Source organism: Ranitomeya variabilis, chromosome 3 (genome assembly GCF_051348905.1).
Source record: "Ranitomeya variabilis isolate aRanVar5 chromosome 3, aRanVar5.hap1, whole genome shotgun sequence".
Classification (NCBI taxonomy): domain Eukaryota; kingdom Metazoa; phylum Chordata; class Amphibia; order Anura; family Dendrobatidae; genus Ranitomeya; species Ranitomeya variabilis.
Genome location: NC_135234.1, coordinates 193162226 through 193738941, shown reverse-complemented (window position 1 = coordinate 193738941; position 576716 = coordinate 193162226). Strand labels below are relative to the sequence as shown.

The following is a 576716-nucleotide window of genomic DNA, read 5'->3' as shown; positions in this document are numbered from 1 at the left end:
GATGGGGAGCAGAAGGTAAAAGAGCAAAAGACACTGCCGAGAACCAGCTGACGGTACTGGAACCCGGATGGGTAGCCGAAGGTCCAAGAGCCAATGGAACTACCGAGGACCAGCTGACGTTACTGGAACCCGGTTACTAAGCAGGAGGTACCCGTGCCTGAAAGCACTACCAAGGACCACCTGACGTTGGTGGAACTTGGATACCCAGAAGGAAGCACCTAAGCCAAAGGCTCTACCCAGAACCAGTTGACAGTACTGGAACCAGGATGGGGACCTATTCAAGATTGTCTTCCTAGAGCCCCAACTAGCGGTGTTGGAGCAAAGGGTCAGCAGGGGGAGCAGAGTGTAGGCCGAAGCCTGCACTGGAGGCAGCTTTGTGTCTGCATGGCATTTGCAGGACACGATGCCGGCTACACAGCAGGGGAACAGCTGGCGTTGCTGAACCCCACTGACACATTGGCTGGTGTTTTTCTCTGTGCAGCCAGCACTTCCGGGCACCAACTGGTGGTGTTAGAGCCCAGGGTCAGCAGGAGGAGCAGAGGAGCAGAGTGTAGGCCGAAGCCTGCGCTGGCGGCAGCTTTGTGTCTGCGTGGCCTTTGCAGGACACCTTGCCGGCTACACAGAAGGGGAACAGCTGGCGTTGCTGAACCCCATTGACACATTGGCGGGTGTTTTTCTCTGTGCAGCCAGCACTTCCGGGCACCAACTGGCGGTGTTAGAGCCCAGGGTCTGCAGGAGGGACAGAGGAGCAGAGTGTAGGCCGAAGCCTGCACTGGCGGCAGCTTTGTGTCTGCGTGGCGTTTGCAGGACACGTTGCCAGCTACACAGCAGGGGAACAGCTGGCGTTGCTGAACCCCACTGACACATTGGCGGGTGTTTTTCTCTGTGCAGCCAGCACTTCCGGGCACCAACTGGCGGTGTTAGAGCCCAGGGTCTGCAGGAGGAGCAGAGTGTAGGCCGAAGCCTAATTGAACCAATTTTAAAGGTAACCTTTAACTCCCACTCAGGTGTTACAAACTAGAAGAGCCACCTTGTGCAGCAGTAATGCTGCACAAGTCAAAGGTTGCTCTTTTAATTTTGTTCCTTGCACACGCTGAGTGAAACACATTTAAAATTTAGCCCCTTATACAGTCAAACTGTCTTGGAGGCGTGACTTTCCTTCTTAATGAGACGCAGCACAGCTGTCAAAACTACCACCTTGGTGCTGGGCGCAGCCTCCTGAGCGTCGCTTTTTGCTGTACAGGAGTCAGCGCTGTTGTGTTATCCCTTGGCCCTGCGCTGTTACCGCTGCCCGTCTTCTGACATCATTTCATGTCGGCCGGTGCGGTTCGCGATGCCCATGAATCCCAGCCCCGCAGTGTCTTTTCATTAATTCACACTGCGGGGCTGGGATTCATGGCCTTGCGCAGTAAATATGTTCGCCTCTCACTCGTGTCCTTACACCTGCTTCAGACTGTGCGGCGTCAGCTGATCCCTTATCGCATGCCACGGCCATGAAGCTGCACAGTCTGAAGAAGGCGGAAGGAGATGAGTGACAGGCGAACAAAAGCACTGCTCATGCCCATCAATCACACCCTCGCATTCAAAAGAAATAAGACACCAAGGGGCGTTGTGTCGGGCAGGGCGGCCGCACAGGCGCAGCCAGCCAACCAATGATGTCAGAAGATGGGCAGCGCTACCAAGGGGGTTGCTGCGTGTCATTACAAAGGAAAGTCACACCTCAGGGACGGTTTAATGGTCTCAGGGGACACATTTTATACGTGTTGAGTTCGACGTGTGCAAGGAGAATAACTGAATGAGCCACCTTGTACAAATGCAGAATTACTGCTGTACAAGTTGGCTGTTATACATACAAACGCCTGGGGGGGGACAGGTTCCCTTCAATTTCAGTTGTTGTGTCTGCATGGCGTTTGCAGGAAACGATGCCGGCTACACAGCAGGAGAACAGCTGGCGTTACTGAACCCCACTGACACATTGGCTGGTGTTTTTCTCTGTGCAGCCAGCAGTTCCGGGCACCAACTGGCGGTGTTAGAGCCCAGGTACAGCAGGAGGAGAGGGAGCAGAGTGTAGGCCGAAGCCTGCATTGGAGGCAGTTTTAGGTCTGTTGTGTCTGCATGGCGTTTGCAGGACACGATGCCGGCTACACAGCAGGGGAACAGCTGGCATTACTGAACCCCACTGACACATTGGCTGGTGTTTTTCTCTGTGCAGCCAGCAGTTCCGGGCACCAACTGGCGGTGTTAGAGCCCAGGTACAGCAGGAGGAGAGGGAGCAGAGTGTAGGCCGAAGCCTGCATTGGAGGCAGTTTTCGGTCTGTTGTGTCTGCGTGGCGTTTGAAGGACACAATGCCGGCTACACAGCAGGGGAACAGCTGGCGTTGCTGAACCCCACTGACACAGTGGCGAGTGTTTTCTCTGTGCAGCCAGCACTTCCGGGCACCAACTGGCGGTGTTAGAGTCCAGAGACAGCAGGAGGAGCAGAGTGTAGGCCGAAGCCTGCACTCGAGCAAGTTGAAAGGGAACCTTTACACCCCCAGGCATTTGTTGCTGAAAGAGCCATCTTGTACAGCACTAATGCTGCAAAAGGAAAAGGTGGCTCTTTTAATTATGCTCCTTGCAAACGCTGAACTAGACACTTATGAAATGTGTCCCCTCACACCGTAAAACTATCCAGGAGGTGGGACTTTCCTTCGTAATGGGACGCAGCACAGCCGTCATTCCTACCCCCTTGATGCCGTGTGCCACCTCCTCAGCGTTGTTTGATTCTGTCCCGGAGCCTGCGCTGTTATGTTATCCCTTGGCCAGGCGCACTTAGCGCTGCCCGTCTTCTGACATCATTTGGTGTCAGGCTGGCTGCGCCTGTGCTGCCGCGCTGCCCGAGATCCCGCCTCGCAGTGTCGTCTAATCTAATCCCACTGCGGGCCTTGGATTTATGGGCATGCGCAGTGCATATCCTAGCCTCTCACTCCCCTCCCTCCGGCTTCCTCAGACTGTGCGGCGTCCCGGCCGTGGCATGCTATTGGGGATCAGCTGACGGCGCACAGTCTGAAGAAGGCGGAGGGAGATGAGTGAGAGCCTGAGGTGAAGATATGCACTGCGCATGCCCATGGATCCCAGGCCCGCAGTGTGATTAAATCAGAAGACACTGCGAGGCGGGATCTTGGCCAGCGCGGCCGCACAGGCGAAGCCAGCCTGACACCAAATGATGTCAGAAGACGGGCAGCGCTAAGTGTGCATGGCCAAGGGATAACAAAAAAGCGCAGGCTCCGTGACAGAATCAAACAACGCTGAGGAGGCGGCGCACGGCGCCAAGGGGGTAGGAATGACGGCTGTGCTGCGTCACATTACAAAGGAAAGTTCCACCTCCGGGACGGTTTAATGGTGTGAGGAGACACATTTCATAAGTGTTAGGTTCAGCGTGTGCAAAGAGCACAACGAAAATAGGCACCTTTCCCTTGTGCAGCATTACTGCTGCACAATGTGGCTCTTTCAGTAACAAACGCCTGGGGGGGCGCAGGTTCCCTTAAATTTTAGTTGTGCCAGCGTGGCGGGCGCATGACACGTTGCCGGATGCACAGCAAGGGAGCAGCTGACGTTACTGAACCCCAATAACACGGCAGCAAGTGTTAACTGTGAAGCCAGCACTTCCAGGCACCAACTGGCGGTGTTGGAGCCCAGGGACAGCAGGAGGAGCAGATTGGAGGTATTGCCGCACACACAGCTGGGGAACAGCTGACGTTACTGAACCCCAATAACAGAGGAGCGACTGTTGACTGTGCGGACAGCACTTCTAGGCACCAACTGGCGGTGTTAGAGCCCAGGGACAGCAGGAGGAGCAGATTGGATTTATTGCCGCACACACAGCTGGGGAACAGCTGACGTTACTGAACCCCAATAACAGAGGAGCGACTGTTGACTGTGCGGACAGCACTTCCAGGCACCAACTGGCGGTGTTAGAGCCCAGGGACAGCAGGAGGAGCAGATTGGAGGTATTGCCGCACACACAGCTGGGGAACAGCTGACGTTACTGAACCCCAATAACAGAGGAGCGACTGTTGACTGTGCGGACAGCCCAGGGACAGCAGGAGGAGCAGAGGAACACAGTGTAGGCCGAATCCTGATTGGAGCAAGTCGAAAGGGAACCTTTAACCCCCCCCAAGGCGTTTGTAGCTGAAAGAGCCATCTTGTGCAGAAATAAGGATGCTAAAGGTAAAGGTGGCTCTTTTAATTATGCTCCTTGCAAACACAGAACTAAACACTTATAAAATGTGTCCCCTGATACCGTGAGACCGTCCCGGAGGTGGGACTTTCCTTTGTAATGGGACGCAGCACAGCCGTCATTCCTACCCCCTTGGTGCCGTGCGCCGCCTCCTCAGCGTTGTTTGATTCTGTCCCGGAACCTGCACTGTTATGTTATCCCTTGGCCAGGCGCACTTAGCGCTGCCCGTCTTCTGACATCATTTGGTGTCAGGCTGGCTGCGCTTGTGCGGCCGCGCTGCCCGAGATCCTGCCTCGCAGTGTCGTCTAATGTAATCCCACTGCGGGCCTGGGATCCATGGGCATGCGCAGTGCATGTCCTCGCCTCTCACTCCCCTCCCTCCGGCTTCTTCAGACTGTGCGGCGTCACGGCCGTGGCATGCTATTAGGGATCAGCTGACGGTGCACAGTCTGAAGAAGGCGGATGGAGATGAGTGAGAGCCTTAGGTGAAGATATGCACTGCGCATGGCCATGGATCCCAGGCCCACAGTGTGATTAAATCAGAAGACACTGCGAGGTGGGATCTCGGCCAGCGCGGCGGCACAGGCGCAGTCAGCCTGACACCAAATGATGTCAGAAGACGGGCAGCGCTAAGTGTGCCTGGCCAAGGGATAACATAACAGCGCAGGCTCCGGGACAGAATCAATCAACACTGAGGAGGCGGCGCACGGCACCAAGGGGGTAGGAATGACGGCTGTGCTGCTTCACATTATGAAGGAAAGTCCCACCTCCGGGATGGTTTTACGGTATCAGTGGACACATTTTATAAGTGTTAAGTTTTGCGTGTGCAAGGAGCTAAACTAAAATATCTACCTTTTCCTTGTGCAGCATTACTGCTGCACAAGGTGGCTCTTTCAGTAACAAACGCCTGGGGGGGGACAGGTTCCCTTCAATTTCAGTTGTTGTGTCAGCGTGGCGGTCGCAGGACACATTGCCGGCTACACAGCTGGGGATCAGCTGATGTTACTGAAACCCAATAACACTGGGTCGTATGTTTTGACTGTGCAGACGGCACTTCTGAGCCTCAACTGGCGGTGTTGGAGCCCAGGAATTACAGTTCAGGTGGTAGAAAGATGAACACAACAGGAGACCTGGATACTGTAGACAGTCACCCAATTATTTAATCAGGAAGAGGAGTGGCAAATTCCTGCGAGATCCAGGCCTGGTTCATTTTCAGAAAAGTAAGCCGGTCAACGTTATCGGAGGATAGTCGCATGCGATGGTCTGTTTGTACACCACCTGCAGCACTAAAGACGCGTTCCGATAATACACTAGCCGCAGGGCAAGCCAGCACCTCCAATGCATACTGGCTTAGCTCTGGCCATGTATCCAGCTTAGAGACTCAAAACTTGAAAGGGGAAGAGCCGTCTGGGAGTACAGTAAGAGGGCAAGACATGTAGTCTGTGACCATCTGACAGAACCGTTGCCTCCTGCTGACTGGAGCCGCCTGTGATGGTGTAGACATTTGTGGCGGGCACACAAAACTGTGCCACAGTTGGGCCATACTGGTCTTGCCTTGGGCAGAGGCACTGCTTCTGCTCCCTCTTTGTGCAGAGCCTCCTCCACTGCCTGGACGCACTGAGCTGCTTTGTAAAGCACTAGCAGCACTTCTATCAGTTGGACTGGAGAAGATGATGGAATTCACCAGTGTGTCTTGGTACTCCCGCATTTTACGCTCCCAGTTCAACGGTGTGATGAGGCTTTGTACGTTGTCCCGGTAACGAGGATCGAGGAGGGTGTACACCCAATAATCAGCCATGTTGAGAATGTGGGCGATGCGGCGGTCGTTTCTCAGGCACTGCAGCATGTAATCAACCATGTGCTGCATACTGCCAACTGTCCAAGAAACGCTGTCCTCTGCTTGAGGCATGATCTCTGCCCGCTTTTCATCATCCCACCCTCGCTGTACACACTGACTACTGGACAATTGTGTAACTCCCTCCTCTGGACGGATGTCTTCCTCCTCCATTGACTCCTCCTCATCCTCCTCACAAAGTGTCCCCTCCCTACGCATTTGTGAGGAACCACGTGGCGCTGACTGTCCAGAAGCTGATGGAAATGGTGAATCCTCATCCTCCACCTCTTCCACAACATCATCCCTTACCGCTTGCAGTGTTTGTTGAAGCAGGCAGATAAGGGGGACAGTCATGCTGACTAGTGCATCATCTGCACTCGCCATCCGCGTGGAATAATCGAAGGGACGCAAAACCTGGCAGACGTCCTTCATAGTGGCCCACTCTGTGGTTGTGAAGTCTGAACGGCGCGGAGTGCGACTTCTTTGCGCCTGATGCAGCTGGTACTCCATTACTGCTTGCTGCTGCTCATACAACCGCTCCAACATATGTAACGTGGAATTCCACCTGGTAGGTAACATATGATGTGATGTTCCGGAAAGCGGAATCGGCACTGCAGAGCTGCAATGCGCAATCTTGCCATGCTGGAACGCCGCAAGTGAGCACACTCTAGGCGGACCTTGTGCAGCAGTGCATCAAGATCCGGATAGTCCCTCAAAAAACTCTGCACGACCAAGTTGAGCACATGTGCCAGACATGGGATGTGAGTGAGGTTGCCGAGGCCCAGAGCTGCCACCAGATTTTGGCCATTGTCACACACTACTATGCCTGGCTGGAGATTCGCTACCACAAACCACACATCGCTCTCCTGCTTGATGGCATTCCAGAGCTCCTGCGCTGTGTGGCTTCGATTCCCCAAAGAAATTAATTTCAAGACGGCCTGTTGATGTTTGGCCACGGCTGTGCTCATGTCGGTCGTAACAGGTAAACGTTCACGGGTCCATGTGGAGGTGGACTGTGACAGCTCCTGCAGTGATGATTCTGAGGAACTTGTGTATGAGGAGGAGTCAATGCATACAGACTGGATTCCTGCAATCCTTGGAGTGGGTAGGACACGTCCTGCGCCACTCGCACCATCTGTACCCGGCTCAACAACATTAACCCAATGGGCAGTGAGGGAAAGGTATCGCCCCTGTCCATGGTGACTGGTCCACGCATCGGTGGTGAGGTGGACCTTGCTACTGACGGCGTTCAGTAGCGCGTGTTTTATGTGTCCCTCCACATGCTTGTGCAGGGCAGGGACGGCTTGCCTGCTGAAATAAAAGCGGCTGGGCACATTGTACTGTGGGACTGCCAATGCCATCAAGTCACGGAAGCTGTCAGTCTCCACCAGCCTGAATGACAGCATTTCCAGTGACAGAAGTTTGGCAATGCCTGCATTCAGAGCCTGTGCTCGTGGGTGGTTTGCCGAGAAAGGCCGCCTTTTCTCCCATGCCTGTACTACCGATGGCTGTAGACTGGGCTGGGAGTGTGAGGATGACTGGGAACGTGGTGCTGCGGGTGGAATTACAGTGGGTCTCTGGACAACAGTGCCAGAGGTTCTTCCATGGCGATCCTGGGAGGAAGCCGAACCAGCTGTGTGTGAGCTGGAGGAAGAGGCAACACGAGCTGAAGAGATGGTAGCTGCCGCTGTTGGTTGGCCTAGGTCTTCAGTGTGTTTTTGTAACTCCACCGTGTGCCTGGTCCGCACATGTTTCCACATATTTGAGGTATTGAGGTTGCCGACATTTCTCCCTCTTTTGATTTTATGATGACACACCTTGCATTTGACAAAGCAAATGTCATCTGCAACTGTGTCAAAAAAGGACCAGGCACTGCACGTCTTGGGAGCGCCCTTTTTGGCTTTTGGAAGAGACATGCTCCTAACGGGTGCCGAAGTGGAGGCTACAGGCTCCGCAGTCTTCCCCCTCCCTCTCCCTCTTTGGCCCATTCGGGGAATCTCTTCCTCAGAGCTGCTCCCACCACCTTCCTGTTCCTCACGCCATGATGGGTTAAGGACCTCATCATCTACACTACCCTATGCTACCAACTGCTCCTCCTGGGTACTCTCGGCAGCACAGCATGCACCAGAAAGTGGCACCTGAGTGTCATCATCAGATGCATACTGCGGTGTGGTGACCGGAGGCACTGGCCCACCCGCCTCTTCAGAGTCAGAGAGACAAAGCTGTTGCGCATCACTGCACACTGCCTCTTCTTCCATTTCTCCAATGCTGCTTGGCTGGCCCCCTGTTTCCAAGCCAAGAGATTCAGAGAACAGAAGTAGAGACGGCTCCTGTCCTGGGCTCTCTGACTGCCTGGGCAATTTGGTGATGAAGAGACAGATGGGTGCTCTCCAGTGCTCTGTGCCTGAGAGGATGTGGCACTAATTGAAGTCGATGCGTTAGCTGCCATCCATCTGACAACGGCTTCAATTTGGTCTTCACGCAGCAGCGGTGTACAGCGCTCTCCGACAAAGCTGCGCATGAAGGACTGTTCCCTGCTGAAACTGGGTGATGATGAGTCACCGGTGCCCGCAGCAGGCACAGAATCCCCACGTCCTCCCCCTGCTCTGTGCCCACGCCCACGTGCCTTACTCCCTGCCTTCTTCATCTTGGTTGACTGATAAAGATAAGCAGAAAAGTACTAAAGGCTTAGTGTGCTTATTCCTGAACAGCTCCTAACAGATATACAGTGGGGCAAAAAAGTATTTAGTCAGTCAGCAATAGTGCAAGTTCCACCACTTAAAAAGATGAGAGGCGTCTGTAATTTACATCATAGGTAGACCTCAACTATGGGAGACAAACTGAGAAAAAAAAATCCAGAAAATCACATTGTCTGTTTTTTTATCATTTTATTTGCATATTATGGTGGAAAATAAGTATTTGGTCAGAAACAAACAATCAAGATTTCTGGCTCTCACAGACCTGTAACTTCTTCTTTAAGAGTCTCCTCTTTCCTCCACTCATTACCTGTAGTAATGGCACCTGTTTAAACTTGTTATCAGTATAAAAAGACACCTGTGCACACCCTCAAACAGTCTGACTCCAAACTCCACTATGGTGAAGACCAAAGAGCTGTCAAAGGACACCAGAAACAAAATTGTAGCCCTGCACCAGGCTGGGAAGACTGAATCTGCAATAGCCAACCAGCTTGGAGTGAAGAAATCAACAGTGGGAGCAATAATTAGAAAATGGAAGACATACAAGACCACTGATAATCTCCCTCGATCTGGGGCTCCACGCAAAATCCCACCCCGTGGGGTCAGAATGATCACAAGAACGGTGAGCAAAAATCCCAGAACCACGTGGGGGGACCTAGTGAATGAACTGCAGAGAGCTGGGACCAATGTAACAAGGCCTACCATAAGTAACACACTATGCCACCATGGACTCAGATCCTGCAGTGCCAGATGTGTCCCACTGCTTAAGCCAGTACATATCCGGGCCCGTCTGAAGTTTGCTAGAGAGCATTTGGATGATCCAGAGGAGTTTTGGGAGAATGTCCTATGGTCTGATGAAACCAAACTGGAACTGTTTGGTAGAAACACAACTTGTCGTGTTTGGAGGAAAAAGAATACTGAGTTGCATCCATCAAACACCATACCTACTGTAAAGCATGGTGGTGGAAACATCATGCTTTGGGGCTGTTTCTCTGCAAAGGGGCCAGGACGACTGATCCGGGTACATGAAAGAATGAATGGGGCCATGTATCGTGAGATTTTGAGTGCAAACCTTCCATCAGCAAGGGCATTGAAGATGAAACGTGGCTGGGTCTCTCAACATGACAATGATCCAAAGCACACCACCAGGGCAACGAAGGAGTGGCTTCGTAAGAAGCATTTCAAGGTCCTGGAGTGGCCTAGCCAGTCTCCAGATCTCAACCCTATAGAAAACCTTTGGAGGGAGTTGAAAGTCCGTGTTGCCAAGCGAAAAGCCAAAAACATCACTGCTCTAGAGGAGATCTGCATGGAGGAATGGGCCAACATACCAACAACAGTGTGTGGCAACCTTGTGAAGACTTACAGAAAACGTTTGACCTCTGTCATTGCCAACAAAGGATAGATTACAACGTATTGAGATGAAATTTTGTTTCTGACCAAATACTTATTTTCCACCATAAAATGCAAATAAAATGATAAAAAAACAGACAATGTGATTTTCTGGATTTTTTTTTCTCAGTTTGTCTCCCATAGTTGAGGTCTACCTATGATGTAAATTACAGACGCCTCTCATCTTTTTAAGTGGTGGAACTTGCACTATTGATGACTGACTAAATACTTTTTTGCCCCACTGTAAGAAACACTAATTTTCTAAAGTGTGGACTAGACTTTAATATGAGCTAATGTGGCCTACACAACTGTAAAGTAGTGTGTTTGGTGAACTTTATTATTATTATTTTTTTTTTTGGCAGAACTGACTACAAGGCGAGCTGCACTCACACGGAGACTGTGCAGACAGCCGTAAATGGCGCTGCAAGGCCCAAAAAACCTCCTCTAGGTTATCCTATGTAGTGTTTTTCCACAATTTAGCTGGATACGGGTGGAAAGCCACTGATAGGAATTATTTGAAAAAATGTGCAGCAGCCTGCACTATTTGCAAAAAAGGACAATGTATTTTACGGTATGAAGCAGTGACGCACCCTGAGCTGGATACAACCGGCTGTGGCTGCAGACAGACTACAGGGCGAGCTGCACTCACACGGACACCGTGCAGACAGACGTAAATGGCGCTGCAAGGCCCTAAAAACCTCCTCTAGGTTATCCTATATAGTGTTTTTCCACAATTTAGCTGGATACGGGTGGAAAGCCACTAATAGGAATTATTTAAAAAAATGTGCAGCAGCCTGCACTATTTGCAAAAAAGGACAATGTATTTTACGGTATGAGGCAGTGACGCACCCTGAGCTGGATACATCCGACTGTGGCTGCAGACAGACTACAGGGCGAGCTGCACTCACACGGAGACCGTGCAGACAGCCGTAGACGGCGCTGCAAGGCCCAATAAACCTCCTCTACGTTATCCTATGTAGTGTTTTTCCACAATTTAGCTGGATACGGGTGGAAAGCTACTAATAGGAAGTATTTGAAAAAATGTGCAGCAGCCTGCACTATTTGCAAAAAAGGACAATGTATTTTACGGTATGAGGCAGTGATGCACCCTGAGCTGGATACAACCGGCTGTGGCTGCAGACAGACTACAGGGCGAGCTGCACTCACACGGAGACCGTGCAGACAGCCGTAAATGGCGCTGCAAGGCCCTAAAAACCTCCTCTAGGTTATCCTATGTAGTGTTTTTCCACAATTTAGCTGGATACGGGTGGAAAGCCACTAATAGGAATTATTTGAAAAAATGTGCAGCAGCCTGCACTATTTGCAAAAAAGGACAATGTATTTTACGGTATGAGGCAGTGACGCACCCTGAGCTGGATACATCCGACTGTGGCTGCAGACAGACTACAGGGCGAGCTGCACTCACACGGAGACCGTGCAGACAGCCGTAAACGGCGCTGCAAGGCCCAAAAAACCTCCTCTACGTTATCCTATGTAGTGTTTTTCCACAATTTAGCTGGATACGGGTGGAAAGCCACTAATAGGAAGTATTTGAAAAAATGTGCAGCAGCCTGCACTATTTGCAAAAAAGGACAATGTCTTTTACGGTATGAGGCAGTGATGCACCCTGAGCTGGATATAACCGGCTGTGGCTGCAGACAGACTACAGGGCGAGCTGCACTCACACGGAGACCATGCAGACAGCCGTAAACGGCGCTGCAAGGCCCAAAAAACCTCCTCTACGTTATCCTATGTAGTGTTTTTCCACAATTTAGCTGGATACGGGTGGAAAGCCACTAATAGGAAGTATTTGAAAAAATGTACAGCAGGCTGCACTATTTGCAAAAAAGGACAATGGATAGAACAGTATGAGGCAGTGAACCACCCTGAGCTGAATACAACCAGCTATGGCTGCACACAGACTACAGAGTGGGCTGCACTCACACACACACACAGAGACCTTGCAGATCGCTGTGAAAACAGCGCTGCAAGGCAAAAGCAAGGTGAACACACAGCAGTTGCTAAATTAGCCTGGGAAAAGCACAATGAAGCAAATCGCTATCTCAACTGGCCCTCAGTCAGAATACAGCGTCCTATGCCTAACTGAATTCACAGCAGAGTGAGCCAGAAATGGCGGCAGCGTTTTTTATAGTGCATCATGACATCATTTCAGCAGCCAATCACAGCCTTGCCAGTAGTTACATGCCCACCATGCTGAACAGGATGTGCCCACACTTGTAATCATTCCTCATTGGCTGAATTCGTGCAGTTTGAATTCTGGGAACTTCTGATTCCGGTATCCGATATGCGGTAAATATCGGAACTCGGTATCGGAATTCCGATACCGCAAATATCGGCCAATACCCGATACTTGCGGTATCGGAATGCTCAACACTATTCACTGCCTAAACCTATCAAGGAATTTGAGGTTATGAAAAGAAACTGTCTAAAAATAGAAAAGGTAGCTTTTTAGCTTGTTTCCAACAGTCTTATTTTATCTAAAACTTTTCCAAACTGGGAAGAGGTAATGGGCCACAGCCATAATACTGAAAGCTGCAAATGGACAAGTGACATTTGGAAAATGCTCTTCGCTATTCACTATTCAAAATATGCACTGAACAAGACTTTTTCAAAATGGCTAATTATTTCATTTTTAATGTTTCTTTTTTGCCTTAGGCTACTTTCACACTAGCGTCGTGCACTGGACGTCGCTATGCGTCGTTTTCTAGAAAAAACGCATCCTGCAAAAGTGCTTGCAGGATGCGTTTTTTCTCCATTGACTTGCATTAGCGACGCAGTGCGACGCATTGCCACACTTCGCAACTGTCGTGCGACGGTTGCGTCGTGTTGCGTCAGACCGTCGCCACTAAAAAACGTTGCTTGTAACGTTTTTTGGTGCGTCGTTCCCGTCTTTTCCGACCGCGCATGCGCGGCCGGAACTCCGCCCCCGCCTCCCCGCACCTCACAATGGGGCAGCGGATGCGTTGAAAAAACATCATCCACTGCCCCCATTGTGCGGTGCATTCACCGCTAGCGTCGGTACGTTGCAATGACGCAATTCGTCGTGCGTTGTCCGACGCTAGTGTGAAAGTAGCCTTAAAAAGGGGATGTCCACTGTCAGTAAATTGATCCCAAAAGTGTGTAAAGTACATAAAGTAACAAACACATCAGGTACTCACCATTAGGGTTGAGCGACCCTTAGTTTTATAGGATCGGGTCGGGTTTCACGAAACCCGACTTTTTCAAAAGTCGGGTCGAGTGAAATCGGCCGATCCTATAAAAAAGTCGGGGTCGGGGTCGGCCGAAACTCGAAACCCAATGCAGTGCATTGGGTTTCCAATGGTTCCCAGGGTCTGAAGGAGCGGAAACTCTCCTTCAGGCCCTGGGATCCATATTTAAGTGTAAAATAAAGAATTAAAATAAAAAATATCGCTATACTTATCCTCTGACGGGCCCTGGTACTAACTGGGAACCTTCCTTCCTTAGAATCAGCCTTCCAGGACCTTGCGGTGACGTCGCGGTGACGTCGCGGCTTGTGATTGGTGCGCGGCCGCCCATGTGACCGCTCGCGCGACCAATCACAAGCCGCGACGTCACCGTGACGTCACCGAAGGTCCTGGAAGGGCTGATTCTTAGGAAGGAAGGCTGCCGGAAAGAAGCAGGGCATGTCCGAGAGTGAGTATATACCTAATAGGAATATACTCACCCTCGGCTTAGTTCCGGCAGCCTTCCTTCCTAAGAATCAGCCCTTCCAGGACCTTCGGTGACGTCACGGTGAATACAAACTGCACGAATTCAGCCAATGAGGAATGATTACAAGTGTGGGCACATCCTGTTCAGCATGGTGGGCATGTAACTACTGGCAAGGCTGTGATTGGCTGCTGAAATGATGTCATGATGCACTATAAAAAACGCTGCCGCCATTTCTGGCTCACTCTGCTGTGAATTCAGTTAGGCATAGGACGCTGTATTCTGACTGAGGGCCAGTTGAGATAGCGATTTGCTTCATTGTGCTTTTCCCAGGCTAATTTAGCAACTGCTGTGTGTTCACCTTGCTTTTGCCTTGCAGCGCTGTTTTCACAGCGATCTGCAAGGTCTCTGTGTGTGTGTGTGAGTGCAGCCCACTCTGTAGTCTGTGTGCAGCCATAGCTGGTTGTATCCAGCTCAGGGTGCGTCACTGCCTCATACCGTAAAATACATTGTCCTTTTTTGCAAATAGTGCAGGCTGCTGCACATTTTTTCAAATAATTCCTATTAGTGGCTTTCCACCCATATCCAGCTAAATTGTGGAAAAACACTACATAGGATAACCTAGAGGAGGTTTTTTGGGCCTTGCAGCGCCGTTTACGGCTGTCTGCACGGTCTCCGTGTGAGTGCAGCTCGCCCTGTAGTCAGTTCTGCCAAAAAAAAAAAAATAATAAAGTTCACCAAACACACCACTTTACAGTTGTGTAGGCCACATTAGCTCATATTAAAGTCTAGTCCACACTTTAGAAAATTAGTGTTTCTTATACCTGTTAGGAGCTGTTCTGGAATAAGCACACTAAGCCCTTAGTACTTTTCTGCTTATCTTTATCAGTCAACCAAGATGAAGAAGGCAGGGAGTAAGGCACGTGGGCATGGGCGCGGAGCAGGGAGAGGACGTGGGGATTCTGTGCCTGCTGCGGACACCGGTGACTCATCATCACCCAGTTTCAGCAGGGAACAGTCCTTCATGCGCAGCTTTGTCGGAGAGCGCTGTACACTGCTGCTGCGTGAAGACCAAATTGCCAAACTTCTGTCACTGGAAATGCTGTCATTCAGGCTGGTGGAGACTGACAGCTTCCATGACTTGATGGCATTGGCAGTCCCACAGTACAATGTGCCCAGCCGCTTTTATTTCAGCAGGCAAGCCGTCCCTGCCCTGCACAAGCATGTGGAGGGACACATAAAACACGCGCTACTGAACGCCGTCAGTAACAAGGTCCACCTCACCACCGATGCGTGGACCAGTCACCATGGACAGGGGCGATACCTTTCCCTCACTGCCCATTGGGTTAATGTTGTTGAGCTGGGTACAGATGGTGCGAGTGGCGCAGGACGTGACCTGCCCACTCCAAGGATTGCAGGAATCCAGTCTGTATGCATTGACTCCTCCTCATACACAAGTTCCTCAGAATCATCGCTGCAGGAGCCGTCACAGTCCACCTCCACATGGACCCGTGAACGTTTACCTGTTACGACCGACATGAGCACAGCCGTGGCCAAATGTCAACAGGCCGTCTTGAAATTAATTTCTTTGGGGAATCGAAGCCACACAGCGCAGGAGCTCTGGAATGCCATCAAGCAGGAGAGCGATGTGTGGTTTGTGGCAGCGAATCTCCAGCCAGGCATGGTAGTGTGTGACAATGGGTGAAATCTGGTGGCAGCTCTGGGCCTCGGCAACCTCACTCACATCCCATGTCTGGCACATGTGCTCAACTTGGTCGTGCAGAGTTTTTTGAGGGACTATCCAGATCTTGATGCACTGCTGCACAAGGTCCGCCTAGAGTGTGCTCACTTGCGGCGTTCCAGCACGGCAAGATCGCGCATTGCAGCTCTGCAGCGCCGATTCCGCCTTCCGGGACATCACATCATATGTGACCTACCTACCAGGTGGAATTCCACGTTACATATGTTGGAGCGGTTGTGTGAGCAGCAGCAAGCAGTAATGGAGTACCAGCTGCATCAGGCGCAAAGAAGTCGCACTCCGCGCCGTTCAGACTTCACAACCACAGAGTGGGCCACTATGAAGGACGTCTGCCAGGTTTTGCATCCCTTCGATTATTCCACGCGGATGGCGAGTGCAGATGATGCACTAGTCAGCATGACTGTCCCCCTTATCTGCCTGCTTCAACAAACACTGCAAGCGGTAAGGGATGATGTTGTGGAAGAGGTGGAGGATGAGGATTCACCATTTCCATCAGCTTCTGGACAGTCAGCGCCACCTGGTTCCTCACAAATGCATAGGCAGGGGACTTTGTGAGGAGGATGAGGAGGAGTCAAGGGAGGAGGAAGACATCCGTCCAGAGGAGGGAGTTACACAATTGTCCAGTAGTCAGTGTGTACAGCGAGGGTGGGGTGATGAAGAGCGGGCAAAGATCACGCCTCAAGCAGGGGACAGCGTTTCTTGGACAGTTGGCAGTCTGCAGCACATGGTTGATTACATGCTGCAGTGCCTGAGAAACGACCACCGCATCGCCCACATTCTCAACATGGCTGATTATTGGGTGTACACCCTCCTCGATCCTCGCTACCGGGACAACGTACAAAGCCTCATCACACCGTTGAAGCGGGAGTGTAAAATGCAGGAGTACCAAGACACACTGGTGAATTCCATCATCTTCTACAGTCCAACTATGGGAAGGAATTTTTTTCCCCATGGTGGAGTTACTCTTTGCCACATGGGTTTTTTTTTTGCCTTCCCCTGGATCAACATGTTAGGGCATGTTAGGTTAGGCTATGGGTTGAACTAGATGGACTTACAGTCTTCCTTCAACCTTAATAACTATGTACTATGTAACTGATAGAAGTGCTGCTAGTGCTTTACAAAGCAGCTCAGTGCGTCCAGACAGTGGAGGAGGCTCTGCACAAAGAGGGGGCAGAAGCAGTGCCTCTGCCCAAGGCAAGACCAGTATGGCCCAACTGTGGCACAGTTTTATGTGCCCGCCACAAATGTCTACACCATCACAGGAGGCTCCAGTCAGCAGGAGGCAACGGTTCCGTCAGATGGTGACAGACTACATGTCTTGCCCTCTTACTGTACTCCCAGACGGCTTTTCCCCTTTCAAGTTTTGGGTCTCTAAGCTGGATACATGGCCAGAGCAAAGCCAGTATGCATTGGAGGTGCTGGCTTGCCCTGCAGCTAGTGTATTATCGGAACGCGTCTTTAGTGCTGCAGGTGGTGTACTAACAGACCGTCGCATGCGACTATCCTCCGATAACGTTGACCGGCTTTCTTTTCTGAAAATGAACCAGGCCTGGATCTCGCAGGAATTTGCCACTCCACTTCCTGATTAAATAATTGGGTGACTGTCTACAGTATCCAGGTCTCCTGTTGTGTTCATCTTTCTACCACCTGAACTGTAATTCCTGGGCTCCAACACCGCCAGTTGAGGCTCAGAAGTGCCGTCTGCACAGTCAAAACTTACGACCCAGTGTTGTTGGGTTTCAGTGCACCGCCTCCTCAGCGTTGTTTGATTCTGTCCCAGAGCCTGCGCTGTTATGTTATCCCTTGGCCAGGCACACTTAGCGCTGCCCGTCTTCTGACATCATTTGGTGTCAGGCTGACTGCGCCTGTGCCGCCGCGCTGGCCAAGATCCCGCCTCGCAGTGTCTTCTGATTTAATCACACTGCGGGCCTGGGATCCATGGCCATGCGCAGTGCATATCTTCACCTCAGGCTCTCACTTATCTCCCTCCGCCTTCTTCAGACTGTGCGCCATCAGCTGATCCCTAATAGCATGCTACGGCCATGACGCCGCACTGTCTGAAGAAGCTGGAGGGAGGGTAGTGAGAGGCGAGGATATGCACTGCACATGCCCATGGATCCCAGGCCCGCAGTGGGATTACATTAGACGACACTGTGAGGCGGGATCTCGGGCAGCGCGGCCGCACAGGCGCAGCCAGCCTGACACCAAATGATGTCAGAAGACGGGCAGCGCTAAGTGCACCTGGCCAAGGCATAACATAACAGCGCAGGCTCTGGGACAGAATCAAACAACGCTGAGGAGGCGGCGCACGGCACCAAGGGGGTAGGAATGACGGCTGTGCTGCGTCCCATTACAAAGGAAAGTCCCACCTCCGGGACGGTCTCACGGTATCAGGGGACACATATTATAAGTGTTTAGTTCTGTGTTTGCAAGGAGCATAATTAAAAGAGCCACCTTTTCCTTTTGCATCCTTAGTGCTGCACAAGATGGCTCTTTATGCTACAAACGCCTTGGGGGGGGTTAAAGGTTCCCTTTCGACTTGCTCCAATCAGGCTTCGGCCTTTACTGTGTTCCTCTGCTCCTCCTGCTGTCCCTGGGCTCCAACACCGCCAGTTGGTGCCTGGAAGTGCTGTCCGCACAGTCAACAGTCGCTCCTCTGTTATTGGGGTTCAGTAACGTCAGCTGTTCCCCAGCCTTGTGTGCGGCAATACCTCCCATCTGCTCCTCCTGCTGTCCCTGGGCTCTAACACCGCCAGTTGGTGCCTGGAAGTGCTGTCCACACAGTCAACAGTCGCTCCTCTGTTATTGGGGTTCAGTAACGTCAGCTGTTCCCCAGCTGTGTGTGCGGCAATACCTCCAATCTGCTCCTCCTGCTGTCCCTGGGCTCTAACACCGCCAGTTGGTGCCTGGAAGTGCTGTCCGCACAGTCAACAGTCGCTCCTCTGTTATTGGGGTTCAGTAACGTCAGCTCTTCCCCAGCAGTGTGTGCGGCAACACCTCCAATCTGCACCTCCTGCTGTCCCTGGGCTCTAACACCGCCAGTTGGTGCCTGGAAGTGCAGTCCGCACAGTCAACAGTCGCTCCTCTGTTATTGGGGTTCAGTAATGTCAGCTGTTCCCCAGCTGTGTGTGCGGCAATACCTCCAATCTGCTCCTCCTGCTGTCCCTGGGCTCTAACACTGCCTGTTGGTGCCTGGAAGTGCTGTCCGCACAGTCAACAGTCGCTCCTCTGTTATTGGGGTTCAGTAACGTCAGCTGTTCCCCAGCTGCTGTGTGCGGCAATACCTCCAATCTGCTCCTCCTGCTGTCCCTGGGCTCTAACACCGCCAGTTGGTGCCTGGAAGTGCTGTCCGCACAGTCAACAGTCGCTCCTCTGTTATTGGGGTTCAGTAACGTCAGCTCTTCCCCAGCTGTGTGTGCGGCAATACCTCCAATCTGCTCTTCCTGCTGTCCCTGGGCTCTAACACCGCCAGTTGGTGCCTGGAAGTGCTGTCCGCACAGTCAACAGTCGCTCCTCTGTTATTGGGGTTCAGTAATGTCAGCTGTTCCCCAGCTGTGTGTGCGGCAATACCTCCAATCTGCTCCTCCTGCTGTCCCTGGGCTCTAACACTGCCTGTTGGTGCCTGGAAGTGCTGTCCGCACAGTCAACAGTCGCTCCTCTGTTATTGGGGTTCAGTAACGTCAGCTGTTCCCCAGCTGCTGTGTGCGGCAATACCTCCAATCTGCTCCTCCTGCTGTCCCTGGGCTCTAACACCGCCAGTTGGTGCCTGGAAGTGCTGTCCGCACAGTCAACAGTCGCTCCTCTGTTATTGGGGTTCAGTAACGTCAGCTCTTCCCCAGCTGTGTGTGCGGCAATACCTCCAATCTGCTCTTCCTGCTGTCCCTGGGCTCTAACACCGCCAGTTGGTGCCTGGAAGTGCTGTCCGCACAGTCAACAGTCGCTCCTCTGTTATTGGGGTTCAGTAACGTTAGCTGCTCCCCTGCTGTGTATCCGGCAATGTGTCATGCGACAGCCACGCTGGCACACTAACAGACATTTACATGCCTCCACTGCAGGCTTCGGCCTACACTCTGCTCCTCCTGCTGTCCCTGGGCTCCAACACTGCTGGTTGCTGCCCGGAAGTGCTGTTTGCATAGAGCCAAACACCTCGTCAATGTGTTAGTGGGGTTCAGTAAAGCCTGCTGCTCCCCTGCTGTGTATCCGGCAACGTGTCATGCGCCCGCCACGCTGGCACAACTAAAATTTAAGGGAACCTGCCCCCCCAGGCGTTTGTTACTGAAAGAGCCACATTGTGCAGCAGTAATGCTGCACAAGGAAAAGGTGCCTATTTTCGTTGTGCTCCTTGCACACGCTGAACCTAACACTTATGAAATGTGTCTCCTCACACCGTTAAACCGTCCCGGAGGTGGGACTTTCCTTTGTATTGTGAAGCAGCACAGCCGTCATTCCTACCCCCTTGGCGCCATGCGCCGCCTCCTCAGCATTGTTTGATTTTGTCCCGGAGCCTGCGCTGTTATGTTATCCCTTGGCCATGCACACTTAGCGCTGCCCGTCTTCTGACATCATTTGGTGTCAGGCTGGCTGCTCCTGTGCGGCCGCGCTGACCAAGATCCCGCCTCGCAGTGTCTTCTGATTTAATCACACTGCGGGCCTGGGATCCATGGGCATGCGCAGTGCATATCTTCACCTCAGGCTCTCACTCATCTCCCTCTGCCTTCTTCAGACTGTGCGCTGTCAGCTGATCCCTAATAGCATGCCACGGCCGGGACGCCGCACAGTCTGAAGAAGCCGGAGGGAGGGGAGTGAGAGGCGAGGATATGCAATGCACATGCCCATGGATCCCAGGCCCGCAGTGGGATTACATTAGACGACACTGCGAGGCGGGATCTCGGGCAGCGCGGCAGCACAGGCGCAGCCAGCCTGACACCAAATGATGTCAGAAGACGGGCAGCGCTAAGTGCGCCTGACCAAGGGATAACATAACAGCGCAGGCTCCGGGACAGAATCAAACAATGCTGAGGAGGCGGCACACGGCACCAAGGGGGTAGGAATGACGGCTGTGCTGCGTCCCATTACGAAGGAAAGTCCCACCTCAGGGACAGTTTTACGGTGTGAGGGAACACATTTCATAAGTGTCTAGTTCAGCGTTTGCAAGGAGCATAATTAAAAGAGCCACCTTTTCCTTTTGCAGCATTAGTGCTGTACAAGATGGCTCTTTCAGCAATAAACGCCTGGGGGGGGGTTAAAGGTTCCCTTTCAACTTGCTCCAGTGCAGGCTTCGGCCTACACTCTGCTCCCCCTGCTGACCCTTTGCTCCAACACCGCTAGTTGGGGCTCTAGGAAGACAATCTTGAATAGGTCCCCATCCTGGTTCCAGTACTGTCAGCTGGTTCCAGGTAGAGCCTTTGGCTTAGGTGCCTCCTTCTGGGTATCCGAGTTCCACCAACGTCAGGTGGTCCTTGGTAGTGCTTTCAGGCACAGGTACCTCCTGCTTAGTAACCGGGTTCCAGTAACGTCAGCTGGTCCTCGGTAGTTCCATTGGCTCTTGGACCTTCGGCTACCCATCCGGGTTCCAGCACCATCAGCTGGTTCTCGGCAGTGTCTTTTGCTCTTGTACCTTCTGCTCCCCATCCTGGTTCCAGTACTGTCAGCTGGTTCTGGGCAGAGCCTTTGGCTTATGTGCCTCCTTCTGGGTATCCGAGTTCCACCAACATCAGGTGGTCCTTGGTAGTGCTTTCTGGCCCGGGTACCTCCTGCTTAGTAACTGGGTTCCAGTAACGTCAGCTGGTCCTTGGTAGTTCCATTGGCTCTTGGACCTTCGGCTACCCATCCGGGTTGCAGTACCGTCAGCTGGTTCTCGGCAGTGTCTTTTGCTCTTGTACCTTCTGCTACATTTCCAAGTTCAAGACCCTAAAGACGACGACCCGGAAGACCACCCCTAAGATGATGACAACACCAGAGACGACAACCACTGAGATGACGACGACCCTGGAGACGATGACCCTGAAGACCACCCCGATGACGACGACGACCCCGGAGACGACGACCCTGGAGACATGGAAGACCGAGAAGCAGAAGAACAAGAGGCTGCAGAACAAAGAGCAGAAGAACATTAAGCATAACACTAAATATCAGAGCAAAAGATATTACCTAAATTATAAGCAGAAGAAGACTAAGCAGTTTATGGGGGTGAGTCCGTTCCTCCTCGTGGTGCCCCTGGATAAAGCCTGATGCTGCAGGCCAAACTGAACACGGACAAATGTATCTCTTTTGTGACAGGCAGAACGGAAGGTGTAATCTTCAAACTTTTATAGATAACAACTACAGGAATGCCTGTCACAAATAAGAATATGATGAAGAAGTAGAATATGAAGAAGAATAATAGTTGAATAAAAAGAATATGAAGAATGTAAAAAAAAAATAGGTAGAAGATGAAGAAGAAGATGAATAAGGTGAAGAACAAGTTGATGTCAAAGATGCTGATGATGAAGAAGAAAGTGTGGGAGAAGTAAAAAAAAAGGTGAAGGGCGTGGAAGTAGTGAAACATCAATATCTGACAAATTAAAAAAATTCTTAACATAGTCAATATCTTTGTAACTGAACATCTTAACAAAAAAAATTAAATTCCTGCTATTGTATTTGATTGGGCTAAACCTCTATGCCTTTAATGTCTCCGCCACCTCCCCCAATACATCCTACATTATTCTTAGTTGTTTTCCTTCATGTAGAATGAACCTACAAGGAAAGAAAGGGTTTATTTTAATTCCGATATTTTCGTCCCATTGACTTGCATTGGTATCGGGTATCGGTATCGGCGAGATCCGATATTTTGCTGGTATTGGACGATCCAATCCGATACCGATACTTTCCGATATCGGAAGGTATCGCTCAACACTACTTAGCAGTAGACAAAACAGGTATTCTATGAAAATGACATCAAGCAGCCCAGTAAGTGATACATCACTGGTATCAGGCTCTCTTGCCTACATTATTCTGCTCTCAGATTACATAGCAAAGACCTGCTGACAGATTCCCTTTAATTGCAAGATTGTGTACAATTACTCTGATGTGGATTTTCAAAGTAAGTACACCAGCATCAACAGGACTAAGAGATTTTTTTATTGGTAAATGTAGTTAGTATTGTGATATGTAGTGATAGATACGCTTTTTATAGATATAGATATATTGCACTGTGGCCCTAAAATAGCACAAGTGTATCTTCAAAAGAGCGACGTTCTGGTGATCTGTATCAACAAAGAACACATTGTGTAAGAGACAGAGGAAGAGGTAACCAGATATTGTCACAGCAGCAGCGTGTAGCGTATGTGCGCGCCCTCGGAGGGATGTGTGTCCTCACAGCTGCCGTGTGAAGCGTCTACTGAATTATCAAGCTGAACATTTTCTACCACAAAGTCAAGAACTCAGGCCCTGAACAATAACCAGACCACTCGCTGCACATGACGTCACACTGGAAGGCAGTAGGACCCAGTTCAGTTCTGGTTTATCTTGACCACAAGTAGCTGTCAGTAATAGCTTCCGCTTAAAACTTTATTCTTGTTTAGTGCTGTAGAGATGTTTGCTAACCACACTCCTCGCCTCTGCCTGGTGGTCTCAAGCAACGAACACTTCATGTGACCATATTCACGGCTGGCCTCGTAATGGAGCAGAGAGAAATCATTCAGAGCTATATCAATGGTTATGAAAGAAAAAGAGCAAAATCCGAAGAGTTTGCCAATGATTTCATGGTAAGACAAAGCTTAATCTAATCATCTTGTAGTTATGTTATTTCGTATGGTTAGTTTTTTTTATGTATTTGATACCCCACGTACACCTGTAATACTAGACGAAGAGGTCAGGATATTGGGAAATACTGCCTATATTAGGTGTAATGCCTTCAGAAGAGCTGAAACCTAGCGATACATGAGATAGCACTGAAAGACTTCTTCTATAGAGGTGGTCTCCTCAGTAAGGTCAGTATACATAATATATGGTACAGCTTAAAATACGTCACAGGGAATAAGGACTGGAAACTGTATTAGTCTGCTCAATAAGGTGGTCTTTAACTATTTGTCCAAAAAATATGAACAACAGATTGATTAAGGGCTAGATCAAGAGGCCAGCACTTATTAGATGTAAGACTTCGTTAGAGCGGTATTTATGGTTGAAGTTATCGTCATTTCATGTATACTGCGGCAGAGTATACTGCGTATAGGAGCACTCGTGCTTGGTCTTTATATTTGGAAAGGCACCAAATGAATTTACCTTCCCCTGCAGGTCACACTTCAGTCATACAAGCAGGGCTGTGGAGTTGGAGTCATGGTGTCAGTCGGAGCTCGTTTTACTTGGAGTCATTAAAATGTACTGACTCAGACTCCGTTTTTTTTTTTTAAATATCTGTTATTATGAATATTATATCCTTTTTTTAAAATTTCCATAGGAATTTAGCAAAGTTTAGAAATGTTAATAATTCAGATCTATTTTATTTTCTTTGCCCTACAGCTCCTATTTATTATGAAACAGAAATAACTGGGGTGTTCAAGTGGTGATAGATAATGAGTTACCAACTCCCTGTGTTCTATCCTGCTGACTGTTATAGGTATCATTTAAGAGTAGCCATTGTTTTAATTTTTTTTTATTTATCAGATATCAATAGTACAATTGAAAATAGGAAAGTCTGATATATCTAATTAGAGAAATCCATTTCATTCTTCTCCTGGACTGATCATTCTCAAAATTCTCAATTCACCCGTAAAATTTGTCTTCAGTGAATACAGATTTTCCCATTCCTGACCTAGAAAATGGAAGTTGGTGCTCATAAAGTAGCAAGGAACTTGCAGCAGAATGATTGTGTCCACCTCCATCTCCTCCCTCCTCCTCCTAGTCATCTCTTATCTCAGTAATGGGAATATCTGTCTTCAATGGACACTGATTTTACTCATTTTACCCATGAATTGAGATTGAAAGTTCAGTCCAGGAGGAGAATGAAGCCGATTTCTCTGATAAGACATATTTCAAAATTGTTTATTTTCATGTGTACTATTGATTTATAATATTAAAAGGACGGTTACTCATTAAAATGTCTAAATCTGAGCTTCACACGTTCAAAAATGTTCCTCTTCTAAAAACCAGAGGAAGAGGGAAGAAGAAAATGGAAAAATTGAGTTGAAGTTAGAACATTAGCTTACCAACTTCCTAGCCCTGCGTACAAAGTCGGCAAATGAACTCCAGGTGGCCAGAGTACCATTTCTGATCATCCTAGATGTGTGGACCTTATTTATGGCCTAGTGTGCACCTAGTCTTTGTACTTTCCACTGGCTGTAATAGGCAGCACAATATTATGCTATATTGCTACAATCAAGAACATTTGCTTGTTCGAAATGTGTCAGTAAAATCTCTTGTGTTGTGAGCTGGATTTTAATTTGTGGACAATAAAGCCGTACATTTTTTATCTTCAGAAGAGGGCTGGACATCCCTTTCTTGTGCTGGGCATCACAGGTCTCGTAAAATTGATTGTCGTTGTTCTAGAATCCAGTGGGCAAACCATAGCTTACATTTTACTAGATTGCTTGGATGGGTTGTGGATCCAAGGAATTATCCTGATTGTTATATCAGGGCTCAAGATAAGTCTTCACTTAATATAGTAACATCTGATAACTGCCACATAGTTGGCCTTCCTCTGGACGAACATTGCGATAACGGGTTACTCCAGATGGACTTCTGTCTTATTAATAATCTTTGGCCCATGGAAATATATTACATGCTTTTAATCCTCTGCAAGTGGAAGTCACATTTAAGTGTTCTGGAAAGCAAAGATTTGTGTACATTTTCTCCATTTCCTTGCGCACAATTGGCTTGCATATTTGAATAAATATAAAACTCTTCGCCATTGACTTGCAGGAGTTGCCAATAGAATATTTTTGCAGTTTATGGATGGCTTGACCGTCACTTTAAGATGTTTTGTGCTGAGGGCACCAGCTTGTTATTCGTATCTGCAGTTTGCTGAAGGAGCCTACCAGGTAGAGCAAATATTTGCCCACACCATTCGACCACTTCTCATTGAAGTGACTGATAATAACATTGCCTTTACATTATTTTACTAAACCTATGCACCAGTACTTAAAAGGTTAAGCTGGGAGTTCATTTTTTCCCATGACATCAATCTAAAATTGTGTACAGATATTCCCTCCCATACTCATATGTCAGATGACAGTAATCAGGGCAAGAACCCAAACATGAAGAAACCATTATATCTGGAGACATAGCTGGTGCGCAGATAGGAATTTGCATTAAAGCTGTAGAAAAAAAAATGATGGAGCTTTAATAGTCTGAATGTAGCTAGCTACATCTCAAACCAAGTTTAAGGATACATGTTTTACAATGGATATCACAATTTTCCACTCTATATTATGTTTACTTCTTGACAATGATCAGACAACCTACCGGCTTACTATCTGACGCTTTAGCATTCTTTACACGAATTATAAATATTAACTTTTTTTAAAAATTGTGACTGATTAAGTTTTAGCTGCTTATTTCCATACACTATTGGAGGAAAATCAGTCCAGAGGGTACATATATAAACAAAAATAAGGTGCAAAGCCCCACTAATATCATCTCTCTAACAGGTTATTAGAATATAACTTTTATTATATATTTTAAGATTTTAAAAGTTGAATTAGGAGGTTCCCATTAAAAAATACATTCATAACTGTGTTTACCTAAATATAATAAATCTATTGGATCGTGATCTATCCCTCAAAACTATTGCATAACACCCCGGGGTGCCATCCATGAATAGTGTAACAAAAAATGAATATTAAAATTTAAACACATTGCACATGTCCCCTCAACATGTTTCACCACAATAACGGCTTCATCAGGGGATAGGACAATGGCGCATGTCCAGACTGCGAGAGGATTGGAGCACAGTAGCATGACACTCGACTCACACTCGTAGCAGAGCTTTGGCTCTTGCATCGGATGCCATACACTGGAGTGACTCCCATGATGAGTATTTGATGAGTTTCTAATGTGGCAGATTTTTTGCAGCATTTCTGCACCTGTTAGATTAAATTAGGTTACTGGCATTTTTTTTGTTGCATTTTTGTCATGTTTTTTTCCCATGGCATCAAAAAGCTCAACTTCTCTTGTGAGAAAGAAAAAGCCCTCATACGCCTATGTTGACGAAAAAAAAAAAGTTATTGCTCTTGGAAATTAGGGATAGAAGAAACAAAAGCACAAAAATGGAAAATCACTCAGTCAGGAAAGGGTTAAACACAGCTGGTTTTCTGCACACACACAAACGGTATTTACATTAAGGTCGGGGTCACACTTGCGTGTGCAATTCGAGAAACTCGCATGAGTCTCTTGCATCAATACCCAGCACTGCCGCCGGCACTCGGGACCGGACTGTGAGGCTTCATGTATTTCTGTGCAGCTGAACGCTCCTGTCCCGAGTGCCGACGGCAGTGCCAGGTATTGATGCGAGAGACTCGTGCGAGCTTCTCGCATTGCACACACTAATATGACCCCGGCCTAAGTGTGAACATGGCCTTAGGATAGCCCATGAATATTACAGTCCTGGAATTCTCAGCTCATTCTGAGCTGTTCCCTAAGGCCAGGTTTATATTGCATTGGTGCAGTCCATTCAATGTATGCGTTAAACGGATTGCTCCAACGCTAGTGCCCTTTAAAGATCGCATTATGCGATCACGAAAGCGCAGATGCTCCACCTATGCTGGGGTGACGGACCCGAAAACGCTACAGACCGTGTCCGCAAATATTTCCTGGGTCTGGCATTAGCTGTGGGCCAAATCACATTGTCAGTGTAGCAACCAATCAGTTAGCTCAGCGGCTCTGCTAGTATAGATTACACCCCCTGCAGAGCTGCTAAGTGCACTGATTTGCTGCAGCACCGTTCGATGTAATGTCTGTGCTACTGCCAGTTAATTTAAGCAGCGATAGTGATAAGCCGGTGAACCCAGGAAAGTCGAGTACAGCATAGTTTGCTTCTTTATGATAACTTGCAGCTGGGGACACTCATTTACTTAATGGGAACAACTCTTTTAAAAGATGAAGTGAACTTTCAGCTCACTGAGAGATCAGGTTACATGGTGCCCATAGAAGTCATAGGACTGTAGAAGGAGGCGCAAAGAGGGAAAGTGGCAAGGATACAAAGATTCTAGTAATGCTTTCTACTAAGTGTTTTATTTCATCCTATTGTTGGATATACTGCTACGCCTCCCAGTACTGCTATGTCCTATATGTTGTCACTGATTCTGAATTTGCACTTTATACAGACCTGAGTGCAGGAAACCCTCTGTTTACATGATAAATCATAGCAGTTTTTGTCCACCCACTAGCTCAAAGACAACTGAAAAATACAAAGTTCTTTTTTTGGCACCATATATGGACTATACAAAGTGATGTTTCACGCTTGCAGTCTACAATATTGTGCCTCGGCAAGTATATATGCACAGGCACCTATTTGGGCATACTGGTGGGTATATAAAATCAAAAACCCTGGAGAAGTTTATCAGTTTTTGGCCTTGAGCAAATTATTAGTTCAAACTCAAATAAGCGGTTAATATTAAAAATGTAAAATTGGATTTCACATAATGTTTTTATTTGCTATATTTTCATTGTGCTGCTGGGATTTTACTATTTTCCTATTCAAGCACACATAAGTCAGACCCTACTTCCTTAATTTACTTCTTTATCTACAAAAAGGTTTCAGTTGTTAGGTTCTAGTAGGAAACTTCCCATCAAAGAAAGCTTCACCCTCGGTAGAGAATAGATATGGTACTTGAAATCATGCATCTTGTGATCAGACTAAAATAAAAAAGGGACTTCTTTAGTTCCACTCTATTACCGAACGACTCACCACTCCCATAATGGATTCCAAAAATGTATCATTTTTAATGTTGTAGTAGGTCAATAATACATGGTATATAAAATGGTCATTGGTAAAAAAAAAATTCTTTTGTTGATCTTTTACTTTATTTTTTCTGTTGCTTATACAAGTCATAATGAACTCTACAGATCTAAACAACAGTGCTATGCATTGACTGTAAATACACCCATCAGTTCCTTCCTTTAAAAGGACTCTTAAACTTCACATTCATACTAGCATCGATTTCTGAAAGTTATAGTAGAATTTGGTGGGTTCGATTTTCAACTTTTATGTTAGCAGAAAAATATCTTTACATTTCTAATTGACGTAGTCTGTTGTAGCTCCAACGCGTTCTCAGTGACGACGAACTCAATGACACCAGTACGGCACAAAAGAATTCAGATGTCCTAAGTGGGGTAGGCATATTCTCTGGGTGTATACTTGCATGTACTGAATTATGGGTGCAAGCACAATGAGAACATATTCTATGCAAAAGTTCAGACTTAAATCCAGTTCTGCAAGACAACAGTGAAAATCACTTTTCTTTTACAGATCTACAAAACATGTTGCACCTTTATTCATAGGAAGAGGTGTGTGCAATGCTCACCAGTGGGAAAACAAAATTTTTTTTATTCCCTACACTCTGCGGGTGTATGGCTCTGACCAATCAGACATTGCAGACATTGATGACCTATCCTAAGGATAGGTCATCAATGCTAAAATAGTGGACAACCTCTTCAATTTCACCTCTGGGAATGTTATATAGGGTTTAAATTAAAGCCCCATAGGCCTCCTGGAAGGGTTTCACAAAAACAAACATTATACACTGATTGCCATTTTTAAGTCAATTTGCTAATCATCTAATTTTTCAGATTTTGTAAAAAAAAACAACAAAAAAACATTATTTTGGTAAAGCTACTACTGACAAATATTTAAAGAAATTGTTCTCTTCCTCTGTTTTTATTCCTCCTGGGAGTGTATAAATAAATTGAGAACTGGTTGTTCATAGTCATTTCTCAGTGGTTGATACCTTTCAATGGCTAATTGAAAAGATGGTAACAAATTGCAAGCTTTCGAGACTACTCGGGTACCTTCATCAGGTATAGACTAATAGAAATTCAGAAGAATCACATATTTATGCACGATTTATGCTGTATTGTGCATAAATATGTGGTTCTTCAGAATTTGTATTAGTCTATACCTGATGAAGAGGCCTGAGTTGTCTTGAAAGCTTGCAATCTGTTACCCTTTACAGTTAGCCATTAAAAGGTATCAACCACTGAGGACTCTCAATTCTAAATATTTTTCCATCTACTGGCTAACACGGTGCCTATATCTTGCCTATATCATAGTCATTTCATAATTATTACAATCATATTGTAACACTCTGTTGAACCCACCTCTTAGGCCAACTGCTACATACAAGCAAATGTCTGTCATTCAATGGAATGTTAAGACAGGCCGACTACATTTTCATGTGCACTGTATGGTTCTTACTACGATCGTTCTATGCACTTGGAACTTCATGCTCCGTGTTTAACCCCTTAAAAAGCACATCCACTAGCATTTTTATTGCTTAAAGCTGAGTGTATGTGGATGTAAGGTAGTGTGAGTGCATTAATATACTCACCTACCGCCATTCTCTCCAGTGTCCAACGCCATTTTACTTCTCTTCTGAAAGATGTCAGTGCTCTGCAGACTCCTCTGGGTCATGTGACTTTTACAATGTAAACTTCTAAAGCTTCAGAATGAGGCTCCATAGGCTTTTATTGTAACAGCAACTTCCGGCTCCCCCATGTGTCGTGTATGTATATAAAGTGAGTATAGAATGAGTCGGCAGATCTCCTTTGCAGTGACGGCACTGAGAAGAGCAGAAGAACAGCACTGGACACCAGAGAGAGCGGCGGTAGGTGAGTAAATTAATACACTCACAATACATTACATGCATGTACTCACATTTAAACAATAAAAATGTTAGTGGGAGTACTTATTTAAAGAGGTTGTCCACTGCTTTTACATTGATGACATATACTTAGGATGTTGCATGTGATGCCATTTCCTGGGAGTCGTAATGTTTTCAATTTTCAGGATATGGACCTGTGTGAGGGCTTATTTTTTGCACCTCAAGCCACTGTTTTAATTGATATAATTTTGGGGTAGACAACAATGTTTTATTTTCCACTTATTATATTTTTTTGAGTCCTCGCGTCGGCTGAAACACCGAGATTCTGGCAATTTTGTTTCCTCATTTCTCCATTTATCATTTGTATAATTTATTTATATTTTGCTAGATTCGACTTTTACACGAACATAGCTGTATATATAAAAAATCACAGTCTTTTATGAAAGCCAGCCACAAGCTGGCTCTCACAGGAGTGCAGTCATAACAAGCAAAGTGATCTTCAGCACACCGCTGGTGTTGTGAATTCTGCTATTGGGCTCCCTCCGGTGGTTGTTAGTGGTAGTGCAGTTGTCTTGGTGTTGTAATCCAGGGCAGGTGTTTCTGCTGATTGCAGCTTTACTAGGTATTTAGGTGGGCAGGATCCATTACTCCTGGCCAGTTGTCCATTGTTCTTGGAGGGATTGCATCTCTCTCTGGTTCCTCATGCTCTGCTGCCAATTCAGCTAAAGATAAGTGTCTGGGTTTTTGTCTCTGTGCACACATGCAGTGTGCTTTGTATTTCAGTGCAATTCATTGTGTTTTTGTCCAGCTTAGACTTTGTTTGGATTTTTCAGTCATGCTGGATTCTCAGGAGTTGCAGATATACTTGCTATGTCTTTAGTTAGATGTAGTATATTTGTATTTTCTGCTGTGGATATTTTTAGGATTTTAATATTGACCGCTTAGAATTCTGTCCTATCCTTTTCTATTTAGCTAGAAGTGCCTCTTTTGCTAAATTCTGTTTTTCTGCCTGTGTGTGTCTTTCCTCTTATACTCACAGTCAATATTTGTGGGGGGCTGCCTATCCTTTGGGGTTCTGCTCTGAGGCAAGATAGAATTCCCATTTCCACCTATAGGGGTATTTAGTCCTCCGGCTGTGTCGAGGTGTCTAGGACTGGTTAGGCACACCCCACAGCTACTTCTAGTTGTGGTGTCAGTTTAGGGTTTGCGGTCAGTACAGATACCACTTACTCCTGAGAAAGTCTCTCATGCGGCTCCAAGGTCACCGGATCATAACAGTACAACTGGCCAACAATGAGTTAAATGCATCTCAGAAGAAGGGAAGAAAGGTGCTGAGCCATTTTTTTTCTGTAGCCTGTTTTTTCTTTCCTTCCCTCTTTTCCTCTGGGTGACTGAGGAGACTTGTGCTAGCATGGATGTTCAGGGATTAGTTTCTCGTGTAGACCAGCTTGCTGCTAGGGTACAGGGTATTTCGGATTATATTGTTCAGACTCCGCTTTTAGAGCCTAGGATTCCTACTCCTGATTTGTTTTTTGGGGACAGGACCAAATTTTTGAGTTTTAGAAACAACTATAAACTGTTTTTTGCTCTGAAACCTCGTTCCTCTGGTGATCCCATTCAGCAGGTTAAAATTGTCATCTCCCTGTTGCGTGGTGGCCCTCAGGATTGGGCATTTTCACTGGAATCTGGGAATCCGGCCTTGCTTAATGTAGACGCCTTTTTTCAGGCTCTAGGATTTTTATATGACGAACCAAATTCTGTGGATCAAGCGGAGAAGACCTTGTTGGCCCTGTCTCAGGGTCAAGAAGCGGCAGAATTGTATTGTCATAAATTTAGAAAATGGTCTGTGCTGACTAAATGGAATGATGATGCTTTGGCTGCAATTTTCAGAAACGGTCTTTCTGAATCTGTTAAAGATGTTATGGTGGGGTTTCCCACGCCTGTTGGTCTGAGTGATTCTATGTCTCTGGCCATTCAGATTGATCGGCGCTTGTGGGAGCGCAGAACTGTGCGCGCTGCGGCGTTGTCCTCAGAGCAGATGCCTGAGCCTATGCAGTGTGATAGGATTCTGTCTAGAACGGAACAACAAGGATTCAGACGTCAGAATAGGTTGTGTTTTTATTGTGGCGATGCTTCTCATGTCATTTCAGTCTGCCCTAAGCGTACAAAGAGAATCGCTAGTTCAGTTACCATCAGTACTGTACAACCTAAATTTCTGTTATCTGTGACCTTGATCTGCTCATTGTCGTCATTTTCTGTCATGGCATTTGTGGATTCAGGTGCTGCTTTGAATTTAATGGACTTTGAATTTGCCAGGCATTGTGGTTTCCCCTTGCAGTCTTTGCAGAACCCTATTCCTTTAAGGGGCATTGATGCTACACCTTTGGCTAAAAATAAACCCCAGTTTTGGACACAGGTGACCATGTGCATGGCGCCAGCCCATCAGTAAGATTGTCGTTTTCTGGTGTTGCATAATTTGCATGATGCTATTGTGCTGGGTTTTCCATGGTTGCAGATACATAATCCTGTGTTGGATTGGAAGTCTATGTCTGTGACTAGTTGGGGTTGTCAGGGGGTTCATAGTGACGTTCCTTTGATGTCAATCTCCTCTTCCACCTCTTCTGAGGTTCCAGAGTTTTTGTCTGATTTTCAGGATGTATTCGATGAGCCCAAGTCCAGTTCCCTTCCACCGCATATGGACTGTGATTGTGCTATTGACTTGATTCCAGGCTGTAAGTTTCCCAAGGGCCGACTTTTCAACCTGTCTGTGCCGGAACATACCGCCATGCGGAGTTATGTTAAGGAGTCTTTGGAGAAGGGGCATATTTGGCCATCTTCTTCACCGTTGGGAGCGGGATTCTTTTTTGTTGCTAAGAAGGATGGCTCCTTGATTATCGCCTCTTGAATAAGATCACGGTCAAGTTTCAATACCCTTTACCTTTGCTTTCCGCTTTGTTTGCCAGGATTAAGGGGGCTAGTTGGTTTAGTAAGATTGACCTTCGGGGGGCATATAATCTTGTTCGTATTAAGCAGGGTGATGAATGGAAAACTGTGTTTAATACGCCCGAAGGCCATTTTGAATACCTTGTGATGCCATTCGGACTCTCTAATGCTCCATCTGTTTTTCAGTCCTTCATGCATGATATCTTCCGGAATTATCTTGATAAATTCATGATTGTATATTTGGATGATATCTTGATTTTTTCCGATGATTGGGAGTCTCATGTGAAACAGGTCAGGATGGTATTTCAGATCCTTCGTGATAATGCTTTGTTTGTGAAGGGGTCTAAGTGTCTCTTTGGAGTGCAGAAGGTTTCTTTTTTGGGCTTCATTTTTTTTCCCTCATCTATAGAGATGGATCCGGTTAAGGTTCAGGCCATTCATGATTGGATTCAGCCCACATCCGTGAAGAGCCTTCAGAAATTTTTGGGCTTTGCTAATTTTTATCGCCGTTTCATTGCTAACTTCTCCAGTGTGGTTAAACCCCTGACCGATTTGACGAAGAAAGGCACTGAAGTAGCAAATTGGTCCTCTGTGGCTGTCTCTGCCTTTCAGGAGCTTAAACGCCGATTTACTTCTGCCCCGGTGTTGCGTCAGCCGGATGTTTCTCTTCCGTTTCAGGTTGTGGTTGACGCTTCTGAGATTGGGGCAGGGGCCGTTTTGTCTCAGAGGAATTCTGTTGGTTCCTTGATGAAACCGTGTGCCTTCTTTTCTCGTAAGTTTTCGCCTGCTGAACGCAATTATGATGTCGGCAATCGGGAGTTGTTGGCTATGAAGTGGGCGTTTGCGGAATGGCGACATTGGCTTGAGGGAGCCAAGTACCGTATTGTGGTCTTGACCGATCATAAAAATCTGATTTACCTCGAGTCTGCCAAACGGCTGAATCCTAGACAGGCTCGATGGTCCTTGTTTTTCTCCCGTTTTGATTTTGTGGTCTCGTATCTTCCGGGTTCTAAGAATATTAAGGCTGATGCCCTCTCTAGGAGTTTTTTGCCTGATTCTCCTGAGGTACTGGAACCGGTCGGCATTCTGAAGGAAGGGGTGGTCCTTTCGGCCATTTCCCCTGATTTGCGACGGGTTCTGCAGGAATTTCAGGCTGACAAACCTGACTGCTGTCCAGTGGGCAAACTGTTTGTTCCTGACAGATGGACTAGTAGAGTGATTTCTGAGGTTCATTGTTCTGTGTTGGCAGGCCATCCTGGTATTTTTGGTACCAGAGATTTGGTTGGTAGGTCCTTTTGGTGGCCTTCTTTGTCGCGTGATGTGCGTTCTTTTGTGCAGTCCTGTGGGACTTGTGCGCGGGCCAAGCCTTGTTGTTCCCGTGCTAGCGGGTTGCTTTTGCCTTTGCTGGTCCCTGAGAGGCCCTGGACGCATATTTCTATGGATTTTATTTCAGATCTTCCGGTTTCCCAGAGGATGTCGGTTATCTGGGTGGTTTGTGACCGGTTCTCCAAGATGGTTCATTTGGTACCTTTGCCTAAATTGCCTTCTTCTTCTGATTTGGTTCCGTTGTTTTTCCAGCATGTGGTTTGTTTGCATGGTATTCCGGAGAATATTGTGTCCGACAGAGGTTCCCAGTTTGTTTCTAGGTTTTGGCGAGCCTTTTGTGCTAGGCTGGGCATTGATTTGTCTTTTTCTTCCGCATTTCATCCGCAGACAAACGGCCAGACCGAGCAAACTAATCAGACTTTGGAAACATATTTGAGATGCTTTGTGTCTGCTGATCAGGATGATTGGGTGGCTTTCTTGCCATTGGCCGAGTTCACCCTTAATAATCGGGCTAATTCGGCTACCTTGGTTTCGCCATTCTTTTGTAATTTTGATTTTCATCCTCGTTTTTCTTCGGGGCAGGTTGAGCCTTCTGATTGTCCTGGTGTGGATTCTGTGGTTGACAGGTTGCAGTAGATTTGGGCTCATGTGGTGGACAATTTGGTGTTGTCTCAGGAGGAGGCTCAGCGTTTTGCTAACCGTCGTCGGTGTGTTGGTTCCCAGCTTCGGGTTGGGGATTTGGTCTGGTTGTCTTCCCGTCATGTTCCTATGAAGGTCTCTTCCCCAAAGTTTAAGCCTCGGTTTATTGGTCCTTATAGGATTTCTGAGATCATCAATCCGGTGTCTTTTCGTTTGGCCCTTCCGGCCTCTTTTGCCATCCATAATGTTTTCCATAGATCTTTATTGCGGAAATATGTGGTGCCCGTTGTTCCCTCTGTTGATGCTCCTGCTCCTGTGTTGGTTGATGGGGAGTTGGAGTATGTGGTTGAGAAGATTTTTGGATTCTCGCCTTTCGAGGCGGAGGCTTCAGTACCTTGTCAAATGGAAGGGTTATGGCCAGGAGGATAATTCTTGGGTTTTTGCCTCTGATGTCCATGCTGCTGATTTGGTCCGTGACTTTCATCTGGCTCGTCCTGATCGGCCTGGGGGCTCTGGTGAGGGTTCGGTGACCCCTCTTCAAGGGGGGGGTACTGTTGTGAATTCTGCTCTTGGGCGCCCTCCGGTGGTTGTTAGTGGTAGTGCAGTTGTCTTGGGGTTGTAATCCAGGGCAGGTGTTTCTGCTGATTGCAGCTTTACTAGGTATTTAGGTGGGCAGGATCCATTACTCCTGGCCAGTTGTCCATTGTTCTTGGAGGGATTGCATCTCTCTCTGGTTCCTCATGCTCTGCTGCCAATTCAGCTAAAGATAAGTGTCTGGGTTTTTGTCTCTGTGCACACATGCAGTGTGCTTTGTATTTCAGTGCAATTCATTGTGGTTTTTGTCCAGCTTAGACTTTGTTTGGATTTTTCAGTCACGCTGGCCATCATGGCAATCCATTGGAAACCCACGATCATGTCTTGGGAACTCCAATTAGTGCATTGGATGACATGCTCCCCACCCGCACATTGTAAATGCCACTATCACAGAATGCATTTAACAGGTTAACAGGCAAATGATGGTTGATTATCACAGCCATCACCTGCCAGAAAAGATAAAGGCTTGGCTTGCGAGCCTGCATCAAAGTCAGGCAGGCTACATATGACGTCCTCATTACATCATATGTCGTTAAGGGAATAAGTTTGCTTTTCTATTTTGCTTGTTCATCCGCTGACTGCCAGCTTATTTAGACAATAATGCGATTAGTGTGATAATCATGAGACTGGATACACGGACTTAGGAAAATAGACATGTCAGAAGAGATGACATCTCATCATTATTCATAACCTCATAGACTGATGATAGAAGCAAATTCTTAACTTTCCACATAAATGTTAAATTCCCAGAATAATTTGTAATAGATGTAGTTTCCAAACAGAAGTAGACAAAGGAGGGGAAATAGAAACAAGTCAGATCAATGTTTGATGAGGACTTTGGGGAAAAAAGTACTGTCATATAATGTGGACTACATTTTTCCTTGTATTTTTGAACTATAAGTTTACTTTTGTAAAATGTATTTTCAATACTATAAATATAAAAAATATTAGTGTCCTCATTATTAATCCCTAAGGCCCCTTTCACACATCAGTTTTTTGCTATCAGTCACAATCTGTCAAATTTTGAAAAAAATGAATCCGGCGACTGATGCCGCCGATCCGTCTTGTATTAGCGACGGATGGCCTCACATTTCATCTTTTGTTCGCTGGATCCATCAAAAATTGTTTGTGCAGCAGCCGGAGACAACGGACAAATCAACGTTTTTTGTGTACGTCGAAAAAATGGACAGCGACGGATCCGTCACCGTCTGTTGTTTGCTCGAATGGAAGCCTATGGCGCTGGATCCATCAAATGACAGAATCCGGTGACGGATTCCGTTTTTTTTAACTGAGCATGTTCCGATTTATTTTGGATCCAATTAGCCTGATCCGCTAGTCGGATCCGTCGACAAAACGAATCCATCGCATCAGTTTTTCACAATCTGCGACGGATCCGTCGAGCCAACGGATTGTGACTGATGGCAAGGAACTGATGTGTGAAAGGGGCCTTAAATAAGTTGTCAACTACTTGGACAACTCCTTGTAATACCACTTGCTTGGCTCCGATAAAATAAAAAAGTCTATACTCACCTCCCATGTTGGCACCATTCCCGCAGTATGGGCACTCGCTCTCCCCAGGTTTTTTGTGCTGTTGTTGTGACACGTGATCCCTGACCCTAATCAGTGCTATCGTCACTGTCCCTGTCTCCTGTTGAATTGAACATGTAGAGTAATTGAGAGAGCAGCTGCAGCTCGAACTTTCTCTTCATGTTCATTTTTCAGGCGCTATAAGTTTTTTTTTTTTTTTTTTTAGTGATATAGTCATATAATTGCTCACTTTTGGCAAGATGACTTGTATTTTTTTTGGTACCACCATGTTGCAGTATATATAACTTACTAACTGTTTAACCCTTTATGGGAAAGAATAGAAAAAGACAGTTTCATATTTTACTCATTTAGTCGCTGCACAGCTAAAGTGTTAACTTTGTTCTGTGGTTAAATACTACTACAGCAACATCACATTTATAATTTAATGTATTATTTTGTACAAAAAATACACTAAAAAAATTATTTTCATGCCATCATATTTGGAGAGTCATAAGTTTTAGATTTTTCTGTCAACGGAGCTTCAAGAGGACTTACTTTTTTGCGAGACAAGCTACAGTTTTCATTGTTACTATTTTGTGGTACATACAACTTTTTATCACTTTTTATCACATTGTTTTGGAAGTGGAATAAACAATTCAATTCTGTATTTTTCAAAATTGTTTTTTTATTTTTGGTCATCATAATCTTATACCTACAAATATATTTTTCCATAGAAAGTACTGTGAGTGGTCTTGATTTTTTTGTGGGACTTGCTGTAGTTTTCAATGGCACAATTTTAGGGTACATATGACTTTTTGATCACTTTTTATTCCAGTTATTTGTAGGAGCAATAAAAAAAATATATGTCTAGAATTGCTTTTTATGGTATACAACATGTAGTATAAGTCACATGCTATTTAGATTGAAACAGTTACTATGATACCTAAATCCTAAGGCCACGTTCACGCGTTCAGTGTTTGCTGAGTATTTTAGCTCACTATTTGTAAGCCAAAACCAGTAGTGGAACATTCAGAGGAAAAGTATAATAGAAACACGTGCACCACTTCTGCATTTTTCGCTCACTCCTGATTTTGGCTTACAAATACTAACAAAAACCTATTGTCACGCTGTGACTGTACGTGATTAGGAAAAGGGCTCTGCACTGTCTATATGTCTGGGGCTATAACTATCCCTGTTCCCAAAGGTACCTCTGATGATGAGCAGGTTTGGGTCACTGGCCTTACTGTTCTCCATCTATACCTTAAGCTGTCCCCTCATCGTCACTCAGGAGGCCTGGGAAAGAAATGCTAGTGTGTAAACAAAGGAGCTGGGAAGTAGAACTTTCATTGGCAAGGAAGAAAAGGTCTGGCTAGATTTTATGGAGAGGAAATGACCAGGTAAGGAACAGGTGCTAGATGGAGCTGCAAGTTTCTACTCAGCATAGAAAGGGTCATTAACTTCTTCAGCACCAAAGGAAACAAAATCTATTTAATATGGAACACCAAACACACAAGCTAAATGGAAGACCTGCGATTCACAATACATATTGATTTTCTAACCCCAGATTTCCCAGGAGGAAGTGACACACCCGTCAAAACTATGGAGTAAATGTTTTTAGCTAATAAGCAAACTATTTAAGAGGAACCTTAAAATGACCCCACAAATGGCTCTTCTCTCACTGAACATGGAAAATTTAACCCATGAACCCAATCTATACTGATTCATATTTTCTTGTGGTTAAAAAATTCAATTGCATTCTTCTAGAAAAAATACAACTCCGCCCACATTTTTGGACATTGTTGAAAAGATATCAACGCACAAATCCTATGAATCTAGATATGCTATAGCAAATAACTCACATGGGAAATTTCAAAAGAAATGGAAACTCTGGAATCTTGCTTTTCCTTAAAACTGTATAATAATAGCTCTCTTTTATAAGTATTTTTATCTTGGTACACAATGCAGTGAGAATTTTTTAAACTTTCTGAAATAGTTGTTTGTATTTACCTACATATATTTGTTCTGATTTTGTACTACTCTATTTGTAATTGTTTTGTATGTATATTATGTTTTTCTTTGTATTATTCCCAACTTGTAATCTGAGTTCTCCACTTTCCCCTCCCTACATACTGTACCTATGCTTTCATTGGTTTTCCTCCTAATAAATATCTGACTCCCCTTACCATTTTTACTTACCATCCCTTCTCCTCCTTTTATCCCCATTTAAAATGTCTTAAAACTATTGAAACCCAAATACAGAGTTCAAAAACTTACCAAATACTCCACGTGTGCAAATTATTTAAGGCTATGTTCTCACGATGAGCTTTTGTGGAATTTTTAACATTACAAAATTTGTGCACATCTGTGCACCTATTATTTCAATTAGGTTACTAGCACTTTTTGATCATGTTTTGTGTGCGTTTTATGGCGTTTTTGATTCTGCAGTTTTTTCTCTTGTTGGTGTGTCATGCTTTAAATAAAGCTGCTTTGTTTTTGATTATTTCCTACTATTTGGCTTTAACAAAACTTTATTGACATAATTAGGTGCGGATTCCATGAATTTTTCATTAGTTTCCGCACTTAAAACGCATGCAAATTTTTTACTTGCGGAATTTCCACACCTAACGCAATTCTATGGGAAAACTCAGCGTACCCGAAAAAGAAATTGACATGTTGTGCTTTTGAAACATGCAAAGCAGATGACTTTTCACTGCTTTAAATAGGAGCACAGTGGGTATAAGATTTCTATAAATCCCATCCACTTTGCTAGAACTGGAAGATGCTGCATTTTTGATGCAGCATGAAATATGCACCAGAAGCTCATTGTGAGAATGTAGCCTAAAGTTTTTTACGTTCATTTTGTACATGAAAATCACCTTCTTTGGTTGTCATATTCAGAGAATTTCCAGAGGTTTGTGAGGATTTGATTTTTTGCATAACAAATTGTGATTTTTATTGGTACCATTTTGGAACATACACAACCTTTTGATTATTTTGTGTTTCATTTTTTGTGACATAGAATGAAAACAAAAGTAACTATCACTCTTTAGATGTTTTTTCTTACAGTGTTTCATGTGCAGAATAAATGTTAAAAGAGTTGAATACGACAAGTTGTGGAAGTGCTGATACCAAATATGCATCTTTTTGAAGGGATGTTTGTTTTTTTCTGAAATTAAACTATTTTTTATTGGTTGGGGAAACCTGTATTTTTTTAAAACTTAAAAACATTTATTTTTTCCCAATATTTTTTAGTCCAATGAGGGGATTTGAATATGCAATAGCAGCACAGATAATGCATTGTACTGCTGATATATTGCAGTGAATTATCCCAGAATGTCAGTGTTATGCAGATAGGCATCCGACAAGATGGTATGGGAATATGGCGGATGCAGAGGATTTTATTATACTGCCCATTGCCAATGGAACTCATCTGCACCACAGTTTTGTACTGTTGAGGGAGGAAGCAATGGGCTGACAGAGGGAGCAATCTACCCTTGTCAACCTCATCCGTTGCTGCGGTGGCCTCTGACATCTGAGGGGTTAAAGTGCTGGGATTGGTGTCCTCATGCAATCATTATGACCTGTATAGCCATCTTAGAAAACTAATAAACAACTGTTCTTGATTAAGATGTCGATATACACAAAAGAGAGGAGAAATTCAATCTAGTTTAGGAGTAAACATTGGAAAGAGGTGCTCTTCTAAAGAGATTTCACTGTATTTATTGGTCTCCTCTGGGAAAAACAACAGCACTGACTTGCTTTCAGTAATGCTAAAAGGCTGGTCTGATGATAGCAATCCATGTTTAGATTAAGGAATTGCCCAGAGATAACTTGCTAATCGGTGGGTGTCCCATGATTGTAACCTCCACTGATTGGCACATTTGGGCATTTTTATCCCTGATTGTGAACTTTCATCCTTGCTACAAAATTGCTCTTTGGTCATTTCCTATAGAGAAAAAGCCGAGCACAGCAATTGGCAGCACCACAGAGAATAAATGGTGCGCCTGGCGAGCATTCTCACTGCCACTCGTTTCAAATGGGGATAAAAAAATAACCCATTCTGCAGACTGGTGCAGGTCCCAGTGGTCGGACCTCCCTCCCCTCCAATAAATAAGATATTACCTATCCCCTGCTTCTAAGGCCACGATCACACGTTCAGTATGTGGTCAGTTTTTTACCTCAGTATTTGTAAGCCAAAACCAAGAGAGGGTCATAACTACAGAAGTGGTGACGTGTTTCTATTATACTTTTCCTCTGATTGTTCAATTCCTGGTTTGCAAATACTGAGGTAAAATACTGACCAAATACTGATAGTGTGGCTGCAGACTAACTTTGTAACTACCAGTGTGACCTTTATGAGTGACATTTCTTTGCCATTTAGTAAAAACATGTAAACTAGTCCATACGGTATGTTCCCATGTGGAATTTCATTGCATACATCAAAAATGAATGCCTTAAATTTGAGTAAAGTAAAAAGTCCACAATCCACATCCATGTTGCAGAAACAATACCGAAGGCATGGAACAGATTCCTGTTGAAGACCTTTCTATAACAAGTCTATCATTGGTGATCATACACTTACAATACATTTTAAGGAATGGAAATGACTAAAACAATTACTTCCCCTTTATATAAACCAGTCAGCAGATTTCTTGAAATAGGTTTGTAAACATGAAAAAATCCCTGTAGTTTTCAGGCAGGAACAACCGGGACAGAACACATTTTGTCATTTTGCTTTATTTGATTACTGTTACAGGAATAAAGGGAATCAATCGTCTAAAAATGTCCAACTGTTTAAAAAAAAATTTATGCTAAAATATTGTAATAATTTTGTGTGTATTTTTTAATATTTCTATTTTTTTACACTGACCCTCCTAGAAGCCGGACTCTTTTAGTTTTGTAGAAATCTTTTTCAGCAGTCGTTTCATTAGCATCACTGGGCATCTGAATTAAAAAGCTAGAAGCAGATGTCATAGAGTCCGCTCCTATTAACGAAGGTCACAGCTCAGCCCTTCCCTCTCCCTAAACAGTGTCCTCTGCACAGCTAAAAGAGCGTGCCCACAACACTTTCTCGTAAAATGTTAAAGGTACAATGGATCAGTGGCATGTTTTTGCTCTAAAGAAAATCTTTGAAATGCAGTTTACAGCTCAGAATAAAATCTGAAGCTATATGGCTGACCATAATCATTTAAAAGCTTTGATGAATAAGACCCTATGTGTGAAAAGGTATTGTTCAGAATCTACTATGTAATCGGCAAATTCTGTCTGTTTGTCTGTAATGGAAATCCCGCGTCGCTAATTGGTGGCGCCAGCCGCCCGCGACCAATCAGCGACAGGCGCATTCCGGATGCGGATTGCCGTGGGATTTACACCACGCTTCGCTGACTTGTTGCGCCCGACCGGCCACGACCAATCAGCGATATTGGCGCAGAAATTAACACCCACTCAAAGTGCGACGTACTTCACTCACGTTTACTGAACAAGTTCTGTCAGTCACAGTGCCACGTAGTTCAGCCACGTTTACTGAGCAAGTTCTGTCAGTCACAGTGCCACGCAGTTCAGTCACGTTTACTGAACAAGTTCTGTCAGTCACAGTGCCACGTAGTTCAGTCACGTTTACTGAACAAGTTCTGTCAGTCACAGTGTGATGTAGTTGAGTCTCGTTTGCTGAACAAGTTCTGTCAGTCACAGTGACATAGTTCACTCACGTTTGCCGAACACGTTCAGTCAGTCACAGTGCGACATAGTTTAGTCACGTTCACTGAACACATTCTGTCAGTCAAAATATTCTAGAATACCTGATGCATTAGAATCGGGCCGCCATCTAGTATTTATGTAATTTGGCATGGAGTCTAACATCGAATCTTAACTGTGTGTAATATACTGACTATTAGGATTCTGCTGTATTTACACTTTCAGTGCTCATCCTCTGACTCATATACTATTTGCATTCCTGTAATCACGTGTCACCATTTTCTCTTCTTTTCCTAATTGAGGCGACTGAGATAAAAAGAAGTGGCACATAATTGCAAGTATGCAAATAGCATATGAAAAGTTACATGTTAGTAACATAGTAACATAGTTATTAAGGTTGAAGGAAGACTTTAAGTCCATCTAGTTCAACCCATAGCCTAACCTAACATGCCGTAACATGTTGATCCAGAGGAAAGCAAAAAAACCCCATGTGGCAAAGAGTAACTCCACATTGGGGAAAAAATTCCTTCCCGACTCCACATACGGCAGTCAGACTAGTTCCCTGGATCAACACCCTATCAAGGAATCTAGTATATATACCCTGTAACATTATACTTTTCCAGAAAGGCATCCAGTCCTCTCTTAAATTTAAGTAATGAATCACTCATTACAACATCATACGGCAGAGAGTTCCATAGTCTAACTGCTCTTACAGTAAAGAATCCGCGTCTGTTATTATACTTAAATCTTCTTTCCTCCAGACGTAGAGGATGCCCCCTTGTCCCTGTCTCAGGTCTATGATTAAAAAGATCATCAGAAAGGTCTTTGTATTGTCCCCTCATATATTTATACATTAACATAAGATCACCCCATAGCCTTCGTTTTTCCAAACTAAATAGCCCCAAGTGTAATAATCTTTCTTGGTATTGCAGACCCCCCAGTCCTCTAATAACCTTGGTCGCTCTTCTCTGCACCCGCTCTAGTTCAGCTATGTCTTTCTTATACACCGGAGACCAGAACTGTGCACAGTATTCTAAGTGTGGTCGAACTAGTGACTTGTACTGTATAGAGGTAAAATTATGTTCTCCTCATGAGCATCTATGCCTCTTTTAATGCATCCCATTATTTTATTTGCCTTTGTAGCAGCTGCCTGACACTGGCCACTAAATGTGAGTTTGTCATCCACCCATACTCCCAGGTCTTTTTCATTGACGGTTTTGCCCAGAGTTTTAGAATTAAACACATAGTTATGCATCTTATTACTTCTACCCAAGTGCATGACCTTACATTTGTCCCCATTAAAGCTCATTTGCCATTTATCAGCCCAAGCTTCTAGTTTACATAAATCAGCCTGTAATATAAAATTGTCCTCCTCTGTATTGATTACCCTGCAGAGTTTAGTGTCATCTGCAAATATTGAAAGTCTACTCTGTATGCCCCCTACAAGGTCATTAATAAATATGTTAAAAAGAAGAGGTCCCAATACTGACCCCTGTGGTACCCCACTGCTAACTAACACTCGGCCCAGTCCGAGTGTGCTCCATTAATAACCACCCTTTGTTTCCTATCCCTGGGCCAGCTTTTAACCCACTTACACATATTTTCCACTATTCCCATTATTCTCATTTTATGTATCAACTTTTTTGTGTGGCACCATATCAAAAGCTTTTGAAAAGTCCATATATACTACGTCCACTGGGTTCCCTTGGTCCAGTCCGGAACTTACCTCTTCATAGAAATTGATCAGATTAGTCTGACAGGAACGGTCCCTAGTAAACACATGCTGATATTGGGTCATGAGGTTATTCTTCTTCAGATACTCTAGCATAGCATCCCTTAGAATACCCTCCAGGATTTTACCCACAGTAGAGGTTAAGCTTACTGGCCTATAATTTCCGAGTTCAGTTTTTGTCCCCTTTTTGAATATTGGAGCTCAAAGAGTGTAAAAACAGCAGAATCCTAACAGTCAGTACAGTACACAGTAAGGATTACACATGTCAGACTTCCTGACAGCGTATATATACTATGTCACTCCATAGCTCATCTATAATTTCTATAGATACCTGTGGGTAGATCTCCCATCTATAGGTGTGTAATATAGGAATTCTGTATGATATTAAACTATCTTGATAAACACATGGCTATGTTTTCTTTTAAGTTTACAATTGCACTAAGCTTCTATTTTAACCTTTTCTTTCTTTATGCACCAAGGTTAGCTAGTATATTTCCACTTCCTGAAGAGTAGGAAAATATGAGTTGTGTGTTTGTGCAGCGCTGCACTTCATGTTCTATATATCTGCCGTGGTAGACTTACAATCATGTAGTAGTCTTTGTCTCCTCCTCAGAATTAAGGATGCTTATATCTATGTAGACTAGAGATAAAGACAAGTACTCCATATTCAGTACAATATATTTACATCATATGCCCAAGCATATCATTTAATTACCTGTATTACACAGAATCTGAGATCTAAGGGGTAAGTTTTCTCATTATGGAGAGTGACATGCCAGGTCTGGCACTCCAGTATCTGAGTAACAGGTTAACCCCTTCATGACCCAGCCTATTTTGGCCTTAATGACCTTGCCGTTTTTTGCAATTCTGACTAGTGTCCCTTTATGAGGTAATAACTCAGGAACGCTTCAACGGATCCTAGCGATTCTGAGATTGTTTTTTCGTGACATATTGGGCTTCATGTTAGTGGTAAATTTAGGTCGATAATTTCTGAGTTTATTTGTGAAAAAAACGGAAATTTGGCAAAAATTTTGAAAATTTCGCAATTTTCACATTTTGAATTTTTATTCTGTTAAACCAGAGAGTTATGTGACACAAAATAGTTAATAAATAACATTTCCCACATGTCTACTTTACATCAGCACAATTTTGGAAACAAATTTTTTTTTTGCTAGGAAGTTATAAGGGTTAAAATTTGACCAGTGATTTCTCATTTTTACAACAAAATTTACAAAACCATTTTTTTTAGGGACCACCTCACATTTGAAGTCAGTTTGAGGGTTCTATATGGCTGAAAATACCCAAAAGTGACACCATTCTAAAAACTGCACCCCTCAAGGTGCTCAAAACCACATTCAAGAAGTTTATTAACCCTTCAGGTGTTTCACAGCAGCAGAAGCAACATGGAAGTAAAAAATGAACATTTAACTTTTTAGTCACAAAAATGATCTTTTAGCAACAATTTTTTATTTTCCCAAGGGTAAAAGGAGAAACTGGACCACGGACGTTGTTGTCCAATTTGTCCTGAGTACGCTGATACCTCACATGTGGGGGTAAACCACTGTTTGGGCGCACGGCAGGGCTCGGAAGGGAAGGAGCGCCATTTGACTTTTTCAATGAAAAATTGGCTCCACTCTTTAGCGGACACCATGTCGCGTTTGGAGAGCCTCCGTGTGCCTAAACATTGGAGCTCCCCGACAAGTGACCCCATTTTGGAAACTAGACCCCCCAAGGAACTTATCTAGAAGCATAGTGAGCACTTTAAACCCCCAGGTGCTTCACAAATTGATCCGTAAAAATGAAAAAGTACTTTTTTTTCACAAAAAAATTATTTTAGCCTCAATTTTTTCATTTTCACATGGGCAACAGGATAAAATGGATCGTAAATTTTGTTGGGCAATTTCTCCTGAGTACACCGATACCTCACATGTGGGGGTAAACCACTGTTTGGGCACATGGTAAGGCTCGGAAGGGAAGGAGCGCCATTTGACTTTTTGAATGAAAAATTATCTCCATCGTTAGCGGACACCATGTCGCGTTTGGAAAGCCCCTGTGTGCCTAAACATTGGAGCGCCTCCACAAGTGACCCCATTTTGGAAACTAGACCCCCCAAGGAACTTATCTAGAGGCATAGTGAGCACTTTAAACGCTCAGGTGCTTCACAAATTGATCCGCAAAAATGAAAAAGTACTTTTTTTTCACACAAAATTTCTTTTAGCCTCAATTCTTTCATTTTCACATGGGCAACAGGATAAAATGGATCCTAAAATTTGTTGGGCAATTTCTCCTGAGTACACCGATACCTCATATGTGGGGGTAAACCACTGTTTGGGTGCACGGCAAGGCTCGGAAGGGGAGGCGTGCCATTTGACTTTTTGAATGGAAAATTAGCTCCAATCGTTAGCGGACACCATGTCGCGTTTGGAGAGCTCCTATGTGCCTAAACATTGGAGCTCCCCTACAAGTGACCCCATTTTGGAAACTAGACCCCCCAAGGAACTTATCTAGATGCATAGTGAGCACTTATATCCCCCAAGTGCTTCACAGAAGTTTATAACGCAGAGCCGTCAAAATAAAAAATATTTTTTCTTTCCTCAAAAATGATTTTTAGCCCAGAATTTTTTATTTTCCCAAGGGTAATAGGAGAAATTGGACCCCAAATGTTGTTGTCCAGTTTGTCCTGAGTACGATGATACCCCATATGTGGGGGTAAACCACTGTTTGGGCGCACCGCAGGGCTCGGAAGGGAAGGCACGCCATTTGGCTTTTTGAATGGAAAATTAGCTCCAATCATTAGCGGACACCATGTCGCGTTTGGAGAGCCCCTGTGTGCCTAAACATTGGAGCTCCTGCACAAGTGACCCCATTTTGGAAACTAGACCTCCCAAGGAACTAATCTAGATGTGTGGTGAGCACTTTGAACCCCCAAGTGCTTCACAGAAGTTTATAACGCAGAGCCATGAAAATAAAAAATAATTTTTCTTTTCTCAAAAATGATTTTTTAGCCCACAATTTTTTATTTTCCCAAGGGTAACAGGAGAAATTGGACCCCAAAAGTTGTTGGCCAGTTTCTCCTGAGTACGCTGATACACCATATGTGGGGGTAAACCACTGTTTTTGCACACGTCGGGGTTTGGAAGGGAAGTAGTGACGTTTTGAAATGCAGACTATGATGGAATGCTCTGCGGGCGTCAGGTTGCGTTTGCAGAGCCCCTGATGTGCCTAAACAGTAGGAACTCCCCACAAGTGACTCCATTTTGGAAACTAGACCCCCAAGGGAACTTATCTAGATGTGTGGTGAGCACTTTGAACCCCCAACTGCTTCACAGAAGTTTATAACGCAGAGCCGTGAAAATAATAAATGTGTTTCCTTTCCTCAAAAATATTTTTTTAGCCCAGAATTTTTTATTTTTGCAAGGGTAACAGGAGAAATTTGACCCCAAAAGTTGTTGTCCAGTTTCTCCTGAGTACGCTGATACCCCATATGTGGGGGTAAACCACTGTTTGGGCACATGCCGGGGCTCGGAAGGGAAGTAGTGACGTTTTGGAATGCAGACTTTGATGGAATGGTCTGCGGGCATCATGCTTCGTTTGCAGAGCCCCTGATATGCCTAAACAGTAGAAACCCCCCAAAAGTGACCCCATTTTGGAAACTAGACCCCCCAAGGAACTTATCTAGATGTGTGGTGAGCACGTTCAACCCCCAAGAGCTTCACAGAAGTTTACAACGCAGAGCCGTGAAAATAAAAAATCATTTTTCTTTCCTCCAAAAAGATGTTTTAGCAAGCAATTTTTTATTTTCACAAGGGTAACAGGAGAAATTGGACCACAATATTTGTTGCCCAGTTTGTTGTGAGTACGCTGATACCCCATATGTGGGGGTAAACCACTGTTTAGGCACACGTCAGGGCTCGGAAGGGAAGTAGTGACATTTGAAATGCAGACTATGATGGAATGGTCTGCGGGCGTCACATTGCAGTTGCAGAGCCCCTGATGTGCCTAAACAGTAGAAACACCCCACAAGTGACCCCATTTTGGAAACTAGACCCCCCAAGGAACTTATCTAGATGTGTGATGAGCACGTTCAACCCCCAAGTGCTTCACAGAAGTTTACAACGCAGAGCCGTGAAAATAAAAAATCATTTTTCTTTCCTCAAAAAAGATGTTTAAGCAAGCAATTTTTTATTTTCACAAGGGTAACAGGAGAAATTGGGCCCCAATATTTGTTGCCCAGTTTGTTGTGAGTACGCTGATACCCCATATGTGGGGGTAAACCACTGTTTGGGCGCACGTCAGGGCTCGGAAGGGAAGTAGTGACATTTGAAATGCAGACTTTGATGGAATCATCTGCGGGCATCACGTTGCATTTGCAGAGCCCCTGATGTGCCTAAATAGTATAAACACCCCACAAGTGACCCCATTTTGGAAACTAGACCCCCGAAGGAACTTATCTAGATGTGTGGTGAGCACTTTCAACCCCCAAGTGCTTCACAGAAGTTAATAACGCAGAGCCGTGAAAATAAAAAATAATTGTTCTTTCCTCAAAAATTATGTTTTAGCAAGTAATTTTTTATTTTTGCAAGGGTAGCAGGAGAAATTGGACCCCAACAGTTGTTGCCCAGTTTGTCCTGAGTACGCTGGTACCTCAAATGTGGGGGTACACTACTGTTTGGGCGCACGTCGGGGCTTAGAAGGGAGGGAGCACCATTTGACTTTTTGAACGCAAGATTGGCTGGAATCAATGGTGGCGCCATGTTGCGTTTGGAGACCCCTGATGTGCCTAAACAGTGGAAACCCCTCAATTCTAACTTCAACACTAACCCCAACACACCCCTAATCCTAATCCCAACTGTAGCCATAACCCTTATCACAACCCTAACCCCAACACACCCCTAACCACAACCCTAACCGCAACACACCCGTAACCCTAATTCCAACCCTAACCCTAATCCCAACCCTAACCACAACTGTAACCCCAACACACCCCTAACCCTATCCGTAACCCTAACCACAAGCCTAATCTTAACCCTATTTCCAACCCTAGCCCTAATTCCAACCCTAACTCTAATTCCAACCCTAACCCTAAGGCTATGTGCCCACGTTGCGGATTCGTGTGAGATTTTTCCGCACGATTTTTGAAAAATCTGCAGGTAAAAGGCACTGCGTTTTACCTACGGATTTACAGCGGATTTCCAGTGTTTTTTTGTGCGGATTTCACCTGCGGATTCCTATTGAGGAACAGGTGTAAAACGCTGCGGAATCCGCACAAAATTGACATGCTGCGGAAAATACAACACAGCGTTTCCGCACGGTATTTTCCGCACCATGGGCACAGCGGATTTGGTTTTCCATAGGTGTACATGGTACTGTAAACCTGATGGAAAACTGCTACGAATTCGCAGCGGCCAATCCGCTGCGGATCCGCTGCGGATCCGCGGCCCATCCGCTGCGGATCCGCGGCCAATCCGCTGCGGATCCGCGGCCAAATCCGCACTGTGTGCACATGCCATAACCCTAACCCTACCCCTAACCCTAACCCTACCCCTAGTTCTAGTTCTAACCCTAGTTCTAACCCTAACCCTAGTGGAAAAAAAATATATATATATTTTCTTTATTTTATTATTGTCCCTACCTATGGGGGTGATAAAGGGGGGGGTTTATTTATTATTTTTTTATTTTGATCGCTGTGATAGAACCTACCACAGCGATCAAAATGTACTTTGCCGGCCGGCAGATTCGGCGGGCGCACTGCGCATGCGCCCGCCATTTTGGAAGATGGCGGCGCCCAGGGAGAAGACGGACCGACTTCGGGAGGCTCGGTAAGTATGAGGGGGTGGTGGGGGGTGGATCGGAGCACAGGGGGGGGGATCGGAGGACCGGGGGAGCGGACAGGAGCACGGGGGAGCGGACAGGAGCACGGGGGAGCGGACAGGGGGACGGAGGGGGGTACCGGACAGAACGGAGCACTGGGGAGGAGATCGGGGGTGGTGGGGGGGGGCAGAACATGATTTCCAGCCATGGCAGATGCTATTGCAGCATCGGCCATGGCTGGATTGCAATATTTCACCATTTTCATAGGTGAAATATTGCAAATTGCTCTGATTGGCTGTTGCACTTTCAACAGCCAATCAGAGCGATCGTAGCCACGTGGGGGCAAAGCCACCCCCCCCTGGGCTGAAGTACAACTCCCCCTCTCCCTGCAGATCGGGTAAAATAGGAGTTAACCCTTTCACCCGATCTGCAGGGATGCGATCTTTCCATGACGCCACATAGGCGTCATGGGTCGGATTGGCACCGACTTTCATGACGCCTACGTGGCGTCAAAGGTCGGGAAGGGGTTAATAGATACAGTATATACATAAATATCTTTATTTTTATATAGCGCTAACATATTCCGCAGCGCTTTACAGTTTTGCACACATTACCATCACTGTCCCCGATGGGGCTCACAATCCAAATTCCCTATTAGTATGTCTTTGGAATGTGGGAGAACCTGGAGGAAACCCACGCAAACACGGGGAGAACATACAAACTCCTTGCAGATGTTGTCCTTGGTGGGATCTGAACCCAGGACTCCAGCGCTGAAAGGTTGCAGTATATGACAATGAATAGCTGCCTTCTCAATGTGGCTACTTATAATTGGAAACCTACAAAAGGTTTTTAGTCAGCAAAAGCATTGGGAGTGCGAGGGCCATAGGGACGTTTGAGCTACCTTGTAAAATCCTTAGGGGTGCAATGTTTTAAAAGAAAAGAAAAAACCTAGAGAACATAGAAAATAGCAGTGTAATCATTAGTGTCACTGATTCAGGTCTGATTTTAGACAAAGTGGGGCCCTGGGCAAAATTTTAAACTGGGGCCCCAAATGCTAACATATTGTGGAGCGCCCCCAGACGCAGGGCCGCGGGGCACTCGGTACCGGGCCTCTCAGTCTCGGTCTTGGGGTTGTCACGGTGGCCTAACCCGGTCCGTGACCCTGCTAAGGGGCGTCCAATTAAAGGTGGTGGTGCGTGGTGCGAGGAAATAACGAGGACACAGGGTTGCAGTCTCTTTACCTCTTTACTGTAGGCTTCAGGATCCACAATCCGGAGCACTGCTAACAGGGCTGGCTGAGACCGGCCGGTCCGAAAGCACCTCCAGAGTTCCCTTCACAGGTGGAAATCAGTGCCTCCCTACTAGTGCCTGTGTGTTGTAGTACTTCCCTGCTGAGCACCACGGGATATATCTCACAACTGTTGTGTCTTATTCTGATGTTCTTTCCCACAACTCGTATCTTTTTGATGTTCTTCTCCGTCCCCCAGATGATATGGCTAGGACGCACCCGTATGACGGGTAGGCCTGGAGTTCTTCCGGGACCCTAGTGACGCCCCTCTCCCACAGTTGCCCCTATGTCTGCTTAGGTGATTTAGGTGAGACAGCCAACCTATAATTAACTGTCCTGCTGCTGTTTGAAGTAATGCTTGGAGCCCAATACTTCCTCGGCGTTCCGGCCACCGGCGACGCGCCTCAGTAGGATGTTGCCTCGGTCTTACAGCACGACTCCTACTGGTATTATCTCCTTTTTGCTGCGATCTCGTTTCTCACTGCTTCACAATAAACCTCGCTTCTTGTCCTTTCTTAAGACACCGCCGCAAATCAGTGCAGGCGTGGTTCCGTAACGTTCTGTCTGTTCGCTAGGCCTCTGTCAGGATCCCACCCCTGAATCCTCTCAAGCAACCCCTTCTCTCACTCGGTGTTGCCTGGGCAAAACCCAGTCATCTTCTTTTCTCACTTCCTATCCAACCCCCAGTTTTACCAGATTGTGAGGAGTGGCCTAATACATAGCACCCTTAGCTCCCCCTGGAGGCCAGACTGTGAAGTGTATTGGTGCCTGTGATACCTGGTCAGATGAACTCCTTCAGCGCGTTCAGACGTACCATCACTCCCCTTAGTGGCGGAGCGATGTTACTGCAATGACCAGGTCTCTGGGGCGCTGCACTCCCCCCCCGGTTAAATCCAGTACTCCTGGACTGGGAAGAAAACAACAATACATGTCAGCAAAAAGACATACAAATTTTTGAAATGAAGAAACAAGTAAATTTGAACAGAGCTTCCCTTTATGGGAGGTGAGGATACTTGAACGTTACAAATGGAAACATGGTTAAATATTTTAAATAACATACTATAAATAACTTCTACTACCAACCGGGTATTCTACTTAAGTGCAAATTCTGAACAATAATTTAACTTTGCCTTCAAGGACGTATAAGCTGGATCCACTAAAGGCTTACTATAAAACTTCTAAAATATAAATTAACTTTTTGTCATTTCTCTTTTTCTAAGTGTAACATTTTCTTTTTGACTCTCTGATTTGTCGGATGCAGGACCGCCTGTCTATCTGCCCAGGCCTACTGCCTCTTCTCTTAGTACCGGATCACTGAGCCATCTCTCTATGGCTCCTAGGAGGACTCACTCACTAACCCCTACGGGTTTACTTCCTGTCCTCAATCTTTAACAACATTATCAAACATCTTCTATAACTGTTTAGCTCACTACATATAACTCTTATGTAAAACATTATTACTATTCACTTTCTTTAAGGCAACATTAGACATTAAGTGCAACTAGTGAACATCCCCTTTAAGAGGCAACCAAGTCTCTTTGAGGTAGCGCAACTTCTCAAGTCACAAGTACGCGTACAGCAGGAACTCCTGTACTGTTTCCAGGAACAGTTTCTTCGAAAAGAGTTCCTTTTCTTGTAAAACCAGTAGGGGGCACCCTTAATAGGGTGTGAACTATTTACAAAAGCAGTTTGTGAACCATTCACCGTTCATGATTCGGCAGTCTTTATAACAGAGGTGAACAAAAGGGGCAAAATGAAAAATAAAAGCAAAAATAAAAAGCAATAGGGATCCCGGGTCAACTAAGGGATCCCTTTAAGAATAACCCCAGTTGGGTTGAAAGCAGCAAAAAGCAGGGAAACAATCAGTTAACTATTTACAGTTTGTAGAACTTTAAGGCTTCATTCTGACTGATCAGGAGGTGGCCTCCTCGCCCCAAACAGGGGTCTGGGTGCCCACAGTTTTAGTTCCTGCACCAGCTTGGGCACCAGTCACCGCCGCGGCCAAGCTTCCAGCCACCACAGTGGTGGTGGTAGCAACAGTGCAGGTTGTGGTCTTTACCACGGTGCAAGTTGGGGTAGCCACTGTGATCTTTGTAGTAACGGTGGCTCGATCACAGGAGGGCGTCTCCACCACAGGGGACAGCTTTACCGGCACCTTGGTTGGGGGCGTCATGGAGTCTCGCCTCTTGTGAACGTTCAGAGCGAACCACCCCTTCTCTCCAAAGTGCTGGGTGTAGGTGACTTCGTCCCAGGGGTAGAGGTCCCGGTCCGAATGACCCTCCCTCAGATGGGACTCGACATCCCTCCGGTTGACAAACACTTCGGCGTACAGGCCCGGCTCCTTAATAAAGCCCCAGCCCCCACGGAGTCTAAAAGCAATGACAATGCCCTGCCTGCGTGGGGCCTGGTGAGCGGTGGGGTCCTTGCGGGCCTGGTCCTTCACCGCTAGGTCTGTGATGGGCCTCTAGCCCGGCCTGGTACGCCTTCATTTTCTCCTCCCACTGTCGGTCTAGCTGGGCCTGGTACTCCTCCCAGCTGAGGGCCTGCACCATCTCTCCTTCACGTGTCTTTACCCCGGGGAACCCCATGAAGTTGGATCCCGGGTTCACCCAGCAGTACACCGTGCGCTCCGCGTACACCTCGCCCGGCATAGTGGTTGGCGAGGTCAGGGCCAGCAAACTCGGTGCTACACCCCCGTAGCCTGATCCCAGGGTGCAAGGCGCTGTCGGGTATAGGTCCCAGGGAGAGGGGGTGCCGCCACAGGGCCTACCAACAGGTCCTCTACCAGGGGAATAGGGTCGGCGGACTCACCGGCCACGGCGTCTTTCTCCGTCGCGGCTGGGTCCGCTGCCGGCGGCATCGGTAGGGACGTCGACGTGATCTCCCGTAGTAGCGTGGGGGCCGAGGTCGGGGCCTCCCCCGCCGGTGCCTCCTGGCACGAGGAGTTAGCCTCCACCCGCAGTTGGAGGAGCTGCTCGATCAAGTCCTCCACCTCGAACTGTAGAATGCCCGTATCGGCGGTGGAGGTGAAGCCGCTACGCTCTTCCGGGGAGCTGGGGGAGTTCTCCATCTCGACCCCATACTCTGGATCCAAGCGACCAGCCATGGCGTCCTCCATGTGGGTCGTCTTCCGGCCTTTTTCCCACTCTCTCCTCCGTGGGCGGTTTCGTTTTCTCTGTCTCCGCCCTCCATTGAGAATCAGGAGGCGGATCTCAGCTGCTGACGGACACGTCCTCACGGTGCAGTAATATTTAGACTGGGCGGCCATTGTCTTTCGCGCTCTCCAGATCGGTTACGCCCACTTCACGCCCTTCTTCTTCTCCTGGGCTCTTCTCAGCGCTATAATGGCGGCGGTTTTGGCGGGAACTCTTGAGGGTAACAGCAATGCACAGACTTTGTAATAAATCAAGGTTTAAGCACAGTTCAATCACAGTTCCAAGGCACACATGACCTGATCTTCAGGCTTAAGTAGATCCTGTTCGTGATGCCAAGTTGGAGCGCCCCCAGACGAAGGGCCGTGGGGCACTCAGTACCGGGCCTCTCAGTCTCGGTCTTGGGGTTGTCACGGTGGCCTAACCCGGTCTGTGACCCTGTTAAGGGGCGTCCAATTAAAGGTGGTGGTGCGTGGTGCGAGGAAATAATGAGGACACAGGGTTGCAGTCTCTTTACCTCTTTACTGTAGGCTTCAGGATCCGCAATCCGGAGCACTGCTAACAGGGCTGGCTGAGACCGGCCAGTCCGAAGGCACCTCCAGAGTTCCCTTCACAGGTGGAAATCAGTGCCTCCCTACTAGCGCCTGTGTGTTGTAGTACTTCCCTGCTGAGCACCACGGGATAGTCCTCACAACTGTTGTGTCTTATTCTGATGTTCTTTCCCACAACTCGTATCTTTTTGATGTTCTTCTCCGTCCCCCAGAAGATATGGCTAGGACGCACCCGTATGACGGGTAGGCCTGGAGTTCTTCCGGGACCCTAGTGACGCCCCTCTCCCACAGTTGCCCCCTATGTCTGCTTAGGTGATTTAGGTGAGTGTTATGACCCCAATGGCAGAGGGTCTCAGGAATAAATACCAAGTCTGCAAACACAAAAAACCAGCTCATAGGGCAGTGGTAACTGGGCTGACCATATATCTAATCATAGCACCACAAATAGAAGTAGCCGGGGAACGTGCCTACGTTGGTTCTAGATGTCTCGCGCCAGCCGGAGAACTAACTAACCCTAGAAGGGAAAAGAAAGACCTTTCTTGCCTCCAGAGAAAAGACCCCAAAAGTTGTATACAAGCCCCCAACAAATAATAACGGTGAGGTAAGAGGAAAAGACAAACATAAGAATGAGCTAGGTATTTATATGGTCAGCAAAAACCCTATTAAATATCCACGCTGGATATTCAAGAACCCCCGAACCGTCTAACGGCCGGGGGGAGAACACCAGCCCCCTAGAGCTTCCAGCAAGGTCAGAAATCACATTTAGTACAAGCTGGACAAAAATAGTAGCAAAGCAAGTAACTCAAAAAACAAAGAAGCAAGACTTAGCTTAATTTTGCAAGAGCCAGGACCAGTAGACAGGAGCAACAGAAGGATCTGATTACAACGATGCCAGGCACTGGACTAAGGATCCAGGAAGTTAATATAGTGACACCCCTGGACTAACGACCCAGGTGAGTGCCAAACAGAAAAAAGAAAATCCCAGAGTCATACCACTAGTGGCCACAAGAGGGAGCCAAAAGGTCTAATTCACAACAGTACCCCCCCCTTAAGGAGGGGTCACCGAACCCTCACCAAGACCACCAGGGCGATCAGGATGAGCAGCGTGAAAGGCACGAACTAAATCGGCCGCATGCACATCAGAGGCAACCACCCAGGAATTATCCTCCTGACAATAGCCCTTCCACTTGACCAGATACTGAAGCCTCCGCCTGGAGAGACGAGAATCCAAGATCTTCTCCACCACGTACTCCAACTCGCCCTCAACCAACACCGGAGCAGGAGGCTCAACAGAAGGAACCACAGGTACAACGTACCACCGCAACAAAGACCTATGGAACACGTTGTGAATGGCAAACGACACCGGAAGATCCAAGCGAAAGGACACAGGATTAAGGATTTCCAATATCTTGTAAGGACCGATGAAGCGAGGCTTAAATTTAGGAGAGGAGACCTTCATAGGAACAAATCGAGAAGACAGCCATACCAAATCCCCAACACGAAGTCGGGGACCCACACCGCGGCGGCGGTTGGCAAAACGCTGAGCCTTCTCTTGTGACAACTTCAAGTTGTGCACCACATGATTCCAGATCTGCTGCAACCTATCCACCACAGAATCTACCCCAGGACAGTCAGAAGGCTCCACATGTCCCGAAACAAAACACCTCAAATAAGCCTCCAGAGTCTGATTAGTTCGCTCCGTTTGTCCATTAGTCTGAGGATGAAAGGCAGACGAAAACGACAACTCAATGCCCATCCTAGCACAAAAGGATCGCCAGAACCTGGAAACAAACTGGGATCCTCTGTCAGACACAATATTCTCAGGAATGCCGTGTAAACGAACCACATTCTGAAAGAACACAGGAACCAGATCGGAAGAGGAAGGCAGCTTAGGCAAAGGTACCAAATGGACCATCTTAGAAAAGCGATCACATACCACCCAGATGACAGACATGCCCTGAGACACCGGGAGATCTGAAATGAAATCCATGGAAATGTGTGTCCAAGGCCTCTTCGGGACAGGCAAGGGCAAGAGCAATCCGCTGGCACGCGAACAGCAAGGCTTAGCTCGAGCACAAGTCCCACAGGACTGCACAAACGACCGCACATCCCGTGACAAGGAAGGCCACCAAAAGGACCTAGCCACCAGATCTCTGGTGCCAAAAATTACCGGATGCCCTGCCAACACCGAGGAATGAACCTCGGAAATGACTCTGCTGGTCCACTTATCAGGAACAAACAGTCTGTCAGGTGGACAAGAGTCAGGTCTACCAGCCTGAAATCTCTGCAACACACGTCGCAAATCCGGAGAAATGGCTGACAAGATAACTCCCTCTTTAAGAATACCAACTGGTTCTGCGACTCCAGGAGAGTCAGGCACAAAGCTCCTTGAAAGAGCATCAGCCTTCACATTCTTTGAACCTGGTAAATATGAGACCACAAAGTCAAAACGGGAGAAAAACAATGACCAGCGGGCCTGTCTAGGATTCAGGCGTTTAGCAGACTCGAGATACATCAAATTTTTGTGATCAGTCAAGACCACCACACGATGCTTAGCACCCTCGAGCCAATGACGCCACTCCTCAAATGCCCACTTCATGGCCAACAACTCCCGATTGCCAACATCATAATTCCGCTCAGCAGGCGAAAACTTCCTAGAGAAAAAGGCACAAGGTCTCATCACAGAGCAACCAGGGCCTCTCTGCGACAAAACGGCCCCTGCCCCAATCTCAGAAGCATCCACTTCAACCTGAAAGGGAAGTGAGACATCAGGCTGGCACAAAACAGGCGCCGAAGTAAACCGGCGCTTCAACTCCTGGAAAGCCTCCACGGCTGCAGGAGCCCAGTTAGCAACATCAGAACCTTTCTTGGTCATATCCGTCAAAGGTTTAGCAATGCTAGAAAAATTAGCAATAAAACGACGGTAGAAGTTAGCAAAACCCAAGAACTTCTGAAGACTCTTAACTGACGTGGGTTGAGTCCAATCATGAATAGCACGGACCTTGACTGGGTCCATCTCCACCGCAGAAGGGGAAAAAATAAACCCCAAAAAGGGAACCTTCTGTACTCCAAAGAGACACTTTGAGCCCTTAACAAATAAAGCATTCTCACGCAAAACCTGAAACACCATCCTGACCTGCTCTACATGCGAGTCCCAGTCATCAGAAAAAAACAGAATATCATCCAGATAAACGATCATAAATTTATCCAGATACTTCCGGAAAATATCATGCATAAAGGACTGAAACACTGAAGGAGCATTAGAGAGCCCAAAAGGCATCACCAAGTGCTCAAAATGACCTTCGGGCGTATTAAACGCGGTTTTCCATTCATCTCCTCGCTTAATGCGCACAAGGTTGTACGCACCACGAAGATCTATCTTGGTGAACCACTTGGCACCTTTAATTCGGGCAAACAAGTCTGACAACAGAGGCAAAGGATACTGAAATTTAACAGTGATTTTATTCAAAAGCCGATAGTCAATACAAGGTCTAGACATTCATGTCTGCAGCAAGCTCAAGCCACTCAGAGGTAAAGGGGAGGAAGAGAGGAAAAAAAAAAAAAAGAAAAAAATTCAGAATTTCCTTTCTTATATCCCACTTCTGCAATGCATTAAACATTCAATGTAGACCTGGCATACTGTTATGACCCCAATGGCAGAGGGTCTCAGGAATAAATACCAAGTCTGCAAACACAAAAAACCAGCTCATAGGGCAGTGGTAACTGGGCTGGCCATATATCTAATCCTAGCACCACAAATAGAAGTAGCCGGGGAACGTGCCTACATTGGTTCTAGACGTCTCGCGCCAGCCGGAGAACTAACTAACCCTAGAAGGGAAAAGAAAGACCTTTCTTGCCTCCAGAGAAAAGACCCCAAAAGTTGGATACAAGCCCCCAACAAATAATAATGAGGTAAGAGGAAAAGACAAACATAAGAATGAGCTAGGTATTTAGCAAAGAGAGGCCCACTAGCTAATAGCAGAATATAGTAAGATGACTTATATGGTCAGCAAAAACCCTATTAAATATCCACGCTGGATATTCAAGAACCCCCGAACCGTCTAACGGCCGGGGGGAGAACACCAGCCCCCTAGAGCTTCCAGCAAGGTCAGAAATCACATTTAGTACAAGCTGGACAAAAATAGTAGCAAAGCAAGTAACTCAAAAAACAAAGAAGCAAGACTTAGCTTAATTTTGCAAGAGCCAGGACCAGCAGACAGGAGCAACAGAAGGATCTGATTACAACGATGCCAGGCACTGGACTAAGGATCCAGGAAGTTAATATAGCGACACCCCTGGACTAACGACCCAGGTGAGTGCCAAACAGAAAAAAGAAAATCCCAGAGTCATACCACTAGTGGCCACAAGAGGGAGCCAAAAGGTCTAATTCACAACAGGTGAGACAGCCAACCTATAATTAACTGTCCTGCCGCTGTTTGAAGTAATGCTTGGAGCCCAATACTTCCTCGGCGTTCCGGCCAACGGCGACGCGCCTCAGTAGGATGTTGCCTCGGTCTTACAGCACGACTCCTACTGGTATTATCTCCTTTTTGCTGCGATCTCGTTTCTCACTGCTTCACAATAAACCTCGCTTCTTGTCCTTTCTTAAGACACCGCCACAAATCAGTGCAGGCGCGGTTCCATAACGTTCTGTCTGTTTGCTAGGCCTCTGTCAGGATCCCACCCCTGACAGGGACCCCCCTGAATCCTCTCAAGCAACCCCTTCTCTCACTCGGTGTTGCCTGGGCAAAACCCAGTCAGCTTCTTTTCTCGCTTCCTATCCAACCCCCAGTTTTACCAGATTGTGAGGAGTGGCCTAATACATAGCACCCTTAGCTCCCCCTGGAGGCCAGACTGTGAAGTGTATTGGTGCCTGTGATACCTGGTCAGGTGAACTCCTTCAGCGCAATCAGACGTACCATCACTCCCCTTAGTGGCGGAGCGATGTTACTGCAACGTCCAGGTCTCTGGGGCGCTGCAATTGCACCTCACACAAATATTTCGGTTGCATTTACATGCACTGAGTTTACGCTGTTAAACGAGCGTGATCGACAATATTGAAATCGTTCGACGGTTATTCCCGAGCCTCTTTACACCGGCTGAGAAAGAATGATGGGCACAGAACGATCACTAGTAGATCAATCTGTCCCCATGTAGTATCATGTTATCAACATCATATCTGCAGTTTTCACCGGGTGATGTGCTGCTGAAAACAAATATTTTTGTCCCGGATAAACAATCCAATAACTCTATTAATAGGCGGCATTTTGCTCGTTTTGTAAAATGCACCACATAGTCCTCCACATAGTGTAATGCACCCCATTGTCCTCCATATTGTATAATGCGCCCCTTAGTCCCCCATATAGTAAAAAGCACACCCCATAGTCCTCCATATTGTATAATGTGCCCCATAGTCCTCCATATAGTATAATACACACCCCATAGTCGTCCATACAGTACAATGCACTCCATAGTCCTCCTTACAGTACAATGCAGCCCCCACATGAGTATAACATAGCTCACACAGGAGTATAATGCAGCCCCCATTGGAGTATAATGCAGCCCCCATAGGAGTATAAGGCAACCACCATAGGAGTATAATGCAGCCTCCATAGGAGTTTAATGCAACCCCCACAAGAATATAATGCAGCCCACATAGGAGCATAATGCAGCTCCATTGGAGTATAATCCAGCCCCATATAATATAATACAGCCCCATAGAATATAATGCATCCCCCTAGGAGTATAATGCAGGCAACTAGGAGTATATTGCAGGCCCCTAGGAGTATATTGCAGGAGTATAATGCAGCCATCCATAGGATTATAATGCAGCCCCTATAGGAGTAAAATGCAGCTCCATAGGAGTATAATGCAGCTCCATAGGAGTATAATGCAGCCCCATAGAATATAATGCAGCCCCCTAGGAGTATATTGCAGCACCCACAGAAGTATAATTCAGTCCCCATAGGAGTTTAATGCAGCCCCCCATAGGATTATAATGCAGCCTGTTATGGTTCTCAATGGCAAGAGAACATAGCCCAGCATACATAGGAACTAGCTCTTGGAAGGATGGAAACTTAAACTGACCATGAACTAAACCTGCCGCACAACTAACAGTAGCCGGGTAGCGTAGCCTGCGTTTTATCCCTAGACGCCCAGCGCCGGCCGGAGGACTAACTAATCCTGGCAGAGGAAAATATAGTCCTGGCTCACCTCTAGAGAAATTTCCCCGAAAGGCAGACAGAGGCCCCCACATATATTGGCGGTGATTTAAGATGAAAATGACAAACGTAGTATGAAAATAGGTTTAGCAAAATCGAGGTCCGCTTACTAGATAGCAGGAAGACAGAAAGGGTACTTTCATGGTCAGCTGAAAACCCTATCAATACACCATCCTGAAATTACTTTAAGACTCTAGTATTAACTCATAACATCAGAGTGGCAATTTCAGATCACAAGAGCTTTCCAGACACAGAAACGAAACTGCAGCTGTGAACTGGAACAAAATGCAAAAAACAAACAAGGACAAAAGTCCGACTTAGCTGGAAGTTGTCTGGTAGCAGGAACATGCACAGAAAGGCTTCTGATTACAATGTTGACCGGCATGGAAGTGACAGAGGAGCAAGGTTAAATAGCGACTCCCACATCCTGATGGGAACAGGTGAACAGAGGGGATGATGCACACAAGTTCAATTCCACCAGTGGCCACCGGGGGAGCCCAAAATCCAATTTCACAACAGTACCCCCCCCTCAAGGAGGGGGCACCGAACCCTCACCAGAACCACCAGGGCGATCAGGATGAGCCCTATGAAAGGCACGGACCAGATCGGAGGCATGAACATCAGAGGCAGTCACCCAAGAATTATCCTCCTGACCGTATCCCTTCCATTTGACCAGATACTGGAGTTTCCGTCTGGAAACACGGGAGTCCAAGATTTTTTCCACAACGTACTCCAACTCGCCCTCAACCAACACCGGAGCAGGAGGCTCAACGGAAGGCACAACCGGTACCTCATACCTGCGCAACAATGACCGATGAAAAACATTATGAATAGAAAAAGATGCAGGGAGGTCCAAACGGAAGGACACAGGGTTAAGAATCTCCAATATCTTGTACGGGCCGATGAACCGAGGCTTAAACTTAGGAGAAGAAACCCTCATAGGGACAAAACGAGAAGACAACCACACCAAGTCCCCGACACAAAGCCGAGGACCAACCCGACGCCGGCGGTTGGCAAAAAGCTGAGTCTTCTCCTGGGACAACTTCAAATTGTCCACCACCTGCCCCCAAATCTGATGCAACCTCTCCACCACAGCATCCACTCCAGGACAATCCGAAGATTCCACCTGACCGGAGGAAAATCGAGGATGAAACCCCGAATTACAGAAAAAAGGAGACACCAAGGTGGCAGAGCTGGCCCGATTATTGAGGGCAAACTCCGCTAAAGGCAAAAAAGCAACCCAATCATCCTGATCTGCAGACACAAAACACCTCAAATATGTCTCCAAAGTCTGATTCGTCCGCTCGGTCTGGCCATTAGTCTGAGGATGGAAAGCAGACGAGAAAGACAAATCTATGCCCATCCTAGCACAGAATGCCCGCCAAAATCTAGACACGAATTGGGTTCCTCTGTCAGAAACGATATTCTCCGGAATACCATGCAAACGAACCACATTTTGAAAAAACAGAGGAACCAACTCGGAAGAAGAAGGCAACTTAGGCAGGGGAACCAAATGGACCATCTTAGAGAAACGGTCACACACCACCCAGATGACAGACATCTTCTGAGAAACAGGAAGATCCGAAATAAAATCCATCGAGATGTGCGTCCAAGGCCTCTTCGGGATAGGCAAGGGCAACAACAATCCACTAGCCCGAGAACAACAAGGCTTGGCCCGAGCACAAACGTCACAAGACTGCACAAAGCCTCGTACATCTCGTGACAGGGAAGGCCACCAGAAGGACCTTGCCACCAAATCCCTGGTACCAAAGATTCCAGGATGACCTGCCAACGCAGAAGAATGAACCTCAGAAATGACTTTACTGGTCCAATCATCAGGAACAAACAGTCTACCAGGTGGGCAACGATCAGGTCTATCCGCCTGAAAATCCTGCAAGGCCCGCCGCAGGTCTGGAGAAACGGCAGACAATATCACTCCATCCTTAAGGATACCTGTAGGTTCAGAATTACCAGGGGAGTCAGGCTCAAAACTCCTAGAAAGGGCATCCGCCTTAACATTCTTAGAACCCGGTAGGTATGACACCACAAAATTAAACCGAGAGAAAAACAACGACCAGCGCGCCTGTCTAGGATTCAGGCGTCTGGCGGACTCAAGATAAATTAAATTTTTGTGGTCGGTCAATACCACCACCTGATGTCTAGCCCCCTCAAGCCAATGACGCCACTCCTCAAAAGCCCACTTCATGGCCAAAAGCTCTCGATTCCCAATATCATAATTCCGCTCGGCGGGCGAAAATTTACGAGAAAAAAAAGCACAAGGTTTCATCACGGAGCAGTCGGAACTTCTTTGCGACAAAACCGCCCCAGCTCCGATTTCAGAAGCGTCGACCTCAACCTGAAAAGGAAGAGCAACATCAGGCTGACGCAACACAGGGGCGGAAGAAAAGCGGCGCTTAAGCTCCCGAAAGGCCTCCACAGCAGCAGGGGACCAATCAGCAACATCAGCACCCTTCTTAGTCAAATCAGTCAATGGTTTAACAACATCAGAAAAACCAGCAATAAATCGACGATAAAAGTTAGCAAAGCCCAAAAATTTCTGAAGACTCTTAAGAGAAGAGGGTTGCGTCCAATCACAAATAGCCCGAACCTTGACAGGATCCATCTCGATGGAAGAGGGGGAAAAAATGTATCCCAAGAAGGAAATCTTTTGAACCCCAAAAACGCACTTAGAACCCTTCACACACAAGGAATTAGACCGCAAAACCTGAAAAACCCTCCTGACCTGCTGGACATGAGAGTCCCAGTCATCCGAAAAAATCAGAATATCATCCAGATACACGATCATAAATTTATCCAAATAATCACGGAAAATGTCATGCATAAAGGACTGAAAGACTGAAGGGGCATTTGAAAGGCCAAAAGGCATCACCAAATACTCAAAGTGGCCCTTGGGCGTATTAAATGCGGTTTTCCACTCATCCCCCTGCTTAATTCGCACCAAATTATACGCCCCACGGAGATCTATCTTAGAGAACCACTTGGCCCCCTTTATGCGAGCAAACAAATCAGTCAGCAGTGGCAACGGATATTGATATTTAACCGTGATTTTATTCAAAAGCCGATAATCAATACACGGCCTCAAAGAGCCATCTTTCTTAGACACAAAGAAAAAACCGGCTCCTAAGGGAGATGACGAAGGACGAATATGTCCCTTTTCCAAGGACTCCTTTATATATTCTCGCATAGCAGCATGTTCAGGCACAGACAGATTAAATAAACGACCCTTAGGGTATTTACTACCCGGAATCAAATCTATGGCACAATCGCACTCCCGGTGCGGAGGTAATGAACCAAGCTTAGGTTCTTCAAAAACGTCACGATAGTCAGACAAGAATTCAGGAATCTCAGAGGGAATAGATGACGAAATGGAAACCAAAGGTACGTCCCCATGCATCCCCTTACATCCCCAGCTTAACACAGACATAGCGTTCCAGTCGAGGACTGGGTTATGAGATTGCAGCCATGGCAATCCAAGCACCAACACATCATGTAGATTATACAGCACAAGAAAGCGAACAATCTCCTGATGATCCGGATTAATTCGCATAGTTACTTGTGTCCAGTATTGTGGTTTATTACTAGCCAATGGGGTGGAGTCAATCCCCTTCAGAGGTATAGGAGTTTCAAGAGGCTCTAAATCATACCCACAGCGTTTGGCAAAGGACCAATCCATAAGACTCAAAGCGGCGCCAGAGTCGACATAGGCATCCGCGGTAATAGATGATAAAGAACAAATCAGGGTCACAGATAGAATAAACTTAGACTGAAAAGTGCCAATTGAAACTGACTTATCAAGCTTCTTAGTACGCTTAGAGCATGCTGATATAACATGAGTTGAATCACCACAATAAAAGCACAACCCATTTTTTCGTCTAAAATTCTGCCGTTCGCTTCTGGACAGAATTCTATCACATTGCATATTCTCTGGCGTCTTCTCAGTAGACACCGCCAAATGGTGCACAGGTTTGCGCTCCCGCAGACGTCTATCGATCTGGATAGCCATTGTCATGGACTCATTCAGACCCGCAGGCACAGGGAACCCCACCATAACATCCTTAACGGCATCAGAGAGACCCTCTCTGAAATTCGCCGCCAGGGCGCACTCATTCCACTGAGTAAGCACAGACCATTTACGGAATTTTTGGCAGTATATTTCAACTTCATCTTGCCCCTGAGATAGGGACATCAAGGCTTTTTCCGCCTGAAGCTCTAAATGAGGTTCCTCATAAAGCAACCCCAAGGCCAGAAAAAACGCATCCACATTGAGCAACGCAGGATCCCCTGGAGCCAATGCAAAAGCCCAATCTTGAGGGTCGCCCCGGAGCAAGGAAATCACAATCCTGACCTGCTGAGCAGGATCTCCAGCAGAGCGAGATTTCAGGGACAAAAACAACTTGCAATTATTTTTGAAATTTTGAAAGCAAGATCTATTCCCCGAGAAAAATTCAGGCAAAGGAATTCTAGGTTCAGATATAGGAACATGAACAACAAAATCTTGTAAATTTTGAACTTTCGTGGTGAGATTATTCAAACCTGCAGCTAAACTCTGAATATCCATTTTAAACAGGTGAACACAGAGCCATTCCAGGATTAGAAGGAGAGAGAGAGAGGAAGGCTGCAATATAGGCAGACTTGCAAGTGATTCAATTGAAAGCACACTCAGAACTGAAGGAAAAAAAAAAAAAAAAAATTTTTCAGCAGACTTCTTTTTTCTCTCCTTTCTCTGCCAATTAATTTAACCCTTTGCGGGCCGGTCAAACTGTTATGGTTCTCAATGGCAAGAGAACATAGCCCAGCATACATAGGAACTAGCTCTTGGAAGGATGGAAACTTAAACTGACCATGAACTAAACCTGCCGCACAACTAACAGTAGCCGGGTAGCGTAGCCTGCGTTTTATCCCTAGACGCCCAGCGCCGGCCGGAGGACTAACTAATCCTGGCAGAGGAAAATATAGTCCTGGCTCACCTCTAGAGAAATTTCCCCGAAAGGCAGACAGAGGCCCCCACATATATTGGCGGTGATTTAAGATGAAAATGACAAACGTAGTATGAAAATAGGTTTAGCAAAATCGAGGTCCGCTTACTAGATAGCAGGAAGACAGAAAGGGTACTTTCATGGTCAGCTGAAAACCCTATCAATACACCATCCTGAAATTACTTTAAGACTCTAGTATTAACTCATAACATCAGAGTGGCAATTTCAGATCACAAGAGCTTTCCAGACACAGAAACGAAACTGCAGCTGTGAACTGGAACAAAATGCAAAAAACAAACAAGGACAAAAGTCCGACTTAGCTGGAAGTTGTCTGGTAGCAGGAACATGCACAGAAAGGCTTCTGATTACAATGTTGACCGGCATGGAAGTGACAGAGGAGCAAGGTTAAATAGCGACTCCCACATCCTGATGGGAACAGGTGAACAGAGGGGATGATGCACACAAGTTCAATTCCACCAGTGGCCACCGGGGGAGCCCAAAATCCAATTTCACAACAGCAGCCCCCATAGGATTATAATGCAGCTTCATAGGAGTATAATACAGCCCAACAGAATATAATGCAGCCCCTAAGAGTATATTACAGCCGTCATAGGTGTATAATGCAATCCCCATAGGAGTGTAATGCATCCCACATAGGATTATAATGCAGCATCCCATAGGAGTATAATGCAGCCCCCAAAAGGAGTATAATGCAGCCCACACAGGAATATAATGCAGCCCTACGGGCATATAATGCAGCCCCATAGGAATGTAATATATTCCTCAAATATTATTACCACCATGTACTCACTGATTTAAAAAAATAAATAACTACAATACTCACCTCTCCTCGTTTCCCGCTGCAGTGCATCTCCTCACCTCAGCAGCTCCACTACCCGGAACAGCGTGGTAGTGTCCCAGAGCTTCAGGCATACAACACTTTGAATTCTACTGGCATCAACCTGTGCTATAGTTGGATTTACTATCCAGGAATCTCTAGACTATTGACAACCCTAAACTCAACATATGGAAAAAAATTGATGCATTTCCAACAATAACTGTGCTTCAGAATTTTACATTGTAGCAATAAATCATGATAGGCAGCCAGATTTGTGACCCAGGGTAGCTGTGCAGTGACAGGCTATAAATCTCCAAAAATAATGAAATCAATGGAGAATATCCTCGTAAAGCAAATAGATGAAGCTGCGACTCAAGGAGAAGTCATTATTATGGGGGACTTCAACTACCCTGAAATAGATTGGGGAACAGAAACCTACAGTTCCAGCAAAGGTAATCGGTTTTTGACAACTATGAGAGACAATTACCTTTTACAGCTGGTTCAGGACCCAACAAGAAGGGGGGCACTGCTAGACCTAATATTAACCAACAGGCCAGACCGCATATCAAATATAAGGGTTGGGGGTCACTTGGGGAATAGTGATCACAAAATAATAAGTTTTCATGTATCCTTTAATAAGATGTGTAGTAGAGGGGTTACATGGACACTAAACTTCAGGAGGGCAAATTTCCAACGAATGAGAGATGATCTTGGTGCAATTAACTGGGACGATATCCTGAGACACAAAAATACACAAAGAAAATGGGAGACTTTTATTAGCATCCTGGATAGGACCTGTGCACAGTATATACCGTATGGGAATAAACATACTAGAAATAGAAGGAAACCAATATGGCTAAAAAGAGCTGTAAGGGGCGCAATAAGTGACAAAAAGAAAGCATTTAGAGAATTAAAGGAAGTAGGTAGTGAGGAGGCATTAAATAAATACTGAAAATTAAATAAATTCTGTAAAAAGCAAATCAAAGCAGCAAAAATTGAGACAGAGAGACTCATTGCCAGAGAGAGTAAAAATAATCCCAAAATATTATTTAACTACATAAATAGTAAGAAACTAAAAAATGATAGTGTTGGCCCCCTTAAAATTAGTCTGGGTGAAATGGTGGATGAGGATGAGGAAAAAGCCAATATGCTAAATGACTTTTTTTCATCAGTATTTACAAAAGAAAATCCCATGGCAGACAATATGATCAGTGATAACAAAAATTCCCCATTAAATGTCACCTGCTTAACCCAGCAGGAAGTACGGTGGCATCTAAAAATCACTAAAATTGACAAATCTCCGGGCCCGGATGGGATACTGTTGTGAATTCTGTTCTTGGGCTCCCTCCGGTGGTTATAAGTGGTAGCGCTGCTGTCTGTCCTTCACAGCAGTTATCAGGTGTGTCCACTCTGGACTGGGCTATTTAGTCTGGCCTCACCCTTTAGTCAGTGCCAGTTGTCCATTCTATTCTGGAGGATTCACATGCCTTCATGGTTTCTCCTGCTTCCTGGTCTTTTCACCAAGATAAGTTCTGCTTGTTTTGCAGCCCACATGTTGTGGGCCTCGTTGTTCAGTGCATTTCATGTTTTTTCTTGTCCAGCTTAATCTGTGTAAGGATTTATGCAGTCAAGCTGGAATCTCTGGAGAGGCAGATATACCCTCCATATCTTTAGTTAGATGTGGAGTTTTTTGTATTTTCTGTGGTGGATATTTCCTAGTATTTTAATACTGACCGCATAGTTCTCTGTCCTACCTTTCCTATTTAGCTAGATTGGCCTCCTTTGCTAAATCCTGTTTTCAGCCTGTGTATGTTTTTTCCTCTCCTCTCACAGTCAATATTTGTGAGGGGGCTGCCTATCCTTTGGGAATTTTCTCTGAGACGAGATAGTTTTCCCTTTTCTATCTATAGGGTTAATTAGTCCTCCGGCTGTGTCGAGGAGTCTAGGATCAGTAGGTATATCCCACGGCTACTTCTAGTTGCGGTGTTAAGTTCAGGGTCCGCGGTCAGTATAGATACCACCTTCTCCAGAGTACGTCCAATGCTACTCCTGGGCCACCAGATCATAACAGGATACACCCCCGAGTACTGCAGGAATTAAGTACAGTCATTGATAGACCATTATTTTTAATCTTTAAAGACTCCATAATAACAGGGTCTGTACCACAGGACTGGTGTATAGCAAATGTGGTGCCAATATTCAAAAAGGGGACAAAAACTGAACTTGGAAATTATAGGCCAGTAAGCTTAACCTCAACTGTGGGTAAAATCCTGGAGGGCATTCTAAGAGAAGCTATACCGGAGTATCTGAAGAGGAATAACCTCATGACCCAGTATCAGCATGGGTTTACTAGGGACCGTTCATGTCAGACTAATTTGATCAGCTTCTATGAAGAGGTAAGTTCTGGACTGGACCAAGGGAACCCAGTAGATGTAGTGTATATGGACTTTTCAAAAGCTTTTGATACGGTGTACTAGTTCGACCACACTTAGAATACTGTGCACAGTTCTGGTCTCCGGTGTATAAGAAAGACATAGCTGAACTGGAGCGGGTACAGAGAAGAGCGACCAAGGTTATTAGAGGACTGGGGGGTCTGCAATACCAAGATAGATTATTACACTTGGGGCTATTTAGTTTGGAAAAACGAAGACTAAGGGGTGATCTTATTTTAATGTATAAATATATGAAGGGACAGTACAAAGACCTTTCTGATGATCTTTTTAATCATAGACCTGAGACAGGGACAAGGGGGCATCCTCTACGTCTGGAGGAAAGAAGGTTTAAGCATAATAACAGACGCTGATTCTTTACTGTAAGAGCAGTGAGACTATGGAACTCTGCCATATGATGTTGTAATGAGTGATTCGTTACTTAAATTTAAGAGGGGACTAGATACCTTTCTGGAAAAGTATAATGTTACAGGGTATATACACTAGATTCCTTGATAGGGCGTTGATCCAGGGAACTAGTCTGATTGCCGTATGTGGAGTCGGGAAGGAATTTTTTTCCCCATGGTGGAGTTACTCTTTGCCACATGGTTTTTTTTGCCTTCCTCTGGATCAACATGTTAGGGCATGTTAGGTTAGGCTATGGGTTGAACTAGATGGACTTAAAGTCTTCCTTCAACCTTAATAACTATATAACTATGTAACTAAGTAGACCACACAGTAAAGATTTATGATGGGGCACAAAAGGAGATGCGTGTCAGAACAGTGCCAGCACTGGTAGCCTGGCAGCAGCAAAAGTTTTGGCCACTGGCACTTGGACTGCAGACAGGGAGCAATTATCATGGAGGTAGTGTTACAGGAGCTGATAATAATAATAATAATCTTTATTTATATAGCGCCAACATATCCCGCAGCGCTTTACAGTTTAACAGGTACAAATACAACAGTCATAAGTAACAACGTTAGCAATACAATAATTAAAGCAAAATAAGACGACCCTGCTCGTGAGAGCTTACAATCTACCATGAGGTGGGGGAGATACAAAGTACAGGTGTGTATTTACAATGATGTATTTACAATGATGGTCCAGCCATCTTCAGAGGGTGGGGGATAGATGGAGATAGTGAATGGGCCACACACACACAAACATAAAATGACTTTGATTAGGGAACGCGATGGGCCGCTCTGAACAAATGTGTTTTGAGGGCGCGCCTAAAACTAATCAAATTGTGGATGGTCCTAATATCTTAGGGTGGAGCATTCCAGAGGATTGGTGCAGCACAGGAGAAGTCTTGGAGTCGGGAGTGGGAGGTACGGATTAGTGCAGAGGTTAGTTGAAAGTCATTTGCAGAGCGCAGTGGTCGGTTAGGCTGATAGACCGAAATGAGGGAGGAGATGTATGATCTTCACTGCTAGCTGCTCTTCACTGCTCATCGCTACGTCTGTGACATTGCAGCAATATGCAGCTCCATGCTGTTACTATCAGCCAGTCTCTTGATAATAGCTTTTCTATTATATATAATATATTATATAATAGTTTCTCTGTAGATAACAGGGGCTATGGCCATTACCCCTCTTCTACCAGCCATGTCGAAGGCTTTTCTGCTGCTAGCAGCACCCATATTTTTTTACATGATATGAAGTTTTTTTCCATTATGCTACCATGTCTGTTGCCAGTGCCACATACATTTTAGACATAAGTATAACATTTAATTAATGTACAAAGCTTTTCAACCACACTTAGCCAACCCAGGAAAAGTATCAAATCAACCACAAATACTAAGCAGGGTTTATGTGACAGACAAAAAGTAAAATTCAAAAATAGCCTGCTGGTGGGGCGTGCCAGTGTTTCAGAATTGACAGATGTTGTAAAATGGACCTGCACAGTTAAATGTCTCGCTTTACTGTAATAATTTGTTGGCAAGTTTTGAGCTAGCGCAAATTAATTCCCGCTGGCCAAAAAGGACAACGTAAAAAAACGCGTCAGTAGGTAGAAACATGCTGCAAAAGAGTACAGTATATTTGTGTAGTGCACTGTTGCCAATGTGGATTATTCAAATAGATATGCAAAAAAAGTGTTTTTGTTTATGTACAATTTTTGTACAATTTTCATTTCTTATTTTTGGGGATAGATATTTTATGTTTGAATTTAAACTCTTCCCTAAGACAAAAATTGCTTAACCCTGAAAAACTAGGTTGCAACATAGGTAAACACAAGAAAGTGAGTTGTGACAAAAGCCAGCAGTATTTTTATGGCACATGTGCTTAAATGCAATTTAAAACAGTTGCAAAACCTTAAAATCTTATTTTTTTTTTACATTTTTTTTACTATTCCCAATTCAACAAAAATGCAACATAAATTATGTAATCAGGGCAAGCTCCAGGTTTTCTTGGGCCCCGGTCGAAAAAGTCTCAGTGGGCCCCTTTAACGCATGCCACAATTCATGATGCACAGATACAGCAGATAAATATAGGCATAGTACAATGCCAAAGATTTCACTTACTTCTTACATTACATGAGTGATATCAATAGCTCAGAAACCGGACAGTATAGTCCTCCATACAGTATTATGTGCACCACATAGTGCTCCATACAGAATAATGAGCCCCATATATTACTCCATAAAGTATTATGGGCACCACATAGTGTTCACACAGAATAATGAGCCCCATATATTGCTCCATACAGTATAATGAGCCTCATATATTGCTCCATACAGTATAATGAGCATGGGGCTCATTATACTGTATGGAGCAATATATGAGGCTCATTATACTGTATGGAGCAATATATGGGGCTCATTATTCTGTGTGAACACTATGTGGTGCCCATAATACTTTATGGAGTAATATATGGGGCTCATTATTCTGTATGGAGCACTATGTGGTGCACATAATACTGTATGGAGGACTATACTGTCCGGTTTCTGAGCTATTGATATCACTCATGTAATGTAAGTATTATGGGCACCACATAGTGTTCACACAGAATAATGAGCCCCATATATTGCTCCATACAGTATAATGAGCCTCATATATTGCTCCATATAGTATAATGAGCCCCATATATTGCTCCATACAGTATAATGAGCCTCATATATTGCTCTAAACAGAATAATGAGTCCCCTTTTTTGCTCCATACAGTATTATGGAAACCACATAGTGCTCCAAACAGAATAATGAGGCCTGTATAATGCTCCATACAGTTTATGATGGACCCCATAGATTGTTCCATACAGAATGGGACTCATATAATGCTCCATACAGAAGAGGCCCCATATAATGCTTCATATATAATTGACGCCATAAAATGCTCCATATATAATGGGCCCCATAAGATTTTCCATATGTAATTTTACCCATAAGATGCTCCATATGTAATTGGCTCCATATACTGCTTCATAAATAATTGTCCCCATATACTGTTCCATATGTAACTGGACCAATATACTGCTCCATATATAATTGGCCCCATATACTGCTCCATATATAATTGACCGTATATATTGTTCCATATAGAATGGTCCCATATAATGCTCCATATATAATAGGTCCCATATAGTGATGTATATATAATGGCCTCATTATATTGCTCCAAACATTTTAAAAAAATGAAAGCAAAAATGAAATACTCACCTCCCCTTGCTGGCCGCTACTCAGCATCGCCGTCTCTGCACTGTGACTGTTCAGTCAGAGGGCGCATACTAATCATGTCATCGTGTCCTCTAACCTGAACCTCACAGTCAGGAGATGCGGAAGACGCCGCAGCGGTGGAACAGGGAGAGGTGAGTATCGCAAGTACTGGCCCCCTGCCTGCTCAGAGTCCCGGGACTTACCCAGGTGCTGAAGCCGGCCCTTTAACTCTAAAATACTCTGTAGTGAAGTAGCTACACGTAGATTCAGGAGGGGTAATAGACACGTGGCAACAGCATACATTATGGTTGCTAAATTGGACAACTAACAAAATTTTTCAAAAACTAAAATGTGACCTTTCTTTAACAGATTTTTTTTGCAAAAAGGACAGGACAAGAAAGCTGGGTAAATTCACTTCCCAAAAGCAAGCATCTGCAACAGGCCAGGTATTAAGGTGGCATATGTACAGGTCTAATATTGAAATATCAGAATAACAAAGTGTTCAAAAGAATCTCACAAATCACAGTGTTCGAATTCACATGGGCATGCAAATTTCAGAAAAATTGACTTCAAGTCGATTCTCCTCATACCTATCCACTCAACTCTACTGTACAACAAACGGGACTCAACGTTGCGGGTAGACCTCCATGGCAATGAGACACCAAACTGAATCTCTGCCTAGGTAGAGAAAATAAATAACTGTTAATGTACCATGACTATACTATGATTTTTCCACAGAAACCATGAATACTTGACAGGCTCTTCTAGAAAAATAATTAGAAAGAAAAATGCTCAGTATATGTCTACGCAAATAAACAGTAAGGAAGTGGTTGAGCAGCTCCGATGGACCCTAGGTATAGAACGCCCCATCTCTGCTTGTTGGGTCCCTAGATGGCAATGACTTATAGTAGATGTCCATGATGCCAGATATAAGCCTCTAATTTTTGTTTTGTAAGGAGTTAATTAAAATAGCATTAGTTCGACCAATGTGGTCCACAGGCATAGAAACTTGTCAAGTATATGATTACATTTGTGCTTTGTAACTGGGGCTCGGCACATGAAAGCACATACTGAAGTTATTTCAGGCAGAGGAGAGAGGAAGATGCCACTTCCGTCTTAAAGCATGAAAGCATTTCATAAAATAATTAGCAAACCCAAAGCTTTTTTTCCCTGCTCTTTGTAATAACATAAAAATAAATTTTCTAACTGAGGTCATATAAAAATTATGTTAGATGAGGCAGGCTCATGGGAGCTTGGGTTGTATGGGCCATGTATGTTAAATATGAGGTTAATGTGTTTAGCAAGCAATGTAGGGGAAGTGATTGTGAGGAAATGCAGGCGCTCAAAATATATGGTGAGAAGCAAGTGTTCACTACATACAAAGATAAACATAAAAAGCCATATTCATTATTGAAATTGCACTTTATTTTTGTCTCATTTTAGATGTTTTTAGGCTGTTTAAATTTGCGCATTCTTCTTCTTTTAAATTGTGCCTTTTGTAAAATCTATTTTCTATGTGTTCACCTTTTTATGATTGCCATTGTGGACAGGGTTTGAGGCTCCCAGATGTTTTTGGCTGTTTCATCAAATGCAACTTTTTATAAAATTTGCTAGATTTTGGTTGGCACAGTTGTACTCTAGTCCTCCCTTGAAATGATCTTATCTACACCTGATATTTTTATGCAAATTTTTGAGCTAAAGTGTCCCAAAACAGATTAAAGACACAAATAAAGAGAATTTTGTATTTTACACAAAATTCATGAGCCATTTTGAAAAATTTGCTGCAAAAAAAATCAACTAATACCGTCCACAAGAAAATGAAAAGTGACTTAAAAAATGTAAATGATGAATCGGGCCTAAAGTTCACTACATATAATAATCAGAAAGCAGATGCATTGTATGATTTCTATCAGAATAATGCATATATCACTTCATGAGAGATCAATAATGATAATTTACAAAAGAAAAGGTTCAGAGTATAAAAAAAAGTGATGAGAGTCCCACAATCCCCTCATGCTGCAACCAATCACTAACTGCAGCAGTCACATTTCCTTGTGATGGGACATCATCATTGCAGCCGGCAGCAGAAAAAAGTGGTGGACAGTTCAGTGACAGAATAAGAGCGGTGGAAACAATAATCGAGTTGTTGTTTTTTACTCCTAATTTCCAGCATTTTCTCTCATGTCAAATACAGCTGAGAGCAAATACAATCTAATTGAATAACATTGGTCCCAGTGTGATACCTTTTCTTCTCGTATTGCACTTATTTGATTTATATGTTCTAATAATTACCATAGATTCAAATCGGAGATTCACAAAGACTGTGGGACTTCTGCAGTTTTAATTTGAATAGGATTCTCATTTAGCTCTTATTTAAACAGGAACTTGTGCTGAATTTAGTATTAGTGGTTGAAGAGCATAATAGAACATTCTTGCTTTTTTTTAGCTCTTTTTTTATTTAGCCTCTCTGTTGCAAAGATATTAACAATCAAAGTATTTGGCACCTAATGAGCTAACTTTTTTAAAGTCCAAGTTGGTAATAATATAGAGTTTTTACTGGGTGTGTGTACTTCATCTCCCTGTATGATGCCGACCAATCATAAGCAGGCAGTAACACTCAGAGGAAAAAAGACCACGTCTCCACAATAGCTTTAAGTAGGTTTATCAGTGTGTGATAGGTATAGTAAAAGACAGCCCTGATCTACTGGTCTAACCTCCTACATTAGTCAGAGTAGGGAAGTGCAGCTGAGTTTAGCCATGTCCCATTACAAACTCTTATCAGCTTTCCTGATTACTGAGTGTGTGAGAATCACATTTATGCCTGTTGTGCTCATGCAAATTGTAATCAATCTGTAGTGAGATCAGGGCTACATTACATCTAACACATGTCTCGAATGACTGTTCGGCACTACTCCTGTGTGAAATATAATGTCTCTCCCCATACACTGACTCATGCAGGAGGTAGACCAGGTAAACTCATTAGGTGCCAAATACTTTGTTGCTAATATTTCTGCAATTGAGAGACAAAATAAAAAAAAAAGTTTTATTACTCTCTGCAGCCAGTATTACATCGCGTGTTTAGTTAAACATGAAGAATTTGGTGAAGCGTCCTCTTTAAGAAGAATTTTACAGGTTTATTTTCTCCCAACAGCAATGAATATAAGAGATAATCACCAAATAATTCTACTACTTCAGTGGACCCTGCAAGTCTGTTTACCATATATATTCGTGTATAAGCTGAGTTTTTCAGCACTTTTTTTGTGCTGAAAATGCCCCTTCGGCTTATACACGAGTCAATTGTCAATTGTCCCAAAAAGTTGGCGGTGGAGGGGGAGCGGCGAGTGACAGAGGCAGGAGCCAGCAGCTGTGGCTAAAGCCTGTGCTGCTGCTGAAGAGAAATGAATATTCATTTCTCTTATAGCGCGCACAGTGACACCCGCAGCCGCCAGCTTCCAGAAGACATCCTACTCACCCTCCTGCATGCCTTTGCAGTATCTCGTTGGTCCCAGCGCCCTCGTAGCATCTCGTTAGTCCCAGCGTTGGCAGCTCTTCCTGTGCCGAGCAATCACATGGCCCCGCTCATAGGTGTGGAGGAAATATTCATTACCTTAATGAACGGGGCCATGTGATTGCTCGGCACAGGAACAGCTGCCGGCACCGGGACCAACAAAATGCTGCGAGGGCGCTGGGACCAACAAGATACTACAAGGGAGCATGGAAGGTGAGTAGGATGTTTTTTTTTTTTTAATAGGAACCATTCATACAAGGAAAGGGGATAAGAAGCCATGCATACCAGGACAGCTATGGGGGAGCCATGCATACCAGGACAGGACGGGGGAGCTATGCATACAAGGACAGGATGGGGAAACCATGCATACCAGGACAGGACGGAGGAGCCATGAATACCAGGACGGCTATGGGGGAGCCATGCATACCAGGACAGGACGGGGGAGCTATGCATACAAGGACAGGACGGGGAAACCATGCACACCAGGACAGGACGGGGGAGCCATGCATACCAGGACAGAATGGAGGAGCCATGAATACCAGGACAGGACGGGGGAGCTATGCATACAAGGACAGGACGGGGAAACCATGCATACCAGGACAGGACGGGGGAGCCATGAATACCAGGACAGCTATGGGGGAGCCATGCATACCAGGACAGGACAGGGGAGCTATGCATACAAGGACAGGACGGGGAAACCATGCACACCAGGACAGGACGGGGGAGCCATGCATACCAGGACAGAATGGAGGAGCCATGAATACCAGGACAGGACGGGGGAGCTATGCATACAAGGACAGGACGGGGAAACCATGCATACCAGGACAGGACGGGGGAGCCATGAATACCAGGACAGCTATGGGGGAGCCATGCATACCAGGACAGGACAGGGGAGCTATGCATACAAGGACAGGACGGGGAAACCATGCACACCAGGACAGGACGGGGGAGCCATGCATACCAGGACAGAATGGAGGAGCCATGAATACCAGGACAGGTTGGGGGAGCCAGGCATACCAGGACAGGGATGAGGGGACAATGCATACCGTTATAAACTAAAAGAGCCAACTTGTGCAGCAGTAATGCTGCATTCTAACAAGGTGGCTCTTTTAGTTTTAGGTTCAAGCATACCCCAAATAAAGCGTTTTAATACTTAGCCACAATTCCTGTCTCTAGCCAGGTAGGCGGGTCCTCACTCCCCAGCTTGGCCAGCTCCTCTGCCGTCACTCACATCTTCCTGCGCTTTCGGCACCGCCCACTCAGCGCTGTTATCATTTCAAATCCGGCGCCTGCGCTGTGTACTGGTGTCCTGCGCAGACGCAGTAAGCTCTGGCCGTCTGATGTAATGGCTGATACCAGAGAACAAAAGACATCCACAGAACACCAGGATGGATCTGCTGCACAGCAAATAGCTGTAGGACCTGCAATGACGTCTCTGCCATGTGATTGCCCTAAGGAAGATGTGAGTGACGGCAGAGGAGCTGGCCAAGCTGGGGAGTGAGGACCCGCCTACCTGGCTAGAGACAGGAATTGTGGCTAAGTATAAAAACGTTTTATTTGGGGTATGCTTGAACCTAAAACTAAAAGAGCCACCTTGTTAGAATGCAGCATTACTGCTGCACAAGGTGGCTCTTTTAGTTTATAACGGCTGGAGGGGGGTGACAGTGGCCCTTTAAGTCTTAGAATTAAAAAAATTATGAAATCCTTGCATTACGTATTATACATATAAAAAAGGGAAAGCACATACAAACCATGTCTACCTGAATGTAGTAAATGATGTGTAGGATGATGTGGTAAGTAAAGAAAACCCAGAAACTCCTGTGTTTGCAATACTTCAAAGGATAATAGACACCAGTTGTCATTGTGTTCTTCTTCCTATGATGAAATATAGTGCTCATAACGGAATTCTGATGATGATTTAAGTGTTCCCCAGGCGCTCTATATATTTCTTTGATGAGCATATTTTTTTGCATCATACCGTGCTATACTGTATATGTTACATACAAATTCCATTTACGTGGGACTGCCTTAGCATGTTTTTTTATTTACCATAATTGGACACATTTGAGATTTCTTTCTTCTGATAGTATCTCAGATAGTTATTGCACTATATGGCTCTTATATGAGCAGTATACAGAGAATGTAGGCTGGTGACTTTTTGCAGAAATGTCACTAGACAACTCGCTCTCATTAGCTATGATTTGCAGCTTTCCTTAGCAGCTGAAGACATGAGATCGCAAATGTTTCTAGGGAGCTATATACAACTTGTTTGCCCGGTGTTTGTTAACCTAACAATAACCTATTCTTAAAATTAAGTTCTTTATGTTGAATTTGTTTTGTTTTTGTTTATTTACTATTTTGTTGCCATCTTTTTTAGTTTTCTATGTTATTATCTTTACTTAAGAATAATCCTGAAATCTTGCAGTTTTCAGACTGGACACTGAGTCACATAATAGGTAATCACTTGTTAATCACTTCTCACTAATCATCTCACTATAATGAAAGAATAAAAGGTAGATTTACAATGACAGATAAAGGAACCATCATTTACAAAAGGTGATATCACAGATCACCTCCTCCTCCTTCCTGCCCAATAACCTCTTTACAGGACATAGAGCATTACAACAACACTCTATCATAGAAGTTATCTTCAGATTATGTCAATGTGACTAATGTAAAGCATATTTCTGAATGTTGTTAACAGAGAAAAGCAGCAAAAAATACAATAAGAAATATACAACCAGAAAATAAACAGGTCAGAAAAGTTCATGGCTTTTGCGTGTTCTCCTTTATATATTAGGATGATTTTCTCATATAAACTGCTACATACCTCATGTTTAATCCAGTTACCTAGCCTCCTTTCTTGTGGTCACTTCCCAATTTTCTGCCTGCACCTCGCCAAGCCCCCAGGAAGCTGTCTTTTTCATTGCATATACTGCTTCTGTCCTGCTGCCATGTTTTAACCCCTTAACAGCCTATGGCAGCTAATTCCATCACGGAGTGGGTTGGGGTATGAGGAGCAGGCTCAGCATCCGAGCCTGCTCCACACGGGAATCATGTTTTCAGGTAATTTTACCATGCAATAAACCATAAAAACAAAAAACTATGACAGAATTGCATTTTCTTCCCATTTCATCCCATATAAATTTATTTTTACAATTTTTCAATACAGTGTATGATAAAATGAATGATGTCGTTGATATCTGCTATTGGCATGCAAAAAGCAAGCCCACATTTGGCTATGTCGACAGAAAAATAAACAGCTTACTAAAGTCTTGTGGGTTGAGTCACAATGAAGGAGAAATAGTAAAATATAAATCCATGGAAACATCAGAGTTCCTGGTCCATGAGCTGGTCATTCCCTGGTCCATGAGCTGGACACTCCCTGGTCCATGAGCTGGACATTCCCTGGTCCATGAGCTGGACAGTCCCTGGTCCATGAGCTGGACATTCCCTGGTCCATGAGCTGGACACTCCCTGGTCCATGAGCTGGTCATTCCCTGGTCCATGAGCTGGACACTCCCTGGTCCATGAGCTGGACATTCCCTGGTCCATGAGCTGGACACTCCCTGGTCCATGAGCTGGTCATTCCCTGGTCCATGAGCTGGACACTCCCTGGTCCATGAGCTGGTCATTCCGCAGTCTATGAGCTGGTCATTCCGCGGTCTATGAGCTGGTCATTCCCCGCTGGCCCACTTCCCTAACTGCAGGGGGGCAGCATTTTTTCATATGATCTTATGAACAGTTATCTCCAATTTGTGGGAGCAGCAGGTCTTTTCTATTTTCTATTGAGAAAGCAAAGAGGCTAGGATTGTCTCTGGAAATAGTAATTCCGGCCTAAAAACTTGCAAAGGCAAGATCTAGTCAATTCCCTCAGTTTTTGATGTAAAACATGTAAACACTATTTACACAGGAAAACATGAATCTTTGACTCAGTAAAAGATTGAACTGATAGTATTTAGAATGCTGTACCTTCAGTTAAACAATGGCTAACCTGTTTCTGTGTGTGTCGCATAAATTAACAGGGTAAGGCCATGTTCACACTATAAGTATTTGGTCCCTATTTTACCTCAGTATTTGTAAGCCAAAACCCGGCGTAGGTGATAAATACAGAAGTGGTGACGTGTTTCCATTATACTTTTCCTCTGACTGTTTCATTCCTGGTATTGGCATATAGATACTGAGGCAAAATACTGACCAAATACTGATAGTTAGAGATGAGTGAAGTTGCTCGGGTTCCCTCTTATTCGGCAAGCTGCAGAGGGAACCCGGCTTCCTTGATCGCGCTGGCCAATCCGCTGATCGGCGCCACAGCTGCATGTGTCGCGGCTATGTGACAGTCACGACACATGCATGGACAGCCTGTGTGTTGGGCTCTCCATGCATGTGTCGTGACTGTCACATAGCCACGACACATGCAGCTGTGGCGCCGATCAGCTGATTGGCCAGCGCGATCAAGGAAGCCGGGTTCCCTCTGCAGCTTTCCGAATAAGAGGGAACCCAATCAACTTCGCCCATCTCTACTGATAGTGTGAAGCTGAGGTTTCCTTGTCATTAGACAATTTCCTTCTTTTACCAGTAATGTATAGGGTTAATTAGTTTAACCCTTTCACGACCTATGACATATAGGTATGGCAAAGGTCGTGTCCCGGCATCAGCTAAAGCATTGCTATGTGTAGCACAAGTGATCAGATGATAGCAGCTTCAAGTCTCCTCGGAGTCTATTGAAACAAGTAAAAAGTAGAAAACAAATATTTTAAAAATATTTAAAAAATAAAAAAATATATAAAGTAAATGGTGTAACCAGTAAAAATCAAAACTCCAGAATTACGTTTTTTTAGCCGCTGCAACATTGCACTAAAAGGCAATAACAGGGGATCAAAAAATCGTATCTACAACAAAATGGTATCAATAAAAACGCTCAGAGCGCAAAAAATAAGTCCTCACCCAGTCCCAGGTCCCAAAAAATAGACACTACAGGTCTTGAAAAATGGCGCCATTGGTTTTTTTAGCTTTGGATGTTATTTTTCACCACATAAATAAAAATGAATCTATAGATGTTTGGTATCTGCAAACTCGTAAAGACTTGGAGAATCATAATGGGTTAAATAGGTTGTTACATTAACTCAGTGTAATTGATGTGTATTATTATTTAGCTTTTTTTGGTTTTTAGCATTATTAGTCTACACAGACATATACTGTACAATAAATGTAACTTGGTACAATCATGGAAGTAATAAAATAGCTCAGAAAGAAGAGTTCCGGTAGGCGCAGTCTACTGACATGAAAGAGCAGGTGATGTGAGGTATACAGTGGATATATAGAGTCTACGCACCGCTAAGATATGCCAGGTTTTGTCATGCAATTATTTATCAGTGGAGCTTTCAGACACATACGTTTAATGACAGCGGCATCTTTTATCCGTGGGTTATTATGGTTAAACACTTAGGTAATTTTACAGGATACTGTGGTGTGATATGAAGTTATCTACTGCACTATTCTAAACCTTTTTGTGAGAAACTTACTGATGTACATAATGGCCAGACGGAGGTCAAAAGGAAACTATTTTGGCTTCTGTCTGAGAATTGCCAACTTAAGCGTGTACATTGCATACTTTGCCAACATTAATGCTAAACATGGATGAAAAACATCATGAGAGCACAGCCTGATACTGCTCAATGTCTGGTCGCCAGGTACACAAAACTACAGCATATGTACGCATACAGTATGTCCACTCCTGTGAGTTGGGGGAGTTGCATGCCTACTGCACTGCAGAGATCATGCAGAATCCCACCGCGGCCACCACATGTGATGAACCTGCACCTCACCACCCCACCTGGCGTCATTATTATATCTGAAGGATCACATAGTGCGGTCTCCCCACTTTCACAAACATGACGTTCCGCACCCCCTGGAGACTCATAAGGTCAGCTGGGTAAAGTTTTACACAGACACCTCGACAGTCCCAGCAGGGCCGGACTGGGACTAAAATTCAGCCCTGGCATTTGAAGTTACACAGGCCCACTTGTCGCATGGTGACTGTATAATATCTTTGTACACTTGTAGGCTACAAGAAGTGAGGGGAGTGTAACACGACTATATAACATATAATTACAGCTGTATCCAGCATTACAGCTCAGTCCCCATAGAATGTAATACAGCACAGCCCCCATAGACTATAATACAGCACAGCCCCCATAGAATGTAATACAGCACAGCCCCCATAGACTGTAATACAGCACAGCCCCCATAGAATGTAATACAGCACAGCCCCCATACAATGTAATACAGCACAGCCCCATAGAATGTAATACAGCACAGCCCCCATAGAATGTAATACAGCACAGCCCCCATAGAATGTAATACAGCACAGCCCCCATAGAATGTAATGCAGCACAGCCCCATAGAATGTAATGCAGCACAGCCCCATAGAATATAATGCAGCACAGGCCCATAGAATGGAATGCAGCCAGCCCCATAGAATATAATGCAGCACAGGCCCATGGAATGGAATGCAGCCAGCCCCATAGAATATAATGCAGGCAGACACCATACAATATAATGCAGCACAGCCCCCATAGAATGTAATGCAGGCAGGCAGCCCCCATAGAATGTAATGCAGCACAGCCCCATAGAATATAATGCAGCACAGGCCCATAGAATGGAATGCAGCCAGCCCCATAGAATATAATGCAGCACAGGCCCATAGAATGGAATGCAGCCAGCCCCCATAGAATGTAATGCAGGCAGACACCATACAATATAATGCAGCACAGCCCCCATAGAATGTAATGCAGGCAGGCAGCCCCCATAGAATGTAATGCAGGCAGGCAGCCCCCATAGAATGTAATGCAGGCAGGCAGCCCCCATAGAATGTAATGCAGGCAGGCAGCCCCCATAGAATGTAATGCAGGCAGGCAGCCCCCATAGAATGTAATGCAGGCAGGCAGCCCCCCATAGAAAGTAATGCAGGCAGGCAGCCCCCATAGAAAGTAATGCAGGCAGGCAGCCCCCATAGAAAGTAATGCAGGCAGGCAGCCCCCATAGAAAGTAATGCAGGCAGGCAGCCCCCATAGAAAGTAATGCAGGCAGGCAGCCCCCATAGAAAGTAATGCAGGCAGGCAGCCCCCATAGAAAGTAATGCAGGCAGGCAGCCCCCATAGAAAGTAATGCAGGCAGGCAGCCCCCATAGAAAGTAATGCAGCAGGCAGCCCCCATAGAAAGTAATGCAGGCAGGCAGCCCCCATAGAAAGTAATGCAGGCAGGCAGCCCCCATAGAAAGTAATGCAGGCAGGCAGCCCCCATAGAAAGTAATGCAGGCAGGCAGCCCCCATAGAAAGTAATGCAGGCAGGCAGCCCCCATAGAAAGTAATGCAGGCAGGCAGCCCCCATAGAAAGTAATGCAGGCAGGCAGCCCCCATAGAATGTAATGCAGGCAGGCAGCCCCCATAGAATGTAATGCAGGCAGGCAGCCCCCATAGAAAGTAATGCAGGCAGCCGCCCCCCCCCCCCCATAGCTCCACAATCCAGTCATCACTCATTGATAAAAAAACAAACAAACACACTACTCACCTCTCTCCTCGTGTCCCGCGCTGCTCCTGGCTCCGGCCTCAGCAGTCGCAGTCTGCCCGCCCGGTCACACAGCAGGTGCGCGATGATATGACGTCATCGCGCACCCGCAGTGTCAGCGGCAGGCAGAGCGGGGAATGATGGGAGAGGAAGCGTCAGCAGACGCTCTCTCCTCCATCATTGCATTCAACTGTACCGGCGTCTATGACGCCGGTATAGTTGAATGCGGGGCCGGGAGTGTGCCACGACAGCGTGGGGAGTGTGCCGACAGCGGCACATTCGAGCGGCCCACTACTGCCATCGGCCCTTCTGGCATTTGCCAGAACTGCCCTATGGCCAGTCCGGCCCTGAGTCCCAGGGAAGCACAGGGAATGAGTGGATGTGGTGCATGCAGTCACTGATTTGGAACCAAACTCACTCACAAACCTGAGAGGCTGAGAGGCCCCTTTCACTAGCACCACTGAAACAGCCCAGTAGCACTGCCACCAGTTCCTGGTTAGATTTAAGCCTGATCCATTAACTAGCCAGAAACCTGCCCCGGTAGCATGAAAAGTTAATCCGAGAAACGGACATGTAGATTCGTGGATCTAGATAAAAGAGCAGTCCAAGGTTAAATTATATATTTAATCTCCTTAAGGGCACACTAGACAATATTCTGTATACACAATGGTTATACATATACAATGGTCAGATATGCAAATACAATAGAATTAGGACAAAAGATATGAGCAGATAAATCATGGTTTGATGTTAGACTATGTGTGCACTGGGCTGCAGGGGGCATGGGCTTGACCCCTTTTGAGGCTTGTATCCCATGCCAAATGGGATACAAATAATTGACATGAAATTATATCTCCAATATTATTCACAAGTATGCAGTAGGCTATTAGGTTTCCCCTTGTGGTGACCTCAAACAGGTGAAAAAAAGCATTATTTAACTCTAAATCTATCTAGGAGCTTTATAACTCTGCATAAGGAAGACAGTTCCAGAGCTCCAACCATTATAGAGATATACTTAAAAATAACAATATATCTAATTAGATATAGATATAAGTTTAAAAAATAATGATTATAGAATGTTAGACATAAAAAAACGCTGTAGTATTAGCATGTGAACATTTGCTTAAAACACAAATATACACATAAATTATCACTTTCTAATTACTAAAATAATTTTATTGATCAGATATTAAGCAATATATCCCTTGGGTAGAAAATTAGATGTCGTTGAAAACAATGTTTTTCTTCTTGTGAAATCTGGATATTATAATGCTGTACTATAATAAATGTTAGAAATTATCTTATTAAATAATGACATCTTTTTTACCATTCAACAGCACCTTAAACGACAATCGGCAAAATATAAGACGGATAACAACTATACTACGAGGGCAGCGGAGAGGCCAGAGAACTTTAAAAAGAATCGATACAAAGACATCTTGCCATGTAAGCCATGCACTGTTATTATTCATATTTGGAGATTATGTTTGTACTGTAATCAAATAAAATGAACTAACTATAAATATGATCCAAACTTTACTAAAGATCATTTACCTTTAAGAGGTTTGAAGATTTTTTTTTATTTGCTGTGATAGGCCTGGTGATACTTTTTTTTATTAAATTAAATTTAAACTTAAGCAACAAGGGTGAGGAGGGATAAAAAATATTTGACAAGCTGAAAAGGAATGTGTTATCAGGAAATTACCTATAATTTAAGTTCAATTTTTATGATATAGGTTTTTGCTCCCCCATCTGTGAGCAGCATGATGTAGGTCAGAGACCCAAATACTAGTGAGTACCACTTACTGGGCTGCTTGCTGTTATTTTGATAAAATCACCGTTTTATCTGCAGCAGATCTTTGAATGCTGAGCCCTATATAACCCCGCCCACACCACTGATTGGCTGCTTTCTGGACATGCTCACAGAAAGATGCCAATCAATGCTGAGGACAGGGAGGGGAACTTATGAATGTGCTTGACTACCTGGCAGCAGGTTTACTAGTCCTCTAATGATGATTTGCTGCTGATAAAAAAGTGATTTTATGAAAACAACGTCAAGCAATAAGTTGCACATCTCAGGAATCAAAGTCTCTGTCTCTACAATATCCTGCTCTCAGATTAGGGGAAAAAATGTCGACAGATTCCCTTCAAAGAGGAGCTTTCACAAGCGTTAAATTAATGCAAAGTGTGAGATCTCACAAGAGATAAGAGCCATGGGGGGTTGTGTTGTGAATTAGACTTTTTGGCTCCCTCTTGTGGTTACTAGTGATATGACTCTGGGATTGTCTTTCCTCAGTTTGGCACCCACCTGGGTCATTAGTCCAGGGGTGTTGCTATTTAAACTTCCTGGATCCTTAGTCCAGTGCCTGGCATCGTTGTAATCAGATCCTTTCTGTTTGCTCCTGTCTGCTGGTCTTGGTTCGTGCAAAATTAAGCTAAGTCCTACTTCTTTGTTTTTTGGTTATTTGCTTGCTCTTATTTTTGTCCAGCTTGTACTAAATGTGATTCCTGACTTTGCTGGAAGCTCTAGGGGGCTGGTGTTCTCCCCCCGGGCTGTTAGACGGTTCGGGGGTTCTTGAATATCCAGCGTGGATATTTTGATAGGGTTTTTGCTGACCATATAAGTCATCTTACTATATTCTGCTATTAGCTAGTGGGCCTCTCTTTGCTAAATACCTAGCTCATTCTTACGTTTGTCTTTTCCTCTTACCTCACCGTTATTATTTGTTGGGGGCTTGTATCCAACTTTTGGGGTGTTTTCTCTGGAGGCAAGAAAGGTCTTTCTTTTCCCTTCTAGGGTTAGTTAGTTCTCCGGCTGGCGCGAGACGTCTAGAACCAACGTAGGCACGTTCCCCGGCTGCTGCTATTTGTGGTGCTAGGATTAGATATATGGTCAGCTCAGTTACCACTGCCCTATGAGCTGGTTTTTTGTGTTTGCAGACTTAGTAATTATTTCTGAGACCCTCTGCCATTGGGGTCATAACAGTATGCCAGGCCAACATTGAATGTTTAATGTATTGCAGAAGTGGGATAATAAGAAAGGAAATTCTGAGTTTTTTTTTTTTTTCCTCTCTTCCTCCCCTTTACCTCTGAGTGGCTTGTGCTTGCTGCAGACATGAATGTCCAGACCTTGATTACAAGTGTAGACCAGCTTGCTGCTCGTGTGCAGGGCATACAAGATTTTGTTACCAGTAGTCCAATGTCTGAACCTAAAATACCTATTCCTGAACTGTTTTCTGGAGACCGATTTAAGTTTAGGAATTTCAGGAATAATTGTAAATTGTTTCTATCTCTGAGACCCCGTTCATCTGGAGATTCAGCTCAGCAAGTTAAAATTGTTATCTCTTTTTTACGGGGCGACCCTCAGGATTGGGCTTTCTCGCTAGCGCCAGGAGATCCGGCATTGGCAAATATTGATGCGTTTTTTCTGGCGCTCGGATTGCTTTACGAGGAACCCAATCTTGAAGTTCAGGCAGAAAAAGCCTTGCTGGCTATTTCTCAGGGCCAGGATGAAGCTGAAGTGTATTGCCAAAAATTTCGGAAATGGTCTGTGCTTACTCAGTGGAATGAGTGTGCTCTGGCCGCAAATTTCAGAAATGGCCTTTCTGAAGCCATTAAGAATGTGATGGTGGGTTTCCCCATTCCTACAAGTCTGAATGATTCCATGGCGCTGGCTATTCAAATTGACCGGCGTTTGCGGGAGCGCAAAACCGCTAATCCTCTGGTGGTGTTGTCTGAACAAACACCTGATTTAATGCAATGTGATAGAATTCAGACTAGAAATGAGCGGAAAAATCATAGACGTCAGAATGGGTTGTGTTTTTACTGTGGTGATTCTACACATGTTATATCAGCATGCTCTAAACGCCTAACAAGGGTTGTTAGTCCTGTCGCCATTGGTAATTTGCAACCTAAATTTATTTTGTCTGTGACTTTAATTTGCTCATTGTCTTCTTACCCTGTTATGGCGTTTGTGGATTCAGGTGCTGCCCTGAGTCTTATGGATCTGTCATTTGCCAAGCGCTGTGGTTTTGTTCTTGAACCGTTGGTAAATCCTATTCCTCTTAGAGGTATTGATGCTACGCCATTGGCGGAAAATAAACCGCAGTTTTGGACGCAGGTGACCATGTGCATGGCTCCTGAACATCGGGAGGTGATTCGTTTTCTTGTTCTGCATAAAATGCATGATTTGGTCGTTTTGGGTCTGCCATGGTTACAGACCCACAATCCAGTCTTGGATTGGAAGGCAATGTCTGTGTCAAGTTGGGGCTGTCAGGGAATTCATGCTGATTCCCCGCCGGTGTCTATTGCTTCCTCTACTCCTTCGTAAGTTCCTGAGTATTTGTCTGATTATCAGGATGTATTCAGCGAGTCCAGGTCCAGTGCTCTGCCTCCTCATAGGGACTGTGACTGCGCCATAGATTTGATTCCAGGTAGTAAATTTCCAAAGGGAAGACTATTTAATCTGTCTGTACCTGAGCATGCCGCAATGCGTTCGTATATCAAGGAGTCTCTGGAGAAGGAGCATATCCGTCCATCCTCTTCCCCTCTTGGTGCGGGATTCTTTTTTGTGGCCAAGAAGGACGGATCCTTGAGACCTTGTATTGACTATCGGCTTCTGAATAAAATCACTGTTAAATTTCAGTATCCTTTGCTTCTGTTGTCGGACTTGTTTGCCTGGATTAAAGGTGCCAAGTGGTTCACCAAGATAGATCTTCATGGTGCGTACAACCTTGTGCGCATTAAGCAAGGAGATGAATGGAAGACAGCATTTAATACGCCCGAAGGTCATTTTGAGTACTTGGTGATGCCTTTTGGGCTCTCTAATGCTCCCTCAGTGTTTCAGTCCTCTATGCATTATATTTTCCGGAAGTATCTGGATAAATTTATGATTGTTTATCTGGATGATATTCTGGTTTTCTCTGAAGATTGGGACTCACATGTGGAGCAGGTCAGGATGGTGTTTCAGGTTTTGCGTGAGAATGCTTTGTTTGTTAAGGGCTCAAAGTGTCTCTTTGGAGTACAGAAGGTTCCCTTTTTGGGGTTTATTTTTTCCCCTTCTGCTGTGGAGATGGACCCAGTCAAGGTCCGAGCTATTCATGATTGGACTCAACCCACGTCAGTTAAGAGTCTTCAGAAGTTCTTGGGTTTTGCTAACTTCTACCGTCGTTTTATCGCTAATTTTTCTAGCGTTGTTAAACCTTTGACGGATATGACCAAGAAAGGTTCTGATGTTGCTAACTGGGCTCCTGCAGCAGTGGAGGCGTTCCAAGAGTTGAAGCGCCGGTTTACTTCGGCGCCTGTTTTGTGCCAGCCTGATGTCTCACTTCCCTTTCAGGTCGAAGTGGATGCTTCTGAGATTGGGGCAGGGGCCGTTTTGTCGCAGAGAGGCCCTGGTTGCTCGGTAATGAGACCATGTGCTTTCTTCTCTAGGAAGTTTTTGCCTGCTGAGCGGAATTATGATGTTGGCAATCGGGAGTTGCTGGCCATGAAGTGGGCATTTGAGGAGTGGCGTCATTGGCTCGAGGGTGCTAAGCATCGTGTGGTGGTCTTGACTGATCACAAAAATTTGATGTATCTCGAGTCTGCTAAACGCCTGAATCCTAGACAGGCCCGCTGGTCATTGTTTTTCTCCCGTTTTGACTTTGTGGTCTCGTATTTACCAGGTTCAAAGAATGTGAAGGCTGATGCTCTTTCAAGGAGCTTTGTGCCTGACTCTCCTGGAGTCGCAGAACCAGTTGGTATTCTTAAAGAGGGAGTTATCTTGTCGGCCATTTCTCCTGATTTGCGACGTGTGTTGCAGAGATTTCAGGCTGGTAGACCTGACTCTTGTCCACCTGACAGACTGTGTGTTCCTGATAAGTGGACCAGCAGAGTCATTTCCGAGGTTCATTCCTCGGTGTTGGCAGGGCATCCGGGAATTTTTGGCACCAGAGATCTGGTGGCTAGGTCCTTTTGGTGGCCTTCCTTGTCACGGGATGTGCGGTCATTTGTGCAGTCCTGTGGGACTTGTGCTCGAGCTAAGCCTTGCTGTTCTCGTGCCAGCGGGTTGCTCTTGCCCTTGCCTGTCCCGAAGAGGCCTTGGACACACATTTCCATGGATTTCATTTCAGATCTCCCGGTGTCTCAGGGCATGTCTGTCATCTGGGTGGTATGTGATCGCTTTTCTAAAATGGTCCATTTGGTGCCTTTGCCTAAGCTGCCTTCCTCTTCCGATCTGGTCCCTGTGTTCTTTCAGAATGTGGTTTGTTTACACGGCATTCCTGAGAATATTGTGTCTGACAGAGGATCCCAGTTTGTTTCCAGGTTCTGGCGATCCTTTTGTGCTAGGATGGGCATTGATTTGTCGTTTTCGTCTGCCTTTCATCCTCAGACTAATGGACAAACGGAGCGAACTAATCAGACTCTGGAGGCTTATTTGAGGTGTTTTGTTTCGGCAGATCAGGATGATTGGGTGACCTTCTTGCCGTTGGCTGAGTTTGCCCTTAATAATCGGGCTAGTTCCACTACTTTGGTTTCGCCATTTTTCTGCAACTCTGGTTTCCATCCTCATTTTTCCCCGGGACATGTGGAGCCTTCTGACTGTCCTGGGGTAGATTCTGTGGTGGATAGGTTGCATCAGATCTGGAATCATGTGGTGGACAACTTAAAGTTGTCACAGGAGAAGGCTCAGCGTTTTGCCAACCGCCGCCGCGGTGTGGGTCCCCGACTTCGTGTTGGGGATTTGGTATGGCTGTTTTCTCGATTTGTTCCTATGAAGGTCTCCTCTCCTAAATTTAAGCCTCGCTTCATCGGTCCTTACAAGATATTGGAAATCCTTAATCCTGTGTCCTTTCGCTTGGATCTTCCGGTGTCGTTTGCCATTCACAACGTGTTCCATAGGTCTTTGTTGCGGCGGCACGTTGTACCTGTGGTTCCTTCTGTTGAGCCTCCGGCTCCGGTGTTGGTTGAGGGCGAGTTGGAGTACGTGGTGGAGAAGATCTTGGATTCTCGTCTCTCCAGACGGAGGCTTCAGTATCTGGTCAAGTGGAAGGGCTATGGTCAGGAGGATAATTCCTGGGTGGTTGCTTCTGATGTGCATGCGGCCGATTTAGTTTGTGCCTTTCACGCTGCTCATCCTGATCGCCCTGGTGGTCTTGGTGAGGGTTCGGTGACCCCTCCTTAAGGGGGGGGGGGTACTGTTGTGAATTAGACTTTTTGGCTCCCTCTTGTGGTTACTAGTGATATGACTCTGGGATTGTCTTTCCTCAGTTTGGCACCCACCTGGGTCGTTAGTCCAGGGGTGTTGCTATTTAAACTTCCTGGATCCTTAGTCCAGTGCCTGGCATTGTTGTAATCAGTGTCATGATCCCAATGGCAGGTAATTTGTCAACATAACACGGGCAAAAACAGGACGAGCTCTAGGGTGATGGAACCTGAGCTGACCGCGATCCTGAACCTCAACACTCAACTAACAGTAGCCGGGGAACGTTCCTGGGGGGCCCCTAGACGTCTCGTGCCAGCCGGAGATCTAGCTTCCCCTATCAGAAGAATCACAGACCTATCTTGCCTCCAGAGAAATATTCCCACAGAAATTGCAGCCCCCCACATATAATGACGGTGAAATGAGAGGAAGGCACAAACGTAGTTATGAAAACAGATTCAGCAAAATGAGGCCCGCTTAAGCTAGATAGCAGAGGATACAAAAGGTGAACTGCGCGGTCAGCTTAAAACCCTTCAAAATACCATCCTGAAATTACTTGAACTCATGTGCCAACTCATGGTACATGAGTGGTAATTTCAGACCACTAGAGCAACCAGCAGCAGAGAATTACATATCTGCAAGCTGGACAAAAAAAACATGAAAGCAAACATGAAACAGGGAAATCCAGACTTAGCTTGTCTTGAAGGCTTTAGGAGCAGGTAGCAAAGGTAACAGAGACACACTGATACATTGATAGCCGGCAAGGGAATGACAGGAAAGCCAGGTTAAATAGGAAACACCCAGCCTCTGATGGACAGGTGGAAACCAGAGACCGCAACCCACCAAAGTCACCCAGTACCAGTTGTAACCACCAGAGGGAGCCCAAAAACAGAATCCACAACAGTACCCCCCCCTTGAGGAGGGGTCACCGAACCCTCACGAGAACCCCCAGGGCGATCAGGATGAGCTCTATGGAAGGCGCGGACCAAATCAGTCGCATGAACATCAGAGGCGACCACCCAGGAATTATCCTCCTGACCATAACCCTTCCACTTAACCAAATACTGGAGTTTACGTCTGGAAACACGAGAATCCAAGATCTTCTCAACAACATACTCCAATTCTCCCTCCACCAGCACTGGAGCAGGAGGCTCAACCGAAGGAACAACGGGCACCTCATACCTCCGCAATAACGACCGATGGAACACATTATGAATAGCAAACGATGCTGGGAGATCCAAACGAAAAGATACAGGGTTAAGAATCTCCAAGATCTTATAAGGACCGATGAACCGAGGCTTGAACTTTGGAGAAGAGACCTTCATAGGGACAAAACGAGAAGACAACCACACCAAGTCCCCAACACGAAGTCGGGGACCCACGCGGCGACGGCGATTAGCAAACTGCTGAGCCTTCTCCTGAGACAACTTCAAATTGTCCACCACCTGATTCCAAATCTGATGCAGCCTGTCCACCACCACGTCCACTCCAGGACAATCCGAAGGCTCCACCTGACCAGAGGAAAAACGAGGATGAAACCCCGAATTACAAAAGAAAGGAGAAACCAAAGTAGCAGAACTAGCCCGATTATTAAGGGCAAATTCGGCCAGTGGCAACAAGGCAACCCAGTCATCTTGATCAGCAGAAACAAAACACCTTAAATAAGTTTCCAAGGTCTGATTAGTTCGCTCCGTCTGGCCATTCGTCTGAGGATGGAATGCAGACGAGAAAGACAAATTAATGCCCATCTTAGCACAAAACGTCCGCCAAAATCTAGACACAAACTGGGATCCCCTGTCAGAAACGATATTCTCCGGAATCCCATGCAAACGAACCACGTTCTGAAAAAACAAAGGGACCAAATCAGAGGAGGAAGGCAACTTAGGCAAGGGTACCAAATGAACCATCTTAGAAAAGCGGTCACACACAACCCAGATAACGGACATTTTCTGTGAGACAGGGAGATCTGAAATAAAATCCATGGAAATGTGCGTCCAAGGCCTCTTCGGGATAGGCAAGGATAACAACAACCCACTGGCCCGAGAACAGCAAGGCTTAGCCCGAGCACACACTTCACAAGACTGCACAAAGGTGCGCACATCCCTTGACAAGGAAGGCCACCAAAAAGACCTGGCCACCAAGTCTCTAGTACCAAATATTCCAGGATGACCAGCCAACACAGAAGAATGGACCTCGGAGATGACTCTACTGGTTCAATCATCCGGAACAAATAGTCTTTCTGGTGGACAACGATCAGGTTTATCCGCCTGAAACTCCTGCAATGCACGTCGCAAGTCTTGGGAGACGGCGGACAATATTACCCCATCCCTAAGGATACCAGTAGGCCCAGAATCTCCAGGAGAGTCAGGCACAAAACTCCTGGAAAGAGCATCTGCCTTCACATTCTTTGAACCTGGCAGGTATGAAACCACAAAATTGAAACAAGAAAAAAACAACGACCAACGGGCCTGTCTAGGATTCAGACGCCTGGCAGACTCAAGGTAAATCAGATTTTTGTGATCAGTCAAGACCACAACACGATGTCTAGCACCCTCAAGCCAATGACGCCACTCCTCAAATGCCCACTTCATGGCCAAAAGCTCCCGATTACCCACATCATAATTGCGCTCGGCGGGCGAGAATTTTCTAGAAAAGAACGCACATGGCTTCATCACCGAGCCATCGGAACTTCTCTGTGACAAAACCGCCCCCGCACCAATCTCGGAAGCATCAACCTCAACCTGAAAAGGAAGTGAAACATCTGGTTGACATAACACAGGAGCAGAAGAAAACCGGCGCTTAAGTTCCTGAAAGGCCTTCACAGCCGCAGGAGACCAATCAGCAACATCAGCACCCTTTTTAGTCAAATCAGTCAAAGGTTTAACAACACTGGAAAAATTAGTAATGAACCGACGATAAAAATTAGCAAAACCCAAGAACTTCTGAAGACTCTTAACAGATGTAGGTTGTGTCCAGTCACAAATCGCCTGAACCTTGACGGGATCCATCTCAATAGTAGAAGGAGAAAAAATGTACCCCAAAAAAGAAATCTTCTGGACTCCGAAGAGACATTTTGAGCCCTTCACAAACAGAGAATTGGCCCGCAGGACTTGAAACACCTTCCTGACCTGTAGAACATGAGACTCCCAGTCATCAGAAAACACCAAAATATCATCCAAATACACAATCATAAACTTATCCAGATATTCACGGAAAATATTGTGCATAAAGGACTGAAAGACTGAAGGAGCATTAGAAAGTCCAAAAGGCATTACCAAATACTCAAAATGGCCCTCAGGCGTATTAAATGCGGTTTTCCACTCATCACCCTGCTTTATCCGCACAAGATTATACGCACCGCGAAGATCTATCTTAGTGAACCACCTAGCCCCCTTAATGCGAGCAAACAAATCAGTCAATAATGGCAATGGATACTGATATTTGACTGTAATCTTATTCAGAAGGCGATAATCTATACAAGGCCTCAGGGAACCATGTTTTTTAGCCACGAAAAAAAAACCTGCTCCCAGAGGGGACGAAGATGGACGAATATGTCCCTTTTCCAAGGACTCCTTAATATAATTCCGCATAGCAGTATGCTCTGGCACTGACAGATTAAATAAATGACCCTTAGGGAATTTACTGCCAGGAATTAATTCTATAGCACAGTCACAATCCCTATGAGGAGGGAGCGAATTGAGCTTAGGCTCCTCAAAAACATCCCGATAGTCAGACAAAAACGCAGGGACCTCAGAAGGAGTAGATGAAGCGATTGAAATCAGAGGTGCATCATCATGAACCCCCTGACATCCCCAGCTTAACACAGACATTGTTTTCCAATCCAGGACTGGATTATGAGTTTGTAACCATGGCAGACCAAGCACTAGTACATCATGTAAATTATACAGTACAAGGAAGCGAATCACCTCCTGATGAACGGGAGTCATGCGCATGGTCACTTGTGTCCAGTACTGCGGTTTATTCATAGCCAATGGTGTAGAGTCAATTCCCTTCAAAGGAATAGGAACTTCCAGAGGCTCCAGACTAAAACCGCAGCGTTTGGCAAATGACCAATCCATAAGACTCAGGGCAGCGCCCGAATCCACATAGGCATCAACGGAAATGGATGACAGTGAACAAATCAGAGTTACAGACAAAATGAACTTAGACTGCAGAGTACTAATGGCAAAAGATTTATCAACCTTTTTTGTGCGTTTAGAGCATGCTGATATAACATGAGCTGAATCACCACAATAAAAACACAATCCATTTTTCCGCCTATAATTTTGCCGTTCACTTCTGGACTGAATTCTATCACATTGCATAGTCTCAGGTGCCTGTTCAGAAGAAACCGCCAACTGGTGCACAGGTTTGCGCTCCCGTAAACGCCGATCAATCTGAATGGCCATAGTCATAGACTCATTCAGACCTGTAGGCGCAGGGAACCCCACCATAATATCCTTAATGGCCTCAGAAAGACCATCTCTGAAGTTTGCAGCCAGGGCGCACTCATTCCACTGAGTAAGCACCGACCATTTCCGAAATTTTTGACAATATACTTCCGCTTCATCATGCCCCTGAGAGAGGGCTAATAAAGCCTTTTCAGCCTGAATCTCCAGGTTAGGTTCCTCATAGAGCAATCCCAGTGCCAGAAAAAACGCATCCACACTGAGCAATGCAGGATCCCCTGGTGCCAATGCAAATGCCCAATTCTGAGGGTCGCCCCGCAGGAAAGATATTACAATCTTGACCTGCTGAGCAGGGTCTCCAGAGGAGCGAGATTTCAAAGAAAGAAACAATTTGCAATTGTTCCTGAAATTCAGGAAGGTAGATCTATCTCCAGAAAAAAACTCTGGAATAGGAATTCTAGGTTCAGACATAGGAGTGTGAACAACAAAATCCTGTATGTTTTGAACTCTTGCAGCAAGATTATTCAGGCTGGAAGCCAAACTCTGGACATCCATGTTAAACAGCTAAGGTCAGAGCCATTCAAGGGTTAAGAGGAGGTAAGAAGCAGCTAGACAGCAATTAAGGGCTAGGCAGCAAAACTCTGAGGGGAAAAAAAAAAAAAAAAATTCCCTCCAACTTCTCCTGCTTCAGCCCAAACAATTAACACTTTGTGGGCCGGCTATACTGTCATGATCCCAATGGCAGGGAATTTGTCAACATAACACGGGCAAAAACAGGACGAGCTCTAGGGTGATGGAACCTGAGCTGACCGCGATCCTGAACCTCAACACTCAACTAACAGTAGCCGGGGAACGTTCCTGGGGGGCCCCTAGACGTCTCACGCCAGCCGGAGATCTAGCTTCCCCTATCAGAAGAATCACAGACCTATCTTGCCTCCAGAGAAATATTCCCACAGAAATAGCAGCCCCCCACATATAATGACGGTGAAATGAGAGGAAGGCACAAACGTAGTTATGAAAACAGATTCAGCAAAATGAGGCCCGCTTAAGCTAGATAGCAGAGGATACAAAAGGTGAACTGCGCGGTCAGCTTAAAACCCTTCAAAATACCATCCTGAAATTACTTGAACTCATGTGCCAACTCATGGTACATGAGTGGTAATTTCAGACCACTAGAGCAACCAGCAGCAGAGAATTACATATCTGCAAGCTGGACAAAAAAAACATGAAAGCAAACATGAAACAGGGAAATCCAGACTTAGCTTGTCTTGAAGGCTTTAGGAGCAGGTAGCAAAGGTAACAGAGACACACTGATACATTGATAGCCGGCAAGGGAATGACAGGAAAGCCAGGTTAAATAGGAAACACCCAGCCTCTGATGGACAGGTGGAAACCAGAGACCGCAACCCACCAAAGTCACCCAGTACCAGTTGTAACCACCAGAGGGAGCCCAAAAACAGAATCCACAACAAATCAGATCCTTTCTGTTTGCTCCTGTCTGCTGGTCTTGGTTCGTGCAAAATTAAGCTAAGTCCTGCTTCTTTGTTTTTTGGTTATTTGCTTGCTCTTATTTTTGTCCAGCTTGTACTAAATGTAATTCCTGACTTTGCTGGAAGCTCTAGGGGGCTGGTGTTCTCCCCCCGGGCCGTTAGACGGTTCGGGGGTTCTTGAATATCCAGCGTGGATATTTTGATAGGGTTTTTGCTGACCATATAAGTCATCTTACTATATTCTGCTATTAGCTAGTGGGCCTCTCTTTGCTAAATACCTAGCTCATTCTTACGTTTGTCTTTTCCTCTTACCTCACCGTTATTATTTGTTGGGGGCTTGTATCCAACTTTTGGGGTCTTTTCTCTGGAGGCAAGAAAGGTCTTTCTTTTCCCTTCTAGGGTTAGTTAGTTCTCCGGCTGGCGCGAGACGTCTAGAACCAACGTAGGCACGTTCCCCGGCTGCTGCTATTTGTGGTGCTAGGATTAGATATATGGTCAGCTCAGTTACCACTGCCCTATGAGCTGGTTTTTTGTGTTTGCAGACTTAGTAATTATTTCTGAGACCCTCTGCCATTGGGGTCATAACAGGGTTGTAGGATCCCGTTCTGTATGTATGGATCACAACCTGGAAATTCGGGCCCAACTTTGGAAGAAAGTCGGCCCTTTTGGGGAGACATTAGGGCTGTGTTTGTAAGGTTTTGGCACTGGAATATATTTAGAATGACCAACTTGAGGCTGTCCATTGTCTTAATAATTAAAAAGGTCATCCCCAAATTGGTGCTAGATATTCTATTCTTTATTGAATTTGAGGGCGAGAGGCTAATAAGCCCAGAGCTGCTGTATGCAAGGCATGATACATGGCTCTGTACTTTACTAGTGTTTCCCTAGACTCTACTGCTGCTATTTGCCGGGCAGTTTCACAGTGTTTCACTTGTTACGTGAGCCGCTATTTGTGTTATTGAGGTACAAAAAACAACCTGCAAACTCTTAAACTCCCTAAAGTGCAGTCTTTTCCACCCTAATGGTATATAACATAACATATCTTCGTATAGACGCAAACATGATTAGGGTAAAGTGAAAAAACACAAAAGATGGTGGGTGGACAAAAAATGGGTGGAGTGGAAACTTTTCAGTGGGTTTGTGGTAAAATACAGCATACATAAAACAGATGTATTAGAAAATGAGCATGACACTCATACAATATATGTAGCGGCACAACACACAATTTGGTGAGCAGGGAACGTTTTCAGTGTTACTTCACCTTATTTCTCTATGTTACAGTTGACCACAGTCGTGTAGAGCTCTCTCTGATCACATCGGATGAAGACACGGATTACATCAATGCCAGTTTTATTAAGGTAGAGAGTTTAAATAATTCTGGTCTCTGCAAAAAAGCATTTAGAATCTGTCACCAGGTTTGTGCTGCCCGTCTGAGAGCAACATGATGTAGAGGCAGAGACTGTGGTTCCTGTGATACACCACTTCCTAGGCTGCATGCTGCAGTTTTCATAAAATCATTGTTTTCTCTTCTGCAGATCTAGCAGGTCTCTGAATGCTGAGTTCTGTATAATTCCGCCCACACCACTAATTCACGTCTTTCTGTGTACACTGTGCATAGGCAGAAAGCTGCCAATCAGTTGTGTGGGCAGGGTTATGCAGAGCTCATGATTATGGAAAGAGGTTTACTAGTGTTAAACTCCTGCTAATAGTAAGGATAATAAAACGATTTTATGAAAACAACAGCAAGCAGCTTAGTATATGACACATCGCTGGAATCAGGGTCTCTGTGTCTAGATTTTGCTGCTCTCAGGTAGCAAATACCTGGTGAAATATTAATCAATTAGCTCTAATGTATGCAATGAATCATCTATAAGCAGAGCCATAGTTAGGCTTTCTTTCTCCCACGGCAAAAGTACAGATAGTTGTGCCAATACCTGTATTTAAATATGGCTTGTTGGCATCGGCCTCATCACCCAGTATACCCAACCACAGCCATCATCCAGTATACCCAACCACAGCCATCACCCAGTGCACCCAACCATAGCCATCACCCATAACACCCAACCACAGCCATCACCCAGTGCACCAAGTATTTGATACACTGTGGATTTTGCAAGTTTTCCCACCTACATAGAATGGAGTGGTCTGTAATTTTTGTCACAGGTACACTTCAACTGCGAGAGACAGAATCTAAAAATAAAAAGCAGAAAATTACACTGTATGATTTTTACATGATTTTATTGCATGAAATAAGTTTTTGATCACCTACCAACCAGCAAGAATTCTGGCTCTCACAGACGTTTTAGTTTTTATTTAAGAAGCCTCCTACTGTACACTCATTACTTGTATTTCTTGCACCTGTTTGAACTCGTTACCTGTATAAAAGACACCTGTCCACACACTCACATTCCAACCTATCCACCATGGCCAAGACCAAAGAGAACAAAGATCTGTCTAAGGACACCAGGGACAAAATTGTAGACCCACACAAGGCTGGGATGGGCTACAGGACAATAGGCAATTAGCTTGGTGAGCAGGCAACAATTGTTTGCACAATTATTAGAAAATGGAAGAAACACAAGATGACTGTCAGTCTTCCTCGGTCTGGGACGCCATACAAGATCTCGCCTGGTGGGGTAGAGATGATTCTGAGAAAGATAAGGAATCAGCCCATAACTAAAGTGGAGGAACTGGTCAATGATCTGAAGAGAGCTGGGACCATAGTCTCAAACATTACAGTTACTAATAAACTACGCTGTCATGGATTATAAATAATCCTGCAGGGCACGCAAGGTCCCCAAGGAATCTTTATCTGTAACATCCCTTTCCATTGTTTGCTTGTTTTGACTATATAACTTATATTTTGTTTATTACAGGGTGTTTATGGTCCCCGGGCGTATATTGCCACCCAAGGCCCCCTGCCTCATACTGTTGTAGACTTTTGGAGAATGATATGGGAATATAATACTGGGGTAAGAAAAGTTGTGTTAATAAAAGCATAACATAAAGCTTCATTAAAATGTCAGTGAATCATAGACATATTGAATCTGTGATTTTCATGAATAGAACACATACCCATTATAGTCTATGGCAGCTATTTACATGTCCATGGTTTTTTTGCAGATTGTTTGTCCATAAAATAATATCATATATGTAATCAGATGTGTCAAACAGAGTCTGGCATCAAAATTACCCTAAAATCTCGAAAGGTCTGTGAAAAATGGACAATACACATTGCCATCCATGTGCAATCCGTGTACAGTCCATTTTTTATATTTACTGTATTTTTCAGACTATAAGATGCACCAGACCATAAGAAGCACCCCAAATTTTCAGAAGGAAAATAGGTAAAAAAAATTAATGCATCAAATGGGGGTCTGTCTTCCAGTCCGAATTCAGCTCACCAGGGGGAGATCAGCAGCACTAGTGGAGCTGGGTTACAGGGGGTGCTCGGTGGTCCGGTGATTAAACAATTCCTATCCCAGACTGGTGCGGCAGTATTCGGCGGTGCTCGGTGGTGCGGGAGCTCTGCTGACATTTTGTGAAAGCCCTGAGCCCCCACACATCTATTGCTGCAATGCTGTTGTCCCCAGGAAAATGGGCGCCAGAGGCGGTGCATGCGCAGATTGAGATCTTGGCACCGAGATCTCGTTTCCCGAGATCTCAATCTGCGCATGCACCGCCTCCAGCAGCAATTTTCCCAGAGACTGCAGCATTGAAGCAATGGAAGTACAGGGGCTCCGGGCTTTAAAAAAAAGTCAGCGGAGCCACAGAACTACCGAGCACCGCTGAATACTGCCGCACCAGTTTGGGATGGGAGTCGTATCATCGCCCTGCAACGTCTGACCACAGAACACTCCCTCCTTCCAACCCAGGCAGAATCGCCCTACTCCTGCTGCCCCCACACTACTGGTAAGTACATTCTGACTATGATGCGCACCCCCATTTTCCCCCCAAATTTGGGCTGAAAAGGTGCATCTTACAGTATCCTAAATGGACAGGAGAATCTTTGCAATTTATTTATTTTTACATAAGAGAAAAACACTGATGAAACAATAATGGTGAAAATTCACACACTGACCAAACACTGATAAACTTTGGACACAGAACACTGATAAAAAATCTAACGTGTGTTTAGCTAACAAGAAATATCACTGACATCTGAACAAGGCCAAAAGGATTAAAATTAACGTGAATAGTATCGATGGTAAAGTATACATTACGTGTTCCATAACTGACACTCATAACACCTTACCACATGTGGTAAATTCTGGTGACCAATATACACAGCTATATTAACCGAACTCACTCGTGGATAGCCTGACTGGATAATTGTAGGTCTTTACGTCTAAGCTCCTAACAAAGACAACGCCTTTCATTGAAAAGAGAAGCCTAGGAGAAAAAGTACATTTCCTGCAAGTTTTGGGGGTACTATTTTTCCAACCATCAAGGTGAGGCCTGGCAAACTCCTTGGGAAAACAAAGATGCAAATTAGAAAGCTATCAGTCTTGTGCCGCTTATTGGAAGTATCCACAGTATAAATTAATTTCCTACACTTTTAACGAGTCTTGCCACTTGATTTAGGATTAGTGATGAGCGAGCACACTTGTGTGCTAATCGAATATTTTCCGCATGCTCGAATACTATGTCCGAGTCGCCGTTTCTGCATGTCTCACGGCAAACAGGCAATCCCAGTACGTGTCACGTCTGTCAAACAACTGTGAGAAATATAGCCGTGGGGACTGTAACCACTGCTCAAAAATATACCTGCCGCAACCGCAGGCAAGAATTAGGGATGGGAGCACACCTGTACCCACACTGTATGCGACCTCACAGTGACACTCATTTAGTGCCAGTGTGAGGAAGACTGAGTTCAAGTAGTGCTCACACTGGGCCAACATGTAATGTCAATTAGGATAAGGGGAAGAATGCAAATTAAGGGGCATAATGGTGCACAAAGCCCTAGGCCACACCAAGCTTGCACCAGAGTGCCCTCATATGTATAGGAAATGTTTTTTTTTTCCGAATCCTGAAATATATACAGTGGGTAAGAATTATTGCAGCTAAGTCCCCTGTAAATATATATTTTGTGTTATGGGGTGTCAGACTCCCTTTAATACTGTCATGGTCCTCTAATTAAATATATTGCAGTGAGATCAATGTTAGTAAATGAAAGCAGCTCCACAATCTTATGCTGGACTGGAGGTCCTGTGTAACATTATGCACTCTAGAGGGAAATGTTAAAAATGGAGAAAAATTACTTCAGGATACATCAAAATGTACGTTACAAATATCTAGTGTGCCTAAAGGGATATTTTTCTTTATAATTTTATGGCATATAAGTATGGGAACAAGGTATACAAATCAGCTCTAAGAAGATGAAAGCTAGCTGTCAAGCACCCTATAAGTTAATGTCGTCCTTTTTACGGGTCTTGTCACACGGCAAGAATATAATTAACGTCAACAGAATCTGTAAAAATGCAGAAAAATAATTACAGGCCATATCAGATGTTCGTTCATAATAACCAGTGTGCTTAAGGGGATATTCTGATCTATATTTTTATGGAATATAGCCATGATTGGTGAAGGACCTCCAATTCACTCCCTCCAAATCCCTACTGATGAACAGTGATATCACAGTTCCACCAGCCCCTGGCCTGCTACGGCCAGTGATTGGCTACAAACATCCGTAAATGCACTGCTAAAGTCACCTGACCACTGCAGTCAATCACAGGCAGCAGTAGCTTAGCAGCTGGTAGAACAGTGACATTACTGCAGACCACAGATCAGCCTATGTTGGATTCAGGTGAGTACCAGTAGGCGAGTACGACTGAGTTTGATATTTTTTACAGATCCCGTCCGCTGGGCAATGTTTTATATTACCCAGGCACTCTCTTTAAATGCAAAATATACTATCAATTTCCCTCGCACTTTTTATCTTGTCATGAAAACAATTGGGGTATTCTGATGTCAGCAATGTTTTCCAGTAGACAAAAATCTTTTTATTCACAGCATATAAATAATGGAGGCTACTACTGAAAGGCAGCAAGCAGAAATCTTTACAATTCATGCAGAACTGATACAAACGGTATATTGTACAATAACTAAGGTCACTGTTCATTATACCATGAATAACATTAATCCCCTGAAACAAAAATACCCTTTACATTTATATATTTTTTTATTTTCCAGATTATTGTCATGGCCTGTATGGAGTTTGAAATGGGAAAAGTAAGTGTAAAAGCCAATAGATCATCATTTTCTTCCCTCTCAATGCTAGACTATGTCTTATTCATAAACGAAAAATTATAAATAAAAAAAGTGTTTCTCCCACAACTAGAAAAAGTGTGAACGTTACTGGGCAGAAGTAGGATGTGAAGTGTTACAATGTGGACCATTCTCTATTACATGTGTAAGTATCATGATCACTATTTTTGTGATTGGCACAAGCAGAAATCTGTAATTTTTCCTTTAAATTATCATTCCTTGTTCCTTAGACTAAAGAAGAGAAGAAGATGGACTACGTTATCAGGCTATTGGCCATAACTCATGGGAATGTAAGTGTTTTTTATTGTTTTTTTCATAGATACATTATATAACATACCTTTTTACTGTCTTAAAGTAGATCTGTCACTAGAACAACAATTCCCATCTAAGGTTCTAAGGTCACCAACACAATTTCAAGCTCACTAACCCTGTTGTCCACTACTTTATAATTGATGACCTACCTTTAGGAAGGTCATCAATGTCTGATCGGTCAGGGTATGGCACCCGGCACCCTCACCGATCAGCTGTTCTCGGTGGTGGCTATCACAGTCACCGGCCAGAACTGCTCAATTGCGGAGCTGCTCCGTCTTCTGATAGACACCATGACAGGATACTGCACGTCCACCTCCTGTTGATGTGAATAGGAGGCTGATGTGCAGTCCCTGGCCGTGGCCACTATGAGAAGACAGCACCATCGCAATGAGCAGTCTTGGTTAGTTGCTGCCACCAAGAACAGCTGGGAGTATCCTGAGGATAGGTCTTCAATGAAAAAGTAGTGTACAATCTCTTTAAAGAGGTAATTTCACCAGATTTAACATGTTAAACTGCCCACATCATGGAATAGTGGCCACAGAGCTGAATAAAACATAGTTTTTATTGTGTAATTTCTCATGATCGTTTTGGAGATGTTAGCTTATGAAGTTTAGATTTTCATTTATGTTAAGACCAAGGGGGCGTTAGCTGAGATTTGTCAGTGGGGCGGTAACTTTTTCCATCTTCATTACTTCGACCAATCATAAGCAGGATTTGGAATGCAGGGGAAAAAATCGAAAATGCCCCTAGACAAATTTAGGGCAGGCATTCTCATGTTAGACATGTAATGACAAACAGCCCTATTCTCCTTTGTGAAGCTAATATTATTATCTACTAAAGTAGAGTATAGAGCACCTGTCAGTTATTACAAACACCTGTGCATCTTCTGGGCTCTGCTCATGATGCTATCAGTGTGAGGGGAAGAGGAGTAAAGCAGAGCTGACAGTGCCCTCAGATGAAAGCTGCAAGAGGTGCATGAAATGACACATAACTCTGCTTTTTCCCCTTTCCCCTACACTGATTACAGTGAGATGAATGTATTGAAAACACAAGATGAATAAAATGGGGGAAAAAATTTAATTATGCCATTGATCATTGGGGAGTTGTTTTGTTTTCATGGTATTCACAATAGAAAAAATAAAACCGTAACTTGATACAACTGGTCTGTACAGTTATGGCAATAACATATTTAAATATATGTTTTTATTTTATTTTAATTATTTAAAAATAATTCAGAGCTTTTTTGTTTTCCATTGATAGACCTGTGTAAGGGCATTTTTTTTTTGATGATCCTTTCCTTTTTTTGGTGCTGTAGAGATTCAAGCTTTCTGGCAGCTGTTTGGGTACATACAGGCACGTGGATCTTGTATAAAACAATCTCAGGTTTATTATCCGTCACAACCTTTAACAGCGCCCAATTGAAAGAAAACAGCCATTTCCCAGCTTAAATGAACAAAAGCAGTCCTTCCACTGGGTAGGCAAAGAAAATATGGTCTCATCCATGCAACAATACAGGCACAGCTTTCGGCTCCGTTTTGTCAGCAATCATGGTCAATCTTCAACACAAACTGGTCAGACATACCTGAGCCAGCCCAGCTACCTTTCATAGGACCTGCAAGACCTGAGCTGACGTGTATGGGTGCGACCTTTCCCACCCAAGCTCTTTTAGTCGCTCCTAAATCCCGGACCCAAAATCTGGTCCACTAAAAATCTCTTCAGTAACCTGTTGTTAATGGAGCACTCTACATCACCGAGGCCAGTCACATCGGTGATACATACTTGCCATCCAGGATGTTACCTCCTGCTTCCCTACAATACATACAAGGTTTTGGCATTTTTTTATTACTTTGTTGAGAGGGAAAAATGGTGATTAAAAAATGGCAATTCTGATGTTTTCATTTTTTATTCTTTACAGTGTTTATGACATAAAATAAATCACTAGTTTTTATGGGTTCACCAAGTAAATAAACTACTGTTTATTGACATTTACAGCGCTAGAGGCATATACCTTCCACTCAGCACTGTTAATGTATGACACATGGATGGAACTGGCATAGAAGCAGTGCCCATGCCATCAATAGGGGGTATAAGCTGTATATTACAGCACATTCTACACAAACTAAGGATTCATATGGCTTGGCTGATGTAAAAATCAATTCATGGTTAATTTATGGCTATTCTGAAGCAAATAGCTGCAATCCCCAATCAATCCCTGGTCAATAACATACAGTATGCTACATCAGTGCCTCATTACTTCTCTGATGCAGGAGATACGAATAGTTTACCAAATTCATTACAAGAACTGGCCTGATCATGATGTCCCCTCTTCTGTGAAGCATATCTTAGAAATGATACAGGACATTCGTCTTCTCCAGAAAGATGACAGTCCGCCAATATGCATCCACTGCAGGTAAGGAAAGTGTGATTTCATTTCTACTAAAGTGTTTCTAGTAGGAGGTTTGAGCTTCTAGATGTAAAAATGATTTATTAGATATACATGATGTGGAGTTTATTCGGTGATGCATATAACGCATTGGTTTATATCAGTACAGGAAAATTCAGTTCGTTCATTTTCATCAGTTATCCATTGCTCCTTAATAGCTATTAAAAAACTACTGGAAACTGTTATATCTATACTATCTATCATTTTTTGTTTAATGGGAATCAGCTATGTGAAGACATTGAGGAACGTCTTGTTATGATCAGTAGTTTACGGTCCGGGAGGCTAATTAATTACTGGAGCTGCTGCGCCACCTAGACTCAGATTACTGAACCATCAATCATGATGTACATAGCATCTGATTAAACATTATTCCATATGACTAAAATATCGCTTTGCTTTGTTTGTCATGTGTTGTTAAATTTAGTGCTGGCTGTGGGCGAACTGGCGTCATTTGCACCATTGATTACATATGGAGGCTTCTTAAAGATCAGGTAAGACTGATCATGTCACAGATGCAGACATCAACAGGTTTCAGTGTCTTTGTAACATATTTTAATATTATTTCGCTCCCAACCTAGATTATTCCAGTTAATTTCAGCATTTATTCCATTATCCAAGAGATGAGAACACAAAGGTCTTCTCTAGTCCAGACCAAAGTAAGTACATAATCATCAGCAACAATGTTTTATTATATTCGCTATCCTTTCCTCGGATACTCATTTAAAGAGGACCTATTATTCGTGAGAAAAACACCACATGTGAAAGTAGATGAATTTATAAGACTCTTCTCAAATACATGTCATTAGCTAATAACTTGCTTTTTCTCAGTATTACGTGGACACAGGTTTTAGTTCCAGTTTTCCACGGTGAGCTCTAAATCTGGTGAGGTTGGGGTAAATCAAGTGTCAAATGTTATAGCATATGAATGATAAATGGAGACTTGGGCTTTGATCTGCAGGATTTCGGGTTGACTCATCAAGTTACCTGTTTAGTCAAGGTGATTGTTATGATCCGGTGGTAGGATCACCAAACTGACCTGATAGGTAAACCTGAATATTAGGACGAGCTCTGGGGATGTGGAAACTATACTGACCGCAACCCTAATCCTATCCAAACACACTAAAGGCAGCCCTGGAGCGTTACCTAAAAACCTAGACGCCTCTTCACAGCCTGAGGAACTAACTACCCCTAGAGAGAAAGCAAGCCTCACTTGCCTCAGAGAAATAACCCCAAAGTTTTAGACAGCCCCCCACAAATAATAACGGTGAGTTAAAGGGGAAAATACAAACGTAGTAATGAAAAACAGGTTTAAGCAAATGAGGCCCGCTAACACTAAATAGACTGAAGATAGCAAGGGATCTGTGCGGTCAGTACAAAAACTATCAAAAACATCCACGCAGAAAATACAAGAACCCCCACACCGACTCACGATGTGAGGGGCGCACTCTGCACCCCAGAACTTCCAGCAAGCGAAAAATCACATATAAGCAAGCTGGACAGAAGTCATCATATATTGAGAAACATTTTCAAGAGAAATATGAGCAAACAAGAACTAGCAAGACTTAGCTTCTCCAGATGGAGACAGGTCACAAGGAAGTCCAGAGAAATCAGAACCAGTACTGAATACAACGACAGCAGGCAACAAGTAAAGGTCCAGGTGGAGTTAAATAGGAACCAGCATAGCAGGAAATGAGGCAGCTGAGCCCAGCTCCAGACCCGCAGTATTGCTAAAGGCCACCAGAGGGAGCCCAGATGGAATTCACAACAGTACCCCCCCCCTTGAGGAGGGGTCACCGAACCCTCACCAGAGCCCCCAGGCCGATCAGGACGAGCCGAATGAAAGGCACAAACCAAATCGGCCGCATGGACATCAGAGGCGACAACCCAGGAATTATCCTCCTGACCATAGCCCTTCCATTTAACTAAGTACTGAAGCTTCCGTCTCGAAACACGAGAATCCAAGATCTTCTCCACCACATACTCCAATTCTCCCTCGACCAAGACCGGAGCAGGAGGGTCAACAGAAGGAACCACAGGCACCACATATCTCCGCAACAATGACCTATGGAATACATTGTGAATGGCAAATGATGCTGGGAGGTCCAAACGAAACGACACAGGGTTGAGGATTTCCAAAATCTTATAAGGACCGATGAAACGAGGCTTGAACTTAGGAGAGGAAACCTTCATCGGAACATAACGAGAAGACAACCATACCAAATCCCCCACACGAAGTCGGGGACCCACACAGCGACGGCGGTTAGCAAAGCGCTGAGCCTTCTCTTGTGACAACGTCAAATTGTCCACCACGTGGTTCCAAATCTGTTGCAACCTATCCACCACAGAATCCACCCCAGGACAGTCAGAAGGCTCAACCTGACCTGAGGAAAAACGAGGATGAAAACCAGAATTGCAATAAAAAGGCGAAACCAAAGTAGCAGAACTAGCCCGATTATTGAGGGCGAACTCAGCCAATGGCAAAAAAGTCACCCAATCATCCTGATCCGCAGAAACAAAACATCTCAGATAAGTCTCCAAGGTCTATTAGTTCGTTCGGTTTGGCCATTCGTCTGAGGATGGAAGGCCGATGAAAAAGATAATTCAGTGCCCATCTTAGCACAAAAGGACCGCCAAAATCTGGACACAAACTGGGATCCTCTGTCAGACACAATATTCTCAGGAATAGCATGCAAACGAACCACATTCTGAAAAAACAGTGGAACCAAATCGGAGGAGGAAGGCAGCTTAGGCAAGGGCACCAAATGGACCATTTTAGAAAAACGATCACAAACCACCCAGATAACAGACATCTTCTGAGAGACCGGAAGATCCGAAATAAAATCCATGGAAATATGCGTCCAGGGCCTCTTCGGGACAGGTAAAGGCAAAAGCAATCCACTGGCACGAGAACAGCAAGGCTTGGCCCGAGCACAAATCCCACAGGACTGCACAAAGGAACGCACATCCCGCGACAAGGAAGGCCACCAAAAGGACCTAGCCAGCGTCGGACTGGGGTGTCTGGGGCCCACCAGAGGAATGGACTCTAGGGGCCCACCCTACAGCTATATGCAAATATCTGTCATTATAGTGGAGCATCGGCTGTAAAACACCGGCGGCTACTGCACATCTACCGTGTACCCCAATAACTGGGATGTATAATTACGGTAGTTTACATCACTGCAGTAATAATATCCCTTAATTAGCCCCTATGGTAATAATATTCCCCACCCTGGCCCCGTTTATCTCATTCCTGGCTCCAGCCATATGTTCTCGCATCCTGCCCTCATGAGTATCCATTCTACCCCATATGATCTCCCCATCCTGCCCCATTCTGTCTCCTTCGTATCCATCCTGCCCCATGATCCAATCCTGCCCCATGTCTTTCATTCTGCCCCGTGTCTCCAATCATGCCCCGTGTCTACATTCTGCCCATGCCTCCAGTCCTGCCCCCAGTGTGTCCAGCAATCTGCCCCAGTATGTCCAGCATTGCCCCCAGACAGTGTGTCCAGCAATCTTCCCCAGTATGTCAAGAATATTGCCCCAGTGTGTCCCGCATTTCCCCCAGTGTGTCCAGAAATCTGCCCCAGTGTGTCCAGCATATTACCCCAGAGTGTCCAGCATTGCCCCCAGTGTGTCCAGCAATCTGCCCCAGTGTGTCCAGCATATTACCCCCAGTGTGTCCAGCAATCTGCCCCAGTATGTCCAGCACTGCCCCCAGTGTGTCCAGCAATCTGCCCCAGTGTCCAGCATTGCCCCCAGACAGTGTGTCCAGCAATCTTCCCCAGTATGTCCAGCAATCTGCCCCAGTGTCCACCATTGCCCCCAGTGTGTCCAGCAATCTGCCCCAGTGCCCAGCATTGCCCCCAGTGTGTCCAGCAATCTGCCCCAGTGTCCAGCATTGCCCCAGTGCCCAGCACTGCCCCCAGTGTGACCAGCAATCTGCCCCAGTGTCCAGCAATCTGCCCCAGTGTCCAGCATTGCCCCAGTGTACAGCACTGCCCCCAGTGTGTCCAGCAATCTGCCCCAGTGTCCACCATTGCCCCCAGTGTGTCCAGCAATCTGCCCCAGTGTCCAGCATTGCCCCCAGTGTGTCCAGCAATCTGCCCCCGTGTCCAGCATTGCCCCAGTGTCCAGCACTGCCCCCAGTGTGACCAGCAATCTGCCCCAGTGTCCAGCAATCTGCCCCAGTGTCCAGCATTGCCCCAATGTACAGCACTGCCCCCAGTGTGACCAGCAATCTGCCCCAGTGTCCAGCATTGCCCCCAGTGTGTCCAGCAATCTATCTGCCCCATTGTCCAGCAATCTGCCCCAGTGTCCAGCATTGCCCCAGTGTACAGCACTGCCCCCAGTGTGACCAGCAATCTGCCCCAGTGTCCAGCATTGCCCCAGTGTCCACCACTGCCCCCCAGTGTGACCAGCAATCTGCCCCAGTGTCCATCAATCTGCCCCAGTGTCCAGCATTGCCCCAGTGTACAGCACTGCCCCCAGTGTGACCAGCAATCTGCCCCAGTGTCCAGCATTGCCCCCAGTGTGTCCAGCAATCTATCTGCCCCATTGTCCAGCAATCTGCCCCAGTGTCCAGCATTGCCCCAGTGTACAGCACTGCCCCCAGTGTGACCAGCAATCTGCCCCAGTGTCCAGCATTGCCCCCAGTGTGACCAGCAATCTGCCCCAGTGTCCAGCATTGCCCCCAGTGTGACCAGCAATCTGCCCCAGTGTCCAGCATTGCCCCAGTGTACAGCACTGCCCCCAGTGTGAAAAGCAATCTGCCCCAGTGTCCAGCATTGCCCCAGTGTCCAGCATTGCCCCCAGTGTGTCCAAAAATCTATCTGCCCCATTGTCCAGCAATCTGCCCCAGTGTCCAGCATTGCCCCCAGTGTGTCCAGAAATCTATCTGCCCCATTGTCCAGCAATCTGAGCCAGTGTCCAGCATTGCCCCAGTGTACAGCACTGCCCCCAGTGTGACCAGCAATCTTCCCCAGACTTACCCCCACCCGCCGCCGCCACACGCGCACCCGCACCGCGCGCCGGCTTATGTCCTCCTTCAGCCCCCAGTACCCCCGTCCTCATACTCACCTGTCCCACACACTGCACGGCCGTGCCGACATCCCTCGCGCTCTGTCCCGACTCCCGGCGGCGGCGCAGCATCGCATCTGCTTCCTGCTTGTGCGGTCATGTGATACTGTCATTAAGGTCATGAATATGCGCATATTCATGGCCTTAATGAGCGGTACCACGTGACCGCACAAGCAGGACGAGCTGCAGTGCAGACGCCGAGACCATTGTTGGAGCAGGGTCCTGGTGAGTATAGTCTTCAAGGGGGGGCTTCGGGGGGGGGCCCTGGAGCAGTGGGGGCCCTACCAGCAGGTGTCTGTGCCTGGGCCCACCGGAGGATCCTCCGGTTCTCCGGTGGGCCAGTCCGAGCCTGGACCTAGCCACCAAATCCCTGGTACCAAAAATCCCAGGATGACCCGCCAACACCGAAGAATGAACCTCGGAAATGACTCTACTGGTCCATCTATCCGGGACAAACAGTCTCTCCGGTGGACAACGGTCAGGTCTATTGGCCTGAAATTCCTGCAATACCCGTCGTAAATCAGGGGAGATGGCAGACAAAATCACCCCCTCTCTGAGGACACCAGCCGGTTCAGAAACACCCGGAGAGTCAGGCACAAAGCTCCTAGAAAGAGCATAAGCCTTCACATTCTTCGAACCCGGAAGGTATGAAACCACGAAATCAAAACGGGAGAAAAACAGCGACCATCGAGCCTGTCTAGGATTTAGCCGTTTAGCAGACTCGAGATAAGTCAAATTCTTGTGATCCGTCAAGACCACCACACGATGTTTGGCTCCCTCAAGCCAATGTCGCCACTCCTCAAATGCCCATTTCATTGCCAACAACTCCCGATTACCAACATCATAATTCCGCTCGGCAGGCGAAAACTTTCTTGAAAAGAAAGCACATGGCCTCATAACAGAGTCATCAGAGCTTCTCTGTGACAAGACAGCCTCAGCTCCAATCTCAGAAGCATCAACCTCGACCTGGAAGGGCAGAGAGACATCCGGCTGACGCAAGACAGGAGCTGAAGAGAACCGACGTTTGAGCTCCTGAAAGGCCTCCACGGCCGCAGGAGACCAATTTGTAACATCAGAACCCTTCTTGGTCAAATCCGTCAAAGGCTTAACCACACTGGAAAAATTAGTGATGAAGCGACGGTAAAAATTAGCAAAACTGTTGTGAACTCTATTTCTGGGCTCCCTCTTGTGGTCACAAGTGGTACTGTGTGAGTGCTGTCTTTCTGCAGGTTTGTGACTGGCATCAGCTGTCTCGTTATCTGTGGGCTGGTTTTCTATTTAAGCTCACTTGGAATCTCAGTCTATGCCTGCTGTCGTTGTATTCAGTGCTATTCTGTTTGCTCCTGTCTACATCCGTTACCAGTCTCTTCAAGAGAAGCTAAGTTCTGTTTGCTTATTCTTGCTCATCTGTGTTCAATATGTTCCTAGAATATTATGAGTTTTGTCCAGCTTGCTAATATGTCATTTCTCTGCTTGCTGGTAGCTCTGGGGTGCTGAGTTGCTCCCCCCACATCGTTAGTTGGTGTGGGGGTTCTCGCATTCTCTGCGTGGATATTTTTGTATAGGGTTTTTTACTGACCGCACAGATCCCTTGCTATTTTCTGCTATCTAGTGTTAGCGGGCCTCATTTGCTTAACCTGTTTCATCTCTGCGTTTGTCTTTTCCTCTTAACTCATCGTTATTATTTGTGGGGGGCTGTTCTATTTCTTTGGGGTTATTTCTCTGAGTCAAGTGAGGTCTTACTTTATCTCTAGGGGTAGTCAGTTTCTCAGGCCGTGAAGAGACGTCTAGGATTTCAGGAAACGTTCCACGGCTACCTTTAGTGTGTTTGGTTAGGATCAGCTTTGCGGTCAGTCCAGTTACCACATCCCCAGAGCTCGTCCTATTGTCTCTACTTAGCTGGTTAGATTTGTGATCCTAAGCCACTGGGATCATAACGCAAAACCCAAGAACTTCTGAAGACTCTTTACCGATGTAGGTTGAGTCCAGTCATAAATAGCCTGGACCTTGACTGGAACCATCTCAATGGTAGAAGGAGAAAAAATAAAGCCCAAAAAGGAAACCTTCTGGACTCCGAAGAGACATTTAGAGCCCTTCACAAACAAGGCATTGGCTCGCAGGACCTGAAATACCATCCTGACCTGCTTCACATGAGATTCCCAATCATCAGAAAAGACCAAAATATCATCCAGGTACACAATCATAAACCTATCCAGATATTCTCGGAATATGTTGTGCATGAAGGACTGGAACACAGAAGGGGCATTAGAAAGCCCAAAAGGCATCACCAAGTACTCAAAATGGCCTTCGGGCGTATTGAATGCTGTTTTCCATTCATCGCCCTGCTTTATACGCACAAGATTATACGCTCCACGAAGATCTATCTTGGTGAACCAACTGGCCCCCCTAATCCGAGCAAACAGATCGGACAACAGTGGCAAAGGATACTGGAATTTGACCGTGATGTTATTTAGAAGGCGATAATCTATACAGGGTCTCAGAGAACCATCCTTCTTGGCCACAAAAAAGAACCCCGCACCCAAAGGGGACGAGGACGGGCGAATATGCCCCTTCTTCAAAGACTCCTTGATATAACTCCGCATAGCGGCATGCTCTGGTACAGACAAATTAAAAAGTCATCCCTTAGGGAACTTACTACCAGGAATCAAATTTATGGCGCAATCACAATCCCTATGAGGAGGTAGGGCACTGGACTTGGGCTCATCAAATACTGTTGTGAAATTGGATTTTGGGCTCCCCCGGTGGCCACTGGTGGAATTGAACTGGTGTGCATCATCCTCTCTGTTCACCTGTTTCCATCAGGATGTGGGAGTCGCTATTTAGCCTTGCTCCTCTGTCACTTCCATGCCGGTCAACATTGTAATCAGAAGCCTTTCTGTGCATGTTCCTGCTGCTAGACAACTCCCAGCTAAGTTGGACTTTAGTCCTTGTTTGTTTTTGCATTTTGTTCCAGTTCACAGCTGTAGTTTCGTTTCTGTGTCTGGAAAGCTCTTGTGATCTGAAATTGCCACTCTGATGTTATGAGTTAATACTAGAGTATTAAAGTAATTTCAGGATGGTGTTTTGATAGGGTTTTCAGCTGACCATGAAAGTGTCCTTTCTGTCTTCCTGCTATCTAGTAAGCGGACCTCAATTTTGCTAAACCTATTTTCATACTACGTTTGTCATTTCATCTAAAATCACCGCCAATATTTGTGGGGGCCTCTGTCTGCCTTTCGGGGAAACTTCTCTAGAGGTGAGCCAGGACTATATTTTCCTCTGCCAGGATTAGTTAGTCCTCCGGCCGGCGCTGGGCGTCTAGGGATAAAACGCAGGCTACGCTACCCGGCTACTGTTAGTTGTGCGGCAGGTTTAGTTCATGGTCAGTTTAGTTTCCATCCTTCCAAGAGCTAGTTCTTATGTTTGCTGGGCTATGTTCTCTTGCCATTGAGAACCATAACAGTTTGACCGGCCCCAAAGGGTTAAATTAATTTACAGAGAAAGGAGAGAAAAGAGAAGTCTGCTGAAGTTTTGTTTTTTTTTTTTCCTTCAGTTCTGAGTGTGCTTGTAATTGAATCTCTTGCAAGTCTGCCTATATTGCAGCCTTTCTCTCTCTCTCTCCTTCTAATCCTGGAATGGCTCTGTGTTCACCTGTTTAAAATGGATATTCAGAGTTTAGCTGCAGGTTTGAATAATCTCACCACGAAAGTTCAAAATTTACAAGATTTTGTTGTTCATGTTCCTATATCTGAACCTAGAATTCCTTTGCCTGAATTTTTCTCGGGGAATAGATCTTGCTTTCAAAATTTTAAAAATAATTGCAAGTTGTCTTTGTCCCTGAAATCTCGCTCTGCTGGAGATCCTGCTCAGCAGGTCAGGATTGTGATTTCCTTGCTCTGGGGCGACCCTCAGGATTGGGCTTTTGCATTGGCTCCAGGGGATCCTGCGTTGCTCAATGTGGATGCGTTTTTTCTGGCCTTGGGGTTGCTTTATGAGGAACCTCAGTTAGAACTTCAGGCGGAAAAGGCCTTGATGTCCCTATCTCAGGGGCAAGACGAAGCTGAAGTATACTGCCAGAAATTCCATAAATGGGCTGTGCTTACTCAGTGGAATGAGTGCGCCCTGGCGGCGAATTTCAGAGAGGGTCTCTCTGATGCCATTAAGGATGTTATGGTGGGGTTCCCTGTGCCTGCGGGTCTGAATGAGTCCATGACAATGGCTATCCAGATCGATAGGCGTCTGCGGGAGCGCAAACCTGTGCACCATTTGGCAGTGTCTACTGAGAAGACGCCAGAGAATATGCAATGTGATAGAATTCTGTCCAGAAGTGAACGGCAGAATTTTAGACGAAAAAATGGGTTGTGCTTCTATTGCGGTGATTCAACTCATGTTATATCAGCATGCTCTAAGCGTACTAAGAAGCTTGATAAGTCTGTTTCAATTGGCACTTTACAGTCTAAGTTTATTCTATCTGTGACCCTGATTTGTTCTTTATCATCTATTACCGCGGATGCCTATGTCGACTCTGGCGCCGCTTTGAGTCTTATGGATTGGTCCTTTGCCAAACGCTGTGGGTATGATTTGGAGCCTCTTGAAACTCCTATACCCCTGAAGGGGATTGACTCCACCCCATTGGCTAGCAATAAACCACAATACTGGACACAAGTAACTATGCGGATTAATCCGGATCACCAGGAGATTATTCGCTTTCTTGTGCTGTATAACCTACATGATGTGTTGGTGCTTGGATTGCCATGGTTACAATCTCATAACCCAGTCCTTGACTGGAAAGCTATGTCTGTGTTAAGCTGGGGATGTAAGGGGACGCATGGGGACGTACCTGTGGTTTCCATTTCATCATCTATTCCCTCTGAGATTCCTGAATTCTTGACTGAATATCGTGACGTTTTTGAAGAACCTAAGCTTGGTTCATTACCTCCGCACCGGGAGTGTGATTGTGCCATAGATTTGATTCCGGGTAGTAAATACCCTAAGGGTCGTTTATTTAATCTGTCTGTGCCTGAACATGCGGCTATGCGAGAATATATAAAGGAGTCCTTGGAAAAGGGACATATTCGTCCTTCGTCATCTCCCTTAGGAGCCGGTTTTTTCTTTGTGGCTAAGAAAGATGGCTCTTTGAGGCCGTGCATTGATTATCGGCTTTTGAATAAAATCACGGTTAAATATCAATATCCGTTGCCACTGCTGACTGATTTGTTTGCTCGCATAAAGGGGGCCAAGTGGTTCTCTAAGATAGATCTCCGTGGGGCGTATAATTTGGTGCGAATTAAGCAGGGGGATGAGTGGAAAACCGCATTTAATACGCCCGAGGGCCACTTTGAGTATTTGGTGATGCCTTTTGGTCTTTCAAATGCCCCTTCAGTCTTTCAGTCCTTTATGCATGACATTTTCCGTGATTATTTGGATAAATTTATGATTGTGTATCTGGATGATATTTTGATTTTTTCGGATGACTGGGACTCTCATGTCCAGCAGGTCAGGAGGGTTTTTCAGGTTTTGCGGTCTAATTCCTTGTGTGTGAAGGGTTCTAAGTGCGTTTTTGGGGTTCAAAAGATTTCCTTTTTGGGATATATTTTTTCCCCCTCTTCCATCGAGATGGATCCTGTCAAGGTTCAGGCTATTTGTGATTGGACGCAACCCTCTTCTCTTAAGAGTCTTCAGAAATTTTTGGGCTTTGCTAACTTTTATCGTCGATTTATTGCTGGTTTTTCTGATGTTGTTAAACCATTGACTGATTTGACTAAGAAGGGTGCTGATGTTGCTGATTGGTCCCCTGCTGCTGTGGAGGCCTTTCGGGAGCTTAAGCGCCGCTTTTCTTCCGCCCCTGTGTTGCGTCAGCCTGATGTTGCTCTTCCTTTTCAGGTTGAGGTCGACGCTTCTGAAATCGGAGCTGGGGCGGTTTTGTCGCAGAGAAGTTCCGATTGCTCCGTGATGAGACCTTGTGCTTTTTTCTCGCGTAAATTTTCGCCCGCCGAGCGGAATTATGATGTTGGGAATCGGGAGCTTTTGGCCATGAAGTGGGCTTTTGAGGAGTGGCGTCATTGGCTTGAGGGGGCTAGACATCAGGTGGTGGTATTGACTGACCACAAAAATCTAATTTATCTTGAGTCCGCCAGACGCCTGAATCCTAGACAGGCGCGCTGGTCGTTGTTTTTCTCTCGGTTTAATTTTGTGGTGTCCTACCTGCCGGGTTCTAAGAATGTTAAGGCGGATGCCCTTTCTAGGAGTTTTGAGCCTGACTCCCCTGGTAATTCTGAACCTACAGGTATCCTTAAGGATGGAGTGATATTGTCTGCCGTTTCTCCAGACCTGCGGCGGGCCTTGCAGGAGTTTCAGGCGGATAGACCTGATCATTGCCCACCTGGTAGACTGTTTGTTCCTGATGATTGGACCAGTAAAGTCATTTCTGAGGTTCATTCTTCTGCGTTGGCAGGTCATCCTGGAATCTTTGGTACCAGGGATTTGGTGGCAAGGTCCTTCTGGTGGCCTTCCCTGTCTCGAGATGTGCGAGGCTTCGTGCAGTCTTGTGACGTTTGTGCTCGGGCCAAGCCTTGTTGTTCTCGGGCTAGTGGATTGTTGTTGCCCTTGCCTATCCCGAAGAGGCCCTGGACGCACATCTCGATGGATTTTATTTCGGATCTTCCTGTTTCTCAGAAGATGTCTGTCATCTGGGTGGTGTGTGATCTTTTCTCTAAGATGGTCCATTTGGTTCCCCTGCCTAAGTTGCCTTCTTCTTCCGAGTTGGTTCCTCTGTTTTTTCAAAATGTGGTCCGTTTGCATGGTATTCCGGAGAATATCGTTTCTGACAGAGGTACCCAATTCGTGTCTAGATTTTGGCGAGCATTCTGTGCTAGGATGGGCATAGATTTGTCTTTCTCGTCTGCTTTCCATCCTCAGACTAATGGCCAGACCGAGCGGACGAATCAGACCTTGGAGACATATTTGAGGTGTTTTGTGTCTGCAGATCAGGATGATTGGGTTGCTTTTTTGCCTTTAGCGGAGTTTGCCCTCAATAATCGGGCCAGCTCTGCCACCTTGGTGTCTCCCTTTTTCTGTAATTCGGGGTTTCATCCTCGATTTTCTTCTGGTCAGGTGGAATCTTCGGATTGTCCTGGAGTGGATGCTGTGGTGGAGAGGTTGCATCAGATTTGGGGGCAGGTAGTGGACAATTTGAAGTTGTCCCAGGAGAAGACTCAGCTTTTTGCCAACCGCCGGCGTCGGGTTGGTCCTCGGCTTTGTGTTGGGGACTTGGTGTGGTTGTCTTCTCGTTTTGTCCCTATGAGGGTTTCTTCTCCCAAGTTTAAGCCTCGGTTCATCGGCCCGTACAAGATATTGGAGATTCTTAACCCTGTGTCCTTCCGTTTGGACCTCCCTGCATCTTTTTCTATTCATAATGTTTTTCATCGGTCATTATTGCGCAGGTATGAGGTACCGGTTGTGCCTTCCGTTGAGCCTCCTGCTCCGGTGTTGGTTGAGGGCGAGTTGGAGTACGTTGTGGAAAAAATCTTGGACTCCCGTGTTTCCAGACGGAAACTCCAGTATCTGGTCAAATGGAAGGGATACGGTCAGGAGGATAATTCTTTGGTGACTGCCTCTGATGTTCATGCCTCCGATTTGGTCCGTGCCTTTCATAGGGCTCATCCTGATCGCCCTGGTGGTTCTGGTGAGGGTTCGGTGCCCCCTCCTTGAGGGGGGGGTACTGTTGTGAAATTGGATTTTGGGCTCCCCCGGTGGCCACTGGTGGAATTGAACTGGTGTGCATCATCCTCTCTGTTCACCTGTTTCCATCAGGATGTGGGAGTCGCTATTTAGCCTTGCTCCTCTGTCACTTCCATGCCGGTCAACATTGTAATCAGAAGCCTTTCTGTGCATGTTCCTGCTGCTAGACAACTCCCAGCTAAGTTGGACTTTAGTCCTTGTTTGTTTTTGCATTTTGTTCCAGTTCACAGCTGTAGTTTCGTTTCTGTGTCTGGAAAGCTCTTGTGATCTGAAATTGCCACTCTGATGTTATGAGTTAATACTAGAGTCTTAAAGTAATTTCAGGATGGTGTTTTGATAGGGTTTTCAGCTGACCATGAAAGTGTCCTTTCTGTCTTCCTGCTATCTAGTAAGCGGACCTCAATTTTGCTAAACCTATTTTCATACTACGTTTGTCATTTCATCTAAAATCACCGCCAATATTTGTGGGGGCCTCTGTCTGCCTTTCGGGGAAACTTCTCTAGAGGTGAGCCAGGACTATATTTTCCTCTGCCAGGATTAGTTAGTCCTCCGGCCGGTGCTGGGCGTCTAGGGATAAAACGCAGGCTACGCTACCCGGCTACTGTTAGTTGTGCGGCAGGTTTAGTTCATGGTCAGTTTAGTTTCCATCCTTCCAAGAGCTAGTTCTTATGTTTGCTGGGCTATGTTCTCTTGCCATTGAGAACCATAACAAAATACATTCTGGTAGTTCGACAAAAATTCAGGGACTTCAGAAGGAGTAGAAGAAGCAATAGACACCAAAGGAGCATCGCCATGAATCCCCTGGCAACCCCAACATGACACAGACACTGCTTTCCAATCCAGGACTGGATTATGAGCCTGCAGCCATGGCAGACGCAACACGACAACATCATGCAAATTATGTAACACAAGAAAGCGAATCACCTCCTGATGTGCAGGAGTCATGCACATGGTCACTTGAGCCCAGTACTGAGGTTTATTCTTGGCTAATGGCGTGGCATTAATTCCCTTTAGTGGAATAGGGAATTGCAAAGGCTCCAAGATAAAACCACAGCGCCTGGCAAAAGACAAATCCATCAAATTCAGGGCAGCACCTGAATCCACAAAAGCCATAACTGAGTAGGATGACAGAGAGCAAATCAAAGTAACAGACAAAATGAATTTAGGCTGTACAGTACCAATGGTGACAGACTTAGCAAAGTTTTTTATGCGCTTAGAACAATCTGAGATAACATGAGCAGAATCACCACAGTAAAAGCACAAACCATTCTGACGTCTGTGATTTTGCCGTTCAATTCTGGTCAGAATCCTGTCACATTGCATAGACTCAGGCTTCTGCTCAGAAAATACCGCCAGATGGTGCACTGGTTTGCGCTCCCGTAAGCGCCGATCAATCTGAATGGCCAAAGATATTGACTCATTCAGACCCACCATAACATCCTTAATGGCTTCAGAAAGACCCTTTCTGAAAATCGCTGCCAGGGCACACTCATTCCATTGAGTGAGCACAGACCATTTCCTAACCTTCTGACAGAAAACCTCTGCTTCATCCTGACCCTGGGAGAGAGCCAGCAAAACCTTTTCTGCTTGGTCTACCAAATTAGGTTCCTCATAAAGCACTCCAAGCGCCAGAAAAAACGCATCCACATTTTGCAATGCAGGATCTCCCGGCGCCAGAGAGAATGCCCAATCTTGAGGGTCACCACGCAACAAAGAAATAATAATTTTAACTTGCTGAACCGGATCACCAGAGGAACGAGGTCTCAGAGAAAGGAATAATTTGCAATTATTTTTAAAGTTCAAAAACCTAGATCTGTCTCCGGAGAACAGCTCAGGAATAGGTATCTTAGGCTCTGACATAGGACTGCGGACTACATAATCCTGAATGCCTTGTACCCTAGCAGTGAGATGATCCACACTAGAAGACAGACTCTGAAGGTCCATAGCTGCAGCTGAATTCTGAACCACCCAGAGATTAAGGGGAGGAGAGAGGCTAGACACACTGCAGAGGAAAAAAAAAATGAACTCAGGATTTCTCTTATCCCTCTTTTGCGATGCATTAACTCTTTATTGGCCTGCTGTACTGTTATGATCCGGTGGTAGGATCACCAAACTGACCTGATAGGTAAGCCTGAATATTAGGACGAGCTCTGGGGATGTGGAAACTATACTGACCGCAACCCTAATCCTATCCAAACACACTAAAGGCAGCCGTGGAGCGTTACCTAAAAACCTAGACGCCTCTTCACAGCCTGAGGAACTAACTACCCCTAGAGAGAAAGCAAGCCTCACTTGCCTCAGAGAAATAACCCCAAAGTTTTAGACAGCCCCCCACAAATAATAACGGTGAGTTAAGGGGAAAATACAAACGTAGTAATGAAAACAGGTTTAAGCAAATGAGGCCCGCTAACACTAACTAGACTGAAGATAGCAAGGGATCTGTGCAGTCAGTACAAAAACTATCAAAAACATCCACGCAGAAAATACAAGAACCCCCACACCGACTCACGATGTGAGGGGCGCACTCTGCACCCCAGAACTTCCAGCAAGCGAAAAATCACATATAAGCAAGCTGGACAGAAGTCATCATATATTGAGAAACATTTTCAAGAGAAATATGAGCAAACAAGAACTAGCAAGACTTAGCTTCTCCAGATGGAGACAGGTCACAAGGAAGTCCAGAGAAATCAGAACCAGTACTGAATACAACCACAGCAGGCAGCAAGTAAAGGTCCAGGTGGAGTTAAATAGGAACCAGCATAGCAGGAAATGAGGCAGCTGAGCCCAGCTCCAGACCCGCAGTATTGCTAAAGGCCACCAGAGGGAGCCCAGACGGAATTCACAACAGATGATACAATACAATAAGGAGAATAGATTAATTTATTTTTCTTACATATACTCCTACTGTACAACAGATTCACAAATACGGTGAATCAGTTCCTAAATGCATCCCAAAGAGAAGTAAATCAATGAGACACAAATCAGGTAACATTTTTCCTCCATTCAACCTAGAGTCTGAAACTGATTATTGCTATTCATCATAAATGTAATGTCATTTCCTGTGTATTCCTGCAGACCAGCTAAAGGAAGAGGACATCGCTGTTTATAAAGGGTTAATTGTTGTGAATTCTGCTCTTGGGCTCCCTCCGGTGGTTGTTGGTGGTAGTGCAGTTGTCTTGGGGTTGTAATCCGGGCAGGTGTTTTTGCTGATTGCAGCTCTATTAGGTATTTAGGTGTGCAGGATCCATGAGCCCATGCCAGTTGTCCATTGTACTTGGAGGGATTGCATCTCTCTCTGGCTCCTCATGCCCTGCTGCCAATTCAGCTAAGATAAGTGTCTGGTTTTTTGTCTCTGTGCACACATGCAGTGTGCTTTGCAATTCAGTGCAATTTATTGTGTTTTTGTCCAGCTTAGACTTTGTTTGGATTTTTCAGTCATGCTGGATTCTCAGGAGATGCAGATATACTTTCTATGTCTTTAGTTAGATGTAGTATATTTGTATTATCTGCTGTGGATATTTTTAGGATTTTAATACTGACCGCTTAGAATTCTGTCCTATCCTTTTCTGTTTAGCTAGAAGTGCCTCTTTTGCTAAATCCTGTTTTTCTACCTGCGTGTTTTTTCCTCTTATACTCACAGTCAATATTTGTGGGGGGCTGCCTATCCTCTGGGGTTCTGCTCTGAGGCAAGATAGAATTCCCATTTCCATCTATAGGGGTATTTAGTCCTCCGGCTGTGTCGAGGTGTCTAGGACGTGTTAGGTACATCCCACGGCTACTTCTAGTTGCGGTGTTAGTTTAGGGTTTGCGGTCAGTACAGGTACCACCTACTCCTGAGAAAGTCTCTCATGCGGCTCCAAGGTCACTGGATCATAACAGTACAACTGGCCAACAATGAGCTAAATGCATCTCAGAAGAAGGGAAGAAAGAGCCTTTTTTTCTGTAGCCTGCTTTGTCTTTTCTTCCCTCTTTTCCTCTGGGTGACTGAGGAGTCTTGTGCTAGCATGGATGTTCAGGGATTAGTTTCTCGTGTAGACCAGCTTGCTGCTAGGGTACAGGGCATTTCTGATTATATTGTTCAGACTCCGCTTTTAGAGCCTAGGATTCCTACTCCTGATTTGTTTTTTGGGGACAGGTCCAAATTTTTGAGTTTTAAAAACAATTGTAAACTGTTTTTTGCTCTGAAGCCTCGTTCCTCTGGTGATCCCATTAAGCAGGTTAAAATTGTCATCTCCCTGCTGCGTGGCGACCCTCAGGATTGGGCATTTTCCCTGGAATCTGGGAATCCGGCCTTGCATAATGTAGATGCCTTTTTTCAGGCTCTAGGATTATTATATGATGAACCAAATTCTGTGGATCAAGCGGAGAAGACCTTGTTGGCCCTGTCTCAGGGTCAAGAAGCGGCAGAATTGTACTGTCAGAAATTTAGAAAATGGTCTGTGCTGACTAAATGGAATGAGGATGCTTTGGTGGCAATTTTCAGAAAGGGTCGTTCTGAATCTGTTAAAGATGTTATGGTGGGGTTTCCCACGCCTGTTGGTCTGAGTGATTCTATGTCTCTGGCCATTCAGATTGATCGGCGCTTGCGGGAGCGCAGAACTGTGCGCGCTGTGGCGTTGTCCTCAGAGCAGATGCCTGAGCCTATGCAGTGTGATAGGATTCTGTCTAGAACAGAACAACAAGGATTCAGACGTCAGAATAGGTTGTGTTTTTATTGTGGCGATGCTTCTCATGTCATTTCAGTCTGCCCAAAGCGTACAAAGAGAATCACTAGTTCTGTTACCATCGGAACTGTACAACCTAAATTTCTGTTATCTGTGACCTTGATCTGCTCATTGTCGTCATTTTCTGTCATGGCGTTTGTGGACTCGGGCGCCGCTTTGAATTTAATGGACTTTGAATTTGCCAGGCGTTGTGGTTTCCCCTTGCAGTCTTTGCAGAACCCTATTCCTTTAAGGGGCATTGATGCTACACCTTTGGCTAAAAATAAACCCCAGTTTTGGACACAGGTGACCATGTGCATGGCGCCAGCCCATCAGGAAGATTGTCGTTTTCTGGTGTTGCATAATTTGCATGATGCTATTGTGCTGGGTTTTCCATGGTTGCAGATACATAATCCTGTGTTGGATTGGAAGTCTATGTCGGTGACTAGTTGGGGTTGTCAGGGGGTTCATAATGACGTTCCTGTGATGTCAATCTCCTCTTCCTCCTCTTCTGAAGTTCCAGAGTTTTTGTCTGATTTTCAGGATGTATTCGATGAGCCCAAGTCCAGTTCCCTTCCACCGCATAGGGACTGTGATTGTGCTATTGACTTGATTCCAGGATGTAAGTTTCCTAAGGGCCGACTTTTCAACCTGTCTGTGCCGGAACATACCGCCATGCGGAGTTATGTTAAGGAGTCTTTGGAGAAAGGGCATATTCGGCCATCTTCTTCACCGTTGGGAGCGGGATTTTTTTTTGTTGCTAAGAAGGATGGCTCCTTGAGACCCTGTATTGATTATCGCCTCTTGAATAAGATCACGGTCAAGTTTCAATACCCTTTACCTTTGCTTTCCGATTTGTTTGCCAGGATTAAGGGGGCAAGTTGGTTTACTAAAATTGACCTTCGGGGGGCATATAATCTTGTTCGTATTAAGCAGGGTGACAAATGGAAAACTGCGTTTAATACGCCCGAAGGCCATTTTGAATACCTTGTGATGCCATTCGGGCTCTCTAATGCTCCATCTTTTTTTCAGTCCTTCATGCATGATATCTTCCGGAATTATCTTGATAAATTCATGATTATATATTTGGATGACATCTTAATTTTTTCCGATGATTGGGAGTCTCATGTGAAACAGGTCAGGATGGTATTTCAGATCCTTCGTGATAATGCTTTGTTTGTGAAGGGGTCTAAGTGTCTCTTTGGAGTGCAGAAGGTTTTTTTTTTGGGCTTCATTTTTTCTCCCTCATCTATAGAGATGGATCTGGTTAAGGTTCAGGCCATTCATGATTGGATTCAGCCCACATCTGTGAAGAGCCTTCAGAAATTTTTGGGCTTTGCTAATTTTTATCGCCGTTTCATTGCTAACTTCTCCAGTGTGGTTAAACCCCTGACCGATTTGACGAAGAAAGGCGCTGATGTAACGAATAGGTCCCCTGTGGCTGTCTCTGCCTTTCAGGAGCTTAAACGCCGATTTACTTCTGCCCCGGTGTTGCGTCAGCCAGATGTTTCTCTTCCGTTTCAGGTTGAGGTTGACGCTTCTGAGATTGGGGCAGGGGCCGTTTTGTCTCAGAGGAATTCTGATGGTTCCTTGATGAAACTGTGTGCTTTCTTTTCCCGTAAGTTTTCCCCTGCTGAACGCAATTATGATGTCGGCAATCGGGAGTTGTTGGCTATGAAGTGGGCGTTTGAGGAATGGCGACATTGGCTTGAGGGAGCCAAGCACCGTATTGTGGTCTTGACCGATCATAAAAATCTGATTTACCTCGAATCTGCCAAACAGCTGAATCCTAGACAGGCTTGATGGTCCCTGTTTTTCTCCCGTTTTGATTTCGTGGTCTCGTATCTTCCGGGTTCTAAGAATGTTAAGGCTGATGCCCTCTCTAGGAGTTTTTTGCCCGATTCTCCTGAGGTATTGGAGCCGGTCGGCATTCTGAAGGAAGGGGTGGTCCTTTCTGCCATTTCTGTTGTGATCCGCTTTTTGGGCTCCCCTAGTGGTGGCTGGTGGTACTGGAGACTTGTGTGTTCTTTTCTGCCTCAGCTCACCTGCTTCCATCAGTTTTGGGAGTTCCCTATTTAGCCTTGCTCTCCAGTCACTTCCTTGCCGGTCATCATTGTAACCTGAGTCTTTCAGTTGCATGTTCCTGCTACCAGTCTGCTGATCAGCTAAGTGGACTCTTGTCCTTTTTGTTTTGTATTTTTTGTCCAGTTTACAGTTTGTCATTTCCTGTTACTGGAAGCTCTTGTGGACTGAAATTGCCACTCCTGTGTCATGAGTTGACACAGGAGTCTTAAAGTAATTTCAGGATGGGTTTTTGAAAGGGTTTTTCAGCTGACCGTGAAGTCCTCTTTTGTATCCTTCCTCTATCTAGTAAGTGGACCTCGCTTTGCTAAATCTACCTTCATACTGTGTATGTCTTTTCCTCTGAACTCATCGTTAATATATGTGGGGGCTACTATCATCTTTGGGGAATTTCACTAGAGGTAAGCCAGGTCTGTTCCTTCCTCTTCCAGGCGTAGTTAGTTCTCCGGCTGGCGCATGGCATCTAGGCAGCCGTAGGAATGCTTCCTGGCTACTGTTAGTTGTGTGGTAGATTTAGGTCACGGTCAGCTTGAGTTTCCATCACCCGAGGGCTAGTCTGTTATTTTGTGTTTCTGATGTTCCCATGCCATTGGGGAATCATGACAGTATGACCGGACACTGTTAAAGTAATTGGCAGAAGAAAGGAGAGTAAAAGAAGTCTGTAGATTTTTTTTTTTTTCCTCACATGTTTGCTACTTAGTTGGCTCAGTTGTATTTCTGCTCTATTTACAGCCTTGCCTTTCTCTCCTTCTAATCCTTGAATGGCTCTGATCTCTCCGGTTTAAGGATGGACTCTCAGAGTTTGGCTGCAGGTTTAAATAATCTTGCTACGAAGGTTCAGAATTTACAAGATTATGTTATATGTACTCCTATTTCTGAACCTAAGATTCCTACACCAGAGGTATTTTCCGGAGATAGATCTCGGTTTCTGAATTTCAAATGTAATTGTAAATTATTCCTTTCTCTCAGACCTCACTCCTCTGGAGATCCTGTTCAGCAGGTTAAGATTGTGATTTCTTTGCTGCGAGGTGACCCTCAAAATTGGGCATTTTCATTGACACCAGGGGATCCTGCGTTGCTCAATGTGGATGCGTTTTTTCTGGCTTTAGGGTTGCTGTATGAGGAACCTAATTTGGAGATTCAAGCTGAAAAAGCTTTAATAGCCCTGTCTCAAGGGCAAGATGAAGCTGAGATATACTGCCAAAAATTTCGTAAATGGTCTGTGCTTACTCAGTGGAATGAGTGTGCCCTAGCGGCAATTTTCAGAGAAGGCCTTTCTGATGCCGTTAAGGATGTCATGGTGGGGTTTCCTACGCCCACAGGTCTGAATGAGTCCATCACAATGGCGATTCAGATTGATCGGCGTTTGCGGGAGCGCAAACCCGTGCACCATTTGGCGGTATCTTCTGAAGGGACGCCAGAGAAAATGCAATGTGACAGAATTCTGTCAAAAAGCGAGCGGCAGAATTATAGGCGCAAAAATGGCTTAAGCTTCTACTGTGGTGATTCCGCGCATGTTATATCAGCATGCTCTAAACGTACTAGGAAGGTTGACAAGTCTGTTTCTATTGGCACTTTACAGTCTAAATTTCTTCTGTCTGTAACTCTGATTTGTTCATTATCAGTTATTACCGTGGATGCCTATGTGGACTCTGGCGCCGCTCTGAGTCTCATGGATTGGTCCTTCGCCAGGCGCTGTGGGTTTGATTTGGAGCCTCTGGAAGTTCCTATACCTCTGAAGGGTATTGATTCTACACCTCTGGCTTGTAATAGACCACAGTTCTGGACGCAAGTGACTATGCGTATGACTCCAGACCATCAGGAGATGATTCGCTTATCATGTTGCATAATTTACATGATGTGTTAGTGCTTGGATTACCATGGTTGCAATCTCATAACCCAGTACTGGACTGGAAAACTATGTCTGTGTTAAGCTGGGGATGTCGGGGGGCTCATGGGGACATACCTTTGGTTTCTATCTCGTCATCTATTCCCTCTGAGGTTCTGGCATTTTTGTCGGATTTTGGGGATATTTTTGAAGAGCCTAAAATTGGTTCTCTCCCTCCCCACAGAGAGTGTGATTGCGCCATAGATCTGATTCCAGGCAGTAAATTTCCAAAGGGTCGTTTGTTTAACCTATCTGTACCTGAGCATGCTGCCATGCGAGAGTATGTTAAGGAGTCCCTGGAAAAGGGACATATTCGTCCTTCTTCATCACCTTTAGGAGCTGGGTTTTTCTTTGTCTCTAAAAAGGATGGCTCGCTGAGGCCTTGTATTGATTATCGACTCCTGAATAAAATTACTGTCAAATATCAGTATCCGTTGCCGCTGCTTACTGATTTGTTTGCTCGCATAAGGGGGGCTAAGTGGTTCTCCAAGATTGATCTCCGTGGGGCGTATAATTTGGTGCGAATTAAGCAAGGGGATGAGTGGAAAACCGCATTTAATACGCCTGAGGGCCACTTTGAGTATTTAGTAATGCCTTTCGGCCTTTCTAATGCACCTTCAGTTTTTCAGTCCTTTATGCATGATATTTTCCGTGAATATCTGGATAAATTTATGATTGTGTATTTGGACGATATTTTGATTTTTTCTGAGGACTGGGAGTCTCATGTTCAGCAGGTCAGGAGGGTTTTTCAGGTCTTGCGGGAGAATTCTCTGTGTGTAAAGGGTTCTAAGTGTGTTTTTGGGGTTCAAAAGATTTCCTTTTTGGGGTACATTTTTTCCCCTTCTTCTGTTGAGATGGACCCTGTCAAGGTTCGGGCTATTTGTGACTGGACGCAGCCTACTTCTCTAAAGGGTCTTCAGAAGTTCTTGGGCTTTGCTAATTTTTATCGTCGATTTATAACTGGTTTTTCTGGTGTTGCTAAGCCTCTTACGGATTTGACTAAGAAGGGTGCTGATGTTGCCAATTGGTCCTCTGCCGCTGTGGAGGCCTTTCGGGAACTTAAGCGCCGCTTTTCGTCTGCCCCTGTGTTGCGTCAGCCTGATGTCTCTCTCCCCTTTCAGGTTGAGGTCGATGCTTCCGAGATCGGAGCGGGGGCGGTTTTGTCGCAGAAAAGTTCCGATTGCTCAGTGATGAGACCTTGTGCGTTCTTTTCTCGAAAATTTTCTGCCGCCGAAAGAAATTATGATGTCGGTAATCGGGAGCTTTTGGCCATGAAGTGGGCATTTGAGGAGTGGCGTCATTGGCTTGAGGGTGCTAGACATCAGGTGGTGGTTTTGACTGATCACAAGAATCTGATTTATCTTGAGTCTGCCAGGCGCCTGAATCCTAGACAGGCGCGCTGGTCGTTGTTTTTCTCTCGGTTTAATTTTGTGGTCTCATATCTACCAGGTTCTAAGAATGTGAAGGCAGATGCCCTTTCTAGGAGTTTTGAGCCTGATTCCCCTGGTGATTCGGAACCTACAGGTATCCTTAAGGATGGGGTGATATTATCCGCTATTTCCCCAGATCTGCAACGTGCTTTGCAAGAGTTTCAGGCGGATAGACCTGATCGCTGTCCACCTGGTAGACTGTTTGTTCCTGATGATTGGACCAGTAGAGTCATCTCGGAGGTTCATTCTTCTATGCTGGCGGGTCATCCTGGAATTTTTGGTACCAGGGATTTGGTGGCTAGATCCTTCTGGTGGCCATCTCTGTCTCGAGATGTGCGTGTTTTTGTGCAGTCTTGTGATGTGTGTGCTCGGGCCAAGCCTTGTTGTTCTAGGGCTAGCGGGTTGTTGTTGCCCTTGCCTATTCCGAAGAGGCCTTGGACGCACATCTCGATGGACTTTATTTCTGATCTTCCTGTCTCTCAGAGGATGTCTGTTATCTGGGTGGTGTGTGACCGTTTTTCTAAGATGGTTCATTTGGTGCCATTGCCGAAGTTGCCTTCCTCGTCTGAGTTGGTTCCTTTGTTTTTTCAAAATGTGGTTCGCTTGCATGGTATTCCTGAAAATATCGTTTCTGATAGGGGTACCCAGTTCGTTTCTAGATTTTGGCGGGCATTCTGTGCCAGGTTGGGCATTGATTTGTCTTTTTCGTCTGCCTTCCATCCTCAGACTAATGGCCAGACGGAGCGAACTAATCAGACTTTGGAGACGTATTTGAGGTGTTTTGTGTCTGCGGATCAGGATGATTGGGTTGCCTTTTTGCCGTTGGTGGAGTTTGCTCTTAATAATCGGGCTAGTTCGGCCACTTTGGTTTCCCCTTTATTTTGCAATTCGGGGTTTCATCCCCGTTTTTCTTCTGGTCAGGCGGAGTCTTCGGATTGTCCTGGAGTAGATGCTGTGGTGGATCGGTTGTATCGGATTTGGGAACAAGTGGTGGACAATTTGAATTTGTCCCAGGAGAGGACTCAGCGGTTTGCTAACCGCCAGCGTCGGGTTGGTCCTCGCCTTCGTGTTGGGGACTTGGTGTGGTTGTCTTCCCGTTTTGTCCCAATGAGGGTTTCTTCTCCTAAATTTAAGCCTCGGTTCATCGGTCCCTATAGGATTTTGGAGATTATTAACCCTGTTTCCTTTCGTTTGGACCTCTCGGCATCTTTCGCTATCCATAATGTGTTCCATCGGTCGTTGTTGCGGAGATACGAGGTGCCGGTGGTTCCTTCTGCTGAGCCTCCTGCTCCTGTGCTGGTTGAGGGTGAATTGGAGTACGTTATAGAGAAGATCTTGGACTCCCGTATTTCCAGGCGGAGACTCCAGTATCTGGTTAAATGGAAGGGCTATGGTCAGGAAGATAATTCTTGGGTAACTGCCTCTGATGTTCATGCCTCGGATTTGGTTCGTGCCTTTCATAGGGCTCATCCAGGTCGCCCTGGCGGTTCTTGTGAGGGTTCGGTGCCCCCTCCTTAAGGGGGGGGTACTGTTGTGATCCGCTTTTTGGGCTCCCCTAGTGGTGGCTGGTGGTACTGGAGACTTGTGTGTTCTTTTCTGCCTCAGCTCACCTGCTTCCATCAGTTTTGGGAGTTCCCTATTTAGCCTTGCTCTCCAGTCACTTCCTTGCCGGTCATCATTGTAACCTGAGTCTTTCAGTTGCATGTTCCTGCTACCAGTCTGCTGATCAGCTAAGTGGACTCTTGTCCTTTTTGTTTTGTATTTTTTGTCCAGTTTACAGTTTGTCATTTCCTGTTACTGGAAGCTCTTGTGGACTGAAATTGCCACTCCTGTGTCATGAGTTGACACAGGAGTCTTAAAGTAATTTCAGGATGGGTTTTTGAAAGGGTTTTTCAGCTGACCGTGAAGTCCTCTTTTGTATCCTTCCTCTATCTAGTAAGTGGACCTCGCTTTGCTAAATCTACCTTCATACTGTGTATGTCTTTTCCTCTGAACTCACCGTTAATATATGTGGGGGCTACTATCATCTTTGGGGAATTTCACTAGAGGTAAGCCAGGTCTGTTCCTTCCTCTTCCAGGCGTAGTTAGTTCTCCGGCTGGCGCATGGCATCTAGGCAGCCGTAGGAATGCTTCCTGGCTACTGTTAGTTGTGTGGTAGATTTAGGTCACGGTCAGCTTGAGTTTCCATCACCCGAGGGCTAGTCTGTTATTTTGTGTTTCTGATGTTCCCATGCCATTGGGGAATCATGACACATTTCCCCTGATTTGCGACGGGTTTTGCAGGAATTTCAGGCTGACAAACCTGACCTCTGTCCAGTGGGGAAACTTCCTGATAGATGGACTAGTAGAGTGATTTCTGAGGTTCATTTTTCTGTGTTGGCTGGCCATCCTGGTATTTTTGGTACCAGAGATTTGGTTGGTAGGTCCTTTTGGTGGCCTTCTTTGTCGCGTGATGTGCGCTCTTTTGTGCAGTCCTGTGGGACTTGTGCGCGGGCCAAGCCTTGTTGTTCCCATGCTAGTGGGTTGCTTTTGCCTTTGCCGGTCCCTGAGAGGCCCTGGACGCATATTTCTATGGATTTTATTTCAGATCTTCCGGTTTCCCAGAGAATGTCGGTTATCTGGGTGGTTTGTGACCGGTTTTCTAAGATGGTTCATTTAGTGCCTTTGCCTAAATTGCCTTCCTCTTCTGATTTGGTTCCGTTGTTTTTTCAGCATATGGTTTGTTTGCACGGTATTCCGGAGAATATTGTGTCCGACAGAGGTTCCCAGTTTGTTTCTAGGTTTTGGCGGGCCTTTTGTGCTAGGCTGGGCATTGATTTGTCTTTTTCTTCCGCATTTCATCCTGAGACAAATGGCCAGACCGAGCGAACTAATCAGACTTTGGAAACTTATTTGAGATGCTTTGTGTCTGCTGATCAGGATGATTGGGTGGCTTTCTTGCCATTGGCCGAGTTTGCCCTTAATAATCGGGCTAGTTCGGCTACCTTGGGTTCGCCCTTCTTTTGTAATTTTGGTTTTCATCCTCGTTTTTCTTCGGGGCAAGTTGAACCTTCTGATTGTCCTGGTGTGGATTCTGTGGTTGACATGTTGCAGCAGATTTGGGCTTATGTGGTGGACAATTTGGTGTTGTCTCAGGAGGAGGTTCAGCGTTTTGCTAACCATCGTCGGTGTGTTGGTTCCCGGCTTCAGGTTGGGGATTTGGTCTGGTTGTCTTCCCGTCATGTTCCTATGAAGGCTTCTTCCCCTAAGTTTAAGCCTAGGTTTATTGGTCCTTATAGGATTTCTGAGATTATCAATCCTGTGTCCTTTCGTTTGGCCCTTCCGGCCTCTTTTGCCATCCATAATGTTTTCCATAGATCTTTATTGCAGAAATATGTGGTGCCCGTTGTTCCCTCGGTTGATCCTCCTGCTCCTGTGTTGGTTGATGGGGAGTTGGAGTATGTGGTTGAGAAGATTTTGGATTCTCGCTTCTCGAGGCGGAGGCTTCAGTACCTTGTCAAATGGAAGGGTTATGGCCAGGAGGATAATTCTTGGGTTTTTGCCTCTGATGTCCATGCTGCTGATTTGGTCCGTGCCTTTCATCTGGCTCTTCCTGATCGGCCTGGGGGCTCTGGTGAGGGTTCGGTGACCCCTCTTCAAGGGGGGGTACTGTTGTGAATTCTGCTCTTGGGATCCCTCCAGTGGTTGTTGGTGGTAGTGCAGTTGTCTTGGGGTTGTAATCCGGGCAGGTGTTTCTGCTGATTGCAGCTCTATTAGGTATTTAGGTGTGCAGGATCCATGAGTCCATGCCAGTTGTCCATTGTACTTGGAGGGATTGCATCTCTCTCTGGCTCTTCATGCCCTGCTGCCAATTCAGATAAGATAAGTGTCTGTTTTTTTGTCTCTGTGCACACATGCAGTGTGCTTTGCAATTCAGTGCAATTTATTGTGTTTTTGTCCAGCTTAGACTTTGTTTGGATTTTTCAGTCATGCTGGATTCTCAGGAGATGCAGATATACTTTCTATGTCTTTAGTTAGATATAGTATATTTGTATTATCTGCTGTGGATATTTTTAGGATTTTAATACTGACCGCTTAGAATTCTGTCCTATCCTTTTCTGTTTAGCTAGAAGTGCCTCTTTTGCTAAATCCTGTTTTTCTACCTGCATGTTTTTTCCTCTTATACTCACAGTCAATATTTGTGGGGGGCTGCCTATCCTCTGGGGTTCTGCTCTGAGGCAAGATAGAATTCCCATTTCCATCTATAGGGGTATTTAGTCCTCCGGCTGTGTCGAGGTGTCTAGGACGTGTTAGGTACATCCCACGGCTACTTCTAGTTGCGGTGTTAGTTTAGAGTTTGCGGTCAGTACAGGTACCACCTACTCCTGAGAAAGTCTCTCATGCGGCTCCAAGGTCACCGGATCATAACAGTTAATATGCTAATCGGAGGACACAGCAGCTTGTAAAGGGTTAATCTCAGTCTCTTTTTTACATACTTCACAGAACCAATAGTAGCAAAACTACCCAGAGAAGGCTGTAGAATTTACTTGTGCTGTTGCTTCTATCCTTCTGCTGCTGCTACATAATATACAGGGATTGTTCTGATTTTGCCACATAAAATTACATTCAGCATCAAGTAAATAAACTCTTTTGTGTTATTTACATGCAGCAATCTCCCCACACAATAGTATCTACCAGCTCAGAAACATGAACCCTTAGGCCACACTTTGCGGCGTCCCTCTGCGGGTTCTCCCGCAGCGGAATTGATAAATCTGCAGGGCAAAACCACTGTGGTTATCCCTGCAGATATATCGCGGTTTGTTCCGCGGTTTCCGCTGCGGGATTACTCCTATACTATTGATGCTGCATATGCAGCAATATGCAGCATCAATAGTAATGTTAAAAATAATAAAAATTGGTTATACTCACCCTCCGATGTCCGGATCTCCTCGGCGCTGCACGCGGCGCTCCGGTTTCAAAGATGCTGTGCCGAGAAGGACCTTCGTGACGTCACAGTCATGTGACCCGGGCGTCATCACGGTCATGTGACCGCGACGTCACCGCAGGTCCTGTTCGCACAGCAACTCTGACCGGCCGGCCGCGTGCAGCGCTGAAAGGTGAGTATAACATGATTTTTTATTTTTATTCTTTTTTTTTACACTATTTATGCTTCCCAGGGCCTGGAGGAGAGTCTCCTCTCCTCCACCCCGGGTACCACCCGCACATTAACCGCTTACTTCCCGCAACGTGGGCACAGCCCCATGCGGGAAGTAAGCGGTTCAATGCATTCCTATGGGTGCAGAATCGCAGCGATTCTGCACAAAGAAGTGACATGCTGCGGGTTTTAAACCACTGCGTTTCTGCGTGGTTTTTCCTGCAGCATGTGCACAGCGGTTTGCGGTTTCCATAGGGTTTACATGTAAATGGAAATGCTATGGAAACTGCTGCGGACCCGCAGCATCAAAATCGCCGCGGATCTGCGGTAAAACCCGCAAAGTGTGAACATGGCCTTAAACTGCTATTATACCGTGTGACTCCACATAGGCTGACTTCAGTCTCCTTTTCTTAAAGGGCCAAAGATTTTATCACTAAATCAATGAGGAAATATTGTTAATGTAATTAATTTTCCTTATTATATATATTTTAGAAAGGTATATATTTGTTTTTTTTAGTTTATGATGTTTCCTATGAGGTGATAGATCCTCTTTAAGTCTACCATACTTAAAGGGATTAAATAAAAAAAGGGTGTCCAAGTATTGTGGTACCATAAATAATGCAAATCAACATGTATTACCTCTAGTCAATCAACATAAGGGGGAAAGGCATACAAAGATAACCACTTAGGGAGAATTATTAAGAACAGTATACTTTATTTAATTAATATTAAAACAGAAGCAAAACAGAAGGTGCCCCTTGTGTGAGGGGCTGCACATCAGATGATCACTAAATAGATTAGTAATAATAAGATGCATTGATCAGTGAATGGATCATGTCAGATGATTATTTTTTACATTCAATAGGTTATATATAGAATATGCACAGTCACAGGATTATTGAAATTAGCTGTATTGATAGTTCACAATGGTTAGAAAGTGCAAGTGCGTAAATGGATCGTCCCCGTAGGGCAGTGGGGTACTCGGTACCGGGTCCTTCGGTTCACAGGGGGATGTCACGGTGGCTGACCCGGTCCATGGCCCTGGGACGTCCATGTAAAAGGGAAATGTCTTTAAGGGGAATGTTCGTGACGCCACCTGTGGTATTCGGTCAGGGTGACCGACGCTGCTGTAAGGGGTCTGCTGGGATGATGTTATGGCAGCTAGATGCTATACCTTCCCACAGGTGAAGTGTATCCCTAGGGCTTCCCGGTGTGTAGATGGTGAATGATGAATGGCGCAGTGAAGAACGAGGACACAAGGTTGCAGTCTCTTTACCCTTACTGAAGACTTCAGCATCCACAGCCCAGGGCACCAGATCACAGGGCAGGCAGAGTCCGGCCGGTTTGGAGGCAAGTCCAGAGTTCCCTTATCCAGGTGGAGATAAGTAGCCTTCCTTTGCGCTGCAGTGGTGTAGTCCCTTACAGCCTATGGCTTCACATAAGTGTCTCACAGATGCGATGTTTCGCTCTCTCTGTCCCCCATATAGGATAGGACAATACCCGTATGACTGGTGACTTGATCCTGTTTATAGGGTCTCTTAGATAACCCGGCTCTGTAGATGTCATCGTGCCTCCTGGGTGTAGGTGCGGACAGGTAACCTGCAATTAGCTGTCCTGCCGGTCTCTGAAATAAGGCGTAGAGGTCCTTATTCCCCGGTGTTCCAGCTACTGGGATTTTGCGCCTCAGAAGGAGACAGCTTGAGCGGGGCTGGTCCCCTTCTGGTATCCTCTCCTTTGCTTCGACTTCCTTCACACTCGCTGCAATATAGTTCTGCCTTTCAATGTCTCTTTCTGGGAGCTGCAGCTCTGAGGGCATGCACAGCTCCTTTAACCTTCCATCTTCCTCAGACTCTGTCTGGAACGTTCTAACTTTCCCTACAGACTACCAGCATACCTCCCAACCTTCCCGGATCCAGCGGGACTGTCCCGATTTTGAGTCAGCCCCGCGATCCCGGGCGGGACATTAGTTGTCCCGCAGTGGTTGGGAGGTGTGCGTGCAATCTCAGCCGGTCAGCCTCATCCCCGCACCCGCAGAGCAGCCTGAGCACAGCACACCACATATTGGCTGCTCCCTGCTCACAGGAGAGGAGGACCTGTGATGAGGTCACAGGGGGAGGAGTCAGGGGTCACATGATCGGGACCTCCGTGGATTGCAGGATGGCCGTGCTGCTGGTTGCCAACTTATGATGGTGCTGCTGGATGAGGTAAGCTGCCTTGTGTGGGGTCAGGAGGTGTTTACAGTGTGGATGTAGTGGAGCCGTGTGTACGACGTGTATGGAGCGAAGCCGTGTGTGTAAGAGGTGTATGGAGCGGAGCCGTGTGTTTACGAGGTGTACGGAGCGAAGCCGTGTGTGTACGAGGTGTATGGAGCGAAGCCGTGTGTGTACGAGGTGTATGGAGCGGAGCCGTGTGTGTATGAGGTGTATGGAGCGGAGCCGTGTGTGTATGAGGTGTACGTAGCGGAGCCGTGTGTGTATGAGGTGTACGGAGCGAAGCCGTGTGTGTGCGAGGTGTATGGAGCGAAGCCGTGTGTGTACGAGGTGTATGGAGCGGTGTGTGTACGAGGTGTACGGAGCGAAGCCGTGTGTGTACGAGGTGTATGGAGCGGAGCCGTGTGTGTATGAGGTGTACGTAGCGGAGCCGTGTGTGTACGAGGTGTACGGAGCGAAGCCGTGTGTGTACGAGGTGTATGGAGCGAAGCCATGTGTGTACGAGGTGTATGGAGCGGTGTGTATACGAGGTGTACGTAGTGGAGCCGTGTGTGTACGAGGTGTACGGAGCGAAGCCGTGTGTGTACGAGGTGTATGGAGCAGAGCCGTGTGTGTACGAGGTGTACGTAGCGGAGCCTTGTGTGTACGAGGTGTACGGAGCAAAGCCGTGTGTGTATGAGGTGTATGGAGCAAAGCCGTGTGTGTACGATGTGTACGTAGCGGAGCCGTGTGTGTACGAGGTGTACGGAGCAAAGCCGTGTGTGTACAAGGTGTATGGAGCGGAGCCGTGTGAGTACGAGGTGTATGGAGTGGAGCCGTGTGTGTACGAGGTGTATGGAGCGGAGCCATGTGTATGAGGTGTATGGAGCGGAGCCGTGTGTGTACGAGGTGTACGTAGCAGAGCCGTGTGTGTACGAGGTGTATGGAGCGAAGCCGTGTGTGTACCAGGTGTATGGAGCGGAGCCGTGTGTGTACGAGGTGTACGGAGCGGAGCCGTGTGTGTACAAGGTGTACGTAGCGGAGCCGTGTGTGTACGAGGTGTACAGAGCGAAGCCGTGTGTGTATGAGGTGTACGTAGCGGAGCCATGTGTGTACGAGGTGTACGTAGCGGAGCCGTGTGTGTACGAGGTGTACGGAGCGAAGCCGTGTGTGTACGAGGTGTATGGAGCGGAGCCGTGTGTGTATGAGGTATACGGAGCGGAGCCGTGTGTGTACGAGGTTTATGGAGGGGAGCCGTGTGTGTATGAGGTGTATGGAGTGGAGCCGTGTGTGTATGAGGTGTATGGAGCGGAGCCGTGTGTGTACGAGGTGTATAGAGCAGAGCCGTGTGTGTATGAGGTGTACGGAGCGAAGCCGTGTGTGTATGAGGTGTATGGAGCGGAGCCGTGTGTGTATGAGGTGTACGTAGCGGAGCCGTGTGTGTATGAGGTGTATGGAGCAAAGCCGTGTGTGTACGAGGTGTATGGAGTGGAGCCGTGTGTGTAGGAGGTGTATGGAGCGAAGCCGTGTGTGTACGAGGTGTATGGAGTGGAGCCGTGTGTGTATGAGGAGTACGTAGCGGAGCCGTGTGTGTACGAGGTGTATGGAGCGGAGCCGTGTGTGTACGAGGTGTATGGAGTGGAGCCGTGTGTGTGCGAGGTGTATAGAGCGGAGCTGTGTGTGTACGGAGCGGAGCCGCGTGTGTACGAGGTGTACGGAGCGGAGCCGCGTGTGTACGGAGCGGAGCCGTGTGTGCAAAGTGTACGGAGTGCAGCCGCGTGTGTAGGAGTAGCTATGTGTGGCCATTATGCGGTACAAAGTATTATGTGTGGTCATTATACAGTATGGAGCATCATGTGTGGCCATTATACAGTATGGAGCATCATGTGGGGTCATTATACAGTATGGAGCATCATGTGCGGTCATTATACAGTATGGAGCATCATGTGTGGCCATTATACAGTATGGAGCATCATGTGGGGTCATTATACAGTATGGAGCATCATGTGCAGTCATTATACAGTATGGAGCATCATGTGCGGTCATTATACAGTATGGAGCACTGTGTGGGCATATTTTTTTGTTTATAATTATTGTGATCAGCAGTGCTAAATGGGTGTGGTTGGGACGTGGATATGGGTGTGACTAATTATGAATGGGTGTGGTCAGAGGCATGGCCTAAAATTTGCAAACTTTGTCCCTCTTTCCCATCTTCAAAAGTTGGGAGGTATGACTACCAGTTCTATACATATATATGGGGAGTGATCTAATAAATAGGGTCAGAAGCTCCCCCTGGTGGACTGGAGTGTGAACTGTGTTGCATGTTTGTGATACCTGGATGCAGTTATCCTTCTTTGCCTCCAAACGTAGCATCACTCTCCCCAAGAGGAAAGCAATACCACTGCGATGACCAGGACCCTGGGGCGTCACATATAGGCCAAGTGGCCTTTTTGTACTAATGTCCAAATGCCTAGAGTACCATATTAAAAAATAGAGTGAAGGGTTTTTACCTATAGAAGTCCGGAATTGTGAAGATCTTTGTAGTACTGTGGGCTCTGACTGTGCTTCCCTCTGCCCCAACGCACGTTTTGTAAATACTTCCTCTGGGGTCATTTAAGTGAACCTGACAGCTGACACATGCTAGTCGATCCATGGACACCATGTATCAGGCACTGGCTGTATGATCTCAGGCAGGTACGTTTGATTCTGAAATGCTGCGGTATTTCAGAAAAAAACATATTTTGAAAGCCACCACAGACCAGCAGTGCTGGTGACAAGTCAGACAGGCAGGTCCCCGGTGGCTTTTCTCCACCCGCTGGATTGACAGGTCTCTGTTGACACACGCAAGAACCCAGAGACCTGTAAATCAAGAGCAGTAGGGACAATCGAGGACTCTCCTTTCCGACTACTGTAGTCTCCGTCGTGGCTTGGTCCCTGGCGACCTTTACAGTATGTTTTCCTCTGAACCTCTGTAGTGTTTTAAAGTAAACATATATGGCTGAACTCATACAGAAAGTGACTGATACAATCTGCCCTTGGATCGGGCAGCATGTTCCAGCTATCACTTTCATATAATTTAATGAATCAAAATGCAAGATAATTTCTGTATAAATGTGAGATGAATGACCTCCAAATATCTCTGTTTCCATAGTTCCAGGGGTCAAATCAATAGGAGTGGCAGTGCAAATTAAATATATCCAATTTAGTTCCCCACATATCCCCCAGAGTGGATCACTGCGTGCAGCTGAAAACTCTCACATCATTTACCTTCATTCTTGGCAATATTTCTCAGCAATTGAATTGAATTCCAATAGAATGTTAACATTTAGGAAAACAAAATATAAAAATATTAATAGCATTAATAACAACATCTTGACTTGGTATAGCACTGTATAATTCAATAAGTTGGCAGAGATTACAAGTATATAATCATGCATGGTTTGGTTTGTAATAACTTCCAGGAACAGTATGAGCTGGTCTACAGTGCAGTTATTCATCTATTCAAACAAGAAGTTGGGATGATAAATGTGATATCAGGCGATGAGGAGAATATGGTAAGTGTGATACCTAGCAAAATTCCTTGATCATGTATATCTGCCTGAGGTATTATGTGCTACTAGCATAATGACAATACACTTGGCCTGTAGCCTAGTTATAAAAGGTGCAGAAGATGCAGTGGATAGAATAAAACAAAGACTTCTGTATAATGGGTATACACTGAGCTACAGTGTTTAAGTCTTGTATCTGATGAGGATGTCTGTCAGAATAGTTATATAAAACTTTAGGAAAAATGTAAACTCTCTGCCCACATAGACTAATTGACAGCTCCTCAGCATTCCTCCTCTCTGTTGCTGCTGAGATCTCACAATGCTTAGTACAAGCTAAAGCTGTCAGCCAGGCTGTGTAAGTGGAGACTAAATACACTTGGACTCATGAGCTATTTGGTCCTGATTCAACAAGACCAGAGATTGTTTTTGCTGATCTTAATGAGGTATCATGGGGGCGTCAGACGTTCTGACAAATGAAAAGGCATCTTCATGAATCAGGTGATGAGTGGCGTGAACCTCACCAGAAATTTTACTCCAGATTCCTGACTCCCACTCCAGCTCCGCTCATTTTGGTGACGTTGAGAGAAACTGATGTTATAACTCCAAAAATCTCAACATTTTTCCACGACTGCGAGTTTCACGAAAAGTTTGAGACTTTTCAAAGCAATTTCATCAAAATTCTAGTGACATTACTTTGATGAATCTGGGCCTTTCATTCTCTATCTCATTTTAGTTTCAGGATCAGACAGCCATTCTGAAATGGATTGTCAAAGCAAGTACACCAGCCTCATTAAGTCTAATACATCTACAGTTATATGAAAAAGTTTGGGCACCCCTATTAATCTTAAGCTTAATGTTTTATAAAAATTGTTTTTTTTTGCAACAGCTATTTCAGTTTCATATATCTAATAACTGTTGGAAACGGTAATGTTTCTGCCTTGAAATGAGGTTTATTGTACTAACAGAAAATGTGCAATCTGCATTCAAACAAAATTTGACAGGTGCATAAGTATGGGCACCCTTATCATTTTCTTGTTTTAAATACTCCTACCTACTTTTTACTGACTTACTAAAGCACTTTTTTTGGTTTTGTAACCTCATTGAGCTTTGAACTTCATAGCCAGGTGTATGCCATCATGAGAAAAGCTACTTAAAGTGGCCACTTGCAAGTTGTTCTCCTGTTTGAATCTCCTCTGAAGAGTGGCATCAGGGGCTCCTCAAAACAACTGTCAAATGATCTGAAAACAAAGATTATTCAACATAGTTGTTCAGGGGAAGGATACAAAAAGCTGTCTCAGAGATTTAACCTGTCAATTTCCACTGTGAGGAACATAGTAAGGAAATGGAAGAACACAGGTACAGTTCTTGTTAAGGCCAGAAGTGGCAGGCCAAGAAAAACATCAGAAAGGCAGAGAAGAAGAATGGTGAGATCAGTCAAGGACAATCCTCAGACCACCTCCAGAGAGCTGCAGCATCAACTTGCTGCAGATGGTGTCACTGTGCATCGGTCAACTATACAACGCACTTTGCACAAGGAGAAGCTGTATGGGACAGTGATGCAAAAGAAGCCGTTTCTGCAAGCACGCCACAAACAGAGTCGGCTGAGGTATGCAAAAGCACATTTGGAGAAGCCAATTTCTTTTTGGAAGAAGGTCCTGTGGACTGATGAAACCAAGATTGAGTTGTTTGGTCATACAAAAAGGTGTTATGCAAGGTGGCAAAAAAACACAGCATTCCAAGAAAAACACTTGCTACCCACAGTAAAATTTGGTGGAGGTTACATCATGCTTTGGGGCTGTGTGGCCCATGCCGGCACCGGGAATCTTGTTAAAGTTGAGGGACGCATGGATTCCTCTCAGTATCAGCAGATTCTTGACAATAATGTTCATGAATCAGTGACAAAGTTGAAGTTACGCAGGGGATGGATCTTTCAGCAAGACAATGATCCAAAACACTGCTCGAAATCTACTCAGGCATTCATGCAGAGGAACAATTACACTGTTCTGGAATGGCCATCCCAGTCCCCAGACCTGAATATCATTGAACATCTGTGGGATCATTTGAAGAGGGCTGTCCATGCTCGGCGACCATCAAACTTAACTGAACTGGAATTGTTTTGTAAAGAGGAATGGTCAAAAATACCTTCATCCAGGATCCAGGAACTCATTAAAAGCTACAGGAAGCGACTAGAGGCTGTTATTTTTGCAAAAGGAGGATCTACTAAATATTAATGTCACTTTTCTGGTGAGTTGCCCATACTTATGCACCTGTCAACTTTTGTTTGAATGCAGATAGCACATTTTCTGTTTGTACAATAAACCTCATTTCAAGGCAGAAACATTACTGTTTCCAACAGTTATTAGATATATGAAACTGAAATAGCTGTTGCAAAAAAAACAATTTTTATAAAACATTAAGCTTAAGATTAATAGGGGTGCCCAAACTTTTTCATATAACTGTATTTAATAATATAATCAGCTTCCAATGTGATATCTGGTGAAAAATCCACAGTAAAAGGTGTGCACCGTTTAGTAAATGTACTTCTATGTTTATGCAGGAGATTTTTGAATTGTGTACCAGAAAAGCAAAGATAATGGGCCTGATTCAATAATATTGGAGTTGGAGGCACACCCCTTGGATATCTTACACCTGATGTGTTCCTCTACCAGAAATATTACTACAGCAAGGGGCTCTCGTACGTTTCTGGTATAATGTATGACACTACCATGGCGCACATTTTGATTCATTTTCCGGGCAGGCTTCGCCATGCCCCATCCAGCCCCAGATCTGCGTTCTTTAGCAAAGCTGCCTTGGTCTTGCTGGAAAATGCCAACAGTCACCAAATTTCGAGCTGCGTAGAAGATTTTCTTTATGAGTCAGGCCTATTGTTGTTTTAATATTTGGACTACAGAAACAAGGAAGGGAAAATATTCACTTTTATGGTGGAATTTCTGTCGGGGAACAATGTAAACTGACCAGTATTGAGGGTTTTAAAAGTGGAACATGTCACTTTATACTTCATGCATTCAACATGGAACAGGTAAGGTAAACTCCATGTAAATTAACGACCTGGAAGAAAATTACTTAGAATGAATTTCCCCTTTAAAGGCTACTTGAGTGGTTTCCTTTTTCCAAAATATACTATATTCTTATTCCCTCTTAAACTCTTGAATTTCTTGATGTTCACAGACCTGTCCTTGAAACATCAAGGCATTTTATCTGTTTCATCCTGTCCTTCTAATGGTTCTTAATGAGATAAGCTGTTTTGTCATATTATCAGAAGGCCATTACATTGTACTTTACAGGCAGAAAAGGGTGGTCCTGCATCACAAGTAGAACATGTCTCTCTGTGCAGTAAAGGTTATTTAAAAACTTGGAAAGCTAGTGCTTCCTCTAATGGATATGTTGCTAAATTTGTGCACCTGCGCCCATTTTACAGTTAGGGCTCCTTCTCACTTGCGTAAAATACGTCCGAGTCTCGCAGGTAAAAACCCGGCTCTGCTACCAGCACTCCAGAGCGGAGAGAGCGGCCGCACAGCAATACATGGAGCTGCACGCTCCGCTCTGGAGTGTCGGCGGCAGAGCCGGGTTTTAACCTGCGAGACTCGGACATATTTTACGCAAGTGAGAAGGAGCCCTTAAGCAAATTATTTGGTAGATTAAAAGTGGAGTTATCTTTAAGAGTGATTAATACAGAATATGGGTTTGTTGTATGAACGCTACTATTTTCTCATATTCCTTTTAGCAGTGGCTGTGGTTGTACTTGGTATTACAATTTTCTATATTGTTGCCTCATTCAAAGTTAATGAGTCAGGCTCTTACACCAAACATGGCCTAAAAGATCAAAACTGTGGAAGGGGCCAATGGGAAAGAACAAAATATCCTCTTCAAAAAGGTCATTGGTGTTGGTGCCAAGAGACCGACCCTCAGCAATTTAATATTGAAGGTAATTCTAGGGATTCACAATACATTTTAAAGAACTAGATAATCATTAAAAATTTTATGTATTTAATTCGTAGGTTTTCAAGAACACAACAGAGCCACAAAGCACTGAAAGATGTCTGCCCAGCAGGTAAATATAAAACCTTGAGAAAATCAACATAGAGTCTTCCATTTTAAACAAGTAGTATAGGCTTTTGAAAAGTTAGATGTATCAAATGCCAAAAGCACAGTTGTAGAAAGAATCAACACTACTGCCTCCACCAACTTGTCACGAACAGCTCTCACTTTCGCCACAGATGCTACTGTAAAAAGGGACTCCGGTTCCCACACTCATTTATCCTTTCACCTATTGAAATAGGCTGACAATGAGTTGTGCACATCCACAGTCAGCTCTCCCATCCACACTTTTTGCTGCCACCAATCACCATTTTGCGAGATGTTTGCACATAAAAAACCAGGACACTAGCACACATGCCACCTTGCTTTCCCGAGCACTTGATAGCTACACTTCTTGCACTCTGGCATACACAGGGTTACACAACTAAGCTATTCTCGCCTTCCTCAAGGTCTGTGGGTACTGTAGGGACTTACACTCTCTGGTAGTCAGTAGCGTTCATACAAGCAATGAGGTCTGGTCCAAATATTTGAAGTTTTATTACTTTCATAAGACCCACGCGGTTATAAAAATGAAATAGCCTCTTCCGGGCCCCATCTGCCAACCCTCTTTGCCTAGAGTGGCCAGTTATATTTCTTTTTAGTGAGGAAGCATTGACAGTTCTCTATCGCCTCTCCCACGTTTTCCACCACCTTATATGGTCCCTTTCACTGGGTAAGGAACTCACTTACTCCACTCTGGACACTAACACAAGTACCCGATCCTTAGGCCTAAATTGTCTCACTTGAGCAGACCAATTATACCCCCTAGGTTTTTCTTTCTGGGCCTTGAGGAGGCGATATTATACCTGGCCCTTCCATTGACACAACAGATAATTATGTCTGGCCAAATGTGAAAACTGAAAACCAGTTTCCAGCTTCTGGGGGACAATATTTACTACCCTTACATTTTGCAGGGTACATTTCAAAGTTAGGTCCCTGATTTGGGTGGTTCCAAAGTTTTCCCTTTATATCTCCAGCTCAGGGATGCTTCCGCATCCTTTTTGGAAACCCCTACAGATAATGGCAACCTGTAGGTCACAGCATGTGACAAGGTTTTTATTGCCAAAACCTGGTTGACAGCCAAGCTACTAGACAGTACCTTTTTCCCCCACAAATTCTAAAACAGAGGAAAATCATGGTCAACAATTAAAGGATGCAACAAATTTTGACCACTCCCACTTTGTAGGTAACAGAACCACAGTCTGTGTCAATGTCGGCCTGAGCCATGGGAATGTTCTTGGCATCTCCATGAATACACTTGATGCCCACCACCTTCCTACTGAAACATGTGGAAGTTTGACCCCTAACAGGGTCATAAAACTCCCAGAGTCCAGAAGTCCCATCACTTGGACAATGTTCAGTCACCTTACATTCCTGAGGCCCCTTGCAGGGATGAGGAACACTTCAGGGGCTGTAAATAATAGAGAACAGACAGTAATATCAGCCTACAGACCAGGCTGTCACTACTATCAGCTCCGAGTCCATCAGCTCCAAGGTCAAGGGACAGTTGGCTGACATATGACAGCCATGCTGTCTGCCTTCGGGGTAGGTATCTTCACCTTACATTGATTAGCCCCTCTTTAGTAATTAGGATATACACAGTCAGTTTGCCCTTCCAACAACTGTCAGCTATCTGTTAATTACAATGTATGCATTCTCCATGTCTGCTGTCCATCAGATAACCTGTTGCCAGCGAGGGTTGCAGGCAGTGATCCATTACCCCCAACTTTTGTTCTGTTTAAGTATAACTCAATTTATGGCATACAGTAATATCATGGAATACTTACCAAAACTGCAGAGCACAGCAGCCGGGCTATGCAGTTAGTGCATGGGGAACAGATGTTTGCGGCACACAAACCCTTCTTTTGAAATATCCCACACATGTAAAATATTCTAATAGTGTCATTTTAGATATAATTTACAGAATTGTCCAGGTAATACAATACTAAGAAAATATTAAAATACTGAAGATGATGAAAACATTGTGTATATTTAAGGCATATGATGCTAAAACCTTAATCTATAGAGCAGATGTTGGATGTTAGTGTATGGAGAGATATCAGGAGATGAACCCACTCTATAAAGGGAAGTTGCTGGCAGGGCCAGCATTAGAGGTGGGCAGACTACGCAGCTGACTACCCTCCTCCAAGGGCCCCCAGCCAGTGGCATGCCGCTAATAGCAGCACACCACGCAGTCACTATGGGGTCCGGCAGCACATTCAACTGTATTGGCATCATAGATGTCAATACAGTTGAAAGCAATATGGAGGAGGGAGCACCAGATGACCCTCCCTCGTTCATCATTACCACTTCATCGAATGTCACTTCATGCTGTGTGCTGGGCAGTGCAGCTGCTGAGATGCTCTGCGGAGCCTGGATGCATTATACTATGGGGAGTGCATTGTACTACATGGAGGACTATGGGGGTGTATTATACTATATGGAAGACTATTGGGAGTGTATTATACTATATGGAGGACAATGGGGGTGTATTATACCATATGAAGGACTATGAGGAGTATATTATACCATATAGATGACTATGGAGAGTGTGTTATACTATATGGAGAACTATGAAGAGTGTATTTCACCATGTGAAGGACTATGGAGAGTGTATTATACCATATGGAGGACTATGTGAAGGGTATTATACCTTATGGAAGGCTATGGGGGTGTATTATACCATATGGTGAACTGTGGAGGGTGTATTATGTCATATGGAGGACTGTGGGGGGGTGTATTATACCATATGGAGGATTATGGTGAGTGTATTATAACATATGGAGTACTATGGGGGAGTGTATTGTACCATATAGAGGACTATGGGGAGTGTGTTATACCATATGGAGGACTATGGAGTGTATTATACTAAACAAGCAAACTGCTGCCTATTCATCGAGTGATTGGATTGGTTATGCTGGAACAAAAATCATTGCTCTCTGCAGCACTTCATCCTGGGAAAACTGCAGATATGCTGCTGATAACATGATACTGTATGGGGACAGATTGATCTAATAGTGATCCTTCTGTCCCCATCATTGTTCTTCAGCTGCCGTATAGAGGCCAGGAAACAAGCGTCGAACAACTTCAATATTGTCGATCACACACGTTTAGCCTCCTGAACTCAGCGCCTGTAAATACAACCGAAATGTTTATGTGTGATGGTGCAACATATTAGCATTTGGGGCCCTATTTTAAACTTTTGCCCCACTTTGCCTAAAACCGGCTGCATCATTCTAGCTCCGATCACGGCAGTTAAACACTTTCATCAGGCAGTAGGATATAGTGTATTAATTTAATGATCTTGCATATATCTAAGAGATTATTACTGTCTTTTAAAGATTTACAGGGCAGCTGAAAGAAGATGTTCATCAATGGATCGGAGCCTGTAATACTGGCATAAGCTTTAATAACATGTTGGAGCCGTTAACACCACCAGAGATTTATAAAATCAGTGGCAATACAGAGTTAAATAACCTCAAGAGCCAGACGCAGGACCTTATTGACCTACATTTTGATGAACCCCACCCTTTACCAAGGACACAATATCGCAAGCATATCCAGAATGTAATTTGTGATGACTCCAATACTAAATCTCCAGCAGTAGAAAAAACTATGTATGGTGGACATGCAGCATTAACTAGAGCCAAATCCACTCCTTTTGAACTACACCAACAGAGACAGTCCTGTATATTGGAAAATTCCTCAAAAGAGTCAGAGATGTGCCATAATAATTGTAATGTTATGGAGCAAGGACCCAAACTGACAGGCTCATTAGTCAACATAAGTACTGTTCATAGCAGTCATGTATATATTCGTTTGACAGAAGACCCATATTTTTCTCCAACTCCATCATCCGATCCGGGCTCACCCAAATTTGCAGATTTTTGCCTAGAAGCTGTTGGTCCTGAAATGACTGAATCAAAAATTAGCAGAATACAGGACCCCGGTTCACTGTTTTCACATAATTTGTACCCTATGAAGGAGCCTTTTATACAACGACCACTGGAGCAGTTAGAGGTTCCTCAATGTAGTAACCTAAATGGAAATAGTAAGTATCAACAGAATATTAGACTCACAGTATGCAATTAGATCATGAACACCAATTCCATTATGTATACAAGCACTAACAAACATTCTGATAACTGCCACTTGAAGCGATCTAAATATTTGTTAAAAGGAATCTGTCACCAAGTCTTTGCTACCCCATCTCAGAGTGGCATGATGTATGGGCAGAGACATCAAGCGATTAGTGATGAGCGAACATGCTCGAGAGCTGAAACACATGCATGTCTAACAGCCGCGAGACATACAGACGCTGAGACTCGAACATATTATTTGAGTACACCGAAGTCACTCGGTCAGCGCCCTATGGTGGCAAAAACCTGGTGACAGATTCTCTTTCACAGACACTTTAGTGCTGCTAGGATCCTATAATGCCGTAGAGAAATGTTTTAATTCTAACAATGGCTGATGTAAAGATGCAAGTTTAGCCCTCTACACTAAATCTGTAGGGGTTACTGGGGGTAAAATACGAATGTTCTTGGCATCATGGTAGAGTTATGATACAAACAGTAGATCCATGAATGAGTGATGTACAGTCATCTATCACAAGTTTATCACCAGTTAAAGAAGTTGTCCAACAAACACAACTTTTTACCTGTCCACAGAATAGGACATAAATTGTTAATCTCAAGGAATCTTATGACTCCGACCCCAAGCAATCAGGAGAACTGGGGTCCTGAGTCTCCTGGAGAGTCAAATGTGTGTGTACATACATGTAATTTAGTGTGAGTGTATTAATGTACCCACCTAAGGTGTCCAGGGCTGGCCTTCTCCACTTCTCTGTGATGTCACCACTCTGCAGCCTGGCCGGAGTCTTGCTGCGCTCTGACTGACCCGGAAGTTTCTTTTACTTTGAAAGCCTATGGAGCGTCAGAACGAGACTCCATAAGTTTTCATTGTAAAAAAGATACAGTATCTGCATCATGCATAGCGCATAGAGTGAGCTGGGTAGATTCAACTGGTGACATCACTCAGAAGAACGGCACTGGACACCAGATAAAGCAGCGGTAGGTGTGTAAGGTATATTAATATACTCACACTACATTACATATATATATATTTAATAAATAAAAACAGGGTCGGTTGAGCATATACACTGGCGCTCCATGCAAAGTTATTGAACTGATAGAGATGGCTTTCTACAACTTTGCAGATAGCTGTCTGGTGGATTAACTAGTTTGTTTGACAGTTAAAGAGTGACAGTGAAATTTGCTACAAAAGTAAGAATGATTTCATAAACAGAAGTGTTAATAGATTATTTTTATCAATTAAGAAAATGAAAAGTGAAAGAACAAAAGAGAAATCTAAAATCAATATTTAGTGTTGCCACCCTTTTGCCTTCTAAACAGCATCTATTCTTCTAGGTACACTTACACACAGTTTTGAAGGAAACAGCAAGAAGTCTGTTCCATACATCTGTAAGAACTAACCACAGATCTTCTGTGGATGTATACTTCCGCAACATTTTCTGTCTCTTCATGTAGTCCCAGACAGACTGATCAATGCTCTCTGTGGGCCATATCATTACTTCTGCAAGTCCTTGATGTTCTTTATGCTGAATATAGTTCTCATAGAAGCACTCCCATCAAAGTTTTAATCTTCTTAATATATTGCAGTCATCATATAATATAGCACAGTGTACTTCCAATTGCTCATTTTGCCTTTCTACCTGCTGGATATTTTTTGATTTTTGAAGAAAGTAAATGACATGTGTAGTGACACTGACAATGTCACTATGAAAAGCCTAGATGTCGCAAGCAAGGGGTCCGAGACCAAGAAACGGAAGTTCAAGGAGCAGGGCATGCAGTGTGCACGGGACCAGAAACTTTGGTACTGAGCAAGCACAGGACCTGAGACTAGACAGTCACGTGATCGCAGAGGGGTGGAGCTACCGCGTGAGAGGACGGGGAGACGGCTGAGAGCGTGGAGCACAGGACAGAGAACAACGACGTAGTCAGTGGAGAGCCGATGGTCAAAAGCCAGACGAGAGCGAGGTACCAGGGACAAAACCAAAGAGTAAACCGAGATGAGCCTGTGGGTCAGAGAACCAGGAAGGACAGAACAGTACCGAGCAGAAAAGAGAGGCAGGAGTCAGGGGACAGAACAGGGTCATATACAACAAAGCTCACACACTGAGGCACAGCGATTACAGATGAGTAACCTTGGTCAGCAACCACAAACCGAGTGAACGGAAGTATCACCGACACCTGACCCAGGAACCAGCAGCATTAAATAGCTTCCCCAGAACCAGAGAGAGGCAATACTAGTTAACCCTGACCTGACCAGTATGGAGGCTGGAAAATCGCATCCAGAGTCATGACAGTACCCTCCTCTCAACGACGGGCCACCAGACCAGGTTTCCCAGGAAATTGAGTATGGAAGGACTGCACCAGATGGCCGGCGTGAACTGAGCGGGCAGGATCTCAGCACCGATCCTCCGGACCATACCCGTTCTAGTGCAAAAGATACTGGAGGGAACGACGGACAAACCAGGAATCCACAATGCACTCAACCTTGTACTCCTCCTGACTATTCACAAACACAGGTGGCGAGGAACCCAACGACACTTCCACAACCCCCAATGGTTTTAGCAGGGCCCTATGGAATACATTGGGGATCTTAAAAGACAATGGAAGACAAACGAAATGCCACTGGGTTAACCACTTCCGTGATCTCATAGGGACCAATAAACTTAGGCCCCAATTTAACCGAAGGAACCTTAATGTTCCTAGTAGACAGCCACACCTTAACCCCAACACAACTTGTGGGTCCCACAGTCCGTCTCCTGTCCGCAAAGACCTTAAACTTCCTCTGAGCTTCCCTAATATTCTTCTGGACCACCCTCCACAAATTCCCCAACTGTTGTACAGGTATATCAGCCCCGGGGAAACCAAAGTCCAACCGAGAAAACGTCCAGAAGTGTGGATTAAACCCGTAACTACAAAAGAAAGGTGAATTACCTGTGGAGTGGTTAACATGGTTATTGAATGCAAACTCTGCTAAAGGCAAGGCATTGGAACAGTCATCCTGACAGGAAGTGGAAAGACAACGTAAAATTTGCTCCAAGGACTGGTTGGTCCGATCGGTCTGACCAAAGGTCTCTGGATGGTACGCAGACAAAAAGGACAACGCAATACCCAACCTTTTCCAAAACGCCCTCCAAAGCCTGGACACGAACTGCACTCGACGGTCAGACACCACATTCAAGGGCACACCATGCAAACAAACCACATGCTGGACACACAATCTAGACAAAGTCTCCGCAGAGGCAACGCCCCCAAGGGTACAAAGTGTGCCTGCCTGGTAAACCTGTCCACCACCACACAGATTACAGCATTCCCTTTGGAAGGAGGAAGATTGGTGATAAAATCCATGGACAAATGTGTCCATGGTCTATCAGGAATTGGCAAAGGTACCAATTCCCCGGCCAGCCAAATATGAGATCTCTTAGCACAGGCACAAACTTCACAGGCAGACACAAACTTATTAACATCAGGCCCAAGCGAGGACCACCAAAAAAACCTCGCGACGGCCCCACAAGTAGCAAAAATCCCCGGATGTCCACTCAGAGCCGAGTCATGGAACTCTTGAAGAACCCTGAGTTGAAACTGAACAGGAACAGACAATTTACCAGCTGGATTGGACAGGGGAGCCTGAGACTGAGCTTCTCGAATCTCCCATTCCAAGCTTGACGACACATCCGCCACCACCACCCCCCAGGTGAAGAATGGAGGATGGAGGCTCGGGGGGGGAGACACTGGTTCCAGACTCCAGGACCATGCATCGGCCTTCATTCTTGGATCCAGGGCGAAATGTGATCAAGAACTGGAACCGGGTAAAAAAAGTGACCATCTAGCCTGCCTGGGGGTTAACCTTTTAGCAGATTCAATGTACACCAGATTCTTGTGATCAGTTATCACAGTAATGGGATGAGCCACTCTCTCCAGAAAATGACTCCATTCCTCAAAGGCCAACTTAACTGCCAGAAGTTCCCAATTACCCATGTCATAATTTCTTTCTGCCGGGGAAAACATCTTGGAGAAGAAGGCGCATGGTCTTAGACTGGTCAAGGTGGTGAGCCCCTGGGTCAACATTGCCCCCACTCCCACCTCTGAGGTGTCCACCTCCACCACAAAAGGTTTAGATGGATCTGGTTGGATCAGAAACGGGGCAGTCATAAAGCAATTTTTTAGAGACAGAAACAACGCTACTGCTGCGGCAGACCAGTTCTTCATATCAGCACCTTTCTTTGTCAAGTCGGTGAGGGGCATGACCACCTGTGAGAACCCTTTAATAAACCTCCGGTAGTAATTGGCGAATCTAAGAAGCGCCGAAGACCTTTAAGGTCCCGGGGCTGCACCCAATCCACAATGGCCAGAACCTTCTTGGGATCCATGTGGAACCCCTCACTAGAGACAATAAACCCCCAAAAAGACAGTTCCTGGACAAAAAATGAGTACTTCTCCAACTTAGCGAAAAGCTGATTCTCCCTGAGTCTTTGGAGAACTGCTTGAAGATGACCAACATGAGTCTGCTTATCAAACGAATACATCAGAATATCATCTAGGTAAATAACCACAAACCGCCCAATTAAATCAGAGAACACATGATTGATAAAGTTTTGAAAGACCACAGGAGCATTGATCTAGCCAAATGGCATAACTACTATTGATGAGTGATTATATTCGTTGCTCGTGTTTTCCCGAGCACCCTCGGGTGGTCTCCGAGTATTTGTGACTGCTCGGAGATTTTGTTTCCCTTGCCGCAACTGTATGATTTGCGGCTATTAGACAGCTTGATTACATGTGGGGATTCCCTAGCAGCCAGGCAACCCCCATATGTACTCAGGCTGGCTAGCAGCTGTAAATAATGCAGCTGCGTCAACAAAAATTAAATCTCCGAGCAGTCACAAATACTCGGAGACCACCCGAGCATGCTCGGGAACACCTGAGCAACGAGTATACTCGCTCATCACTAATAACTACATTTTTGAACAACTCTTCAGAGATGACAAACGCAGACTTCCATTCATCCCCCTCCAGTACCCGGATCAGGTTATATGCCCCCCGTAAGTCCAGTTTTGAAAACCATTTGGCCCCGGACAATTGGTTACACAAATCGGGAATGAGTGGAAGGGGATAGTGTTTCTTACAGTAATTTTGCTAAGTTCCCGAAAGTCAAGGCACGGCCGGAGACCACCGTCTTTTTTTTTTTTTTACAAAAAAGAATCCTGCAGCAACAGGAGACACAGAAGAGTGGATGTGTCCCTTGCGGAGACACTCAGATATATACTCCTTCATGGCAGCCCACTCTTGACCAGAAAGGTTAAATAATCAGGCTTTGGGCAATTTAGCTCCGGGAATCAGGTCGATGACACAATCAAAAGGCGGTGCGATGGTAACCCCTCGGCCTGACTTTCGGAGAACACGTCCTTGAACTCCTTCAGGTACTCCGGAATACCCTCCAGACCGAAGGACGTCACAGATTCAGAACTCAGACATTTGTTTTCACAATTGGACCACCATTTAATAATCTCCTGGGCCTCCCAATCAATGACTGGATTATGACACTGAAGCCAAGGAAACCACAAAACCAACCTGGCAGGGAAGTTGTCCAGAACAAAACAGGCTATATGCTCCAGATGAACAGGGCCCACCTTAAGGATGAATTCTTTAATAATGGAACGAATCCCATCCTTGGAAAAAGTGGTAGAGTCAATAGCCACCACACTCATGGGCTTCTCCAATCTAACTGTTCCTATCTCACAGTGGAACACCAGTCTCGAGTCAATCAGGTTAACTGAAGAGCCACAAGCCACAAAAGCAGAAGAGGGAAAAAAACAATTGTTCACACCAACTTCCACTTTTAACAACATTTAGAGACTGAGGAAAAAGTACTTGTGGGTCTGGGTAGCCTCCTCGGCAGTTACCCAGATCTAGTCGTTTCCCAAAACCTTGGATCCCAGGGGACAGGAGGGACAGTCCTTTCTCCAATGGCCCAGGGCTCCACAATAGAAGCAAAGTTTATTCTCTCTACAACGTTTTCTCTCTTTTTCTTCCATGGAGACAGCCCCCACATCCATGGGTTTCACAGATAAAGAAGGTTCCTGTTTAACAGGCAACTGAGGAGCCTCATGTTGCATCACTCCTCTCTCACGCAGCTTGCGGTCCATGCAGACAGCCTGGGTCATGGCCTCCTCCAGGGAATCAGGCGGAGGATGCAGGGCCAAGGCATCCTTTAAATGTTCAGAAAGACCCCTTTGGAATAGCACTCTGAGAGCCGAGTCATTCCAGGATACTTCAGGTGCCCACTGCCTGAACTCAGAACAGTACCACTCTGCAAAAAGCTTTCCTTGGATGAGAACCATAATAGTGTCCTCAGCCAATCTCACTCAATCAGGTTCATCGTAAATCAGACCAAAGGCCTCAAAGAACCGATTAACAGACAATCTCTGAGGGGAGGTAGGAGGTAGGGAGAAAGCCCAGGACTGTGGCCCCTCACGTATCAGGGAAATAACTATCCCCACCATTTGACTCACATCACCCGAGGACCGAGGACACAGGGAAAAAAGTTATTTGCAACTCTCTAAACACCCGGAATTTTCTTTTATCCCCAGAAAAGGTTTCCAGAAGTTTGACAAAGGGTTCAGGAGAGTACAAGAAGACATCAGACACAGCATCATTCCCAGTGCCAGTACCTGTTGGTGCAAAGCAACCAACGCTCTTTGCTCAACAGACAGGTTCTGCATCATCTTGGTCAGGTTAGCCACCTGATCAGACAAAGCATGCAGCGGGTCCATAGCACACAATGAGTCACAAGACCCCCTAAAAATAAAAGGGTCAGTGATAATGTAGTGACACTGACAGTGTCACTATGGAAAGCCTAGATGGTGCAAGCAGGGGGTCTGGGACCGAGAGACGGAAGTGTAAGGAGGGGGGCACGCAGTGAGCACAGGACCAGAAACTAAGGCACGCAGTAAGAACAGGACCTGAGACTAGACAGTCACATGATCGCAGAGGGGCGGGGCTTCTGTGTGACAGGCCGGGGTGATGACTGAGAGAGTGGAGTACAGGACAAAGAACAATGACATAGTCAGTGGAGAGCCGAGGGTCAAAAGCCAGATGAGAGCGAGGTACGAGGGGCAAATCCAAAGAGTAAACCGAGACAAGCCAGGGCGTAACAGAACCAGTAAGGACAGAACAGTACCAAGCAGAAAACAGAGGCAGAGGCAGGAGTCAGGGGACAGAACTGGGTCATGCACAACAAAGCTCACACACACTGAGGCATAGCGATTACAGATGAGTAACCTTGGTCAGCAATCACAAACTGAGTAAACGGAAGTATCACCGACACCTGACCCAGGAACCAGCAGCATTAAATAGCTGCCCCAAAACCAGAGAGAGGCAATCCTAGTTAACCCTGACCTGACCAGGACAGAGGCTGGAAAATCCCATTCAGAGTCATGACAATATGTCTGATCTGCTGCACTGTTTTCTTGGTGACAATTGCTTCTATGGTCCTAGATGTTGCCATTTCTTGGTGTCCTCAATGCTGAGATATACAGGCAGATACGTTTCTATGATCCAACACCATTAGGAATTTTATTGGCTCCACATTTATTCTGCAGTAGAACAACTACTCTAAACATACAGCCAATGTCATTAAAGCGAACCTGTCAACAGAATTTTGCTAAGTAAACTACTACTGCCATTATACTGATTAAAATGATACCTGGGTTGATGTAATTTGTCTTGTGGTTCTTGTTTAATCTGTATTTTTAGTTTAACTCTTCAGTTAATGAGATCCTGGTGCTTTGTGTCGGCCTGTGAGTGGTCTTCATGTGATGCTCTGCTTACATATTCATCTGTATGGCTTATGACAAGTCACTGATCTCTCTGTGAAAAGCCTCCTATTTTACATGCTGCATAAAATAATATTGTTGGCTTTGAAAAAAAAAATTAACTTTAGGCTTGCTGATAGATGCTACTGAGCAAGCGCTGCCACCATTTTGCTGCAGCCAAATTGTTTTAGCCTCCATCAAAATGGCAGTGGCAGCATATGCACAGTAGTACCATAAATGCTACTGTGCGAGTACAGCCAGCGGCACCATTTCTGGGAGGAAAAAAAATTGGCGGTGGCGCTTGCGCAGTAGCATCTATCGGCAAGAAAAAGATGCCTCTGTGCATCGGCCCAACTGCGCCACTTTATTAAAGGATTTTTTTTTGTTGCAGCAAAATAGCAGTGGCAGCGCTTGCACAATAGCATCTATCGGCAAGCAATAGATGCCACTGCACATGCGCCTCCACTGGCGCCATTTTGCTGAAGTTAATTTTTTTTCAAAGCCAACAATATTATTATATGATGTATTTAAAATAGAAGGCAGGTCACTGAAGGTCCAGTGACCTGTCATAAGCCCATAAAGATAAATCTATGAACAGAGCATAAAAAAAGCTCCCCCACAGGCTGCCTCGAAGCTCGAGAATCTCAGTAACTGAAAACTGCAAATAAAGATTAAACAACAACCACACGACAGATTTAATCAACCAAGGTATCATTTTAATCAGTATAACGGCGCCAACCTGACACTGTGTGTAGTTTACTTAGCAAAATCCTGCTAACAGGTTCAGTTCGCTTTAAGAACTATCTTAAGAGTGCAGAAGACTAAGGAAGCTTGGAAGAGATGATAAGGTCCACTACACAGCCCAGATCACCAAATCATTAATACATAATTGATGTAGATTTCTCTTTTGTTCACTTATTTTGTTAATTGATAAAACTAATAAATATTTTTGAAAGCATTCTTATATTACAGCAGTTTTTCCACACCTGTCTAAAACTTTTGCAGTCATGTATATCTTCGATCATCTCCATACACAAATGTGTTCAACTTAGCCAATGTGTTTTCATTAAGAATAGGGATGTAAGTCATAGGCAGACACCTATCACAAAAAAACAAAAGGACTGGGTTGTTTAAAATCAACCCAGGAAGCCCTCATACACTTTAAATGATTAGCTGATTCCCCCAAATGTGCGGTGGTGGGAGTATCCAGCATTATATATCTGGAGTGTATGGCTAGCTTAATACTTTACGAAAAGAGGCTTCTTTACATTCTTGTACTGTGGTAGCATTTGTCTTCTCTGCCACCTGTAATTTCAAATGGTATTTGGATCAGTTTATACTTAAGAAATGTAATTCCGTTGGACCGCATTCCTGTTACAGATGATGGTAGCCCCCCTCCTTTGCCAGAGCGTACACCTGAGTCCTTTATAGTTCCTGATGAATTAGGTAAGCAAACTGCAGATATAAGAAAAATTGTTCATTATAAATATTCAATATAACTAAATGTGTGAATGATAATCCTCAATTATACCAAGGTAGAGAGCCTGGGGATGGCGCTGTCTTTGCCCACCAAGTTGAATCAAGGTGAAAAAGCTTCAGGTTACTTGAATGCAAAATTTATTCACACTGATATAAAAGCAAATAAAAACTATATACAGAGCACATTTCAGCTGTTTACAGCCTTCTTCAGGTGAATGGAGAAAATGAATATGATCCTTCTTATGTAGCCCTTTCCCAAAATGAGAGAAAAAGGGGATATAGAGAAAGAAACAGAAAGAGGAGGAGTAATTCATCCCGCATTGTTTCCTGATTTTTTTTCTTTTAAATATGATAATAAAAAGGAGAAATAGTTAATTCTGCATTGTTCCCCGAGTTAAAAAAATAATAATCAAATAAAAGACTGTTATAAAGTAACAAGTCATTTCATACAAAACATATCAGTCTAATTAACCTCCAATTGTCTTAAAAGATAGAATATATCATATCAACATGAAAGTATACTTTTTTCTTTTTTCAAAATACCTCTCATAATCACCTCAAAACATACAAAATAACTGGTAAAAACAGACACGAGAAAACATTTATTTTATCCTGTACTATGTGTCACAAAAGTAACAACTCAGTATCCTGGCTCTTTCTGTGCATTAAATATCCTATTTTATACGGCACATATAATTGTGCTATCTAGCTGCTGTAACGATTTCATGCTGAGAGCAGCGGATCTGTGAAGGGCTAGAGAACTACAGTGGCTGCACAGTATCGGCTTTCCACATTTAAAATTACCACCCACCGACCTATCTTCACCGCTGTTGATCAAGATAAAGTGAGCGGCCTTCAAAGGTGAACTGGAACCTTTTTAATTTGTTTCACCTATTTGCTCCAAATTTTTGCAGATAGCATAATATATATATATATATATATATATATATATATATATATATATATATATATATACTGTATATATATATATATATATATATATATATATATATATATATATATATATATATATATATATATATATATGTTTTGACACTGGTAAAGTACTGGAGGGGAGATAAGTTTCAATACACTTATTTACGTCGGTGATGTGAAACCCAGAATATTTTCCTCCAGCACACTAAGTGCTGTGGGGGGTGAAGCTAATTTACATATTTGGGCTGTTTTTTTATGTTGATATCCAAAGAATGGGTAGGAGGATGTCCACCTTATCTCCACTTGCAGAGTTGCCACCACCGTGTGCTGACAGGACCTGTGTGATGTCATAGTCATGTATGTGTTCAGTTACATAGGGGAGGAGTCACATGGTCTGGGGCTTATAAAGAGAGAGGATCTCCATTGGTTTTGTGTCTTGAGGAGGAAAGACTGAACCTGTGTTGCTCCAGAGCGGACTGCTACCCACATACATATGGACTGTGTTACAGCGTTTTGTTTTCTTCGTTGTTTTCCTGTTTTTGCATGAAGGGACGTGTTTACCTTCCTGTTCTTGTTGGTTTATGCTGCCATATAATAAACCAACTGAAGATTTAAAGAGACAGTGTTCCTGTTCTCTACCTCCGTGTATCGCCGAGTTGAACTACCGCACTATATATATATATATATATATATATATATATATATATATATATATATATACCACTGTGGCTGAGCGACATATATGGGAGGTTCTAAGGCAGGACTGGGTCAGTGGAGTGGTGATGAAGCAAAGTTAACTCAGTGAAGAAGCAGAGCTGAATTTTCAGAAGATCAATACAATTCAGAGCTAGCAGCAAAACAGCAGATCCGAGTCTGTTGCAAAGTTATATGCAGATATGGCAGGCTAGAGTCAGCATCATAGCAGAGCTGGATTTGCAACAGTGGCCAATGAAGAGCTGACAGCGATATGGCAAAGTAGACTTGCAGAATCCACTATAGCAGAGTTGGTCAAAGCATAAATTACCAACGATATATAGCAGAGTATAAAGTGATGTAGCAAAGCTGGGTTTGTTACAAGAGCAAGGTCTAACATCAGAGACAGGTGCCAGATTGAGATGGCAACCTGAAACTCCAAAGAACATATAGAATCGGTGGCAGGAGGAGGACACAGCTATTAGTGCGGGATCCAGGAGAGGTCAGTTACATCATCAGTATGTTATCTCACAGAAGATTTTGATGCTTTAAAAAAAGTTAAAAACGCTTAAACTTCTTCCAATAGTTCGGAAACATCATCTCTGTATTTTAGCGCAGAAGATTTTTTGATCCTTTAAAGGATCAAAACAACAAAACTGATTCCAATAGGAAGGAAATACGTCTGCCACCAAGTGAGAAGACAGGGATCACAGCTTGACACCAAAGCACATGCGCCAGTTTGAGGAATGCATGTGACAAAGATGTAACTAAATAACAAGATGTACAATGTGAATAAATGACACTGACTATTAAACATGAAAAAATGTTGGTTGATGATAGAATGTGAGTGGAAATGCTGTATATATAGATGCCTATAAAGAAAATAAACTAATAATGATAAATGGCATATAAAAAAGTTAAATTATACATAAAAAATGTGAAATTATGCATAAAAAATGTGAATGTGAATCTAAATTATATATAAATATAAGAGAATATATACTTTTCTTACTATAAATATCTTAAAGAATAATAGGGCCTATTTCACATCATTAAAAGTTAGTTTATACAACACTATAAAATCATATACTGATCAAGATTTCTTTTACTCCAGCACAAAAGAAAACAGTCCACCATCACCCACAAGGGGGAGTAACACATTGACCGTGATTCTATCGAAGGTTTCAATAGTTGTTGGTAACTTCACCAGGCTCCAAATTAAAAGTCCATGCAACATCTTCTTCTCATAGTTACGCAGAAGTGTATTAAGACTCCAAACCCGAATGGTAGATGGCCAAAAAGGTCGTGCGTCCATCAAAATGAAATTCTATTGAAATAAACATTGGTAAAAGGAGATAAAGATTAATAAAAACACATAAAACAACAAAAACCCGCTCCCATAAAACAGCATCGGACAATTACAAAAATGGATACAATATATACACTCACCGGCCACTTTATTAGGTACACCTGTCCAACTTCTTGTTAACACTTAATTTCTAATCAGCCAATCACATGGCGGCAACTCAGTGCATTTAGGCATGTAGACATGGTCAAGACAATCTCCTGCAGTTCAAACCGAGCATCAGTATGGGGAAGAAAGGTGATTTGAGTGCCTTTGAACGTGGCATGGTTGTTGGTGCCAGAAGGGCTGGTCTGAGTATTTCAGAAACTGCTGATCTACTGGGATTTTCACGCACAACCATCTCTAGGGTTTACAGAGAATGGTCCGAAAAAGAAAAAAAATCCAGTGAGCGGCAGTTTTGTGGGCGGAAATGCCTTGTTGATGCCAGAGGTCAGAGGAGAATGGGCAGACTGGTTCGAGCTGATAGAAAGGCAACAGTGACTCAAATCGCCACCCGTTACAACCAAGGTAGGCCTAAGAGCATCTCTGAACGCACAGTGCGTCGAACTTTGAGGCAGATGGGCTACAGCAGCAGAAGACCACACCGGGTACCACTCCTTTCAGCTAAGAACAGGAAACTGAGGCTACAATTTGTACAAGCTCATCGAAATTGGACAGTAGAAGATTGGAAAAACGTTGCTTGGTCTGATGAGTCTCGATTTCTGCTGCGACATTCGGATGGTAGGGTCAGAATTTGGCGTAAACAACATGAAAGCATGGATCCATCCTGCCTTGTATGGAGCATCTTTGGGATGTGCAGCCGACAAATCTGCGGCAACTGTGTGATGCCATCATGTCAATATGGACCAAAATCTCTGAGGAATGCTTCCAGCACCTTGTTGAATCTATGCCACGAAGAATTGAGGCAGTTCTGAAGTCAAAAGGGGGTCTAACCCGTTACTAGCATGGTGTACCTAATAAAGTGGCCGGTGAGTGTATATATAGATATACAAAACTATATATAAAAAGACCACTTATAGAAAAGCCTTGAATCAAAAGCTTTCATTCAGTCCTTGGGGTGACAGAGTGCCCAGCCTGTATATCCATCGACTTTCTAACTGGGCCAGGACTTTCTCCAAGTCACCACCCCGGATACCCAGAGAAACTGAATCATTATTCCTTTTACCAGTAACCCCACTGACTTACATCCATGATATTTGTGGAAATGTCTCTGCAAGGTTTTGGGGGTTGATTCATCCTCCACCATCTTGGCTTTCTCTATATCCCTACAGTGTTCTCGTATTCTGGCTTTGAGCTCGTGGGTAGTCAGACCAATGTATATTTTCCTGCACGGGCACGTGGCATGGTATATGACTCCCCGAGTCGCACATGTAATGTGTTTTCTAATATTAAACTGTTTCGTATTGTCAAAATTAGAAAAATTCTTGTTTTTTATGGTATTTAAACAGGCTTTACATAAGCCGCATGGGAAAAAGCCAACATTGGTAACATCTTTAAAATAACCTTTGGACAGAGTTGAATTGTACAGACTATGTACCAAAGTATCTCTTACATTTTTGGATCTTCTGGCCATTATCAGTGGTCTTTCTAGTAGGATTTTCTTCAAAATTGGATCGGTAAAAAGAACCTTCCAATGCTTATTCATCACTTCTCTGAATTGGTGCCATTTATTGTGATACGCAGTAATCATCCGTACTTGGTCAGCATTATTTTGTCCATTTTTATTATCAAATTTATTAACTTCACATATAAGAAATCATTTCTGGAAGTGTTTTGCTCTTTTTTATCCCCTTTTATTGCTACTTTTACTATAGCCTCTTTCTTGGAATCGGCTCATTAGATCCCTTGATTGAAATTCAAAATCTTCTTGATTGGAACATATCTTTTTAGCTCTCAAGAATTGTCCAACAGGAATTCCCATTATAGTGGATGGGATGATGTTGCATGAAGAAAAGAGTTTGTTGCTGTTGGTTTCCTGGTATAAATTGGTAAATAGGGCAGCACAGTGACACAGTGGTTAGCACTGCAGCCTTGCAGTGCTGGAGTCCTGGGTTCAAACCCCACCAAGGACAACATCTGCAAGGAGTTTGTATGTTCTTCACGTGTTTGCGTGGGTTTCCTCCGGGCACTCCGGTTTCCTCCCCCATTCCAAAGACATACTGATAGGGAATTTAGATTGTGAGCCCCATTGGGGACAGTGATGATAATGTGTGCAACCTGTAAAGCGCTGCGGAATATGTTAGCGCTATATAAAAATAAAGATTACTAAATATATATATATTATATCTATCTATCTATATAATCGTCTAAGGGGTACTTCTGTCTGTCTGTCTGTAACGGAAATCCCGCGTCGCTGATTGTATATACTACGTAGCTGTGGTATATACTACGTGGCTGTCTTTGTTATATACTACGTGGTTGTGTTATATACTACGTGGTTGTGTTATATACTACGTGGTTGTGCTACATACTACGTGGCTGTGCGCGACATACATACATACATACATATTCTAGAATACCCGATGCGTTAGAATCGGGCCACCATCTAGTATATATATATATATATATATATATATATATATATATATATATATATATATATATATATATATATATTACACAAGACTATAGATAGCAGACACTGATGTATGTATCAAAGATACAAAAGTGCATAATAGGACTTGTACATTACGTTGATGGTCAAACTTGTTTTATCTTGTTATTCAGACCAGCCGGAAATAAACTTTGCAATTTAAAAAGTCTGTTTTTCCTATTTAATAATTTCATATTGATTTGTTCGAGTGGTGTAACGTTGACCAAATCGAAGTTTTTATTGTCCTTCCTCACTATATGTCTGGATAGACTTTGTTTTAAAAAACATTTTTTACACTATGTCTGTGGCCATTCATGTGTGATCTCAAAGTCTGGGTAATACGACCCACATATTGCAGCAGAAGAATCAAATCACTGCACTCATCATAGTTCAAGTCAAGTTTTGCTGAAGTGAATATTTTTATTGAAGGTGAACACGAAGAAATAAGGCAACAAAGAATTTTAACGTTTCGGCCACACGGTGGCCTTGATCACAAATGATGCCTTAGTAGGTAATTCGTATACCGTCATATGATAGTGGGGTAGAAAATTCAAATTAAAGGTGGCCCAGATATCTCCAGAAGGGGCTTTAAAGTTCAATTGTGTTTGTCCAGGACAGAGTACCACTCGTTTTAAGATATCTGCCGTACGCTGGATAGACTTAGTAGTCTTAAGCCCATATCCTATAGTCATGGGAGACCCAGGGGTGGGTAGGGGAAATAAAGTTCTGTGCTGTGTCGGCGTTTCCCCGGCCCCGGACTGCGCATACACTGCGCCACCAATCCATTCTCTAATAGGCAGATCCACCTTACGCTGAGGGTCCCTACCTAGTGTGGAGAACTATGATGAGTGCAGTGATTTGATTCTTCTGGAACTCTTGGGGTCTTGGGACTCCGTTCACTTGCACCACCAATCTCCATCTACAGTCGAGTGCTAGCTCTTTGTTCATTCCACATATTGCAGCACACAGACACAAGATACCACGTAGATCACTTAGTCAGAATTGCTTGTTAGAGTTTGTGAGATATTATGTTTTTCTCCCATACAAATGGAATTAATTCCTATAGCTCTATGGTTTTTAATTCTGCAGCAGCAGCACTTTTAATACCACATTTGAAGACTCTCCCCTCCTCTTTATGAGCTAATGAATCAACACTGATTTTTTGCGGTCCCCTTTTCTTCAATTTACTTGAAGCTATCATAATTTTTACTGTTGTGCCCATTCTAAAGGTGATTTGTGGTTGTTTTGGTAACATTTCTTTTAACATAGGATCCTTTCTCAATAAATAAAAATATTTCCGTAGAGTATTATGGATATATTATTTGCCCCGGTTGTATGCCGTAACAGAGTTGTATCTCCAAAGGGTTTCTTCTTTACTTTCTTCTCCCCTTTTATCTTATTTATTAAGACAATCTGATTGCGTAAATTTTTTTGAATTGAAAAGCTTTTTCCACAATTCCCTTAGGATATCTTTTTCCATTAAACTTTTTTTCAAGGATTTGGATTGACTTATTTAATCAGAAATTATTGTACAATTTCTCCTGATTCGGTGAAATTGGCTTGATGGGATATTCTTTTTCCATTTTCGGAAATGAGCACTATTAGAATCTAAATATCCATTCCCATCGACTGTTTTAAAGTGTGTTTTGCTGTTGATGAGCTTATCCATATGAAACAATTCCAGAGCTACAGTAAATATATAATTTTGTCACTCGCAATATGAGCTGTGAATATGAGGCTCCATTCTTTATCATTAAGTCCACTCACAAATTGTGTAGCCTCCATATAATAATTAGATCATCAATATATCTGTGATAGTATTTGACGTACGTTTTATATTTATCTGACATAATTGAGGATTCGGACTCAAATCACACCATAAATAAATTAGCAAAACTTGTGGCGACCTGAGTCCCCCTTGTTATCCCAAAATGCTGCAGGTGTAGTTTGTCTTCAAGCATGAAGAGTTTATGCTCTAACATGAAGCGCAGACATGCCAGCAAAAAAAGCTTTTGTTCCAATTGTAATATAGTATCTGTATTAAAAAAAATGAAAAGAGATTCATGCACACATAAAATTGCAAAGTTTATTTCCGGCTGGTCTGAATGACACATTAGAACAAGTTTGACTATCAATGTCATGGACAAGTCCTATTATGGGATTTTGTATCTTTGATATACACATGAGTATCTGGTATCTATGGTCTTGTATATATACGTACAAGACCCTCTATGTATAAATAATATATTATCATTTTTTGAAAAAAATAATCAGGGAACAATGCGGGTTGAATTACTCCTCCTCTTTCTTTCACTGGATCCTCTACCTCTCTCCTTTTGGGAAAAAGCTATATAAGAAGGGTCAAGTTAATTTTCTCCATACACCTGAAGAAGGCTGTAAACAGCTGAAAACATTTTGTATATAGTTTCTATTTGTTTTATATCATTGTGAATACATTTTGCATTCAAGTAACCTGAAGCTTCTTCACCTTGATTCAACTTGGTGACAAAGACAGCGCCATCCCCAGGTTCTCTACCTTGGTATCTGTGGCACATTCCTGCAAAGGGTTTAACCCCACACCACCAGGTCGCCGGCAGTCTTTTGCAATATCATCCATACTTGAAGCAGGAGTTATGCCTTTGACTCATTTCTACGCTTAGATAGCGCCACGATTTTTCTACTTTACTATTGAATCCTCAATTATAGCTATACTTATGTAAGTACATTTATTCTCACATACACTTAGTTCATTTTTTTTACACATTTCATGAAATTATGCCATAAATACACATGATCTATCATTACCCTCTGATAGACGCTACTCGTCTGACCTCTAGCCCACATCTTTGTTCAGAAGAGGGGTCCACTAAATCTTTGTATTGGATAGTTAGAATTCTCAGCTGTTTCCAGAATGCCAATAGAACTGCAGCCAAGTCTATATTCACTGTCCACCTGGGTTTACAGCTAAAGACCCATTTACCAAGGCCAATTTTTAACTATAAACAAGCGTTGATTTACTACAAAGGGTATGAAAAGTCTACACAACCCCGTTAAAATGCCAAATTTTTTACATCTAAAAAGATCATACCAAGAAGAATAAATTCAGAACTTCTCACTGTTAATTTTTTTTTTTTTCGGGTGAAACAAAGAAACATGAAGAGCTAAAATAATGTGGTTGCATACAGTACAGACCAAAAGTTTGGACACACCTTCTCATTTAAAGATTTTTTTGTATTTTCATGACTATGAAAATTGTACATTCACACTGAAGGCATCAAAACTATGAATTAACACATGTGGAATTATATACTTAACAAAAAAGTATGAAACAACTGAAAATATGTCTTATATTCTAGGTTCTTCAAAGTAGCCACCTTTTGCTTTGATGACTGCTTTGCACACTCTTGGCATTCTCTTGATGAGCTTCAAGAGGTAGTCACTGGGAATGGTTTTCACATCACAGGTATGCCCTGTCAGGTTTAATAAGTGGGATTTCTTGCCTTATAAATGGGTTGGGACCATCAGTTGTGTTGAGCAGAAGTCTGGTGGGTACACAGCTGATATTCCTACTGAATAGACTGTTAGAATTTGTATTATGGCAAGTAAAAAGCAGCTAAGTAAAGAAAATCGAGTGGCCATCATTACTTTAAGAAATGAAGGTCAGTCAGTCCGAAAAATTGGGAAAACTTTGAAAGTGTCCCCAAGTGCAGTGGCAAAAACCATCAAGCGCTACAAAGAAACTGGCTCACATGAGGACCGCCCCAGGAAAGGAGGACCAAGAGTCACCTCTGCTTCTGAGGATAAGTTTATCCGAGTCACCAGCCTCAGAAATCGCAGGTTAACAGAAGCTCAGATTAGAGACCAGGTCAATGCCACACAGAGTTCTAGCAGCAGACACATCTCTATAACAACTGTTAAGAGGAGACTTTGTGCAGCAGGCCTTCATGGTAAAATAGCTGCTAGGAAACCACTGCTAAGGACAGGCAACAAGCAGAAGAGACTTGTTTGGGCTAAAGAACACAAGGAATGGACATTAGACCAGTGGAAATCTGTGCTTTGGTCTGATGAGTCCAAATTTGAGATCTTTGGTTCCAACCACCGTGTCTTTGTGCGGAGCAGAAAAGCTGAACGGATGGACTCTACATGCCTGGTTCCCACCGTGAAGCATGGAGGAGGAAGTGTGATGTGTTGGGGTGCTTTGCTGGGGACAATGTTGGGGATTTATTCAAAATTGAAGGCATACCTATCACAGCATCTTGCAGCGGCATGCTATTCCATCCAATTTGCGTTTAGTTGGACCATCATTTATTTTTCAACAGGACAATGACCCCAAACACACCTCCAGGCTGTGTAAGGGCTATTTGACCAAGAAGGAGAGTGATGGGGTGCTGCGTTAGATGACCTGGCCTCCACAGTCACCAGACCTGAACCCAATCGAGATGGTTTGGGGTGAGCTGGACCGCAGAGTGAAGGCAAAAGGGCCAACAAGTGCTAAGCATTTCTGGGAACTCCTTCAAGATTGTGGGAAGACCATTCCCGGTGACTACCTCTTGAAGCTCATCAAGAGAATGCCAAGAGTGTGCAAAGCAGTCATCAAAGCAAAAGGTGGCTACTTTGAAGAACCTAGAATATAAGACATATTTTAAGTTGTTTCACACTTTTTTGTTAAGTATATAATTCCACATGTGTTAATTCATAGTTTTGATGCCTTCAGTGTGAATGTACAATTTTCATAGTCATGAAAATACAGAAAAAAATTTAAATGAGAAGGTGTGTCCAAACTTTTGGTCTGTACTGTAGATATGCACACCCTTAAACTAACACTTTGTTGAAGTACCCTTTCATTTTATGACAACCTTCAGTCTTTTGGGGAAACAGTCTATCTATATCACTGTTCCAAATCTGTCAGATTACAAAGGCTTCTCCTGGAGCCGTATTCACATTACCCCTCCACAGATTTTCAATTGGATTCAGGTCTGGGCTTTGATTGGGCCATTCCAAAACTTTGATTTTCTTTTGGCAAGGGTATTCTTCGATTATTTTGGAGGTATGCTTATTAAGGAATATGTCTTCCAGAAAAGTGAAGGTTTTGATGCAATATTGACTGATATTTGGAACTTTTAATAATTACCTCCATTTTTCTTCATGCTACAGTTCCAGCTGCCAGAATACATCCACAAAGCATAATGCTTCCTCCACCATGCTTTACTGTAGGTATGGTGCTCTTTTAGTGATGTGCAGGTTTGGCTTTGTGCCAAACATACCTTTTTGAATTCTAGCCAAAATGTTCGACCTTGGTCTCATCACACCATAATACATTTTCCCACATGCTTCTGGTAAACTTGATGTAAATTTTGACAAAACATATCCATGCATGGATGTTTTTCTTTACAAGGAATGACTTATGTCTTGCTACCCTACCTTACAGGCCAGGAATATTAAGGATATGGTAGTTTATTGTCACATGCAGTACAGAACCAGTGCTTCCAAAAATCCTACAGCTCCTTTAATGTTGCTGTAGGCCTCTTGACAACCTCGCCGACCTATTTTCTTCTTGTCTTTTCACCAAATTTTGAGGGATTTCAAGCTCTAGTTAATGTCATGGCAGTGGCAAGTTTAAGTTACTTCTTGATGACTGCATTCACCATATTCCATGGTATATCTAATGCCTTTTTTTTACCCTTCTCGTGACTGATAACTAGTAACATTGAGATCCCTTTACTATGTTGTAAAGTGTTTACTGATCATGCTTTTTGTTGTAAAATGCAACTAAGAAAATGTTAGAAAAATCCTACTGGAACAGTTAAACATTATATGGGGTTAATCTGAATCACTGTAAATGACAGCAGCTGTGTATTGACTAATATTTTACAAAAATCTAGCATTTTAACAAGGATGTGTAGACTTTTTATACCACTGTAGATGTCAATGCCACAACTGGAATCTGTATCTATTAGACAGTTATGGAATATTCTATGGATTTCTCATGAATATCTGAGTGGAGAATGACTGTAAAGGGGTTGTCCAATTCTGGGGATATTTTCTTCCCCTTAAATACATGTATTTCAAGCTAAAATTATTCTTTTCAATTTGATTTAATTAAAGATTTTGCACTGTTTTATTTTTACTGGTTCTTTGTTTCCTGCACATTCAACTTTGATGTGGTCTGTGGTCAAAAATAAACTGAAAGGAACATAGAAAAGACAAATAAATGTGTTAAAAAGCCTCTAACTGGGCCATTAGAAAAAACTTCACTGATGGATTCTCAGCTAACTCATTCTGCGGCCACCAGTAGATAATGCAACACAGAGGATATAGAAGAAAAATGGTGCAACATTTTATTGAAATCCAGTTACAAAAATATTAGTAAAAAAGAAAAAATGTCCCCTTTGGTGGAAAACCCCTTTTAATGTCAAATAATGGAATTTGTCTTTTCCAATCCCTCCATGGGTTCTTATTTAGATACATTTATTCACATCATGCAGTATTAAAAACAAGTAGTGGAAATTAAGCACTAGCTTCAGGTTGCCCTTAAGTTATTCACTAGAGCCATAAACGACTGCAATAAAACTGGAAGAAGTGAGCATGACGAACAAATTGCAAACTGAGATTTATGTTGGAAAAGTAAAATCTTAATTACGGTAGCTCCTAGAGCAACTAGCACAGATATAACGAAGTGCTCCAAAAAGAACATATTATAAGAAAACCCAATGAGAATTATTATCCTCTCCCCCATTTAAAAAAAATCACTAAAAAGACAGAGAAAAAATAACATGCTATAAAAATATTGCAATTTTATATTTGAAGGATTTGTTCACTTTCTTTGCAATCTATGTATCTACTATTATTAGAGATTGGACAAACACATTAATATCAGTGATGAGCGAATATACTCGTTACTCGAGATTTCCCGAGCATGCTCGGGAAATCTCGAGTAACGAGTATATTCACTCATCACTAATTAACATGCTTTTTGCTATGTATCATGGATTTAATATCTTGGTACTACCATTTCTTTCCTATTTAATCTAGTAGTGGAGCAACCACAGGACTCTTCTAAGTTACAGCCAAGACTGCAACCAACAGCTCCCTGCGTAAGAATTGGCACGTCAAGGGAGTGGGGTGGTATGTCCCAAAGTAAGATTGGTGATTTCAGGCTCATGGCACGCAGCAAGGTAAATCTGTCTTTTAAAACAGAAGTATTGGGGGTACCCAATAGAGCTATGGCTTCCAAACCTTTTTTTTTTTGAGGGACTATAATGAAGCATGAGTGCAAGACTCAATATTACTATGTTAACCCCATAAACCTTCCAATCTGTACACCAAACTTGTCCAAAGCTAAGCCAAATTGTCACCAAAATGTGTCCTTAAAAAGTTAGCAGGACAAAAATGACTAGTAATAGGATCTGATTACACAAGACAATGGACTTCCAAGAATGATAATGTTTTGCACTGCAAAAAAAAATAAAAAATTTACCCAATGAACGAGCATTTTGATCATTCATTGGGTGATTTGCAGCCTAGTTACATGGAAAGATTATCATGAAACGAGTGTTATTAATATTAGTGATGAGCGAGTATAGTCGTTGCTCGGGTTTTCCCGAGCACGCTCAGGTGGTCTTGGAGTATTTGTGACTGCTCGGAGATTTAGCTTTCCTCTCCTCAGCTGCATGATTTACAGCTAATAGACAGCTTGATTACATGTGGGGATTGCCTAGCAACCAGGCAACACCCCACATGTACTCAGGCTGGCTAGCAGCTGTAAATCATGCAGCTGCTTCAACAAAAACTAAATATCCGAGCAGTCACAAATACTCCGAGACCGCCCGAGCGTGCTCAGGAAAACCCGAGCAACGAGTATATTCGCTTACCACTATTAATAATGCTTGTTGACGATATCTTTCAGTGCTAATGCAGCTATTTCCTGACTATTTCTTAGCTTCTTATTCCCATTGAAAACTTCACACCTACTTCTAGAGCTCACAGCTCTCTTGATTTAGCTGATGAAGGGGTTGAAATTTCTACTAGTTTGTTAGTGAGCCATATACGCTACGTGATATATTGAACTAAACAAATCGGACAAACAGACTATATGGTAATAGACTATTCATCTGCTTTTTATATGAGCATAAAAAGGAAGGAATACAATGTTAGCTTTAGTCATCCTCTTCTTTTTTCTCTCTTATCTTTCCTTACATACATGAACATTTCTATGGGCTTACAGGATGCATAGAGCCTGATGTATGCAGCAATTCTATAAAGACATACATGCGGCAAGGACACACCACATCTAAAATAACAGAATTATTCATAGAATTATCACATTCAGGATTTAGCGCTCATCCCAATAATAACATTAAAGTGGTTGTATAGTACCTTTATATTGATGCCCATCAATATCTGATTGGTGGGAGTGCAAAACCTGGCACCCCCATTGATCAGATGTTCCCACTGCAGCCGGAATGTACTGAGTTGTGGATAGCTGCAGATGTGCTGTAACCAGCCGTGGCCACTACTCAGTAGACAGATCTGTGCAGATCCGCTACTCTGCACATCTGGTTACCAACATCAGGAACAGCTGACCGACAGGGTTGTCAGGATAGGCCTTCAATATAAAAGTCCCCTTTTGCAAGGGTTGTGTGGAAAAAAGTCTGCAGTCATTTCATCTGACTGCTGACTGCTGAATCATGATCGTGTTTGATGGATACCATGTCATGATTCACTGTTTATTATTATGAATTATTATTATTGTCATTAAGTTTGTTCTTTATCTTTTTTAGAGTGTAAAAGTGAGAGGATCAAAATTGGGTAAGTCTATCTTTCCATTTGATCCATTCATTTCAATAAAGAGACTGTGAACGTGCCAATACAATTAATCAACCCTATATAACAATTTGCTGAAAATACATGTGACCATAATTCATAGGTAAAATGCAGAAAATAATAAAAAATGGGTAATACTACGAATATACTAAAACCACGTGCAATTTATCAACCACTAGGCACCAGTTTAGTGTAATTCTAATGCACTCTACATTGGAATTGCAATAGCAAGAAGGAAATGTCATGAAATTTTGGTAATCACATGATCGATAGGTTAATCGCATGCAAATGATGGAACATGGAAACTAAATTTTCAAAACCTCTTGATTCATCCAGTTTTGAGTATGAGCACAAAGCGCAGAAATATATACACTACCATGTCTTTGTATATACAGTTAATTATATTAATAGTTGTATAAGGAATGTTCTACCATAGGAATGCAAGTTATAAAGATCCGCTGCTGGCAGCCTCCTTTGCAACAGACAAACAAAGATGTCCTAGTTTTGCGTGATGAGAGATAATTGCAGAGAAGCTGAAGCCGTGGTAGCACTTTTAGGGAACTCAGGCTGTTAATTAAAATCAATTTTAAAATTAACTTTGTCAGTGGGAAAACCCCTTTAAGTTTGGTATATGATGTTCAATTTCACTTGCAGTACAGAAAGGATTAATCATGGAACCAGTGGTACAACTATTTCTCCAAAGTGTCCCAGTAGCAGTTTTTCAGCAAGATAATGTCAGGCTGGTTGTTACTCATGCTGTGTGTCCTATATGTGCTGCCGTGGCCTGCAGAATCTCCAGAATTGTTGTCATTGGTCGGCAACTGCAAATGGAGCTGCCAGCAGCGAATCGTGATGATTTGCCCAAGGTCTTTCAGGGGCCTCAAACTATCCTTGGAATGGGGACCCTAACTATCCCTGTCCCGTTGGTATTCTTAAAGGTAGAGAGCCCGAGTCTCTGACCTTACTATGCTCTTATTAATGTCCTAAGCTGTCCCCTCCCCAGGAAGGCTGGGACAGATATGTTAGTGTATATACACATAAGACAAACAGGGATAACAAAAAGCAACGTACATACAAAAACACTCACCAAGGGTAGAGAGGAATACAGGGAAGGATAGGAAGATACAAACCAAATGGGAATAGGATAATGGAGAAAACATACACCCAAAAACAGCATACAACAATCTCCAGCAGCAACTATGAACTCCAACTTCAGCACACCATCTACAGCAAGCCAGGAAGCAAAATTTTCGCATGCAGGGATAAGAAGGTCTGGCCAGGTATTATAGAGAGAATGAACAAGCAAGTCAGGAGAAGCTGTGAGATAGAGCTGTATATCGCTAACAAGCATACAAAGAGTTGTCAACCTCATCAGTGCCAAATGAAACAAAGTCCATTTAATATGAGGAACAAAACACACAGGCAAAATGGAAGATCTGCGATTCACAGCACATAAAGATCAGCTAACCACAGATCTCTCAGGAGGATGTGACACAGTCATGACATCAACGTGGCAGACCATTCCTTAGACAACCATTAATAACTTGATTGATAGCATATGTGGTGCGGTGATCCACGTTACAGCCAGGGGGCGCTATGTGTGTGCTTGAAGATGCGCCTGGAGGCATAAATGTGATGAGACTAAGTCCAGCAGGAGTGTTAATGGCCGGTGTGTGTGTTGCAGAGGAAGACACTCTGTGCTGTCAATCTGAAGTTTGGTTGGTGTGCTGGGACCTGTAGTCCCACAAGTAGTTGTGTAATGCTAATGGGAGATTGGCAGGGCTAGTTATGAGAGATGGGAGGGTCAGACTAGCCACACACACCCACACTCCCACCCAGGGGAGTGGTTACAGGTATGTAATGTGACCAGGGTGTGGGTCACATGTGCCTGGGAGGTTCCTGTGCAAGGTCCTGGACGGTCGGTGTTGGAGACTCCTGGTATTGGAGAAGTCCTGCAAGCACCTGAGACCGTGGACCTGATGTACGGTCAGTGTTGGATTGTCCTGGTATGGGCTGGAGTCCTGGAGGCACTGAGACCGTGAGTCCTGCAATAGCCGGGTGTTGGATTGTCCTGAAGTGGACTGGAGTCCTGGAAGCACTGCTGAGGCTATGGACTGAATGATCGAGGGTGTTGGATTGTCCTGGGATGGGCTGAAGTCCTGCAAGCACCTGGTAAGGCTGTAGGTCCTGTATGGTCAGTGTTGGAGGCTCCTGGCTGGTGGAGTCGTCCTGGAAGCACTGTGAGACCGTCGACCTGGAGAGTCCGTGTTGAGAACCTGGGACTGACGTGAAGTCAGTATGAGGAGTGGAACTCCTGGAAGTTAACCCTGGACAAGGGGATTGTAATATGTGGCAGAGAAGTTTATCTGCTGCATGAATAGACTGTATGTCATGTGGTTTATGACGTTTAATAAACCGGATATGACCAGAACTGTGTGAGATATCGTGCCTGAAGAGTTTATCCTGCTGCCTAGCGAGTATTCCCCAACACACACAGGTAGCGTATCACCACACATGCCAAAGCATGTAAGCACTGGTATTCCTACACTTGTCGCTCATACTTGATACTGAATAACTTGGGATGATTGAAAATCTTCTTTTCATTTTGACATTATTTGCATATTATTAAAGGGGTTACCCAGTAATTGTATTTGTATGACGTATCTCTAGGACAGGTAATTAATATCAGATCGATGGTGGTGCGACACCTTGCAATTACACCAATCAGCTATAGCTGGTGTTAGCGGCAGCTGGATGTGATCAGTTCTGGTGTGAAATAGAACAACTTCGTCAATAGTATAGTCTTGGGGTACCGCAGATCCATTCCTATTCATTAGAAAAGAGGCAGATGTTCAGTATCTGCCCACGGATACTATACAGTTGAAGGAGTTATGCTGTTCCTCTCCACAACTGATCACATCCAACTGCTGTTGGGAACAGCTAATCGGCGGCGGTGCCAGGTTTCACATCCCCTCCAGTCTGGTATTGATGACCTATGCTAAGGATAAACCATCAATATAAAAGTATTGGACAACCCTTTTAACACTTCTATCAACACTATGATTTTCATAACTCCATGACTTTTCCTTCCTTGGTGTTGCAATTTCAATGCTGAGGTGTGTTTAACTCATAAAAAATAATAACTAGACTACAACCTCTTCTTAAAGGGTTTTCCCACTAAATACATTTACTACTTATCTAGAGGATAGATATTAAAAGTATGATTAGTGGGGGATCTGACAAATTGGGTGCCCATCAATCCAGGGGAAGAGGGTTCCAAAGTCTCTTGTATGAAGCAGTAGTTTGCATGGATTACGGGTGCTTACTTCTATGGGGTAGACGATGACAGCCATTCTAGCAATACCAATGAAATTAATGGATTTGGGGTCATGCATATGCAGCTCCATTTTGGGACCCCAATTACAGAATCATTGGGGGTCCAGCAGTCAGACCAGAGATTTTACATGTACCATCTATCTGATGAATAGGTGAATAATGTATTTACATACCGTCACACCTAGGAATGAAGCTTTTAAGAAAGGCTAAAAATTCTTTATTAATGTTCGCGATAAAACAAAACATGAAAGAACATGAAAATATGTAAAAACAGGGCAGTACAAATACAGAAAAAGGTGGCTATTCCTGGATAAAGATGTAATACAATATACTGCTCAATAAAAAATCCTGCTATATTTAGCAAAGCTGATATATAGAACAAAAATATACATGTATATATGCATATGAGATAGTACAAACATCTAAATAATATAGGTATATCTTAGTATGATGACAGTATAAAGAATTTTATAAACAGGTGTACCTAATACACCCAATAAATTGCTATAGAAACACCATAGGCAGCTGCAACCAACAGTGGTATGACCAATAACAGGATAAGGGAGATGTATGAATATAAATAACTCATAATACTAAGATATATCAAAATTAACTCTTCAGAGAGGAAGAGGACTAGAACTCTAGTGCCACCTATAGGCTTTAGCTCCCGATGCATCATGTGATGTTACTCTCCTTTAGGGGAACCTCTCAGTGCTTTGAGGGTTGGCTATAAGCCTCTGTGGTAGCCCCTGAAATTTCCCACGTTTGGCCAGTTCTGCAATAGGCACCGAAGCCGGAAATTCTATGGAAAACCCTTCCACAGAGATTTCAGGATATTGCATAGCCTGTGCACTAAATCATTGGTATACAGTATATATTTGTTTTTAAAGGGAACCTGTCAGCAGGATTGTGCACAGTAACCTACACACAGTGTCAGGTCAGCGCCGTTATACTGATTACAATGATACCTTGGTAGATGAAATCCGTCTTGTGGCTGTTGTTTTATCTGCATTTGTAGTTTTGAGTTACGCCCATGCTGCTTGGCGGGCCCGGAGGGGGGTCTTCATGTGGTGCTCTGATTAGGTATTCATAATGCAGATTGCTGACAGATCACTGATCCCTCAGTGACCTGCTCCCTAGTTTGCATAATGAATACCTGTACATACTGAAGAAAAAACAAAACTCTTCTGCAGGCAGGACAAAGCCGTGGCATCTGCGCTGCAGTATAATCACATGTTTAGTGTCCTAGTAATAACTGTTCTTGATGTTATTGAGCAAGTATAAAAAATAAAAAATCATTTTGAAAATGGCGCCTGCCTCGTCTGTGCAGTAACAGCTATCGATGTGTATAAAGATCCAATAGCTGCTACTGCGCAGGCGCTGGCGGCGCCATCTTGGAGGAGGATTTTTTTTCTTCAGCCGCCGGCGCATGTGCAGTAGCAGCTATTGGATCTTTATACACATCTATAGCTGCTACTGCGCAGACGAGGCATGCGCCATTTTCAAAATGATTTTTTTTTTACACTTGCTTAATGACATCAAGAACAGTTATTACTAGGACACTAAACATGCGATTATGCTGCAGTCAGGTGCCACAGCCAGCCCATACCTGCAGAAGCGTTTTTTGTTTTTTTTCTTCAGTATGTACAGGTATTCATTATGCAAACTAGGGGGCAGGTCACTTAGGGATCAGTGATCTGTCAGCAATTCACATTATGAATACCTAATCAGAGCCCCACATGAAGACCCCCCCTCCAGGCCCGCACCGCAGCACGGGCATAACATTAACACAAAACTGAAAATAAAGATTAAACAACAACCACAAGACGGATTTCATAAAAACAAGGTATCATTGTAATCAGTATGATGGCGCCGCTCTGACACTGTCTGTAGGTTACTGAGCACAATCCTGCTGACAGGTTCCCTTTAAGTCACAGTGGCCATTCCAGCTAACAGCTGTGTTACTCCAGTTATGCCTTTTTTAAAAGTCCCGGATATTCCCTTTAAGATAGGTTATCAATTACAGATCAGTGGGGGTCCAACATTCGGCACCCCCACCGGTCATCTATTATCAGCTCTGGTGGTTTCCAAATGTAAACAGTGGATGGAGCAGGAACAGCACCGCTCCATACGCTACTTACTGGCTGTGGCTGAGAACAGCTTCCAGCTCATATTCAATTGCTTGTCTTTTTTTGTTTTTTGTTTTTAATACCAAAACAAACATATTGTTTTCTGTTTTAGAAAAACCCCAGAACAGATCCCCTTCTCCACCTCCTATACCAGAAAGAACTGAGGACTCTTATATTATCGCCGATGAAGCTTGCTGTGAGTATAAAGACAGAACAGAAAAACCATAATAAACTCATCATCATACAATCATACATGCTGCTTTAACCTTCCATTTTGTCATTGCCAATGCATAGACAGAGAGGGGGATAGCTTAGCTGTCTAAGGCTATGTTTCCACAGTCCGGAAGCTCTGTGCTCTGAACGCAGCGGATGCCCCTCTCCGCCCAAAGCGCCGCCCCCTGCGGTGATTCCAGATGTGCTTAGTGAACACATGCGGAATCACCGAATCGTATTCATAGACCGGGTTATTTATCTTGCGGAGACGGAGCGTCTCCACAAGCTAAATAGACATGCTGCGGTCTATAAAGATGGATGCGGATGCGGCCCTGCACGCATAGTGGAGGCGGGATTTCATAAAATCCCCTCCACTATGCTGTAACATCTGGACGCTGCAGATTGGACACTGTGGCTATATGCAGTGTCCAATCCGCAGCAAATCCTGATGTAATGCAGACAGTGGAAACATAGCCTAATAAAGCAGTAAGCCTGACCCTTTCACAAACACGTGCCATCAATGGAGCACAGTGCTAAAGGGGATAGTCGGAGGGAATAGGTGACGATTGGGGCAGTTGTGATAATACAGATACTGTATAACTTATTGTTGTAAGGGCAGTTAAGTAGTTGTTTCTTTTACTGGACAACCCATTTAAGGGATAATTGTCCTTATGGATAATCTTTGTAAAGACTTTGTAAGGCCGGGGACACACACAACGTATAAAAAAAGGGTCCGTTTTTCACGGACGAGAATCGCACAAATGTTTCCAAAACAGTGATCCGTGTGCAGTGCGAGGATGCGATTTCCTCGCATCAAATGATCCCTTTGACATCCGTGTGACATCCGTATGGCATCCGTATGCTGAGATTTTCTCGCAGGCTTGCAAAACCGACATCTAATGGATTTATGTGCTCAAATGTTCGTTAAAAAATATATACAGTATACATATATATAGATATGTCATTGAGACACATATATATATATTCTGTATTTATATTTCATTCAGCGCGATATCTGTGAACAGCCGGTAATTCAATTGCCGGCTTCTCATTTCTCCTTCACAAACCCGACAGGATATGAGACATGGTTTACATACAGTAAACCATCTCATCTCCCCTTTTTTTTGGCATATTCCACACTACTAATGTTAGTAGTGTGTATGTGCAAAATTTGGCCGCTGTAGCTGCTCAAATAAAGGGTTAAATGGCGGAAAAAATTGGTGTGGGCTCCCGCGCAATTTTTTCCGCCAGAGTAGTAAAGCCAGTGACTGAAGGCAGATATTAATAGCCAGGAGAGGGTCCATGGTTATTGGCCCCCCCGATACATACCTTCCGATGATCTGTCACGTCCAACGAGGTAATCCATCTGAAGGGGTTAATTATTTTACAGCCATGAGCTGCGCTAAAGCACTCGCTCGTGGTTGTAATCCCCGGGTAATGAAAGGAAATCTGAGTGATCTGTACTTACATTGAGTTGCGGTGAGGCGCCCTCTGGTGGATGAACTCATATGAACTCGAGCGTGGGAACTTTTCCAAGGCTCCAGTTCATGAGTTCATCCACCAGAGGGCGCCTCACCGCGATTCAATGTAAGTACAGATCACCCAGCTTTCCTTTCAGCACCCGGGGATTACAGGCACGAGCGAGTGCTTTAGCGCAGCTCATGGCTGTAAAATAATTAACCCCTTCAGATGGATTACCTCGTTGGACGTGACAGATCATTGGAAGGTATGTATCTTGTGGGTTAATTATTTTGCCAAGCGAGGGTGTTCTGATGGATTGAGAGAACAATAAAATACTAAAACAACCTGTGTGTTTATTTCATTAAAATAATTTTTAATAATGTCTGTGTGTGTTTTTTAACCCTTTCTTAAAATTGGATTAATAATGGATAGGTGTCATAATTGACGCCTCTCCATTATTAATCTGGCTTAATGTCACCTTACAATAGCAAGGTGGCATTAACCCTTCATTACCCCATATCCCACCGCTACACGGGAGTGGGAAGAGAGTGGCCAAGTGCCAGAATAGGCGCATCTTCCAGATGTGCAATTTCTGGGGTGGCTGGGGGCAGATGTTTGTAGCCACGGGGGGGGGCAATAACCATGGACCCTCTCCTGGCTATTAATATCTGCCCTCAGTCACTGGCTTTACTACTCTGGCGGAGAAAATTGCGCGGGAGCCCACGCCAATTTTTTCCGCCATTTAACCCTTTATTTGAGCAGCTACAGCGGCCAAATTTTGCACATACACACTACTAACATTAGTAGTGTGGAATATGCAAAAAAAAAGGGGATATGAGATGGTTTACTGTATGTAAACCATGTCTCATATCCTGTCGGGTTTGTGAAGGAGAAATGAGAAGCCGGAAATTGAATTACCGGCTTTTCTATAGAACACCGCTGCGTATTTCTCGCAATGCACACGCATGGTCCGTGTGTAATCCGATTTATTCTCGCCCCCATAGACTTTCATTGGCGAGTCTCGGCCGAGATACGCTGACAATCGCAGCATGCTGCGATTTCCCTCGGATCCTGAATATGGTGGAGAAAATATCGGATGATGGGAGCTGCACCATAGATTAACATTGGGCCGAGTGCTATGCGATTTTTTTCTCGCATAACACTCGTCCGTATTACGGTCTAGTGTGACCCCGGCCTTAATGCTGTATCGGGGAACGTGTAGGAATCAGAGTGGAAGGACCCTCCTCAAATAGCAAAACCTACGAGTTCAGAATCTCAAGGCTAGGGAAGGGGAAGGCTACAGCCATCACATGAAAACAATTGTTAGCTACTGATTACAATATACCATAGGCTTCCTATAGTCACGATTTTTTTTTACAGCAGTGATGTGGTAAAAGTATGTATTGATTTCTGCTTTTGGTATTCCCACCAGTAGATCCGAGGAATCAACTGCTTGCAGTCAGTCCAACATGAGTAAAATATTGAAAAAAATCTGATTTTGTTTTAATTTTTCTAATTATAATTAATAATCAGAATAACCAAAATGAAAAATGTAACAGACATGCATTCGTTTTTAATGACTTAACAAAGTGTTTAAAAAGTTTTATTAGACTGGTGAAAAAAAAAAGAAAAAGATTAATGAAATTATTTAGGCAAATTTTGAGATGACAGGATGAGTGTTTAAAGGGAGTCTGTCAGCAGAATTTTTCTATGTACTCTAAGATCAGCATGATATATGGAGAGGAAATGAAGTGCGGTCTGGGGGAGCGCTGGGGAATAGTCCTGTCGGCAGGTAAGGTGAGTTACATGAGAACGGTCCATCTGTAGCTCCAGCTGTTTTCCCCCGAGGGAGGGATGGAGTGTGAAGAAAAAAAAATTGCAACGCAGTCTGTAGAGCGCTCAGATGAAAGCGGCAGGGGGCCAGTGGTGAAGAGAATAAAAACCTTTGGTCCACAACACGTTTCAACGGCATATCGCCATCGCCATCGCCATCAGGTGGTATTTCTATATATCCATTTATACCACCTGATAAAGATGGCGATATGCCGTTGAAACGTGTTGTGGATTAAAGGTTTTTATTCTCTTCACCACTGGCCCCCTGCCGCTTTCATCTGAGCGTTCTGCAGACTGCGTTGCAATTTTTTTTTCTTCAACATGATATGGGGGCAGAGACCCTGATTCCATTTATGTGTCACTTGCTGGACTGCTTGGTGTAGTTTGGATAGAATCCCTTTTTTTTCTGCTGCTGATGTAGCAGTGGTCAGAATGCTGAGTTGTGTATAACCCCGCCCTCACTACTGATTGACAGCTTGCTGACAATGTACAGTGTACACAGGTAACTGCCATTCACTGGTGGGGGCAGCCTGCATGTGAGACATAGTCCTATAGTGATAATCTCCTGCTGATAATACCCTGATTGGATTTAAACTACAGCACACAGCCTAATAAGTGACAAATCCCTGGAATAAGGGTCTGTGCCCCTACATTATGCTGCTCTCGGATTACATAACAAAAGCCTACTGACAGATTCACTGTAAAGGGAATTTGTAAGCAGTATATCACCTCACCTCCTCCCCCTTTAAACTATCTATATATGCATGTACTGTAGCTCTTTCAAATGCAAGTACCTTTCTAAGGCCAGTCCATTCCTCAGACACTAAAAAATTAGCATTTTAACTGATATGCAAATGAGGCTGAAGGACTATGGTAGATCTGAAGCGTCTTTCACTCCAGCTTTTTCCCTACCAAGTGCCGCCATCTCTTGCTTTCCAGACAGCCTCTACTCTATGTGACTTCAGTCAAAGGCGCCTTCAGACAAGCAGGTGGCTCTGGGAGGGGAATAGAGCTGGAGTGACAGAGGCATCAGATCTACTGTCTCATTTGCATATCAATGAAATGTTGATTTCTCATATGTAGTTATTCTCCAGGTGGTGTGCGCTCCCGGAACACAGTGGGTGAGATGATATATTCCAAAACCAAGTTTTATTAGTACAGCATACAATGCGTTTCAACTCTTATGAGTCTTCTTCAGGTATAATACTGTATATAAGCTATTACTGCCTTGTGCATTTTATGTATAAAGGAAGTCAGTGCATATCATTTTTGGGCGTGTGCCATACCAGGGTTTAACCCTTTTTAGACACATATCACTCCAACTTTATCCATTAACATTAAAAAACTAATCCAAATAAAATCCAATTTAAAAAAAAAAAATTGTTAAGTATTTTTCTGATGGCATATACAAAATTCAAAAAGAAAATGTTTCATATCTCAATAAAAATTAGTTTCTTTGTTTCAAAATACATATATATATGTATGTATGAATATAAATATTTTAAAATAAAAGCAGATATTTTCTAAAAGAGACAAAAAGTCCTATACAAGAAAATGTATTACCTTTTTATTATTTATCTCTAATTAGGGAGGAAGAAAATAAACAAAAAAACAAAACGAGATATATTTGAATTTTTCTTTTTTTTCTCTTTTTAGCCTTCCCTTCTTTCTCCCTTCTGCTCCTCTTTATCAAACCCCTTCTACCACATCATTTAGCCCATCAGGATATAATGTCCTTAATCGAAGGATCCAAAAGGATTCTTTCCAGTTAAGCATTTGTATTCTGATCCTGTTTCTGTTGATTTCTCAGTAAAGGAGGAAAGGACTGGTCAGGTAAAGGTTTTGCAGGACTTGTCTTTGAAGGAGGGGTTAGATCCTGCTGACAGGTTCCCTTTAAATATTACTTATTGAGCAAATACCAGTTGTGTTTCAGTGTGTTCTTGCTGCATAGACCTTACACGTGGGCTCCTCTTTTTCAGATGTAGAACGCATTGTTCCTGAAATCTCCGAGCCCTTACATCTTATTGAAACAGAAATCAGTGGCTCTGCGCCATCTTCAGGGCCTGAACAACAAATCACCAGAAAAAAGGTAAGGAACACTTTGAAGGCAGCAAACATGAGTATTCAAAGGGTTCTCATCTAAGAAAGAACCTGCATTTTCACATTTATATGATAATTAACCATTAAGAGTGATAGCCCATTGTATTGAGGTAATAGTGCAAAATCTGACAACAGTTCCTCTGCAAGCAAAGAAGACCAAGATATGGTGGGAAAATGTCTCATCTCTGTCATCAGTGACAGTAAATCTGATCCGACTCATAGAACTGAGATTTTTTTTTATGACAAATGAAGAGTTTATTCCGCAATATACAGTCTAATACTAATGGTCCCCCAAAAAACGTCACTTATCTAAGGCTGCTCTCTAAAGGATCTTGTCACATCCAAAAATGCTATTAACATGCAAATAAAAGATTAATCTGCAGTTAAATAGCGTGTAAATTCAGCTTAGCCATCTTACTGCAACTGTGGCTACAGGGAGAAAATTATATTTTATTTTCCCTGCAGCTGCTTGCTTCCAGTCAATGGGGCGGTGCAGGCAGCGGTTAAAGTCGCCTCTGGCTATATAGCATACATGCTGTAATAACTCCTTGGCACTTAGATTGACAGCCTGCGTTGCAGCATATGTGAATCAATCAATGTGCTGGGGAGTGAGTACAGCACACTGCACAGTGAGAGGTGACTACAACCGCTCCCTACAGTTCCCTATCGTCGGGAAGCAAGCATCCACAGGGAGAATATAACTTCATTTGAATTAAATGCTATTTACCTGAACAATAACCCGATATTTGCAGGCAAATTTCCGACATAATAGGTTCCCTTTAATGCTTTAGTGACATACATACATTACCGTTCAAAAGTTTAGGGTCACCCAGACAATTTTGTGTTTTCCATGAAAACTCATACTTTTATTAATCAAATGAGTTGCCAAATGAATTTAAAATCTAGTCCAGACATTGACAAGGTTCGAAAAAAAGAATTTTATTTGAAATAATAATTTTCTCTTTCAAACTTTGGTTTCGTACAAGAATGCTCCCATTGCAGCAATTACAGCATTGCAGACCTTTGGCATTCTAGCACTTAATTTGCTGAGGTAATCTGGAGAAATTTCATCCCATGCTTCCAAAAGCCCCTCCCACAAGTTGGTTTGGCTTGATGGGCACTTTTTGTGTACCGTACGGTCAAGCTGCTCACACAACAGCTCAATGGGGTTGAGATCTGGTGACTGCGCTGCCCACTCCATTATAGGTAGAATACCAGCTGCCTGCTTCTTCCCTAAATAGTTCTTGCATAATTTGGAGGTGTGATTTGGGTCATTGTCTGGTTGTAGGATGAAATTGGCTCCAATCAAGCGCTGTCAACAGGGTATGGCATGGCGTTGCAAAATGGAGTGATAGCCTTCCTTATTCAAAATTCATTTTACCTTGTACAAATCTCCCACTTTACCAGCACCAAAGCAACCCCAGACCATCACATTACCTCCACCATGCTTGACAGATGGCGTCAGGCACTCTTCCAGCATCTTTTCAGTTGTTCTGCGTCTCACAAATGTTCTTCTGTGTGATCCAAACACCTCAAACTTGGATTCGTCTGTCCATAACACTTTTTTCCAATCTTCCTCTGTCCAATGTCTGTGTTCTTTTGCCCATATTAATCTTTTCCTTTTATTAGCCAGTCTCAGATATGGCTTTTTCTTTGCCACTCTGCCCTGAAGGCCAGCATCTCGGAGTCGCCTCTTCACTGTAGACGTTGACACTGGTGTTTTGCGTGTACTATTTAATGAAGCTGCCAGTTGAGGACCTGGGAGGCATTGATTTCTCAAAACTACAAACTCTAATGTACTTGTCTTGTTCCTCAGTTGTGCAGCGGGGCCTCCCACTTCTCTTACTACTCTTGTTAGAGCCTGTTTGTGCTCTCCTCTGAGGGGTGTAGTAAACACCATTGTAGGAAATCTTCAGTTTCTTGGCAATTTCTCGCATGCAATAGCCTTTATTTCTAAGAACAAGAATAGACTGTCGAATTTCACATGACAATTCTTTTTTTCTGGCCATTTTGAGAGTTTAATCGAACCAACAAATTTAATGCTCCAGATTCTCAACTAGCTCAAAGGAAGGCCAGGTTTATAGGTTCTCTAATCAGCCAAACTGTTTTCAGCTGTGCTAACATACTTGCACAAGGGTTTTCAAGGGTATTCTAACCATCCATTAGCCTTCTTACACAGTTAGCAAACACAAAGTACCATAAGAACACTGGAGTGATGGTTGTTGGAAATGGGCCTCAATACAGTTATGAAGATATTGCATTACAAACCAGACGTTTGCAGCTAGAACAGTCATTTACCACATTAACAATGTCTAGAGTGTATTTCTGAATCATTTAATGTTAGCTTCACTGGAAAAAAAACTGTGCTTTTCTTTCAAAAATAAGGACATTTCTAAGTGACCCTAAACTTTTGAACGGTAGTGTATGTCATATAGTTACGTCATATGCCAGCTACCTGATTTTGATGCGGGCTCAGGAACTGACCTTGCATCTTTCCTGGAAGAAGAACTGTGATATGCAGCCATAAACTCCCTCTAACAGCTGCATGTAGAGCAGAGCTCCACCCTCTACTGTTAACCTGTTAAATGCCTCTGTCAATCACTACCAACGACATTTACAGCATGTTAATCTATACGCCTGTTGGCACAGTGACACGATCGTGGGGCAGCGATGAGTTGCCATGATGGTTGAGGATCTGCTGAAGACCCCTGTGGCTGTCAGGACGTTGCAGTTATAAACGACAGTTTCTGGTTGGTTTTCTTAGGAGACCCTGATTTTTCCTATTTGTAGCAATATTTTGGTATTGCTGTATATAGCACAAGCAATCAGATGATTGGAGGTTCAAGTCTCCTAAGGACTTTTTCCTTTTTAAAATTATGACAAAAAAATTATATATATATATATATATATATATATATATATATATATATATACGGTATATATATATATATATATGTGTCTGTGTGTGTGTGTTCGAGTTAACCCATATTTCCCCAATTTAAAATAAATAAACAATAATAAAAAATATATGTGGTATCATTACATCAGTAAAAGTTCAATCTATCAAAATATTGAATGAATAAACCTGATCTGTAAATGGTGTATTAAGAAAATAAATCTAAACAGCAGAATTTCAGCACTGCAAGAAAATGCAATAAAGAGATGCTGTGTTTCCTTAACTTGCTGATAAATCTATGAGAAGATAGACATGAGCTAAAATGTTGTCAAATTTCTGTCCAAAGTCAAACCAGTAAAATGTTTAGTCTGTACAATAAAGCTACTGTGTAAAAAGAAAACCCTCTAACTTTTTTTCTGATACCCAACAAATATTGGAAGCATTTTGTATTATTCATAAAATCTATTTGCTTTGCTTATTACCAGGGTGTTGAAGTCATTGATGCAAACTCCCCCTCTAAACCTATAGACTATCTTTGTTTGCATCTGGATCATTAGTTACATAGAAATTTATTTTTAAATAAACAAAATATATTATATTTTTTATTATTTTTTTCACCCGCATAATGAAATTTATAACCAATGACAACAAAACATCCAAGTTCTGACAAATATAGTTACAGACTTGACTCGTTATGCAAAAAATGGTTGGTGTCTATAAAGAGGATTATATAACCATTTTTCATTTTCATGTTATTCATTATTATTTTTTGGGTCAATTTACAGAGTCTGAAAATATTGAGAAACATGAAAAAAAGTAAGTTTGAATTGAAATTACAAAAGTAGTAAAGTAATTTTATTTCTGTACAATATTCAGAACGTGGTTTTACAATGACGCTCTATGACAGGGGTCCACGTTCTGGGGATCGGAGAAGGTCCAAGCCACCAAACTCTGTCTGGTTGTTAGGGACTTACTGCCAAACCACCAGTCTCAGAATACTCAGGACTTCAGCTTATGGCAAAATTACTACTGAACTGTATAAAAATACAGTCCAGCCCTGAAAAACTATATATTTTCAGAATTTCCTAGGGTTGAGATATATGTAATTGTTGTCAACAAAGGCTTGCTTTTGCATAGAAGTCAATCAGAGACTGGTCTAGATGTTCCCGTTGACAACATCATCTCAACCTTTTTTTATTGGAGCCTCAGGAGCCAGAAGAAAATGATGCATAGGTCTTACAACTATTCAGGTCATCATAACCCAAACCCAAATTTTAAGCTATCTTAGAACAAAATACAATCACGTTCTTAAAATAGAGACTGGAAAACTATTTCTTCTGCTGTCAAACTAAAAGTCTATCAGTCACCAGTTCAATACGGACATGTGCTGTCTGAGTAAAAATAGGGCAGCGCTCCGACCAATGTAACTCAAAAGGTCTGTACAGATAACAGTTTTTTCGCACGGAGGGAAAATGTTAAAAAATCATAGCATTCACAATTTTTTCCAAGTAAGGGATGGCAGCTGCCCATTCAAGTGTATCGATGCACAAAAAAAAATCAGATCTCATACAGATTATTCATATTTCATGTGATTTTTAGACACATTGCAATTATTAACCTAGGAAACTGTATTAGATCATGCACATTTTAAAATGTTGACGTATAAAAATGGATGTCACATGGATGTCACATGCACGTAAAATATGGACACAGATGTTTTTATGATAATTGGACACTTTTTCATACATTCATTTGAACCAAGCCTAAGGTCTCTCTTCTATTTATCCAGTGATTCAGCTATTTTTCCCTCCAGTATGCTACTAAAATTCTACAGAAAATGTGATGTAGGAAGCGATCTCAGAATTTTGTATGGGATCATTCCCATTTATTCAGCACATCAATGATTGTCTTAGAAGTGAACTTTTCAATCCCTATGTCTCATATTTCACCCTTGTAAAATAACACTCATACTCACCTCCAATGCCAGACGCCATTCCAGTGCTGTTGGCACTGGCTCTACTGGGGATGACATGACATTAAAGCGTTGGCTTCACTTTCCCGCATTCAGACACACCACATACGACATGGCTGGAACGACACTCGTACTGGAGGTGAATATAGGTGTTATTTTACAAGAGGGAAGCATAGGGATTGTGAAGTGGTTTTCCAAGCACTGGATAATTTCTTCTATGAGACGAATCCAAAGACACTGGGTGCCGATTCATCAAGACTGTTGTCTGTGATGTTCACACTGGTCTTGATGAGAGGGCATGTTGGAATCAGGCGCTCTTGATTCAGAAGCCTCTTAATGAATCTGGAGCATCTGACAAGTGCCACGCGCCTCCTTACAAATCTCGACTGCAGTGACATTTCTGGCATAGGGAAGACCACAGCTTGTCATGAGTTAGGGCATCTGATGCAGTTTGACAATTATGAAAGTCGAGGCATGAGAAACGTGACCCTGATGATCAGATAAATGGAAACCCAGCCTAAGGGCTCATTCACATGTCAGTTTTTTTAGTGTGCAAGGGCTACCCAAGTTTTTTTACGGATAACACTTATCCCCATAATAGTGAAAGTGGCCATGTTCGTGATTTTTCATAGATCAAGAAAAATCACGGAGACGTGTCTGATATTAATCTGAGCAGTGGATCAAACTCTACAATGCAAGCCTGTAATGGTTCTTGAAAAAAAAATCGGACGGCACTCAGAAGCCCTCTGAGGGTTGTCCGATGTTCACAGACTGTTAGATAGGAGAAGAGGAGAAGATGGAGAAGGTTTTTTTTCACATACGAGAAGCCTAGTTTATATAGAAAAACATCTAAATGAATCTGTTGTAATATAGAAACACAACAAGCATAGTCTGAAAAGGGATTTGTTTAAACATTCTGTTCCTATAATGGAAAGCAGACATACTTTCACATAAGTGTAGTTTACTGAGACTGAAGTTGTGTTTATACATGAAAGAACATTCCGGACAAAGCAGCTAAATACACATGAAATGCCTGTTGATATGTAATGTAGTTTTCTATGGCTAGTAATAATACTTGATAAGCTGCTCTTGAAGATCGTTTATAACTCTGTAGGATGGAAATAAAAATGTTTTTTTTCTTTTAATAGATGTTTGCAGTTTGGCAAAAACAGAATCTTCCTCTTCTCAATCCAGTAGTCCTCTCTCATTTTTGCATTTTGGTAATTTTTATTACTTATTTTTATGGTGCAGCATGAAGACATAGAAATATATATAGCATTAAATATTATCAAATACTAAGGCGACGTACACATGTTCAGTATTTGGTCAGTATTTTACCTCAGTATTTGTAAGACAAAACCAGGAGTGGAACAATCAGAGGAAAAGTATAATAGAAACATATGCACCACTTCTGTATTTATCACCCACTCCTGGTTTTGGATTACAAACGCTGAGATAAGGAGCATTGCGGCTTTAAGTTTCCTCATCTCGACATGCTTAACATGCCACTCTCCGCAAGGAGAAACGATACTTCTTGGATCCCGGTCAGACGCCTCTCACTCAGCCAAACCAGATCTCCACTTTGCATTGACGAGGGGCAGTACCCCGAAACACAGTGTCTGCAAATTGAGATTCTGGTTTGGCTGTTATCCTAAGTCATGTGATAAGGCTCGTTAAAGGGTTGACATTGACTGTAAGGATTGCTACTTCTAATAGGTGGCACTAGAGTTCTAGTCCTCTTCCTCTCTGAAGAGACAATTTGCATATTTCCCAGAGGAGCATTGCTGCTTTAAGTCTCCTCATCTCGACATGCTTAACATGCCACTCTCCGCAAGGAGAAACGATACTTCTTGGATCCCGGTCAGACGCCTCTCACTCAGCCAAACCAGATCTCCATTTTGCATTGACGAGGGGCAGTACCCCGAAACATAGTGTCTGCAAATTGAGATTCTGGTTTGGCTGTTATCCTAAGTCATGTGACAAGGCTCGTTAAAGGGTTGACATTGACTGTTAGGATTGCTACTTCTAATAGGTGGCACTAGAGTTCTAGTCCTCTTCCTCTCTGAAGAGACAATTTGCATATTTCCCAGAGGAGCATTGCTGCTTTAAGTCTCCTCACCTCGACATGCTTAAAATGTCACCCTCCGCAAGGAGAAACGATCATTCTTGAAACACTGAGGTAAAAAACTCACCAAATGCTCAATGTGTGAATGCGGGCTTACTGTTAGTGGCTACAATTCTGTAAATCACTAAAATTAGAGCAATTAAGAAAAAAGACGGGCTGAAATTTTCCAATGTGATACAAATGAAAAATGGAAAAGTCAATTAGTTCATGGCAAAATATCATCCTCTTCTTACTGCAAATTTGAATCAACTAATCTGAGGGGTAAATGTTACAACTAATGTTATCCTAAAGGGGTATTACTGTACCACTCACTTCTACATTGGAGGCGAGCAGAGCCAATTACATACCTGTCAGGACGAGTGTACGATTGGCAAGTATCAAGAGCTTGTTCTATTCTAATCAACACGTTCATGATGCCTGCTGATCGTGTACGGGTCCCAATAGGTATGTGGCATTGTAATGTCATCAGCATTGCTAACTTCCAAAGCAGACATCCTTTTAAGACACACGTAGATTCACCTGTAAAGCATCTAGATCTTTGTTTAAGCTAGAGCTTCCCAGAATTGTAAAGGGGTTGTCCAGCCCTAGGATTCAAGTCGGCAGTCATTCTGTATGACTGCAGGCTTGTGAATCCTCACATGGCACGCAATGCGCATTGTAAGGATTCTTCGGCGCTGGGAGTGGAGGGCACTTGACTGCAAGTATGTGATTTGCATATATATAGCTACGTGCAGACTATATATAATAGTCTATATATAAAATAATCTTTATTTTTTTATATAGCGCTAACATATTCTAGATGGACACATCTAGTTGGAATGTGGCTGAAAGAATGCAAATCGCATATTTGCGGTCACATGACTGTAGGTACCAGAGAATATTGCCACGCGCAGTGCGCAATATGAGGATTCACAAGTCTGCAGTCACATAAACTGGTACCTCAAAGCCAAACAACCTATATAATTAAACTAGACTTCCCTAACTTACCAGTATAAAAAACAATCTAAAAGCATTACTAACAGCATGTCATTATCTTACATGTAATTACACAATGCAATTAAAATGTGTTTTGCAAACTGGCAGTGTTCTTGGCATAGTTTGGCGAAGATCATAATTCAAGCAAAATGAATAAACCATCTCAATAAGCTCCTATAGGGTCCAGCGTCTGGAACTCATGGCTGTTATTCCTATTCTAGCAGTGCGGAAGGCAAGTAGAAGATGATAGGAAAGAACAGGCTTTAACTGTCTGCGCCTGTGGAATATATACTCAGAGCAAGGTGGTCAAGCATGATTTCTTGCTACTAAAATATTAATGGCTGATTCTTTACACTGCAGATCGGCTACTTTATTAGCAAATGATAGCTTAACCTTCTTGTAAAGCCTCATTCAGACTTCAGTAATTTTTCTAGTAAGCAAAAAAGGATGATTTTTACCAGAAATTTGGATCAGATTTTCATCAGAGTTTGGTCAGTGTATCAGCTTTTACCATCAGTAGTTCATCAGTGATTATTTTCATATGCCCAACATAAAATTGCAGATCTTCTCCTGACATTGAAGTGTTAATAAAGAACAACACCTGGACACAATACCTCTGCTGTCCCTAAGGATCACGAACGCATAGAACTTGATTTTGATCAGTTAATTAAATAAAAATTGGAAATGTCCCCATTTTTTTTTAGAGGATTATTTACAAAAAAACATGGACATGTGAACAGCCACATAGACTTTAATGGGAACTTTGGAAAACACAGAGCAGGATCATGAAAAAAACGGACATTTGAATGACGTCTTCAGCCTCATTCATACATCCATGTGTCACGATCCGAATATGGGCCGTGATGCATGGAATGGCTGCAGGTGTCCTGACCTACACTTCACAGTCTCATATCTGCCTATTAAGTATACGGTATATACCTGTCGAGTACAGGTCAAGAGTATCAAGGTCAATCCATGCATTGTGTTATGTAGACATCTGAAATTGGCCATAGTGTGAGGACCCTGAACACAAATCCCTGTACCTCACCTACCTGAACCTGCGTGAGAATGGCACAAAATTTGGAGGATATTGGACTTAGTTTGTGTCAAATAAATCCTCCCATAATTATTGCATTCTAACACTACTCTTGACTATTTTCAGGTTTTGGGAATCGATTTGCAAAGCCAAAGGGGCCTAGAAAACCGCCAGCAACTTGGAACATATAAAGACTACCTACACATTTTCCTAATAATATCTAAGAATCTAAATATTTAGAAATAAACATATTATGCTATTATTCTATTTATTATAGCAATTATTTATACATCTGCTACATTGTTTCGGACATCTCACTCTATCTGTGAGAACTATTCTATGCCAAGGTGACACGCATATTAAATGTTGGTTTTTACATGACAAATTGGTTGAGAATTTTATGCTATTGGGTATTTAGGCTGAGATATCCGAGTACCTTTTACCCATGGAAGTGCGTTATATGGACAAAGATACGGTATGTGAATGAACCGCTATGCTGTTGTCATCAGAACTTAACTTTTTAATGCATTTATAAAAAACAGAAAATGGAAAATGATCCACAACAATGTAAACTAGTAGGAAAGTGAGTAAAAAAGGAAAAGAACTGTTTGACTCAATAGGACATGAAACCACGATAAAGGGAACCAGGACGGCTGCTCCTTGTTGCCTGACCCTCGGACAGCATGAATCAGGAGTTGGCTGTGTAGGGCTGGGTGATGGGTCCGCGACACCAGTTCCGTGACCCAAAACAATTTGTGATTATTTTAGTGCTATGTTTTTCTGTAAAACAACAATTCACATACAAGCTGCAGTCACATGTGACTTGTTTTGCAGTCTATGCAAGTGAGTTACATGCAACTTTTGACCATGTGCTGTAGGACACAATGCCATACCATAGGAAATCATTAGTCGAGAGGTTGTAATGCAACTCCGCAATTTTAATGTTACATGATATGTCACCATGTAGGACTAGTATAACTGCAGTCATTTTTTTTACTATATAACACATACTTTAAAAAGCAATCCGGACCATGTAAAATGGACAATTAGAGACAGGTCCTTAGCAGTTTTTCACCACCTCGTCCACCTAGATTGACAATTCTTACATAGGGAAGAGACCTGTCAGTTCAGCTGAAGAGGAAAAGAGAAGCCACAGAAGACCTGTCTATTGGACCAGTCAATGGAGTCGCATCATCCTCAGACAGACAGCTTGAATCAGGTTCACTTTAAATGTTTACAGTATATATATATAATCCACAGTGAACAGTAAAATGCTTTGAACAGAAAAGGAGCATCTAATCTGCTCATAAGAAAGATGCTTTCCCATAGGGCGGCACCAATAGACCTGCACAGAGTAAAAATCGTAGCACATTCCAAAAATTATTATATTATAATCTCACATTTTTAATAAAAGTTGTAGAGTTGGAAATATAGAAAAGACACATGCAAGAAATGCATAAAAGCAGTTTTGCAGACCAAATTTCGGTTACAGCTCTATATTTATTGGTTGCCATTAAACAGTGGTCTGAACTCAAATTAAAAGTCATTCTAAATCCCCTTCTATTTAGTGCAATATTCGTAACTATTTTTTAATATACTTCCATTAAAAACTCCCTATCCTTCCTTAAAAGGAATCTGTCACCTCAATTTGGCCCTATAAACTGCGGTCACCACTATCAGGGGCTTATCTACAGCATTCTGTAATGCAGTAGATAAGCCCCCAATGTAACCTGAAAGATAAGAAAAACAAGTTACGATTATACTCACCCGGGGGGCGGTCCAGTGCGGTCCGGTCCGATTGGCGTCACAGGTCTGGGTCCGGCACCTCCCATCTTCATGCGATGCGTCCTCTTCCTTGCTTCTGTCGCGTCTCCTGCGCAGGAGTAATTCTCTGCCCTGTTGAGGGCAGAGCAAAGTACTGCAGTGTGCAGGCGCCTGGAAAGGTCAGAGAGGTCCGGCGCCTGCGCACTGCAGTACTTTATGCTGCCCTCAACAGGGCAAATCAGTATGCCTGCGCAGGAGCCACAACAGAAGCAAGAAGGATGACGTCATCGTACTGTATGAACATTGGAGGCGCCGGACCAGGACCTACGACGCCCATAGGACCGGGACCGCACCGGACCGCCCCTGGGTGAGTATAATCTAACTTGTTTTTCTTATCTTTCAGGATACATCGGGGGATTATGTACAGCATTACAGACTGCTGTAGATAAGCCCCTGATGGTGGTGACGGCAGTTTATAGGGCCAAAATGAGGTGAGATTCCCTTTAACTACCCTATCTAATTGCTTTTCTACTTTCTTTTCCCTACATTCTGTTTGATTATGCTTCATTTGAGAATACCAGTGCATGCTGGGATACTGAAACGAAGCGTCATCAGGTGGCAGAGGTTGCGGTCACTGTTGCAGCCCCTCGCTGAACCAAAGCATCATCAGTGATACACATTTCAAGGCATTTCAAGGACTGGGCTAGTCCATTCCTGCTGTGCACCGTGCAATATGCACAATCACAGTGTGTGAACCAGCAACAGAACTGTCTCCGCAGGTGACATCACTGGTCTCTGCACAAATAACTAACAATAAAGTTATACTCTGTAACACTATAGCATGCAAATATGAATTATATGAAATTGAAATTGCATTTAGATTAAAATGAAGATACTTTGCACATAAATTGGACAATTCATGTCTGCCCAGTAGCCAGATACAAGGCAATCCTCTTTGCTGGGAACCTATCTCTCCCGGGCTGAATAGCCTACAATTATATGGGTAGGTAGGATCATGATGTGATTAAAGGCACCATAGACTGACCATTGCTTCCAAACAGAAAACAGGTGTGAACAGGTGCAAGCTAAAAGTAGCCAGCTCCATATATAGCTAACAAATAAAGTTGCACTCTGTAATACTATAGTATGAAAACACATATTATAAAATATGACATTTGAATTGCATTACCGCTCTAGAAAATAGACTAAAATAAAGATACTTAGCACATAAATTAGCCAATTCATGTTTGTCCAGCAGCCACAACAAGGCAATTCTCTTTGCTGGGAACCTAACCTAATAACCTATTTGTTGGTTATATATGGATGTGGCTACTTTAAGTGTGCACCTGTTCACACTCATTTTCCGTTTGAAAGTGATGGAGCCGGCAGCAAAGTGTGCGCTGGATTGTGCACATTACACAGTTCACAGGGACACAGCAGGGACTAGCCCAGCCCCAGAAATGACTGTCACTGATGAAGGGGACAGGAGCCACGGCAATGACTACAGCCTCTGCCCCCTGATGATGCTTTGTTTGACTATTGCAGCATGCACTGGGATTCCCAAATGAAGTGTCATCAAAGAGGACGTGGGGAAAGAAAGTAGAATTTTTTATGCAAGGGAATTTTTTATGCAAGTATATTAGAAAATAGTATAGATAGGAATTTAGAATGAAATTTACATTGACTTAGAACGGGAACCACCCCTTTAAGCTGTGGTAGTCAAAATCAAAGTATGACATCAGTGTCATGACAATCACCACAAATCTGAAATCTTTGACATTTTTGCAATCTTTACAGATATATCTTTTACCCCCATAATGAATCATTCAGTGATGGTAACCCAAGATGTTACCATGACTAGTGTAAAAAGATGACATAAATCTGTAATCTTAGAAATCAACACATTTTCTCAAAGGCAGAATTATTTCTGAATCAATCACCTGCTCTATAAATTCCCTAAAAAAGTATTTAAAAATGTGTTTTCAAAACCAAAGAACTTAAAAGCAAATAATTGCATTCCCATGGTATATCTTCCTCCCCTTTAATTTCATATCTGAACATGGCAGTAGTAAAATTGTTACATGAATGTGATGAAAGTTGGTTCATCATATCAGGTGATATGAAAAAAAAGTTTACTTTTTACCCAAAAATACTTTTTTTTTTATTATGAACGCATGTAGATGGTTGACTAAAATAAATATTTACATTGAGCAAATTTGTGTAAATTCAACGTGTTTCAGTAATACTCATAAGTCATATTGTTTCTATTCTTTATTTCTTTTCTTTATGTGATGCAAAAACTTTTGGTGTGGATTATCCATTGAAATAAAAAACGACATATGCCAGTATGCTCGCCTTATCAATCTTGTGCCATCCCTATGCTGAGACTTCATATAATGTACTGAGAATCAGAAAAAAAATCCATGCTGGTTAGAAGTGAAAAAAAAACACCGTAGTTTTTTGAGTTTTGTTTTTACATTGTTCATTTTGTGGTAAAAAATAGTAAAAACTAGAGTACAGTTATAGTGATACTAAATTTGTATTGATGTATCAGAAGTTAGAAATGAAGAAGTGCTAGTTCATAAGAGCTGATAAAGACAGCAGGATTGTGGATGACAGAACATCAGAACATCGAGCAGGTATAGACCACGTTCACATGTTCAGTATTTGGTCAGTATTTTACCTCAGTATTTGTAAGCTAAAACCAGGTCAGGGCCGGCGTTAGGGGCAGGCAGACCAGGCAGCTGCCTGGGGCCCCCACTCCCCCAGGGGCCCCCCACTCCCTCAGGGGCCCCCAGCTAGCGGCAAATCACGCAGCCGCTATGGGGCCCCTGTGAGGCAGGGGGCCCGCCTGCCGCCAGCGCTGACTCCCCCGCCGCATTGAACTGTACCGGCGTCTGCCGGTACAGTTCAAAGCAATGATGGAGGAGAGAGCGTCACCTGACGCCCCCTCTCCCATCATTCCCCGCTCTGCCTCTGACACAGCGGGTGCGCGCGCACTCACTGTGTCCCAGGCAGAGCAGCTGCAGCCGCCGACACAGGAGCAGCGCGGGCACGTGTGGAGAGGTGAGGAGTTTGTGTTTTTTTTTTTTTCTTTTCTTTTTACTGGACGGGGAGAGGAGAGGGGAGGGGAGGAGAGGAGAGGAGAGGGGGGGATGTGAGCTGTGGTGTACACCACTGGGGGCTGTGCTGTATACCCCTGGGGGCACTGCTGTACACCACTGGGGGCTGTGCTGTATTCTACTGGGGGCTCTGCTGTATACCCCTGGGGGCACTGCTGTACACCACTGGGGGCTGTGCTGTATTCTACTGGGGGCTCTGCTGTATACCCCTGGGGGCACTGCTGTACACCACTGGGGGCTGTGCTGTATACTACTGGGGGCTCTGCTGTATACCCCTGGGGGCACTGCTGTACACCACTGGGGGCTGTGCTGTATACTACTGGGGGCTCTGCTGTATATCCCTGGGGGCACTGCTGTACACCACTGGGGGCTGTGCTGTATACCCCTGGGGGCACTGCTGTACACCACTGGGGGCTCTGCTGTATATCCCTGGGGGCTCTGCTGTACACCACTGGGGGCTGTGCTGTATACTACTGGGGGCTCTGCTATATACCCCTGGGGGCACTGCTGTACACCACTGGGGGCTGTGCTGTATTCTACTGGGGGCTCTGCTGTATACTACTGTGGGCTCTGCTGTATACTATATGGAGGACTATGGCGTGTGCATTTTACAATATGGAGGACTGTGGTGCACATTATAATATATGGAGGACTATGGGGTGTATTATACTAAACAAGCAAAATGCTGCATATTCATTGGGTGATTGGATTGTTTATGCCGGAATAAAAATCATTGTTCTCAGCAGCACATCGCCGATGTAAACTGTAGATGTGCTGCTGATAACATGATCCTGTATGGTGATCTGTTAGTGATCTATTAGTGATGGTTCTGTCCCATCATTCTTTCTCAGATGGTGGAAAGAGGCCGGGAAACAAGCGTCCAACGACTTCAGTATTGTCGATCACACTCGTTTAGCGGCCTGAGATCAGCGCAGGTAAATACAACCGAAATGCTTCCGTGTGATGTGCAATATGTTAGCATTTGGGGCCCCATTTTAAACTTTGCCTAGGGCCCCACTTTGCCTAAAACCGGCCCTGAACCAGGTGTGGGTAATACATTATACATTTCTTCTGATTCTTCCACTTCTGGTTTTGGCCTACAAATACTATGCTAAAATGCTGACCAAATGCTGAACGTGGCCTTATTTGGAGAAACGTCCAGATGAGCCAAATCTGAAAACTAAGAGCAGGATGAAATCTCCATATCAGGGTTTGAGAATGAATGAAGTGCTGTAAATGGATTTTCTAGAATTCCAAAATAAACAGCCAAACCTTAGGACAGGCCATCAATACCAGATCAAAGAAGACTCAACTACTGCCCTCTCCCTTTACGCTGTCTAAAATGGCTGCAACCTCATCAGTTTTTAGGCTACGTTCCCACTATGAGCTATTGATGAGTTTTTGATGTTGCAGATTTTCAGCACCCATTAAGTAGAATGGGTTACTTGCATGCGTGGAGCGCATATCCATTACCTTAATGAGCGGTGCAATGTGATCGCTCAGCACAGGAAGAGCTGCAGGCGCTGGGACCATCGAGATGCTGCGACATAGCGAAGAGGGTGAGTATGATGGGTTTTTTTTGGGGGAAAAGGAAGCAACAGGATGGGGGGGGACAAGCATACAACGATGGGACTGGGGGAGCCATGCATACAATGACTGGATGGGGGGACATGCATACAACGACGGGACGGGGGAGACAAGCATACAACGACGGGACCGGGGGAGCCATGCATACAACGACGGGATGGGGCAGCCACGTATACCAGGACAGGACGGGGGTGAGACATTCATACCATGAGAGGATGGGGGGAAGCCACGCATAGGACAGCGACTGGGGAAGCAACGCATAGCAGGACAGGGATGGGAGGAGCCAAACATAGCAGGACAGGGATGAGGGGACAATATATACCCGACTTACACTCGAGTCAATAAGCTTACCCAGTTTTCCGTGGCAAAATTAGATGCCTTGGCTCATACTCAGGTAGGCTTATACTCAAGTATATAATACGGTACTTTTTTTACATGTGGATTTTCTGCATCTGATGCAAGTCTATGGAGAAAAAATGTCACATAAAACTCAGAGTACTTGCAAGAAAAATGTACCGTATATGTTGCAGATTTGAAACACGCACCGCAGGTCACTTTACACTGAGTAAAATAAAAGCCCAATGGGAATGAGATTTCTATAAATCCCATCCATTTTGCTGGAACTGTAAGATGCTGTGCTTGTGCTTCAGTAAACATATGCGAGTCAAAAGTACTCATTGTGGGAAGGTACATTTAAAGTTTTTATTGTTACAGCTTGGTGGTAAATATATAATGTGATTGCTATCATTTTTTGAGGGGACAAGACATGCAAAAAAAACTGCATTTCTGGCTTTTTTTAATTTCTTTTTCATTTTAAATCAATAAAAAGAATGAGATAATTGTATGCTTCGCGTCATTAATTTTTTTTTATGGTGAACTATTTTATGATAAAAAAAAGTTCTTTTTGAAGGGTGCTTTTTTTCCCTTTTTTTTGTTCCCTAGGAGAGTTAAAGCAGCAATTGCTTCTATGTTTTGAAAAATATGGTATTTCAAAGCATTGCCACCAGCGTAGCTTAATAGATAAGATGCTCTCACAAGGGTGTCACGTCCCCCTGGAAGACCTGGAGTTAGATGGTCAAGTCGGGTAATGAATCACAGATCTTCTTTAGAAAGGGTGTGATTTATGCCCCACATTTAATGGATTTAGTTTCCTCTGGTGCTGAAGAGGTTAATGACCCTTTATATGCTGGTCAGAAACATGCAGCTCTGTTTCAGCTGCTTCTGATCTGGTAATTACTTTTTCCTATAAAAAGTGACCAGAGCTACTTGTCCCTGCTGATGAAAGATTTGTCTTCCTGTGCTGTGTGCTAAAGTGGAGTTGTAGTGATCTGTGGTTTGCTGTAGTACATGTGTATCTCCTGATCCCTGTTTCGATCTGGTTTATTCCTCCCTGTCCCTATCCTCCTCCCTATTGTTCATTAGTACTTTTGGATGAAAGAGATTTTCTGTTATTCCTGTTTTGTCTGTGTGTCTTGTTTAACTTAGGCCATGTTTACACGTTGCGGTTTTTACCGCGGATCCGCGGCGTTTTTGACTCTGCGGATTTGCAGCAGTTTTCCTTTCGGTTTACAATACCATGTAAACCCATGGAAAACCCAATCCACTGTGCACATGCTGCGGAAAAAAACTCGCGGAAACGGAGCATTGATTTTTCCGCAGCATGTCAATTCTTTGTGCAGATCTGCAGCGTTTCTGCTCCCTTTGACTTGCATTAAGTCGGGCACATCCGCAGCAAAACCGCAGATGTAAAAAAGATCTGCGGTTTTTCTGCGGGGAAAAAGTTGCAGATCAGGAGGAGGAAGTGTGTGGGCGGAGTGTGGGCGGTGACTGTGTGCGTGTATGTGTGTGCGAGCGGGGTCTACGTGTGTGTGTGGGTCTGCGGGGGTCTGTTTGGGGCTGTCGAGACTGTGTGGGCTGCCAGGGGTCTGTGCGGGCTGCCAGGGAGTCTGTGCGGGCTGCCAGGGGTCTGTGCGGGTTGCCGGGGGGTCTGTGCGGGCTGCCGGGGGGTCTGTACGGGCTACCGGCAAGTCTGTACGGGCTGCCGGGGGTCTGTGTGGGTTGCCGGGGGTCTGTGCGGGCTGCCAGGGGGGTCTGTGCGGGCTGCCAGGCGTCTGTGCGGGCTGCCGGGAGTCTGTGCGGGCTGCTGGGGGGTCTGTGCGGGCTGCCGGGGTCTGTGCGGTCTGCCGGGGGTCTGCAGTGTCTGTCAGGGGTGTGTGTGTGTGCAGCCATCGTCCGATGGGACTACAAGTCTCATCGGGCTATGTCTGCTACAGTGAGTGACACATTAGCCAATGATGGGACAGTAGTAGTCCCATCATCCGGCTAATGTGTTGAATATGAAAAAAAACAAAACACAAACATATAACAGTACATACAACATATAACAGTACATAAAACATACAACATATAACAGAACATACAACATACAACATATAACAGAACATACAACATATAACATTACATACAACATATAACATATAGCAGTACATACAACATATAACATATAACAGTACATACAACATACAACATATAACAGCACAAACAACATATAACATATAACATATAACAGTGCATACAACATATAACATATAACAGAACATACAACATATAACAGTACATACAACATACAACATTTAATATACAATACATACATACAGTACATTAATACATTACATACAATACATACTGTACATATAGACATACAGTACAAACTCACCATCACCTTGTCACCTTGATCCCCGAAGCCAGTGTCACCTGTAAAAAAAATTAAAATAATAAACAAACACTATACTCCCTGATCCGCAGATATCCAATTAAAACGAGTGTCCCACGACGATCTCCCATGGAAAGCAGCAGCATCAGCACTGTATTCCTCCGCCACTGTAAAAAATAGTCACAAGTCTCACTTGTGGCACTGCTGTATGGGAAAATTCCCACGCAGCATTACCATAAAGTGAGACCCTGAACTGAGGTAACCTCAGTGATACACAGCAGGAGCCATTGTCTCCTGTCAGTGTGTCACTGGAGATCCTATAGAACAGAGATATCACCAGATGTCACTGTTCTATAGGGGAGATCGTCGTGGGACACTCGTTATTAATTGGACTATGGCAGAAAGTGAGTATACGGTTTATTATTTTTAATTTTTTGCAGGCAATCGAGTATGGTAAGTATGGTTAAATTAAGAATATTAAAATACTTTTTTCTGGCTGTGTCTTTATTTATTTTTTAACTCTTTCACTACTCTAGGATTAATAATGGATAGGCATCTTATTGACGCCTCCCCATTATTAACCAGGCTTAATGCCACCTTACAATACTAAGGTGACATTAACCCCTTATTATCCCATATCCCACCACAGCTTGGGAGTGGGAAGAGAGGGGCTAAGTGCCGGAATTGCGCCATTTCTGGGGAGGCTGGTATTTGTAGCCGGGGGGCCAATATCCATGGCCCCTCTCTAGACTATGAACATCAGTCCGCAGCTGTCTACGTAGCCTTTATGGCTATAAAATATAGGGCGACCCCACATCATTTTTTTGGAGGTCCCCCTCCAAAAATAGGGTCCCCCTATTTTAATAGCCAGTAAAGGCTACGCAGACAGTTGCGGGCTGATATTCATAGCCTGGGAGGGGGCCATGGGTATCAACCCCTTCCCAGGCTACAAATTTTGGCTCCCGGCCGTTGGCTTTCCCCCTCTGGCGCAAAAAATTGCGCGGGAGCCCACAACATTTTTTTTCCGTTTTTTTTTTTTTTTTAAATTAAACATTCATTAATAAACATAGGCCTTGTTATTATATATCTATAGATGGATAACTATGGCTATATCTATTTATAGATATATTTATAGATATATAGTTATATCTATAGATACATAGATCTATCTATCCATATATCTATCTGCTACTTTCACACATCAGGTTTTTGCCGTCAGGCACAATCCGGTGAGTTTTGAAAAAAACGGATCCGTTTTTTTCTCATAGAGTTGTATTAGCGCCGGATTGCGCCTGATGGCCACACATTTCATCCGTTTTTTGCCGGATCCGTCAGAAAAGCTGTTTCCAGCGGATGGAGAAAACGTACAGAAGAATGTTTTTTCTGTCCGGCGAAAAAACGCACGACGGATCCAGCGAAAAATTAATGAAACTGAGATGTGAAATGATGAATCCGGCCTCTGAATCCGGTTTTTCATGCATTTTTTCCATTTAAATCATGCACATTTTTCGTTCTCTCTCAAAAAAAAAAATGGATCAGTTGCATCAGTTTTCACTATTTGCAACGGATCGGTTTTTTTTTAGAGAGAGAGAGAACGGAAAATGTGCATGATTTGAATGGAAACATGCATGGAAAATCAGATTCGGAGGCCGGATTCATCATTTCACATCTTAGTTTCATACGTTTTTCGCCGGATCAGTCGCTGTGCGTTTTTTCACCAGACAGAAAAACCATTCTTCTGTATGTTTTCTCCATCTGTCGTAACCAGCTTTTCTGACGGATCCGGCAAAAAAACGGATGAAACGTGTGGCCATCAGGCGCAATCCGGTGCTAATGCAACTCTATGAGAAAAAAAAACGGATCCGGCGAAAAAAAAATGGATTCGTTTTTTTCAAAACTCGCCGGATTATGCCTGAGGCAAAAACCTGATGTGTGAAAGTAGCCTAACTATCCATATATCTATCTACATCTATCTATCTATCTCATTCCATCTATCTATCTATCTATCTATCTATCTATCTATCTATCTGTCTATCTATGTGTGTAATGAAGTGTGGGTTGGACAAATGTAAAAGAGGAGGTTGGACAAGACATGACATCACAAATCTTTTTTTTTTGTTCAATTAATACATCTTTATTTAGCTTTCGCAAACGCATACAAAAACGCATCAAAACAGCGCAGAAAACTCATCAAAAACGCGCAAAAAAACGCATAAAAAATGCACCTGCGTTTTCTGCCAAGAGCTGCGGATTTAGTGCAAGTCTGCAACGTGTGCACATACCCTTACATTTCTGTCCCATGTCACATGGGGTGGGGGAGGGAACAGATCAGGGTTTAACAGGCACTTAGTAAGGTCAGAGATTCGGGCCTCTCTACAGTCCTGCTCGTCGTTATTGGCACTCATAAATAGAGATGAGTGAATTTGATCGGGTCAGGGCTTATTCGGCAAGGTATAGCGCTTACCGAATAAGCTGCAGAGGGAATCTGGCTTCCTGGAGCGCTCCGGTTGATCAACTGTTTGGCTCCGCAGCTGCATGTGAAACGGCTGTGTGACAGTCACAACACATGCATGGAGAGCCCAACACACAGGCTGCCCATGCATGTGCTGTGACTGTTAGGCTACTTTCACACATCAGGTTTTCTGTTTCAGGCAGAATCCGGCTAATGTTAGAAAAAACGGATCCGTTGCAAATAGTGAAAAAACTGATAATAATCTATATTTTTATATAGCGCTAACATATCATGCAGCACTTTACAGTTTGCACACATTATCATCGCGGTCCCCAATGGGGCTCACAATCTAAATTCCCTATCAGTATGTCTTTGGAATGTGGGAGGAAACCGGAGTACCCGGAGGAAACCCACGCAAACATGGAGAGAACATACAAACTCTTTGCAGATGTTGTCCAAGGTGGGATTAGAACCCAGGACTCCAGTGCTGCAAGGCTGCTGTGCTAACCACTGCGCCACCGTGCCGCCGCAACAGATCTGTTTTTCTGCCGGATCCGTTTTTTATTTTAACATGCAGTTTACAGTGAGTTCCCTCCTGGAAAAGGAGAGAGAGAGAAAGAGAGAGAGAAAGAGGGAGACCCCAGAGCGGAAAATCTGCATGATTTCAATGCAAAATGCTTTGAAAACCGGATCCGGATGCCGGATTCATTGTTTCACATCTCCGTTTCACGCGTTTTTGGCTGGTTCAATCACTGTGCGCTTTTTTCGCCGCCCAAAAAAACACTCCTCTGGACGTTTTCTCCGTCCGCCGGCAACGCTATTTGTATGGATCCAGAAAAAAACGGAAGAAGCATCGCCGAAGGAGCGCGGACAGTTGAGAAGAACTTTTTTTTTATTGCAAACCGGCAATCCGGGGGGCCCGGGCCAGTATGCTGGACACACTGGGGGCAATATGCTGGACACACTGGGGGCAATATGCTGGACACACTTGGGGCAATATGCTGGACACACTGGGGCAGATTGCTGGACACACTGGGGGCAATATGCTGGAGACACTGGGGCAGAATGCTGGACAAACTGGGGGCAATATGCTGGACACACTGGGGGCAATATGCTGGACACACTGGGGGCAATATGCTGGACACACTTGGGGCAATATGCTAGACACACTGGGGGCAATATGCTGGAGACACTGGGGCAGATTGCTGGACACACTGGGGGCAATATGCTGGACACACTGGGGGCAATATGCTGGACACACTGGGGGCAATATGCTGGACACACTTGGGGCAATATGCTGGAGACACTGGGGCAGATTGCTGGACACACTGGGGGCAATATGCTGGATACACTGGGGGTAATATGCTGGACACACTTGGGGCAATATGCTGGACACACTGGGGGCAATATGCTGGAGACACTGGGGCAGATTGCTGGACACACTGGGGGCAATATGCTGGACACATTGGGGGCAATATGCTGGACACACTGGGGGCAGGATGCTGGACACACTGGGGGCAATATGCTGGAGACACTGGGGCAATATGCTGGAGACACTGGGGCAGATTGCTGGACACACTGGGGGCAATATGCTGGACACACTGGGGCAGGATGCTGGACACACTGGGGGCAGGATGCTAGACACATTGGGGCAGAGATGCTGGACATTGGGGGCAGAGATGCTGGACACTGGGGGCAGAGATGCTGGACACACTGGGGGCAGGACTGGAGACAGATGGGGCAGGATTGGAGACATGGGCAGAATGTAGATACGGGGCATGATTGGAGACATGGGGCAGAATGAAAGACATGGGGCAGGATTGGAGACAGATCGTGCAGGATCATGGGGCAGGATGGATACGATGGAGACTGATGGGGCAGGATGGGGAGATCATATGGGGCAGAATGGATACTCATGAGGGCAGGATGGGAGAACATATGGCTGGAGCCAGGAATGAGATACACGGGGCCAGGATGGGGGATATTATTATTACCATAGGGGCTAATTAAGGGATATTATTACTGCAGTGATGTATTTATTTTATTTTTTGAGGACACTGTTTTAAATGGGGGGCAGTCCTGTTACTGTGTAGAGTGACACTATGTTGTCTCTGTTTCTTCATGTGGTGTAATGTAGAAGTTAGGAAAAATTAAGTAATGTGTTCTGCAAGTTGAGCTCGAGATAACTGTGTTATTTCCTGCAGAGACGAGTCCTGGCTGGATGAAGTAATGGCGGTCTGTGCTGGATGAAAGATAAAGGACTTCATCTAGAGATGTCACTGGTGAGTCAGTGTTACCTACACACTGACACTATACACTGTACACTATATACAGAGCTCCTGTGTACAATGTCACCGGTGATCACTGTATTACCTCTACACAGACACTGCATACTAAGTACAGATCTCCTGTGAATACTGGCACTTATGGTGATAGTATTGTGTTTTTTTTGTTTGTTTTGTTTATTTTCTTCCTACCTGAAGGGTAAATTGACTAGATCAATGGATGTTTGACAGGTTATAGTTTCACACAGCAACTATTTTTCTGGAATAATCTGGTTCAGGTATATGATGACCCTGTCGCATGACCCTGTCACATGACGGGGGGGGCCCACAGAGTCTGAACAGCCCGGGGCCCTGGTTACCCTTAATCCACCCCTGAGAGCACCCATGTTACATACAAAAGAGCAAATGATAAACAATAATTTAAAGCAAAAAAAATGGGTTGGTAAAATAGAAAAACCTAAAGCTGATGTGACACTGGTATTGGCACACTTTAAATTAGTATGGAAACACATTTTGACTCGCCTGTGGTAAATCACAAATAAGAATCAACTATGATTAAGGCTATGTGCACACGCTGCGGATTTTGCTGCGAATCCGCAGCGTTTCCCATGAGTTTACATTACAATGTAATCCTATAGAAAACAGAAAACGCTGTGCCCATGCTGCGGAAAAAACGCGCGGAAACGCAGCGGTTTACATTCCACAGCATGTCAATTCTTTCTGCGAATTCCGCAGCGGTTTTACACCTGCTCCAATAGAAAACCGCAGGTGTAAAACCACAGTGAAATCTACAGAAAACCGCAGTAAATCCGTGATAAATCTGCAGCAAAAACGCAGCGTTTTTGCCCTGCAGATTTATCAATTCCGCTGCGGAAAAATCTGCAGAGGACCATTCTACATGTGCACATAGCCTAAATGTTAATGCTCATGTGATCTGAATTAGCCAATTAATGAAGCCTTCAGTGTTTTAAAAAAGCCACATGATAGCCCGTTCCTTTGTCATAATGGTGAAGACAAAGAAGCTGTCTGAGGACATCAGAACTGCTATTACAGTATTAGCAAACACAAGACTTCTAAAGGGTATAAGGCCATCTCCAAAGACCTTGGTATCCCAGTTTCAACAGCGTGCAATGTTATTTAGAAGTTTGCCAAGCATGGAACTATCAAGAACCTCCCTTGACATGAGGGGAAAGAGGAAAATTGACAAGAGATGTCTTCGAAGGTTGGTGCAAATGGTGGAATAAACACCACGTCAAACATCTAAAGACCTAAAGGCCAACCTGGAACAGTCTGGGGTCATAGTTTCATCAAGTACCATATGCCGCACACTAAACCAAGCAGAGCTTTATGGCCGAGGAAGAAACCATTGCTTAAGAAAAGACATAAAAAGGAACAACTGATATTTACCAAAGAGGACCATGACAAACCGTAATTCTTCCAGGAAAATGTGCTGTGGGAGATGAAACAAAAATAGAGCTTTTTGGCAATGCAAAGCAACTGTTTATTTAAAGATAACACAATGAAGCTTTTAAGGAGAAGAACACAATACCAATAAATAAGCATGGTGGAGGATCCATAATGCTGTGGGGTTCCTTTGCCGGTGTCTGGTACTAAAAGCATTGACCGTATCACAGGAATCATGAAATCAGAGAATTATCAAGAGATTTTAGAGCAAAATGTCTTACCCAGTGAAAGAAAACTTGATTTGAGTTGAAGATCATGAGTCCTCCAGAAAGACAATAACCAAAAGCAAACGTTCAAAAGTACACAGTAATGGTTGAAAAAGAAAAAATGGACTGTTTTGAAACGGCCAGCAATGAGTCCTGACCTCAATCCCATTGAAAATCTTTGGGATGATCTGAAATCTGCCATTGGGAAAAATAACCCTGCAAACATTCAAGAGCTGGAACAAACTGCAAAGGAAAAGTGGGAGAAAATACCAGCTGAGACGTGCAAGAAGCTTATTGATGGCAACGAGAAATGATTGGAGGCTGTCATCAATGCTATCATGGTTGTGGACAGGGTTTCTCTTTTCCCTGTCCTCTTGGGGTTAATTTGTATAGCCTCCTTTTGGGTTGGGGAGGGCTATATTTACCCGCCTTCATCTGGGGATCCTTGTGTCACGGGGAAACTAGGTGAGCGAGAGCTAAATACCCGGGCCCCTGCAGTTTCCCTCAGACTAGGGAAATCCTGACTGACCCTCTACCTGGAGTTTACACTGATGGTGTGCATGTCCAGGCCTCGAACCTCACCCTAACTCCTGTAATAACCCTAGGCTGATACCTCCGCCCTCCACCCAGTAAAGAGGTAATATTCCAATACCCACAGATAGAACAGACAAGGATAAAGGAAAATATACACCACGCCGCAGTCACTCAGGAATACACTATAAATGTGCAGGGCAAAATAAATACAAATATAGGAAGGAGTAAATAAGACAAAGGGAAATACACCACCAGCAACGATACTCCAACTACTATCTCACCACTCCAGACCGAGATAACAACGCACAAGACAGAAGCTATAATCGGCGACGCCCAATGAACAGGAGAACTATTTAAAGGCCATGGGAATGGCCCAGCTTCCAATCCGAGGATCAGGTAAATTTAACCCCGGAACAGCTAGACAAAATCTAGCAGACGCCAATGTGCAAATAGTGGTCAACAGTGGAATTACCGCTGTCTGTCGGACGACCTAGTCTGAACAGCGTCCGACATGACACCTTGTCAGTGATACAACTGTCTTGGCTGTGCGTCTGACCTCCTGGTGTGCTTGCATACTGTTTAGTCCGTTTGCTTTCTTGTGTATAACTCGGGTTGTTTTCTCATTCTGTGCTTTGCCTTGTGATTCTGTGCTTACTGTCTGTTTCTGGCTCTGACCTTCGGCTTGGTACTCTAACTTCCCTCCTGTCTGCCCCGTTTGTACTGCACCGCTATCTTTGGCTCCCCAACCTTTTTGCTACACCCTGATCAACCTTTTGGCACTTCATCGACCTCCCAGCTTGACTTCGGCACGTTCAGACTACTCTCTGGCTCCGCCGCTCACCACCGCCCCTCGGTGTTTGGCTCCATCTCTGTCCACTCCCCCGGTGGTCACGCGTTTCAGGCCCTGCGCTCCAGCAAGTAAGCTCACCGCAGCGCTCCCGTCACCCCCTGTCCTTCTGTAACAGGTGCACAGACTCCTGCTGTAAGTCTGCAGTAGGGCTCCTGATAAATGCCAAAGGGTGTGCAACCAAGTATTAATTAGGGGGCTTTATTGCTGCACATGCTGTTTATTCTGTTTCTTCTTTGAAATTGCAACATGTAAGCTGAAAAGCAATGTTTCATTGTTGTATTACATTGGACTAGGGTTGAGCGAAACGGATCGGACAAATTGAAAAATCGCCGACTTTCAGCAAAGTCGGGTTTCATGAAACCCGACCCGATCCCACTGTGGGATCGGCCATGAGGTCGGCGATCTTCGCTCCAAAGTCGCGTTTCGTATAACGCGTTCAGCGCCATTTCTCAGCCAATGAAGGAGGACGCAGAGTGTGGGCAGCGTGATGACATAGGTCTCGGTCCCCACCATCTTAGAGAAGGGCATGACAGTGATTGGCTTGCTTTCTGCGGCGTCACAGGGGGTATAAAGGAGCGTGCACGCCGACCACCATCTTACTTCTGCCGATCTTAGCATAGGGAGAGGTTGCTGCAACTTCGTCAGAAGCAGGGATATAGTTAGGGAGGGAAGATTAACCCCCAAACCGCTTGTGCTGTAGCGATTTCGACTGTCCAACACCACCTTTGTTTTGCAGGGACAGTGGATGCTATATCTTTGTGCATCAGCTCTGTAGCTTATTAGGCTGCCTTATAAGGCTCCCTGATAGCTGCATTGCTGTTTGCACAGCTGCTGTGCAAACCAACTGCTTTTTTAAAAGCAAAAATCCTGTTGCTCCTTTCTGCAGTTATCTTGTTTATTTGTCCACACTTTTGTGTGCAGCAGTCCTTTTTGTTGCTGCCATACTTGTCCTGAGATCATTGTAGGGAGATTGAAATTGTACTACAGTCCTTGGATTTTTTCAGATATCTTCCAGCCACTTGCTGCCACTTACATTGCGTTGTGTTACACACTGGGCCTGAGTTGTGGTGCTGTCTCCCCCAAAAAAGTTAGATTCAAATTCTCACAAAGTGGATATACCTCCATCCTCTCAGTTTGTGGTGTATCAGCCAGCCACTTGCTGCCACTCACATTGTGTTGTGTTACACACTGGGCCTGAGTTGTGGTGCAGTCTCCCCCCAAAAAAGGGAGATTCAAATTGTCACAAAGTGGACATACGTCAGTTCTGTTAGTTTGTCGTATATCAGCCAGCCACATTCTGCCACTTGCATTGCGTTGTAAAATACACTGGGCCTGAGTTTGGGTTCTGTGTTCAAAAAAAATAAGTGAGATTCACATTCTCACAAAGTGGATATACCTCAGTCCTCTTAGTTTGTGGTGTATCAGCCAGCCACTTGCTGCCACTCACATTGCGTTGTAAAATACACTGGGCCGGAGTTTGGGTTCTGTGTCCAAAAAAAATAAGTGAGATTCAAATTCTCACAAAGTGGATATACCTCAGTCCTCTTAGTTTGTGGTGTATCAGCCAGCCACTTGCTGCCACTCACATTGCGTTGTAAAATACACTGGGCCTGAGTTTGGGTTCTGTGTCCAAAAAAAATAAGTGAGATTCAAATTCTCGCAAAGTGGATATACCTCAGTCCTCTTAGTTTGTGGTGTATCAGCCAGCCACTTGCTGCCACTTACATTGTGTTGTGTTATACACTGGGCCTGAGTTGTGGTGCAGTCTCCCCCCCAAAAAAGGGAGAATTAAATTCTCAAGAAGTTTATATACACCTTCTACCTTGTTTTACAGTACCATATAACAGTTGTTATTTTGGTTAGATTTTCCCAAAAATGAGGAAATCTGGTGGAAGAGGCCGTGGGCGGTCGTTGCCAGCTGGTACTGATGGTGGTGGTGGTGGAGCATCTGGTGGTAGTGGGAAAAGCAAAATAGCACCTAAGGCTGGAGGTGTTGAGCCAGCGTCATCATCTGGCTACACAAGGCCTCGAAGGCTCCCTTATCTGGGAGTAGGAAAACCGCTTTTAAACCCGGAGCAGCAGGAAAAAGTTTTGGCTTTCCTTGCTGACTCAGCCTCTAGCTCTTTCGCCTCCTCTTCAGAAAGTTCCAAATTTAAAATCAGCGAGTCGTCAGTGGATGCTCCCGGTCAGGAACAAGTCGCTTCCTTGTGTCCTTCACCCAAACCAACAGTGAAGGATGAATCAGGCGTCACAACAGGTTACTCCATGGAGCTCTTTACACATACCGTGCCTGGGTTAGAAAGGGAAATTGTCAACAGCCCATTACAAGATGAATCGGACATGGAGTGCACTGATGCACAGCCACAGCTAGATTATTATGCAGTTCCATTGACTCAGATCACTACATTGCCCTCGCAGTGTACTGAGCCAGAATCTGACCCTGATGAGACTATGGTGCCCCGTCCCGAAAGCTATAGCACCTTACACGGTGACACAGAGAAAGGTGCACATGACATTGAAGAGGAGGTGATAGATGACCCAGTTGTTGACCCAGATTGGCAGCCATTGGGGGAAGAAGGTGCCGCTGACAGTAGCTCAGAAGCGGAGGAGGATGATCCGCAGCAGCCATCTACATCACAACAGCTTTCATCTGGCAGGCCCGTCTCAGGCCAAAAACGTTTGTCAACAAAAAAAACAGTTTTAGGACAGCGTGGCCATCCGGTGAAAGTAGCACAGCGTGCAATGCCTGAAAAGGTATTCCATAGTAGGAATAGTGGAGTGTGGCAATTTTTTAACCAAGATCCGAATGATCAGCGCAAAGTTATCTATAAGAAATGCTCAAAGACCTTTAGCAGAGGGAAGAATCCCCAAAATTTAAATACAACGTGCATGCGTAGACATTTAACCAGCATGCACTTGCAAGCCTGGACTAACTAACAAACGTCCCGTACCGTTGATGCACCTGCTCAGAATGAAGGTGGTCAGCAACGCTACATTGCTTCCCTCACTGTAAGCCCACCGGTTAGGACACTACCAGCAGCAAATGTGGAGGTATCGTCGCAAGGCCAAAGCAGTCAGGGAATCACAAGGTTTTTGGTAGGAAACACTGTATGTAGGTCAACATCAAGAATACCATCACCAACCCTCTCTCAATCCGCCATGTCCACCACCACCACCACCGATTGTTCCACCATATGCAGCTCTCCTGTCCAGCTCACCCTACAAGAGACTCTCGTTAGGACAAGAAAGTACTCATCCTCTCATCCGCGTACACAGGGTTTGAACGCCCACATTGCTAAACTAATCTCGTTAGAGATGATGCCTTACCGGTTGGTTGAAAGCGAAGCTTTCAAAGACCTGATGGCCTACGCAGTACCACGCTATAACCTACCCAGTCAGCACTTCTTTGCGAGAACAGCCTTCTCAGCCCTCCACCAGCATGTCAAAGACCGCATTCTCCATGCACTGAGGCAATCAGTCAGTGGAAAGGTGCACCTCACAACAGATGCATGGACCAGTAGGCATGGCCAGGGACGTTACGTGTCCATCACGGCACACTGGGTTAATGTGGTGGATGCAGCCATAGTGTGACAGTTCTGCCTAGCCAACGGTCTAGGAAACAGTTGGCTGTAGGCGTTCGCCACCCCTCCTCCTCCTCCCCCTCCTCCACCAGAAGCCAAAGCTCATCCACAGAGCGCAGTCGCACGACCACTCCATCCGCAGCTGCCAGTGTTGCACACGAGGTGTCCAATATCGAACAGCTAGTGGTAAGCGGCAGCAGGCTGTGTTGCAAATGAAGTGTTTGGGCGACAACAGACACACCGCGGAAGTTCTGGCCGAGTACTTGCAGCAAGAAACTCAGTCTTGGCTCTGCAGTGTACATCTTGAGGCAGGCAAGGTAGTCAGTGATAACGGAGGGAATTTTATGGCTGCCGTAGACCTTTCAGAACTGAAACACATACCTTGCCTGGCTCACACCTTGAACCTAGTGGTGCAGTGCTTCCTGAAAAATTATCCGGGGTTACCAGCCCTGCTCCTCAAGGTGCGAAGACTTTGCTCGCACATCCGCCGGTCGCCCGTACAGTCCAGCCGTATGCTGAACCATCAAAGATAGCTGAATCTTCCCCAGCACCGCCTAATAATCGACGTTGCAACAATGTGGAACTCCACACTGCACATGCTTCAGAGGTTGTGCGAACAGATGCGTGCTGTAATGTATTTGTGGGAGGATACACATAAACGGGCAGGCAGTTGGATGGCAGACATTGAGTTGTCTGGTGTGCAGTGGTCGAAGCTACAAGACCTCTGTCAAGTCCTTCAGTGTTTTGAGGAATGCACACGGCTGGTAAGTGCAGACGACGCCATCATAAGCATGAGCATCCCACTAATGCATCTGCTGATGCAAAGTTTGACGCACATTAAGGAGCAGGCGTCTGCAGCCGAGGATGAGGAAAGCCTTGATGACAGTCAGCCATTGTCTGCTCAGGGAACTCTCCTGGACGAGTTGGCGGACAAAGAGGAGGAGGAGGATGATGGGGATGAATATTTATGGGAGGAGGATGCTTCTCAGGGGGCAATAGAAACTGGTGGCGTTGCAAGGTCAGGTACAGGGTTTTTGCGGGACACAAGTGATGTTGATTTGCAAGAAAGTGCTCCTCAACCCAGCACAAGCAGTGAATTGACACCTGGAACATTGGCATACATGGCTGAGTATGCCTTGCGTATCCTAAAAAGGGACCCCCGCATTATCAAAATGATGACCCATGACGATTACTGGTTGGCCTGCCTCCTGGATCCACGATATAAAGGAAAATTACAAAATATCATGCCACATGAGAACCTTGAGCAAATATTGGCTACCAAACAAGCAACTCTTGTAGACTGTTTGGTTCAGGCATTCCCAGCACACAGCGGCGGTGATGGTTCTAACACGAGGCGTAGTGGGCAACATGGCAGAGGTGTTAGAGGTGCACAAATCCGAAGTGGCGTTGGACAGAGGGGTTTTATGACCAGGTTGTGGAGTGATTTCGCAATAACCGCTGACACGACAGGTACTGCTGCATCGATTCAAAGTGACAGGAGACAGCATTTGTCCTGTATTGTTACAAACTACTTTTCCGCCCTTATCGATGTTCTCCCTCACAGGTCATTCCCCTTTGATTACTGGGCATCTAAAATAGACACCTGGCCTGAATTGGCAGAATATGCATTACAGGAGCTCGCTTGCCCTGCTGCTAGTGTGCTATCCGAAAGAGTATTCAGTGCTGCTGGTTCAATACTGACCGAAAAAAGGACACGTCTGGCTACCCGAAATGTTGATGATCTAACCTTCATTAAAATGAACCAATCATGGATTTCCAATTATTTGGCCCCACCTTCCCCTGCTGACACGTAGCTTGCCTGAGAAATGTCTTGCTTTTGGCCTTCTCTTACTGACTGCTCTAATTCCTCCATTTGCAGCTGCTGCATGTCCACCATAGGCCATTTTTATACCTCCCTAAATAGGCTGACTCCACCCACAGGGCCGTGGTCACCACCTGGCGCAAGCACCTGTGCGAGTGCCGTTTGCCTGGACAGGTGGGTGTGCCCACTCTTGCGTGACGGCACTGGCACAGGGTCCCTCATAGTACAATGAAGTGTCTCTGATGGTGGTGGTGCACAACCAACGTCAGACACACCGTCGTAATAAGAGGGGCCCTGGGCCAGTACCGCCGCCCACGAGAGAGTGTCCCCCCCCCTGGTCGAACAGTGCTCTACCACTTGCATTACTTACCTCTCCCTGCTCCACCACAGTGTAGTCTGTGCTGATAAATCCTTCAATGGCACTGCCAATACTAATTTGTGGAAATGATAGATGATAGTTAAAATATACAGGGGCCCTGGCCTCCATTTAGACCATTTAATACTTTGCGCCTACTACCACTGTCTGCTACTCAGCAGAGGAGCCCACCCCTGTACCTAGGTATGCCACCTGTTTACTTATGATCAATTTTTTGGCTGACATTTAGCCCACTTTATTATTTGGGCCTACTAACTTAGTCTGCTACTCCTTACAATTGTCCTCCGCTGAACAAAGCAATGCCCCCTGTTTAGTCCTGTTACCAATTTTGAACTGCATTTAGCCTACTTACTTATTTGGGCCTACTCACTGTGTCAGCCTCTCATTACAGTTGTCATCCACTGCACAAAGCTATGCCGCCTGTTTAGTCCTTTTACCAGTTTTTAACTGCATTTAGCCTTATTTAGGCCTACTAACTGTGTCTGCCTCCCATTACAGTTGTCCTCCACTGCACAAAGTTATGCCGCCTGTTTAGTCCTTTTACCAGTTTTGAACTGCATTTAGCCTACTTACTTTATTGGGCCTACTAACTGTGTCAGCCTCTCATTACAGTTGTCCTCCTCCGCTGAACAAAGCAATGCCGCCTGTTTAGTCCTGTTACCAATTTTGAACTGCATTTAGCTTACTTACTGATTTGGGCCTACTCACTGTGTCAGCCTCTCATTACAGTTGTCCTCCACTGCACAAAGCTATGCCGCCTGTTTAGTCCTTTTACCAGTTGTGAACTGCATTTAGCCTACTTATTTAGGCCTACTAACTGTGTCTGTCTCCCATTACAGTTGTCCTCCACTGCACAAAGCTATGCCGGCTGTTTAGTCCTTTTACCAGTTTTGAACTGCATTTAGCCTACTTACTTTATTGGGCCTACTAACTGTGTCAGCCTCTCATTACAGTTGTCGTCCTCCGCTGAACAAAGCTGAGCCGCCAGTTTACTCCTGTTTCGAATATTAAACTGCATTTGGCCTACTTGTTTGGTTGGGCCTACTAACGGTGTCTGCCGCTGCTTGTTGTTCTCCACTGAACAAAGCTGAGCCGCCACTTTACTCCTGTTTCGAATATTAAACTGCATTTGGCCTACTTGTTTGGTTGGGCCTACTAACGGTGTCTGCCGCTCCATGTTGTTCTCCTCCACTGAACAAAGCTGAGCCGCCACTTTACTCCTGTTTCGAATATTAAACTTCATTTGGCCTACTTGTTTGGTTGGACCTACTAACGGTGTCTGTCGCTCCTTGCTTTTCTCCTCCACTGAACAAAGCTGAGCCGCCACTTTACTCCTGTTTCGAATATTAAACTGCATTTGGCCTACTTGTTTGGTTGGGCCTACTAACGGTGTCTGCCGCTGCTTGTTGTTCTCCTCCACTGAACAAAGCTGAGCCGCCAGTTTACTCCTGTTTCGAATATTAAACTGCATTTGGCCTACTTGTTTGGTTGGGCCTACTAACGGTGTCTGCTGCTGCTTGTTGTTCTCCTCCACTGAACAAAGCTGAGCCGCCAGTTTCCTCCTGTTTCGAATATTAAACTGCATTTGGCCTACTTGTTTGGTTGGGCCTACTAACAGTGTCTGCCGCTCCTTGCTTTTCTCCTCCACTGAACAAAGCTGAGCCGCCAGTTTACTCCTGTTTCGAATATTAAACTGCATTTGGCCTACTTGTTTGGTTGGGCCTACTAACGGTAAAGGTTGCACTCTATCGTGCCAAAGCATGTCTAATATGGAATACATGAAATTTGAATAGCAAAATGGCTTTTGAACATTAGAAAAATATTTAAGAGACGCTTTGCACAGAATTTGATATAAATCAAATAGTGTGAGCCCATCAACTTCGTCAAAGTGGTCTCAGACTGATGGGTCCCTGACCTCCCTGTCCAAATGTGAACACTTACCAAAGGCCAATATCTGTATGCCTGGGTAAATGTGGACACCTCTATTCAGCAAAGCCTACATATGAGTTATTCCATATTATTCCATATTATTCCATGTATTCCATATTAGACATGCTTTGGCACGATAGAGTGCAACCTTTTTTGTATATTTATGTATGGAGGTAGCTGCTCCTGGTATGCACCTATTCACACTGGTTAGGATGTGCGAGCCGTTTTTCTGTTCATTCCATGTTAGCTTACTGGCTGAGCACTCCTCCCATCACCATGTGGTTTTTAATTGCATCTCATCACACTTGGTCCCGGCTAACTCATATGTAGGCTTTGCTGAATAGAGGTGTCCACATTCACCCAGGCATACAGATATTGGCCTTTGGTAAGTGTTCACATTTGGACAGGGAGGTCAGGGACCCATCAGTCTGAGACCACTTTGACGAAGTTGATGGGCTCACACTATTTGATTTATATCAAATTCTGTGCAAAGCGTCTCTTAAATATTTTTCTAATGTTCAAAAGCCATTTTGCTATTCAAATTTCATGTATTCCATATTAGACATGCTTTGGCACGATAGAGTGCAACCTTTTTTGTATATTTATGTATGGAGGTAGCTGCTCCTGGTATGCACCTATTCACACTGGTTAGGATGTGCAAGCCGTTTTTCTGTTAATTCCATGTTAGGGCCTACTAACGGTGTCTGCCGCTCCTTGCTGTTCTCCTCCACTGAACAAAGCAGTGCTGCCTGTTTACTCCTGTTACCAATTTTGAACTGCATTTAGCCCACTTTATTCTTTGGCCCTATATCTGTGTTTCCCCCTCATCCTGCCCATTGCCCAGCCACTGCTAGATGAGTCTGCTGGTACATTGACCTAGACCACTACATTCCCCTTGCACTCTACACAGCCAGAATCTGACCCTGCTGAAAGTCAGGTTCCCCTTCCCGCATACTATACCACCTTACACGGGGACAAAGAGGAAGGTGCAGATGAAAGTGCAGGTTCCTTCATCAGGTGGGGGGGCATACTCGTTGGCAATGTCACTGGCACAGGGCCCCTCATAGTACGCAAAAGTGTCTCTGCCGGTGGGAGGCGCCACCGCCGTCAAACACACCGCCGTACTTTGAGGGGCCCTGTGTCAGTGCCAATGCGAACGAGTGTGCCCCCCTGCTTGCTCAGGATCACAGCACTTGCAAAGTTGAAATACTTACCTCTCCCTGCTCCACCGCCGTGATGTAGTCCGCGTTTCCTGGGCCCACGAAAAACTTGAACCAGCCCTACCCCCCCACAACTTTAGCCAAATGACCCCCAGTTTTCAATGCCTAACTATTATTGTAAAGTAAATTAAGATTGACAAGCTTAAGTAACAAGAATTGATGTTTTTGGCATTAAAATGGGCACTGTAGGTGTTTTCCTGTCCTCCACTCACTGCCGACTTTGATTCCCCATGGACTTGCATTGGGTTTCGTGTTTCAGTCGGCCCCCGACTTTTCGCAATAATCGGCCGATTTCACCCGACCCGACTTTTGACAAAGTCGGGTTTCGCGAAACCCGACTCGATCTGAAAAAAGTAAAAGTCGCTCAACTCTACATTGGACCACTAATTAAAAAATCCTGAGGATATAACTTTGGTATATTTCCATTTATTTCTGAAGATACTGTAGTGTATGAAAAAATGAAGGGGTGCCAATAACGATGAGCAGGACTGTACCTTCCAGAGTACCCCGGGAAAAAGGCTAGTTCCAGGGACAGTTTGAGACCCCCTTACTTACCGAAGACTGTCACAGCATGAAAGAAGCTTATAGCAGGACCTGAGTCATTATAAGCCCCTGCCTGCGAGTGTGATTTGGGATGAGTGATGAGCCGACAAAGGGAACGCTGTCTCTGTCCCATAACCTAGATGCCACTGGTAATATTCACTGCAGCATGTACAGGGCTAAGCAATGTCCAGTTACTTATCTATAATTAATTAATTAAGGGTGTCCCGGACGCCAGAGACGCGTCAGTCTTTTAGCCCTGTTTGAGGTTCAAATCAAAATCGTCCATGCAAGTCTATGAGTTCATGAAAAAATTGGACTGCACTCGGATGACATCAGACTATGGTCCACTTTTCATGGACTGTCAGAAAGGAGATGGGAAAACTTTAATTTTTATTCTCCATGTGCGAGAAAAGAGCACACAGATCAGAATAACGGGCCCAGCTTTATGTGAACCATCCGGCAGTGTGAAGTGAATGAGCCCTAACGGAAAGTGTGCTGTCTGCTATGGGCGTGGTTATGGTAATCAGTGGGCGGGCCATGCAGGAGACAGTTGCTGCAGCATGTGCTCCTCTGCCGAGGCTCCTGAAGGCCAGCCAGGTTTTTGTGACTCTCACATTGCACCTAGCCCGCCATGCCTGCCCTAGAATACCGCGCGCTTCCATAGTGACAGCGAGGCAGGGAGCTGCAGCCATGTCACACACTGCCGCCGCAGCGGAGGAAGGATGTAAACAACTGGCAATAGAGGGGTTAAAGCCGTGACGTCAGGGACTCCGTGCGCTCAGGCACGAACCTCGCCAACGAACTACAGATCTCTGCTCTCTAAACTACAACCCCCGTGAGCGAGGAAACAGTACGCATGCGCACATGTAGCTTCCTCGGTCATCTGATAGGCGCATGAGAAGAACTACGCATCCCACAAGGCATTGCAACGTGCTCATGCGCCCTGCTGGACGTTGGGCCATTTAAAAGTCGTCGTTAGGGGAAATGGCCGCGCAGCTAGGTACGTTTGCTGAAGAAAAAGACAAAGCCAAGGTAGGGCGCAAAAAGAAGCGGAGGGACAGCTCACCCTCCTCGGAGAAGAAGCGGAAAAAGAAAGATGAAGGGGGCGCTGGGGAGGACCTGACCGAGAAGGAAGCGAAGAGGAGGAAGCTGGGCAATGACACCCATCACAGCTGTCACCATCACCACCACCATCATCACCATCACAAGCACCACCATCACCACCATGGCAAAGAGGAGCTGCTGCTGCGCCCCCCTCCGCCGCCCGTGCCCAGCGCCGGCCCTCCTGTGCCCCCCATCACCCAGGCCCTGTTCACCCTGTCACAGCTGGAGAGGCCTAGGGACAAGGGCAAGAAGAAGCACAGGATCAAGAAGGAGAACGGGGAAGGAGACAGCCCGCTGAGATCTGTCAAGAAAGGTGAGAGTGCAGAAGAACATGTGCCAGGGGGAGGGAGGGGACACCTGGGGAGGGGAGGGCATGTGCCAGGGGGGAGGGGGGGACACCTGGGGAGGGCATGTGCCAGGGGGGAGGGGGGGGGACACCTGGGGAGGGCATGTGCCAGGGGGAGGGAGGGGACACCTGGGGAGGGCATGTGCCAGGGGGAGGGAGGGGACACCTGGGGAGGGGAGGGCATGTGCCAGGGGGAGGGAGGGGACACCTGGGGAGGGGAGGGCATGTGCCAGGGGGAGGGAGGGGACACCTGGGGAGTGCAGGGCATGTGCCACGGGGGAGGGATGGAGGGGATGCCTGGGGAGGGCATTTGCCAGGGGGAAGGGATGGGACGCCTGGGGAGGGCATGTGCCAGGGGGAAGGGATGGGACGCCTGGGGAGGGCATGTGCCAGGGGGAAAGGGTGGGACGCCTGGGGAGGGCATGTGCCAGGGGGAAAGGGTGGGACGCCTGGGGAGGGCATGTGCCAGGGGGAAAGGGTGGGACGCCTGGGGAGGGCATGTGCCAGGGGGAGGCTGGGACACCTGGGGAGAGCATGGCATGTGCCAGGGGGAGGCTGGGACACCTGGGGAGAGCATGGCATGTGCCAGGGGGATGGGCTGGGACACCTGGGGAGAGCATGGCATGTGCCAGGGGGATGGGATGGGACGCCTGGGGAGAGCATGGCATGTGCCAGGGGGATGGGATGGGACGCCTGGGGAGAGCATGGCATGTGCCAGGGGGATGGGATGGGACGCCTGGGGAGAGCATGGCATGTGCCAGGGGGATGGGATGGGACGCCTGGGGAGAGCATGGCATGTGCCAGGGGGATAGGATGGGACACCTGGGGAGGGCATGGCCTGTGCCAGGGGGAGGGATGGGACACCTGAGCAGGGCATATGTTGTTGTCATGGGCTGTGTCATTGACGCACAGATAACGTGTCTGACAGGGAGAATAATGCAGTACGTTATGCTGTTCTTCCCATCAAACAGTGGAACCTGTCGGACCCCGTTATAAGTCAGTGGCATCCATTAGTTGCATTTGGTGTGTGATTGATGTGACACACTTTTATTTCCATTATTTTGTGATGATGAAAATAAAATGATGTAACAGTAACTGAACTGACACCAGTGTGAACTCCGCTTTATATATGGCCTTGTTAAAGTGGCAGGATGATAATAATAATAATTTTATTTATATAGCGCCAACATATTCTGCAGCGATTTACAACTTAAGCTACGTTCACATTAGCGTTGCGTCAGGCGCAGCCGCGGCGACGCATGCGTCATGCGCCCCTATATTTAACATGGGGGGCGCATGGACATGCGTTGCACTTGCGTTTTGTGACGCATGCGTCACTGTGGTGCATGCGTCAGGGCGCAGAGGACGCTGCATGATTCAGTTTTTTCTGTGCCAAAAACCATGCAAAAGTGGACGCATGCGTCACAAAACGCTGCGTTGTGCATGCGTTTACATTTGCGTTGTGCGTTGCGTCGCCGACGCTGCACCACACAATGCAAATGTGAACGTAGCCTTATAGAGGGGACTTGTACAGACAATAGACATTACAGCATAACAGAAATCACTGTTCAAAACAGATACCAGGAGGAATGAGGGCCCTGCTCGCAAGCTTACAACCTATGAGGAAAAGGGGAGACACGAGAGGTGGATGGTAACAATTGCTTTAGTTATTTGGACCAGCCATAGTGTAAGGCTCGGGTGTTCATGTAAAGCTGCATGAACCAGTTAACTGAATAAATGTGTGGTGATGATGATGTGAACTTTGTGGCATTGTGCCTCCTTGCTTTGTCAGATGACTCGCTTGTCGTGGTTCTCCAAGCTTGCTGGCTCATCTACAAGTCTAATATTTTGTAGTTTTTCTCCTTTAGGTCAGATTTACACAGCGGACTTTCAGCGTCCCAGAATGAACAATGATGTCTGGACCATCTGAGGTCTCCTGACCCAAACTCTGCAGCCTCATGTATGGTGTAGTTTGGGTCAGGAGACCTGCAGCCGGTCCAGATGTCTCTGGTTATTCTCGGACTATGGATGTTGGGCGTGTGACACCAGGTTTTTATAAGCCTCATGAGGTTTACAATGTCTCAGCCAGGGATGTTTTACTCAAACACTGCGGCTTTTGAGAGAAAACCATACATTGAACGGTCCGTCAGGAACCATGTTTGGGTAACAAGTTCAGGGACCTGTGTGTAGGACTAGTCTCCACATGTGGCTCAGTCCCTAGCAGATTTTAAAGTATTCTTCTCTCTGACATGTCACAATGTTTGAGTCCAACATACCCGGCTGCCATCATACAGTCAGTTCCTGATTCACAGGCGCCATGTTTCTGCTGTCAGGTTCCCTTTCTATCTGCCTTTTATCCTGATCCCTGCTCTGCTGAGGTGAGCATTTGACCTTTTTTCCCTTTGATGCCCCCTTTGTACATTAGGCAGCAGTTTCTATACCCTGACACACACTGGCAGTGAGTCTTGCAGTAGATGTGGGGAGAGGTTATTTTTTTGTTGTGGCCATGTTTTGTAGAGAGTAGAAGTGTTGTTGGTGTCCCAGCCATATCTACCGGTTTGTAACCCATTCAGTCTTTTCCCAACGTGCAACAAGGCATAGATGTTTGTTTCCACAGAATTGAATTGCTGATGTTTTTGCCAAAGTTTGTGAGATTGGGATTGCAGAGAAAATCGGTGGCATAAATGAACATGCTGCTCATCAAAATGTTCCCTGCAGTTCACTTGCGTTGTACATCTTTACAGCAGCGTGTAGATAATATTTTGCATGCTGCCACTGTAATACCCTGCGCATTATCTGCACGGTGCAGAATCCACAGCTGGCTCATACCCGCACACATTGGCATATTTATTTGGCAGATGCCAGCCGCTCTCCTGGTGATCAGCTCTATGACGCTAGAGGTGTAACTAGATCAGTGGTCACAACCTGGGACTGCGTGTGAAGATGGTTGTCCTTCATGGATCATAGACTGAGATAATTTACTAAGCTAAAAGTGCCAGTATTCCCAGAATAACGTTCACGCCTTATTTGTTGTAGACACTTTGACCTGAAGTCATCAAGACCGGCATACTTCACGCACTCCTGTTAATGAATGCAGCGCGTCTGACTCGTTGCGTGTGCCTCACTACAATTTTTAGTCTAGTCGGGGAGTAAACGCCTCTGCCGCTCCCATGTCTCTCCCGTTTTGGTGGAGTTGGGCAAAGTGGTATGAAAACACCAGGAGCATTGTGGAGCTGCGCAGAAGTTTTGCAACTTTGAAGGCTATTTCCACCAGAATTCTGGCATAATCGCTTTTACGACAGGGCCTTTATGTACTTTGCCAGATAAAGAAATATGTTGGGCCACATCTCTTTTGCAAATGTGTCAAAACCTTGGCGCAAAAAAGACACTAAGTAAGCCAACTAATAGTTGGTGTACAATTAGGCTAGTCAGACTGGAGATGGAACACATTCATCATTCAGCATGAGCCACTACCTTAAATTTTACACATTTTTATTTATTTTTCTAACCTAGTAAGAAACGCCATGAACTTCGATTGTGGGTTTTTTTTTGTTTTGTTTTTTTCTTCTATAGAGAAGCCTATTGGAGAACCGCCATACCAGGGCCATGTTTCATTTTGAACAACTTCACAACACATGCTACCTGATTAATCAAGACTAGCATTGTGCGCACCAGTCCTGATGATGGGTCTGCTCTACTAAGATGTAGTAGTTATTCTTTAAAGAACCTGTCACCAGAAAAATGCTATTAGCCTGCGGTTAATGGAGTTGCGAGCTAATGGCGTAACTAACCTGACCGGCATCCACACTTAGTTTTCTCCCCATAGCGTTCAGCTAACTTTATTTCCCCTGGCAGTGTTCGGGCTTCTGTCACTGGAGCGGCGCCAGCGGCAGATTCAGTCACTGTTCTTAGCAGCAGCTGTAACCGGGTCCCCGACAGCTGGCTCCAATGCAGAGCAAATGTCAGTCAGTGCAGCTGCCACTCTCTATAGTCAGAGCGGTGACTGAACCCGCACCGATGCCGCCCTCATGGCTAACACTGAATGCTGCCGGGGAGGATTAAGTTAATTTTCTCCCTGCAGCATTCAGCAAAGTGCAGGCGCTGGCAGGTTAGTAGCATATTAACCCCATATCTGCAGGTTTATAGTGTTTTTTTTTTTTTTTTTTTTGTTTTCTGGTGACTGGTTCCAATTAATGCCTCTTAATGAATTGGGTGCATGTTTCACAAGTGTCAGAAATGTGCTCCCCTTACTTCTGAGCTCTTCCCACTTATTGAAAAGTTGATCAGGACTTGTATAAATATGGAAAGTCACAATTGTAGCACAGATGTGAGTTCACAACCATTTTGCAATGTTTCTGACATTATGCTGGTGCACATTGATGAATCAAAGCCATTGTGTGCACACCATTTAATATTTGATTGACATTTAAGTCTATATTTGTATGGTACCACAAACAAATTATGGAAAAATAAACACTGTGAAATCTCCTCTAAAGCCCTGTTCTGATAGTTGTAATAAAATGAGGCAGTCAAGTATACAACTTGCAGACATGGCACCTCTGTCCTTATTTTTCCTTTTTATTTTTTTCTATGTGGACTATAGGTTGGCTAGAATGGGTGCGTGTGCTCTCCATGGCGGACATGGGCAGCACTCGTTCATATGCTTGTCTCTTTGCAGCCCTTAGGCCTCACATTTAGATGTACATCTTCATCCACACGTACCCATTTTGGCCTAAGGGCATGTTAGCAAGTCTATTTTTCCTTCTTATGGACCAATTGTCCATTTTTTTTTTTTTTTTTTTATTATTTTTTTTTTGGCAGGATTTGTAGATCAAACTAGCACATTTAAGTGGTTCCTTGGCGGAGGGTGTGGATACTGATGGCTCTCGGATGCCCTTCGTGTGTCATCTGAGCCCTGTCCGCTTCGATCTCCTCACTGTCTAGTGGGTATGAAGGGCTAAGATTATTATTATTTATTATTTTTGTGTGTGTACAACTAAGGCTAATTTCACACTAGCGTTGGGCACTGCATGTCTCAATGCGTCGTTGTGGAGAAAAAACGCATCCTGCAAAGTTGTCTGCAGCATGCATTTTTTCTCTAGTAACCCCCCACGACAGCACACCTGGAGGATGTTACCCCTTTCCTAATAGGGACAGGAAATGACAAGAGGTTAAATAACCCCTCCCTCATCCTCCCCTCAGTGTTCTTTCCTGTCCCTACTAGGGATGAAGAGGTCATCCCAGGTGCATTGTGCCGGCAGCGGTCACCGGGGGGTATACAGACAATCTGGCCGGGCAGCTGGGATCAGACTTACGTCCATTCCCTGTCGCTGCTCCCGTCTCCTCTGACTCGGGACTCTTCACCGCCGCCATTCCGCACCTGCGGGTAAGGTCTGGGGCGTTCTTCGGCTGGAGGCCTCTCGGAGCTCTCCAGCCCTTCTCCTCCTCCGTACACGCGCGCGTGTAGGTACTTCCGGTCTGAAGCCGGCGGCCGGATATGACGTCAGACGCCGGCCGGCTTCTTTGAATCAGGAAGTTCCTCGTGCGTTCCAGCCAGGAACGCTAGGCAGATAGCAGGGAAGACGTCGGCGTCCTCCCCCCACGTACTTCCGGACACCGGAGGAGGAGGTCCTCATGCAGGAGGACAGGTGCTACGTCCGGTCGCCTATATATTCAGGCCCTGGACAGGAAGACATCGCAGGTAGGACCACTGTGTGGTGAAGACTATGGAGATGTCTGCTTCCTCGCGCTCTGCACCTGCAGAACACAGCACCATCCCGGCCCCAGTGAGTAATCTGGCCCCGGGTGTCCATTCCCTGATGTGGGTTGTAGTCTTATGATTCCTTCTCCCCTTCCTTTTTAGGGGGACAAGGAACCCACATCAGGAAGCAAAACAAAAATGACCCGCAAATGCGCAGTCTGTATGAAGAAGCTGTCCTCTTCATAAAAAAAATCATTGTGCAAAGAATGCACAGACAAAATTGTCAGCGAGGAACGGCCATCCCTGATAGAAGAGATTAAAACCTTAATCCAGCAGAAGATTAAAACATCTCTTGCCACTCTTTCCCAACCTACACGATCTCCTAGTGCCCCTCCTGAGGCTAAGAAAAGAAAACTTAATCCACAGGAGGAAGAGCAGGAGGACTCTCAGGGAGAGACATCGGACGAACCCCCAGAGGAGGGTGAATTATCCCTGGACTCTGAAACTGTCCAGCAAGAAAGATACTACTTCTCTTCATCTGATATGGAAGAACTCCTTACGGCTGTAAGGAAAACTATGGAGGTTGAGGAAGAAAAGACGGCCCACTCGGTGCAAGAGGAGATGTTTGGAGGACTTCGTTCTAGGAAGCGTCAGGTGTTTCCTATTCACCAAAACATCCGAGATTTAGTTCTGGACGAGTGGGAATCCCCAGAAAAGAAGCTGACTACTCCAGCAGAAATTAAAGACAGATTTCCTGTAGATGCCGAAACAGCGTCATGCTGGTCAGAAGTCCCAAAAGTGGACGTCCAGATTGCCAGAGTAGCCAAAAAGACCACGCTACCATTCGAGGATGCCTCCCAACTGAGAGACCCTCTGGAACGCAAGATGGACGGACTACTAAGGAAGTCGTGGGAGACGTCAGCATCTTTACTGAGCATCAATTCAGTATCCACTTGCGTTGCTAGATCGATGCATCGCTGGCTGGGACAGCTAGAGGAGCACTTGTCCTCAGGTACTCCAAGAGAAGATATTCTGGCCTCCTTGCCTATCTTCCAGAAAGCAACAGGCTTTTTAGCAGATGCTTCTGCAGAATCCGTGAGAGTGACGGCGAGATCATCCGCACTGTCAAACTCAGTAAGGCGTGCACTCTGGCTAAGATCCTGGTCTGGGGATATGACTTCCAAGATGAGGCTGTGTTCCATTCCTTTAAAGGAAAGTATATGTTTGGACCAGCCTTGGATGATCTTTTGGAAAAGGCTTCAGACAAGAAAAAGACCTTACCAGAACCTAGAAACCCTAGGAAAAAACCCTTCCGCGCTCAGCAGGAGCATACCCCTCAATACAGAGGGAAGGGTAAAACAGGTCGCTGGAGCTATCCGAAAGGAGGGAAAGACAGGAATCTTTTTCTTTCACAACCCCAAAACCAGAGAAAGCAATGACGCCGTCATAGTGGGGGGTCGGATTTCGAACTTCCTCCCAGTCTGGCAAAAGATCGGGGTGGATCAGTGGACCTTAAAATTGGTCAAAGAGGGGATGAAAATAGAGTTTACATCATACCCCCAAAAAAGAATTAAAACTACAACGTTATCAACACCAAAGCTACAGTCCACCCTGATAACTGGGATAGAAGATCTCTTAATCAACAATGTGATCTCCCCAGTCCCAAAAGACGAAAGAAACAAGGGCCATTATTCCAGCCTATTTCTGATAAGGAAACCAAACGGAACCCATCGGATAATAATCAATCTGAAACCGCTGAATCAATATGTAACCTACAGAAGATTCAGAATGGAGTCCATCAGATCAACAGTACCCTTAATAGGGCAAGACTTCGTCATGGCAACCATCGATTTACAGGACGCATATTACCACGTCCCAGTCCATCCAACCTATCGGAAGTTCCTAAGGTTTGCAGTCACCAGGGGAGAAGTTATAGACCACTTCCAGTTCAATGTCCTCCCATTCGGACTATCAGCAGCTCCAAGGATCTTTACAAAGGTCATGTCCGAGGTGATGGCGTACATCAGAAGTCGGCAGATATGCATAATCCCATACCTCGACGACCTCTTGGTAGTGGGCCCCACGGTTCCAATTCTACAGGAACACCTTCAGACAACAGTCCAGATCCTGTCATCCCTGGGTTGGGTGATAAACCCCAAAAAATCGGATATGGTTCCGTCCACAACAAAGATCTTTTTAGGGGTCTTATTAGACTCCCACAGACAAACCTCTTTCTTACCCGAACAAAAGCGGTCCCTGCTTACATCAAAGATAAGAACATTACGGGACAAGAAGTGTGTATCTCTAAGATGGGCCATGTCGGTTCTAGGTACCATGACATCTTGCATCCAGATGGTGGCATGGGCTCAAGCCCACACCAGGATACTTCAGACATTTATTCTGTCAAGCTGGGACGGATCCCCAGGTTCTCTAGACAAAAAGATCCGGATACCACCGTATGTAAAGTCCTCATTAACATGGTGGCTACAAAAAGAGAACCTAATAAGAGGAGTTCCCTGGTTGCAGGTCCCAGCAGTGACCATAACAGTAGATGCCAGTGGAAAAGGTTGGGGAGCCACGGTAGACCAGCACATATTCCAGGGATCCTGGTCAGCTGAAATAGCACAAAAATCCTCGAATTTCAAAGAGCTAAAGGCAGTGGAAGAAGTCCTCAAAACAGCGGTAATTCTTGTACAAAATTCCCACATAAAAATATACTCAGACAACATGACAACAGTTGCTCACCTTCGCCACCAGGGAAGTACAAGACACGAAGATCTAAAGACAATATCAGCAAGAATATTTTCGTGGGCCGAAGAACATGTTCTCTCCATATCCGCCCTACATATAAAAGGGGAGATAAACGTACAAGCCGACTTCTTGAGCAGAACAGAGGTCCATCCAGGAGAATGGAGCCTAAACCCAGAAGTCTTTCAGATACTAGTCAAAAGATGGGGTCAGCCAGAAGTGGACTTGTTCGCAAACAGCCAGAACACAAAGGTAGACCAGTTCTTCTCGCTAGATCCGATGAATCCGGGGTTAGCTGTGGACGCATTGGTCCAGCCATGGACATTCACGCTAGCATACGTTCTCCAAACATTACAGGCTTGACCTGATGTCAAAAGAAGACTTAGCCTTCGGAGAAAAAGTCCTTAGTGCTGTAGTCCCTCCCTAAAAATTACTCTTGGGTACTGCTCCAGGTGTGCTGTCGTGGGGGGTTACTAGAGAAAATAGAATTATTCTTACCGTTAATTCGGTTTCTAGTAACCCACCACGACAGCAGGAGTAATCCCTCCCTTTGCTTAAAATACGTTCTGAAAAGAATAAATATAATTTGAAGCATTCATTCTCCTGTGGTCCTTTATAATAACACTGAGGGGAGGATGAGGGAGGGGTTATTTAACCTCTTGTCATTTCCTGTCCCTATTAGGAAAGGGGTAACATCCTCCAGGTGTGCTGTCGTGGTGGGTTACTAGAAACCGAATTAACGGTAAGAATAATTCTATTTTTTCTCCATAGACTTTTATTAGCGACGCAGTGCCACACGTTGCAACCGTCGTGCGACAGTTGCATCGTGTCATGGCGGACCGTCGGTTACATGTAAAAGTTACATGTAACTTTTTTTTGCACGTCGTGTCCGCCATTTTCGACCGCACATGCGCGGCAGAAACTCGGCCCCCTCCTCCCCGGACCTTACAATGGGGCAGCGGAAGTGTCGTAAGACTGCTTCCGCTGCCCACGTCGGGCATTTTTTTTTCACAGTATGCGTTGGTACGTCGGGCCGACGCAGCGCGACGGCCCCGTACCGACGCTAGTGTGAAAGCCACCTAAGGCTACTTTCATACTAGCGTCGTTTTGCTTACGTCGCAATGCGTCGTTTAGGAGGAAAAAACGCATCCTGCAAAGTTGTCTGCAGGATGCGTTTTTTCCCCATAGACTTACATTAGCGACGCATTGCGACGTATGGCCACACGTCGCATCCATCGTGCGACGGATGCGTCGTGTTTTGTCGGACCGTCGGCACAAAAAAACGTTCCATGTAATGTTTTTTTGTGCGTCGAGTCCGCCATTTTCGACCGCGCATGCGTGGCCGAAACTCCTCCCATGAACTCACAATGGGCAGCGGATGCGTTGTAAAACTGCATCCGCTGCCCACGTTGTGCTACTTTAACACACTGTCCGTCGGGTCGACGGTTTGCGACAGCCCGTACCGACGGACTAGTGTGAAAGTAGCCTAAGGCTTCTTTCACACTAGCGTCGGGCTCGGCCCGTCGCCGTGCGTCGGGCCGAGGTCCCCGACGCTAGCGTTGTCCCCGCCGCACAACGGGGGCAGCGGATGCATTTTTCCAGCGCATCCGCTGCCCCATTGTGAGGTGTGGGGAGGTGGGGGCGGAGTTCCGGCCGCGCATGCGCGGTCAGAAAAAGCGGACCGTCGTGAGCAAAAAACGTTACATGTAGCGTTTTTTGCTCCCGACGGTCCGCCACTGCACGACGCATTCGTCGCACGACGGGTGCGACGTGTAGCAATCCGTCACAATGCGTCGCTTCATGTTAATCAATGGCGAAAAAACGGATCCTGCAAACACTTTTGCAGGATGCGTTTTTTTCGGCAAAACGACGCATTGTGACGGAATGCAGTTAACGCTAGTGTGAAAGTAGCCTAAGGCTGCCGTCACACTAGCAGTATTTGGTCAGTATTTTACCTCAGTATTTGTAAGCCAAAACCAGGAGTGGGTGATAAATGCAGAAGTGGTGCATATGTTTCTATTATACTTTTCCTCTAATTGTTCCACTCCTGGTTTTGGCTTACAAATACTGATGTAAAATACTGACCAAATACTGCTAGTGTGACGGCAGCCTAAAACTGATGTTAAAAATCGGACTCTCACCAAAAATGGCTTATAATCCAATTCGGGCACACTTATTAAGTCTTGTGTACAAGAAGGAAAACAAAAATACATGTCTGAATGAGGCCTCCTGGAGATATTTTTCCCCTAGAAGCAACACTTCTCAGGGAGAATACCTGTGTAATTTGGCATCTTGTGGATAGAACAGAAATGAAGTCTTGGACACAGTGGTCTTGTATGGTCCCAAAGATGATTGACATACTTCATTTCTCGCCTCCTTACAATCTATATGGGTATCTGCCCATAAATGTGTTAACGTATATGTTGGGGAAAAAAAGCTTGTTACTCTATTCTTCAGAAGTGAGAGTAACCTGTGAATGATGGTGCCCGCCCTGACTTAATAACCTTCCTGTGAGGAAATGTTCCTATAGTGTCCATTACAGCTCAGTGCAGCTGTGGTAGGATGTAAACATGGCTGAGGAGGCTCTTGGAGCCTGATGTGAGGCACTTGCCTGAATTGTGCAGCTCTGTTGTTCTCTGTGGTTTGTGGAATGTATCTAATGAATGTTGTCCCTGTAGCTGGGAACAGACAGAGGCCTGTGTGCAATAATTGGAGGAGACCGAGGGCCGCACTGTGGTAACCAGACATTTTCTGTCATGTATAGGAATTGGGTCTTTGCTGCTGCGTTCACAGGAAAAATGACCTCCAAATCTGTCTAGTAGCCATCCTCCATCTGTGACATGTAGTTGTGGTGTCCTCGTTCACACGTTTCCCAGCACGGATATTGTACATTAGGATGTCTGAGAGACTCCTTCATCATAATGGGAGACACACTGGAATTTCCCTCCTGTTTATAAATAGGTCGTATAAAGTATCTGTGTCCTAGTTACCATCACTAGAAACCTTGCAGCAAATGTATACTCTACCATAAAATATTAATATGCATTATCTCGTACGGCTCCTGGATGCGTCATAAACCCTTCATTTCAGAGTCAGTTTTCATTTTTGTGCTTCAGTATATTACTCTGCTTTGTATGATTGCAGCACAAGTGGTTTTGAAAGATCTCGTTTATTTTTACCATATAATATGCTGGGGGAAAAAAAAGCCAAAAGCAAATCCTAGTTGGATCTATTGGTGAAGGAAAAAAAAAATGCAATTCCAGCATTCTTTTTTGGGGTTTGTTTTTACTGCACACATTGTGCGGTAGAAATGACCCAGTGACAGGAGTCTCCAGGTCAGTACAATTATGGCAATACCAACCTTCTGTAGTTTTGGGATATTAACCAAAATTTATTATATATATATATATATATATATATATATATATATATATATATATATATATATATATATATATATATATATATATATATATATATATATATATATATATATATATTTTTTTTTTGTTTTTTTCATTAAGGAGAGAAGTGTGAGGGCCTGTGTGGCGTTTATTTTTTGGAGGCATGACAACCTATTCTTTTTATGGGGCACATACAATGTTTTGATTCTTCCAAAAATGCCATGAAAAGCAGAGTGTAGTAACCAAATTCTCCCCCCCAAGTTACTTTGTGTTTAATTTTTTATATGTATAGGATTCTTACAGACCTAGTGATACCAAATGAGTATGGGCATTTAGGCCAGGGTCACACTTGCAAGTAACTCACGCCAATACCTGGCACTTGGGACCGGAGTGTATTTGTACATGTATTGAATGACTTGTGCGAGTTTCTCGCATTACACTCACAAGTGTGACCCCTGCCTAAATGAGTAAATCCTAACAAATTTGTCAGAAAAACCTTTAGGGCACAGGTGGATGGCCATATTACTTGCGTGAGGCTCGCATCACAATCCCCAGACTGGCTGTTGGCTCTCTTGAAATGAGCGTGACAACGGCATAAAAATACATGCTATTACCCTCAGGTCAGGAGAGCCGATAGCCAGTTCAAGGATTGCAATGCGATCCTCACATGAGTACTATGGCTGTCTGATTGCCCTATATATGGGATTTATTCAGTCGTCATGACAGCACTAACGAGAGAGGGGATCCGCCCTTCAGGGACAGGAAACCTACAGAGATAAAAGGGTGGCACCTCTCTCCCGCATCAGTTGGTTTCCTGTCCCTGACAGGGGACCCTGCAGAGGCCTTTTGAAGAAAGGCGAAGAAGTTTTTGACCCAGGTCCGACTCACCGATCCTGGAGGCGGGAGGGCCCCTTCCCCGGTGTTGATCGCGACGCTGGATGTGCCGCACCACAGAGGGCTGTGGGGGTAGGCAGCAGCACGGCAGGAGCAGCCTTCAGGGGGAGTGCTGTCTCGGATAGGTGTCCCATCGCCAGGTGCGGGTGAGTATTGTGTGGGAGGCCCTCCGAAACTGAGTATTCCCGGCTGGTGGCGCACATCGCAGCGGCTACCGGCACTGGGCGCTGGAGCGTCCCCTCTGCACCGGCGTCCTAAGCGACACGAGCGCGTATTCCCGCTGGTGGCGCACATCGCAGCGGCTACCGGCACTGGGCGCTGGAGCGTCCCCTCTGCACCGGCGTCATAAACGGCACGAGCGCTGCGCTTAGCGTCCCGGAAGCGTCGCACCGGAAATGACGCGCATGGGGGGGGCGGTGCTTAGTACGGCAGCAGGCAATGACGCCCGACGCATGCGCAGTGCGTCGCACTGAGGAAAAACATGGCGGCGCCCGTCGGTCTCCCCTGTATAGTCTGCGTGGGGGTTTCTTCGGTTGCACTTGCGGCGGTACTTCCTGGCTAATATCGTGAGTACCATTGGCGGGGGTCTCGGGGAAAGGAGGGGCCTCCCACACGCCGGCTTGTACCAGGCAGTTCACCAGGATTGGCCGGCTGTCCCCCATCGGGGGGAGGTACCTTTAGGGGGCCGGCTATTTAAGGATTCAATGATGGCTGCTTCATGCTTCATATCCATTGGTACAATGGAGTCTCAGGAGCAGGATCCGTTGCCTTCTGAGCAACAGTGTCAACCCCTGGAGAAGCCCCATGCAACAAACACCCAGCGACGTTCTAGTGGCAGTAGTCATCCTGGAGGTAGAGCTGATCAATCCTCTAAAGCCGGAAAGTCCTCAAGCCGGATGGATATTGCCTCGGTGGAGAGGGTCCCCCCGCAATCTTCGGTACCACTTGGACACTATAGGGGTAAGTGATCGTCGTGAAAGTTCACTTAGTGACTGGTGTCCCTCCTTATTCCCTTTCTTACATCAGGGAAAAAAGCGGTCCTCTAAAACCAAGCACAAGGAATGTGCAGAATGTGGCATTCCTCTCCCTGACGAATACGTTAAAAGACTATGTAGTCCGTGCATCCAGCGTCTGATAGCGGAGGAGACCCCAGATTTCGCTACTAGTCTAAGACAGATTGTTAGACAAGAGATTAGAAGCTCTTCAAGATCTCAATCTCATAGTAGGGGGTCTAAAATAATAGACCCTGGATCCCCAAGTTCACGTGAGGATAGTGACTTAGGAGATCTAAAGTCGGAAGCTTCTCTCTCATCAGTATCCTCCTCGGGCACTGAGTACGGACATTCTTGTTTTTCTTTTGACCGGATAGACCGCCTCGTTAAAGCGGTAAATAACACAATTGGAATTGAGCAGACGCCGCCAGAAAAATCCATGCAGGATGTCATGTTTAAAGGTCTGGACCGTAAATCCCGCCGATGCTTTCCGGTGGTGGAGAAAGTTAGCGCCCTAATTTCCAGAGAATGGAAAAAACCGGAAAGAAAAGGTTCTCTTCCTCCATCCTTTAAACGGAAGTACCCATTCGAAGAATCCGCATCGGCGACGTGGGATAAAGCCCCGAAGCTCGATGCAGCGGTAGCCAAGGCTTCCAAGAAATCCTCTCTACCGTTTGAGGATCTGGGGACTTTAAAAGACCCACTGGACAGGAGGGCGGATGTGTTTCTCAAGGGAGCCTGGGAAACTTCAGCAGGAGCTCTCAGACCATCAATTGCTGCCACCTGCACAGCACGCTCTATGATGGTGTGGTTAGATAGCATGGAGGATCAGCTGAAGAACAAAACCCCGAGAGATGAAATAATATCTTCCCTCTCTATGATTCAGGGGGCTGCGGCTTACCTTGCCGATGCTTCAGCGGACTCCGTTAAATTGGCAGCCAGGTCGGCCACACTCTCTAATTCAGCCCGTAGAGCAATCTGGCTGAAATGTTGGCAAGGGGACATGCAGGCCAGATCCAAAGTATGCAACATTCCGTGCGAAGGGGAGCACTTATTCGGTCCGGTCCTAGACGAATTATTAGAAAAAGCGGGGGACAGTAAGAAACGGTTTCCCTACCTCGGTAGACCCACTTACAGAAGAGGCACTAATAGGAGGTGGTTTGACCGGTCAAGACCAAATAGAGATAAACCCAGATATGACGCCAATAAAAAGAAAGGTAGAGGCTATATGTTTAATTCCTTTAGAGACAACAGAAAGCCACAATGACTGGCGGACCGGGTAGGAGGCAGGCTTCTAGCCTTCTATCCGGTGTGGCGTAATATTTCCAATAGCCCGTGGGTCCTGGACATTATTAAGGCTGGACTAAAGTTCGACTTTCAGGTCACTCCTATTGACAGGTTCCTAGTAACACCAGTGCGTTCTTCCTCCGCAGAGCAACTGGCATTAGAGACTGAGGTCCAGGAACTCCAACAGAAAGGCGATTTGGTGGAGGTTCCTGAAGTACAAAGGGGTAAAGGATTCTATTCTCCCCTCTTTTTGATTAAAAAGCCAGATAATACCTTTCGCACAATTATAAACCTTAAGGGCCTAAATAGGTTTTTGTGGATCCCGTCATTTAAAATGGAGTCGGTCAAGTCTGCAATAAAGTTATTGTTTGACGGGTGTTTTATGGTCGTCTTAGATCTTAAAGACGCATATTATCACGTCCCCATACACATAGACCACCAGTGTTATTTCAGAGTTGCAGTCCTCTTAGGGGAATCGATAAGACACTTCCAATACAGGGCACTCCCCTTTGGTGTCGCGGTGGCCCCTCGGGTGTTCACGAAGATAATGGTGGAGGTTATGGCACATCTCCATGAGCAGGATATTCTCATAGTGCCATATCTCGATGACCTATTAATAATAGGAAACTCTGAGTCACACTGCACGTCCCAACTACACAAAGTAATTGCAGCCCTGCAAAGGTTGGGGTGGATAATTAATTTTAAAAAATCGCGGTTGCAGCCTCTAGAGGTTCAGGAATTCCTAGGTCTCATAGTGGACTCGAGGTTACAAGAATGCCGTCTACCTGACGTTAAGTTGGAAAAAATCCAACGACAGATTCTTAGAGTGATTGATAATCCGGTAACAACATTGAGGGGAGCAATGTCACTGTTAGGCTCACTCACGTCGTGTATTCCGGCAGTACGTTGGGCCCAATACCGCACTAGAGTTCTACAGTGGGAGGTTCTGTATAACACTCGTCTGTTAGGGGGTCACTTGGATAGTTCCTTTTCCTTGTCTGATTCCACTATTCAGTCCTTACGTTGGTGGTTACACGCTCCAAACTTACGTAATGGGGTTCCCTGGATAAACCACATATTGCGAGTAATAACCACAGATGCCAGCCCCACGGGATGGGGGGCACATATGGGCGAGCTGTGGGTCCAGGGGGATTGGTCACCCTCCGAACGGAATTTGTCATCTAACCTTAAAGAGTTGTTAGCCGTAGAACGAGCCCTGAGACATTTCCTTATATCCTTACAGGACCATCACGTCAGACTATTCTCAGACAATCAGGTAACGGTAGCTTACATTAACCACCAAGGGGGAACCCGGTCCAGGTCCTTAATGGAAGTATCGGGTCGTATCTTACAGATAGCCGAAAATCATCTACGGTCACTCACATCACTGCACATAAAAGGGAAGCACAACGTGGTAGCCGACTTTCTAAGTCGCAGAAAGCTCGGGCAAGGAGATTGGGTGCTCAATCAGGTCATCTTCGATCAGATCACCCATCGTTGGGGGTGCCCACAGATAGACCTCTTCGCCAACAAAGAAAACAAAAAATGTCGTCGATTTTGTTCCCTAAACCCCAGAGACAATCCGGTGGCGGTGGATGCCCTCCTGATTCCTTGGCACTTCGATATAGCCTACGCCTTTCCCCCGTTGAACTTGATCCCGATAGTCCTCAGGAAAATTCGCGAGGACAAAGCTCATGTAATTCTGATAGTGCCGTTCTGGCCCAAGAGGCCGTGGTTTCCTTGGCTGAGGAAAATGTCCATTTCTCAACCGTGGATTCTCCCAGAACTCCCAGACCTCCTCTCACAGGGTCCGGTCTTCCATCCACGAGTGGCCAGTTTACATCTGACGGCGTGGGATTTGAAGGGTCATTACTAAGAAAAAAGGGATTTTCAGAGGGACTTATTAATACCCTATTAAAAAGCAGAAAAGATTCCACGACAAATATTTATGTAAGAATCTGGAGAAAATTCCTTTCGGTCTCAGGATCAGTTATGAGTCAGAAAGCTAATATTCCAAAGATCTTGGAGTTCCTGCAGAGAGGCCTCGAGATGGGGCTAGCTACAAGCACCCTTAGAGTCCAGGTTTCAGCCTTAGGGGCGCTGTATAATTGTGGGTTAGCAAGAAATTATTGGATTGCTCGTTTTATTAAAGCGGCGGCTAGATCAAGACCCATCGTTAAGAAAAGACTAGCCCCGTGGGACTTAAACTTAGTTCTCTCAGCATTAACGGAACCCCCCTTTGAGCCTTTAGAATCTGCATCTATAAAAATCCTGTCCTTAAAAACAGCTCTTTTGATTGCTCTGACGTCGGCTAGGAGAGTTAGTGATTTACAGGCCCTCTCTAGACTGACTCCATATATGCAGATTAGAGAAGATAGAGTAGTATTAAGAACTGATCCCCTCTATCTCCCAAAGGTAGCGTCTAAATTCCACAGACTCCAGGAGATAAATCTCCCCACTTTTTGTCCTAATCCTAAAAACCAAAAGGAACTCAAACTCCATACATTGGATGTCAAAAGATGCCTTCTTAAATATATTTCTTTAACAGATCCCTGGAAAAAAGATAATTCCTTGTTTATATCCTATCAGGGAGTCAAGAAAGGGTGTAGAGTATCCAAAAACACCTTAGGTAGATGGATTAGGGAGGCAATTTCTCTGGCTTATTCAGCAGGTGGCCTAGAAGTCCCGGAAGGCGTAAAGGCTCATTCCACTCGTGCCATGGCAACTTCCTGGGCAGAGAGATCGGAGGTGTCAATTGAGGACATATGTAAGGCGGCCACATGGTCATCTCCGTCTACTTTCTTGAATCATTATAGATTAGATCTTGGTAGCTCCAACGATCTTACATTTGGTAGAAGGGTGCTGGAAGCAGTAGTCCCTCCCTAATACTCTTTCTCTGTAATTCTCTCGTTAGTGCTGTCATGACGACTGAATAAATACTCAAGCTACTTACCAGGTAGCGGTGTTTTTCAGGAGTCCATGACAGCACTCCTATATTCCCTCCCTTTCTACTGGTATGGCTTTCATCACGATAAGTATATTCTCATGTAGGTTAATTTTCTACAAATTTTAGTCACAAGGTGAAATGTGTTAAGATATTTATGTGTTACTAATCAATGGAGGTCCTCTCATGCTCTGTAATCCAACTGATGCGGGAGAGAGGTGCCGCCCTTTTATCTCTGTAGGTTTCCTGTCCCTGAAGGGCGGATCCCCTCTCTCGTTAGTGCTGTCATGGACTCCTGAAAAACACCGCTACCTGGTAAGTAGCTTGAGTATTTCATACTACAAAATACTCCCATAGATGTCGGCCATTGATTGGAAACAACATTAATATTTTGCACGCCTAAAAAAGTTATTTTCCTAACATGCATTCAAGGCCATGTTGCAAAAAATGAGTACACCCAAAAGTTTTTTTTTTTTTTTAACTACAAAATTCTAATTAATAACTCAATCCACCCATAAGTGTAATAAGCAGGTATCCAACAAAGTTGACCCTAAATGGGCGTTGCATAACAAAGACCGCCCTTCCCAATTCATGCTGTCAAGTGTCACCATATGAATGAGAAATGTCCAAGATTTGAGATGAAATAATTTTTTTTTTTTTTTTTTTTTTTTTTTTTACACAAGGTGAAGGCATGAAGGAGGTCAGCTAAACTTATCAGTCAGCATACTGTAGCAAAAGTGAGATAAAGGGACTCTTGTTTGAACAGTCATCCTGTGCTGACAAAGTCCTGCCCCTCGGTGCTTCACCATGAGGCCAATCATTTCAATACATTTTCATTTTCCCTTTATTCCACCCCACTCCCCATCTAATTTTATTGACAGCTCTGGCATAAGAATGTGCACGGTTATTTTATTGTCTGGATACCCCTTTCTTTAACCATGTAGAGCAACATATATTTATTTATTTATTCATACATCCATGTGGATCTTTCTTCCATTTTTGTAAATTTTCTCCGGTGGTCAACGGTATTGGATCCATGCTTTAACAAAGGAGTAACGCTACATTTTACCACACGGTGAGGCTGTTTCCAATTTTTCTTCGTGTGTCTTCTATGTCTTTGTAACTGATGGCTTCAAAACGTTACGGCGCTGCAAAGCTGAGGAGTACAAAGAAAAATGCATGGTGCCTACAGTGAAACATGGTGGTGGCAGTGTCCTTATGTGGAGCTGCATGAGTGCTGCTGATGGCGGAGAGCCACATTTCATTGATGGTATTATGAATTTACAGATAGCCCATTGTAGATATGGACTTTTCAAGTGTGACAAAGACCCAAAAACACGCATGTATGAGGCCACTGTTGCTTTTCTGATGAACAGGGTGGAAGTGACTCAGTGGCCAAGTATGTCTCCTAATCTGAAACCTATTGTGAATTCTGAAGTGACAAGTTGAGCATCACTCTCCATCCTGCATCCAGGCTCTAGGAGATGCTGTTCTTGAAGAATGGAAAAAGATTTTGCAATGTTTCGGAAACTTGTTCATTACATGCCTATATAACTTTGTGCTGTCTTTTAACCCCTTAATGACCACCAATCCACCTATTGATCTGAGATATAAGAGCGTGGCATCATCTGACAGGTGACAAGCCAGCGGCTGTTGGCTGTAAACCAGGGGTGTCAAACTGCATTCCTCAAGGGCTGCAAAAAGGTCATGTTTTCAGGATTTCCTTGTATTGCACAGGTGATCATTTAATCACCTGCACAGAATGATTCCAGCACCTTGTGCAATGAGAAGGAAATCTTGAAAACACGCATGGTTTGAGGCCCTCGAGGAATGCAGTTTGACACCCCTGCTGTAAACTGTAGCTGTCAACATGCCGTATCAGCCACGATCAGTGGCACCATTCGTGGCCATTTAGCCCCTTAGATGCAGCTGTCAACAGTGACTACAGCATCTCAATGGTTAACAGAGTGCTGGCTCCTCTTTAACCCCATAGGCACTCTGAAATTGATAGTGTAGTCCTGATGTTTGCCATGGCAATTCGCGGCCAAATAATGGCATTAGAGTCTGCCGGCTACAGTGGCCTGTTCAGAAGTTGGTGACATGTATTTGGTAAAAAATTTTTTATATATATATATATATATATATATATATATATTCCTGCCACTTTGCATGAATTCTCGAAAAGCACCTGAATAGTTAAAAAAACTACCTGACATCAATTTGGGATATGGTATGATATGTGACTGGTGAGGTTTTTAATATGGTATAATTTTGGGGGTTTTCCAACATGTAGGATCCCAAAGTCACTTCAAAACTAAATTGGTCGCTAAAAAAAATTATTTCTTATTTTCACGGCTCTGCGTTGTAAACTTCTATGAAGCACTTGGGGGTTCTAAGTGCTCACAACACATCTAGATAAGTTCCTTGGGGGGCCTAGTTTCCAAAATGGGGTCACTTGTGGGGGGTTTCTACTGTTTAGGCACATCAGGGGCTCTGCAAATGGAATGTGACGCCCGCAGACCACTCCATCAAAGCCTGCATTTCAAAACGTCACTACCTCCCTTCCGAGCCCCGACTTGTGCCCAAACAGTGGTTTACCCCCACATATGGGGTATCGGTGTACTCAGGACAAACTGGGCAACAACTATTTGGGTCCAATTTCTCCTGTTACCCTTGTGAAAATAAAAAATTGCTTGCTAAAACATCATTTTTGAGGAAAGAAAAATGATTTTTTATTTTCACGGCTCTGCGTTGTAAATTTCTGTGAAGCACTTGGGGGTTCTAAGTGCTCACCACATATCTAGATAAGTTCTTTGGGGGGTCTAGTTTCCAAAATGGGATCACTTGTGGGGGGTTTCTACTGTTTAGGCACATCAGGGGCTCTGCAAATGTAACATGATGCCCGCAGACCATTCCATCAAAGTCTGCATTCCAAAACGTCACTACTTCCCTTCCGAGCCCCGGCATGTGCCTAAACAGTGGTTTTCCCCCCCATATGGGGTATCAGCGTACTCAGGAGAAACTGGACAACAACTTTTGCGGTCCAATTTCTCCTGTTACCCTTGGGAAAATAAAAAATTGTGGGCTAAAAAATCATTTTTGAGAAAAGAAAAATTATTTTTTATTTTCATGGCTCTGCGTTCTAAACTTCTGTGAAGCACTTGGGGGTTCAAAGTGCTCACCACACATCTAGATTAGTTCCTTGGGAGGTCTAGTTTCCAAAATGGGGTCACTTGTAGGGGAGCTCCAACGTTTAGGCACACAGGGGCTCTCCAAACGCGACATGGTGTCCGCTAACGATTGGAGCTAATTTTCCATTCAAAAAGTCAAATGGCGCGCCTTCCCTTCCAAGCCTTACCGTGTACCCAAACAGTGGTTTACCCCCACATATGAGGTATCGGCGTACTCAGGAGAAATTGCCCAACAAATTTTAGGATCCATTTTATCCTGTTGCCCATGTGAAAATGAAAAAATTGAGGCTAAAATAATTTTTTTGTGAAAAAAAAAAAAAAGTACTTTTTCATTTTTACGGATCAATTTATGAAGCACTTGGGGGTTTAAAGTGCTCACTATGCTTCTAGATAAGTTCCTTGGGGGGTCTAGTTTCCAAAATGGGGTCACTTGTGGGGGAGCTCCAATGTTTAGGCACACAGGGGCTCTCCAAACGCGACATGGTGTCCGCTAAAGATTGGAGCCAATTTTTCATTCAAAAAGTCAAATGGCGCTCCTTCCCTTCCGAGCCCTGCCCTGCGCCCAAACAGTGGTTTACCCCCACATATGAGGTATCAGCGTACTCAGGACGAATTGGACAACAACGTTCGTGGTCCAGTTTCTCCTTTTACCCTTGGGAAAATTAAAAAATTGTTGCTAAAAGATCATTTTTTGTGACTAAAAAGTTAAATGTTAATTTTTTCCTTCCATGTTGCTTCTGCTGCTGTGAAGCACCTTAAGGGTTAATAAACTTCTTGAATGTGGTTTTGAGCACCTTGAGGGGTGCAGTTTTTAGAATGGTGTCACTTTTGGGTATTTTCAGCGATATAGAACCCTCAAACTGACTTCAAATGTGAGGTGGTCCCTAAAAAAAAAAACAAATGGTTTTGTAAATTTTGTTGTAAAAATGAGAAATCACTGGTCAAATTTTAACCCTTATAACTTCCTAGCAAAAAAAAATTTAGTTTCCAAAATTGTGCTGATGTAAAGTAGACATGTGGGAAATGTTATTTATTAACTATTTTGTGTCACATAACTCTCTGGTTTAACAGAATAAAAATTAAAAAATGTGAAAATTGCGACATTTTCGCCAAATTTCCGTTTTTTTCACAAATAAACTCAGAAATTATCAACCTAAATTTACCACTAACATGAAGCCCAATATGTCGCGAAAAATAGTCTCAGAACCGCTAGGATCCGTTGAAGCGTTCCTGAGTTATTACCTCATAAAGGGACACTGGTCAGAATTGCAAAAAAAAAACGCCAGGTCATTAAGGTCAAAATAGGCTGGGTCATGAAGGGGTTAAAGCTCTTTTTAGGGCACATGAACATGAGAATGTTTGATCACTTGTACTATGTACTGCAATAGTATTGCCATAGATAAGAAAATGAACAATCTACTATGGAGCCTAGTCTTCAGTAGGCATCTGATTGCGATGGCAACTCATCAGCACCTTGTGATCACTTTGCATGGAGGAGGGCAGGTTGTGGATGGTCGCTGGTGACGTGGCTACACAGTGATCGGAGCTTACAGGCACTTCATATAACACATGGGCTGCTCTATACGCCATCACCCAACATACAGGTCAGTCCTATGTCAAGAAGACTCTGTTGGCACCTGAGGATGCTCGGAGAACACCTTATCTGAGCACGTTCACTCACCACTAAAGATAAACTGTACAACCAGCAATCTTCTAATTTTTTTTTTTTTCTATATCATTTTGTCTCCCCCCCCCCCCCCCCCCAAAATGCATAAATGTAAGAAAAAATGCCCGTCTATGTCCTTTAAGATTTCTTGTACCTGTCCAGTCCTTTCATTCTTCTATGATTTGTTGGTAGACACTCCCTGTTGTGACTCCGCTCGTTGTTTGCACTCTTAGGTGCTTTCACTGATCTAGCCGGTATTCAGCTTTTCTTGTAACTATTCCTGAGCAGTTTGTTTGAGAACGATAAGCTTAGGAAACGCGCAATGTAGAAATGGATGAAATAATATATGTAGGTCAGAACCATGGCAACATTGAGATGTGCAAGACGTCGTATTCGTGCACGCATATATTAGACACATCCTGTCTAATTACATGGAGCGTATTTCACATGCCTGCTGGCAATATGTCATTTTGGACATTTTTGGTGAACGGTCTGGTTTATAATGAATACTATTTGCTGTCTAACTAGTGGCGTCTAGTATTTTGGAAATATTTGATTACTTTTGTTGTGGTTTTCTGACCATAAATGGAATCAGCGGGATACATGTCTGTGTAAACAGAAGATTTAAGGGGTTTATCACTCCAAGGGCAACCCATTCTAGATCAAAATGTTTGATCCCCATAAAATAATGACTTATACTCTCTTCCCATACCGGCAGTCACTCAAAGTAGTGGACAACTTCTTTAAAGTTTTTTGAGGGAGGCATAATGGAGGTGGTTGTTAAAGTAAAGTTGGACTGTAGTGTATATTATTAAAAAAAAAAATATATATATATATATATTTTTTAACCTTAGTTGTCCACTAAATTGAGTTTGTGGGGTGTTGTGTGTGTGTGTGTGTGTGTGTGTGTGTGTGTGTGTTTTTTTTTTTTTTTTTTTTTTTTTTTTCGCTCAAATGCATGGGATTGGAGCTAAAAATTATTTTTGCAATTGGGTTTCATTAATACATTTTTCCTCAATATTGCTGGCTTTAGAAATGTTTAATGGGGTTGACCACATTGTCTTTATTTTAAGAAAGGATCTGGCACTCTGAGGTAGCTATGATAAGAAACTATTTTGATTCCGTGGTCCAATAAACTGTGTTATGAGACTGCAATGTTTTGGTCGTTATGGACCTTTTATCAAATAAATACACATGTATGGCCATGGAGCTTTACCATAAAGGCACAAGAATGTGCTGGAGGAAGCATTACTATATAGTGTAGCTTGGAGAGTCTCCCAATAAGTTAAAATATAACTTTTAATCAGAATATTAAAAATTGGACAAACATGACATCTAGAAAACATGAATAAACTGCTCATGCCAAACAGTGCTCGAGAATAAAAAAAATTAGCTTGATCTCACCAAATATAAACGGACAGATATCCACAATCATTCATAGGAATCCAAAGGAGGTCCAAACAGCAGGGTGAGGTAGGGGGTATGGGGTGAGTTCCCTAAACCCCTGTCGTGCCCCTGTAGTAGGACAGGCCCCAAGTGAGCCCTGCTATGAACACCCACCAACAAGAGATTAAGGTAATTCGCCTCCCTACGCATTTCCTCCCCAGTCCTGGGGATTCATCAGGGTAGTTCTAAGCAGCCAATAGGCCGTAAGGTATTACATCTTAAATAAAGTGTCTGTCAATACTGTATAACAGCAGTGGCTGGATATCCCTGAAGAAATATAGTTGTGTCACTGCCCATCGTGAGTCCTCTGTATTCCACGTTTAGAGTCCCCTTAAGTCCATTCCCGGGGATATGCTCCGCCCCCGGCGTGTGACGTCCTAAATAATTACAGACCCCCATATATATATATATTACGGTAAATCGCAGATGAGATGTCACCCATTGAATGGCATTGGTCCGAGTGCAATCCAATTTTTTATCGGATTGCATTCATCCGTTTTTTTAAATGTTCTCAGCTGAAATCGGACTGAGAAATTGCAGCATGCTGCGATTTGCTGCGTATCTCGGATGAGACTCGGCAATGCAAGTCAATGGGTGCGAGGGGAAAAAAAATCGCATGGCATACGGACCATCCGTATGCCTTTTTTTTTTTTTTTTTTTAAAGATACCTTACCGTTCTGTGGCATAGAACACTGTAAAGAATTGTGGAAAAATAGTTGCAGAGAAAAAAAACATTGCATATGCATGTCATACAGATGCTATGTGAGAGAAATTGCATTCTACTCTCATAACTCTTCCGTTTTTTCGGTCCAGATTACGGGCCTTTTTTGTTTTGTTTTTTTCTCACAAATGAGTATGAGCCCTAACAGTTCGAACACCATATCACCAGCAGCTTCTGTTTGGGCGAAAATATTATTATTATTTTATTTTATTTTTTTAAGCCGCCACAACAGCAACGTAGACTCTTTTGGCAGTGCCTTGCTCTTATCTAAGCTATTAAAGAGTTGTTAATCCAATACTCTTTTTGGTATATTTTCGTATAGTTTGTAAGCTTGCGAGCAGGGCCCTCACTCCTATTGGTATCTATTTTGAACTGTGATTTTTGTTATGCTGTATGTCTATTGTCTGTACAAATCCCCTCTCTCTAATTTGTAAAGCGTTTCGGAATATGTTGGCGCTATATAAATAATTAATATTTTATATTATATTTTTATTTATTTTCCATTTCACATAAATTTTTATAAAAAATGAACAGTAATACCACTTACAAGGGACAAATGCCGTTACACAATGACCACCACATGGTGACTGAATAATACTACATACAAGGAACAAATACCGTTATACCATGGCCAGATCACATATTACCACCACAGTGACTGAATACTAAAGTACTGATCATTAATAAAAATCACAGTACTAATATTACCATAAGATCCATTATATGCAGAAGCTCTGTACATGGTATACAGTGTATAATGTAAGTGTACAGTTATTACAGGGACTCCCCTGTGACCTACACAGTAGCTTTGTGTATGCTGTACAGGTAATACAGTGATCACCAATGATATTATACACAGCTCTGTACATAGTATACACCGTATAGTGTCAGTGTACAGGTAACACACTGACTCACCAGTGACTTTATATACAGGAGCTCTGCATATAGTATACAAGCAAAACATGGATCACCAGTGATATTTATACACAGGAGCTCTGTATATGGTGTCGGTGTACAGGTAATATAGTGATCACCAGTGACCTTATACACAGGAGCTCTGTATACAGTGTCAGTGTGTAATACAGTGTCCCGCGAGACCGCTAAGTCATCTGGGTAAATTCGCAATGCATCAATGGGAACAGAAGCTGCCGGCAGCATGGCGCACATCAGGACCGCTTCGGTGGATGCCGGAAGGTGAGTATATAACTTTTTTTTTTTTTTTTTAACAGGGCTATGGTGCCCACACTGCTATATAATACGTGGCTGGCTGTGCTATATACTACGTGGCTGTGCTAAGCGCTACATACATACATATTCTAGAATACCCGATGCGTTAGAATCGGCCACCATCTAGTGTGTGTGTGTGTGTGTGTGTGTGTGTGTGTGTGTGTGTGTGTGTGTGTGTATATATATATATATATCTATCTCAGAGTACATATAAGTATAGAGATCAGGTTGATAGCAGCATGTACATCATTAGCTAGATCTGAATGCTTAAAGGGAACCTGTCACCCGCGTGATTCCGCGCGTGCGCAGATGGAGATCGCGGCGGCCATTTTCCTGAAGCCCCGGGCAGCAGAGCGCTCCATCTGCGCACGCGCGGCCACAGGAAAGATGGCCGCGCCCACCGGTAAACGGCTGAATAGGGCAGATCGCGCTGTTTTTCATCACCTGGGCAGTGGATTCGCCTTTTGGACATGCGCACACCACTACGCCACCAACGTAATGATGAGCAGGATTCTGGGGGAGAAACAGCGCTGTCACCACGCCCATAGGACCAGACCAGCGTGAGTGACAGCAGAAAACGGCGACTTTACAAAGGTATTTCAGCAGCATAGGTGGGTAATAAAGGCACACAAAGACACTAATGTAACGCCCAGCTCTGCCCCTATTTAACGCTATTTTTAGCTCATCTTCAAAAAACGGGGTGACAGGTTCCCTTTAAATATCTATAAGAAGGTGCATAGTGCTTTTATAATCAGTGTTGGGAGCAGGATAATGAGAGAGAGCATCAAATGCTCTACTTAGCTTCATGTGCTCATGGTTAAATTTTCTATAAACTCATCCTACCATATCCAAATCTGTTCTTGCCCATGGTCAGATGCTAGTGATCTCACGCATAACCCCAACACGTGTTTTGTGTTGGCCATCCTGGACCCCATGTGTCCTCCTATCCTGGTCCCATATTTTGGCTTTCAGTACGAAAAAGTTTCTCCTTAACTGTCCGCTGTCCATCCATTTGAGGCTCTGACACGCCGTCACATGTCGCAGACGTATGACACCACTACCGTGCACGCCGACGTCCGCTGCCGGCCTCTGGCTGACTGCTGTTAACTGACAGCAATATAGTTGAACTGAATGTGCATCCAAAGTCATACATTCAGTTACTGAACCGGACGAATCCAGCCCATGGGTGCAGGCCTCCTCCTTGCCTGTGGTCACCGGGCCCCACACACCAGTAAGGGCAGTAATGCCCTGATGGCGGCCTTGTGCACATGCTCACTGCTACTCTAATTGCAAAGGGCATTTTAGACTTGTGTACTTGTCATCGCTGAATGCTTGATTGCAGTAGTTTCTGTAGATCATAAATATATTCTCTGTCCTGTAGGTAGGTGATGAAGGTGGTTTATGTGTAAAATCACTTTAACAGGGCTGTTAAATAATCTTAATTCGTAAAATTGCAATGTTCTTGTTAAAACATGCAGCTTGCTTTATTAACTACTTCTGGGCCATCCGTAAATGATAAATGTCCAGGCTGTCCGCATTCTATTGTGCAGTAAGGTTCTAAAACGTCACTGTACATTGTGGGAACATGGATCCAGCTGTTAGATACAGCCAGACTTCACGTGGAGAAGGCAGAGACTATTATTTTCTGCTATGCAGCTAGGTGGCTGAATATTCCAGCCTCAAGGTATATACCAGTTACAAGGAAAATCATATTTAAAAAAAAAACTGTTGTTGAAATGCCCTTCAACACACCTCAAATGTTTTTCTGATCCTATGAGGAGCACAATGTGTGAGATGAATGAAAAATAGCTGGGTGGAACAAAAAAAATTCACAGAAGCCGTATAACGTTAGTCACATCAATAAGTAAAACTCACTCGTTAAAGGGAATCTGTCAGTAGGATCAAGCCTCCTAAGCGGTCTATATGGTTAATATGTAAATAAGCTGTTAAGATCTATGGTTATTTAAAATGAAAGGGGGTAATATTTGTCTGAGATGTGGAGATCAGACTGTCAGTCATTACATGTCTCACACTGGTCACTCCTATTTTCATGTAGAATAGAGCTGGAGTGACGGAGGCTTCAGAATTGCTTCATTTACATATCAGTTCAAATGCTGATTTCCCAGTAATGGAGGAACAGACTAGTTGTGTAAAGGTATTGCTGGGTTTGTGTTTGAATGAAGCTACATGTCCATATAAATTATTTTGGGGTGTGAAATCCTGCTGACAGATTCCTTTGAAGAAAAGATTGGACTGTCATTCTTTGATTGGGAGCCAGAAGGTTTTTTCCGCACTGAAGACTTGCGTCTTATTGACTAGACTTGCATGATAGTCTGATCGTTGGGGAGCTGTTCACTGAGACTTGTTCCCGGAAGTATTGGTGGGGGTTTTAAGTTTTCATTTATGTTTCCAAGTCAGAACATTGCAGTGTAACCAATAAAGCCAAGTTTCCTGTGAATCTGTAATAATTATTATTACAATTTATTTTTATTACATATGTCTTCTGCAGTTCTTGTCTTTTGTCAAACTTGTGTAAAATACTTCTTACAAAGTTGCAAGTAACCAACTTCTTGTTTCACAGAAATTACAGATGAAAATGGCAAATTTCAGAGACTGATAAAGGCTGGGGACGAGGATAATGCCCTCGTTCTTAAACTCAAGAAAAAGAAGAAGAAGAAACATAGGGATGACTTAAGGGGCCGGAGGTTGAAAATGTACAACAAAGAGGTACAGACTCTTTGTGCTGGTCTTACACGCATCAGCCAGGAAGGCCAAGAAGCCATGGATCAATCTGAAGTGGAAGTAAGCAAAGAGTCTTCTAGATATTTAAAGGATGAGCAGTTGTGCCGCTCCGACCTGGGTACCGAGGAATACCGAGTTCCCCAGGAGGTCCAGATGCCTTTTGCATCTCACCATGAGCACTGCATTCGTACCAGTACGTTAAATTCAGGATCTCGGTTCAGCAGGTTGATGCACGAGGAAATTCAGTCAAATGGCGGTGCCCCAGTTCTACATGCCTACATGGATGAACTTTCCTTCTTGTCTCCTGTGGAGATGGAGAAATTTGCGGAGGAGTTCCTGGAGCGAACATTTTCAGAAAATGATAAGAGTGCAGCTTACTATGCCCTGGCCGTAGTACATGGTGCAGCTGCTTTCTTGCCAGATTTTCTGGACTATTTTGCATTCAATTTCCCAAACACTCCAGTGAAAATGGAAATCATAGGCAAGAAGGATATAGAGACAACAACAATTGCAAATTTCCATGCACAGGTTTGAAAACAATTTAACTTTGCTTATGGTGTGTGTTGTGTTTTGGTTTTTTTTGTGTTGAGATATTGTTAGATCATAGCTAAATCCTTTAAGTTTGAGTATATATACTGCTCCTCATCCATACTATAACGAAATCCTTATTCAGCTCTTACGCACAAAACAGCTTTTACCTGCATACTTTCTGTGATAGGAATATTTAGTGGCAAGATATAGGTGCTGATGTTGCCATCAAATATTTTAATTGATAAAAAGCAACCAAGTTTTTCTAATAGTCTGCAGTCCCTTTCAGATTTTTATTTTTTTTTCTTCAAATGTGTCAGCAGGATTGTGCACAGTAACCTACAGACAGTGTCAGGTCTGCGCCGTTATACTGATTAAAATGAGTCTTCATGTGGTGCTCTGATTAAGGTATTCATAATGCAGACTGCTGAGAGGTCCGAATCAGAGCACCACATAAAGACCCCACCCTGCAGCACGGGCATATCATTAACACAAAACTGAAAATAATCTGAAAATAAAGAACCACCAGATGGATTTCATCAGTGAAGGTATCATTTTAATTAGTGTAAGGGTAAGTTCACACGGGGCGTTTAAAAAAAAAAAAAAAACCTCAGGTTTAGGTGCGGTTTTCCTTTTTTTTTCCAACTCATTCAAGTCAATGGGTGCAAAAAGGCTGAAAAAACGCTAAGTGACAAGCCCTATGTCCAAAAAACGCAGCAAAGCACAAAATATGATCACACAAAAAGCCAATGTGTGTGCATGAGATTTCTGAAATCTCATAGGCTTTGCTGGTACTGTAAAAAGCAGCTGAAAATTGGCATAAAAAATGCAGCAAAAAAACGCCCTGTGTGAACTTACCCTTAAAGGGAACCTGTCACTCTCCCCAAAATCAACGATCTGAACTAAGCCCACCAGCATCAGGGGCTTATCTACAGCATTCTGTAATGCTGTAGATAAGCCCCCCCGATGTATCCTGAAAGATAAGAGAGGTTAAAAAGGTTAGATTATACGCGGGCGGTCCGGTCCGGCGCCTCCTGTCTTCATAGGATGACGTCCTCTTCTTGTCTTAATGCTCCGGCGCAGGCGTACTTTGTCTGCCCTGTTGAGGGCACTGCAGTACTTTGCTCTGCCCTTAACAGGGCAGATAAAGTACGACTGCGCCAGAGCCGCAGCGTGAAGACAAGAAGAAGACCCCATCGTAAGAAGATGGGAGGCTCCGGACCGGACGCCCATCGGACCGGACCGCAGCGGGACCGCCCCTGGGTGAGTATAATCTAACCTCTTTTTCTCATCTTTCAGGATACATCGGGGGTTTATCTACAGAATGCTGTAGATAAGCCCCTGATGCCGGTGGGCTTAGCTCATCATCGATTTTGGGGGTGACAGGTTCCCTTTTAAGGCGCCAACCTGACACTGTAGGTTACTGAGCACAATCCTGCTGACAGGTTCCTTTTAAGACATTTAGCCACCTCTACAGTAGTATGGTGTAAATAATTTTCCTATCCCTGCCATGGGAAAAACGCATGCGTAAATGGCATGCGGTTTCCCGCTAAACACAAGCGTTTTCCAAGCGATCTGTAGCATCGCTTGGAAAACTGATTGACAGGTTGGTCACGCTTGTCAAACTGTGTAGACTGTGGTTGGTTGGCAGTCATTGCAGCACAGGGGGGGTGTAATTGGTATAAGTGACAGGATATGTACATAGATCCATCTCCATCGCCAGAGCTGCTGCACCTCTGACCTTCTGTCTCTTCCCCACTATCCCATAGAATGTAAGTCCGCAAGGACAGGGTCATCTCCCCTTTGTACCAGTCTGTCACTGTAAACTTGTTTACTGTAAATGATATTTATAACCCTGTATGTAACCCCTTTCTCATGTACAGCACCATGGAATTAATGGTGCTATATAAATAAATAAATAATAATAGATGAATTTGCCAACCAACCCCAGTGTACAGGATTAAATTGAAAACCGGAAATATATTTACAACCCAGTTGAGGGCTTGATTTTTGTGGGATGAGTTGTACTGTTGAATGACTCCATATAATTTATCATGTAATATACTAAAAATCAAGAGAAAAAATTCCCAAGTGCTAGGAAATTGGGGAGGGGAAAAAAATAACGCAATTTTGCAATTGTTTTTCATTTCTTGTCTTCAGTGTTTAATTACAAGGTAAACATGACGTTAAATTGTTAAAAGAACAATTTCACTTGTCACCAAAATGGACGAATTAGAACTAATGTTGTTGGAACATACCGTATATACTCGAGTATAAGCCGACCCCTCTAATTTTGCCACAAAAAACTGGGAAAACTTATTGACTCGAGTATAAGCCTAGGGTGGAAAATGCAGCAGCTACCGGTGAATTTCAAAATTAAAAATAGATGCTCCATACTGTTCATTATGGCCCCATAGATGCTCCACATAAAGCTGTGCCACATATAATGCTCTGCACCGTTCATTATGGCCCCATAGATGCTCCACATAAAGCTGTGCCACATATAATGCTCTGCACTGTTCATTATGGCCCCATAGATGCTCCACATAAAGCTGTGCCATATATAATGCTCTGCACCGTTTAGTATAGCCCCATAGACGCTCCACATAAAGCTGCCCCATATATAATGCTCTGCACAGTTCATTATGGCCCCATAGATGCTCCATAGAAAGCTGTGCCATATACAATGCTCTGCACCTTTGATTATGGCCCCATAGATAGCTGTGCCATATAAAATGCTCTGCACCTTTGATTATGGCCCCATAGATAGCTGTGCCATATACAATGCCCTGCACCTTTGATTATGGCCCCATAGATAGCTGTGCCATATATAATGCCCTGCACCTTTGATTATGGCCCCATAGATATCTGTGCCATATACAATGCTCTGCACCTTTGATTATGGCCCCATAGATAGCTGTGCCATATATAATGCCCTGCACCATTGATTGTGACCCCATAGATGCTCCACATAAAGCTGTGCCATATATATAATGCTCTGCACCGTTGCCCCATAGATACTCCACATAAATCTGTGCAATATACAATGCTGCTGCAATAAAAAAAAAAAAAACACATACTCACCTCTTGCTTGCAGCTCCTCAGCGTCCCGTCGTCTCTCTGCACTGACTGTTCAGGCAGAGGGCGGCGCGCACACTGTATGCGTCATCGCGCCCTCTGACCTGAACAGTCAGAACAAGAGGACGCGAAGACAGAGCGGCGCTCGGCGTGTGGAACGCGGACAGGTGAATATGTAATACTTACCTGCTCCCGGCGTCCCGCTCCTTCCCCCGGACAGCTGGTCTCCGGGAGCCGCAGCCTCGTCCTCTGTCAGCGGTCACCGTTACCGCTGATTAGAGGAATGAATTTGCGGCTCCACCCCTATGGGAGTGGAGTCCATATTCATTTCTCTAATGAGCGGTACCATGTAACCGCTGAACAGGGGACGAGCTGCGGCACCGAAGCCCGTGGGACGGGCAGGGGGAGCGCCGGGACTAGGTTAGTATGCGACACGCTCTCTCCCCCTCACCCTCCGACCCCACCGCCGACCGTGACTCAAGTATAAGCCGAGTGGGGCACTTTCAGCCCAAAAATTTGGGCTGAAAATCTCGGCTTATACTCAAGTATATACGGTAATTATGACATGGTGGGGATATCTGAAACATGGCTGGATGAGAGCCATGACTGGGCTGTTAATTTGCAGGGCTATAGCCTTTTCAGAAATGACCGTACAGATAAGCGAGGGGGAGGGGTGTGTCTGTATGTAAAATCGACCTTAAAACCCATCCTGCGTGATAATATAGGTGAATCTAATGAAAATGTAGAGTCCCTGTGGGTGGAGATAAGGGGAGGGGGAAAAAATAATAAATTACTGATAGGGGTTTGTTATAAATCTCCAAAAATAATGGAAGCAATGGAGAATATCCTCGTAAAGCAAATAGATGAGTTGCGACTCAAGGAGAAGTCATTATTATGGGGAACTTCAACTACCCTGAAACAGATTGGGGAACAGAAACCTGCAGTTCCAGTAAAGGTAATCGGTTTTTGACAACTATGAGAGACAATTACCTTTCACAACTGGTTCAGGACCCAACAAGAAGGGGGGCACTGCTAGACCTAATAGTAACCAACAGGCCAGACCGCATATCAAATATAAGGGTTGGGGGTCACTTGGGGAATAGTGATCACAAAATAATAAGTTTTCATGTCTCCTTTAATAAGATGTGTAGTAGAGGGGTGACACGGACACTAAACTTCAGGAGGGCAAATTTCCAACGGATGAGAGAGGATCTTGGTGCAATTAACTGGGACGATATCCTGAGACATAAAAGTACACAAAGAAAATGGGAGACGTTTGTTAGCATCCTGGATAGGACCTGTGCCAAGTATATACCGTATGGGAATAAACATACTAGAAATAGGAGGAAACCAATATGGCTAAATAGAGCTGTAAGGGGCGCAGTAAGTGACAAAAAGAAAGCATTTAGAGAATTAAAGGAAGTAGGTAGTGAGGAGGCATTAAATAAATACAAAAAATTAAATAAATTCTGTAAAAAGCAAATCAAGGCAGCAAAGATTGAGACAGAGATACTCATTGCCAGAGTAAAAATAATCCCAAAATATTCTTTAACTACATAAATAGTAAGAAACTAAAAAATGAGTGTTGGCCCCCTTAAAATTAGTCTGGGTGAAATGGTGGATGAGGATGAGGAAAAAGCCAATATGCTAATAAATGACTTTTTTTCATCAGTATTTACAAAAGAAAATCCCATGGCAGCCAATATGACTAGTGATAAAAATTCCCAATTAAATGTTACCTGCTTAACCCAGCAGGAAGTACGGCGGCGTCTAAAAATCACAAAAATTGACAAATCTCCGGGCCCGGATGGGATACACCCCCGAGTACTGCAGGAATTAAGTACAGTTATTGATAGACCATTATTTTTAATCTTTAAAGAGTCCATAATAACAGGGTCTGTACCACAGGACTGGCGTATAGCAAATGTGGTGCCAATATTCAAAAAGGAGACAAAAACTGAACTCTGTAATTATAGGCCAGTAAGCTTAACTTCTACTGTGGGTAAAATCCTGGAGGGCATTCTAAGGGATGCTATACTGGAGTATCTGAAGAGGAATAACCTCATGACCCAGTATCAGCATGGGTTTACTAGGGACCATTCATGTCAGACTAATTTGATCAGCTTCTATGAAGAGGTAAGTTCCGGACTGGACCAAGGGAGCCCAGTGGATGTAGTGTATATGGACTTTTCAAAAGCTTTTGATACGGTGCCACACAAAAGGTTGTTGCATAAAATGAGAATAATGGGGATAGGGGAAAATATGTGTAAGTGGATTGATAGCTGGCTCAGGGATAGGAAACAAAGGGTGGTTATTAATGGAGCACACTCGGACTGGGTCGCGGTTAGCAGTGGGGTACCACAGGGGTCAGTATTGGGCCCTCTTCTTTTTAACATATTTATTAATGACCTTGTAGGGGGCATTCAGAGTAGAATTTCAATATTTGCAGACGACACTAAACTCTGCAGGGTAATCAATACAGAGGAGGACAATTTTATATTACAGGATGATTTATGTAAACTAGAAGCTTGGGCTGAGAAATGGCAAATGAGCTTTAATGGGGATAAATGTAAGGTCATGCACTTGGGTAGAAGTAATAAGATGTATAACTATGTGCTTAATTCTAAAACTCTGGGCAAAACCGTCAATGAATAAGACCTGGGTGTATGGGTGGATGACAAACTCATATTCAGTGGCCAGTGTCAGGCTGCTGCTACAAAGGCAAATAAAATAATGGGATGCATTAAAAGAGGCATAGATGCTCATGAGGAGAACATAATTTTACTTCTATACAAGTCACTAGTTCGACCACACTTAGGCTATGTCTCCACGTTAAGGCTACGCGGCGTTATCGCCGGAGCGGCGAAGCCGCTCGGCGCTAAGCCCCGCCCCCTTAATGGGACGCGATGGTGCCGGATGTGTACAGTACACATCCGGGATCATCGCACCCCTCGCCATAGGGCCCTGTGATATGCCTTGCGGGGACGCTGCGTCCCCGCAAGGTGTACGGACATGCTGCGTTCTGAAAAGACGCGCAGCATGTCCGGAGTCGCAGGGCCTCCGCGTGCGGGTTTCCACGCATAGTGGAGACGGGATTTCATAAAATCCCCTCCACTATGCTGGAACATCTGGACGCTGCTTGTTTGACGCTGCAGCGTCAAACAAGCAGCGTTTACGTACCGTGGAAACATACCCTTAGGGTATGTTTCCACGGTAAGGAAACGCTGCTTGTTTGACGCTGCGCAGAGCTGCAGCGTCAAACAAGCAGCGTCCAGATGTTCCAGCATAGTGGAGGGGATTTGATGAAATCCCGTCTCCACTATGCGTGGAAACCCGCACGCGGCGGCCCTGCGACTCCGGACATGCTGTGCGTCTTTTCAGATCGCAGCATGTCTGTACACCTTGCGGGGACGCAGCGTCCCCGCAAGGCATATCACAGGGCCCTATGGGAGAGCGCGATCATCCCGGATGGCACATCCGGCATGATCGCGTCCCATTAAGGGGGCGGGGCTTCGCCGCTGCGGCGATACCGCCGCCCATCCGTAACGTGGAGACATACCCTTAGAATACTGTGCACAGTTCTGGTCTCCGGTGTATAAGGCTACTTTCACACTAGCGTCGGGCTCGGCCCGTCGCTGTGCGTCGGGCCGACGTTCCCGACGCTAGCGTTGTCTCCGCCGCACAACGGGGGCAGCGGATGCATTTTTCCAGCGCATCCGCTGCCCCATTGTGAGGTGCGGGGAAGTGCGGGTAGGTGGGGGCGGAGTTCCGGCCGCGCATGCGCGGTCGGAAAAAGCGGACCGTCGTGAGCAAAAAACGTTACATGTAGCGTTTTTTGCTCCCGACGGTCCGCCACTGCACGACGCATCCGTCGCACGACGGGTGCGACGTGTGGCAATCCGTCACAATGCGTCGCTTAATGTAAATCAATGGTGAAAAAACGCATCCTGCAAACACTTTTGCAGGATGCGTTTTTTCGGCAAAACGACGCATTGTGACGGAATGCAGTTAACGCTAGTGTGAAAGTAGCCTAAGAAAGACATAGCTGAACTGGAGCGGGTGCAGAGAAGAGCGACCAAGGTTATTAGAGTACTGGGGGGTCTGCAATACCAAGATAGGTTATTACACTTGGGGCTATTTAGTTTGGAAAAACGAAGGCTAAGGGGTGATCTTATTTTAATGTATAAATATATGAGGGGACAGTACAAAGACCTTTCTGCTGATCTTTTTAATCATAGACCGGTGACAGGGACAAGGGGGCATCCTCTACGTCTGGAGGAAAGAAGGTTTAAGCATAATAACAGACGCGGATTCTTTACTGTAAGAGCAGTGAGACTATGGAACTCTCTGCCGTATGATGTTGTAATGAGTGATTCATTACTTAAATTTAAGAGGGGACTGGATACTTTTCTGGAAAAGTATAATGTTACAGGGTATATATATTAGATTCCTTGATAGGGCGTTGATCCAGGGAACTAGTCTGATTGCCGTATGTTGGGTCGGGAAGGAATTTTTTTCCCCATGGTGGAGCTTACTCTTACCACATGGGTTTTTTTTTTTGCCTTCACCTGGATCAACATGTTGGGGCATTTTAGGCTATGGGTTGAACTAGATGGACTTAGTCTTCCTTCAACCTTAATAACTATAAATAACCGTTTTTTTTTCTTCTTTTTTTTCCCCTCCATTTGCTGCTGTTAGAGGCAGATGATGGTTGAATAACACAGCAATCACCTGCTGGGAAAGATGCAGGCTCGGTTCCTGAGCCTGTATCAAATGTTGAGACCTGATATAGAACCTACAATTAAGCTGTATGTCAGGAGGGGTTTTTCTACAAATTAAATTGATCACCTGCCTACAGGATTTGTAATTAAATGTTTGATTGCTTGGCGCACCACTGATTACTAGGCTGGGGGCTGTACAGGCCTCCTGTTCCCCCAAAAGACTGCAAATGGAATGGCAGATTACATTTAAACATGGTACTGCAGTGAGGAGGATCAGAAGAGGAGACTTGAGACCTGTGACACCTCCACTTCTGTCCTAGTGATCTGGTGTCCTGGCGGGTTCGCAGGCAATCAAGGTCATTTATGGGAAAGCCACTAGTTTCAGTTGTTCAAGTACATGCATGTTTCACATTTGCGTTGTGGATTCAGCAATTTACTGTACAACACAAGTGGGGGATTTCAAATGTACATCATTCTCGTTCTTGTTGGGAATTCATTACGGATTTCGCCCTATTCAATGCTCGGCAATGAAAAGATGGAAATCCGCAGCCAAATTTGCAATCAACACGTGGATTTGTGACCAAGTTTTCCACGATGTGCCAGAATGACCAATGGATCAGCTAGCTTTCACAGATGATTCAACTGCCATTAATCTGTCATTTATTTTGTACATTGATTGCTAATCCATTATTTGTGCCCCTCTTTCATTGTAGGTCAGTAGGACATATTGTTGCGGCACATATAGAGCTGGTCCCATGAGGCAGATCAGTTTGGTGGGAGCAGTCGATGAAGAAGTTGGAGACTTTTTTCCAGAATTTCTGGACATGTTGGAAGAATCGCCTTTTTTGAAGGTTTGTTTGAAATACTCTGCTAGCTTATTTAAAAAATGACAAATTTTAATATGTAATGTATAAATCTATTGGTATTGTTATAGCTCATTGTTCCCTTTTCACCCTAGTTGTGTTTTTTTATTATTTTTTTTTTTTTGTGGGATGAGTTGTTTTTAAAAGCAGCGTGTTTAAACGTGGAAAAATATTTTGTGGGTGAAATGGAGGGAAAAAATTGCATTCTTAACATTATTACTTGGGTTCCTTTTTATGACCTTTACTGTGCAGTAAAAATACATGTTCCACTAGCTTTAGTTTGAAGGTTAGCACCAGTAAGGCAATGCTAAATTTATATTTTTGTTTTACTGCTTTCAAAAAATCTTTCTTCTGTCATCAATAGTGTTGAGCATTCCGATACCACAAGTATCGGGTATCGGCCGATACTTGCGGGTATCGGAATTCCGATACCGAGATCCGATATTTTTGTGGTATCGGTATCGAAACAACATTAATGTAAAAATGTGTAAAAGAGAGAATTAAAATAAAAAATATTGCTATACTCACCTCTCCGACGCAGCCTGCACCTTACCGAGGGAACCGGCAGCGTTCTTTGTTTAAAATTTGCGCTTTTCTTTCCTTACGTGAAGTCCCGGCTTGTGATTGGTCGCATGCCGCCCATGTGGCGGCGACGCAACCAATCACAGCAAGCCGTGACGTAATTTCAGGTCATTCAGTATTTTAAAATTACGCTCCGGCTTTGTGATTGGTTGCGTCGCAGTCACATGGGCGACGCAACCAATCACAGCAAGCCGTGACGTAATTTCAGGTCCTTAAGGATTTTAAACTTACGTCCCGGCTTTGTGATTGGTTGCATCGCAGTCACATGGGCGCCGCAACCAATCACAAGCCGTGACGTCACGGGAGGCTGGACACGCGCGCATTTTAAAATGGGCGCGTGTCCAGCCTCCACAAGCCGGGACGTCACGGATTGGTTGCGGCGCGGTCAACCAATCACAAGCCGGGAGGCTGGACACGCGCGCATTTTAAAATTTTTAAAATGCGCGCGTGTCCAGCCTCCCGGCTTGTGATTGGTTTACCGCGCCGCAACCAATCACAAGCCGGGACGTCACGGGAGGCTGGACACGCGCCCATTTTAAAATGCGCGCGTGTCCAACCTCCCGGCTTGTGATTGGTTGACCGCGCCGCAACCAATCACAAGCCGGGACGTCACGGGAGGCTGGACACGCGCCCATTTTAAAATGCGCGCGTGTCCAGCCTCCCGTGACGTCACGGCTTGTGATTGGTTGCGGCGCCCATGTGACTGCGACGCAACCAATCACAAAGCCGGGACGTAAGTTTAAAATCCTTAAGGACCTGAAATTACGTCACGGCTTGCTGTGATTGGTTGCGTCGCCCATGTGACTGCGACGCAACCAATCACAAAGCCGGAGCGTAATTTTAAAATACTGAATGACCTGAAATTACGTCACGGCTTGCTGTGATTGGTTGCGTCGCCGCCACATGGGCGGCATGCGACCAATCACAAGCCGGGACTTCACGTAAGGAAAGAAAAGCGCAAATTTTAAACAAAGAACGCTGCCGCTTCCCTCGGTAAGGTGCAGGCTGCGTCGGAGAGGTGAGTATAGCAATATTTTTTATTTTAATTCTCTCTTTTACACATTAATATGGATCCCAGGGCCTGAAGGAGAGTTTCCTCTCCTTCAGACCCTGAGAACCATCAGGAATACCGTCCGATACCTGAGTCCCATTGACTTGTATTGGTATCGGGTATCGTTATCGGATTGGATCCGATACTCTGCCGGTATCGGCCGATACTTTCCGATACCGATACTTTCAAGTATCGGACGGTATCGCTCAACACTAGTCATCAAATTTTGACATGCATAATTTTCTCGTTAGGTGAGCTTTATGAGGGTTTGTTTTCTTGTAGAATTAGCTGTACATTTTATTGGTGCTACTTTGTGATACATACTACTACTTTTTTTTATTTTTTTTTTTATTTTTCAATCCACTTTATGGATTGAGTTTGGTTTTTTTTTTTGTTTTTTGCTTCTACCATATGTATTGATACTTTTATGTTGCAGTACATTGTACATTGTCATTTAACCAATATTTTATTAAGCCTTGCCTATGACAGCGCTTCATAGGAACCTTGTAACACAAAGGACTATAGTTGTCCCCTGGCTGCCATGACAATACATCGGCATCCTGAGATTAAAACTAGGGGTTGGTTTTAAAGGATTATTCCCAAAATTGCAATGTTGTGTGCTTTTATATCGGTACAAAATGTGTACATTATTATAATTCATTTTTTAATTTTTTTTTCCTGTTTTGCCTTTGTCCTCCCCAGAGGATGCCTCTCCAGTTGCTCTATTAGTACTTCTGGTCTCCCAGATGGCTTCCTGCCAGCATACCTCTGTTTTGCTTTCACTTCTGTTGTTTTATATAATTGTTAGCTGGTTTCTGACAGAGCTCAATTCTTCTGCACTCCTCCACAGTGACCCTTGTAAAAGCTAGGCAGAACATGGCTGTATGTGTTGCCTGCTGCTGACTAATCATTGATAAGAAACTGCAAATTTTGCTCTGTTGGTGCATATGGCAAAAGATAATCCTCTGTAATATACATGAACAGAGCAGCATTTGTAGTTTTAAATCACTGATCTTTCAGCAGTAGGCAACAAATAGAGCTCAGCTTGTGTGTGTCAGCTGTTTATAAGCTCTGTTGTTCAGGAGTGTTGAGCTGTGCTATAAACATTCTAATGATGTAAAATCACCCAGCCAGCTCAACTGAAGTAAATGGCAGAAGATGAATTTGGCCAGTACTGTACAGAAGCATATGATGAATTATTCTACAATTGGATTAGCTTCATGATTACTTCAAGCAGGGTTTGTCAGAGGCACACAAGAGGGAGGGGGTCTGCAGCACTGCGGAGAAGTGGTGTGCAGATAGGAAATGTAGTTTTAGCAATGAAGAAAAACATAGGTTCACCCATTTACAGTGGGAGAAATAAGTACCGTATATACTCGAGTATAAGCCGAGATTCTCAGCCCAAATTTTTGGGCTGAAAGTGCCCCTCTTTGCTTATACTCGAGTCATGTTCGGCGGGTGAGGGGGAGAGAGGACTGTCGCATACTCACCTGGTCCCGGCGCTCCTACCTCTGTCCCTGCATGTCCCATGATCTCCCTCGCTGCAGCTCTTCCTCTATTCAGCGGTCACGTGGTACCGCTCATTAAAGTAATGAATATGGACTCCACTCCCATAGGGGCAGAGCCGCATATTCATTACTGTAATGAGCGGTACCAGTGACCGCTCACTACAGGAAGATCTGCCGCTCCCGGAGACCATGGGACAGCGTCAGGAGCGCCGGGACCAGGTAAATATTTCATATTCACCTGTCCGCGTTCCATTCGCCGGGCGTCGCTCCGTCTTCCCGTCCTCTTGCAGTGACTGTGCAGGTCAGAGGGCGCGATGACGTATTAGTGTGCGCGCCGCCCTCTGCCTGAACAGTCAGTGCGGAGAGACGGGACGCTGAGGAGCAGCGGGCAGCGACGAGAGGTGAGTATGTATTTTTTATTTTTTTTTATTTTATTTTTTTGCAGCAGCATTACATGTGGCACAATGCTGTATGGGGCAATAACAGCATGGAGCATTATATGGGGCAATAACAGCATGGAGCATTATATGGGGCCATAACTGTATGGAGCATTATATGGGGCATCTATGGGGCCATAACTGCATGGAGCATTATATGGGGCATCTATGGGGCAATAACTGCATGGAACATTATATGGGGCATCTATGGGGCAATAACTGCATGGAACATTATATGGGGCATCTATGGGGCAATAACTGCATGGAACATATGGGGCATCTATGGGGCAATAACTGCATGGAACATTATATGGGGCATCTATGGGGCCATAACTGCATGGAGCATTATATGGGGCATCTGTGGGGCCATAACTGCATGGAGCATTATATGGGGCATCTGTGGGGCCATAACTGCATGGAGCATTATATGGGGCATCTGTGGGGCCATAACTGCATGGAGCATTATATGGGGCATCTGTGGGGCCATAACTGCATGGAGCATTATATGGGGCATCTATGGGGCCCATAAAGAACTTCATGGAGCACTATATGGGGCCATAACTGCATGGAGCATTATATGGGGCATCTGTGGGGCCATAACTGCATGTAGTATTATATGAGGCATCTGTGGGGCCATAACTGCATGGAGCATTATATGGGGCATCTATGGGGCCATAAAGAACTTCATGGAGCACTATATGGGGCCATAACTGCATGGAGCATTATATGGGGCATCTGTGGGGCCATAACTGCATGGAGCATTATATGGGGCATCTGTGGGGCCATAACTGCATGGAGCATTATATGGGGCATCTATGGGGCCATAAAGAACTGCATGGAGCATTATATGGGGCATCTATGGGGCCATAATGAACTGTATGGAGCATTAAATGGGGCTCCTGATTCAATATGAATATTCAAAAACACTTAACCTACTGATGTCTCAATAATTTTAGTTTTATTGGTATCTATTTTTATTTTTGACATATACCGGTAGCTGCTGCATTTTCCACCCTAGGCTTATACTCGAGTCAATAAGTTTTTTTTTTTTTTTTTTTGTTGCAAAATTAGGGGGGTCGGCTTGTACTCGGGTCGGCTTATACTCGAGTATATACGGTATTTGATCCCTTGCTGATTTTGTAAGTTTGCCCTCTGACAAAGACATGAACAGTCTATAATTTTAAGGGTAGGTTAATTTTAACATTGAGAGATTATCAAAAATAAAATCCAGAAAATCACAATGTATAAATTATATAAATTTATCTGCATTTTGCAGTGAGAAATACATATTTGATCCCCTACCAACCATTAAAAGTTCTGGCTCCTACAGACCAGCTAGACACTCCTAATCAACTTGTTACCTGCATTAAAGACAGCTGTCTTACATAGTCACCTTTATAGAAGACTCCTGTCCACAGACTCAATTAATCAGTCAGACTCTAACCTCTACAATATGGGCAAGACCAAAGAGCTTTATAAGGCTGTCAGTGACAAGATCATAGACCTGCACAAAGCTAGAATGGGCTACAAAGCCATAAGTAAGATGCTGGGTGAGAAGGAGACAACTGTTGGTGCAACAGTAAGAAAATGGAAGGAATACAAAATGACTGTCAATCAACATCGATCTGGGGCACCATGCAAAATCTCATCTCGTGGGGTATCCTTGATCATGAGGAAGGTGAGGGATCAGCCTAAAACTACACTGGTGGAACTTGTTAGTGATCTCAAGGCAGCTGGGACCACAGTCACCAAAAAAAACCATTGGTAACACATTACGCCGTAAAGCTTTAAAATCCTGCAGTGCCCACAAGGTCCCCTTGCTCAATAGGGCACATGTGCAGGCCTATCTGAAGTTTGCCAATGACACCTGGATAATTCTGTGAGTGATTGGGAGAAGGTGCTGTGGTCAGATGAGACAAAAATTGATCTCTTTTGGCATTAACTCAACTCGCCGTGTTTGGAGGAAGAGAAATGCTGCCTATGACTCACAGAACCCATCTCCACTGTCAATAATGGAGGTGGAAACATTCTGTTTTGGGGGTGTTTCTCTGCTAAGGGCACAGGACTACTTCACCGCATCAATGGGAGAATGGATGGAGCCATGTACTGTAATATCCTGAGTGACAACCTCCTTCCCTCCACCAGGATATTAACAATGGTTTGTGGCTGGGATTTTCCAGCAACACAATGACCCAAAACATAGGCAACAAAGGAGTGGCTCAAAAAAAAAAAAAAAAAAAAGCACATTAAAGTCATGGAGTGGCCTCATCAGGCTTCAGACCTTAATCCCATAGAAACTTATGGAGGGAGTTGAAGCTCTGAGTTGCCAAGTGACAGCCTCAAAATGCAAATACATTTATATAATTTATACAAAGAATATCAAAAATAAAATCAATCTCTGTGTTAAAATTAACCTACCCTTAAAATTATAGACTGCCCACTAACAAAGACATGAACAAACTTACATAATCAGCAAGGGATCAAATACTTATTTCCTTCACTGTAGCTATGTGAGGCTGCATACACAGTGGGGCAGATAGAGATGGAAACAAAAAATGAAGATGCATGAAACAAACTTTCATTTTTGGCTCAGTCTGTTTTTGAATGTTATCAATAAGTATGCATTTACTGTTTGTATTGTGAAGAAAAAAAAACAAAAAAAACATTTAGACGTTGTCTTGGTAACCCAGGACCAACTGCAGCTTTAACCATAGCACTTGGACAGTCTCCAGTCGTGTGGATTTGGCTCCGCTTCTGAGCCTTCTCCATCATTTGACACACACAGACACTGAATATCAAAAAGCCAGTTGTAAACTACTTCTCGTTTATTATCTCTTGCATCCACTGTTTGACCTATGACAGATGAAAACAAACAAAACCTCATCACTTTATTTCCTTTTAACTTCCCTCCTTTCTTTTTAAACCATGTTTCTGCAGATGACTTTGCCGTGGGGAACAATGTCTACACTTAAATTACAGTGCAGATCACTAAGTGACGACGGCCCAATCATGTGGGTGAGACCAGGAGAACAAATGATCCCTACAGCAGACATGCCAAAATCCCCTTTCAAACGGAGAAGGTAATGGAGGGTATAAATGAAGGTTTATGGAAACTCTGGTACAGACTATGACTAATTGTTCCATGAATATGTTAGCGCTGTTGTTACTTTTACCTTAATATTTTAATCCTGTTTTTTCCTAGTACAGAAAGTGCTGACTGTGTGATTTTTCTACAGATATTTAAACTTCTCAAGAGACCCCTAATTATATACATTTTGTTTCTTTATCTTTTTTAAGTACCATATATACTCGTGTATAAGCCGAGATTTTTAGCACATTTTTTGTGTTGAAAACTCCCCCCGCGGCTTATACACGAGTCATTGTCCAGAAAGCCGGAGGGGCTGTGGTACAGTGACAGCTGCAGCTGCCTCACAGAAGACATCATACTCACCGTGCCCTCACACCATCGCTGCATCTCCGTTGTCCCGGTTGGCAGCTCTTCCTGTGCTCAGTGGTACCGCTCATTAGGATAATGAATATGCACGCATCTCCACTCTTATAGGCGTGGAGCGCATATTCATTACCTTTATGAGCAGTACCACGTGACCGCTGAGAACAGGAAGAGCTGCCGTGATGGCGCTAGGAGGGTGCGTGGGAAGGGGGGGGTTGTGAGCCATGCATACAACAGGGAGAGCAACAAATAGCAGGACAGGACGGGGGAACCATGCATAGCAGGACAGGGATAAGGGGACAATGCATACCTGGCTTATTCTTGAGTCAATAAGCTTGCCCAGTTTTCCATGGCAAAATTAGGTGCCTCGGGTATGTACGGTATGTGAACTTTAGCTCATTGCGTTATTATTTGTAGGAACTTTGTAATGGGTTTAGAATGTTTCTAGAATTGTGGCTTGTAGTTCAACAATTTGCTGTATGATTTCATTTTGATATATGGTCTCCATAAATGTGGTTTTACATGATTTCTAATTGCAGGTCTATGAATGAAATAAAGAATTTGCAGTACTTGCCACGGACCAGTGAGCCTAGAGAAGTCCTTTTTGAGGACCGGACAAGGGCTCACGCTGATCATGTTGGTCAAGGTTTTGACTGGGAGAGTACGGCTGCAGTAGGGGTTTTGAAGGCTGTGCAGTTTGGAGAATGGTATGTTCTTCTTATTCATAACAAAAGAAAATACAGAAAAAAAACTGTTTTATAAAATGGGGTCTATATTTCTTTAAATTCTTTAAATATAACAAGAATAATGTTTCTGAGTCAAAATAATGACCCGTTTGTGTGGCTGCAAAAATTCTGAATTTCTCATTGTTCTATTGTTAGGAGTGACCAACCTCGCATAACCAAAGACGTGATCTGCTTCCACGCAGAAGACTTCACCCATGTTGTGCAGAGGTTACAGCTAGATCTCCATGAGCCTCCTGTCTCCCAGGTAATTTATTGAAACACTTCCATTTTTCCCTTGCTAATTTTACAATTCAGTACCAAGGTGGCTTGGCAAAATTCTACCTTTTTTTTTTTTTTTTTTTTTTTTTAATTTTTTTTTTATTTGTATTCTTCTCACAAAAATCCACATTTCACAGGATTCCACTCTATTTTCAAAGGACCGCCACGTGACTGCTAGTATGTGATTTGTATGTGTGCAGTGACGTGCCTACTATTTTCTAATCCGCTTCTCCCGAAAGAATATTGCGTTAAGCAGGAAAAGTTGCAAGTCAGCACGTGATCCCAAGCTTGCAGTCACGTGACCACCATCTGTCGTATAGTGACTTCAGATATTTTAGTTGAGCCCGGAAAGCGATTATAAAGGGAATATCTTGCAGGTGCGGGCAGGTAATATTGTGAGTGGTGGAGAGAGCAGATCAAGACATGACAGTACATATTAGGTAGAAAATTGTTGGGGGAGGGCTTGCATAAAAGCACCAAGCAAGCTATGCCCTCTAATTTATGGCTGTAAGGAAGGAAGCTTTGTTGAGGCCAGATTTCACATTGAACAAGTACTAGACTGTCGCCTTGTTGGGGGTTTGGTGTTTCACAAGGCATGAGGAGCACTAAGGAGCTGAATTGGCATCGGTGATGAGTTCTAAATGGCACATAAAGTGCCAACTGAAAACCGTAATATGGGTATGAGCCGTTAGTGTTTGATGTTGTTGTACATACATTATAATTCCCCCCGGAGCATCCCTTTAGCATGCCTGCTAATGTCTGAGAAGAGAGGATTTTCTATAAATCAGTGGCTTTCTCCAGATGTATTTACAAGTGTGTTACAATAGCTATATGCACTGGATTTCTATCCACTTGTTTCGAACACTTGTAATCCCACATTTGAGGTGGGATGTAAGCTTTATTTGTAAAGGGATCAATTGATTTGATTACTCTCCAAAGGCATGCGATGATATTGGATAAATTCAGTTTGTTTGTTTTTTGTGCCGTGTAAATGGTATTTTGATTTTGGCTTTTTGGTCCAGATTTTAAATGTAATTTTTTATTTTTACCTTTCAGTGTGTTCAGTGGGTTGATGAAGCAAAACTGAATCAGATGCGTCGAGAGGGCATCCGGTATGCTCGGATCCAATTGTGTGACAACGACATCTATTTCATCCCTCGTAATGTCATTCACCAATTTAAGACTGTGTCAGCGGTCTGCAGCTTGGCCTGGCACATACGATTGAAGCAGTATAGCTCCAACAAAGAAGAACCACAACCAGTCAATGAGGACCACGGCTCTGATGTTACACCTCCGGAGGATGTTCCCACCACTGTAAAAACCGAAACGGAGGCAATTCCACTCTCCGTTCCAACACAAGGACTTTTTGCAACACCGCTCATTCCATCACAGAGGTTGGAAATCCAGCCGTCACCAATACAAACTCCTAATACACAATATCAGTCAGATTTGTAGATAAAATATTCTGACAATTTATTTTATCCCTGTCTATCTTATTTTGTTTCTTAAACCTATTTTGTAAAATTTTTGATGTGAAGTTATAGTTTTATATCAGACTGACTTTATTCCTGTAATTTCCGAATATCTCCAGTACCGGTTTCATAAATCTTTTAACTAGGATTCTTTACACGGCCAACTTGGACAGCAGAAAATATCATTTTAAGTAGCACTGCTGGCTAAAACCAAAACCATATTATGCCTGAAAAATCTTTCTACAAGCTATTGGTCTCACAAACTGTGTGTGTAATGGGACTCTGTCAGCACAGAATGACCAAGTACCGCTCGGTGTTTCATGGCGGGACTAATTTGTCACCTTCCCACCTGTTTGTTTTCCCTCTATCTCCATCCTTCTCTGGCTATATAAAGCCAGAGCCGTCATTCAAATAAGGGAGGTGGAAATAGAGGGAAAACAAGCAGGTAGAAAGGTGCATTTAAATTATTGGCCCAAACCATGAAGAACTGAGTGGCGGTACTTGGTGTGAACAGCTATTCTGTGCTCACAGTCCCTTTTTTAAGGCCTCACATCTGTGTAAAAAAAAAAAAAAAAATTCTCCTAAGTTGATCCAGAAATCTAGGACAAGTGTCATACGAGTGATTATATATATATATATATATATATATATATATATATATATATATATATATATATATATATATATATATATATATATATATATATATATATATATATATATATATATATTGGATCTATCTCTATCTATCTTGGCAAGCATTGGTGTTTTTAACATAATCTTTTATCATTTGTAGTACTTTTTAAGCTAAAGCTAGTTTACAAAACTAATAAAGCAATCTCATATACAGATACACTGTAGATCTCCTGTAGATACATAATGTCACAAACCCCCCACATATAATAAACTTGCACTCTTTAATGCCTTTCATGTGGCACTAAACTGTGTTTAGCCACTGCACCCTGGAAATCTGGAAGACCTGTGCAAAGTGCCAGAATTGACATATCTATTGTGATGCGCCAGTTCTAGTGTGGCTGCGGGCTGGTATTTTTAGTCTGGGACAGTCCCAATAACCAAGGGTCTTCCCAGCTCGATATTAGCCCCAGCTAATACCTAAGCTAATAGCTTTACCTGGGCAGGTTATCAAAAATGGTGGGGAAGGGGGGGGGGGGGGGGGCTCTAATGTAAATCTATTTTATTTTTAATTATTTATTTAATCTGTTATGCTAAACACCCTTTAGTGCCAAATGAAAGTCACTAAAGATTGCAAGTTTTTTATGTAGGGAGGCTTGTGACATTGTCTACAGGACAGCTATCTATCTATTCTATCTCTCTATTCTGCTACTATTCTATTCCACTCTTGCATTTCACGTGTCCGATTTATACTACTCAAGTGGGGCGAGGCCTAACACCGATTTCATTGAAAGCACCTTCTATGTAATGTAGGTAAATGTGGCTAAAGAAAATTACTAAATTAACTGCATAGGTAGTTTAGTTTAGATTCTAGTGTTTTCACTTTTGGTGTTTTTTTTTTTTTTTTTTCGGTTTTTTTTTTATTGGTACTAGAATTTCAGATTCCTGAAAATATCCCTACAGTTTCAAGATATGAAAAAAGTAGTCATTCTGTAGGATTTTCTTTTTTATATGTATTTATTTTTTTTATATGCACTCCTCTTATTTATCATGTTAATCATGATCAAGGACATATCAAGCAGATTTCAGCACTTACCGTAATTATTTGGTATTTTAACTTTTATTGAAATGAAAGAAATTGAATTTTAAATGAGGACTTTTTTTCCCCCTGTCCCAAATCTTCCATGTAACTTACATGTTCAGCGGATTTCTGTCAGCAATATTGGCTGCAAAAGTGAAAATCACTATTTTTTACTACGTTGATGTTAATGTTTATTTATTTAATTAATACTTAAAAAATGATGACTGTCGGCAAAATCAAAGCTCTTAATGTGTACGGTTTTTTTTGTTTGTTTTTTTTTTAATGCAGTGATTTACGAAGTGATCACGCTCTAAGCAATGTTTCCACCATTCCTGAGTTTATGGTTACTGTAAATGTATGCAGAAGTTCAGGTAGATGAGAAGAATCTCATTTTAATGTCATTGTTGTAATTTTGCAATGGCTCATAATTGATGAATGAATGCAGTTTACTTTCCATTTCTGGGTAATGGTGTCTTTATTTTCACCATTGATGGCTTATTTCAATTGTTTAAGCACTTGTTCTTCCATGTTTTAGGAAAACCTCAATTTTGGATTGTCTGCAACTTGGCTCCTTTTATTCTGTTTCCTTGTACCTTCCATGGTTCTCTACCAACCAGTAGCACACTTGGAACAATGAACTTTGCTCTCCACCAGTACAAGAATTGCAAAGGTAGCAAACTCCCAAACGTTTGGTTTTTAGACAGAAATGTCTTCACCAGCTGCACAGTCGTGAACCAAGATGCTCCTTCCACCCTTTTGACATTTCAATAAGAGCCTTGTACTTTTTAATACCTATGTATACGTAGCAAGTGGCTGGCTCTGTTTTTCTTTTTTTTTTTTTTTTTTTTTTCTCTATTGAAATATAACCAGCTGTATAGGAACTTTTACATACAGTGTGACAAATTTAGAGTTTGAGGTATCTGATATTATCCTTTGGGAATATAAGCATACGCTTAAGTAACATGTTGCAATACAATGGACTTCAAGTGGGACACTTGTTTGTTGATTTTTTTTATTTTTTTTATTTTTTTTATTTTTTTTTACATTTTATTTTTCTGAGTGGCTGTAGCTGAAATTATGATTGTATAAAAGATAAAGCCAAATAGATTTTGAGCTTATGGTTCTTAAATGAGCTTTATTTTCATTTAAAATTAAATGTATTATTGTAAATACTCTGGTTGTCATAATTTGTCATTCTCGCACCCACCTCCAAATAAATATATAGTGCCTACAAGTAGTATTCAACCCCCTGCAGATTTAGCAGGTTTAATAAGATGCAAATAAGTTAGAGCCTTCAAACTACAAACAAGGGCAGGATTTATTAACAGATGCATAAATCTTACAAACCAAAAAGTTTTGTTGCTCAGTCAAATTTTTATAAATTTTAAACATAAAAGTGTGGGTCAATTATTATTCAACCCCTAGGTTTAATATTTTGTGGAATAACCTTTGTTTGCAATTACAGCTAATAATCGTCTTTTATAAGACCTGATCAGGCCGGCACAGGTCTCTGGAGTTATCTTGGCCCACTCCTCCATGCAGATCTTCTCAAAGTTATCTAGGTTCTTTGGGTGTCTCATGTGGACTTTAATCTTGAGCTCCTTCCACAAGTTTTCAATTGGGTTAAGGTCAGGAGACTGACTAGGCAACTGCAACACCTTGATTTTTTGCCTCTTGAACCAGGCCTTGGTTTTCTTGGCTGTGTGCTTTGGGTCGTTGTCTTGTTGGAAGATGAAATGACAACCCATCTTAAGATCCTTGATGGAGGAGCGGAGGTTCTTGGCCAAAATCTCCAGGTAGGCCGTGCTATCCATCTTCCCATGGATGCGGACCAGATGGCCAGGCCCCTTGGCTGAGAAACAGCCCCACAGCATGATGCTGCCACCACCATGCTTGACTGTAGGGATGGTATTCTTGGGGTCGCATGCAGTGCCATCCAGTCTCCAAACGACACGTGTGTGGTTGGCACCAAAGATCTCGATCTTGGTCTCATCAGACCAGAGAACCTTGAACCAGTCAGTCTCAGAGTCCTCCAAGTGATCATGAGCAAACTGTAGACGAGCCTTGACATGACGCTTTGAAAGTAAAGGTACCTTACGGGCTCGTCTGGAACGGAGACCATTGTGGTGGAGTACGTTACTTATGGTATTGACTGAAACCAATGTCCCCACTGCCATGAGATCTTCCCGGAGCTCCTTCCTTGTTGTCCTTGGGTTAGCCTTGACTCTTCGGACAAGCCTGGCCTCGGCACGGGAGGAAACTTTCAAAGGCTGTCCAGGCCGTGGAAGGCTAACAGTAGTTCCATAAGCCTTCCACTTCCGGATGATGCTCCCAACAGTGGAGACCGGTAAGCCCAACTCTTTGGAAAGGGTTTTGTACCCCTTGCAGGCTTGTGACCCTCCACGATCTTGTCTCTGATGGCCTTGGAATGCTCCTTTGTCTTTCCCATGTTGACCATGTTTGAGTGCTGTTCACAAGTTTGGGGAGGGTCTTAAATAGTCAGAAAAGGCTGGAAAAAGAGATAATTAATCCAAACATGTGAAGCTCATTGTTCTTTGTGCCTGAACTACTTCTTAATACTTTAGGGGAACCAAACAGAATTCTGGTGGGTTGAGGGGTTGAATAATAAATTACCCTCTGAAAAAACTTTTCCCAATTTAAAAAAAATAAACAAAGAAATAACATTCTTTTTTGCTGCAGTGCATTTCACACTTCCAGGCTGATCTACAGTCCAAATGTCACAATGCCAAGTTAATTCCAAATGTGTAAACCTGCTAAATCTGCAGGGGGTTGAATACTGCTTGTAGTCACTGTGTATATGTGTGTGTATGTATGTATGTGTGTGTGTGTGTGTATATGTATATGTATATATATATATATATATATATATATATATATATATTATATTTCCCCCTGAAGAAAGGGACTTTGGTTGCACTTTGTGGCTTTTCAAATGTTCATCTTAGTCATATCTTATAAAGAACACAAAGACTCTCAGACAGTGGATCTGACCAAAAAATGCTGACATCAACATAAGGCCTAAATTAGTGGCCTGCAGAAGAGCAGAAGCAAGAAACCTTTTAAGATTCTAATGTTCCTACTTCATTAAAAGAAAAAAAATCTCAATTCATGGACTGGAAACCTACTGAAATAAAAGGGTGGTAGTACCCCCCCCCCCCCTCTTCAGTTGGTTTCCTGTCATTCTTGGAAGCCTCGTCCTGAAATCTGCGGTTGAAGAATGGATGAAAGATCTTACCCGGCCTGACTTGATGTCAGAAGAACCGGCTGCGTTACTGTGGTGCTGGCCATCACATCCACATCCACAGGTCCCCTGGGGGCTTTGTGCACTCACGGGCTGCACAGACAGGCTTGTCTCAAACCGCTGTGCCACCCTCCCCCCTGCCACACTTCCCCTGCTCTCCACTGGTCTCAGTGTAATAGAGCAGCTGACAAGCATATCTGGTGTGGTGCGCATGGCTGATGTCGGATATCCACTTCATGGGATTGCATGGAAATTTCAGTGTTTTCTTAAGTCATTGAAAACAAGAAGTATGCCTATGTCTGAGCAGATTATACATTGACAAATCCCCCCCTGGCCCAGATGGCATTCATTCACAGATACTGAGGGAATTAAGCTCTGTAATTGACAGACTTCTGTATCTCATATATTTAGACTCTTGTAACAGGTGTGGTGCTACAGGATTGGAGGTTAGCTCATGTGGTACCGATTTATTTAAGAAGGAAAAAAGGTGAATCCACAATCACTTCTGGAAAGTTTGACATCAGTAGCGTGAAAAGTTTTTGAGGGCATTATAAAAGATGACCTGCAGAAATATATTGCAGAGAATAATATAATAAACTAGATGGTGGCCTGATTCTAACGCATCGGGTATTCTAGAATATGCATGTCCACGTAGTATATTGCCCAGCCACATAGTATGTAGTATATTGGTCAGCCACGTAGTATATTGCCCAGTGACGTAAAATAAACATATACGCACCTTCCGAAGTGCCGTTGAAGTCCTGGCGCCTGTGTACGGTGCACGCGGCAGCTTCCGGTCCCAGGGTTGGTATGAGCGCAGGACCTGTGATGACGTCGCCTTCTCATGATCGTGATGTCATTGCAGGTCCTTCTTGCATAGCATCCTTGGCACCAGAACCTGCCGCTTGCACTGCCGAGGACACCGTGCCACGTCGGAGGGTGAGAATAACCTTTTTTTATTATTATTTGTAACCAATCTTTTTACTATTGATGCTGCATAGTACCATACCCATGACAAGCAGCACTCGCAAAAGCAAACAAGATTTTAGAATGTATAAAAAGAATACTGTGATCCCAACTTATCTAGAATATGGGATCCATTTTCCAGTCCACCACCTGACAGCACCATTGGAGGACGTCCTTCTTATCCGCAGTGGGACAGGAACCACAAGTTAAAAGGACCCTCCCCACTCCACCCACCAGTGTTTTTCCTGTCCCACTGCGGATAGGAACTGCAAGACGTAGCCTCCGACGGTGCTGTGCAGATGGTGGGGATCGGGGGGCCCAGCCTTTCCCTTCCCCGCCGCAAGATATCTGCGGCTGATACCTGCGATGGGGGGTCCCTCAGCCTCCCCCAGTGTAGCGCTGCTCCTGGGGCCAAGGTCCGTTTCTCCTTGCTGGGGCTCTCGGCCCGGGCGCTGTCTGCTGCAGCGGCGGCTGTTCCCGCATGCGGCCGCAGCCGTTTCGGCGGGGGCTTTCTGTGCAGCAGCCGCTGCCGGCTCCAGGACATGCGGCCGCGTCACTTCCGGTCGGCGGCCGCGTCACTTCCGGTCGCGGCAAGCATCGGACCGGAGGACGCCAGCGGCAGCGCCGGCCTTCAGGAAGGCCTTTTCTCAGCATGGTCGACCGCGCGGGGCGCGGTAAGGAGGCAGGATCAACCAGGTAAAACCTATATAAGCATACAATGGGGGTCGTTGTTCCGCCGGCTATCCTGACAAAAGGTGCACACGGCTGTATTGTAATATTATCCTCATCATGGAGGACACTACCAGACCTGAGGGGACTGACCAGCTTCAGGGGCACGTGAGTAGGCTATGTAAAGCCATACCACAAAGCCCACCCCTTCCCCCCCCCCCCCGCTTCCCTACTTACGGTGCCACGTATGTCTATTTACCCTAGGCTGAGCCTCCCATCCCCACAACTGAAAGGAAAAAATCGGGGAAGAATAAATGCCCGATTTGTGCCACTAAGTTTCCAGAAAATTGGCGGAAACCATTGTGCAGATCGTGCACATCCAAAATTGTGGGTGATGAGCAGACGGCACTACTATCCCGCATGAGGACCATGATTCGACAGGAGGTTCAGGCTTCTATCTCAGGCTTGAATCTTCCCCAGACTCAGTCAGAACCACAGACTTCACGGAAGAGGCCAAGGGAGTCTAGCCCTTCTTCCGAGGGTGAGGTTTCGGAGGATTCTGACCAGGAAGAAAGAGACGGATCTGTGGGCAAAGGGAAGAGATATCTCTTCGCCGCAGCAGACACAGATGAACTTCTTTATGCTGTACGTAACACCATGCAGCTACAAGATACACCAGAGGAAACCTCGATCCAGGACGAGATGTTTGGCGGATTACATGCCCAGGTGACAAAAGTCTTCCCCGTCAACAACCACATCCGTTCCATGATCCTGGAAGAGTGGCAGGAAGCGGAGAAGAAGCTAGTGATTCCCAGGGACTTTAGACTTCGTCTGCCCTACAACCCTGAGGACATTAAAGTGTGGGATGAAGTTCCCAAGATCGATGTCCCACTAGCAAAGGTGGCGAAGAAGACCTCAATTCCATTTGAGGACTCTTCCGCGTTAAAGGATCCTATGGATCGTAAAGCGGATGGTTTGCTAAGGAGAACTTGGGAGTCCTCCGCGGCAATAATACGGGCCAATATAGCGGCAACTTCCGTAGCCCGGTCAATGCACTTATGGATTGACGACTTGGAGGATCACCTCAAAGCCAAGACTTCTAGAGAGGTTATCCTTAAATCATTGCCTTTGCTCAAACTCGCAACAGGCTTTATGGCGGACGCTTCTGCCGAATCTGTACGGTTTGCGGCTAGAAGCGAATCCCTGTCTAATGCGGCCAGAAGAGCCATATGGCTAAAGACCTGGTCGGGGGATCTCCAGTCAAAAAATAAATTGTGTGGAATCCCATTCTCAGGAAATAAAGTATTTGGGCCGATTCTAGACGATATTCTAGAAAAAGCCTCAGATAAAAAGAAGGGTTTTCCTGAGGAGAATAACAAAAAATATCAACCCTTTCGTAGGTCCCGACCTGGTCAGAGGACAAACTACAAGGGGAAAGGGAAGACTGGGAGGTGGTCTTATCCCAAGGGTGGAAAGGGTAGAGACTCCATCTTCCCTAGTGCAGGCACACCAAAGTCAAATAAATGACATAAAGGTGGGAGGTCGATTACAGAAATTTCTAGGGGGTTGGCAGAAGGTATCCCAGAATCCTTGGATTCTACAAGTAGTTGCACAGGGATACAAATTAGAGTTCTCCAGCAGTCCCCCAGAAAGATTTGTAGTGACCCGACCTTGCCCGCTCTCCGACTCCTCCATGTGGACAAACATTCAGGAGCTGTTAGAATTAGAAGCGATTGTGCCAGTTCCCATCTCAGAAAGAGGCAGAGGCCATTATTCCCATTTGTTTTCAATAAAGAAACCATCCGGAGACTCCCGGACGATTATAAATTTAAAACCATTAAACAAATGGGTCCAGTACAAAAGATTCCGGATGGAATCTATAAGATCCACGACGCCTCTAATAGACAAAGACATGGTAATGTGTACCCTAGACCTAAGCAACGCATACTATCATGTCTAGTGTTGAGCGATACCGTCCGATACTTGAAAGTATCGGTATCGGAAAGTATCGGCCGATACCGGCAAAGTATCGGATCCAATCCGATACCGATACCCGATACCAATACAAGTCAATGGGACTCAGGTATCGGACGGTATTCCTGATGGTTCCCAGGGTCTGAAGGAGAGGAAACTCTCCTTCAGGCCCTGGGAACCATATTAATGTGTAAAAGAAAGAATTAAAATAAAAAATATTGCTATACTCACCTGTCCGACGCAGCCGGGACCTCAGCGAGGGAACCGGCAGCGTTGTTTGTTTAAAATTCGCGCTTTTACTTGGTTACGTGAGGTCCCGGCTTGTGATTGGTCAGGGCGGCCATGTTGCCGGGACGCGGACCAATCACAGCAAGCCGTGACGAAATTACGTCACGGCTTGCTGTGATTGGTCCGCGTCCCGGCAACATGGCCGCCATTAACCAATCACAAGCCGTGACGTCACGGGAGGCTGGACATGCGCGTATTTTGAAAAGCGCGCGTGTCCAGCCTCCAGTGACGTCCCGGCTTATGATTGGTCACGGCGCCATGTTGCCGGGACGCGGACCAATCACAGCAAGCCGTGACGAAATTACGTCACGGCTTGCTGTGATTGGTCCGCGTCCCGGCAACATGGCCGCCATTAACCAATCACAAGCCGTGACGTCACGGGAGGCTGGACACGCGCGCTTTTCAAAATACGCGCATGTCCAGCCTCCCGTGACGTCCCGGCTTGTGATTGGTTAATGGCGGCCATGTTGCCGGGACGTCACTGGAGGCTGGACACGCGCGCTTTTCAAAATACGCGCATGTCCAGCCTCCCGTGACGTCACGGCTTGTGATTGGTTAATGGCGGCCATGTTGCCGGGACGCGGACCAATCACAGCAAGCCGTGACGTAATTTCGTCACGGCTTGCTGTGATTGGTCCGCGTCCCGGCAACATGGCCGCCCTGACCAATCACAAGCCGGGACTTCACGTAACCAAGTAAAAGCGCGAAATTTAAACAAACAACGCTGCCGGTTCCCTCGCTGAGGTCCCGGCTGCGTCGGACAGGTGAGTATAGCGATATTTTTTATTTTAATTCTCTTTTTTACACATTATTACATTAATGTTGTTGCGATACCCGATACCCGATACCACAAAAGTATCGGATCTCGGTATCGGAAATTCCGATACAGCAAGTATCGGCCGATACCCGATACTTGCAGTATCGGAATGCTCAACACTAATCATGTCCCGATACACCTCTCCTACCAAAAGTTCCTGAGGTTCGCCATAATGAACAGGGGGATTGTACATCACTTCCAGTTCAGATGTCTCCCCTTCGGGCTTGCTTCAGCGCCCAGAATCTTTACCAAGCTGATGTCGGAAGTTGTGGCCTATCTAAGGAATCAGAATGTGACCATAGTCCCATACCTGGACGACTTCCTGATAATGGCGAAATCACAGAAACTCCTCAAGATAGACTGCACGTTCACTCTTTCCATCCTACAGGAGCTGGGGTGGATCGTGAACTGGAAAAAGTCCTGCCTGGTCCCAAATTCCAGAATAAAATTTTTGGGAGTGATCTTAGATTCCAATCTAAGAACATCTTTTTTACCAGAAGACAGACAAGAGACCTTGATCAGGCACATCCACCATTTCAGAAGAAGTACCCCCTCCATAAGAGAGGCAATGAGGATACTCGGTTTCATGACAGCATGCATACCCTGTGTGAGATGGAGCCAATTCCACTCGCGGAAGTTGCAAAGAGAAGTCCTAGGATCTTGGAACAGAAAACAAAGTTCCCTAGACAGGAAGATGCTTGTGTCTCCTTCGGTAAAGAAATCCCTAACCTGGTGGACCACACCAGCGAACCTGAGAGAGGGAGTTCCATGGATACTCGATCCCTGTGTTACGGTTACCACAGACGCCAGTCAATACGGATGGGGCGGTCATATAGGGAGAACATACTACCAGGGAGAATGGACTCCTCAAATTGCCGCAAGATCGTCGAATTTCAGAGAGCTGTACGCGATCTGGAAAGTGTTGTGCCAGGCCCAGTCATTGGTCCGAGACAAACACGTGAGAATACTGTCCAACAATGTCACAGCAGTGGCATTTCTGAGACACCAGGGAGGTCCGAGACATCCACCACTGCAACACTTAGCAGACCAGATTTTCAGGTGGGCAGAAAGATCTGTCAAATCCATCTCGGCAGTTCACCTGGAAGGTGCCAAGAATCAGGTTGCAGATTTCCTGAGCCGAAAGTCGGTACATCCCGGAGAATGGGAATTGAACCCGGAAGTATTCAGCAGTCTGTGCCAGAAATGGGGAACGCCTCAGGTGGACCTCTTTGCCACCAGGTCAAACACAAAGGCCAGAGCATTTTTTTCTCTGAATCCTCTAGATGGAGCCACAGGAGTAGACGCCTTATCTCAGTATTGGGGAGAAGGTCTCCTATACACTTTTCCGCCTCTTCCTCTGATACCGAAGACACTCAGGAAGATACGAGACGAAAGAGCAACCGTAATCCTGGTGGTTCCTTTCTGGCCGAAAAGGAGCTGGTTTTCTCTACTGTCCAGGATGTCAACAGAAGAACCAGTCTTTCTACCGAACAGGCAGGACCTTCTACTTCAGGGTCCAGTATTCCACAAGAATCCAGACTCTTTTCACCTATCTGCTTGGATCCTGAACGGCAAACCCTAAGATCTAGAGGCCTGTCAGAAGATGTCATTACCACACTCCAGGCAAGCAGAAAGCCGGTGACTTTGGCGATTTACAACAAGATCTGGAAGCGGTATTGTTCCTTTCTGGGAGAAGGTCATGTGGATACTTCAAAACCAGATATCCCCAAAATCCTCGATTTCCTGCAACTCGGATTTGACAAGGGCCTTCGGCCTAGCACTCTAAAAGTACAGATTGCAGCACTTAGTGTATTTTTTGATACATCACTAACCTCCCATCCCTGGATAGCCAGATTTTCCAGGGCCACACAGAGAATGAGGCCACTTGTGAGGAAATCAACTCCTCCTTGGGACCTAAACTTGGTCCTTAACACTTTGTGTAAAACCCCTTACTTACTGTCAGAAGATATGGACATAGCCAATCTCTCCTTTAAAACCGCCTTCCTGATTGCCATCACATCGGCTAAAAGGCTAGGGGAGATGCAGGCTCTTTCTATCCAGAACCCATATCTTCAAATCTTTGACGACAGAATAGTCTTCAAACATAACCCAGCTTTCCTCCCCAAAGTAGTATCATCTACCAATATAAATCAGGAGATAATCCTTCCTTCTTTCTGCCAACACCCTAAAAACGCAAAAGAAGGGGTCTACCATAACCTTGACGTTAGGGAGACTGTTCTAAAATACCTGGGGGCGACAAAAAGCTGGAGACGGGACACTAACTTATTTATTCAATACGGTGGTCCAAATAGGGGTTGCAAGGCAGCAAAATCAACCATTGCTAGGTGGATTAAAAACATGATTAGCCTAGCATATACAAACCAAGGGAAAGATCCCCCGGACACTCTTAGGGCCCACTCAACACGAGCCATTTCTACATCATGGGCAGAGAAGGGGGGTGCCTCAGCTGAGCAAATCTGTAGGGCGGCGACTTGGACTAGTCTTTCCACCTTTGCTAGACACTATAAATTAGATGTCGTATCAGACCAATTAGCCTTTGGTAGAAAAGTCTTACATGCAGTAGTCCCACCCTAGTTAACATCCTTTGGTATTCTCCAATGGTGCTGTCAGGTGGTGGACTGGAAAACGGTAATTAGTTCTTACCGGTAATTGTATTTCCAGGAATCCACCTGACAGCACTACTAGTTCCCTCCCACTGCAAACTTTTACTACTGACTAATGTGATGTAACATTGGTGTGTAATTGTAAATAAACTCTCTTTTTTGCATCCATCCAGATGTGGTACTTAGAAAATCACTGGTGGGTGGAGTGGGGAGGGTCCTTTTAACTTGTGGTTCCTGTCCCACTGCGAATAAGAAGGACGTCCTCCAATGGTGCTGTCAGGTGGATTCCTGGAAATACAATTACCGGTAAGAACTAATTACCGTTTTTGGGCTCCACATTTTAAAAAGGATATTCAGAAGGTCAAAGGCGGTAAACTAGATTATTACAAGGGATGGAAGACCTCTCCTATGATGAGGTTAGAAAAGTTGGGCTTGTTTAGCTTAGAAAAAAAGACGCCTCAGAGGGGATCTCATTTACATGTATGGTCAGTACAAAGGACTGACACGTGACTTAGCAGGGGGCACTCATTACGGGTGGAAGAAAGGCGATTCCGACAACTAATTTAGGAAAAGGTTCTTTACAGTTAGAGCAGTCAGACTGTGGAATGCCGACCACAAGAGGTGGTAATGGCAGACACTAACAGCTTTTAAAAAAGGGCTGGTCGATTTCCTCAATACACATAACATTGTGGGTTATAGATAATGTGGTGACAAAATGTAGAATTGGTGAAGAAAGGTTGAACTTGATGGACCTAGGTCTTTTTTCAAACTATGTAAATAACCACGTCTCTGGACTTTTGGTGTAAATGTAGGGTCTTTCAGAAGTTTCTTTTTGAGAGCAAACTCCAAACTTGTGGGGTATTCCTACTTTGAGTTCCTGCCATTTCCTCTACACATAGCTCTCTGGATGTGACCAGAACACCATTAGGTGGGGTCTCCTTTTGCAGTGTAGCTTTACGCACCAATGTGATTTTTTTTTTTTTACAGTGGTGTACGTGGTCAAATACAGCTCTGGCAAAAATTAAGAGACCAATGCAAAATGTTCAGTTTGTCTGATTTTTCTCTTCATAGAATAAAATAACAATTTACATTTTACTCAAAAATATGCCTATAAACTTCTGACATGTCTCTGAATTTCCAAGCAATAGATTTTGTATTTTTTCTTTTTTCTGAAAAGAAGAAATGGTCAAAATAAAAAAAAATTAAATAACCAGTGCTTCCAGACCTCAAATAATGCAAAGAAAACAAGTTCATAATCATTTAGAAACAACAATACTAATGTTCTAACTCTGGAAGAGTTCAGAAATCAATGTTTCTCAGTCGCCCATGACAGCACTATCAGAGAGAGATGGAATCCGCCCTTCAGGGACAGGAAACCTACAGGATAAAAGGGCGGTACCTCTCTCCTGCCTCAGTTTTGTTTCCTGTCCCTGACAGGGGAACCCTCAGGATCGGTACCTGTATCCGGAGCCGACCAGTGGAGGTTTGACGGCGGGGAGGCCCCTGTCACCGCTGGCTCGGTGTCCGACGCCGCCGCTTCTGGGTCCGATGGGGCTGCAGAGCGAGCGGAGGGAAGCGCCGCTGCCTCCCCGGATCGGGGTAGGAGCTTTAGGGACCCGGCGTGCCTCTGCTGAGAGGCCTGGTCCGGAGCGGCGGCCTGGTGTGTGTGAGAGCACCAAGATGGCCGCCGCACCGGATATAGATGCGTCTACTTCCGGGTCCCGGGGAGCGCGCATGCGCACTGGGGACCAGCGCTTCCCTGCAAAGCAGCTTGGAGGAGGGGTGATCGTCGCTTTTTTTTTTTAAAACCACAGCTGTGAGAGCACCTGTCGCTGCATGCAGTCCCACTATGGCAGACAGCAACCAGCAGCTCCAGCCGGCGCAGCCCTTACAGCCACCGCCGCAGCAACAGCAGCGTCACCACCAGCGCAAGTCGGGCGGAAGGACCTCTGCAGGCACCCGAAGTACCCGCTCCAGAAGCCATTCTACGCCGCAGAGTAAAGCCTCCAATATGTCCAGCCAGCCGACACCTTCTACTTCGGGTCTCATTCAAGATCCCGTTCCTCCTCCAGAATTGGTACTTGTAGCTGCGCAAGATGGGTGAGTGATCTTCGTGAAAGTTCACTAAATAATTAGGGTCCCCCTTTCCGTTTGTTTTTTAGGCAAGAAAAAAAACGGAAAAAAACAAACATAGAGACTGCCCCTTATGTGGAGAGCCCCTGTCACAGAGCTGGGATAAAAAACTATGCGGTTCCTGTATAGGTCAAGTCCTCTGTGAAGAAACCCCCAGTTTTGCCTCTGAATTACGCTCGGTAATAAGATCAGAGGTAGAAACAGCATTCAAATCCCTTAAAGGGGAGGGGGTTAAGGAGAGAATACCTGTCTCCCTGTCTCATTCTGATCCTTCTAGCTCTGATGAGGATGTGTCAGATAAGAAAGGTTCCTCCTCCTCCTCAGACTCTGAGAGTGGAGGCCGCCACTGCTTCCCCTTAGATGAAATAGATGCCCTGGTAAAGACTGTAAGATCTACAATGGGGGTTATAGACCCACGTCCTGACAAAACGGTACAGGACATTATGTTTGGCGGCCTGGGCCAGAAAAAACGCAGAGTTTTTCTGCTTAATGAAAATGTACAGGCCCTAATTAAAAAGGAGTGGGAGAAGCCAGAAAGGAAAAATTCATCTGTACCCTCCCTTAAAAGGAAATATCCTTTTGCGGAAGATGACTCTACAGCATGGGATAAAGCCCCTAAACTTGACGTGGCAGTCGCTAAGGTGTCAAAGAAATTTGCTCTGCCCTTTGAGGACATGGGTACGCTAAAAGACCCCCTTGACAAAAGAGCCGACACCTTCCTAAAAGGGGCCTGGGAGTCAGCAGGGGGATGTTTAAGACCTGCCATAGCGGCCGCATGTACTTCCAGATCTCTAATGATTTGGTTAGACAATCTGGAGAAACAGTTAAGGGATGGAGTATCCCGACAAAAAATCATTGAATCAATTCCCATGATTAGGGGGGCGGCAGCCTTCTTGGCTGACTCTTCGGCGACTCTATAAAACTAACTTCAAAATCGGCAGCCCTGTCCAATGCAGCTCGTAGAACGCTGTGGCTGAAAAACTGGCCAGGCGATCTACAGACAAAACAAAAACTTTGCTCAATCCCATGTGAGGGAAAATTTCTGTTTGGGGAAACCCTAGATGACATTTTACAAAAAGCAGGGGATAAAAAGAAGGGATTCCATAACCTGGCCGCACCATATGTCAGACGGCCCTTTCGGAACAGGAAATTTTTCCGCAGACGCCCCCCTAAAGAACAGAACAGGTGGGAGGAGGGGAGAAATAGAGACAGGGGCTTCCTCTTTGGCAACTCCCCCAGAAATAAAAAAGCCCCTAAGTGACACCTCCCCCAGGGTGGGAGGGAGACTGTCTCAATACCTTCCGGCCTGGGAAAAAATCTCTTCCAATACATGGATTTTAAACCTAATAAAAATGGGACTTCAATTAAACTTTACCACCCTTCCTCCCCAACACTATGTGGTCACTCCATTGAAACCTTCATGGCGGCAACAACAGGCCTTGGAACTAGAAATCTCGAAACTCATCTCCAAAGATGTGATCCAGGAAGTTCCGCTACCGGAAAGAGGGAAAGGTTTTTTCTCCCCACTATTTCTGATCCCAAAGCCGGACGGTTCCTTGCGCACAATAATAAATCTCCGGAGATTAAACAGCTATGTAGAGAATCAAACATTCAAAATGGAATCGATAAGATCTACAATAAAAAACCTGTTTCCAAATTGTTTCATGGTAGTGTTGGATCTCAGCGACGCATACTATCACGTCCCCATCCACAAAAACTCACAGAAATACCTCAGACTAGCAGTAGTCATGGAGGGAGTAGTGAAGGAATATCAGTACAAGGCCCTCCCATTTGGCATTTCAGTAGCACCCCGTATTTTCACCAAGGTGGTAGCAGAAATGATGGCCCATATAAGGGAGGAGGATGTTATTATAATACCTTACCTAGACGACTTCCTGATTGTCAGCGATACAGCACAACATTGTCGCCAACAGTGCACCAGAGTGATAAAAACTCTAACAGAATTAGGTTGGCTCCTAAATCTCCAGAAGTCAAAACTAGAACCGACTATGGTGCAAGAGTTTCTGGGCCTAACTCTGGACTCGGTTTTACAGGAATGTCGCCTTCCAGACCTGAAGAAACAAAAAATACTAAGCATTGTGTCTGGAGCTCGCTCAAATCCTCATATGACCTTAAGAGGAGCGATGTCTCTACTAGGGTCCCTTTCTGCTTGTCTCCCGGCAGTACAGTGGGCTCAGATCCACACAAGAGACCTCCAGTGGGATGTCCTGAGAAATCAGGTTACACTGAGGGGACGCCTGGAAGATCGCATGACTGATCTTCAGGCGTTATTCGTTCCCTACACTGGTGGCTGGATTCCAACAATCTGTCAAAAGGGGTTCCGTGGGTGATAGATGTACATCAAGTAGTTACCACGGACGCCAGTCCCACGGGGTGGGGAGCTCACCTGGGAAATAGTGTTACTCAGGGGGTCTGGACAGATCAAGAATACCAGGTATCCTCAAATCAAAAAGAACTTTGTGCAGTGAGCCATGCTCTGTCAGTTTTTCTTCCCAAACTACGGGGACAACATGTCCGGGTTTTCTCGGACAATCAAGTAGTGGTGGCCTACCTGAACCACCAGGGGGGGACCAGATCCCAAGCCCTGATGGAAACTACTTCCCAAATCTTTACCATAGCCTAACATCACTTCCTATCCCTCTCAGCATTACACATAAGAGGAGTAACGAACAAAAAGGCAGACTTCCTAAGCCGTACCCAGCTAAAACAGGGGGAGTGGGCTCTGAACCAAGGGGTCTTCGATCAGATCACAAAAATTTGGGGAGTTCCAGTAATAGACCTCTTCGCCACTATAGAGAACAGGAAAGTAAAACAGTTTTGTTCTCTAGATCACAGAGGGAACCCCAGAACACTGGATGCATTCTCGATTCCCTGGACTCACGGTCTGACATATGCCTTTCCCCCTCATATACTTATACCGGCAGTCCTGTGGAAGATAAGACAGGACAGGGCGAGAATCATTCTAATAGCACCCTTCTGGCCCAAAAGGGCCTGGTTTTCCTGGCTGAAAATCATATCTATCACAGACCCCTGGGTTCTTCCAGATCTTCCGGACCTATTATCACAGGGGCCGGTGTTCCACCCTCAGTCGGCAAATCTACACTTGACAGCGTGGAACTTGAAAGGTCACTGCTAAGGGCAAGAGGATTCTCAGATAATTTAGTCTCCACACTATTAAAAAGTAGGAAGACAATAACTACTAGAATCTATGGTAAAACTTGGAAAAAGTTCCTGTCCACCTCTGGTGTAAGACTACAAGATGGGGTTCCAATAGCCAAAATATTAGAGTTCCTACAGAAAGGTTTGGATATGGGCCTCTCAGTGAGCACCTTAAAGGTGCAAGTAGCGGCCTTAGGGGCGTTATACAATCATAGTGTTGCCACTAACCCATGGGTAGCAAGGTTCATTAAAGCCGCTGCACGTTCTAGGCCAATAAAAATCAGAAGCCCTCCATCTTGGGACTTAAATTTAGTTCTTTCAGCTATGACAGAACCCCCATTCGAACCCATAGATTCGATACCGCTTAAAATCTTATCCCTTAAAATGGCCCTTCTTACAGCTCTAACATCTGCCCGTAGGATTAGTGACCTTCAGGCCCTATCTGCGAACCCTCCATTCACACAAATTATGGAAGATAGGGTAGTATTGAGGACAGACCCTGCTTATCTACCCAAAGTTGCTTCCAATTTTCATAGATCCCAGGAAATAATCCTTCCTTCCTTCTGTCCAAACCCGAAAAATCAAAAAGAGGAAAAATTCCACACCTTAGACGTAAGAAGGTGTCTAATACACTACTTAGAGTCCTCCCGTCAGTGTAGGAAGGAAGGCTGTCTTTTTATCTGTTTTCAGGGGCCTAGGAAAGGACTCAAAGCCTCCAAAAGCACTATAGCTCGTTGGGTCACTGATGCGATAGCCTTGGCATACTCGTCCACGGGGAACGCAGTTCCTGAAGGACTCAAGGCACACTCTACAAGGGCTATGGCGACCTCCTGGGCCGAAAGGTCGGAGGTACCAATAGATAAAATCTGTAAAGCGGCCACCTGGTCAACACCTTCAACCTTCTTTAGGCACTATCGCTTAGACTTAGCCTCTTCGTCGGACTTAACCTTCGGAAGAAGGGTCTTGCAGGCTGTGGTCCCTCCCTAAAGCAATAATCTCTGCAATTCTCTCTGGTAGTGCTGTCATGGGCGACTGAGAAAGTCGTAGTTACTCACCGATAACGGTGTTTCTCAGAGCCCATGACAGCACCTGCTTATTCCCCCCCTTATCACGTGTGCGGTGAGCACTTAATTATACGAAGTGTGTGTTTTCATTTAGACACGGTGTAATCTTCATAAGTATTTTACTAAAAATATATGTGTATTTCTTGTTGTCACTAACCTGGAGGACCTCTGATGCTCTGTAAACTAAACTGAGGCAGGAGAGAGGTACCGCCCTTTTATCCTGTAGGTTTCCTGTCCCTGAAGGGCGGATTCCATCTCTCTCTGGTAGTGCTGTCATGGGCTCTGAGAAACACCGTTATCGGTGAGTAACTACGACTTTTGTGGAATAACCATGATTTCTAATCACAGCTTTCATGCGTCTTGGCATGCTTTCCACCCGTCTTTCACACTGCTTCTGGCACAAAAATTTAAGCAGTTCTTCTTTGATGGCTTATTACTATCCATCATCCTCTTGATTACATTCATGAGGTTTTCAATGGGGTTCAGGTCTGGAGAATGGGCTGCCCATGACAGGGTTTTGATGTGGTGGTCTCTTAATTTTTGCCAGAGCTGTATATCTTTTTCTAATTTCTCTTTAACCATTTATGTTTGGGTGCTAGGTAAAGGCTAGAAGAGCCAGTTGGTAAATTTTAGAAAAAATGCTTTTTGTAAAGTTTCCAATGGTTACACTGAATTTTTTTGTGTATTTTTTTTTTTTAAAGGGAACCCGTCACCCCCAAAATGGAAGTTGAGCTAAGCCCACCGGCATCAGGGGCTTATCTACAGCATTCTGGAATGCTGTAGTTAAGCCCCCGATGTATCCTGAAAGATGAGAAAAAGAGGTTAGATTATACTCACCCAGGCTGGTCCCGCTGCGGTTGGGTCGCGGTCCGGGGCCTCCCATCTTCATAGGATGATGTCCTCTTCTTGTCTTCACGCTGCGGCTCTGGCGCAGGCAAGACAAGGTACGCCTGAGCTAGAGCTGTGGCTTGAAGACAAGAAGAGGACGTGATCGTAAGAAGATGGGAGGCCCCTGCGATGCCCATCGGATCAGACCACCCGCCCAGGTGAGTATAATCTAGCCTCTTTTTCTCATCTTTCAGGTTACATCGGGGGCTTATCTGCAGCATTACAGGATGCTGTAGATAAGCCCCTGATGCTGGTAGGCTTAGCTCAACTTCCATTTTGGGGGTGACAGGTTCCCTTTAAATGAATCCACTTTCAAGTACAATTCAAAAATCGCTTCAAGTACTCTTTTGATATGGATTTTGAGCCAGATCTGCTTCAAAACCAAAGTGAAAAATGAAAAAACTGAGCTCCGCTTTAAAGGAGCAGATTTTTAGATTCCCTACAAGTTCTTTATAAGGTGGAAGCTTTCCTTCTGGTAGCGTCTATTGATTTCATCTTCACTAGTAGCATTGTGCAAGTCAACGAGGAGGGGTTTTTTTTTTTTTGCTCCCACCCAGTCTTCCTCAACAAAGAGACTGATCAAAATCTGTCATTTTTCTGTGATTTTATGAATATGCAGGCATAAGAGAAAAGAGAATTACCGTAACAATTATAATACACCGCACACTCTCTTTGGTAAGTTGCAAACGTGTTCATCAAAATTTATTCAAAAATATATGTCCAAAAAGTCACAAGCAATAGAGTTCCTAGTAATACAATCTGATTAGAACCCAACGTTTCGACCGTCCCGGGTCTTACTCATGGGGCTGCTTTAGAGCAGTGTTTCCCAAACTCCAGTCTTCACGGACCCCACAGGTCATGTTCTCAGGATTTCCTTAGTATTGCACAGGTGGTTGAAGTTTCATCAAGCCCTCAGGAATTCTCTCACCTGTGCAACACTATGGAAATCCTGAAAACATGACCTGTGGGGTCCGTGAGGACTGGAGTTTGGGAAACAATGCTTTAGAGCATAAATAATAGATCATGCCAAGCAGCTGCACACCTAGCAGGGCGCGCCGTTCTACAGCTACCACTCACTGCCTCAGACAGGTCCCCCATTTGGCAGACGGCCACCAGCATTAGAAACCTATTGTATGCCCTAAAGCAACCCCATGAGTAAGACCTGGGAGGGTCGAAACGTTGGGTTCTAATCAGATTGTATTACTAGGAACTCTATTGCTTGTGGCTTTTTGGGCATATATATTTTTTTTTTTATAAATTTTGATGAACACGTTTGAAACTTACCAAAGAGAGTGTACGGTGAATGATAATTCTTATTTCTGGGACTGTAACAGTCCGTTCCACCTGCACCTCACGTTTCAGACCTGAGTGTACACCATTTTCTCTTATACAGGCATTTGAACAGCTCCCTAGGCTATCATGGATACAAGGATAACAACAAAACACCCAAATGTTGATAATCATGCACAACTCAAAATATCTCATTGAGCAACGACAGAAGAAATAGAGTATATGTGCTGTTTAAAAAGATTTTTTTTCTTTTATTTAAATAGAGAATATTTAAATGAAATTTGTGTTTTAATTCATTCTAAGGCTGCAATGCCTATTATAGTGAATGGGAGAACTACAAAATATACAACACAGGTTTACCATATAAAATTGAAGTGTGTCTGATTAATACCAAGTGGAACCATGCCACTGTTTTTTAAAGTGCACAATAAATAAGGTGCTGCACTAAGGCGTGCATAAGAATGTCAGTAAAATATAACAATAAACACTTACATTGGTGACTATGTAATGTAGATACTCCACTGCCCTAACACATGTTTTGCGATGTCACTTCCTCAGGAGGCGCCTCCTTTTTTACTGACATTCTTATGCATGCCTTAGACCAGCACCTTATTTATTATGCATCTTTTTCTACCAGACTTTTTCCTTCCACTCAACTTCCCATTAATAGGCTGGGATACAACACTCTGTGAACAGCCAGCTTCTTTAGCAATGACCTTTTGTGGCTTACCCCACAAGGGGGTGTGGAGTTTGCCAATGACTGCCTCCTGGACATCTGTCAAGTCAGCAGTCTTCCCCATGATAGTGGAGCCTACTGAAACAGACTAAAGGTACCTTCACACGAAACGACTTTACAACGAGAACGACAACGATCCGTGACGTTGCAGCGTCCTGGATAGCGATATCGTTGTGTTTGACACGCAGCAGCGATAAGGATCCTGCTGTGATATCGCTGGTCGTTGATTAAAGTTCAGAACTTTATTTGGTCGTCAGACCGGCGTGTATCGTCAGGTTTGACACCAAAAGCAACGATACCAGCGATGTTTTACGCTGGTAACCAGGGTAAATATCGGGTTACTAAGCGCAGGGCCGCGCTTAGTAACCCAATGTTTACCCTGGTTACCAGCGTAAAAGTAAAAAAAACAAACCGTACATACTCACCTGCGCATCCCCTGCCGTCCGCTTCCTGCTCTGACTGAGCGCCGGCCCTAAAGTGAAAGTAAAAGCACAGCGGTGACGTCACCGCTCTGCTGTTAGGGCCGGCGCTCACACAGTACAGGAAGCGGACGCCGGGGGACGCGCAGGTGAGCATGTACTGTTTGTTATTTTTACTTTTACGCTGGTAACCAGGGTAAACATCGGGTTACTAAGAGTGGCCCTGCGCTTAGCAACCCCATGTTTACCCTGGTTACCCGGGGACCTCGGCATAGTTGGTCGCTGGAAAGCGGTCTGTGTGACAGCTCTCCAGCGACCAAACAGCGACGCTGCAGCGATCGGCATCGTTGTCGCTATCGCTGCAGCGTCGCTTCGTGTGAAGGTACCTTAAGGGACCTTTTTTAAACACTTAGGAAACCTTAGCTGGTGTTTTTTGTTAATTATTCTAATTTACTGAGATAATGACTTTTGGGTTTTCATTGGCTGTAAGCCATAATCATCAACATTAACCCCTTCCTGACATCGGACGTACTATCCCGTCGAGGTGGGGTGGGCCCGTATGACCACCGACGGGATAGTACGTCATCACCGATCGGCGGCACTCACGGGGGGAGCGCGGCCGATCGCGGCCGGGTGTCAGCTGCATATCGCAGCTGACATCCGGCACTATGTGCCAGGAGCGGTCACGGACCGCCCCCGGCACATTAACCCCTGGCACACCGCGATCAAACATGATCGCGGTGTGCCGGCGGTATAGGGAAGCATCGCGCAGGGAGGGGGCTCCCTGCGGGCTTCCCTGAGACCCCCGGAGCAACGCGATGTGATCGCGTTGCTCCGAGGGTCTCCTACCTCCCTCCTCGCCGCAGGTCCCGGATCCAAGATGGCCACGGCATCCGGGTCCTGCAGGGAGGAAGATGGCTTACCGAGTGTCTGCTCAGAGCAGACACTTGGTAAGCCTGCAGCCCTGCACAGCAGATCGTCGATCTGACAGAGTGCTGTGCACACTGCCAGATCAATGATCTGTGATGTCCCCCCCTGGGACAAAGTAAAAAAGTAAAAAAAAAAATTATCACGTCTGTAAAAAAAAAAAAAAAAAAATCCTAAATAAAGAAAAAAAAATATATATTTATTATTCCCATAAATACATTTCTTTAGCTAAATAAAAAAAAACAATAAAAGTACACATATTTAGTATTGCCGCGTCCGTAACGACCCAACCTATAAAACTGCCCCACTAGTTAACCCCTTCAGTAAACACCGTAAGAAAAAAAAAAAACGAGGCAAAAAACAACGCTTTATTATCATACCGCCGAACAAAAAGTGGAATAACACGCGCTCAAAAAGACGGATATAAATAACCATGGTACCGCTGAAAACGTCATCTTGTCCCGCAAAAAACGAGCCGTGAAACAGCATCATCAGCAAAAAAATAAAAAAGTTATTGTCCTGAGAATAAAGCGATACCAAAATAATTATTTTTTCTATAAAATAGTTTTTATCGTATAAAAGCGCCAAAACATAAAAAATTGATATAAATGAGATATCGCTGTAATCGTACTGACCCGACGAATAAAACTGCTTTATCAATTTTACCAAACGCGGAACGGTATAAACGCCTCCCCCAAAAGAAATTCATGAATAGCTGGTTTTTGATCACTCTGCCTCACAAAAATCGGAATAAAAAGCGATCAAAAAATGTCACGTGTCCGAAAATGTTACCAATAAAAACGACAACTCGTCCCGCAAAAAACAAGATCTCACATGACTCTGTGGACTCAAATATGGAAAAATTATAGCTCTCAAAATGTGGTAACGCAAAAAATATTTTTTGCAATGAAAAGCGTCTTTCAGTGTGTGACGGCCGCCAATCATAAAAATCCGCTAAAAAACCCGCTATAAAAGTAAATCAAACCCCCCTTCATCGCCCCCTTAGTTAGGGAAAAATACAAAAATTAAAAAATGTATTTATTTCCATTTTCCCATTAGGATTAGGGTTAGGGCTAGTGTTGAGCATTCCGATACTGCAAGTATCGGGTATCGGCCGATACTTGCTGTATCGGAATTCCGATACCGAGATCCGATATTTTTGTGATATCGGGTATCGGTATCGAAACAACATTAATGTAAAAATGTGTAAAAGAGAGAATTAAAATAAAAAATATTGCTATACTCACCTCTCCGACGCAGCCTGCACCTTACCGAGGGAAGCGGCAGCGTTCTTTGTTTAAAATTCGCGCTTTTCTTTCCTTTACGTGAGTCCCGGCTTGTGATTGGTTGCGTGCTGCCCATGTGACCGGGACGCAACCAATCACAGCAAGCCGTGACGTAATTTCAGGTCCTTCAGGATTTTAAAATTACGTTCCGGCGTTGTGATTGGTTGCGTCGCAGTCACATGGGAGACGCAACCAATCACAGCAAGCCGTGACGTAATTTCAGGTCCTTAAGGATTTTAAAATTACGTCCCGGCTTTGTGATTGGTCCGCGTCCCGGCAACATGGCCGCCATTAACCAATCACAAGCCGTGACGTCACGGGAGGCTGGACACGCGCGCTTTTTAAAATGGGCGCGTGTCCAGCCTCCCGTGACGTCCCGGCTTGTGATTGGTTGCGCCGCGGTCAACCAATCACAAGCCGGGAGGCTGGACACGCGCCCATTTTAAAATTTTAAAATGCGCGCGTGTCCAGCCTCCCGGCTTGTGATTGGTTGACCGCGGCGCAACCAATCACAAGCCGGGACGTCACGGGAGGCTGGACACGCGCCCATTTTAAAAAGCGCGCGTGTCCAGCCTCCCGTGACGTCACGGCTTGTGATTGGTTAATGGCGGCCATGTTGCCGGGACGCGGACCAATCACAGCAAGCCGTGACGTAATTTCGTCACGGCTTGCTGTGATTGGTCCGCGTCCCGGCAACATGGCCGCCCTGACCAATCACAAGCCGGGACTTCACGTAACCAAGTAAAAGCGCAAATTTTAAACAAACAACGCTGCCGGTTCCCTCGCTGAGGTCCAGGCTGCGTCGGACAGGTGAGTATAGCGATATTTTTTATTTTAATTCTTTCTTTTACACATTTATATGGATCCCAGGGCCTGAAGGAGAGTTTCCTCTCCTTCAGACCCTGGGAACCATCAGGAATACCGTCCGATACTTGAGTCCCATTGACTTGTATTGGTATCGGGTATCGGTATCGGATTGGATCCGATACTTTGCCGGTATCGGCCGATACTTTCCGATACCGATACTTTCAAGTATCGGACGGTATCGCTCAACACTAGTTAGGGCTAGAGTTAGAACTAGAGTTAGGGCTAGGGTTAGGGTTGGGGCAAGTGTTAGGGCTAGGGTTAGGGCTAGGGTTAGGGTTGGGGCTAGGGTTAGGGCTAGGGTTGGGGCTAGGGTTGGGGCTAGGGTTGGGGCTCGGGTTAGGGCTAGGGTTAGGGCTAGGGTTAGGGCTAGGGTTGGGGCTAGGGTTAGGGTTAGGGCTAGGGTTAGTGTTACGGCTAGTGTTAGGGCTAGTGATGGGGCTAGTGATGGGGCTAGTGATAGGGCTAGGGTTATTGCTAGGGTTAGGGCTAGGGTTAGGGCTAGGGTTGGGGCAAGGGTTGGGGCTACAGTTAGGGTTGGGGCTAAAGATAGTTTTAGGGTTTGGATTACATTTACGGTTGGGAATAGGGTTGGGTGTGTCTGGGTTAGAGGAGTGGTTAGGGTTACTGTTGGGATTAGGGTAAGGGGTGTGTTTGGATTAGGGTTTCAGTTATAATTGGGGGGTTTCCACTGTTTAGGCACATCAGGGGCTCTCCAAACGGGACATGGCATCCGATCTGAATTCCAGCCAATTCTGCGTTGAAAAAGGAAAACAGTGCTCCTTCCCTTCAGAGCTCTCCCGTGTGCCCAAACAGGGGTTTACCCCAACATATGGGGCATCAGCGTACTCAGGACAAATTGGACATCATCTTTTGGGGTCCAATTTCTCCTGCTACCCTTGGGAAAATACAAAACTGGGGGCCAAAAAATAAGTTTTGTGGGAAAAAAAGGATTTTTTATTTTCACGGCTCTGCGTTGTAAACTGTAGTGAAACACTTGGGGGTTCAAAGTTCTCACAACACATCTAGATAAGTTCCTTGGGGGGTCTAGTTTCCGATATGGGGTCACTTGTGGGGGGTTTGTACTGTTTGGATACATCAGGGGCTCTGCAAATGCAACGTGACGCCTGCAGACCAATCCATTTAACCCTGCTGTTCTGTTAGGTCAAAAATGACCGTTTTTGAAATTCTATAATGTTATAAAAATTCAGCGTGTGATTCTGAGACTTGAGGCTCCCTGACTTTTCGTCATTAGGGGGGTACTCTCTGTGGGAATTTTTTTTTTTTTTAATTTTTGTTTACTTTATTTGGTACAATTTTTTTTACACTTGTACTGTTCGGTCAAAAATGACCGATAGGCCTTTATTCAGCTCTCCAGACAATTTTTGACAAAAATAAAGGTGCTATCACCTCATTTTGAACTATATATTGCATCTACTACTATTTATCAATGTATCTGACTACTTTTGGTCAGAACAGATTTACACATACCAACATTTTCAAGTTGCGATACAGCCGACGGATTCGCTTCCAGTATAGCTATGCGCAATTTATTTCACTGGTTTTTATTTACCCTGCTGTTCATATAGATCTAGTTCCATTCAGTTGTCAACATTTCATATTGTAAATCATGATTTTCTGATTTTCCATGTGTTTGCTGGTTGTACAGTATTACACTGTACATAAATGTTAATTTATTTGATTCAAAAAATAAAAGTTTTTGATTTAATTTTTCATCTGATTATTGAAAACCATGTTCACATACAGTAAAACAATGCAACAGGTAATCAAATAACACTTGAATTAGGTACAAATCACAACTTTGTTAGGTCCGGTCAAAAATGACCGGGAACAGTATAAGTGTATAAAAAACAACGTTTTTTGCCATTTTATAGAGAAAAAAGCTTTTTTTTTTTTTTTTTTGCCTTTGAAAAAAGTATATCTACATAATGTTTGATATTATTACTTATAGTTAACATTTAGATCAAGATTTTTTTTTTATCTGCAAAAATAATCAATTTTTACAAAAATCAAAAAAATACCATGTTCCCTTTTGGATATAAAAAAAATATAAAACAAGCTTTGTATTTATTTTTTTTTCTGGTATTTGAACAACCATCTTCACAAGCAATATAATAGTGCAAAAACTGTTTAAAAAAACCACTTAGATTAGCTAAAAATGATTATTTTATAAGGACGGTCAAAAATGACCGGGAACAGTACAAGTGTATGTGAAATCTAAACAGAACAGCAGGGTTAAGTCTGCATTCCAAATGGCGCTCCTTCCCTTCCGAGCTCTGTCATGCGCCCAAACAGTGGTTTCCCCCCACATATGGGGTATCAGCGTACTCAGGACAAATTGTGCAACAAGTTTTGGGGTCCAATTTATCCTGATACCCTTGTGAAAATACAAAACTAGGGGCTAAAAAATCATTTTTGTGAAAAAAAAAATAATTTTTATTTTCACGGCTCTGCGTTATAAACTGTAGTGAAACACTTGGGGGTTCAAAGTTCTCACAACACATCTAGATAAGTTCCTTGGGGGGTCTAGTTTCCAATATGGGGTCACTTGTGGGGGGTTTGTACTGTTTGGGTACATCAGGGGCTCTGCAAATGCAACGTGACGCCTGCAGACCAATCCATTTAAGTCTGCATTCCAAATGGCGCTCCTTCCCTTCCGAGCTCTGTCATGCGCCCAAACAGTGGTTCCCCCCACATATGGGGTATCAGCGTACTCAGGACAAATTGGACAACAACTTTTGGGGTCCAATTTATCCTGATACCCTTGTGAAAATACAAAACTGGGTGCTAAAAAATCATTTTTGTGAAAAAAAAAAGAATTTTTATTTTCACGGCTCTGCGTTATAAACTGTAGTGCAACACTTGGGGGTTCAAAGCTCTCAAAACACATCTAGATAAGTTCCTTAGGGGGTCTACTTTCCAAAATGATGTCACTTGTGGGGGGTTTTAATGTTTAGGCACATCAAGGGCTCTCCAATTGCAACATGGCATCCCATCTTAATTCCAGTCAATTTTGCATTGAAAAGTAAAATAGCGCTCCTTCCCTTCTGAGCTCTGCTATGCGCCCAAACAGTGGTTTACCCCCACATATGGGGTATCGTCGTACTCAGGACAAATTGCACAACAACTTTTGTGGTCTAATTTCTTATCTTACCCTTGGGGAAATAAAAAAATGGGGGCGAAAAGATCATTTTTGTGAAAAAATATGATTTTTTATTTTTACGGCTCTGCATTATAAACTTCTGTGAAGCACTTGTTGGGTCAAAGTGCTCAACACACATCTAGATAAGTTCCTTAAGGGGTCTACTTTCCAAAATGGTGTCACTTGTGGGGGGTTTCAATGTTTAGGCACATCAGGGGCTCTCCAAATGCAACATGGCGTCCCATCTCAATTCCAGTCAATTTTGCATTGAAAAGTCAAATGGCGCTCCTTCCCTTCCGAGCTCTGCCCTGCGCCCAAACAATGGTTTACACCCACATATGGGGTATCAGCGTACTCAGGACAAATTGCACAACAATGTTTGGGGTCCAATTTCTTCTCTTACCCTTGGGAAAATAAAAAATTGGGGGCGAAAAGATCATTTTTGTGAAAAAATATGATTTTTTATTTTTACGGCTCTGCATTATAAACTTCTGTGAAGCACTTGTTGGGTCAAAGTGCTCACCACCCATCTAGATAAGTTCCTTAGGGGGTCTACTTTCCAAAATGGTGTCACTTGTGGGGGGTTTCAATGTTTAGGCACATCAGGGGCTCTCCAAATGCAATATGGCGTCCCATCTCAATTCCAGTCAATTTTGCATTGAAAAGTCAAATGGCGCTCCTTTCCTTCCGAGCTCTGCCATGCGCCCAAACAGTGGTTTACCCCCACATATGGGGTATCAACGTACTCAGGACAAATTGTACAACAAATTTTGGGGTCTATTTTCTCCTGTTACCCTTGGTAAAATAAAACAAATTGGAGCTGAAATAAATTTTGTGTGAAAAAAAGTTAAATGTTCATTTTTATTTAAACATTCCAAAAATTCCTGTGAAACACCTGAAGGGTTAATAAACTTCTTGAAAGTGGTTTTGAGTACCTTGAGGGGTGCAGTTTTTAGAATGGTGTCACACTTGGGTATTTTCTATCATATAGACCCCTCAAAATGACTTCAAATGAGATGTGGTCCCTAAAAAAAAATGGTGTTGTAAAAATGAGAAATTGCTGGTCAACTTTTAACCCTTATAACTCCGTCACAAAAAAAAATTTTGGTTCCAAAATTGTGCTGATGTAAAGTAGACATGTGGGAAATGTTACTTATTAAGTATTTTGCGTGACATATGTCTGTGATTTAAGGGCATAAAAATTCAAAGTTGGAAAATTGCGAAATTTTCAAAATTTTCGCCAAATATTCGTTTTTTTCACAAATAAACGCAAGTTATATCGAAGAAATTTTACCACTATCATGAAGTACAATATGTCACGAGAAAACAATGTCAGAATCGCCAAGATCCGTTGAAGCGTTCCAGAGTTATAACCTCATAAAGGGACAGTGGTCAGAATTGTAAAAATTGGCCCGGTCATTAACGTGCAAACCACCCTTGGGGGTGAAGGGGTTAACAGAAATAAACACTTGAAATAGAGTCATTACAAACAGAATGATCTATCAAGTATATGAGTTTCACATTTTGTATTGAAGAACTGAAGTAAACTAACTTTTTGATATTCTAATTTTGTGAGAAGCACCTGTATATACAGTATATGCATGTGTGTAATAAATAAATATATATATATTGTGTACACCAATATTGGGTCCTTTTATTGCCAGTGCGATTGCTTAGTGTCTAATCTTTCACTATAATTGGAAGCCTTCCTTTATTAGATTGAAGATTAAAGGGGCTGTTTACACTGCAAGATAATCAAAGGACAAGATTATCTCGCCTTGTACACTGGCAGCCGATTACTCTATTAACGACCAAAACTATTTTTCATGCTGCATAAAATATCATCATTCTTGGTGTTGCATCGTCCTATGTAAAAGGGACTCACAACCCACAACTATGTTCAGTGAGCATAAGCTGCCAATCTAGTATAGATCGCTAAGTGGCAATTGTTTACATTGGTTTGCCTGTGTAAATAGGAGTTCAAATGACCGCCTATTGGTAAAACTTTAACCATTGATAGTGGCATTGTGCTGCTGGTTGGTTAGTGTTCACAGACTTTTAGAACTATGGTCACTTCTGAATTTTAGAGGTGAGTGGGGCAGACGACAATCTCTACTGATGCAGATCTGTAAGTGGAGCCTGTGACACCACTCAGAAGTGAGTGGAGGAGGATGATTTCTGATCCTGAGAAAGACTAAGGGTACTGTCACACAGTACCATTTTGATCGCTACGACGGCACGATCCGTGACGTCGTAGCGATCGTATGATTATCGCTCCAGCGTCGTAGACTGCGGTCACACGTTGCAATCACGGCGCTGGAGCGATGCCGAAGTCCCCGGTAACCAGGGTAAACATCCCATAGCCGGCAAGCACAGCGGTGACGTCAGACGTCACCGCTGTGCTCGCTTTCCGGCTGGCAGACGCTACGTCGTAGCAGATCGTGTGGAACTTTCTTTCGTCGCTTGATCACCCGCTGACATCGCTGGATCGTTGTGTGTGACAGCGATCCAGCGATGTGTTCGCTTGTAACCAGGGTAAACATCGGGTAACTAAGCGCAGGGCCGCGCTTAGTAACCCGATGTTTACCGTGGTTACCAGCGTAAACGTAAAAAAACAAACAGTACATACTTACATTCCGGTGTCAGTCCTCCAGCGTCTCAGCTTCTCTCCACTGTGTGAGCGTCTGCCAGCCGGAAAGCGAGCACAGCGGTGACGTCTGACGTCACCGCTGTGCTTGCCGGCTATGGCGCTTACACAGTGGAGAGAAGCAGAGCGCCGGGGACAGACACCGGAATGTAAGTATGTACTGTTTGGTTTTTTTTACGTTTACGCTGGTAACCACGGTAAACATCGGGTTACTAAGCGCGGCCCTGCGCTTAGTTACCCGATGTTTACCCTGGTTACAAGCGAACACATCGCTGGATCGCTGTCACACACAACGATCCAGCGATGTCAGCGGGTGATCAAGCGACGAAAGAAAGTTCCACACGATCTGCTACGACGTACGATTCTCAGCAGGATCCCTGATCGCTGCTGCGTGTCAGACACTGCGATATCGTAACGATATCGCTAGAACGTCACGAATCGTACCGTCGTAGCGATCAAAATGGTACTGTGTGACAGTACCCTAAGGGCCCCTTCACACTGTGCAATCAAAGTCTGAACGAGCGTTCGATTTGTGACGTTTATCCGTCCTCGTTCCGAGGTTGCAAAGTGTGACATGGCGTTACGATTTGCGACGCAGCCCAGCATCGTACGATGTGAAAGAAAGAGCAGAACTTTCTTTCGTCGTAAATGTCTCGCTGTGGCGGTCGAAATCGTAGTATGTGACGGCGGTCATACGAGCTCGTAATGCGACTACGTGGGTTGGGCTTCCGCATACCTGTCTCCTGATTGGGCGTGACGTTTTAGCACGCCCATGCTGGTAATACGTCACGCTCGGAGTCGTAGGACTATGGCGGTGTGAAGGGTAGCGTACGATTGCGACGCGTGACGTTCACATCGCAACTACGTCAGAAAAAGCGTTAACATCGTAGAGTGTGACCGCTGGCTACGAGCTCGTACTGCGATGTCGAATATGACGCAAATGCGTCGTAATCGTAGCAGAATCGACCAGTGTGAAGGGGCCCTAAGGCTACTTTCACACTAGCGTTAACTGCAATACGTCGCAAATGCGTCGTTTTGCCGAAAATACGCATCCAGCAAAAGTTCTTGCTGGATGCGTTTTTTCGTCACAGACTAACATTAGCGACGCATTTGCGACGCATTGCCAAACGTTGCGTCCGTTTTGCGACGCTTGGGCGTGTGGTAGCGGACCGTCGGGAGAAAAAAACGTTACATGTAACGTTTTTTGCTCCCGACGGTCCGCTTTTTCCGACCGCGCATGCGCGGCCGGAACTCCGCCCCCACCTCCCCGCACTTCCCCGCACCTCACAATGGGGCAGCGGATGCGTGGGAAAAATGCATCCGCTGCCCGCGTTGTGCGGCGGAGACCACGCTAGCGTCGGGAACGTCGGCCCGACGCACAGCGACGGGTTGTTCCCGACGCTAGTGTGAAAGTAGCCTAAGTGATTTCCATCCTGTTACCTAGTTGGAAATGAGTTGCTTCTAACATTTAGTATATGGGGGGGATTTATTTTATTGTTTTCAAAATTTGTAGGTACACTTCAGTATTAATTACTATCTAACATCCCCTTTAATATAAGGTTTCCTTTTTAGCAAGGCTATAAGAAAATCCAAGACATTTTACAACTTTTAATGAACTCTTGCATATATACAAAATTCAATGTCTAAGGGATTCTCCCTGATCCTCAGATTTTTATGTCTGTGCTTCAGATCATGGTTTTCTACAGCAATAGTGACTTTTATAGGGATTACAAAGTAAACTAAATGTTTAGCTGTGATAGATTAGTTTCCAGTTAAACATGGACTTTACTCTGTTCATAAATGTCATGGTTTGTTTTACTTCTGGGTGTGAAGAACAGAAAGCCACAGCTTATTCCATAGGTATCTGCTTTTCACATATTAACACTATGACACTCGTTATTGTTATTAGGGCTTGGCGACTCTCCCTGCAAAAAAAAAAAAAAATAATAATCTTATTTTTATTATGAACCAATTAAGATTTTCATCTAGACTACTATTTTTGCTAATAAAGAGCGACATACTAATGTCCAATTTCATTAATGGGTGCATACAGTGGCATGTAAGTGACTCTAGGCTCCAGTCACTAGGCATTAAGGACACTGGTCTGTCCTGGTTCTCTTCCTATCTTTCTGACTGCTCCTTCAGTGTATCGTTCGTTGGCTCCACTTCGTCCTCTCTTCCTCTCACTGTCGGTGTACCTCACGGCTCAGTCCTTGGCCCACTTCTCCTCTCTCTACACGGCCCCAATTGGACAGACCATCAGCAGATTTGGCTTTCAGTACCATCTTTATGCCGATGACACACAACTACAGTTGTGGCCAAAAGTATTGACACCCCTGCAATTCTGTCAGATAATACTCAGTTTCTCCTGAAAATGATTGCAATCACAAATTCTTTGGTATTATTATCTTCATTTAATTTGTCGTAAATGAAAAAACACAAAAGAGAATAAAGCAAAAAGCAAAACATTGATCATTTCACACAAAACTCCAAAAATGGGCCAGACAAAAGTATTGGCACCCTCAGCCTAATACTTGGTTGCACAACCTTTAGCCAAAATAACTGCGACCAACCGCTTCCGGTAACCATCAGTGAGTTTCTTACAATGCTCTGCTGGAATTTTAGACCATTCTTCTTTGGCAAACTGCTCCAGGTCCCTGATATTTGCAGGGTGCCTTCTCCAAACTGCCATTTTTAGATCTCTCCACAGGTGTTCTATGGGATTCAGGTCTGGACTCATTGCTGGCCACCTTAGAAGTCTCCAGTGCTTTCTCTCAAACCATTTTCTAGTGCTTTTTGAAGTGTGTTTTGGGTCATTGTCCTGCTGGAAGACCCATGACCTCTGAGGGAGACCCAGCTTTCTCATACTGGGCCCTACATTATGCTGCAAAATTTATTGGTAGTCTTCAGACTTCATAATGCCATGCACACGGTCAAGCAGTCCAGTGCCAGAGGCAGCAAAGCAACCCCAAAACATCAGGGAATCTCCGCCATGTTTGTCTGTAGGGACCGTGTTCTTTTCTTTGAATGCCTCTTTTTTTCTCGTGTAAACTCTATGTTGATGCCTTTGCCCAAAAAGCTCTACTTTTGTCTCATCTGACCAGAGAACATTCTTCCAAAACGTTTTAGGCTTTTTCAGGTAAGTTTTGGCAAACTCCAGCCTGGCTTTTTTATGTCTCGGGGTAAGAAGTGGGGTCTTCCTGGGTCTCCTACCATACAGTCCCTTTTCATTCAGACGCCGACGGATAGTACGCGTTGACACTGTTGTACCCTCAGACTGCAGGGCAGCTTGAACTTGTTTGGATGTTAGTTGAGGTTCTTTATCCAACATCCGCACAATCTTGCGTTGAAATCTCTTGTCAATTTTTCTTTTCCGTCCACATCTAGCCCACAGTGCCATGGGCTTTAAACTTCTTGATGACTGCGCATGTTAGACACAGGAACACTCAGGTCTTTGGAGATGGACTTGTAGCCTTGAGATTGCTCATGCTACCTCACAATTTGGTTTCTCAAGTCCTCAGACAGTTCTTTGGTCTTCTTTCTTTTCTCCATGCTCAATGTGGTACACACAAGGACAAAGGACAGAGGTTGAGTCAACTTTAATCCATGTCAACTGGCTGCAAGTGTGATTTAGTTATTGCCAACACCTGTTAGGTGCCACAGGTAAGTTACAGGTGCTGTTAATTACACAAATTAGAGAAGCATCACATGATTTTTTGAACAGTGCCAATACTTTTGTCCACCCCCTTTTTTATGTTTGGTGTGGAATTATATCCAATTTGGCTTTAGGACAATTCTTTTTGTGTTTTTTCATTTAAGACAAATTAAATGAAGATAATAATAACAAAGAATTTGTGTTTGCAATCATTTTCAGGAAGAAACTGAGTATTATCTGACAGAATTGCAGGGGTGTCAATACTTTTGGCCACAACTGTGTATACGTCATCCCCTGACCTTACTCCCGCTGTACTACAGAACGCCAGTGACTGTCTGTCCGCAGTTTCCGACATAATGTCAGCCCTCTATCTGAAACTCAACCTCTCCAAAACTGATCTTCTGCTCCCACCATCTACTAACCTTCCTAAATGTTACATTTCCCTCTCCGTGGGTGGCACCATAATAACACCCCGGCAGCCGGCGCGCTGTCTGGGTGTTATGTTTGACACTGATCTCCTTCACATCCCATATACAATCTCTTGCCTGCTCATGCTGCTTACACCTAAAGAACATCTCTAGAATCCGCCATTTTCTCACCATGGAAACAACAAAAACCCTCACTGTTGCCCTGATACACTCCCGCCTGGACTTCTGTAACGATCTATTAATTGACCTCCCCCTCACTCGACTTTCCCCTCTTCGGTCTATCCTTAATGCAGCAGCCAGGGTCATCTACACTGTGTTCCAAATTATTATGCACAAAGAATTTAGGAGTGATAAGGTTAGAATTTTTTTGTTTGTCATTTAAACTCATTGATGGTGATGTGTGTCAGGGCTCTTTATATCACTGAAAGCAATTGCAGATACCTGTGCAAATTAGTTTGGCAGGTGTGTCCAAATAAAGGCAAGACTACTTAAGAAGGCTGTTCCACATTATTAAGCAGCCTATATTTTTTTGCCAAAATGGGAAAGAAAAAGGATGTGTCGGCTGCTGAGAAGCAACAAATTGTGGAGTATTTAGGTCAAGGCATGACTACAATCAACATTGCCAAGACACTTCATTGTGATCATCGCACAATCAAGAAGTATGTAGCTGATTCCCAGCACACACGTGTGCGTTATGATAAGGAAAAATTGAGGACTCTTTCCAACAGGCAATTGCGTAAGGTTAAAAGAGCAGCTGCAAAAATGCCTTGTCATAGCAGCAGACAAGTCTTTGACTACTGGTGCTTCCAACGTCCCCAGAACAACAAGATGCAGGGTCCTTCAGAGGTTTGCAGCTGTACGTAAGCCATCCTGTTAACCACCTCTATCCACTGCACACAAGCAGAAACGGCTCCAGTGGGCCAAACGATACATGAAGACTGACTTCCAAACTGTTTTGTTCACCGATGAGTGCCGTGCAACGCTCGATGGTCCAGATGGATGAAGTGGAGGATGGCTGGTTGATGGACACCCCATGAAAACATGGCTAAGGCGCCAACAAGGAGGAGGTGGAGTAATGTTTTGGGCTGGAATCATGGGGAGAAAGATTGTCGGCCCCTTTATGATCCCTGAAGGGGTAAAGATGAACTCCATAATCTATGTGGAGTTTCTAAAACAACACTTCCTGCCATGGTTCAAGAGGAAGAACCGTGCTTTCCGCAGCAAGATCATTTTCATGCATGATAATGCTCCATCTCATGCTGCAAAAAGCACATCTGCATCTCTGGCTGCTATGGGCATAAAAGAGGACAAAGCTATGGTGTGGCCACCATCTTCCCCTGACCTCAACCCCATTGAGAACCTCTGGAGCATCATCAAAAGGAGTATCTATGATGGCGGGAGGCAGTTCACATCTAAGCAACAGCTCTGGGAGGGTATTCTGTCCACATGCAAAACAATTGAAGCAGAAACCATCCCAAAACTGACAAATACAATTGACAAGAGAGTTCAGAAGCTTCTTTCGAACAAGGGGTCCTATCTGCAAATGTAACATCACCTAGAATAAAGTTTTCACTTGAAAACTGTTTGATTTCATTTTGTAATAAGCTGATAATGCTTATAACTTCACAATTGACCATTGACCGGGCCGCCGGAGAGGTGAGTATATGGATATATATGGATACACTCACCTCTCCGGCGGCCCCTGGACCTTACCGCTGTAACCGGGAGCCTCCGTTCCTAAGAATGAGCCCGTGAAGGACCTTCGATGACGTCGCGGCTGACATCGCGGCTTCTGATTGGTCGCGTGAGCGGTCACATGAGCGGTCACTCGACCAATCAGAAGCCGCAACGTCATCGAAGGCCCTTCACGCGCTCATTCTTAGGAACGGAGGCTCCCGGTTACATCGGTAAGATCCAGGGGCCGCCGGAGAGGTGAGTATATCCATATTTTTATTTTAATTCTTTATTTTACACATGAATATGGTTCCGATACCGATTCCCGATACCACAAAAGTATCAGAACTCGGTATCGGAATTCCGATACCGCAAGTATCGGCCGATACCCGATACTTGCGGTATCGGAATGCTCAACACTACTTATTACTGTTGTGTTTGAAACTGTTAATCTGTAAAGCGCTGTGGAGTATGTTGGCGCTATATAAATAAAGATTATTATTATTATTATTATTATTATTATGAAAGGGTTTGGGCACCCCTAGTCAAAACTACTGTTATTGTGAATAGTTAAGCAAGTTTAAGATGAAACAATCTCTAAAAGGCCCCAAGTTAAACATGACACATTTCTTTGTATATTATAGGCAAAAAAAAATTGCAAAAAGGAAAATGGGCCAATGCAAAAGTTTGGGCACCCAGCATAGTTAGTACATAGTGGCACCCGCTTTTGCAAGTATCACAAGTTGTAAATGCTTTTTGTAGCCAGCCAAGAGTCTTTCAAAATTCTTGTGTGAGGGATTGTCATTCATTCTTTCTTGGAAAATTCTTCCAGGTCTGTGAGATTCCTGGGTCATTTTGCATGCATTATAAAACCTTCATCTTGCACCTTATGAGTTTGTCTTTTGTGTATTTTGACGTGTGTTTAGGATCATTATCCATTTGTAGAAGCCATCCTCTTTTCAACTTCAGCTTTTATACAGATGGTGTTATGTTTGCATAAAAAAAGTTGAAATTTCATTGAACATTCTTTCCTCTACCCGTGAAATGTTCCCTGTGCTAGTGGCTGCAACACAACCCCAAAGCTTGATTGATCCACCCCCATGCTGAATGGTTGGTGAGATGTTCTTTTCCTTAAATTCTGTGCCCTTTTTTTCTCCACATATACTTTTAATCATTGTGGCCAAAGAGTTCCATTTTAACCTCATCAGTCTACAGGACTTGCTTCAAAATACATCAGGCTTGTTTAGATGTTCTTTTGCATACTCAGGACACTGAATTTTCTGTTGAGGACACGGAAGGTTTTCTTCTGATGACTCCTCCATTAAGGCCATATTTGTACAGGTGTCTCTGAACAGTAGAACAAAGTACCACAACTCCAGGGTCTACTAAATCTTTCTGAAGATCTTTTACAGTCAAGTTGATTTGCCTCTCCAGCAATCCTACAGGCAGATCTCCCTGAAATGATTCTTGGGCTTACAGACCTTATCTTGACCTCCACTATTCGTGTTAACTGCTATTTCTTAATTACATTTAAAACTGAGGAAAAGGCAAGTTGAAAACGCTTTGCTATCTTTTTAATAGCGTTCTCCTGCTTTGTGGGCCTCCACCATTTTTTTTTCAGAGTACTAGTCAGCTGCTTAACCCCTTAATCCCATATGACGTACTATCCCGTCGAGGTGTCCTGGGACTTAATTCCCAGGGACGGGATAGTACGTCATAGGCGATCGGTCGCGCTCCCAGGGGGAGCGCAGCAGATCGCTGCCAGGTGTCAGCCGATTATTACAGCTGACATCAGGCACTATGTGCCAGGAGCGGTCACGGACAGCTCCTGGCACATTAACCCCTGGAACACTGCTATCAAACATGATTGCAGCGTTCCAGGCATAGGGAAGCATCGTGCAGGGAGGGGGCTCCCTGTGTGCTTCCCTGAGACCCTCTGAACAACTCAATGTGATCGCATAGTTCAGGAGGTCTCCTACGTCCTCCTCCCTGCAAGCCCCGGATCCAAAATGGCCACGGGGCTCCTTCTGGGTCCTGCAGGGAGGTGGCTTGCAAGCGCCTGCTCAGAGCAGGTGCCAGCAAGCATCCCTGCACTGCCTGTCAGATCGCTGATCTGACACAGTGCATTGCAAAGTGTCAGATCAGCGATCTGACACTATAGCATGATGTCCCCCCCCCCCGGGGCAATGTTATAAAGTAAAAATATATATATTTACATGTGTAAAAAAAATAAATTCCTAAATAATAAAAAAATATATATACTGTTCCAATAAATACATTTCTTTATCTAAATAAAAAAAATCAATAAAGGTACACATATTTAGTATCACTGCATCCGTAACGACCCGACCTATAACACTGTCCCACTAGTTAACCCCTTCAGTGAACACCGTAAAAATAAAAAAAACGAGGCAAAAAAACAACTCTTTATTATCATACCACCAAACAACAAAAAGTGGAATAACACGCGATCAAAAAGACGGATACAAATAAAACACGGTACCGCTGAAATTGACATCTTGTCCCGCAAAAAACGAGCCGCCATACAGCATCATCAGCGAAAAAATAAAAAAGTTATGGTCCTCAGAATAAAGCGATGCAAAAATAATTATTTTTTATATAAAATAGTTTTTATCGTATAAAAGCGCCAAAACATAAAAAAATGATGTAAATGAGGTGTCGCTGTAATCGTACTGACCTGAAAAATAAAACTACTTTATCAATTTTACCAAACGTGGAACGGTACAAACGCCTTCCCCCCCCCAAAAAAAATTCATGAATACATGGTTTTTGGTTATTCTGCCTCACAAAAATCTGAATAAAAAGCGATCAAAAAATGTCACGTTCCTGAAAATGATACCAATAAAAACGTCAACTCGTCCCGCAAAAAACAAGACCTCACATTACTCTGTGGACCAAAATATGGAAAAATTATAGCTCTCAAAATGTGGAGATGCAAAAACTATTTTTTGCAATAAAAAGCGTCTATTAGTGTGTGACAGCTGCCAATCATAAAATTCCGCTAAAAAACCTGCTACAGAAGTAAATCAAACCCCCTTCATCACCCCCTTAGTTAGGGAAAAATAATAAAATTTAAAAAATGTATTTATTTCCATTTTCCCATTAGGGTTAGGGTTAGGGTTGAGGCTAAAGTTAGGGTTGGGGCTACAGTTAGGGATGGGGCTAAAGTTAGGGTTAGGGTTGGAGCTAAAGTTAGGGTTAGGGTTGGGGCTAAAGTTACGGTTTGGATTACATTTACGGTTGGGATTAGGGTTAGTGCTGTGGTTAGGGTTATGGTTGGGATTAGGGTTAAGGGTGTGTTGGGGTTAGGGCGGTGGTTGGGATTAGGGTTAGGGTTAGGGGCATGTTCGGTTTAGGGGTGTGGTTAGGGTTATGGTTAGGGTTATGGTTAGGGTTGGGATTAGGGTTAGGGGTGTATTTGGGTTAGGGTTTCAGTTAGAATTGGGGGGTTTCCACTGTTTGGGCACATCAGGGGCTCTCCAAACACGACATGGCGTCCAATCTCAATTCCAGCCAATTCTGCGTTGAAAAAGTAAAACAGTGCTCCTTCCCTTCCTAGCTCTCCCGTGCGCCAAACAGGGGTTTACCCCAACATATGGGGTATCAGCGTACTCAGGACAAATTGGACAACAACTTTTGGGATCCAACTTCTCCTGTTACCCTTGGGAAAATACAAAACTGGGGGCTAAAAAATAATTTAAAAAAAATAAAAAAAAGAATTGTTATTTTCACGGCTCTACGTTATAAACTGTAGTGAAACACTTGGAGGGTCAAAGTTCTCACAACACATCTAGATAAGTTCCTTAGGGGGTCTTCTTTCCAAAATGGTGTCACTTGTGGGGGTTTCAATGTTTAGGCACATCAGGGGCTCTCCAAACGCGGCATGGTGTCCTATCTCAATTCCAGTCAATTTTGCATTGAAAAGTCAAATGGCGCTCCTTCCCTTCCGAGCTCTGTCATGCGCCGAAATAGTGGTTTACCCCCACATATGATCAGCGTACTCAGGACAAATTGTACAACAACTTTTGAGGTCCAATGTCTCCTGTTACCCTTGGTAAAATAAAACAAATTGGAGCTGAAGTAAATATTTTGTGAAAAAAATGTTCATTTTTTTTTTAAAACATTCAAAATATTCCTGTGAAATACCTGAAGGGTTAATAAACTTCTTGAATGTGGTTTTGACCACCTTGAGGGGTGCAGTTTTTAGAATGGTGTCACACTTGGGTATTTTCTATCATATAGACCCCTCAAAGTGACTTCAAATGTGATGTGGTCCCTAAAAATAAATGGTGTTGTAAAAATGAGAAATTGCTGGTCAACTTTTAACCCTTATAACTCCCTAAAAAAAGAAATTTTGGTTCCATAATTGTGCTGATGTAAAGTAGACATGTGGGAAATTTACTTATTAAGTATTTTGTGTGACATATCTCTGTGATTTAAGGGCATAAAAATTCAAAGTTGGAAAATTGCGAAATTTTCTAAATTTTCGCCAAATTTCCATTTTTTTTCATAAATAAGCGCAGGTAATGGCAAAGAAATTTTACCACTATCATGAAGTACAATATGTCACGAGAAAACAATGTCACAATCATCAGGATCCGTTGAAGCGTTCCAGAGTTATAACCTCATAAAGGGACAGTGGTCAGAATTGTAAAAATTGGCTCAGTCATTAACGTGCAAACCACCCTTGGGCGTTAAGGGGATAAAAGAACCCATGGCTGCTGTTTTTGGCACAAGGTTAGAGAAGGTTAGGTTTTTATTTTTTTATTTTTTTGCCATTTTACCTTACTCTATATGGTAAGAAGAATGGTTTCATTCAAAACTACAACCTTCCCTGCAATAGTAAAACAAGCCATCATATGTCAGTACAAAAATAAAAACGTTATGGCTATTTAAAAAAGTAGAAGAAAAAAAATGAAAGCGAAAAAAGGGAAAATTGGCTGAGGAGTAAAAGGATTAATAGAAACTCAACTGTAGTACACGAGAATGGCCACAAGATAGTGTGTAGAGTCAAGTTGCTCTAGCTCCACACATTGCTTACATCCGACTGTACACAGTTGATCTGTGGAAGTGCCTGGTGTCATCATTCTCCAAGTAGTGAACAACTTCTTTATATATTAACTTGTTTTTTTTTAATACATAAGAACACATATGTTATAGTAGTATAAATCAACTAGAAAAGCTTGTTTACTTCTGAGTTGGATCCCACGCTGTCATTTATTTAATTGTTTTGCTACTAAAATGACTTAGAACAACAAATACTGAAGCAGCTTGGAGAACATTCCTAAATAATCTGTACCCCCTAACTGTAAATAATCTGTAATCTAGTAGTATTAAAATACTTACCAGTTGCCATTTTCCCTAGTTACCAGCATTGCTACGGTCCTCTTCTGGGTCACAAGACATCAAATCAAACTAGTCGGGTCACACCAAGATTTATTTGTGAACTGTAAGTCATTTTCACAATGTAAGTCAATGTTGCTTCGTTCTGAACCCCAGTCTACAGGTACACCTTGAAGAAAGTAGGGTGACATAACTAAGCGTGTAACAGTGTATTTTCTGCTGTTAATTTGATTTTACCAGTTTGAATAATTGAATTGATTACAAGATCTAAAAGAAAATGTTCTCATCTGATATTTGTCATCCGTGTAATAGCCATATCTGACCAATGAATCCGCAAAATTATGCTTTTGCGATTAAAAAAATAAAAATAAAAATGCTCCCACCACCCTAATATATCGAATTCAAGGGCTAACGTTTCTCCTTGTGGAAACGTTACCCCTTGGATCCTGCTCAGATGCCTCTTTGGCTTTTATCCTAAGTAGAGATGGGCGGACCCCTGGATGTTCGGGTACTGCCGAACAGTTAAAAAAAGTTTGAGTTCGGGTACAAGAACAGTACCCGGACTCAAACCCAATTCACTTGAATGGGGGGCCTAAGCATACAGTGTTCAATTGACTCTCTGTCAGGTACTGGATAGCTGCAGTTCCCACACTGTCAAATGACAGCATGAGCCCACAGCTGTGATTGGAGCTTTAAAGGTTAACTCCTGTCACTGGTGTCGACTGATGGGACTACTGCTCCCATCAGCCAACGCCTGCTGCTAAGAACAATGAGAGCAGGCGGAGGCTGTGCTCTAAATATATATATATATTTTTAAATGGTGTGGGTTCCCCTGTATTTTTGATAACCAGCCAGGCAAAACTGACAGCTGAGGGCTGCAACCCTCAGCTGTCAGCATTAGCAAGGTTCGTTATCAAGTATAGAGTGGTCCCCATGTTTTTTTTTTAAATTATTTAAATAAAGAATTTTAAAATGACATGGGTACCCCTAATATTTTACAACCAGCCTTGCTAAAGCAGACAGCTGGGGGCTGGTATTCTCAGGCTGGTAAGGAGCCATGGATATTGGCCCCCCGAGCCTAAAAACTGCAGCCTGCAGCCACTCAGAAAAGGCGCATCTATTAGATGCGCCAATTCTGGCGCTTTGCCCAGCTCTTCCCACTTGCCCTGTAGTGGTGGCAAGTGGGGTTTATATTTGTGGGGTTGATGTCACCTTTGTATTGTCCGGTGACATCAAGCACACAGCTTAGTATTGGAGAGGCGTCTATAAGACACCTATCCATTACTAATCCTATAGTTATACTGTAGATAAACACACAGCAAGTATAAAGTCCTTTAGTTGAAAGAATGACACAGACTCCTATAATGATTGTAAATTAAACCATACTTACGTCATCGTCCATTCCATCGAAGCCAACGTCTCCTGTAATAAAACAAAAATAAAAAACAACCATAACCCTCACCTGTCCTTCGTTCTGTCCTATGCCATAATCCATGTCTTGGGGATAAACTTTTCAACCTGGACGGTGCCAAGATGCGACTGTGCAGGCTAAGAACCACTGGGAGAATGAGCTGCTGCGAGCACAGCATCAGTGACTAGTGGTGACGTCATCAAGATTAACACAGGTTGCTGAGGCTGCATTCAGAGCCAGGCCCCTGAACTGAGGTAACCTCAGTGAGAAAGTCTCACGGTGCAGCACTGAGCTCAGAGAGTTCACCGCAATTCACTGTGAGATATTTCTCCCAGTGAACTGTGGTGAACTCACTGCTTCACCGTGAGGCCTTTTCTCACTGTGCTAGCAGGGATTTCACCGAGGTCACCGCAGTTCAGCCCAGCTAGGAATGCAGCTTCAGTGACATGCGGTAACCTCGATGATGTCACCGCTAGTCACTGATGCTGCACAGCTCATTCTCCCAACGGTCATGAGGTTGAAAACTGTTTATCCCTACACTATTATATAGTCCAAAAAAGAGGTGAAACATTTTTCTATATTCAATTACTCATCCATATACTATTACATGCTCCGTGGCACGTTTCGGTGTTATAGAACAGTCCAAAAAAAGCGTTGAAACATTTTTCGGGATTGAATTACTCACCCATAGAGTATTGCATGCTTTGTGGTAGATTTTGGTGTTGTATAACACTCCAAAAAAGTGTTGAAAATGTTTCCGGCATTCAATTACTCATCCATAGAGTATTACATGCTCTGTAGGCAACAAAGATGGCAGAATCATGTGAGACTCCCGAGGGAGTGACTGAAGGAATATTGGAGCCAGAGTAAGTTGGCGCGACAATGGAGGTGGCAGGAGCCTGTGGTCCGGAACCGGCTGCTTTACCGGAACCACCAAGGCCCGAACCCAGTCCACAGTCTTCACCGCTGGGGTTCTTGCATACTGCGGATGAGCCCACTGTGGGGCCTAGTCTGGTTGGAAGAGACTAGGGTTGAGCGACCTTTACTTTTATAGGATTGGGTCGGGTTTCACGAAACCCGACTTTTTCAAAAGTCGGGTCGAGTGAAATCGGCCGATCCTATAAAAAAGTCGGGGTCGGGGTCGGCCGAAACTCGAAACCCAATGCAGTGCATTGGGTTTCCAATGGTTCCCAGGGTCTAAAAGAGCGGAAACTCTCCTTCAGGCCCTGGGATCCATATTTAAGTGTAAAATAAAGAATTAAAATAAAAAATATCGCTATACTTACGCTCTGACGGGCCCTGGTACTAACCGGGAACCTTCCTTCCTTAGAATCAGCCTTCCAGGACCCTGCGGTGACGTCACGGTGACGTCGCGGCTTGTGATTGGTCGCGCGGCCGCCCATGTGACCGCTCGCGCGACCAATCACAAGCCGCGACGTCACCGTGACGTCACCGAAGGTCCTGGAAGGGCTGATTCTTAGGAAGGAAGGCTGCCGGAAAGAAGCAGGGCGTGTCCGAGGGTGAGTATATAACTAATAGGAATATACTCACCCTCGGCTTCGTTCCGGCAGCCTTCCTTCCTAAGAATCAGCCCTTCCAGGACCTTCGGCGACATCACGGTGACGTCGCGGCTTGTGATTGGTCGCGCGGCCGCCCATGTGACCGCTCGCGCGATCAATCACAAGCCGCGACATCACCGTGACGTCACCGCAGGGTCCTGGAAGGCTGATTCTAAGGAAGGAAGGTTCCCGCTTAGTACCAGGGCGCATCAGATGGTAAGTATAGCGATATTTTTTATTTTAATTCTTTATTTTACACTTAAATCTGAATTCCGATACCAATTCCCGATATCTTAAACATGTCGGGAATTGGTATCGGAATTCCGATTCCAGATTCAGAAGATCGCCGACTTCATGGCCGACCCCACACAGGGGTCAGGTCGGGTTTCATGAAACCCGACTTTGCCAAAAGTCGGCGACTTCTGAAAATTGCCGGCCCTGTTTCGCTCAACCCTAGAAGAGACAAAGAGGTGAGCCAGGACCAGGGATGGAGAAATGGTAGTGGGCTCGCGAGCCACAAGGTACCAACAGTTGGCATCCTGTGCAGAGCTCATTATGAGCGACAGTCAGTGGTGATGGGGGTCCATGGAAGAGTTTAGGACCTATCATCACATCTCATCCAACCAGACGGAACACTTTCCTCGAAGGCTGCAAGAGCTGACTGCTGGAACCAGGGTTACATTCCTCAATATGAAGGGGCAAGATCGCTGGTATGTGGTGGGTGTGATCTGAGACAGAAGGGAGCAGGATGAACCCTTCTTGAGAAATGAATGGGCCTGTTAGTGGCTCATCAAAGCAGCTTGAGATGAGGCTATCACCCCCCAAGAGATCGCACTGTTCTTGGGGTTCCCCACCTTCTATGCGGGAGTAGGCGATGGTGTAAGTGACACAGGGGGCTGTGCCCATTTCTACATGTCGGGGGCTCAGGCATTACCTGAAGCTGGGTCACTTACAGCCCAGGCACCTGGGAATCAGGCTCCAGGAAGCAGGTGGATGCAGTTCCCCCCCAGCCTCCTGAGAAAGGAGAAGAAGTAGACACCTGAAGAGGATTAAAGTATTATCCTTCTTTTAATTTTTTCCTGGCTTTGCACTTTCTGCAAAGTGTTTATGAGTGTAGCAGTACATTAACTACACTTTCAAAATATTAACCCCTTTCTGCCAGCTGACGGAATAGTATGTCAGCTGGCAGTATCCCCCACTTTGAGGTGGGCACCGGCGGTAAGCCCACCTCAAAGCCGCGACATGTCAGCTGTTTTGAACAGTTGACATGTGCCCCCAATAGGCGCCAGAGGAACCGCGATCTGCTTGCGCCTATTAACTAGTTAAATAACGCTGTCAAGCACTTCCGGCCACCAGGCCCGAAATGCGCGCAACGCTGACCCCCATCAGGTGATTGTGGGTCATCGGTGCGTTGCCATCACAACCACAGGTCTCCTCGAGACCTCTATGGTTGTTGATGACGGATAGCTATGAGCGCCACCCTGTGGTCGGCGCTCATAGCAATGCTGTAATTCTGTGCATCACCTCTATATAGCAGAGGCCTCCCATGGAGGCTTTTGAAGCATGCCAAAAGTTAAAAAAATGTGTTTAAAAAAAAAAAAAAACATAAAAGTTCAAATCACCTCCCTTTCGCCCTACTCAAAATAAAACAATAAAAAAAATCAAACCTACACATACAGGGGATGGACCAAATAATGGAAACACCTAACGTTTTGGCATCATAATCTTCAAACATGTGATAAACATGCAAACCGTGACATATGGTAGTATTTTGTAGGTGATTATTTGTGATATGTGTATGTAAATTAACTGTTTGTTTTGCATAATTGTAAGAACATTGATGAGAACCTGATACCAATGGCAGACCCCTCGGATTTTCAAAGAGGCCAAATTGTTGGTGCTCGTATGGCAGGCGCTAGGGTAACAGAAAGTGCCTGAATGCTTGGTGTGTCAAGAGGTACTGTCTCCAAAGTAATGACTGCGTTAGAAAGAGAAGTAAAAACATCCGCAGCAAAGCACAGGTCCGGCCAAAAGTCAAAGTTGACTGAGAGAGACCGTCGGACTCTAAAGCGAATTGTGAGAGAGGATCGCAAGACCATGGCTCCGAAAATCACTGCTGAGCTCAATTAACACCTACAGAACCCAGTTTCCACAAAAACTGTTGGTCGGGAGCTGCACAAATCTGGATTCCACGGAAGAGCTGCAATTAGAAAACCGCTGCTCTCAATGACAAATGTTTCCAAGCGTTTAGCGTGGTGTAGAAACCTCCAGAATTGGTCCCTCGAGCACTGGAAACATGTGATATTCTCATACGAATCATCGTTTCCCCTATTTCAACCTCCGGCCGAGTGTACGTTTGGAGACAGCCGAAAGAAGCATTCCATCCAGACTGCCTTCTCCCAACCGTAAAACATGGTAGAGGTTCTGTGATGATCTGGGGTGCTATTTCATGGAGATGCGCCGGGCCAATGATATCCCTTCATGGAAGAATTAACAGCCGAGATTATTTAGGCATTTTGGGCGACTAAGTCCATCCAATGGTTCAAGCACTGTTCCCGGAGGGGAACGCCATCTTTCAGGATGATAATGCACCAATAGTGTTGAGCATTCCGATACTGCAAATATCGGGTATCGGCCGATATTTGCTGTATCGGAATTCCGATACCGAGTTCCGATATTTTTGCGATATCGGAAATCGGAATCGGAAGTGTGCGGTGCGTATGGTTCCCAGGGTCTGGAGGAGAGGAGACTCTCCTTCAGGCCCTGGGATCCATATTCATGTAAAAAATAAATAATAAAAATAAAATATATTGATATACTCACCCCTCCGGCGGACCCTGGCTCTTAGCGGTGCCTCTGTTCCTAAGAATGCAGGGAGTGAAGGACCTTCGATGACATCGCGGCTTGTGATTGGTCGTGTGAGCGGTCACATGAGCGGTCACGCGACCAATCACAAGCCGCAACGTCATCGAAGGTCCTTCACTCTGCATTCTTAGGAACGGAGGCAGACGCTTGGACCGGTGAGAGCCAGGGGCCGTCCGAGGGGTGAGTATATCAATATTTTTTTTTTATTCTTTATTTTATACATAAATATGGATCCCAGGGCCTGAAGGAGAGTTTCCTCTCCTTCAGACCCTGGGAACCATTCCGATATTTTGTGTCCCATTGATATGCATTGGTATCAGGTATCGGTATCGGCGATATCCGATATTTTTTGGGTATCGGCCGATCCAATCTGATACCGATACCTTTGCATATCGGAAGGTATTGCTCAACACTATGCACCAGTTCATACAGCTAGAATCGTTAAAGCATGGCACAGGGAACATTCTAATGAAGTTGAGCATCTCATCTGGCCCCCACAATCCCCAGACCTCAACATTATTGAGCATTTATGGTCGATTTTAGAGATTCAAGTTAGACATCGATTTCCAACGCCATTGTCGCTCAAAGAACTGAAGGGTGTTTTAACTGCAGAATGGGCTAAAATTCCTTTGGAAACAATTCACACCTTGTATGACTCCATACCTCGGATAACTGAGGCTGTAATCGCCGCAAAAGGTGGACCTGCACCATATTAAACTAACTTTTGTTGATGTTTCCAGGTGTTTCCATTATTTTGTCCAACCCCTGTATTTGGTATCGCCGCATTCAGAATCGCCCGATCTATCAATAAAAAAAAAAACCTGATCGCTAAACGGCGTAGCAAGAAAAAAAATCAAACTGCCAGAATTAGGTTTTTTTGGTCACCGCAACATTTCATTAAAATGCAATAACGGGCGCTCAAAAGAACGTATCTGCACAAAAGTGGTATCATTGAAAAGTCAGCTCAGCACACAAAAAATAAGCCCTCACCCAACCCGAGATCACGAAAAATGGAGACGCTACGGGTAACAGAAAATTGCAAAATTTCTTTTTTTTTTTTTTTTAGCAAATTTTGGAATTCTTTTTACCACTTAGATAAAAGAGAACCTAGACATGTTTTGTGTCTATGAACTTGTAATGACCTGGAGAATTATAAAGGCCGGTCAGTTTTAGCATTTAGTGAACCTAGCAAAAAAGCCACACAAAAACTAGTGTGGGATTGCACTTTTTAAAAATTTCACCGCACTTGGAATTTTTTTCCCATTTTCGAGTACACAACATGGTAAAATCAATGGTGTCGATTAAAAGTACAACTCGTCCCACAAAAAACAAGCCCTCACATGGTCATATTGATGGAAAAAGAAAAAAGTTATGGCTCTGGAAAGAAGGGGAGCGAAAAACCGAAAAAAGCTTCGGTGGTTAAGGGGTTAATGTTCAAAAAAAATTCTGCATTCATCATCCATACACTTTAATATGGCTTGTGTAAAATTACGGTGGGTTCAAATTTTAAAAACTGCTTGACTTGGTACAGTTCACAAAATATTTTTGTTCCAAAAAATGACTATTATCATATATACTGTAGAATCTGCTTTGTGTGACATTTCGTTGGTTTGAAATATAAACCAAAACTGGCCTGCTACAGGTGTACAAATTTGATTGTTCAAAAATTGACTATTGTTATTGATACTCTAGAACTTTTTTTTGTTGGTTTGAATTGAAAACCAAAATTGGCCTGCTACAGGTGTAGAAATGTGTTTGTTCAAAAACTGACTATTGACATATAAACTCTAGAACTTGGTTTGTGTGACATTTTGTTGGTTTGAAATGAAAACCAAAATTGGCCTGCTACAGGTGTAGAAATTTGGTTGCTCAAAAATGTACTATTACCATCAAGATTTTTATTTTATTTTACAAAAAATATATTTTGTCACAGTTTTCTTTTACTTAACAATCTTTACAGTAAAAGATGTCTCATTTTTTGCAAACTGTAGAGTTAAAAAAAAAACTTAAAATAATAGAGAAGAAAAGGTGGGTTAGTTGTCTTATATAGTTGAACTTGGTTTGTCCTGCTACAGGTGTACAAATTTGGGCCCTCGGTACTAAGTCCTCAGCCTCCACTATTTCTCCCGTTGTAGCATCCGTGCCTTGTACCAGCAATGTTCCAGGAGCAGCACCCATGCCCTTACCAACGCAGTTACTGGGATTGTACACTTAATGGCCGACATATGGACAAGCGCTTGTGGCCAGAGACATTTCCCTGATGGCATACTGGGTGAACATTATGGAGGTCGAGGTCGACTCCCAACCTGGCATGGCACATGGGTTACCGACGCTGAGGATTGCTGTCCTTCTATTAGAGTTTCCTCCAGCAGTTCCTGCACCCCCTCCTGCTCCTCCTCATCCTCCATCTCTGATGTGCTATCTCAGAGCACAATGCTCACATCAGTTGGAAGCAGGAAGCTCTGCAGCACTGCCTCAGAAAAGCAGCAACAAGCTCTGCTGAAGCTAATTTGTCTAGAAGACAAACTGCACACATTAGCAGAGTTATTGAAAGGAATAATAGACCACGCAGGCCGGGAGGTCTTCTAAAATGGTGCTATACCAGAAGGCCATGGTGGAAAATATGTTGAAATAATTTCCATCAAACAATGCTAGCAGCAGGGGGCAAGCTTCCTTGCAAAACCAAGAAGAAGAGGAGAGGGAGACACCCAACAGGTACAGCAGAGGCAGGAGTACACTGGCAAAGGCCTGGGCCAGTTTCATGACACCCTCACAACATTCATGCCCTGATGTCCGAGTAATTTTGACAAGCAAGGAAACGTTTTTAAAGATAGTCAAGCAATACCTGTCCGACAAAACCAACGTACTCCCTAATTCCTCTGCGACCTATAGCTATTGGGTATCAATGCTGGACACCTGGCATGAGCTGTCACTCTATGCCTTGGAGGGGTTATGCTGCACTGCCGCTACAGTCTTGTCTGAGAAGGTTTTTAGTGCCACTGGGGGGTCATAACAGCCAGGCGCTTTCGCCTGTCAACAGAAGGTGACAGGCTCACTCTGATAACAATGAATAAAGCCAGGATTAGACCTGACTTTTCCATGCCACCAGATAACAGCAGCGCATAAAGTGTTTTTAACGTTCAATATTTGAATGAGGCCCTCCAGTTGTTTCCTTCTAGGGTCTATGGATGTCATTACAAACAGAGTGATCTATTTCAAGTGTTTATTTCTGTTAATATTGATGATTATGACTTACAGCCAATGAAAACCCAAAAGTCATTATCTTAGTAAATTAGAATACTTTATAACACCAGCTTGAAAAATGATCTTAAAATCCGAAATGTTGGCCTAATGAAATGTATGTTCAGTAAATGCACTCAATACTTGGTCGGGGCTCCTTTTGCATCAATTACTGCATCAATGCGGCGTGGCATGGATGCTTTTTGTTGATATTCTAATTTTGTGAGAAGCACTTGTACATGATGATATACGGCAAAAAAATTTATCTTTTTAACAAAGCAGATCATTTTGTCCGATTAATGAGTGTTTTGCTAATTTGTTGAGTTGTCAGCAGCCTGTTTCTACTCCACGATTATCAGGAAGGAGCTTTCAGTTCCTGATTATCATGCAGTGTAAATGCACCTTAAGAGTATGTGCGTTATAACTGATAATACCGTCATAGATAATAGGTGTAATACATGTCTAGTACTACTTAGTTGTACTGACAGGTAAGATAGACTGTCACTTTAAGTGCATTGTAGCTTCAATGGATTTCATCACAGACCCGGAAAAAGGAAGTGTGAGCTGTGTGAGTGTGTAGAGACTGTGCTGGGCTGACACCTGAGTATGTGAGCTCCAGCCAGCAATATCTGTAGTGCAGTATGGGCAGTGTGTGCTTAGTCACTGGCTGTAATGCAGAATGTAAGTAACACTGGGTTTGCTCATGGATTATTATCCTAATGTTAATGTCACTGTGCAGATCTCTTTCCATGTCACGTACGTTATATTTATACATAATTTATTCTTCTGTTATTGTCATCTGCTTATGTGTGCACACTGTGTCAGTAGAGTATCAGGCTTTCTGTATACATTGTAACATAACTCGGTTATTCATTTCTTCAGCCTAAACTGATTCTGCCACATAATATTTTGGCACAATACATGTAGTTTTTATATCATAACTATGTATTAATTTATCAAAATGTAATCAGATGTATAACAAGACGTGAAGGATTCTAATTGATCAGATATTCTGGATTAACGGACAGTCGTAGAAATGAATAACCTCCCGTAAAGGGCTGTTAGAGGGTCTTCAGAGAATTAACTATTCATACAAATTATGTTATCACTGTTTTGAATCTGAGGAATTTCATAATTGCTGCCTGCTCAGTCTTCTACTTCTGCTCTTGAGAAATTTCACAGTACACAGCAGTTCAGAGTACAGAATTACCATACTGGATTATCAGATTGTTACTCTGCACAAACTTTTTTTCAGCTTTTAAACCTAGATCATGCTGCATTTTGAAAAATTACTCCCCCTTCCCAAAAAGGAATTTTCTACTATTTCCTATAAGCTGTAAATCAACATCTAGGCACAGCGTTTTTCGCCAAAAAATACAGATGAAGACAAAGAAAAAAATTGTGTGTGTGAATTAAGTCAGCGCTAGAGAATTACTGTAACAATATATATTCAGACTTGGACTGGCCCGCAGGAAGACAGGTGAATTCCCCGGTGGGCCACCCACTTTCCTATAAGAGCAGTAGTTGGCTCAATATACGGTACTTGATTCACTATGAACAGACAAAGGTAGCATCTTATTAATAATTTAACAAACTATCCAGTTTAGTACATGGAAGCAAAGATACATTTGTGAATGAGGGTCATGTGATATTTAAATTTAACTCAGTGGACCCCCAGAGTCAACGTTACTAGTGGGTACTTGACAACCCACTCCAATAATGAATACATTCCATTATATACAGTAGGTTAGCAATGTATATAATGAATGTGACACTCTTACAATAACACTATATATAAGAAAGTTTACATATGTCAGGTCAGTAATTATACATGTCAGGTCAGCAATTTTATGTATGATAATTTGATTCCATAATATAATTTAATGTGTAGGTATATGCAGCTATAGAAGTCAGAGATATATGTGTGCAGAAATCATGGAGTCCCATATAAAAGGATGTGTCTTTCAAATTTTTGATAGACTGGAATTTGCTATAATCTATAATCTCAAAATGTCCCGTGGAGGTAATAATAATAATTTTATTTCTATAGCGCCCAACATATTCTGCAGCACTTTATATTTTATAAGGAACTTGTACAGACAATAAAATACATTACAGAATAACAATAATCACATAAATCAACAGACACCAAGAGGAATGAGGGCCCTGCTCGCAAGCTTACAATCTATGAGGAAATAGGGGAGACACGAAAGGTGGATGGTAAAAATTGCTTACATTGTTCTGACCAGCCATAATGTAATAAATCTGGTGTTCATGTAATTCTGCATGAAGTGGTTACCAACCAGAATGTGTAAAAGTATAGACACAGAGGGCTATTAAATGCATAAAGTGTGTAAGAACAGATGATATGAGGGTCCTAGTTTTGAAGAAAAATTTGAATGGGCAACACAGGGATAGTTAGATCAATATGTTGAGGATGTAGGCCAGTCTGAAGAAATGCGTTTTAGGGCACACATAAAACTGTGGGTATTGGGGATAATCAAATTGTCCTGGGTAGTGCATTCCAAAGAATTGGAGCAGCACGCGAGAAGTCTTGGAGACAGGAGTGGGGAGTTCGGATTATTGAGGATGTTAATCTTAGGTCATTAGCAGAACAGAGTGCATGGGTAGGGTGGTAGACTGAGAAGAGGGAGGAAATGTAGGATGGTGCTGATCTGTGGAGCACTTTGTGGGTGATAGTGATAAGTTTATATTGAACTCTGGAGTGGATGGGTAACCAGTGCAATGACTGGCACAGGGTAGAGGCATCGGAGTAATGGTTGTTGAGGAATATGATCCTAGCTGCAGCACTCAAGATAGATTGGAGAGGGGAGAGATTATTATTATTATTATTATACATTTTTATAGCGCCATTCATTCCATGGCGCTTTACATGTGAACGGGGCAAATATAGACAAGTACAATAAACATGAGTAAAACAAGGCACACACAAGTACAGGAGGAGAGAGGATCCTGCCCGTGAGGGCTCACAGTCTACAGGGGATGGGTGAGGATACAGTAGGAGAGGGTAGAGCAGGTCATGCGGCAGTTCAGTAGACTGGGGATCACTGTAGGTTGTAGGCTTGTCGGAAGAGGTGGGGTCTTCAGGTTCCTTTTGAAGGTTTCCGTGGTAGGCGAGAGCCTGATGTGTTGGGGTACAGTGTTCCAGAGTATAGAGGAAGCATGGGAGAAGTCTTAGTTGCGATTGTGGGAGGAAGAGTGAGAGAGAGATAGAGAAGGAGATCATGAGATGATCGAAGGTTGCGTGCAGGTAGGTACCGGGAGACCATGTCACAGATGTATGGAGGAGTCAGGTTGTGAATGGCTTTGTATGTCATAGTAAGAAGGAGACCGATTAGTAGACCGTTTCAATATTCCAGAGGACAATGAATAAGAGCAACAGTAAGAGTTTTTGCAGAGTCGAAAGTCGGGGTATGTGCACACAATTAGTAATTGCTGCGGGTTGGACCCTGCGTACTTGTGCAGCGTCCAACCTGCAGTGTCCAGATGTAACAGCATAGTAGATGGGATTTCAGGAAATCCCATGCCCTCTATGCGTGCACAGATGCCCACGACTTACCCATGGAGACTGACATGCGGCGCGTCTTTCCAGACCGCAGAATGACTATTTATATTGCGGAGATGCGAGCCTCCGCAAGATAAATTTCACCCGTACAATGTATTGGACGCAGTGATTTGGCATGGTTCAATGAACACATGCGGATTCACCTGCGTTCAATAGACCACAGTGTTTTGGACGCATCGGACAAGTGCTGTGTCCAAAGCGCTGCCAATTACTGAACGTCTGCACATACTCTAAGAGAAGGTCGAATTCTAGAAATGTTTTTGAGGTGTAGATGACAAGAAAGAGCCAGTGATCGGATGTGGGGGGTGAATGGAAGATCTGAATCAAGTATGACCCCAAGAATCGAGCATGTTGCTGGGAAATATTGGTAGAACCACACACGGAAATGGCAATGTCGGGTATAGGTAGGTTAGGTAGATACTGTAGATGACTATGATAACTTTCTCTTACTACTTCTATTGACATAAATGTCCACAATAGGGCTCTTTCACACATCAGTTTTTTTTTTGGTACGTAAACTATCTTGTATTTAAGCAGATAGATCCCAGAAGTATTAGAATGAATTTGCCTTTTCACATGTCCTTTTTTGCAAACCAGTTGTCCACAAAAAAGGGAAATACATTATGTCCTACTTTGATCCATGCTGTAGAGCAAACTCTCTAGTACAAGTTAATGGCCAATGTGAAAGAAAGTGAATAACCCACAGATGTCATCCCTGTGCTTTTACTGGTTAAAGGATAAGAGAAGCAAAGAGGTTTTTTTTCATGCGAGAAAAAAAATGGATGAAACAAGGACTGTAATAGCTGATGCACATACCAATTATGGGTGCAGCACACTGAAAAATGTGCATACCATTTTTTACAGATGAGAAAAAAAACAAGTGTGAAACTGCTCTGAGGCTCAGTGCATATCGGCATTATGGGTTCTGTTATTCTGTTTTGTATTAGGAATAAAGTAACATAACTCATGGTAATAACAAAACAATAATAATTTTATTTATTTATATAGCGCTAACAGATTCCACAGCACTTTATAATTCAGTGGGTCATATATAGGCAAAATCAGACATTACAAGGTAACCCATAATTCAACATTTCAAACAAAAGGTGTGAGAGCCCCGCTTGCAAGCTGACAATCTATGAGAAAATCATGTGACACAAAAAGTAAAAAGTGCTTGCAGTATATGGTGCAGTAATGTGTACAATAAATAGGGGCATTAAAATAAAGCTGCATGAGCCGGTCACCAGCCAATATCTATATGTCCAGATATAAAGTACTACTTAGTGCACAAAGGGTGTGGGGACTACATTGTGAGGGGAAATGTAGGAAGGGAGGACTGAGAATAGTTAGATTAGTGAGGTGATGTGACAGTCCTGCTTTAAAAGATGTGTTTTTGTGGCACACTAAAATTAGTGGACCCTGGAAATGAATCAGATTGTTGTCGACATTTTGTCACACAGTGTGCTCTAAGTATTGTAATAACCTTATAGCTCAGAGGTGCACAACTCTAGTCCTCAGGGACCACCAACAATGTATGTTTTCAGAATTTCCTTAGTATTGCACAGATGATAGTGTAATCATCTCCACAGGTGACGATTCCACTGTTGGTGGCCCTTGAGGACTGGAGTTGTGCATCCCTGAAATAGCTGCACACATTCAAGCAAACTGCCATAAAAACAGTGTTCAGGGTTAGTGGCCAACTCTTACAGATCAACTTATGACCATAACTTCAACCAAAACCTTAAATGATGGTCCGATTGTAAAAAAAAAAAAGCACAATCTTTCATTCACCCTAAAGTACAGGCCGGATCAAACCGCCCCTCTCCCCTCGGTGTTAGGCAAAGGCCAGCATGACATGGGTGTGGAGGGGGGGGGGGGGGTACCGTCAATGGGGTGGGTTAAGCAAAGGAGGGGGTTTTTATAGGGCTAGTTAGGGAGGGGTTTGGCTAGTTCCCACTCTGGAATCGCCATGAGCAGTCTCCCCCTTATCTCACTGAACACTCACCATGGGATCCATGGAGCAGGTCCTTGAGACTCTATGGCTGGCTGCAGAGAGGCAGCTGCCTGGGTGGCTGGAAGCTCAGATGGCAGCAATTATCGGAGGCGGCGGGGGGTCGGTGTCAGTGGACCCGGCAGGCACACGGCATCCCCGGCGTGTTCAGCCTCCAGAGCGGTTATCCCCCGACGCACCTCCTCGGTTCCAGCACTAGCACAGGAGCCCCTCCAGGGACCCTCCGGGCCGGGTGCCTGCCCGCAAGCACCCTAGCAGGCCCCGATCTGGGAGGAATCCATCGGCCGGGCTGGGGCCTGCGGAAGTGTCCAGGCCTTCTCCTCCATTGTTGCTGGGGGTGGAGCCTACACACGTCGGGACTTCGTTCACTTCCTGTGATGTCACGGTGGGTCACCATGGCAATGATCCTGTCAGGCGGCCCACTTCCTCCTCCGGATCGAGACGGCGGGGGATGCCCATGTTCGATGCAGCAGCAGGTGGTGCCTCAGTGGATTTGGGGCTGCCAGACCTGCCAAGGGAGTTTGGATCACCGGCATTATCGTCCAGCAGGGCTGGTGAGGAATCGCAGCGGTCATTAATGGGAAGCAGAGCGGGCAGTGGGCTTACGCCCGGAGGGTGCACCTTCCTGGCTGGGCCTGCTGGCTCATCTGAGGCATGCGGCTCGGCATTTCGAGGGTCGTGGGGCCTGTCAGGGCTACAGCTTCAGGATCCTCCAGGTCATTGGTATGCGGACCTCAGGCACCTGAGGGTCCACTGGGCGGAGCGAGGTCAACAGACAACTTGATGGACTCAAGGTCTGCGACTGGGGGATCACAGTTCTCTTGCATCCTGGTGAGTATAAATCTGTGTCCTGTCCGTCTCCGTCGTTTCCCTTGTCACAGTCATTGGGGGTTAGTCAGGTGGTGGGGTCGGTAGTGCCAGGCCAGAGCGATGGGGTTATGGCCGATTTAGGGGGGTCGGGAGATTTTGAGTAATGTGCAGGATTTGCTTACACGTTTAGAGGGGAATAGGTCGACGCCGGGACAGTTAGCCACATGGGTGGGACCACAAGGGGTAGGTCACTTTGTTCCAGGTTGGGGTTTAGTTGCGCCTAGTACAAGTTCTGGTCCAGTGTCTTTGTCCAATCAGACAGAAAAGGAAAAGGAATGTAGGATTCATGTAGATGATAGGGCACATGGGGAGGTTTACCTTTGTTTTGAGGGCCTGCTTGGAGTTCATCTTAAGAAGGAAGTGGGAGAGAAGATTTGGAAAGATGAATACGTAGAAATCTTTTCACTTCTTCCTTTGGAAAAATTTAAATTGGATAAAGGTAAAAAAGATGAGAGTAAGGAGGAGGAAAACGGAGGTGGAGCCACATCCCGCAGACGTTTGTTAATTTGTTACAGGCGTTTGCTATTTTGACAAGTGTGGTAGGGGAGAAGGCGCCGGAGAATTGCTTTGGTCTGTTCTGCTACATGGATTCCATTGGGGAGGCGCATAGGGTTTATGGGGGCCAGGCGTTGCTATGCTACGACGAGCAGTTCAGGCAGAGAAAAGCAATTCGTCCAGCGATCCGATGGAATCAGAAGGATATTGGTTTGTGGCTGTGGGTCATGGCACAGACAAAAGTGGGTCATTCCTTTCAGGGGGGCCGGGGTCGCCGGCCAGCTTACCTCGCAAGGGAATGCTCAGGGAGCCGGGGGTCAGTCAGGAGTCCAGAAACACGGTTTATGCTGGAAATTTAACAATGGCCAGTGTAAATTTGGATCCACATGCAAGTTCAAGCACATGTGCTCGCACTGCAATGGTTCCTCTCATGGTGCCACGAGATGCTTCAAAAAGAATAAGGCAAATCCAGAATCTAGTAATTCCAAAGGGGGTGAAGCTGGACACGAAGGTCCCTTATCTAAATAGGTTCCCGGACAGGAGTAGGGCAGATCTTTTGTTGTTGGGTTTTCAGGAAAGTTTTAGGATCCCGGCCCCTCCTTTTGAAATGCCAAAAACTTTAAGGAATCTCAGGTCGGCTGATCAATATGCTGAGATTGTCACGGAGAAATTGAGTAAGGAAGATGCTTTGGGTAATATATCTGGACCTTTTCAGGTTCCCCCATTGGTAGACTTGGTAGTTTTGCCATTGGGTGTTTTGCCGAAGAAAGAGATGAATAAATTCAGGCTGATCCACCATTTGTGGTATCCTCGGGGTAGGTCAGTAAATGACAGGATAGACCCGGAGCTTTGTTCCGTGGTTTATACGTCTTTTGATGAAGCTTCTCATTGGGTGCGTCGTTGTGGTAGGAGGGCCCTTCTGGCTTAAACCGATATTGAATCCGCTGTTCGTTTATTACCGGTTCACCCCGAGAGTGTGAAGTTGCTGAGTTGTGTTTGGAACAGAGTTTTTTTTTGTTGATAGATGTTTATCAATGGACTGTTCCTTGTCTTGTTCCTTTTTTGAGGCCTTTAGTTCCTTTGTTGAGTGGGTTGTCCGGGATGTGTCAGATTTAGATTCCCTGATCCATTACCTAGACAATTTTTGTGCATTGGACCTGGTCAGTCCAGATGCTGCGAGATAATTTTGAAGACGGTTTTTTGGGTGGCGGAGGGTTTTGGTGTGCCGCTGGCTCTGGGTAAGACGGAGGGGCCCTGTATGAGCCTTTCTTTTTTTGGGCATTGTGATTGACACCGTCAACTGGGAGTTTAGGTTACCAGAAGAGAAGATGGTTGCTTTACGGGAGGAGGTAGTGAGGGCGAGGCGTTTGAAAAAGCTGCAGTTACAAGAGGTTCAATCGCTTCTTGGTAAACTGAATTTTGCTTGCACCATCATCCCGATGGGGAGAGTTTTTTCCCGGAGGTTGGCCACCGCCACGAGTGGGGTGTGGGCTCCGCATCATTTTGTCCACCTGTCAGGTGAGCACAAGGCTGATTTGGAAGTTTGGGATCATTTTTTGGCGGATTACAATGGCTGTTCTTTGCTCATGGATGAAGTCGTGGGCAACGCGGATTTGGAATTGTTTACGGATATTTCTGGTGGTATTGGTTTCAGGGCCTATTTCGAAGGTCAGTGGTGTGCGAGGAGGTGGCCCGAAGAATGGTTTGCACTGAGTTGGGTCAAGAATGTAACACGGTGTGATGTAAAGATTTTTCCCGTTCTGATGGCTGTACATCTGTGGAAAGCTGAGCTTCAAAACAGGAGGGTCTGCTTCAGTTGTGACAATATGGGCGTGGTGTGCGCGATCAGTAGTCTATCGGGGTCTTCACCTCTGGTAATACGGGCCCTTCGGCAGTTGGTTTTGTTTTGTCTGTCAATAAATTCGCATGTTACCACCTCACATGTGCCTGGTGTTCAGAATTCCATTGCTGATTCATTGTCTCGTTTGCAGTGGGAGCGTTTTCCATTTGCTGGCCCCGGAAGGGGAGGAACTGGGTCTGGAATGGCCATCAGAACTTTGGAGCATGGTCTCCGGGCAGCAGAACATTTGATACGGGCATCTTTGGCTCCCAGCACATGGGCCGCTTATCAATCGGTATGGGGTTCATGGGAGCAGTGGTTGGAGTTGTGTAGGAGCAGCGGTTCCGGTGAGGATCAGGTGGGAGCTTTATTGCTGTGGTTAAGTTGTGGGCTGCCGAAGGGTGGTCCACGGCTAAGGCTGGGCGGATTAGTGCAGCTTTGGCTCCTGGTTTAAGGCTTATGGAGCAGAGAGATTTGACAAAAATGTTTTTGGTACAGCAGGCGCTTAAGGGGTTTAGACGAAGGGGTGGTCAGTGGGACCAGAGGCGCCCAGTTTCTTTTCAAATGTTAGAGCAGTTGGGGAAGCGGTTGTTGGATATTTGCATTTCGGATTTTGAGGTTGCACTTTTTCATTTGGCTTTCTCGCTGGCTTTCTTTGGGGTGATAAGGATTGGGGAACTTTTGGCTCCGAGCAGGTGTAGGCAAGGAGGTTTGTTGGCTAGGGATGTGTTACTAATGGTCAGCTAGAATTTTGGATTCGGCGGTCTAAAACAGATCAAGAGGGAAGGGAAAAATGGGTGGTTTTGGGTGCAGTGGCAGATTCTTTGATGTGCACGATCCGTTGTTTTTATGTTTTTGTTAATTTTCAGCCGGAGAAGATGGGACCGTTATTGTGTCATGATGATGGTTCATTTCTTTCAAAGTTTCAGTTTCTGGCTGTTTTCAGGCAAGGTTTGGCTTTGTTGGGTTTGGACGTTTCTCGGTTCGCGTCTCATTCATTTCGAATCTGGGCGGCAACAGAAGCGGCTGTGGGAGGTTTGGCACCTGAAGTGGTACAGAGGATCGGTAGGTGGGATTCCAAGCGTTATAAGAGTTACATTAGGCCTTAAGGGGTGGGGGCATTTTTTGGTAACTTGGGGTGATTTGTTGTTACTGTGCAATAAGATTTGTTGGTAAGTTTTTTCTATTTTGTTGTAGGTGCCAATGCCCTTTTGGTCTGGATCTTGGGCTATTCCTATGTCCACTGGGGAGCACAGAATGCGGATGTGTGGCGTGAAGGAAGGCAGCTCGGTTTCCATCGGAATGTAGCAGTTGTTCCCTTGTTGGGTTTCAGGGGCATGGAATGGACCAGGGTCATTCAGGAGGTTCACAGTAGTGCACAGCTCGATAGGTCTCCAGATATTTTGGTGCTGCACATGGGGGGAAACAACTTAGGGGTTTGCCCTTTTCGTGAATTGGTTAGGGACATTAAACACAACTTGTTACTGTTATGGCTGTCGTTTAGTGGCATGACGGTAGTTTGGTCAGATATTGTTCCAAGAAGATGCTGGCGTTATGCCAGATCTGTTGATAGGATTAATAAGGCGAGAATTAAAGTTAATCGGGTGGTGTCCAGTTTTGACCTTAAGAACGGAGGTGTGGCTGTGCGGCATTTTGTGTTGGAGGAAGGGGGCGAGGAATTTTTGCTGGAAGACAGTGTGCATTTGAATGCTGTGGGCATCAATCTGTGGGCACTTGGTTTACAGAGTGTTATTGAGAGGGACAGAGCAGTTCGGTGTGGGGGGGAGTTTCGGTTTTTGGAGGTGGTCAAATACCCTCGTTGTGGCGGTTGGGGGGTCCTTGAAATTGGTGCTTAATTGTTCTGGGGGTCCATGGGTATATGGATTCCTCAGTTGGTGTTATATTTTGGTTCTCTGGTCTGGTGATTTTGGGGGATTTTTCCTATGTTTGGCCGGATCCTCAGGGCTGGGAGTAAGTTATGGTCTTTTTTTGTCCACAGTTTTTCTGTACGGTTAATCACCAGATTTTCGAGCTTCAAGGACCCCTCCCAGGTTATTTATTTACTGTTATTTATCTACTGTTAAATATTTGTTTGTTATAATAAAGGCTTCTGTGGCCAATATTATCCAACTTTGGTGTTAGTGTCTTTATTTGGGAAAAGGGGGACACTGGGGTGTTAGGGGGAAGGTGGGTGTAAGTTAAGTCACCCCACCTAACATCAACAATACCAATGTCAGTCAAAGGATTAGACTGCAGATAAATATTCTGTACAGTCCTCAGACTGGATAGCTACTTACATGTGCCTGCAGTACTGATATAGTATGAACACGGGTTGTCATCTATACAGTATATCAAAAGCAGATACAGCTAAGAAATCTCTAACAAACAGCACCTAAGATTGCAATATCCTGAACGTCTGGAGTATGACTGGGTGATTGGTGAGATTGTGCCTAACTAGTTTAAAATGAATTTCCAGGTTTCTCTAGAGATGTACCAAAGTGTACGATTTGCCCATTATGTTCTCTCACGTTTGCTTTTTTATTCCGGTTTCTGTGCTCAGGGTCCTTTTTTGTTTTTGAGTCAGAAGTTACAATGAAATGATAAAGTCATGGCTGCTGAGAATACAGACGCAATATCCTGGTATCAGAAAAAAGTAAGTATCTGATCATTTCAGTATTACACACTTTTTTCTTATGTGTTCAAATGATTGTAAAAATTGGTCAAAGTCTAAGAATTGCATGCTTGTCCTTGCATGAAAGTAGCGGTGAAACCTCTCTCCTGTTAGGCCAATCTGACATCAATTGTGGAGGGATGATGCTGCATGCTGGGCAGTCATCCAGCAGATATGGTGCAAGTGCCCTGTTCAACTTATTACAACATGTGCACAATATTAGCACATGGACAGTAATCATCCCTACTAAAGGCTATGGACACTTTGACACGGACATTTTTATTATTGTTCATTTGCTTCTGGAATGCAAAATTAAGCAAATTTCTAATAGTCTTCCTACTAATTTGCTGGTGTAGAGTCTGTGTAACTCTGGGTAAATAGCTGGCTGCTCTGCTGCTTCAGATATAGATCCAACATCACATTTCTCCCGGCTTTCATAACTGCAGTGTACTTATCTGGAGAATGGCATAAGGTCACCATAGGCTTCCATTCAAAAATTGTACAGGACTGTACACTTTTTTGTAGATTACCTATGTATATTCTAGACAACAAAATAAATTATGCTGATGAAGACCTCCCAGACTATGCTGAAAGGCTACGTCAGGAACTGGTATCGGCATGTAACAGTCATTGTGTATTCCAAATTGTGAGCGTTAATGTTCCCCAGTATCAGCCAGACAACCACAGTCCCCCCAAAAAGTGATAGGCCACAGTGACCTTATATTCATACCTCCCATCTTTGAAAGATAAGAAAGAGGGACACATGCTGCTAAAACTTGTGACTCAGCAGCGATCTCGCTAGCGATCTCGCTATGTGAGACGGGGCCTTAACTCACAAGCTCCACAATCCTCAAAAAAATTGAACAGGCAAAACTGAGTGTATCAGAAAAAGTGTGCATACTCACACAAGTGTGCATGTCAGCCACACTAGATACAACAATTAAATGGGGGTTTTTGTGCACTATTTGTTACCATCTTTTCAGTCAGCCATTAAAAGGTATCAACCTCTGAGGACTCTCAATTTTTGATGTTTATCTATCTACTGGCTAACACGGTATGAAGATATCTTTTTCTTGCTGGATAGTAAAAATGATGGAAAGTTAATTTAATTTGGGAGGAAGGAAACGCTGTTATCAAAAATGTGTTAGACTCTTCTCTTTATGGGCCACAAAGGCACCAGTCACTTAGACTGCTCATGGTATTGGCAGAGATTAAATAAATTCACTACCGTTTAGAGTGTTTCCTTATACCATACACCAAAAATTGGATCAAATTGGATTTGTTTTCACCATTATTACTGTGTAGCAGAATACAGACACTGTCAAATCGAATCCAACTAACATGGTATATGGGTATTATTGCACCCCTTCTCCAATATCTCTTAAGTATATAAGCCACTATTACTTATTTATGATTTGTGCTGATTACAATTTGCACCTCTGCATTAATATAATAAATTTTTTCTTTTCTTTTGTTTTATTTACCATCCGTTTACTCCTGTTAAACTATTCTTGCTTTATTGCATTTTTACTATTGGATTAAGTCTTTTTGTTGTGCGTTAACAGCATTTATTCTTTGTATTTTTATTTTACGTTAAGCTAGTACCCTAACCTTGCCCAGTCCTTTCTATGTGTCCACCCATAAATATTGCTCCCAGTGAAGCTCATTAGTGTCCCTAGTGCCCTTACACAGAATGATGCTATGTAGTACCATCATACAGTATATGACGCTCCGACAGTACAGTCCACAACTACTAGTATGACGCCCCACAGTAGCCTCCCCCACGCATAGCATGATGCCCCCACACAGTATGATGACCCCACAGACTTCCATACAGAATTATACTCCAAACCTTATGATTTCTCAACAGTACATTCACCCACATTCTGTTGGATTCCCCACAGACCCACAAACACAGTGTGATGCCCACACACAGTATGTTAGGCTAGTTTCACATTAGCGTTTAAATCCGCAGCGTTTAATCCGCATACGCAAGTGGTGGAAAAAACGCATATAAACGCGTACAAACGCGGCGTTTTTTAGATGCATGCGTTACCGCATGCGGTTAAAAAAACGCCGCGTTTGTACGCATTTATATGCGTTTTTTCATGCGTTTGCGTTTTTGGTGTGCATGATGAGAAATTTCACAAGAGAAAAATCAAGATAATCAGACACCGCCAATGGGACTACAGAGGGCGTGTATTATGGGATTTCTTTATATAGACCCCTGAACAGCTGGAATCTTCAGATTTTGCTCATGTATCCTGTGTCATGATGGATCTTCGCATGGAGAGCTTTTATTTCAACCTGGATTTAAGCATCAAGCTGTTTCTTGCCTGTGCTTTAGCTTGGGAGCAAGACAGAAATCGCAAAAGATGGAGAAGGAGACAACGTAGGCGTTTTTGGAGACACCCCATTATCGAACTACGTGAGAGCCGTGGAGCCTATCACACGCTGTATAGCGAGCTTAATGCCAACCCAGAGAAATTCCATGAACATGCAAGGATGTTGCAAGACGTGTTCTGGGATTTGCTTGCTCGTGTCCAAGGAGCCATACGGAGACAGGACACCCAGCTCCGTAGAGCGATTCCACCGGAGGAACTTCTGCTGGTTACATTAAGGTACGTTCCAAATCTAAAACAATGACAGTCCAAACTTTGTGTTTTCTGACATGTATGTTTTGGGTATTTTCCTTTCTTTCTTTAGCGTAACCACACCATAGATAGAATAGTTTGTAATTTTTGGGGGGTTTCTTTTTCTTACAGATTTCTGGCAACCGGAGAGAGTTTATCATCCCTCCACTTCCAATACCGGCTTGGAATATCCACCCTGTCCGGAATAGTTGCGGACACCTGTCAGGCTTAGTGGAATGTACTCCGGGATGAGTTTATACCCCTACCCACCGTCGACATGTGGCTTGAAATTTCGGAAAAATTCTGGAGTGTGTGTGATTTCCCCAACTGTTTAGGAGCGGTGGATGGAAAGCACATCCGCATTATTAAACCTGCCAGAACAGGATCGGAGTATATCAACTATAAAAAATATTTTTCTGTTGTGCTCATGGCAATAGCTGATGCGAACTGTCGCTTCATCGCCGTGGACATTGGAGCTTTTGGGCATGGCAACGATTCCCAGACTTTCAAAAACTCGGATATGGGCCGCCGTGTGTATGGCAAAAATTTCAATTTTTCCCCGCCACAACCTCTCCCCAACACTCAAGGTCCACCGATGCCATTTGTTATGGTTGGGGATGAGGCCTTTCAGATGTGTGAAAACCTACTGAAGCCCTATTCCAGTCGGGACTTGAACCACACTAGAAGGATCTTTAACTACAGACTGACCAGGGCCCGAAGAACAGTAGAGTGTACCTTTGGCATTCTGGTCTCTAAATGGCACATTCTTGCATCAGCCATAAATCTAAAAGTGGAAACAGTCGACGAGGTGGTCAAAGCCTGTGTGGTTCTGCACAATTATATAATGGCTAAGGAGCAACCCAACATTGAACTGGATGAACCAGTTGCACACCCACTGCCCGATTTCCAGCATTACCCGCTGCGGTCAACTGCAGCAGTTGGTCACATGCGGGACCAATTTGCTGCCTTTTAGTTGATTCAGATATTGGACATGTGTCATGGCAGGACAATGTTGTGTAAATGTCCTGTTGTAATTCGATCTGTACCAGTAATTTTCTGAAATGATAATATTTCTCATTAATAAACTTTAGTTTTGGTTGTGTTGACCGTGTCTCCTATGTTTTTCCTCTACAAACCAAGGCTGTCCTAAAGCTAACAGTATTTGGTCTGTATTTAATATCAGTATTTGTAATCCAAAACCAGGAGTGGGTGATAGAGGCAGAGGTGATAGTTATTATATTAATATCATAATTTACTTATTGTTCCACTCCTTGTTTTGGCTTACAAATACTGATATAAAACACTGGCCACATACTGCTAGTGTTATGGCAGCCATGTTGCTTTATTGGTAAGCTTGTTGACGTCATTGCGTTCTGATTCTGTTCTGCTGTATCCATTGGACAGAGACTGAAGAGACAATGGCTGTCACACTAAAGAGATCTATTCTCATCAAGTCAGGTGTCAGAAATAATGAATTCATGATGCACATACAGCTTCATGAATTCACTACTTCTGACACCTGTGCAGGTGAGCATAGATATGCCGTGTATGACCAGCATCGTCCCTTCAATTTGTGTGCAATAGATTATGTACACAGAAGAGAAAATGGAGGTTATACAAGGCAGTTCTCTACTCACCAGGTTAGGTGTCCTAACTAATGAGTTTTTTGACACCTGACCTGTTCAGTAGAGTTCTGCACTGTATGTCCACCATTTTCTCTTTTGACTGCAACACTAGTCACAGACAAAGTAGAAAGAAGAGATTATGGAGATAATACAAGTATACATTTTTTGGCCCACCTCATATCTCTATACTAAAGACACACAAAGCTGCAGTCTTTTTTTTATAACTACTGGAGATATGATGTGGCCAAAAAAATAAAGTGTGTGACGAAGTTTCTTATTTGGCGCACGGTGTGTGTTGCCGGCGGCGGAAGACACAATAAACCAAACATAATTGGGGCAAATCAAATTTTTTTTATTTTTTAACAACCAAAAAATATATTTAACTGCGCCGGCTTGGGGTAGAGTGATGTAAACGGGGGGTGTGAAGCACTGAGGCCTGGCTAACCGTGGACGACACAGAGGTGGCAGGAGAAGGGGCAATGAAACTAGTAGGGTCTGGAAGTTCGGGGATGGGGCTTGACACATGAGAGTCTTGAGACGCACTGGAAGGGTGAGACAAACCTGACATTACAGACACATTGGGAGGTGAAGGGGGAGGAATACTAAGAGTCCTCTGGTTTTTTGGGGTTTTTTTTGGGGGGGTTGCCGGGTTCTGGGAAGCCTTGGTGGGCTCATATGGCATGACGTAAAAGTGGGTGACCTGTCAGGGTCCGGCTGCACCATGCCAGAGTCCATAGTGCTCGTAGAGCGTGCAGCCATGCCAGAGTCCATAGTGCTCGTAGAGCGTGCAGCCATGCCAGAGTCCATAGTGCTCGTAGAGTGTAAGGCCATGCCAGAGTCCATAGTGCTCGTAGAGCGTAAGGCCATGCCAGAGTCCATAGTGCTCATAGAACTTGCAGCCATGCCAGAGTCCATAGCGCTTGTAGAGAGTAAGGCCATGCCAGGGTCCTGCTGCATCGTGGTGGTGGTGGTATGGAAGGCCATGCCAGGGTCCTGCTGCATCGTGGTGGTGGCGGTACACAAGGCCATGCCAGGGTCCTGCTGCATCGTGGTGGTGGCAGTACGCAAGGCCATGCCGGGGTCCTGCTGCATCGTGGTGGTGGCGGTACGGAAGGCCATGCCAAGGTCCTGCTGCATCGTGGTGGTGGCGGTACGGAAGGCCATGCCAGGGTCCTGCTGCATCGTGGTGTCAGTGGAGGAGGTCCAAGCAGGAGCAGCAGTTGTCATGGTGGTGGAGGTGGGATGTCCAACTGCACTCGGCATGGTGGTGGTGCTGTAGTGGTGTCCGGCAGTGCTAGGAATTGAGGTGGCCGTGCACCAGTATGCAGCAGAGGTCGGCATTGAGGTTAATCGTGACAGTGAAGGCACAGGTTGATATGCCGACACTGTTTGCTGGAAATACCGACTCTGCTGCATAGCCTGCACGTAAGCAGCATTGCAGGCCTGCATGACACTCAGCTGGAGATCAGGAGTAAGGTGTTCCGATTTGGTTAAAAAAATGATGTGCTGGCCTCTGGAGGTCGGCTTTCACTTGGCCAAGGCTTTTGGTGACCTCCTGGATACGTGCATTCAAGAGGTTATGTGAAATATCCATTTGGTCACTCAAAGCCTTGACTGCGTCGTTTAAAACCGAGCTCAAGTGCAAAAGCTCGGGCATGAGTGACCTGTCAGATGCCCTCTGCCGCTGCCGGGAGGAGCCCCAAAAAAAAGGGGCAGTGGAAGAGGACTGCGAAAGGGGAAGACCTTATGGACCAGCTCCCTGGTCTCCAGTTAGTGTGGAAGACCCACTTGCTGCAGCGCTGCTGGATGGCTGGGACGGGTCCGTGGCTGTCGGATGAAGGACCGATCCAGAACCTGGGCCAACAGTTGTGCTCCATGTGCTGTGAGAAAAGGAAAAAGAAAATTAATACCAAAAATTAACCAGACGCAAAATCCTGTGGAATAGAAATATACAGATTATGGCAATACAATACAACCTAATGAAAGGGAAAAATACTTACGTTTTCTGGGCAAGGACCAGTCTTAAAAATGCCAGAACGCGATGGTATTTGTATTTTCTGATCCTTGCTCCTGAACCACTGGGAACACGGCTCTCTTGACGCAGGTCCTTGTGGAAGCGGTCCTTCATCGAACGCCTACGTGTTTTGACTTTGGCCACTGTTAAAAAAAAAAAAAATGGTCAGAATATGGACTTTTGGCCATGCTCACACAACTGTGTGTGATGAGAGAAACTCCTGAGAGTTTCTTTCATCACACACAGTTGTGTGAGCACGGCCAAGGTCTCTGCTGCTTCACACTGCAGTGCAATACTTACCAAATGCATTTCGGACCCGAGTCGGGGCGTTGTCCCAGCCATCCCACATCTCTTTGGCCACCTCATTCCATAGGCGCCGGATCGTGACGTTGTTTGAGTGCAGTGGATCCCAGGTGTCCCACAACGTGACTCGCTCCTGCACCAGGGAGATGAGGAGGTCATTTTCAATTAGGTCATCCTCCCGTTGTGGAACCTAAAAATTAAATAAAGTCATTAAAGTTTAGTGAATTAACATAAGGAAAAAAAGAAAAAAGATGCTGAGAAATGGCATTAATAGGAAAGTCAACATACAAAAGGATTCCAGAAGAAAAAAGTTAAGAAATAGGAAGGGAAAGAAAAGAAGATTCAAGAATATTAGACTGAGGATACAGTAAACAGTCAGCATTGTATACGTACCCGCTGCCGTCTTTCCACCTGACCTTGAGTCCGCTGCTCCTGCCCAGTTTGAGCCGCAGTTGAAGAAGAGCTCTAAAAAAATGAAAAATTCTAATTGTCACATGTGTAGATGTGACAGTGAATACTTACCAATCTGACGAGGCAAGTACTAACCTCACTGACATGCTCGACTTCCGACTGTCCTGGACGAAACTCCTCACCAGATGAAGAATCCAAGGAAGACATTCTGATGCATGTAGAAAGAAAGAAATGCAAGAAATTAGGACATGTAGAGACAGAAAATAGAAAATAAAGGCATTGGCTAGGATATACTCACATTGTTCAGGGTCTTGTTTTCCTCCAAGATGTAGCCTGTGTCTCGTCTGCTTCAGTGTCTGCTGAGTAGTGACCTGCAAATGTCCACTCCCTCCCTTTATCACCTTGTATGTGGGGGGTGGCTTATCAGTGTCTAGACATGTTTTTCTCTATTGAAACGCATGCGTTCACGAACGCAAGCAAACGCATGTGCTTTTGAACGCATGCGTTCATATAGACAGCAATGCGTTTTTTTGCCGCAATCCTTGCTCAATCGACCGCATGCGTTTCCAGGTGGCAAATTGATGCCTCTAAAAATTACTACATGTTGCATTTCCGTGCCAAGTCGCAAACGATGAAACGACGCATGCGTCGTCAAACGCGGCACAACGCGAAAAATCAAAAGCGCATGCGTCCCTAATGTTAAATATAGGAATACACAATGCATGCAGATATATGCGGTAGAAACACTGCAGACACAACCGCAAATGTGAAACCAGCCTTAATCCCACAGTCAGCCACACACTGTGATGCCCCTACAACCCAACACATGCAGTAAAATGCTTTCATAGTAGATTCCCCCACATGTAGTATGATGCCTCCACATTACATTTGGAAGGAAATAATACATTTCTGACTTTCTGCTATCTAGCAAAATCTAGCCTGTGGGATCTCTGATATAATGTGATATTATCCATACATTTAGCTATTGATATTTATGCAGCATTTCTAGTTCCATATCAATTAAGTGGTGGGCATCCATCTCATTTTGCTAAGGGGCCGTATGAATACTGATCAGTGATTGACCTTTATGACTCCTTTATTACATGTCCATACAGCTCACATCAGAGGCGTAGCTAGAGTTTTGGTTCGGGGGTGGCGAAGCTTCTGAGTGGGCCCCTAACCAGGTAACCTTGATTACAACTGGGTTACGCACCTTAATAGTGGAGAAGAACCTCAGCAGATGATCATGCTGTTACTGAAGATAATATATTTATATATATATAAGACCAACATGAATATTACCGCCATATGGTCAGTGGTAGATACCAGTCCTACAGAACATATAACAGATCACAGCACAGTTACAGATAATGACTTACTGCTAACGTTCTTTCTGGTGGAATCGTTCATTTGTCCCGTCTTTTCCATCTGACCCAGACCGACATGACAACTTCTTCCAGCCAGGACTCGTCTGCAGAGAATATAACAAAGACACTTTTCACTTCTCATATTCCAGCCATCACATCTATTCCCAACCTGCACAAACTCCTCATCCTACTGATACCCCAATACTGAGCTGCTGCTGCTGTATGTGTCCCTATTACTGCACCTGATACCCCAATACTGAGCCACTGCTGCCATAGGTGTCCCTATTACTGCCCCTGATACCCCAATACTGAGCCGCTGCTACCGTATGTGTCCTTATTACTGCACCTGCTGTGTGGTTCTCTGTGCCTTCTAAATTCTAAAACAACCCTCTATAATATAGTAATGCCGGGTGCAAGTGCCCTAGAAAACAAAAAATAGTCACAGTAACCTGAGTTCCCCTATAACAATAAGTGCCCACTTTACATTTAATAATGTCCCGAGTCTCCTCCCTGTACAGCTCCCCTATATACAGTATGATGCTCTCTTATACACAGTATAATGCCCCTCACTGTATAGTACCACCCACACTGACCCCTTAGTAGCCTCCAAACTGCTTGATGGCTCCAACACTGTATGATGGTCCCTTCACTGTAATCCCCACACTGTACGATGGCCCCTCACTGTAATCTACACAGTGTATGATGGCCCCCTAGATAGCCTCTATATAGTATAATGCACCACATAGTCCTAAATGTAGTATAATGCACTCCCCATAAGCCTCCATATACACTGTGTTCCAAATTATTATGCAAATAATATTTCCTCATATTTTCTCTAAATTACCTATCTGAATTGCAGTCATTGTTATTTTCCAGTCATCTACTATTCTAGTATAATTGCAATGTTTTGGAAAAAACTGCCTATGAAAACAGTATCTTTAAAAAAAAAAATAAACACTCGAAATGCATGTTCCAAATTATTATGCACAGCAGAGTTTTCAACCTTTTTTTTATTTTGAACAAAAAAATGGTCAATTGTGAAGTTATAAGCATTATCAGCTTATTACAAAATGAAAAACAGTTTTCAAGTGAAAACTTTATTCTAGGTGATGTTACATTTGCACGTAGGACCCCATGTTCTAAAGAAGCTTCTGAACTCTCTGGTCCGTTGAATTTGTCAGTTTTTGGATGGTTTCTGCTTCAGTTGTTTTGCATGTGGACAGAGTACCCTCCCAGAGCTGTTGATTAGATGTGAACTGCCTCCCACCATCATAGACACTCCTTTTGATGATGCTCCAGAGGTTCTCAATGGGGTTGAGTTCAGGGGAAGATGGTGGCCACACTATAAGTTTGTCCTCTTTTATGCCCATAGCAGCCAGAGATGCAGATGTGTTTTTTTGCAGCATGAGACGGTGCATTATCATGCATGAAAATGATCTTGCTGCGGAAAGCACGGTTCTTCCTCTTGAACCATGGCAGGAAGTGTTGTTTTAGAAACTCCACATAGATTATGGAGTTCATCTTTACCCCTTCAGGGATCATAAAGGGCCCGACAGACAATCTCTCTCCCCATGATTACAGCCCAAAACATTACTCCACCTCCTCCTTGTTGGCGCCTTAGCCGTGTTTTCATGGGGGGTCCATCCTCCACTCCATCCATCTGGACCATCGAGCGTTGCACGGCACTCATCGGTGAACAAAACAGTTTGGAAGTCAGTCTTCATTTATCGTTTAGCCTACTGGAGCCGTTTCTGCTTGTTGCAGTGGATAGAGGTGGTCGACAGGATGGCTTACGCACAGCTGCAAACCTCTGAAGGACCCTGCATCTTGTTGTTCTGGGGACGTTGGAGGCACCAGCAGCTTCAAAAACTTGTCTGCTGCTATGACAAGGCATTTTTGCAGCTGCTCTTTTAACCTTATGCAATTGCCTGTTGGAAAGAGTCCTCAATTTTTCCTTATCAGCACACACACGTGTGTGCTGGGAATCAGCTACATACTTCTTGATTGTGCGATGATCACGATGAAGTGTCTTGGCAATGTTGATTGTAGTCATGCCTTGACCTAAATACTCCACAATTTGTTGCTTCTCAGCAGCCGACACATCCTTTTTCTTTCCCATTTTGGCAAAAAATGTAGGCTGCTTAATAATGTGGAACAGCCTTCTTAAGTAGTCTTGCCTTTATTTGGACACACCTGCCAAACTAATTTGCACAGGTATCTGCAATTGCTTTCAGTGATATGAAGAGCCCTGACACACATCACCATCTATGAGTTTAAATGACAGACAAAAAATTCTAACCTTATCACTCCTAAACTCTATGTGCATAATAATTTGGAACACAGTGTAGTATAATGCACTCCCCATAGGCCTACTATATATTGTATAATGTACCCCCCATAGGCAGACTCTATAGCCCAAGGCAGCCCCCATAGGCAAACTCTATACTTTATAATGCATCCCCATAGGCAAACTCTATTGCATAAGGGTGCACCCATAGGCAGACTCTATTGCACAAGGCAGCACCCATAGGCAGACTCTATAGCACAAGGCAGCACCCATAGGCAGACTCTGTAGTATCAGGCAGCACCCATAGGCAGACTATATAGCACAAGGCAGCACCCATAGGCAGACTCTGTAGTATCAGGCAGCACCCACATAGGCAGACCCTGTAGTATAAGGCAGCACCCCCATAGGCAGACCCTGTAGTATGACAGCTCCCCAATAGGCAGCTCCTGTAATCTAAGGCAGCACCCCTATAGGCAGACCCTGTAGAATAAGGCAGCAACCCTATAGGCAAACCCTGTAATATAAGGCAGCACCCCTATAGGCAGACCCTGTAATATAAGGCAGCACCCCTATAGGCAGACCCTGCAGTATAAGGCAGAACCCCCATAGGCAGATCTTGTAGTATCAGGCAGCACCCATAGGCAGACTATATAGCACAAGGCAGCACCCACATAGGCAGACCCTGTAGAATAAGGCAGCAACCCTATAGGCAAACCCTGTAATATAAGGCAGCACCCCTATAGGCAGACCCTGTAATATAAGGCAGCACCCCTATAGGCAGACCCTGCAGTATAAGGCAGAACCCCCATAGGCAGATCTTGTAGTATAAGGCAGCACCCCTATAGGCAGACCCTGTACTATAAGGCAGCACCCCTATAGGCAGACCCTGTAGTATAAGGCAGCACCCATAAAAAATAAATAAATAAATAAATACTCACCTCTCTTCCTCCACAGCTCTGAGCGCCCGCTCATCTCCTGACAGTGGGCGCCGGCTAGTGACGTAATCACGCGCCCTGTTGGTGTCTGCATCGGTGACATCAGATGCTGCATAGCGCTCCTTCTCCCATCAATGCGATCAGCTGTATCGGCTAAATGCTTTGCGCGCCGATACAGTTACAGTAGCGTAGCTCCGGGTGGGCCCCCTCAAAGCACAGGGCCCTGGGCGACTGCCCCCTCTGCCCCACCGGTAGCTACGCTACTAGCTCACATACACTGCCGTACACGCTTAGTCAGATTCCATTTGTGCACATTCTGTTCTCTAGAAAGAAAAAATGTTTACTTTTTATTGTATTCTACTGCCTCCCGTACACTTCTCTGCCATCCTATTTGACCTATTGATGAGGGTATATAATCCTGATCCCACCAATCTGCAGGTATTTAAAATACTTGTAAAATGTAAAAAAATTAATAAACATTTACTCTAAAAATATTTTGTTTTGTGTCTTCACTCTTCAGCTAATATGAAGACCTTTGTATCTCCATAGCTGTAACCTACAACTGTGTGCAATCTGATACTTACATTCAGCCACATAACAATAAGTAGGGGACTATAGGAATAGTTGTGAACGCAGGATAACGCTACGTCACATGTCCATTTACAGACCTCAATCCCTGGACTGTCTCCTCACAGGCATACAGGTGTTTCTCACAAAATTAAAATATCCTCAAAAAGTTAATTTAATCCAGTTCTCCAAAACAAAAAGTAAAACTCATATATCATATAGAGTCATTACAAACAGAGTGATCTATTTCAAGGGTTTATTTCTGTTAATATTGATGACTATGGCTTACAGAAAATAGATCATTCTGTTTGTAATGACTCTATATAATGTACGAGTTTCACTTTTTGTAATGAGGAACTGAAATAAATAAACATTTTGATGATATTCTAATTTTGTGAGAAGCACCTGTATATGAAGTTATTAGTTCGGATCAGGAGGCATGAAGTCAAACCGTGGATTGTTGTCCGTACATGGACCGTGAAATACAGACCAAGACCACACACATAGCTTTGCAGTCGATAATAATATAGACATATAGGTCTGCATACTAAAAATATCACTACGAACACCTCTCACCGTGTAATCTTTTCTGCAGATTGGAGCATATGATCAACAAATATGGGAGAAATCAGTAGAACAGAAGGAGACCAAGGTGAAGGTAAACTTTATATTTCTATAGCATACCAATAGAGCATATTAAGTAAACTTGAAAGGTGTGATTTCCACTAACTACCTGTGGACGGATGATAAATACAGTATATGACCATTTGGAGTCCAGTAGTTTGGCCCCCACCGATCATGAGAAACAGTGCATAGTCTCCTCTGTAAATGGTAATGTGCATGAATTGCTCCACTCACTTGGAATGGGACTTACCGTATATAGAAAGCCAAGCATCGTATTCAGCCATGTTCGTCTATGGCCCAAACTGACTGCTTATAGGGTTACAGTGTGATGAGTGGCGCTTTTATATACTATGTATACTGTAAACCCATTTCTTTTCTTAGATGTTTTGTCATTTTCTGAAAATAAAATTTAGGCTTGGTAAATAAAAGTAGGTATACAGTTTAAGTAATAATTCAATTACAATCATGTTATTAGCTGCATATGATTTTCTTGAATATATCTAATCTATGATAACTCCCCAAAAGAAAAAGTTCATCTGGATAAGATCTGGTGACCATTGTGGACATTCAACTAGGCTTCGTCTACCCATCCACTTATGGCAATAAATATTATATATATATCATGGTCAGCATAATTTTTCTGGATGAAAATACTGATTTGTTAAAGAAGGGTTATTGATGACATCTGCTGGAAGGAAAGGGAAATTCTTATCTCTAGGTCTTAGATACATTTTTCACTTGCATTCTTTTCGTATACATCCTTGCTTGTATAGAGTTTAAAGATTCATGTTAAATTTAGACAAGCCCTAGCTCCGACTAAAAAGCTGCCAGCATCCAGTTTTACATATATGTAGTTGCATGTAAACGTTTGGGCATCCCTGTTGAAAATTACTATAATTCTGAACAGTTAAGCAAGTTAAAGACTAAATGATCTCTAAAAGGTCTAAAGTAAAAAATGACATGTTTCCTTTCTATGTTAAGCAAAAAAAAAAAAAAATAAATAAAAAAATTAAAAAATATATATATATATATATATATATATATATATATATATATATAGTCGTTTTTTACATTACAAAAAGGAAAATGGACAGATGGGCAGATGCCACGCAGCGCGCCGATACAGTTACCTTCTGCGGCAGAGCAGAGAGAATCGATCTCCCTGCTCAGCCACTATGGGGCCCCTGAGCAGGCCGGGGACCCGGTGCCAGCAGTAGGCCCCCGCCTGTCATTGCAGGGTCAGCTGTACCGGCATTTAGCCAATACAGCTGACCGCAATGATAAGGAAAGGAGCGCTGCGCTGCACTCCTTCCCCCATCATCCCCTGTCAGCATCTGACGTCGGTGACGCTAAAAGGGGGGGGCAATGACGTCACTGCCTGGTGCCCGCTGTCAGGAGACAAGCGGGAGCTCAGAGCAGCGCAGGAACCAGGAAGAAGAGAGGTGAGTATTTATTTTTTTTTTAAGGGGTGCTGCCTTATAATACAGGATCTGCCTATGGGGGGTCTGCCTAATACTACAGGGTCTGCTTATGGGGGGTCTGCCTAATGCTGCAGGGTCTGCCTATGGGGGTCTTCCTAATACTACAGGGTCTGCCTATGGGGGTCTGCCTTATACTGCAGGGTCTGCCTATGCGGGGTCTGCCTAATACTACAGGGTCTGCCTATGGGTAGTCTGCCTAATGCTACAGGATCTGCCTATGGGGGTCTGCATAATACTAAAGGGTCTGCCTAAGGGGGGTCTGCCTAATGCTACAGGGTCTGCCTATGGGGGAGGTCTGCCTAATATTACAGGGTCTGCCTATGCGGGGTCTGCCTAATACTATGGGGTCTGCCTGTGGGGGGTCTACCTTATACTACAGGGTCTGCCTATGGGGGTGTCTGCCTAATACTACAGGGTCTGCCTATGGGGGGTCTGCCTTATAGTACAGGGTCTGCCTATGGGGGTGCTGCCTTATAGTACAGGGTCAGCCTATAGGGGTGCTACCTTATACTACAGGGTCTGCCTGCAGGGTGCTACCTTATACTTAAGAGTCTGCCTATGGGGTGCTGTCTTATACTGCAGAGTCTGCCTATGGGGAGTGCATTATAAAATATAGAGTCTGTCTATGGGGAGTGCATTATACTATATTGAGGACTATCTGGTACATTATACTATATTGAGGACAATCTGGTACATTATACTATATTGAGGAGTATCTGGTGCATTATACTATAAAGAGGCTATCTAGAGGGGCATCATACAGTGTGGGGATTACAGTGTTGGAGCCATCAAACAGTTTGGAGGCTACTAAGGGGTCAGTATACTGTGTGTGTAGTACTATACAGTGAGGGGCATTATACTGTGCATAAGAGAGCATCATGCTGTGTATATGGGGAGCTGTACAGGGGGGAGACTCGGGACATTATTAAATGTAAAGTGGGCACTTATTGTTATATGGGAACTCAGGTTACTGTAACTGTCAAAGGGGTACACATGGCAATATTACTTTCTAGCGGACAAAATATGGGCACTGTTTTCTAGGGCACTTGTGCCCAGCATTACTATATTATAGAGGGGTGCTTTAGAATTTGGAAGGCACAGTGTACCACATAGCGGGTGCAGTAATAGGGACACATACGGCAGCAGCGACTCAGTATTGGGGTATCGGGCAGTAATAGGGACACATACAGCAGCAGCGGCTCAGTATTGGGGTATCAGGTGCAGTAATAAGGACACATACGGCAGCAGCGGCTCAATATTGGGGTATCAGGGGCAGTAATAGGGACATATATGGCAGCAGCGGCTCAGTATTGGGGTATCAGGGGCAGTAATAGGGACACATATGGCAGCAGCGGCTCAGTATTGGGGTATCAGGGGCAGTAATAGGGACACATATAGCAGCAGCGGCTCAGTATTGGGGTATCAGGGGCAGTAATAGGGACACATACGGCAGAAGTGGCTCAGTATTGGGGTATCAGGGGCAGTAATAGGGACACATACGGCAGCAGCGGCTCAGTATTGGGGTATCAGTAGGATGAGGAGTTTGTGCAGGTTGGGAATAGAGGGTGATGGGGCTGGAATGTGAGAAGTGAAATGTGTCTTTGTTGTTTTCTCTGCAGCCGAGTCCTGGCTGGAGAAGCTGTCATGTCGTTCTGCTCTAGATGGGAAAAGTGAACGATTCCATCATAAAGAACGTCAGCGGTAAGTCACCATCTGTAACTGTGCTGTGATCTATGTTCTGTAGGGCTGGTATCTACCACTGACCATATGGTGGTATTATCCATATTGGTCTTTGTATAGAGATTATCTTCAGTAATAGTGCGGTCATCTGCTGAGGTTCTCCTCCAGTATTAGGGCACGTCCCGAGTTGTAATCAAGGTTACCTGGTTAGGGGCCCACTCAGAAGCTTCGCCCCGCTGAACCAAAACCCTAGCTACGCCTCTGACTTTGACCAAGGTTTCAGATCTTATTTAGCTTGTTAGGGTTATGAATTGTTCACTATCATCGTTAGGAAAGGCCAGGTGATGCAATTTTTCCAGCTTTATTAAAATTCAGACCCCTCTAACCTTGTGCAAACAAACAGCCGCCATGGTTTCTTCTAAGCAGCTGCCCATCACTCTGAAAATGAAATTGGCGAATGCCCAAAAAGCAGCAGAAGACTATAAGAAGATAGCAAAGCATTTTCAAGTTGCCCTTTTCTCAGCTTCAAATTAAATTAAGAAATGGCAGTTAACAGGAACAGTAGAGGTCAAGATAAGGTCTGAAAGATCAAGCAAAATTTCTGTGTGATCTGCTCATAGGATTATTACAGAGGCAAATAAGAACCTCTGCTTGACTGCAAAAGACCTTCAGAAAGACTGGGCAGACTCTGAAATTGTGGTACATTGTTCTACAGTTTAGAGACACCTGTACAAATATGGCAAGAGTCCCAAATATGGAAGAGTCATCAGAAGAAAACCTCTCCTGCGTCTTCACCATAAAATTCGACATCAGAAGTATGCATAAGAACATCTAAACAAGCCTGATGCATTTTGGAAACAAGTCCTGTGGACCGATGAGGTTAAATTAGAATTCTTTGCCACAATGATCAAAGGTATGTGTGGAGATAAAAGGGCACAGAATTTCAGGAAACCAACCATTAAGCATGGGGGTGGATCAATCATGCTTTGGAGTTGTGTTGCCACCGATGGCACTGGGAACATTTGTCGGGTAGAGGAAAGAATGGATTAAATGACATTTTAACAAATTCTTAATGCAAACATAGTGCCATCTAAAAAAAAAAGCTGAAGTAGAAAGGAGTATGGCTTCTACAAATGGATAATGATCCTAAACACATGTCAAAATCCACAATAGACTACCTCATTAGATGCAAGCTGAAGGTTTTACAATGGCCCTCACAGTCCCCTGATCTGAACATCATTGAAAATCTATGGCTAGAACTCAAAATAGCAGTGCCTGCAATGCAACCCAGGAATCTCACAGAACTGGAAGAATTTTCTAAGGAAGAATGGATGAAAATCCCTCAAACAAGAATTAAAAGACTCATTGCTATCTACAAAAAGCTGGTATACTTTCCAAAAAGGGTGCTACTATGTACTAACCATGCAGGGTGCCAAAACCTTTGCATCGGCCCATTTTCCTTTTTTGTAATTTTTAAAATGTTAAACATGACATTACATTTTTTTCCTAAGATACAAAGGAAATGTATCATCTAACTTGAGGCCTTTTATTGATCATTTCATCTTCAACTTGCTTAACTGTTCACAATAACAATAATTTTTCCTAGGAATGTCTGAACCATTGCATGCCACTGTATGCACCCATTAATTACATTGGATATTAGTATGTCATACATCTTGAGACACCTCCTTGCAGGGATTACCATAATTGGGAAACGTGACCTCGAAAGCCAACCTCCACTAACTTTTTTATGATTATCCTGAATAATTGTTTTCCTTTATGTTGCCTACAATACATAAATATATATGTATGTATATATACATGTCTGACAGCCATTCTATTCCAGTGTCAGTTGAATTCTAACCAGAGTACAACTCATTCTATTTAATGTGCTCCTGATTAGGTGATCACCTGAGCCAAATCTTATTTAACGAAGGAAAGTATAAAAAACACTGCTGTGGTGTTCACAATCCTCTTGCAATAGGACAAGCTGGATGGCAAAACAAGTGCTATTAATGTCCCAAAAGTAATATGAATGAAAAAATAACTTTTAACCATGCTAAAGGAGTTGAAAAGAAAAGTCTTGAGTGAGGAAAAGAAGGGTTCAATTCTGGCTTTACTAGCAAAGGGCACAGTGAGTGTCATGTTGCCTCCATCCTGAACATATCTAAGGTGGCAGTCCATTACAACATGGTCAAGCAGCAGACATTGGGGACAACAAAGCTACAGACCGGCAGAGGGCGAAAACGACTCTCCACTGACCGGAATAACCATCATCTTATTCGAATGTCACTCAGCAACTGCCAGATGATATCAAGTGACCTACAAAAGGAATGGCAAATGGCAGCTGGGGTGAAGTGCACGGCAAGAACAGTTCATAACAGGCTTATAGAGACAGGACTTAAGTCATGTAAAGGTAGAAAAAATCCTTTCATCAATGAGAAGCAAAGGAGAGCCAGGTGTTGTGAACTATACTTCTTGGCTCCCTCTTGTGGTCACTAGTGGTTTGGCACTTGGATTGTCTTTTCCCAGGTTGGTACTCACCTGGTTCGTTAGGCCTGGGGTGTTGCTATTTAAACTTCCTGGATTCTCAGTCCAGCGCCTGGCATCGTTGTAATCAGTTCATTTCTGTTTGCTCCTGTCTTCAGGTCCTGGTTCTTTGCAAGATAAGCTAAGTCCTGCTTTCTTATTTTTGTTTATTTGCATTGTTCATACTTTTGTCCAGCTTGTACAAAATGTGATTCCTGATATCGCTGGAAGCTCTAGGGGGCTGATATTCTCCCCCCTCACCGTTAGTCGGTTCGGGGGTTCTTGGATATTCAGCGTGGATATTTTGCAGGGTTTTTTGCTGACCATATAAGTCATCTTCCTATCTTCTGCTATTAGTCAGTGGGCCTCTCTTTGCTAAAATCTAGTTCATTCTTACGTTTGTCTTTTCTTCTTACCTCACCGTTATTATTTGTTGGGGGCTTGTATTATAACTTTGGGGTCTTTTCTCTGGAGGCAAGAGAGGTCTTATTTTCCCTGATAGGGCTAATTAGTTCTCCGGCTGGCGCGAGACGTCTAGAATCAACATAGGCACGTTCCCCGGCTACTGTTAGTTGTTTGTGCTAGGATCAGGTATATGGTCAGCCTAGTTACCACTTCCCTATGAGCTGGTATTTATGTTTGCAGACTTTGCTGTAATCTCTGAGATCCTCTGCCATTGGGATCATAACAGTATGCCAGGCCTTGCTCGGGTACAGACAAATTAAATAATCGTCCCTTAGGAAATTTACTGCCAGGAATCAAATCTATAGCGCAGTCACAGTCCCTATGAGGAGGAAGAGCACTGGACCTGGACTCACTGAATACATCCTGATAGTCACACAAATACTCAGGAACTTCTGAAGGAGTAGAAGAAGCAATAGACACCGGCGGAGAATCGCAATGAATTCCCTGACAACCCCAACTCGACACAGACATAGCCTTCCAATCCAAAACTGGATTATGGGTCTGTAACCATGGCAGACCTAAAATGACCAAATCATTCATTTTATGCAGAACAAGAAAACGAATCACCTCCCGATGTTCAGGAGTCATGCACATGGTCACTTGTGTCCAATACTGCGGTTTATTTTCCGCCAGTGGCGTAGCATCAATTCCTCTGAGAGGAATAGGAACTTTTAAAGGCTCCAGGACAAAACCACAGCGCTTGGCAAACGACAAGTCCATAAGACTCAGGGCAGCACCTGAATCCACAAACGCCATAACAGGGTAGGAAGTTCCTGAGTATCCTGGAGTCTCGGAGCCAGCTGGTATTCTTAAAGAGGGAGTAATCGTGTCGGCCATATCTCCTGATTTGCGACATATGTTGCAGAGATTTCAGGCTGGTAGACCTGACTCTTGTCCACCCGACAGACTGTTTGTTCCTGATAAGTGGACCAGCAGAGTTATTTCCGAGGTTCATTCCTCGGTGTTGGCAGGGCATCCGGGAATTTTTGGTACCCGAGATTTGGTGGCTAGGTCCTTTTGGTGGCCTTTCTTGTCACGGGATGTGCGGTCATTTGTGCAGTCCTGTGGGACTTGTGCTCGGGCTAAGCCTTGTTGTTCTCGTGCTAGCGGGTTGCTTTTGCCCTTGCCCGTCCAGAAGAGGCCTTGGACACACATTTCCATGGATTTCATTTCTGATCTTCCGGTGTCTCAAGGAATGTCTGTCATCTGGGTGGTGTGTGATCGTTTTTCCAAGATGGTCCATTTGGTGCCCTTGCCTAAGTTGCCTTCCTCTTCCGATCTGGTTCCTTTGTTTTTTCAGAATGTGGTTCGTTTACACGGCATTCCTGAGAATATCGTGTCCGACAGAGGATCCCAGTTTGTGTCCAGATTCTGGCGATCTTTTTGTGCTAAAATGGGCATTGATTTGTCGTTTTCATCTGCCTTTCATCCTCAGACTAATGGCCAAACGGAGCGAACTAATCAGACACTGGAGGCTTATTTGAGATGTTTTGTTTCTGCGGACCAGGATGATTGGGTGACCTTCTTGCCATTGGCTGAGTTTGCCCTTAATAATCGGGCTAGTTCCGCTACTTTGGTTTCACCATTCTTCTGCAACTCTGGTTTTCATCCTTGTTTCTCCTCGGGTCATGTTGAGTCTTCTGACTGTCCTGGGGTGGATTCCGTGGTGGATAGGTTGCAGCGGATTTGGAATCATGTGGTGGACAACTTGAAGTTGTCACAGGAGAAGGCCCAGTGTTTTGCCAACCGCCGCCGCGGTGTGGGTCCCCGACTTCGTGTTGGGGAATTGGTTTGGTTGTCTTCTCGGTATGTCCCTCTGAAGGTTTCCTCTCCTAAGTTTAAGCCTCGCTTTATTGGCCTTATAAAATTTTGGAAGTTCTTAACCCGGTTTCTTTTCGTTTGGATCTTCCGGTGTCGTTTGCCATTCACAACGTGTTCCATAGGTCTTTGTTGCGGCGGTACGTTGTGCCTGTGGTTCCTGCTGTTGAGCCTCCTGCTCTGGTGTTGGTTGAGGGCGAGTTGGAGTACGTGGTGGAGAAGATCTTTGATTCTCGTGTCTCTAGACGGAGGCTTCAGTATTTGGTCAAATGGAAGGGCTATGGTCAGGAGGATAATTCCTGGGTGGTCGCCTCTGATGTTCATGCGGCCGATTTGGTTTGTGCCTTCCACGCTGCTCATCCTGATCGCCCTGGTGGTCTTGGTGAGGGTTCGGTGACCCCTCCTTAAAGGGGGGGTACTGTTGTGAACTATACTTCTTGGCTCCCTCTTGTGGTCACTAGTGGTTTGGCACTTGGATTGTCTTTTCCCAGGTTGGTACTCACCTGGTTCGTTAGGCCTGGGGTGTTGCTATTTAAACTTCCTGGATTCTCAGTCCAGTGCCTGGCATCATTGTAATCAGTTCATTTCTGTTTGCTCCTGTCTTCAGGTCCTGGTTCTTTGCAAGATAAGCTAAGTCCTGCTTTCTTATTTTTGTTTATTTGCATTGTTCATATTTTTGTCCAGCTTGTACAAAATGTGATTCCTGATATCGCTGGAAGCTCTAGGGGGCTGATATTCTCCCCCCTCACCGTTAGTCGGTTCGGGGGTTCTTGGATATTCAGCGTGGATATTTTGCAGGGTTTTTTGCTGACCATATAAGTCATCTTCCTATCTTCTGCTATTAGTCAGTGGGCCTCTCTTTGCTAAAATCTAGTTCATTCTTACGTTTGTCTTTTCTTCTTACCTCACCGTTATTATTTGTTGGGGGCTTGTATTATAACTTTGGGGTCTTTTCTCTGGAGGCAAGAGAGGTCTTATTTTCCCTGATAGGGCTAATTAGTTCTCCGGCTGGCGCGAGACGTCTAGAATCAACGTAGGCACGTTCCCCGGCTACTGTTAGTTGTTTGTGCTAGGATCAGGTATATGGTCAGCCTAGTTACCACTTCCCTATGAGCTGGTATTTATGTTTGCAGACTTTGCTGTAATCTCTGAGATCCTCTGCCATTGGGATCATAACAGCCAGGCTGAAGTTTGCCAAAGACCATAAGGATTGGACCATAGAGGACTGGAATAAGGTAATCTCTGATGAGTCTAATTTTCAGCTTTGCCCAACACCGGGTCATCTAATGGTTAGATGGAGACCTGGAGAGGCGTACAAGCCACAGTGTCTTGCACCCACTGTGATATTTGGTGGAGGATCGGTGATGATCTGGGGATGCTTCAGCAAGGCTGGAATTGGGCTGGTTGTTCTTTGCAAAGGACATATGAATCAAATTGCATACAAGGTTATCCTGGAAAAACAGTTGATTCCTTCTGCTCAGGCAAAGTTCCCCAACTCTGAGGATTGTTCTCTCCAGCAAGACAATGCTCCATGACACACAGCTAGATCAATCAAGTTGTGGATGAAGAACCACCACATCAAATCTCTGTCATGGCCAGCTCAATCTCCAGGCCTGAACCCCATTGAAAACCTCTGGAATGTAATCAAGAGGAAGATGGATAGTCACAAGCCATCAAACAAAGAAGAACTGCTTACATTTTTGTACCAAGAGTGGCATAAGGTCACCCAAAAGCAGTGTGAAAGACTGGTGGAAAGTATGCCAAGACGCATGAAAGCGGTGATTAAAAATCATGGTTGTTCCTCAAAATATTGAGTTCTAAACTCTTCCTGAGTTAAAAAATTAGTATTGTTGTTTCTAAATGATTATTAACTTGCTTTTGTTGCATTATTTGATGTCTGCAAGCAATGCATTTTTTTTATATTTTGACCATTTCTCATTTTCAGAAAATAAATACAAAATATATTGCTTGGAACTTCGGAGACATGTTGTCAATAGTTTATAGAATAAAAGAAGAATTTACATTTTGCTCAAAAATATACCTATAAAGAGAAAAATCAGACAAACTGAAAATTTTGCAGTGGTCTCTAAATTTTTGCCAGAGCTGTATATATATACAGTTGTGTTCAAAAGTTTACCCACCCTGGCAGAATGTTTGCTTTCTTGGCCTTTTTTCAGAGAACATGAATGATAACACTAAAACTTTTTCACCACTCACGGTTAGTGGTTGGGTGAAGCCATTTATTGTCAAACTATTGTGTTTTCTCTTTTTAAATCATAATAACAACACAAAACATCCAAATGACCCTGGTCAAAAGTTCACATACCTCATTTCTTAATACCATGTATTGCCCCCTCTAACATCAATGACAGCCTGAAGTCTTTTGTGGTAGTTGTGGATGAGGTTCTTTATTTTCTCAGATGGTAAAGCTGCCCAACCTTCTTCTTCTTCTTTGTAAAAAGCCTCCAGTTCCTGAAAATTCCTGGGCTGTCTAGCATGAACTGCACGCTTGAGATCTCCACAGAGTAGCTTAATGATATTGAGGTCAGGAGACTGAGATGGCCACTTCAGAACCTTCACTTTGTTCTGCTGTAGCCAATGACAGGTCAACTTGACCTTGTGTTTTGGATCGTTGTCATGTTGGAACGTCCAAGTACGTCCCTTGCGCTGGTTCCAGGTGATGAGTGCAAATTTGCCTTCAGTATTTTCTGATAACAAGCTGCTTTCATCTTTTCTTCAACTTTGACCAAGTTTCCAGTGTCTTTGTAGCTCACACATTCCCAAAAGATCAGCGATCAACCTCCGTGCTTTACAGTAGGAATAGTGTTCCTTTCATTATAGGCCGTGTTGACCTGTCTCCAAATGTAATGTTTATGGCTATGGCCAAAATGTTCAATTTTGGTCTCATCACTCCAAATTACCTTGTTCCCGAAGTTTAGAGGCTTGTCTCTGTGCTGTTTTGCGTATTGAAGGTGAGATACTTTGTGGCATTTTTGCAGTAATGGCTTTCTTCTGGCGACTCGACCATGCAGCCCATTTTTCTTCAAGTGCCTCATTATTGTACATCTTGAAACAGCCCCACTGCTAGTTTTTAGAGAGTCCTGTATTTCAGCTGATGTTATTTGCTGGTTTTTCTTTGCATCCCAAACCATTTTCCCGGCAGTTGTGGATGACATTTTTGTTGATCTACCTGACAGAGGTTTTGTTTTTACAGAGCCCCTAATTTTCCACTTGGTAATCACAGTTTGAACATTGCTGGCTGGCATAACCAATTCCTTGGATATCTTTTTGTATCCCTTTCCTGTTTTATATAGTTCAACTACCTTTTCCCATAGATTCATTGACAATTCTTTTGCTTTCCCCATGACTCACAATCCAGAAACATCAGTGGATGGATGAAAGATGCAAGAGTCTGTCTGGATCCCAGAAACTCACTCAGATTTTATGCACACACACTGATTACAAGCAAACAGGTCACAGGTGAGGATGTTACCTTTAGTAGCCATTCATTTGTGTCAACTTCTGTGCATGCCAAAATCACCAGGGTATGTGAACTTTTGATCAGGGTTATTTAGATGTTTTGGGTTGTCATTATGATTTAGTTTAAAAAAAGAAAACACAGTAGTTTGATAATAAATGGCTTCGTCCAACCACTAACCATGAGTGGAGAAAAAGTTTTGGTGTTATCATTCATATCCTCTGAAAGAAGGCCATGAAGACGAAAATTCTGCCGGGTATGTAAACTTTTGAGCAAAACTGATCAGATCGGAACTGATCAGGCTCAAGTTTAGGTGAATAATTTAATATGTCATCCAGATAAATAACCACAAATCTGCCTACCAGGTAACTAAAGATGGCGGGTGTGCTCATGAACCCAAATGGCATCACCAGATTCTCATAGTGTCCCTCAGGCATATAGAGTTCTGTTTTCCACTCATCTTTAATGCAAATGAAATTATAGCCCCCCGAGGTCTAGTTCAGAAGACCATTTTGCTCCTACAATCTGATCTGTTCCGAGATGAGGGGGAACCCAGACCGTGATCATATTGAGTTAGTGGAAATCTAGGCATGGGCGTTACCCCACATTTTTTTTCTTTACAAAAAAGAACCCAGTGGCAATGGGAGATGAGGATGCTCTGATGTGATTTGTCAATCTTTCCGTGATATAGTCCTTCATGGCTTTCCTCTCTGGACCAGAGATATTATACAGCCTGCTCTTAGGCAGCTTGGCCCAAGGAGCAAGATTACTGGCACAGTCATAAGGACCATGGGAGGAAGTTCTTTGCACCCCTACATCCCCAAAGTCAGACAGGTATTTTGGCACAGACTGGGTATCCACCCTAGCAAGCCAGATACCCAAGCAGTGCACTTCACAATACTCACTACACTTTACCAATTCCTGAGTCTGCCAATCTACCACAGGATTGTGCAGAGTGAGCCAAGGAGGTCCAAGAACCACAGATGAGGGCAGACCCTCTAGCATATAACAGTCTTTTACCTCAGAGTGCATGGTCTCCACTTGAAGATGTAAACCTTGGACGACTTGTGTAAAATACCCCTGTCTCAAAGGTGTGGAGTCGATGGCAATTATGGGTATTGGTTTGGACAAAGTATGTGGATTGAGGCCTCAGACCTGGAAGAACCTAATGTTGATCACGTTAAACCCCGCCTCACTGTCCAGAAATGCAGACACATCTACCTTAATTTTACCCAGGTGAATTTCAGCTGGCAGAAAAAATTGTGTCTTACCCACAAAGGTGATGAGTACACCTGGGTTGCTAATCTCCCCGCAACCCGGGCATCTTAGTTTTCCGGCGGTTGTTTTAATGTGAGGTTGGGAAGGACACATGCATATTAAATGGCCCTTCTTACCACAGTAAAAACAAGCTCCCCTTTGCGCCGAACAGCATACAGTTTTCCAGAGTGAGTTGCCACACCCACTTGCATAGGTTTCTTAGATGACTCAGTCCTGATTCCCTTGGCCCAGGACCTCCCGCATGCAGTGGTGTCTCCCTATGTCTCTGGCGAAGACGGCGATCAACCAGGATTGCCAGAGATATGGCCACCTCAAGGGAGACTGGAGTCTCATACAAGGCTAAGGCATCCTACACCCTAAGCCCCTCACAGAACTGGCTACGGAGTGAGGGGTCATTCCACTTAGAGCTTGTGGCACACCTCTGAAATGCAGAGCTATACTCCTCCACTGGCTGGTCTCCTTGCTGAAGTTGGTACAGTGTGGACTCAGCCAAGGAGACGTGGTCATGGTCATCGTAGATAAGGCCAGGTCCAGAAAAAATTCCTTCATCATCTGAAGTGACTGGGAGTCAGATGGAAGAGAAAACACCCATGCTTGGGGGTCTCCTTGAATCATGGAGATTATTATCCCTGCACGTTGTTCCTTTGTACCTGAGGAAACAGGATGTATGTGAAAGTACAGTTTACAGGCATATCTGAAAACCACAAACTTGTCACGCCCCCCAGAAAACCTGTCAGGCAAAGCGATCTTGGGCTCCACTGCGGTTTGCCTGGGAGACATGATTCCTACACCAAATATATTAGGGTGCTGCAGAACATCAGTGCGTAGATCTTCCACCTCCAGACTGAACTGCTGCAGTTGCCTTGTCAGAGCAGTAATAGGATCCATAATAGATCAAAAATTGGTTACGGTCAGAGCTAATGCCATGACTCAGCTGTCCGATGATCCGGGACTAGGGGATCCTTCCCTGTCCCTAACACTAGGGGGCGCCTAGCTTGCCCTATTTCCCGGGATACTTCTGAAGGTGAAGATGCCGGGGCCTTCATCCCTGCCTTAACTCCTGGATCAGCCCTTAGTTTGTTCCCTTCTCCCACCCAGGTAATAGGGGAGTTGATGTGCACCGGAGTACACCAATCCATGAATAATGCAACATGAGCAAGGGGTAACAGAGGAATGCACCGGGAAGTGGAAGATGGAGAGAAACCAAAATAAGATCACGGAAGGAAATGATCACACTTACAAACTCATGCAACAGTCACAGATAACACCTCCAAACTAATTCTAATAAGCACCAAAACAACTCTCCTCCAAGCCATGCAGCATAAGCTAGCCCTGATGATGTGCTTCAATCAGAACCCAGATTATATAGGGGATAGGAGTGGTTAATCGAGCTCAGCTGAGAGCTCAGACTCCCAGAGCTCCCAATATGGCCGAATAACCCCTGCTCTGCCAATATAATTAAACACCATTTAAAAAGAAAGTGGAGTGCTTCTTTTCAGCGCAGGAATAGGAGCAATCAGACGCTGCGGTCTTCTGTTTCCTCTCTGTTCGTGACAACAAACTCACAAATATACTCACACATACAACAGAGGAATGCACCAGGGAGTGGAAGATAGGGTTGAACCAAAGTAGGAGAAGAAAGGGAATTATCACACACTCAAAACCTAGAAACAGTCACAGATAAATCCATCAACTACCTTCTCCAATAACCACCAACAACAACCTCCAACCATGCAGCAAAAGTTACTTTGACAATGAGTACTAGCCAGGGCCCAGATTATATAGGAGTTGGGAGTGACTAACCGTGCACAGCTAAGAGCCTTAATGCAGGAATGCTGCCATGAGCTCTCAACTAACCAGATTAACCCTCGCACTGCTAAATGAAGCTTTCACCCTTTAATATGAAAGTGAAGTGCTCCTAATCAGTGCAGGAGTAGGAGAAATCAGATGCTGTGGTCTTCTGGCTCCTCTGTGTCGCTGTAAACCCATGACAATTTGATCGCCTACCAACCAGCAAGAATTCTGGCTCTCACAGACCTGTAAGTTTTTCTTTAAGAAGCTCTCCTACTCATTACCTGTATTAATTGCACCTGTTCGAACTCATTTACCTGTATGAAAGACACCTGTCCAAACACTCAACCAATTACACTCCTTCTCCACCATAGCCGAGACCAAAGAGCTGTCTAAGGACACCAGGGACAAAATTGTAGACATGCAAAAGACTGGACTGGTCTATGGAACAATAGGCAAGCAGCTTGGTGAGAAGTCAACATCTGTTGACACAATTATTAGAGAATGGAAGAAACACAAGATCACTGTGAATCTTCCTCGGTCTGCGGCTCTATGCAAAATCTTGCCTCATGGGGTAAGGATGATTCTGAAAAAGGTCAGGAATCAGCCCAGAACTACACAGGAGCACTGGGTCAGTGACCTGAAGAGAACTGGGGCCACAGTCTCAAACATTATCACACTATGCCATCATTGATTAAAATCCTGCAAGACATGCAAGGTCTCCCTGCTCACACCAGCATATGTACAAGCCGATTTGATGTTAGCCAATGACCATCTGGATGATCCAGAGGAGGCATGGGAGAAGGTCATGTAGTCAGATGAGACCAAAGTAGAACTTTTTGGCATCAACTCCACTCTCCGTGTTTGGAGGAAGAAGGATAAGTACAACACCAAGAACACTGTCCCAACTGTGAAGTATGGGGGGAAACATTATACTTTATGGGGTGCTTTTCTGCAGAGGAGACAGGAAGACTGCATCGTAATGAAGGGAGGATGGATGGGGTCATGTATCTTGAGATTTTGGCCAACAACCTCCTTCCCTCAGTAAGAAAATTAAAGACGGGTCATGGCTGGGTCTTCCAGCATGATAATGACCCGAAACACACAGCCAGGGCATTTAAGGAGTGGCTCCATAAGGAGCATTTCAAGGTCCTGGAGTTATCTAGCCAGTCTCCAGATCTGAACCCAATAGAAAATCTTTGGAGGGAGCTAAAACTCAATGTTGCCCAAATACAGCGAAACCTGAAAGATCTGGAGAAGATCTGTATGGAGTAGTGGACAAAGTCCCTGCTGCAGCGTGTACAAACTTGGTCAAGAACTACAGGAAACGTCTGACCTCTGTAATTACAAACAAAGGTTTTTGCACCAAATATTAATTTCTGTTTCTCTATTATATGAAATATTTATTTCATGCAATAGAATGCAAAATAATTATGTAAAAATCATACAATGTGATTTTCTGGATTTTTTAAAAGATTCTGTGTCTCACAGTTGAAGTGTACCCAAGATAAAAATTACAGACCTCTCCTTTCTTTGTAGGTGGGAAAGCTTGCAAAATCGGCAGTGTATCAAATACTTGTTTTCCCCATTATATATATGGCTGTGGGGAATAGTTTGGTTAACAAATTATATTTGAAATATATCTTACTAACGTTTTAAAAATGCTGAAAATATAACACATTTTGGAAAAAAAATGTTACATGTTAACATCACTGTTTAATCAGTGGGGGTCCATGTCATGGAACTCCTACCGATCGTTCAAATCGTAGCACATAATTGTGTGGTTTATATATGGCAGTAGTGTACAGGTTCAATGGAAAGTCTATGGGTTTGAATACCACCACGGTGCTTTCTGTTCTGACCAGAGGCGTAGCTAGGGGTTCAGCCCAGGGGGGGGCGAGACATCTGAGTGGGCCCCTAACCTTTGATTACAACTATGGTGATGCACCCTAATAGTGGACGTAGGAGAACCTCATCAGATGATCCTGCTTCAACAAAAAAAAAAAACATCTCCACAAGACCAATACTGATATTACCATCATATTGTGACCATATAGGGGTAGATACCAGTCCTACAAAGCATACAAGTGATTACAACACAGTTACAGATGGTGACTTACCACTGACGCTCTTTCTGATGGAATCGTTGACTTTTCCCGTCTTTTCCATCTGGCCCAGACCGACGTGGTGACTTCTTCCACCCAGGACTCAGCTGCAGAGAATACAACAAAGACATATTTCACTTCTCATATCCCAGCCCCATCACTATCTATTCCCAACCTGCACAAACTCCTCATCCTGCTGATACCCCAATACTGAGCCGCTGCTGCCGTATGTGTCCCTATTACTGCTCCTGCTGTGTGATACAAATGCAATGCTCCTCATACTGCATCACATAGTAATGCCACCACTGTGCCCTTACATAGTACAATGTCTCCTTTGTGCTCTCACGGTAGCCCCAAACTCTTTACAGGCCCCCACACTGTATGATGGCCTACACTCTATGATGGCCCGAGAGCAGCCTTCAAACTGTATAGTGACCCCTGCGTTAGATTCCACACTGTATAATGACTCCTGCCTTAGGTCCCACACTAATGGCCCCCACATTATCTACCACACTTTATAAAGACCCCTCCATTAGCTTCCACACTGTATAATGACCGCCGCATTAGTGTCCACACTGTATAATGACCTCCGCATTAGCTTCCACGCTGTATAATGGAACCCACTGTAGCTCCCACTCCTTGGATTCTGGTCACTGTCTGTCCCTCTTTGTGGGCTGATACTTGCACAGCCCTGAAATATATGACAAAGACCTAAATAGAAGAAACTGCCAGTGGGTGTGTATAGAGGCATCATATGGGCATAGCTCCCTGAATGTGTCCAGGTAACCCTAAAGGAACACCCTTGTCTGGACAAGACCGCAAAGAGGGAAACGGAAATGAGGGAACCAGAAAAAAGAGGGGGAGGTAGAATATTGGCAATCTAAAGAAAAAAGTACACCCCCTGGCTCTTCTGTTCCTCTTTCCTCTTCTCCCCCTTGGGGATCTTGTGGTCTAGACTGAGTATATGTAAATGGACCCGCACCCATTTACCCATACACACACTGTATACGCCGTACGCACCACACACCCACTGTATACACCGTATGCACCACACACACTGTATACGCTGTACACACCACACACACTGTATACACCGTACGCACCACACACACTGTATACGCCGTACGCACCACACACCAACTGTATACACCGTACGCACCACACACACTGTATACGCCGTACGCACCACACACACTGTATACGCCGTACGCACCACACACAACGTATACACCGTACGCACCACACATCCATACACACTGTATACGCCATACGCACCACACACAAACACACTGTATACACCGTACACACCACACACACTGTATATGCCGTACGCACCACACACACAAACACACTGTATACACCGTACACACCACACATCCACACACACTGTATACGCCGTACGCACCACACACATACACTGTATACACCGTACACACCACACACAGTATACGCCATACGCAACACACACACACTGTATACAACGTACGTACCACACACACAAACACACTTTATACACCGTACACACCACACACACAGTATACGCCATACGCAACACACACTGTATACACCGTACACACCACACACACAGTATACGCCATACGCAACACACACTGTATACACCGTACGCACTACACACACAAACACACACTGTATACACCGTACGCAACACACACAGACACACTTTATACACCGTACACACCACACACACACAGTATACGCCATACGCACTACACACACACTGTATACGCCGTACGCACTTCACACACACTGTAAACGCCGTACGCACAACCACGAACTGTATACGCCGTACGCACCACACACACACATACAGTATACGCCATACGCACCACACCCACACACACTGTATACGCCGTAGGCAGCACACACACACACACTTTATACTCATCCCCTTGCGCGGTACCACCAGCGGAACACTGTTGCAAACATGCCACTGCCGGGATCAGCCGAATGACTCACTGACCGCCGCCATCTTTGTACAAGAGGAGCGCATAGCACATGGGGTAGACAGGTCAAAGAAGAGCACAGACGGGGGAAAGAGAGAGTGGATAGGTGGGTGAGCACATAGGGGGGAGAGATTCTCAACACTACAAAGCCTGCCCCCATTGTGACATTACCGCCCTCCAGATGCCATAGCATCGGGTCTCCATATAGTAAATAAATATTCATTCTCAACTTTTTTAATAAAAGTTTTTACCCTTTATTTTTCATATTTCGTGTTTTTTATTTTTCACGATTACCACCTTAGATTTACTGATATGAAATCCTGCAGACACTGGTCTGATGGGATCCTGACCCAGGCTACAGGATAGAACATATAAATTTGTTGGCGTCTTATCAGACCAGTGTCTTTGTGTATGTGTATATACAGTATATATATATATATATATATATATATATATATGTGTGTGTGTGTGTGTGTGTGTGTGTGTGTGTATGTGTGTGTATATATATGTGTATATATATATATATATATATATATATATATACATACTGACAAGACTGGTCAGTAATGTGCACTCATGGACGTGACCCTGGCTGCAGGACCCCACACATGAGGATATTTGACCCTTTCCCATATATGGTATATATAGGAAAGAGACATACTGTATATCCTCCACTGTGGGGTCCTGCAGCCAGGGTGAGTGCACATCACATTACTGACCAGCCCCCATAAATCTGCAGTGCCTTAAAAACTGCAGATACAGTGCAGGAATCCTGCTGGGTCTTATCAGGAGAGCAGCAGAGTAGAGTAGTAGTGTGAGCTGTACTTACACCCAGGGCCGGACTGGGACTAAAATTCAGCCCTGGCATTTGAAGTTACACAGGCCCACTTGTCACATGGTGACTGTATAATACCTTTGTACACTTGTAGGCAGGGCCGGTTTTAGGCAAAGTGGGGCCCTAGGCAAAGTTTAAAATGGGTCCCCAAATGCTAACATATTGCACATCACACAGAAGCCTTTCTGTTGTATTTACGTGCGCTGAGTTCAGGCCGCTAAACAAGTTTGATCGACAATACTGAAGTTGTTCAACGCTTGTTTCCCGGCCTCTTTCCACCAGCTGAGGAATAATGATGAGACAGAACGATCACTAATAGATCACTAACAGATCACCATACAGTATCATGTTTTCAGCAGCACATCTACAGTTTACACTGGCAATGTGCTGCTGACAACAAGGCTTTTAGTTCCAGCAAAAACAATCCGAATATGCAGCATTTTACTTGTTTAGTAAAATACACCCCATAGTCCTCCATATAGTATAATACACTCCCTATAGTCCTCCATATATTAAAATACACTGCTCAGTCCTCCACATAGTATAATACACTCCTCATAGTCCTCCATATAGCATAATACAATCCTCATAGTCCTCCATATAGCATAATACAATCCTCATAGTGCTCCATATAGTATAATGCACCGCCACAGTCATCCATGTAGTACAATTCACTTCCCATAGTATAATGCACCCCATAGTTCTTCATATAGTATAACGTATTCCCCATAGTCCTCGATACAGTATAATGCAGCCCACATATAGTATAATGCAGCCACCCCAGAGTATAATGCAGCCACCCCAGAGTATAATGCAGCCACCCCAGAGTATAATGCAGCCACCCCACAGAGTATAATGCAGCCACCCCAGAGTATGTAACCCCCATAGAATATAATACAGCCCACCTCCCCATAATATATAATGTAGCCCCCCATAGAATATAATGCAGCCCCCCATAGTATATAACGCAGCCTCCCCCATAGAATATAATATACCCCCACAATAGTATATAACACAGCCACATAGTACATAACATGGCCTCCCCCATAGAATATAATATACTCCCCATAGTATATAGCAAAGCCCGCATATTATATAGCACAAACCGCATAGTATACAGCACAGCCTGCATACTATAGCACAGCTCGCGTAGTAGATAACACAGCAGTATTCAGCACAGACCACACAGTAGTATACAGCACAGACCACACAGTAGTATACAGCACAGCCCACGTAGAAGTATACAGCACAGTCCACACAGTAGTATACAGCACAGCCCACAGAGTAATATATACAGCACAGCCCACAAAGTAATATATACAGCACAGCCCACAAAGTAATATATACAGCACAGCCCACAGAGAACTATATACAGCACAGCCCACAGAGAACTATATACAGCACAGCCCACAGAGAACTATATAAAGCACAGCCCAGAGTACTATATACAGCACAGCCCAGAGTACTATATAAAGCACAGCCCAGAGAGTACTATATAAAGCACAGCCCAGAGAGTACTATATACAGCACAGCCCAGAGAGTACTATATACAGCACAGCCCAGAGAGTACTATATACAGCACAGCCCACAGAGTACTATACACAGCACAGCCCACAGAGTACTATATACAGCACAGCCCACAGAGTACTATATACAGCACAGCCCACAGAGTACTATATACAGCACAGCCCACAGAGTACTATATACAGCACAGCCCACAGAGTACTATATACAGCACAGCCCACAGAGTACTATATACAGCACAGCCCACAGAGTACTATATACAGCACAGCCCACAGAGAACTATATACAGCACACAGTAGTATACAGCACAGAGCACAGCCCACAGAGAACTATATACAGCCCACAGCAGTATACAGCACAGAGCACAGCCCACAGAGTACTATATACAGCCCACAGCAGTATACAGCACAGAGCACAGCCCACAGAGTACTATATACAGCCCACAGCAGTATACAGCACAGAGCACAGCCCACAGAGTACTATATACAGCCCACAGCAGTATACAGCACAGAGCACAGCCCACAGAGTACTATATACAGCCCACAGTAGTATACAGCACAGAGCACAGCCCAGAGAACTATATATAGCACACAGTAGTATACAGCACAGAGCACAGCCCACAGAGTACTATATATAGCACAGAGCACACAGTAGTATACAGCACAGAGCACAGCCCACAGAGAACTATATACAGCCCACAGTAGTATACAGCACAGAGCACAGCCCACAGAGAGCTATATACAGCCCACAGCAGTATACAGCACAGAGCACAGCCCACAGAGAGCTATATATAGCACAGAGCACACAGTAGTATACAGCACAGAGCACAGCCCACAGAGTACTATATACAGCCCACAGCAGTATACAGCACAGAGCACAGCCCACAGAGTACTATATACAGCCCACAGCAGTATACAGCACAGAGCACAGCCCACAGAGTACTATATACAGCCCACAGTAGTATACAGCACAGAGCACAGCCCAGAGAACTATATATAGCACACAGTAGTATACAGCACAGAGCACAGCCCACAGAGTACTATATATAGCACAGAGCACACAGTAGTATACAGCACAGAGCACAGCCCACAGAGAGCTATATACAGCCCACAGCAGTATACAGCACAGAGCACAGCCCACAGAGAGCTATATATAGCACAGAGCACACAGTAGTATACAGCACAGAGCACAGCCCACAGAGTACTATATACAGCCCACAGTGGTATACAGCACAGAGCACAGCCCACAGAGAACTATATACAGCCCACAGTAGTATACAGCACAGAGCACAGCCCACAGAGAACTATATACAGCCCACAGCAGTATACAGCACAGAGCACAGCCCACAGAGTACTATATATAGCACAGAGCACAGCCCAGAGAACTGTATATAGCACACAGTAGTATACAGCACAGAGCACAGCCCACAGAGTACTATATATAGCACAGAGCACACAGTAGTATACAGCACAGAGCACAGCCCACAGAGAACTATATACAGCCCACAGTAGTATACAGCACAGCCCACAGAGAGCTATATACAGCCCACAGCAGTATACAGCACAGAGCACAGCCCACAGAGAGCTATATATAGCACAGAGCACACAGTAGTATACAGCACAGAGCACAGCCCACAGAGTACTATATACAGCCCACAGTGGTATACAGCACAGAGCACAGCCCACAGATAACTATATACAGCACAGAGCACAGCCCACAGAGAACTATATACAGCCCACAGCAGTATACAGCCCACAGATAACTATATACAGCCCACAGCAGTATACAGCACAGAGCACAGCCCACAGAGAGCTATATATAGCACAAAGCACACAGTAGTATACAGCACAGAGCACAGCCCACAGAGAGCTATATACAGCCCACAGCAGTATACAGCACAGCCCACAGATAACTATATACAGCCCACAGCAGTATACAGCACAGAGCACAGCCCAGAGAACTATATACAGCCCACAGCAGTATACAGCACAGAGCACAGCCCACAGAGAACTATATACAGCCCACATCTCTTCTCTTCCTCCCCTCACCTCCTCCGAGAATGGCCCCACAGTCCAGAAAAAAAAAACCTCTCCTCACCTCTCCTCGTGCCCAGCGTTGCTTCCTGGTTCCTGCTCCTGTCTCAGCAGCTGCAGTCTGCCCGGGACACAGCAGGTGCGCGATGATATGACATCATCGCGCACCCGCAGTGTCAGAGGCAGAGCGGGGAATGATGGGAGAGGAGCGTCTGTAGACGCTCTCCTCCATCATTGCATTCAACTGTACCGGCGTCTATACGCCGGTATAGTTGAATGCGACGGCGGGGGCGGCGGATTGAGCGGCCCACCACTGGCACCGGCCCTTCTGGCATTTGCCAGAAGTGCCCTATGGCCAGTCCGGCCCTGCTTACACCACTGTGTCCTGCTCCTCTCTCACTGGAAAAAGATGCTCCTTCCTGTCTGCTCTGCAGCACTCAGCGTGCAGTGTGGGCGTGTCCTCAGTATACTGGAGGCAGGCAGCTGTCAGGTCAGGTACAGTGCTGGCACTGCATGGGGGGGGGTGCTTTGGGGAATTTGTTCCTCTCTCTTCAGACACTGCCCGCGGTAGTGCAGGGAGATCATGTCTCCCTCTTCTGTACCACGGAGCTTACAGTAACTATATCGGCGGGCTGTGCACGCTGATATAATTAAGTGTAGCAATGCATAGCTCTGGGTGGGCCCCTGTGAGCGGTGGGCCCGGGGCGACCGCACCCTCTGCCCCCCTGCTAGCTACGCTACTGGTTCTGACTCATGAATTAAGTTATCATTGGGGATCTTAGGGTACTGTCACACTCTGCAACTTTCCAATGATCACGACCAGCGATACGACCTGGCTGTGATTGTTGGAAAGTCGTTGTGTGGTCGCTGGAGAGCTGTCACACAGACCGCTCTCCAGCGACCAACGATGCCGAGGTCCCGGGTAACCAGGGTAAACATCGGGTTACTAAGCGCAGGGCTGCGCTTAGTAACCCGATGTTTACCGTGGTTACCAGCGTAAAAGTAAAAAAAAAAAAAACAGTACATACTCACATTCCGGTGTCCTTCAGGTCCCTTGCCGTCTGCTTCCCGCACTGACTGAGTGCCGCCGTAAAGTGAAAGCAGATCACAGCGGTGACGTCGCCGCTGTGATCTGCTCTCACTTTCCGGCTGGCAGTCAGTCAGAGCGGGAAGCAGACGGCAAGGGACCTGAAGGACCCTGGAATGTGAGTATGTACGGTTTGTTTTTTTTTACTTTTACGCTGGTAACCACGGTAAACATCGGGTTACTAAGCGCGGCCCTGCGCTTAGTAACCCGATGTTTATCCTGGTTACAAGCGAACGCATCACTGGATCGCTGTCACACACAACGATCCAGCGATGACAGCAGGAGATCCAGCGACGATAGAAAGTTCCAAACGATCTGCTACGACGTACGATTCTCAGCAGGGTCCCTGATCGCTGCTGCGTGTCAGACACTGCGATATCGTATGGATATCGCTGGAACGTCACGGATCGTACCGTCGTAGCGACCAAAGTGCCACTGTGTGACAGTACCCTTAGAGCCCAGACCACCACTGGAGAAGAGTAGGTTTACAGGGTTATCAATAATTAAATTGGGTTATCAATAAATTGTAAAAGTTTAATTACACTTTAAATGAGACAGCACAATATGATCATGGGGTCTGGTTCACCAAACCTCAACTGATCATCACAATAAGGAGCTCCTTCACTGCAGTTCAGGCTATGTGATGTAGGTAGCACTCACCAGTACTATACAGTGTCACAATTAAAAGGGTTGTCCAGCCATCTAGTACTGATGACATACCTTTCAGATTCTCTTGAATAGTAGCTGATGTGCATTTTTCAGCAGTGGATGCTGCACATTCCAATGAAAAGTATATATAAGCGTGGTGAGTTTATCCAATAAAGGATCAAATACGTATTTTAGCAACTGGATAAAAAATAACCTTTATTAGGTATATTAAAAGCCAAAAAATGGCACATGAAAAAAATATTAACATAAAGGGACCCTAATGTGAATAGTGCCCTATCACCTACACAGAATGGGGAAACACAAAACAAGATAGACAACAATTATAGACTGACCAGCACTGACAGTACTGGAATGACTTACAAGTCAAAATGTTTCTATTAATCCAATGGGTATATGCAGACCAATGATATTACAATAATCCGGGTATAAGGACACAAACTGCACCCATTAGAATAAAGTCACGTATTGCAGTTGTCTCTCAACCACTATATGTATGCCTAGGCCCATGAAAATTGCATACAATCCATTTAGTATGAGGCAAAGAAGTATACTATATGTCCCATACAATCATCACATGCTACTGTTCTACTCATATGGTCATAAAAATCCAATACCATATACAGTGCCTACAAGTAGTATTCAACCCCCTGCAGATTTAGCAGGTTTAATAAGATGCAAATAAGTTAGAGCCTTCAAACTTCAAACAAGAGCAGGATTTATTAACAGATGCATAAATCTTACAAACCAAAAAGTTTTGTTGCTCAGTTAAATTTTTATAAATTTTAAACATAAAAGTGTGGGTCAATTATTATTCAACCCCTAGGTTTAATATTTTGTGGAATAAGCTTTGTTTGCAATTACAGCTAATAATCGTCTTTTATAAGACCTGATCAGGCCGGCACAGGTCTCTGGAGTTATCTTGGCCCACTCCTCCATGCAGATCTTCTCCAAGTTATCTAGGTTCTTTGGGTGTCTCATGTAGACTTTAATCTTGAGCTCCTTCCTCAAGTTTTCAATTGGGTTAAGGTCAGGAGACTGACTAGGCCACTGCAACACCTTGATTTTTTGCCTCTTGAACCAGGCCTTGGTTTTCTTGGCTGTGTGCTTTGGGTCGTTGTCTTGTTGGAAGATGAAATGACGACCCATCTTAAGATCCTTGATGGAGGAGCGGAGGTTCTTGGCCAAAATCTCCAGGTAGGCCGTGCTATCCATCTTCCCATGGATGCGGACCAGATGGCCAGGCCCCTTGGCTGAGAAACAGCCCCACAGCATGATGCTGCCACCACCATGCTTGACTGTAGGGATGGTATTCTTGGGGTCGTATGCAGTGCCATCCAGTCTCCAAACGTCACGTGTGTGGTTGGCACCAAAGATCTTGATCTTGGTCTCATCAGACCAGAGAACCTTGAACCAGTCAGTCTCAGAGTCCTCCAAGTGATCATGAGCAAACTGTAGACGAGCCTTGACATGACGCTTTGAAAGTAAAGGTACCTTACGGGCTCGTCTGGAACGGAGACCATTGCGGTGGAGTACGTTACTTATGGTATTGACTGAAACCAATGTCCCCACTGCCATGAGATCTTCCCGGAGCTCCTTCCTTGTTGTCCTTGGGTTAGCCTTGACTCTTCGGACAAGCCTGGCCTCGGCACGGGAGGAAACTTTCAAAGGCTGTCCAGGCCGTGGAAGGCTAACAGTAGTTCCATAAGCCTTCCACTTCCGGATGATGCTCCCAACAGTGGAGACAGGTAGGCCCAACTCCTTGGAAAGGGTTTTGTACCCCTTGCCAGCCTTGTGACCCTCCACGATCTTGTCTCTGATGGCCTTGGAATGCTCCTTTGTCTTTCCCATGTTGACCATGTATGAGTGCTGTTCACAAGTTTGGGGAGGGTCTTAAATAGTCAGAAAAGGCTGGAAAAAGAGATAATTAATCCAAACATGTGAAGCTCATTGTTCTTTGTGCCTGAACTACTTCTTAATACTTTAGGGGAACCAAACAGAATTCTGGTGGGTTGAGGGGTTGAATAATAAATGACCCTCTGAAAAGACTTTTCACAATTTAAAAAACAAATAAACAAAGAAATAACATTCTTTTTTTGCTGCAGTGCATTTCACACTTCCGGGCTGATCTACAGTCCAAATGTCACAATGCCAAGTTAATTCCAAATGTGTAAACCTGCTAAATCTGCAGGGGGTTGAATACTACTTGTAGGCACTGTATATATGTGAGTCAAACTACTGTCAGTGCAAATTGCAGCACATATTTAGCGTTTCAAACTGTCATTGACCAAAGAACCATCCATGCAGCTGTGGGATACATATTACTTATTTATACTGTAAGAGTGTTCCCCATGGATTCATTCATGACACGTAATATTCAAAAGTCGGCATAAGTAGAATAGGAACTGAAGTGCATGAGATCATGTATGATTAACTAACCCCATGTGTTTGGGTAGATCTCACCACATATACGTCATCAACAGCCATTCCTCTATCTTCTATACGTAAAATTAATGTAACTTCAACCTTATCCTGTTCACCAATTGATATGATTCATAAGTACTTCAGCATATTCCTATGACCACCAATATCGCGGACGGAGGCTGGGTGTATCCCTGTCTTATTAAAGTACACCATATGATATTTTGAAGAGGAGAGTGAGCAAGGACGCTAGGGCTTTCTGGTTAGAAATTGGAAATACCCAATACTGCGGAAATAGAATTCAAATATCGGAGACAACACCCACCACCAGTATACGTGGGAAACAATGACCCTACGGATACCCTATTTTAACATATCTACACTCCTTTTTGCCTACCTATCGCGGAGGTTGGCACCCTAGGGAGAAACCTGCGCATATGGCGCCCCCACTCAACGTGGACTGTCCCTAAATAGCTTTCCCTGTTAAATCCTAAAAACTACATAGGATAGCTGGAAAGAAAGCTCCTTATCCATAAAGAAAATTTGGTATAGGGTTCTGGATACCTTAAAGGGAAGGTTGGTTGTCAAAAGATATATTTAACCCTATTTACATGGTCCTACCTATCGTGGGGGTTGGCGTCCTGAAAACCTGCGCATGTGACGCCCCCACTCAACGGAGGCTACCCCTAACAAAGCCCTACCAGATGCGACATGTTATAACATTGGAACACCAGAAAAACCCTCTGAGATTGGTGCGACCGTAGATCTACAGAAAGCAACTATATGATTGTAGCTCATTCAATCCAGAGGGTTGTACAGTTCTTAGCATGAATATCCACCTGGTCTCCTTTTGGAGTATTTTTTTGTCCCAATCTCCCCCTCTTTGTGGAGGCACTTTCTTGTCAATACCCGTAAAATGAATTGTTTTAGGGTTACCTTGATGGAAAAGGTTTATGTGGGTTGCTACTGGAGTCTCTCTTATTTGCTATATCACGGAGGTGCTCGCCAATCCTTTTACGAAATTCCCTTATTGTTTTGCCCACGTACTCCAAACCACAGTCACACGTGGCCTTGTAGATGACACCTTTTGTGCGGCAATTAATAAAGTGCCGAATTGTGTACGTGGTGCCTGACACATTACTTAGGAAGTTTTTGGAGGGACTAATGACGGCACAGCTTTTACATCCACCACATCTGTAACAGCCCTTAATTTGGTTTGATATTAGGCCACAGCTGCTTCCAGAATCGTAATGGCTGTGAACCAATCTGTCATGGAGGGATTTACCTTTTTTGTAGGTAATTTGAGGTACTGGTGGGATAGTTTTCTTTATGTCTCTATCCATCTGGAGAATTGGCCAGTGTCTTTGAAGAACCTCTCTGATGTGATTAGCTCCATTAGAATACCTAGTGATGAAGCGTATGATGTTTTCTTCTTCTGTTTTAGGCTTCGGTGTTAATAGATCTTTTCTTTCTTTTCTCAGGGACTCCTTATATGCCCTATTCAAAACACCCTCTGGATACCCTCTCTCCAAGAACCGATTTTTTAGATCCTTAGCTTGTTCCTGGAACATGTTCATATTTGAACTCTCCTCTTCAAAATATCATATGGTGTACTTTAATAAGACAGGGATACACCCAGCCTCCGTCCGCGATATTGGTGGTCATAGGAATATGCTGAAGTACTTATATGAATCATATCAATTGGTGAACAGGATAAGGTTGAAGTTACATTAACTTTTCCTGTTTCCGAGGTGTCAATTATGTAGGCAGTATAATGAACAAAAGATAATATCTACACTGTTATAGAAACAGACGCCTTGGGGGACTACATAGCATTCATATTGGCATTCTTGTCCCATTATTTCATAATAACCGGTAAGAGTTAACTCATATACCTCGCGCAGAGCTCGGCCCCTGTACAGTGGAGCGCATGTGCCCCACGACAGGGAATCCCAGTGTCTGACAAGCCGGGAGAGTCTCGTCTCAAGACCGGAAACATAGGGTAAGCTCAAGCCGCGCGTCACACGCCAGAGGGCGGAGTCTATTCAACGCGGCATTGAGCAGGAATTTATAAATACCACAGAGGGGTGAGACCCGCGGCAGCAGCAGACAAGTCTAGCATTCTCCCCTGATGAATCTAAGGAAGAAACGCGTCGGGAGACGCTTTCCATAGCACAAGTTTCTACACAAAGGCTGGGCATAATACGTATAGAAGATAGAGGAATGGCTGTTGATGACGTATATGTGGTGAGATCTACCCAAACACATGGGCTTAGTTAATCATACATGATCTCATGCACTTCAGTTCCTATTCTACTTATGCCGACCTTTGAATATTACGTGTCATGAATGAATCCATGGGGAACACTCTTACAGTATAAATAAATATTATGTATCCCACAGCTGCATGGATGGTTCTTTGGTCAATGACAGTTTGAAACGTTAAATATGTGCTGCAATTTGCACTGACAGTAGTTTGACTCACATATATATATGGTATTGGATTTTTATGACCATATGAGTAGAACAGTAGCATGTGATGATTGTATGGGACATATAGTATACTTCTTTGCCTCATACTAAATGGATTGTATGCAATTTTCATGGGCCTAGGCATACATATAGTGGTTGAGAGACAACTGCAATACGTGACTTTATTCTAATGGGTGCAGTTTGTGTCCTTATACCCGGATTATTGTAATATCATTGGTCTGCATATACCCATTGGATTAATAGAAACATTTTGACTTGTAAGTCATTCCAGTACTGTCAGTGCTGGTCAGTCTATAATTGTTGTCTATCTTGTTTTGTGTTTCCCCATTCTGTGCAGCTGATAGGGCACTATTCACTTTAGGGTCCCTTTATGTTACTATTTTTTCATGTGCCATTTTTTGGCTTTTAATATACCTAATAAAGGTTATTTTTTATCCAGTTGCTAAAATACGGCTGCTGCACATTCACCTCTTCCTCACATGGCCAATATTAATTTGCACGGTTTCATTTTTTCCTCTACCTCTTCTAAGAGCCATAACTTTTATATGTCCACATAGACATAGGGGGATCGTTTTTTGCGGGATGAGTTGTACTTTTGAATGACACCATTCATTTATCACATAGTGTACTGGAAAATGGGAGCAAAATTCCAAGTGCAGTGAAAAAGCAAAAAAAAACCCTGTGATTCTGACATTGTTTTTTTGGGAATTGTTCTTAAGACGTACATTGTGTGGTAAAAATGACCTAGCAGTATAATTTACTCATCAGTATGATTACGGAGATACCAATCTTGTCAACATTTTTCATTATTTTAATGGAGAAAAAGAAATCAGAAAGTTGAACACATTTTTTTTTTGTGTGTCACCGTTTTCTGAATCCTGTAACGTTTTCATTTTTTGGGTTGATAGAGCTCTATGACAGCTTATTTTTTATGGGGCGAGATGACGTTTTTATTGATATCATTTTGGGATTATATATGACATTTTGATCTCTTCATACAGCATTTTAATGATACTTCGGAGACCAAGAAAACACAATTTTGTTTTTTTCAATTTTTTTGGTTTGCGCTATTTATCAATTGGGTTAATTATTTTTAAATATAGATAGACTAGCTGTACTACCCGGCTTCGCCCGGGTTAATGACTGCTGTTAGCAAAATAGAATGTGTTAACAAAAATGTATTCTGCACACAAAAACCACAAAACAAATAGATAGAAATGTAATTATTAAAAGGCAAAAACTAAGCTAATAGAAGCATTTCACAACATATATTAGCTTTGTTATACTGAGAATGTCTTTGTTGCCTATATTAACCAATCAGAGCTCAGGTTAATTAACTGTAGCAAAATAGAAGCTGAGCTGTGATTGGTTGCTATTGGCAGCCTGATAAATCCCCAGCCAACAGGAAGCCCACCCCCTGGCAGTATATATTAGCTCACACATACACATAATAGACTGGTCATGTGACTGACAGCTGCCGTATTTCCTATATGGTACATTTGTTGCTCTTGTAGTTTGTCTGCTTATTAATCAGATTTTTATTTTTGAAGGATAATACCAGACTTGTGTGTGTTTTAGGGCGAGTTTCATGTGTCAAGTTGTGTGTGTTGAGTTGCGTGTGGCGACATGCATGTAGCGACTTTTGTGAGATGAGTTTTGTGTGGCGACATGCGTGTAGCAACATTTTGTGTGTCGAGTTGCATGTGACAGGTTAGTGTAGCAAGTTGTGTGCAGCAAGATTTGTGCATGGCGAGTTTTGCGCGTGGCGAGTTTTATGTGTGGTGCGTTTTGAGTATGTGCAAGTTTTGTGTGAGGCAACTTTTGCATGTGGTGCAACTTTTGTACATGTGGCAATTTTTCTGTGTGTGCAAGTTTTGCATGAGGTGAGTTTTCCATGAGGTGAGTTTTGCACGTGTGGCGAGTTTTGCGTGAGCCTAGTTTTGCATATGGCGAGTTTTGCATGTAGCGAGTTTTGCGCGTTGCGAGTTTTGAGTGGTGACTTTTGTGTTTCGACTTTTATGTGGCGAGGTTGGTGTGTGTGTGGTGAAATGTGTGCTGAGGGTCGTATATGTGTTCAAGCACGTGGTAGTGTGTGGCGCATTTTGTGTTTGTGTTCATATCCCCGTGTGTGGTGAGTATCCCATGTCGGGGCCCCACCTTAGCAACTGTACGGTATATACCCTTTGGCGCCATCGCTCTCATTCTTTAAGTCCTCATTGTTCACATCTGGCAGCTGTCAATTTTCCTCCAACACTTGTCCCTTCACTTTTTCCCCATTATGTAGATAGGGGCAAAATTGTTTGGTGAATTGGAACGCGCGGGGTTAAAATTTCACCTCACAACATAGCCTATGACGCTCTCGGGGTCCAGACGTGTGACTGTGCAAAATTTTGTGGCTGTAGCTGCGACGGTGCAGATGCCAATCCCGGACATACACACATACATACATACACACATTCAGCTTTATATATTAGATATACCTGTATGTAATCTCCTGTATATAGTATATACCTGTGTGTCATCTCGCCTATATATAGTATATATCTGTGTGTCATCTCCTCCTGTATATAGTATATACCTGTATGTCATCTCCTCCTATACATAGCATATACCTGTATGTCATCTCCTCCTGTATATACTATATACCTGTAGGTAATCTGCTCCTGTATATAGTATATACCTGTGTGTCATCTCCTCCTGTATATAGTATATACCTGTATGTCATCTCGTCCTGTATGTAGTATGTACCTGTATGTCATCTCCTCCTCTATATAGTATATACCTGTGTGTCATCTCTCCTGTATATAGTATATATCTGTGTGTCATCTCCTCCTGTATATAGTATATACCTGTGTGTCATCTCCCCTGTAAATAGTATATACCTGTGTGTCATCTCCTCCTGTATATAGTATATATCTGTATGTCATCTCCTCCTGTATATAGTATATACCTGTATGTCATCTCCTCCTCTATATAGTATATACCTGTGTGTCATCTCTCCTGTATATAGTATATGCCTGTGTGTCATCTCCCCTGTATATAGTATATACTTGTGTGTCATCTCTCCTGTATATAGTATATATCTGTGTGTCATCTCCTCCTGTATATAGTATATACCTGTGTGTCATCTCCTCCTGTATATAGTATATACCTGTATGTCATCTCCTCCTGTATATAGTATATACCTGTATGTCATCTCCTCCTGTATATACTTTATACCTGTTTGTCATCTCTCCTGTATATAGTATATGCCTGTGTGTCATCTCCCTTGTATATAGTATATACCTGTGTGTCATCTCTCCTGTATATAGTATATATCTGTGTGTCATCTCCTCCTGTATATAGTATATACCTGTGTGTCATCTCCCCTGTAAATAGTATATACCTGTGTGTCATCTCCTCCTGTATATAGTATATATCTGTATGTCATCTCCTCCTGTATTAGACCTCGTTCACACGTTATTTGGTCAGTATTTTTACCTCAGTATTTGTAAGCTAAAATGGCAGCCTGATAAATCCCCAGCCAACAGTAAGCCCACCCCCTGGCAGTATATATTAGCTCACACATACACATAATAGACTGGTCATGTGACTGACAGCTGCCGGATTCCTATATGGTACATTTGTTGCTCTTGTAGTTTGTCTGCTTATTAATCAGATTTTTATTTTTGAAGGATAATACCAGACTTGTGTGTGTTTTAGGGCGAGTTTCGTGTGTCAAGTTGTGTGTGTTGAGTTGCGTGTGGCGACATGCATGTAGGGACTTTTGTGAGATGAGTTTTGTGTGGCGACATGCGTGTAGCAACTTTTTGTGTGTCGAGTTGCATGTGACAGGTTAGCGTTGTGTGCAGCAAGTTTTGCGCATGGCGAGTTTTGCGCGTGGCGAGTTTTATGTGTGGTGCCTTTTGAGTATGTGCAAGTTTTGTGTGAGGCAACTTTTGCATGTGTTGCAACTTTTGTGCATGTGGCAATTTTTCTGCGTGTGGCAATTTTTCTGCGTGTGCAAGTTTTGCGTGTGGCGAGTTTTCCATGAGGTGAGTTTTGCACGTGTGGCGAGTTTTGCATGTAGAGAGTTTTGCGCGTGGCGAGTTTTGAGCGGCGACTTTTGTGTTTCTACTTTTATGTGGCGAGGTTGGTGTATGTGTGGTGAAATGTGCGCTGAGGGTGGTATATGTGTTCGAGCACGTGGTAGTATGTGGCGCATTTTGTGTGTGTGTTCATATCCCCGTGGTGGTGTGGTGATTATCCCATGTTGGGGCCCCACCTTAGCAACTGTACAGTATATACTCTTTGGCGCCATCGCTGTCATTCTTTAAGTCCCCCTTGTTCACATCTGGCAGCTGTTAATTTGCCTCCAACACTTTTCCTTTCATTTTTTCCCCATTATGTAGATAGGGGCAAAATTGTTTGGTGAATTGGAAAGCGCGGGGTTAAAATTTCACCTCACAACATAGCTTTGATGCTCTCAGGGTCCAGACGTGTGACTGTGCAAAATTTTGTGCCTGTAGCTGCGACGCCTCCAACACTTTTCCTTTCACTTTTTCCCCATTATGTCGATAGGGGCAAAATTGTTTGGTGAATTGGAAAGCGCGGGGTTAAAATTTCACCTCACAACATAGCCTATGACGCTCTCGGGGTCCAGACGTGTGACTGTGCAAAATTTTGTGGCTGTAGCTGCGACGGTTCAGATGCCAATCCCGGACATACATACATACATACATACATACACACACACACACATTCAGCTTTATATATTAGATTGGACTTTTTGGGATGTTGCACATATGTGTGCTTCTTTATTTTTTTATTTTCTTTATATCTTTATTTTCAATGGGAAAAAAGCATGGTGATTTTAAGTATTCTGTTATTTGATTTTTTTGCACTGTATTTATTAGTCCCTTTAGAGGACTTGAACCTACGATCGTCTGATCACTTGTACTATATACAGCCATACCACAACACTGCTGCATATAGGAAAAATTATGGTCTCTGGTGAAGCCCAGCAACAGGTTAGGTTTCAGTTGAGCTCTGGGATGACAGGTACGGAGATCCTTAACAGACCCCCGGCTGTCATTGAAATCCATTGGCGCCCCTACGATCGAGTCACATGGCACAGACAGGTGCATAGAATGACGCTCTGCCATGCCAGCATGCTGTTAATGCTGTTGTCAGAGATTGTATACAGCATTTACAATCCGCTCCACACCCAGCTGTTAGTGGCGGGTCCTGGCTGTGAGCGACAGCCATTATCAGCCGGGTAGTGATCGGGCCAATCCCTTGAGCCCATTCCACACACCCGCTAATGAATTGCACTATACATGTACAGCAGATGGCGGTAATTAGAACTTGTTATTCTATTGTCAGATATGTTGTATTCAATCCCTAAATAATCCATTAATATATTTGTATATCTACTGTAGGCTAGTGGCAAATATATACTTTTGTGCCTTTGGGTGTAGCCATGGCAACCAGAAGGAATACATTCATTGTTTGCATTGATGGCTGCTGTCAGAAAGATGGAAAATTAGACAGAACTCTATTTATTAAAAGTTAATAATACAAAGTTACTTCTTTATCTATCTCGTGACAAAACAGATAAAAGCAAAGAAATCCTGTAACTTTCAAAAATATTATTATGAACCATCTGGGTTTTTTCAAGTAACAGTTTCACTGTAGATATATATTTATATGAGGCAGGAAATTAGAGAGGAATATTAATTATCTTAATTATAGAGCAGCACATGCGACATTGCTTCAAAAGTCAAGTCAATCAGCCGCTATAACTTTAAGAGCAAACATATGTTCCATCTTCACGAAAATAGTTATTAAACATGTAAAAAATGGTGGTGACAGCTGTAGAAAAAAGCAATAAGCCTTAATGGGGTTGTCTATTAATGCTGACCTGATGCTGCCACCCCTGCAGAAAGGCAAAACAGGTTGTGGTGGTAACAAGTTCATATTTTGTTAATACTTTAACCCCTTAAGAACGTTGTGATTTTTCGTTTTCGTTCTTTCGTTTTTTTCTTTTCCTTATTCCAGGGGCCTTAACTTGTTTTTTGCAGGACGAGTTGTACTTTTGAAAGAAATCATCCACTTTATCATATGATGTACAGGAAAGCGAGAAAGAAATTCAAAGTGTGAGAAAATAGCAAAAAAAGAGCAATTCTGCAATAGTTCTTTGTTTTTCTTCTTTACAGTCTTCATTTTACAGTAAAAATGACCTGTCAATATGATTCTCCAGGTCAGTAGGATTACTGAGATACCAAACATGCAATGTTTTTGTTTTATTTAAGTAGTAAAAAAATGTCAGAAATTTGTCAAAAAAAAAAAAGAATTGCATGTGACGCCATTTTACGAGAGCCGTAACATTTTAAATTTTTGGGATATGAAGCTGTATAAGGGCTTGTTTTTTGCGTTTAGAGACAATGTTTTTATTGATACAATTTTTGGGTAGATATGATGTTTTATTGTCTTTTTTAACATTACAAAAATCATTTAAATGTATTTCTTAATTTTAAAGAGAAAGGGGGGTGATTTGAACTTGTATTTATTTTTTTCCTATTTTTTAAAACATTTTTTTTTACCTTTCACTGTATTTGTTAGTCTGCTTAGGAAACCTGAACGTGCAATCATCTGATTGCTTTTGCTATATACAGCAATGATACAGCATTACTGTATATAGCAAAAATCAAACTCTCCTACGTATGGCTGCCACGGGCTGGCTTTCACAGGAGCACAGTCCTGACAGGCACAGGGATACCATGCCATCAGTTCCTGGCGATCATGTCACAGGCGCGCCAATGGGAGCATAGAATGGCCGCCTCCCTGCTGATGCATTGTAAGTGCCGCTGTCACAGCGGCATTTAACAGATTTACAGGTTAGAGGCAGGTGATGGCCGATGATGACAGCCATCATCTCCCTGCAAAGATGTGGGCTCAGCTTGTGAGCCCACATCAAAGTCAGGGTGCCAGCCTATGATATACCCAGTACATCATATGTCGATAAGGGGTTAAAGGGAACCTGCCACCTACAAACACACTATTTGACTGTAGATATAGTGGCAATCTGCAGATAAATAATACTGAAATTATATTAGGCCAATTTACTGAAAAAGTGGCTACAGGGAGAAAATTAACTTATATCCTCCATGTCAGGCCAAGGAAAACACGTGAATTCCCTGGGGGGGGGGGGTGTCTTTGTGCCGTAGTTGGCCTCTCATATCTTTATATGAGAATTTAATAAACTACCCAGTTTATTATTATAGGTAAATTAGTGAATAAAAGTAATATAATATTGACATGTAGCTGAACATTTAGTGGGCCCCTAAAGTCAATGTTGCTGTTTGGCCCTTGGAACCACAGTCCAACACTGCACTCTGTAGTTATTTGCTTCTAGTCATAAGGACAGTGCAAAGCGTGTTTACATTCTATGCTCACTTTATGGTGAGTGCGGCTGTAATAACTCCCCTGATCTACAGTGTGTGTGTGCAGGGCAGGCTGTCCATCACTGCCCAGGGGGAATGATAACAGAACTCTGAATGTGAAGTGAGAGGCGACTGTTACAGCACTTGCCCCATGTCGATGACTAAACAAGCGGCTACAGGGAGGATATAAATTCATTTTCTCCATGTAGCCATAAACCAGGCAAATATCATTTCAAAGATATTTGGCAGTTAATTACCAGGTAAGTAGCAATTTTTTGTGAGATGATACGTTCTCTTGAAAAGCATCTGCATAGCATTAATTTAAAGCTTGTTGGCAAATATCACGAACGAATGGTTAATCTAAAATGTTGTTTTTGTATTTACAGGGATTTAAAAATAAACCAAAGAAGATGGTTTATATGAAATCTGACCTAATTGATGTTGATCTGGTCAGAGGTGAGAGTAATTATCTATTTTATTTTTATTGAAAAATATTTCATATGCTTAAAGAGAGTAAGATGGAAAGAATTAAAACAGAAGATTTATGACAGAAAAAGGGGCATAACTATAACCAGTGCATGGGTTGGAGTGGAACTTGGGATCTAGAGTTTTGGGGTTCATAAGGTGTCCCTTTAGCTTTAGCCCGTATGAGAAGACCAATGCATATAAAGTTATGTGATAGTTGGGGCCTTGTTGGACATTTTGCATTGGTGCACACTAGTTTTACCTTACATCACGGTTTACTGTTATATTTTTATTTTTATTTTAGGATAGATTTATGTTTAAAGTGGATTTGTCAATCAGATTTCACAAATCTGCTTACATTATTAATTATTTTGTAGTCCTGGTTAGTATACGTCCTTAGAAAACTCTTGGCAGAATGGCTGTATAATCCGTTATGAAAGTTTAACCTCAATCCCCTCACACCTAGCCTGTGAAAGGCCTCTCATCCAGTCAAACTGTTCCCCTGCTTTGCTCTGATGTTCCGAAAAGACCTGAAACATGTTTCAGCAAATGGAGTTTCTGGAGGGCTTTATAGCCTAAATCATTTGGCAATGCCCTTTAAAAGGGACTTGTCGTCTCCAGAAACACTATTTACCTGCTGATATAGGATTAATCTGCCGGTACATGGCATTAAAATCATGACTACCTTTTCCTTACTTCGCCGACATTACTGCTTCTTTGATTGTCAATGGTGACTGCATATTTAAAAGGAGACTCCTGTCAGCCCTGTGTACGTCTCCTTGAAGAAGCTCATGCAAAATGCGCATTGGGGAACCAGGTCCCCCTTCTACTAAGGTTGTAAAGAGATAAGTACTGTTACATGTATGTCTTTTTGCCCTTAGAAATTTTGTTTGTTCATTGACAGCCTGCCTATTCTACAATAAGGTCTCAAGGGTGCAGATGGATACCTAACTTATACATCCTTTATGTCTATAGTATACCCCATTATGAGATTTATTCCCTAACTAATAAATATGGGTGTAGACAGGAGACTGATATATTTATGCACTACATACACATTGTATTTTAGGCAGAATTAGGTTATTTCATTGATATTATACCTAGAAAGGTTTTTTCCTTCTGTGACCCATTTACCTCTATTTCTATAAGGGTCGACATATACCTTCTGTTACTAATATACTGCATGATTTACAGCTGCTGGACAGCTTGAATACATGTGGGGTTCCCTAGCAACCAGGCAACCCCCACATGTACTCAGACTGGCTAGCAGCCGTAAATCATGCAGCTGAGTCAACAAAAACTAAATCTCCGAGCTCTAACAAATACTCGGAGATCACCCCAGCATGCTCGTCACGATTGGTGATATCAACTTCCTGTTTGTGGCACATTAGTATATGGAAGGGGGAAACCTTTTAAGATGGGTGGTGACCATGGTGGCCATTTTGATGTCACCCATTTTGGATCCAACTTTATTCTTTTCAATGGGAAGAGGGTCATGTCACACATCAAACTTATTGAGAATTTCACAAGAAAAACAGTGATGTGCTTATGATTATGTTTTAACATAACTTTATTCTTTCATGAGTTAGTTACACGTTTATGACCACTTATAACATGTGTTCGAAGTGCTGTCCATTGTGTTGGATTGTCAATACAACCCTTTTTCCCACTCTTGACACACTGATACCAACACCGCAGAAGAAATGCTAGCACAGGCTTCCAGAATCCTTTGTTTCAGATGCTGCACATCTCGTATCCTCACAGCATAGACAATTGCCTCCAGATGGCCCCAAAGATAAAAGTCTAAGGGGGCCACATTGGGAGACCTTGGTGGCCATTTAACTGGCCCACGATGACCAATCCACTTTCCAGGAAACTGTTCATGTAGGAATGCTCGGACCTGACACCCAAGATGGTGCACCACCACATTATGGGGAAAAATAAACATTTACTTTACTTTCCTTTAGACTTAATTTTTTTACTTTCGCAAGGGTAACAGGAGAAAATAAGCTTTACATTTTGTTGCGCAATTTCTCCTGAGCATGTTGATACCCCATATGTGGGAGAGAATACTACTGTTTGGGCACATGGCCGGGCTTGGAAGTGAAAGAGCGCCATTTGACTTTTGGAATGTAAAATTGGCTGGAATCGATAGCGGATGCCATGTTGCATTTAGAGAGCCCTTGACGTGCCTAAACAGTGGAAACCCCCAACAAGTGACTCCATTTTGGAAACTAGACCCCTTAGGGAACTTATCTAGATGTGTATTGAGCACCTTGAACCTACAGGTGCTTCACAGAAGTTTATAACATAGAGCTGTGGAAACAAAAAAACTGTAACAGGAGAAATTGCTCCATAAAATTTGTTGTGCAATTTATCCTGAGCACGCTGATAACCCATATGTTGGAGAATACTACTGTTTGGGAAAATGTAATAAATTAGAACAGAGCCACATATAAGTCCAAATCTGGACAGAAACAACTCCCGTACAATATATCAACATACGGAAAAAGGAGTCTAACTACTGTCACTTATAGTTTTGATAAAAAGGTAAATGTTTATTTAGATAACAACAAGTTTTAAGGCTATCAAACCTGATTTAACAAGAGATAAAATCACAGTATAGCAAAGATACGGGTAACAAACTACCCCACACATCACCAAAATTGTACAGCTGAAGGTTGCAGATTCACTATTTAAGTAAGAGCATTAGTAGTGGTATAGTTAAACAGTAGCACTCTCAACCATATACAGGACTCGTTCAGAGAAACCATAAACATACAATCAATGACGGCCCCCGGAAGAAGCCTACGCGAAACACGTGTAGGGGCTGCCATACTCCACACACACACCACGGCTCACATGGGTAAGGTGCAGTCATTGATTGTATGTTTATGGTTTCTCTGAACGAGTCCTGTATATGGTTGAGAGTGCTACTGTTTAACTATACCACTACTAATGCTCTTACTTAAATAGTGAATCTGCAACCTTCAGCTGTACAATTTTGGTGATGTGTGGGGTAGTTTGTTACCCGTATCTTTGCTATACTGTGATTTTATCTCTTGTTAAATCAGGTTTGATAGCCTTAAAACTTGTTGTTATCTAAATAAACATTTACCTTTTTATCAAAACTATAAGTGACAGTAGTTAGACTCCTTTTTCCGTATGTTGATATGTTTGTGAAAATGGCAGAGCTTAGAAGGGAAGGAGTGTCATATTGGAGAGCAGATTTTGCTGGAATTGTTTGTGGGTGACATGTCACATTGTCAGAGCCCCTGATGTGCCTAAACAGTGGAAACCCCCAACAAGTGACCCCATTTTGGAAACTTGACCCCCCATGGAAGTTATCTATATGTGCGGTGGGCACTTTCAACCCCAAAGTGCTTCACAGAAGTTAATAACGTAGAGCCATGAAAAGAAAAAATCATATTTTTTCCACAAAAAATGCTCTTTTTGCCCTCAATTTTTTTCCAAAGGGTAACAAGAAAAATTGGACCCCAAAAGTTGTGCAATTTTGTCTTGAGTAAACCACTGTTTGGGTGCATGGCAGAGCTTGGAAGGGAAGGAGCGCCATATTGGAGTTCAGATTTTGCTGGAATGTTTTGAGGGTACAATGTCACATTGTCAGAGCCCATGAGGTGCCAGAACAGCATAAGCCCCTAAAAGTGACTGCATTTGAAATAATTCTTCCCTGAAATAATTCTTCTAGTGGTGCAGTGAGCATACTGACACCACAGCTGTTCCACAGAAAATTATACCATTGGGCAGTGAAGAAAAATCTTACATTGGAAAATAGGTAGATAGGTAAATTGCCACTACACCCATAGATGAATTTGCAGAGGGGTGTCATTTCCAATTCCCAGAGGGGTGTCATTTGCAATTCGCAGAGGAGTGTCATTTACAAAATGAGGTCACTTCAGGGGGGATTCTGCTGTTTGGCACTTTGGAGAGCTGCTAAGTGCCAGAACAACAGAATCCCCCCCGAAGTGACCCCATTTTTGAAATGACACCCCTCTAGGAATTCATCTATGGATATAGTGACCATTTTCACTACATAGATGATTTCCAGAAGCACGTAGTGGAAGTTTTAGAGCAAAATTTGCAAAAATGTCATTATAGTGTCCAATATAATGTGCCCAGCTTGTGTCTCTGGAGACGTCCCCCCACCTACCCCCGAAAATTGTTAAGTCAGCTCTACTCAAATGTGTCTGTCACTAAATAAACCAATTGCTTGAATGTCAAAAACGTGGTTTGTGTGGAAGATTTTAAAACAGTCAAGGAGGCATAAGGCTGGCAATGATGGGCATTGTGGGCAGTAATAGCGGGTATCATGCCTCATTCCTCTCTTCTCTGGAGGTTCTTTATTGTTTCAGTTGCAGGAATGAGTGAAATAAAATGTCGCTCAGTGAGTCTTCTGACAGCTTCAGAGTCTAAAGGATTGGTGGGGACAAAATTTTCAAAAACAAGATGTTCCATGACCTTTTCCTGATAATTAAGGAAAGTATCTGCATTTCCGGCTTTTTTGTATAACACAAAAGAATTATGTGTGGCCACCTGAAACAAATAAATGACTAACTTTTTATAACAGGTATATGATTTTCTTGATACCTGGTATTGCTGTAGAACCTGATCTGCAAGGTGCACACCCCCCATATATTTGTTGTAGTCAATGACTGACACAGGTTTTGGAATAGTGAATCCCTGTTCTTCAGTGGCCCTTGTGGCATCTGTGTGGATCGAGCGTAGGATAAAAATATCTTTTTATCCTTATACTTAAGAGCAAGCAGCTCTCCATTGTGTAAAGCCCCTGACTGCCCCTTTCGGACCTTTTCATTGACCAATGATTGTGGAAACCCCTGACGGTTTTTGCGAATGGTCCCACAAGCCCCTATGTTATGTTCAACCAGACTTTTAAATAGGGGTATGCTGGTGTAGTAGTTGTCAACATACAGATTATAACTCCATTTTTACAAAAAGGCTATCAGCTCCCAAATTATTTTTCCAGATGTCACCAGATAAGTAGGGCATCCTGGTGGGTTTAGTTGACTATCTTTCCCCTCATAAATGCAAAAAGCTGATGTGTATCCGGTTGAACTCTCGCACATTTTATAGAGCTTTATTCCGAACCTTGCCCTCTTAGAAGGAATAAATTGCTTTAGGTGCAGTCTTCCTTTGAATTTTACAAGGGACTCATCAATGGAAATGTTTTCTCTTGGCGTGTAAAGCTTTAAGAACTTTTCTGTCAAGTCTTTGATGATGGGTCTGATTTTGAATAGTCTGTCATGTTCTGGGGCATCAGATCACCCGGGAAAGTTCGGTGCTACAACAAACTTTCCTAGCGATTTGTCTCATTGGCTGGTGTGATGCTGACGTCATCAGGACCTGAACCAATCAGGTCTCGATGAGGTCGGGGGTCACAAGAAGCATTGTACGCCAGGATCCCCTCATTATAAGGTACATGGGGGTCCCGATCAGCACAAAACCGCCGACTGTAGACAAATGTTGGCGCTGCACAAAGCCCTGCTAGCGCCGACATTTATTTACCGTCTGCGGTCATGAAGCGGTTAAAGAAGTTTGGCATCTCTGTAATTGTACTATCAGGGGAATCATACTGCCAGGAGATTTTTACTGCACAATGAATACTGTAAAAACAACAACAAAAATATTGCAGAATTGAATTTTTTATTATTATTATTATTATTATTATTATTTCAACACATTTGAAGTTTTCCCTATTTTCTAGTACATTGAATAGTAAAATTAATGGTGTAATTCAAAACTACAACTTGTCATGCATTAAACTAGTATATGGAAAAATAAAAACAGTTATTACTCTTGGAAGAAAGGGAGGAAAAAAAGTCCAAAAACTGAAAATCATGGCCATCCTATAATACTATTGATACATCACCCTCATTATCTTACATCTGCTTTGCTATAATTTTGCTTGACTTAATTCTACTCAGTTAACTATAGAAATTTTTCTATCTCTTGATACTTATGAAACCACAGTATTTTTCAGCATAGTGACATATGAAACCAAGCAGACCAAAAGGATTCTAGTGCTAGTAAGATACAGAAAAGACTTGATTGTCTAATTTTCATTAGACAAGATGTTCTGTTTTTCTCCACCACATATCTATAATGTAACGGTAGGAGCGTCACTCTGTCCGAAGCCTTTATGGACTGCGCAAGCGTGACGCTCCTAGCATTAGATTATAGCCAGTGTCAGTATTCTAGAAAAAAAAAATGGTGCCGGAAAGCGCGGACTGCGCAGGCGCCGATTCCGGGAGCAGGGGGACATTTAGGAACCGTAAACAGGGGACGTGGGGACATGGTGGACTTGATCCCGCGCTCATGATGCTGTGGCAGTTCATGCCACAGCAATTTCTTACTTACGCCACCTGATTCCGGGCCATGAACGTCCCTCTGCTCCCGGAATCGGCACCTGCGCAGTCCGCGCTTTCCGGCGCCATTTTCTGGAAGACTGCATCTTCAATAAAATGGCGCCGGAAAGCGCGGACTGCGTAGGCGCCGATTCCGGGACCAGGGGAACATTTATGAGCCGGAATCAGGGGGCGTGTGGACACGATCCCGCACTGATGATGCTGTGGCATGAAGTGCCACAGCAGTTTCTTACTTACGCCACCTGATTCCGGCCCATGAATGTCCCTCTGCTCCCGGAATCGGCGCCTGCGCAGTCCGCGCTTTCCGGCGCCATTTTCTTGAAGACTGCAGTGTGCCTACAAGAAAATGGCGCTGGAAAGCGCGGACTGTGCAGGCGCCGATTCTGGGAGCACGGGGACATTTATGAGTCGGAAACAGGGGACGTGTGGACAGATCCTGCACTCAGGACGCAGCAATTCAAACTTACGCCACCTGATTCCGGGGGGCAAAGCCGCCCGCACTCAGCACAGCCACGCACAGCCACCCGCACTCAGCACTGCCACGCACAGCCGCCCGCACTCAGCACCGCCACGCACAGCCGCCCGCACTCAGCACCGCCACGCACAACCGCCCGCACTCAGCACCCCCACACACAGCCGACCGCACTCAGCACCGCCACGCACAGCCGCCCGCACTCAGCACCGCCACGCACAGCCGCCCACACTCAGCACCGCCACGCACAGCCGCCCGCACTCAGCACTGCCACGCACAGCCGCCCGCACTCAGCACCGCCACGCACAGCCGCCCGCACCCAGCACTGCCACGCACAGCCGCCCGCACTCAGCACCGCCACGCACAGCTGCCCGCACACAGCACCGCCACCCACAGCCGCCCGCACTCAGCACAGCCGCCCGCACTCAGCACCGCCACGCACAGCCGCCCGCACTCAGCACCGCCACGCACAGCCGCTCGCACACAGCACCGCCATCCACAGCCGCCCGCACTCAGCACAGCCGCCCGCACTCAGCACCGCCACGCACAGCCGCCCGCACTCAGCACCGCCACGCACAGCCGCCCGCACTCAGCACCGCCACGCACAGCCACCTGCACTCAGCACCGCCACGCACAGCCACCCGCATTCAGCACCGCCACGCACAGCCGCCCGCACTCAGCACAGCCGCCCTGCACTCGGCACCGCCACGCACAGCCGCCCGCACTCAGCACCGCCACGCACAGCCGCCCGCACTCAGCACCGCCACGCACAGCTGCCCGCACTCAGCACAGCCATGCACAGCCGCCCGCACTCAGCACCGCCACGCACAGCCGCCCGCATTCAGCACCGCCACGCACAGCCGCCCGCACTCAGCACAGCCGCCCACACTCAGCACAGCCGCCCACACTCAGCACAGCCGCCCACACTCAGCACCGCCACGCACAGCCGCCCTGCACTCGGCACCGCCACGCACAGCCGCCCGCACTCAGCACCGCCACGCACAGCCGCCCGCACTCAGCACCGCCACGCACAGCCGCCCACACTCAGCACCGCCACGCACAGCCGCCCGCACTCAGCACCGCCACGCACAGCTGCCCGCACTCAGCACAGCCATGCACAGCCGCCCGCACTCAGCACCGCCACGCACAGCCGCCCGCATTCAGCACCGCCACGCACAGCCGCCCGCATTCAGCACCGCCATGCACAGCCGCCCGCACTCAGCACAGCCGCCCACACTCAGCACCACCACGCACAGCAGCCCGCACTCAGCACCGCCACGCACAGCCGCCCGCACTCAGCACCGCCACGCACAGCCGCTCGCACTCAGCACCGCCACGCACATCCGCCCGCACTCAGCACCGCCACGCACAGCCGCCCGCACTCAGCACAGCCGCCCGCACTTGGCATCGCCACGCACAGCCGCCCACACTTGGCACCGCCATGCACAGCCGCCCGCACTCGGCACCGCCACGCTCAGCCGCCCGCACTCGGCACCGCCACGCACAGCCGTCCGCACTCGGCACTGCCACGCACAGCCGCCCGCACTCGGCACCGCCACGCACAGCCGTCTGCACTCAGCACCGCCACGAACAGCCGCCCGCACTCAGCACCGCCACGCACAGCCGCCCGCACTCAGCACAGCCGCCTGCACTCAGCACAGCCGCCCGCACTCAGCACCGCCGCCCGCACTCAGCACCGCCACGCACAGCCGAACGCATTCAGCACCGCCACGCACAGCCGCCCACATTCAGCACCGCCACGCACAGCCGCTCGCACTCAGCACCGCCACGCACAGCCGCCCGCATTCAGCACCGCCACGCACAGCCGCCCACATTCAGCACCACCACGCACGGCCGCCCGCACTCAGCACAGCCACGCACAGCCGCCCGCACTCAGCACCGCCACGTACAGCCGCCCGCACTCAGCACCGCCACGCACAGCCGCCCGCACTCAGCACAGCCGCCCGCACTTGGCACCGCCACGCACAGCCGCCCACACTCGGCACCGCCACGCACAGCCGCCCGCACTCGGCACCGCCACGCTCAGCCGCCCGCACTCGGCACCGCCACGCACAGCCGTCCGCACTTGGCACCGCCACGCACAGCCGCCCGCACTTGGCACCGCCACGCACAGCCGTCCGCACTCAGCACAGCCACGCACAGCCGCCCACACTCAGCACCGCCACGCACAGCCGCCCGCACTCAGCACCGCCACGCACAGCCACCCGCACTTAGCACCGCCACGCACAGCCGCCCACACTCAGCACAGCCGCCCGCACTCAGCACAGCCGCCCGCACTCAGCACAGCCGCCCGCACTCAGCACAGCTGCCCGCACTCAGCACAGCCGCACTCGGGCAGTAGAGCCGGAGAGAGAAAGATGGGAGCAACATATGGCAGAATGGAAACAGGAACAGGCAGAATGGGTGCAGCACATTACAACAGAATGGGGGCACAGGATGGGAGCAGCACATGATAGAATGGGGGCACAGGATGGGAGCAGCACATGACAGAATGGGGCGTAGGATGGGAGCAGCACATGACAGAATGATTGTGCACGATGGGACCAGCACATGACAGAATGGGGGCGCACACATAACAGGATGGGGGTGCAGGATGGGAGCACATGACAAGATGGGGCTCAGGAGGGGAGCACATGACAGGATGGGAGCAGAACATGACAGAATGGGGGCACAGGATGGGAGCAGCACATGACACAATGGGGGCACACACATGACAGGATGGGGTGTAGGATGCAGCAGCACATGATAGGATGGGGGCGCAGGATGGAGCAGCACATGACAGGATGGGGGCGCAGGATTGAGCAGCACATGACAGAATGGGAGAGCAAGATGGGAGCAGCACATACCAAGATGGAGACCATATACCAATATAAATGCTCGCCACCCGGGCGTAGAACGGGTTCAATAGCTAGTTAAACATAATAGTCATGGCTTTTGTTTGTTGACCTAAGCAATCATCCAAGTCAAGAACACTCTTATGCCACCAGTCAGGTGAGCAGTGAAAAAATCCCAGCAACTATGACCCGATCAGAGCATAGCCACTCCTTATGTCCTATGTAGAAAGATCTTAGAAACGTCACAAGATTTCAAGCTTGGATGCAAAGAGACAAAATAAAGAAATGATTGAGAAAATAAAGGACATTTCCTATAAAACTAAAGTTTATGAATAGTGAACGGTCTAACACAATCCAAACATTATACACATTATTCAGAACATCCTACAATATTTTTTTACAGATAGGTAATATCAGGACTCTGAACATTTTTTACCTTTTGTGCATTACTGCCCTTTTCCAAGATGGCATCTTTGGTCTCATGTGCACTGTGTCTTCCTGCTATAAAACTCCACCCCAGCCTTCAGTCTGTACTAGAGTATTCTGCCTTGCATCCAGCTCCTGACCTCTGATTACTCCTTGGCTGTATACCTGCTCCTGCGAACCTGTGTGGTGATCCTGCTACTCTGCTCTGAGTTCCTGCTGCATACACCAGTTCCAGTAATCCTCCTTCATCTGCTGCTCGTGTTTACTTCCATCTGCATTTGCTGGACATGTAAGCTGTTTCTGCTCTGCAAAAACCTGAGACTATTAACCAAACCTCCGTGGTTGAGCTAAGATATGATTTGAACTGCCTTATAAGCTTATCTATCTGTGTTTGGACTAAGACAAGGATTTATTCGTGTCAAGTATCCTCAAGAATAACTGTGCTTCATAGATTTTCTGCGTGATTGCGTTTTCCTCTGAAGTTTCCTATAGACTGCTAAGCTGCGTTTAATATTTGCACCAAGTGTTGTGGACTTGAGTTTCTCTCTGCACCTGTTTGAATCACCGTGTGATAATATAGACTTTACCACTTATAAAACTGTGTCCTGTAGTTGTCTTGTTCCACGCAAAGAGTCTCCTGAGTTATCCCCTATAATTATTACAGGATACTCTAGCCTAAAAAAAAAAAAGGAGACTGCTGGAACAATGACTGCAGAAAGCAGATTAGAGCAGGTGTTTTCCCATAATTAGATCACTGCAGAAAGATGTAGAAGGTCTGCAAAAGAAGTTTGGAAGCTTTGAACACAATCAACAAGTGTTTGGACAAACTTTGCAGGACTTAAGCAACCGCATGGCAACCCAGGAAAACAAACTTGCTGGCATAGAGTCCCAGTATGGACGGACTTTTCAGGACATAAGCACGCAAATAGCTGCACAAGTAACTTTACCCCCTGGGCAACCGCCACCAGCTAACCCACCTAAGTTGCCCCCATTCAGATTTAATGGTGATCGCGACAAATTTCGTGGCTTTGTGAATCAATGTATGCTATATTTTGATGTGCATGCTGACCGTTTTCCTACTGATAGATCCAAAGTATTGTGTGTAATAATGCTACTGACCTCACGAGCGCTTGCCTGGGCAAATCTGATGATTGAATCTCATGACACACGGTTAAATAACTTGTATGATTTCTTGGCCACTATGGCATTAATGTTTGATGACCCTAATCGCCGTGCAACTGCTGAATCTGCTTTGTTGTCTTTACGCCAGGCTAAACGTTCTGTTATTGAGTATGCCACTGAATTCAGGAGATTAGTTGTAGATACCAATTGGGACAGTTATGCACAATTGCCTATTTTTAAAAGGGGTCTGTCTAGTATTATAAAAGATGAACTAGCTTGCTCTGAGTCACCACAAGAGCTAGAGACATTTACACAGCATTGTGTGCGCATAGACATTCGCCTTACTGAGCGTAGGCAGGAGAAATTTGCTGCATATAACCGTATTTCTAACTTTTCCCTTCCTTCCAAAGAGCCTGCAGGTAAAACCTCTCGGGAGGTGGAAGAGGTACCCATGCAAATTGATTCCGTCCAGAGGTGCGAGATCAATGAGCGCCGGGAGCATCGCCTTCGTGAAAGTCTATGTTTCTACTGCAGCCAGTCTGACCACTTCTTGATCAATTGTCCTAAGTGTCCTAGACGGCCTAGCAAAGTGCTAGCAGCAGTAGGGGAGTGTGACAACTGTGATGATGAATCTGACATCTCTGAATGTAGCCTGCCTTTAAACGCTGTATTCCATTCACTTTCTGTGACTTCACCCCCCAAGGAGCTGAAGGAGAAGAACTCTCACTGTTCTCTCCCTATTAAGATTCTGTGTTCAGGACAGTGGATTTCCAGTGCAGCTATGATTGACTCAGGAGCAGGTGGCAATTTCATGGATATCGCATTTGCCAAGGAACAATTGTATTGAAATTCAGCAAAGAGCCTCTCCATTACCTCTCCAATGGAAACAGTGGATGGGTCACCTTTAATTTCTGGGCCTGTGGATCAGGAGACCGTACCCCTTGAAATTTTGTTGGAGCCTAATCATCAGGAGTAGTGCTGAGCGATACCTTCCGATACTTGAAAGTATCGGTATCGGATAGTATTGGCCGATACCCGAAAAATATCGGATATCGCCGATACCGATACCCGATACCAATACAAGTCAATGGGACTCAAGTATCGGAAGGTATCCTGGATGGTTCCCAGGGTCTGAAGGAGAGGAAACTCTCCTTCAGGCCCTGGGATCCATATTCATGTAAAAAATAAAGAATTAAAATAAAAAATATGGATATACTCACCCGTCCGGCGGCCCCTGGACCTTACCGATCGTAACCGGCAGCCTCCGTTCCTAAGAATGAGGAGTTTAGGACCCTCAATGACGTCACGGCTTGTGATTGGTCACGTGCCGCTCATGTGACCGCTCACGCGACCAATCACAAGCCGCGACATCATCGAGGGTCCTAAACTCCTCATTCTTAGGAACGGAGGCTGCCGGTTACAATTGGTAAGGTCCAGGGGTCGCCAGACGGGTGAGTATATCCATATTTTTTATTTTAATTCTTTATTTTTTACATGAATATGGTTCCCAGGGCCTGAAGGAGAGTCTCCTCTCCTCCAGACCCTGGGAACCATACACTGGGAACTTCCGATTCCGATTTCCGATACCACAAAAATATCGGAACTCGGTATCAGAATTCCGATACCGCAAGTATCGGCCGATACCCGATACTTGCGGTATCGGAATGCTCAACACTAATCAGGAGCAACTTTCTTTCTTGCTAATTTCTTCTCATTTTCCTGTGATTTTAGGCATTCTTTGGTTGCGTTCTCAGAACCCAATTATCAACTGGGAGACCAAGGAGATTATCTTTCCAACAAGGAGCAACTCAGCGTTAACAGAAGCTGTCCCTGAGTCCACAGCTACGGAACCACATGTACAAGTATTTTCTTTACCTCCAGCATATAAAGAGTTCTCTGACATCTGTGACAAGAAGAATGCAGATCAGCTTCCTCCACACCAGCATTATGACTGTCCCATTGAGCTGCTTCCTGGGGCAGCTATTCCTTTTGGTAACGTATACCCTTTGGCGGCACCTGAAAATCAAGCATTAAAGGAGTATATTGATGATAATCTGGCCAAAGGCTTCATATGTCCTTCTTCCTCACCAGCAGGGGCACCTATATTTTTTGTAAAAAAGAAGGATGGGACCCTGAGACCCTGTGTTGACTATCGGGAACTCAATAACGTAACCGTACGAAACCGTTACCCTTTGCCTCTGATTCCCGAATTACTGGAAAGAGTCCGCCATGCTAAGGTGTTCTCTAAACTGGATCTTCGTGGGGCTTATAATTTGGTGTGTATTCATCCAGGGGATGAGTGGAAGACAGCATTCCGATGCCGGTATGGACACTTTGAATATTTTGTGTTGCCCTTCGGGCTTTGTAATGCCCCTGCAACGTTTCAACACTTTGCTAATGACATTTTCAGAGATTTGTTGGACCAGTTTGTGGTGATCTATTTGGACGATATTCTAATCTTTTCTGACTCTCTACAGGAACATGAAGAACATGTCAAAGCTGTTTTAAGACGTCTGAAAAGAGAACCATCTGTATATCAAGCCAGAGAAATGCGAGTTCCATCGTTCTGAGATACAGTTCTTAGGTTATATCATCTCTCCCCAGGGGCTGAACATGGAATCTGGTAAGATTCAGGCTATCCTTGACTGGCCGGTACCCAAGAACGTTAAGGAGGTCCAACGTTTTATTGGTTTTGCAAATTTCTACAGACGCTTCATTCAAAATTTTTCTGATATTGTCCGTCCCACTACTTCCTTGACAAAGAAGGAAAAGCCCTTTAAGTGGTCATCACAGGCTCAAGAAGCTTTTGATCGGCTTAAGATCTGTTTCACATCAGCACTGCTGTTGATACACCCAAATCCAACACTTTCATTCATTGTGGAGGTGGATGCTTCTGATAATGCTTTGGGGGCTATTCTCTCCTAAAGAATGGAGGCATCATCTGCAAGGAGCTGCACAACAGATCATAGTGCTAACTGACCATCGCAATTTAGAGTTCCTTAGATCCGCTAGATGTCTTTCTCCTCGTCAGGCTCGTTGGAACTTATTTTTAAATCAATTTAACTTTGTTATCTCGTACCGTCCAGGTTCTCGTAATGGGAAGGCTGATGCTTTATCCCGAATCCATGCTGCGGATTCCTTACCTGGAGCCCCGTCCAAGACCATTCTATCTGATGCCAATTTCATCGGAGTTATCCACGATCAGGACTTGTGGAAGGAGTGCAGGGAGGACTATGACGGTGATGTATTTCTGGCCAACCCACCTGTGGATATTAATCTTGTCTTTAAGGGTGGCATGTGGTTCAGAGATCAATGTTTCTACGTCCCTGAGGTCGTCTGTCTGCAGATCCTCAAGTTGGTACATGACTCCAAGTTGGCTGGTCACAGGGGGGTACAGAAGACACAAGAGTTCCTGAGCCGATTCTTCTGGTGGCCAACTTGCCTGAAGGATACCAAGGACTATGTTCTCTCTTGCAAGGTATGTGCCCGTTACAAGACTCCTCATGTGGCACCTACGGGTTTTCTACAACCATTACCTGTTCTGACCCGCCCTTGGGGGTCTATATCAATGGACTTTATTGTGGAGCTGCCTACATCGGGGGGCATGAATACAATCATGGTGGTAGTTGATCGCCTGACTAAAGCTGCTCATTTTGTTCCATGCACCGGCCTCCTGTCAGCTAAAGATACAGTGAACGTGGTTATACAGAATGTCATTCGGTTGCATGGGGTTCCGGATGAGATCATCTCTGACCATGGAGTACAGTTCACTTCAAGATTCTGGAAGGGGTTTTGCTCTGCACTCAATATTAATGTCTGTCTCTCTTCCGCTTACCATCCCCGGACAAATGGTCAGACTGAGCGTACCAACCAGACGCTGGAACAATATCTAAGATGCTATGTCAGCCATCTCCAGGATGATTGGTTGGAGTTGCTGCCTTTAGCCGAATTTTCATATAATAATTCTCAGAGCGCCTCCACTAAATTTACACCTTTCTTTGCCAATCTGGGTTATTATCCGTGTATTTTACCTAGGTTTCCAATTAATTCTCCGGTTCCGGCAGTGGAGGAAAGGCTGACTGCGATGAGACAAAATCTGGAGGTTCTGAAGGAATCCCTGACCACAGCTCAAGAACGTTATAAGAGATCAGCTGATAGATTCCGTAAACCTGCACCCATGTTCAAGGTAGGAGATTCCGTGTGGTTAGCAACTAAGAATCTGAAGTTACACGTTCCTTCACAAAAACTTGGACAGAAATTCATTGGCCCTTTCAAGATCAACGGTATTGTGAGCTCTGTGGCCTGCCAGCTGAAGCTGCCTAGGACTATGAAGGTACACCCAGTTTTTCATGTATCTTTACTAAAGCCTGTATCTTCTAATACCTTCCAGGGACATGTTGTGTACCTCTGCAGCCTGTGGTGATTGATGGGCAAGAACAATTTGTGGTGGAGGAAATTATTGATTCCAGAATTTGCAGGAATCGGCTCCAATATCTGATAAGATGGCAGGGATATCCCCCTGAGGAAGACTCTTGGGAACCTGTGGAAAACATCAATGCCCAACAGAAGATTTCTCATTTTCATCAGAGATTCCCTGAGAAACCAGGTCCACGATCGTCCTGAGGCCGCTTCTAAAGAGGGAGTAATGTCAGGACTCTGAACATTTTTTGTTACCCTTTGTGCATTACTGCCCTTTTCCAAGATGGCGTCTTTGGTCTCATGTGCACTGTGTCTTCCTGCTATAAAACTCCATCCCAGCCTTCAGTCTGTGCTAGAGTATTCTGCCTTGCATCCAGCTCCTGACCTCTGATTACTCCCTGGCTATATACCTGCTCCTGTGAACCTGTGTGGTGATACTGCTACTCTGCTCTGAGTTCCTGCTGCATACACCATTTCCTGTAATCCTCCTTCATCTGCTGCTCGTGTTTACTTCCATCTGCATTTGCTGGACATGTAAGCTGTTTCTGCTCTGCAAAAACCTGAGACTATTAACCAGGCCTCCCTGGTTGAGCTAAGATATGATTTGAACTGCCTTATAAGCTTATCTATCTGTGCTTCATAAACTTTGTGCTTGATTGCATTTTCCTCTGAAGTTTCCTATACTTCTAAGCTGCGTTTAATATTTACACCAAGTGTTGTGGACTTGAGTTTCTCTCTGCACCTGTTTAAATCACTGTGTAATAATATAGACTTTACCACTTATAAAACTGTGTCCTGTAGTTGTCTTGTTCCACGCAAAGAGTCTCCTGAGTTATCCTCTATAATTATTACAGGTAATAATAGCCTACAGTTTTGGTTGGAAGATAATAATGGAGCAGTATATAAAAAAGTATATATAAAAAAACTGAGCCATACACCCTCTTTGAGTCTTGAGGTCTTTGAGACCTTTAATAGGACCTGTCACCAGAACAAATGTTTCCAGTTTTTAGTCTAATTTTATTTTTACTGTACTTCTGAGTATTACATTTTTTTGTTTTATTTTGTTTTTTCCTATATCCGTCATACAGTTCCATAGATATGTTAAATTTTATTTACTTATTCTCAGAAATAGTCAACATCTTCTCGACAAGCGTCTTTATCTTTAATACTTAGTAGAGCACCTTTGGCTGTTATGACCAGCGACAAACATGATGCAAAGCCAGACACCAGATTAAAGTAACATTTCTGTTGAATCTGAGCCCATTTCTCATGGGCAATCGCATCCAGTTCACAAATATTTCAATGTCTTGCACAGGGAAAAAAATACAAAAAATATAGCACTAACTGGTCTTGGAACAAAGAGGAAGCTAGCACCAGATTCCTGAGGTAGCAGGTAGTCAAAAATGCTCGAAAGACTGCAAAATACCTGCAGCAAGGTTGGTTGCAGCAGACACTAAGGCACATGCTAAATGCTGGGGGTCTCCCTCCTTGGACTCAAAATCAACTCTACTGGCCAAAAAGCACAAAAAAGTTAGTTCCAATAAGGTCAAAATCATATAAATACAGGTGCTTCTCACAAAATTAAAATATCATTAAAAAGTTAATTTATTTTAGTTCTTCAATACAAAAAGTGAAAGATGTATATAATAGTGATCTATTTCAAGTGTTTATTTCTGTTAATGTTGATGATTATGGCTTACAGCCAATGAAAACCCAAAATTCATTATCTCAGTAAATTAGAATAATTTACAAAAAACACCTGCAAAGGCTTCTTAAGTGTTTAAAAAGGTCCCTTAGCCTGTTTCAGTAGGCTCCACAATCATGGGGAAGACTGCTGACTTGACAGATGTCCAGAAGGCAGACATTGACACACTCCATGAGGAGGGTAAGCCACAAAAGGTCATTGCTAAAGAAGCTGGCTGTTGAGTGGAATGAAAAAGTGTGCTAGAAAAAGGTGCACAAGCAACTGGGATAACTGCAGCCTTGAAAGGATTGTTAAAGGCCATTCAAAAATTTGGAGGAGATTCACAAGGAGTGGACAGCTGCTGGAGTCATTGCTTCAAGAGCCACCACACACTGGGAGCCACCACACACTGGGGTATTGTCAAGAGGAAGATGAGAGACACTAGACCCAATAATGCAGACAAGCTGAAGGCTGCTATCAAAGCAACCTGGGCTTCCATAACACCTCAGCAGTGCCACAGGCTTATCGCTTTCATGACACGACGCATTGATGCAGTAACTGATGCAAAAGGAGCCCCGACCAAGTATTGAAAGCATTTACTGAACATACATTTCAGTAGGCCATCATTTCGGATTTTAAAATCATTTTTCAATCTGGTGTTATAAAGTATTCTAAGTATTCTAATTTACTGAAATAATGACTTTTGTGTCATTGGCTGTAAGCCATAATCATCAACATTAGCAGAAATAAACACTTGAAATAAATCACTCTATTTGTATTGACTCTATATAATACATGAGTTTCACCTTTTGTGTTGAAGAACTGAAATAAATTAACTTATTGAAGATATTCTACTTTTGTGAGAAGCACATGTAAGTCACAAACATTTTTGATTCTGCTCTGTGAAGCATTGTAACAATACTTGAAAATTTGGGGCCTATGGCTCAGAAGTAGAGTAAATATGAAGCATATATTTAAAAGAACCTCCTGCCTACAGTGAAACTTGACTATGGCTCGGTGATGCTCTGGGTGGCTTTCCTTCCTCTGGCACTAGAAACCTGTAGTGCGTGTCAAGTAGTCAATCCTAGGAGAAAATGTACCTTTTGTGAGAAACCTGAATGTTGTGTATCATTAAATGTTTTTAAAGGACATTAATCCCAAGCAGATGTCAAAAGCTTGTTTTCAGAAGTCCTGGAAGATTTTGGAGTGGCCGTCACAGTCGCTTGAATTAAACCTCCTTGAAAATGTGAGATGGGATTTGAAGAAGTTGGTTGCTGCTCACAAACCCATGTATATTTGTGACCTGGAAGCTATTACCCATGAGAAATAGGCTAAGATTCCTTAAGAATGCTGCCTGCAGCTGGTGTTTAGAGATGCATCATATTTGCGGCAGGTCATATAAGCTAAGGGGTGCTCTGCTAAGTACAATGGATGCTCAACATGAAGCAGTGGAATCATTTTTACACTGTAGCAGTCAGTAACAGTGGCATTTTGTGGTGATTTTCGAAACCCACGTGTTGTATTAGTTGTATTGAACTATTTATGTTCTTTTTCATTGTTTTATTTTTATCAGGATAAAGTTTGTAAATTTTGCTAATTAACCTAATTTGCAATGGGGGTGGAATCATTTTGAATTCAACTGTTCATAGTTAAGGAAAGAGTAGTATATAGAAGTGAACTGAGTCGCACATACTGTATATAGATAAGAACATTTTTGTATATAGAGGAGAAATGAGTAGTACTATGTTTTTTATATATAAAACCGACACTGTCGAATTTCACTTCACTATTGTGCAGTATGCCTTTGCTGGGGGCACTGTCTATTTTCTGAAAGGTCTCATTCACCTGAGCTTATTTCATGCCTGCATTACTGGTAGTGGCTATATTTCAAAGGTCCCAAATACACTAAAAGTTAATGGAGTGATAAGTTCAATGCTCAGACCAGCAGAAGGCAGACACCAGTAGATAGGTTTCATTGGTGGGCTTATTATTGATGCATCACGACACATACTTAGATATGCTCCTGGGTGATGTGCAAAGGTCACCAACAATGAAGATGATTTATACCCATGTGCATGATGTCATCAACAAAGTCTATCAAGTCTAACAGTTTTCCCTGTTGGTTGGATGTTCTACAGAAATAAAGGTGATTTAGTGGCACAACTTTAGCAAAGGTAACGTAAAAAAGGTTTTACATGATCATCTATTGACATAAACAGCAGGAATAGCAAGTTACACGTTTCCAAAAGGCCACTTCTTTGTGAAGACCCTTTATCTGAACCATGTTTCTTAGCACAGATTTGCATTCCATCATATACTATACATACTTTCTAGTTTCTTTGATAAGACCACCCCCCCTAAAAGACCATTCTCTGGACACCTCTGCATTTGTCCTGGTCTTTTGTGTCTGTGGCTAGGCATTGGCTGTAAGTGAATAGAGAAATATTAAACATAGTACATACTGCACTTCCAATGGTGTTTTTCCTTAGCTATCTTGCTATTTTGGGTAGTGCCTGTAGAAGTTCACAATGCCGTGCGTTATGTGTTTGCTTTTTTAACTAGTTAGTATTGTTTTTCCCCCATAGACCTAAATAATTTTTTACACAGGCAAAAAAAAAAAAATACATATGTTAATGTGTCTTTGTGCCATTTTTGTTGCATTTTTCACATTACAACTTATGCTCTCATGATGAGATAAAGTGATGTGATTTTAACTCTGTCATTCACCCAATGTAACTACTGATTTACTAGTTTGGAATTGAAAAAACTGGACAAGAAAACAAACTTTTCTCTTTTGTGTTAACCAGTAGAAAGGAACAAATTAAAATAAACATTCAGAGTCCTCAGTGGTTGATAACTTTTCAATGCCAGCTGAACCCCATGTTATTGATAAGAGACCTAAGCAGTCTGTAAAGCTTGCTACTTGTCACTAGGTTTTTGAAATTAGCCATTAACCCCTTCCTAACCTAGGACGTCATAGTATGGAACAAGATCTGCGATCAGCCATACCTCGAAGATGATGACTGTGTGTAACACCAGCAACCAAAGTTTCCTCTGATTGCTGATGTTTAACCACTTAAATGCTGGTGTCAGCTGCCAACAACAGTGTTTAAATTATGTAATATGCTGAAAAAGAGAATGGACAGCACCTCCAAAAATCATACATTGATCTAATGCCACTGGGCAAAAATATATATAACTGAACATGAGGTTCTTAGTTTAACATTCTGATCAGACTGTATGAAGCCCACTGCCACGTCACGGCAAACCTCGTAGTGGGTCCCTATTGCCCTAACAAAGCAATGTCGTGTACTGACCAGCCTGGTGCCTCACAGTGCCCATGATGCAAGTCTCCTTGACTCCAGACCGCGCCGCCTCACCAGCACAAAACCAGAGCAACAATGGCCGCCACATAGCACCAACACCAAATGAAAGGAGCATTGAAACTCACCTTTCCATTTAGGACAATTGGGGAAGTGGTGGCACAACTAACAGGTGTGGTCCACTACATCTATCTAATATTATTGATCTTTTTACACTACCAGTCTCTATTGGTGTATTATTTTGCATGTAATCTCATTGTATATGTCTTTTATGGCTTTCTGCTGTTTGTACGTGCAGGCAAAGGTATTTTATTTTCAATCTCCTTTGTTTCATCCCTTATTTGACTCTTCCTTGATCCATATTCTGTCTTTCCTCTATTGGTTTTAGTGTTGTGATTGGCAGTGTCTGGTAGGGGTGAAAGTGCACTCCCCCAAAGAAAACTGGTGAAATTACCAGTTGATTGACAAGCAAAGATTTCACATATTGCACTCCAAAAGTAAAAAAAATGCACACATATCTGCAATTGAGCAATGCAGCGTCAAGCAGAAAAAAATGGTAGAACCAGAGGAGCTCAGGGATTTAAGAATGCATTTAACTAACTATTTTTGAACAAGTGACCGGTCCTCCTTAATAGAACATATAGGTACTTTTTGGTGAACTTTGTACCATAAGGATAACCATGGACAGAAATATAAAGCTAAACAGGGCCAAGTCTGTATTCCAAATAGTCTGGTAGATGGGTGCCATCAATTTACTTAATACTGAACAATTATGAAGAAATGTAATAGTAATAAATGAGAGCTCTATTTTGATTGCTAATATATAAATAATCTTGCCTTTTGGAAGTTTTGCATGCCACAAACAGAATAGAGGAAATTATATATTTTCCATAATTACCAATAACTAGAAGGTCATAAAGATTTTGGTTGCAGGAGCAAATATATGATCTTCTCATAAGAATTGTGATTTATTTTAGGTTCTACGTTTGCCAAAGCTAAACCAGAAAGTCCATGGACATCCCTCACTCGGAAGGGGTTAGTAAGGGTGGTACTGTTTCCACTGTTCAGCAAGTGGTGGATGCGTGTGACCAGTCCTGGTGTCTTCACTTGGCTCTTGGTGCTTTACATCATGCAAGGTAAAATTTAATCATAAATAATTATTAATGCTTCAAGCATTTTGTACAAAAAAAGTAGGTTTGGGTATCAGATGTTCAAAATCTTCAAAAATAAAATCTCTAGGGGTCCCCAAATAAAATGTTGTTGAAAAGAAGTTTTCTAGATAGGTGGTCTTAATAAGATGGCCAGTATGCATAATATATGGTGGGACTGAAAATCTGGAACTGGAAATCTTGTCTGGAAATGGGGAGTGTTTTCTAAAAGAGTATGTATAGATGTAGCAGAGCTTAGTTTGTAAATAGTTCAGTTAGTCACTTGGTAGGATTCAAGAGGTATCATTTTGCATTATCGGTAGTTTTCCAAAGCAAAGGGTCCCAACCCTACATTTTTACAAAATTATATGATAAATCCAGATTTATAAGATGCAGCTCCTTACAAAGGTCCAACCAATGGCACTTACATTTGGAGCTCTTCTATCCTGAACAATGAAATGTGTTATCCAGTACTTTTTCTTTTTCTATGGGGCTAAGCATTTATCGGCAGATAATTGGTAACTACCTGATTTGTTCTGGCGTATGATGATCTCTCCAAGCTGAGAGCAGTCACATATCTGCTCCTGGCGGTGATCCTCACACTTTCAGTGATGTCCCGTTGACAGAGCAGTATTCTTCCACTCTGCTCTGTCAACGGGGCTTCACTGATGATATCATGTTGAATAACAGCCGGCTCACCACTGCCCCACTGGGCAATTTACATTGCATGAGCAGTGTAGTCAGATTAGTCTGCAAGTGACACTGTTACCCAGCGTAGGCGCTGGTAATCAGTGACTTGCAGATTTCTTTGCACTGCTCATGCGCCAGCTCATGCAATGTAAACTAGACTCAGCTCTGCGCTAGGCACCGACTGTCAATCAACAGCAGTGAAGCCCCGTCAACAGGGCAGAGTTGAAGAGAAGGAACTGCTCTGTCCACAGAATGTCGCAGGAAGTGGGGTAATTGCCAACAAGAGCAGTTCTGTGAACGTGATGAGCTGGGAGAGATCGGCGTACAGTAGAACAAGCAGGTAGCTGACAAGTATCTAGAGATAAGTGGTTAGCCCCATAGAAGAAAAAAAAAAAAGTCTTGTATAACCCCTTTATCCTTATCAGAAGGATTCACAGATAGAAAATAATTGTTGCAGTAATATTTGTACATGAAGCATCCATATGTCTCAAATTTGCTGAGAAAACTGCTGCAACAAATCTGACAAAACCTGCAGGGAAATCTTCAGCAGAAAATCTGCACTCAGTTAGGTATATATTTATTTTTATTTTTTATTTTTTTTGGGGGGGGTTGTATTTTGGTGCAGTTTTCTTTTTTACCATGTACTCATCTTGATGTAACCCTTGCACTCTTGCTATGACGTTTGCCTGATTCTTCGCTGGTTGCAATATCCTAGGCAGTATACAGAGACCAGAAAAAGACCAGTCAAACATTCCCACCAGTGCAGCAGAAGGTTTTTTTATTTTTAAGCAAATATTCACACCTCAGAATTTTGTATGTTAATCCACAGCTATATACTGTATATTCTATACTATGATTTGATTGGCAATTTTTTCTTCCCCACTTTACACACTTGGGAAAATCCAGGAGAAATCCGTGCACTTTGTACACTTAATACATAAGAAATTGACATTCTGTACATTTAAAAATTCTCATTGCAGGTCAGTTTACATGTCATTGCAAATCCACATGGAAATTCCACATGTGAAATTACTCTAAGGCCATGTTCACACGTTGCGTTTTTTGCTGCGGATCCGCAGCATTTTGGACGCTGCGGATCCGCAGCAGTTTTCCATGAGTTTACATTTCAATGTAAACCTATGGAAAACCAAAAACGCAGTGCACATGCTGCGGAAAAAAACGCGCGGAAACGCTGCGGTTTTCATTCCGCAGCATGTCAATTCTTTGTGCAGAATCCGCAGCGGTTTGACACCTGCTCCATGTTAAAATTCCGCAGGTGTCTAAAACCGCAGTGGAAAACGCACAAAAAAACGCGATAAATCCGCAGTACTTTTTGCACTGCGGATTTCATCAAATACGCTGCGGAAAAATCCGCAGCAAAAAACGCAACGTGTGAACATAGCCTAAGGGTTGAATATTTATGCAAGCAGAATTTTTGACTTTTTCATTTTATTCATAGGAAAATATCTGCTGACAAGTACTGTAAAATGTTATTGTAATTTTTCCATTTACTGTTTGAAACATTCTTGCTTATTTGTCATTTAGAAAATCTGGGAATTTTTTAGGGCATTGAATTCTTTTTTGAAGACACTGTACAGCTTTGTTTTTGTGCATACATGTCGGTAAAAATTGATTTCATGATATCACCAGTTTTCTAGCAGGAATTTCTTTGTGTGATGTCCATAACCGCATTGATATAATATGTCAAACCATTCTTTCATTAGTAAAGAAATTGAAATGATGCCAACTTTATCTGTAAAGGCACTGAATGTGTATAGAAACATATTTATGTTCTTTTCTCAAAAATATCTTCAAAAGCTTCCAAATGTTCTTTTAAAATAGAAATGAGTTTATTGAATGAGTCCTGGAGCGACAATCCAAGAATATCACCCACACGTGTCAGGAAATGACAACTTATGATATCATCGAAAACAACGAATATCTTATTCATGGTAACTGTTGACTATAAGAACATGTTTAAAAAAAAAAAATATATATATATATATATATATATATATATATATATATATATACTGTATATATATATATTATGGTAGCTTTTAGTAATATCTCACGTCTATGTTAATTAGTCGCATTCGGACCCATTCGGGTGTATACCTTTGGGAGCTGTAAGAATTTTTCAAAAACATGGTCTATGTTTTTCATCATAAAGCCATTAGAAGACTAAAAGGTTCACATAAAACTGAATCTTTGATAAATCTTTTGTAGTTCGCATTAAAAATAACTCTGTGAAGTCTGGAACATAAGATTAGTCATTTCCCACCAGGACCCTGGTGTAGGATTTGTTCCTTGTTAAACAAATAACAGATTTAAATGGCAAGAAGGCAAAGTACGCTGCTTGTTATTAAGCGATCTCATTATGTCAAGGTCTTTTTTCCCGTATAACCTAATGAAGGCAAATATATCTGAATCAATACCAAATGACAGTTCCAAAAATCTGATTAGTATTAACATGGTGGGTGCACAGGACATTGCTCCAGCCATCTGACATCTGAAAATATATTCCCTCATTACTACTTTAGGCCATGTGTATATCTCATCCCGTAATAGGGTTCATGATATCGAACCATGTTTCACACTGTTTTGCATCCTGCGCGGTTGAATATCATGGATCGGGATTTGCTCTATCAGTGCTTCTAGGGAAGAACTCAGGCTAGCCAGATATGAATAACATCAAATGGAGCATGCTATGAAAAGTCTGTTTTCCGTATTCTACAGACTATTCTTGTATTACCATGAAATGTATTACCATTGTATTTGGGGTGACATATCTATCATATGAGCCTTAAGCTTAAACAGACAAATTAATGGGGTTGTTGCTTTAATAATTATTTTTTGTTAAAAGGGTTGTCCAATAATAGACAACTCCTTATTATTGACTGCAGGTCACTTCATAAATTAAGAAAATTCAATATCCAATGAACCGGCACTGCTCCAACAAGCTCAGCCTTCAATGATCATTTGACAAACAATTTCACATGACCACTGCAGCTAATCAGGGGTGGCTGATCAGCTGCAGCCTTCACATTTCTATCCAATTGAAAGAACAGAGCTTGTTCTGCTTAGGCAGACTGAAGACTGCTTCCGATCTGTGGCCACTGATTGGCTGCAGTGGTCACAGGAGATTGTTTAGGTCAAAAGACCAGCCTGGAATATAGGACAGAGAGCAGAGGAGTGGCGTTGGTCATGAGCTTAAGTATAATTTTTATTTTAAATCTATTCAGCACCCTGGGTCCATTTATAAGGGCTTGTCTAGTAGTAAACCACCTCTTTAAAAGGTTCTCGGCTATAGAGAATTTAGGAAAAGCTCCAAGGAAGTCTGTCAGGCAGCCATTAAGTGTTATCTAATAATCTTTTTTATTATTCGTGTGGGGATTGTGGTGTATATAGCCATACCCACCCAAAAGCATTTTGCCCTTTGAACTTCTGCTGTGAGTTTTCCTGAACCAGTTACACGCTTGGCATCTTTCCAATTTCACTTGACTGATAAAATATAATTGCTTTGTGTTCATTACCAATTGATCTTTGTTAAATCAACAGAAAGTGGATTCATTCTTTATCCATTACTTTAGTTTATATTTTTGGCCCCCAAGGCCAGTTTCTTCTGTGTTACCCCATCACCTCACTCTCACTAGTTTCAATCAATGATTAATCCCGACCACTGAACATAAAATGAATACAAAGAGTGAAATAAATTTCATACCAATTATACATAATATACATTTATAAACCTATAAACTATTTGTTATTTTTGAAGTGTTGTGTCATTTAAATATAATTGAACATAAATGTGTACAATTGTATTTAACCCCTTTACCCCCAAGGGTGGTTTGCACGTTAATGACCGGGCCAATTTTTACAATTCTGACCACTGTCCATTTATGAGGTTATAACTCTGGAACGCTTCAATGGATCTCAGTGATTCTGACATTGTTTTCTTGTGACATATTGTACTTCATGATAGTGGTAAAATTTCTTTGATATTACCTGCATTTATTTGTGAAAAAAATGGAAATTTGGTGAAGATTTTGAAAATTTCGCAATTTTCCAACTTTGAATTTTTATACAATTAAATCACAGAGATATGTCACACAAAATACTTAATAAGTAACATTTCCCACATGTCTACTTTACATCAGCACAATTTTGGAACCAAAATTTTTTTTTTTTTAGGGAGTTATAAGGGTTAAAAGTTGACCAGCAATTTCTCTTTTACAACACCATTTTTTTTAGGGACCACATCTCATTTGAAGTAATTTTGAGGGGTCTATATGATGTAAAATACCCAAGTGTGACACCATTCTAAAAACTGCACCCCTCAAGGTAATCAAAACCACATTCAAGAAGTTTATTAACCCTTCCGGTGTTTCACAGGAATTTTTGGAATGTTTAAATAAAAATGAACATTTAACTTTTTTACACAAAAAATTTACTTCAGCTCCAATTTGTTTTATTTTACCAAGGGTAACAGGAGAAAATGGACTGCAAAATTTGTTGTACAATTTGTCCTGAGTACGCTGATGCCCCATATTTGGGGGTAAACCACTGTTTGGGCTCATGGCAGAGCTCGGAAGCGAAGGAGCGCCATTTGACTTTTCAATGCAAAATTGACTGGAATTCAGATGGGACGCCATGTTGCGTTTGGAGAGCCCCTGATGTGCCTAAACATTGAAACCCCCACAAGTGACACCATTTTGGAAAGTAGACCACCTACGGAACTTATCTAGATGTGTGGTGAGCACTTTGACCTATTAAGTGCTTCACAGAAGTTTATAATGCAGAGCCGTAAAAATAAAAAATCATATTTTTTCACAAAAATGATCTTTTCGCCCCAAATTTTTTATTTTCCCAAGGGTAAGAGAAGAAATTGGATGCCAAAAGTTGTTGTACAATTTGTCCTGAGTACGCTGATACCCCATATGTGGGGGTAAACCACCTTTTTGGGCGCAAGGGAGAGCTCGGAAGGGAAGGAGTGCCGTTTGACTTTTCAATGCAAAATTGACTGGAATTGAGATGGGACGCCATGTTGCGTTTGCAGAGCCCCTGATGTAACTAAACAGTAGAAACCCCCCATATGTGACCCCATATTGGAAACTAGACCCCCCAAGGAACTTATCTAGATGTGTTGTGAGAACTTTGAACGCCCAAGTGTTTCACTACAGTTTATAACGCAGAGCCGTGAAAATAAAAATTCTTTTTTTTCCCCACAAAAATTATATTTTAGCCCCAAGTTTTGTATTTTCCCAAGGGTAACAGGAGAAATTGGACCCCAAAAGTTGTTGTCCAATTTGTCCTGAGTACGCTGAAACCTCATATGTGGGGGGGAACCACCGTTTGGGTGCATGGGAGAGCTCGGAAGGGAAGGAGCGCCATTTGGAATGCAGACTTAGATGGATTGGTCTGCAGGCATCATGTTGCATTTGCAGAGCCCCTGATGTAACTAAACAGTAGAAACCCGCTATAAGTGACCCCATATTGGAAACTAGACCCCCAAGGAACTTATCTAGATATGTTGTAAGAACTTTGAACCCCCAAGTGTTTCACTACAGTTTATAACGCAGAGCCGTGAAAATAAATATTTTTTTTCCCCACAAAAATTATTTTTTAGCCCCCAGTTTTGTATTTTCCCAAGGGTAACAGGAGAAATTGGACCCCACGAGTTGTTGTCCAATGTGTCCTGAGTACGCTGATACCCCATATGTTGGGGTAAACCCCTGTTTGTGCGCACGGGAGAGCTCGGAAGGGAAGGAGCACTGTTTTACTTTTTCAACGCAGAATTGGCTGGGATTGAGATTGGACGCAATGTCGCATTTGGGGAGCCCCTGATGTGCCTAAACAGTGGAAACCCCCCAATTATAACTGAAACCCTAATCCAAACACACCCCTAACCCTAATCTCAACTGTAACCCTGTTGTGAACTCTGTTTTTGGGCTCCCTCTTGTGGTCACAACTGGTACTGTGTGAGTGCTGTCTTTGGGCTCCCTCTGGTGGTTCTTTGTGTCATTCTGCAGGTCTGAGGCTGATCAGCTGTCTCGTTATCTTTTAGCTGGTTTCCTATTTAGTTCACCTGGACTCTCAGTTGTTGCCTGCTGCCAATGTCTTCAGTGCTATTTTGGAGCTCTCCTGCAGTCCTTCGTTATCAGTCTCTTCAAGAGAAGCTAAGTTTTGCTTGGTTCATTTTTTGACCATCAGTGGTCATATGTTTCTTGGTTTATTTTTTGTTTCTTGCCCAGCTTGCTAATATGTGATTTCCTTGCTTGGTGGTAGCTCTAGGCGGATGAGTTTCTCCCCTCACACCATTAGTTGGTGTGGGGGTTCTTGTATTCTCAGCGTGGATATTTTGCATAGGGTTTTTTACTGACCGCACAGTTCCCTATCTGTCTTCTGCTATCTAGTATTAGCGGGCGTCATTTGCTGAATCTGTTTTCATTTCTACGTTTGTGTTTTCCCCTTACCTCACCGTTATTATTTGTTGGGGGCTGCCTATATCTTTGGGGTGATTTCTCTTGAGGCAAGTGAGGTCTTACTTTCCCTCCAGGAGTAGATAGTTTCTCAGGCTGCGTCGAGACGTCCAGGATTTTAGGCACATTCACCGGCTACCTTTAGTGTGTTGGTTAGGATCAGGTTTTGCGGTCAGTCCAGTTTCCACCTCCCTAGAGCTCGTGTCTATGTTCATAAACTTAGCTAGTCCGTTTTGTGATCCTCAGCCACTAGGATCATAACGGTACAGCAGGCCAAAAAAGTGTTTAATGCATCGCAGAAGTGGGATAAGAGAAGCCCTGAGTACAATTTTTTTTTTTTCCTCTCTATCTTTGCTGCAGTCTGTCCAGCTTCTCTCATCCCCTTAATCTCTGGGTGGTTTTGTGTTCAGCTGCAGACATGGATATTCAGAGTCTGACTTCTAGTGTGGATCATCTTGCTGCAAGGGTGCAAAGCATTCAGCATTTTGTTGTTCATAGCCCTATGTCAGAGCCAAAAATACCTATTCCTGAGTTGTTTTCTGGAGATAGATCTAGGTTTCTGAATTTTAAGAATAATTGTAAATTATTTCTATCTTTGAGACCTCGTTCCTCTGGTGATTCCGCTCAGCAAATTAAAATTGTTATCTCCTTGTTACGTGGCGACCCTCAAGATTGAGCTTTCTCTCTGGTGCCAGGAGATCCTGCATTGCTTAATGTGGATGCGTTTTTTCTGGCGCTTGGACTGCTTTATGAGGAACCTAATCTTGAGAACCAGGCAGAAAAGGCCTTGCTGGCTCTTTCTCAGGGCCAGGATGAAGCTGAGGTGTATTGTCAAAAATTTCGGAAATGGTCGGTGCTTACTCAATGGAATGAGTGTGCCCTGGCTGCAAGTTTCAGAGAAGGTCTTTCTGAAGCCATTAAGAATGTTATGATGGGGTTCCCCACGCCTGCAAGTCTGAATGACTCAATGGCTTTGGCCATTCAGATTGATCGGCGTTTGCGGGAGCGCAAATCTGCGCACCATCTGGCGGTGTTTTCTGAACAGAGACCTGAGTCTATGCAATGTGACCGAGTTCTGACCAGAATTGAGCGGCAAAATCATAGACGTCAAAATGGGTTGTGCTTTTACTGTGGTGATTCAACTCATGTTATCTCAGCATGCTCTAAGCGCGTTAAAAAAATCGCTAAACCTGTCACCATTGGTACTATACAGCCTAAATTCATTTTGTCTGTTACTTTAATTTGTTCTTTGTCATCCTACTCGGTTATGGCTTTTGTGGATTCAGGTGCTGCCCTGAATCTGATGGATTTGTCGTTTGCCAGGCGCTGTGGTTTTGTCCTAGAGCCTTTGGAATTCCCTATTCCACTGAGGGGAATTGATGCTACACCATTGGCTGAGAATAAGCCTCAATATTGGACTCAAGTGACCATGTGCATGACTCCTGTGCATCAGGAGGTGATTCGCTTTCTTGTGCTGCATAATTTGCATGATGTTGTTGTGTTGGGTCTGCCATGGCTGCAGGCCCATAATCCAGTTCTGGATTGGAAAGCTATGTCTGTGTCAAGTTGGGGTTGCCAGGGGATTCATGGCGATGCTCCTTTGGTATCAATTGCTTCTTCCACTCCTTCTGAGGTCCCTGAGTTTTTGTCGGACTACCAGGATGTATTTGATGAGCCCAGATCCGGTGCCCTGCCTCCTCACAGGGATTGTGATTGTGCTATAAATTTGATTCCTGGTAGTAAGTTCCCTAAGGGACGACTTTTTAATTTGTCTGTACCAGAACATGCCGCAATGCGGAGCTATATAAAGGAGTCTTTAGAGAAGGGACATATTCGCCCGTCCTCCTCCCCTCTTGGTGCAGGATTCTTTTTTGTGGCCAAGAAGGATGGTTCTCTGAGACCTTGTATAGATTTTCGTCTTCTAAATAAAATCACGGTCAAATTTCAGTATCCTTTGCCATTGTTGTCTGATCTGTTTGCTCGGATTAAGGGGTCCAGTTGGTTCACCAAGATAGATCTTCGCGGTGCGTATAACCTTGTGCGCATTAAGCAGGGGGATGAATGGAAAACAGCATTTAATACGCCCGAAGGCCATTTTGAGTACTTGGTGATGCCTTTTGGACTCTCTAATGCTCCTTCTGTGTTCCAGTCCTTCATGCATGACATCTTCCGTGAATATCTGGATAAATTTATGATTGTGTATCTGGATGACATTTTGGTCTTTTCTGAGGACTGGGAGTCCCATGTGAAGCAGGTCAGGATGGTATTTCAGGTCCTGCATGCTAATGCCTTATTGGTGAAGGGCTCAAAATGTCTCTTCGGAGTACAGAAGGTTTCCTTTTTGGGTTTTATTTTTTCTCCTTCTACTATTGAGATGGACCCAGTCAAGGTCCAGGCTATTCATGACTGGACTCAGCCTACATCTGTTAAGAGTCTTCAGAAGTTCTTGGGTTTTGCTAATTTTTACCGTCGGTTCATTGCTAATTTTTCTGGCGTGGTTAAACCCTTGACGGATTTGACCAAGAAGGGTTCGGATGTGACTAATTGGTCTCCTGTGGCCGTGGAAGCCTTTCGGGAGCTGAAGCGCCGGTTTTCTTCGGCTCCAGTTTTGTGTCAGCCTGATGTCTCTCTTCCTTTTCAGGTCGAGGTTGATGCTTCTGAGATTGGAGCAGGGGCTGTTTTGTCGCAGAGAAGCTCTGATTGCTCTGTGATGAAGCCTTGTGCTTTCTTTTCAAGAAAGTTTTCACCTGCTGAGCGGAATTATGATGTTGGTAATCGGGAGTTGTTGGCTATGAAGTGGGCATTTGAGGAGTGGCGACATTGGCTCGAGGGAGCTAAGCATCGTGTAGTGGTCTTAACTGATCACAAAAATCTGATTTATCTCGAGTCTGCCAAGCGGCTGAATCCTAGACAGGCTCGTTGGTCGTTGTTTTTCTCCCGTTTCGATTTTTGGTCTCGTACCTGCCTGGTTCGAAGAACGTGAAGGCTGATGCTCTTTCTAGGAGTTTTGTGCCTGACTCTCCGGGAGTTTCAGAGCCGGCTGGTATCCTCAGAGAGGGAGTGATTTTGTCTGCCATTTCCCCAGATTTGCGACGAGTGCTGCAGAAATTTCAGGCGGATAGACCTGACCGTTGCCCACCAGAGAGACTGTTTGTCCCAGATAGATGGACCAGCAGAGTTATTTCCGAGGTTCATTCTTCGGTGTTGGCAGGCCATCCTGGGATTTTTGGTACCAGAGATTTGGTGGCTAGGTCCTTCTGGTGGCCTTCTTTGTCGCGGGATGTGCGTTCCTTTGTGCAGTCCTGTGGGATTTGTGCTCGGGCTAAGCCTTGCTTTTCTCATGCCAGCGGTTTGCTTTTGCCTTTGCCTGTCCCGAAGAGGCCTTGGACGCACATTTCCATGGATTTTATTTCGGATCTTCCAGTCTCTCAGAGAATGTCGGTCATCTGGGTGGTGTGTGATCATTTTTCCAAAATGATCCATTTGGTGCCCTTGCCTAAGTTGCCTTCCTCCTCCGATTTGGTTCCTCTATTTTTTCAGAATGTGGTTCGCTTGCACGGCATCCCTGAAAATATTGTGTCTGACAGAGGATCCCAGTTTGTGTCCAGATTTTGGCGGATCTTTTGTGCTAAGATGGGCATTGATTTGTCTTTTTCGTCGGCCTTCCATCCTCAGACGAATGGCCAAACCGAGCGAACTAATCAGACCTTGGAAACTTATTTAAGATGTTTTGTTTCTGATGATCAGGATGATTGGGTGACTTTTTTGCCATTGGCCGAGTTTGCCCTTAATAATCGGGCTAGTTCTGCTACTTTGGTTTCGCCTTTTTTCTGCAATTCTGGTTTTCATCCTCGTTTTTCCTCGGGTCAGGTTGAGCCTTCCGACTGTCCTGGAGTGGATTCTGTGGTGGATAGGTTGCAACAGATTTGGAACTATGTGGTAGACAATTTGAAGTTGTCACAGGAGAAGGCTCAGCGCTTTGCCAACCGCCGTCGCGGTGTGGGTCCCCGACTTCTTGTTGGGGATTTGGTATGGCTGTCTTCTCGGTATGTTCCTATGAAGGTTTCCTCTCCTAAATTCAAGCCTCGCTTCATCGGTCCTTATAAGATTTTGGAAATCCTTAACCCGGTGTCATTTCGTTTGGACCTCCCAGCGTCGTTTGCCATTCATAACGTGTTCCATAGGTTTTTGTTGCGGAGGTATGTGGTGCCTGTGGTTCCTTCTGTTGAACCCCCTGCTCCGGTGCTGGTTGAGGGCGAATTGGAGTACGTGGTGAAGATCTTGGATTCTCGTATTTCTAGATGGAGGCTTCAGTATTTGGTTAAGTGGAAGGGCTATGGTCAGGAGGATAATTCCTGGGTTGTCGCCTCTGATGTTCATGCGGCCGATTTGGTTCATGCCTTCCATGTGGCTCATGCTGATCGCCCTGGGGGTTTTGATGAGGGTTCGGTGACCCCTCCTCAAGGGGGGGGTACTGTTGTGAACTCTGTTTTTGGGCTCCCTCTTGTGGTCACAACTGGTACTGTGTGAGTGCTGTCTTTGGGCTCCCTTTGGTGGTTCTTTGTGTCATTCTGCAGGTCTGAGGCTGATCAGCTGTCTCGTTATCTTTTAGCTGGTTTCCTATTTAGTTCACCTGGACTCTCAGTTGTTGCCTGCTGCCAATGTCTTCAGTGCTATTTTGGAGCTCTCCTGCAGTCCTTCGTTATCAGTCTCTTCAAGAGAAGCTAAGTTTTGCTTGGTTCATTTTTTGACCATCAGTGGTCATATGTTTCTTGGTTTATTTTTTGTTTCTTGCCCAGCTTGCTAATATGTGATTTCCTTGCTTGCTGGTAGCTCTAGGGGGCTGAGTTTCTCCCCTCACACCATTAGTTGGTGTGGGGGTTCTTGTATTCTCAGCGTGGATATTTTGCATAGGGTTTTTTACTGACCGCACAGTTCCCTATCTGTCTTCTGCTATCTAGTATTAGCGGGCCTCATTTGCTGAATCTGTTTTCATTTCTACGTTTGTGTTTTCCCCTTACCTCACCGTTATTATTTGTTGGGGGCTGCCTATATCTTTGGGGTGATTTCTCTTGAGGCAAGTGAGGTCTTACTTTCCCTCCAGGAGTAGATAGTTTCTCAGGCTGCGTCGAGACGTCCAGGATTTTAGGCACGTTCACCGGCTACCTTTAGTGTGTTGGTTAGGATCAGGTTTTGCGGTCAGTCCAGTTTCCACCTCCCTAGAGCTCGTGTCTATGTTCATAAACTTAGCTAGTCCGTTTTGTGATCCTCAGCCACTAGGATCATAACATAACCCTAACCACACCCCTAACCCTGACACACTCCTAACCCTAATCCCAACCCTATTCCCAACCGTAAATGTAATCCAAACCCTAACCCTAACTTTAGCCCCAAGCCTAACTTTAGCCCCAACCCTAACCCTAACTGTAGCCCTAACCCTAGCCCCAACCCTAGCCCTAACCCTAGCCCTAACCCTAGCCCTAACCCTAACCCTAGCCCTAACCCTAACCCTAGCCCTAACCCTAATGGGAAAATGAAAATAAATACATTTTTTAAATGTTTTAATTTTTTGTAACTAAGGGGGTGATGAAGGGGGGGTTTGATTTAATATTTATAGTGCGTTTTCTAGCGGATTTTCGATTGGCAGCCGTCACACACTAAAAGACGCTTTTTATTGCAAAAAATGTTTTTTGCGTTACCACATTTTGAGTGCTATAATTTTTCTATATTTTGGTACACAGAGTCATGTGAGGTCTTGTTTTTTGCGGGACGAGTTGACATTTTATTGGTAACATTTTCGGGCACTTGACATTTTTTGATCGCTTTTTATTCCGATTTTTGTGAGGCAGAATGACCAAAAAACCAGCTATTCATGAATTTCTTTTTTGGGAGGTGTTTATACCGTTCCGCGTTTGGTAAAATGGATAAAGCAGTTTTATTCTTCGGGTCAGTATGATTACAACGATACCTCATTTATATCATTTTTTATGTTTTGGCGCTTTTATACGATTGAAACTATTTTATAGAAAAAATAATTATTTTTGCATCGCTTTATTCTGAGGACTATAACTTTTTTATTATTTTGCTGATGATGCTGTATCACAGCTTGTTTTTTGCGGGACAAGATGACGTTTTCAGCGGTACCATGGTTATTTATTTCCGTCTGTTTAAACACGTTATTCCACTTTTTGTTTGGCGGTATGTGTTGTGAATTTGGATTCTGGGCTCCCCCGGTGGCTACTGGTGGAATTGAACTGGTGTCTTCATCTTCTCTGTTCACCTGTTCCCATCAAGATGTGGGAGTCGCTATATAACCTTGCTGCTCTGTTAGTTGCTTGCCGGTCAACAATGTTATCAGAAGCCTCTCTGTGCTTGTTCCTGCTCCTAGACAACTACTAGATAAGTTGGACTCTTGTCCATGTTTGTTTTTGCATTTTTGTTCCAGTTCACAGCTGTAGTTTCGTTACTGTGTCTGGAAAGCTCTTGTGAACAGGAATTGCCACTCTGGTGTTATGAGTTAATGCCAGAGTTTTAAAGTAATTTCTGGATGGTGTTTTGATAGGGTTTTCAGCTGACCATGAAAGTGTCCTTTCTGTCTTCTGCTATGTAGTAAGTGGACCTCAAATTTGCTAAACCTATTTTCATACTACGTTTGTTATTTCATCTTAATTCACCGCCAATACATGTGGGGGGCCTCTGTCTCCTTTCGGGGTATTTCTCTAGAGGTGAGCTAGGACTAATATTTTCCTCTGCTAGCATTATTTAGTCCTCCGGCTGGTGCTGGGCATCTAGAATCAACTTAGGCATGCTACCCGGCCACTGCTAGTTGTGCGTTAGGTTTAGTTCATGGTCAGCTCAGTTCCCATCTTCCAAGAGCTAGTTCCTATATATGCTGATGCTATGTTCTCTTGCCATTGAGTACATGACAGTTTGACCGGCCCACTAAAGGGTTAAAATCCTTGGCTGAGAAAGGAGAGAAATAAGAAGTCTGCTGAGATTTTTTTTTTTTTTTTTTTCTCCTTCTAATCTTTGAATGGCTCTGTGTTCACCTGTTTGTAATGGATCTTCAGAGTGTAACTGCAGGTTTGAATAATCTCGCCACGAAGGTACAAAATTTGCAAGACTTTGTTTGTCATGCACCTGTATCTGAGCCGAGAATTCCTTTGCCGGAATTTTTCTCGGGGAATAGATCTGGGTTTCAGAATTTTCGAAATAATTGCAAATTATTTTTGTCCCTGAAATTTCGCTCTGCCGGAGACCCTGCACAGCAGGTCAGGATTGTGATTTCCTTGCTCCGGGGCGACCCTCAAGACTGGGCTTTTTCATTGACACCAGGGGATCCTGCGTTGCTCAATGTGGATGCGTTTTTTCTGGCCTTGGGGTTGCTTTATGACGAACCTCATTTGGAGCTTCAGGCAGAAAAAACTTTGATGTCCCTATCTCAGGGGCAAGATGAAGCGGAAATTTACTGCCAAAGATTCCGTAAATGGTCTGTGCTTACTCAGTGGAATGAGTGCGCCCTGGCGGCGACTTTCAGAGAGGGTCTCTCTGATGCCATTAAGGATGTTATGGTGGGGTTCCCTGTGCCTGCGGGTCTGAATGAGTCCATGACAATGGCTATTCAGATCGATAGGCGTTTGCGGGAGCGCAAACCAGTGCACCATCTGGCGGTGTCCACTGAGAAGTCGCCAGAGAGTATGCAGTGTGATAGAATTCTGTCCCGAAGCGAGCGGCAGAATTTTAGACGGAAAAATGGGTTGTGTTTCTATTGTGGTGATTCTACTCATGTTATATCAGCATGCTCTAAGCGCACTAAAAAGCTTGATAAATCTGTTTCCATTTGCACCTTACCGTCTAAGTTTATTCTATCTGTGACCCTGATTTGCTCTTTGTCATCTATTACCACGGACGCCTATGTCGACTCTGGCGCCGCTTTGAGTCTTATGGATTGGTTCTTTGCCAAACGCTGTGGGTATGATTTAGAGCCTTTGGAGACTCCTATTCCTCTGAAGGGGATTGACTCCACCCCATTGGCTAATAATAAACCACAATACTGGACACAAGTAACTATGCGTATTAATCCGGATCACCAGGAGATTATTCGCTTTCTGGTGCTGTATAATCTACATGATGATTTGGTGCTAGGATTGCCTTGGCTGCAATCTCACAACCCAGTCCTCGACTGGAGAGCTATGTCTGTGTTGAGCTGGGGATGTAAGGGGGCTCATGGGGATGTACCTGTGGTTTCCATTTCATCATCTATTCCCTCTGAAATTCCTGAGTTCCTGTCTGACTATCGTGACGTCTTTGAAGAATCCAAGCTTGGTTCGTTACCTCCGCACCGAGAGTGCGATTGTGCCATAGATTTAATCCCGGGTAGTAAATACCCAAAGGGTCGTTTGTTTAATCTGTCTGTGCCTGAACATGCTGCTATGCGAGAATATATAAAGGAGTCCTTGGAAAAGGGACATATTCGTCCATCGTCATCTCCCTTAGGAGCCGGTTTTTTCTTTGTGTCAAAAAAAGACGGCTCTTTGAGACCATGTATCGATTATCGGCTTTTGAACAAAATCACTGTTAAATATCAATACCCATTGCCGTTGCTGACTGATTTGTTTGCTCGCATAAAGGGGGCCAAGTGGTTCTCTAAGATTGACCTTCGTGGGGCGTATAATTTGGTGCGAATCAGGCAGGGGGATGAGTGGAAAACCGCATTTAATACGCCCGAGGGCCACTTTGAGTATTTAGTGATGCCTTTTGGTCTTGCAAATGCTCCGTCAGTTTTCCAGTCCTTTATGCATGATATTTTTCGCAATTATTTGGATAAATTTATGATTGTGTATCTGGATGATATTCTGATTTTTTCGGATGACTGGGACTCTCATGTCCAGCAAGTCAGGAGGGTTTTCCAGGTTTTGCGGTCTAATTCTTTGTGTGTGAAGGGTTCTAAGTGTGTTTTTGGGGTACAGAGGATTTCCTTTTTGGGATATATTTTTTCTCCCTCTTCCATTGAAATGGATCCTGTCAAGGTTCAAGCTATTTGTGATTGGACGCAGCCCTCTTCTCTTAAGAGTCTTCAGAAATTTTTGGGCTTTGCTAACTTTTATCGTCGATTTATTGCTGGTTTTTCGGATATTGCTAAGCCATTGACCGATTTGACTAAGAAGGGTGCTGATGTTGCTGATTGGTCCCCTGACGCTGTGGAGGCCTTTCGGGAGCTTAAGCGCCGTTTTTCCTCTGCCCCTGTGTTGCGTCAGCCTGATGTTGCTCTACCTTTTCAGGTTGAGGTCGACGCTTCTGAGATCGGAGCTGGGGCAGTGTTGTCGCAGAAAAGTTCTGACTGCTCCGTGATGAGGCCTTGTGCCTTCTTTTCCCGTAAATTTTCGCCCGCTGAGCGGAATTATGATGTTGGGAATCGGGAGCTTTTGGCCATGAAGTGGGCTTTTGAGGAGTGGCGCCATTGGCTTGAGGGGGCCAGACATCAGGTGGTGGTATTGACTGACCACAAAAATTTGATTTATCTTGAGACCGCCAGGCGCCTGAATCCTAGACAGGCGCGCTGGTCATTATTTTTCTCTCGGTTTAATTTTGTGGTGTCATACCTACCGGGTTCTAAGAATGTTAAGGCGGATGCCCTTTCTAGGAGTTTTGAGCCTGACTCGCCTGGTAACTCTGAGCCCACAGGTATCCTTAAGGATGGAGTGGTATTGTCAGCCGTTTCTCCAGACCTGCGGCGGGCCTTGCAGGAGTTTCAGGCGGATAGACCGGATCGTTGTCCACCTGATAAACTGTTTGTTCCTGATGATTGGACCAGTAGAGTCATCTCTGAGGTTCATTCTTCTGCGTTGGCAGGTCATCCTGGCATTTTTGGTACCAGGGATTTGGTGGCAAGGTCCTTCTGGTGGCCTTCCCTGTCATGAGATGTGCGAGGCTTTGTGCAGTCTTGTGACGTTTGTGCTCGGGCCAAGCCTTGTTGTTCTCGGGCTAGTGGATTATTGTTGCCCTTGCCTATTCCTAAGAGGCCTTGGACGCACATCTCGATGGATTTTATTTCAGATCTGCCTGTTTCTCAGAAGATGTCTGTCATCTGGGTGGTGTGTGACCGTTTCTCTAAGATGGTCCATTTGGTTCCTCTGCCCAAGTTGCCTTCTTCTTCCGAGTTGGTTCCTCTGTTTTTTCAAAATGTTGTTCGATTGCATGGTATTCCTGAGAATATCATTTCTGACAGAGGGACCCAATTCGTGTCTAGATTTTGGCGGGCATTCTGTGCTAGGATGGGCATAGATTTATCTTTTTCGTCCGCTTTCCATCCTCAGACGAATGGCCAGACCGAGCGGACTAATCAGACCCTGGAGACATATCTGAGGTGTTTTGTGTCTGCTGACCAGGATGATTGGGTTGCTTTTTTGCCATTGGCAGAGTTCGCTCTCAATAATCGGGCCAGCTCTGCCACTTTGGTGTCCCCGTTTTTCTGTAATTCGGGGTTTCATCCTCGATTTTCCTCTGGTCAGGTGGAATCTTCGGATTGTCCTGGAGTGGATGCTGTGGTGGAGAGATTGCATCAGATCTGGGGGCAGGTGGTGGACAATTTGAGGTTGTCCCAGGAGAAGACTCAGCTTTTTGCCAACCGCCACCGTCGTGTTGGTCCTCGGCTTTGTGTTGGGGATTTGGTGTGGTTGTCTTCTCGTTTTGTCCCTATGAGGGTCTCTTCTCCTAAGTTTAAGCCTCGGTTCATCGGCCCGTATAAGATATTGGAGATTCTTAACCCTGTTTCCTTCCGTTTGGACCTCCCTGCATCCTTTTCTATTCATAACGTTTTTCATCGGTCATTATTGCGCAGGTATGAGGTACCGGTTGTGCCTTCCGTTGAGCCTCCTGCTCCGGTGTTGGTTGAGGGTGAGTTGGAGTACGTTGTGGAGAAAATCTTAGACTCTCGTGTTTCCAGACGGAGACTCCAGTATCTGGTCAAGTGGAAGGGATACGGCCAGGAGGATAATTCTTGGGTGAATGCATCTGATGTTCATGCCTCTGATTTGGTTCGTGCCTTTCATAGGGCCCATCCTGATCGCCCTGGTGGTTCTGGTGAGGGTTCGGTGCCCCCTCCTTGAGGGGGGGGTACTGTTGTGAATTTGGATTCTGGGCTCCCCCGGTGGCTACTGGTGGAATTGAACTGGTGTCTTCATCTTCTCTGTTCACCTGTTCCCATCAAGATGTGGGAGTCGCTATATAACCTTGCTGCTCTGTTAGTTGCTTGCCGGTCAACAATGTTATCAGAAGCCTCTCTGTGCTTGTTCCTGCTCCTAGACAACTACTAGATAAGTTGGACTCTTGTCCATGTTTGTTTTTGCATTTTTGTTCCAGTTCACAGCTGTAGTTTCGTTACTGTGTCTGGAAAGCTCTTGTGAACAGGAATTGCCACTCTGGTGTTATGAGTTAATGCCAGAGTTTTAAAGTAATTTCTGGATGGTGTTTTGATAGGGTTTTCAGCTGACCATGAAAGTGTCCTTTCTGTCTTCTGCTATGTAGTAAGTGGACCTCAAATTTGCTAAACCTATTTTCATACTACGTTTGTTATTTCATCTTAATTCACCGCCAATACATGTGGGGGGCCTCTGTCTCCTTTCGGGGTATTTCTCTAGAGGTGAGCTAGGACTAATATTTTCCTCTGCTAGCATTATTTAGTCCTCCGGCTGGTGCTGGGCATCTAGAATCAACGTAGGCATGCTACCCGGCCACTGCTAGTTGTGCGTTAGGTTTAGTTCATGGTCAGCTCAGTTCCCATCTTCCAAGAGCTAGTTCCTATATATGCTGATGCTATGTTCTCTTGCCATTGAGTACATGACAGGTATGATAATAAAGCGTTGTTTTTTGCCTGTTTTTTTTTTTTTTTCCTACGGTGTTCACTGAAGGGGTTAACTAGTGGGACAGTTTTATAGGACGGGTCGTTACGGACACGGCGATGCTAAATATGTGTACTTTTATTGTTTTGGTTTTTTTATTTAGCTAAAGGAAAATATTTATTGGAACAATATACACTCACTGGCCACTTTATTAGGTACACCATGCTAGTAACGGGTTGGACCCCTTTTGCCTTCAGAACTGCCTCAATTCTTCGTGGCATAGATTCAACAAGGTGCTGGAAGCATTCCTCAGAGATTTTGGTCCATATTGACATGATGGCATCACACAGTTGCCGCAGATTTGTCGGCTGCACATCCCTGATGCGAATCTCCCGTTCCACCACATCCCAAAGATTTCATGTTGTTTACGCCAAATTCTGACCCTACCATCCGAATGTCGCAGCAGAAATCGAGACTCATCAGACCAAGCAACGTTTTTCCAATCTTCTACTGTCCAATTTCGATGAGCTTGTGCAAATTGTAGCCTCAGTTTCCTGTTCTTAGCTGAAAGGAGTGGTACCCGGTGTGGTCTTCTGCTGCTGTAGCCCATCTGCCTCAAAGTTCGACGCACTGTGCGTTCAGAGATGCTCTTAGGCCTACCTTGGTTGTAACGGGTGGCGATTTGAGTCACTGTTGCCTTTCTATCAGCTCGAACCAGTCTGCCCATTCTCCTCTGACCTCTGGCATCAACAAGGCATTTCCGCCCACAGAACTGCCGCTCACTGGATTTTTTTTCTTTTTCGGACCATTCTCTGTAAACCCTAGAGATGGTTGTGTGTGAAAATCCCAGTAGATCAGCAGTTTCTGAAATACTCAGACCAGCCCTTCTGGCACCAACAACCATGCCACGTTCAAAGGCACTCAAATCACCTTTCTTACCCATACTGATGCTCGGTTTGAACTGCAGGAGATTGTCTTGACCATGTCTACATGCCTAAATGCACTGAGTTGCCGCCATGTGATTGGCTGATTAGAAATTAAGTGTTAACAAGAAGTTGGACAGGTGTACCTAATAAAGTGGCCAGTGAGTGTATATATTTTTTATTATTATTTATTTAGGATTTTTTTTTTTTTTTACACATGTAATCTTTATTTTTTTTACTTTGCCCCGGGGGGGGGGGGGGGTTGCATCACAGTAAAGTGACAGATCACCGATCTGACACTTTGCTGTGCACTGTGTCAGATCGGCGATCTGACATGCCCAGTAGGGAGGCTTCCCGGCGCCTGCTCTGAGCTGGCGCAGTGAAGCCACCTCCCTGCAGGACCCGGATGCAGCCCCGCGGTCATTTTGGATCTGGGGCTTGCAGGGAGGAGACGCTCGGTACAAGGTGAGCACATCGCCTTGTACCGATCGTCTCAGGGAAGCCTGCAGGGAGCCCCCTCCCTGCGTGATGCTTCCCTGTACCGCCGGAACACTGCGATCATGTTTGATCGCAGTGTGCCGGGGGTTAATATGCCGGGGGCGGACCGTGACCGCTCCTGGCACATAGTGCCGGATGTCAGCTGTGATAGTCAGCTGACACCCGGCCGCGATCGGCCGCGCTTCCCCCGTGAGCGCGGCCGATCGCGCTAGACGTACTATTCCGTCCTTGGGAAGTAGGGCCCACCCCACATGGACGGAATAGTACGTCCAATGACAGAAAGGGGTTAAATGACACAACACTTTAAAAATAACATAAATAGTCACTCAAACCTAAGACTCAGTAAGAGCTTTAACAATCACAAGAATCGTATCTATACCAGTGACCTATAGGTGCGCTCACGCATAATAATCAGCTAAAATAAAGGTTCAAATATTAAAGTGAACCATTTTTACATAAGGATGTAGTGGAATGGCTGAATAGGCGCTAGTCCCCCATTAAATATTTTTTTGTAGAAATCCAATGTGCCAGTCATGGAAAATTAGTGTAATAGCCATATTTACATCAGATGGAAGTGCATTGGGATGTGTCAATGTAGTTTGTCTTCTTCTTTCAAATGCATTGACACACACCAGTTACATTGGGCAGCACAGTGGCTCAGTGGTTAGCACTGTTGCTTTGCAGCCCTGCAGTCCTGGATTCAAATCCCACCAAGATAAACATATGCAAATGGTTTGTATGTTCTCCTTGTGTTTGTGTGGGTTTCCTCTAGGTATTCCAGTTTCCCTCCCAAACTCCAATGAATGCCCTTGCATTCTGATGAAATTCCATACTGAGCGAATGAATAAATGCATAATAAAAAGGAGGCCACTTCTAGTCCAAAATTCTGTACCTAGCCCTACCCCGTTAAAAAAAACAACATGTATGATATACAACAACATTTAAATTGCAACACCATGAAGGATAAGTCATGGAATTAAGGAAATCACAGGATTGATAAAAGTATCAAAACATCTTGCGTTATTCAGTATTATCTATGAACACCACATGCAGAAATACATGCTCTTGCCTACATTGGCATGGTATTAATAAGGTTATTAATGGTTGTCTGAGGAATGTTCTGCCACGCTGAATGCAAGTGGGCACACTAATCGTCAAGATGCATTGCTGGCAGCTTCCTTTGCAGTTGCTGACTAGTGCCATCTGAGCTGTGGTCAATGGGATACAAGTCTGAAGATGCAGCTGGCCATGGTAGCAAGTTTAGGTCACCCAGTCTGCTCACAGTAGCACAAGCAAAATGCGGCCTGGCAATGCTGTTTTGAAAAACAAACCACTTAATAAACACAACCAATGTCAATCACTAATCAAATATGTGTCAAATTAGCATAAAAATAATAAAAGACATCAGTTGTGCAGGGAGGAAATGGCAGACCATTCGGAATAGGACAACCAAAGAAAACACCCGAGCCAGGAAAAATCAAAGGACAAGAAGATATATAAATTAAAATACCTTTATTATTAGCGATAATAAGTACTATACATGCAAAGATGCCCGCACTAAAAATATGATGTTAATAATCAAAAAAATATAATTAAAATAATTGAGAGACAACACAACACCAGGATAAAGGATACAGGAATGGTTATATAATAATTAAAAACAATTTGCCATATACATCAGCCAAGGTATACAGAAAGTGACATAAAAAACACAAGTATGTGAAAAAAGAAATAATTAAAGGTCGTTAATAAATAAGCAAAGAATGGTGTGCACAAGAGTATAAATGAGCGAAATATTTATAAGCCACACTCTAAAGAAATATAAGTGCAAAGTGCAATATAAAAATATTTAAGGACAACACTCTAAAAAATATATACTGTATATATAAAAAGTGCAAAGTGCAAAATAGTGAAAAAATGTTTTTCAAAACCAAACTTGAAAAAATTGAGTGAGACACTATAAGCCGCAGTAGCAAAAAAAGTGGGCAGAAAAAGTAAGAGTCAGTAACAAAGGACACAAAAGGTCATATTAAAAATATATATACAGGGTGGTCCAAAAGTAAGTGGACAGAAAATAATAACATTTATTATTATTATTTATTAGGAATTTTTATTCTATTAAACCAGAGAGTTATGTGACACAAAATAGTTAATAAATAACATTTGCCACATGTCTACTTTACACCAGCACAATTTGGAAAAAAATTTTTTTTTGCTAGGAAGTTATAAGGGTTAAAAGTTGACCAGCTATTTCTCATTTTTACAACAAAATTTACAAAACCATTTTTTTTAGGGACCACCTCACATTTAAAGTCAGTTTGAGGGTCTATATGGCTGAAAATACCCAAAAGTGACACCATTCTAAAAACTGCACCCCTCAAGGTGCTCAAAACCACATACAAGAAGTTTATTAACCCTTCAGGTGTTTCACAGCAACAGAAGCAACAAGGAAGAAAAAAATGAACATTTAACTTTTAGTCACAAAAATGATCTTTTAGCAACAACTTTTTTTATTTTTCCAAGGGTAAAAGGAGAAAGAGGACCCCAAAAGTTGATGTCCAATTTGTCCTGAGTATGCTGATACCCCATATGTGGGGGGGAAACCACTGTTTGGGCACACGTCGGAGCTCGGAAGGGAAGTAGTGATGTTTTGGAATGCAGACTTTGATGGAATGGTCTGCGGGCGTCACATTGCGTTTGCAAAGCCCCTGATGTACCTAACCAGTAGAAACCCCCCACAATTGACCCCATTTTGGAAACTAGACCCCCCCCCAAGAAACTTATCTAGATGTGTGGTGAGAACTTTGAACCCCAAATACCATGTTTGATAAATCTCCCCCTTCATAACCCTATTACACCTACTTTTGGACCACCCTGTACATTAAAATAGCTGGCAAATATCTATGTATATAATTGTCTATGGTCCACTTCCATCTGTTTGTCTGTCTGTCTGTCGGTTTCTCTGTCACAGAAATCCCGCTTCACTGATTGGTCGCGGCCGGCTGGGCACGACCAATCAGCGACAGGCACAGTCCGGCCGCGAATTGGCCCCTCCCTAATCCCCTCCACTCAGTGCCCCCTCCATACTCCCCTCCAGTCACTGCCCACATAGCGTTTTAGCAGTCCGTTAAACGGCATAAAGCAGTGTAACGCAATCCGTTAATGCTGCCATTAACCCTGTAAGTGTGGCCAACTTTTTACTATTGATGCTGCCTATGCAGCATCAATAGTAAAAACATATAATCTTAAAAATAATAATAATAAAAAAAATCATTATATTCTCACCTTCTGGCGTCCGCGGCAGCCTTTCCTGCTCCTCGCGATGCTCCGGTCCCAAAAATGCATTGCGACAATGACCCGGGATGACGTAGCGGTCTTGCGAAACCGCTACGTCATCATGGGTTATTGCCGCAAGGCATTACTGGGAACGGAACGTCGCAAGGAGCATCACTAAAGGCCTGGGCTGGATCCGGGGGCCGCCGGAAGGTGAGTATATAATTATTTTTTATTTTAATTCTTTTTTTTAACAGGGATATGGTGCCCACATTGCTATAAACTACCTGGGCTGTGTTATATACTACATGGGCTGTGTTATATAGTACGTGGGCAGTGCTATATACTACATGGGCTGTATTATATACTGCATGGGCTGTGTTATATACTACGTCGCTGTGCTATATTCTACGTGGCTGTGCTATATACTATGTGGCTGTGTTATATACTACGTGGGCTGTGTTATATACTGCGTGGGCTGTGCTATATACTACGTGGGCTGTGTTATATACTGTGTGGCTGTGCAATATACTACATGGCTGTGCAATATACTACGTGGGCTGTGCTATATACTATGTGGGCTGTGCTATATACTATGTGGCTGCGCTATAAACTACGTGGCTGTGCAATATACTACATGGCTGTGCAATATACTATGTGGGCTGTGTTATATACAACGTGGCTGTGCTATATACTACGTGGCTGTGCAATATACTATGTGAGCTGTGCAATATACTACATGGGCTGTGCTATATACTATGTGGGCTGTGCTATATACTCTGTGGGCTGTGTTATATACTACATGGGCTGTGTTATATACTGCGTGGGCTGTGCTATATACTACGTGGCTGTGCAATATTCTATGTGGCTGTGCAGTATACTACGTGGCTGTGCAATATACTACGTGGCTGTGCTATATACTACGTGGCTGTGCTATATACTACATGGCTGTGCAATATACTACGTGGCTATGCAATATACTACGTGGGCTGTGCTATATACTATGTGGGCTGTGCTATATACTACATGGCTGTGCTATATACTACGTGGCTGTGCAACATACTACGTGGCTGTGCTATATACTACGTGGCTGTGTTATATACTACGTAGCTGTGCTATATACTACGTGGCTGTGCTATATACTACGTGGCTGTGCTATATAATATTTTATTTTATTTTCTACAAGCATTATTGAGTGCCAAGCTTTTTGATACATCTATATAATACGTGGGCTGTGTTGTGTTATAATATGCTACGTGGGCTGTGAGACTCTTTTGCCTGGGGCCCTCAAAAACCTGGAGCTCGCCCTGGCTTCACTGATTGGTCGCGCCTGGCCGGCAGCGAACAATCAGCGACAGATGCAGTCCGGCCGCGAATTGGAGTGGGATTTGAACCACCCTTCGCTAATTGGTCGCGCCCGTCCGTCCGAATCCTGTGTATTCATTGCATTATTCTGAAGTCTTCATAAATAAACTACATACATATTCTAGAATACCCGATGAGTTAGAATCGGCCACCATCTAGTATATTTATAATTCTACATAATAAATGTATGCATTAATAACAATGCTCCAGCCAGTAAGACATAACTGGAAATATGCCCATTGAAGAAAGGTCCGAATATGTTCAATGATACAACTAAAATACAGACAGAAAGCTTGAATTGTGAGCCAAATTACCTGGATTGTGTTGTCACCATGTGCGGAGCACACCCCGACCAGCGTTTTGGTTAAACTCCTTCGTCAGGGTAAAACAGCTGTTGAGACATTTTGGAGAAATCAACGTAACATCAAGCTTTTATTTTACCTAGAATTAAGCCTAGAGGGTTTTGGCTACCCTACATAATGCCATACCACACCATAATCATGTGAGTCATGTTGCATCATGAAGGTCTCTTGATGGTGTTGCTCATGTGGTTTCCAGATTGAGACCAGATGTTGTAATGAAGCAATGGTGGCTGGAATGGAGTCTATCATCTTCAGAGATGTGTCCCGCTTTTGTCTTAGATTCAATGACAACCAGAGATTGGTCTGGAGATCACATAGTGTGTCCTGATTTTGTCTTGGATTCAATGAAAACTAGAGATTTGTTTGGAGATCACATGAGCAACGACATAGAGAAGTCTTCATGAGAGAGTGTCACACTGATCCTACTTTAAGGATTATGATGTGGGATGTTATAATCTTTACACCAGTTACACTAACAGCTAGGTGTTTAATTGATTTGGTAATGACAGTGGTATAGCGATTTCTCCAAAATTACCCAAGAGCTGTTTATTAAAAAATCCAAGCCAGATGTTGTTCGTGCTGCTGTGAGCAGCCTTAGTAGCCTAAACATGCTACCATTAAGGAATGCATAAAAAATGAACCAAAGAAAACGGCACATATGTAATGGGAGTGGTGAATAAATGTGGGTGCTCACCTTGACGGGTTGTTCTATGATGAGCTCATCTCTACTGTAGACAAAGATATAACTGCCCCACAACTTAGTTGAGCCACACAAGGCTAGGATAAATGTTATGCAGAAGAGGACACCTGGATGTGGTGTGCCTAGAAATCATGGACAGATTATTGCCACAATGAGGGATGCAGATGCTCAAAAGAGCCCCCTTTATCAAATGGCAGACTGTAAAAGTTTGATCCTTCGCAACCAACAGCAAGCCCTGCTTCCGTTATTAAAAATGCCCATGAGTCTGACAAGACTCTAATTATAATAACAATAATTATATAAAAGTATAAAGTAGAAACATGATCAAATATATGACAATAAGGGCTTACTCACATGGCCGTCTATTCTCTCATGCAAGAAAATCGGGCACTGTCAAAGTTTGATCCAAGTGCCACCTTAATGTGATCGTATCAATTGTGTGGAGGAGACAGAGAAAGTAATTTTTCCACCTTCTCCATTGTCTCTGTGTCTGTGGTAATTGGACTCTGCTCGGATCACATCCATAGACTTGTATGGGTGCGCATGATCTGATTATCAGATGCACTGGCAGCATGCCGAGATTGTTTTCTCATGCCAAATCGGCATTAGAAAAAAACCTCAGATCTGCACTGACCCATAGTATAACACTGGGCTGAGTGCTATGAGATAAAACATTGAATATAACTTGACCATGTTATACGCTAGTGTGAGCGAGTCCTAAATATGTAAAAGTGAGTTAAAATAACCAAACAATATTTGAATAATGAAAGCACAGTACTCAATAATGTGATGAAGTTGCGCTGGATATTGGATCGAACAGTCATGGTGACCACAAGCTCACCACTCATCTCTGGTATGTTTGTCATTTGACAGATTGAGCGGCAGGACTCACATGTGCTAGGTTTCTAGATCAAGGTTGTTGTGGTGATCAGACTCCTAACACTCAACTGGTTGATGTTTGCACTGACATGAGGTCATGTCATCTTGGATACATACATGCTAAGACAGGAGAAGCAAGACACGTGCGCACAAGGACCATCATCCAGAGACAATCCAGGGGTCGGTGTGGCCACACTCCCCGCTGCCAGTGCTGTATGTGCTGGAATGTCACTGTAGAGTAAAATGTGGCCCGCTCGGACATTTAAAGTCAATGGGCGGTTTGGTAGTAGTGATATGAAAAAAAAACATTGCCAATTTTGTTTAAAGAATCCATGCAACAAAACAAAAACTTGATTAAACAGTGGGTCATTTTTTACTAGATTTCCTTTAATGGCCAAAAGAAGTGTGGGTTTTAAGGAGTTAAGATTGATACATGTGTATTTTTTATAATGTATCATAAATAATAAAGATATGACAACATTAAAGAAAAGGAAGATTCTGTTATCTGAGGTTCCTCACCTTAACAGCACAGAAATTGTACCAGGCCGACCCATCCCTCCTGTTGTCATCGTGGTATCTTATCTCTATATTCCACTGTTGCTGCACATCCCACACTCTTGGCTGCCGATATCACGTGTGGGCTGCGACTGAGAAAATATAAAATAAAAGTAATTCTATTTTGCTGCCAAAGTCTTCATCAATGTTAGAAGGATTTTTATGATTAATGCACTGTTTTCCATTTTGCATCCACTTAGTTTCTGTTCATATATCATTTTTTATAGTGACAGCTATAGTGCTGAACTGCATGGTTCCCGTTGCAAGCGCAAGTGAGCAGACCGGACCAATGTGCCTTATGTTGCTCCTAGGAACGGTTCATTGTCAGATTGTCTCTACACAGGGCAACAGGGTGTCTGGGTCAGCTAGTGGAAAGAGACCAAGGTAGGAGACCAAAATAATGGTTTTCCTTGTATACTCATCTATTATTTTCTTAATATTGTGAATGATTATTGCAGTACATTTTCCTTTGAATGTCTCCAAGTGTTTGCCATCTAATCGGAGAGCAACATTTTGTATAGGCAGAGACCCTGATTCCAGCGATATGTCACTTACTAGGCTGCTGGATGTAGTTTTGATCAAATCACTGGTTTATCAGCAGGAGATTATCACTAGATGGCTAATAAATCTGCTGCCATGTAGTCCACCATATTAAAAAGCTTTGTATAGCCCTATCTCCATTACTGATTAGCAGCTTTCTGCCTATGAACAGTATATATAGAAAGCTGCCAATCATTCGTCTGGGCAGGGTTATACAGAGCTTAGCATTCAGAAATCTGGTAGAAAATAAGACAGGGATTTTATCAGAACTGCAGCAAGCAGCCCATTAAGTGATGCTGGAATCAGTTTGTAACCCTACATCATGCTTTTTTCAGATTGGGTAACAAACACCTGGTGAATGATTTCCTTTAATACGACATAAATGTTATTTGTATGATCCAATATTTTAGATTTTTAGATGGTCATATAAATAGAGATATAAAACTTACTTGTGAGGGCAGAAAACATTTTTGGAAAAAAGCCTACATTAAAGAGGTTGTCCACTACTTTTTCATTGATGACCTATCCAGTGTGGCAAACACTGACTCTGATCCTCGGTAAGATCATTACCACCGGTCAGAGAGCTGCAGTTCCTACGCTGTCAGATAACAGCATGAGCCAGCAGCTTTGATCGGAGGCAAAATGTTTTGTCAGGCTGATAGGAGTACTATTCCCATCAGCCTATGCCTTGGTGATGCTAATAACAGCAAGAGCAGGTGGTGGCTGATGAAAGTATTCATCAGCCAGCACCAGAGCTATAAGTACATTTTAAAAAATGATGCAGATTCCCCTCTATTTTTGATAACCAGTATGGCAAAACTGATAGTTGTGGGCTGAAACCCTCAGCTGTCAGATTTATCATGGTTGGTTATCAAAGACAGAGGGGTCCCCACACCATTTAAAAAAAATATTTAAATAAATAAATACAAAAACAGAGTGGAGGCAACCCCATTTTGACAACCAGCCAAGCTAAAGCAGACAGCTGGGGGCTAGTATTCTCAGGCTGGAAGTACTCCCATCAGTTAATGCCTGTGTCTGAAGGTAAACTTTTTACTGCCGATCACAGCTGCTGGCTCAGAACCACAGTGCTCTGACCGACTCTAATAATATTACCGCCAGTTAAAGCTGCCGGTGTTTCTTGCGCTGTCATGCAGATGACAGTGTTGGAAACACACAATGTTCAGGGTGTCAAACCTGAACAGTAACACGGACTTCATGGAGATGTCTGTGTTCGGGCTCCATGCCCAAACAGTAAGGCCGGCGTCACACTAGCGAGTTTTACGGACGTAAGAGCGCAGAAAATACGTCCGTAAAACTCGCCAAACAAACGGCACAATTATTCTCAATGGGGCTGCTCCTATCAGCCGTATATTATGGTTCAGTATTATACGGCTTTCTACGGCCGTAGAAAATCGCAGCATGCTGCGTTTGTCAGCGTATTGCGCAAATAATACGCCAATGAAAGTCTATGGGGGCGAGAAAAATACAGATTCCACACGAACCAGCAGTGTGACTTGCGAGAAATACGCAGCGGTGTTAGTGAAAAGCCAGTAATTCAATTGCCGGCTTTTCATTTCTCCTTCCCAAACCCGACATGATATGAGACATGATTACATACAGTAAACCATCTCATATCCCCTTTTTTTTGCATATTCCACACTACTAATGTTAGTAGTGTGTATGTGCAAAATTTGGGCGCTGTAGCTGCTAAAATAAAGGGTTAAATCGCAGAAAAAATTGGCGTGGGCTCCCACGCAATTTTCTCCGCCAGAGTGGTAAAGCCAGTGACTGAGGGCAGATATTAATAGCCTAGAGAGGGTCCATGGTTATTGGCCCCCCCGTGGCTAAAAACATCTGCCCCCAGCCACCCCAGAAAAGGCACATCTGGAAGATGCGCCTATTCTGGCACTTGGCCACTCTCTTCCCACTCCCGTGTAGCGGTGGGATATGGGGTAATGAAGGGTTAATGCCACCTTGCTATTGTAAGGTGACATTAAGCCAGATTAATAATGGAGAGGCGTCAGTTATGTCACCTATCCATTATTAATCCAATTGTCTGAAAGGGTTAAAAAACACACACATTATTAAAAAGTATTTTAATGAAATAAACACACAGGTTGTTTTAGTATTTTATTGTTCTCTCAATCCATCCGGAAGACCATCGCTTGGCAAAATAATAAACCCACAATATACATACCCTCTCTGATGAACTGTCACGTCCCACGAGGTAATCCATCTGAAGGGGTTAATCATTTTACAGGCAGGAGCTGTGCTAAAGCACTCGCTCGTGTCTGTAATCCGCCGGGTGCTGAAAGGAAAGCTGAGTGATCTTTACTTACATTGAGTTGCGGTGAGGCGCCCTCTGGTAAATGTTCTCATGAACTGCAGCCTTGGAAAAGTTCCCATGCTCGAGTTCATATGAGTTCATCCACCAGAGGGCGCCTCACCGCAACTCAATGTAATACAGATCACTCTGCTTTCCTTTCAGCACCCGGGGATTACAGACAGCGAGTGCTTTAGCGCAGCTCCTGCCTGTAAAATAATTATCCCCTTCAGATGGATTACCTCGTGGGACCTGACAGTTCATCAGAGGGTATGTATATTGTGGGTTTATTATTTTGCCAAGCGAGGGTGTTCCGGATGGATTGAGAGAACAATAAAATACTAAAACAACCTGTGTGTTTATTTCATTAAAATACTTTTTAATAATGTGTGTGTGTTTTTTAACCCTTTCAAACAATTGGATTAATAATGGATAGGTGTCATAATTGACGCCTCTCCATTATTAATCTGGCTTAATGTCACCTTACAATAGCAAGGTGACAATAACCCTTCATTACCCCATATCCCACTGCTACACGGGAGTGGGAAGAGAGTGGCCAAGTGCCAGAATAGGCGCATCTTCCAGATGTGCCTTTTCTGGGGTGGCTGGGGGCAGATGTTTTTAGCCACGGGGGGGCCAATAACCATGGACCCTCTCCTGGCTATTAATATCTGCCCTCAGTCACTGGCTTTACCACTCTGGCGGAGAAAATTGCGCGGGAGCCCATGCCAATTTTTTCCGCAATTTAACCCTTTATTTTAGCAGCTACAGCGCCCAAATTTTGCACATACACACTACTAACATTAGTAGTGTGGAATATGCAAAAAAAAGGGGGATATGACATGGTTTACTGTATGTAAACCATGTCTCATATCATGTCGGGTTTTTGTGAAGGAGAAATGAAAAGCCGGCAATTGAATTACCGGCTTTTCACAGATATCGCGCTGAATTAAATATAAATACAGAATATATATATATGTGTCTCAATGACATATATATATATATATATATATATATATATATATATATATATACTGTATATATGTTTTACCGAACATTTGAGCACATAAATCCATTCGATGTCGGTTTTGCAAGCCTGCGAGAAAATATCGCAGTACGGATGCCATACAGATTACATACGGAGAATGCCATGCGCAAAATACGCTGACACACCCTGCCTACGGATGACATACGGATCACTATTTTGAGAACATTTCTCCGTATTACGGCCGTATTACGGCCGTAAAACACGGACCGTATTGTCTTACGCTGAGTGTGACGCCGGCCTAAGTGTTCGGTACGGACCCCGAACTTTACTGTTTGAGTTTGCCTATCTCTACCCAGGAGTGTAATTTGAAGCAAGAAGCAGAGCCCAAGGATGAAGTACTAACATAATGTAAATGCCAAACTACCTAGGAGAGGGACATCAGGGGTGCACTTTGGTTAATGTAGTAACTTATCCTTCCAGTGAATGGCACATTATCCAAATATAGCTGACATTCTGCCACGACAGCATTAATCAAATCATATTTAGCCTAACATATAAAACAAGAGGGGATTATAGGGAGAGAAATGGGAAGCGCAGACTTCTGAGTGTAGTAGTTAGTTTCATGACATTATACCTGAGGAAGACTAAGAAGTCGAAACCGGTTGTATTTTAGTTTAAAATAAAAATCATCCTTGAATCAGAATATCGAGTTCCATCATCAAATTTTTACAAAGAATTTAACCTAACATGATTTTGTTAAAAAACCAAGCCAACACACTGCTCTATTGACAGAAATATAAAAAGGTTATAGTGACTCTTGAAATGCAGCGGAATAAAAGCAATTTTGTGCAGATGTAGTAAAACATGAAGAAACTATTTGGTTACTGGCAAATTCATAAAGACCAATAGTGAAAAAAGGTAACACATTTATGCGGCACAATGCTTATTGGAAAAGCAATGATGTAATTAATTTTTTTTAATACCCCACCGAAGAAAAGTAAAAAAAAGTTACTCGAGTCATATTTCATCTAAATGTTGCCATGTGAGAATACAAATCATCCTGCACAAAACAAGCTCTTATGCAGCTACTCCAACTGAAAAATAAAATGCGGTAGCTATGGCCGTCTGAACGCGGAGATGAACAAACAAAAATAATTGACCTTCTTTGACATGTTCTTATATAACATATCGAAACGAGAGTAAGGGCTCTTTCAGACATCAGTATGTCTAGTACGAATTCTACCCATTTTTTTCACAAATAGAACTCGTACCTCTTATAGTCTATGGGGCAGTTTACCGTATATTTTTGCTGACCGAGTTGTACGCACAAAATAACAGAGACTTGTCCTGCTTTGATCCAAATCTAGGATCAATATCACCAATTCAAGTCTATCAGTCTGGTTTTTATGGAACATTCAACGTGAGAATATTGGGAAACGGACATTATTTTTTTCCTCTGAGAAAAACCGATAATCTGATCAAACTCTGATGACGTCTTAATGAGTCTTAACAGTTACAAATCATAAAAATGTAAAGGGAAACCATGATTAGAAAATGGTCTATGATTTAATTTAGGTTTTTGTGGCACATGTATTTTTTTAAAAGTTTTGGGAACTTTTTCTCTTTAAATCACGATCTTTGTTTTTTGTTTTTTTTTAAAGTTACTAATCTTGTCATTTTAACATTGGCTACTGGGTTTATTATAGACTTATACTTCATGTTCTTCCAGGAAGAGTTTTCAACATTTTTTTTATCCACTGTGGCAGGATTACAATGACTGGTAACAGCTCCATACACAGTTATTAACAAAGGATCCCCCAATCACAATAGGTGATGTCACTACTGACCCTGCTCACCCTCCATTTACCGTACAATCACCTCATTAGACACTTCAATACAAAAGATAAGGTCAGCGTCTGTTCATTGTGGCTATGTACATATGTTGTTTCCTAAAACAATAGGTAGTTAGAGTGTAAAGATAAAGCACTAGTCACTAATATTAAAATTACAGGATTTCTATTTTTAGTTTTTTAATACTGTTCGTGATATGTAAAAAAAACATTGTAAGAAAAAAATACATTTAGCACAAAAACCTGAATTAAACAATAGGTAAGTTTCTGATTATAGCCTTCTTTTAAAAGAACAAAATGGAGACAGCCACTAAACTCTCAATGTCCTTATACATTATTTCCATTTATTTTACTTTTACTAAATGTAGCGGCATAATATTAGAGATCAAAATAAAAGCCCCCAGAAAAATATGCTTTCATTTACATATACATTATATTAATATATCTTAAAAAATACAGGTAGTCCTGTAGTAATTGTTGCTTGAGGATGCTACAGCAAGTGATATGCAAATTTCCCGTCACATGCGTGATACAGGTTTATAGATTGGGTTATTACGCATAATGAGCTATGTTCAGAAATGTAATGCTTTTCCCCTAGAATAGGTTTTGCCTCCTGTTTTATTTTGCATGTCATATACGCACTGCTATAGCTACTAAAAACAAGTGATAAAAGCATTTTGCCCACAGCTACTTGGTTTGAAATAGCCTTATAATTATTTAATTTGCTTTTATATAGAAAATTACACAAATCACTGAATAGTGATGACAAAAAGGACTTCAGCAAGTACTCAAAGGCACCAGCTTCCTGCAGCCGACTGAAATCCCTCTTCTGCCACAGGTAAGCTTGCAGATTACTGAAATATTTCTGTACATTGTGAACATGGAAATTTGTATGTAATACTGAGCTATTTCTTTATGTTTTATTGAAATAGGGATGTGTACTAAACCACAATAACAGTGGCCACCATTAAGCCTAAATTTAGGCTGGAGCTACCACATCGACTTTGGCTATGACATCGGTCACTAAGCAAAAGATCGTTGTAAGCAGCAAGCAAGTTGCAAATGTCTGACTTGCTTGTCAGGGGTCCAGTGCCACTCCACACGCATGCATTATGCTGAAATTAGTGATGAGAGAGTAATAAAATGCTCTGGTGCTTGTTTTGATTCACGAGTGTAATGGAAGTCAATGGAAAATACAAACATTATTCTGGTGGACCCCTCCAGGAGGTCTCGGGGGCAGTAAAATTGCTGAAATGTATGATAAAAAAATGCTCAAATGGAATAGGAATAGCATGGGGAATATGCTTAAACACATTTCTAACTCTCAGGTCGCTTCTGGGAAAAAGAGTATTCCACCACTTTTACGGACTGGCAATAAAACATACAAACCCAAATATGGATTTTCCAAGAAAAAATGTTAGGAAACATTCTTTCCTGAATAATGACTTGTATATAAGGCAAACTAAAAAAGACAGAAAAAAGCCTCCTCCACCCCTTAGGCTATGTTCACATATAGCATTTTTGCACTTTCTCAATGCTTTAAATGGTGAAAAAAAACATTTACCAGTAAATGTAATTTTAACATTTTACTACCTTATCTGGACATGTGAGACACATGCTGTTTAATTTATGAAGAAGGGACTGTGAAACTTACCAAGCTCATGCAGACAATGCAAGAACTGGCAAAAATTAGAAGGATACACCCTTTATTAAACATAAAGGAGGGTCTCATACATATTCTGTTAAAATTCTTAGGTACTGTGACTCATATACTCATAAAGCAAATGCACTATGTGTAAGGGCTAACAAAACATGATACACTTTGGAAGACATGCAGGTGAGGGCCTCAGACAAATAGACACATAGAGGAGGGATCTGATTCAATTCTGGTACAATTTTGAAAAGATTCTGACTGTGAAATTAGGAAAGCTTATGCAGTCAGTGCGAAGCCTAGCTAAACTTACAAGGAGGCATTGCAATGCAGCCAACAAGACACGTAGAGGGGTATAGTAGAGTTGAGCGACTTTTACTTTTTTAGGATCGAGTCGGGTTTCGCGAAACCCAACTTTCTCAAAAGTCGGGTCGAGTGAAATCGGCTGATTAATGCGTAAAGTCAGGGGCCGACTGAAACACAAAACCCAATGCAAGTCAATGGGGAATCAAAGTCGGCAGAGAGTGGAGGACAGGAAAACACCTACAGTGCCCATTTTAATGCCAAAAACATCAATTATTATTACTGAAGCTTGTCAATCTTACTTTACTTTATAATAATAGTTAGGTATTGAAAACTGGGGGTCATTTGGCTAAATTTGTGGGGGGGTAGGGCAGGCTCAAGTTTTTCGTTGGCCCAGGAAACGCGGAATACGTCACGGCGGTGGAGCAGGGAGAGTTAAGCATTTAAACTTTGCAAGTGCTGTGATCATGAGCAAGAAGGGGGGGGGCCACTCATTCGCATTGGCACTGGCACAGGACCCCTCAAAGTACGGCGGTGTGTATGACGGCGGGGGCGCCTCCCACCGGCAGAGACACTTTTGCGGACTATAAGGGGCCCTGTACCAGTGAGGTTGCCAACGAGTATGCCCCCCCACCTGATGAAGGAACCTGCACTTTCATCTGCACCTTCCTCTTTGTCCCCGTGTAAGGTGGTATAGTATGCGGGAAGGGGAACCTGACTTTCAGCAGGGTCAGATTCTGGCTGTGTAGTGCAAGGGGAATGTAGTGGTCTGGGTCAATGTACCAGCAGAGTCATCTAGCAGTGGCTGGGCAATGGGCAGGATGGCGAGGAAACACAGATATATGCCCAAATAATAAAGTAGGCTAAATGCAGTTCAAAACTGGTAACAGGACTAAACAGGCGGCATAGCTTTGTTCAGCGGAGGACAACTGTAATGAGAGGCTGACAATTAGTAGGCCCAATAAAGTAAGTAGGCTAAATGCAGTTCAAAATTGGTAACAGGAGTAAACTGGCAGCATAGCTTTGTTCAGCGGAGGACAACTGTAATGAGAGGCTGACAATTAGTAGGCCCAATAAAGTAAGTAGGCTAAATGCAGTTCAAAATTGGTAACAGGAGTAAACTGGCAGCATAGCTTTGTTCAGCGGAGGACAACTGTAAGGAGTGGCGCAGACAGACTTAGTAGGCCTAAAATAAAAAAGTAGGCTAAATGCAGTTCAAAATTGGTAACAGGAGTACACAGGCGGCATAGCTTTGTTCAGCGGAGGACAACTGTAATGAGAGGCTGACAATTAGTAGGCCCAAAAAAGTAAGTAGGCAAAATGCAGTTCAAAACTGGTAACAGGAGTGAACTGGCGGCATAGCTTTGTTCAGCGGAGGACAATTGTAAGGAGTGGCGCAGACAGACTTAGTAGGCCTAAAATAAAAAAGTAGGCTCAATGCAGTTCAAAATTGGTTACAGGAGTACACAGGTGGCATAGCTTTGTTCAGCGGAGGACAATTGTAAGGAGTGGCAGACACAGTTAGTAGGCCCAAAAAAGTAAGTAGGCTAAATGCAGTTCAAAACTGGTAACAGGAGTAAACAGGCGGCAAAGTTTTGTTCAATGGAGGACAGCAGTAATGAGTGGCGCAGACACAGTTTGTAGGCCCACATTAAAAAAGTAGGCTCCAAGCAGTTCAAAAATGGTAACAGGAGTAAACAGGCAGCATAGCTTTGTTCAATGGAGGATAGCTGTAATGAGTGGCGCAGACAGAATTAGTAGGCCTAAAATAAAAAAGTAGGCTAAATGCAGTTCAAAATTGGTAACTGGAGTACACAGGCGGCATAGCTTTGTTCAGTGGAGGACAGCTGTATTGAGTGGCGCAGACAGAAACAGGTAGTAGGCCTAAAATAAAAAAGTAGGCTAAATGCAGTTCAAAACTGGTAACAGGAGTAAACAGGTGGCATGGCTTTGTTCAATGGAGGACAGCTGTAATGAGTGGCGCGGACACAGTTTGTAGGCCCACATTTAAAAAGTAGGGTCCAAGCAGTTCAAAAATGGTAACAGGAGTAAAGAGGTGACATAGCTTTGTTCAATGGAGAACTGCTGTATTGAGTGGCGAAGACAGAATTAGTAGGCCTAAAATAATAAAGTAGGCTAAATGCAGTTCAAAATTGGTAACTGGAGTACACAGGCGGCATAGCTTTGTGCAGTGGAGGACAGCTGTAATGAGGGGCAGACACAGTTAGTAGTCCCTATCAAACAAGTAGGCCAAATGCAGTTTAATATTTGAAACAGGAGTAAACTGGTGGCTCAGCTTTGTTCAGTGGAGGAGAACAAGCAGCGGCAGACACCGTTAGTAGGCCCAACCAAACAAGTTGGCCAAATGCAGTTTAATATTCGAAACAGGAGTAAAGTGGCGGCTCAGCTTTGTGCAGTGGAGAAAAGCAAGGAGCGGCAGACAGTTAGTAGGCCCAACCAAACAAGTTGGCCAAATGCAGTTTAATATTCGAAACAGGAGTAAAGTGGTGGCTCAGCTTTGTTCAGTGGAGGAGAACAAAAGCAGCGGCAGACACCGTTAGTAGGCCCAACCAAACAAGTAGGCCAAATGCAGTTTAATATTTGAAACAGGAGTAAACTGGCGGCTCAGCTTTGTTCAGTGGAGGAGAAAAGCAAGGAGCGGCAGACACTGTTAGTAGGCCCAACCAAACAAGTAGGCCAAATGCAGTTTAATATTTGAAACAGGAGTAAGCTGGCGGCTCAGCTTTGTTCAGTGGAGGAGAAAAGCAAGGAGCGGCAGACACCATTAGTAGGCCCAACCAAACAAGTAGGCCAAATGCAGTTTAGTATTCAGAACAGGAGTAAACTGGCGGCTCAGCTTTGTTCAGTGGAGGACAACTGTAAGGGGTGGCGCAGACAGACTTAGTAGGCCTAAAATAAAAAAGTAGGCTACATGCAGTTCAAAATTGGTTACAGGAGTACACAGGTGGCATAGCTTTGTTCAGTGGAGGACAACTGTAAGGAGTGGCGCAGACAGACTTAGTAGGCCTAAAATAAAAAAGTAGGCTACATGCAGTTCAAAATTGGTTACAGGAGTACACAGGCGGCATAGCTTTGTTCAGTGGAGGACAACTGTTAGGAGTGGTGCAGACAAACTTAGTAGGCCTAAAATAAAAAACTAGGCTACATGCAGTTCAAAATTGGTTACAGGAATACACAGGCGGCATAGCTTTGTTCAGTGGAGGACAACTGAAAGGAGTGGCTGACACAGTTAGTAGGTCAAAATAATAAATTGAGGTAAATGTCTGTCCAAAAAATGTTCATAAATAAACAGGTGGCATAGCTAGGTACAGGGGTGGGCTCCTCTGCTAAGTAGCAGACAGTGGTAGTTGGCGCAAAGTATTAACTGGTCTAAATGGAGGCCAGGGCACCTGTATATTTTTGCTATCATCTATCATTTCAAAAAATTTGTATTGGCAGTGCCATTGAAGGATTTAACAGCACAGACTACACAGTGGTGGAGCAGGAAGAGGTAAGTTTGGCAAGTGGTAGAGCACTGTTCGACCTGGGGGGGAACACTCTCTCATGGGCGGCGGTACTGGACAGGGCCCCTCATATTACGACGGTGTGTCTGACGTTGGTTGTGCACCACCACCGTCAGAGACACTTAATTGTACTATGAGGGACCCTGTGCCAGTGCCGTCGCCCAAGAGTGGGCACACCCACCTGTCCAGGCAAATGGCACTCGCACGGGTGCTTGCGCTAGGTGGTGACTGCGGCCCTGTGGGGGGAGTCAGCCCATTTAGGGAGGTAAAAAAATGGCCTATGGTGGACATTCAGCAGCTGCAAATGGAGGAATTGGGTCAGTCAGTCAGAGGAGGCCAAAAGCAAGACATTTTCCAGGCAAGCTACGTGTCAGCAGGGGAAGGTGGGGCAAAATAATTTGAAATCCATGATTGGTTCATTTTAATGAAGGTTAGATCATCAACATTTTGGGTAGCCAGACGAGTCCTTTTTTCGGTCAGTATTGGACCAGCAGCACTGAAGACTCTTTCTGATAGCACACTAGCAGCAGGGCAAGCGAGCTCCTGTAATGCATATTCTGCCAATTCAGGCCAGGTGTCTATTTTAGATGCCCAGTAATCAAAGGGGAATGACCTGTGAGGGAGAACATCGATAAGGAAGGAAAAATAGTTAGTAACCATACTGGACAAATGTTGTCTCCTGTCACTTTGAATTGATGCAGCAGTACCTGTCGTGTCAGCGGTCATTGCGAAATCACTCCACAACCTGGTCATAAAACCCCTCTGTCCAACGCCACTTCTGATTTGTGCACCTCTAACACCTCTGCCATGTTGCCCCCTACAGCTCGTGTGAGAACCATCTCCGCCGCTGTGTGCTGCCCGCTCCGAAACGCGCGTCGGGGTCGGGCTTGGTCACCCATTGGTCCTGCCAGCCTGGTACATTGCAGGTATGAGCTTGTCATGAGCTGCGACTTTATATATATTTTATAGACATGTCATATTGTGTCATTAATATCATTCCCTATGCTGTGGCATTTTGCCTACATTGTTACAGAGAGCAGCTGGGGGTATTTGTTCTTCATTAGGTGCAGGCAGGTGCAGAATGGGTGATCTTGCCCGTTTTGGCTACTAGGTGCACACCTCTCTTCTCCCCTTCTATGCATTATTTCACTGTATTTGGCGGTTTTTACATTATTCAATAAAGGTTATATTTTATATGGGACATTATGGCTGCTGTTTCTTCTTCATTTTTTCAGTTTCTGTCTGGTAGCTAGTCCCTACTTGGTCCCCATGCATATTTGATATTGATTTATACTTTCTACCTGTTTTATGTTCACAATATGCTGGCTTTAATAACGTTTCTATGTGTGCTGGGAATGCCTGAACCAAACAGTCTACAAGAGTTGCTTGTTTGGTAGCCAATATTTGCTCAAGGTTCTCATGTGGCATGATATTTTGTAATTTTCCTTTATATCGTGGATCCAGGAGGCAGGCCAACCAGTAATCGTCATCGGTCATCATTTTGATAAGGAGGGGGTCCCTTTTTAGGATACGCAAGGCATACTCAGCCATGTGGGCCAATGTTCCAGGTGTCAATTCACTGCTTGTGCTGGGTTGAGGAGCACTTTCTTGCAAATCAACATCACTTGTCTCCCGCAAAAACCCTGTACCTGACCTTGCAACGCCACCAGTTTCTATTGCCCCCTGAGAAGCATCCTCCTCCCATAAATATTCATCCCCATCATCCTCCTCCTCCTCTTCGTCCACCACCTCGTCCAGGAGAGTTCCCTGAGCAGGCAATTGCTGATTGTTATCAAGGCTTCCCTCCTCCTCGGCTGCAGACGCCTGCTCCTTAATGTGCGTCAAACTTTGCATCAGCAGACGCATTAGTGGCATGCTCATGCTTATGATGGCGTCATCTGCACTTACCAGCCGTGTGCATTCATCAAAACACTGAAGGACTTGACAGAGGTCTTGTAGCTTCGACCACTGCACACCTGACAACTCCATGTCTGCCATCCAACTGCCTGCCCGTGTATGTGTATCCTCCCACAAAAACATTACAGCACGCCTCTGTTCACACAGCCTCTGAAGCATGTGCAGTGTGGAGTTCCACCTTGTTGCAACGTCGATTATTAGGTGGTGCTGGGGAAGCCTCTGTGATCGCTGATTGTTCAGCATACGGATGGAGTGTACGGGTGACCGGCGGATGTATGAGCAAAGTCTTCGCACCTTCAGGAGCAGGGCTGGTAACCCCAGATAACCAGGTTCAAGGTGTGAGCCAGGCAAGGTATGTGTTTCAGTTCTGAAAGGGCTATGGCAGCCATAAAATTCCTTCCATTATCACTGACTACCTTGCCTGCTTCAAGATGTACACTGCCCATCCATGACTGAGTTTCTTGCTGCAAGTACTCGGCCAGAACTTCCACGGTGTGTCTGTTGTCGCCCAAACACTTCATTTCCAACACAGCCTGCTGACGCTTACCACTAGCTGTTCCATAATGGGACACCTCGTGTGCAACACTGGCAGCTGCGGATGGAGTGGTCATGCGACTGTTCTCTGTGGACGACCTCTCTCTTCTGGAGGAGGAGGAGGAGGAGGGGCGAATGCCTACAGCCAACTGTTTCCTAGACCATGGGCTAGGCAGAACTGTCCCACTATGGCTGTCCCCTGTGGACCCTGCATCCGACACATTAACCAAGTGCACCGTGATGGACACGTAACGTCCCTGGCCATGCCTACTGGTCCATGCATCTGTTGTGAGGTGCACCTTTCTACTGACTGATTGCCTCAGTGCATGGATAATGCGGTCTTTGACATGCTGGTGGAGGGCTGGGATGGCTTTTCTCACAAAGAAGTGCCGACTGGGTAGGTCATAGCGTGGTACTGCGTAGGCCATCAGGGCTTTGAAAGCTTCGCTTTCAACCAACCGGTAGGGCATCATCTCTAACGAGATTAGTCTAGCAATGTGGGCGTTAAAACCCTGTGTACGCATATGGTGGAACTAGCGGTGGTGGTGGTGGTGGACATGGCCAATTGACAGAGGGTTGGTGATGGTATTCTTGCTGTTGACCTACATACAGTGTTTCCTACCAAAACCTTGTGATTCCTGACTGCTTTGGCCTTGCGACGATACCTCCACATTTGCTGCTGGTGGTCTCCTAACTGGTGGGCTTACAGTGAGGGAAGCAATGTAGCGTTGCTGACTACCTTCATTCTGAGCAGGTGCACCAACGGTACAGGACGTTTGGTAGTTAGTCCAGGCTTGCAAGTGCATGCTGGTTAAATGTGTACGCATGCACGTTGTATTTAAATTTAGGGGATTCTTCCCTCTGCTAAAGGTCTTTCAGCATTTCTTACAGATAACTTTGCACTGATCATTCGGATCTTGGTTAAAAAATTGCCACACTCCACTCTTCCTACTATGCAATACCTTTTCAGGCATTGTACGCTGTGCTACTTTCACCGGATGGCCACGCTGTCCTAAAACTGTTTTTTTGGTTGACAAACCTTTTTGGCCTGAGACGGGCCTTCCAGATAAAAGCTGTTGTGATGTTGATCGCTGCTGCGGATCATCCTCCTCCGCTTCTGAGCTACTGGCAGCGGCACCCTCTTCCCCCAATGGCTGCCAATCTGGGTCAACAACTGGGTCATCTATCACCTCCTGTTCAATGTCATGTGCACCTTTCTCTGTGTCACCGTGTAAGGTGCCATAGCGTTCGGGACGGGGCACCATAGTCTCATCAGGGTCAGTTTCTGGCTCAGTACACTGCGAGGGCAATGTAGTGATCTGAGTCAATGGAACAGCATAATAATCTAGTGATTATTATGACTTCCTCATTTTTGGGAAAATCAGATAAATATATATATATATACAAGATAGAAGGTGTATATAAACTTGTTGAGAATTTAATTCTCCCTTTTTTGGGGGGGGAGACTGCACCACAACTCAGGCCCAGTGTATAACACAACACAAAGTAAGTGGCAGCAAGTGGCTGGCTGATACACCACAAACTAAGAGGACTGAGGTATATCCACTTTGTGAGAATTTCAATCTCACTTTTTTGGGGGGGAAACAGAACCCAAACTCGGGCCCAGTGTATTTTACAACGCAATGTGAGTGGCAGCAAGTGGCTGGCTGATACACCACAAACTAAGAGGACTGAGGTATATCCACTTTGTGAGAATTTCAATCTCACTTTTTTGGGGGGGAGACTGAACCCAAACTCAGGCGCTGTGTATTTTACAACGCAATGTGAGTGGCAGCAAGTGGCTGGCTGATACACCATAAACTAAGAGGACTGAGGTATATCCACTTTGTGAGATTTTCAATCTCACTTTTTTTGGGGGGAGACTGAACCCAAACTCAGGCCCAGTATATTTTACAACACAATGTAAGTGGCAGAACGTGGCTGGCTGATATACGACAAACTAGCAGAACTGACGTATATCCACTTTGTGACACTTTGAATCTCCCTTTTTTGGGGGGGAGACAGCACCACAACTCAGGCCCAGTGTGTAACACAACACAATGTAAGTGGCAGAAAGTGGCTGGAAGATATCTGAAAAAAATCCAAGGACTGTAGTACAATTTCAATCTCCTTACAACGATCTCAGGACAAGTATGGCACCAACAAAAAGGACTGCTGCACACAAAAGTGTGGACAAATAAACAAGATAACTGCAGAAAGGAGCAACTGGATTTTTGCTTTTAAAAAAGCAGTCGATTTGCACAGCAGCGGTGCAAACAGCAATGCAGCTATCAGGGAGCCTTATAAGGCAGCCTAATAAGCTACAGAGCTGATGCACAAAAAAATAGCCTCCACTGTCCCTGCAAAACAAAAGGTAGTGTTGGACAGTGGAAATCGCTACAGCACAAGTGGTTTGGGGGTTAATCTTCCCTCCCTAACTATAGCCCTTCTTCTGACGAAGCTGCAGCAATCTCTCCCTATGCTAAGATCGGCAGAAGTAAGATGGCGGTGGGCGTGCACGCCGCTTTATACCCCCTGTAACGCCGCAGAAAGCAAGCCAATCACTGTCATGCCCTTCTCTAAGATGGTGGGGACCGAGACCTGTGTCATCACGCTGCCCACACTCTGCGTCCTCCTTCATTGGCTGAGAAATGGCGCTGAAAGCTTCATACGAAACATGACTTTGGCGCGAAGATCGCCGACCGCATGGCCGATCCCACACTGGGATCGGGTCGGGTTTCATGAAACCCGACTTTGCCGAAAGTCGGCGATTTTTTAATTTGTCCGATCCGTTTCGCTAAACCCTAGGGTATAATGCAGCAGGGTTGGTGCAGTGTGACAGACAGGCAATGACCACAGGAAAGCTCAAAGGAAAGTCTCTTTTAAAGGGAACCTGTCACCCCCAAAATTGATGGTGAGGTGAGCTCACCGTCATCAGGGGCTTGTCTACAACATTCTGTAATGCTGTAGATAAGCCGCCAATGTTACCTGAAAGAGGAGAAAAAGACATTAGATTATACTCACCCAGGGGCGGTCCACCTCCGATGGGCGTCTCAAGTCCGGTCCGGGGCCTCCCATCATCATTCCATGACATCCTCCTCTGGTCTTCACACCGCGGCTCCGGTGCAGGCGTACTTTGTCTGCCCTTTTGAGGGCAGAGCAAAGTACTGCAGTTCGAAGGCGCCTGGAAAGGTCCAATGTCCAATGTGAGCAACAAGGCAACACAAAAAGGAGCTTTTTAACCCCTTTCTGCCATTGGATGTACTATTCCATCCATGTGGGGTGGGCCCTACTTCCCAAGGACGGAATAGTACGTCCAGAGCGATCAACCGCGCTCACGGGGGGAGCGTGGCTGATCGTGGCTGGGTGTCAGCTGACTATCACAGCTGACATCCGGCATTATGTGCCAGGAGTGGTCACTTTCTGCCCCCAGCACATTAACCCCCAGCACACTGCGATCAAACATGATCGCAGTGTTCCGGCGGTACAGCGAAGTATCGCGCAGGGAGGGGGCTCCCTGCGGGCTTCCCTGAGACGATCGGTACAAGGCGATGTGCTGACCTTGTACCGAGCATCTCCTCCCTGCGAGCCCCGGATCCAAAATGGCCGCGGGGCTGCATCCGGGTCCTGCAGGGAGGTGGCTTCACAGCGCCTGCTCAGAGCAGGCGCCAGGAAGCCTGGAGCTGTGCACTCCAGAACGCTGATCTGACACAGTGCACAGCAAAGTGTCAGATCGGTGATCTGTCACTTTACGGTGATGCCCCCCCGGGGCAAAGTAAAAATGTAAAAAAAAAAAAATTACATGTGTAAAAACAAACAAAAAAAACCCCTAAATAAATAATAATAATAAAAAAAATATTGTTCCAATAAAAAACAAAACAATAAAAGTACACATATTTAGTATCGCCGCGTCCGTAACAACCCGACCTATAAAACTGTCCCATTAGTTAACCCCTTCAGTGAACACCGTAGTTATAAGTTATAAAGTTATAGTCCTTAGAATAAAGTGATGCAAAAATAATTGTTTTTTCTATAAAATAGTTTTTATCGTTATAAAAGCGCCAAAACATAAAAAAAATACATGAGATATTGCTGTAATCGTACTGACCTGAAGAATAAAACTGCTTTATCCATTTTACCAAACGCGGAACGGTATAAACGCCCCCCCAAAAAGAAATTCATGAATAGCTGGTTTTTCGTCATTCTGCCTCACAAAAATCGGAATAAAAAGAGATCAAAAAATGTCACGTGCCCAAAAATGTTACCAATAAAAATTTCAACTCGTCCCGCAAAAAACAAGACCTCACATGACTCTGTGGACCAAAATATGGAGAAATTATAGCTCTCAAAATGTGGTAATGCAAAAAACATTTTTTGCAATAAAAAGCATCTTTTAGTGTGTGACGGCTGCCAATAAAAAAATCCGCTAGAAAACACGCTATAAATCGTAAATCAAACCCCCCTTCATCACCCCCTTAGTTACAAAAAATTAAAAAATTTAAAAAATGTATTTATTTTCATTTTCCCATTAGGGTTAGGGTTAGGGCTAGGGTTAGGGTTAGGGCTAGGCTTAGGGCTAGGGCTAGGGTTAGGGTTAGGGTTGGAGCTAGGGTTAGGGCTACAGTTAGGGTTAGGGTTGAGGCTAAAGTTAGGGTTGGGGCTAAAGTTAGGGTTGGGGCTAAAGTTAGGTTTAGGGTTTGGATAACATTTACTGTTGGGAATAGGGTTGGGATTAGGGTTAGGGGTGTGTCAGGGTTAGGGGTGTGGTTAGGGTTACAGTTGAGTTTAGGGTTAGGGGTGTGTTTGGATTAGGGTTTCAGTTATAATAGGGGGGTTTCCACTGTTTAGGCACATCAGGGGCTCTCCAAATGCGACACTGCGTCCAATCTCAATTCCAGCCAATTCTGCGTTGAAAAAGTAAAAATTCTTCCCTTCCAAGCGCTCCCGTGCGCACAAACAGGGGTTTACCCCAACATATTGGATATCAGCGTACTCAGGACACATTGGACAACAACTTTTGGGGTCCAATTTCTCCTGTTACCCTTGGGAAAATACAAAAAGGGGGGCTAAAAAATAATTTTTGTGTAAAAAAAAAAATGTTATATTTTCACGGCTCTGCGTTATAAACTATAGTGAAATACTTGGGGGTTCAAATTTCTCACAACACATCTAGATAAGTTCCTTGGGGGTCTAGTTTCCAATATGGGGTCACTTATGTGGGATTTCTACTATTTAGTTACATCAGGGGCTCTGCAAATGCAACGTGACGCCGGCAGACCAATCCATCTAAGTCTGCATTCCAAATGGCGCTCCTTCCCTTCCGAGCTCTGCCATGTCCCCAAACAGTGGTTCCCCCCATATATTGGGTATCAGCGTACTCAGGACAAATTGGACAATAACTTTTGTGGTTCAATTTACACTGTTTCCCTTGGAAAAATACAAAACTGGGGGCTAAAAAATAATATTTTTGGAAAGAAAAAGAATTTTTTATTTTCACGGCTCTGCGTTATAAACTGTAGTGAAACACTTGGGGGTTCAAAGTTCTCACAACACATCTAGATAAGTTCCTTGGGGGGTCTAGTTTTCAATATGGGGTCACTTGTGGGGGGTTTCTATGGTTTAGGTACATTAGGGGCTCTGCAAATGCAACGTGACGCCTGCAGACCACTCCATCTAAGTCTGCATTCCAAATGGCGCTCCTTCCCTTCCGAGCTCTCCCATGTGCCCAAACGGTGGTTCCCCCACATATGGGGTATGAGCGTACTCAGGACAAATTGGACAACAACTTTTGGGGCCCAATTTCTCCTGTTACCCTTGGGAAAATACAAAACTGGGGGCTAAAAAATAATTTTTGTGGGAAAAAAATAATTTTTATTTTCACGGCTCTGCATTATAAACTGTAGTGAAACACTTTGGGGTTCAAAGCTCTCATAACACATGTAGATGAGTTTCTTAGGGGGTCTACTTTCCAAAATGGTGTCACTTGTGGGGGGGTTTCAATGTTTAGGCACATCAGTGGCTCTCCAAACGCAACATGGCGTCCCATCTGAATTCCAGTCAATTTTGCATTGAAAAGTCAAATGGCGCTCCTTCCCTTCCAAGCTCTGCTATGCACCCAAAAAGTGGTTTACCCCCACATATGAGGTATCAGCATACTCATGACAAATTGGACAACAACTTGTGGAGTCCAATTTCTTCTCTTACCCTTGGGAAAATAAAAAATTGGGGGCAAAAAGATCATTTTTGTGAAAAAAATATGATTTTTTTATTTTTACGGCTCTGCATTATAAACTTCTGTGAATCACTTAATGGGTCAAAGTGCTCACCACACATCTAGATAAGTTCCTTAGGGGGTCTGCTTTCCAAAATGGTGTCACTTGTGTGGGGTTTCAATGTTTAGTCACATCAGGGGCTCTCCAAACGCAACATGGTGTCCCATCTGAATTCCAGTCAATTTTGCATTGAAAAGTCAAATGGCGCTCCTTTGCTTCCGAGCTCTGCTATGCGCCCAAACAGTGGTTTACCCCAACATATGGGGTATCGGCGTACTCAGGACAAATTGTACAACAACTTTTGTGGTCTATTTTCTCCTGTTACCCTTGGTAAAATGAAACAAATTGGAGCTGAAGTAAATTTTTTGTGTAAAAAAGTTAAATCTTCATTTTTATTTAAACATTCCAAAAATTCCTGTGAAATACCTGAAGGGTTAATAAACTTCTTGAATGTGGTTTCGAGCACCTTGAGGGGTGCAGTTTTTAGAATGGTGTCACACTTGGGTATTTTCTATCATATAGACCCCTCAAAATGACTTACTTAAAATGAGATGTGGTCCCTAAAAAAAAATGGTGTTGTAAAAATGAGAAATTGCTGGTCAACTTTTAACCCTTATAACTCCCTAACAAAAAAAGATTTTGGTTCCAAAATTGTGCTGATGTAAAGTAGACATGTGGGAAATGTTACTTATTAAGTATTTTGTGTGACATATCTCTGTGATTTAATTGTATAAAAATTCAAAGTTGGAAAATTGTGAAATTTTCAAAATTTTCGCCAAATTTCCGTTTTTTTTCACAAACGCAGGTAATATCAAAGAATGTTTACCACTATCATGAAGTACAATATGTCCCGAGAAAACAGTGCCAGAATCACCAGGATCCGTTGAAGCGTTCCAGAGTTATAACCTCATAAAAAGGACAGTGGTCAGAATTGTAAAAATTGGCCCGGTCATTAACGTGCAAACCACCCTTGGGGGTAAAGGGGTTAAGTGAGCTCTTTAAGGTACACAAATATTATGAAGTGTTTTCCAACAAGGATGTGGTTTCACCAATGGGGGGTACCTTTTTAAAAATATAATATTGCCATCACAGCCCCCCTTGCCCAAACTTCACCGGCATATGACATTACAAATCACATTCACCCTGGTGATCTAGTGGCAGTTAAAGAAGAGACATTGCAGGAGACAGAGTTAAGAAGTAGGCCCAATGTAGTGGTGTGGGTCTCTGAGACTTGTAATGCAGTGCATGAGCTGCCAAACAATTCCCCAATGGGGGTACCTTTTTTAAAAATAGACTAGTGCCATCGCAGCCCCCTTGCCCAAACTTCACCGGCCTATAACAGTACAGAGCACGTTCACCCTGGTGATCTAGTGGAAGTTAAAGAAGAGACATTGCAGGAGACAGAGATAAGAAGTAGGCCCAATGTAATGTCATGCCCAATTCCCCAAAGTGGGGTACTTTTTTTTTATTAAAAAAAATAGTGCTATCACAGCCCCTGTGCCCAAAATTCACCGTACAGAGCACGTTCACCCTGGTCATCTAGTGGTTCTGGATGATGAGGATAAGGAGGAGGATAGCAACAAACAAACCAAATCTGGAAGCGTATACCCATGCGTGTTTGTGAAGAGGTGCATGAGAATACACCTCCCCAAAAGAGAGAATGTATTTGAGGTTATGTTTCGCTGCTTTCACTTGGTGGTGTACAGAAGTTTTTCCCAATCCAGCCCTTGTTCATTTTTATAAGAGTCAGCCTGTCAGCATTTTCAGTTGACAGGCGGATGCGCTTATCTGTTATAATTCCACCAGCAGCACTAAAAATCCGCTCTGACAGAACGCTAGCAGCAGGGCAGGCCAGGACCTCTAAGGCATAGAGAGCCAGTTCATGCCACGTGATCAGCTTGGATATCCAATAATTAAAAGGCACAGAGGAATCACGGAGGACGTTTGTAGATCTGCAAGGTACTCCCTCACCATGCTCACAAACATTGCACTTCTTGTGACAGCACTCCTTGCCTCTGTGCCATCACGATGAGAGGGACTGAGAAAACTGTCCCAAAACTTTGCCATTGTTCCCCTGCCTGAGCTGGATTATACTTCTGTCTCTCTCGCTGGGACTCCTTGGTTGTGCAACAAACTCTGACGTCTGCTGCCAGCGTTCTCACATGGGAATTTTCTAAGTATTTCCGCTACAAGGGCCCTCTGGTACTGCAATATTTTAGTACACCTCTCTGCCTCTGGTAGAAGAGATTGAAAGTTCTTCTTGTAGCGTGGGCCTAGAAGCATCACCAACCAGTAATGAGTGTCACCCAAAATTTTTATAATGCGAGGGTCACGTGAAACGCAGAGCAACAAAGTCAGCCATGCGTGCCAGACTGCTAACAGGCAAGACTTCCATGTCCTCCCCAACAGGACGACTTACCATGCTGTCCTCCTCCTCTTCCTCCTCATCTTCCTCCTCCCTGTCCTCAGGCCATCCCCGCTGAGCAGACGGTATGACAGCTGTGTTTGTAGTACCGTCTATAGCGCATGAAAGTAGCTCCTATTCTTCCTCCTCCTCCTCATTGACTACCAATCCATGTTGAGAAGACATGAGGCTGGGCTGAGTGTAATCCCCCTGTATGGTTCCTTGCTCCATGTCCTCGTGCTCTGCCTGCAATGCATCCTCTTTAATTGTGAGCAGAGAGGTTTTCAGAATGCTGAGAAGCGGGATGGTGACGCTAATTATGGCGTTATCACCGCTCACCATCTTGGTGCAGTCCTCAAAGTTTTGGAGGATGGTACATATCTCGGACATCCATGTCCACTCCTGAGGTCTCATGTGTGGAGTCTGAACTGAATATCGACGGCCTTGTTGATGTTGGTAGTCAACCACTGCCCTCTTCTGCTCACAAATCCTTTCCAACATATGCAGCGTAGAGTTCCAGTGCGTGAGGACATCACACACCAGCCGGTGAGCTGGAAGCTGCAAACGCTGCTGAAGCACGGCAAGGGCGGCTGAAGCTGTAGCTGACTTTCTAAAATGGGCAGACAGATGGCGTACTTTCACTAGCAGATCTGGCAGCTCCGGGTAGCTTTTCAGAAAACGTTGAACCACTAGGTTAAGCACATGGGCCAAGCAAGGTATGTGTGTGAGCTCAACATGCCTCAGAGCCGCAACCAGGTTATGGCCATTTTCACACACGACCATACCTGGCTGTAGGTTCAGCGGTGTCATCCAAACATCTGACTGCCCTTTCTGTGTTGTCCACAACTCTTCTGCATTGTGCGGTTTGTCACCTATGCAGATTAGCTTCAGCACAGCCTGTTGCCACTTGGCTGAGGCAGTGCTGCAATGCTTCCAGCTTCTGACTGATGTGTTGATTTCAGAGATGGAGGATGAAGAGGAGGAGGTGCAGGAGCTGTAGACTGTGGGGGGCAACCTTGATTGACATAGGGCCAGCAATCCTCGGCGTGGGGAGGATATGTACCATCCCAAGGTCCGACTGGGTCCCGGCTTCCGCTATGTTAACCCAGTGTGCCGTCAGTGAGATGTACCATCCCTGCCCTCAAGCACTTGTCCCTGTGTCCGTGGTTAGGTGGACTTTCCCTGTAACAGCATTGTTGAGGGTATGGGTAATGTTGTGGGACACATGCTGGTGTAATGCCGGTACGGCACACCGGGAGAAATAGTGGCAACTGGGGACCGAGCACCTTGGGATGGCCGCCGCCATAAGGTTGGGGAAAGCTTCCGCCTCAATGAGCCTAAAAGGCAGTATTTCTGGCACAGTATTTCTGTCCTGTGGGGTGTTGGTTGGGTATTTCCGCTTGCATTCCAAAGACTGGGTTATAGACAACTGAAAGCTGTGCTGGGATAAGGACGTGGATGGGCTTGATGATGTTGCTGCTTGACTGTGGGCCACAACAGGTGCAGGGCTAGAGGCATCTTCAAATGCACGTTGTACTGGGGATTGTCTTCTATGCAAAACAGTGGAAAAAGCAGTGGTGTGACCTGCAGGCAGTGGTCCTGGAGCCTGGGGTTCGGCCCACAAAGTCAGGTGCTTTGCTGCCATGTGCCTGATCATGCTGGTGGTGGTCAGGCTGGTTGTTTTGCTACCCTTTCTGATGCGGGCATGGCAGGTGCTGCAAATGACCTGTTTTGGGTTATCAGCAGAGTCTTTAGAAAACAACCAGACTCAGGAAGATCTAACAGTTGAAATGTCAACTTCCCTCATGTTGGTGTTATGGGGAACAGATGCACGCCTTCTGTCTGTGGCCGCCACACTGCTTCTTCCTGCCTGTTGGGGTGATATGCCTCCTTCCCCATGTGTGCTGCTGCCCTCGCTCTGCATGTCCTCCTGCCAGGTTGGGTCAGTCACATAGTCATTCACCACCTCGTCTTCCACATCCGCACCCTGCTCCTCCTCCTGACTTTCTGGCAATTGTGTCTCATCATCGTCCACCTCTTCTGACACTTTCCCACCATCGCCTTCGCATGACCGGGGTTGATCAAAGCTTTGGGCATCTCTACATGCAATCTCATCTGTCCCCACTTCAACTTGACTGGCCGAGAGTTCTGAATCTTGAAATGAAAAACTGAACAGCTCTTCAGAGTGTCCAAGTGTGGGATGAGTTGTCTCAGGGCACTCGACATGGTGGGAGGAGGGAGGATCAGGGTGAGGAACATCTGGGCCACGCTCACGGCTACTCAGACTTGACTGTGTGGAAGACATGGTGGTGGTGGCTAAGTGACTGGAAGCATTATCCGCTATCCAGCGAACAACCATTTCACATTGCTCTGGCTTCAATAGTGGTGTGCTGCGGTCACCTAGAAACTGGGACAGGAAGGTCGAGCGAGAAGATGTTGGTCTTTGTTGTTGGCCACTTTCACCTTGACCACAGCCTCATCCTCTGCATGCACCATCATCATCACATCCACTTCCCGTCCCTTGCCCCTTGCCCTTCCCTTTTTAAATGGACTACTGCACTATTTCAAATGCTCAATACAAATATATTTATTAGTAACAAAATAATATCTGATCAGTACTCCTGCAAATCTACGATTTTTCAAACCCAAACACCAGGCAGGCCTCAGCCTTATATAAGATGTATTCAATTTTTGAGTTTTTTGTGAAGTGAATTTATGCAAAATAGTGCTGTATAGAATTAGAGTATCAGACAGCAAAAAAAGGGGTACAACGGCCTACAATACCCAAACTTGGAGCACGCAGATATGTGAGGGCTGTCACGGAAATACCACACTGGCAAATATGTGGCCTTTTTTATAATTTTGGAAGCTAAATAGTGCTGTATAGAATTAGAGTATCAGACAGCAAAAAAAGGGGTACAATGGCCTACAATGCCCAAACTTGGAGCACGCAGATTTATGAGGGCTGTCACGGAAATACCACACTGGCAAATATGTGGCCTTTTTATAATTTTGGAAGCTAAATAGTGCTGTATAGAATTAGAGTATCAGACAGCAAAAAAAGTGGTCCAGTGGCCTACAATGACCAAACTTGGAGCCCGCAGATATATGAGGGCTGTCACGGAAATACCACACTGGCAAAAATTTGGCCTGTTTTTTTTTTTTAAATGCAAAATAGTGCTGTATAGAATTAGAGTATCAGACAGCAGAAAAAGTGGTCCACCGGCCTACAATACCCAAAGTTGGAGCACGCAGATATATGAGGCCTTTTTCGGTGAATTTAAAATGCAAAAATAAAAAAGTGGCACTAGGCTAGCACACACAACTATGCTGCGTATGCCTGACAAACTATGATTTTTCAACAGGCCTCAGTCTGACAGAACTGACTTTATATTTTTGTTTTTTTGGGGTGAATTTTTGAAAAAAAAATGCAACCAGGTATATAGTAGAGAATCTGCAGCAGCAGCAGACAGTTATGGAGCTTTGGGAGGGATGCAGTGGGAGCGATGGACGCACATACAGTGCCTGCAGGCCTTGCACTAATGTGCATATGCTGTGCCCTGCCTACCTAGCGCTGCAATATTGGGACCCACGAATTAGCCCTAAAAAGGACTTTTGGTTTCTGAGGAGTTGTGCTTTTAAGAGTTGCAGACCTAAACTAACTCTAAAAATGACGATTCTGATCCTATCTCGGCACCAGCTCTCCCTACTCTCGCTGAATCAGGAACAGAATGCGGCGAGCAGGGCGGCACCAGGTCTCTTATACTCAGGATGATGCTGTGCGGCCAAGCCAATCACTGCACGACCACAACAAAGATGGCTGCGGCGTTTCATGGCCTGGCAGACAATCCCTGCACCATGATTGGGTCTCTAAAGTCCACCAAAAACGCTGGGTCGAAAACTAGATGCCGCTGAATAATCCCGGAAATGCTCAGTGCTTGCCGAGTACACCGAGCATAGTGATACTCGGGAGAGTAACGAGTAGTGGCGAGCACGTGTGCTCATCACTAGTGGGAGAGCTTCTGCTCCCACTCATTCTGGTATCCTACAGGCAACAAGCATCCCTGCCTACCTTGACAAGTAGCTCCAGCAAGTCTGGGTATGTTTTCAGAAACTGCTGAACCACTATATTCATCTACACTTCTCAGCACTGAAATTACAACCCCAAGAAGGAAAACTTGTGGTACTATGGAAATCACAGGAACAATAGACATGTAAATGATATGCAAATGATAAAAAAATGGAAACAAAATTTTCAATACATCTTGATTTATTCAGTATCGAGTATTAGCGTCACATGCCTTGACATATTATTGGTGAGGGTATTAATCATCATCTTTGGAATATTTTACCACTCTTAATGCACTTGGTCAAATCATCAAAATTCTCTGCTGACAGCTCCTTTTGCAATTGCTGACTAATGATGTCCCAGATGTGCACGATGGGAGACAAATCCAGAGATGCTCCAGGCAAAAGCAGCATGTCTAGGCCACACAGGCTACTCACAGAAGCATAAGCAACATGCTGCCTGGGTTTGTATTGTTGAATGCAGCTCGTACGACAGTTTGTAGAAGAGTTCGTACCACTGTTTCTACAACTAATCTATCCTGTACTGAAAATTAAATTGAACATCACATACCAAGACTAAGGTGTCAAAAAAGTGTCTACAGGAACAATCATAAGGTATTTGTGGAGCGGCCCCCAAACGCAGGGCAGCGGGGTACTCGGTACCGGGTCCCTCGGTCTCGGTTCTAGGGGTGTCACGGTGGCCCGACCCGGTCCGTGGCCCTGCTAAGGGGCACCCAAATAAAGGTGTAGGTGAAAGTTTGTCAAGTGTTCGTGACGCCACCTGTGGTATTCGGTCAGGGTGACCGACGCTGCTAGGGGTCCGCTGGGGTGATGGAATGGCAGCTAGAAGTTGTAGCTTCCCACAGGTGAAGTATGTCCCCAGGGCTTCCCTTGATGAGTAGATGGTAATGGTGTAGGTCGCAGTAAATGACGAGGACACAGGGTTGCAGTCTCTTTACCTCTTTACTGAAGGCTTCGGCATCCGCAATCCAGAGCACTGTTAACAGGGCTGGCTGAGACCGGCCGGTCCGAAGGCACATCCAGAGTTCCCTTTGCAGGTGGAAATCAGTAGCCTTCCTACTAGCGCCTGTGTGTTGTAGTACCTCCCTGCTGAGCACCACGGGATAGTCCTCACAACTGTCATGTATGTTTCTGTTCTTTCTCTCCGTCCCCCAGATGGTTTGGATAGGACGCACCCGTATGACGGGGTAGGCCTGGAGTTATTTTATAGGGACCCTAGAGATGCCCCTCTCCCACAATTGCCTCCGTTGTCTTCATTAGGTGTAAAGGTGAGACAGCCAACCTAGAGTTAACTGCCCTGCCGTAGTTCAAAGTAATGCGTAGAGTCTATTACTTCCTCGGCGTTCCGGCCGCCGGCTACGTTCCTCAGAAGGATGTTGCCAATGTTGGGGCACAACTCCTCCTGGTTCTACCTCCTTTGTGCTGTGATCTCGTTTCTCACTTCTCCACAATATACTTTGCTTCGTGTCCTTTCTTAGGATGCTGCCGCAATGAGGTGCAGGCATGGCTCCGTAATGATCTGTCTCGTGCTAGGCCACTGCCAGGATCCCACCCCTGACAGGGACCTCCCTGAGTCTTCCCAAGCAACTCTCTCTCTCACTAGATGTTACCTGGGCAAAACCCAGTCAGCTTCTCTCTAACTTCCTATCCGACTCCCAGTTTTATCAGAGTGTGAGGAGTGGCCTAATACATAGAACCTTTTGCTCCCCCTGGTGGCCGGAGTGTGAAGCGTAATGTGTGACTGTGATACCTGGTCAGGTGAACTCCTTTAGTGCCATCAGACGTACCATCACTCCCCCTTGTGGCAGAGCGACAATACTGCAACGACCAGGACTCTGGGGCGCTGCATTTGCACAACATTGGACTAGGAGCCAGGCATTCAGCTATGGGTGTTCTATTGACCTTACACCACCACTCTCATTCTCTCATGGCCACCTGGAGACCAGATGCTGTAATGGAACAATGGAGGCTGGAATGGAGGGCTATCTTTTTGATAAGACCTGCTTTTGTCTTGTATGCAATGATGGCTGGAGATTGTTCTAGAGACCACATGGGCTACATCATGAGGATGCCTTCATGAGACAACATTACACAAGATCTACTCCTGATATTATAGTGTAGGATGGCCTAATATACAATATCTGGACCCCTCAATTCTTCATTCCAAGTATTCTAACAGCTTGGTCTAACATTGATTTGCTTGATGAACCAGTGGTACAGCGATTTTTCCAACCTGTCCCAGGACCTATTTTTCAACATGACAATGTCAGGTTGTATTTTGCTTGTACCACTGTGAGCAGCTTGGATGGCCTAAACGTGCCACCTTGGCCTGAACTTGTCTCCTATCAAGCACATCTGGGATGTCATTGGCTGGTAATTGCAAAGGGAGCTGCCAGCAGCGGATCTTGATGATTTGCATCCCAGTTTCGTCTAGATTGACATAACATTCCTGAAACAATCATTAATATCCTCATTTGATAGCATGCCAAATTGTGTATGTCTGCGTATTTCTGGGAATGGCACTCATTGTTGATACCAAATAAGTTGAGATGTTTTGAAATATGTTGTTTCTATTTTTTCATCATTTGCATATTATTAATTTGTCCATGCATCCATTTCCATAATTCCATTAATTTTCCTTCTTGGTGTTCCAATTTTAATGTTGAGGAGTGTATACTGCTTTTTGCTTCAGTGCTCCACTTTACGTACTCTGATACGATAAATGAGTATTTAAGAATACCATGCTAAGGCATCTCTAGGGCAATCTTTGACTGGAATATTGCATAATCATGTTTATATTTAAACAAAACCTCTGGTAGAATAGATAAATCTTCTGTTTTGCATAAACAGTCATTTGCATATATTGGAGATTCGTGTTTTATGTTCTGCAATACATCTTTCTAGAAAGAACATTGTTTTATCATAACAGCAGTTATTCCCTTATAAACATATTCTGGCTATATTCCTTTTTAATGGACTATATTACTAACATTTTTTAATTTTCTGACTGTTTATAAAAATATGTAAAATTGGTTTTATTTTTATAAATTGTTTTATTTCTACTTGAAAATGTCAGTCATAGTAATGGTCTTTTGGTTGACTTGTATTCAATGGCAGCTAGTAATCAAAGGAAACATCTAATAGAAGCATTGTTTGCTTATTGACTGATGCCATTTACCTTCAGAAGGGTTTTTGTTTTTAGTACTGACTTTAGTTATATCTTCTTGTTACTATATTGTCTATTATGGTTTTCTGTAAACTCTGGTTGGGTCCTCCTAGTCCCTTTTGCTAAAGTTTGCAGTTCTGTAATCCCTTATGATCCAGTGGAAGTCCTGTATTCCTTGGTGTCCCGATATAGTGCTTGGTTGGTTAGGTGGGACACCTGTAAATTGTAGAAAAGTCATCAACTAATGAACTAATAAAACCAATAACCCGGCCTAGATTGCTGGCACTTCCAATTAATAAATTCCTACACAACAATGGAAGCACATGCCAAAATTCAGAAAAACTTCAACATATTTTATTGCAAAAAAATTATTACAATACACTTAAAATAAAGGGGATACAAGTACAAAATAGCTGCATGCACAGAGTATTGCACGCTAATCAAAAAGTCATATATAGATAAAATTATCACCAATCAAAAATTTGTGATTAGTATTCAAGGTTTTCCTAGGGAAATATATTAGCTAAATAGCCATTGATCAAAATGATCAAACCCCCAAAAGACCTGAACTAATTTTTAGCCAACCTGTAGTAATCATATTGTTCATATAATATTCCAGTTTCTATTTCAATCTAGTCTTAGTGCTATACTTTTAGTACCAATAGCCTTGTGTTTTTTACATTTTACATTGTTATAAAACCTTTACTAAGCACCAAACAATTTAATATTGTATATGTTTATGACTGGTTAATAACTTATATTTGCACTTGGAAACATCGTTTTCTCTAGTCATCTTCCACGACAGCATAGGAGGTTGTCTCCATTCCCTAATGGGGGATAGGAAGTACAAAGAGGTTAAAAACCCCTCCTACCTCCTACTGGCCAGTGTCTTTCCTGTCCGCCATGGGGCATGGAGAGGTTTCCATATGCTGCATGGCCGGCGACTGCAGTGTACCTGGTTTTTCCTGCTCGGCAGTAGTGGTTGTGGGCTCTGCCTTCCTCCTCCTTTTCTGCTCCCATCTCCCCGCTCATGGTGGATTCGGGACCTTTCCTGGCCCACCTGCGCCCCTGCGAGGGGTAAAGCGGGCCAGTGATCCCCAGCTGGTGGCATCTCTGAGCTCCATGGCTTTCCTCCTCCTCAGCTCTGTTTGGCATCCCGGAAGTGACATCATCGAAGGCACGAGCGTCACTTCCGGGCCTTGCGTTCCACCCTGGAGTGCATGTGTAGTGCCCCCACTGCCGCAGGGCCGAGGAGTACCCGGTACCGGGCCTCTGAGTCTCTGCTCTGGGGTTGTCACGGTGGCTAGACCCGGTCCGTGACCCTGCTGAGGGGCGTACAGTGAATGATAGATATGGATGGTGGTCGTGGTGCGGTGTAGTGCTGGTCGCAGTAAATAACGAGGACACCAGGTTGCAGTCTCTTTACCTCTTTACTGAAGATCTCTGGGTCCTCAGTCCGGAATACGGTTCACCAGGCCGCGCAAGTCCGGCCGGTCCAATGGCACCTCCAGAATTCTCTTTGCAGGTGGAAATCTGTGCCTTCCCGCTAGCGCTATGTGTTGTGGTCCTCCCCTGCTGTGCTTACAGGATAGTACCCCACAACTGTTGTGTCTGTTTCTGATGTTCCCTCACAACTCGTTCGGATGATGTTCTTCTCCTCCGTCCCTCCCTGATGTTCTGGTTAGGACGGCACCCGTATGACGAGTAGGCTCGGAGCTCTTCCGGGACCCTAGAGTCGCCCCTCTCCTAGTGCGCCCCCCCATGTCTTCATAGGTGATGTATGTTAGACAGCCCGCCTGAGACTGACTGTCCTGCCGTGGTTTGAAGTATTGCTTGAAGCTAGATATATAAATACTTCCTCGGCGTTCCGGCCGCCGGTTGTGCGCCTCAGTAGGATGTTGCCTCGGTCTTACAGCACGACTCCTACTGGTATTTCTCCTCTTGCTTTGATCTCGTTTCTCACTCAGCACAATATATCTCGCTTCTGATCCTTTCTTAGGGCACCGCCGCTATACTGAGCAGGCACGGTCCCGTGACGTTCTTCCTTGTTGCCAGGCCTCTGTCAGGGTCCCAAACCTGACAGGGACCCTACCGAATCTTCCCCCACAACACCCTCTGCCACAAGGTGTTGCCTGGTTCCAACCCAGTCAGCTTTCTGACTAACTTCATGCCTGACCCCCAGTTTACCCACTGTGGTGAGGAGTGGCCTAATAAATAGCACCCTTAGCTCCCCCTGGAGGCCCAACTGTGAAATGTATTGGTGTATGTGATACCTGGTCAGATGAACTCCTTCAGTGCCATCAGACGTACCATAGCCCCCCTTAGCGGCGGAGCCACAGTACTGCAACGACCAGGACTCTGGGGCGCTGCACATGTACTTCCAGGTTTGGCCTCCAGCGGCCTCTGGACTGCCGAACGGCACATGGAGCATGCCGATGCATGCGGAGGCCTACTCTCGGACCCAGGGAGGAGGAGGGGAACAATTTTTCAATCGTGCTGAGGGCAGGATTTATGGCTATATAAACCTGCCTGAAGACACCTCCAGGTAAAACTGATCCCCTCAGTATGGATGGTGCTTCCTGCCCTGTATCTACAAAGCCCAGTGCTGCCCCTGCTCCAGTAAGTCTGATGCGTGGTGGATCCTAGGCTAGGGGCAGTGGTAGGGGTTCCTTTACTTATACTTCTCTCCCTCTCTTGCAGGGAGACAAGTCTGTCCATAAAGCCCCTGCCAAAAAGACCCCCAAATGTGCCATCTGCAGTTTGAAGCTTCCCTCTTTTTGGAAGACGAAGCTTTGTCAAGTATGCACAAATAAATTGGTCAGAGCAGAACAACCCTCTCTCCTTGAAGAAATCTGTACCCTGGTTGTGGTTCGGTCCTCTTTAGCCGCCTTCAACCCTTCCCCTCCGCCACCTCCATTGCTAGTGCAGCGCCCCAGAGTCCTGGTCGTTGCAGTACTGTGGCTCCGCCACTATGGGGAGCTATGGTACGTCTGATGGCACTGAAGGAGTTCATCTGATCAGGTATCACAGACACCAATACATTTCACAGCCGGGCCTCCGGGGGGAGCTAAGGGTTCTATTCACTAGGCCACTCCCCACCATAGTGGGTAAACTGGGGGTCAGGCAGGAAGTTAGTCAGAAGCTGACTGGGTTGGAACCAGGCAACACATTGTGGCAGAGGGTGTTGTGGGGGAAGATACAGTAGGGTCTCTGTCAGGGGTGGGATCCTGACAGAGGCTTGGCAACTTGAACGAACGTAACGGGACCGTGCCTGCTCAGGATAGCGGCGGTGCCCAAGAAAGGATCAGAAGCGAGATAGATTGTGCTGAGTGAGAAACGAGATCATAGCAATAGGAGAATACCAGTAGGAGTCGTGCTGTAAGACCAAAGCAACATCCTATTGAGGCGCATAACCGGTGGCCGGAACGCCGAGAGAGTATCATAATATCCAGCTTCAAGCAATACTCTAAACCGCGGCAGGACAGTCAGTCTAAGGCGGGCTGTCTAACTCAAATCACCTATGCAGTCTTGGGGGGCAACTTGTGGAGAGGGGCGTCTCTAGGGTCCCGGAAGAGCTCCGAGCCTACCCGTCAAACGGGTGCCGTCCCAACCAGAACATCAGGGAGGGACGGAGGATTAGCAGAACATCATCTAATCGAGTTGTGAGGGAACTTAAGAAACAGACAAAACAGTTGTGGGGTACTTTCCGTAAGCACAGCAGGGAAGGACCACAACACCTAGCGCTAGGGGGTAGGCGCAGATTTCCACCTGTGAAGAGAACTTTGGAGGTGCCATTGGACCGGCCGGACTTGCGCAGCCTGGTGAACCGTATTCCGGACTGAGGACCCAGAGATCTTCAGTAAAGAGGTAAAGAGACTGCAACCTGGTGTCCTCGTTATTTACCGCGACCTGCACCCCACAACTGCACCGCTACACCACCACTTATTGCACCAGACGTCCCCCACTGACAGACAGGGCCACGGACCGGGTCTAGCCACCGTGACAACCCCAGGACTGAGACCCAGAGGCCCGGTATCGGGTACCCCTCGGCCCTGCGGCGGTGTGGGGGCGCTCCAACTTGGCGTCATGAACAGGATCTACTTAAGCCTGAAGAATCAGGTCATGTGTGCCTTGGAACTGTGATTTATAGTGCTTGGACTGTACTTTATTAGAAGGGCCGTGTATTGCCGCTTGCTGCCAGAAGTTCCCGCCAAAACCGCCGCCATTACAGCGCTAAGGAGAGCGCAGGAGAAGAAGAAGGGCGTGGAAGTGGGCGTGAACAAGCTGAAGAGCGCGAAAGACAATGGCCGCCCAGTCTAAATATCTCGGCCCCTTGAGGACGTGTCCGTCAGCAGCCGAGATCCGCCTCCTGATCCTCAATGGTGGGCAGAGACAGAGAAAACGGAACCGCCCACGAAGGAGAGAGCGGGAAAAGGACCAGGAAGAAGAAGCGAGCAACATGGAGGACGCCATGGCCAGCCGCCCAGAGCCGGAGTGTGGGGTCGGAGCCGAGGACTCCCCCAGCTACCCGGAGAGGCACCGCAGCCAGACCTCTACAGTTGACGCTGACCTCCTGCAGACCGGAGCGGATGAGCTGATCCACCAACCCCGGCGGATGCAGCTGAGCACTGAGGCCGGGTGGAAGAAGACCATCATCGGGAGCCTCGCCAGACGTCTGTCGGCAGCCTCGTCTGGTCCGGAGCAAGAAAGAAGTTCCAGCGCTCCGAAGCCAGAAAGCAGGGCCCTGCCGGAAAGCGAGATGCTGCAAGCAGAGATGACAACGCCGCAGCACAAGGCCCCGCAACCAGCGTTCCAGACCCCAGCGGAGGCGGAGCAGACCGGCACCGGAAGGACCGCATCTGAAGCAGGTATGAAGGACGACCCTGCCCTGACGACCGACACCACTCCAGCGACTGCTAGTGCCACAGCTGCTGACTCCATTCCAGTGACTGATCTTGCAGCAGCCGCTACCTCTGCTGCAGCAAATGCCCATACTCAAGCTGCACAGACCTCCATCGCTGCGCATGATTTAACTGTACATGAGAGACGGATTAACGGCGTGTGTCCAGCACTAGGTGCAACCCTGGACTTCACCCTTCCCGGGCCAAGAGGGGTTAAGTGCCAGGTGCAGCCCTGGAAGCCGTTCAACTAAGCCTCGGAAACCTGAAACTGTAAATAGTTAACTGTTTATTTCCTTGCTGTTTTGCTGCTAAAACCCATCCTGGGTTAACTCTTAAAGGGATCCCTTTGTTTACCCGGGATCCCTATTGCTTTTTATTTTTGCTTTCACTTTCATTTTTGCTTTTTTGTTCCACAATGTTATAAAAACTGCTGAATCATGAACAGTGCATGATACAAACTTTTTGTACATAGTTTGCACCTTATTAAAGGCGCTCCCTACTGGTTTTACTTCAAAAAGGACTCTTTGTGAAGATACCACACTGGAACCTTTGCTGAGTAAGGACTGGTAGCTTGAGAAGACATGCTACCTCATAGAGACTTGATCCCTTCTTAAAGGGGATTTGCACTTGTTGTACTTAAAGAATGGTATTGCTTTAAGGTAGATAGCAATAATGTCTTGATAGGAAAGAAAGTGATAATGTTGATATGTAATAGTTAATATGACCAACTAGTTAATTGTAAGAGAATGCTGATAATGTTCCCTGAAAGAAAGAGAAAGCTAGAAGAAGGACGCAGTGGGCCCGTAGGGGTAGACGAAGTGTCCAGCGTGCATGTTAGTGAGAAAGATAATGAGAAGGTTTAATGTTCTATAGGAAATGTTTAATACTGTTGATAGATAATGAGGATAGAAGGTAAACCCTGAGTCCTCATAGGAGCCATATAGAGATGGCTCAGTGCTCTTAAATTGAAAGTAATGTTATGTTCTATACTGTGTATAGTAGTTGAAAGACAGAAGGCTCGGGCTGAAAGGAGCGGTCCTGTAAGAAAGGAGAGGCAGTAGGTCTGGTGCCGATAGGACAGGCGGTCCTGCAGATCTAAAGAAGGAGAATGTAAAAGTTAAATTGCCTTATAATGTGATTATAAGAAGGTCTTTAGCGGATTCCGAGTGTAAGTCCTTAAAAGCAAAGTTAAATTATTGTTCAACAATGTTGCACTAAATAGAATACCCGGTTGGGTAAGAAGAGTTGTTCATAGCATGTTGCTATGATATTGAACCATGTTTGTAACGTTCAAGTGTCCTTACCTCCCATAAAGGGAAGCCTGTTCAAGTATACTTACTGTTATTGCACTCAACAAAACTGTATGTCTTTTTGCTAACTTGTATTGTTGTTTTCTTCCCAGTCCCGGAGTACTGTGTTTAACCAGGGGGGAGTGCAGCGCCCCAGAGTCCTGGTCGTTGCAGTACTGTGGCTCCGCCACTATGGGGAGCTATGGTACGTCTGATGGCACTGAAGGAGTTCATCTGATCAGGTATCACAGACACCAATACATTTCACAGCCGGGCCTCTGGGGGGAGCTAAGGGTTCTATTCACTAGGCCACTCCCCACCATAGTGGGTAAACTGGGGGTCAGGCAGGAAGTTAGTCAGAAGCTGACTGGGTTGGAACCAGGCAACACCTTGTGGCAGAGGGTGTTGTGGGGGAAGATACAGTAGGGTCTCTGTCAGGGGTGGGATCCTGACAGAGGCTTGGCAACTTGAACGAACGTAACGGGACCGTGCCTGCTCAGGATAGTGGCGGTGCCCAAGAAAGGATCAGAAGCGAGATAGATTGTGCTGAGTGAGAAACGAGATCATAGCAATAGGAGAATACCAGTAGGAGTCATGCTGTAAGACCAAAGCAACATCCTACTGAGGTGCATAACCGGTGGCCGGAACGCCGAGAGAGTATCATAATATCCAGCTTCAAGCAATACTCTAAACCGCGGCAGGACAGTCAGTCTAAGGCGGGCTGTCTAACTCAAATCACCTATGCAGTCTTGGGGGGCAACTTGTGGAGAGGGGCGTCTCTAGGGTCCCGGAAGAGCTCCGAGCCTACCCGTCAAACGGGTGCCGTCCCAACCAGAACATCAGGGAGGGACGGAGGATTAGCAGAACATCATCTAATCGAGTTGTGAGGGAACTTAAGAAACAGACACAACAGTTGTGGGGTACTTTCCGTAAGCACAGCAGGGAAGGACCACAACACCTAGCGCTAGGGGGAAGGCGCAGATTTCCACCTATGAAGAGAACTCTGGAGGTGCCATTGGACCGGCCGGACTTGCGCAGCCTGGTGAACCGTATTCCGGACTGAGGACCCAGAGATCTTCAGTAAAGAGGTAAAGAGACTGCAACCTGGTGTCCTCGTTATTTACCGCGACCTGCACCCCACAACTGCACCGCTACACCACCACTTATTGCACCGGACGTCCCCCACTGACAGACAGGGCCACGGACCGGGTCTAGCCACCGTGACAACCCCAGGACTGAGACCCAGAAGCCCGGTACCGGGTACCCCTCGGCCCTGCGGCGGTGTGGGGGCGCTCCACTAGGACCATCTCCTTCTAAAAAAAGGAAAATTCAGATAGAGGACTCTGAGTCTGAGCACTCTTATTCCTCATCTTCAGAAAGATGGGAAGAATCTGCATCCTCTAAATCTTCGGAGACGAGGAAATATTTTTTCTCTTCTGAGTACATGGAAGAGCTAGTTAGTGCTGTACGTAGTACTATGGGGTTGGAGGTAGAGTCAGTCCCTCAATTCATACAGGATGAAAAGTTTGGGGGATTGAAGTTGGGGAGATGGATTGGCTTTCCGGTGCATAAAAACATCCTGGATCTGATATCTCATGAGTGGGAGATCCAGAGAAACGCCTCACCACACCCTCAGAATTGAAGCATAGGTTTCCCTTAGAGAGTGACTCCCCTACATGGGATGTACCTAAGGTGGACATACAGGTGGCGAGAGTCGCAAAAAAAATGCACTCCCCTTTGAGGATTCTTCGCAGCTAAAAGATCCAATGGATAGGAAGATAGAGAGCTTGCTGAAGAAGTCTTGGGAAACATCCACCTCTGGGTTGAAATCCAATATAGCTTCCACCTGTGTGGCTAGAGCCCTCTTCCGATGGATGGATGAGTTAGAAAACCATATATCCCAGGGTACCTCTAGAGGGGAGTTACTTGACTCTGCCTATTCTCCAAAAAGCCACTGCCTTTCTAGCTGATGCATCTATGGAGTCAATTAAAATTGCTGCCAGATCCTTTGTTCAATCTAACTCCGCCAGAAGAGCTCTCTGGCTCAAGATGTGGAGTGGGGATGTCACCTCAAAAGTCAAGTTATGCTCAATTCCCTTTAAAGGCGATTACATCTTCAGACCTGCTCTTGACGAAATTTTGGAGAAAGCCACAGATAGGAAAAAGGCCCTTCCTGAACAAAAAACACCCAGAAAGTGGGGTTTTTTTCGTGCCTCCCAGTCAAAGGGAAAAGGAAAAACTAGGAGATGGAGTTATGCTAAAGGGAAGGGAAGGAACATCATCATTCTCGAACAGCAGCCCCAGAAGGATGAACAATGACTCCGTCCCGATGGGGGAGAGGCTCGTAGAATTTTTCCATCATTGGCGGGCCATTATGAATTACCAGTGGGTCCTCAATGTCATCAGAGAGGGCCTCCTTATAGAGTTTGTATCCTCCCCCCTCCTTGGGGTCTGAGAGTCACCTCCCTAACATCTCACGGACCCAGACAATGATGATGACAGGCCTTCAGGATCTCTTATGATCAAATGTAATCTCCTCAGTACCTCCAGAGGAATGGGGTTCAGGCCACTACTCCCAACTCTTCCTGGTGAAAAAACAATCAGGGGAGGCATGAGTCATAATAAATCTAAAAGACCTCAATCATCACATTTTCTATCGCAGATTCAAAAATGGAATCAGTAAAATCAGCCATTCCCCTGAAAGGTCCACACTTCTTCATGGCAACTATCGACCTGAAAGATGCTTACTTCCATATGCCGATTCATCCTCAGCACAGAAAATACCTCAGCTTTGCGATACAGCAGAATCGACAGGTGAGACACTACCAGTTCAACATGGTCTCTTTCGACATTTCTTCAGCACCGAGAGTCTTCTCCAGGATAATGGCAGAAGTAGTATCATATATCCGGAGACATGGCATCTGCATCATACCTTACCTGAACGATCTGCTAGTTGTACCCTCCTCCGCTCAGACTCTCGGGGATCATGTATCAAGGACTCTATATTCTGCGTTCTCTGGGATGGCTTCCAAATTTGGATAAGTCCCAGCTCCAGCCCTCCAAAACAAGGAAATTTCTGGGGGTTCTTTTAGACTCTGTGAACAAGAAGTCTTTTCTCCCGAAAGATCATCACCTAGCTGGGGGTCCATGGTATCTCTTACTCCTTGGGATCAGAAGATAAGCACCAAGTCTTCCAACTTCAGGGAGGTGAAGGCAGTGGAGGAAGCTCTTCTGGCTGCAGGAAACCTAATCTCGGGACATCACGTCAGAGTCTATTCCGACAATATGACTACAGTTGCTCACCTCAAACATCAGGGGAGCTCAAGGTTCAACAACCTAAGGGGCATTTCAAGCCGAATATTCTGGTGGGCGGAAAAACACCTTCTCTCCCTGACAGCAGTCCATTTAAAGGGATCTTACAACCTTAAGGCAGATTTCCTGAGTCGCTAAGACATTCAGCCGGGGGAATGGAGCCTGAAGAGGAGAGTCTTCAAGATGTGGTAGACAGATGGGGCTTACCAGAGATCGATTTGCTCGCTTCAGATCAAAACGCACAGGTCAAAACCTTTTTTTCCCTGAATCCCAGGGACAACTCCAGGGGAGTGGATGCTTTTGCCCAAACATGGAATTTCCAATTGGCCTATGTTTTTCCACCAATTCCAATGCCGGCAAAAACACTTCAGAAGATCCGGGAGGATCACGTTTCAACCATCCTAGTGACTCCGGTGTGGCCAAGGAGAAGCTGGTTCACCCTCAACATAGAGCTGCAGGTAGATGATCCAGTCCATTTGCCATTGGAAGCCGACCTTCTTCTACAGGGGCCCCTTCATCATCCAAATCCTCAGATGTTGAACCTAGCTGCCTGGTTACTGAGGCCCAAGTGTTAAGTGTTAGAGGACTTTCGGATGAAGTAATTGCTACTTTACAAAGATCCAGGAAGCCAGTTACTAGCGCCATCTATCATAAGGTGTGGAAGAAATGTTCTTCCTTCTGCCTCTCTTATCAACCTGATCCATTCCACCCAAATATTTCACAAATATTGGACAGCAGGGGCTGGAGTTAGGCCTTAAACCCAGTACTCTGAAAGTTCAGGTCTCTGCTCTCAGATCCGTGGATTTTGCCAACCACCGTTGGATTTAGATATTAATGGTATCAGCTCTCAGGTCTTATCCCAGAAAACAGACTGTTGTCCCTTCGTGGGACCTAAATTTAGTCCTCAAGGGGCTCACACATCCACCATTTGAACCTCTGTCTTCCTGTACTCCTCAACTCCTCTCATACAAAGCTGCCTTCCTTGTCGCTACAACCACAGCAAAGCGTGTAGGAGAATTGCAAGCTTTATCAATAAGAGAACCCTATTTAATAATCAGAGATGACTCTATAGTCCTACGTCTTGATCCGTACTTTCTTCCTAAAGTTGTGTCTGACTGACTTCCATCTGTCTCAGGACATTATCCTCTCTTCTTTCTGCCAGAATCCGGCAAATTCAAAAGAAGAAGAGTTTCATACTCTCGATGTCCGGCGTACTATTTTACACTACCTTTAACAAGCCAGTTCCTGGAGAGTTGACCAAAATCTGTTTGTTCATCCATCGGGTCAAAATAAAGGGAAGAAGGTGGAAAAAAGTACCATCTCAAATTGGATCAAGAGGGCAATACATGAAACATATCTGGTTCAGGACATGACACCCCTGATTGGGGTTAAAGCCCACTCTATGAGATCTACCTCAGTCTCCTGGGCAGAAAGAGCAGGTGCATCCACTGAGCAGATCTGCAGGGCCACAACATGGTCTTCACTTCATTCCTTCACCAAACTCTATAGATTGGACTTATTGTCCAATACGGATCTAGTCTTTGGCCGGAAAGTACTCCAGGCTGTTATTCCCCCCCCCCCCCCCCCAGTGCAGAATTGGTTGGTACTCCTCCTATGCCGTCGTGGAAGGTGACTAGAGAAAATAGAATTAGACTTACCGGTAATTCAGTTTCTAGGAACCTTCCACGACAGCACTAATTCCCTCCCTATGTTCCTTGGGAGCCTTAAAGGTAACTGGTGCTATGGTGTCCATTATAAGTCACTGGCGAGTAGGAGGGGCTTTTAACCTCTTTGTGCTTCCTGTCCCCCATTAGGGAATGGAGACAACCTCCTATGCTGTCATGAAAGGTTCCCAGAAACCAAATTACCGGTATGTCTAATTCTATTTTTTTCAATTGAGGTATCTATTTATTTTATACACTTCGGCACTAAGCAGTAATCACCTAAATGGAGCAGTTTTTTGTGCTATTATATGAACATATGATTACTACAGGTTAGTGATAATTTTATCTATATATGACTTTTTGATTAGTGTGCAATACTCTGTGCGTGCAGCTATTTTGTACTTGTATCCCCTTTATTTTAAGTGTATTGTAATAATATTTTTGTGCTATAAAATATGTTGAAGTTTTTCTGTATTTTGGCATGTGCTTCCGTTGTTGTGTAGGAATTTAGTTAACTAATAAAACGTTATAAAACAAGAGAAGGAAGGAAACTTATGAGAGCAAGGTTTGCTTTTGAATATTTTCTATCTACATCTATGTTACTAGTAATGTCCCTATTGTTTATAGGATTGCATATAGAGGACTACACATACTCACATACAAGTCTCATAGAGATATTGCTAAGAAGGCCTATGGCTTGCAAAACTCTCATTAAACTGGCAGTTGGAACAATCAAGAGGACCCTAAATTGTTTATTCACGATGGCTTTCTTTTGGCGAAGTCCAGGCTTGGGCCTAAAACCAGGGGTGTACAGCCATAGCAGCAGACCATGCAGCCGCTATTGGGCCCTTGAGTCAGGGAGCCAAGTACTGCTTGGCACTTGTCCCCTCCCAGCACCACCCATAATCATTCTGATACTCAGAGCCAGGGTGAAGATGCTGTGCCGAGTGTGAGCACTTAAATTGGGGACGTGTCATGCAGAAAGAGGCACACTGGCCAATGAACACTTCCCCTATCAGACTAAATAGGAGAGAATAGGAGAATCAACCTGGCTCTGTAAAGAATTATACACCACAAAAATCAAGTTATCCCCAATGCATAGAATAGGGGATAACTAATGGATCACTGGGGATCCGACTGCTGGGCCACCAGAGATTCTGAGAACAGGACTCTCCAGTCACGTTCTGAATGGAGCAGAGTTTAGCGCTGCACTCGGCTATTTCCATGGACAATGACTAGAGCGGAAGTCGAGCACATGCACTTTTCATCTATTCATGGCTAAGCAGCAGAGTCTCATTCTCAGGATCACTGGGAGTGGTCAAACCCCCAACAATTATTAAATTATCCCTATCATCGGGATGGGATAACTTGATTTCTTGGGAATAACCCTTTAAATCTAAATGGCCTCTGTTAAGAGCAGTGTTTCCCAAACTCCAGTCCTCACGGACCCCATGGGTCATGTTTGCAGGATTTCCTTAGTATTGCACAAGTAGTGGAAGTATCATCAAGGCATCAGGAATTGTCTCACCTGTGCAACACTATGGAAATCCTGAAAACATGACCCGTGGGGTCCGTGAGGAGTGGAGTTTGGGAAACACTGGTTTAGAGAATACACCAGATTGCATATGTTAAACAGTTGCCTTCTCTGGATGCCATACAGTGGTTGCCAACATCCACTAAAAAATGTAAATGTTTAAGATACTGTATGTCTTTTACATGATGTCATTGTATGGAATAGGGAAGTCTACTACACTATTCCATACTTTTATTTTATTTTAGACACCAGACTCTGTTACTTGCTGTCATGTGCCAACTCGAGAGTCAGCCATGTTTTGCAATGTTCTATTCACTGACGTAGCTGACACTCGAGTTGTCATTTGACTGCAATTATGATTCTGCTGGAAGCAGCAGAACCAAAAGTTAGACACATTTTTATTTTTTTGGAGGGTGTGGGGAGCCCAATTAGACCTTTTGCTATGGGGCCCTATGAAATCTATGTATGCTCATGCCTATATCACATGGTGTTGAGGTCCCGGTCTACACTGAATGCGATATTTTCAATGAAAAATTCTAGTGCATCAGTCAAAATCATTTTATAAGGAGTTTGTCAGTACAAAGTGACTGTTCAAACCGAGCACAGACGCTCAGTGCACCCTTGATGTGGCCAAACAGCTCAGTGTACCTTCCCGTCTACTTAATTTCCATCTATCCTGGCCCTGCCCAGGTTCCTGAGATCAAGAAATAAGGGGGCTAAGATGGATGCAAAACAAGTATATGAGAAGGTTCACTGAACAGACATTTTGTCTGGACAGATTCCATATGTGTTCCCAAGCAACAGTTTCCCAATGCTAAAATCTGTAGCCGGGTTCCCACATGTGCCATTTATAATTCTGGTTTCTTATATGGTTTTTTGTGCGGCATTTTAACATTTGCACATGTACTTTTTTATTCATTTGTTCTCTTTAAAATTATAAAAGTGCTGGGCTGGTGATGTATATACAGGGGCTGGCCAGGTGATGGGCTGGGGCTGGAGATGTATACACAGGTGGTGGGATGTGTTGTGAATTCTGTTCTCGAGCTCCCTCCTGTGGTTATGAATGGTACTTCGGCAAGTTCTGTTCATGGACTCCCTCTGGTGGCTGTGAGTGGAGCTGCTGGTTCTGAGATTCATTCTCCAGCTGATCTCGTTGAGGCCTTGGCTGGCTGCTCTATTTAACTCCACTCAGATCGTTACTTGATGCCAGCTGTCAATGTCCTAGTACTGGTTCAGTTCTCTTGGATCTTTCAGATGACCTGTCTACTTCAGCAAAAGCTAAGTCCCTGCTAGCTTATTTGTTACCACTGTTTTTTGTCCAGCTTGCTATCATGATTTTGTCCTGTTAGCTGGAAGCTCTGGGATGCAGAGTAGCACCACCGCGCCGTGAGTCGGTGCTGTGGTTTCTTTTGCACACTCTGCGTGGTTTTTTGTTAGTTTTTATGCTGACCGCAAAGATACCTTTTCTATCCTCAGTCTGTTTAGTTAAGGCTGGCCTCCTTTGCTGAAACCTGTTTCATTCCTGTGTTTGTGACTTCCATCTTAACTCACAGTCAATATATGTGGGGGGCTGCCTATTTCTTTGGGGAATTTCTCTGAGGCAAGGTAGGCTGTATTTTCTATCTTTAGGGGTAGTTAGCTCTTAGGCTGTGAAGAGGCGTCTAGGCAGAGTCAGGAACGCTCCACGGCTATTTCTAGTTGTTGTGATAGGATTAGGACTTGCGGTCAGCAGGGCTCCCACTTCCCAGAGCTCGTTCTGTAATACTAGTTTGCTCATCTGGTCATTTCTAGTGCTCCTAACCACCAGTTCAATCATAACAGGTATGGTGATGTATACACAGGTGCTGGGCTGGTGATGTATATACAGATGCTGGGCTGGGGCTGGTGATGTATATACAGGTGCTGGGCTGGTGATGTATATACAGGGGCTGGCCTGGTGATGTATATACAGGTGCTGGGCTGGGGCTGGAGATGTATACACAGGTGGTGGGATGGTGATGTATACACAGGTGCTGGGCTGGTGATGTTTATACAGATGCTGGGCTGGGGCTGGTGATGTATATACAGGTGCTGGGCTGGTGATGTATATACAGGGGCTGGCCTGGTGATGTATATACAGGTGCTGGGCTGGGGCTGGAGATGTATACACAGGTGGTGGGATGGTGATGTATACACAGGTGCTGGGCTGGTGATGTATATACAGATGCTGGGCTGGGGCTGGTGATGTATATACAGGTGCTGGGCTGGTGATGTATATACAGGGGCTGGCCTGGTGATGTATATACAGATGCTGGGCTGGTGATGTATATACAGGGGCTGGCCTGGTGATGTATATACAGGTCCTGGGCTGATGATGTATATACAGATACAGTTGAAAGTTTGACGCCAAGGGTTGAATGGGTTGCCGGTTACAGGGCTCCCCTGACTCATGAGCACCATAGCAGTCACATGGTCTGACCCTATGACTGAAACAATGTAAAATATTACGGGATAAGGACCTCTTAGGAATCAGTAACCAGGTTCAACGGATGCAAAATCTGTATGTCCTACAGCTTTCTACTAGCCTTTCAGGTGTACTACCCATCTTTTCCCAGCAGCATGAGTCAGTGCCCCAGTCTGAACTTGCATTTATGGTATATCACATGAGGCAATACTTAAACCCCTTTTTGCACCTTGGTATGTACCTCATACTCAGAAACGTGTATGAAGCGTGCTCAGGAGCTGAGCCCACTCCATACAGGGTACGTGCCAGCTGTGTTAGATAGCAGCAAACATATGTCTCTTTATCCCCTGATGAGTCCACAAAGGACGAAACGCATCAGGAGACGCCATATGTGATTGAGGCAGTTGTTCATCTTACCCTTATGAGGAGAAGCATGGCTTTATATAGGACCCCTCTGAACTGGGTGAGCTCTTAGCAATGATATTTTTGCTCTGCATATTGGTGGTCTTTGGAGCATATTGATATTGAATTTGGTTATGTGACCACTGAGACTTCTTTGGTGTCATTGATCTTGACAGGGGATACTCTTCTTTGTGATCCCGTTTACCTTGATTATGCACGCCATACTGTAGGCTCTAGCTAAGGTTCATTTGTCTCACTCACTTGCTGCCTGAATATACTGACTTTTACTTTGTTTAAACTGGCATGTTATGGTCACTTATTGTTATAATGAGTCATATTGAAAATATCTGTGATATGTGAACAGCTTCTTCATTAATAGGTGTTCTTTTAGGACTTTTTTGGGAATAACAAATTTGATCTCATGCATGTTAATTGATGTTTCTACCCAGCTGGCAATATTGTTTTATGATAAATGCGTAATGCATATATGTACTCCTGGTTTAGGAGTTTTTCTTTAAAGCCACTGGAAGCATATTTTCTGAGTATAGGAATTGCTGTTTGTGTGCACATTGATTATATACTATTCCCTCCCAACAAGCCACGGTCTAATCTTTCCAACAGATTCCATAAGGGTTTTGGATTCAGTCAGTTTTTATTCACTTTTCCCCACTCTTTGTATGTTGGGATAGGGTTTCCCCAGCACTTTGTTTTCTTATTTAATTATACACCTCACCTTAGGTTAAAAAATATTGTACATAACAAAAGTTAAGTTTTAAATATCCATACGCTCCTTATATCATTTAAACATTTGGATATCTCCCTCCTGCTTTACTATATTAGTACCACCTGGCTACTCCATTTCCTCGCCGCTGACATCCCCACTATCATCATGGGCGACTTCAACATCCCCATTGACACTTCCCTCTCTGCTGCCACTAAACTTCTATCTCTCACTTCCTCCTTTGGCCTTGCTCAATGGTCTTCTACAGCCACTCACAAAGATGGTCACACACTGGATCTTATCTTCACCCGCCTCTGCTCCCTATCTAAGCTCTCTAACTCACCTCTTCCTCTTTCTGACCACAACCTGCTCACATTCTCTTCCCTCTCCACTCCCTGTCTACAATCCCCACCCCACAAACTTGCACACCCTCGCAGAAATCTTAAACACCTTGATCTACACTCTCTGAATCCCTCCTCCCTCTCACAGACATAAGCTCCCTACACAATGCGGATGACGCCGCCACTCTATACAACACCACAATAGCTGTAGCCTTGGAATCGGTTGCCCCTCTCACACATACCAAAGCTCACAAAATCAACAGACAGCCTTGGCACACCCACCTGACCAAAGAACTGAGGCGAGCTTCCAGGGCTGCAGAGCGGAGATGGAAAAGATCCCACTCCAATGAGCACTTCATTGCATTCAAACAGTCCCTCACTACCTTCAAGACCACACTCGCCACAGCAAAACAAACCTACTTCTCATCTCTTATTTCCTCCCTGTCCCACAACCCCAAACAGTTATTCAACACCTTCAATTCTCTCCTCCGCCCCCCAGCGCCTCCTCCCTCCCCACTCATCTCTGCTGAAGACTTTGCCTCATTCTACAAGCAGAAGATTGAGAACATCAGAGACAGTTTCAGTCGACAACCCCCAGAACCCTTCCTCCCAACTACCATGCCCTCCACCTCCAAAACCAACTTCTCCACCATTACAGAAGACAGACTCTCCACTCTACTCTCAAGATCGCATCTCACCACCTGTGCACTTGATCCGATCCCATCCCACTTCATCCCAAACCTCGCCACAGTCTTCATCCCAACCCTAACCCATCTCTTCAACCTATCACTAACAACTGGTGTTTTCCCCTTAAGCTTTAAACATGCCTCAATCACACCCATCCTCAAAAAGCCCTCTCTTGACCCATCCTCTGTATCTAGCTATCGCCCTATATCACTTCTCCCCTATGCCTCAAAACTACTGGAACAACACGTCCATCTTGAACTGTCCTCCCATCTATATTCCTGCTCCCTCTTCGACCGCTTTCAATCTGGCTTCCGGTCACACCACTCCACTGAAACTGCCCTAACTAAGGTCACCAATGACCTATTAACCGCCAAGAGCAAGCGGCACTACTCTATCCTCCTCCTCCTGGACCTGTCCTCTGCCTTTGACACAGTGGACCATTCCCTGTTGCTGCAGACCCTCTCATCCCTTGGCATCACAGACTTGACCTTATCCTGGATCTCATCATACCTAACAGACCGGACATTCAGCGTCTCCCACTCACACACCACCTCCTCATCTCGCCCCCTATCTGTCGGAGTCCCGCAAGGTTCAGTTCTAGGGCCCCTGCTCTTCTCCATTTACACCTTTGGCCTGGGACAGCTCATAGAATCTCACGGCTTTCAGTATCACCTTTATGCTGATGACACACAGATCTACATCTCTGGACCAGATATCACCACTCTTCTAGCCAGAATCCCTCAATGTCTATCCGCTATTTCATCCTTCTTCTCCGCTAGATTTCTAAAACTTAACATGGACAAAACAGAATTCATCGTCTTTCCCCCATCTCACACGACCTCCCCAACGAACCTATCCATTACAGTAAACGGCTGCCCACTCTCCCCAGTCCCACAAGCCCGCTGTCTTGGGGTAATCCTTGACACTGATCTCTCCTTCAAACCACATATCCAAACCCTTTCCACTTCCTGCCGCCTCCAACTCAAAAATATTTCACGGATCCGTACATTCCTAAACCAAGAATCTGCAAAAACCCTAGTCCATGCCCTCATCATCTCCCGCCTCGACTACTGTAACCTCCTGCTCTGTGGCCTCCCCTCTAACACTCTCGCACCCCTCCAATCTATTCTAAACTCTGCTGCCTGACCAATCCACCTGTCCCCCCGCTATTCCCCGGCCTCCCCCTCTGTCAATCCCTTCACTGGCTCCCCATTACCCAGCGACTCCAGTACAAAAGCCTAACCATGACATACAAAGCCATCCACACCCTGTCTCCTCCATACATCTGTGACCTCGTCTCCCGGTACTTTCCTGCACGCAACCTCCGATCCTCACAAGATCTCCTTCTCTACTCCCCTCTTATCTCCTCTTCACACAATCGCATACAAGATTTCTCTCGTGCATCCCCCCTACTCTGGAACTCTCTACCACAACATATCAGACTCTCGCCTACCATCGAAACCTTCAAAAAGAACCTGAAGACCCACCTCTTCCGACAAGCCTACAACCTGCAGTAACCACCAATCGACCAAACCGCTGCACGACCAGCTCTATCCTCACCTACCGTATCCTCACCCATCCATTGTAGATTGTGAGCCCTCGCGGGCAGGGTCCTCTCTCCTCCTGTTCCAGTTGTGACTTGTATTGTTCAAGATTATTGTACTTGTTTTTATTATGTACACCCCTCCTCACATGTAAAGCGCCATGGAAAAAAATGGCGCTATAATAATAAATAATAATAATAATAATAAGACATGTAATTACAATAAAAATCTAATATGCAAATTGCCTCTTCAATTTTTGTTGTAAGCAAATAATTGTAATAACTAATAAAGCACTGCTATAATTACATATAATTTTCTTAAAATTTGCGTTTCATTTTCGTTCTAAAATTTTACAACCTGAACAACCATGGCTTTTCCCCCTCAGTTTTGATCCTGGGTATGCCCATGATAGAATACATTAAATATCTGTTCAGATGCATTAAATATATGGTCATATAGCCTATATAGTCCACACACAGCTTTCCTATATACAGTATGAACCCCCACACAGCCCTCTATTTATAATATGAGCTCTCAAATAGCCTCTCTGTATACAGTATAAGCCTTCACATAGCCCCTTATATACAGTATGACCCCAGCATAGCCTCTCTATATATAGTATGAGCCCTCACATAGCCTCTTATATACAGTATGAGCATCACATAGCCCCTTATTCACAGTATGAGCCCCCACATAGCCCCTTATATACAGTATGAATCCCAACATAGCCCTATATACAGTATGAGCTCTCAAATAGCCTCCATATATACAGTATGACCTTTAACATAGCCCCTTCTATACAATATGAGTATGAGCCACCACACAGCCGCAATATCTACTATATAATTGTCTAAGGGTCACTTCCAACTGTCTGTCTGTGTCACGGATATTCATTGGTCGCGGCCTCTGTCTGTCATGGAAATCCAAGTCGCTGATTGGTAGAGGCAAAACGCCCACGACCATTGTCACGACCAATCAGCGATGGGCACAGTCCAGCGGCAACATGGCCGCTCCTTCCACCCCGCAGTCAGTGCCCGCTCCATACTCCCCTCCAGTCAGCGCTCACACAGGGTTAATGCCAGCGTTAATGGTCTGCGGTGTAACACACTCCATTAACGCAGCTATTAACCCTGTGTGACCAACTTTTTACTATTGATGCGGCCTATGCAGCATCAATAGTAAAAAGATCTGTTACAAATAATAATAATTAAGAAAAAGGTTATTCTCGCCCTCCGACGTGGCGCGGTGTCCTCGGCAGTGCAAGCGTCAGGTTCCGGTGCCAAGGATGCTATGCGAGAAGGACCTGCCATGACGTCACGGTCATGTGACCGCGATGTCATCACAGGTCCTATGCTCATACCAACCCTGGGACCGGAAGCTGCCGCGTACACCGTACACAGGTGCCAGGACTTCAATGGCACTTCGGAAGGTGAGTATATGTTTATTTTTTATTTTACATCACTGGGCAATATACTACGTGGCTGGGCAATATACTACGTGACTGGGCAATATACTACGTGACTGGGCAATATACTACGTGGCTGGGCAATATACTATGTGGCTGGGCAATATACTACGTGGCTGGGCAATATACTACGTCACTGGGCAATATACTACATGGCTGGGCAGTATACTACATCATTGGGCAATATACTACGTGACTGGGCAATATACTACATGGCTGGGCAATATACTACGTGGCTGGGCAATATACTACGTGGCTTGGCAATATACTACGTGGGTTGTGTAATATACTACGTGGACATGCATATTCTAGAATACCCGATGCATTAGAATAGGGCCATCATCTAGTGTATAATATGAGCCCCCAAATAGCTATATATATATATATTATAAGCCCCCCCCGCATAGCCTCTCATATACAGTATAAGCCTTCAAATAGCCTCCCTATATACAGTATGAGTCCCCAAACTATTATTATTATTATTATCTATATAGCACCATTAATTCCATGAAAATGTACATGAGAAGTGGTTACATCAAAATAGAAATATCACTTACACTAAACAAACAATGACAGACTGGTACAGAGGTTAGAGGATCCTGCCCTTGCGGGCTTACATTCTACAGGATTATGGGGAAGGAGACAGTAGCCCCCTTTATACAGTATAAGCACCCACATAGCCCCTATATACAGTATGAGTCCCCAAATAGCCCCCTTTATACAGTAGAAGCACCCACATAGCTCCTATATACAGTATGAGCGCCCACTTAGCCTCTATATATAGTGTAGCATAACCTAGTCCGTTAAATATATAGTTTTAGCGTATGACTATAGAATGCATTAAATGTGTGGTCGTAGGGCATGACCATAGAACACATTAAATATATGGTCCCCGTATCTGATCACAGAATGCACTACATATATGGTCCTAGTGTCTGATCTATCCCATTAAATATATGGTCCTAGAGCATGAACCCAGAGTGAATTGAATATATGTCTCAGTGTATGACCATGGCATGTATTAGCTATATGGACCTAGAGCATTAAATATTTGATAGTATGTTACCATAGAATGTATTAAATATATGGTCCAAGTGTATGACCATAAATTGAATTCAATTTATGGTCTCAATTAATCTAGAATCTGGGTAAAGAATTACTAAATTTTATTTAATATAATATTTTATTTAGTGTTGATTGACCAAAACCAATTAAGAATGGACCTCACACATACTTGATATTTCATTTAGTGTTAACAGGAATGTTCTTCTCAAGAAAACCTACCCGTCATACCAGGACCCGCACAGTGAGGTTGCTGGATGGAGACAAGCTGATTCCTGCATTCGGGAGTCCAGTTGTTCAGTATGCAAGTGTATCATTTCCGAAGGGAAGACGCAGGTATATGCTGGGTCTAAAATTGCTATTATGTTTATCCACAGAGTTCTCTACTTATTTCTCTATACAGAGCTGCCTCATAAATTCACATTGTAGGAAGCAAACTCTGTAGCCTCGAGCCGCGGTCCTAGAGTTCCTGAAGAAGCTTTTTACTTCTCTATGATCTATTATCCAAAAGAGTAGCTTAACTTTTGGCCAAACTATCTTTCTTATAATTTAAGGATGAGTTTACAAATTATCTGAGGATTCTGCTGGTGATTCTCATTTTATTGCTGTTACATTAAAAGTGCTGAAATCTGTTCAACATTTCACAGTATTTGTAAAGCAGAAAAAGCAGGCTTGTTTTTCTGGGCATAAAATGCCTGTCGTATGTGAATAAGATTTGTAAAATCTCATCCACTTGCCCAAAGCTGAAAACTCCTGAGCAATGGCGTAACTTGGAGCCTGTGGGCCCCAAGGCAAAATCTCCAAAATCGAGGCCCTTCCAGTGTCCAGGTGCGACTGCAACCCTTGCCCTTATTACGGGTACAGAATGTCCCTGCCACTAAGGATATTACACAGGAAAAATATGCAGCAAATTCGATTACTAAGGATTCATCCAAAGGACATGTTCTCACTGTGCCTTTTTTCAATGCTTTTTTTTTACTGGGTCTGAGCAAAAGAATAATGGAAAAACTGCTAACAAAAAGATCAAAAGAATTATCCCATTAATTTGTATGTGAAAACAACTTGCTGTTCATATTTTCAAAGATAATCCATACTTTACAAGTAATTGGGGAGGCTAGAAAAACGCCCGGGAGTCATTTTAAGTATTTTGTCAGTGTTTTTGGTTTAAAAAATTGGTAGTGTTTCCTTTAGTTGATTTTTTTTAAAAAAGATAAGAAAATGACAGTAAAAAAACACACAAAAAATGCTGAAAAAACACTAAAAAAAATCCATGGGTAAAAACATGAAAAAAGTGGTCATTAAATGACCAGAAAACACTAAAAATAGATGTTTGCAAAACTCAAGAAAAATGGAGTATTTCCTGATGTTTTTGACCAATGGAAAAAGACACTGTGAATGAATTAGGGTATGAGTTTTTTTGAGGAGTAGAAACTTTCCAAAGTTATGAGAAAATAGAGTCTTTGTGATGAGTTTTCAGAGCATAAACTGAGCAGAATCTCCAAATGTTTGAGGAGTTTTGAGTTTTTGGAGAGTTCCCACTTGGTGGAAATATGAGCGCTCGGCATCTTTTAAGTTCAGAGGAATCTGATGAGTTTTTCAAGTAAAAGACTCTTTATTAAACACTGGAGTTATTTTCCTGAATTGTCTTACGTCATGTATTTTTTTTCTTTTTTCTTGTTTCCCGTGCGTGTTTTAGACATTTTTTTTTCTGTCAGTGGTCATTTGAAGAGTTTTCGAATGTTTTTTGTGAAGTCTTTTTACTGTAGTTTTCCAGTTGTTTTTTAACACTACAATGAATAACAAAGAAACCGCTGGTGTTTTTCTACGAGCAAAAACAACGGTAAAACGTCTTGCCATTTTCTAGGTGTCTTTTCATCTTTCCCACTGACTTGTAAAATACAGAGAGTCTTCTGAGCAGAAAACACCAGAAAAATAAATATGTCGCTGAATGGTAAGATTTAACAAAAAAATTGAACTTATATACAGCTATAAAGTTGTTTTTCCATAGACATGCTTATGTTCATTTGTTTTTATGTTTTTGAGTTTTCAGGCAGATTCTTTGAAAAAGACATTGTGCCAACATAACCACTTTTCCATGTGCATTAGCGTCCCCCACATATCATGACTCTTCAAAAACTTGGAGTTTCCACGACGGCATATGCACAGCACAGTCATTTTGTCATTGCATTGCATTATGTTCTTTGTAGCGTTTTTAGCAACTTCCAAAGTGGTTTCCAGGGAGAATTTGGCTGAAAAAGACATTGTGGGTACATACCCCAACTCTCCAATCAAAATCTCAGTTTTTTAACTCCACACCCCAAAGGGTGTGTACACACTATCCGTGAAAACTGATTGGAAACACTGAAAAGCCTATCAAAAATAGTTCAGAAGAATGTACATATAAATTTCTATGCCCAAAGTTAAAAAAACACCAATAAACAGTCCAGAATGATATAAAAAAGTAACAAATTTTATTGATGAACAATTGCACTTACAGAGCAGAAGGGAGATATGACACATATACACATGCGGTGGCAGCAAGCTGTAAGAAGAGAGGCGCACAATATAGGAACAGTTGCATATACTTTATCTATTTATTATATATCATAGCACTTGACACGAGACAAGCTGGTGAAAGATACTGTATTGTGCAGAGAACCACGTCATGATATCAATGTAATATAATAGATTGTAGTATGATGACAGGGTATATATAGAAGAAATAATCGACATGCGCCAGTGCCAGTGTGTACAGCATGCAGCTATGAAAAACAATGTAAACTACCTTGAACTCCAGTGTTATGCAGAGGTTCCTAGAGATTGTGCGTCCGCCCTGACGCGCGTTTCGCTCCTGCCTTCCAAGGTGTCCCTCTTTACAGCTTGTAACCACATGTGTATATGTGCCCTTTTCCCCTTCTGCCCTGTATGTGTAATTGTTCATCATTAAAATGTATTACTTTTTTATACAATTCTCGAGTACTTATTGTCATTTTTTTATCCTTGTTCCTGCATCTCATGACGAGTTGTCTTCTTAAATCTGTATTCACATTAGCAAGTTTGATACACTGTTATATAATATTGATTTGCTTACATTGAATTCAGCATGCTCTTATTTTCTATGAGTTCTTTTTACTTTTTAATATACATTTCTATGTAAAAACAACTTGCTGTGCATAAGCTAAGGCTTTAGAATATCTTTTAACCACTTCAGAGTTCAAAAAATGCCAAGCAGTGATGTCCATTCTTCAGATATTTTGCACTCGGAATACACTCTTTAGTTTACAAAACAGGTCAGTGGGAAAACTCAAAAAATGCCCGGAAAACATTTTTTTGCTTAAACTGCTAACAGTTTTTTCATTATTCAATGAATTGAAAAAATTGACTGGAAGATTATAGTAAAAAACACTTAACAAAAACTATGGGAAAACCCTGCAAAAAAGCTCTCAGAAAAACTTTCAAGAAACTACCAAAAAAACAACATTTATCTTGCAATTTTTCTCGATTTTTCAAGATCAATCGCTTTTAAAGCCGAGGTGTTTTGGTCATGTTCACATCAGGAGACATACTTGGCCACTGAATCACTGAATCACCCTGTTTGCCTTCAGAAAAGCAACAGATGTATGTATTGAATTATTGTCATGTTGGAAATATGCACAACTACCAAGGGCATGGAAGGATGGTAGCATCTTCTCTTTCAATATAGAGCAGTACATCTGTGAGTTCATGATACCATCAATGAAATGTAGCTCCTTGTCACCAGCAGCACTCATGCACCCCCTTATAAGTACACTGCCACCACCATGTTTCACTAAAGCTACCAGGTATTTAGTAAAATGAATTTAGAAAAAAGCATGGTGCCGACCATCACTCCATGCACTTAGTAGAGGTGCATTTTTACAATATGACAATGACCCAAAATACAGATTTGTTGCATTTCTGAAGAATAGGATGAAAGTGATTCAGTGGCCAAGCATTTTTCCTGATCTGAACCCATTCAAAAACCTATAGGGAATTCTGAAGAGATAAATTTAGCATCACTCTCCATAAAGCATCCAGGCTCTAAAAGATTTCATTCTTGAAAAATAGAAAAAGATAGATGTTTCAATATGAAGCAAACCTGTTCATTCCATGCCTAGAAGACTTGGTGCTGCCTTTAAAAATCACAGAGATCATACAAAATACTAGATGTTACAGTTTTTGTGAGGTGTACAGGTATTTATTTTTGCATCAACTAATTTGAGTAAACTACTAAAGACATGAAGTTCATCAATATAATTTAATAATTTTTTATTGGATTATAACAAAAGAAAGTATGTATATATATATATATATATATATATATATATATATATATATATATATATATACAGTGCCTACAAGTAGTATTCAACCCCCTGCAGAATTAGCAGGTTTAATAAGATGCAAATAAGTTAGAGCCTTCAAACTTCAAACAAGAGCAGGATTTATTAACAGATGCATAAATCTTACAAACCAAAAAGTTTTGTTGCTCAGTTAAATTTTTATAAATTTTAAACATAAAAGTGTGGGTCAATTATTATTCAACCCCTAGGTTTAATATTTTGTGGAATAACCTTTGTTTGCAATTACAGCTAATAATCGTCTTTTATAAGACCTGATCAGGCCGGCACAGGTCTCTGGAGTTATCTTGGCCCACTCCTCCATGCAGATCTTCTCCAAGTTATCTAGGTTCTATGGGTGTCTCATGTGGACTTTAATCTTGAGCTCCTTCCACAAGTTTTCAATTGGGTTAAGGTCAGGAGACTGACTAGGCCACTGCAACACCTTGATTTTTTGCCTCTTGAACCAGGCCTTGGTTTTCTTGGCTGTGTGCTTTGGGTCGTTGTCTTGTTGGAAGATGAAATGACGACCCATCTTAAGATCCTTGATGGAGGAGCGGAGGTTCTTGGCCAAAATCTCCAGGTAGGCCGTGCTATCCATCTTCCCATGGATGCGGACCAGATGGCCAGGCCCCTTGGCTGAGAAACAGCCCCACAGCATGATGCTGCCACCACCATGCTTGACTGTAGGGATGGTATTCTTGTGGTCGTATGCAGTGCCATCCAGTCTCCAAACGTCACGTGTGTGGTTGGCACCAAAGATCTCGATCTTGGTCTCATCAGACCAGAGAACCTTGAACCAGTCTGTCTCAGAGTCCTCCAAGTGATCATGAGCAAACTGTAGACGAGCCTTGACATGACGCTTTGAAAGTAAAGGTACCTTACGGGCTCGTCTGGAACGGAGACCATTGCGGTGGAGTACGTTACTTATGGTATTGACTGAAACCAATGTCCCCACTGCCATGAGATCTTCCCGGAGCTCCTTCCTTGTTGTCCTTGGGTTAGCCTTGACTCTTCAGACAAGCCTGGCCTCGGCACGGGAGGAAACTTTCAAAGGCTGCTCAGGCCGTGGAAGGCTAACAGTAGTTCCATAAGCCTTCCACTTCCGGATGATGCTCCCAACAGTGGAGACAGGTAGGCCCAACTCCTTGGAAAGGGTTTTGTACCACTTGCCAGCCTTGTGACCCTCCACGATCTTGTCTCTGATGGCCTTGGAATGCTCCTTTGTCTTTCACATGTTGACCATGTATGAGTGCTGTTCACAAGTTTGGGGAGGGTCTTAAGTAGTCAGAAAAGGCTGGAAAAAGAGATAATTAATCCAAACATGTGAAGCTCATTGTTCTTTGTGCCTGAACTACTTCTTAATACTTTAGGGGAACCAAACAGAATTCTGGGGGGTTGAGGGGTTGAATAATAAATGACCCTCTGAAAAAACTTTTCACAATTTAAAAAAAAAATAAACAAAGAAATAACATTCTTTTTTGCTGCAGGGCATTTCACACTTCCAGGCTGATCTACAGTCCAAATGTCACAATGCCAAGTTAATTCCAAATGTGTAAACCTGCTAAATCTGCAGGGGGCTGAATACTACTTGTAGGCACTGTATATATATATCTCCATACAGAATCAATAGTAAAAGGACTCAGGTATTAATGGTATGTACTCCACAAACAAATATTGAGGCAGAAAAAGTATGTAATTGCATAGAGAACTATAAAGTGCTAGTGCTTAATTAATAAACATCTTTAATAGTAAATTCTGATTGCAGAAAAACTAAGACATTTTTCCCCATGTAAGATACCACGCCAGCAGCACCGATACGCATTTCGCGTTTCACCATCCCAAAGGAATCCCGTGCAAAACGCACGTCAGAGCTGCTGGCATGGTATCACATATGGGGAAACATAGTTAAGAAATGATTTTGTTTTTTTGTGATGGATGCAGTTTGCACCAAGGTGTTTGCAGTCATGCACTTAGCTTTGTTACAACTGAGGCCATATTGGCACAGACTAATAATTGCTACATATTCAATTGTTACAGGTCTTACTACTATTTACTAATAAATATGTTTATTATTTTAGCACTAGCACTTTATATTTCTCTATGCAATTACATACTCTTCCTTCCAAAATATTCATTTGTGGAGTACATGCCATTAATACCATTGTCCTTTTGCTATTGATTCTGTATTGCCATATGTTTATGCCTTCTTGTTGTTATAGTCTAATAAAAAATTCTTAAATTTTACTGATGAACCATTGACTCCATGTGTTTAGTATTTAATTCCGTGTTAGGAGTGTCCATTTTTGCTTTCCTGATAGGCTCCCTTATTTAAGGCATAGAGCCTTTGACACAATTTTGTATGTAATGTGCTTTCTGTTCTGATGATACTGTTTCAACTAATTTGAGTAAAACTGAAGATTATGTAATGAAAGTTATATTATTAACCTTACTTTCATATTACGGGTTAAAAAATGTTCTAAGAAACTCAGTCTTTTGAAACTTTTGCAAACTGTTCTTGAATCGAGATATTGATTAAAATCTTAGTTTTCAAAGGGGGTGTACTCATTTATGCTGAGCACTGTATATCAACTTTTTTTGCAGATGCTATTTTAACCCCTTTCTGACCTCGGACGGAATAGTACATCCAAGGTCAGATACCCCGCTTTGATGCAGGGCTCCGGCGGTGAGCCCGCATCAAAGCAGGGACATGTCAGCTGTTTTGAACAGCTGACATGTGCCCGCAATAGTGACGGGTGAAATTGCGATTCACCCGCCGCTATTAACTAGTTAAATGCCACTGTCAAACGCTGAGGCATTTAACCGGCGTTTCCAGCCATCCGGCCGGAAATGAGTGCATCGCTGACCCCCGTCACATGATCGGGGGTCAGCAATGCTTCTGCATAGTAACCATAGAGGTCCTTGAGACCTGTATGGTTACTGGTCCCAGCTAGCTGTGAGCGCCACCCTATGGTCGGTGCTCATAGCAAACCTGCATTTCTGCTGCAGAGGCGATCGAGTTGTGCCAGCTTCTAGCCTCCCATGGAGGCTAGTGAAGCATGGCAAAAGTAAAAAAAAAAAAGTTAAAAAAAATGTGAAAAAAATAAAAAAAATATAAAAGTTTAAATCACCCCCCTTTCGCCCCATTCAAAATAAATCAATAAAAAAAAATCAAACCTACACATATTTGGTATCGTCACGTTCAGAATCGCCCGATCTATCAATGAAAAAAAGATTAACCTGATTGCTAAACGGCGTAGAGAGAAAAAAATGTGAAACGCCAGAATTACGTTTTTTTGGTCTCCGCCACATTGCATTAAAATGCAATAACGGGCGATCAAAAGAATGTATCTGCACAAAAATGGTATCATTAAAAACGTCAGCTCGGCGCGCAAAAAATAAGCCCACAACCAACCCCAGATCATGAGAAATGGAGACGCTACGGGTATCGGAAAATGGAGCAATTTTTATTTTTTTAGCAAAATTTGGAATTTTTTTTCACCACTTAGATAAAAAATAACCTAGACATGTTAGGTGTCTATGAACTTGTAATAACCTGGAGAATCATAATGGCCAGTCAGTTTTAGCATTTAGGGATCCTAGCAAAAAAGCCAAATAAAAAACAAGTGTGGGATTGCAATTTTTTTGCAATTTCACTGCACTTGGAATTTTTTTCCCATTTTCTAGTACACGACATGCTAAAACTAATGATGTTGTTCAAAAGTACAACTTGTTTCACAAAAAAATAAGCCCTCACATGGCCATATTGACAGAAAAATAAAAAAGTTATGGCTCTGGGAAGGAGGGGAGCAAAAAACGAACACGGAAAAAGGGAAAATCCGAAGGTCATGAAGGGGTTAAGGGATACTAAAGGGATGTCCAAATGGTCTGGAATGCCTACTTTCTGGCTTATAAGATAAATTTCTTTTTGATAATGTCCTCATTGATGATCTAATTTTGTTCAAGATAGTAAATTATTCATTACAGTTCTTCCCTCGTTTCCAGCATTCACACTATTGATGGGCTGCAGGGAATTCTTCTTTATGTGCTCATCAGTAAATAACCTGAGATTTTGGATCGTTTTTTGCATTCCGTGAACCCCATTTGATGTTTTATCACCTTGACTGATTTCTATTTGTGAGACGCCAGACTGAACCATAGTCAGGCTGCATTATTTACTTGTAATGAGTTGATCTATTAACATCTTATCTTGTTGCGCTAGTGCGGAATGAGACAAGACAATAAAGGAATGTCAGAAGATTTGACAAGCGAGGAAGATCTGAAACTAAAGAATGAATTCTCATCCCTGAGGAGCATAGATGGGGCATCAAGTGATAATGGTTGCACATTGACCAGGAGGAATCCAAAGTCATGTGTTCATCATACTTCTCAGGTTAGCCTTACTTTACATTGAACTAATCAATTAATGCAATATGCCTCATATTGTGTATGTGAAACACATTTTTCCCCGATACAAGTAATGTAGAGCACTCAGTCTTTTTTTGCCAAGGTTCATGACATTGGGTAAAAATTGGGACTTTATTATTCCTAAAGTCACAATGGGGTCAGGTGTAAATAAGCTTGGACTATTTTGCAGCATAGATGGACACTCTTGGTTGAATTGCTGCACTTGGGACATTTCAACCATTAAGCAACAAATCAGATTATTATTTACACAGTACGTTGCTCTAAAGTGAACATCCAGCTTTGCACACATTTTTTTTATCTAAATCCAATATTCTGTGCTGATTATATTCTTCATAGACTTTTATGTCACTTGTACTTTTGTCTGATACAGAGCTTCAAATATCCGGCATAGACAGAAATAATAACATGTTGCCCACCTGCAGCCACCACTAGACCATGACACATTATAAATTTCCGAACAATCACCAAAACTATTATTAACCTCTTCTGTTTTTTCTTCCTAAAGTTATAACTTTTATTTTTCTGTTAATATAGGTGCTTCATTTTTTCATGACGAGTTTCAGTTTTAAAGGAGATATCAGGCACTTTAAAAAAAAGGCAACTACCTGCCTGTTGTAGCCAGCGGCAGTCATTGACCGCTTCTGCCAGAAATTCAGCTGCTCACTGTCAACAGAGCAGCAGTTTATCTTCCTGTTTACAGGGCGGGACTACTGGTGTCATTCTGTGACAGCAGGCTTCCCCCAATCAAACAGTGGGAGTTGGCTGTTTATCAGCATGACCCTAGTAGTCCCGTCTGTCGACAGGAAGACAAACTGCTGCTATGTTGACAGTGAGTAGCTGAATCTCTGGCACGAGCGGTCAATGACTGGAGCTGGGTACAACAGAAAGGTAGTTGCCTCTGTTAGCAACTAAATGCCTTTTTTCTAAAGTTCTGGATATCCTCTTTAAATTTCACTATTCAATTTCCCAGCTAAATCCAAAGGTCATTGCTCTCTGCTGATTCTCCTGGATCTATCTGCCGCATTTGACACTGTGGATCACCAGCTCCTTCTCACTATGCTCCGCTCCATAGGCCTCAAGGACACAGCCCTCTCCTGGTTCGCCTCCTACCTCTCTGACTGCTCCTTCACTGTATCTTTTGCCAGCTCCTCTTCCTCTCCTCGTCCCCTTACTATCGGGGTTCCGCAAGGCTCAGTCCTAGGCCCCCTCCTCTTCTCTCTTTACATGGCCCCTATTGGACAAACAATCAGCAGATTTGGGTTCCAGTATCATCTCTATGCTGATGACACCCAATTATACACTTCTTCCCCTGACATCACCCCTACCCTAATTCAAAATACCAAGGACTGTCTGCAGTCTCTAACATCATGTCCTCCCTATACCTGAAACTAAATCTCTCCAAAACGGAACTTCTTGTGTTTCTCCCTTCTACTAACCTCACTCTACCCAACATTGAAATTACCCTGGAGGGTTCAACCATAACTCCCAAGCAGCATGCCCGCTGTCTTGGGGTCATATTCGACTCTGAACTTTCCTTTACTCCCTATATCCGATCACTCACTCGCTCTTGTCACCTGCATCTTAAAAACATCTCCAGAATCCGACCCTTTTGTCACTGTTGAAACTGCTAAGACTCTTACTGTCACTCTTATTCATTCTCGTCTGGACTACTGTAACTCTCTTCTAATCGGTCTCCCTCTTACCAAACTTTCTCCTCTCCAATCCATCTTGAATGCGGCAGCCAGGGTCATATTTCTGTCCATCCGCATCACTGATGCCTCCATCTTGTGTCAGTCATTACACTGGCTACCCATTCGCTACAGGGTCCAGTGAAAACTCATCTCTCTTACCCACAAAGCTCTCCACAGTTCTGCCCTGCCTTATATCTCCTCTCTCATCTCTGTCTATCGCCCTACACGTGCCCTCTGTTCTACAAATGACCTAAGGCTAACATCCCCTGTAATCCAAACCTCGCACCTCTGTCTCCAAGACTTCTCTCGTGCTGCGCCAGCTCTCTGGAATGCACTACCCCAGACGATTAGACTGATACCTAGCCCCGACCTATTCAAGTGCGCTTTGAAAACCCATCTCTTCAAACAAGCCTACCACATCAACTACTCAGTAAACTAACTTTGCCCTGTTCCCTCCTTCCAAATATTACTCTGAATCTGCACCCTACTATTCATCAGTCTCCACACCCTCCATGCACACAATTAACTGCACTTGATACTTGACTATTGCACTTAAACACACGGGCTGATGACCGGATCATGCAGCTTTGTATGAAAATCCCTATGTATTATAATTGCCAGACCTGAAATAACAAGCACTTTTCACCTATTGTGTCCCCCCATTTCCTTGTAGATTGTAAGTTTGCGAGCAGGGACCTCACTCCTAATGTCATTGTTTAAATTGTCTTAACTCGTACCGAATTTATTGTTTGTACATGTCCCCGCTTAATTGTAAAGTGCTGCGGAATATGTTGGCGCTATATAAATAAAAATTATTATTACTATTATTATTCCCATATAATGAACTGGAAATTCCACATTGTTTTGGGGGTTTTGCTTTTTATGGCACTCTTTATGTGGTAAAAATGATCTGGTGCCATCATTATTCATAACTGTGTGATTACAGCTATACCAGCTCCTGAGCCTACTCCATATACCTGCACCTAGCATGTGACACACATGTATGTCACATGTCGAGAAGGGATTATTGATGGGTACAAAGGATCAACACCTTTAAAAAAATTATTGTATTGTATTTTTAAAACACGTGAATATCATGCAACACCTTGTGGCTTAAAGGAAACCTTTCAAGAGTGAATCTACCGTATTTTTCACTTTATAAGACGCATCTGATTATAAGATGCACATAGATTTTAGAGGAGGAAAATAAGAAAAAAAATATTTTGAGCCAAATAGTGTACAAAAAAACTTGCGGATGACGCACTGTTATGGGGATCTGTGGTGACGCACTGTTATGCGGATCTGCAGGGTACACACTTATGGGAGAATCTGTGGATGACACAGTTATAGGGGATCTGTGGTGATGCACTGTTATGGGGAATCTGCAGGGTACACACTTATGGGAGGATTTGCGGATGACACTGTTATGGGGGATTGTGGTGACGCACTGTTATGGGGGATCTGTAGATGACAGTTATAGGGGATCTGTGGTGACGCACTGTTATGGGGGATCTGGGAATGACACACTATTATGGGGGATCTGTGGATGACACACTATACATTGTGCAAGGACAGATATCTGATTGGTGGAGGCAGCTCAGCAACAGTTCCCTCCACCAATCAATATCTATCCCTGCAAAAGAAGAGGAGAATCCTGCTTCTTTCCCTCCTCTGCTTTAGGGCTCCGTGTGCAGCGGAGCCCAGAATTCACCCTGCTGCCAGCTAGCATTTGCCGAGAACTACTGCAGCACATGCACAAATCGAGAGCTCAGTGACTGAGAGCTCCATCTGCGCATGCGCTTGTTCGGTGGCCATTTTCTTGAAGTCCTGTGCAGTAGGCACAGGCGCTTATTCAGGAAACCGTAAACTCTGGATACCGGAAGCGCAATGGCGCTACCCTGCGCTGTGCCGCCCGAACACCAGAGAAACCGCGCCGCCACCCCCAGCTCCAGGCCTGCTGCACTGCCCCAACGGTGACCCTGCCTCCTGCCAGCCCACCTGCTCCACAGCCGCCGCCAGCACCACAGTAAGAGATTCCATCACTTTTTCCCTATTTTTTTTTCACTATTCCGATTGTAAGACTCACCCCCATTTCCCCCCAATTTGGGGGAAATAAAAGTGCGTCTTACAAAGCGGATCCCAAACATAAAGCAAAATCTACAATGGAATGTTTCACAAATATAACGTATCCAGGTGTTAGAATGGCCAAGTCAAAGTCCAGACCTCAATCCAATTGAGAATCTGTGGAAAGAGCTGAAAACTGCTGTTCACAAACGATCTCCATCAAACCTCACTGAGCTCGAGCTGTTTGCCAAGGAAGAATGGGCAAGAATATCAGTCTCTCAATGTACAAAACTGATAGAGACATACCCCAAGCGACTTGCAGCTGTAATCGCAGCAAAAGGTGGCGCAACAAAGTATTAAGTTAAAGGGGCCGAATAATATTGCACGCCCCACTTTTCAGTTTTTGAATTTCCACCAAAAATTAAAATAATCAATAAATTTCGTTCAACTTCACATTTCTGCTTCACTTGTTGTTGATTCTTCACCAAAAATTAACATTTGGTATCTTTATGTTTGAAGCATGATATTCAGGGAGCCGAATACTTTCGCAAGGCACTGTATATTACTTGGAAGGGTAGTAAGATAATTTCAAACAAACCGTCATGGCTGCAAATGGATATTCCATCCCTAAGAAAGTCAACTTTGAATAAATTGTGAATGAAGTGCATTATTCCCCACCTAGCACTACTCTCATTGGAGTTACGTCACTGTTATCACCAACACTGGACTGACTTCAGTCAAGTACGTTGGTTTAGCTCAAGCAGGAAAATATTATAGAGTATCAATCCATGATCCGAGAATCAGCCCTACTCAGACTACTTGCATTGTCATTCACATAAGCTTTCAAAGTTGATTTTTTTTGTGTGATGGAATATCCATTTGTGGCCAAGAAGTTGCGTTTGAACTTGTATTTTTCTACTCTACCCAGCAACGTATTTAATTTGGTAATGTTAAAAATCCTGACAGGTTCCTTTAAGAAAAGCAAGTGTACCTAATAGCGTAAGAATAGATTTTTTTACCTGCTCAGGCTCACTATATGGAAGTGGTGTAGGGTATAATTTCTAATGCATAGTTAGTTTCAAAGAAAATGCAATCCCCACACTAAATTGAAAGTCGCTGACCCTATCCTGATGCCAGGTAATTGCTCTGACAAGGTCGGCTTAATTCATTGCCTTCTCCATTGCTAATATATCCCTGTACGGTTTGTCACACAAATTGACCCTATGTATCCTAGCATGCTGCCACTCATCCAGTCCTGTAATAGCAGGAGACCACTGCTATTTTATATCTAACTGTACCCACATAAATGAATGATACCTGTGGGGGTGTAATTCAGAATAAACCATCTTATGCTTGATTTCTACACAAAATAAACATGTGTGAGTGTTAAATAGCAATAACTAATTGAGTCTGGAAAAATAAGCTTGTTGCATGCAGACACTATGTAGTTATATATTCAGTATAAACACAATATAGAGCATCTGTGCATAAGTCCAGAATTATTTGGACAGTGAAACACATTTTGGCATTTAAGCTGTTTACCAAAACATATTCAAGATATCGTTATCTAATCAATATGAGCTTAAAGTGCAGACTATAAGCTTTAATTTGAGGGTATTCATATCCTTTTTGGAGTAAGGGTTTGAGAATCACAGCTCTTTAATATGTAGCTGCCTCTTTTTAAAGGGACCAACGGTAATTGGGCAATCTGAAAAGTTTTCAATGGGCTGTGTGGGCTATTCCCTCCTTTCTCCATCATCAATTAAGCAGGTAAAAGGTTTGGAGCTAATTCCATGTGTGACATTTGCCTTTGGAAGCTGTTGCTGTGAACCCACAACATGTGGTCAAAGAAGCCCTCAATGGAATCAAAGCAGACCATCTTTAGGCTGAAAAAAAGAAGAAAGCTAGCAGAAATATTAGGAGTGGCCAAATTATCAGTTTGGTATATTCTGCTTGAAAAACTCAAAAACGCCTTGCATTCCATTGGTGGATTATCGCAGAATCCTTTCCATGATGAATTAAATCCCCTTTACAACATCCTCCCTAGTGAAGAACATTCTACAGAAGTTTTAGTGTCTAAGTCTACCATAAAAAGAAAACTTAATGAGAGCAAATAAAGAGGGCTCACCACAAGGCGCAAACCATTAATGAGCCTTAAAAATAAAAAATCCTGATCAGACTTTACCCCAAAAAATCTAAAGAAGCCAGTTCAGTCTTGGAAAAGCATTCTTTAGATAGAAACTAAGATCAGGGCATAGTATGACAGGTAGATACTAATATATAAAGAAAAGCATATCCATAGGTAAGTATCTACAGGGATCATAGGGAGAAATTTAAAGAATTGCATATTAGTCTATTAAAGTGACAAGTGCATAATAAATCAATCAAGGAGAAGAGACCATGAACTGGGACCAGTTGGATAATGGACTCAGCACGGTCAATTGCATCAGTTATAAATCCACATACATATCTATCTATATAATTGTCTAAGGTCCACTTCTTTCTGTTTGTCTGTCTGTCACGGAAATCCCGCATCACTGATTGGTCGCGGCCGGCCGGCTATGCAGCATCAATAGTAAATAGCAGCCGCCGGCCGCGACCAATCAGCGAAATGGTGGGACCGGAGCATCGCGAGGAGCAGGAAAAGCTGCCGCGGACCCCGGAAGGTGAGAATATCACGATTTTTTTTTTTTATTATTATTTTTAACATTATATCTTTTTCCTATTGATGCCGGCCGGGTGCGACCAATCAGCGAAGCGGTGTTTAAATCCCGCGCCATTACCCGTGATGACGTAGCGGTCTTGCGAGACTGCTAAGTCATCTGGGTAATTTCGCAATGCATCACTGGGAACGGAAGCTGCCGAGAGCATCGCGAGGAGCGGGAAAGCTGCGGAGGTGACGGAAGGTGAGAATAGCATGATTTTTTATTTTTTTTATTATTTTTAACATTATATCTTTTTACTATTGATGCTGCATAGCCAGCATCAATAGTAAAAAGTTGGTCCGGGCTGGGGCGACACATTGGCACTGACTGGATGGGAGTAGGGAGGGGGCACTGACTGGAGGAGAGTAGGGAGGGGCCAAGTCGCGGCCGGACTAAACCTGTCGCTGATTGGTCTCGGCCGGCCGTGACCAATCAGCGATGCGGGATTTTCGTGACAGACAGACAAACAGATGGAAATGGACCTTAGATGATTATATAGATAGATGTTCATGGCTTCTGCCAGGAGTGTCAAATTGTAAAATACGTTACATGAGGAAAATTCTGTGTTGCCATACGGAATCCAAGGAAATGCAAAAAATGAACTTTAAGATGCTGGAGCGCACTCCGTGCATTTCTGAAATGTAAAACTGATACTATCACTACTTCTTCAAAATTACAATGAATATTTACTATGTGCCTCCATTAAATATTCAGTCAAATGGAGCGTGCACTGAGAAAGTATCTTCCATGTGTAATCTACTTGGTGAGGAAGGTTCAATCACCCTTTAAGTAACTGATGAACCAAATAGGTACGCCATGAAAAATTAATGTTTCTTCCCTTAGGAAATTGAAATATGCAAGTAATTTATGATTCTGCTTAAATAATGATGACACTATAATTACTATGCAAACAAATATTGTAATGAGCAAGATACTTTCTGGACTATTGTGAGATTTGATCCATTTCTTATGATTAGCGAATATGATCTTTCAAGCATATACACATATATTAGGCTACTTGTGTTGTATTTAAAGAGAAAGTGTACTATAAAGCACAGGTTCAAGAATATTTACTACTATATGATTATTATTATTTACACATTATATACTGTATATAAAATACTTTTTTGTGTGGTCTCTGAAGGACAGCCCCCCCTCTACTCGTCTTCTTAGCGGTTTCCATAGAAGTGACTGAAGAGAGATGTACTCATGTAATGTGGCTGTCAGACGTAACCGAGGTGAAGGCACCCCTTTTCTATATGTAGACGTAAATTTCAGAAGTAGGATGCACATCTGACAGACATTTATGGCATATCAGGTGAATGTGCTTTAAATGTTAGAGTTGGAAATAACCCTTTATATTTGCTTTTACTAACTATTGAGAGCATCATATTGTAGCGGCAAATATTCTGATTCCAGTGATGTGTTGCTTATTGGCTTTTTTGCTGTATTTTTGAAATATCAGCAAGAGATTATTACTAGAGAACTAGGAAACCTGCTGCCATGTAGTCCTCCATATTCATAGCCTCTATATAACCCCCGCCCACACCAATGGCAGCTTTTGGCCTATGCACAGTGTACACAGAAAGCTACCAATCAATGTAGTGGGAGGGGTTATGCAGAGCTCAGCATGGACTGGTAGATCTGCAGCAGATAAAACAATGAGTTTATGAAAAAAATACAACACAAAGCCCGGTAAGTGATACATTGCTGGCATCAGGGTCTCTTAATTTATATCATGTTGCTGGACAAATCTGGTGACCAAGTCTCTTTAAAACAAGCAATCTGGGTAATATGATAAAAACTTAGTCTATTCCTAGGATTCGCCTTTGTTTGAGCACAGGCTCATTTCTCCCTTTTCTTACCACCAACCTCCCATCTTTTTTATAATTATAATTCCACTTATGAAATGTATCAGTTTATTTCTATTCCTTGTAAGCTTCTAAGGCTGTTATGGACTTAGGAGACCCTATTAACCTTTCCTTTCCCTAGATCTCCTTGACCTAATGCTATTGTACATCTACTTTTTTACACTGTTACTACATTAAAACCGCAATGTAAGAAACATAACACTAGTGTTTATGCTATTTGTAGACATATAAGTTAAAGTTAAAAACTATTGTCTAGCTCATACAATGTAGTTTGGTCTAATATACATGGGCATAATTCTAATGGATTTGGCAGCTAATCAAATGTATTAATAATAAAGATACAAAAAATGTCTGTAACATGGATCTTTGTAATATCTAGATTGAGGTTTTCTTGGTTTTGTTTGTCTTTAGTTCTTACTCAATGATCTATAAGTCTATGTTTCATATCGTATTGCTCAATACAAGTCTGTTTTTCTTGTTTACGTGTTGATTGGCTTTGCCTATCTGATCACTTGTGCCATTGACATATTGTGATGGTAGCCAATGGCCGCCACTGACCATTAATGATCAGGACCTTTCATTTCCTTCAGGAAAAACCTAAAGTGTTAAAAAGAAAACTACATGTCCAGGAATCTGATAGCTCTGTGGACTCTGAGGAAGAATCTGTCTTCAGTCAGGTACAATTATTCATTTTTTTTATCAAACTTTGACTTATTAAAATGAAAACTTTTCCAACAAACAGTAAAGTCTCCCATAAAAATTAGAGTAAAGTTGTCCAAACACACTGATATCTACAGGATCGGCCAACAATCTAATGTGGCCTCCTAATTCTTCTATGGAGAGATTATATTAGGGAGTGTTATTAGCATAATCGATCCGATTCTCTCACATGAAAGAATCATCGTTCGTGTTAGAGAGCCCATGTGAGAGAATGTAGCTCAAGCACAAAGCCGACCCACAAAAAAATATATACCACAGAAATAACAGAAATAAAGACCCTCAGAGTAAACCTAAATAAATGTGAATCTTTTTAATAAATATTATACTATATATTCCATACGTCAGCTACTAAATAAATGCAATACCTTGAAAGAAGTACAGAGCCCAGAAAAGTCTCCTATTGAAAAAGAATCTGTCACCCCCCTGGGATGGGTATGACCTATTAATATGGGCATACAGGTGATAGAAACCTGTATGCCTCATATTAATGGTCTTGTTGTCAAGAAATCTTATATTCTTTCCTTATGCTAATGATTTCTTCCAGGCAACCTTGAAGAAATCCCTGCTTCCTGTCTTCATTATTATACTACCCCCCCTCCCATGCACATCAGTTCTGGCACTGGAATCCCGCGCCTGCACCCTGCACTCCCTCCACAGTACGTACCTCTTTTCCTCCATTCTATGGGCACTGCAATCAGGGATCTTCTGCACAGGCATCGTCGACTTTGTCTCCAGTAACCTCCGACATGCTCCCCAATAGTCATCGCTATGTACACATGGTTTCTAGTGATGACTGTGCAGGGAGGAATTGGGTAGAGCACCTTAAAGACACTCACACCGGAGGTTAGGGATTCGCCGGCACCTGCTCAGAAGATCCCTGAATGCAGTGCACATAGAAGGGAGGATGATGTATGTACAGTATTTCTCAGGAAGTGCAGACCGCAGGGGCTGGATTCTTATACCAGAACTGATGCTCATTGGTGGGGGTAGTATCATAATGAAGACAGGAGGCAGGGTTTTCTTCCAGGCACCGCACGCCTTGGAGCTTGGAAGAAATTATTAACGATGCAGATCACACCTGCAAATACTTACTTCACACTTAGCCCTCATCTGAGCACCATTCAGGAAGTAAAAAGATCCTTGGGAACAGAACAAGGCAGTATAAAGATAGAACACAAATCAATTATAATCTTTAGTGCTATTCACATGACTTTTTCAGTCACCGTTTGTCTGTGCAAAACTCATGGAGACATGTCTATTTTTTTCCAGCATCATGGATGAAAAAGGCCAATACAAGTCTATGGTCGGTGAAAACCACGTACAGCACACGGATGGCATCTTTCTGCCATGTGTATGCTTTCGGTATTTAACATGGCAAAGGATAGGAGAAGCTTTGTAATGTATTTATCCATCCATGAAAAACACTGATGACACACAGATGGTAAAAACAGACACACGGACCGTACACTGATCCAAACACTGATGACAACATCGGAACCGTTTTTTCACGTACGTGTTTAAACATGTACTTGTGAATGAGACTTAAGATAAAGATGACTATGACTCAGACGCAGAAGAAATTGTCTACTTCTCTCTGAGCATGGATGATATTCCCTTTTCGGACAGTCTCCTGTACATTCCAGAAGACTTTAGCAAATATATATAACAATAGAGATGATCGACCTTTTGAAATGAGAGAGAGGTGTTTTTTTATTTTGGCAAACTGCTTGAATTCACGGGGACCTGCGAATGTCAGGAAATTCAACTTGAATTCTATTTGTCACGGATCGATTAGATCACCTCTAAAGAACAGTTGAATCTATTTCCTGCAATAAATATTTGTATGCTATGTGTCACGAGTGTGTCTCGCCAACCTGTGAAATCTGAGGGTAGATCACTGTGTATTGTGAATCGCAAATCTTCCATTTAGTCTATTTGGATCCCACCCATGGTAAATGAATTTTATTTTCTTTGGTGCTGAAGATGTTAATGACCCTTTCTATGCTGGTCAGAAAATGCAGCTCCATTTCAGCTGCTTCTGATCTGGTCATTAACTCTTCCTATAAAACCTGGCCAGACTCCCTCCATCCTGCCTGTGAAAGTTCTGCTTCCTTGCTCTTAGTAGATGCTGTGCTGAATAGGAGTTTGTTGTTGCTATTGGAGATTCGTCATCCTATGCTGTGTGCTAACGCTAAGTAGCTGAAGTTTGGAGTTGTGGTGTTCTGTAGTTTGCTGTTGTATGTGTGTTTATCTCCTGTTCCCTTTTCCCATTCAGTTTATTCCTCCCTGTCCCTATCCTCCTCCCTATTGATGGTTGTTGTTATCTTTGTTTTGTCTTTGTGTCTGGTTTACCTTTCATTTCTGTCCCATGCATCAAGGGGTGAGGGAGGGGACAGATCAGGGTTTTTACAGAAGCATAGTAAGATCAGAGACTCAGGCTTCTCTACCTTTAAGAGTAGCCCCGAGACAGGGATAGTTAAGGTCCCAGCACCAGGAACAGTTTGAGGCTCCTCTTCCTTTCTGATGACCGTCCCAGCGTGACACAATGGTTGTAGCTTTCTTTAAGAAAAATTCTAATCAGTAACATTCAATTTTTTTGTTTTGATGCATTATGTTAGAAAATGAATTTGCAAATTACTAAACAGGTCAGATGAATTGAAATCAACTTGTGTTTTTTTTGTTTACATTTCAGGGCTCCAGATCTGGGGTAAGTTGCAGCTCCCAGAGTTATACAGTCTCTCATCAAGACTCTGAAAGTACTCGGCAAGAATCTGAGACAGAAGATATGCTTTTAGATGACTTACTGCATGGACCCCAATGCCGATCATCATGTGAGAGTGACACTGATGAAGACCTCCCACAGGACTATGCAGGAGGTAGCAGGAAGTATCCAGCAAAGGATGTATTTCAACTGGTGAGAAAAAAACAGCAGGATAATTTATTCAGGTCACTCGAACACTTGCGTAGATTTTTTGTCATACGCACAAAATAAACACACTTGCATACATGTAGAAACAATACTGTGCAAACATTTAAGGCAGGTGTGGAGAAAATGCTGAAAAAGGGAGAATTCTTTCAAAAGTAGGAGTGTGGAAAGACTATCCAATGAAAACAAGCTATCAGCTATCCAAAGGTGAATTGATAACTAGCTGATCGGTGGGTGGTCCACCGCCACACTATACACTTATTGCTGGATAGGGGAACTTCTATCCCCATTAAAAATAGTACAGCAGGGCAGACATCAGCCACTGCTCCATTCATTCTTTATGGGGCTGCCAAAAAAAAAAAGCAGAGCACGGCACAAGGCGGGTCACCTGCTGCTCCATTCTAGCTAAAATAAAAGTTGAGCATATATTGGACACAGCAATAGATCTATATCAGTAAAGGTGCAAAGTGAATTAAATAGTCAAAGGTGATATATAGATATGCTGTATCAAATTGAATGGCAGACCATTCGGAAATAGTGCAAAACCAAAAGAGGAGAACACCGAACAAGGGACAAGAAATAGTAGGGCAAGAAATAACGGCTAAAATACCTTTATTAGTGAAGGTAAAATGTAACACTACAAATAAAAGAGGTGCCGACACGGACAAAAAAAAAGCAATTGATAATAATATAGATATACAATTATTACAAAAAAATGATAAAAAATGAGTCAATATTAAAACCAAATACCCCAAGTAATATCTACAAAAAGATAGATATATTGCACATAATGATAAGAAACAAAAGAAAAAAAGGAGAGGAGGACCAATCTTGTACTGTCAGTGTGACAGAAAAATAATATATTATTATAATTTGATAGTGGTAAAAAGTGCCAGAAGTGTGAGTATATGAAAACAGCAAAAAATGATTAATCAAAAAATATAAAAAATTATATAGAAATATTATATAAAAAAATATGTCACAAAATAAAGTGCATGTGAATATTGTCAACAGAAAACAACTGTGATATATCTTTTAAAACCAAGTGCAATCATAAATCATGATGAATTGATTATCAATAAATCAACACAATGTATATCAAATAATGTGCATGTGCAGAAAAAAGAAAAAATGGAGGGGGAGAGGAAGGAAGGAGAATATTGTCTGGTCACAGAATGATGATATAAATATTTGCAAACAACTGATAGAACACAGGAGCCGTAGAGACTACTAAATATACTGTATATCTTATAAAGGAAATAAAGCTGTATATTGGAAGAATTAAGGCATAAAATGGTAAATGAACAAGAAATATTAAGCCAGATGCATAGGCAAAAAACAATAGAATACCTGGGTGTATTAGAGTCACCGTATATGGCACGTGCATTTCGGAAGCTTGTCCTTTCTCCCCCATTTTTTCTATTTTCTGCACATGCACATTATTTGATATACATTAATCATTTTTTGCTGTGTTCATATACTTACACTTCTGGCACTTATTACCATTAACAAATTATAATAATATATTATTTTTCTGTCACACTGACAGTACAAGATTGGTCCTCCTCTCCTTTATTTTTTTTTTCTTTTGTTTCTTATTAGTATGTGCAATTTTTCTATCTTTTTGTAGATACAGTGCCTTGCAAAAGTATTCGGCCTCCTGGAACTTTTCAACCTTTTCCCACATATCATGCTTCAAAAATAAAGATACCAAATGTAAATTTTTGGTGAAGAATCAACAACAAGTGGAACACAATTGTGAAGTTGAACCAAATTTATTGGTTATTTTCAATAAATATATAATATATAATAATAATATAAAAATATTGCACGCCCCACTTTTCAGTTTTTGAATTTCAACAAAAATTTTAAATAATCAATATATTTTGTTCAACTTCACAATTGTGTTCCACTTGTTGTTGATTCTTCACCAAAAATTTACATTTGGTATCTTTATGTTTGAAGCATGATATGTGGGAAAAGGTTGAAAAGTTCAAGGAGGCCGAATACTTTCGCAAGGCACTATATTACCTGGGATATTTGATTTTAATATTGACTAATTTTTTATCATTTTTTGCTAAAATAAAAGTTCCAAGTTCTGTGGTCCGGTGCAGATCATATTGGTCGGACATCAAATTTTCACCTACCTTGTGGATATATGGGTACTTATTTTCTTCGGACAACCCCTTTAATAGATTATTTTTATCAATTCACAAAGTGAAAAATGAATGAACAAAAGAGAAAACTAAGTGATATCAATATTTGTTGTAACCCCTTGCACCTTTTGCCTTGAAAGAAGAACTTGGCACTGAGTTTGTTTCAGACAGAGAAGTAGCGACAGATCTTTTGTGGATGTAGACTTGAGCAAATCCTTCTGTCTCTCTATCTCATATACAGTTGTGCTCAAAAGTTTACATACCCGACAGCATTTTTGATTCTTGGCTTTTTTCCAAAGAATATGAATAACACCAAAAGTTTTTCTACACTTATGGTTAGTGGTTGGGTGAAGCCATTTATTGTCAAACTACTGTGTTTTCTCTTTTTAAATCATAATGACAACCCAAAACATCCAAATGACCCATATCAAATGTTCACATACCCTGATGATTTTGGCCTGAAAACATGCACAGAAGTTGACACAAATGGGTTTGAATGGCTACTAAAGGTAACATCCTCACCTGTGACCTGTTTGCTTGTAATCAGTGTGTGTGTGCATAAAAGCTGAGTGAGTTTCTGGGATCCAGACAGACTATTGCATATTTCATCCAGCCACTAACATTTCTAGATTGTGAGTCATGGAGAAAGTAAAAGAATTGTCAACGGATCTACGAAAAAGATAGTTGAACTGTATAAAACAGGAAAAGGATACAAAAAGATATCCAAGGAATTGATAATGCCAGTCAGCAGTATTCAAACTATGATTAACAATTGTAAAATCAGGGGCTCTGTAAAAACAAAACCATGGTCAGGTAGACCAGCAAAAATGTCATCCACAAATGCCAGGAAAATTGTTCAGGATGCGTAGAAAAACACACAAATAACATTAGCTGAAATACAGGACTCTCTGAAAACTAGTGGTGTGATTGTTTCAAGATGCACAATAAGGAGGCACTTGAAAAAAAAGGGCTGCATGGTCGAGTCATCAGAAGAAAGTCATTACTGCACAAATGCCACAAAGTATCTCGCTTACATTATTCAAAACAGCACAGAGACAAGTGTCAAAACTTTTGGAACAAGGTAGTTTGAAGTGATGAGACCAAAATTGAACTTTTTGGGCACAAACATAAACGTGACATTTGGAGAGAGGTCAACAAGGCCTATGATGAAAGGAACACCATTCCTACTGTAAAGCATGGAGGTGGATCACTGATGTTTTGGGTATGTGTGAGCTACAAAGACACAGGAAACTTGGTCAGAGTTGAAGGAAAGATGAATGCAGCATGTTATCAGCAAATACTGGAGGCAAATTTGCACTCATCAGCCCAGAAGCTGTGCATGGGCTGAAAGGTGGCAGATGAGGTTTAACAATGATAAATGTAAGGTTATACACATGGGTAGAAGGAATCAATATCACCATTACACACTGAATGGGAAACCACTGGGTAAATCTGACAGGGAGAAGGACTTGGGGATCCTAGTTAATGATAAACTTACCTGGAGCAGCCAGTGCCAGGCAGCAGCTGCCAAGGCAAACAGGATCATGGGATGCATTAAAAGAGGTCTGAATACACATGATGAGAGCATTATACTGCCTCTGTACAAATCCCTAGTTAGACCGCACATGGAGTACTGTGTCCAGTTTTTGGCACCGGTGCTCAGGAAGGATATAATGGAACTAGAGAGAGTACAAAGGAGGGCAACAAAATTAATAAAGGGGATAGGAGAACTACAATACCCAGATAGATTAGCGAAATTAGGATTATTTAGTCTAGAAAAAAGAAGACTGAGGGGCGATCTAATAACCATGTATAAGTATATAAGGGGACAATACAAATATCTCGCTGAGGATCTGTTTATACCAAGGAAGGTGACGGGCACAAGGGGGCATTCTTTGCGTCTGGAGGAGAGAAGGTTTTTCCACCAACATAGCAGAGGATTCTTTACTGTTAGGGCAGTGAGAATCTGGAATTGCTTGCCTGAGGAGGTGGTGATGGCAAACTCAGTCGAGGGGTTCAAGAGAGGCCTGGATGTCTTCCTGGAGCAGAATAATATTGTATCATACAATTATAAGGTTCTGTAGAAGGACGTAGATCTGGGGATTTATTATGATGGAATATAGGCTGAACTGGATGGACAAATGTCTTTTTTCGGCCTTACTAACTATGTTACTATGTTACTATGGGGTGTACTTGAAATTTCCAACATGACAATGATCCAAAACACAAGGCCAAGTCGACCTATCATTGGCTACAGCAGAACAAAATGAAGGTTCTGGAGTGGACATCTCAGTCTCCTGACCTCATATCATTGACCCACTCTGGGGAGATCTCAAGCGTGCAGTTCATGCTAGACAGCCCAGGAATTTACAGGAACTGGAGGTTTCTTGCCAAGAAGAGTGGGCAGCTTTACCATCTGAGAAAATAAAGACCCTCATCTACAACTACCACAAAAGACTTCAAGCTGTCATTGATGCTAGAGGGGGCAATACATGGTATCAAGAAATGGGATATGTGAACTTTTGATCAGGGTCACTTGGACGTTTTGAGTTGTCATTATCATTTAAAAAGCGAAAACTCAGTAGATTGACAATAAATGGCTTCACTTAACCAATAACCATGAGTGGAGAAAAAGTTTTGGGGTTATCATTCATATTCTCTGAAAAAATAGGCCAAGAGGGCAAAAATTCTGCTGGGGTATGTAAACTTTTGATCACAACTGTAGACTAAATTATACAGTCAAGTAAAAAAGGCAGCACACTGCAGCGCTAAGACATGCAAACATGAAACATGAAAACTGAACTGCAATACTGCACTAGAAATATGAAAAATGAGAGCGTTTAGCGCATAAAAATGGCCAATTTTATGTGTACCTGATAGCCCCTTTACGGCATCTCTCGTATATCAGGTCCTACGCTTGCCTACCTCGCTGAGAATAAACGTCTCCATGTGAATGGGTACCTGTGAAAACCTCTTTCTAGACTCATATTCTCTCTCTCTGTGGAGGGGTACTGGACCTGCTGCGATTAAAACACCTGGGCTAGGAGGCGGAGTGCTCAGTCAGAAGGCTAAATAATATATTTGAAAAAACTGACCGTCACATCCATACATAGACTAAGTGTGAACAGGTGCTGAACCTAGAGTAACCAACTCATATACAGTCAAGTAAAAAAGGCAGCACACTGCAGCGCTAAGACATGCAAACATGAAACATGAAAACTGAACTGCAATACTGCACTAGAAATATGAAAAATGAGAGCGTTTAGCGCATAAAAATGGCCAATTTTATGTGTACCTGATAGCCCCTTTACGGCATCTCTCGTATATCAGGTCCTACGCTTGCCTACCTCGCTGAGAATAAACGTCTCCATGTGAATGGGTACCTGTGAAAACCTTTTTACTTGACTGTATATGAGTTGGTTACTCTAGGTTCAGCACCTGTTCACACTTAGTCTATGTATGGATGTGACGGTCAGTTTTTTCAAATATATTATTTAGCCTTCTGACTGAGCACTCCGCCTCCTAGCCCAGGTGTTTTAATCGCAGCAGGTCCAGTACCCCTCCACAGAGAGAGAGAATATGAGTCTAGGAAGAGGTTTTCACAGGTACCCATTCACATGGAGACGTTTATTCTCAGCGAGGTAGGCAAGCGTAGGACCTGATACACGAGAGATGCCGTAAAGGGGCTATCAGGTACACATAAAATTGGCCATTTTTATGCGCTAAACGCTCTCATTTTTCATATTTCTAGTGCAGTATTGCAGTTCAGTTTTCATGTTTCATGTTTGCATGTCTTAGCGCTGCAGTGTGCTGCCTTTTTTACTTGACTGTATATGAGTTGGTTACTCTAGGTTCAGCACCTGTTCACACTTAGTCTATGTATGGATGTGACGGTCAGTTTTTTCAAATGTAGACTCAATTATGTTAAGATCAGTTTTCTGTGGTGCCATATCATCACTTCCAGGACTCCTTATCCTTCTTTTCACTGATGATTATTATTTATTGGTTTATTTATTATGCTTTAGTTATAAAGCGCTGCAGAACATGATAGTGCTATACATATATTATCATCACAGTCCCCATTGGGGCTCACAATCTAAATTCCCCATCGGTATGTCTTTAGAATGTGGGAAGAAACCGAAAAAAACCCACACAAACACAGGAAGAACATACAAACAGGGCCGCCATCAGGGCATTACTGTCCTTACTGGTGGATGGGGCCTGATGAGCAGAGGGGGCCCACAGTGGTCCCCCACTCCTCTGCTCATTGGACCCCAGCGGCAGATCCTGCCACTTCAGTAACTGATCGTGAGTCCTCAGACACACAATCAGTTAAAATATGTTGCCGTGCGGGAGATTCCTCCTGTACCGCAACAGTTAACAGCCACTAGCCAATCACAGGCTGGCAGCTGACGTATGATGTCACTGTCATACACCAGAACACCGCTGGGCACCTCAGCTGAATCATAGGGGAGGACACGGCTGGAGCTTGGCCAGCTAAGGAGAAAAGTTTTATTATTTTTTGTAAATATGGGGGTGCATTATACTATGGGGGTGCATTATACTACAGGGTGCATTATACTATACATGACAAGGGGGTGCATTGTACTATGGGGTTGCATTATTTTATGGGGTGCATTATACTGCTATGGGGGTTGTATTATACCATTATAGGCTGCATTATACTATATATGGAAAGGGGGTTCATTATACTGTGTGGGTGCATTATACTATATATGACAAGGTGGTGCATTACGGTATACTACGGGGGTGCATTATACTATGTGGTGCATTATACTACCATGGGGGTGCATTATACTATATATGAGTATGGGGTACATTATACTACTATGGGGTGCATTATACTGCTATATATGACTACTGGGTACATTATACTATTATGGATGACTATGGGGCTATATGGAGAGTCATGGGGGAAGTATGGAGAGACATGAGGCAGAATGGGAGGACACGTGGTGTTCAGAATGGGATAAAATGTGGGTTCCAGAATGTGTGATATTATTACTGTAGGGGCTAATTAAAGGATATTATTTTTGAGGATGCTGTTTTCAGTGTGGGGAAGGAGAGGTCCTGTTACTGTGCAGGGCGACACGGTCACTTTTTTCTTCATCTAGCATAGTGTAGAGGTTGGGGAAAAATTGGAGAATGTGCTCTAGATAACTGTGTTAGTTCCTGCAGAGATGAGTCCTGGCTGGAAGAAGTGATGGTGGTTTGCGCTGGATGAAGATGAAAAGTGAAGATGAAGGACTTCAACTAGAGATGTCACTGGTGAGGCAGTGTGTTACCTGTACACTGACACTATTCACTGTATACTATATCCTGTGTATAATGTCACTGGTGATCACTGTATATTACGTGTACACTGATGCTATATGTGGAGCTCCTGTGTATAATGTTACCAGTGATCACTGTATTACCTGTACACTAACACTATACACGGTATACTATGTACAAAGCTCCTGTGTATAATGGCGTTTATGGTAAAATTAATATTGCTTTTTATTAATGATCAGTATTGTAGTATTCGATCACTATGTGGTTGTAGTATGTGGTCTTGTCATGGTGTGGCTGTATTTGTCCCTTGTATTTGGTAATACTTGGTCACTATGTGGTGGTAATATGTGGTCTGGTCACGGTGTGTTGGTGTTTGTGCCTTGCAAGTGGTATTACTTTGTCACTATCTGGTGGTAATATGTGGTCTGGTCATGTTAGGATGGTATTTGTCCCTTGTATGTGTTGTTATTGTTCCTTTTAAAAATTGTATGTGACACATTCCCTTAACCCCTTAACGACCGCCGATATGCCTTTTAATGGCAGCAGTTAAGGGTACCTATTGCTCAGCGCCGCTTTTTAACAACGCTGAGAAATCAGGATATAGCGCCTCCTAGAATCGGAAAATCTCCTAGTTTCATCTACTTGGGGTAGCTGAGACCCCAGAGAACATGATTTGGGTCATTTTTTAACTTCCTCCATCTTGTGATCGCCGTTATTCACCAAATAATGGCGACCGCAAAAAAAAGTCCGATTTCTCATTCATTTCTCTCTCCTCTGATATGATGTAGCATACCAGAGGAGAGAAAAATGGGGTCCCCCGAGCCCCCCCGGTACCTTTGCCATCTCTGAACCCTCCAGCTCCATCCCTTGGCACTCGCAGTGATCAAAATTAAAAAATATATAAATCAAACCCCCTTTGTTACCCCCTTAGTTAGGTAAAAATAATAAAATAAAAAATTTATTTTTTTCCATTGTTTGCAGTTAGGGCTAGGGTTAGGGTTGGGGTTAGGGTTGGGCTAGGGTTAGGATTGGGCTAGGGTTAGAGCTAGAGTTAGGGTTGGGGCTAGTGTTGGGGTTAGGGTTGTTGTTGGGGTTACAGTTGTGGTGTTGGCGTTAGGGTGGTGTTGGGGTTAGGGTTGTGTTGGGTTATGGCTCTGGTTAGGGTTGGGATTAGGGGTATGTTGGGGTTAGTGTTGGGTTAGGGCTGTGTTAGGGTTGGGGTTAGGGCTGTATTAGGGTTGAGGTTAGAATTTGGGGGTTTCCACTGTTTAGGTACATCAGGGGGTCTCCAAATGTGACATGGTGCCCTCCATTGATTCCAACCATTTTTGCATTCAAAAAGTCAACTGGTGCTCCCTCCCTTCTGAGCCCTGCAATGCATCCAAAGAGTGGCTTTACCCCCTATGGGGTATCGACGTACTCAGGAGAAATTTCACAACAAATTTTGGGGTCCATTTTCTGCTGATATCCTTGTGAAAATAAAAACGTTTGGGTCCAAAGTAAATTTGTTGTAAAAAAAAGTAAAATGTTCATTTTTTCCTTCCACATTCCAAGAATTCCTGTAAACCACCCAAAAGGTTAATAAACGTATTGAATGGTTTTGAGCACCTTGAGGGGTGTAGTTTTTAGAATGTGTTATTTTTGTGTATTTTCTATCATATAGGCCCCTCAAAGTCACTTCAAATGTGAGGTGGTCCCTAAAAAAAGTGGCTTTGTAAATTTTGTTGGAAAAATGAGAAATCGCTGGTCAACTTTTAACCCTTATGGCGTCTTAACAAAAAAATTATGTTTCCAAAATTGTTCTGATGTAAAGTAGGCATGCGAGAAACGTTATTTATTAACTATTTTGTGTGATACGACTCTCTGATTTAAGGACATGAAAATTAAAAGTTTGAACATTTCAACATTTTCAAAATTTGTCAAATTTCCGTTTTTTTTTCATAAATAAAAGCAAGTCATATTGACAAAATTTTACCACTATCTTGAAGTATAATATGTCATGAAAAAATAGTCTCAGAATCAGCGGGATCCGTTAAAGCGTTCCAGAGTTAAAACCACATAAAGTAACAGTGGTCACAATTGTAAAAATTAGCTTGGTCATTAAGTACAAAATTGGCTCTGTCACCAAGGGGTTAAAGAAACATAAATAAAAATCTGCCTAAAAAGAGTATTGGATATTTTAACAAATATTTCATAGGTTAGAGTTGAGTAGGGCCTGGCCAATAGAGTCTACTTATCGTGGCGGCGGCTTAAAAAAAAAAACTTTTAGCCAAAACATAAGCTGCTGGCTATGTATGTGATATGGTGTTAGATGAGAACTGATAATGTGTGATTGGTGAGGGCATGGTGCAGATGTGGAGTTTTTCTATGAGTGGGTGGTGGGACTGTGGAAGGTTGGAGGCGGAGCTGGGGTGGATCCTGGGCGGAGTCTCAAGGTGTCCACGAAAATGTTGCCAGTATGGGGCCTCGAAATTCCTGGTGGCAGCCCTGCATACAAACTTCTTGCAGATGTTGTCCTTGGTGGGATTTGAACCCATGACCCTAGCAAGGCTGCAGTGCAATCCACTGAGCCACCATGCTGCTCTGTATGACATTGGCTGTATTTTTAGGGACCTTGTCCAATCAAATGCCTCCCTGATGGTATTGCTTGATGAACCCAGTCCAGGTGTGTCAATTAGAGATGGGGGGAGGTTGCCACTGGGTCCAAAAGTCAGAAGAACTAGGAAGGTGTATGCAAAGCCAACCGCAGAGACCTTCTACAGCCAGATGCCGTGCAACTGTCTGCAGCCTCTGACACACCAATGACAGATTGATGGACACCACGGCGGTCAGACCTCCAGTGATTGGAAAGTTAGTGATACATCGCAGTAATCAGGGTCTCTGTCTCTTATTATGCTGCTCTCAGTTGATGTAGCAAAAACATGGTGAGAGATTCTCTTTAAGTATGTTGGTTCCATGTTGCACAGAGTTTAATTTAGCTCAAGGATTGAAAAGGTTGGAGGCCTGTTTTGTTTTTTTTTTCTTTTTTAAATATAGGTTAACTTTTGGCATCTTATGTTTGTTCTGTAGAACCACCTATTTTGGCTGCAAGGCACAAGTCCGACATCTGAGAGAGTTAGTGCAATCATATGGGAGAAGAATGAGTGTAAGAAGGCGGATATGTCGGTACTGGATATCAGTGGGATCATCGTGAAACAAGTAAGGGTTTGGTAAACTATTCCATGCTCAATTACTGCAATCTACCATAATGTGGAAACCTTAGTTTATAACCTGCAAGTACACTGACAGCATAGGTTTACACACACACCAGCCACACTATTTAAAACAGTTTTCACAATTTCTGACATTTAATCCTGTTACATATTTCCTCTCTTGGGTCTGTTAGAACTAGTTTAGGCTAGTTTATGAAATATTCGCATAATATTTTAGGCAATGATTTATTTTTAGTGATGAGCGAATATACTCGTTACTCGAGATTTCTCGAGCACGCTTGGGGATCCCCCGAGTATTTTTTAGTGCCTGGACATTTAGTTGTTCTTGCCGCAGCTGAATAATTTACATCTGTTAGCCATCATAAGTACATGTGTGGATTCCCTAGCAACCAGGCAACCCCCACATGTACTTATGCTGGCTAACAGATGTAAATCATTCAGCTGCGGCAAGAAAAACTAAACCTCCGAGCACTAAAAAATCTCGGGAAATCTCGAGTAACGAACGAGTATATTCGCTCATCACTATTTATTTTACATTTTATTTCCTTCACCACATTCCCAGTGTTTAAGTTTTTTTGTATTTTAAACAGTATTTTTTAAACTAAAAAAACAAACATTTCTGAATAAACCATAATCTAAAAAACAAAACAAGCGCTCCAAAAAAAGACACATACTGTGCCTTGAAAAAGTATTCATACTCCATGAACTTGTCCACATTTTTCTTCATGTTACACCCACAAACTAAAATTTATTTTATTGGGATTTTATGTGATATACCAACACAAAGTAGCAAGTATTTGTGAAGTATAAAGGAAATGATACATGGTTTTTGAAATATTTAAGAAATTTAAATCTGAAAACTGATGTGCAGTTGTATACAGTCCCCCTGAGTCAATACAAGGACTATCTTTCACTTCAATTACCTCTGCAGGTCTTTTGGAGTATGTATTTACCAGCTTTGCACATCTGTAGGCTGAAATTTTTGTCCATTTTCCTTTAACTCTGGATGAAGAACATCTGTGAACAGCAATTTTCAAGTTTTGCCAGAGATTCTCAGCAGGACTTAGGTCTGGACTTTGACTGGGCCATTCAAACACACGAATATGCTTTGAAATAAACCAGGGGTGGGAAACCTCAGGCACGCGGTCTGCATGACCTTTAATCCGGCCCCCGGGGCAGATTCCGGGGAGCACAGTATTTGGGCCGGCAGCTGTATTTTGATGGCCACTGGCCCATTCATTTCTTCTCGCTATGTTAACACACCCTCGCTACTGAGCGCTAAGGCATATGCAATGAAAGATTACGACCTGTCACCAGTGACGGCGTCAAGACATATTTTGTGGGCAGAGTTAGTGCGCAGTTTGTATGGCCCCTGAAGAATGGTATAAATATCCAAATGGCCATTAGCAGAATACACCATGTTCTAAGTTTTTATGCAAATTATATTTTTCTCGGATTTTCCTAAATGGTCGCTACAAATGACAGTCAGTCTAATAAAAGTCATCACCCGTTTATATATTATACATCAAATTTTATTGAAGAAACCTCCCAATGATAACAGTATAATCTCCAAAATGAATAAAAACTCAAAATGCACTATTCCAAATTATTATGCACAGTAGAATTTCTAAACATTTGATATGTTTTAAAGAACTGGAAATGCTCATTTGTGGAATTTGCAGCAATAGGAGGTCACATTCACTGAACAAAAAAGCTATTTAACTCCAAAACATCCTAACAGGCAAAGTTACATGTTAACATAGGACCCCTTCTTTGATATCACCTTCACAATTCTTGCATCCATTGAACTTGTGAGGTTTGGGAGAGTTTCTGCTTGTATTTCTTTGCAGGAAGTCAGAATAGCCTCCCAGAGCTGCTGTTTTGATGTGAACTGCCTCCCACCCTCATAGATCTTTTGCTTGATGATACTCCAAAGGTTCTCTATAGGGTTGAGGTCAGGGGAAGATGGTGGCCACACCATGAGTTTATCTCCTTTTATGCCCATAGCAGCCAATGACTCAGAGGTATTCTTTGCAGCATGAGATGGTGCATTGTCATGCATGAAGATGATTTTGCTCCTGAAGGCACGTTTCTGCCTTTTATACCATGGAAGAACGTTGTCAGTCAGAAACTCTATATACTTTGCAGAGGTCATTATCACACCTTCAGGAACCTTAAAGGGCCCTACCAGCTGTTTGCCCATCATTCCGGCTCAAAACATGACTCCTCCACCTCCTTGCTGACGTCGCAGCCTTGTTGGGACATGGTGGCCATCCACCAACCATCCATTACTCCATCCATCTGGACCATCCAGGGTTGCTCGACACTCATCAGTAAACAAGACCTTCCTCATTATGCCTTTATCAGCACGAACACATCTGTGCTCAGATTCAGCCACAAATCTCTTAACAGTACGAGGATCACGCTTACGTTTTCGGGAAATATCTAATGCTTTCATCCCTTGACCAAGTAGCAGAGAGATCCTTTTTCTTTCCCATATTACTTGAAAACTGTGGCCTGCTTAATAATGTGGAACATAATTTAAGTAGTTTTCCTTTAATAAGAATAACCTGGAAAACTAATTATCACATGTGTTTAAGAATGATTTAATTGATCCATTGAGCCCTGAGACACAATACCATTCATGAGTTTATTTGAAAAACAAAACAATTTAATCTTTATGACACTTAAATCCAATTTACATAATTATTTGGAACACAGTGTAAAGGTTTCCCATTCCTGATCTAAACTATCGCATTGTATATCTGGCAGTATGTTTAGGGTCATTGTCCTGCAGGTGGTAAGCCTATGCCCCAGTCTCTAATCTTTTGCAGCTTCTAACAGGTTTTTCCTCCAGAATTGCCCTATATTTAGCTCCACCCATCTTCCCATCAACTCTGACCAGATTCTCTGTCTCTGCTGAAGAAAAGCATGATGCTGCCACCACCATGTTTGACTGTGGGGATGGTGTTTTCAATGTGATATGCAGTGTTTGTTTTCCGCCACACATAACATTTTGCATTTAGCCTAAAAAGTTATACTTTGGTCTCATCTGACCAGTGCACCTTCTTCCACATGGTATCTGAGACACCCACATGGCTTTTTTCATACTGCAAATGTGACTTCTTATGGCTTGCTTTAAAAATGGTTTTCCACTCTTCCATAATGGCCAGATTTGTGGAGTACACAACTAATACTTGTCCGGAGGATAGATTTCCTACCTGAGCTGTGGATCTCTGCATCTACTCCTGAATGACCATGAACCTCTTGGCTGCTTCTCTAGTTTGTGCTCTCCTTCATTGGGATGTCAGTTTAGGTGGATGGTCATGTCTTGGTAGGTTTGCAGTTGTGCCATACGCCTTCCGTTTTTGGATGATGGACTAAACAGTGATCCATGAGATGTTCAGAGCTTGGGCTATTTTTTATAACCAAACCCTGCTTTACTCTTCTCCACAACTTTACCTATTACCTGTCTGGTGTGCTTCTTGGTTTTCATGATGCTGTTTGATCCCTAATGTTCTGAAACAAACCTCTGATGCCTTCACAGAAAAGCTCATATTGACACAATTGTACAAAACAAACACATAATTGTTTAGCTTATCCAGTAACAATGCAAAAACACCAATGCCAAAATTGCCATAAATGTTCTCTTCACATCATGTAAAATAAAAAATTACCAAAAAGTTAAATGTATCCCAAAATAGTGTCAATAAAATACAGCTCATTGTTCAAATACAAGCCCTCATAGAGTTCTGTGCTCATAAAATTGAAAAAGTTATGAACTTCAGAATATGATAGAAAAAAAGTATATTCTTTTTAAAAAGTGATTTTTATGTGCAAAGTAGTAAAACATAAAAAGCCTTACAAATTGGCTACCACTGTAATTGTATCAATCTGTACGATAAACTGTAGCTTAATTTATTCCTAATAAAGATTAAAGAAAACAACAACAAAAAAACACAAAGCAATGCCAATAATGCCCCTACAAAAACAATAAATAAAAAAAGCAAAAAAAATCTAATCAAATAGCAAGTGAAAACTTCAGCATGTCAAGCAAAAAAAATAGCCCTCATGTACACAAGTTACCTTACCAGAAAGATTGTAAATTTATAGCTCCTAGAATATGGTGATGCAAAAAAACCGATGTTGAAAGTAAATAAAATTACATTAGTTTAGGTTTGCATAATCTTGCCATCCACAGAATAAAGTTAACACATTATTTATGCAGCAGATGAAAAATATTAAAGGGAACCTGTCTGCAGATTTTGCCGCTATAATATGCGGCCACTGCCTTTAATCCCTTCATGACCTTGGGATTTTCCGTTTTTCTGTGTTCGTTTTTCGCTCCCCTCCTTCCCAGAGCCATAACTTTTTTATTTTTCCATCAATTTGGCCATGTGAGGGTTTATTTTTTGCGGGATGAGTTGTAATTTTGAACGACATCATTGGTTTTAGCATGTCGTGTACTAGAAAACGGGAAAAAAATTCCAAGTGCAGTGAAATTGCCAAAAAAGTGCAGTCCCACACTTGTTTTTTGTTTGGCTTTTTTGCTAGGTTCACTAAATGCTAAAACTGACCTGCCATTATGATTCTCCAGGTCAGTACGAGTTCATAGACACCTAACATGTCTAGGTTATTTTTTACCTAAGTCGTGAAAAAAAATTCCAAACTTTGCTAAAAAAAAAAAAATGGCGCCATTTTCCGATACTCGTAGCGTCTCCATTTTTCATGATCTGTAGTCAGTTGAGGGCTTATTTTTGCGTGCCGAGCTGGCGTTTTAAATGATTCCAATTCTGTGCAGATACATTCTTTTGATCGCCCGTTATTACATTTTAATGCAATGTCGCGGCGACCAAAAAAACGTAATTCTGGCATTTCGAATTTTTTTCTCATTACGCCGTTTAACGATCAGGTTAATGCTTTTTATTTTATTGATAGATCGGGCGATTCTGAATGTGGCGATACCAAATATGTGTAGGTTTGATTTTTTTTTATTGATTTATTTTGATTGGGGCGAAAGGGGGGTGATTTAACGTTTATATATTTTTTTATTTTTTTCACATTTTTTTTAACTTTTTTTTTTAACTTTTACCATGCTTCAATAGCCTCCATGGGAGGCTAGAAGCAGGCACAGCACGATCGCCTCTGCTACATAGCAGCGATCTGCTGTTTGCTGCTATGTAGTAGAAAATCAAGTGTGCTGTGAGCGCCGACCACAGGGTGACGCTCACAGCTGCCGGGGATCAGTAACCATAGAGGTCTGAAGGACCTCCATGGTTACAATGGAGAAGCATCGCCGACCTCCGATCATGTGATGGGGGTCGGCGATGCGCTCATATCCGGCCGCCCGGCCGGAAGCGCCGGTTAAATGCCACTGTCTGCGTTTCACAGCAGCATTTAACTAGTTAATAGCGGCGGGTGAATCGCGATTTCACCCGCCGCTATTGCGGGCACATGTCAGCTGTTCAAAACAGCTGACATGTCCCGGCTTTGATGCAGGCTCACCGCGGAGCCCTGCATCAAAGCAGGGGATCTGACCTCGGACGTACTATCCCATCCGAGGTCAGTAAGGGGTTAAGGGCTTATCCACAGCATTCTATAATGCTGTAGATAAGCCCCCGGTCTGACCTGCAAGTGAAGAAAAATAAGTTGCAGGTCCAGGTCCGACGCCTCCCATCTTCTTGCGACGCCGCCCTCCTGCTTCTTCATCGCTCCTCGGTAACGGCGCTCCTGCACAGGTGTACTTCTCTGCCCTGTTGAGAGTAGAGTAAAGTACTGCAGTTCCCAAGCACTGGGAAAGGTCAGAGATGCCCAGCACCTGCACACTGCAGTACTTTACTCTGCCCTCAACAGGGCAGAGAAGTACACCTGCGCAGGAGCACCAATGCTGGGGTGAGATGCAGAAGCAGGAGGGCGGCATCGCAAAAAGATGGGAGGCGTCAGATCCGGACCTGCGACACCCATCGGACCGTACAGGACCGCCCCCCCGGTGAGTATAATATAACTTATTTTTCTTCATTTGCAGGTCGGAACGGGGACTTATCTACAGCATTTTAGAATGCTGTAGATAAGCCCTGAAAGGCAGTGGCCGCATCTTATAACACCAAAATCTGCTGACAGGTTACCTTTAAATTTTAAATGTCAAAAAGTGCAGAAATGGCGTGTTCTATTTCTTCCCATAAAGAGTTAATACAAGTTAGATATTAGGTTGCATGTACCCCAAAATGGTGCCACTAGCAAATACAACTTGTCCTACAAAAAGCAAGGTCTACAGAAACAAAATAATTTGGCTCCTGTATTGTGACAATGAAAGGAAAGTGTGGACATTAAAGGGAACCAGTCATGTCGAGAAATGCTATTAGAATCAATACTATAGAGGAAAGAATCCCGCACCGCTGCAACACCTGAGCTCAAATATCCACTGTGTGTGATTGCCACCCACATCAAATATACAGCCCTGTCAGATTCGCGGGTGCCAAACCTTGTAAGTGCGGCTCCCCAGGGTCCTGGTTGTCGCAGTAGTGTCGCTTTCCTCCCAGGGAGAGTGATATTACGTTCGGAGGCAAAGAAGGATAACTGCATCCAGATACCACAAACATGCAACACATTTCACACTCCAGACTACCAGGGGGAGCTTCTGCTCCTATTTATTAGGTTACTCCCTATATATATATATAACTGGTAGTCTGTAGGGAAAGTTAGAAAGTTCCAGACCAGAGTCTGAGGAGGATGGAAGGTTAAAGGAGCTGTGCATGCCCTCAGAGCTGCAGCTCCCAGAATGAGACACACAGAAGGCAGAACTGTATTGCAGCGAGCATGAAGGAAGTCATAGCAAAGGAGAGGATACCAGAAGGGGACCAGCCCTGCACAGGCTGCCTCCTTCTGAGGCGCAGAATCCCGGTAGCCAGAACACTGAGGGGGAAATGACCTTTATGCTTTGCTCCAGAGACCAGCAGGACAGCTAATTGCAAGTTACCTGTCCGCCCCTACACCCAGGAGGCATGGTGGCAACCTTTGGAGGCCGGGGCGTGCTAGAGTCCCTATAAACAGCCTCAAGCCACCAGTTATACGGGTTTGTCCTATCCAATACGGGGGACAGAGAGAGAGACATTACATCTGTGAGGACCTTATGTGAAGCCTTAGGCAGTAAGGAACTACAACACTGCAGCGCAAGGGAAGGCTACTGATTTCCACCTGGACAAGGGAACTCTGGACTTGCCTCCAAACCGGCCGGACTCTGCCTACCCTGTGATCTGGTGCCCTGGACTGTGGATGCTGAAGTCTTCAGTAAAGGTAAAGAGACTGCAACCTCGTGTCCTCGTTCTTCTCTGCGCCTCTCACCATACCACCATCTACACACCGGGAAGCCCTGGGGACATGCTTCACCCGTGGGAAGGTATACCATCTAGCTGCCATAACATCACCCCAGCGTACCCCTTAAAGCAGCATCGGTCACCCTGACCGAATACCACAGGTGGCGTCACGAACACAAACTTTATCCCTTTAAAGACCTTTCCCTTTTACACAGATGTCCAAGGGCCACGGACTGGGTCAGCCACCGTGACATCCCCCTGTGAACCGCAGGACCCGGTACAGAGTACCCCACGGCCCCATGGGGGCGCTCCATAAAAAATTGCATGAATCCATATACTGAAGAGAAAAAAAAAGTAGAAGTGCAAGGGAGCGCGAAACGGCCATAGTAAGATTTTTTTTCTCCCTGTTCTATACCCCCTGCTGAAGATGTTTTAAATCGTCACAATAAAGATTGGATTTTAGAAACGGTGAGTGCCACCCATTTTTCTCTTCAGTATATGGATTTAAGAAATGCTATTAACCTGCAGATTTGGGGTTAATATGCAGGTTAATAGCATTCTAAAGCCATGAGTCTGCCTCATTGATAGCCCAACTGCTGGGAGAAAATGAACTATATTCTTCCAGGCAGCCTCTGGCTTTCAGTCATAGGAGTGTTGCTCATGCAGCTTCAGTCACTGCTTGTTACATAGTGAGTGGTGGCTGTAAGCGCACCTCTGCACTGACTGACAGCCGGTCCTGTTCTGATGCATTGCTGAACCGGCTAAACTGGCTGTCAGTCAGTGCCAATGATTGGAAATGTTAGTGCTTCTGGCCATCTGCTCTACTGGGAACTGAAATAAGATCCTTTCGTTTCAAAGATCAGACAGGACCAGTCCCTTGCCAATAATAATTTTGAGGCATATCCTAATGATATGTCATAATTTTCTAGATAGCAAAAAACATTTAAGGACTAGTTCTTAAAGGTGTTGTCCCCTTTAAAAGCAGCAGATTAACAAATACCAGAAGAGCAGTGAAATCAGACTTGGACCCAGGAAGGCTGGTGAAAATCTTCTCTTGTTTCTTGCCTCCCTAAGGACTTGAAAGAGGACCACCCCTTCAATTACAGGTTTATATTGAGCTCAACATGTTGTGCAGGCAATGAACCTCCTTTACTAAAACTTTTCACCGGGTTGTAGGACCATATGCCTTTGTTATATATTCATCATTTTCATTGTTGTTCTGACCTTCAAGGAATCTTTCCTGACATTCTAACTGGATATGTGAGACATTGTGAAGTATGCAGGGAAAAGGTTAAAGCAGTAATTATCACGTTAATGAAATGCATGGCTCCTCAATTCCCTGGACTTATCTTCCTCCTTCATGTACATGCCATTAGGATTCCTATTAATTAATTTACCTATCATGTCTAACAGCAGCTGCTCTCTATAAAATCCGTATTTGTATAGCAAGTATGGAAATGGTAGAAAAATAGAGAGATCAGTGAGGAGTCATCAGTGGAAATACAGCCTGTAAAGTAGAAATCCTATCATTTATAAAAATGGGGACTCAACATCACTAAAGGGACATTTACACAGCTACCAGCCTTACCATAGGGTCCATTTTCATCTTTTGGCTAACGGCAATAAAATACCACCGATGGGCCACCCAGTACCCATATTTTGGTTGCTTGGTGGTTGTGTGCACCTCACTTCAGAAGTGTAATAGATCCTACTGTCCGCCTAGGATCACATTGTTCTTGGCACCTTAAGTGCAACAATGTGCTGCCGACAATGATGATCGGTTGTGCAAACCAGAAGATCATTTCTCATGATGAACGAGTGTTTTGCTCACTCTTCAGGTAATTGACGCCCTGTTTCCACTGCTTGTAGGACCGCTCCTTCACAATAATTATACAGTGTACATTCCCAATAATGCTCATTCATTGGGTGCCGATGATTTGTAAGCCGGCAAACAAATCATACTTCTCGGCAGCACATTGTCTTGTATAAACATGTGATTTGCCGGTCAATAACAATGATATTTATTGAGAACAGTAGGATCATACAAATCAGTGAACACATGATCAGCAAAGTGTTTGTATATGGAAATATATATGTTCATTCCTTTGCGCACATAAGCTAAGAGCAGGTTTACATCAGCCAATGGAAGCTGTTAAATGGTCGCCGATCAGCTACATGTTTGCCAATTGGCAGTCGTTTATTAGACTGTTTAGACAGGCTGAAGCCCTTTGATGCATACGTAACTATCAATAACACTATTGTTCTGTGTACATAGACTATCAATGTTCTCAGCAGCTCGTCATATTTACACAGGGCGGTGAGCTGCCGAGAACAAAGTTATTTATGTGACTACCATGGTGAGTGGGACAAAGCACTGACCTTCTTTTCTTCCTTCCTACAATCATATCCATTCCTATAGCAGACTTTTGGGGCATTTAACTACAAACAGGTTTTAAGGTTATATGTTGACACTTTCACTTCCAACTTGCAATTTTCCATTTTTGCATTTTTGTCTTTTGCATCCCCTTTTTCCCAGATCCATAACTTTTTTTTTATTTTTCCTTCAATATAGCTGTGTGAGAGCTTGAGGGACAAGATGTGTTTTTGAATTATACTATTGATTTTATACTGGAAAACGGGAAAAGAATTCCAAGTGTGCTAAATTGCAAAAAGGGTGCAATCCCACAATTGTTTGTTTGGTTTTTGATTTACCATGTTTACTAAGTGTTAAAATTGACCTGCCATTGTGATTCTCCAGGTCATTACGAGTTTGTAGACACCAAACATATATAGGTTATTTAAGTGGTAAAAAAAATCCAAAGTTTGTAAAAAAAAAAACAAAAACAAAACCTGATAAAGTAGTCTGGAAAGCTTGTGATTTGTTACCATCTTCTTAGTTATCCATTAACTGAGGACTCTCAAATCTTAATATTTTTCTATTGGCCTATAGGAATTTGAGTCTGCATGCCTCCAATTTAAGATAAAGGCACCCAGTATTATTTTTTGCTAAGGATTTTTTTTCATAAAGGATCCTAGAGAACTAATGGTGTGTTCCATAGGATGTCATATTATAGATTGGAGGACACCTCTGTAATATGGTGCAGCACAGAAGACATGGTGGCGGCGTACAAAATTTTAGAAATGCATAGGAATCATCAGTGAGGACTCTGCGCCGTCTATACAGTTCTGCGTGTACATAACAGCCGGAGATACCCTCCTCTCTCCATACCTAACTCATATTAACATGTTATACGCAGATCACTTGGCACTCAGAGAGATTTTTTCAAGATGAAAGTGAACATTCCGTTTATTTGTGCATCCAGTACAAAAGATTTTTAAACGTTTTCGGTCAAATTACAAAGACCTTCACCAGAATTTATCTTTAACAAAGCTGGAAGCAATAAACTAGGGAGCATAGGCCAGCGGGCCTGCGCAAGGGTGACCCGGGAAAAGGGTTATACCTGAAGCGTCTCAGGGATCCTGGAGATTCCCGGAGGAAAAGCACCGAGGGAAGGCGAAACACTCACCACAGAGAATTGGCGCTTAAATGCCAGGTCCGTGGCGCTGAGCGAGGAGATCCCGGGGGCGGCTGGAAACCTGACTTGTGCACCACACAGAAACCTTGAGTGCCGTGTGTATTGTCTGTATGTTATACGCAGAAACTGCCGCGTGTGGTGACATCAGTTACGGTGAAGCAGGTCACAACCAATACATTGCAGCAGGTTCCCTGGATTTACGCCAGTTTAGCTGAGCCTTTCCTATTTCCCTCTGACAGATGGCCGAGCGAGCAGAGCTTATCAGTCTTAGGCTGCCGTCACACTAGCAGTATTTGATCAGTGTTTTTTTACCTCAGTACTAGTAAGCCAAAACCAGGAGTGGAACAATTAGAGGAAAAGTATAATAGAAACATCTGCACCACTTCTGTATTTATCACCCACTCCTGGTTTTGGCTTACATATACTGAGGTAAAATACTGACCAAATACTGCTAGTGTGACTGCAGCCTTATATTGTAGACAGAGTGGTGCGGAAAGTCCAGACCACCAAACTACAATGTCAGACTATCAGGTCCAAAATTAAATTATTTTCTTATATATTTTTTAGAGAATTTATGAGAGACATATAGACTTATAGACCTAAACTAAAATACTAAAGCTAAGTGCTAAATGCTATATTGCTATGGGAAAAACATGCAACTTGTACTTTCAGGAGTAATGGATTGTTTTGTTATGTGCAGGTGAGCTCCTATGAGCATGGCGTGGGATATCAAATGCTAGGGAATGTGGTCACTCTGGCTTTGGGCGTCTTCCCCTTTTTCTTCCATATATGTCAACGGGACATGGAACAGATATTTTCACTGACCAGCAAGGAGTACCTGGCAATCTTCTGTGGTGGACCCCCGACACCTCTCCTCTTCATTCTGTCATTCATTAATCTGGTGCTTCGCATCTGTCTCTCCTGGATGTTCTTCTTCCTGATGTGCGTGGCAGAGCGGACATATAAACAGGTTAGCATGGTATAATGGTTTACATTTGAGTTTCATGATGACTTTATGCAATTTTAAAAAGCTTCTTCTACGTTAACATTTATTTGTTTAATGGCCAAGAAACTCATCAAGGAGTTTTCATCACCTTTCCAAAAAATCCAGCCAGCCTTCTTCATACCAAAAATAATTTTATCATTTACTTCATTTACAGAGATGCCATTGTATGCCAGTTTATCAACCGGTCACAGCATGCGCCCATTTGAGAAAGCTATGCACAGTTAAAGGGAATCTGCTACCAGGTTTTTGCTGCTCCATCTGAGAGCAACATGATGTAGGGGCAGAGACTCTGATTCCAACAATGTGTCACTTACTGGGCTGCTTGCAGCAGTTTTGATATTTTTTTTTAGTATCCTGAAAATCTACCAGTTCACTAAAGGTGGAGCTCTGTATAACCCTGCCCACATCACTGATTGGCAGCTCTCTGCGTACACTGTGCATATCCAGAAAGCTGCCAATCAGTGGTAGTGGCAAGACTATACAGAGAAAGCTATATGTAATATTTGCGCTAAGGACACCTATATGAAGCTATAAATAGTTAAAATGCTAGGACATGTCATAAGCAAGATTCTTCGTTAAAGACTAGGATTAACAAGATGTGTTTACCTTCATATCAAGGAAAAGGAAAACTGTATCCAGTGCTGGCATGCGGAAAGGTCCTTCACTCATGCACTTAACCCCTTAATCCCATATGACGTACTATCCCATCGAGGTGGGGTGGGCCTTAATTCCCACCGACGGGATAGTACGTCATAGCCGATCGGCCGCGCTCACGGGGGGAGCGCGGCCGATCGCGGCCGGGTGTCAGCTGCCTATCGCAGCTGACATCCGGCACTATGTGCCAGGAGCGGTCACGGACCGCCCCCGGCACATTAACCCCCGGCACACCGCGATCAAACATGATCGCGGTGTACCGGCGGTACAGGGAAGCATCGCGCAGGGAGGGGGCTCCCTGCGTGCTTCCCTGAGACGATCGGTACAAGGCGATGTACTCACCTTGTACCGAGCGTCTTCTCCATGCAGGCCCCGGATCCACAATGGCCGCGGGGCTGCATCCGGGTCCTGCAGGGAGTACTTCCGGGTCGGAGCAGGCTGCAGAGCAGCCTGCTCTGATGAAAGTATGATCGCCGATCTGATAGAGTGCTATGCAAACTATCAGATCGGCGATCTGTGATGTCCCCCCTGGGACAAAGTAAAAAAGTAAAAAAAAAAAAATTTCACATGTGTAAAAAAAAAAAAATCCTAAATAAAGAAGAAAAAAAAAATAATATTCCCATAAATATATTTCTTTATCTAAAAAAAAAAAAAACAATAAAAGTACACATATTTAGTATCGCCGCGTCCGTAACGACCCAACCTATAAAACTGTCCCACTAGTTAACCCCTTCAGTGAACACCGTAAGAAAAAAAAAAAAAAACGAGCCAAAAAAACAACGCTTTATTATCATACTGCCGAACAAAAAGTGGAATAACACGCGATCAAAAAGACGGATCTAAATAACCATGGAACCGCTGAAAACGTCATCTTGTCCCGCAAAAAACGAGCCATGACAAAGCATCATAACCAAAAAGATAAAAAAGTTATAGTCCTCGGAATAAAGCGATGCCAAAATAATTATTTTTTCTATAAAATAGCTTTTATCGTATAAAAGCGCCAAAACATAAAAAAATGATATAAATGAGATATCGCTGTAATTGTACTGACCTGATGAATAAAACTGCTTTATCAATTTTACCAAACGTGGAACGGTATAAACGCCTCCCCCAAAAGAAATTCATGAATAGCTGGTTTTTGGTCATTCTGCCTCACAAAAATCGGAATAAAAAGCGATCAAAAACTGTTACATGTCCAAAAATGTTACCAATAAAAACGTCAACTCGTCCCGCAAAAAACAAGACCTCACATGACTCTGTGGACCAAAATACGGAAAAATTATAGGTCTCAAAATGTGGAGACGCAAAAACTTTTTTGCTATAAAAAGCGTCCTTTAGTGTGTGACAGCTGCCAATCATAAAAATCCGATATAAAAAACGCTATAAAAGTAAATCAAACCCCCTTCATCACCCCCATAGTTAGGGAAAAATAATAAAATTAAAAAAATGTATTTATTTTCATTTTCCCATTAGGGCTAGGGTTAGGGTTAGGGTTAGGGCTAGGGTTAGGGTTAGGGCTAGGGTTATGGCTAGGGTTAGGGTTGGAGCTAGGGTTGGAGCTAAAGTTAGGGTTGGGGCTAAAGTTAGGGTTAGGGTTTGGATTACATTTACGGTTGGGAGTAGGGTTGGGATTAGAATTAGGGGTATGTCAGGGTTAGGGGTGTGGTTAGGGTTACAGATGGGATTAGTGTTAGGGGTGTGTTTGGATTAGAGTTTCAGGTAGAATTGGGGAGTTTCCACTGTTCAGGCACATCAGGGGCTCTCCAAACGCGACATGGCGTCCGATCTCAATTCCAGACAATTCTGCGTTGAAAAAGTAAAACAGTGCTCCTTCCCTTCCGAGCTTTCCCGTGCGCCCAAACAGGGGTTTACCCCAACATATGGGGCATCAGCGTACTCGGGACAAATTGGACAACAATATTTGGGATCCAAGTTCCCTTGTTATCCTTGGGTAAATAAAAATTTGGGGGGCTAAAAATCATTTTTGTGGAAAAAAAAAATAATTTTTATTTTCACGGCTCTGCGTTATAAACTGTAGTGAAACACTTTGGGGTTCAAAGTTCTCACAACATATCTAGATAAGTTCCTTGGGAGGTCTAGTTTCCAATATGGGGTCACTTGTAGGGGGTTTGTACTGTTTGGGTACATCAGGGGCTCTGGAAATGCAGACCAATCAATCCAAGTCTGAATTCCAAATGGCGCTCCTTCCCTTCCGAGCTCTGCCATGTGCCCAAACAGTGGTTCCCCCCACATATGGGGTATCAGCGTACTCAGGACAAATTGGACAACAACTTTTGGGATCCAATTTATCCTGTTACCCTTCTGAAAATACAAAACTGGGGGCTAAAAAATAATTTTTCTGAAAAAAAAAAGAATTTTTATTTTCACGGCTCTGCGTTATAAACTGTAGTGAAACACTTGGGGGTTCAAAGCTCTCAAAACCCATCTAGATAAGTTCCTTAGGGGGTCTACTTTCCAAAATGGTGTCACTTGTGGGGGGTTTTAATGTTTAGGCACATCAGGGGCTCTCCAAACGCAACATGGTGTCCCATCTCAATTCCAGTCAATTTTGCATTGAAAAGTCAAATGGCGCTCCTTCCCTTCCGAGCTCTGCTATGCGCCCAAACAGTGGTTTACCCCCACATATGGGGTATCGTTGTACTCAGGACAAATTGCACAACAACTTTTGTGGTCTAATTTCTTCTCTTACCCTTAGGAAAATAAAGAATTGGGGCGAAAAGATAATTTTTGTGAAAAAATATGATTTTTTATTTTTACGGCTCTGCATTATAAACTTCTGTGAAGCACTTGGTTTGTCAAAGTGCTCATCACACATCTAGATAAGTTCCTTAGTGGGTCCACTTTCCAAAATGGTGTCACTTGTGGGGGGTTTCATTGTTTAGGCACATCAGGGGCTCTCCAAACGCAACATGGCGTCCCATATAAATTCCAGTCAATTTTGCATTGAAAAGTCAAATGGCGCTCCTTCCCTTCCAAGCTCTGCCATGCACCCAAACAATGGTTTACACCCACATATGGGGTATCAGCGTACTCAGGACAATTGCACAACAATTTTTTGGGTCTAATTTCTTCTCTTACCCTTGGGAAAATAAAAAATTGGGGGTGAAAAGATCATTTTTGTGAAAAAATATGATTTTTTATTTTTACGGCTCTGCATTATAAACTTCTGTGAAGCACTTGGTGGGTCAAAGTGCTCACCACACATCTAGATAAGTTCCTTAGGGGGTCCACTTTCCAAAATGGTCTCACTGGTGGGGGGTTTCATTGTTTAGGCACATCAGGGGCTCTCCAAACGCAACATGGCGTCCCATATAAATTCCAGTCAATTTTGCATTGAAAAGTCAAATGGCGCTCCTTCCCTTCCGAGCTCTGCCATGCACCCAAACAATGGTTTACACCCACATATGGGGTATCAGCGTACTCAGGACAAATTGTACAACAACTTTTGTGGTCCATTTTCTCCAGTTACCCTTGGTAAAATAAAACAAATTGGAGCCGAAATAAATTTTGTGTGAAAAAAAGTTAAATGTTCATTTTTATTTAAACATTCCAAAAATTCCTGTGAAACACCTGAAGGGTTAATAAACTTCTTGAAAGTGGTTTTGAGCACCTTGAGGGGTGCAGTTTTTAGAATGGTGTCACACTTGGGTATTTTCTATCATATAGACCCCTCAAAATGACTTCAAATGAGATGTGGTCCCTAAAAAAAAAAGGTGTTGTAAAAATGAGAAATTTCTGGTCAACTTTTAACCCTTATAACTCCCTAGCAAAAAAAAATGTTGGTTCCAAAATTGTGCTGATGTAAAGTAGACATGTGGGAAATGTTATTTATTAAGTATTTTGCATGACATATCTCTGTGATTTAAGGGCATAAAAATTCAAAGTTGGAAAATTGTGAAATTTTCAAAATTTTCGCCAAATTTCCATTTTTTTCACAAATAAACGCAAGTTATATCGAATAAATTTTACCAATAACATGAAGTAGAATATCTCACGAGAAAACAATGTCAGAATCGCCAAGATTTGTTGAAGCGTTCGAGAGTTATAACCTCATAAAGAGACAGTGGTCAGAATTGTAAAAATTGGCCCGGTCATTAATGTGCAAACCACCCTCGGGGCTTAAGGGGTTAAAGGTTGGTATCTGAAGCCTTCTCTGAATCTCTGTTCCAAAAATATCCAATATGTTGCAGAGCAAATGGTGGTATAGGAGACGCTGTCCCGGCCGGTGACTAGCGTACTCCCCCAGAGCTTGGTGACTGCCGTGAACAGGCATCCCTGATGAAGGAGTCAGTGCCTCTGAAACGCGTAGGATTAGTTGGTCCTGTGTGCTATTCGTAGCTCCTTAGCTCCGCAGCTCTGTAGCTGGTCACGTGTACACATCACGTGACTGTGACGTCACACAAGGTCCTGCACCTTGTCGGCTTTAGCTATACACACGCGGCCGCCACTGCCTGCAGTTTTCCTTTTCCTTGATATTAAGGTAAACACATCTTGTTAATCCTAGTCTTTAACGAAGAACCTTGCTTATGACATGTCCTAGCATTTTAACTATTTATAGCTTCATATAGGTGTCCTTAGCGCAAATATTACATATAGCTTTCTTTGACTAACCACTTCTGGGACGATTGGGAGTGATCTCGTCCATATATTTGCTGCTTATTCACCTGGAGCAACTAAGCAGCGCCGTATGGTTCATTTTTAGGACTATACAGAGCTCATGAATATGGAGGATTACATGGCAGCAGGTTTACTAGTCCTCTAGTGATAACCTGATGATAAAAGAGTGGTTTAATCAAAAGTACAGCAAGCAGCCTGGCAAGTGACACATTGCTGGAATCAGGGTCTCTGTCTCTACTTTATGCTACTCTCAGATTAGGTGTCAAAAGTGAAAAGAGTTGGAAGGCTTGTAAAATTGAAGACATTTCCCTTTTTACAGTATGCTTACTGTTAGACTTGTTTTTTTTTTTTATAATACTAATTATTTGCTGTTTTAAAGACACATCACCTCACACGGCTCTAAATTGTAAAAAAAATCTAATTAGCAGCAGGGAATGTAAAGTACCAGGAGGCACAATTGGAGCAGTACAATAACAGTGTTTTGTGCTTTACAAATTGTATATCTTGTACAATGCACCATACAATTAAATGAAAAAGGCAGTTGTTATCAAAGGATAATAATAGTCATTGTGATTGCTGCATGCTGACATTTCTAGATGTGAGTAAAGGAACCTGAGTCTTATACACACCATGTAAATGTAACAGGTAACGTACTCCCGAATCTAATCAGATTATCCGACGTGTCACGTAACATACACCTATCATTAAACATTCACAAGCAAAAATTAGCAGCACATATGAGCACATGAAATTTTCTAATATATCCTATAGGGGAAAGTAACATTATTCTCACCTGAACACGCCGGCAAGTAGAGATCAGGCACAATTCGAGTTTCTCAGTTCTTGCATATTTTCCCAGGAAATTCGCTTCAAGAGGTTATTCTACAAAAATGTAATGTCTCTTATGCTTTAATGTCTCCCCAGATCCCAGATAATAAACATAATATGTAAAAAAAAAAGAGAAGAAACTCCTTAAATTCACCTCACCAGTCATCTCTCTGGTCCCTCCACTCCTCATCACCTGTCCAGTCCTTACCACATCTTCAGATTGCTGCTAAAATCCCTGAGCCTCTCACGTTGAGCCCGGACTTTCCAGTTTTGATAGAGCCTGGGAGGGTTTTGCGCATGCGCGCAAGATCACAGCGCGCGCCATGACCTTTTTCATGCTTCTGCAGAACCTTCCCCGGCCCTCATCAAAGCTGTAAGTACCGGATTAGTGTGAGAGACCCTGTGATTTCATCACAAGCAGCGGTGATCTGAAGATACGGCGAGGATTGGACGGGTGATGTGAAGGGGCTCGAGAGGTGAATATATGATTTTTTACTGCCCTTTATGAAACAGATACCAATAATGATAAAGTGCAGGACAGATAAAAATGTAATCAAATTAATAAATAACGTTTATTGCAAAAAACTATTAAGACAAATAAATTCATAATGGCAGTTGTCCCAACACAGAGGACACAATTGACATGTGTTGTTGGGTAAACCAAAGGAAAAGAACCCTTAGAAGTAATAATCGGTGTAGAAAAGATAAAACGTAATTAATTCATAATGACATATGCACAATGGAAATGAGAGTGGTTTGCCAGAGGAAAATTATACTTAAGCAAAAAGTCAATCCATATAAGATATGATAGTATATATCCTGGCAGCTAAGATGAAATAGGCTCACCCACCAAAAACACCCCAACGCGCGTTTCGTAAATGATTTGTCAGGGGTGGAATCGGTGTGGAAGCTAATTACAAACAAAAATATCCACATTTTGGCAAATGTAGACTTTTGTAAGATTCAATAATTCAGTTCCACTTGAATTTTGAAAAATGTAAGCAGCTCAGAATGGCATACAGAAATTTAAAAAAGGCATACTGACCTCATTGATGCACACCTTTTTAATTTCACACAGCTCGGTCCCCCAACGGTTTCTTCTTTTTGCTGAAGCCATGGTGTTTTAGCACAACTAATCTCTAGCTGTATTATAATCTGTGTTTATGCCACAGATTGGCTGCAGCAGTCACGTGCAGCATGTTCAGATGGCAGAAAATTATTGATGCATCAAGAGACCTGCAGAGGACAAGAATCTTAAATGTAGGGATCCGTCTCAAGTGAAGCATCATCATTGTTTATTGGTCCCTTTCACTGATGACGCCGTGTATAAGGTGAAACATGTTGGAGGGACTTATGTTTTAATCTGATTGCCTTTCTCCACCTACAAACACAGCACCCCGGGGTGCCATTGTGTGTAAGTTAGAAGAAATTGCTTTTTCAATATATACATGTGAATACTTTTCTGCCCAATGATGACAGAAGTATTCTAGGAGTGATACCTTTATTGGCTAACCAGAAAATAATATGTTTGCAAGCTTTCAGAGCACAGAGGCTCCTTCTTCAGGCAAGATTACAAATAGATTAAAAAGAAACAAGCACATCATTTAAAGAATACTAAAGTGGGACATTTGTTAGGGGGTGGGAAGTGTGATGAGTCCATAGATAAGCCAAGGTAATCATCCACACAGTCTCCTCGGCACAGCACTCCTGAGTAGGCATACTTCTCTGCCCTGTCGGGGACACAGCAAAGTACTGCAGTGCGCATGCGCCGGGGCTCTTTGACCTTTCCTGGCACCTGCGCGCTGCAGTATTTTGCTCTGCCCTCAACATGGCAGAGAAGTGTGCCTACTCAGGAGCGCTGTGCCGAGGAGACGTGTCATCCCCATGAAGCAAGAAGGAGGAATGGCATCACAAGAAGGGAGGCGCCGGACCAAGGTCTTTTGCAGGTTGGGTTGGGGGCAGATATACAGCATTATAGAATGTAGTATATCAGCCCTGAAAGACAGTGGCTGCATCTCATATCAGCCAAATCTGGTGACAGGTTCACTTTAAGACTGCAGTACATGTGGGCAGGATCTGTTCACTTGTGGATGATTTCACTCCTCTCCTACCTATCTGGGTGTTTGCAAAAGGATAAGGGAGGATGCACATTAGGATCACGGTGCAGCTATTTTGTTGGAGACTGGAAAGTGATACAAAGATGTGGACAGTGTCAACAAGAACCACTGGCAATGCTGCTCACACTGAATAGGATTAAATAAACTATGAATAAGATTAGATACACGGACTGTATTACACATGATAGGATTAGATACATGGGTTGGCAGACTGTACCACACATGATAGGTTTAGATACATGGCTCATCACTTAGATACACAACTCAGCGTGCTGTCTCACACTTGGTAGGCTTAGATACAATGCTCAGCAAATTGTATTCCATGGTAAGCTTAGATACATGGCTTAGTGGACTGCATTACGCATGATTGGCTTACATACAGTTCTCAGCAACCTGTATCACACTTGATGGACGTAGATACACAGCTCAGTGGACTTTATCCCACATGGTGGGCTTAGATACATAACTCAATGGACTGTATCACACATGATGGGCTTAGATGCACAGCTCGGTGGACTGTATCGCACATGATGGGCTTAGATACACAGCTCAGTGGACTGTATCACACATGATGGGCTTAGATACACAGCTCAGTGGACTGTATCACACATAATGTCCCAACCACTGATAAGCAGATTTCTGTATGCACAGTGTACATAAAAAGCTGTCAATCATTGGTGTGTGGGCGAGGTTAAAGGGAACCTGTCATCTGAATTTGGCGGGCCCGGTTTTGGGTCATATGGGCGGGGTTTTTGGGTGTTTGATTCACCCTTTCCTTACCCGCTGGCTGCATGCTTGCCGCAATATTGGATTGAAGTTCATTCTCTGTCCTCCGGAGTACACGCCTGCGCAAGGCAATATTGCCTTGGACGGTTCCACAGCATCCTCCCATTCAAGCTCTGCTACGGATAGACCTTTCTTAGTCTGTTTCACCCCAGACAAGAGATTATCAGCCTCCGAAGTCAGTGGCCACTTGGCAAGTGACCTGCCCATCTGTACTGTACTTTCCGATGACCCAGGGCACTCCTGGTCCAAGCTCACTGCATCTGAGATTGCCTCAGCCATTTTGCATCGGTTCTGAGGGCATCCTCCAATGCTCCACATACCGGAGCTACCTGCATCCCTGTCCTGTCACCGTTTCTGTCTTTAGTCTCCTTGCTTGCTGCTGTTCTGGCATACTGCTGTACAGGCCGGATGTTGAGGATGGCTGGGCTTCTCCCTTAGTTAATGTTGCGTGGTCACTGCTGTCATCCCCAGCACTTAAGCCCGTGTGGACTGTCTGGGCACCCTGGCTCCTTCTGACTGAAATGAGGATGTTCTCCCTCTTCTAACTATGTAAAAAAGAGAAAAAACAAGGCGCCCCCAATGTGTCACACTGTTTAAAAAACACACATACAGTCCTTTGTAGGGAATGTGCTCACCTATTGGTGTTGTGAAACTGGGTCACAACTCCCAAGAAGGCATAATCGTAGCAGCAGGTCTCCACAAGAATCCAAAGGGATGCTGGAGGTAATAGTCTTAGGCGAACTGAAGACCGCGCACACGAGGTAGATTTAAGGTGGTTTATTGAAGCCTACGCGTTTCAAGAGCTATCTTGCTCTCTTCTTCAGGGCATATCATATGATATGCCCTGAAGAAGAGAGCAAGATAGCTCTTGAAACGCGTAGGCTTCAATAAACCACCTTAAATCTACCTCGTGTGCGCGGTCTTCAGTTCTTCTAACTATGTGGAACTCCTATCTATTACTATGTACACTATTCTAAGGTACTCCATCTAGTGGGCAAACTTCAGTACTACGCTTTCCCTATTTAACAACTACCCCAAATAGCAAATATATACATTTAGCAGATTGAAAGGCATAACACATACGCAAAAAAGACAATATATAATCATATGTACATAGCAGTATATAGAGACATAATAGCAATTACCATATATCAAGAGTACAATAAGAACCAAGTTGGTTCTTAAAGGGGTAGGGGTGAGTACCAGTCTTTAGATCCCCTTACATGCTGACATTTGCTCATTTTGCCTTTCTACCAGCTAATTCCTCTCTAAAACATCATGTGATTAAAAACTGACTAGTTGAATCCGTCTAAGCTCTATGCAGAAACAGAAGGTCAATTTTCCCTGCATGAGTCATAATTCACTGCAAAAGTTTCTGGCAGCGGGAGGAGCTGAGCTGCTGGGTCAGGAGATGAAGAGGGGAATGATAAATGCAGGGAAGAGACACTTCCTGTGTCTACACAAAGCAGAGAAAAAAGAAGAATTAGCAGGGTAGAAAAGCAAAATGAGCAATTGTAAGTACACAGTGCTATAGAATATGATAACTGCAATATATGAAGAGGATAGACACTTTGATGTGAGTACTTCTATAAGTAAATGTACAGATTTCCTTATGTTTCAATTTAATACATTCCTATATGAGTAGGGTTATTGTTTTTTGGGAGGTGTGAATCACATTAGCAGATTTCCTTTAAAGAGGCGCTGTCAGAAAGACAATCTTCATCAGAAGCTGGAAAACGGTGCAGGATATTGCACTTTTCTAATCTTCATCAGAAGAATCTATTTGGACTTTGCTCTCCTCATTTATCTGGTTTAGCAAATTCTTTTGTTCCCATAACAAAACAATGCAATTGCATCTTGTAAAGGGATAAATAGTGACTGCTGCCATTTCAATTGTCAACTATTTTCTGATCTTCTGTTATTAAAAAAATAAAAAAATCCATACACTGCTGTAGATCTTATACATGTCTACATTGAATATTTGAACATTTTTTTTAGAAAAATTAATTGATTTTTACAAAGATTTAAGAAAACCAGCTTAGAAAACTGAAGGGCATATGGTTTTAAAAAAAAGTTTTTGAAAACTTCTAATTTTCACAAATTTACAATCACACAGAAAACAGCGTCTGGAATAAAGGCAAGCAAAGAAATATCATAGCTCACAATGATATTCTCACTTCATCATCTCACACACAGCATTATGCAGCGAGACGCTTGCAATGTAAATGTAATACACTGTAGCTGCATGCCACGATAACCTTTAATAAAACAAAGTGAGCAGTGGTTATTAGAAGCTTCGGGCAGCCGGAGAGAAAATATTCAATTAAACTACAGGAAAGCATTACTGTAGTGTAGAATTAAAGTCCTTCCATATACTGCAAATGCGTGAGGCAGTTATGAAGGGAAAAGCCGCAGGAAAATACAGGTTGACATTAATTTCCTAATTGTCAATGTACAGTAATAAGTGCCACAGATGATGAAGTAATCGGAGTAAAGCCGTCCATAGATGTAAAGATTAGCCTTGATCCAGCCACAATTACATTTTTTCTTAGCAACATTAGGATGTTCTAAGCATATGAGGTTAAATAAAGTACTGCGGAATATGTTGGCGCTATATAAATAAAAATTATGATGATTATTATTATTATTATTATTATTAATTGCAATGATGGGTTTGCAGCATCGGACTGGAGCACCTTGGGCCCACCAGAGAAAATCATTCTTGGGACCCACTATATAATTACATAGAAATAAATACATAGCAATAAATGACATATTGGAAACACATTGAAATTTATGGTCCCTAGGCCGAGGAGTAATAGCCCTCAAAAAACAAGAGGGTATATAAAGTGACATGAGATGAGATGGTTTAAGTATAATATAAAAGAATCTTTATTAATATAACTCACTCACAGAAATAATGCGGGCATATAGCCCAAATACAAAATACAAGACGAGTGTTTAAAATGGGGAAAATAAAGAACCAGGCGTCACTATTCACAAAGACATGTAGAAAAGCCGCGGAGACACCATCACGTGTTTCTCAACGCAAGCAATGAATAGCCCGGTCTTTCACCGGGAAGGAACAACCACGGGAAGGGCAGCATCCAATAAAGGAAAACCACCTATGCCAAAACATGGTATCCATCCACAGACAGCTGTTTCGGAGTGTTTGCCCCTCATCAGTGTGGAGTAGGAAACTGGCTATTAGGAGCAGTGCCTAGTAAAAGGACTATAAACATAAGGATGAATGACCTCGGGGAGATCAAAACATCCAACACCGCGGAGACACCATCACGTGTTTCTCAACGCAGTGATCCAGAACACTGGGGGCAGTGTTCTGGATCACTGCGTTGAGAAACACGTGATGGTGTCTCCGCGGTGTTGGATGTTTTGATCTCCCCGAGGTCATTCATCCTTATGTTTACTATTCACAAAGAAACCTCCAATAGACATGTAATGATCAAAAGGTGCACAGGGCTCAAAGCAAAAAATGCATATGCAGTCCTCCACAGACAGGAAATGAGGACCGGGGAAATCAAGTGCTGCTCGCAGTGCATAGAACAGTCTATTGCTTATCCATGTGGGGAGAGTGCACACGCTAGCCCCGACGCACGTTTAGTGTAGTTGGCTTCCTCGGGGGGTTGTGTGGACCACCCAATTAAATGTAATCTGTCAGTATCAGTAGGTTTTTGCTATACAATCTGATAGAAGCATGATGTAGGGACATAGACCCTGATTCCAGTTAGTTTACTGGGTGCATCAGTTATTAAACAATCACAGTTTTCTCTTGCAGATTTAACAGAGCTCACAATGTGGAGCTCTGTAACCCCGTTCCCACCACTGATTGTCAATATACAATAAGCTGCCAGATAGTTGCTAACAGTGCTGGGGTAGGGTTGGACCAGGGGACACATGACACCTAGTCCTTGTAGTGATAATCTCTTGCTGATGATTTTATTGTGACAACAGCACACTGCCAAGGAAATGACACATTGCTGGAATCAGGCTCTCAGTCTGTAAGAAGAGGAAAGCCATGGTTTTATGGGACAGTGTGAAGCAGCCTTGATAGGAGGGCATAGGTAGTATTTTGTGTGAAGAGAGGCTATGAAAAAAGTCTATGAGAGCATTTCCTTGGTAGGAAAGAAGGGCATGTGAAGCATTCTGCTACAGCAGAAGGAATATGGAGCAGTATTTGAGAAAGAACAGTGTCACGACTATTGTTGGGTGTCCCGGGACCAGGGCCTCTTTCTCTGTTCCTAATGCTAAGGACCCCCTAGCTCACCCTGTTTCTGATGGGGAAGACTCTGGGGCCATGTACCTTGCCTTAGCTCCTAAATTTGCCATCAGTCTGTACCCTTCTCCCACCCAGGGAAGAGGGGAGTAGTAGTGTACCATAATGCACCAACTAGACTAACAAGGTAATACAATCAGGGCTAAAGGAAAAAATCATACAAATATACTCAAACAAGCAATAGAGGTAAACACCAGGGAGTGGAGGATGGGGTGAAACAAAAACTAGGAAAAGAAGGGAAATTTAGCACACAACCAAAACCTAGCAACAGTCTTAGGTAAATCCACCTAACGCCTTCTCAAACAACAACCACAAACCACCATGTCCTAGCGATGCAGCATGAAGCTAATGCTGGCAATGAGTGCTTGCCAGAGCCCAGAATATATAGGAGAGGGGAGTGGCCAACAGTAAACAGCCGGGAAACTTAATGCAGGAAAGCTTGCATCTGAGCAGATTAACCCCTGCACTGCTAAAAGAAACCAGCACCATTTAATATGAAGGTGAAGTGCTTATAAACAGGAGGAGGAGAAATCAGACGGTGCAGAGAAATGGAGTGTCATTAAGGCAGTCATCATGAAAAAAAAGCATAGGATGTATTTCCTCTGAAGAAAAGACATAGAAATCTGCCTGTGAGAGAAACAGGGGACCATGAGTGAAATATGTGAGAAAGCGAGGGGCAAATGAACCAGTCTGTGAAAAGAGAAAATGGTAGCAGTATGCTAAAGAAAGGCATAGATGTATAGTGGATATAAAAAAGTCTACACACCCATGATAAATTGCCAATTTTTTCATGTAAAATAATCATATCAAGAAGAATAATTTCAGACCTTTTTCCACCTTTAATGTCACTCAATCTGTACAACTAAACACAAAAACAAACTGAAATCTTTTTGGCTGTTAAAAGAGAACTAAAAAACTAAAATAATGTGGTTGCATAAATATGCACATCATTAAACTAATGTACATTTGAATTTATGACACCATTTAGTTGTATTACGTATGAGTCTAAATCTATCAGCATGGCATATTTATTGGCAACACATCTGTCAGATAGAGATGTCATCTCCTGTGTAGATCTTCATCTGATCAACCCACATATTTTAAATTTGATTTAAGTCTGGGCTCTAGGGGTGCCATTCCAAAACTCTGATCTTCTAATAAAGCCATTCTTTTTTTGATTTGAAGGTATTCTTTGGGTTATTGACCTGCTGATGGATGACATTTTCCTTCATCTTTAGCTTTTTAGCAGAGGCCTAAAGATTTTGTTGCACAACTGACTGATATTTGGAACCATCCATTATTCCCTCTGCCTTTACTAAAATCCTAGTTCTAGCTGCTTAAAAACAGTTCCAAAGCAAAATTCTGCCTCCACCAAGCTTCACTGTAGGTATGGTGTTCTGTTGATGATGTGCAGTGTTAGATTTGTCCAAAACATATCTTTTGCAATTATGGTCAAAAAGTTCACGCTTGTTCTCATCAGACCATAGAATGTTTTCCCCACATGCTTTTGGCAGACTTGATTATGTTTTGGCAAAGCATAGCAAGGTTTGGATGTTTTTCTTTGTAAGAAAAAGCTTCCATTTTACTGCATTTGACAACAATCTTCCCTATTCTTCATATCTGGAGTAGAGGCAGTACTGGCGACTGTGTTATGAAAAGATGAGAGTTCATAGAGGGGGTTGTAATGAGACACAGCTAAATTCAGCGTCACTGCCCCTTCTCCCACACTGACTCATGTGCAATCAAAGATATGTTATTACAACTCACACACTAAGAAACCTGCTCTAAGGTACTGTGGGGCATGTTCTTCGTTCCCATGAATGTTGTCGCCTGCTTATGATTGGTCAGCATCACAGAGGGGAAAAAGTATACACCCCCAGTGAAAGATTTCTAACAATACCCACTTGAACTTTTAAAAATGTAACTCATTAGAAGCCAAAAAGAAAGCAAAGATTTAAAGTAAAAATACAAATAACTTTTAACCTTTACAAAATTTTTTTTTTCAGAATGATGAGAGGAGTGTGGAAGCTACTATCTCCTTATAGAGAACACTAGGCTGAGCTGAGCACTCATGTGTATGTGGGAGTTGAGAGCGACAGTTGTCAGAAGGACAGATCATCAATATCATATCAGTGGAGTCTGACACCGGCCTTTATCACCAATCAGCTGTTACCGGGTCCGGCACCAGGCCATTATAAATAGTGTTCGGAGTGAAACACCACCACTACAACACACTATTTGGTGACTGCTCCCAGGTATTGAAGATCATCCCCTTACACTGTTTACAACCAGTTGCTACTGGAGCTGGTAACAAAAGATCAATGAGGGTGCCAGGTGTTGGACCTCCACTGATTTGATATCGGTGACCTATCAAACAGGCTGATTTCAATTGAGGCAAACCCTTTTTTTTAATCAGAATTCTGCTTTTTTAGTTTTACAAAATATTTAATAAAGTAGCTGAATTAAACTTTTTATTTTACTTTGTGGCTTTATTTGATGTTTGGATGGTGCATTATACATTTGAGCAAATACCAGCACCTATAAAGTTTGCTTCAATAATATACCATGTTTTATATTTCGTGTATTTTTTTTTATTTTATATTGCCTTTTGTTGTATCAAAATAATTCCTTGAATTTATATATTTTATAGAGGTGCAATGCTTACTAGTACGCAATGTGTATTGCTGTGAGAAATACATTTGTATACACATACTGTATATGCTATATCTCTTTGTGACCTTCTTTTTACAGCCATCCTTTGTAGCTGTAAATTACAACTATGGTTTCTTCCTCTACTGCTCAACATAACACATTCCTTGTTTTCACCTGTAGAGATTTTTGATAGCTAAGTTATTTAGCCATATCACCTCTGCCAGGAAGGCTCTGAAATTGGAAATTCCACACTTCCGACTGAAGAAGGTGCAGAATATTAAAATGTGGCTCTCCCTACGGTCTTACTTAAAGGTGAGCTAAGGTGTTACACAGCTACTGTACATGATATATATACTTCCTCCACCCCTGAATAGCTTATTTTTTCCATTTTCTTCATACCAGAGACGAGGACCCCAGAGATCAGTGGACGTTATTGTATCTTCAGTTTATTTGGTAACCCTCTCTATTGCCTTCATTTGCTGTGCTCAGGTTAGTATTCACTATATAGACACAGTTATGTGCCAAACATATTCAGATGTGTCCTTTCTTAACCTGTTTCAAAGGGCAGACACAGACTGCCGTATTTCGCGCTTGAGAATCTTGCTCAGGTCAGTAGAGGTGCCAGGTCAGTGCATGCAGTGCGATGCGATTCTCGCGGGAGAAATACAGCAGTCAGATTCTGCCCTTAATATGAGTTATCCCATGCTGTATAACAAGAATTAATGAATGCATGATAAAACCTTATACCTATATTTTTCAGACTATAAGATGCACTAGACAATAAAGCGCACTCCAAATTTAGAGGAAGAAAATAGGAAAAATATATTTTTTACATTTTTAATGTGATTATAGGGGTCCAACTTAGAGTCTGAATTTAGCTTACCGGAGGGGTGGCAGCAGTGGAGCAGGGTCACAGGTGCAGGAGCAAGGTTGCCACTGCAGGAAGCCAGCGGTGGCAGGAGTGGGGCAATGCTGAGGGCCCTGAGCTGGGAGGAGGAAGTGTCCTGGTGGTGCAAGGCTGGAGCCAATAATCTCCCAGAGGTGGGCTTCAGTAAAATGTTGGTGGTGCCTTTTTACCCTTGTGAAAATGTAAAATCTGGAGCTAAAAAGATTTTTTGGTTTTAAAACTGTACCATAATTATATTTTATTTTCCGCCCAGTGGTATAAAATTCTGTGACACACCTGGGTCAATATGATCACAAGAGAATTTGCATAATAAATTGTACTGTTCATTTTCTCTTATTACCCCTTTTGAAAACTACACTCTTGGGGTCAAAGCAACATTTTAGTCGAAAAAATGGTAATATTTCCGTTACTCAGCCCAAAGTTATACAAGTCTGTGAATCACCTCATGGTTAGAAAAATACTCACTATTCCCCTAGATGAATACTTTGAAAGGTGTAGTTTCCAAAATGGGGTCACTTGTTGGGGTTTCTGCTGTTTGGGCAACTCAAAGGCTCTTCAAATTTGACATGGTGTTCGCAACCTATTCCAGCCAAAATAGTGCTCCTTCCCTTAAGAGCCCTGCCATGCGCCAAAACAGTAGTTTTCCACAAAACAAGTGGAATCGGGCCTACTCAGAAAAAATTGCACAAAAATTTGTGTGGTCCATTTTCTCTTGCTATCCTTGTGAAAATAAAAAATTGGAGGCTAAAATAATATTTTTGTGGGAAAAATTAGTTTTTTAATTTTCATGGCTCAACCTCATAAAATCTATGAAGCACCTGGGAGTTCAAGATGCTCACCACACTTCTAGATAAATTCGTTAAGGAGTCTAGTTTCCCAAATAGGGTCAATTGTGGGGGTTTCCACTGTGCAGGCACATCAGAGCTCTCCAAACGCTGCCTGGCATCCGCTTTCGATTTCAGCAAATTTTGCATTCAGAAAGTCAAAAGGTGTTTCATCTGTTCCGAGCGCTGCCGTGAGCCTTAACAGTAGTTTTACTCCACATATGGGGTGATAACATACTCAGAAGTAATTGCACCACAAAATGTATGATCCATTTTTTCTTGCTACCCTTGTGAAAATAAAAAAAAATTGTGGGGCTAAAGTAACATTTTTGTGGGAAAGAGTGAGGCCGGGGTCACACATGCGAGTTTTACGGACGTAAGAGCGCAGAAACTACATCCGTAAAACTCGCATAACATACGGCACAATTATTCTCAATGGGGCTGCTCCTATTAGCCGTATATTACGGATCCGTAATATACGGCTTTCTACGGCCGTACAAAATCGCAGCATGCTGCGTTTGTCAGCGTATTGCGCAAAAAAATCGCCAATGAAAGTCTATGGGGGCGAGAAAAATACGGATTCCACACGGACCAGCAGTGTGACTTGCGAGAAATACGCAGCGGTGTTAGTGAAAAGTCGGTAATTCAATTGCCGGCTTTTCATTTCTCCTTACCAAACCCGACATGATATGAGACATGGTTTACATACAGTAAACCATCTCATATCCCCTTTTTTTTTGCATATTCCTAACTACTAATGTTAGTAGTGTGTATGTGCAAAATTTCAGCGCTGTAGCTGCTAAAATAAAGGGTTAAATGGCGGAAAAAATTGGCGTGGGCTCCCGCGCAATTTTCTCCGCCAGAATGGTAAAGCCAGTGACTGAGGGCAGATATTAATAGCCAGGAGAGGGTCCATGGTTATTGGCCTCTCCGTGGCTAAAAACATCTGCCCCCAGCCACCCCAGAAAATGCACATCTGGAAGATGCGCCTATTCTGGCACTTGGCCACTCTCTTCCCACTCCCTGTAGCGGTGGGATATGGGGTAATGAAGGGTTAATGCCACCTTGCTATTGTAAGGTGACATTAAGCCAGATTAATAATGGAGAGGCGTCAATTATGACACCTATCCATTATTAATCCAATTGTTTGAAAGAGTTAATAAACACACACACACATGATTTAAAAGTATTTTAATGAAATAAACACAGCGGTTGTTTTAATAATTTATTGTTCTCTCAATCCATTTCCAGGCCCTCGCTTGGCAAAATAATAAACGCACAAGATACATACCTTCTGATGTCAGATCACTTCCCACGATGTAATCCATCTGAAGGGGTTAATCATTTTACAGGCAGGAGCCCTGCTAATGCAGCGGTGTGCTCCGTGCCTGTAATCCCCGGCGAATGAATGAAATGTAGGTCATTGACCTACATTTCCTTCAGTCGCGGTGATGCGCCCCCTGGTGGATGTCCTCATATGACCTGGAGCGTGGGAAAAAGTTCCCAGGCTGCAGTTCATGAGAACATCCAGCAGGGGCGCATCACCGCGACTCAATGTAAGTATAGATCACTCTGCTTTCCTTTCAGCACCCGGGGATTACAGGCACGAGCGACTGGTTTATCGCAGCTCGTGCCTGTAATATTAGTTAACCCCTTCAGATGGATTACCTCGTTGGACGTGATCTGACATCAGAAGGTATGTATCTTGTGCATTTATTATTTTGCCAAGCGAGGGCCTGCAAATGGATTGAGAGAGCAATAAAATATTAAAACAACCGCTGTGTTTATTTCATTAAAATACTTTTAAATCATGTGTGTGTTTTTGTTTTTTAACCCTTTCAAACAATTGAATTAATAATGGATAGGTGTCATCATTGACGCCTCTCCATTATTAATCTGGCTTATTGTCACCTTACAATAGCAAGGTGGCATTAACCCTTCATTACCCCATATCCCACCGCTACAGGGAGTGGGAAGAGAGTGGCCAAGTGCCAGAATAGGCGCATCTTCCAGATGTGCCTTTTCTGGGGTGGCTGGGGGCAGATGTTTTTAGCCACGGGGGGGCCAATAACCATGGACCCTCTCCTGGCTATTAATATCTGCCCTCAGTCACTGGCTTTACCATTCTGGCGGAGAAAATTGCGCGGGAGCCCACGCCAATTTTTTCCACCATTTAACCCTTTATTTTAGCAGCTACAACGCTGAAATTTTGCACATACACACTACTAACATTAGTAGTGTGGAATATGCAAAAAAAGGGGATATGAGATGGTTTACTGTATGTAAACCATGTCTCATATCCTGTCGGGTTTGTGCAGGAGAAATGAAAAGCCGGCAATTGAATTACCGGCTGTTCACAGATATCGCGCTGAATGAAATATAAATACAGAATATATATATATGTGTCTCAATGACATATATATATATATATATATATATATATATATATATATATATATATATATATACTGTATATATGTTTTCCCTAACATTTGAGCACATAAATCCATTAGATGTCGGTTTTGCAAGCCTGCGAGAAAATATCGCAGTACGGATGCCATACGGATTACATACGGAGGATGCCATGCGCAAAATACGCTGACACACCCTGACTACGGATCAATATTTTGGGAACATTTCTCCGTATTACGGCCGTAGTACGGACGTATAATACGTGGCGTATTGTCTTACGCCAAGTGTGACCCCAGCCTGAAAGTTAAATTTTTTTCTTCCATATTGCTTTAGTTCCTGTGAAGCACCTGAAGGGTTAGTAAACTTCTTGAATGTGGTTTGAACAGTTTGAGGGCTGCAGTTTTTAGTATGGTGTAACTTTTGGGTATTTTCTATCATATAGGCCCCTCATAGTCACTTCAAGTGTGATGTGGTCCCTAAAAAATTTGGTTTTGTAAATGCTGTTGGAAAAATGAGAAAATCGCTGATCAACTTTTAAACCTTCTAACAAGAAAAAAAATTAACTTCAAAAATTGTGCTGATGTAAAGTAGACATGTGGTAAATGTTATTTATTAACTATTTTCTGTGACATATCTCTCTGGTTTATAGGGAATCTGTCACCTCATTTTGGCGGTATAAACTGCGGCCACCGCCATCACTGGCTTATCTACAGAATTCTGTAATGCTGTAGGTAAGCCCCAGATGTAACCTGAAACATAAGAAAAACAAGTTAGATTAAAGTACTGCAGTGCGCAGGCGCTGGGCCTCTCTGACCTTTCCCGGCGCCTGCGCACTGCAGTACTTTGCTCTGCCCCCAACAGGGCAGAGAATTACGCCTGCGCAGGAGCCGCAACAGAAGCAAGGAGCATGACAACATCGTATGAAGATGGGAGGTGCCGGACCCAGACCTGCGACGCCCATCGGAACCGGACTGCCCCCCAGGTGAGTATAATCCAGCTTGTTTTTCTTAACTTTCAGGTTACATCGGAGGCTTATTTACAGCATTACAGAATGCTGTAGATAAGCCCTGATGGCGGTGGCCGCAGTTTACACAGCTAAAATGAGGTGACAGATTCCCTTTAAGGGCCTAAAGATTAAAAGTTTGAAAATTATGAAATTTTCACCAAATTTCCAACATTTTTAGAAACAAACGCAAGTTATATTGAACAAATTTTACCAATATCATGAAGTACAATATGTCACGAAAAAAAAAAACTCAAAATCAGTGGGATCTGTTGAAGAGTTCCATAGTTATGACCTCATAGAGTGACACTGGTCAGAATTGTAAAAATTGGCCTGGTCACGAAGGCTTAAACAGGCTCTGGCGCGAAAAGGTTTAATAAAGTTGATATACAGTGGGGCAAAAAAGTATTTAGTCAGTCAGCAATAGTGCAAGTTCCACCACTTAAAAAGATGAGAGGCATCTGTAATTTACATCATAGGTAGACCTCAACTATGGGAGACAAACTGAGAAAAAAAAATCCAGAAAATCACATTATCTGTTTTTTTAACATTTTATTTGCATATTATGGTGGAAAATAAGTATTTGGTTAGAAACAAAATTTCATCTCAATACTTTGTAATATATCCTTTGTTGGCAATGACAGAGGTCAAACGTTTTCTGTAAGTCTTCACAAGGTTGCCACACATTGTTGTTGGTATGTTGGCCCATTCCTCCATGCAGATCTCCTCTAGAGCAGTGATGTTTTTGGCTTTTCGCTTGGCAACATGGACTTTCAACTCCCTCCAAAGGTTTTCTACAGGGTTGAGATCTAGCTAGGCCACTCCAGGACCTTGAAATGCTTCTTACGAAGCCACTCCTTCGTTGCCCTGGCGGTGTGCTTTGGATCATTGTCATGTTGAAAGACCCAGCCACGTTTCATCTTCAATGCCCTTGCTGATGGAAGGAGGTTTGCACTCAAAATCTCACGATACATGGCCCCATTCATTCTTTCATGTACCCGGATCAGTCATCCTGGCCCCTTTGCAGAGAAACAGCCCCAAAGCATGATGTTTCCACCACCATGCTTTACAGTAGGTATGGTGTTTGATGGATGCAACTCAGTATTCTTTTTCCTCCAAACACGACAAGTTGTGTTTCTACCAAACAGTTCCAGTTTGGTTTCATCAGACCATAGGACATTCTCCCAAAACTCCTCTGGATCATCCAAATGCTCTCTAGCAAACTTCAGACGGGCCCGGACATGTACTGGCTTAAGCAGTGGGACACGTCTGGCACTGCAGGATCTGAGTCCATGGTGGCGTAGTGTGTTACTTATGGTAGGCCTTGTTACATTGGTCCCAGCTCTCTGCAGTTCATTCACTAGGTCCCCCCGCGTGGTTCTGGGATTTTTGCTCACCGTTCTTGTGATCATTCTGACCCCACAGGGTGGGATTTTGCGTGGAGCCCCAGATCGAGGGAGATTATCAGTGGTCTTGAATGTCTTCCATTTTCTAATTATTGCTCCCACTGTTGATTTCTTCACTCCAAGCTGGTTGGCTAATGCAGATTCAGTCTTCCCAGCCTGGTGCAGGGCTACAATTTTGTTTCTGGTGTCCTTTGACAGCTCTTTGGTCTTCACCATAGTGGAGTTTGGAGTCAGACTGTTTGAGGGTGTGCACAGGTGTCTTTTTATACTGATAACAAGTTTAAACAGGTGCCATTACTACAGGTAATGAGTGGAGGAAAGAGGAGACTCTTAAAGAAGAAGTTACAGGTCTTTGACAGCCAGAAATCTTGATTGTTTGTTTCTGACCAAATACTTATTTTCCACCATAATATGCAAATAAAATGTTAAAAAAACAGACAATGTGATTTTCTGGATTTTTTTTTCTCAGTTTGTCTCCCATAGTTGAGGTCTACCTATGATGTAAATTACAGACGCCTCTCATCTTTTTAAGTGGTGGAACTTGCACTATTGCTGACTGACTAAATACTTTTTTGCCCCACTGTATCTGTGAGATATTTTGTTGCACCATTTTTCTTTTGGTTTATCATATGTTGATTTAGAGGAAAGTAAAAACATATTGAAAATCAAAAACCTCTTTTTTGCAGCTATGAGTAAGTTCTACTTTCCTAGTGCATCACCTCCGTCATAAAACCCTCAATCTTACTGCCTCTAATAGTATCATTCTGCTTATGCCCCTAATTATATGGCTGATGTGCTGCTCAGTGCACCCAAATACTGTACCATAATCATGAAACTGTGTCTTGCATTCAATATAGCGATAACCGTAGGGCTTTATAGTGAAGAGCACCTTAAAGCTATTGATTCAGATACAAAGTGATACATTTTAAAGAGCGCCACAATCAGTAGCCACATAAGGACAGATACAGAAAATAAAAGCATTCAGCTAATGTTCCATAGTAAATTGTGCCATAATACAGAAAGTGCCCCATATCATGTGCCCCCTCTAATAGGAGCGAACATACCATTGGTGCAACACTTCCACCTCCAAAGCAAGGGGAATTGTGCATTATCTGATAATGAGCTGCTGGACTGCAAGGGAACCATATATTGTTCTTGCACAACGTCCATCTTCTGTCTGTATCTGCTCCTGCCCTTTGGTATAATTGTTTGCCATGTGCTATCACCAAGTTATAGTACTCACTTGACTTTGTTTCTACAAGAAGTCCATTGTGGATTTGACTTATTCTTGGCCTATGCATCTTGCAGTCTGACACTTGCCGCCATGATGACATCTTTGCACCAGACCTGTAATGATGTAACAATACATGGTGCTATATAGGCCATTGTTTGGAATAGGCTAGAAGTCTATGCCGTGAATTGAGATCCCAGGAGTCATCACAGGACAATAGCCCCCACCAATTAGGCTCTACAGATGTCATGGACATCTTATCAGTTGGGGTACAACCTGCTAATGGTACATCTAACATGTAACACTTCAAAGTATATCAATTTAATATTAATATCTAGACTATAAAAATAGTTAAATAAAGGCAAGCATTTAGAAAAATATGATTAAATGGTATACAGTACAGTAATATTTTATATTTCGTCATTTCCATGTTCTTCTGTACAGGTTCTTCATGGGCATGAAACATTTCTAAGCTATGTTTATAACTGGGAGTTACTCATCTGGGAGGCCGCGTTGCTGATCTATCTTCTGCATCTCACTTCCTTAGGATCTGACACTAACAAGAAATACAGTAATGTGTCAATACTTCTCACTGAAGAGGTAAACAGTGAATAAATCGAACACAAATAGACATTATAGATTAGCAATACTTAGAAAGCGGAATTATTAATTATCAATTATTTGAATATGTCTGAATTGTGGAATCCTTTTCATACTGGTGTTAAAAATCCTAAAGACAAATGTGATGCCACTACGTGAATAATGAATGATTCAGTTCAAGAATCATCTCTGGAGTGCTTGAAAGATCCTTAAAGATTTAACATGTACTCAGTGGTGTACAACTAATAGCAGCAGAACACTCTGCCACTTTGGGGCTCTTGAGTTGGGAGATGGGCTGGTTGAGTGACAACCCCTCTCCCACCTAATGTTTGGAATTCAATAGTATCTGCAACCTTAGGATGCAGATACAGTTGAATATAATGGAGCCTGAATACAATACAGGTTCCACCATTCAGCCTGTGCATCTAAGCCTCACAGCAGGTGTGATAACATTTCTAGATTGCACCTGCTGCGAGGAGTATCGAACCACACGATCCACAGAGCAAAGCAGCGTATTAGTGGAATCGGGCTTGGCAAGTAGTTTTATTTTTTATTTTAATGCTGTCAGTACTTGTGAGTGGAAATTCTATGTGTGCGGGCATGTAGGTTCATCATATTGTGTGTGGGTGCTGTGAGGGCAATGATGCTGTGTGTGGGGCTGTGGGGCCGTCATACCATGTGGGAATCTCATATTGTTTGGTTGAAGTATGGGGATATCATACTGTGTGGTTGGGAGCTATGAGAGGCATGATATTGTGTGGGGAGCTGTGGGTGCATCTTACTGTGTTTGGACAGTGGGGGCCATGATACTGTGTTTGGGATATGGAGTCATCATACTGTGTGTGGTGGCCATGTTCGGGACCGTGGGACCATTATGTGAGAGCCTCATAATCTGTGGACATCATGCTGTGAGGCGAGGGGGCGATGATTTGAGGGCCGTGATACTCTGAGGAAAGATGTGTTGACAGCATACTGTGTGGGAATCTTATAATGTACAGGGAACTATGAGGACATTATACTGTGTGTGTGGGAGGGGGCTGTCTGTGTGGACAATTATATTGTGTGTGGGGGTCTCATACTATAATGCGGGGTAACTATCATACTGTGTGAGGGACATCTTGCTGTGTGGGGCCGTGGTGGCATCATACTTTGTGGGGATGTACTGTAGTAGTATCATATCGTGTGTGGGCTGTGATGGCCATTATACTGTATGGCGGGTTGTCATGGCCATTATACTGTGTGTGGGGATTATGGGACATCATGATGTGTGGTGGAACTTTAGAGTCATCCTACTTTGTTGGGACTGTGCAGGGTATTTGTTATGATCCGGTGACCTTGGAGCCGCATGAAACTTTCTCTGGAGTCGGTGGAACCTGTACTGACCGCAAATCCTGAACTAACACCGCAACTAGAAGTAGCCGTGGGGTGTGCCTAACAAACCCTAGACACCTCGACACAGCCGGAGGACTAAATACCCCTATAGATGGAAATAGGAATGCTACCTTGCCTCAGAGCAGACCCCCAAAGGATAGGCAGCCCCCCACAAATAATGACTGTGAGTAGGAGAAGAATAGACACATGCAGGTAGAAAACAGGATTTAGCAAAAGAGGCCACTCTAGCTAAATAGGAAAGTATAGGACAGATTACTAGTCGGTCAGTATTAAAACCCTTCCAAAAATATCCACAGCAGATAATACAAAAAGTTCCACAATCTAACTAAAGACATGGAATGTATATCTGCCACTCCAGAGAATCCAACAAGACTGAGAAAATACACAATCTAAGCTGGACAAAAAAACACAAAGAATAGCACTGAATTGTGAAGCACACAGCATGTGTGCCACAGAAAAAAAAAAACAGACACTTATCTTTGCTGATTTGGCAGAAAGGCAGGGGGAACCAGGCAGAGGTCCAACACCTCCCAACAACAATTGACAACTGGCAAGGACTAATGAATCCTGCACACCTAAATACCCCAGTCAGAACTGCAATCAGCAGACACACCTGACCAGAACTGCAACCCAAGGACAACTGCATTACCACCTACTACCACCGGAGGGAACCTAAAAGCAGAATTCACAACAGTATCCTCCCCTTGAGGAGGGGTCACCAAACCCTCACCAGCGCTCCCAGGCCGATCAGGACGAGCCAGATGAAAGGCACGGACCAAATCAGCAGCATGGACATCAGAAGCAAAAACCCAAGAATTATCCTCCTGGCCATAACACTTCCATTTGACAAGGTACTGAAGCCTCCGCCTCGAAAAACGAGAATCCAAAATCTTCTCAACCACATACTCCAACTCCCCATCAACCAAAACAGGGGCCGGAGGATCAACAGAGGGAACAACGGGCACCACATATTTCCGCAATAAAGATCTATGGAAGACATTATGGATAGCAAAAGAGGCCGGAAGCGCCAATCGAAAAGACAACGGATTAATAATCTCAGAAATCCTATAAGGACCAATAAACCGAGGCTTAAACTTAGGGGAAGAGACCTTCATAGGAACATGACGGGAAGACAACCAAACCAAATCCCCAACCCAAAGCCGGGAACCAACACACCGACGACGGTTAGCAAAACGTTGAGCCTCCTCCTGAGACAACACCAAATTGTCCACCACATGAGCCCAAATCTGCTGCAACCTGTCAACCACAGAATCCACACCAGGACAGTCAGAAGGCTCAACCTGCCCAGAAGAAAAACGAGGATGAAAACCAAAATTACAAAAAAAAGGTGAAACCAAAGTAGCCGAACTAGCCCGATTATTAAGGGCAAACTCGGCCAATGGCAAAAAGGCCACCCAATCATCCTGATCGGCAGACACAAAGCATCTCAAATAAGTCTCCAAAGTCTGATTAGTTCGCTCGGTCTGGCCATTTGTCTGAGGATGAAATGCGGAAGAAAAAGACAAATCAATGCCCAGCCTAGCACAAAAGGCCCGCCAAAACCTAGAAACAAACTGGGAACCTCTGTCGGACACAATATTCTCTGGAATACCATGCAAAAGAACCACATGCTGAAAAAACAACGGAACCAACTCTGAAGAGGAAGGCAATTTAGGCAAAGGCACCAAATGAACCATCTTAGAAAACCAGTCACAAACAACCCAGATAACCGACATCCTCTGGGAAACCGGAAGATCAGAAATAAAATCCATAGAAATATGCGTCCAGGGCCTCTCAGGGACCGGCAATGGCAAAAGTAACCCACTAGCACAGGAACAACAAGGCTTGGCCCGCGCACAAGTCCCACAGGACTGCACAAAATAACGCACATCACGTGACAACGAAGGCCACCAAAAGGACCTACCAACCAAATCTCTGGTACCAAAAATACCAGGATGACCAGCCAACACAGAACAGTGAACCTCAGAAATCACTCTACTAGTCCATCTGTCAGGAACAAACAATTTCCCCACAGGACAGCGGTCAGGTCTATCAGCCTGAAATTCCTGAAGAACCCGCCGTAAATCAGGGGAAATGGCAGAAAGGACCACCCCTTCTTTCAGAATGCCGACCGGTTCAAGGACCTCAGGAGAATCAGGCAAAAAACTCCTAGAAAGGGCATCAGCCTTAATATTCTTAGAACTCGGAAGATACGAAACCACGAAATCAAAACGGGAAAAAAACAAGGACCATCGAGCCTGTCTAGGACTCAGCCGTTTGGCAGACTCGAGGTAAATCAAATTATTATGATCGGTCAGGACCACAATACGGTGCTTAGCTCCCTCAAGCCAATGTCGCCACTCCTCAAATGCCCACTTCATAGCCAACAACTCCCGATTGCCGACATCATAATTGCGTTCAGCAGGCGAAAACTTGCGGGAGAAGAAGGCACACTGTTTCATCAAATAACCAACAGAATCCCTCTGAGACAAAACGGCCCCTGCCCCAATCTCAGAAGCATCAATCTCAACCTGAAATGGAAGAGAAACATCTGGTTGGTGCAACACCGGAGCAGAAGTAAATCGGCGTTTAAGCTCCTGAAAGGCAGAGACAGCCGCAGAGGACCAATTCGCCACATCAGCGCCTTTTTTCGTCAACTCAGTCAAGGGTTTAACCACGCTGGAGAAGTTAGCAATGAAACGGCGATAAAAATTTGCAAAACCCAAAAATTTCTGAAGGCTCTTCACAGATGTGGGTTGAATCCAATCATGAATGGCCTGAACCTTAACCGGATCCATCTCTATAGATGAGGGAGAAAAAATGAAGCCCAAAAAAGAAACCTTCTGCACCCCAAAGAGACACTTAGACCCCTTCACAAACAAAGCATTGTCACGAAGGATCTGAAATACCATCCTGACCTGTTCCACATGAGACTCCCAATCATCGGAAAAAATCAAAATATCGTCCAAATATACAATCAAGAATTTATCAATATAAGTCCGGAAGATATCATGCATGAAGGATTGAAAAACAGATGGAGCGTTAGTGAGCCCGAATGGCATCACAAGGTATTCAAAATGGCCTTCGGGCAAATTAAACGCAGTTTTCCATTCATCACCCTGCTTAATACGAACAAGATTATATGCCCCCCGAAGGTCAATCTTCGTAAACCACCTAGCCCCCTTAATCCTAGCAAACAAATCGGAAAGCAAAGGTAAAGGGTATTGAAACTTGACCGTGATCTTATTCAAGAGGCGATAATCAATACAAGGTCTCAAGGAGCCATCCTTCTTAGCAACAAAAAAAAACCTGCTCCCAACGGTGAAGAAGATGGCCGAATATGCCCTTTCTCCAAAGACTCCTTAACATAACTCCGCATGGCGGTATGTTCAGGCACAGACAGGTTGAAAAGTTGGCCCTTAGGAAACTTACTGCCTGGAATCAAGTCAATAGCACAATCACAGTCCCTGTGCGGTGGAAGGGAACTGGACTTGGGCTCATCGAATACATCCTGAAAATCAGACAAAAACTATGGAATTTCAGAAGAGGAAGAAGAGGAGATTGACATCAAAGGAACATCATTATGAACCCCCTGACAACCCCAACTAGTCACAGACATAGATTTCCAATCCAACACAGGATTATGTACCTGCAACCACCGGAATCCCAGCACGATAACATCATGCAAATTATGCAACACCAGAAATCGACAATCTTCCTGATGGGCTGGCGCCATGTGCATGGTCACCTGTGTCCAAAACTGGGGCTTATTTTTAGCCAAAGGTGTAGCATCAATCCCCCTTAAAGGAATAGGGTTATGCAAAGGCTGCAAGGGAAAACCACAACACCTGGCAAACTCAAAATCCATTAAGTTCAAGGCGGCGCCTGAATCCACAAACGCCATGACAGAAAATGATGACAATGAGCAGATCAAGGACACCGATAACAGAAATTTAGGTTGTACAGTACTGATAGTAAATGAACTAGCGATCCTTTTTGTCCATTTAGGGCAGACTGAAATAACATGAGAAGCGTCGCCACATTAATAACACAACCTATTCTGACGTCTGAATCCTTGTCGTTCTGTTCTAGACAAAATCCTATCACACTGCATTGGCTCAGGACTTTGCTCTAAGGACAACGCCACAGTGCGCACAGTTTGACGCTCCCGCAAGCGCCGATCAATCTGAATGGCCAGAGACATAGAATCACTCAGACCGGAAGGCGTGGGAAACCCCACCATATCATCTTTAACGGATTCAGAAAGACCCTTTCTGAAAATTGCCGCCAAAGCATCATCATTCTATTTAGTCAACACAGACCATTTTCTAAATTTCTGACAATACAATTCTGCCGCCTCTTGACCCTGAGAGAGGGCCAACAAGGTTTTCTCCGCTTGATCCACAGAATTCGGTTCATCATATAATAATCCTAAAGCCTGAAAAAAGGAATCTACATTAAGCAAGGCCGGATTCCCAGATTCCAGGGAAAATGCCCAATCCTGAGGATCGCCACGCAGCAGGGAGATGACAATTTTAACCTGCTGAATGGAATCACCGGAGGATCGCGGTCTCAGAGCAAAAAACAGTTTACAATTGTTTTTAAAACCCAAAAATTTGGACCTATCACCAAAAAACAAATCAGGAGTAGGAATCTTCGGCTCTAAAGCAGGAGTCTGAACAATATAATCAGAAATACCCTGTACCCTAGCAGCAAGCTGGTCTACACGAGAAGCTAATTCCTGAACATCCATGCTGGCACAAGACTCCTCAGCCACCCATAGATAAAGAGGGTAGAAAAGACAAAACAGACTGCAGAAAAAAAAATGGCTCAACACCTTTCTTCCCTTCTTCTGAGATGCATTTAACTCATTATTGGCCAGTTGTACTGTTATGATCCGGTGACCTTGGAGCCGCATGAAACTTTCTCTGGAGTCGGTGGAACCTGTACTGACCGCAAATCCTGAACTAACACCGCAACTAGAAGTAGCCGTGGGGTGTGCCTAACAAACCCTAGACACCTCGACACAGCCGGAGGACTAAATACCCCTAAAGATGGAAATAGGAATGCTACCTTGCCTCAGAGCAGACCCCCAAAGGATAGGCAGCCCCCCACGAATAATGACTGTGAGTAGGAGAAGAATAGACACACGCAGGTAGAAAACAGGATTTAGCAAAAGAGGCCACTCTAGCTAAATAGGAAAGGATAGGACAGATTACTAGGCGGTCAGTATTAAAACCCTTCCAAAAATATCCACAGCAGATAATACAAAAAGTTCAACAATCTAACTAAAGACATGGAATGTATATCTGCCACTCCAGAGAATCCAACAAGACTGAGAAAATACTGACACAATCTAAGCTGGACAAGAAAACACAAAGAATAGCACTGAATTGTGAAGCACACAGCATGTGTGCCACAGAAAAAAAAACCAGACACTTATCTTTGCTGATTTGGCAGAAAGGCAGGGGGAACCAGGCAGAGGTCCAACACCTCCCAACAACAATTGACAACTGGCAAGGACTAATGAATCCTGCACACCTAAATACCCCAGTCAGAACTGCAATCAGCAGACACACCTGACCAGGACTGCAACCCAGGGACAACTGCATTACCACCTACTACCACCGGAGGGAACCCAAAAGCAGAATTCACAACAGGTATTATACTGTTTGATTGGTCATGGTGGAGACATCATATTGTATTGATGACACTGTGGGGATACCGCACTCTGTGGGTGACACACTGCCAGCAATATGCTGTGTTGGGGTATCACACTTTCCTGAAGGCACTTTGGGGGGTCATCATACTGTGCTTCTGGGGGGTTACTGTGTGGGAAAATTGTGTGGGAGATTTCAATGTGCAGGTATTGTACTACTGTGTGTGGATTTATTAGTTGGCTTCATACTTTATGGGGGTCATGAAAGGAGTATCAAAGTGGGTGATAACACGAAGGGGCTTTCAGTACTTCATGTACTTAGTTTTTGCTGCAATACATGTCCTTCTTCTTGTCTTTAAAAGTTGGAAGGTATGTCTTTCTGTTTCTACACCTATGCTCTTTGACCCATCTATTCTTCTAAATATTTTACTTTGTGGGGTGAGGGTCCAATAAGGACTTTTAGACTACGAGGTTTCATGATTTCTATGTATGCTCCTGCCTATACTCATAGGTGAATACTCATTATTCCACTTTGTATTCTTTACATTTGTTATCTGGCTAAGAACTATCCCTAATAGCATCTAAAGAACAGCACAGCACAGAGCTGGAAAAGATAATGATAATAATAAAATATATTTATGAGCTATGGTGCCATTGTAAGGAGGAAGACTGGACTGCGGGTACCTGTATCAGACCGGGTCCGGAACTGCTGAGGCTGCGTCCCATGTTGTCCGGGGTAAAGCAAAAAGGCCCGGACATGTTCCCTGGCCCAGAAGCTGAGGGCGCGGTTATAAGTTAAAAGCGCGCACAGCATCAGGCAGGTTCCCGCCGGCGGTGACAGAGGTAAGGTGCGTGCACAGTGGGCTCCGGATGGTGCGCAGCCGGGCTGCAAGGACACGGGGCCGATCCAATGCCGGGATGCTGCTGGAGCCCACCGCAGTAACAGCGAAAGAGCCAGGAGCCCTGTTCAGCTAAGCGCCGCATGTCAGCCTAAGAGCCAGGGCAGAGTCCAGGACTGTTCGCTGCTGCCCTCGTTGTCAGACCGTGGTCCGCAGGACCTTGTTGGAGAAACATCGCGCCAGTGGTTGTCAGAGCTTTAGTCTTGGAGGGAACAGGCAGGGCGCAGCACAGAGAGAGAAGTGCAGTGCGCCCGGTGGCTGGCAGAGAGCAAGGTTCCATGTGCTTCGTGACCTTGAGTACAGCGCATGTGCCGCAAAGTCAAAGAGAGAATCGGGTAGTGGACATACGTTTTCAGCCCACCTTACCAGCATATACCTTCCCGCCCACAGGAGACCATGATTGTGCTGCGACCTTCTTTGCTCCGGCTGCATATGTTCATGGATTAGGGGCTCAGCAGAAGGTACCGGAGACCGACCGCTACCGCCAGAAGAAGGACCACCGTTACCAGTTGAACCTTCTTGTACCAGCACCGCGCCAGCCGTTGTTGGCGCTATGGACTCCCCCGCAGCATTCACATATCTGATTCAATGTTCCTTAACTCTGCATATCCTTTACAATTGGACTATTATTCTCCCCATTTAACCCTGCACCTCCCTGCGAGGAGTTAACCCCTGTTAACTTAAAACTGTTATATTTGTTAACCCTTGCTCTGCCTTCTGTCTGTCACTGCATCCCGCAACCTGCTCACACCATCTTCATGTGAGCATTCAGACAGGCAAAGGAACTTTTTTATTTTTTTGATAAGCTTGAAATTCAATTTTTGAGTATTTGTGTATATCTTAGGTCGATTTTATATTTGTAAGGTGCATTTACACTGCAGTATTATGAGGAAGAATAAGCGGCAAGTGAAAAACAGGTTGACAGTCACCCACTGAACAAGCAAAATGCTACTTCGTCAGGCGAAATGATCTTTTAGTTTGGGTAAAAAAATCAATCTTCTCGGCAGCTCATTGTATTGTGTAAACAGAACGTGCTGACAAGAACAATGTGAAGTGTGGGCTCCCGATCTAAACAATGCTATTAAAAGACTGCGGATCTGAAAATATGTAGCCGATCGACAGTCGTTTAACAACACAGATGTTAACCCAACTTGACTATAAAGCCTAATACACTAATCATGAGGACGATTACCCTTGCACCAGGTATAAAACTACACTAGTAGCAGTATACATAACTGACAGACTAGCAGAAAATTTCCTTCTCAATGCTGAACTTGCAACGCTAAAAATGAATAATCCAGGAATTATGGAAATCACAAGATAGGTGAACAGGTTAATGACATGCAAATGATGAAGAAATGGAAATCACATTTTTAAAACATCTCAATTTATTCAGAATTAAGTATGAGCACCATCTTGCTCTGCACCATGACAGCTTTTCAGAGGCTTTAAGGCACTATTTGATGCCTTAGTCTTGATACATGATGTCCAATTTTAATTGCAATACAGAACAAATCAATTGTGGAACCAGTGGTACAGGCATTTCTCCAGAGAGTCCTAGTAGCTATTTTTCAACACAAGAACGCCAAGGCCACATGTTGCTTGTGCTTCTGTCACCAGCCTGCATGGCCTGAACATGTTACCGTGACCTGCAGTGTATCCGCACTTGCTTCCCATTGCACACATCTGGGATGTCATTGGGCAGCAACTGCAAATGCCAGCAGCAGATCGTGATGATTTGCCCATGTGCATTCAGCGTGGTAGAACATTCCTCAGACAACCATTAAAAACCTCATTCTTAACAGCCAAATGCGGGGATTTCTACATTTGGCGCTCATACTTGATACTGACTAAATTGAGATGTTTAGAAAATTTTGTTTACAATTTTTCATCATTTTCATATCAATAACATGTATGTCGATCTCATGATTTTCATATTTACAGGACTTCTCCTTATGGTGTTGCAATTTCAATGTTGAGGAGTGATATTGAGAATTCTGTTTAAGGCGAACCATGATTATAGTTAGATTGCAAAATACGCTTTGGCAAATAGAAAACAGTTTTGTGTCTTTTGCAATCCTCGACCTGAATGGATTAATAGAAAAATAGTTCTACATAACTTTTTATTGTTTCTATGAGATTGCATCTGTAGCAAAGCAGCATTATAATATTCTACGCTGATGAGCTCTGAGATAACGTCATAAAAAGCATAATAAAAATCTCTATTAGGGCATAATGTATCAGATTCATAATGTTATTTTACAGTGTATAGCCGTAGCTGACATATTCAGTGCCCCCATGTTCATTGGTTTGGGGGTTTTTTGGACAGTTTTGGGGGTGTAGAAAATGTCCTGTTATTTGAGATTAAAATTAATTGTTGACAGTCACTGATCCCAGACACTTCCCAATGTGATCTTCCAACATAAAAATGACATGGGCAACTTTGAAGTGACTTGTTTTCCACAAAAATAAAATTCCCACACTGTAAAAGTAAAACTCCCGACATTTTGTCCAATAAAACAATTATGGTATTATTCAAGTGGTTAATTGTTGCCATGCATTATTATTATTATTATTATTATTATTATTAATAACTGTTTTTAAGGCTTTTTACTTAATTTTTTTTCATCTGTAGATCAATCTATATCTCAAAATGGAGAAGAAGCCAAACAAGAAGGAACAGCTCAGTATTGTGAATAATGTCCTAAAATTGTCTTCCAAACTTATCAAGGTATGTATACCGAAAATGCAGTCATGTGATAAATTGGTGGGAAATAGCACTTGTTTCTGCCTTGGTAGAGCTGAGTAATTAATCAATGGATTTTTTTTTTTCCAGTGGCCTTCATTCTGACTAGACTGTTTTTGTAATTGCTACATACACTTGCATTGAGCAAGGCCGTGCATGTCTAATCTGAATGTGGCTGGGAGTATACGTATTGTATACTGTACTTGCGGTCACATAACCACTGCCCACGACAATGTAGAATCCTCACAGTGCGTAATGTGTGCAATGTGAGGATTCACAAGTCTGCAGTCACACAGAGTGACTGCAGACTTTTAGATTAAGATCGGATGACCCCTTTAAACCAGTTTATTATACACATTACTTCAGCTCTGCAGTCTTGGCCACTTCTTTCTCCTATATTTACTCACCTCTGGCAATCTGGATTGAAAGTGTTAAGTCTTGTATTGCTTCGTGTGGAGTGGAGGAGTCGGTTGTTGGTAGAGGCTTTTGGGGTATTGTTCTATGACTGTTGCTTGGACTTTTTGACTCTTTGCAAATCCTCTTCCTCTCCTATTTGGTTTGCATTCCTTTTCTCCCCTGTGTTCCCTTTTGTTGTCTGTGAGTGCATATATGTATGATTTTTTTTCCTTTATCCCTGTATGTAATTCCTTGTTTGGTCTGTTTATATTCATACACAATTACTCCCCAGTTCAGCAAGGTACATGACCCTGACATCTTCACCATCAGAAGTAATCTGGGAAGCAGTGATACATAGGGTGCCCCTAGCATTAGGAAAAGGGAAAGAGTCAACAAAGTCGTGACAGGGAACATGTCATCAGAAAATTACCTATTGTTTAAATCAGGTATTTTCTTTCAATGTATTTAAAAAAAGATATATCTTTTTATTTTCACATTAATATTTATATATAAAAAATAAATAAAATAACAATATTGCAATATCTACAGTGAACACTAGACTTCATATTAGATTCCTATTACGCAAGGTCTTTGTGAAGAGAGATGGAGAAGAGGAGCTGTAATATCACCTATTGTGAATTGTGGCTCCTATGTTATCAGCTGTGTACAGAGAGGTGTTATCTATGATTGTAATTTTTTCTGTGATGACCATGAGACTGCTGAAAAGTCACCTGTACAAAGAAGGAATTATGAGTCTAATGAGTTATCCAATGAGTTATCAGTGTGAAAATTGCAAGGTTTTTCTGTTTTTATTGAAAACAATTTAAAAAATAATACCTTTTTATGATATAATTCCAACAATCATTGTTTGTCAGATGTGCCATTACAGCCCCCTTCCTGTACTTTTAGCAGATTGTACAAGGCGTGTAACTCTGCAGATAGATACAGGTGGTTTAGAAGAAGGTAGCTTGTAGATTGTAAGCTCTTACGGGCAGGGTCATCGTTACCTCTGCTTTAATGATTGTATTATCTTTAATGTTGTTACTTATGACTTATATATGAACTCTTGAATTGTAAAGCGCTGCGGAATATGTTGGCGCTATATAAAGATTTATTATTATATTATTATTATTGAAGAAAAAACCTCTGCAGAGGGCTTCTTTTTTTTTTGCAAAGTGGGACACTGAGTAAAAGTGGGGCCCCAAATGCTAACGTGTTGCACCATCACACAGACACATTTAGGTTGTATTCACACATTTCAGAATGTTAAACAAGCGCTGATTGATTATATGCAGGTTGTTTGACACTTGCTTTCCTGCCTCTTTACACAGACTGATGAAGAATGATGGGGACAGAATGATCACTAATATCTCTCTTATACAGTCCTTATACAGCACCATGTTATTAGTATCCACCAGACAAGGAACCAGGGATGATGATTTTTTATTTCAGCTTACGATCAACTCACCCAATGAATGATGAGCATTTTGCTTATTCGTTGGGTGATTGCCGACACGTCTATAACTACAAAAGGTCATCAGTGCAATTTCCTGCTTGTATAACCAGGCAGCCACAGCCTCACACTGGTTAGCCCAGCGTACCTACAAAAGTGTTGGGTCTCACTGGTGGCCATTTTGGGCAATTACCACGTTTGCAACCCCCCTCCTCCCTAATGGCAGTCCTGCATATGTTTGTAGTCAGAGACATTAAATCATCGTTATTCAGAGGATAAAACCATGGTTCCAGTTAAAATCTTGGCTGATTTATGCAGTATATTACAACTCATGCACAGCATCCCTACTTTTCTTCCATTTGCTTGCAATGATCAAATGCATGCTGTTCCTTGCAAACTGAAGTCTTTCACCAGTATAAGAGGATGAGGTTCAAGATGAAGATGGCCTACAAATAAACACAGCTACCCAATATGCCAAAACCAAGGTATCTTACTTACCCATTTCACTGAAGAATGGAAAGGCAAGAATAAAAAGAAAATTAATAGAAATCATGATTCTTTTATACATTTAAAGAATATACAGTGCGGGAAATAAGTATTTGATCCCTTGCTGATTTTTTAAGATTGCCCACTGACAAAGACATGAACAGTCTATAATTTTAAGGGTAGGTTAATTTTAACATTGAGAGATAGAATATCAAAAATAAAATCCAGAACATCACATTGTATAAATTATATAAATTTACTTGCATTTTACAGTAAGAAATAAGTATTTGATCCCTCTGGCAAACAAGACTTAATACTTGGTGGCAAAACACTTGTTGGCAAGCACAGGAGTCAGACGTTTTTTGTAGCTGATGATGAGGTTTGTGCACATATCAGGAGGAATTTTGGTCCACTCCTCTTTGCAGATCATCTCTAAATCATTAAGATTTTGAGGCTGTCACTTGGCAACTCGGAGCTTCAACTGCCTCAATAAGTTTTTTATGGGATTAATGTCTGGAGACATGTCTGGTCACTCCATGACCTTTGTGTGCTTCTATTTGAGCCACTCATTTGTTGCCTTGGCTGTATGTTTTGGGTCATTGTCTTGCTGGAAGACCCAGTCATAACCCATTTTTAATGTCCTGTCAAAGGGAAGGAGGTTGTCATTCAGGATTTTAAGATATATGGCTCCATCCATTCTCCCATTGACGCGGTGAAGTAGTCCTGTGTCTGTGATCGTGTCCCTGACATCCTTATAAAGCTCTTTGGTCTTGCCCATGTTGTAGAGGTTAGAGTCTGACTGTCTGTGGACAGGAGTCTTTTATAAGGGTGACTATGTAGGACAGCTGTCTTTAATGCAGATAACGAGTCGATTAGGAGCGTCTAACTGGTCTGTAAAAGCCAGGACTCAAATGGTTGGGGATCAAATACTTATTTCTCAAAATGCAAATAAATTTATATAAATAATACAACGTGATTTTATGGATTTTATTTTTTATATTCTATCTTTAAATGTTAAAATTAACCCACCCTTAAAATTGTAGACTGTTCATGTCTTTGTCAGTGGGAAAACTTACAAAATCAGCAAGGGATCAAATATTTATTTCCCCCACTGTATGTTTGATACTACACTCTCAAATTCATATATAATATATGGACTAAAATATTAGAAGAGATTTTATGATATCCCATTCTAAATCCATTGTCATTAATATGGAGGTGGTCCACCATTTATACGTGTAACAGCTTCCATCCTCTCTGCATGATTTAGACTGTCTGTGGGAATTTTTGCCCATTCAACCAGAAGAGCATTTGTGAGGTCAGACACTGATGGTGGGTGAGAGGGTCTGGCTCATAATTTCAGTTTTAGTTAATCCAAAGGTGCTTGATAAGGTTATGGTCAGGCCTCTGTGTGAACAATCAAGCGTTTCAATGCCAAACTAACTCAACCATGCCTTTATTGACCTTGTTTTGTTCACTAGGGAATAGTCATGATGGAACAGAATAGGACCTTCCTTATATTGTTCCAACAAAGTTGGCAGCTTTCCCTTCACTGAAGCTAATGGGTTTATACTATTTCCTTAAAAACAAACCTCTAGCATTATCCCTCTTCCACCAAACCTTATAGTTTGTACAATGGACTCAGACAGGTAGCAAGCACCTGGCATTCATCAAACCCAGACTTGTCCATCAGAATGCCAGATGGAGAAGTCTTCTCAGAATATATTTCCAGAGTCCATGGTGGCCTGCTTCACACTACTTCACTGGACGCTTGCCATTGTGCTTGGTGATGTTAGGCTTGTATGCAGCTGCTCAGGCATGTCATGAAGTTCCCAGTGCACGATCTTTGTGCTGATAATAATACTAGAGGAGATGTAGAGCTCTGTAGTTATTGTATCACACTATATATGTAATTAACGTGCAAGAACAGGGCTACATAAACCATTGTACAAAAATAAGCAATAACGTTTTTTTGTTAATCAAAAATGATAAAACATGATTAAAAAGTGCAAAGGTTCATATCAATGCAAAGAAAGAGGAAGCGGTGTTTCAATCAAAGCATAAAAGTGGTTTATCATTTATTTATTAGGCACATTTTTCTACTTGATAGCAGCTAAATAGCATTGAACTCACAATATCTTTAAAACTTAATACTAGTTTGGAGGCACTGTATGTAGAGGTGAGCAAACCCGAAATGTAAAGTTTGGGGTTCGTACAGACACCCAGTGCCCATTGCTTAGCCTCTAACACAGACTAAAGAGGGGAGAGAGGGTGGAGGTACTCTGCCTCCATTGGCAACCCCCTAGCCTTTACTACAACCATTTTACAGCACCAAAGTTTGGGTCCCTTATGGGTTCGGATTCAAGTTCGGGTAGAGTTCTGGTACCTGAACCGAACTTTGGACTAAAGTTCGGTCGAACCTGACAAACTCAAACATCCAAGGGTCCGCTTATTCCTAGGTGAATGTATTTGGATTGAAATAATCTGGCTTTTTTTCTCTTACTTTTGAGCCATTACTGATCTCACAGTTTCATAAACAGTATTTGGTATATACTACAATTTGGTTTTATGCTGTAATAAACACACCACTTCCTTTTTTTGGCATTCATATAATCCTTTCCATTCTTTATTTTTTATCATATTTGTGATTAAAAATAAAACTTTGTTAATATTCGTACAATGGTGTATATCATCCTTGCATTTTTTTCTTTTTATCCCTTTTATTTACATTATAAAGGGCTTTGTGGCTTTGACAATTATTGTAGGCATTTACAGGTGCATCTCACAAAATTAGAATATCATCAAAAAGTTAATTTATTTCAGTTCTTCGATACAAAAAGTGAAACTCATATACAGCTCTGGCAAAAATGAAGAGACGACTGCACAGTTTTATAAAAGTCAGCTTCTTTACATACCGGACAGCCATTCCATTCCAGTGTCAGTTGAATTCCAACCTCATTCTACCGAATGTGCTTCTTATTAGGTGATCACCTGAACCAAATCTTATTTAACGAAGGAAAGTATACAAACACTGCTGTGGTGTTCACAATCCTCTTGCAATAGGACAAGCTGGATGGCAAAACAAGTGTTAGTAATATCCCAAAAGTAATAGGAATGAAAAAATAACTTTTAACCATGCCAAAGGAGTTGAAAAGAAAGTCTTGAGTGAGGAAAAGAAGGGCTCAATTCTGGCTTTACTAGCAGAGGGATACAGTGAACGTCATCTTGCCTCCATCCTTAAAATTTCTAAGACAGCAGTCCATTACAACAAGGTCAAGCAGCAGACATTGGGGACAACAAAGCTACAGACCGGCAGAGGGTGAAAACGACTCTCTACTGACCGGGATGACAGTCATCTTATTCGATTGTCACTCAGCAACCACAGGATGACATCAAGTGACCTACAAAAGGAATGGCAAATGGGGTGAACCGTTCATAACAGGCTCCTAGGGGCAGGACTCAAGTCATGTAAAGTTAGAAAAAAGCCTTTCATCAATGAGAAGAAAAGGAGAGCCAGGCTGAAGTTTGCCAAAGACCATAAGGATTGGACCATAGAGGACTGGAGTAAGGTTATCTTCTAATTTTCAGCTGTCCCTAACACCTGGTCGTCTAATGGTTAGATGGAGACCTGGAGAGGCGTACAAGCCACAGTGTCTTGCACTCACTGTGAAATTTTGTGAAGGATTGGTGATTATCTGGGGATGCTTCAGCAAGGCTGGAATTGGGCAGGTTGTTCTTTGCGAAGAACATATGAATCAAGCCACATACAAGGTTATCCTGGAAAAACAGTTGATTCCTTCTGCTCAGGCAATGTTCCCCAACTCTGAGTACTGGCTTATCCAGCAGGACAATGCACCATGCCACACAGCTAGGTTAATCAAGGTGTGGATGAAGGACCACCACATCAAATCCCTGTCATGGCCAGCCCAATCTCCAGACCTGAACCCCATTGAAAACCTCTGGAATGTAATCAAGCGGAAGATGGATAGTCATAAGCCATCAAACAAAGAAGAACTGCTTACATTTTTGTACCAGGAGTGGAATAAGGTCACCCAAAAGCAGTGTGAAAGACTGGTGGCAAGCGTGCCAAGACGCATGAAAGCTGTGATTAAAAATCATGGTTATTCCATAAAATATTGATTTCTGAACTCTTACTGAGTTAAAACATTAGTATTGTTGTTTCTAAATGATTATGAATAGTGTTGAGCGATACCTTCCGATATTTGAAAGTATCGGTATCGGATTGGATCGGCCGATATCCAAAAAATATCGGATATCCCGATACCGATACCCGATACCAATACAAGTCAATGGGACACAAATATCGGAAGTGATCCTGGATGGTTCCCAGGGTCTGAAGGAGAAGAAACTCTCCTTCAGGCCCCGGGATCCATATTCATGTAAAAAATAAAGAATAAAAATAAAAAATATGGATATACTCACCCTCGGACGGGCCCTGGCTGTCACCGCTGCAAGCGTCTGCCTCCATTCCTAAGAATGCAGAGTGAAGGACCTTCGATGACGTCGCGGCTTGTGATTGGTCGCGTGACCACTCATGTGACCGCTCACGCGACCAATCACAAGCCGTGACGTCATCGCAGGTCCTACACTCACTGCATTCTTAGGAACGGAGACTGCCGGTTGCACCGCTGAGGTCCAGGGTCTGTCGGAGGGGTGAGTATATCCATATTTTTTATTTGTATTCTTTATTTTTTACATGAATATGGATCCCAGGGCCTGAAGGAGAGTCTCCTCTCCTCCAGACCCTGGGAACCATATGCACCGCACACGCCTGGGAAGTTATAGGAACTTCCGATTCCGATTTCCGATATCACAAAAATATCAGAACTCGGTATCGGAATTCCGATACAGCGAATATCGGCCGATACCCTATATTTGCAGTATCTGAATGCTCAACACTAATTATGAACTTGTTTTTTTGCATTATTTGATGTCTGCAAGCAATGTATTTTTTTGCTATTTTGACCATTTCCCATTTTCAGAAAATAAATACACAATGTTTTGCTTGGAACTAATGTTGTCAGAAGTTTATAGAATAAAAGAACAATTTACGTTTTACTCAAAAATATACCTATAAAAAGAAAAATTAGATAAACTGAACATTTTGCAGTGGTCTCTTAATTTTTGCCAGAGCTGTGTTATAGAAGTCATTACAAATAGTGATGTATTTCACATGTTGATGATTTTGGCTTACAGCCAATTAAAACTCAAAAGCCATTATCTCAGTAAATTAGAATACTTTATAACACCAGCTTAAAAAAATGATTTTAACATCCGAAATGTCGCCTACTGAAATATATGTTCAGTATATGTACTCAATACTTGGTCGGGGCTCCTTTTGCATCAATTACTGCATCAGTGAGGTGTGTCATGGAGGCAATCAGTCTGTGGCTGAGGTGTTATGGAAGCCCAGGTTGCTTGTCTGCATTATTGGGTCTGGTGTCTCTCATCTTCCTCTTGACAAGGTCAGACGAGTTTGTTGGCCAATCAAGCACAGTGATACTGTTGTTTTTATACCAGGTATTGGTACTTTTGGCAGTGTGGACAGGTGCCAAGTCCTGCTGGAGAATTAAATTTCCATCTCCAAAAAGCTTGTCGGCAGAGGGAATCATGAAGTGCTCTAAAATTTCCTGGTAGACGGTTTCGCTGACTTTGATAAAACAAAGTGGACCTACACCAGCAGATGACATGGCTCCCGAAACCATCATTGATTGTGGATACTTCACACTAGACCTTGGAAATCAAGGTCTCAGAATCTAGAGGAAGAGTGGAGAGACAGACAATCCAAGCTGTTGAGGTCTAGTATGAAGTTTCCACAATTAGTAGTGGTGATTGGCACTTATCCACACTGCCAAGAGTACTAATACCTGGTTTAAAAACAACAGTATCACTGTGGTTGATTGGCCAGCAAATTCGTCTGACCTTAGCGCCATAGAGAATCAATGGGGTATTGTCAAGAGGAAGATGAGAGACACCAGACCCAACAATGCAGATGAGATGAATGCTGCTATCAAAGCAACCTGGGCTTCCATGACACCTCAGCAGTGCCACAGACTGATCGCCTCCATGCCACGCCGCATTGATGCAGCAATTGCTGCAAAAGGAGCCCCGACCAAGTATTGAGTGCATTTACTGAGCATACATTTCAGTAGGCCAACATTTTGAATGTTAAAAAATATTTTTTCAAACTGGTGTTATAAGGTATTCTAATTTACTGAGATAATGACTTTTGGGTTTTCATTTGCTGTAAGCCATAATAATCAACATTAACAGAAATAAACACTTGAAATACATCACTCTGTTTTTATTGACTCTATATAATATATGAGTTTCACTTTTTGTATTGAACAACTGAAATAAATTATCATTTTGGATGATATTCTAATTTTGTGAGATGCACCTCTATCTTAGCTACTGAGTCAACGACATGTTAGCAACTTCTATGCACCAAGCATCTCAGCACTTGGCTCACCACCTCTGTAAGTTTATGCTGCCTGCCATTTCATGGCTGAGTTGCTGTGCTTGCCAATCGCTTATACATTATTATTATTATTATTTATTGTTATAGCGCCATTTATTCCAATAGCGCTTTACATGTGAGGAGGGGTATACATAATAAAAACAAGTACAATATTCTTAAACAATACAAGTCATAACTGGTACAGGAGGAGAGAGGACCCTGCCCGCGAAGGCTCACAATCTACAAGGGATGGGTGAGAATACAGTAGGTGAGGATAGAGCTGGTCATACAGCGGTTTGGTAGATAGGTGGTTACTGCAGGTTGTACATTGAAATAATACCACTCCCACACTTTTTGTAATCTCATACACCCCTCTTTAATGTTGATGATCAGTTGCCTAGGTTCTAGACCAATAGATGAGGGGTCTAGTTTCCAAAATGAGGTCACTTGTGGGGGTTTCCACTGTTTAGGCACATCTGGGCCTCTCCAAATGTGACATGGCATCTGCTCTTGATTCCTTCCCTTCTGAGCCCTGCCGTGTGCCCAAACAGTAGTTTTCTCTCACATAAGGGGTATTAGTATTCTCAGGAAAAATTGCACAACAAATTTTGGGGTTCATTTCCTCTTGCACCCTTGTAAAAGTAAAAAATATGGGGCTATTGTAAAATTTTTGTGAAAAACAGTAAAATGTTCAGTTTTTCCTTCCACATTCCATTTCTGTGAAGCACCTGAAGGGTTAATAAAATCCTCAAAACTACATTCAAGACATTTGAGGGGTGCAGATTTTAGAATGATGTATCTTTTCCGTATTTTCTGTTATATAGGCCAGCCAACGTCACGCCAAATATTTGGTCCCTAAAACATGGTTTTGTAAGTTTTGTTGGAAAATTGAGAAATTGCTGGTCAACTAAATAAATAATTATGCAGATGTAAAGTAGACATGTGGGAAATGTTATTTATTAACTATTTTGTGTGGTATAGTTATCTGATTTAAGGGCATAAGAACTTATAGGTTGAAAATTGCAAAATGTTTGTATTTTCTGTCACATTTTTGATATTTTCATAAATATGATAAAAATCATATTGACCAAAATTTACCACCATCATGAAGTACAATATGTCACGAAAATCATTCTCAGAATCACTGGGATCTATTGAAGTGTTCCAGAGTTATCTACTATATAATTGTCTAAGGGTCACTTCCGTCATTCTGTCTGTCTGTCTGTAATGGAAATCCCAAGTCGCTGATTGGTCGCGGCAAAACAGCCACGACCAATCAGCAACGGGCACAGTCCAGCGGCAAAATGGCCGCTCCTTCCTCCCCGCAGTCAGTGCCCGCTCCATAATCCCCTCCAGTCAGCCCTCACACAGGGTTAATGGCAGCGTTAACGGACCGCGTTATGCCGCAGTGTAACACACTCCGTTAACGCAGCTATTAACCCCGTGTGACCAAATTTTTACTATTGATGCTGCGTATGCAGCATCAATAGTAAAAAGATCTAATGTTACAAATAATAATAATAAAAAAGGCTATTCTCACCTTCCGACGTCGCGCGCTGTCCTCGGCAGTGCAAGCGGCAGGTTCCGGTGCCAAGGATGCTATGCGAGAAGGACCTGCCATGAATACCAATATACTACTTGGCTCTGTTATATACTACTTGGCTGTGCAATATACAATGTAGCTATGCAATATACTACGTGCCTCTACAATATACTACGTGGCTATGTTATATACTACGTGGCTCTGCTATATACTACGTCGCTGACCAATATACTACATAGCTGTGCAATACACTACGTCGACTGTGCAATATACTATGTGGCTCTGTTATATACTACGTGGCTGTGCAATATACTACGTAGCTATGCAATATACTACGTGCCTCTACAATATACTACGTGGCTCTGCTATATACTACGTCGCTGACCAATATACTACATAGCTGTGCAATACACTACGTGACTGTGTTATATACTACGTGCCTGTGCCATATACTATGTGGCTCTACAATATACTACGTGGCTATGTTATATACTACGTGGCTGTGTTACATACTACGTAGCTCTGTTATATACTACATCGGTTGTGTTATATACTACGTCACTGTGTAATATAGCACGTAGCCTGTGCAATATACTACCTACATATTCTAGAATACACGATACGTTAGAATCGGACCACCATCTAGTTACCATATAAAGTGACACTGGTCAGATTTAGAAAATTTGGTCTGGACATCAAGGTCAAAATTAGCTCAGTCACTACGAGTTTAATAGTCTGTAATCTATGTGTATATATTTATGGCACCTGCACAAAACTAGAGTTCACGCCACTGACTTTTGTCCATCGGTGATGAATATATCCCTAAACCATGTTCATAGCTTTGTACTACATATCGTCTTCATCGCTGTAATACTATATTTATACCTGTGCTTGTATAGGACAAGCTTGTGCTTTAAGACTTTAGGTCGTCTAATTAAATAGATGGATAATATTTCATGATCCACTATGTGTTAAAATACAATCTGCATAATACAGTGTTTCAGACATGGAGTTGATTTGCTTGTAAAGTGGATAAAACATGGCTTCCTGCCAAGGTTTCTCTACACCAGTAGATTACGTTATGAGCTTATATGAGGTGGAAATGGCTTCATTTGGGTACATTCAGTGCTCAGTTCAGCGGAGCAGAGTTGCTGAATATAACAAAATATTGGAAGTAAACAGTATTCTGTATTAGCAATCACTAACCCTTTATCAATATTTGCCTGCAGGAGATCGATACCCCGTTCAGGCTGTATGGACTTACAATGAACCCTCTCATATACAATATAAGTCGTGTGGTCATTCTTTCGGCAGTGTCCGGTGTTGTGAGCGACCTTCTGGGATTCAACATTAGAGTGAGTGCAGTATACAGATTTCAAGGCTACTATGTGACGTGTACCCTGCAATAAGCATAACAAATATTGGAATATTTCAATTTAAAATACTGCGTGATGTTAATTTTCCTTGAAACAAACTTCACGTTTGATATTATGCCCCCCATTAATATATTGATGCCCTTACTCTTAGTTTCTATATATCCAAGCCATCCTTATGAGCATTTTCTTGCCTCTGCTGATGACAACGGATGTGAAAACGTTTTCTGATCCAGCTCCTTGAATGCCGGTTCACACAAGCGTGTAAAAAAAATCTATCAGAGTCTCATCTAGAAAAGAGGGATGATTTACAGTTTCCTAAATCGTATAACTGTAATGTATAAATAAAAATCAGATGCTATATTGTGGTTCTGTATGGTATCTGATTTTCTTTGCACATCCATGAACTGGAATGGGTGATCTCATCCAATTTTTGGAGGCAAATTGTGCATGCTGCCTTTTTTTTTTTTTCACACGTAGATTTGGTCAGTGAAAAAAATAGTCATCTGTACTGCCCCATTGAATAACATTGGTCTGAGCCCTGAGGGGTATGGGCACAACTGAAGCGCTGGTGAATATGAACTGTGCTGTAGAAAACAATGGGTTCAGTTCTCACATCGGACAGAAGGATCAACCCTCCTAAGCTGTCATTATCAACATGCAGGTCAAAAAAGTTGAGTATAATAATAGCTTGATATCTGTGCTCTGATGTCTAGTTCCAGAAAAATCTAAGTTTCCTTTTATGTAAATGAGCTGTTCAGGACTATGGGTGGGAAACTGATCTGCATGGGAATCAGCCTCAAGAGCTTATTTTAAAGCAAAGGGGGCATTACCTGTGTGAAGCAATAATAACTGACACTTTGCTGTCATAACACATCGATTTGCAATGAGATCAGAGCTAAAGCAGTACAGCAGAGCTAACAAAGTACAGCAGTAGTGAAGTTTGTCTCATTATAAACATTTGCAGCAGTACTTGTCCTCTCATAGTGAAATCATCCCTGCTACAGAGCTGTGCCTGATTATAACCAGCACAGTACAGCAGAGTTGAACCTTGTCTCATTACAAACGCAACATGCACATTTGCAGTTGTCTTCCTACAGAGCTGTCAGCTCTGCTGTACTGCCCTTCCCCTACACTGGCTGCCCATCACGTGATGGCTGAAGCACTGTGAGAGGACTTTCAGAGTCACATTTTTTTGTAATGAGACAAAGTTCACTTGTGCTGTAGTGTAACTCTGATCTCACTGCAGAGCTGTGTGTGATTATGAGAGTAAAGTGTCAGTCATTACATGTCTCACACTGGTAGCTCCCCCTTTTCAGTTAAAATGAGCACTGGATGCAAATTCTCAGGGAGATCTATGTCCGGCCCATAGATCTTAACAGACCATTTACATATTAAGAAAAACATTGATTTTACTGAAATAAGATATCAGATCACAAATATCACAGTATCATTTTATTTAAACTTTTATTGACCTGCATGTTTCTATTGTCAGCTTAGGAGTGTTGACCCTGACAGATTCACTTCAACGTGCATACTCTTAATGCATCATCCAGACCTCTAGGTTTCCGAGAAAAAAAAATAATAGAATTTTTTTTTTATCCTTGGGTTTTTTAATTTGGTTTGCAAAAAATGGGGATATGAACGTGTCCATAAACTATAATGGGTACGTATTCCATCTGTGAAAAAAAATTGATATAACAAAAACGTGAGACAGGTACGTCTAAATGAAAACTAAAGCAGATGTGAGTAGGATTCATTAAGCAGGACTCAAATCTCCTAGTTTTAGCATTTTAAAAAAACCTGTATCAAGGATTTCCAGGAAGAATAAGTGAGAGATCACACAAGTTAGAGTTTGAATAGAAGAAAAAAAAGTTTGTTAATCAAGAATAAAGGTATTTAGTCAAACATACAGTGGGGCATAAAAGTATTTAGTCATTCAGCAATAGTGCAAGTTCCACCACTTAAAAAGATGAGAGGCGTCTGTAATTTACATCATAGGTAGACCTCAACTATGGGAGACAAACTGAGAAAAAAAAATCCAGAAAATCACATTGTCTGTTTTTTTATCATTTTATTTGCATATTATGGTGGAAAATAAGTATTTGGTCAGAAACAAACAATCAAGATTTCTGGCTCTCACAGACCTGTAACTTCTTCTTTAAGAGTCTCCTCTTTCCTCCACTCATTACCTGTAGTAATGGCACCTGTTTAAACTTGTTATCAGTATAAAAAGACACCTGTGCACACTCTCAAACAGTCTGACTCCAAACTCCACTATGGTGAAGACCAAAGAGCTGTCAAAGGACACCAGAAACAAAATTGTAGCCCTGCACCAGGCTGGGAAGACTGAATCTGCAATAGCCAACCAGCTTGGAGTGAAGAAATCAACAGTGGGAGCAATAATTAGAAAATGGAAGACATTCAAGACCACTGATAATCTCCCTCGATCTGGGGCTCCACGCAAAATCCCACCCCGTGGGGTCAGAATGATCACAAGAACGGTGAGCAAAAATCCCAGAACCACGCGGGGGGACCTAGTGAATGAACTGCAGAGAGCTGGGACCAATGTAACAAGGCCTACCATAAGTAACACACTACGCCACCATGGACTCAGATCCTGCAGTGCCAGACGTGTCCCACTGCTTAAGCCAGTACATGTCCGGGCCCGTCTGAAGTTTGCTAGAGAGCATTTGGATGATCCAGAGGAGTTTTGGGAGAATGTCCTATGGTCTGATGAAACCAAACTGGAACTGTTTGGTAGAAACACAACTTGTCGTGTTTGGAGGAAAAAGAATACTGAGTTGCATCCATCAAACACCATACCTACTGTAAAGCATGGTGGTGGAAACATCATGCTTTGGGGCTGTTTCTCTGCAAAGGGGCCAGGACGACTGATCTGGGTACATGAAAGAATGAATGGGGCTATGTATCGTGAGATTTTGAGTGCAAACCTCCTTCCATCAGCAAGGGCATTGAAGATGAAACGTGGCTGGGTCTTTCAACATGACAATGATCCAAAGCACACCGCCAGGGCAACGAAGGAGTGGCTTCGTAAGAAGCATTTCAAGGTCCTGGAGTGGCCTAGCCAGTCTCCAGATCTCAACCCTATAGAAAACCTTTGGAGGGAGTTGAAAGTCCGTGTTGCCAAGCGAAAAGCCAAAAACATCACTGCTCTAGAGGAGATCTGCATGGAGGAATGGGCCAACATACCAACAACAGTGTGTGGCAACCTTGTGAAGACTTACAGAAAACGTTTGACCTCTGTCATTGCCAACAAAGGATATATTACAAAGTACTGAGATGAAATTTTGTTTCTGACCAAATACTTATTTTCCACCATAATATGCAAATAACATGATAAAAAAACAGACAATGTGATTTTCTGGATTTTTTTTTCTCAGTTTGTCTCCCATAGTTGAGGTCTACCTATGATGTAAATTACAGACGCCTCTCATCTTTTTAAGTTGTGGAACTTGCACTATTGCTGAATGACTAAATACTTTTTTGCCCCACTGTACATGTCAGGATAGAGAACAGGTCCTGTCTAAGAAAGTCCTTTGAGATTAGTAGTATATATGATAGTCGCTGTTTCATGTTGAAACTTGACCCATTTTCCTAAGGGAAAATACATTTTAACACATTTCCACGTTTTAACCGAGATATTTTCAGTCCCGTGTCACATTGTAGAATTGCGTTATTACCAGCTCATACAGCTCTATTGGCTAAAATTGCTTTTTTTCCCCACCTGTCTTTCCCTAGCTGTGGAAAATTAAACCGTGACCTTCTACATTGGAGCAATACATCTACGCAGACACAAAGGTTGAATTTGTCATCCACGGATTCCTTAGGCAAAGAACGGACAGCTCGGCATTGCATCCCATACAAGCTTTGCATGAACGAGAATCCGTAAGATTTCAGGAAAACTTGGATGTTGTTCTAAGATGTTGGAGACCGTCAATGTGACTTCTTAATTCATGTGTGCCAACTTACTTTTTATAGCAGAGTTTACATTTTGTGTAGAAAAATTAAAAGAAAAAGATATATTTATTAAAATTTTTACTGGATGATTATTTATGAAAATTGAAGGCTGTATTATTTAATGTGTTAAACGAAACAAAGTTATTCATGGCATCAATTTACATTTTCCACATGTGATTTTTGGAGATGTGTGGAGAGACACTTTAAGTAGGCAGAATGTTATATTGCAAACTAATTAAGACACTGGATAGTGTAAAGTGTATGAAGAAGGTGTAAAATGATAGCGGATAGTATCTGCTCACTGACGGAGGTTGGGTACATGTCAGCCACAACGCTGAAGAACATGTGCATCATCGGTCTCAGGGTTACACTTCCCCCCGCTGAATCAGACTATGCTCAATTCACTGGATCTGAACTAGCATAATATGAAAGTCGTGCTGCACACGAAAGGATAAGGATATGAAAAATATATTTACAATGAAAACATACAACGCGTTTCGGAGCGGGACCAGCTCCATCTTCAGGAAGAAGCTTGTCCAGCTCTGAAACGCGTTGTTTGTTTTTAAGTGTTTTTGAAAATAGATAAGGATGCAAAAAATATATTGGAAGAGAAAAACAATGTATTTTGGAGCTGGACTAGCGTCTTTACCAGGAAGGAGCTAGTGCCGCTCCGAAAATGTTTTTAAAGAAGTGCTAACCACACCAAGATGACAATATATAAAATATATTGTTACACCACGCTATACTTACCTGTCTGGCCGGCGCGCTCCCGACGCTCCTCCTCGCTCCTCTCCGTCTGGATTCCCTGGCGTTCGTCCCTTTGGCGGTCCGCGCATGCGCAGACGTGCTCCTCTCACCGCGGGGACTTCTGGGAGGTCGTGACCCGCTGGCTCCGCCCCCAATATGGCGGCGCCCATCGGGTATTTCTCCCCTGCATCGCACCGGGTAAGATGGCTTTGCGTCTATTGCGTTTGCTGGTTTTCTGCCAGCATTCCCTTAGGTTCCCTGGCTCTGATCCCTGCTATCTTCGCTGTGTCTCTTATCTTCTCTGTTTGCCGTGTTCTGCCAGTCCTGTGTTCCTGCCGTGTCTTGCCAGTCCTGCGTTCCTGCCGTGTCATGCCAGTCCTGTGTTCCTGCCTCCACCGTTCCTGCCGTATCCAGTCGGCTCTGCGTT

The 576716-nt window shown here is 43.8% G+C and overlaps 3 protein-coding genes across 7 annotated transcripts; all 3 read left to right on the top strand.

The window, feature by feature from the left end:
• The first annotated feature begins 22940 nt into the window (after positions 1–22940).
• Positions 22941–193190, top strand: PTPN22 (protein tyrosine phosphatase non-receptor type 22). 4 transcript variants are annotated; one of them, XM_077294939.1, is made up of 21 exons: positions 22941–23332; positions 86190–86298; positions 99216–99292; positions 100811–100906; positions 104127–104165; positions 104275–104346; positions 104432–104491; positions 106781–106923; positions 107381–107447; positions 107535–107612; positions 140660–140752; positions 144766–144818; positions 148186–148895; positions 158130–158195; positions 170849–170991; positions 172597–172624; positions 178217–178300; positions 183591–183700; positions 187393–187423; positions 189728–189799; positions 192842–193189. In XM_077294939.1, exons 1-21 carry the CDS (start codon positions 23246–23248, stop codon positions 192904–192906), a joined length of 2283 nt encoding a protein of 760 aa, XP_077151054.1. In that variant the 5' UTR covers positions 22941–23245; the 3' UTR covers positions 192907–193189. The 4 variants fall into 4 exon arrangements, with proteins under 4 accessions (XP_077151054.1, XP_077151053.1, XP_077151051.1 ...); XM_077294937.1 differs by lacking the exon at positions 187393–187423 and having other exon boundaries at positions 22949–23065; positions 23150–23332; positions 192842–193190; XM_077294938.1 differs by lacking the exon at positions 187393–187423 and having other exon boundaries at positions 170852–170991; positions 192842–193190.
• Positions 193191–220040: 26850 nt separating this feature from the next.
• On the top strand, positions 220041–268280 carry RSBN1 (round spermatid basic protein 1). Its single transcript, XM_077294935.1, has 7 exons — positions 220041–220580; positions 249416–250104; positions 258617–258754; positions 265282–265424; positions 266335–266502; positions 266677–266785; positions 267856–268280. The coding sequence occupies exons 1-7, from the start codon at positions 220148–220150 to the stop codon at positions 268252–268254; spliced, it is 2079 nt and encodes a 692-aa protein (XP_077151050.1). The 5' UTR covers positions 220041–220147; the 3' UTR covers positions 268255–268280.
• Positions 268281–319946: 51666 nt separating this feature from the next.
• Positions 319947–575617, top strand: PHTF1 (putative homeodomain transcription factor 1). Of its 2 annotated transcripts, none has more exons than XM_077294934.1 (19): positions 319947–320059; positions 330741–330833; positions 343589–343645; positions 381076–381145; positions 402837–402995; positions 430802–430958; positions 437012–437113; positions 481689–481836; positions 490081–490251; positions 499208–499294; positions 502030–502251; positions 512784–512912; positions 524476–524745; positions 540931–541062; positions 541153–541239; positions 548978–549133; positions 559719–559814; positions 571418–571543; positions 575324–575617. In XM_077294934.1, exons 2-19 carry the CDS (start codon positions 330789–330791, stop codon positions 575342–575344), a joined length of 2235 nt encoding a protein of 744 aa, XP_077151049.1. In that variant the 5' UTR covers positions 319947–320059; positions 330741–330788; the 3' UTR covers positions 575345–575617. The 2 variants fall into 2 exon arrangements, with proteins under 2 accessions (XP_077151049.1, XP_077151048.1); XM_077294933.1 differs by having other exon boundaries at positions 343589–343651.
• The last annotated feature ends 1099 nt before the right edge of the window (positions 575618–576716 follow it).

Excerpts from the sequence above, each read along its gene's own strand:
- PTPN22 (XM_077294936.1), top strand. The coding sequence starts at position 23,246 with ATGGAGCAGAGAGAAATCATTCAGAGCTATATCAATGGTTATGAAAGA. Across the intron at positions 23,333-86,189 it reads AGTTTGCCAATGATTTCATG|CACCTTAAACGACAATCGGC; the intron begins GTAAGACAAAGC and ends ACCATTCAACAG. Across the intron at positions 104,347-104,431 it reads GACCATTCTCTATTACATGT|ACTAAAGAAGAGAAGAAGAT; the intron begins GTAAGTATCATG and ends CTTGTTCCTTAG.
- RSBN1 (XM_077294935.1), top strand. The coding sequence starts at position 220,148 with ATGGCCGCGCAGCTAGGTACGTTTGCTGAAGAAAAAGACAAAGCCAAG. Across the intron at positions 250,105-258,616 it reads TTGCAAATTTCCATGCACAG|GTCAGTAGGACATATTGTTG; the intron begins GTTTGAAAACAA and ends CTTTCATTGTAG. Across the intron at positions 258,755-265,281 it reads AAGAATCGCCTTTTTTGAAG|ATGACTTTGCCGTGGGGAAC; the intron begins GTTTGTTTGAAA and ends ATGTTTCTGCAG.
- PHTF1 (XM_077294933.1), top strand. The coding sequence starts at position 330,789 with ATGGCTGCTGAGAATACAGACGCAATATCCTGGTATCAGAAAAAA. Across the intron at positions 512,913-524,475 it reads GTGGGATCATCGTGAAACAA|GTGAGCTCCTATGAGCATGG; the intron begins GTAAGGGTTTGG and ends TGTTATGTGCAG. Across the intron at positions 549,134-559,718 it reads CAATACTTCTCACTGAAGAG|ATCAATCTATATCTCAAAAT; the intron begins GTAAACAGTGAA and ends TTTCATCTGTAG.